General features: G+C 43.1%; 6 protein-coding genes and 1 long non-coding RNA gene across 19 annotated transcripts; 4 read left to right on the top strand and 3 right to left on the bottom strand.

Moving 5' to 3' along the window:
* The first annotated feature begins 99,693 nt into the window (after positions 1-99,693).
* CXCR4 (C-X-C motif chemokine receptor 4) lies at positions 99,694-103,364 on the top strand. The gene is made up of 2 exons (XM_006117047.5): positions 99,694-99,850; positions 101,753-103,364. The coding sequence occupies exons 1-2, from the start codon at positions 99,803-99,805 to the stop codon at positions 102,815-102,817; spliced, it is 1,113 nt and encodes a 370-aa protein (XP_006117109.1). The 5' UTR covers positions 99,694-99,802; the 3' UTR covers positions 102,818-103,364.
* Positions 103,365-170,638: 67,274 nt separating this feature from the next.
* On the bottom strand, positions 170,639-190,340 carry LOC112544790 (uncharacterized). Its single transcript, XR_012905140.2, has 4 exons — positions 190,208-190,340; positions 187,459-187,557; positions 171,729-171,888; positions 170,639-171,097 (listed from the first exon to the last, which is right to left on the bottom strand). It is a non-coding gene; the product is annotated as an uncharacterized LOC112544790 (long non-coding RNA).
* Positions 190,341-190,666: 326 nt separating this feature from the next.
* DARS1 (aspartyl-tRNA synthetase 1) lies at positions 190,667-265,329 on the top strand. Its single transcript, XM_006117048.3, has 16 exons — positions 190,667-190,961; positions 192,601-192,658; positions 202,724-202,816; positions 218,017-218,119; positions 234,877-234,979; positions 236,279-236,359; positions 237,041-237,100; positions 247,329-247,440; positions 252,976-253,110; positions 254,843-254,990; positions 256,334-256,480; positions 257,844-257,886; positions 259,556-259,636; positions 260,347-260,458; positions 262,339-262,410; positions 264,684-265,329. The coding sequence occupies exons 1-16, from the start codon at positions 190,896-190,898 to the stop codon at positions 264,773-264,775; spliced, it is 1,506 nt and encodes a 501-aa protein (XP_006117110.2). The 5' UTR covers positions 190,667-190,895; the 3' UTR covers positions 264,776-265,329.
* A 16,694-nt stretch (positions 265,330-282,023) lies between these two features.
* MCM6 (minichromosome maintenance complex component 6) lies at positions 282,024-307,418 on the top strand. Its single transcript, XM_075933301.2, has 17 exons — positions 282,024-282,221; positions 283,284-283,430; positions 284,172-284,282; positions 285,573-285,822; positions 287,250-287,415; positions 287,499-287,644; positions 289,308-289,458; positions 290,982-291,123; positions 294,034-294,175; positions 294,331-294,438; positions 294,879-295,034; positions 296,906-297,034; positions 297,474-297,635; positions 299,536-299,671; positions 300,038-300,205; positions 303,262-303,401; positions 306,872-307,418. Exons 1-17 carry the CDS (start codon positions 282,124-282,126, stop codon positions 306,983-306,985), a joined length of 2,466 nt encoding a protein of 821 aa, XP_075789416.1. The 5' UTR covers positions 282,024-282,123; the 3' UTR covers positions 306,986-307,418.
* Positions 307,419-308,477: 1,059 nt separating this feature from the next.
* LCT (lactase) lies at positions 308,478-354,533 on the top strand. Its single transcript, XM_025181643.3, has 17 exons — positions 308,478-316,868; positions 318,319-318,398; positions 320,930-321,013; positions 325,265-325,367; positions 326,526-326,604; positions 327,107-327,815; positions 328,458-329,103; positions 332,652-334,214; positions 335,546-335,814; positions 336,018-336,308; positions 341,858-342,056; positions 343,776-343,978; positions 344,507-344,616; positions 345,634-345,768; positions 350,014-350,237; positions 351,783-352,019; positions 352,670-354,533. The coding sequence occupies exons 1-17, from the start codon at positions 316,217-316,219 to the stop codon at positions 352,864-352,866; spliced, it is 5,781 nt and encodes a 1,926-aa protein (XP_025037428.3). The 5' UTR covers positions 308,478-316,216; the 3' UTR covers positions 352,867-354,533.
* A 121-nt stretch (positions 354,534-354,654) lies between these two features.
* Positions 354,655-384,596, bottom strand: UBXN4 (UBX domain protein 4). 3 transcript variants are annotated; one of them, XM_006117050.5, is made up of 13 exons: positions 384,446-384,596; positions 377,538-377,640; positions 376,541-376,569; positions 374,795-374,913; positions 370,714-370,864; positions 370,114-370,222; positions 365,567-365,621; positions 365,183-365,347; positions 364,084-364,211; positions 360,185-360,287; positions 358,171-358,302; positions 357,057-357,265; positions 354,655-355,230 (listed from the first exon to the last, which is right to left on the bottom strand). In XM_006117050.5, the coding sequence occupies exons 1-13, from the start codon at positions 384,525-384,527 to the stop codon at positions 355,092-355,094; spliced, it is 1,524 nt and encodes a 507-aa protein (XP_006117112.2). In that variant the 5' UTR covers positions 384,528-384,596; the 3' UTR covers positions 354,655-355,091. The 3 variants fall into 3 exon arrangements, with proteins under 3 accessions (XP_006117112.2, XP_006117113.2, XP_075789418.1); XM_006117051.5 differs by having other exon boundaries at positions 370,714-370,795; XM_075933303.2 differs by lacking the exon at positions 384,446-384,596 and having other exon boundaries at positions 377,591-377,640.
* A 5,698-nt stretch (positions 384,597-390,294) lies between these two features.
* R3HDM1 (R3H domain containing 1) lies at positions 390,295-518,744 on the bottom strand. Of its 11 annotated transcripts, none has more exons than XM_006117053.5 (26): positions 518,606-518,744; positions 517,694-517,904; positions 500,518-500,559; positions 500,019-500,108; positions 481,967-482,081; positions 477,608-477,686; positions 472,773-472,832; positions 472,553-472,693; positions 469,681-469,789; positions 469,473-469,568; positions 462,944-462,981; positions 462,812-462,862; positions 462,475-462,701; positions 459,820-460,074; positions 455,572-455,726; positions 453,902-454,003; positions 449,714-449,977; positions 447,822-447,945; positions 428,988-429,142; positions 416,161-416,309; positions 413,598-413,701; positions 404,479-404,648; positions 404,105-404,255; positions 402,388-402,470; positions 394,450-394,534; positions 390,295-391,481 (listed from the first exon to the last, which is right to left on the bottom strand). In XM_006117053.5, the coding sequence occupies exons 2-26, from the start codon at positions 517,862-517,864 to the stop codon at positions 391,117-391,119; spliced, it is 3,381 nt and encodes a 1,126-aa protein (XP_006117115.3). In that variant the 5' UTR covers positions 517,865-517,904; positions 518,606-518,744; the 3' UTR covers positions 390,295-391,116. The 11 variants fall into 11 exon arrangements, with proteins under 11 accessions (XP_006117115.3, XP_075789412.2, XP_075789407.2 ...); XM_075933297.2 differs by having other exon boundaries at positions 404,105-404,132; XM_075933292.2 differs by having other exon boundaries at positions 404,479-404,645.
* Positions 518,745-573,864: the final 55,120 nt, after the last annotated feature.

Genomic DNA, 573,864 nt, shown 5'->3' with positions numbered 1-573,864 from the left:
ATTCTTCATCTCCTGAGCTAAGTTTACCCACTCATCCTATCAATGCCTCATCTCTCTCTGCAGGGCCCAGCTATAGGCAGAGGAGTGGTCCTTGAGATGTTGAAGGAAAGAAAGCAGCCAGCCCTGTTCAGGGGAGCCAACAGCCATGTCAGGGACCTTGGCAAGGGGGGAGGGAAGGAGGTGACTCTGTGCTCCCAGAAGGGGTGGGGCCTTGAGCAGAAGGGGCAGCCATGCCATGCCAGCCCCAACCCCACCCCTTAGAGCCACCCAGAGCATGCCGTGCAGCACTCCAGCAGCGATTTAAAGGGCCCAGGTCAGTTGTCCCTGTTGCTTCCTTTCTCCCCCTTCCCATTGAGCACCTGGTCCTGTTCATCAGCAGTGTTCCCTGTAAGCTGTGCACTTGTGCAGCCTCTCGGGAGAGATTCAAATGCCCTGCTGATTACCAAAGTGCCCACAGCTAGGCTTACGCTGCTCCACATGGTGCACGTTCACACATGCCTCGGTGCACATGGACAGAAAATATCTGCACATGAATGGAAAAGATTAGGAGGGCCATTGTTCATCAGGCAAGTAATCTGACTGGTGTCCCTTCCTGCTACTGTGCTTCTGGACTACCTTTTCTCCTGGGGTCTTTGCTTCAACCCCAGCTCCCTGGCTGGATGCTGATCTGATGCTGCTGTTGTTGCAAAAGGCATGAGGCCAGGTCATTGTCTATCATATTTGATTGTCCATCAGCATTAAGCAGAATATTACACATGAAAACTTGTTATATGACAGTTCAGCACTAGTAAGGAGTCCAGGAGCACTCCTAAACAGCAGACTGAATGTGGGTGTGCACCTTCAAGTGAAGGAGAATTATGTCGAGTAAAGGATCATCATCAGTAGATGAATACACAGCGATGGATGAGGTTTGGAGTGGGAGGAACGGAGAAGGAAGAGAACTTAAGGAAGGATATGCAAGGACTAAGTCCTCCCCACTGCGGGACAACTTCAGAGTTTGTACAGACAAGACCTCTGTTAGCTGGCTGCTCAGTACGTTTGGGGGGAGGGGAGGGAATTGAGGTGGGGACAAAGGAAGCAACTGCCCAGGGACCCGGCAATTTAAAAGCAGCCAGAATCTGGGCCCTTTAAATCACCAACAGAACTCCATGCAGCATGATCCTGGCAGTGCTGAGGGTGGGATGGAGGAGGAGCAGCATGGGCTGAACAATGTTGAGGGCTGGCTGTGCTTAGCCCCATCCCTTCCAGTAGGCCAAGAACTGAGTCCCTCTCCCACATATTGCTCAGGACCTGGCAGTGTCTATCACCAGGCCTGGCTGCAATTACTGCGAGAAAAAGGTGAACTTAAGGAGTCTTGGTAAACACAGATTCCTGGTCACTGAGGGTATGTCTACACTACAAAGTTAATTCGAACTAACAGCTGCTAGCCCTTCCCAGCTTGCCCTGCTGGCCACTCTGGGCACAACCAGGGAAACTCGTCTGTCCCCCTCCCGGCCCTGGAGCCCTTAAAGGGGCACTGTCTGGCTACGGTGCTTGTGCCAGGTGCAAGCCTGCCAGCACTCAGCCAGCAGACCCCGCACCTGACACGGCATGAACCAGCCACCCGGTGCTACCCAGCCCTCCGCCTCTTCCCGGGGCCAGGCTGGCGTCTCCCAGGAGCCTGCCCGGGGCTGCAAGAGGCAGGCGCCCACTTGGTCTAGTGCGGAGATCGTGGACCTCATCAAGGTTTGGGGGGAGACCTCCAATGTCCACGACCTCCGCACTAAACACAGGAAAGTGGCCGTCTAGGGCAGGATAGTTGCCAGCCTGGCCACCAAAGTCCACATGCAAACCCAGGAGCAGGTTTGCATGAAAAACAAGGTGGTCCAGTGAGACCCCCGACCCTGAGCTTAGAACATAAGAACGGCCGTACTGGGTCAGACCAAAGGTCCATCTAGCCCAGTAGCCTGTCTGCCAACAGCGGCCAACACCAGCTACCCCAGATGGGATGGACCGAAGACAATGACCAAGCCATTTGTCTCGTGCCATCCATCTCCAGCCTTCCACAAACAGAGGCCAGGGACACCATTCCTACCCCCAGGCTAATACCACTCCAGGGACCCAATCTCCATGACTTTATCTAACTTCTCTTTAAACTCTGTTATAGTTCACAGCTTCCTGTGGCAAGGAGTTCCACAGGTTGACTATTTGCTTTGTGAAGAAGAACTTTCTTTTATTAGTTTGAAGCCTGCTGCCCATTCATTTCATTTGGTGTCCTCTAGTCCTTATATTATGGGACTAATGAAGAACTTTTCTTTATGCTCCCTCTCCACACCACTCATGATTTCATATACCTCTATCATATCCCCCCTTAGTCTCCTCTTTTCTAAGCTGAAAAGTCCCAGTCTCTTTAGCCTCTCCTCATATGGGACCTGTTCCAAACCCCTGATCATTTTAGTTACCCTTTTCTGAACCCTTTCCAAGGCCAAAATATCTTTTTTGAGGTGATGAGACCACATCTGTACACTGTACTGAAGATATGGTGCATCATAGTTTTATACTTCCTCTCCTCCTTCTTCCCCTGGCTTCCCCTTCCATCTACCTCCTCCCAGGTTTCCCCCTCCGCTCTCCCACCCTCTCTCTTCCCCTCTCCAACCTCCTTTCCCCAGTCTCCCCAGAGGTTATTCCCCCCCCTCCCAGTTTTGTTTAATAAAGAGAGTTTCTATTTTTGAACATGTGTCCTTTATTTTTTACATCAGGAAGGGGGGCTAGGGAGGAGTAAATGGAAGGAGGTGAAGGTGGAATGGGGCACGAGCCCCCGATGGGGAGGACTGGGGTGTCTCTGCGGACTCCTCAGCGTGGAAGCTCTCCTGCAGGGCCTCCTGGATCCTGACAGCCCCGCAGTTGACACACACCCCCCAGATGGCAGCCTGCAGCAAGTGCAGCCGGGCAGATGGCCGAGTGCTGTGATGTGCCGAGTTCGGGCACTCAGGGCACTGCAAGACTGGACTGCTTTGCTGTCCCTCATCGAGGTAGACAAGCAAGCGGGGAACCCTGAGAACTGTCTGTCCGGGGTGGGGGTTGGGTCCCTTTAAGCCCAGCCCTCGACTAGCCTGAGGCAGCAGCTCCACACTCTAAGTCCTAACCTGATGCCCTGCCGGCACTGGTTCCGGCCAGCCTTAACTTCGGTTCAGGGTCCACTCAATGTGGACATGCTATTTCAAATTAGCAAAACGCTAATTCGAATTAGTTTTTAGGTCTAGATGCACTAGTTTGAATTAGCTTAGTTCGAATTAACTAATTCGAATTAAGTTAGTTTGAATTAGTGCTGTAGTGTAGACATACCCCGTGGGATCATCAACAGGCCCACCATAAGGTCCACCTCTACTCTCTAGGGGTATGTCTACACTACAGAGTTAGTTCGAACTAACGGACGTTAGTTCGAACTAACTTTCATAGGCGCTACACTAGCGCTTTGCTAGTTTGAACTTAATTCGAACTAGCGGAGCGCTTAGTTCGAACTAGGAAAACCTCATTTTACGAGGATTAAGCCTAGTTCGAACTAGCTAGTTCGAATTAAGGGGTGTGTAGCCCCTTAATTCGAACTAGTGGGAGGCTAGCCCTCCCCAGGTTTCCCTGGTGGCCACTCTGGCCAACACCAGGGAAACTCGTCTGCCCCCCTCCTGGCCCCGGACCTCTTAAAGGGGCACGGGCTGGCTACGGTGCCCGTGCCAGGTGCAAGCCTGCCAGCACCCAGCTAGCAAACCCTGCACCTGGCACGGCTCGAGCCAGCCACCCGATGCCCCCCAGCCCTCCCCCTCTTCCCGGGACCAGGCTGGCGGCTCCCGGGAGCTTGCCCGGGACCGCAAGAGGCGGGCACCCGCCTGGTCTAGAGCGGACATCGTGGACCTTGTCCACGATCTCTGCACTAGGCACAGGAAAGTGGCCGTCTAGGGCAGGAGAGCTGCCAGCCTGGCCACCCAGGAGCAGGTGTGCATGAAAATCAAGGGGGTCCACTGAGACCCCCAACCCTGAGCCCTGAGCTTACAATGGCCGTACTGGGTCAGACCAAAGGTCCATCTAGTCCAGTAGCCTGTCTGCCGACAGCGGCCAACCCTAGGGACCCTGGAGGGGATGGACCAAAGACAGTGACCAAGCCATTTGTCTCATGCCATCCCTCTCCAGCCTTCCACAAACCTTGGGCAGGGACACCACTCCTACCCCCTTGCTAATAGCACTCCATGGACCCAACCTCCATGACTTGATCTCACTTCCCTTTAAACTCTGTTCTAGTTCTAGCCTTCACAGCCTTCTGCAGTAAGGAGTTCTACAGGTTGACTATTTGCTTTGTGAAGAAGAACTTTCTGTTACTAGTTTGAAGCCTGCTACCCATTCCTTTCCTTTGGTGTCCTCTAGTCCTTCTTTATGGGAACTAATGAAAAACTTTTCTGTATGCACCCTCTCCACCCAACTCCTGCTTTTAGAGACCTCTATCCTGTCCCCCCTCCGTCTCCTCTTTTCTAAGCTGAAAAGTCCCAGTCTCTTTAGCCTCTCTTTATATGGGACCTGTTCCCAACCTCTGATCATTGTAGTTGCCCTCCCCTCTCCCAGCCACTCTCTTCCCCTCTCCCACCTCCTTTTCCCAGTCTCCCCCAGTTTTGTTCAATAAAGACAGATTCCATTTTTGAACACCATTGTCCTTTATTTTGTACATCAAGAAAAGGGGCTAGGGAAGGGTAAGTGGAAGGAGGTGAGGGAGGAATGGGGTACGAGCCCCCGATGGGGAGGACTGGGCTGGCTCTGCGGGCTTCTGGCGGTGGAAGCTCTCCTGCAGCCCCCCAATTGTCCCCTCTCCCCAGATGGCAGCCTGCGGCAAGTGCAGCCGGGCTGATGGCCGAGTGCTGTGATGTGCCAAACGCTAATTCGAACTAGTTTTTAGTTCTAGACGCGTTAGTTCGAATTAGTGCTGTAGTGTAGACGTACCCTAGCTGAGGAAACTCCCAGATGGACTGCTGTAATGCAGTATGTCTGGGCCTGAAGCCATCAACACTTAGGAAACTCCAACAAATTCAGCATGCAGCAACATACCTCCTCTGAAAATGGACTTCCATAAGTGCATCAAACCTATCCTCCATTCGGTACATTGGCTTTCCATAGCCTATTCTGCCAAATTAAAGGTCTTGGCACCCACGGCACTTCATGGTCCAGGATAAAGACTATGGTTGTCAACTCTGTCCCTCAGACACAATGCAGGCCGATATGCAGGAATTTCTGTGTGTGTGTGTGTGGGGGGGGGGAACCACAAGGGTGAAAATGCCCCACCCATGACTCCCCAAGTAAATGGGGATATCAGCCCCAGCTTTTCCCTGACTGGCCAGAAAACAGAGGTGGGAGGCTCAGGCAGACGCTGCGCCTGCCTTCCCCTGGCCAACTGGAGCATGCTTACCTGAGGGACCATGGGGGTTCATACTTTGCATCCCCTCTGCGTACGGGCCTGCCACGGAACCTTCTACCATAAGGATAAGGTTTGTATAGTAGAGAGAGCTCTCTTCAGGGCTGATAGACTATGGAACAAACTCCCAACAGTAACTAAAAACTACACACCTCACTACCTTTCACTGCTACTGCAGACGGGTGATGGAACTAGCATTGAAAGAGCATACATACCCTGGTTTGAATTGGTTTCCATCATTTACAGGCTTTACAGTTTTGTTTAATGACTTTATTGTACCCTCACTATAAAAACTGGTTTCATTGCAAAAGGCATTTCTTTGGCTTTAGCTACTTTGACCTAAACCCACTGTGTTGTGTAGATATTTATTTTAATAAACTCTGCTAAAAATATTGTACTGCCCCGCTATTCCCTCCACTGGAGGATAGCATGAGACAAAGTGAGCCACACCTGACATACATAAGTCGCATACCTTAATACACTACTGGAAAGTGCTCAGATATTACAGCCATGAGGACAACACTAGAACATACAGAAAGGGATAGAAAGGCGCCTCCTTCTCTTACACAAACAGAATTCTAAGATGACTGCCAAACTATATCTGCCTTAAAATGAACTTTGTTCACAAGTCACTAAATACAGCTACTGACCCAAAATTCATTTTCTTTTAACACGCATACAAATAAACCTGAATTCATGGGAACATTTGTTAAAGTGACTATAAATATGGAAGCTAGAAATTCAGTTTCCATTTCAACTAAAGGCTTTATAATATTCCCATATACATCATTTGGCCCAGCTAGACACACTTCAAATTCAAAAGTAAATGAAATTAAATGTTATTAATAAGGGCTAACATTGCTCTGTGTAGGCCTTAAAGGGAGCACACATGGTTTCAATAGCATTTTTCTGGGCTCTTAGGAAGCCCTGTCTTTGTCTTCCAGTGCAGGTTGATAAGCAATTCGGCTGGCACATTACTACATTTAAGCTACTTTTTTGCTTGTTTCCCTTAGCTTGATAACTCCATTTTAAACTGATTCTCCTCAAGGTCATCTGTCGCCCAGTAATTTCCTTTATCAGTCAGACTCTGAGGACAACATTTTCTTTGACAACTTAAATTTGTCAAGATCTGTGCTGAAAGCTGAGCTGTATTATTAAGTATCAGATGAATGCACTTTTAAAAAAAACACACTAGTGGAGAAAATCATTGATGTATGGAAGCTACTTAAGTATTGCTGCTGAATATTTGAAGGATGTGCATACATATAAACACACGTCCTTTATATGACTATAATAGTTGAATATTCATTGTTTGCCAGGTTCAGTCAGCTTCTCATGTGTGTTAGAAACCCTGGGAACACTATTCACATTCACTCCAAGGGTCCTTTAAACTGCCTTAGCTTAAATGTTGAGTACATCCATATTCAGCATTCCTTTACTACAATAATACTCAAAAGTTCCAATTGTTTTTTCTTCTTTCTGAATTAAGAATTAATAAACTCTTCAGTGGAGATAATTAATCAAGGAACTTAAAATAGATTAATGGGCATTTCCTTCAGAAGGAGAGTGAACACTGTCCAGTTTAATTATTTGTTCAGCATACAACTCACTGAACTAGAATAAAGAAAAAAAAAGATGAGAAGATTTGATTTTCAGTATTTGCTTAACATTGTTGCTAATTCTCATGTTTTCCTGCCATATCTGGAGTTTTTTCTTAAAGTCTGAACTGATAGAATCAGGAAGTTATGTGAATGTCAACTTTCATTTAAAAAAAAAACTTGATAGGTTCTAGTCATTATATATTTCAGATAAAAACTTGAAAGTGTGACTCAAATACATCCTGAAAACTCAAACCAGAAGCAAAGAACTCCAAATGTGTTCTTATTGTTTAAGGTTCCCTGATTCCGGAGTCATAGTTTTGGAGCACTTGGTGGGGGGAGAATGACTACTGGTCCATGTGAAAACAAGTCAAAATTACTCTACATTCTAATACTATTCCTACCTACATGAGCAAGAGCAGGATCTTCTCTTCCAAAAAAATGGTGGGAGCTGGTTAAGAGGGCAGAAATCACCACAAAGATCCCTTCATAACGTTTATTCCTCATTGTTCCATCAGGACTTGCAGCCCCACTCTAGAGAATAAATCTGGTGATTCCCCAGTAATACATGGATCCTGAGCAATCTACTAGATATAAGAACTATCCATGCAGAGGCCATATACCTCATGCTAACTCCATGTTCTGGCAACCCCCTGTTTCGTAACAAAGATGCCTCTGTTGCCTCACAAGGATTCCTAGCCCCTTCCATTCCCCACCTCTTGGACATCCTGAAGGGTACCCTATGAAGGCAATTGCCCCTCCTCCTTGTACACTGGAGAGGAGATACATGTCAGGAGGGATCTCTTCAACTGTTGATCTTAAGAAAGGAACCAAGCCTCAGATCATAGAATAGTAGGACTGGAAGGGACCTCGAGAGGTCATCGAGTCCAGTCCCCTGCCCTCATGGCAGGACATTCCAGTTCTTGCTCTGGATTTTGGTCAAACAACATCCATTGCCTTCAATGGGAGTTTGTCTAAATGTGGGGGGGGGTCCTCAAAATCCGAGCTCTTGAAATCAGTAGGAGTTTTCCCTGAGAAGGGGTTTCATGAGTTGTGCCACAGCAAGTTAATTCAGTTTGTATTTTTTCAGGCAGCTGAGAAAGTTGCAAGCCAAGAAACAAGAACTGTAAATAGGGAAGTACATAAGATATAACACCTGACTGTTTCCATTTACGTAAGTGTAAGTTATTCAGACAAATAACTAGAATCGTGCATCATTTCTGTAGAAGCTACCCCTCAGGTTAACACAGTGGGCTCGTATCTTGGGTTTAAAAACAGGAAGCTCCAGCTGTAACACCAAGTAACCCAGACAGTGAAAAGCTAGACAGAAAACTAAATTGGAAGACAGGAAGTTAAAGTTCATGATCATACCACAAACAATACAGTAATAAGGAGGTTTGTCTGAGATATGTTTGGCAATATCACATGCCAGCATGAGTTATAAAACATAAGGGAAAATTGCTGATGTAAATATTTATGAAAAAACAGAAAGATGCTAAGAATGGATTAATACACTAGTAATATTACAGTGAGCGAATGAAAGTTTTACACCTCGTTCAAATTTCTGTTTTATTAATATTTTATTTAAACACTAAACTGAACGTCATTTAGAGTTGGATGCTGTCACAGGGCAGCTCCTCCTGACATACCCTCTGGTAGCAAGCTATGGCAGAACCAGTTTCCCCTTTCAGAGATACCAGTAACTCCATGAAGCTCTTTTGCATTTATAATACCCCTTCATAGAAATGTAGGGCTGGAAGGGACCTCAAGAATTGATCAAGTGTTGTCCCTGCACTGAGGTAGGACCAAGTTAACCATCCTAGACTGTTACCAGATTTGCCCAATACTCTGGGGTATGCTCATTTATCAGGGTTACCCTTATGGGACTGGGGGAAGGTTAACAGTTCTATCAGTGTGCTGTTGGTGCTTACTTGGGCTCTCATATGGAGCTGAATTCTCCCTGCTGCCAATTCCCCCTCCCACTGGAGCTCTCCTGCAGGAACTAGGTTCCTCAGGATGGGGTTTTTACCACCTTGGCAACACACACAGACACTCACACCCACTAACAGAGCACGTCTGAGAGGACTGGGTACTCAGCACTCACAAGCTGACCCCCTCATATGTCCCTGGACTCAGCTGGCTGGGTTTCACAGCAATGCCACACTGCACCCTCATGTGCCTTTGGACTCTGTGGGCTGGATTAAACAGCACTTTAAGCTGCCATCCTCATAAGCCCCTAGGTTCAGCACCCCCTAACCCCACTTTCACACCACAGTCATTCACTGGTAAACCACACGATGAGTAAACCCCACAGGATTTTGGGCACTACAGGGATCTTTTACTTGGGTACAAGAAGCGTTGTTGCAGAGCGAATGGGGAAGCCAAAACAACACCCCTTAAGGAAGAGTGAGCAAAAGAGAAAGAAAGAGAGAGAAGCAACCAGTTTAACAATGAAAGTGATTTATTTCTGAGTAGTGAATAGATATCAAACAGTTACAATATTAAATCTAACATTTACAATATTAAATAACCATATAACAGTTTACATAGGGCAGGGTCAGGAGGCTATGCTTAGAGAGATAGTTGATGAGAGAGAGAGAGAGAGAGAGAGAGAGACCTCACCACTCCACGGAGCTTGCACTGATCGGGGTTCCCAGATGATGATGGTAGCCGGGGGTCCAGAGGGCAGGAGAAAAGCAGAACAGAGCCCCCAGCACGATCAGACAGGAGATGAAGTCTCAATGGAACTGATGCAGTTTAAGTCCAGGTATCAGAACAGTTTTCTTGGGGCAAGGATAGGAGTTTTTATAGGGATAGTTTAAAGAGAAAGAGGAGAGACAATAGAGACTGATCACCCCTGGTTATGGGTGATGTTCCTTGAACGAGCTCACAATGCAACTAGGCAGTTTCAGTATTTTAGATGTCAATGGGATCGTTACTAGAATTGGTCTGATAATGACTAATTTGGGTGTGAGCAGGCCTAGGTTCATTAGCATCTGGAGCAGGGATTTCCCATCAGGCAGTGCTTCTCTGCTTTCGGTGTCCCATAGTTCACTGCGGTTCCTGCCTTGGAAGAGCTGCTCTCCATTCTGTATGCTAATGAGAAGTCCCTCTGTTCCATCTTTAATGTAAATGAAGCTGGGGTGTTTCCTTAATTGTATCACCCTTGTCTGAAGCAGCTAGGCGTGTCTTCCCCGGCCTTTTCTTTGCTTTGTCTTTGATTCTAGCAGAGGCCTGAGGGAGGGGGATGGTTTTCCATGAATGTCACTCCCTGACTCCCCAAGAGCACAAAGCTGACAGGTGACCATGTTCTGGTTCCCCAAGAATCACAGAGCTGGTGGGTAACAAGACCATCCCTGACAGGTATTTTTCCAACCTGGTCTTAAAAACCCCCAACAATAGGGATCTCGCGACTTCCTTTAGAAGAAGTCTATTCCAGAGCTTGATTATCCTTCGAATTAGAAAGTTTTTCCTACTATCTGACCTACATCTATTTCACCTGCAGATTAAACCATTACTTCTTGTCTTAATTTCAGAGGACATGGAGAAATATTGATCGTTATCCTACTCAAACCAAATATATGAATTCCTCCCTCAGTCTTCTATTCTCAAGGCTATACATGCCCAGTTTTGATTTGTTTTTTAACCCTTCCACTTAGGACAGGTGTTCTCAACCTTTTAATCATTTTGTTACTCTCCTCAGGACTCTCTTGTGTGTTCACATCATTCCTAAAGAGTGGTGCCCAGAAGTGGACATATTACTCCAGCTGAGGCCTCATCAGTGGCAAGCCTAGTAGGACAATTGACTCCCATGTCTTATATATGACACTCATGAATGAATTCTAGAATAATATTAGCCTTTTTTTCTACTACAGCACCTTGTTGGTTCATTCAATTCATGATCCACTATAACCCCCAGACCCTTTTCCACTGGACCATCATGAGCCAGTTATTCCCCACTTGGTAGCTGTGCATTCGATTTTTCCTCCTTAAAAAAAACAAAAAACATTGCACATGTCTATATTGACTTTCAACCTGTTTATTTCAGACCAATTCTGTAATTTTTCAATGTTGTTTGAATTCTAATCCTGTCCTCCAAAGTGTTTACAACCCCTCTCACTTCAGGGTCATCCACACATTTTATACCTATTCTCTCTACTCCATTACGCAAGTGAAAATAGTGACTAGTACTGGACCTGAGACTGTCCCCAAACACCTTACTAGACACATCCTCCCAGTTTCACAGTGAACCATTGTCAACTATTCTATTATGGTCTTTCCAAAACTTGTGAGCCCGCTGCATAGTAATTTAACTTAGACCACATTTCTCTATTTCGTTTATGAGAATGTCTTAAACATTGAGGCTGTCTCAAAAACCTTAATAAAAAGCAAAATATGACATGTACAGCTTCCCCATTCATTAGGCCAATAATCTTGTCAAAGAAGGAAATTAAGATGGTTTGGCATGATTTCTTCTTGACTTATCTAAGATGGCAATTCCTTATAACCCTGTTATCCTTGAGATGCTTATAATGTATTGTTTAATACATTGTTCCACTGTCTTTCCACGTATCAAAGCTACACTGAGGGTCTATAATTTCCTAGATCCTCTTTGATTCCCCTTGTAAATGTTGGTATTATGTTCTTGGACTTCATGTGTCTTCAGCTGTCAGCCTACTCTAGCCCTCTGTTTTGGGGGAAGTCAGTCTACAAACCCCTTTTCCTGCTTTTAGCCTTATCTAGAGGTGAAAGTAAGGAGATGCGCCCCAGTGCTCAGCTCTGGGGAGAAATGGCTGAGCTGTAGCAAAAGGCAGCAAGGGGATTTTAAAGAATCAGCAAGGACCTATTTAAAGAGCTAGGAGGGCCTTAGGAGCTATTAAAGAGCAATTTAATGAGCTATTTATAGGAGTGTCTCACACTGCTGCTGTTTTTCCTGAAGCAATGTCTCCAGCTCTTTTGTGGGCAGGTAAGGTTAGCTGGACCCAGCCACCTTCCCCCTATGCTCTCACCCCCCAGGAAATGCCAGATCAAGGGAGAATGTAAGACTCTTAAGTGCACCTGACCCAATTTTGTCCTTGTTTGGCCTCCATGTTTCCCTTCCCCAACCTAAGCCCACAGCTGTTCTTCCTTCCCTCATCTCTCATTCCCATTTATCCTCCTCACTGCAGCCCCAATCCCTCCCCACACATTCTTCTGCTCCCTAACTTGCCCTCCCAGCAAGTGTTTGCATGTGTAATTTCTTTTAAAAATTGTTTTAGGGCTTTCTGAATATTCTGCTGTATTTAGATTACATTTCTGAATGGTACTTGGTCCTGCTGTGAGGGTAGGGGACTGGACTCAATGATCTCTCAAGATCCCTTCCAGTTCTATTATATATATATATATATATATATATATATATATATATATATATATATATATATATATATATATATATTATTTTCCCCAATACACAAAGCCCCTTTAGGCGGACTGCAAGAACATGTCTTTTTAATTCAGATTTCTACTAACAGTACGACTTGAATTTGTAGTACATGAGTGATGATCTGGTTAAATAGACACAACATTGCCGCAGAGCAGTGGTTCTCAACCTATTTACCATTGTGAGCCACATATGCAGCTGTGTGTGTTATGTGGGCCACCTACACACAACACATATTTACATACACTACCCATATAAGGATGTTACATGTGCTGCAGCTGTGTACTGACTGGGCCGCAAGCAAACTGCAATCTGCAGGTTGAGAACCACTTCCCCAAAGCCACACACTTGCTAGGAGTAAAGCTGGCTTTTAACCCTCTTTGACTCTTTCTTTGCACACACTTTCTCTGCATGTGCTCACTGTAAACCTAACCCTTTAATGCATATATTTTACATTCACAATATTTTACATTACAAATCCTCATCAAGTTTTTACTTTTTGTCAAGTGGAATAGATTCATGTCTGGTCTGATGTACCGTATGGCCTGAACCTTACTCAAATAGAGGATAAAGGTGGATCCTCTTGCAGAAGTAAAGCAGTTTTATATTCAGTGTATAAACAGAGATTGGAACCACCTCCTTACCCTTATAAGATTAGTCTGTCATGTCAGATGCACAATATATAGCAGAAAGTAATTGTTAAAAATGCCTCTTAAAGATATATACACATGCCCTGGTGGGGAGGAGGGTTACGATAGGACAGTATTTGTAAGAAATTTAAGTTTTTAGGTTAGTTCCTTCCTGGAAGAATGCCAGAGGTGAAAGTAACTGCAGCTTCCTCCTGGTACCTGCCATAGTTACCCTGCTTTCAAGCAGCTCTCACTTGCCCTTTTCCTGATTGATTCGATCTGTATTCTAAAATAACCCACACACATCAGGTCTCCTCTCTCTGGGTCCCAGCTGCCATCCTTTAAAAGCCAAATTTAAAAGGCACGAATAAATTACAGGGCAGAGGCCCTGTTCCCTCTGAAAAGGCCAGTGTCACTCTGTGACAGATACCCAATCCCCCTAAATTAGGGCCCTTTAAACGTACCAGCCAAAAGTTCTGTGCTTCTGTGATCTCCTTTCTTTGGCCACTTCAGACCATGCTTATTGGAACTCACCATTCCTTCTCTTCCTATAACTGTCTCATGGCTGCTTTAGAGCTCCACTCTGAATCAAGTGCTCTTCATCTATTGCTACTGTCACGGCAACAACCCTCTCTACAAATAACTTATGCATGAGTGTATTTGTCTACATCACAATTAAGTATTCTTCATAAAGCACACAGGCAGGAGGCGGAGAAGAGTCAAAACCAAAATATCAGCTCCAGAGCTAGATCTAGACTAAATTTATACATCAGGAGTAACTCTGCTGAAATCAATGGAGTCCTTCCAGATTTATTCTTCACTAACTGAGCAAAACATGTTCCTTTATCTATTACTATTAGGTGGGTGCATAACTGGCTGAATAACCGTACTCAAAGAGTAGTTATTAATGGTTCACAATCCTGCTGGAAAGGTATAACAATAAGTAGAGTTCCTCAGGGGTCTGTTTTGGGACCGACTCTGTTCAATATCTCCATCAACGATTTAGATATTGGCATAGAAAGTAGGCTTATTAAGTTTGCAGATGATACCCAGCTCGGGGGTGGGGGTTGTGACTGCTCTGGAGGATAGGGTCATAGTTCAAAATGATCTGGACAAATTGGAGAAATGGTCTGAGGTAAACAGGATGAAGTTTAATAAAGACAAATGTAAAGTGCTCCACTTAGGAAGGAACAATCAGTTTCACACATACAGAATGGGAAGCGACTGTCTAAGAAGGAGTACGGCAGAAAGGGATCTAGGGGTTATAGTGGACCACAAGCTGAATATGAGTCAGCAGTGTGATGCTGTTGCAAAAAAAGCAAATATGATTCTGGGATGCATTAACAGGTGTATTGTGAGCAAGACACGAGAAGTCATTCTTCCGCTCTACTCTGCGCTGGTGAGGCCTCAGTTGGAATATTGTGTCCAGTTCTGGGCACTGCATTTCAAGAAAGATGTGGAGAAATTGGAGAAGGTCCAGAGAAGAGCAACGAGAATGATTAAAGGTCTAAAGAACATGACCTATGAGGGAAGGCTGAAAGAATTGGGTTTGTTTAGTTTAGAAAAGAGAAGACTGAGGGGGGACATTATAGCTGTTTTCAGGTATTTAAAAGGGTGTCATAAGGAGGAGGGAGAAAACTTGTTCATCTTGGCCTCTGAGGATAGAACAAGAAGCAATGGGCTTAAACTGCAGCAAGGGAGGTTTAGGTTGGACATTAGGAAAAAGTTCCTAACCGTCAGGGTAGTTAAACACTGGAATAAATTGCCCAGGGAGGTTGTGGAATCTTCATCTCTAGAGATATTTAAGAGTAGGTTAGATAAATGTCTATCAGGGATGGTCTAGACAGCATTTGGTCCTGTCATGGGGGCAGGGGACCGGACTCGATGACCTCTCGAGGTCCCTTCAAGTCCTAGTATTCTATGATTCTATGATCTCTCTGACAGAACCAAGTGTCCTAATATATACACTTTCAAACTCAAGCTTCTCCAAGTCCAGGATGTTCAAACTCAGTCCATTATACTGACAGGTTTTAGCTGCAAACTCACATCCAGATCCACAATTTAGGTTCCAGCTCATCTCTACACAACAGGGGCCTGGCCCTGCACTTCGGAAGGCAAAGTGAGTTTTACATTTGACATCAAGGAGAGCAGAACTTGACCCTGGATTCCAAGTAGTGCTACCACCAATACTATCTTCCCACCATTGATCATGATAGGGGAATTTCAGTCCTGAAAATTAAGTAGCCCAACTAGCTTCACAAACACTTCACAAGTAATCCGGCCAATTGCAGATTATGTTGCAAGATCCAGCTATTTGTCAAACCCTTTCATCATAAGAGAAGTGAAGAGGCCTAATTCTTTACTGCCTTGTTCCATGTGCTAGGTGGGTATAAAACACAAGGTGAAAGGTTCTGGCTGAACCAGGCCCAAGCAAATACTAACAGAGTCGGGGGGGAGACTTGGCACTAGAAAAGCTCCTGAAGCTTGGGAGAAAGAAGGAGCAGAATTTATAAAGTTCACTATTAGCATATTTTGCTAATCCAAAGTTACATATTCTATTCATAAATATTACAGGCATACACACTGTAAAATACCTTGCAAATCTTAGGTTGAAGCAACGTCACTTGAAACTCATTAATTGTCATTAATTGGCTTAATTTCAGGAGAAAAAAAACCACATTGGATTAATGCCTTTGAACCAGCAATTGAATTGGACTTGAAAGACAAAATGAAACTTACCAACTTAGTTTTACTGTCCCTGCTGAGTGAGGGACAAAAAGTAAATAAACACAATAAGTGGTGGTGAGTAAATGAGATTTTTCATGTTCTTTCAGGTTTTATAGTGTCAGTGTCACGTGATAAGTATAATTTTTTTATCATAATATGTCCCTTTAGCCAACTAAGGCACTCATTTCTATTTATTTTTTTCTTTGTGAAGAGCACCCTGATATTTTCAATAAATGGAAAAAAGCATTAACATTTTAAAATAGTAACTGGCATAACCACTACCCTGCCCTTTCAGCATGTTGTAAAGAACAATGTCCCTGAGCTATTGCCTCATTGCACTATGACACAGCATGCATTTAAAAATACATTCTCTGATTCACCAGGGTATTTTCTGGACTATGTAAAATGAAAGTTATGTAGCAAACTTAGAGGAAAACAGTACACACATTGCAATGAAAAAAATGTTATTTTCCTAGTGACAATAGGAACATATCACGTCTGCCTAAAACATCAGAAAAACAAAACTAGAAAAAAAAAATACAGATGACCAGATTCATTGGTACATTCTGTCTGCCTGGTATTTCCAGAGCACCACAAAGCAGCTGGAATGTACTACTGATTAATTTTTCATTAGTACTCAACTTTTCATTAGTACTCAACACATTTCACACTGAAGACACAGGGGCTGATCAAACTTGTTACACAAGTGTAAATCACCAATAAATGCACTGAGGTGTAAAACTAAGGTAGCAATAAAAGGAGAATTCAGTCCTTTGAATAATTCTTGAAGATCCAATACTCATCATTTAGGAGTAAAGAGATACCAATCATGCTATTATTTTAAAAATCACTAATATAAAGATAATTTGTTTAGCTTTTCCCTGAACATTGGTATTGACTCTATTATATAGTCCTGCAGTACAAATTTTAGATGACAGGACTTCCTAGGGCACATCAAAAAAATCATTGAAGTGCAGAACTAAAGGCACTGAGACATTTGGTAGGTTTTCACAATCGTATGCTGACAATACATTGTAGCTGATCTAATGCTTTACTTAATTGCAGGTAATGCTGTTATTTTCCAGTTTTGTCTGCAGGGTTTCCTCATTGAGGCCTCCTTTTCATCACCTCTGCTCACCATCTCTTTTAATTGTCTTGTTTACACTCTTTTCTTTTTTACTATATATGAATCTGATTGGGCAGACCACCCATCACAGTTACATGGCTGAACATTTTAAAAGTCTTGACTCAGTATAGTACTTGAATACGTGCTTAGCTTTAAGCATATACTTGGGCCCCATTGACATAAACAATTGCTTAAATCCATCACTGTTCAATGAAGCATTTCAATCTGTGTGTCTGTCCCTTTGAAGTCCCACACAGATTGAAGTGCTTCATTGAACAGTGATGGATTTAAGCAACTGTTTATCTGGTTTACTGAATCACAGCCTAAGAAGCAAGAATCTTTTATTGGACCAACTTCTGCTGGCGGACAGGACAAGCTTTTGAGCTCCATGAGACCTTAGGAGTTCTCTTTCACTAACCAGGATAATCAGGGGTATGTCTAGACTACATGGCTCTGTCGCCAGAGCCATGTAGATTGGTTTACTAGACATACCCAAATGAAGCAGCGATTTAAATAATTGCCGTTTCATTTAAATTAAAATGGCTGCCGCGCTGAACCGATCAGCTGTTTGTCGGCTCAGCGCGCTAGTCTGGGTGCTCCGCGGTCGACATCAAAGGCATTTGTCGACCGCCCCGGTAAACCTCATCCCACGAGGCAAATGTCTTACATCCCAAAATGTCTTACACAAATTCTTCCCCCTCTCTGGGGATCTCCCTCAACCAGTCATCAGCTCAGCCTGTAGTCACTGTGCTGAACCTGAAAAACCCTTGTGGTGACCTTATATGCTCCCTTCCTTGGGGATGGTAGGCAAATCCTGTCGCTACTCCAGGAACAATCACCCACCTGTGCCCCAGACCTCTCTCCGTCCCTGCTCCACCCCCTCCTGCCTCCACTGCACCTCTTCCCCAAAAGGGATTACTGGGGAAGTTTCCCCTCTCCACACTTACCATGGCAATGAGAACAGAGCAACCCATCTCATCCCACTGCACTCCCCTGAGCCTGGTTTCAGCCATGTCGCTTGGGGGAGCGGAAGGGGCTGGGACTGCTGCATTCCACGTCCTGCCACTGCAGGCAAGCAGAGAGACCTGGATGGGAGATGATGGAGCTGAGCAAGCTAGTAAGTGCAGGGGCGGTCCCAGCTAGTATCAGGCCCTCTTGGTAATCCCCTAGGCTATCCTGGGCCCTACAGGGCCTCCCAGGGCAGCTGCCCCAACCCATATAATGGACAGGATGGTTTGAAATGGAAACTGACCAGAGTAAGCCTTTTGCAAAGCATGCTGCTTCATAGTCATAGGAGCACAGCCAGATTGTGGTGAATCACTGGTGCAAAGCCAGCAAAACAGCAGACTTCAGTAGAAGTACCAGGAATGATCATGCATGCCAGCAGATACCAAACAAGCTGGCAGCTTTGCAGAGTCACCAGACCAGTGACCATTGTAGTGAGTGGACTAAGTAGCTCAATAAAAGGTACTGGATGAAGAGGGACCAGAACTGTTCATTGAGCAACTCACAGACATGGTGCATGATGACCTGATCAGCTGGTATGGCACACTGTTGGCTCCACATCCAGGCATGGAGACTGTGGGAGACAGGAGCAGGTGCTGAGTGAGGAGCATAGACTCACTGTTGATGAAACCAGTCCCAGAGCAGGCTTTGGAACAGAGAAGAGCAACAAAAGTGATTAAAGGTCTAGAAAACATGAGAAAAGATTGGAAAAAATGGATTTGTTTAGGCTGGAAAAAAGAGAAGAATGATAATTCTAAGGCTATGACAAGGGGCCTAAATTGCAGCAAGGAAGGTTTAGGCTGGACATCAAGAAAAACTTTCTAACTGTCAAGGTGATTAAGCACTAGAATAAATTGCCTAGGGAGCTTGTGGAATCTCCATCACTGGAGATATTTAAGAGCAGGTTAGACCAATACCTATAAAATATGGTTTCAATAATACTTAGTCTTGCCATGAGTGCAGGAGCCTGGACTAGATAATCTCTCCAGGTCCCTTCCAGTTCTATGAGTCTATAAGCAGCAAATTCTGGGTCCATACTCAAAGAAACTGTTTGATTCCCTTTCCAGCTACCTGCAAGGAATGTCCTGCTGCTGAAGAGGCGAGGCCAGAGGAAGAAGGAACAGCTCAGGCTGATGACACAGAATGTGGATAGGGTTTTAGCACACGAGCAAGCACTTGCTATGCAGTTCCTAAAACACGAATGGCAGATAATGGAGGAGGATAGAGCTCAGCTGAGAGCTATGTAAGCAGGAGCGAGGCAGGGAGGCAAGAGAAGACACATGCCCCCTCCCCACCGCCAGTGGTGGGAGGGACAAGGGACCAGCCAGCAGCTGGTAGGAGTCCCTGGGCATCTGTGGAGACTAGTGGAGGAAACTGGTGCCTGCAGCTGAAGTGCAGCCTCCCCTACCCCTACTCCCCCCCGCCCCCACCTCCGCCCAGCAGCAGCAAAAGCAGAGCAACATAGCCACAGATGACTGCTCTCCCGGTGCACTGCTCAGAGGAGGGAGGCTGCAACACTTCAAAGGAAGAGGCAGAGTGGGAGTGGAACAAGGCCAGAGAAGAGGTGGGGAGGGGGCAGAGCAAGGGCAGGGAGAGCAGGGCCTGGCATGGAGAAAGGTTGTCTCGGCTCTTCCCTGGGCTGGGGTGGGAGTGACACAGCCGGTGTCACTTTATTGCCCCTTTATTTAAGTGGTTCATCTCAACAATGGCTGCAAGTGTACTGGCTCCTGCTGCTTCTCCCACATGACAGCTATTTGTCCTGTTCTAACACATTTGTAAATACAACTTGTTATGTCCTGTTGCTTTCACTGCATCTCCTCATACAATCAAGACTTGAAATAAAGCTAAACACATGATCGAGAACCATTAAAAATGAGTCAACACTATTGTTCTATAAAGTTAAGTACAGCTACCCACCCTTCAGTTTTTTCCCGTTACCCCCATGACAATCCACCCCCATTTCAAGTCCTCATGTCATTCATGACTACACTGCACAGCAATCAAGTTTCCATCCCACCCCATGCATTGAACCCCTTCTACAATCAAGTAGCTCCCTCCCACAAGCACATTCATAGAGGTACCATACCCTTTCTTCCGCTGGCCCATATAAGTCATAGCATAGGAGCTCAAACCATCTCTGACTTATATTGCCTGGATGCATCCAGCTCCAACTGCGGTAGGTGTACATTCTGGCTGAGGGTAGGGATTCAGCAGCCCCTTGCTCTCATAGGTCCATTCAGAGGAAAATTGTCATGAGCCAGTATCCACTTATCTGTTCCACATAGCTATTTTATTTGCACACGCCACCCATGCCGCTTCCCAGTGCTCGCCCCGCCCTCTGCACATACGCCATAGAGGCCAAAAGGTGCGGAAAATTTGCCTCCGACTGCAGTCTCTATATCGCCTGCCGGCAGCAGGGAGGGGGGTCCGGGCCTACCCATACTCCCGGACCCCGACCCAGGGCCCTAACACAGGGAACCGTGCTCCCTGTGGTAGCAAGCAGGGGCTTCCCCCTAAACTCGCCTACTTGCGGGCTTCGCGACCCTGCCCTGGGTCAGTATTCAACCCCGCCTCCGGAGACCCTCTCCGCAATCCCTCAGGTGGGTTCCCCCACATCATCCTCTCCCTCTGCCCCATTACCTGCTATCCCCACCTTCTCTCCTCCCTTCCCCATGTCCTTCCCCAAGCTTTTATCCTCCTCCCCTCCCTTTCACCCGGTGGGTGACATCATACTACCTGGTTGCCCCACCGACCTTTCCGCCCCGCCCCCCCCCCCCCCCGTCACGCCGGTGACATCACTCGTTGCAACTGGCGGAGTGCTTGGCCCACACGCTCCCCATGCCTCTGCCTGCTGAGTTCCTGTGCTGCGCGTGCCGGCCCCCTCCCCATGAGTGTTTGCCAGCGCTTGCATCGCTGCTTTCGGAGTGGCACAAGCGCGCGCAACTCCGGAGTCCTGACCCCCCTGTTGGTTGTAGTGACGGGGGTGCCTCACCCCGTCACAGAAATGATGCACCTTTGGCTTCACAAAGATTGTGAAGAACACAGCAAGCCATGGTAGTGCAGACAGCACTGATGACGTCAGTATCCAAACAGGTCTGCAGGCATCTCCAACAGGATTTCAATCTGCCAAATGCATTCCACAGTCTCAGCAGTTGGAGAATATAGCTAAACTGTCTGTTGCCAGAGTCTGGTTTCTTAAGTCAGGGCAAAAGGGGATACACGTGATCCTCCCCCAAATAACAACAGGGACAGTAACTCCATTTGTGACAATGTCTCTTAGTGGGATTTGTGTCACAAACTGTCTATGAATATAGACTCCCATTTAGTGAAAAGCCACCAACAAAAACAAAATACAGGACTATGTAGCACTTTAAAGACTAACAAGATGGTTTATTAGATGATGAGCTTTCGTGGGACAGACCCACTTCCTCAGATCAAATAGTGGAAGAAAATAGTCACAACCATATATACCAAAGGATACAATTTAAAAAATGAACACATATGAAAAGGACAAATCACATTTCAGAACAGAAGGGAGATGCGGGGAGGGGAGGGAAGGTAAATGTCTGTGAGCTAATGATATTACAGGTGATAATTGGGAAGCTCATCATCTAATAAACCATCTGGTTAGTCTTTAAAGTGCTACATAGTCCTGTATTTTGTTTCAGCTACACCAGACTAACACGGCTACATTTCTATCACTATTCTACAACAAAAACAGGCATCATGAACTTTTCCAATGCAGCCCATGTTAAAATTCACAAATCACTGTCTGTGGTCAACAAGTGTTATGCTTATAAGAAGCACACAGGATCTTTTCCAGGGGAAAAGGCAATACTCCGTGTTTGTTGAGAATACATTAGAGAAGCAGTAAGCATATGCTTTATATAGACAAACACACATACACACAGGTCCTGCAGATGGTGCAGAGTTACCAGTCCATGGTGGTTCAAGACAGTCTTACTGGCCAGGCAAGGCTGACTGAGTGAGGAGTCAGGGTTCCTCTGAGATTCCTCTGAGGCTTGGCTTGCAGGACTGAACCCAGAGTCCCATAGCAAGAGCTTCCCTTCTTATGCATGCATGTTCCCATTGGAGTCTGGATCTTGAAGTGTCATGCTGCAAACATCCATCTTTAGGAGGTGTTAATCTGTGTTTTCCAGAGTTATTCTTTGATGCCCATCCTTGTACCTCACTCTTGGGGGTCTCTGCCTGTCTCCAGCATTCTGTTAATGTTGCTAATTCAGTTCAGCCTCAGACACAATGGCTGTTTCCTTGTTATCTTCAAGATTCCCACTTCTTGATCACCTGGATATCTGTGATTGCTGTCACGCTTACACACATCCTCCACTCACACCACACAATTGTATAGAGTTTCAGACAAAATCAATAGTTACTAGAAGACACAACTTAGTTTGTGATGCAGACAAGGGGTACAACTTAATTTGTAATGCTAACAGGAAGCAAGGCCTTACAGTAAACATTATCTATTCGTAAGAGAGAGAGAGAGAGAGAGAGAAACAGAAGCATACAAAACTGATAAGCAAGTCATTATACAGCAAATCATTACACATCATACTTGTAGTCTTAAAACCAATACTAAAATATACATTTTTGCCACGCAAGGACTTGTGTAACAATTTGCCATTTGTGTACTCATTTCCTCCTTGAAGAGACCAAATTGTGGACACATGAGTTTCATCTATGGCCATGCTGCAGCCTGGAAATCCCATTCTCTCCTAGCCAGCAATTACCTCAGAAATATTTTGTATGCAAGCCACCTTGGCTGTGTCTACACTGGCATGTACTTGCATGAAAACGGCCACTCTCGCGCAAAAACATGCTGCCTGTCTACACTGGCCGTGCAAACTTGTGCAAGTAAACTGATATTGTACTGTAGAAAATCGAGGCTTCTTGCACAAGAACTCTGACACTCCCTCTCAGGAAGAAGCCCTCTTGTGCAAGAGCTCTTCCAGAAGAGGCCAATGTAGACAGGCAACATGAATTTCTTGTGCAAGAAGCCCCCATGGTTAAAATGGCCATCAGAGCTTTCTTGTGCAACAAAGCATCTACACTGCCATGGATGCTCTTGCGCAAAAGCACATGACAGTGTAGACGCACTCTTGTGGAAGACTTTTTACGCAAGAACTCTTTTACAAAAGAGTTCTTGCGCAAGAAGCTGCCAGTGTAGACGTATCTCTTATGATAAACCACACACGTGGTTAGCTTAGAAACTCCCATCACTAATTTATCCACAATCAACTTTCCACGCCAAACCAGATGTCAACAGCCTAGGGTAGCCAACTTCCAGATGACTATATCAACTTGCTTCTTGGCCAACAAAGGTGCCCTCAAATGTGTTTATTTACATAGTAAAGCTGTTCACAAAGCTCCAGAAATAATAGCTTTCTTTGTGAAAGTATTATGGACCCACGCTTATCATCCCAGGTCTGCATGATTATTTGATATCACCCGTCTGTGCTTGTGGGCCTGCATCAGAAGCACTGGTCCATGTAGGGGCATCAACAGCTATACCAAGTGTCAGGAGCAGTGTCAGCCAGTTCAAGCCTGCCTTGCCTGGGCCACTCCTCCTCTGCCATCTCCTCCTCTTCCTGCTCCACCATAAGTTCTGTTAGTGGATCAGAAAACACCCCTGCCATGTTCATCATGGCCTCATGGAAGCACTGACCATTTCTTGACACAGGAGTGAAAGAACAAGCAAGAGAACTTCTGCAAAAGAAGTCTCCTCCATGTTTCTCAGCAGGCTGTTCAAAATTCCCCTAACACACAGGTCAGGCAATAAGGGTTCAATAGTGTATCACAGTCAAAGTGTAGAGTAGGGGTACACAAACTTCATTGTGCCTTCTGACAACAAAAACTACTTTGTAACACCAGGAACAGAGGCCGAAGCCTGAGTCCACCCAATCCCCACTACCCCAGGTGAGAAGAGGAGGGGAAAATCTGAGCTCCACTGCTCCAGCAAGGAGGGCAGGGCAAATCTGAAGCTCAAGATCTTTCAGCATTGGGTAGGTGGGCTGCAACCTGAGTTGTGTGCCCCAGGACTGAACAGTCAGGCTTTGGCCCTGGGAAGTGGGGCTCAGGACCCAGTAAGTCTAAGCCAGCCCTAGCAACCCCATTCACAGGGAATTGCAGCCCACTTTGGGGTCCACAATTTAAGAATTGCTGGTGTAGAGAAATCACATTTCAGGAGTCTAGGATATGATAAGTTTGACTCAGCACTGCAACAAGAAGTGTGGACACCAGAGCCTCAGATTTGAGCCTAGCTTAGAAAATTCTTAACGTAGGACTAAGAATCAATGCAGACCCCTCAAACCCCAAATTTTCTAACACTGGTCATCTGACTCAAGTCCCTGTAGCCCTGAGTTGACACTGTAGCGTAGTCATACCCTCTTGCTTCTTCCCTGATTAATAGGGATCGCTCCTGGGCCACACAGCCTTCCTTACTCCTGGAGCTTTCTGCCTGGCTCTCTTTGGCCCTCTACCCATAACTTCAGCCAACTTCTGCTCACTGTGGGGAATTTGCCTGATACCTCTCAGGTGGGGCTCATTCTATAATTGGGTGATCAAAGCCCCAGGCTCTGCAGCCCACTGACAAGACTCCCTGCTGCACTTCAACAGAATTACAAAGATGTTTATTTGCAATACATGTCTGTACAAATTGCTGGTCTCGTTTCCTGGCTTTAGGACTTGCTGTCATTCCATTTTACTAAAGCTAAAATATGAACATAAATGAAAGGTTTTCACAAAATGGATAAATCAGCTCTGATCATTATTAATTTATTTATTGCTGGGTTTACTTTTATTAGCATTTATTGTATTGTGTAGCCTGTATGGTGACAAAGCACCTATTTCTTTCCACACTCAAGTAATTTAAGCTGCAATACTGTTTCCTGAAGCTGCAATTTCAAGTTGCTCATTCTTCCCCCTAACTCATCTTTTTCCTCTTTTTCATACAAAGATGCCATTATGAAATCCTTCAAATATGCTTTTAAAGTTATTGAGATTATATCAGTGAAAAATGACACAGAGTGCTCTCTCCATCTGAACAAGCTTGGCAGGAATAGATTAGAAATATTTGGTAAGGCATAGAGGATCCCTTCCTCCAAATATGACTCTGTTCTGTAGCATCTTACATCAAATAAAACTCTCTTTGTTGTTGTTTTCCCCAAGGAGAGCATAAACTGTATCTCTAGCTTTCAGTATTTCTCAGTATTTTCATGACATTCATTTGTATTTCTAAGAGGTCAGCACCCAAGTAAAGGCACAGTACATAAAGCTCTACAGCTAAATGTTTTTTACACAGATCACTACAGAGATTGTTGGTGCACTATTGCTACGGTTGTGTATAGAGCAAGGAGAAAAACATTGATTTGGCATAAATTGTTCTATGAAGTATAGCTGCAGATACCTTGTAGCATTTGTCAGAGAGACGACCAGGTGCCACAACTAGTGGCTAACCAGATGGCTCTGAGGAGTCCCAACCACAGGATCTCTGGGTTGTTTAAGCCCCAAAGTCTGAACAAAGTCCAGTCACTTTCTCTGTCTTATGTTCCCTGAGCACACTTTGAGGGTGCAGATCCTCTATCAAGCAACCCATCCAAAAAGCTGCAAACACACCCTTTTCCTCTGTGCCAGGGGTGGGCAAAATGGCCTCCACAGGCCAAATCCAAAGTTTCCTCCGCCCTTCTCCCCTCCCCTGCCCTGAGAGGAGCTCATGGCACTTCAAAGTGCCATATGCTCATGCAGGGCAGGGGCAGGGCAAGGGAAGCTTCGCACAGCTCCCCTGCCCCCAGGCTAATCAGGGCTTGGGAGCGCAGGAGGGCTGGGGTAGGGCAAAAGGAGGCTTCATGTTCCCCCAGGCCACTCAGGGCCTGGGGGCAGAGAAGTGCGTGAAGCCTCTTCCCACCCTGACAGTGTCATGGGCACCTAGTGGGATGGGGGGGCAAAGGGGCTCCCCCACCCCAGACCAATTATAGTCTGGGGGTGGGAAAGCTCAGAAACATTGTGGCCCCGCCCCTTCCAGATTAGGCCCCACCCTTTCCTGGGCGGCCCGGGGCCACTTCAAAAATTTTTTGAAGTGGCCAAAAATTATTGACCACCCCTGATCTGTGTACTCTCTAGGACCAGTGCTGACTCAGGCTTTGCCATAGCTTAAATATTCCCTTTGCTCAGAACTCCATCCAAAGGTGGGAGCCTTTTGCTTTCCCCTTTCAAAGTCCACATGGTAAGAACCCATTGAACACAGAGACACTTTGCACAGAAATCTAAACACACAACGGTTCATTACCTAATCCCATGAGACATACATAAATCTATACAAAGATAATCAACGCTACACATATTTCCCTGCTTCCATTTTCTCACCATTCCTGGGCATTCTTTGGGTTGGGATCAGAGCCCTTTAGGGCCATCCACAGTCTTCTGTTCCCGAGTAGGACTTGTTTTCTGAAACATGGAACCTTCGCCCTCCGTCAGCTTGCTTCCTCCAATCTTGGTCATGCTGTGTCCTTCTTTCCTCCAGCCCAGACATTGTGTCTCTCCAATGAATGAATGAATCCTTTTTTAAAAATCCTGTTTGATCCACCTTATTTTTTTATCCTATGGCTGGGAATATTCCACTCTTCTACTTTTCCTAGGGTATGTGTACACTACAGAGTTTTGTCAGAAACTTTTGACCTTTTTTCCGACAAAACCTAAGTTACGTCCACGCTGCAATCATATTCTTCCGAAAGTAAATCGAAAGAACAGAGAAGGTTTTCTGGTGTTAGTAATCCTCTTTCTACAAGGAAGAAGCCTTTTTCCGAAAGAGCTCTTTTTCCGAAAGACAGGAAACAAAGGGTAGGAATAAATGATAAATTTTCAGATTGGAGAGGGGTAACTAGTGGTGTACCCCAAGGGTCAGTCCTGGGACCAATCCTTTCCAACTTATTCATAAATGATCTGGAGAAAGGGGTAAGCAGTGAGGTAGTAAAGTTTGCAGATGATACCAAACTGTTTAGGATAGTCAAGACAGAAGCAGACTGTGAGGGACTCCAAGAAGATCTCACCAAACTGAGTGACTGGGCAACAAAATGGCAAATGAAATGAAATGTGGATAAGTGTAAAGTAATGCACATCGGGAAAAATAACCCCAACTATACGTACAGTATGATGGGGGCTAATTTGGCTATGACAAATCAGGAAAGAGATCTTGGAGTTATCGTGGACAGTTCTCTGAAAACTTCCACACAGAGTGCAGCGGCGGTCAAAACGGCAAATAGGATGCTAGGAATTATTAGGAAAGGGATAGAAAATAAGATCCAAAATATCCTACTGCCCCTGTATAAAACTATGGTACGCCCACATCTTGAATACTGTGTACAGATGTGGTCTCCTCACCTCAAAAAAGATATTTTGGCCTTGGAAAGGGTTCAGAAAAGGGCAACTAAAATGATTAGGGATTTGGAACGGCTCCCATATGAGGAGAGGCTAAAGAGACTGGGACTTTTCAGTTTAGAAAAGAGGAGACTGAGGGGGGATATGATAGAGGTCTATAAAATCATGAGTGGTGTGGAGAGGGCTGATAAAGAAAAGTTATTTATTAGTTCCCATAATAGAAGAACTAGAGGACACCAAATGAAATTAATGGGGAGCAGGTTTAAAACTAATAAAAGAAAGTTCTTCTTCACACAGCGTGTTGTCAACCTGTGGAACTCCTTGCCAGAGGAGGCTGTGAAGGCTAGGACTATAATAGAGTTTAAAGAGAAGCTGGATAAATTCATGGAGGTTAGGTCCATAAAAGGCTATTAGCCAGGGGATAAAATGGTGTCCTTGGCCTCTGTTTGTCAGAGGCTGGAGAGGGATGGCAGGAGACAAATCACTTGATCATTGTCTTCGGTCCACCCTCTCTGGGGCACCTGGTGCTGGCCACTGTCGGTAGACAGGATACTGGGCTAGATGGACCTTTGGTCTGACCCAGTACGGCCGTTCTTATGTTCTTATGTTATGTAAGATGTTTCAAGTGGCCTCATTGCATATGCCGATGAAAGACTGTATGGGGTCAGCACATCATAGTATATATATTACATAGGCAGCATTATTATATATACAGGAGACCCCTGACTTATGACCGCCTGATTTATGACCCCCCGCATTTACGACCATTGTTTTCATGTGAGATAGCTCCTAAACCCCCCAAATTTACATCCACAGCTCATATTTACAATGGTATATGACACAGACTTCACCTGTCATCCCAAAACAGGAAACGCACAAGGTCAGTAAGACTCACCACACCGGTCTTCACTTTTTAGTTATTTTTGTACATAATTTGAACTATTTAGTTTAGTTTTCCTCCATTTCCATAGTCAATTTTGGTATTTTTAGGGTATGAAATGGGTTTCCAGGAATGGAACCACCATTTATAACATTGTGCCTATGGGAAATAAGGGCTTGACTTATGACGGTTCTCCAGTGTGGGGGTCGCCTGTACTCATGGTATTTCGTACTGCACCCATCTATGTGGATGTCCCTTGGTGACTGTCACAGTTTGTAGCATTTTAATTAGGCACTTATTAATACTACCTGGGGTTAGAATTATTACACATGGGTCTCTGAGATTAGAGGTTTAATCCATACTCAGAAATGATGAGCACCCACAAATCTTACCAGAGTGAGTGAAAACTGCAGGTACTAAGCAACTCTAACAGATCAGATGTGCTTAGATACTAAATATCTATGTAGGAGCCTAAATTTAAACCACGAAACGCTCTGTGCAGAGTTGACCTGCAATCATTATTCCAGTCTCAAGGCGCAGACCCTACCTCTTGTCTGCCCCAACTGGAATCATAAAAGGAAGAGGCCCTGGAAATCTGCATTACACACTATGCAGATGTAACCAGCAGCATTTGAGCCCTGGACCATCAGCACAAACCTCCACTCCCTAAGCTAAAGGAGTAACTCCATTAGCTTGGCCATTATCCTTGTAAATCAACCATTCTCCATAGGATATATGACACACACTAGCAGGTTACCCTATCCCTCAAAATCCTGCCTGTCTTCCCCCACATAACAAGACCATGACAGTTTCATAGCACATGGGACTGAAAAAATGGACAGGCTTTGTGGCAAAGTACAGGTCTGTAGATCTGAGCAGTGACAGTAAAGTGACCTGAAAAGGCAAGTTAAGTATTTGTCTAGTTATAAACATAGGAATGGTTCCATTTCAATGCCGTGATCAATAAAAAAAGAAGCCATAAGCTTATATCTGTGCACACCATGATGAAAATAAAGTCTGCTGACTTTTTTTTTTTTAAATGAACTGTATAAAACCATTGTTCAGCATTTTCCCCCACATGAAAGGAATGGACATCAAAGTACAAGTTCACTGAATTTAAATATCTGAAATGTCATATAGCTTTCCGGTTTTATTTCTCTCTGCATCCTTACTGTTATGAAATGCTGTGTACACTTACAACCTACCATTCTTGTTTCTGCTGCTGTTTCAAACAAGCAGACAGTGTAATGTCCCTGGGCATCTTTATGGCACAAAGCACACTTCACAGCTGGTTTCAAATGTCCATGTAAAACAACTGTGAAAGCAGACAAAATGAGCAGGAATGCAAAGTGCTAAACATCTAAAGAACAAGAGAATTGTGGGAGTGTGTGACTTCAGAAAAAGCTTTTTGAAAAGAGTTTTATGTACGATCAAAAACTTTTCTTTCACCAACAGAAGTCGTTCTACTGGAAGATACTCCTTTACCCACCTTGTGTCTCTGATCAATTTCTTTTGGAAGGCTACTAAATCAGAATTAGCAAGTTTCTAAGAAGTGTAGGATGGGGTCAGGTATGCCAGACTACTCCTCGCATGTATCCATCACAGGAAGAGGATGCCAAACTTGCCAAACAAATGTTTTCTATTGAGCTGGAGGATCCTAAACATCTCACAAAGGTGCCAGATAAACAACAGGAGAAAGAGGAGATGGTAACACTCTTAATGATGTGTTGTTGCTTCTGTATGAAAGACAAGACTGATGGATACAGAATCTTTCCCCAATTAACAAAATGTATGCAAAAATACAAGTTTGTATGAAATTATATTTCTAACGGCTTACTAAATGTTTAATTTTAGCAAAGAGAAAACCCAATTGAAACAAGAGATGTGCTTCAAACAGCAAAGTTTTAACATGAAAACCAACAAAATGTCAGTACTTTAATTAACTACACAACTTTACTGAGGAACAGGATTATCAACATACCAATTTAATTCTCCCCTTCCCCTGAACTAGTTATACTAGGCAGATCCCAGAGAGGGAGCTGGGGGTAGGGGAAGCAGCTGGTATGCCAGAGCAGCCTCTGTTCATGGGGAGCTTGGGCCCCCCCATACACAGGGGCTGCTGCTGCCGCCCCTAATACAAAGGACTGATTTTTATACCGGCTCCCCTTGCAGAGGCTCCGCCTGTCACCCCACACTGCTGCCTCTGACATAAAGGCAGCAGCATGGGGTGGCAAGGGGCTTCCCAGGAGTGGAGCTGGGAGGCATTGGCTGCAGGCCCCACCCCCAGAAAGTATTTTAGTAATTCTGTAACCACTAAAAAATTGCTACAGCTCATGCAGTGCAATGGATGAGCCTCACCCAGGGAAACCCACCTTTGTGATCATGGTATCTCCCTTAAGTTGGATTTTTAGTGCTTAGAGAAATGTGGGCTTGCAGGAAGACAGACACCAGATGCAGCTTTAATTTCCATAGCTGGGTGTAGTCCCACACCAGAGAAGAACTGGCCAGAGTGGAACCTTACTTTGACACTACCCTCCCTTTCTTCCTCCCCCAGCACATTTCCTTTATTCCTCTTATACTAAAAGTCAGCCTTGTAGTACAAAAGGTGGCAGAATCTAACAGCAGAGCTTAGGCAGGAGTTCCCCAGTACAAATCTCCAACCTTTTTAAGTTTACTCAAAATGAACCTGCCATACAGGAGAAGCTAACCCATAGCGTCCAGTTGTGTTTGTTTATTTTAGCTAACTGAGAAATGTAGGGTTGCCAGGTGTCTGATTTTCACCTGGACAGTCCAGTATCTGCTGCCCCTGTCCAGTAAAAAAAAACAGAAAATACCAGACATGAAGATATCACAGGGCAGGGGGGAGAGAGGTGGAGGGAGCGAAGAGTGTGGAGTGTTGGGATTTAAAGGCACAGTGACCCTTTTTTGGTGCTTTTTTTTCTCAACAACTTTTATCCTCCCTTTTTTTTTTTGTTGGGTTGGCTTTTTTTTTTTTTTTCCTCAACCAATTTTTCCCCCTCCATGCTCGGTATTTTTGGGGAAAATATCTGGCAACCCTAGAAATGTCCATTTCCCAAAATGCCAGTTTGTGTTGGATTCTAGTCTTAAAATAAGGGAGAAGTATGATCCAAGGAACAGGATGTTAGTGCTTCTAGGTAGGGTGACTAGATGTTCCATTTTTAATGGAACAGTCCTGTATTTAAGCCCTCCAGCAGGTGTCCCCACTTTTTAAAAAAAGGGCCAATTATCCCATATTTTCTGTCTCCCAGTTGTGAGTATGTGTGGGGCGGGGGCTCCAGTGGCTGATGGGGGGATGGGAATGCAAGGCTGGGCAAAGCTGCAGCATGCAGGGCAGGCCTCTCCCACTGCTAGTTCATGAGTACAGTTCCTGCTGTATGCCACCTCTTGGCCAGTAAGCACTTGCCCTACCCCACCCGCTTTTCCACCCAGCTTCCTGTGGTGGCTGGTGAATGTGGGCTGGCAGTAGCTGGTTACGTCACCTCTGCTGTCCACCCATCGGAAAACTCAAGACCCTCTGTTCCGGGGCACTGGCTAGGAGGAGCCAAGCCCTGCATGTGCCAAAGCGCTGCACTGTGCTGGCATGGGAAAGCTTCTCTGACCCTCAGCTACGCTCTGAAGTGGCAGGAAGGAAGCTATTTCCAGCATGTTTATGCCCCAACTCCGCAGGCTCCACAACAGCCCCCCACCAGCAAGGACACATGGCTTCTTCACACTCTGCCGCTGCCCTAAGTCCTACCCCCTGAGTATGTGGGGGCTGTTGTGTTTCCTATGCAACCTCCCCAGCTGAGCCACCTCTCTGGCTGGGTTTGCTGAAGCCCCTGCAGACAGAATGTCTGAACCCTGGAGTAAAATGCATTCTTAGGGCTGAATTCCTTCCTGCCTGTGCTTTAGCCAGGGAACAGGAGGTGGCTGGGTTATGTTGGTGGCCAGCAGCAGCTTTGAAGTATTAGCAGCCTTTTGACAATGTGTGGGCAGGAAGGGACAAGCTGCTTCCAGGGGAGCAGAGGAGAGGTGGGAGGAGAAAGAAGAGTTAACCTCTGCAAAAACAGAGGGAAGGCCATCCTTATTCCCACCCTCACTCCCTGCAGCTGGAAGCAGCTCCCATCCCTTCCTTCCTGCACAATGCTGAAAGGCTGCTGCTGGTTATGAACCCAGACAAAAATCTGGGGTGGGGACACTGCAGCCCTGCATGCCCCCCACATATTGCCTTGAAAAGATATGGGGGCAGATACCAGGAGAGGTGGGTCCATTCCAGGAGCCCAGCCAGGCATGGAGGATGGAGAGCAGTAGGTAGGGAGTGTTGGGTCATGCTGGCCAGTCACTCCCTTCCACACACTATGGCTGTGTCTAGACTACATCCCTTTTACATAAACGGGATGCAAATTAGACACATCGCAATTGCAAATGAAGCGGGGATTTAAATCCTCCCCGCTTCATTTGCATAAACATGGCTGCCACTTTTTTCTGGCTCAGAGCTTTGCTGGAAAAAAGCACCAATCTAGACGCGGATCTTTTGGAAAATAAAGCCTTTTCCGAAAGATCCCTTATTCCTCTTAAAATAAGGAATAAGGGATCTTTCGGAAAAGGCTATATTTTCCGAAAGATCCCCGTCTAGACTGGCGCTTTTTTCCGGCAAAGCTCCGAGCCAGAAAAAAGAGCTGCCATTTTTATGCAAATGAATCAGGGGGGATTTAAATCCTGGCTTCATTTGCAATTGCGATGTGTCTAATTTGCATCCCTTTTACGGAAAAGGGATGCAGTCTAGACACAGCCTATAGGTTTATGTGAATGCATGTGTGTCACCACTCACCATGCAGATTTTAAAGATAAGAAGGTAAATTAAAAGATTCCAGCTTGCTTTATTTTCAACAGCGGCTCAGAGAACTTCATGTTAATTTGAACTTTTGTACTACGTAGTTCTGATTGACTGCTATTGAACTCACTTCAATATGAATCATTTTATTCAGTGTCATTTAGTCAGCGTAGGGAAATACGATCACCCTACTACTAGGCATGACTGTAATACAAATGTTGAAAAGCGAGGTACCACACAAGCACAATATGGGTGTTGGCTCCAATTTCCTCTATCTGGAAGAACGACAGGAGCCTGTAGCAGGGCAATGTGCCCATTTCAGGGCCTGAGGAGTGAGAGAGCAGGAAACACTGGCCTAAGGAGAGTGCAGCAGGCAGATGGTGGGAACCAGATAATCAAGCCGAGAAGCAGCTCATGACTGGATCTGGTTCATAGCTGGAAAATATAAGGCGGCCCCACCACTGGGGGAGGGGGAAGTGGAGGGAAGGAACATGAGACACAAGTACTTTTTTTGAACAATGGTGCAGGAAGGCCACATGGTCCCCTTGAGGCTAAGGAAGGGATCCTTATACTACTGTGGGGCAGAAGACCCTTTTATTTTTCTTATGTAGGGAGCAGTGACAATACACTGTGGGCTGGATCTAGTCTGCCAAGCCACTGGATAGAGCCTGCGGGAACCTCAGCTAGGCTCCCTCCCTGCCACGGCATGCTGCTCAGAGCAGCTCTTTGAATGCTGTAAGCCTGTGAGGAGAGGAGGAGAGGCTTTCTGTGCTGCCCCCACCACCAGCACAATCTCACAGCTCCCATTGGCTGGAAACCAGCCAATGTGAGCTGCCTTCACCAGACATTCAGAGCTGCACATGGCTCCTGCAGCCAGTGCAGGAACCCAGGTAAATGCCTCCTGCTCCCAATCCTCTTCTCCCACTCCTGCATGACTCCTTCCCAGGCCTTGCACCCTCTCCTGCACCCCTGCTCCAAGTCAGAACCCCCTTTGAGACCCGAACTCCCTCTTGAGCCCCTCCTCCAGGTCAGAATCCTCTCTTGCACTTGTACCCTACACCCCAGTCTCCTGCCCCAAGTCACAACCCCGTCCTTCACCAAAACTCCCTCCCAAATCTCACACACCCTCTTATACTCCAATTCCTCACCCCAGCCTTGAGCAAGTTCAGAGGATAAGCAAATGATAGCCAGAGGAGCTTGGGAGTAATATTCGATAGAACCAAAAACACAACACGATTCTTGTGGTCAACGGTGTAATCACTTTAGCAGAGTAACTATCTGAACCACAATGCAACAACATTAACAGGCTTGCTCAATCCTAGATCAATGGTAGTGATAGTGAGCTCTTGGGCAGTACTATTCATCTTCAGAATTCTTTGCAAACATTGGGCTGCATCCTCAGAATTGTTCTTTTCAAGTCGGTGGAGGAGTGACCCAATTTATATGGGCATTGAGGATCTGGCCTGTTAGCAGAAAACTCTGAAAGGCGATACAGAAGGTTAAGAATGGTCACAATATTACAAATGAGGTCACTAAGGCAGAAAGGTTATGTGGTTTTCCTAAAGCCATAAAGAGTCAATGTCAGAGCCAGGATTAGGACTTGGATATTCCTCCTGATCAGGCCTTGCTCAGGGCATATATCACTGTTCTGTACCTCATTACTCAATGAAATGTCAAATATTATAAAGTGGGCCTGATCATCCTCAACCAAAGCGGCACATTTTGCTTTTGTCCATGTTAATTCCATCAATTGACACAGAAAGGGGAGAAAGTAACCCAAGAAGGGGTCTACACTATAGTTTTAAAACATGTTAGCTAAAATATATTAGGTAATTAAAAAAACCCACCTTTTGTCCTACTCTACACAAGGCTTTCCTTAAACTTACAGGACAAGACATTTTAGACAGCATTCCTGAGCCCCCTTCCAGTAGTAAATATCTGGAGTTAAATCTGTTAATGTCAGTGGATTTATATCAGTATGAAAAAAGTTATAACTAAGAGGTGAGCCAAATTTTTAAAATATTGGTCCTTGCTTGGTGCTCAACTACAGCCTGTGTTTGTCACTTTTCTTTTAAAATCTCAACATAAAGGATGTAAAAGGCTGGTAACAGGTTCTTTTCAGTCTGTGCGAGGGTGTTTTCCACACACACTTCCATCCAGTTTTACGTTACCCCAAATTTACCCATCTATGTCCGAAATTAAAAACTATAAGCTCATTCTGAATCCACACCACTGAAATGTTAATTATAACATTTTAGCTGGAAGAAGCAGACCCTACAATTATTTGATCACATTTTAATAGCACACCCTTTATCCTAGTCTAGAAAAGCCTATAGTCTACACAGATATACCTTAAAATATCAGAGGAAATGAATTGGTAGGTTAAAATGAAATCATAAATAGATAAATGATCATTTTTAGGACTCTGAGAGCCTTTTATTTAGTTATGTTAAACTGAAAAAACTAAGTAAAAAAACAAATGCAACCTACCATCCATTGCTCAAATACAAGAAATTGTTTTATTATTTTCACTTTTTAGTGCATATTAACTTTGCATTAGAATTGTGCATTTTTAAACTTCCCTTATCAGAAATTTTTAGTTGAGTCAGAGCATAAACTCATTAGGAAAATTTTCTTTCCCCTTTTTCGGTCCTTGTGGTTTATTGTTAGATTTAATCTACTCAGTACAGACATACTGAACACACTGTTCCTATGTAATGTTTACGTTTGAGATATCTATCTGTTCTGTCTCTTTAAGTAAAGTGGTGTTGTAACTACAAAAGATGTGCTTAATGGCAGCTAAAGATACCACAGTGGAATAATACTGACAATCAGGTGATAATTGGAATCTGATGACAATGGATTTTACCTGAACACTCATGATACAATATATTTGTTAGTCTCTAAGGTGCCACAATGCTTGTTGTTTCGGAAAACAATAGGTCAGTCTGATTAACTTTTACCATAATTAAAAGTGTTAATTACATGTGAGACCTCCCAGGTAAAAGGATTTGAAACAACTGTATTCAAAACTGAAATTTTAAAAAAAATTCAGATAGTGGGCCATACCTATAAGACATACCTCTATGATCGGCCATACCTCTAATTTTGATAGCCTCAAGGGAGAACAGAACTTCACAGTGTGTAAATTTAACCTTCAGAGAATTAATAGAATACTAGAAGTGGAAGGAACCTTGAGTGGTCAGCAAGTCCAGTCCCCTGCCCTCATGACAGGACCAAGCACCCTAAGCCATCCCTGACAGGTACAGTATTATCAAACTTGCTCTTAAAATCTCTAATGTTGGAGATTCCACAACATCCCTAAGCAATTTATTGGGAGTACTTAACCACCGTGACAATTAGGAAGGGTTTTTTTTATGTCCAAGCTAAACCTCTCTTGCTGCAATTTAAGCCCATTGCTTCTTGTCCTATGATCAGAGCTTAAGGAGAATAATTTTTCTCCCTCTTCTTTGTAACAATCTTTAAAGGTTCTTGAAAGTTGTTGTCTTTCATACCTCACAGAAGTTGTAGCTTTCACTGTTTGAATAAGCAATACACATCCCAGATTCACTCCTTTCTGGTATTTGTGATTATTCTCCTAACATTACCAATCTGAATTAGGCAGAAGCAGGCAGACCTATTTCAACCGCTTTCCTGCAAGCTGCCTCTGGAAAGCAGTAGGGTGGAAGTAACAACACACCGTGTTACATATGATTCCTAGAAGAACAACTCAAAACTATGTAATCATTCACTATAAGTTCCGTGGTTTGTGTTAATATAGCCTAGATTCAAACAGAACTGTGCTGACATATGCTAAGGAACTTTTAGTACATACCGAGAAGGTCCACACATGCTGGTCCAAACTCACATCACTTGCAGACAAGCCCTAAAGTACTTATACAAATATGTTACTGACCTTCGTACTTCCAAACAGGTTCATGTTCAGATGTACAGGAGTTACATTTAGCCAGCCCAGTTCAGCTCAGGAGCTAGCAATTCCATTTATAAATGCATGCAAAAGTTTTTGGGTGATTGTTTTAATATTTTGTGCAAATGTATTAGTTGTGAAAGATACTGGCCTATTGAATTCCTGCTTTGGCAGGTGACACACACATTAAAGGGGATCCATCTACAAAACAGCAATGGACTCTCAGATAAGAGAGGGAGTATTAAGACACAGGAATCCACTGATTACAGGGTATTAAAAAACTTTAAAAAATCAGAAATGAGAATGAAGAAGAAAACACATGGATAATGTTGTTCCCAGAGAGCACTCTCTGCTCCAGTAAGTGAGAATATCTGGTCTTCGATGCCTGGAAAGGTGAGCAGAACCCACCTAAATAATGCAGGATTCCTCCCCGTCAATGAGGCAGGGGCAGCCACTGATCCCAGGAATCAGCTGATTAGAAGACAAAGATTGAAAGAAGCATAGAACCAGAAGGGACCTCAAGAAGTCATAAGTTCGGTCTCCTGCATTCATGGCACAACTAAGTATTGTCTAGATCTAACAGGTTTTTGTCTAACATGCTCCTGAAAATCTCCATGATGGAGATTTCATAACCTCCTAGGCAATTTATTCCAACACTTAACTACCCTAACGGGAATATTTTCCTAATGTCCAACCTAAGCTTTCCTTGCTGTAGTTTAAACTATTGCTATCATCAAAAGTTAAAGTTCATTCTTATAACAATCTTTTATGTACTTAAACTATTATGAGCCCTCTCACTCTTTTTTTCAGACAAAACAAAACCAAATTTTTTCAATCTTCCTTCATCAGTCAGGTTTTCTAGACTTTTTAATTATTTTTATTGCTCTTCTCTGGTCCTTCTTCAGTATGTGCCCATCTTTCCTGAAAAGTGGCAACCAGAACTGGATGCCTAATCAGCATGGATAGAACAGAAGAATGATTTTGTATCTTGTTTACAACATTCCTGCTAATAAATACCAAAATGATATTCCACTTTTTTGCCCCATTGTTACACTGTTCACTCATCTTTTGTTTGTGATCTACTAACAGATCCCTTTCTGTAGTACTCTTTGCTAGGTAGTCATTTCCCATTATGCATGTGTGCAGCTGATTGTTCCTTGCTAAGTGGAGTACTTTGCATTTATCCTTACTGAATTTCATCCTCATTACCTCAGACCATTTCTACAGTTTTTCCTGATCATTCTGAATTCTATCCTTAAGCACTTTCGATCCCCTCCCAACTCAGTATCACCCACAAGCTTTATAAGTGTGCTCTCTATGCCATTATCTAAATCATCAGTGAAGATACTGAACAGAACTTGAGTCAGAATCAGTCCCTGCAGAACCCCATTTGATACGCCCTTCCAACTTCAGTGTGAGCCACTGATAATTACACCGTGGAAATGGTTTTCCAACCAGTTACGCTCCCACCTTATAGTAGCTCCATCTAGGTCACTGGTCTCCAGCCTTGTTATGTTCAAGATCACTCTCTGAATTTAAGGGTAACCCATAACCTATTCTAGCCATTACCTGAAGCCCCCCTCCCCTCCCCCCCCCCGCGCACACACACACTATTCATTCATACCCTTTCCCTCACTGTCAATGGGCTGGGGCAGGGCGCTGGGTTTCAGGCGTAGGTTTAGGATGCAATAGGGAGTAAGGAGTGCTGTTCTGAGGCAGGTTCAGGATGCCAGGAGGGGTTCAGATGCTGGCTCTGGGAGGGGATATGGGGTGCTTCCAACAAGATGGGGGCCTAGGATTGGGGTACCACCTCCTGCTAGGAGGCACTTACTGCCAGTGGCACCAGTTTAGTGACACGAGGAGGCTAAGGCAAGCTCCCTACCTGCCCACCTGCACGCCAGTCCCAGAAGGGGCCAACGTGCCTCTATAGCCCTGAGAACGGGGGTGGGGAGGCACGTAGCTCTGCGCACTGCCCCTGTCTGCTGCACCAACCCCTCGGTTCCCATTTGTCACAGTTTGCTGTTCCTGGGCAATGGAAGCTTCAGGGGGCAGTGCTTATAGGCAAGAGCAGCATGCTGAAACTTCTAGCCCCCATATCCTGTTCAACACACAAGAGGCCATGGGCTGGTGGCATGGGGCTGAGGCAAGCAAGGAGCCTGCCTTAACAGCAGCCCGGCTCCACCACCAGGGATCACAATGGACTAGAAGACTCCCCAGAGTCAGTCAATTAATTGTAATCAACTGGTTTGGTGACCACTGATCTAGGTTGTATTTCCCTAGTTTTTAATGAGATGGTCATGCGAGAGAGTATCAAAAGCCTTTCTAAACTCAAGATATATCACTTCTACTGCAATTTGTTCTTGATAGACCCATGCTGACTGTTATTTATGGGTCAAGGTGTAGGTCACAGGATCAAAAGGAGGGAATGAGAAAGGAACCTGGACCAGAGAACCCTGAACAACACCTGCTATTCCAAGAAATGATACGTGCTGGACTGACAGTTCTGGAGACTGAATTACCCTGCTTTATCCACTGACAAGGCACATAATGGACAGTGGCAGTGCAAGATCCTGCATGCAGGGACAATCTCAAGGAATAGTTGGATCAGCAAATCCTTACACCCAGTCCTTTCTTGACCGACATGGAGGCTGCAAACAAGACTACTAATTGTGGTAATGGTGTCTGAGGCAGCGTTAACTAGATAAAACCAAAAACAACAAGGATTCTAGTGGCACTCTAAAGACTAACAAAGTTATTAGGGGCTGTGATGGAGCGGGCCAGATCTGGGCACATCTGAGGGCATCAATTCAGGGCAAATTGCTCAAATTCGGGGGTCCTTACAGCCCCTCGACTGGAGACCTTTCCAAACAGGCCACAAACCAGTCACACAGGTGCTTCAGCTGCCTGCCTAAAGCCTCACGAGCAAAATCCCTCCGACACCCCAGCAATATTCGTGCCCCAGAAGGCCCCAGGCTTCATACACAGGAGAGGGATCTTAAAACCCAATCTCACCTACCCCGAACAAGTTCTGTCCGGTTCCAAGAAACCAGCCACAGATCCCAGGCCAATTTACTCTCTGGATCTGACCCACAAACCACGCTGAGCCAATCCTTTAGAATCTACAATCTAAAGGTTTATTACTACAAGAAAGAAAAGCTTAAGAGTGAGGTTATTAAAGAATCATACATTACATGCATTGAATCTCCCAGTTCTCAATGCAGGCTCTAGCAGAGATGTTATAGCTGCTGGCTTAAAAGTCCCTGTTGCACATCCTATAGCAGGATGGGTCCACAGTTCTTCCTGGCTTGTGATTCCCTGCGAGGCTGCATCTGCGGTCAGAAGCAGATCTGAAGACCACATGGAGTTGACCACATGGCATATTTATACCTCCTTCCTGGTTTCTTCCAGGCTGGCTAGAGTCACATGGCCAGTGGCCAGGTGTGTCTTTGGCCTTCAGAGACCCGTTGTTCCCTGGAGCTTCACTCATTAGCATGTCCATAGGCAAACATTCCTAGCCTATTACTCAAGCACATTCAGAGAGACTTCCAGTCTCCATACAGAGTACAGATCCCTAACTCCACACACAGACATTATACAGATATATAAAGAGCAGATACCGAATCAGAAGAAAATAAGCTTTTGTTTGACCCCTCACATGACCCCCTTTGTACCACTTTTGGAGCAACCCCCCCCCCCCATGGGTGCAGCAGTGACCTAGCTGCTCCCCTTACAATCCAATAACGGCATAAGCTTTTGTGAGATGGTGAAGAGAAAAGAAAAGAAAAAAGGGAGGGATACAGAGACTGGAGTGTGACACATGTATCTCTACAACTCACTTCCTCAGATGCTGAAGAGAAAAGAAAAAAATAAAAAAGAAGGGAAACAGCAGGGATGGGCAATACAAAAATGGCAGCCCTGAGGGTCCACCCCTCGTGGGTCGCCGATGCTATGTTTACTTACGCCTCTGCAGGTATCGGCCAACAAGAGTTGTGATCCCCGATACCTGCGGAGGCACAGGTAAACATGGAGGTGGAAGCTCGCCAGGGACTAACCCTGTAGACTGGATCCAGCCCATGAACTGGAATTTGCCCTCCCCAGGGATACAGAAATAGGAGTGCGACATGTCACACTCCCAGTCCCATCTCTGCATCTCTCTCTTTTCCCTCTCTCTCTCTTTTCAGCATCTGAAGAAGTGAATTGCATCTCACAAAATAACCTGTACTGTTCCTACCTTTTAAAGTCATGTGGAGTCTGGGCTTGCCCTGCTCCCAGCTGGTACTCCCAGGGTGAGCAGGATCGGGGCTTGCCCAGCATGGAGCATGGATCAGCGGCGTACTCTGCTCTGCCCGCCCCCCTGTTCCTGGCCCTGATCTGATCGTCCCATGCACACCAGGGCTTGCCATGCTCTGGCCACCCCTTGCTCCCAGGGAGGACCACAATCAGGGCACCAGGGGCTGGGATTTGCCGTGCTCCAGATGCCCTATGCTCCCAGTGGGAAGCATGGTCCATGCACCAGGCCTTGCCCTGCTTTGGCCACCTGCTGCTCCCAGAGGGGCTGGGGCTCAGGCTCCTCCCTAGGAGCAAGGGTTGGCCAGAGCATGGCAAGCCCTGGTATATTGACTGCCTCCCTCCTGTCCCTAGCAGGGGGCATCTGGGTTTGCCTTGGCCCAGGTATGCCAACTAAATAGCAGGATTGGGAACTTACAAGCCCCCAACTCTGTACCCTGGCAGGAACGCCAAGTGAGTGGAGTAGGGCAAGCCCCCGACTCCATTTTCTAGGCTTGGCAGAGAGTCAAGCTCCCATGTCTGGACGGGAGTAGAGCCAGGACTGAGGGTGGGTGGACCTGGATCATAAGTGGGTGGGCCTGAGACCACCCAGACCCACCTGTGGCTCTGCTCTTGCTTTAATATAACAATTTTTCAAGTATTGCCAATGACTATCTTCACCACTTCGCTTATATGCTCTATTGGTTTCTCCTATCCTCTGTCTTTTGCCTTTTAAGATCTTTGGGAAGGTTCTTTCTTTTAAGTTGGGAAATCACTTAGCACATTGTGGTCACTGCTCAAACAAAGAACACTAATAATCATAGCAATGTCTTGTTTGATCCAGTGCCAGAAGTTACACAAAGAATACCATTAAACCCTTAGTGCAGCAGCACACACGGATATATAATGCCTAGTTTATATTTTTCAGGATTAATGGTACTAATGGACATGAACATTTTCAGCAGAGCATTCAAGACCTACAATGGGAAAGGATGACACTTTTGCAGTGCTTACGGTATTTTTAAGCCTTTTTGAGAGAGAGAATACAAACATTTTCCCCATGATATTGTAAAAGGTAACAAAAGTGGAAGGAGAAACTATCATTCAATTTTTGGTCTGTTACACTGGAAGGAGAATTAGGAGGCCTACGTCCTCTTCCCTGTTCTGTCATATAGCTGCCATAGGTAAGTTATGTCACTGTTCTGTACCTCAGTTTCCCAATATGTAAAATGGAGTGGTCTTTTTTGCAAAGCATTTTCAAATTTATGTATGAAAATGCGTTGTATGAGTTTATTACTATTATTATAACTTTCTCCACTGGAGTACGGTCTCAGTCATAATCTTTAATCTTGTTTACTACAGTATGCCTTCTACCAGAGACTTTTAGCAACACATTTTAATGTAGCTTAAGAGAAAAGATCAGTACAATGAAAAAAATAAACTCTGTAAAACTCATTTTGCCTATATTTAACTGATAAAACAGTATCAAAGTCAATGAGATTAAACATCTCATTTTACAAAATGTTTGCACCAGATTATTGTAATCTCTCCTGTTTCATGCTGTGTAGTTCCATTGTCTCCACACCATGTAGCACACAGCCAGTATGACACTTTAAATTCTAACCACTTGCACCTTTACACTGCATCCAGCCTGCCTAAATCATAAATACCAGCATTATCATATAGCCCCATGTCTAAGTCATTCAGCTATGTCATTTTCTTGCTGTAATAAAGCAATTTTATTCCCTGCTTCACTATTTTAAGTGGGTTTTATTGTAAAAATTAAAATATATTTTCTGAAAAATGGTAAGACTTCAGTTGTCTTTAAAACTCTTAATTCTGCTGCAGTCTTGTTATGTCAATATCCAAAAAAAAAAACCTGGGGAAATGTCATTCCAATAACCAATTAAATTTATTTTGTGGACAAAGTAGTTATTCTCCTCCTGATAAAGTGCATAATCCTTAGTGACTATCACGGGCCTTCTATGCACATTCTAGGTGAAGAAACACCTAGAAGACCATGCAAAAGCCAGATAAACAGACAATAGAATTTGCTTGATGGTGGCAATTGGTTTGCTATTAGGACAATCAGGAATTTTTATATATCTACATAGAAAATAAGTAAGCAGCAATTATTGACTGCACTTGCATAATCTTCAGAATTAAACATGTTTTTCATTTCCAATAAAGCAGGAACAATATTTTCTATATGTCTATTATTACAGGCAGTCCCCGACTTACGTGGATCCGACTTACGTCGGATCCCTAGATACGAACGGGGTGAGGCAACTCCCACACATGCGCAGCAGCATTCCCGGGGCTCGCTCACCTGGGTCCTAGGATCCTCCTCCTCCTCGGGCCGGCTCCGACTGGGGTCCCACAGAGCTGCCGGGCAGAGGAAAAGTGCCTCCCCACGCCCGCTGCCCCCCCCCCCACCTCCCTGCCAGCAACAGGCTGCCCCCTCCCCTGAGCAACAGGCTGCCGAACAGACAAAAGCAGCCTCTCTGCCCCTCCTCCCCTCTATACATGCCGGGCTCCGGAGTGCAGCAGCGTCCCCGGGGCTCGCTCACCTGGGTCCTAGAATCCACCTCCTCCTCCTCTTCTGCCGGCTCCAACTGGCCTCTGCCTGCAGCAGCTGGCCACAGGGACAGGGATCCTGCAGAGCTGCCGGGCAGAGGAAAAGTGCCTCCCCACGCCCGCTGCCCCCCCCTCCGCGGCCTCGCATCCTTCATGCCTCCCCCCTCCCCCCTGCCAGCAACAGGCTGCCCCCTCCACTGAGCAACAGGCTGCCGAACAGCAGACAAAAGCAGCCTCTCCGCCCCTCCTCCCCCTATACATGCTGGGCTCCCTGGGCAAACAAAGACTCCACCAAAACAAACAAAGTGCTGGCCTCATTGTGTTAGCAAAAAAAGGACCCTGGGTGGTGTGTGGAAATAAAGCTATTAGCTCAAAGCATGGTGCAGAGCTGTTTGGTATTTGATGAGTTACTCCTTTAGTCCTGAGTTTGTCACAGGGACAGAAATAGATGTGAAATCTTCTGAACAGGGGAACAGACAGCAAAACAAACATTAGAGGGGAGTTAACCTTTCCCTATGCTATCCAAAACTAAAAAAAATGTTTGGCTAGAGTTTCCCCTACAATATGTACCAGTTCCGACTTACATACAAATTCAACTTAAGAACAAACCTACAGTCCCTATCTTGTACGTAACCCGGGGACTGCCTGTATTAGCGAGTACCAACAGGGATATCCTTAGACAAAATTACTCTGTTCTCCCAGTCCTTGTAGTGACCTGTGATATTAAGGTCAATTTCATCTGTCTTGATAGCTGCTGAATCTCCTTTTGCTCAACACTATCTTAATATATTGGCTCTACTGGTGCAAATGTTAGTGCTTGTCTTTTTACTAAGCAAGCACCAGACTCCAGCCTACTCAATATATTTCTTAGGGTTCTCCTTTGGACACTCTCTTGTTCTTTACTGTGTATTGCATATACTTCCTTTGGCACTGGGATAGTACATGGCTACTAAAAATACCATTCCATTTCTCCAGATACCTGGTTTTAGCATTATACAATCCATCGTCATGGTTCTCTTTTGTTAAAATAAATTCTAACTCTCAAACTTATCAATAATCTAGGGAAATACAACCTAGATGGGGCTACTATAAGGGGGGGTGAATAACTGGCTGGATAACCATTCTCAGAGTAATTATTAATAGTTCACAGTCATGCTGGAAGGACATAACAAGTGGGGTTCCGCAGGGGTCTGCTTTTGGGATTTAGATGGTGTAAAGAGTATGTTTATTAAGTTTGCAGATGATATCAAGCTGGGAGGGGTTGCAAGTGCTTTGGAGTGCTTCAAAATGATCTGGACAAACTGGAGAACTGGTCTGAGGTAAATAGGATGAAGTTTAATACAGACAAATGCAAAGTACTCCAATTAGGAAGGAACAGTCAGTTTCACACATACAGAATGAGAAGAGATTCTCTAGGAAGGAATACTGCAGAAACGGATCTAGGGGTTATAGTGGACCACAAGCTAAATATGAGTCAGAGTAACACTGTTGCAAAAAAAAAAAAAAAAAAAGGCAAACATAACTCTGGGATGCATTAACAGAAGTGTTGTGAGCAAGATACAAGAAGTCATTCTTCTGCTCTACTCTGCTCTGATTAGGCCTCAGTTGGAGTACTGTGTCCAATTCTGTGCACCACGTTTCAAGAAAGATGTGGAGAAATTGGAGAAGGTCCAGACAAGAGCAACAAAAATTATTAAAGGTCTAGAAAACATGATCCATGAAGGAAGACTGGAAGAATTGGGCTTGTTTAATTTAGAAAAGAGAAGACTGAAAGGAGACGTGATAGCGGTTTTCAAGCATCTAAAAGGGTGTTACAAGAAGCAGGGAGAAAAATTGTTCTCCTTGGCCTCTAATGATAAGACAAGAAGCAATGGGCTTAAATTGCAGTAAGGGGGGTTTAGGCTGGACATTAGAAAAAAAATCCTAACTGTCAGGATGGTTAAACACTGGAATAAATTGCCTAAGGAGGTTGTGGAATCTCCATCTCTGGAGATATTTAAGAGCAGGTTGGATAGACATCTATCAGGGTGCTCTAGACCATGCTTGGTCCTGCTCTGAGGGCAGGGAACTGGACTTGATGATCTCTCAAGGCCCCTTTCAATTCTAGTATTCTATGATTCCATGATTTTGTTCATATATCTTGATCTTCCTGAGCTATTGCCTCAATTATTGTTGTCTCTTGTGGGCCAACTCCTGTGGCTCATACTCAAGGAAAACTATCAGCCTTTGGCCAGATCCAGCTGGCCTGGGGAGAATTGCCTGGATGGGCACTTTGGGGAGTGGAGTATTTAATCCATGAGAAACTGGAGTTAAAAAGCATTAGCTTAATGTCCCTGCAAGATTAAGCCATCTAAAAAATATCAAAAAAGAAAGTCTAATGAATGGGGGAAACCCAGTGATGAAAGGCTAGATGAGATCACTACAAAGACCTTGCATAGTGCAAAAACCATGGTGGAGTGATTGCAGAAGGGAGGTAGTTAGACATGGACACTGAAATGACAATGCCATGATTCAGCAGGAAAGATGACAACTTGACCAATTTTTATAAGTGTGACAGAACATGCCAGAGGAGGATTATGATCAATACAGTAGCATTCTAGGCTTTTTGTTTATAAACTTCTCAGCAGAAAAACAGCCCAAGCGCTGGTAGAGGCAAAAGCTTTGGCTTTTATAGGTCGCTAGAAGGTAGCTTAGAAAAAGAAGGGCAGAAACAAGTATGGAATGTTCCCTTGGACAGTATTAGAGAAGGAGCTGCTCTTCCGCCAGTTCAGGAGAGACAGTGCACCTGATTTTACATTGCCCACACATACATATCATTTTTCACCCATGTAACTATAATCCAAGTTCCTTCCTGAACAACATGGCTACGTCAAGACTGCATCCCTCTGTCGACAGAGGGATGCAAATCAGGCACATTGAAATTGCTAATGAAGCAGGGATTTAAATATCCCATGCCTCTTTAGCATAAACATGGCTGCCTTTTTTTTCCCTAAAAAATGGCAGTCTAGACGCGGATCTGTCAAAAATAAACCCTTTTTCGACAGATCCTGTATTCCTCAAAAAATGAGGTTTACAGGATCTGTTGAAAAAGGCTTTATTTTTGACAGATTCACGTCTAGACTGCTGTTTTTTTCCAAAAAAACTCTGTTTAGAAAAAAAAGCGGTGGCCATGTTTATGCTAATGAGGCACGGGATATTTAAATCCCTGCTTCATTAGCCATTTCGATGTGCCTAATCTACATTTCTCTGTCAACAGAGAGGTGTAGTCTAGACATACCCCATATGTGGAGGAGCAGACCCTCAGTGAGAAGAAGGAAAGAATTTCTTAGGCTCTAGTAACCCGACTCCATGCAAAGGAATGTAGAATCCTGGTGTAAATACAAACCAGGGCCAAGAGAAGCCTGGGTAACACCACTCATATGTTCAGGATATTAGTTGCTCTATGGGTGTCCTTTGTTTTCCAGTAAACTATCTCATATTACAGACTCGTTTAAACCAGGATCCATCACAGAAAGAGAGATGCCTATGTGACACCCAGCTCATCAATTCAAAAGTCTAGAAGGAACTTAGCAAAGTCCTCAAGCCCTTCCTTCTGTACTGAGGCAGCACCAGGTAAACATAGAGCAGACCTTTCGTAAACAGGTGTTTGTACAACCTGTTTACAAAAGCCTTCAGTGATGGAGATTCCACATAATAGAGTCCAGGGTCTAGCCCCTTTGGATGGAAGGGCCCTGGAGCCAAGGCTCCAGCCCAAGCACAGAAGTCTACACAGCAATGAAACAATCCCAAGCCCCACAACTCAAAGTCAGTTGGCATAGGCCAGCTGTGGGCTTTTTTTTTTTTCTTTTGTGTAGATATACCCTCTGAATACTTTTCTCAGACATGAAAAAAAAAAGCTCTTGTAGCTTGAAAGCTAGTCTCACTCACCAACAAAAGTCAGTCCAATAAAATGTATTATCTCACTATCTTGTACTAATATCTTGGGATCAAGATAGCTACTCAACTCAACTCAGTGAGCAATATGACTTGTATAAGTCTCCCACCAAGCATCATTTGAGAATTGGCTCATTCAGACTTTCACAACCTGAGCAACAAAATGGCATATGAATGTTAATGTTGATAAATGTAAAGTAATGCATTTTGGAAAACATCATCCTAACTATATGTACAGAATGATGGGGACTAAATTAGCTATTACCACTCAAGACAGAGATCTTGGAGTCACTGTGGATAGTTCTCTGAAAACATCCACGCAGTGTGCAGCAGCAGTCAAAAAAAGCAAACAGAATGTTTGGAATTATTTAAAAAGGGATAGAGAGTAAGACAGAATATCTTATTGCGTCTGTGTAAATCCATGGTATGCCCATATCTTGAATACTGTGTAGAGATGTGGTCACCTCATCTCAAACAAGATAGCATTGGAAAAAGTTCAGAGAAGGGCAACAAAAATGATTAGGGGTTTGGAATGACAGCCATATAAAGAGATTAAAAAGACTGAGACCTTCATCTTAGAAAAGAGGAGACTAAAGGGGGATATGATAGAGGTCTATAAAATCATGACTGGTGTGGAAAAAATGAAGAAAGAAAAGATATTTATTTATTTTCATAACATAAGAATTGCGGGTCCTATTTTCTCAGCTGAAAGAAGGATACCATAACATGGGAGGATAATAGAAGTGTTATAAGGACTTGCTAAAGAATAATTTAAAGAAGTGCAATATTGATGTGGATACTTGGGAGATACTCAGGATCACTCAAAATGGAGAGAAGTCCCATGTGATAGCCCCCTGCTTTTTGAATTTCCATGCAAACAGGCTGAGGGGGAGAAGAGGTGGAGGAGAATGGGGAGACTGGCTTCTAGTCATAGTCAACATCTGTCCTCATTGTAATAAAACTTGTGGTTCAAGGATCGGCCTTATCAGCCACTTGAGGGTTCACAACTCCCATTGAAGATGATCGTACTCAGCAACGAGTGATCACCCATCAACCTAAGAAATAGGGTCATCAAATTAAATGAATAGGTAGCAGGTTTAAAACAAACAAAAGAAAGTATTTCTTCAGCCAACACTCAATCAACCTGTGGAACTCCTTGCCAGAGGATGTTGTGAAGACCAGGACTTTAAGAGGGTTCAAAAAAGAACTAGATAAATTCATGGAGCACAGGCCCATGAATGCTTATTAAACATGATTAGTAGGAATGGTGTCCTTAGCCTCTATTTGTCAGAAACTGGGAATGACAGGGGAAGGATCACTTTATTACCTAATCTATTCAGTCCCTCTGGGGCACCTGGCATTGTCTACTGTTGAAAGATAGGACACTAGTCTAGATGGACCTTTGGTCTGACCCAGTATGGCCATTCTTATGTTCTAATATTAATTCTTATTTTACCAAGAATTTGGGTTGTGGAAAAGCAGAGGAAACCTTTGCGTCTTCAGATTAACAGGAATAAAGTTGTGTTGTTTTGTTCTTTTTACCACCTGAGAACTTCTGCTTTGTTGTGAAACTTTATAGTGCAACACAATGTCAAGATGATGGAATGTGCTTTTGTAATGAATTATTTGTTTCTACCAAGATTCTGCACCATTTGCAAACAAATCACAAGGCTTCCTCCCTTCCTCCCTTCCTCTAGCTCTGCTGAAAACTTGTGGTTCCTACTGAAGATAATCAGAAAAAGTGTTTTTCAGAAGTACTTAGTATCTGTCTCAGTGTTTAAATAGGATGCATACCTGCTCTAGGTTATTTTACTATATCATTCTCATAGGGCCCTAATTTCTGTGGTTTCCTATTTAGTAATATTTTCAATATAGTTTCTTTCTCTTGCTGATGGCCCAATCCTGCAAACCATTTCTGCACCACAGAGACTGTCTCATTGCAGTTAGTAGAAATATTTGCAGGCAAGTATTACTTCTATTATTAAGGGTCCTACCACAAATCTTTAAGGGCATGTCTACACTTGCCCCTCTAGTTCGAACTAGGGAGGCAAATGAAGCATACCGAAGTTGCTAATGAAGCGTGGGATTTAAATATCCCGCGCTTGATTAGCATATTCGCGGACGGTCGCCATTTTAAAAAGCCAGAAGCCCGAATTAACTCGCTGTGTGTAGACGCGGTAGTCCAATCCAAAACCCTTCCCTTGAATTAACTGTTACTCCTCATTGCATGAGTAACAGTTAATTCGAGGGAAGGGTTTTGGATCGGACTACTGCATATACACGCGGCGAGTTAATTTGGGCTACTGGCTTTTTAAAATAGCGACCGGCGCAAATATGGTAATCAAGCGTGGGATATTTAAATCCCGTACTTCAATAGCAACTTCGGTGTGCTTCATTTGCCTCCCTAGTTCGAACTAGGGGGCAAGTGTAGACATGCCCTAACAGGCTAAATTCATTCCTGCTATTCCTCCACTGAAGTCTATGGTTCCTCCAAGAATTAATGTGGCCCATTATATGTAACTCATTTAACAGCATTTTACTGTCTTATTCAATGGATTTCCTGTCTCCATACATTTCTGATCTCTGTGAAAGCACCAACATTTGACTTCTTACCTTTAAGGTATCACTTGGAGTCACTTTGTTCCCCAAAACTGGAAATGCCTGTGGCAATCAGAAGGCCTGACACTGTTGGGACTCTTAAATCCACTTTTAAATGTTATTGCAGGATTCTGAGGGTTTTTTTTATTTAAGTGACTTTATAATGATTTATGAAAGCCACCTCATTTTTATTAGCCTCTAAGGTGCTGCAGAACTATCCATTGTTTTTTCAGGTACAGACTAACACGGCTACCCCTCTGAGACTTTTATAATGATTTGTTTTCTCACCAGAGAAATAAGAGCTTTGCCGGAGTTCTGAGATATCCCCTGAAATGCTACTTCTTGGCCACCCTTCTTCCTTGCTGAGGAAGAGGAATGGATATATTAACTGACTGCAATTCATTTCTAATGTGGAGACTAGAAACTGTATCCAGATGTCCCACAAGGCGGTCAATATTATTTTTAACCCATATTGCTTATAAAGTGACCAGTAATACTTCAGCAATGGACATCTGTCATTTCAATTGATTGTGGGAGCATACCAGTTAAGTAAGCACAAATGAATGCATTTGGAGGCTCTCCTTGTCAAATATTATACATCTGTCTTTATTTGAACTGCAGCGTGGTTCTAGCCCTGTGGGTTGCAGGACACTAGAGAGAAAAGGTGGGTGAGATAATATCTTTTATTGGACCAACTGCTGTTGGTGAGCAAAAAACTTTCAAGTCACACTGAGCTGACCTGAAGAAGAGCCCTACATGGCTCCATAGATTCTCTCCCTCCCCAGCTGAAGTTGGTCCAATAAAAGATACTACCTCTCCCCACCTTTTTTCTTTGAGGTGAGTATTCACAGCAGCAATCCTTCAGTCTGTTTTTATTATATCATATTTCAAGGGATTTAAAAGACAGAGACGGTCTGGCTGTTGAAGCAATGCAGTATTTAGGAGAATCTTGAGAGGCTCTGTTTGACCATAGCGGACAAACACCTGGTCATGCATTTTTCTGTTTTCCAATATAAATTAGAACAACATGAGTGTTGGAATAAAAAAATCCTCATTCTTCTCACATGGTGGATTGATGTAGTTTTATTTTTTGGCTGTGGGAGGGAAGCCAACATTATAATCTTAATTATGCTTGGTGCTTGCTAGGCATGGAGGTCCTGATTCAGCAATATATCCTTATTCAGGATGGCACTTAAACAAGCACTTTAAGCAGGTGCTTACCTGCCTTTCTGAAGTGGGGAATTTTTTTCCCTCTGCAATTGGCTTCACACAACTCCTTACCCTACAAACAACCTTTTATTTCCCCACCTGTTTCCTAAAGGCAGCACAATGTTTGGCCCATTACAGATAATTAAAATGAAATTTGAAAGTTGAGTGACAAGAACAGAGGGACATTTTCATAATTAACTGGTTTCTTCATAATAAATAGTGAACTTTATGAATTATTCTCAAAATAATAATGTACAATAGAACTTTAGAGTTATGAATGCCAGAGTTAGGAAATGCTTGGTCAAACACACACCTCATTTGAAACTTCAAGTACTCAATAAGATAGCAGCAGAGTCCCCCCAAACAATATAATAAAGGCAAACACAGTACAGTACTGTGCTAAACATAAACTACTAAAAAAAAAGAAAAGTTAAAAAAATTGTCAAGGATGAGTAAAAACAGACTTTTTCTTCTGCATAGTAATGTTTCAAAGCTGCATTAGTCAATGTTCAGTTGTAAACTTCTGAAAGAACAACCATTATATTTTCAGAGTTACGAACATTTCAGAGTCCTAAACAACCTCCTTTCTCAAGCTGTTCATAACTCTGGGCATCTATTGTATTGTACCACATATTACAAAAAATATCTTAGCAACATATATAGAACTACATACTTAGGACCTCATCCAAAGCTTTTTGAAATCAGCAGGAGTCTTACTATTGACTTCAATAGGCTTTTGATCTGGCCCGTTACACGCATGTTTCAGCTTTTAACATCAGCTTTTGCTAACAACTGTGTTTTGATAGTACCGGACTGTTAGCATTTAACAGTCCATACACTTTTAATAAGCACAATGCTTACACTCTAGTAAAACTGTACCAAACTGAATGGTCCTTACTCTTTACTGAGACTGTTCAGCAGGAATTTTACTTGAGTAAAGAGAATAGGATAGGCTTAAAAAAAAGCTGATGTTGTTTTCAAAAAATGCAATTGTCAAGAGGCCAGCAGAGTTCTTCCACCACCAACATTATTTAAACAAGGAGCCTGATTAAGTGAGAGCCAGCCAGGGAGATTGCAGAAAATATCTTTGAGGAAAATGCTGTGACCATAGTGAAAGAGCCCGGCATGACCCTGGGAAAATTAACTTGTGGAAAGCTTTAAACAAAGAACTGTGGGCAGATCAAGAGCCCTCAATCAGTCTAGCAACACAAAAACCAGAAGCTAAGCTGGTAGGGAAGGAAACATTTGAAAGGAGTTTAGGAGGGTTATGTTTATTCTTTTTCATTAAACTAGAGGATTATTGTTTTGCCCGGGAAACAATTCAAAACATTTGTATTTAAATTCATCCATGAGTTGTCTAATATGAGAGTAAGAAATAAATGAGTAAAAATTACAGTCCATTTGATCAGTTAGAAAGCCTTGAAACTTTATTTGATTAAAAATATTTAATACATTTAAAAATTAAGAGATTTATAATGATAGATTCATGAATAGGTCAATGGGAATTGTGCCTGCAAATGGACTGCAGGATGTAGCCCATAAAGGGGATTTTGACATATAGACTGAAAGCAGTATATAGCTAGAAATTTGTATCTCCAACCTAAAACTCAAATTCTGCTATCCCAGTCACACTTCATCTCTCTTTTTTTAGCTGTAAACTTCTAGCACAGAGAAAACGGTGTTAAAGGTTACATTTATTAAGAGGCCACTTGCCCTCTGTGACCATCCCTAGATACCTCCCAGTTAATGAACCTTTATTAAGCAAGAGCCATTCAAACCTACCCAGAAGAGAACATCAGACTCAAAAGCACCATCTTCTAAGAAACCAGATGAACACTTTGGTCTTTTTGGAGCCTCCCCCTCAAAAAGCATAGTCTATCTGAGCATCAAGTTTGTGCATAAGAAAATTCACTTTGCATAGTGCTTTGCTTTGCTTTAACATTTTAGACTGATACACCAGGTATCCATTAAGTACAATTACAAGAAAAAAGAACATTAAGGTTGCAAAGTTAAGTTGTAATGCTCTAAGGGGGTCAATCCTCATTTTGGTGGGTCTAGAATGCGGGACCCTGACACTCCTTTGTCATGACCAACAACCAAAGCAGCTCCTCACCTGTCCTGGGAAGGCCCATGAGAATGTGCAACGGATGCAATTTCCTGATTGATTCACACCCATTATGTCAGCCTAAAATTGAACCAGGGGCTTGTCCAAGTAACTAGGGCCAGACAGACTCTCCGTTGCTGTTACCTAGGGCTCCACTCTGCTGTCCCAGCTCATTTTTTTGGCTACTGACCCTAATTTGATACCTCATTATTTTTCCCAAATCCTCCTATTAGGCAGACTTCCCATTCCCCAATTCTTAACACAAGCACTCTCAAGTTAGGAAATGCCAAAATGAAGGCTGTCTCTTGATACACTCCTCTTGTGTGTATTCATCATGCTACAGTCTTCAGTTACAGGATCACACGCTGCTTTGTCCCCCTACAGGATCCCTCCCTCATTCATGAGCAGTGCGCACTGCTGTTCAATATGCATCCTTTTTCCCTCATCATTCAGTGCATTATTTACTCACACCATCCAAAATATTAATTGCTTTCTGGGCTTTACTGTGTGGCTCTCATCAATGTATCTTAGTAATTTACAAATGTTTATGAACATATCTTCAAAGCACCCCTTTTCACTGAGGTGGTATTATCTTTCTTTTACACATGGCAAATGGATACAAACTGAACACAAAATTATCAGAACTGCTCACTAATTTTAGGTACCCAATGTGAGAAGCCTAGGGCCTGATTATTCAGAGTACTTTGCATTCTATAGCCCCTTTTCAGTTAAGAGTAGAACTCTCTATTGACTTCAGTTGCATCTGCAAGTGCTGAATACTTCTGCAAATCAAGTCAAAAGAAGGGGTGGAGAGGACACACATCACCAGTGGCTTTCGCAGGTGTTTGTAGATGACCACAGAGTGTTGAGACTCTGAAATAGTGGATTCCAAATTCTGCAGGAAAGTGCGCTCTAGTGGTTACAGGGTTCTATTCCTGTCCACCACCAACTGACTCCTGTCTACTCCGTGCTATTGTGGCTGATCTTCTCAGAGACTGGGTGCTGTGAACCAGATACTGAACACAGCAAATCCGTAGCCGCTCCAGAGTGACCTCTGAACACCTTCTGTTCCTATCCTCAGTGCCTCCACTGCTATATCCCCAGCTCCTACCTACCCCCCGTCTACCCAGTATTCCAACTTTACTCCCATCCCTCCACCATGGTTCCTGCCCCTCCCCTTCCCCCTTTTCCTGCCCCTCTTTTCACCTCTTGATCTTATTCCATGCCATCTTCCATGCTCCCTGTCTCTTGCCCCTCTGCCCTGCTTCTGTTTCTAACCCTGTCCCTCTCTAGGCTCCTATCTCCTCTCTTCCCTGCCTTGCCCTGCCCTCCCTCTCTTCTGCATTCCTCTGCTTTCAAATCAGGCTATTTCTTTCCACCTTCTCCTCCTCCTCACAGCCTGAAGTGGCACCATCAGTAGCATGGAGAGCACAACAGACGCAATCTCTCTGCTCTCAGTTCCTGTATTCAGTGCCACAATTGTTCTGGGTAATCCCAGGGAAAGTCCTGCTCAGCCTCAGCAGCCCTGGGATGGAGCATGTACAGTCACTTTATGAGGATGATACCGGCAGTCTTTAGGAGCAGGATGGAGTATGCTTAGTGCAAACAGTTTTCAGAAAAATCAGCTGCCAAATCTTAGCACATTTCTGCTGTCCATGTGCAAACTGGCTTTTTACAGCTTGTAACTTGGTTAAATTTGGGATGTCAAAAGACCATCCTGACACAAAAGTGTGACCTACCCTCAGTGAAATTTCAGGTCTCAACTCAAAAGCATAAAGGCAGTAGAGCTTTGCAATCAGGTGATTTTTTTTAACAAGGGCTAAACAATTTTGTTCTTGGGCATAGCCTTGTGTTGAAACTTTCCAAAAAATGTAAGTCATGGACAGATACCCAACATGGAAAATTTCAGCCCAAATGGTTAAAGTTTGGCAAAGTGAAAAGCAATTGAAAACAGGGTCTTACAATTAAGAGTCATAATTCACATTATAAACCAGATCTCAGCTGGTGTAAACTGATATAAATCCAACTACACAGCTGGAAACTTTGGTTCTATGATATTATTTCAATTATGTCTAAAGTAACCAGTATATGGAACAAATGTTGGTTACCAATGGCCTAGTACACATTTACATTCTGATGAATTTCAAACAATTCATAAAAATAAAAATATCTAAATTCAAATGTATACACGAGGAAATTGGTTTTGTATCAAATTAAGATGAAATAAACTTTTATACAGATTCTATTAATCTCTTCAAGTAAACGCATCAATCATGTTTATTGAAAGACCAACTTTCCTGAATGCAAATTTACCTTATCTTTGGCGTTTAAACTCCTCTGTGCAATTCATTGCCTTTGGGAATTATACTAGGAGGAGTTGGGAGCGTAAGTGATTCTAAAGTTGGTTTGAAAACAAGCAAATCTCCTACTATAAGAGGTGTGTGATCCCTTTGCAACCAATCAAAGCACTGCTACACAACCCGCAAATTCGAGGTACACAAGCGCAGTTAACAAAATCACCCTATGCAGGAGACCATCTGGTTATGACAATCTTGCTGCCCACTGAGATGAAAGAAGGCTGCTCATGCAGCCCACTCAATAGTCTAGATTGCCCATCACTGCAGTATATGCTGGAATAGAAAACTTTGGGAGTGGGCCTCTTCTATGTAGACCACCAGCAAAGCTGGTTTGTACTCCTGAAAGCTGCTAGTTACTTAGACTACAAATAAGTTTTAGTCTATCAAGGGGACATAACAAAACAGGTATTTACAAAGTGAATAGGATTATATAATGCCTCTAATTGCTAAGAAAGAATTTACAGTTGTATTACTGCAAAATAATTTACCCCCTGACCAGCTAAAATTTGCATGGGCCCTACATCTTGACAAGAACTTACTCATTTGCTGAACTCTCCAACCAGCATTTCCCTTGCAGAACTACTGTGCGACACTGAAAATGCAAGCATCCCACCCAGTCACAGGGAGAATCCATTTTTCTCATGGTTTCTGTGGCCTACTGGTCTTTTACAAAAAGGACTCACTTCTCAGTTTCTCAACTGCTGTGCCTCTCCCCACATGTGGAAGTTAGAAGCCAGATTCTCATTTACACTATGGTCCTTGTATGCCATTCTCACAGTGTAGGAAAGTTAGCAGTCAATGTAAATATAATTTATGTCCACTGTTAGGTCTTTTGTCACTGTCATGTAAAGAGGACACAGTGCAAATGAGAATCTGGATGATGGATTTTAAGATGTGATATAGTAGATGTAATTAGAACACAAGGAACTAGACTGAAACCTGTGCACACTTTTTGCATGTGGGTCACTTAGGACTTGCAGGGTAAAATCCTGGCCTCTTTGAAGTGAATGGGAGTTTTATCATTCATTTCAATGGAGCCAGATGTAGATGAAATCCTGCAGTATTTACACATGCTTCTTCCAGCCTTAACAAGAGCCAAAAGGACTATTATCCATCCCAATTTCCTGAGTCATCCAAACCCCCTATTTAGGAGATTGGTAAAAATAAAAATAAAAATATATATATTTTTTCCCACTACAGGCTCCTTGGCCTAAGGCAGAACCACAAGTTAAAATATATTTTTTTATAAAACATCTTCTTTCAGGGAGAGGAAAGAACTCTGCTTTCTGTTCTTCACTGTCAAGGAGGCAGGCTGCTTTTTCATGCTTCTCAAGAAGTTCACAATATGATTGGCAAAATATCAGGAATAATAGGATAAAATGGTGACGTAAGCCCAGGAGGAAACAGTGCAGCTTTTGTGCAGAACTCTCATCAGAAATCTTGGAAACCTTACAATGGGAAGGGATGCTGGAATTTGGGTTCTTATTCAGAGCTCTTACATGTTAAACTTACAGCATTTGAAATGTCTGAATGGCTTGAACTGCAAATAAGTCTATGAAATTAGTATCTACAATGATCAACACCCATCCACACCACACTGTTCAAGATCCTTGGATACCATACATGCCTGTCCCAGCATGTGTTATACCTGATCCAGTACATTAAATGCTCCAACAAAACTTTGTGGGTGAAACTATACAATCACTTTGCCTTTGATCAACTCACACAGGAATGTTATAAAAGATGAACACTCTATCACCTGTGAGTGAACACTTTTCACAAAGCAATCACTCTATAGCTGACCTATCAGTCCTCATCCTGAAAGGAAACCTGCACAACCTTTTCAAAAGTGTGAGCTTAAATTCATTAAGCTACACACTAAAATTGTGGACTAAAGAGAAATACTGAATTAATGACTTATTACAACAATCTGTATCGCACTAACTCTTTTTTTTTTTGGCCCAATGACTGCAGAGGGTAGACAGGCCACTGTAAGTTGAATGCTACCTTTACAGTCCATGCTAATGACTAAGTACTTACGTTATACAATCTGTTTCAGCTTAGTTTGTGTGTGAGATCGGGAATTCCTTTCTCCAATCTGAAGAGCTCTGTATAAGCTCAGAAGTTTGTCTCTCTCATGAACAGAAGCTGTCCAAATAAAAGATCATCATCCACCTTGACTCTCTCATATCATATCATCACATTTATGTTTAAGGGTATGTCTTCATTGCAGTTAACTCAAGTTTTCTACACTCCAGTTTTCTATATCTCTGAAGCAGGATGCAGCGTGAGAGACACGAGGGGTCACATGCCCCACAAACTCTGGGTGAAAGATGCTGGCCATACACATGCTGGGGACGAGCTAGTACCTGCAAAAGGGGTCTGTGCCCCCTCCACTCACCATCAGTGGCAGGAAAAGAGGAACAAGGTGGCCCCAGCTGTTTTGCTCTCCCAGCCACACAGCTCTGGGGAAGGGTGTGGGACTGCCCCACACTCCCTGACAGACAGCAGAGTGACACAGCTGGGAGAGTAAAGCAGCTGGGGTCACCTTGCTCTTATCACCCCACCACTGCCAGTGAGTGGGGGGTGGGAGAGACAGTGGATTCCTGCTGCCAGTACAAGCCCACTGATCCCCCAGGCCACCTCAGGTGAGGGAAGAGGCAAGGTGGAACAAAGGCAGGGAGAGGCATCGCCTGGGGCAGAGGTGGAAGTTGTCCTGGCCCTTCCCCAAGCTGGAGGAGGTCATGTGGCTCCCCAGATCTCCCCATGCCAGTTGCCTCTGCTCTCAAGGTGGCCTTGTTTGAGCGAAAGCAGATGCCTTGAAAAAAAAAAAAAGATTCTCTCGAGCTGCTGTGCCCCCACTGGTGTTGTATGCACTCACTTGTGTGTGGCACTAAGAATTCTGGAAATCTGGGAGGCACAACCTATATTCATTTGCACTTCAGGCAGCTGAGTTGCTCTATTAATTCTCTCTCTGTAATCTGTGGGAAAACTTGCCAGTCCTTTCTGGGCCTTGAGCGGGGGGAGGTAGGGATTGTGACAAGGCACTAGAAGGACTGGTGACATTTGAGGACAGCTAGCCTGGCTCTGTCCATGCTACAGAGTGGTTGCTTTAGCACCGGACAAGTTGTGCTAGCTTGAGCTGTAGCCTATACATCTTGACAGGCCAGCCAACTCCAGTCAAAAGCCCTACCACATTAAAGATAACGGGGTCTGTATGTGGACAGGACTCAAGTGAGGGGCAACATGCCCATTACAAATTGTGAAAGCCAGGATTTTAACAGGGTTCAAACAAGGACTAGATAAATTCATGGAGGATAGGTCCATCAATGGCTTTTAGCCAGAATGGACAGGAATAGTGTCCCTAGCCTGTGTTTGTCAGAAGCTGGGAGTGGAGGACAGGGGATCACTTGATGATTTCCTGTTCTGTTCATTCCCCTTGGGGCACCTTGCATTGGCCAATGTTGGAAGACAAGATACTACACTAAATAGAACTTTGGTCTGACCCACTATGATCATTCTTATGTTCTTAAATCAACTTAACTTGGCCATGAAGTCAAGCCACAAGTGTATATGGGCAGGAATGTTTACTATGATTGCTCAGTTTGCAATATTTAATTAATCATGATAAACTTTACTCCAACCCACACATGTTTTCAAATCAAGCCAAGACTCTAGCTCTCAATGAGAAGTATAGCCCCTGTTAGGGGCTCCTGTTAGAAGTCATTGATGCATAGTATTTAGGACTAAGTAAAAAGGTGGATTAAATCACTTCCCTGAGGTTCTTTTATATTGAAGAAAACCTGAACACAAAAGAGGGTGCTAGTACCAAGCCATCTGGCAGATCTGTGCAGTCAGAAGGACAGGGTGGCACTAATGTGGTTTTCTAGGTTTAAGATTCTTTGAAATTTCTGCTATTTTGGCCTAAGCCATGTTCAAACAAGTTTCATTAAAAGAGTAAATAGGATGCAACATCTAGTAGGCAGGGAACTGGCTGAGCACAAGAAACCTGGGTTCAGTTCCTAAGTCAGCCAAGAAATTCCTGCCTGATATTGGGCAATCTTTCGTTAGTAGGATGGGATCCAAATTAGGCAAATATTGTCTGTGAGGCACAGAAATAGGTCCATTAGGTCTATGGCATCACCCTCCCTGACAGTATCATGTTAAAAAATCACCAAAGGGTGGGACTCTCTGCCATCATTGGGGATGGGGTGAGAAGAGAAGCGGTCCTTGGGGCATTATCCCTCCTACATATCTTCTGATGTGTGTGTGGAGATATCTGAGCTTGGGAATTATTAGTTGCAAGCATTTAAAGAACTCAGAACTATGATTAGCTTGGGAGAAGTTTGAACAAACATAATAATATGTTTCTCTTGTTTTTAAAAAATCCCCACTACATGGTCTTACTATTTACTACTTAACTAGTTGCCATACAATTCTATTTTTGGACTACTACCTAATAATTGGATCTCTCCCCTCCACCCCCATTCAGAAATATAGCACTTGGTATATATCCTACATTTCAAAACCTTGCACTGCATTCGGTTTAGCACCTCATGTGCACAGCCCGCCCCCCTTCAATTCCTCTAAGTCCGAGTAACTAAGACTCTGAGTAGAGGGGAGGAAGAGAGGGTCATGGAGCACCCACAGGGACACACACCTCGAAGAACAATTGTTACTGCACAGAGTGCGTAACATCCTTTTCTTCTTCGAGTGATGTCCCCATGGGTGCTCCATGTAAGGTGACTACAAAGCAGTATCCGATATGGATGGTGGGAATTGGAATCACTGTTTAGCGGCTGCAGATAATACCGCAGTAGCCACTGCCGAGTCTGCTGCCAGTTGCAGCATTATGGCGTAGTGCCAAGCGAAGTCGTGGTCTGAGGACCAGGTGGCTGCTCAGTAAGTGTCTTTAAGGGATACGTTGCTTAGGAAAGCTGTGAAAGCTTCAGTGGCACAAGTGGAATGAGCTTTAGGTGGAACTGGCAAAGGTCTGTTATGGAGGGCATGGCACTCCAGTATGCATGATGAAACCCATTTGGAAATACGCGGCACTGAAATAGGTGTGCTCTTTGAACATGGTGTGATGGATATGAACAGAGGCAGAGACTTTCGGAATGGACACGTTTTATCTATATAAAAGGCCAGACCTCATCAGATGTCGAGTATGTGGAGCATAGCATCCCTATGGGATGTGCGAGGCATAAAAAAAAATTGCTGGTAGTACTATTGGCTCATTGATATGGAAGGCTGTACTAACTTTGGGTAGAAATGTTGGATGTGGTCTTAAGGGCACTTTGTCCTTGTGAAGATTGTATATGGTGTGCCCACCATAAGGGCTCCTATCTCACTAACCCTCCTCATGGAGGTGATGACTAACAAAAATAACACCTCAATTAGCAGGAATGGAAGTGGACAAGTGGACAAAGGTTCAAAGAGAGACCTCATAAGATAGTCCAAGATCAAGTTCAGATCCCAAGTTGGGGCCAGCACCCTAATTGGAGGGTAGAAGTTGTGGAGGCCCTTCAGAAATCTTCCTGTTATGGGGTTTGTGAAGACAGATGAGCCATCGATCTGTTTGTGAAGAGCTGCAATTGCTGCAAGGTGTACCTTCACGGAAGAGATTGATAGGCCACCAGTTTTAAGATGATACAGATAATCAAGGGTCTGATAGAGCAGTGAGCTGTGAGGGCCAGTATGAGTCTGCTAACACCAGGCAGAGAATCTTTTTCATTTTTGCACCTAGGTAGTCCTAGCTGATTGCCTACTTTGTAGAAAGATTGATCTCACTTGCTCTGAGCATAGGAATTCTGCCCTGTGGAACGAGACAGGAGCCATGCATGCAGGTTGAGGGTGTGAGACTAGGGGTGGAGCATTTTGCCCCCGTCCTGGGATAGGATGTTGTGATGAGATGGAAGACAATATGGCGCATGACTATGGACATTGTGTGTAGGCTTAGGAACCAGATTTATCTGGCCCAGGGTGGGGCTATCAGTATGACCAGAGCTCTGTCCATTTGAATCTTCCATAGAATTCTGGGGATGAGTGGGATGGGCAGGAAGGTGTAATGCAGCAGCTTGTTCCAGCAGATGAGGAATGCATCGTCCTGAGATCCCCTGCCCAGCCCGGCTCTTGAACAGAATCGGAGGCACCTGGTGTTGCTGGGAGTCTCAAAAAGGTCTATGGCTGGGACTCCCCAGTGCTGAAAGATGGAGGAGAGCACTGCAGGATGTAGTTCCCACTCATGGTCGGTAGTAAAACTATGACTCAGAGCCTCCGCCTGGACGTTGTTCACCTCAGGTAAGTATGAGGCTTTGCGGGTGATTCTATGGTGGATGCACCAGTTCCAGAGGTGGATCGCCTCAGCACAGAGTGATGGGGAGCAGGCCATTCCGTACGTGTTTATATAAAACATGGTTGTCATGTTGTCAGTAAGTATATGAATGGTCTGGTTGGTGATAATGATAAGAAAGTGGTTGCACGTGTTCCTCACAGCCTGAGTTCAAGGAGCCTGATGTGTAGCGAGGACTCATGTGGCAACCATCTGCCCTGGAGAGATTAATTGGTGGTAATCTGCATGGATGGTTCAGGCTGGTGGAAAGGTGCACTTGCTAGAAGGTTGTTGGGTACTTTCCACCATGTAAGTGAGTCTAGCACCTTCTTGGGGACCCTCTCTATTGCTCCCAAGTGCAGGAGGCAATCGATTTCTTCTCTAAAAAGAGTCTTGTGAGAGGGGTCCCTGAAAAAGGATGGGGAAGGAGGGTGGGTAGGGAAAGCGATGTGAAGGGGATGACATATCCCATGCGGATGATTTCTAAGACCCACTGATCTGATGTTATAACGTCCCCGCATCGGATCAAGGGACAAAGTCTGTTGGTAAAGAAATGGTACTGGCTCGCTGGCTAAAGATGAACTAGGTCAGGCAGATCCTCGACCAAATCTTCAAATTTGCTGCTTTGCTGCATGAGAACTGAAGGAGCGAACTTGAGGTGGATACTTCCTCTGGGGTCATTGTCTAGCAAAACTGTAGTTATATGGCTTTTGTTGAGCATGGTTATAGTAGCTGTCTTTGTTTTTGTTGCACGGGGTATAATGCTTTTGGCGGCATGGAGGGGGTATACATGCTGAGTGTAAAAAGGGTAGTGCAGGAATCCTTGCTATGCAGGACTTCATCAGTACTAGCTGCAAAAAGTTTGCGCTTATCAATTGTAAGGTCCTCCACCTTCGACTGGAGTTCTTTGGGTACGCTGAGCCAAGAGGCTCTTCTCATCACCACCACCATGGCTGTTGCCCTGGCTGCCATGTCCACTATGTTTACTGAGGATAGAAGGGCTGTACAAGCAATAGTGTGCCCTTTGTGGATGATTGATTTGAGTATGGGTCTTTTGGAATCTGGTAGATGTTCCATGAGCTCAGCCAGTTTGGAATAGTTATCAAAGTCATGGTTTGCTAGCAATGCTGAGTAGTTCACAATTCTTAGCTGCAGTGTGGCCAAGAAATACATCTTTCTTCCGAATGGGTCTAATTTTTTGTGATCCTGGTCATTGGATGTTGGTCTGGTCTTTGCACATTGATTAGCAGCATCCATGACTAGAAAGTTTGGTTGTGGATGTGAAAAAAGGAAGTCTAAGTCTTTTGGCGACACGAAGTACTTCCTGTTGGCCTTTTTATATGTTGCGTGACTTGAAGCAGGGGTTTGCCAAATTTCATCAGAGACCTCCGTAATAGCCTCGTTGATAGGCAGTGTGATTCTTCCCTGCGAAGAAGGGTTTATATTTTTCAGGAGTCAATGTTGTTTCTCTTTGACTTGGTGCAGCTGGACATCTTGGGTGGTTTCCACCCTCTTCAACGGTTCTTGGTATTGTCTTAGATCATCTGTTGGGTGAGTATCATCTGGTGTTACAGCTTCGTCAGAGTATGATGAAGAGTTATCAAGAGGGAATTCCGTGTGATCCAGTAACTCAGTGTGTTCATCAAGGAGCTGATCCTCCTCCTCTTCAGACTCCACAGTGGTTGGCAGAGTGCAAGAGTGGGTATAGTGGAGGAAGTCTCCTCACCGGGGTAAATGGTGCAGTAAAATGTCTTCTCCATGGACCCCAGTGGTCCCATAGTGACCAGCAGGGAAGATATTGGGTGATGGATCTAGCCACTCCGAGTACCAAGGAGGGTATCCTGGTCTCTCATGATAGTAAAGATGACAAGAGTTAGTAGGGGACAAGTTCTATGATAAGTAACATTGTGTTGATCATTTTGGCCAAAGGCAGCATGCTCAGAGAATGCAGGAGACCTCATGTAGCATGGAGAAACACATGGTAAGACTGGCAGCAGGGAAGACTCTCTGGAGGAATGAGGTAAAAAACCCTGCCTGCCGCTTGTGTCTGCCTGGCTGTCATGTACCGGTGCCAGAGTCTCCATGGGGGGAGGGTGGCATTGAGTCAGGAGCTGAGGAACTAGCGTTTGACGGCAGTCCCTTATGTGAGGACTGCATATTTGCTGGCAACAGGGATCTCAATGCCACGTCTCCCAGTAACACTGGCACCGGTGTGCGGGTGCGCCGGCAAGAGTCTCTGGTGTTGATGCAGCTCTTTTTGGCACCGGGACTGCACACAGTGTGGTGGTTGTGGTGCTGTTTTGAGCCCACATTCCCCAGTGCCAGGGATACTCATCTTCTCCCCTCCGGCTACTCTTGTGGATGGAGTTGAGAGCAGGGATTTAGAGGGGGATGGCCCCTTCTTAGCCTGGTTGTCGGGAAACGGTAAAGCGGTTTTTTTCTGGGAGCCTGCCCTGCCGGCAGAGAGGCTTGAGAGTCCTCAAGCTGAATTGCCTTCTCAAATAAAATCAGTTGGAGCCAGACCTCCCTATCCTGCCTGGCTCTCGCTGTGAGACTGCAGCACAGTTCGCATCTCTGGGGTACATGAGCTTTCCCCAAGCAGTGGATACAATCCACATGTTTGTCTGAGACCAGCACCGGCTCTTGGCACAATTGACATTTTTTAAAACTGGAGGAACTTGGCTTTGCGCTGTCTGCAAGGGCTGTAGGGGTATCTGTTTCACTGTTCATTACATTGCTTTTCTCCAAACATTACCTCTCTGCTTTTATTTGTTTATTGTCATTATTTTCTGTTTCAGTTTGTATTGGGCATTTTGAGGGAGGGAGGGAGTGCAGCAGGGTGCCCAGTTTCCTGAGGAGCAGGAGCTGGGACAAGCGGTGGCTCTGTGAGGAACTGACAGGAAAAAAAATATTTTTTTTTAAGGAATGAGGAGGCAGCAGTCAAAGAAGAACAAGAACTGACAGAAAGAGAAAACTGACTGTTTTTTCTCCCGGAGAAGAGTTGTTGAGGAGACCAGAGAGTTCCATCTGTAACAGAGGACAGCAAAAGAGGAACTGAAGGGAGGGGCGAGCCGTGTGTCAGGCGCCAAACTGAACACAGTACATGCACGGCCCACTGACAACTGCTAAAAAAAGCTCTGCTCTGTGGCTCCAGGACATCCACCTTATGTGGGATACCCACGTGGACATCACCCAAAGAAGAAAAATAAATTTCCACTCTAATATTCAGTTTTTGATCAATTTCTCTCTCTCTCTCTCTCTCTCTCTCTCTCTCACACACACAGGCTATCACTGAAATATATTAATAACTTCCACAGACTCCAATGACTAGATTGGTTCACAAGGGGAAAGAGAGCTGGTTGCCTGAGAGGTACAATGAAAAGAACTGGCTATGCAATCAGTTGCAGCTGGGACATGGGAGCACTCTACCCAAAAGAGTAACTTTCTGAGACCTAACAGTTGTGAACTACTTGTCTCAACAGCCTAGACATATCTCTCTCATTACTGGAAGTTTAAAAATATGTCATTGTGATGTATCTATACACACAAAATTTATTATACTCTCAGGCTGCATCTAGACTGGCAAGTTTTTCTGCAAAAGCAGATGCTTTTGTGGAAAAACTTGCCAGCTGTCTACACTGGCCGCTTGAATTTGCGCAAGAACACTGACGATCTCATGTAAGATTGTCAGCGTTCTTGCACAAATACTATGATGCTCCCATTCGGGAAAAAGCCCTCTTGCGCAAATGTATTTGCGCAAGAGGGTCAGTGTAGACAGCTAAAAACTCTTTTGCGCAAAGAAGCCCCGATGGCGAAAATGGAGATCGGGGCTTTCTTGCGCAAACCCGCGTCTAGATTGGCACGGATGCTTTTCCGCAAAAAGTGCTTTTGCGCAAAAGCGTCCGTGCCAATCTAGACGCTCTTTTCCATTAAAAGCATTTGCGGAAAATCATGCCAGTCTAGACACAGCCTCAGAGTAAACTTTAAAAAAACACCTAATTTGGGATGAGTTGATTACAATGCATCTTATCAACCAGATAGAATAGCTGTTGCTTTGCAGAGAGATCATGAAATCCACAGCAACAGAAAAGCCAGTCAAAAACCATTATTTCATTCTCTGATTTTCATTATATTACAGTCATAAAGGTATCTAAGGCATTGGCTGCACCTTTTGAGATGTGTTACAAGGATGCCATCTAGTACAAAGAAAACGTTTAGGTTAAAGCACAGGTACAGTAACATTATATAAAAAAATAGTCCGTTAAACCATTTCCAAGATTTACCGTTGCTGTGTAGCCTATGGCTATAAAAAATCTTGATTGGGCCAGCAAACTTTCAAAGCCCGCATCCTGTCTGTCTTCTTGCCTTAGGGAGTCTTTTGTATGAAACTCATTGTTAAACAAAGCAGCTACTCTAGCAAAGGAGTCATGTTAGGAATTTAAGCCTCATGCAAAAGGATTATCAAAAGCCATTGTTTTGATGTTTCTTAAGTTGCTGTGTTCAAGACAGGAAAGGTTAAACCCATTTGTAGTCTCAAATCATTAAAACCCCTTGGCTTGTTTCATAAAAGTCAAGTTAATTTACCCTAAACTATTCTAAAGTGTAGTTTTTGCATAAAGTGTGTATTAATTCTAAGTAAATAATACACTAAGCCATACACCCATTGTGAGAAAGTGATCAGTTCTCTCATGCAAATATCACAGAGATATAGGCCTCTAAATAGGGCAACAGTAATATGTGTCAACAAATCTGAATAATGTTCAATAAAGAACATTTAATAATTAGAAAAATGCAACTTTGTATACTCCTTGGACCTTCATCAAGGAGCGTTTTTAATTTACTTCTTTAAGCAAATGAATTTGTTTTGTTACTTTGTTTTTAACAGCCCATAATATTCCAGAAATAGTCATGTAGGAGTCGGGGAAGATTTCCTATTGTCCATCTAGACTCCTCTCTGCTTCAGGACAGACAGAGGGAGGAAAGGACATTTTCCATCTTTGATGGGCAAGAGCAGTAGGCCCTTCCTGATTGGATTAGAATTTTACCACAGAAATTCCTATATTTGTGACCTCCACACTTGATTATTGTAATTTTCTGGGCCTATATGTGTAACTGCTGAGTTTAACAAAAATTGCAATTGGTTCAGAACACATCGCCACACCTGCACAGCCACACAAGCTACCAAAACCCCCTGGGCTCTGCTCTTTTCGATCCCTTCCAGCATGTTATTCAGTCAAACTAAAGATTTTACTCTTCATCTCCAAAGCCCTCCCACTTTAATAAGGCATATAAAGGCCTCTTCACCTTGTGTGATTGTGACTTCCCTTGAAAATTCCATTCTGCTACGCTGTGAAATTCAAGAGTCAAACCTGCAAGCCCAGCAGATAAGGCCTGGTTAGTAGCTTTCCCACTAATCTAGAATTGCCACGGAAGAAAGCAAAATGATCAACAACCTCAGGACATTCTTAGCAAAACACACAACCCACTACTTCTGCGAGCCTGCCCACAATGACACCACCAAAAAAATCTCTCTTGACTGAAGGAAAGAGAAAGATGTGTACACCGCTTAGGCAATATCAACACTACACTGCTTTCAGTGTCCCAGTTGCACTGATGCAGCTACCGTGCTGTTGAGCTGCTCATGAAGACACTAGAAGTCAATGGGAGAGCACTGCCCTGTTAACTTAATTAGACCTTGTCCACACTATTAAGTCAACATAAGAAGGTTTACATCAACTTAATTATGGAAGTATACACATTCCCTGCCATGTTCCTCCCATCAGTTTAACTCTCCTGCCACACTGACTTCATAAAACCACCTCATCAAAAGACATAGCGCTTAGGGCAACGTGTTAGAGCCACGCAGTCAACGTAGACACTGCATTGCTTATGCCATCCTCCAGGAAGTGCCCCACAGAAATGTCCACTGTGACCAAATTGGTCACTGTTTTGCACTCCACTGCCCTGCAGCCAGGTACATAGACATGCACCTCTTTTAAAGCCCCAGGAGGTTTTGAAATTCCTCTTCCTATCTGCTTGATGTGGAGTCACTGCCTGGCTGAGTATGCCTGCTCTGCACAGCAAACATGCTCCTGCCTGGAGTTCAGGGGAGGTAGTGGAACTGCTAGATCTCTGGGGAGAAGAAACTGTGCAGTCACAGCTTGATTCTAGCTGCCGGAACTTATTCAGAGCATGGAGAGGGAGAGCTATGATAGAGTCATACAGCAATGCCGTATAAAAAATCAAAGAGCTGCAAAAGGTATGGGAGGCAAATAGTCACTCTGGTGCAGAGCTACAAACATACTGTTTCTACAAGGAGGGGGCTGGGGTCAGGGTGGTGGTATATAGGTGAGGGGCTGGCTGGGGAAGGAGTCAGGGTGAGAGTCAGGATGCTTATCCTCAGGATGTGGAAAAGAGGATATAATTTTAAGGAAGAATTAAAAGAAACAAAATTAAAACTTTCCCAGGACAAGTAAAAACAGACATCCCTGGCATTGACTCTTTCATGTACATGTAACTGCATGGGTTTAAATTAATGATGGAGGGAGTAGGTAGCCTGTTCAAACCAACAATGCCAGACTCAGCACACTGTAGCAAAGACACATTACTGTGTCTTTTTGTTAAAATTCTCCTTTAAGGCCTCCTTCAGCTGAATAGCCACCCCACTGAGCTTCTCTTACAGCCAACCTTGTGTTTATAACACACAGCACAATACTGAAGAGAAGTACAGAATCTATACTTTCTGGCAGAAATGGCTGGCTCGCAGGTTTCCAGAGCAGTTGAAAAGCTGCTGGAAACCAGTAAGATGTCTATGGAACAATGGAATTAAGAAACAAGCATCATGTGATACTGAATCTGTCCCCATGATGAGGCATTTTAAACCCTTCCCTGCAGTAAATGGCACCATGAGATAACTACCCACAGCACACTGCTCTCTGTGTCAATGCACAAGTTGCTTCTGTGGATGCGCTCCACTGACACAAGGAGCATAGTGTGAGCATGCAACAAAAATCACAGTGGTGGCTATACATCAATATAACTTAAATTGACTTAACTTTGTAAAGATATATCCAAATTCTCACTCCGACAAACAAAATAGCACTATCTACATCAGCACTTAGGTCTGGGTCTTTCAGGGGTTACATCAAGTCATCTAGGTATTTGCCTACTTTCATAGCAAGCTACCTTAAAATCACTAAAGTCAGAACAAATAGTAAAATTTCATAGATAATTATTTGTTTATATTGCTCTCCCTCTATAATACATCATTGTTATGTCTGATTTAGTAGGTTTTTGAGTGAGGTGAAACCTGGGGGTACACAAGACAAATCAGACTCTTGAAAGTGGTGCAGTGGTCTGAAAAGGTTGAGAGCCACTGATGTGCGTCATTCAGAAAGGGAGAGAATTATTCACACTCTTGAGCGACATAAGTTATCCCGACATAAGTTTTAGTACATAGACAAGATCCTAGAAATGGGCACCATATGAGAATACAAATGCCAGACCGACCATATAAGCTCAGAGAGCTGATAGGTAAGGTCCCATGGGAATCGAGACTGAGGGGAAAAACAACCAAGGAGAGTTGGCAGTTTTTCAAAGGGACATTGTTAAGGGCCCAAAAGCAAGCTATTCCAATGTGTTGGAAAGATAGAAAATATGGCAGAAGACTGCCTTGGCTTAACCACGAGATCTTGCATGATCTAAAAATAAAAAAGGAGTCATATAAAAATGGACAAATTACAAAGAATGAATATAGGCACACAACACAGGAATGCAGGGGCAAGATTAGAAAGCCAAAGGCACAGAATGAGCTCAAACTAGCTACGGGAATAAAGGGAAACAAGAAGACTTTTTATAAATACATTAGAAGCAAGAGGAAGACCAAGAAGAGGGTAGACCCACTGGTCAGTGAGGAGGGAGAAACAATAACAGGAAACTTAGAAATGGCAGAGATGCTCAATGACTTCTTTGTTTCGGTCTTCACCAAGAAGTCTGTAGGAATGCCTAACATAGTGAATGCTAGTGGGAAGGGGGTAGTTTTAGAAGGTAAAATAAAAAAAGAACAAGTCAAAAATCACCTGGAAAAGTTAGATGCCTGCAAGTCACCAGGGCCTGATGAAATGCATCCTAGAATAGTCAAGGAGCTGATAGAGGAGGTATCTGAGCCTCTACCTATCATCTTTGGAAAATCATGGAAGACAGGAGAGATTCCAGAGGACTGGAAAAGGGCAAATATGGTGCCCATCTATAAAAAGAGAAATAAGAACAACCCAGGCAACTACAGACCAGTTAGTTTAACTTCTGTGCCAGAGAAGATAATGGAGCAAGTAATTAAGGAAAACATCTGTAAATACTTGGAAAGTGGCAAGGTGACAGGGAACAGCCAGCATGGATTTGTAAAGAACAAATCATGTCAAACCAATCTGATAGCTTTCTTTAATAAGATAATGAGTCTTGTGGATAAGGGAGAAGCGGTGGATGTGGTATACTTTAGCAAGGCGTTTGATACGGTCTTGCATGATATTCTTATTAATAAACTAGGTAAATACAACTTAGATGGGGATACTATAAGGTGGGTGCATAACTGACTAGATAACCGTACTCAGAGAGTAGATATTAATGGTTCACAATCCTTCTGGAAAGGCATAACAAGTGGGGTTTCACAGGGGTCTATTCTGGGACTGGCTCTGTTCAGTATCTTCATCAATGATTTAGATATTGGTCTAGAAAGCACACTTATTAAGTTTGCAGATGATACCAAGCTGGGAGGGGTTGCAACTAATCTGGAGGATAGGGGTCATAATTCAAAATGAGCTGGACAAATTGGAGAAATGGTCTGACGTAAATAGGATGAAGTTTAGTAAAGACAAATGCAAAGTGCTCCACTTAGGAAGGAACAGTCAGTTTCATACATATAGAATGGGAAGCGACTATCTGGGAAGCGGTATGGCAGAAAGGGATCTAGGGGTTATAGTGGATCACAAGTTGAATATGAGTCAGCAGTGTGATGCTGTTGCAAAGAAAGCAAATATGATACTGGGATATATTAACAGGTGTGTTGTGAGCAAGACACGAGAAGTCATTCTTCCGCTCTACTCTGCGCTGGTGAGGCCTCATTTGGAGTATTGTGTCCAGTTCTGGACACCGCATTTCAAGAAAGATGTGGAGAAATTGGAGAGGGTCCAGAGAAGAGCAACAAGAATGATTAAAGGTCTAGAGAACATGACCTATGAGGGAAGACTGAAGGAACTGGGTTTGTTTAGTTTAGAAAAGAGAAGATTGAGAGGGGACATGATAGCAGTTTTCAGGTATCTAAAAGGGAGATAACTTGTTCATCTTGGCCTCTGGGGTTAGAACAAGAAGCAATGGACTTAAACTGCAGCAAGGGAGGTTTAGGTTGGACATTAGGAAAAAGTTCCTAACTGTCAGGTTAGTCAAACACTGGAGTAAATTGCCCAGGGAGGTTGTGGAATCTCCATCTGTGGAGATATTTTAGAAATATTTTAGAGATATTTTAGAGAAGGTTAGATAAATGTCTCTCAGGAATGGTCTAGACAATATTTGGTCCTGCCATGAGGGCAGGGGACTGGACTCAATGACCTCACGAGGTCCCTTCCAGTCCTAGTGGAATGAGGTTTACCAGAGCAGTGGACCAAGGCTTCCGTTGTCGACCGTGGAGCGTCCAGACTACCGCGCTGTGCCGCCAAACAGCTGATCGGCACAGTGCGGCAGCCATTTTAATATAAATGAAGCAGCGATTATTTAAATCACCGCTTCATTTTCCTGTGTCTAGTAAACTCATCTACATGGCTCTGTCGACGGAGCCATGTAGACTAGACATACCCCCAGAAAAGCTGTAGGTATGTCTATGGGAGAAGCCAATTTAAGTCACGCAATACCTCCAATGAATAGCTCCACATCTGCATGAAGCATAGTGCTTAAGTCAGGGTGAGGACACCACATTACTTTATCACCTATTGCAGTTGCTCCCAACCTTTTTTTATGACAGGGACCAACAAACCCATTCACAAACTTTTGGTGGACTGCTAACATTTAATTGCATATGCATTATGCAAATAATGCATATGCAAATAAAACGTTGCCTGACCACCTAGCTCCAACACAGCCCCTTGCTCACCAGTGCCTAACACCCTTTGACCTCCACCCCTATGCCCCATGTCCTATGACCCTTTAACCTCTGACCTCTAAAGCCCATGCCAACGCCCTCTTGCCCCAGGACCCCACTATTCTCTCACCCAATGCCCTCACCCCACTCCCACACTCTCTAGAGTGAGGCCACCCCCTAGAGAGTGTGGCTATTACTACCACGCAGGCGGGAAGAGTGGCCATTGGCAGCGCGCCTCCTCCCTCCCCAAGTGCATTTTGTGCCCCCATGGGGGAGGAGCACAGAGCCCTGGACAGGCTGCCATTACTGAGGGGGACGGAGGGAAAGAGGTGCCTCCTGCTCCGCCTCCTCAGCTGCAGCGCCGCCACTGGCAAAAGCAGCTGCACAGGTGCGCGGGGAGTGCAGAGCCCTAGCCAGCCACCATTACCAAGGGAGGAGGAGAAAGGGAGGCACCTCTTTTTCCTGCCTCCTCAACCCCACACTGCCGCCGGCAAAAGCAGCTGTGTGGGCAGTGGGAGTGGCTGTTGCTGGGACACGCACTCCCTCCTTCTTCGCATCCCCTTCCTCCCCAAGCGCGGAGGAGGGAGGGAGTCACCTCTGAGCTGAGCCGCCGAAACAACCATTTTGTGCTCTAGCAGCTGCCGTGGCCCGGCAGCCAGCGGTTCATGGACTGGCAGCAGTCCGCGGACTGGTGGTTTGGAACCGCTGGCCTATTGGCTTGCAGGGACCCTGCAAGGCTCACACCTGGAACACCTCAGCCTACAAGAGCTGTCAGTGCTTCACAATGCCTTACACAGTTAAATCAGTGGCTGTGCTTCTGGCGGCGATGACACATACTTGCCAATAGTGAGGGGGCGGAGTAAGAGCAGATGTTACCGAGCATGCTCAGCCTATGAGTGCACACAGTACAAGCCAAGCAGCAGCAGCAGCTGCGGGGACAGGGAGAGGGGGGGACAAAACACATGATAGAGGGAGCATAGCATGAATGTGAAATACTGCTTTTATTACTGCAGTGACAATACATTGTCTTAATATAAGTCAACTTAATTTTGTAGTATAGAGGCGCCCTTGTTGCAATGCTGAGCATCATGGCATCTAATTCTGCGGAGCCTAGAAAATCACAGGAAGAACATTGCAATCCACAAAGGCCGAGTTATGTGCCCAGGTTCTCCCTACACTGAACGGGGAGAGATAGGTACCCCAGCATGCAATCCACAAAGCTAGCATACTAAGCAGGGAGCCTCCTGAGACAGCCAGTGAGAGATACAAATTAGAGGGGAGTGTTCTAAGCCCCACCCCTCTCTCAGATAGCTACCTAAATACACACTGCAGGAAGGCGTTTTGCTCTGCTTGTGAGCAATGAACAGGGGAAAGATAGGCGTTGCATGTGGAAGCACAAAACAAAATGGCTGGCAGGTGGAGCACTTCCCTTACGACCTTTAGCCAAGGGGTCTCACTCACAGCCCACAAGCCAACTATGGCCCAAGCATTTTCTCAGTGCAGCCCGGGACTGTGCATACCCATTCTGCAAGCCCCGCCAAACCCCCCTCCACATTGCCCCTATTCCCTTAAGCCCCCTCCCCTGAGGTATGTGGCCTTGGGAATGACATTTCCTGAGTGTCAATGTATATACAATTGTATTGTTGATTCTAAATGTATCAATATTGCTTGAGAAATCAGTTACATAATTAAAACAGAATGAAAAATTCCACATACAGAATATCTGAAACATTATTTCAAACACTCTATTTTCCTTTTTGTTGCTAACACCAAAACAGCACCCCAGACCCAGGGCTCCCCTAGTCTGGACCATCTGGATCGCCTGCCCCTAAATCCAACCCTGATCATTGGCCATCACTGCAGAAAGGATGGAATGTGCATGGAGACTAAACTCCCTCTTGAGCCCACAAATAATGTCTTGAGGTTAAGGATTAGCGAGACAGGTGGAGCAGGAAGAGTTCAGACAATGCTGCCAAAACTAGAACCCCTGGCCATGGAATTCCAACAGAACTAGGGCAGATTCAGATGCTAATGTGATGAGCTGATCATGGTGCTTATGTCAGTCTTTCAAGGTTCCTTCCACTTCTGGTATTCTATTTAATGGTAGACTTGTGATATGTCCCAGCTAACACCACAGTGATACCAGTGAAACAAATAAGTTTATAAAAATACAAATAATTAGAGTATCTTGGTAGATAACCAAGATAAGATAGAAGTCACACTGATAGGATAGAGGAGTCCTATTTAACAGCTGGGGGGACAGAAATCATGAAATGCCCCACCCACGTCTTCTGCTCCCCATTCTATGCCCTCTCTGGGAATAAACTGAGGTTTTCTGTTTCTAGGTCTCATCATTCTCACAATACTTAAATTACCATATTTTTGGATGGACAAAAATATCTCTGTATAGGCAGAGATTTTTATTTTAATTATTTTGTTTCAGTATTTGTATTATTTGTCCAGCACTGAAGATAAGGGTTATAGGCTCATTATTTCCTGCATTCTTCCTAGTTTCTTTTTTGTGAATGGGACATTAGCCCCGGGGGGAGGGGGGGCGTCTCTTTTCTCTATAAGCTAGAACAAATTCCCCCAAAGGCTTTCCCCTATTTCTCTTTGCATCCCCATTTGTAATTCAGCTCAGCTCACAACATTTCAAACAGGCCTGCTCTGTTACAGAAGGAATCCTTATTTCTTCCCATCCTGCCCAGAAAGAGTTCCTTTTTATTGGTTGTATAATTACTGAAATGGAGAATGACTATCGCTTCATCTGTTGGTAACTTGTCACACTCTTGTCCCTCAATGGCCCTACTGTCTCTTCTCCCATCTGATGGTTTGCTTCTTATGAACTTCTTATTATTCACCTTCCTTCCCTGATTATTTTTGTTCTCTTCATTGTTTAGCCTTATTTACCCAATGCACCCCCTCATTCCACACATAAAAACTCAAACTTCAAGGGGACCTATCATACAGAACAATGGCAGGATCCAGCCTTTATTCATTTTTTACACTTCTTTCATGTTTCTCTGCACACCTTTTCTGAAGGCCAGGTTCACAAACTAGATTCCTAGAGAGATCTTACTCAAGTTACTAGCACTTACAAGGAGTTAATTAAGCTAACACAGACCTTTCAAACATTGTAAGGGTTATATTTTCATGGGAACAATGCTCTTGAACCACTGTGCATATAAATTTACTGCCGACTTGCATACACAATGGTTGTGTAGAGGATATTTTTAACGTTCACTTTTCCCTCTTTTCTTCTAGCTAATGTCTGATCCTGTTTAATTTTACTGAATATACCTTTGCAAGTTAAGTAAAACAAGTTGCCTCTATGAGTTAGAATTTATCTGTGTGAAAAGTGCATTCCACATAAAGATACAGGCTACAATGCATCAAATGTAAACTTACCGGATCTGTAGTATTTTCTTACTCAGCACTAAGTATTATTTCCACCATCTTTCAATCAGTTAATGGGCATAGGGCCAATAAAGCACTCACTGCCATTCCTTGTCCATCTGTCCCTGTTTGGACAGCTAACTATACAGTTTTTGCATGGTTACAGATTATGTGCCATTCCTTTCCTCACATAGAAGTGAAAATGATACTTTTATTATTCACATTTCAACATGTATGGCCGATTCAAAATCACAAGCCAAAATGTATCTGCTAATTCTCTATAATGTATACACATGATCGCCTCCATGTGCAATTTCATTAATAAATATAGAAAAAATATAACTTCCCTCTATTTCAGAATTATGGCACAATTAGGACAAGGCTGAGATCAAAGCTTCTTACGACAACCAACAGTCATTCATTTTAAAGGTAGTTGGGCATCCTAACATCCAAATCCCTAATAGTTAACACAATGGAAATCCTATTTTCCTAGTGTAGCAGGCACTGGTTTCCTGAATAATGTACTGTGGACTAGTTTGCCTTAGATTTACTTTGCTGCTTGTCTTGCAGCACACAGCCTTGCGTTGGCAGGAGCACAGATAGATGGGCAGAAAGGTCTTGACGGTCTCTGTCATCTATGATTTCAACTGTTTGTTTTGGACAATCACTCAGAAGGCTAACATTTCAGTCATGATTGGCCTTTTGTCAAGGTTTCTTTACAAAAGTGACGCGTTTGTACTGAAGCGGTAAACTAACAGATCAGTGATTTTGATCCCTCTTCTGATAAACAATATAGAACAAAATTTACTTTTTGAACACCAGCTATCTTAAGGTGCAAATATTTACATTAGATACTAATAGTGCAGTGGTTCTGTAGGTCAAAAGAGAGGCCATGATATGCTCACATGTGGGTGCATGGCCTTGAACATTGGAATCTCTTTAATTTAAAGAAAGAATCAGGCAGTGTGGTAACTACTACTCTTTTAGACATAAGGAAATTTAACTTCCAGTTTCATACCTATTTTACAGGACACAAGATCCCTCCTACGACAGGGTGCTGTTAGCAGCCAAAAATTGAGTGTATTGGAAGCCAGCCCTCTAGTCATTTCATGAACCCAGGCTTCAGGGAATAGTTAAAAGAAGAGCTGTTTTGGAGGATTGGAAGGGATCACATGTGTCTATACGGAACCTGATGAGGTAAAGAGTGCTCTACCTGGATAGCCGAAGAAAGGAAAACAATATGAAAGGCATAGTCAATGAGCAAATGGGCTTCTTCTAACTGCTGTAATGTTTGTATTATACCTGAAGCACAAGTGAGAAAAAATAATAATAAAGACACATGGTAAAAGTACCCTGGTGAACTGCATATGCTGTTTAATTCACCCAGAGGGCTTACAGCCAGGGTTTCTAAGAGCTGAAGAAAGAATTCATTCACTGGAGAAGAGGGGGTTTGTCTGCTCTCCACCTGTCAGCCAGAGCCAGAAGGATTAGGTATATCCTGTTTTTGTATAAATCATATTGTAAGTGTTATGAGAACTGTCAATATGAAATTTGGACTCCATTTTGTGAAGACTCCATTTTTTATGGAACTTTCATGCCCTTCTTGAACAAAAGGCAGGCCAGAGCAGTCAGTTAACAAACCACATGGAACTGGTCTGAGCTAGGAATATTAAATATCAGTTAATTGAATAGTCGAGTAACCTCATGAATTCTTATTGGTTAGTCAACTATTCTTTAGTCCCTGGGGGTAGTGCTGGCAGCCACTGTACCAGAGGCAGCAGCGTGAGGTGCCAGGTGAGAGCTGGTTCACAAGGGGAGCCAGTTTAAAAACCAGCTCCCCTCGCACATCAGCTGCCTGTCACCCAGTTCTGCTGCCTCTGATAAAGAGGCAGCACCGTGGGGTGGCAGCAGTTCCTGTCTGGGGGTGGGGTCTGAGCTTCCAGACCCAGCACAAGCTGAAATGGAGCTGGGCTGCCTGTCCACCTAATACACTTTAAATGCAGAGCTGCAGCAGGGGTAGGTCCTGGACCCAGCACAAGCCAGGACTGAACCAGGCTGCTGGTCAGCATGCTAAAAAATTTACTGGCAAGGGCGGGGAAGGAAATGCATGTAGTCTATAGCATTAACCTATACGCTTTTGATTATTGGTCAATCCACTACACTATTACATCCCCAGTCTGAGCTGGTCTCTGCCATTTAGGTTGCTACCTTACCTCAGAACTATGGTACACATGTGCCTTTATAAACACTGAGCACCCGCCATCTAGCTGCAGTCTGTATGAGAGGCAGCTCAGTGCTATAGTGTTGGCAGGGCATCGGGACATCAGAAAACCAGAAGAGGACATCACCTGTTGTTCCTTGATGTAAGAAACAACATCATTATCAAGGACTGACCTGAATTCTTCCTGATCTGACTCCCTGATACTTATCAGAGATTTGTAAGAGGACATTGAAATCCAGTGGGTTGCTCACCTTTGGGTGAGTTCTGAGCCAGATCTCTCCCTTAAACACATGATCCTGTGGATCTCTCACTAAAAGCGATCAGAGAACCAGGATCCCTCAACGCCAGCACCTACCACTTCAAGCCATCAATTGCCAATCTTCTCTTACAATACAAGGCAGCATCCGGGGCACTTGTATGTAAGATTTGTGTTTTGTTTCTGCTAGGCTAAATATTTAGTTGCTGCCAGGGTAAATATTGTTAATCAAAAAACTGTTAAACCACGTCTTTGTTGCTTGATTGTTAGAAAAACTGCTCACTTTATTTTCTCTATTTCTTTTCTTTATTCATTTCATCATTAGCTAGGGAAGCATACCATCTTTTCTCCTCCACATCATTCATATAACAGGGTTAACATGGGCAGGTCCATGTCCGAAGGGAAGATGCAGGGCCTGGGACAATCCCACCCCCTCTATCCCAGGCCCCTTCCTGCCTCTTTCAGCCCTTGCTCTGTCCCCATTCCACCCCTTCACCTCACCCCCCTCTCTCCCCAAGCAACAGCCCCAGAGTATTAGCAGGGGTCTAGCACTGGCAGCAGGGGTCAGGCCCAATCCAACACTCCGCAGCAGTGAAGAGAAGAATGACTCAGCCTCATCCAACTCCACCAGCTCCCAGCTACATCACTCTGTTTCCCACCACCACCAGTGAATGTGGGTGCAGACTGGTGCCAGTGCCAGGTACCCTAATAGTGCTTTGGGCCACCCTGGATGGGACAGTTCTGAACATAGGAGACAGCCTGTGTGAGGACAAGCTAAATGAGGGAAAAGATGCAGGAGCTGATTTGAGCCACAAAAAGAGATGCAGAGGATACTTCAGGCATTCCAGCAGACAGAACAGCAAGCTCTGCTGGGATGGTAGATAGAGCAACAGCAAATGTTTCAGAAATGCCTGCAGGAACAGGCACAGGTCCTGCAGCAGTTAATATAAAACGTGACAAGGCCTGCTGCACGAAGGAGTCAGACAGTGGGGTGGAGCTGGGATTCTGTAAAATGGGACCTGGGAATGGCCCCCCATTTATTCTTACTGACTCCCAAAAGCATTGCTGCTGCTAGGGTAAAGAATTATGGGGCCTACAGTTAGCCCATGGTCTGGCAGGAAAAGCCCAATCTATTTACATAGCACTGAGTGAGGAGCAAACCAAGAACTACGACGTGTTAAAGGCTGCTGTGTTGGACCATGTACACTTTCAGCCAAAAGATGATAATGGAAATTTAGGGCAGACAGAGAATTTACACAGAAGTAGACTGATTAGGCCAACCAATGGCTGAGGCCCAGGAAGCAAGATGTGGATGTGGCCATAGAAGCCATGATCAGGGCAATTTACATAGATCCTCCCAAATACCAAGGTCTGGATGAGAAGATACCAAACTCAGATAGTGAAGGCTGTAGTAAAATTGGGTGAGGCATGTGTTAAAGTGGATTTTCCAAGAAAAGTAACTTGCCCAACACAGGGGAAAAGGGGGAGAGGCAAGATCACTCAAGTGGTAAGACCTGCAAGTGCTTTATTCACAAGAAGGAATAATAATAGAGATGTAGCTGTGTTAGTCTGGTGTAGCTGAAACAAGAGACAGGACTATGCAGCACTTTAAAGACTAACAAGATGGTTTATTAGGTGATGAGCTTTCGTGGGGCAGACCCACTGAGGAAGTGGTTCTGGCCCACAAAAGCTCATCACCTAATAAACCATCTTGTTAGTCTTTAAAGTGCTGCATAGTCCTGTCTTTTCTTTAAGGAGGAATAATGGCCATTTCAGCTAGCTGGGATATAACTACGATCAATAGAGATTAGAGTGGGGGGGAGGCCACATTGAGATTGCCCATATATGGAATGGACTAGGGGAATATAACAGCTGGACTGGGGTGATGGGAAGCTCTAAGAGAATAAATACAATTCCCATAAGAGTGGGCAAAAGACAGGAAATGGAAGATATTGAGTCTATGACTAAGTGCTTACTTGTGCATAGCAAGCGAGTTAAACTATAGTAGAATCGTAAATTTGGAAGATCTCAGAAGGTCATCAAATCCAGCCCCTGCTAAAAGCAGGACCAACCCCAACTAAATCATCTAAATCTCATCCAGGGATGGAGATTCCATCTCCTCCCTAGATAACCCATTCCAGTGCTTTACCACCCTCCTAGTGAAATAGTTTTTCCTAATATCCAACCTAGACTTCCCCCACTGCAACTTGAGACCATTGCTCCTTGTTCTGCCATCTGTCATTACTGAGAACAGCCTCTCTCCATTCTCTTTTGAACCCCCCTTCAGGTAGTTGAAGGCTGCTATCAAATTCCCCCTCCCTCTTCTCTTCTATGGACTAAATAAGCCCAAATCCCTTAGCCTTTATTTGTAAATCATGTGCTTCACCCCCTTAAATATTTGTTGCCCTTCGCTGGACTTCCTTCAATGTGACCACATCCTTTCTGTAATGGGGAGCCCAGAATTGGACACAATGCTCCAGAGGTGGCCTCACCAGTGCCACATAAAGGGGAATATCACTTTTTTAGATTGGCTAACAATGTTCCTACTAATGCACCCCAATATGCCATTAGCCTTCTTGTCTTCAAGGGCACACTGTTGACTCATATCCAGGTTCTCATCCCCTGTAATCCCCAGGTCTTTTTCTATCAAAATGCTGCTTAGCCAGTCAGTCCCCAGCCTGTAGCAGTGCCTGGGATTCTTCTGTCCCAAGGGCAGGATTCTGCACTTGTTGAACCTCATCTGATTTCTGGACCCTATCCCTGCCCTCCAACATATCTACCTCTCTCACTAGCTTAGCAACATCTGCAAACTTGCTGAGGGTGCAATTCATACTCTCATCCAGGTCATTAATAAAGATGTTGAACAAAACTGGCCCCAGAACTGACCCATGGGGCCCCAGAGTGCCATGGGGCACTCTGCTTGATACCGACTGCCAACCAGGCATTGAGCCATTGATCACCACCCGATGGACCTGACAATCTAGCCAGATTTCTAGCCATCTCACAGTCCATTTATCTAATCCATACTTCCTTAACTTGCTGGCAAGAATACTGTGGGGGATCGTGTCAGAGGGCAGGCCCCCTGCCCCGACTACTCAAAAGTCACCTTTTCCAGACATACACAACCTGGATGCCCAGCACTGGGTGCCAGCAACCACAAAAATAGACTTCCCCTCTACTAGTGCAAACATGGCTGCCCCGTCCAAGCCCTCAGCTCAATCCCCTCTACTGGGGTGAATACAGTTGCACCAGCCTAGTCCATAGTGCACTCCCCTCTACTGGGGTGAATACAGCCACACCGGCCTAGTCCATCGGTGAGTCTTCCCCCCCAAAGGCAGACAGTAGGCTCATATCTGTGGGGGGGGGGTAGAGAGACCCAGACTCTCCCACTCCTCCGGTCCCCGGCCCAGGGCCCTGTGAGCAGTGTAGCTTTTACGCAAGGAGTAATGGTAGTTCGAATTAGAAAGCCTAATTCGAACTACCTACTCCGTGACACGTGTAGCCACGGGCACGGAGTCCGAACTACCGGGGATTTAAAAATGGCGGCGCCCGGCAAGATGCAAATGAAGCCCGGGATATTTAAATCCCGGGCTTCATTTGCAACTTCGATTGACTACATTAACCAGCCTAGTTCGAACTAGGGTGGTAGTGTAGACATACCCTGGGTGATCAACTTATCAATTTGAGAACAGCCTTGTTTGTCCTTTAAGTTTGAGCAGTGGTTGGTCCTGGAAAGACATGTGACCAACCAGTTTAACCAGGTAAGTTTCCATGGAAGTTGGGGTGCGAGCGGAGTGTAGAAACAAAGGATTCCTGCAAAGTCTATTTAAGCTGGAAAGCTTTCAGTCTCTTCGTCTTTGGCTGGCATGACACACCCAAAGGTAAGACTTGAAGACTCCAAGACACCATTCTTCCTTTTCTGTAAGTAGGGTGAAGTTTAGGTAGTTTCGTTAGGCTTTATTGTTTTAAGGGTTGGGTATGGGATCTGATGTCTGGCACTGCTTAAAAGATGTTTTGGCTTTTCTTTGTAACTAAGTTCTAGGCCTATGGAGTTTCTCCATGAGTATATTTTGTTACCTTCCCATCTAGTCATTATGCCTGCAACAGGATTATTGTTGTAATAATAAAAGTCTTCTCTTTTCTTTTTATTAACCTGGCATTGGTTATTTGTGTGTCCTGATTTTTATAATAGGGGTGAGATTTTCCCAAATGATCTTTCCCCTGATTTCTTTATTAATATTTGGGTAGTGGCAGCGGAAGTTTTATTCCCAAGATCTAGGTTTTTAAGATTTTGGGGGAAGTTTTATACCAAAGCCTGATAGATAAGGAGTACACTTGCTGGCCCCCACTTCTGCATTTATCATGCCAGAGTGGGGAAGGAGCCATGACATGGTTCGTTCTTCCACTATTTGATCTGAGGAAGTGGGTCTGGCCCACGAAAGCTCATCACCTAATAAACCATCTTGTTAGTCTTTAAAGTGCTACATAGTCCTGTATTTTGTTTGTTGAAGACCCAAAGCAGAGTAAAAGATCTCTGACTTGAAGGCTTGCCTGAAATAAGAACAGTTTTAAGGTAAGTTTGCAATAAGCTTTAGTGTATTAGAACTAGCTATGCATTTTCTTTTATTTTAAATTTGTAATTTACTTTGCTCTATCCATTTTCACTTCCAACCATTTAAATCCTACTGTTTGTACTTAATACAACTACTTTTCTTTACTATCAAACCCAATGTAAATTATTGTTATGGGGAGGGGGGGCAAACAGTGTGCACATCCTCCTCTCATTGTTAAAGGAGGCTTACTTGAATGAGCTGTCAATGTGTGAAACTCTCACAAAGTGGAAGATGGATTTACTTGGGGGTTTGATCCCATTTGAGGGTTGGTTTCCTGGATTCTGTGCTCTTGAACTGCATCCTCCCACAGCTGAAGTGATTCAGCGTCTGCATTGCTCCTCGCGGGGGTGGCTATCTCAGCTCTGTGTCTTGTCTGGGGGAGACCAGGAGAGCTAACCCGGGAGGACAGGGTAGTGAAGAGCCCCAGAGAGCAAGCAGGTAAGTGTTGGTGGTTTTATCACACACATAGAAGCAGCCCCAAGGGGTCTTCTGAGACTGCTCCGTATCATAGGAAGATCTGTAGGGTTTAACATCTAACGGAAAGCAGAGGTTGCTGTATAGTGTGGTGCTGGCAGAGGATCATGTTTTGCAAAAGACATGATAGATCCAAGGCAAAGTCTTTGGACTGTCCTTTGAGATGGCCGTGGGACCAAATGAAATTGTGGAGTATGACCCTACCTAAAGAGTGCTTATTTTGTAGATGGAGAATAGGAAACCCTCACATATGGTCCATGAAAAGGCAAACTAAGGCAATTCCAGAGGCAGTGAAAGATTGCTGCCCCATAAAGTATGAGTATGGGCAGCAAGATAGCTAAAGCCCAAGTGTGTGTATGGGGGGGAGGGGCTAAGCTAAGTAAAGTGGGAGAGATCTTGATAGAGTGCTATTAACTATAAACAGAGTCTTTTGGAAGCCAACAGCCTAGCCTCTTAGGTTATGTCTACACTAGACTGCAAACTCGAAATAAGATATGCAGTTTGCGCTACACAAATTGTGTAGCTTATTTCGAGGATATTTTGAAATAATATCTGATATCCCGAAATAGCTTGATCTGCAGACATACTCTTAGAGCAGCCAGTTTACTGGGTATGGTTAGAGTAGGAGAAGGTTTGGAAGATTAGAAGGGATCACTTACACCTGTTGTGAACCTGATGAGCTCATCGGCTAGATAACTGGGAGAAGTCAAGGCACAGGAGTGAGGGATTCCTGCCTGCTGCTATGTTTGTGTTATACCTGTAGCATAAAGGAGAAAGCAATAATTAAAAAAAACCTTCTCTAAGGTACCTGTGGTATGCTGTTTATTTCATCCAAAGGGCTCACCAGCCAAGGTTTTCAAGATCAGATGGGGGAATCCATTCACATCTCCCCAGAGCTTAAAGTCCTTACTTAATCAAGACTTGCATTGAATTCAAAAGACTAAGCAAAGGCTTCAAACTTCAGCTCACATTTTGTAGCTTAAAACAAATTATTTTCCACAGAGCTAGATGACATCTTGAAGTCCCTTCTAACCTTACATCTCTATAATTTACTGAGCAGCCTGTATGTTCATGGCATATTACAAAAGTAAAAACAGACAAGATTCTGCCGCCAAAAGTTCACAGTCTAATTCAGACAGATTTAAATACTAAAAGGATAGGTGTCATATACAAAAAACATAGAAAGCCAGATATGTTAAAAACAAGTTTAGTTCTGTTCAGTATCTTCATTGATGTGGTAAATAACATAGAAAGTACACTTAGATACCAAGCTGGGAAGGATTGAAAATGTTTTGGAACATAGATTTAAAATTCAAAATAATCTGGAGAAATGGACTGAAGTAAAGAGGATGAAATTCAGAAAGGACAAATGTGAAACACTCCATTTAGGAAGGAACAGTCAGTTGCATAAATACAAAACAGCAAATGACTCTCTAGGAAGGCATACTACAGAGTGGGATCTGGGGGTCACAGTGGATCGACCACAAGCTAGGTATGAGTCAACAGTGTAACACAGTTGTCTAAAAAGCAAACATCATTCTGGGATGTATTAGCAGGAGTGTTGTAAGTAAGACATGAGAATCATAGAACACTAGGACTGGAAGGGACCTCGAGAGGTCATTGAGTCCAGTCCCCTGCCCGTGAAACGAGGAGTAACGGTAGTTTGGAATAGGAAGACTAGTCCGAACTACCTAGTCCATGCCGCGTGTAGCTGCGCGGCACGGAGTCCGCACTAGCGGACATTTAAAAATGGCGGCGCCCGGCTATATGCAAATGAAGCCCGGGAAATTCAAATCCCGGGCTACATTTGCAACTCCGGTTGCCTACATTACCACCCTAGTTTGAACTAGGGTGGTAGTGTAGACCTACCCGGAGTTACAACAGGCTGGAGGGAGCCTGCACAGAGCCTTGGCTCTCCAATGAGGGAGAGGCTTGTAAGAAGCCAATCTGAGGACAGTGTGCTGGGGCAACCCTGATTATAAATTGCTGCTCAGAGCAATGAACAGCTGGGTCCTGACCAGGGAGGGTGCAAGACTGGTTCCCAGAAAAGCACTTTAGAAAGATCAGTGCTGCGCTGGCTCAGTGGAGCTAGAGAGAGAGGCTCCAGCCTGATGCTTACCAAGCTACAGGATTTGATACAGGGGCCAGGTAGGTGTGAGGGTCATGGGGAAGTGGCCCATGAATCTACTGCGTTACTCTAAAAGCATGAAGATCTTTCCCATTACTCCACCAATGTAACCATCATTGCCTCCCTCCACTCCCACATCACAGCTGTTAGCCTAGTTGAGGTATGCCCCATTTTTAAGGCAACAGAAGAGTAGCTTCTCTGAAATGTAAGGCATGTCATTCAACAGGAAATTGATCATGCTATGCATTCAGCACTAGATGGCCTCAGGACCAGGAATCAACCTTCAACTGTTCCAAACACAGAATAAATACATACTGAAAGATTCTGCAACTAAATTGACCATATTCACTTTAAGCCTTATGATTTTGCAGCTGTTAGGGGACTAGAGCACAAAAATCAGGTCTTTGCTCCTTGACCTATAGAAAAATGTTCTCCAGTGGCGCTGATATTAGGATTTAAACTCTTTGTGGACTAATTGCTAAAGAGTGACAGTCAAAAATTAGTTTGCAGGTTAGGCCCTGTATTTAATGGAAGGTAGTAGTCTACATACAGATTAGCCAATACACAAAATGCATTTCCATATCATTCTGAAAGATGGGGCATAAATTACAAGTCTTTAAAAATATATAAAGGCATGGAACATGAATTTCCTAATTCCTTGATGCATCTTGATCAAATCCTAGGGACATAAGAAGTATTTCTTCAAATTCAGTCAAACACCACTAAAATATATAATTGATGTACTTTGTCTGCTAATTTGTTACCACATTTACACAGTAAAGTAATCTAAAGTGCTGACTTACGATTTTAAACCATACAACAGCCAACCTTTCCTTAAGGACTTGCTTTTGGTAAAATAATTGTTATCAAAGCAGCTTTGCCTTAATCTCCAGGAAGAGGGGGGTTGCTTGTTTGGATTTTTGTTTTGTTTTTGAGGGGGGTTTTTGCAGTTTCAAAAGAGAAGGGACAGTACTACACACAGCTTCCAAACCACAAAACAACGGTTACAAATTAAAACCACAGTACGTGAGAACAGACTGAGCATGTTATTACCTAACCAAATGTGGTTGAATTAGGCATCGTGCCAAGTTCTTGATACAAAAACGCCAAGGAAAAAAGAGTAAAAATGTTCCTGCATATGACAACCCACCCTCAACACCAGATGAGATCTTTCTAGAAAAAGAGAGACAGGTAGAAATGTTATCAGGGTCATTGGATGTATCAGTGTTCCTTCCTGTTTTTATAACTTTTTCTTTAAGGCTGTTAAAGCATCACTTAGCACACAATGTACTAAACACAGACAGTACCCTAGACATATTTTTAGAACAGCCACCCCTGTATGTTTTTCAAAACTTTCACTCAGCAGTGCGCAGTCACAGTAATAGGTATAGTAATAGAAACGTAGCCGTGTTAGTCTGGTGTAGCTGAAACAAAATACAGGACTATGTAGCACTTTAAAGACTAACAAGATGGTTTATTAGATGATGAGCTTTCGTGGGCCAGACCCACTTCCTCAGATCAAATAGTAGAAGAAAATAGTCACAACCATATATACCAAAGGATACAATTAAAAAAAATGAACACATATGAAAAGGACAAATCACATTTCAGAACAGAGGAGGGATGCGGGGGGGGGGGGGGGGAAGGAAGGTAAATGCCTGTGAGTTAATGATATTAAAGGTGGGGAAGGGGAGATGTCTGTGAGTTAATGGTATTAGAGGTGATAATTGGGGAAGCTATCTTTGTAATGGATAAGGTAGTTGGGGTCTTTGTTCAGCCCCCTGATCCTGAAAAAACAGTTTGTGATCCTGAAAAAACAGGATCTTGCCATTTCAACCAGAAAGGACACTGTCTCAATGACCTAATCACATGCATCCTACTTCAGAAGACATTCAAATCTGCACTTGAAAGGGAATCCTCTGAACTGGCATTCATGCTAAAATTCGACACTCTCCGCAGGGGGCTGAACAAAGACCTCAACTACCTTACCCATTACAAAGATAGCTTCCCCAATTATCACCTCTAATACCATTAACTCACAGATATCTCCCCTTCCCCACCTCTAATATCATTAACTCACAGGCATTTACCTTCCTTCCCCCCACCCCCCCGCATCCTCCCTCTGTTCTGAAATGTGATTTGTCCTTTTCCTATGTGTTCATTTTTTTTAATTGTATCCTTTGGTATATATGGTTGTGACTGTTTTCTTCCACTATTTGATCTTAGGAAGTGGGTCTGGCCCATGAAAGCTCATCATCTAATAAACCATCTTGTTAGTCTTTAAAGTGCTACATAGTCCTGTATTTTGTTTCAGTAATAGGTATGTTTAGACTAAAATCCCTAGAGAAGTAGGTGAAAATACAAAATGTCTGCTTCCAGTCCTGCAGCCCTTACTCAAGCCATTCACTCAAGTGGAAGAAGAAGGATCAGGGTTCCTAGGATACCATTTGAATTTATGGAAAAATGTAGTGAAGTATATTACTCCAAGTAGGAACTATACATAAGGCTGCTTCTAATAATGCTCAACTTACATGTGAGCAAACAGTGAGATGGTTTATTTGCAAACATGTTTGTTAAACTCAGCTCAACATTTGATTCCATCATATTCATATCTGATCGTTTACTTTTCTAGAACTTCATGCAGCCATGGTATGCTCACATTAACGTTTGTGGAGACGTTTTTTACCTATTCAAATACTCAAGCACAATCAGAGTCAAACGCAAAATAAAACAAAGCATTTGCATTTGAACATGTATATTCATGTTAGAACTGCTTTCCTGGACACCTGGTAAAACCTTCCATGCAATAATGTGATGGGAACGTTACAAGAGAAAATTAAATGTATAGGCAACTAAGCGGCCAATAAAACTGACTCTTCTCTCCAACTCTCCTTCACTCGTGAAAGAAATCAGCTATTTTAAAATCTGAGGTCCATGAACTTTAATGTAATGGTCCTTCTTGTGCAAAAGCAGACAGGAGAAGATTTTGAACACCACAGTGATCTTGTTAATAATCCACTTTCTAAAAATTATGTTCATACAATCAGAAAATAGGAACTATGTAACTTACATAACAATCACACATATCAAACAATAATCCTGCAGTACCAAATATTCAAACAAGGACTTACAGTGAAGATTCCACAAACACACACACAAAATAGCCTGAATACATGTAAAAACTATTAGTCAGTCAACTGCATCTGCCAGAAACACTTCTACCAGCTCTGGACCTATGTCCTTGACTTTGACAGATAAAGCAAGTGGATTTGCTAGATCCTATTTGTACTAGTGATGTTAAAGACTAGTTGACTATCTGATAAGCAAATGCTTATCAGATAGTCAGTAGACTAGTTGACTAATTGATTCCCCCTACCCACCCACCCACCCCTCTTGCTGCCTCTTCAGATAGAGGCAGCAAAGGGGGGGAAAGAGATAGTACTTGAAAGTGGCAGCATTCAGAGGGGCAGCTTCCACACAGCTGATCCCAGGCTCAGCTGTGCATTGCTGTGCGGGTAGAGTCCAGGGTCAGCTGGGGAATCCCCAGCTGATCCCGGACTCAAGCACGGCATTTCTGCAGAACCCGGAATCAGCTGGGGAGTTCCCAGCTGCCACTGGGTTCTGGGGAAATGCCGCGCAGAACCCACAATCAGCTGGGGAGTCCCCAGCTGATCCCAGGTTCTGCTGAAATGCAGGTTCTGCGTGGCATTTCCCCAAAACCAGAGTCAGCTGGGGACTCCTCAGTCGATCCCGGGTTCCGTGGAAATGCCATGCTGGGATCTACTGTGCAGCACTGCCCCTTTGAACACCGCGGAATTTAAAAGGGGCAGTGCCGCACAGCTGAGCCAGGGATCAGCTGTGCGGCACTGCACATGGAGCCCAGGATCATCTGGGGACTCCTCAGCTGATCCCAGATTCCACGGAAATGCTGCGCTGGAGCCCAGGATCAGCTGGGGAGTCCTCAGCTGACCCTGGCTCTGCATGGCATTTCAAAGTTGGCACCTACATGCAGCCCAGAGTCAGAGAGACTTCCCACTGGCCCCAGGCTGCACACGAAGTTCCGCATTCCTCCTTTGAAATGTACAAGAGCCCCAGTAGGCTGTCAGTCTGGCAGTATTTATGGGGGATTTTTGTTTCTTTTAAAAATAAAAGATTAAGCTGTTTTTTCAATAGTTACTTCAATACATACAATTTCACCTTGCTGAAAATAATTAGTTGCCTACCAAGTTAATGAATGAAAGGTATTAATTTTTTTTTGTGAAGAAAGTAACTCAAAAAACAAAAAGTGGGACGTAGCCCCAACACCATGTTAAAAAACAGGTCCTTGCTCTAAGACTATACAATTCTTGGATTCCAAGTATTCTGAAAATGTTTTGAATCCTGCAATGAGTTAATATGTCATTGAGCCACACTTAAGACACAACTCACAGAGACTGGACCTGGTGTCTAGCAAAATTTGTTTATGATACTGAACTTGTCTGATCCTCTCTATACTAGTAGGACAACAGATTTCAACACCAACTTGAGAGGAAGCAGAGAGCAGGCATGATTCCTGTTGCCCAGATTCAAACGCTGAAGTTACTGTTGTGAAACACACAGCCCTAAGTCTAATTTTCAGAGGTTTTTATAAAGAGAGGCAAAACCATCCCCACTCTATAATATCAAGGATGCAGAATATTTATTTATTTGTTTATTTTTGCTGTTCATAAGTACCTTGGTTGGTTGATTGGGTTGGCTGCAACAGTGGAAATTGGCTAACTCCTATTTTATTTTAAATGAAGGCAGTATTCATATGTGCAGATTTCTATTAGAACTAAGTTGAATGATTTAGCTATTGTCCCTGGATGAACAGACTGAATTTACTCTGGCCTCTGCTTTCAGAGCCATCTCTCAGACACACAAACAAGACTAAGTAAATGAACAAAAGAGACCACTTCAGGAAGTGCAGGGTACATGCAGAATGTAGAACTTCTTTCTCAGAAGCAAGAATTAAAAGAAAGAGGCAAAGGTGGCAAAGAAACAATGATAGAATTAGGTGCATAGCATACAGTGATGCTTTGCCTTTTACACCTAAGTGGTGCAGCCATTTTGAAGACTGGCTTGAGGAGAAGTGATGGGGCTAATGCCCAGTGTCAAACATATCATTCACTGTCATGTTGGCTAAGGAGGATGAAGTTAATAAATACTGAACAAGGCAGCCTGGGGCATGTGTTGCATTGGTAGTTGTGTGGGTATGAGGACATGAAAGCAAAGTGGAATGGGTCTAATTATCTTCTAAACATCTAGGCCCCATTTACACTGGCTAAAGAAGCCATATTAGGACTCATGGGCAAAGTACATTTTCTAGTGTCTGAGAATTGTGTTCTAACATGATATTATTACAGTTAAGACCTCAGATTTTTTTGCCTATCTAGATAAGAATAAACTATGTTGTAACAATGTATGAATCCTGTGATATTGCATTCAGTTTACCAACATAACCATACTGTGTTATACACTATAAAATATATTAACTATATACAATGTGCTGTGTAAAATGGGCCCTAGTACACTGCTAGCAAGGGCCACACAAATGCAATCCTTATTTACCAAAACTGAACTGCAGGGCAGGCAGGGTCTCAGTGGAACTTTATAGTACAACACTAAACCAGGACAATAAACCAGGAGGGAAACATTTCTTAGCAAAACACAAGCATGTCCAAACCGAGAAAGCCCCAACCCTTCCTTGCTCAGGGTGAAGGAATGATTTATAATACAGGTAATAAACCCTAACTTTTGTCTTCATAATCCTGATCTGATTGCAGTTCTGGAAGAAACCTGAAAATACCTCCCGGAGTGCCCTGCCATATAATCCAAGATAAAACCTTCCACTTCACTGATGTGCAAATGGAGACAAGTTTGTTAGAAGGATTAACTGAGTTGTTCAAAGTGTCTCTTTAAAGTCAATTCAGTCTCCTCTGCTTCCAAATAAGCAATAAACTAACCTCATGCAAGCAGATTTTCTTACCCATAAACACCACCAAAGGGAAGAAGAGGACCGGAACCTGAATAAGTTTGGTCCCTTTGAGTTTGGACTGATCAGCATCAATAAGTTTTGACAGGTTCTAAACTAAGCACTGTCTATCATCAAAGTGCTTAATATACTTCATCAAGGTAAGAAAGTATTGTTATGCCTATTTTACAGTTGTGTGAAGGAAGGCAGAAAGGTTAAGTGATCTTCCGGTGGCTATATAGAGAGATGGCATTAGACCACAGGAATTACACTGGTTTCTCCTAGAACGCAGTGCTTCTTTACTACACAACCACTGACATCTTGGTCTGGTAGCAGACAATGCTAAGAAAGCTGCCACTTGACACCCAGTTTTCCTTCACCTTCTGCACCTACTGTTACTCACAGGCCCATCGGTCGCCCTTCAGCAGACAGTTATGAGGGAGAAGCCTACCCCCTAACATGCACATACTTCAAGCAGATTGAGACCTTATTAATAATACATTCTGCCCACTCTATGGTGGTAAGAGTTAGAGTTCCCTAAACAATCTGTTGCTCCTTCCTTGTTGTCTTGGGCCAACTGGACCACAACACTGGTTTCCTATCCTGTTTACAAGAATGTTCCCTCCTCATCCAACTTCACCCCAAATACGTATACCGGCTGGGGGATTATTTCTTAGCCCCAGAATCTCTGGGCTTGCCACATCAATTATGAAAGTAAAAAATTGCTTGAGCTCCGACACCTCTTTCATTACAAATTAAGAATTGCTTAATAGTCCTTCCACAGAAAATTTCGCTGCAGTTTGAGGCATGTCGGTCTATGTTAAAGCTTTTACAATTGTTAGTGCTATTCTGAATATATTTGCATCATGTTTATGCTCCAACTCTTCCCTTTTTCTAACCATTTCCTTTGTGAAGTAACCATCTTCTTTCCAGATAGTAACCCAGATAAACACTTAGCAATTAAGGGGTCTTTGTAAATTGTTTCCTCTCTATAATATCGCTACCAGTTTAAAAATATGGCCCATCAACCCTCCATAATCTCTTATTTCAGGGATGAGCAATAAGCAGCCCATGGACCAGATGTGGTTCACCAGGGTTAGCGCCGGTGGGCTGCCAAATGTCTTGTTTACCTGCGTGTCTGCAGGTACTGCTGCTGCCATAATTCAGTGTTCCCGGCCAATGGGAGCTTCAGAAAGTGGTGGCCTGGCCCACAGCACTTCCTACAGCTCCCACTGGCCGGGAACAGAGAACCATGGCAAATGGGAACTACAAGCACCTGTACCTGCAAGCATGCAGGTAAATAAAACATCTGGCAGCCCACCAGGGCTAACCCTAGTGAATCACATCTAGCCTGCAGGCCATTTATTACCCTTGTTCTGTTGACTACTAATAGGCCAGTTTTGTCTGATGTCATAATTCCTGATCTTTCCATCATCCAAAGTAACATATGGATAAAAGAAACGGCATTATTGCTTCACAGAAACACTGTGGGCTTATCTAGATTACGCGGAACAATCAAAAGAGGATATGCAAATTCCCGCGGCTGTTCCACGTAGTCTAGATAAGCCCTATCAGGTGTCATTAATGTTACTGATTGCGAAGATGCTAATTTTCTGAAAAATCAGTGCAATATCATACATAGCAGAAGGAGAAAAAAAATCTTTCTTCTGCTGGCCCTGTAATCTGAAATGAAACAAAATGGATGGAAGGCATGGAAAGATTCCACATAGAATCAAAGAGTATTTATTGTTCGTACACCAAAATCCATTTTGGTAAGCTATACAATAAATAGAATTTTGCATATAGATATAAAAACAGTGGATATTTCTACAATGAGATAGTGCCTAACAAATGGCACAATAATTTGTCACATTCAGACAGATTGAGAAGGTATCCGTACCTACTTAAAACACACAGGGAGACAGCACAATAACATGTGCTAAGAAGTGAGGAGCAGATTATTGAGGTAGTATTGTTATTCTTTATTTCCATCATTATGGCACCTACATGCCATAAATCAGGAATCAAGTTTCCTGTGTGCTAGATGTTGTACATAGAGAATAATATAATAATCATTATTTTCTTAGCTGGAAGTTTACTTTGTTAAAGTGACTTCAAATTAAGTAAATCATGTTTACAATAATTAAACTAAATGCAATTTAGTTTTCTATTCCATCTCTGTGAATCTGCTTTACAGCTAGTTTTTCCCTCTGGAAGTTGTATCAGGGTATGTCTACACTACAGCACTAATTCGAACTAACTTAGTTCGAATTACTTAATTCGAACTAAGCTAATTCGAATTAGCGCATCTAGACTTAAAAACTAGTTCGAATTAGCATTTTGCTAATTCGAACTAGCATGTCCACACTGAGTGGACCCTGAACTGAGGTTAAGGATGGCCGGAAGCAGTGCCGGCAGGGCATCAGAGGAGGACTTAGAGCGTGCAGATGCTGTCTCAGGCTAGCCGAGGGCTGTACTTAAAGGGACCCAACCCCCACCCCAGACAGACAGTTCTCAGGGGTTCCCCGCTTGCAAAGCAGTCCTGGCTTGGAGTGCCCTGAGTGCCCACACTCGGCACATCACAGCACTCGGCCATCAGCCCGGCTGCACTTGCCGCAGGCTGCCATCCGGAGGGGGGGGGGGTCAATCAAAGGGCTTCAGGAGAGTTTCCAACCCGAGGAGCCCGCAGAGCCAGCCCAGTCCTCCCCATCGGGGGCTCGTACCCCATTCCTCCCTCACCTCCTTCCACTTACCCCTCCCTAGCCCCCCTTCCTGATGTACCAAATAAAGGACGTGTGTTCAAAAATAGAAACTCTCTTTATTGAACAAAACTCAGGGAAACTGGGAAAAGAAGGTGGGAGAGGGGAAGAGAGAGGCTGGGAGAGGGGAGGGCAACTAAAATGATGAGGGGTTTGGAACAGGTCCCATATGAAGAGAGGCTAAAGAGACTGGGACTTCTCAGCTTAGAAAAGAGGAGACCGAGGGGGGATATGATAGAGGTCTATAAAAGCATGAGTGGTGTGGAGAGGGTGCATAAAGAAAAGTTCTTCATTAGTTCCCATAATAGAAGGACTAGAGGACACCAAATGAAATGAATAGGTAGCAGGCTTCAAACTAACAACAGAAAGTTCTTCTTCACAAAGCAAAGAGTCAACCTGTGGAACTCCTTGCTGCAGGAGGCTGTAAAGGCTAGAACTAGAACAGAGTTTAAAGAGAAGTGAGATAAACTCATGGAGGTTGGGTCCATGGAGTGGTATTAGCCAGGGGGTAGGAATGGTGTCCCTGGCCTCTGTTTGTGGAAGGCTGGAGATGGATGGCATGACACAAATGGCTTGGTCATTGTCTTCAGTCCATCCCCTCCAGGGTACCTAGGGTTGGCTGCTGTCGGCAGACAGGCTACTGGGCTAGATGGACCTTTGGTCTGACCCAGTACGGCCATTCTAAGCTCAGGGCTCAGGGTCGGGGGTCTCAGTGGACCACCTTGATTTTCATGCAAACCTGCTCCTGAGTGGCCAGGCTGGCAGCTATGCTGCCCTAGACGGCCACTTTCCTGTGCCTAGTGCGGAGGTCGTGGATGAGGTCCACGATGTCCGCACTAGACCAGGTGGGCGCCCACCTCTTGCGGACCTGGGCAGGCTCCTGGGAGCCACCAGCCTGGTCCCGGAAAGTGGCGGAGGGCTGGGTGGCAGCGGGTGGCCGACTCAAGCCGTGCCAGGTGCAGAGTCTGCTGGCTGGATGCTGGCAGGCTTGCACCTGGCACGGGCACCGTAGCCAGCCCATGCCCCTTTAAGGGCTCCGGGGCCGGGAGGGGGGCAGAAGAATTTCCCTGGTGGTGCCCAGAGTGGCCACCAGGGAAAGCTGGGGAGGGCTAGCCTCCCACTACTTCGAATTAAGTGGCTACACAGCCCTTAATTCGAACTACTTAATTCGAACTAGGCGTTAGTCCTCGTAGAATGAGGTTTACCTAGTTCGAATTAAGCGCACCGCTAGTTCGAATTAAGTTCGAACTAGCGGTTTGCATGTGTAGCGCCTATCAAAGTTAATTCGAACTAATGTCTGTTAGTTCGAATTAACTTTGTAGTGTAGACCTACCCTCAGGGATTACTTTGTTCTCCAACGAGAGGAACTGATATTTATTTTTAGTAAGACAAAACAGGTTAATGATTCACAATTTGAGGACTAGAATCATTGGCAAATTGTACAAGGAACATGTAAGGATTTCACTTCCCAGAATTCAAATTTTCAAAAACAAAGACAAGGCAAATGGGTGAGGGTCAGATGTTCATAGTACTTTTCTCACTAGAAAAACATTTAATGCAAAACACAAGCTTGTAAATTGCTATTTTTGTTAGCACTGTCTCTCGAAGATTGGTAGCTCACTCATTGAATTACATGCTTCAGCAGAAACAGCCCTGTTCTTTTACCACTTTGGAAATCATTAACTTGCACACTTCAGTCCTCCTTACAAAGGAAGTTTTCACTTTTTTAGGGAAGAGGATGGTTAGGAGAAACAAAAGGAGCAATAAATATAAAACAGCCATGTGAATACTGGCTTCAGTAGCATACAGCAGCAGCCTAACACATTTTAATACCATAGATCCTATTAGGTAGAGTGCTGATCTCCAAATGTCCCACACAGTGTATATGTGCAGCAGGGCTGTAGGCCATCCGTTCTATTAAGGAGACTACCGTGTCTACCCTTCCAACTTTGCTTCTGCATGTCTAATGCATCCAGTGCTACCTATCCCATTAACTAGTAAGTTAACCCCGGTATACATCTGTTCCGACCTAAAGTTGTTGACACTTGTAGGAACTGATGCGTTATAAGTCCTCCCATTCTCCACTCTTAAGTTGTGTGCGTTTAAAAAATTTAAAAAAAAATGTACGTAAATGGAAGTCAGCCAAAGGGACAAAATTCCCCACTTTCCACTATAAGTCCAAGTTTTTTGGAACTAATCTGTACACCAATACTCAAACTATAGCCTTAAGTTGATGATATGCTCATAGCCTTTTCTAACTCATATGTGAATCTCTAGGCCACAGCCTTAGCCCCAACAATTAGAGAGACAGCAAACTCAATGTAGCTGTATTGTGTGTATTCAGAAAGGCCTACCCTAGCCTCTGCCTCTCAGGTCAAAAAATACTCTCCATCAAAACTTTTCTGTTTGTTGTCTTAACTTCTGGCAATTTAGGGCCAGATTTTCCAAAGAACTCAGTTCCCATCTAGGAATCTAAATGAAGTGGCCAGATTGTGACTACTTTATAGTACTGAACACTTTTGAAAATCTGGCCCATAATCTATGGTTGCATATTTTGATAAATAACTCTTCAAGATATCAGAGGGGTAGCTGTGTTAGTCTGGATCTGCAAAAGCGACAAGGAGTCCTATGGAAACTTATAGACTAACAGATATATTGGAGCATAAGCTTTCGTGGGCAAAGACCCACTTCGTCAGATGCATGTGGGTCATGCATCTGACCAAGTGGGTCTTTGCCCACAAAAGCTTATTCTCCAATACATCTGTTAGTCTATAAGGTGCCACAGGACTCCTTGTCGCTTCTTCAAAATATGTCCAGTTCACAGAAACCCTGGGTTTTTAGTCCCACAGTGGTACCACTAAGTTAAGATGGACTCCCTCCCCTAGATAAAATGGATCATATGAAAAATATTTGGTGCGATCAAACCCTCAGATGTTATCATTTGACCTTGCGAAAAGTATCATAATATAGCTAATTAAAGAAATTCACACTCATTTCACAAGTCTAGCAACTGGTCTTCTGCACACTTGAAAAGTCACAGAATACATTATAAAGTTTCATTTGTAATATTGGTTCTCATCCATTTCTTTTAAGATCATGTGTGACAGGTGTCTAATGGAGGACATAAGTGTATCACAGACACATATGAAAAGCTGTTTGTTTTGTTGCATATGTAATAGAACTTGTTAGTGAAAAATTTACTAGCTTGAATAATTTATGTCAGATTGGTAGTCACGCCATACTTAAATCTGGGTTCTTGTTTTTCACTTAAAATTGGAGATTCAAACTCTGGAATTTTGTGCTTGTTTTTTAAACATAATAACCAGCCCCAATTTTCAGAATATATTCAAAACACCTGCTTGAAATTTCTAAGGATTGTCAAGTCATTTGTTAATTAAATTCCCGAGTTTTAAAAGTTAAATTGTAGTCTTTAAAATGTTCACAATGAGTCTCATGTTGTTTCTGACCCCTCTAACAAAAAAAACAAGACACCATCTATAAAAAGATTAGTGTCATCTGCTGTAACTGAATACTCATGCACCTTTGATAGCTAATGGAGACCAATGCTTATATTAGCAATATGTCTTTTCAAACATATGTGAAGAAAACCTTGTGACCAGTACAACATTGACTTTTATCAGATGTCCTGGAATACTCACTGCATTCAAAACTGGAGGCTAAGTCAGAGCATGGATAATGGGCATTGTTAGGATAGGCAGATTTCTGTTGCTTTCAGAAGATCATTGACAAAATTCCACATTTATATGCCAAATAAAGACCTCAGTGTGATTTAAGTGTTTTGCTATCACTTATATGTCTCCAAAATATATAAAATATTACACACATACCACAAAGAATAAACCAATGATTTCAAAATAATTACCCAGAATAGAATGGATTCTGGTGATGTGACTAAGGTTATGTCTACACTGCAAGCTTCTTTCAAAATAAGTTTTTCCGGAAGATATCTTCTGGAAAAACTAATTTCAAAATAGAATGTCCACACCACAAGGAAGCCTCAAAATTAGTCCGAGGCTCCCCTAATTTAGAGCCGCAGGAGGCACTGGGGAGGAATAACTTTAGAATGGCCCTGGTGAGGAGCTATTTCAACATAGCAGCAGTGGAGCATCCACACACAAACTCTTCTAAAAAAAGCTTTTTTGGAAGAGGTGTTATTCCTCGTGGAATGAGGTCTACCAATGTCAGAAAATGCCCTCCATTATTTCGATTTTCTTTCAAAATAACACAATTGCTGTGTGGATGCTAGTACTGTTTTTCCAGAATAACAGCCATTATTCTGGAAAAACAGTGCAGCTCAAGTTACCTTAATTAAAACCTATGGGATGACTCATGAAAGTCATTTACCTGCATATGTATTGGCAGTATTAGATCACTGCAAAGCAAGCATATCCTTACTTCATTTTCTCTGTTTTTATTTGTTTTTGCCTATCCATTGTTACCAAATCTGGTGATTTACTGTAAGCCTTACAATATTTTGTGTTGTTCTTAAATTATTACCTACACTGTGTTTTCAAGTTTCTAGCCCTCATGCTTACAAAGAAATCTGGAAAACATTTTTTAAAGTCTCATTCTTTTTCAAACCAATTTCCTTAATTTTAGGGGCGCTGACGCATGGTTTTGGAGCTTTTGTAGGCCATAATTCTGCCCTTCATATCCTGTGTTTTATATCACTTCTCTCTTTTTTCTAGCTGTTACACTCAGGGCACACACCCCTCAAACCTATGTGCTACTCCAAGTGTGGGCTAGGGCTGAAAACCAGCTGTGGGAAAGAGTAAGTTGGGTTCAGTGCTTAATTTGTCCCAGGGCTTGCCAGCGCTTAGCCCCAGCACCTTTAGGCTGGGCAGTTCATAGATCTGGGCTTGCTGCATCCCTTATGAATGTAAAAAAAATTGCTTGACACCCTCTCCCCACTCTTTCAAGTTAAGCAGTGGTTGGGTCCCGTTTGAGGGATGCCCTTCCCTTCTATGGGTCTTCTCCATTAGGCACCCAGGTCATCCAGCCTAGTGCCCTTCTGGAAGTGAGCTGGGCTCCCTGGGGCGCCACAGGTCGGGGGGGAGCCACTCTACTTCCCCCCAAACACCACTGCTTCAGTGTGAAGGGGGAAAGCAGACTCTCCGCAGGCAGGCTGAGGTGCCAGAGCAAACCCCTGGCCGTCAGGTCACCCCGGCACGCCCCGGAGACGGCCGCAGGACAAGGGGCAGGGCACAGGCAGCAGCCTGGCGGAGCCTCCTCGCCCAGACTTGCATGGGCAGCCCTCCCCCCCCACCGAGCCCAGGCACTGCCCGGGGCAGCCGCACATGTTCACAAGCGCTCAGGGACTGTGCGGCTGCCACCTCCCGCCTGGGAGGAGCCTCGCACAGGCTGCCACCGAGGGCGGGGGAGCGGGGGGTATAAGAGACCAGGGCGCGCCGGAGAGACTCCGGAGTTTGTGGGGGCGCAGCGGCAAGTTGCAGAGCGCAGCGCGAGGCATGGAAAGCTTGGAGCTCAGGAGCGGGGGGATGGCGGACAGCCTGGAAGTAAGTGCGGAGAGCCGGGAGTGGATGAGAGCGCCGGGCGGGTCGGGAGCCTGCCCGCAGCACTTGGCGCAGCGGGGAGCGCCGGGGCCGTAGCCAGGAGCCCGCAGGCACCCATGTGCCAGCCGTTTGCAAACAAACGTGCATTGAGCGCTGCCGGGGTGGCGGGCAGGGGGCTGCTCTGGGTGCAGGCGCGGCTGCAGACCCGACACCCTGCAGGGAGAGCGCGGCTGCCTTCGCCTAACGGGAGCTGATGTGCGCTTTGGCGCTTTGCGCTGGTCCTGCCTTCCCAGCGCTGGCGAGGAGGCGCTCGGAGATGAACTTGCCGAGCATCCAAGCCTCCCGAGCTGAATCCCGCACTCAGGCTCTGCGCCCCGTTACATGTGGAGGCGGCGAAAGGGCGGAGTTGTCCCCTAGCTGTCCCCTTCGGCTTTTTAAAGCGGAGCTGTCAGACTTGCCAGCGGCCGATGAATTTCAGACACTTTTTTGACGTTCCCGCTGCCGTCCCTCTCCGTTCAAATGCCCAGCGGTGTCCCTCCTGGCTTGAAAGTGCACTGTTTACATTTCGGGTGGATGGTGCAGCCGTCATGAGTTTGCTGGGGAAGGTGAAAGTTGGAGCCACTTGGTTCATACCAATTTTTGCAGCCAACCCCGTGCTGGGTAGCGGTTTTGCCCCACACGATACTTTTCGTTGGCTCTACTATTTTTTTTTTCAATGTAGCCAGTGGAACTTTGGGGCCAGGTACCAGATGGGAGGGTGCGCGGTGCTGTGGAGTCAGGCTGCACCAGCTTCAAGATATTTTGGAGCTGTGGTGGTGGAATAGGAGTGCCCACACTTTTTCTCCATTTAACCTGTGCATTTTTAGGGGCGATGGGAATAAGGCCAAAAACTGGCTAGAACTTGCAAGACTCATCTTTTACCCATAACTTGTAAAATGAATAAATAGACCCATCCATTTGGAGCTTGTGTACCAGATTGTTTGGAAGTGCTTTGTGATCTCCTATGATGCATAAAGGCTATGCAAATATTATAGTTCTATAACGTTTGTATATGTGTATAAAAAGAGTAATTCCCTGCCTTGCTTTGCTAGTCAGATGCTTAGCCGTTGGTGGTTTCCTGAGGTACTTTCATGCCTCTACTGTTTCGCTTCCTTTTTCCACTAGCCCGCACAATTCAGCAATCCCTCTTAGTCCCTTGACCCCCTTCGACCACAACAGAGGGAGGGGAAAGTGTTTGCTCATGATGACCTTTCTAGGGTTGTGGATCCTCCTCTATTTAAGAGGTCACTTCTTCTGAGGCGTTGTCAGTTGCTCCTCTGCAGGGAACCCCCACTTATTATTCTTTTCCCTTGATCGCATTAGCTGCATCTGTGGGAGATCTGGGGAAGCAGGGTTACTAATTAGAGGTTTATTTATGGACCTCTACACTTCTTTAGTAAGAATTAAAATGAAACTGCTCTTATGAGTGATATTCTGTGGAAAATTATTGTACAGTACCAGGGGATGGGCTAGCCACTAGAAACAATAGGCTTTTTCCATTGGTAATGTGAAACAGATAAAAACATGATACAATAAGTGTATTGAAACCAAGATAACATTTCAGTAACTGGTAATTGTCCTTGTGCCTTCTCCTCTGCACACAAATATTGTTTCCAAAGTTGTTTCCCAAAGGAGCGGGAGAATGAAGTAGAAGTGATCAAAATGTTACATATTGTTTTGAAAATTCAGTTTAATGTAAACTTCATTTAACTATGTTTTTATTATTAGCATTTGAAAGGCTTTTCCTATCCCTGATCAGGCCGCCTTAGGAGGCTCTTTAGACAATGTGAAAATATCTGTATATAGTGAAAAGTCTTAACTGAGGTAGAGTGGAAGTCTAACAGCTTTTCTTTCATTTTATTATAGCAATATTCTGGGTTCACCATTGACTTTCCTGATAATGGCACTGATGAGCTTGGTTCGGGCCATGACTATGGGGACTTCGAAGAGCCATGCTTTGGGCTTGAAAATGCTAATTTCAACCGTATCTTTTTGCCAGTCATCTACTCGATCATCTTCCTGACAGGAATTGTTGGCAATGGATTGGTTATTGTTGTCATGGGATACCAGAAGAAATTAAGAAGCATGACCGATAAATACAGGTTGCATCTTTCAGTGGCTGACCTCCTGTTTGTCATCACTTTGCCATTCTGGTCTGTGGATGCAGCTATAAGCTGGTACTTTGGGAACGTTCTGTGCAAGGCAGTCCATGTCATTTACACTGTCAACCTATACAGCAGTGTCCTGATTTTGGCCTTCATAAGTTTAGATCGTTACCTGGCAATAGTCCATGCTACTAATAGCCAGAGACCAAGGAAGCTGTTAGCTGAAAAGATAGTGTACATAGGTGTATGGCTACCAGCTGTGCTTTTGACAGTGCCTGATATAATCTTTGCAAGTACTAGTGAAGTAGAAGGAAGGTATGTATGTGATCGCATCTACCCTCATGACAACTGGCTGATTTCATTTAGATTTCAGCATATTTTGGTAGGACTTGTGTTGCCTGGTCTAATAATCCTGACTTGCTACTGCATTATAATTTCGAAGCTGTCACACTCTAAGGGTCACCAGAAGCGCAAAGCATTGAAGACTACAGTCATTCTCATCCTTGCTTTTTTTGCCTGCTGGTTGCCTTACTACATTGGCATCAGCATAGACACCTTAATCCTGCTAAGAGTTATCAGGCATGGTTGCAATTTTGAGACAACAGTGCACAAGTTGATCTCTATTACAGAAGCCCTAGCATTTTTCCACTGCTGCCTGAATCCAATTCTTTATGCCTTCTTGGGTGCCAAATTCAAAACATCAGCACAAAATGCCTTGACATCAGTTAGCAGAGGATCAAGCCTTAAGATCCTTTCCAAAGGCAAACGTGGAGGACATTCTTCTGTTTCTACAGAGTCAGAATCTTCAAGTTTTCATTCCAGCTAACAGCCTCCTTCCCATTTTGTAATAAAGAACATTTTTTTTAAAGTTACAAGATTTCAGAAAAAAAACAAGACTGACCATAATGTACAGTTTTATTTACGATTGGGATTTTATATTTTCCTTTAGTTTCTGTGAAGTTTGAGTTATTTATATAAACACTTTCATATTGATGGTAAAGTGTCTAGGCAGGACCTGTGGACAAGTGGTTAGTTTATAAAGTTTTAGTGCTTATCTGGTTGTATAGATAGATACAAGAACTAAACTCTTTAGGAATAGTGAGTAACTGTTTAAAATTTAGAAAATGTCTCTGTTGTTTGTATGTAAATATTCTAAATGTGTGCCTGTTAAAAGTTATTTTGATATTCAATCATTTTGGCCCTCACTATAAGCTGTTTGGTTTACAATAGTTTAATTCTGCTGTAGACAATATCATTTATAACCAAAGCCTCTTCTGTCAAATGCTTAGATTTTTTTTTCATTTCTCCATAATGGATTGGTTTGCAGACCTCTGCTGTGTAAGATTGTTAATAAAAGTACATGATTATTAAGATACTTTGAGTGGTATGTCCTTTTAGGGCTTAATTCCATATACTTTTGAGTTCCAGTAATTAAGGTTCAGTCTTTGATGCCAACATAACTCATCTGACATGAATCTTGGGGAAAACAAGAGATTTCATCTATGTTGCTTGTCCAGTGATGGATCAAACTTATTCATCAATAGAGACAACTGAGTAGCTTAGGTCATTTATTTTGTACAATTTGTTAATCCCTTTTCCATCAGAACACACATTTAGTGCAGCCAACACTGTTTTTACATTTATCCCCACTTCAGTTAAACTGTTAATATGGCTATTTGAAAACAAAATCAACAGCCTCCTTTTTTGTAATATACTACACCCTGAAAGTTCATTTACAAATTAAGTGGTATCAGCCTCTTAAGGAAAATAAAAAACATCCATGTTAGAATGAGATTTTAACTGCTCAGAGTAAACATGCAACTTCCATAAAATACTGTTTCAGGTGCTATCTGATATGTGCATGTAACAATTCAGATTGGCAGTGTGTAGATATCTTGAAAGGAGATTTTACACTGAACATAATCATATGCAATCCAAGTTAAATTTCATGTTTGTAAAAACAGACTACAATCTTAATACGTTCTCACGAGTCTTTTGCAACATCCTTACAAACAGTTGATAACCTGTCATTTAAAATCTTTCTACACTTACTTCCACTATAAAGCTATGTCTACACTCGCGGCTTCTTGCGCGAGTAATATGCAAATGAGGCTAAGCATAGAATATCGCCGAGCCTCATTTGCATACCTAAAGAGCCACCATTTTTTTCAGAAGAGGCTCTTGCGCAAGGAGTGTCTACACTGCCCCTTCTTGTGCAAGAAAAACCCTCTTGCGCAACGCCATTCTTCCTGAAAAGTAATAGGTGTGACGGCATTGCGCAAGAGGGTTTTTCTTGAGCAAGAAGGGGCAGTGTAGATGCTCCTTCTTGCGCAAGAGCCTCTTCTGAAAAAAATGGTGGCTCATTAGGTATGCAAATGAGGCTCAGCAATATTCCACGCTTAGACTCATTTGCATATTAATCGCGCAAGAAGCCGCCAGTGTAGACATAGCCGAAGTGTATTATATTTATATTGTAATGCCTAAGGCAACATTGGGGTCTGATCCTGCTGACACTGACACCAGTGGTGATCGATTAACTGTGGTTTGGAAGTCAAAAGGTGACAAATGCTCCAATTTAGAAATCACTTGGGCACATGCTTAACTTTTAAGCAGATGAGCAGATCCATTGAAGGTAAGTATGTACTTGGCCCTGCCACCCACTCCAAACATACAGATGTACTTAAACAGGATCAGTCTTCCCAATGAAGGAGAAACGTATCCCTCCTCTTTCGTCTGTTAATAATTCTTTAAAAATCTTTGTGATGTCCTTATAAAGTCAAACCTCCTTCAATAAAGCTGTAGGGTTTTCAACTGGCAGTTCCATAAGCCAACAATAGTCCAAGTAATTGAACCAAAATCTTTCCCTCTACTAGACATTTTATTCCAGCTGGAAACAAAGGTGGTATGCTATTTCCATTGTGAAAAGTGGTTTTCCCCCATAAAACTTTCTCTATTGAGCTGCCCACATCCTGGTATGAATCTCAAACAAAGTCAATAGTTTGTTTGCCATGCAGTGAAGTAGCTTATTGTTACTGAACTCATGTATAAACTATATTACTGAGACAAGGTTTCTTAAAAGGTCAGTAATATGGTTCCATTATTATAGTATTAAAATCAAAGCACATACATGTTGCCACTATGCTTAATTAACATATTCTGAATACAGTGTATTTAACATTTTCTGTTCAAAATTTCAAAAACTAATTGGGCCATTTCAATGCATACAATTTGTTTTCCAATTTCCATCCAAAGTAGAAACTCTTACCATTAATGTTCCAACCCTATTTCCTTATGCTAGTTAAAACTGTGAATTCGAAAGTAGTAAATAATAGAAACCCGAACAAGAAGAGCTGAGTATAAATTTTGGGTTCCAACTCAAAGAAAAAACTTCATCAAATGTTTTTACATGACTAACAATCGTAACTTTGTTACTTGTAAAATATATATTCTTATCAGCCACACAGAAACTGTCAAAGCAAATACTGGCACTTAAGCAAAGCCCATTGCGTCAGAATGTATTCCCATGTGGGTGGTATCCTAATGTTTTTATGGGGTTGTAGTGATGTAAATGAGACCAGAATTTGTAAAATGTGTTAAAAAATGTGAACATTTTCTGTATTTCTATTTCCTTGTTCTTTATTATTTAAGATATTTGCATGAATACAGGACCTTTATGTCAGAGTTCATCTGTTTACTCCCCACCTGAAGTCATGTAATCCTCACTGACATCAGCTGGGGAATTAGCTACAGGAACAGATGTATTCTTCAGAAACAAAAGATCCTGTTTTCATCCAATTGTCCTGCATAACAGAAAATACAAGGAAAACAAAATGAGGAAAAAAGGTACAAGGGCAGAATTTCCTAAATAGAAAGCTGGTGTCTTGCTTTTTCAAGTTTTCTGTGAAGAATCAGTTACTCTTTGATTTTGACTCCACCATTTAATTTCACCCCTATCAGATTACTCAGACTCCTTCAGTTCCAATTACAAAAGACTTACTGGCTATCAACCCTCTGCTGTTTAGTTGTTGAGGAAATGTTTGTAGCACTCTTAACATTAGTTTAAGTCATTCCTATTACACTTTGCAATCAGTCAACCTTTACTTTAGGCAGAGAATTAGTGGAAGAGAATGTGTAAGAAAATCAGTAGTGCATGCTACCAGTGAAGTCCATTGAAAGAAGACATTTAAAAACAAAACACAGGAAGTTTTTGTGTGGAAAATAGGCTAGTGAATTAAAACATCAGAGGCCAATTCCGACATCTTCCAAGATTTATTACACAAACTACCGCTGACTTCAATGGGATCTCTGAGAGAGTAAGTATTGCAGGATCATGCCCTCAGTATTTAATAAGATCTTTTAGGATTTGGCTCCAAAAAAGAAAACAAGGAAAAAATAGAAAACATTTTTAAACAAATAAATTACACAATGTGAAACATTACTGAGATTTATGGAGACATTTGTAAATTATATACAGATCTGTCATGAGGAAACTTGGTAAGAAATTATGGACCCTATTTTTTTCCTGTTACACTACTACACTGCAGTTTTTCAAGAGTGTAAACAAAAAGTGCAGAATTTGCCCTTATTTTTTAAAAATTGTACTATTGTATCTTTAAATACATAAAAGTAAGAACTTGACTTTGCTTTTATATCTGTGTAAATCTGGAGTAATGACACTTTAGTCAGTGGACTCATCCAAGTGTGAAACTGGTATCAGAGGTGAAACAGATCCTCATGGTGCAGTCTACACATTGGAATAATCTCTGGGCAAATCAAACCTGCATATCAGAACTTTAGAAATACTAACTTCAGTCTCCTTCCAAATTAGTCATACTTTAGTAAGCAACTAGTTAATTGTTTAATTTTCAAGACAATATGTAATAAAAACAATATCTATCCTCCTAAAAACAAGCCACAACAAAATCAGCACACAAATAAGCATTGATTACCACCCAATCCATGTATGTTTGCTTACTTGTGCTGAAGTAACATACAGGGTTAAAAGATCTATAATATATTCACCAAGGCCCAAATGCTCTTTTCCTGTGAACAAGTAAGTGCTCAAAAAGAAACAGAGTAATACTCAAAACACTTCAGCTGTACCTGAACTGCAGTTTGCAAACTCTCCTTCCCTGGTCTGGGGGACTGTAAGGGTTCAAAACTGAGCAGAATCAGCTGAGTAGAGGGACTCAGCAGCTTCCCTGCAAACTTAGGCTTCAACTATGGCAGCATGGCAGGACCAGCAGCCATCCTGCCTCTTGCTTACTCTTCCCAGCAGTATTCTGTCATCCTGAAGGGCTCTTAGGGAGTGCACATTGAAAGGTTAAGGCTGCCCTAGGAAACAGCTTTCCACAAATTTTCTTATGGTTTTCATTTGAGGATGTGAACACACTTTTAAAACATTAAGTAATGCTCCCAATGTCCCTCTAAAGTAGGTGAATATTATGCCTTTTATAAATTGGTAAACTGAGGCACCCAGAGTTTTAGAACCTCATTTTCAGAGGTGCTGAGTTCATATAGCTCCACTGATTCCTGTATCCTCTGGACCATGCTAGGCAGAACCAAGTTCAGAGTAACTGGTGGGTCTGGCCCACGAAAGCTCATCACCTAATAAACCATCTTGTTAGTCTTTAAAGTGCTGCATAGTCCTGTCTTTTGTTTCAGCTAGACCAGATTAACACGGCTACATCTCTATTGGTTTCCTTCATGCTGCTGCTCCAATTGGGAGCATAGTCAGAATAGTTTGTATTGTTGGAGAAAGCATTACATAATAATCCATTACATGTCATATTCCTTCTCCTTTGCCAGCCAAATCAGATGGCACAGACTCCACAATTCAGAGCTCAGTTCTGAACATGGGTGGTTCAGAGATCATATACCAAAGTTCAAGGATGCAATATGCAGGTGAAGGAGAGCTCTCTTTGTTTTTCCTTGGCTAGTCTCCACATTGAAGCTTATATATCAATCAATCAGAACAAAATCACTAGGAAAATACAAAGGAAATTACAGGGAACCCATGTAGCCATATACACAAATGCTGAAAGGTTTATCTTGTGATGGTGGAATTCAAGTTGGACAATGCACAAAATGGCCTGCTCCACACGTTCAGTTGAAAAGGCCATTTTTTATATTGTTTGGAGAAGGAAATAGCATGATGAGGAAGTACTTCCCTGATCCAGACATGCCCCCAAGTCCTCTAACAATGGTACATTCTCATATAATGCAGAGTGCTGAAACTTGGGAAACACTTAAGCAGATAGGGCCCTGTTATTTTTGCTCAAAGGATGCCACTCCCTCACTTTATGTTTTGAAAGCGCCTCACATTAGGTTTCTCCTTGTCATTAAAACACAAAAGTAAGTGCCCGTCACCAGTAAGTAGCAATGTAGGAGATGACTGAGATCATTGCTTATGAAGTATCTACAATATTCCGAATTTTAGAAAATATTTTTTCCAACTTTATTATTGTCTTTTACATTTTTTCTTCCACTATATATAATCTTTAACATGCTTAGAGTTTGTTAGATTTTTTATACCTACTGTAGTGAAGTAAACGAAATTCTGATTCTGCTGCCACTCTGGTACTGATACAGTACATGGTAGAAACCAACATGACATTTAGAACAAATCCAATCTGACGGCAGGCTGGCTTACATGGTCAAAATCATGAGCACTTTCATGTGTAGATCCAAGAAATAAAATCCTGTTTCCATTGAAGTCACTGGCGAAACTTCCATTGATTTCAATGGAGCCGGAATTTCAGCCAAGGTTGTATTACCGATTGAGTAAGAGAGCACATTGGTTAGCATGCCCACGAGTCTCCCGTGACACACTATTATTGGACTCAATGAACACACTATCTGAAGAATCATACCTTTTATTTGGTCATATTCTTATAACCCAATCCAACTCCAGCTGAAACCAATGAAGTCTTTCCACTGACTTGAATGGGAGTCAGCAGAAACAACTCATGCTTGCCCATAGTGTGGGCAGGTGGCAGGGATGGGGAGCAGAGCAAGGGCAGCTGGCTCCAGCGGAGTTACTGAGCATTCTCAATACATGCATAGGTGCTGGCACTAGGGTGCTGCAGCACCCCCTGACTTGAAGTGGTTTCCATTATATACAGAGTTTGGTTCAATGGCTCTCAGCACCCCCACTATAAAAATTGTTCCAAACCTTCTGAATCCACGTGAACAGGCTCAGTACAAGCCAACCAGCAAATCTGGGAGGGGAAGGGTAGTATGTGACCCTGCATGCCTCTCATGTCATCCCTGCATGTCATAATGAGCTCACAAGAAGTCAGTTTAACATGGTGCACATGGAGTTGTTCTGTTGAATATAACCAAAATAAAAGATCATATAATTTTTTTCAGCAGAGTTTTGTCTTGTTATCTTGTAGCTTTTAACAACTGACGTGCAGTTAGCTCTAGTGATACCTATGTACTTGAAATAAATGGGCCACTATTTTTAAAATGCCTTTTTAAATGCACACGACAACAGACTCTCACCAGACAAACATAAGTCAATGGTATAAAAAAATTAAATTTTTCATTAAAGCATTACACTGTATAGTCATTTTTTGTTATTGGTGTTTCCCTGTCTATTTCTACTTTCCTCTTTTTGATGTTACAAAAACATTAGTCTTCTCTCCCACTTTGTCTGTTTTTAGATATCTCTTTATAGATTATTAAACAGTTGTACAAAACTATACACAACATAAAATGTGAAGGAACAACAAATAAACACTTTAGAAAGCACAAATCCATGGTTGTCCACAATGACTCTTTTTAGCTATCTCACGTACCGATCTGTTCCACCTCTGGGTTCTGCCTTAGAGAAGATAAATTCCTCCCATATCACATGAAATTCTTCAATTTCCTATTGAAATGTTGATTTTTATTCTTAAATTTCTTATAATGCAAACACAACCCAAACTTGTTTATGTCCTACACCCTTATTCAACACTCCTTAATCAGGCAGATCTCCTGCTGACCTCATCAAGAGGTCTGTCTGAATGCTGTGTGCTGAAGAGTCCCCTTATCTGTGTTTCAGTGTCCTCAATGATGTCAACAAAGCTCTGAGAATAGGGTTTGTCAATTAACTTTTGTTCCCCATGCTGGCTACTACTGCAAAGCAATCATAAAGCTGGAGAGCAATCATAATTATCAATGTCATGTCTAAATGTCACTCTTTCGGATGTGTATAGAACACTGCACAACAGACACAAGAAACATAACAAATAAGTGAAATGCAAACAGGACATGCTCACAAAATCCCTCTGACCTCCCACTCTTAGTGCTCTTCCAGTTGCTCCCTTTGGTGGCCATCTCCCATGACTGTCTTTGCACCTCTTCTCTCATACTGTCCCTTATGCCAGGATTCTCCTCCTGGGGCATCAAGTGGTCTTCAGTCAATTGCCTATTTAAAATACATTTCTTTTCTGATAAGTTTATCAATAATAATCCACCAAGACAGACATATTGTACAAAAAACCTTTACACTCATTTCCCTGAAGCAACTTCTCTATTACAGCCAGTAGATTCATATCAAGAAAACAGTCAGTCAGTCAGTCAGTCTCTCTCTCTCTAATATATTTTGTGAGACTCTGGATCATTATGGACCTGAAATATGCTACCCTATGATTACATTTTAAACTTTTTGAGACAGGGATAATTTCTCTCAGTTTTGTACAACTGGCTACCACACTGTTGGCATTCAATAAACGTAAGTGTACTGATAAATAAAGCTAGGAAATTCTGACAAAAATAAAGGGGGAAAGGGAAAGGATTATTGTGTAAACAAATAGTCAGGGTGGATGTACTTAGAAATAGTGGATACCATCAAACACTGGGGATAATAATTTTAAATTATTCTTTAAAAGTGTGGATGGATGGACTGAGATAGATAACAATAGGGAACTGAGTTTCACTTCTTCCACAACTAAAGCTTAATAATCAAAGATGGAGTTAGAGTACAAATCCTGTCAGCATAAGATTGAAGGAGATCTTTAATAACTGTGGCTTTTTAAAATACAAGATCTGCCATAGAGTGATACAGTCAGACTATGAAGAGAATATGACGGATAGTCTACTTCTCTGATTATAACTTCAACATAAATCAAACGTAGAAAGCTAACCATGATCAATCTTTATCTAATACGACCTAACCTTTCTGTATAAAGTCCTCAGAGAGCAGAAATGGGTTTTCATCTTAACACCAGTTAAAAATTAGGAGGGCATTGCCATTTAAGCATTCAGCTTTTGCTTTGAGTAATACCCCGTGAAGCTCTCCTTCTGATTGTTAATCTAGACATAAAGCCAAGGAGAGACTGTCTTAAATTTTATAAGTGGAGCTAGGAAAATTGTTTCCAATCTTGGTCTGAATCTCATACTTGGTGTAAGACATGAAAATATACTAACTCCCAAAATGAATGGTTATGTAAATCTAGTTTGTATTGTGTGCGTATTTGGGGCTACCCTGTGCTCTTGGCACTTGAAAGGGTTTTGAAGGGCTGAGCTATGAACAGAGCACCCAGAATATAACACCACAGAAGCCTCACCAGTGGACAGCATTTCTTGCCAGTGCTGAGGGAGCTGTGCTGGTGCCATTATTGATGATCCTGGAGGGCACTAAGAGGGTCTGGCCTTCCCAATACTTTGTGGATGATCCCAGCATAAAGGGGGGTGACACGTGCAGTGTCATTTCAGCTCCTTGCACACCCATGCAGGGGGCAAGACGGTCCTTTATGCCTTCACAAGCTGCAGATCTTATCCGCCCTCTTGCTTCAATTTCCTTGTAACTGCCATTAAACATAGAGGTGATTCACCCACCCAGCCATCTAATTATCCAAATCCCTCCTATGACTGCCCCTGCAGGAAAAGGCACCTGACTATGGATGCATTTTTCCATTTAGTGCACAAGCACTAAGGCAATCGAGATAGGCAAACAATTACCTGCATCATTAAATCCTCAGTGAAGTCAGGTCAGTGCAGTCAGGATGTTTAAGTGCAGGTCACCTGCTTGTCCAGCAGGAAATAAGCAGTTATGTGTCATTTGTCCAGACATAGGTTTCGCTTGGTGTCAAATAATAGAATTTTTGGCACACCTACCAATAAGCTCATAACAAGTCAACAGCATACGAGCCTCATTGTTAGTGTACAGTGTCTAACTTACCCAGTATTGGACCTAATATTGCTGCAAGTGATTTTGCTTACTGACTAAATGGTTGTTGATTTAAGTTTAAAATACTAGGCTTGATTTTTTCACTCCTTTACGAGAATATGCACCCCCTTGCAAAATGAATGAATACCTCCAGCAGCATTTCACACCCACTGTGCACAGATACAAACCACTACACAAGCTACACAGCAGTGGAAAATCAGGCTCATGATCTCACACAGTTTGTAACTAGCCAGAAGGGGCTTTAAAGAAATGCAGCTCCCTCCCCACAAGATATTGTATTGTGACTACAAACATGAAGAAAATACCTGAGAAGGGCTGCAGAATGTGTCTGCACATAAATTTAGTCTATGCACCAGAACTTTAATTGAACCAGACAGCATCTTCCCTCTTCCTTCCACCAAACTCCACAAGTAGATGGACAGCTCATGTTAACAATCTCTTCAGCCTCTTAGGTATTTTTAATCCTGAATCAGCAAAACCTGATAATGGACCTGAGCTGCTGCAAATGAAATTATTTTATAAAGAGTGGAATTAATCCAACCAAAGGTCAGCAGAGATCAAAAACACTGTCCGTTCAGGACTTAATGATTCGTTCCTACCTTTGTGAACTCATAATTTCTTTAGATACCTAGGAGGCCATGTCATGGCTAATGCCTCCCAATTGTATGAATGCAACCATAAGCCCATTTTAAATCAAATTACTGATGATTATACAGCTCTAAATCATGGAGAAGACCCACCATTTTCTCTAATTGGAAAGACTAATTTAATTGTAATGACAATTCTTTCCAGATGCTCTTATTTGTTCCAGAGTATGACAATAAATATTCAGGGTTTCTGGCAAAGAAACAATTAATTGTTTATCAGCTGGAAAAGGTGTACAGCTAGTTTTAACATACTGGAATTGTCACACTGCTCAATCATTTTTGTCTTTATTATTCGGCTTCACACAACTCTATATACAATATATCATGGATTCATTCCTGATACTACAGTAGTTGTACAGACTGAACAGGTGCTGACGGGTTTCTGCAACAATTTTTAAAGTGGGGGTGCTGATCATGGAAATCCTGGAAAACATGTATTTGGTGTTTGTTCTAGCTCTTTAAAGCCAGGGAGTATGACAGAACCTTCAGCACTCCTACTTCCAGCAGCACTGAGTGATGGTAAATTACATTCTCTAAATGAACGATTCATATATGGATTTTTTGTGGTACTGTATCCTATATTACTTTTTCAGCAAGGACAATTAATAAAAATTGGTGCAGTGAAAACCTTATGTATAAGACTGATAAGTTCATAACAGTAGAGGGAAACAAATGAAATACAAACTAGTATCAAGAGGAAGGAGGTATTAAGAATGATCTAGGTATTCAAAGTCCTAATAAGATTTTTTTCACTACATTAAGCCTGAAAACTAGCATATACCATTTACCAGGTAGAAGGGGAGTCTTTTATGGTGTTGCATTGATCAAAAATAATGTAAACCTCAGAAATGATAATAAGTAGGAAAATTAGTAGAAAAAATGTCTTCACAGACCTTCTGTTAACCAAACTCCATAGAAAAGGAAGTGTGGGCTTTTTAATTATATTTTGGAAATATATATGTAAAAACACACCACAAAGATTTGCTAAATTGTATAACTTCATGCAGTTTGAGCAGCTGCATTTAAATGAATGAAACTATTTGTGGTGCATATTAACCACATGCATGAGTCTTTGGAGGATCAGGGCCTAAATGATTCTTCTAAATCAAAGACTCAAGAAGTATATATGACTGTTAAATGAGCCAGGTACATCTTTCATATAGCTCCTTTCGTCCCAGTGTTTTAAGCATTTAATAGAAACCAACATGGATGCAAGTTACATGGATGCAAGTAACTGCTTTGGACGTTTGGTCTGACCCAGTACGGCCGTTCTTATGTTCTTAAGACCTTGCATATATTGCAATTGACTACTGAGGCCCAGTACTATTTTAAGTGCTGTTTTGGCAAAGTTATATTAAATCAAGGCGGCTACGTCTACACTGGCCCCTTTTCCGGAAGGGGCATGTAAATTTCAGCAGTCGTCGTAGGGAAATCCGCGGGGGATTTAAATATCCCCTGCGGCATTTAAATAAAAATGTCCGCCGCTTTTTTCCGGCTTTTAAAAAAGCCGGAAAAGAGCGTCTAGACTGGCCCCGATCCTCCGGAAAAAGTGCCCTTTTCCGGAGGCTCTTATTCCTACTTTGAAGGCTTTGATATAAACTTTGAAGTAGGAATAAGAGCCTCCGGAAAAGGGCACTTTTTCCGGAGGATCGGGGCCAGTCTAGACGCTCTTTTCCGGCTTTTTTAAAAGCCGGAAAAAAGCGGCGGACATTTTTATTTAAATGCCGCGGGGGATATTTAAATCCCCCACGGATTTCCCTACGACGACTGCTGAAATTTACATGCCCCTTCCGGAAAAGGGGCCAGTGTAGACGTAGCCGGCATGTATAGCACACACACTGCTGGGTCTCTGCTTTCCATAGGAATTAAATAAATACAAGGCTAAATATTTGGAAGGATCCCTTTAATCTCAGAACTGATGAAGCTTTAGAATCACAGAATCATAGAACTGGAAGGGACCTCAAGCGATCATCAAGTCCAGTTCTCTGCCTCATGACAGGACCAAGCACCATCTAAACCATCCCTGATAGATGTCTAGTCACCCTGTTCTTAAATATCTCCAATGATGCTGTCATGGTCACGAGGGATGGCCAGCAGCCTGGGGACTAAGGGGTTAACTGTACCTAGCCAGGAAGCAGTCAGCCAATAGAAATGCAGATAGGGATTTCAAACTGAGACAAAGGAATTTTTGGGTTTTCCCACCTTTGTTCCTGAGCAGTTGACTCTCCAGATACTGAAGGGGACAGATAACACATCCCTCTCCAAGAAAAGACTCTTCACCATCTGTAAGTAGGGCAAAGTCTAGATAAATCCATTAGGTTTTAGTGTTTTATGGTTTGGGAATGGGAATCTGATGTCTGTGCATTTAGAAATGGGGTTTCCTCTCTTTTGTAACTACATTTTTGGCCCATGGGAGACCCCCATGAGTATATTAATTGGTGACTTTTCCATCTAGTCATTATGCTTGAAACAGAAGTGTTGTTTTGAGAAATATAGTTCTTTCTTTTTTATTACTGGACCTAAATAATTCTTATTTATTATTGGTTCATTTTTGTGTCTTTGTTTTACTTCAGGGCTGAGATTTCCCAAGTGATCTCTTCCCTGGTTTTCTTACCATTACTTGGGTGGTGGCAGCGGATTTTTATCCCCAAAATCTAGGTTTTTAAGATTTTGGGAGGAAGTTTTATATCAAAGCCTGGAAAGATAAGGTTTTGGGGTACTTTTGCGGGCCCCCACTTCTGCATTCATTGTGCCAGAGTAGGGAATCATCCATGACAGATGCAGATTCCACAAACTCCCTAGGCAATTTATTCCACTGTTTAACCACCCTGACAGTTAGGAAGTTTTTCTTAATGTCCAACCTAAACCTTCCTTGCTGTAATTTAAGCCCCTTGCTTCTTGTCTTATCATTAAAGGCCAAGGAAAACAATTTTTCTCCCTGGTCCTTGTAACACCCTTTTAGATATTTGAAAACTGCTATCATGTCCCCTCTCAGTCTTCTCTTTTCTAAAGTAAACAAGCCCAATTCTTTCAGTCTTCCCTTGTAGCTCATGCTTTCTAGGCCTTTAATCATTTTTTTGCTCTTCTCTGGACCTTCTCCAATTTTTCCACATCTTTCTTGAAATGTCCTCTAACTTTTCAGACCCAATTTTATCTGTACTTGTAGTCTTCCACAGTTTAAGGCTTATAAATATTTCACTAATTTCCTAAGTGGTATTTGGGACCATTTCTACATTAAAGAAATTCACACCAGTACAAACACATAGATTTACATTAGACCTAACTCCCAATATGGATGTGCTGTACCTGCACAATGCCGAGCTTATTCATGTACATCTTATTTGAGCATGACATCAGATAAGCACCTATAAATTAGGAGTTTGCACCAGCTTTTTTTCACAAGTGAGTTAACAGGGTCTGATAGTTGACAGGGTCTAAATGTTGACAGGGTCTGATATTACATTTGTCCACTGTATCAGTTTTATCTAGGCTTCTCCTTTAAGCACTGCATCCTCCTAAAAGATGCCAGGCTGATAATCTTGTAAACAGAACAGCTACAGCACAAGCCGTGTTGATGTAAATTTCCCTCATATGGTCCCAACCCTGATTTAGAGAGATCATTTCTGTAAATGAAGCGAGGGTTCACACCCCTTGCCATTCACTCCTTGGCCTCTATAATCAGAATGCCAGCAAGGTTGCCAATGTATAATGCCTAATAGCAACTGGACAGCAACTACCAATTTATTTCACATACATCATCAATAGCCATCAGATCTCACAAACTTTCAGGTGCAAATTCACAGAAGGGGCCTAGAAGTAAAACTGACCTGACTAATCCCATTACAGTTCCCCTGTTAAATTGGTTTTGTTAAAAATAAATAAAACTAATCCGGGAATTAGGACTCAGATTAAGCCCTACAATAAAAATGCACAGTCTTTTTCCACTGAAAAAACACACTTGGAAAGTGCTAGGTATTAATTCACTTTCCGTATATCACATCCATAAAAAGTTTCAAAATACTTTAAAATTTTAGGGGATCAAGGCTGCTGGTGTACTTCAAAGCACAAAGAAATATCTGATGGTAATGGATAGAGAAAACACACACATTGACTTCTGATATTGAATTTCCCTCACCAAAACTGCATTTTAATAGTTAGTAACTAAAAATGCAAATTTAAGTAATTAAAATAACCACCTAAACATATAAGAAAAAAAACCAAGGGGAAAAAATGAAAGCCTTAAGCAGTCCAAATGTCAGAAATCTCTAAACTTAGATTCTTTCCTTTTGCAAACAAACAGACCTTTTAACCTTCCCTCATCACCACCAACACTAACCAAGAATAAGAAAAATTTAAATACACAAAACAAGACTGACTGAAGAATTTTTTGTTTTAACCTACTGAGCAGCACAGATGTTTTCAAAGGCCAATCAGCTAATGGTATCCAAATCATGGGGCCACAAGGACTTATTCAAAGTGCAACCAACTGCCAGCCTGAGCACTATTGACCTTTAATTAACCTTTCTAAAAATAAGGAGCATGAAATAGAATCCATTGTAATGTCAATGCAGGATTTATCTATGACCACAAGTTGTAAAAATGAAAAAAGCAGATCCAAGTGTTTAGCTGCACGTCATTAACACAAACTATGCAATGGTGTCATAGCCCCATTGGTCCTACGATATTTGAGTGACAAAGGTGCAAAGTGATATCTTTTATTGGATCAAGTTCTGTTGATGAGAGAGACAGAAAGTAGACCATAAAAGATATTACCTCACCCATTTTTGTCTCTTAAGACAAATTGTTAGTTAACAATTGACAGTGGAAGAGACAGAGGTAAATCCTAGATAAGTCTTGGCTGCCCGAGTGTGGATTCCTCATTGTTAGTTAAGATAATTACTCAGACTGGATTCTAGATAAGAAAGCTTTAATTTCTTCCCTATAATTATATATGTTAAAATGTGCTAACCCGCATTATCTTTCTACCTTATTAAATTTACTGTATCCACATAGAATAGTCAAGTCTAGCCCATCTATGGCTGTCATAGATTAATTATTTTTAATCTTATTTTAAGCCACTATACCAGAAGAGAAATGTCAGGCTGCAGTGATGAAATACCATACCACTAGATTTGTATATGCACACTAAAAGAGACTAAAGAGAAATCTGTTCCTAAAACAATAACCGGATTGGGTTCTACTCACTCCAGTATCTACTCCAAAAGCAGCAAAGTAGTGCAAGGATCATCTTTTTATTCAGTGTTTGAACAGTGACTAGGACAGTGGTCCTCAACCAGGACTCCTAGTGCTACAGCAATACAAATGCTAAACACTGATAATAATAATTAATAATGCACCATTTACTCCTATTTTACCACGTGGGACTCATGTAAATGAAGTCTGTTTCAGAGGTGTAAGTTATGCTTGATGGTAGGTGAAATAATTCACTCTCTGTAGCCTTCCCAGAGGGCCTGTCACTCAAAAGATACCTGCATTTTTTTTTTACACACATATCTGGTAAAAATTGTTCCAATGCAAACTTTAGTACTCAGGAATACTCTGTGTATTAGATTCAACAAACAACCAAACAAATTATGCTGATAGCATGTGACAGAAATACTGTAACTCTTCTCTTCCTACTTAATTCTATTGAGGATGGACAAAACGCAGTCTAGGAGACTGAATACAAGACCAGGAAGCAGGAATTCCTGAATTCTAATCCGTGCTCTATCCCAATATACTTATGTGGCTGCTTGGGAATGTTACTTCCTCTTTAAAGAACTAATTTAAAAGTGTCCACACAATGGGGTTGCACGTACTTAACTAAATCAGGCCAATTTAAGTACACCCATACAACTCATATGTGCAAACAAGTCCTTATCTAAAAAAAATTTGCTCCACTTTTTTCTCACCCCCTCAAAAGTTTGTGGGAGGAAATCTTTTGGCCTGACTGATCCTCAGATTCAACTCCCTGCCTAGGATCCTCAATGGGACCCCTTTTAAAATTTCTTCCACAGCTGACTGCTCGCACTCCACCCACAGTATTAGAATGCACGCCCTTCCATAACATACCTGAGCCTGACTGCAGGCTGGAGACAGTAAAGACCATGGTTTTCTGTGCACTGGCATAAAGGGTATGTCTTCACCACAAAGATACATAGGTGCCGCTGAATCGATGTAGCATGTTGAGTGAAGACAAGCTATGTCAATGAGAGCGTGCTTTCCTGTCAACATAATTACTCCAGCTCAACGAGAAGCAAGAGCTATGCCTCTCCTCGACATAGCACATGTTAAGCTGATGTAACTTATGTTACACACGAGTGGCTTTTTCAAACCCCTGAGCAACGTAAGTTCATAGAATCATAGAATCATAGAACTGGAAGAGACCTCAGAAGGTCATCAAGTCCAGCCCCCTGCTCTAGGCAGGACCAATTCCAACTAAATCAACCCGGCCAGGGCTTTGTCAAGCCGAGACTTAAACACCTCTAGGGATGGAGACTCCACTACTTCCCTAGGTAACCCATTCCAGTGCTTCACCACCCTCCTAGTGAAATAGTTTTTCCTAATATCCAACCTGGACCTCTCCCACCACAACTTGAGACCATTGCTCCTTGTTCTGCCATCTGTCACTACTGAGAACAGCCTCTCTCCATCCTCTTTGGAACCTCCCTTCAGGAAGTTGAAGGCTGCTATCAAATCCCCCTTCACTCTTTGCTTCTGCAGACTAAACAGACCCAAGTCCCTCAGCCTCTCCTCATAAGTCATATGCTCCAGCCCCCTAATCATTTTGGTTGCCCTCCGCTGGACCCTCTCCAATGCGTCCACATCCTTTTTGTAGTGGGGGACCCAGAACTGGACACAATACTCCAGATGCGGCCTCACCAAAGCCGAATAAAGGGGAATGATGACATCTCTGGATCTGCTGGAAATGCTCCTCTTAATGCAACCTAATATGCCATTAGCCTTCTTGGCTACAAGGGCACACTGTTGACTCATATCTAGCTTCTCATCCACTGTAACCCCCAGGTCCTTTTCTGCAGAACTACTACTTAACTGGTTGGTCCCCAGCTTGTAACTATGCTTGGGATTCTTCCGTCCCAAGTGCAGGACTCTACACTTGTCCTTGTTGAACCTCATCAGATTTCTTGTGGCCCAATCCTCCAATTTGTCTAAGTCATTCTGTACCCTATATCTGCCCTTAAGCGTATCTACCTCTCCCCCCAGCTTAGTGTCATCCGCAAACTTGCTGAGGATGCAATCCATCCCCTCATCCAGATCATTAATAAAGATATTGAACAAAACCGGTCCTAGAACCGAACCTTGGGGCACTCCGCTAGAAACCGACTGCCATCCTGACATCGAGCCATTGGTCACTACCCGCTGGGCCCAGCCTTCTAGCCATCTTTCTATCCATCTTACCGTCCATTTATCCAATCCACAATCCCTTAACTTGCTGGCAAGAATATTGTGGGATACCGTATCAAAAGCCTTGCTAAAGTCAAGGTATATAACAGCCACTGACTTCCCCATGTCCACCGAGCCAGTTACCTCATCATAGAAGCTAATCAGATTGGTCAGGCACGACTTGCCCTTTGTGAATCCATGCTGACTATTCCTAATCACTTTCCTCTCATCCAAGTGCCTCAATATGGATTCCTTAAGGATCCCTTCCATGATTTTTCCAGGAACTGAGGTAAGACTGACCGGCCTATAGTTCCCTGGATCATCCTTCTTCCCTTTTTTGAAGATGGGCACTATATTTGCCTTTTTCCAGTCATCCGGGATTTCTCCCGATCTCCACGACTTTTCAAAGATAATAGCCAAAGGCTCCACAATGACATTTGCCAACTCCCTCAGTACCCTTGGATGCACTAAGTCCGGACCCATGGATTTATGTACGTTTAGCTTTTCTAAATAGTTCCTAACCTGTTCTTTACCCACCACGGGCTGTCCATCTTCATCCCATCTTGCGTCACTTGGCGCAGAAGTCCAGGAGTCAACCTTGTCCGTGAATACAGAGGAAAAGTCTGCATTGAGTACTTCAGCTTTCCCCACATCATCTGTCACTAGGTTACCTCCTTCATCCATTAGGGGCCACACACTCTCTCTGATCACCTTCTTCTTGTTAACATGCCTGTAGAAACCTTTCTTGTTATCCTTCACATCCTTAGCCAGTCGCAATTCCATTTGCGCTTTCGCCTTCCTTATAACCCCCGGCATTCTCGAGCTATACCTTTAAACTCCTCCCTGGTCATTTGTCCAAGTTTCCACTCTTTGTAAGCTTCCTTTTGTGCTTAAGTTCACCAAGGATTTCCCTTGTAAGCCAGTCCGGTCTCCTATCATGTTTGCCTCTCTTGCTACGCGTCGGGATGGTTTCTTTCTGTGCCTTCAATAAGGCTTCTTTAAAATACTGCCAGCTGTCCTGGACTCCTTTCCCCTTCATGTTAACATCCCAGGGGATTCTGCCCATCAGATCTCGGAGGGAGTCAAAATCTTCTTTTTTGAAGTCCAAGGTGTGTATTTTACTACTCTCTTTTCTTCCTTTGATCAGGATCCTGAAATCTACCATCTCATGATCACTGCTTCCCAGGTTGTCACCCACCTCCACTTCTCCTATTAGTTCCTCCCTGTTTGTGAGCAGAAGGTCAAGCTGCGCACGGCCCCTGGTCGGATCCTTCAGCACCTGTATCAAGAAGTTATCCCCAACATTCTCCAAAAACTTCCTGGATTGCCTGTGTACTGCCGTCTAGGTTTCCCAGCAGATGTCAGGGTGATTAAAGTCCCCCACGAGAACCAGGGCCTGAGTTCTGGAAGCTTCGCTCAGTTGTCCAAAGAAAGCCTCATCTACCTCATCCACCTGATTCGGTGGCCTGTAGCAAACACCAACCACAACATCAATGCTGTTGTTTGCTCCTTTCAACTTAACCCATAGACTCTCAACAGGTTTTTCTCCCTCTTTATACTGGAGTTCAGAGCAATCGTAGTGCTCTCTTACATATAGTGCAACTCCTCCTCCTTTTCTCCCCTGCCTGTTGTTCCTGAACAGTCTATACCCTTCCATGACAGCGCTCCAGTCATGCGAGTCATCCCACCAAGTCTCTGTTATCCCAATTAAATCATATTTCTTGGTCTGGGCCAGGGCCTCCAGTTCTTCCTGTTTGTTGCCAGGCTTTTCGCATTAGTGTACAAACACTTCTGGTAACCAGTTGATCGTCCTATCTTCTCCATTCGAAACATGGGTCCTCCTTTCTTGCCCCTTCCTCTCTGCATTTCTTCCCGGTATCCGACTTTCCCACTCCCCTCAGGGTTTTGGTCACCGTCCCCCGACAAACCTAGTTTAAAGCCCTCCTCACTAGGTTTGCAAGCCTGCCCGCGAAGATGCTCCTTTCTCTCTTCGTTAGGTGGATCCCATCTCTTCCTAACAATCCTTGTGCCCGGAACAGAGTCCCATGGTCGAAGAAACCAAAGCCCTCTCTGCGACACCATCTGCGCAACCACGCATTTACGTCCTCAATTCGACGATCCCTGCCCAGTCCTTTCCCTTCAACAGGGAGGATGGAGGAGAATACCACTTGCGCTCCAAATTCTTGGATCCTTCTTCCTAGCGCTACATAATCTGTAGTAACACGCTCAAGATCATTCTTGGCCATATCATTAGTTCCCACGTGGAGAAGCAGGAAGGGGTAGCGATCCGAAGGTCTGATCAGCTTGGTAAGCCTCTCAGTGACATCCTGAATGCGAGCTCCCGGTAAGCAGCACACCTCTCAAGATTCCAGGTCTGGACGGCTGAGGGATGGCTCAGTCCCTCTTAGAAGGGAGTCCCCGACCACCACCACCCGTCGTTTCCTTTTGGGCGTGGTGGCCATGGAACCCCCATCCATAGGACTACGCATCCCATGCCTTCCAGTAGATGGTGTTTCCTTCTGGTTTCTTCCTTGTGAGGTCCCTTCCAGAGCTTTCAGCACTGCAGCACTGTGGAGAGAGCTTGAAAGCGATTGCTTACCTCTATAGCATCGGGGGATTCCCGTGCTGGCCTTTTTCCCCTTCTAGAAGTTACATGCTGCCAGTTCTCTTCTTGGTCACGTACTGCCCTCTCTGGTTCTTCTGCCTGCCGTGCTTGAAGGATTAAATGCTGCCTTCTATTGAGGAAGTCTTCATCCTCTCTGATCAAGCGTAGGGTCGACACTTGGGCCTCTAGTCCTCTAATTTTTTCTTCCAAAATGTCGACCAGCTTGCACTTGGTGCAGATGAAATCCGTTCTTTCTTCCGGGAGGAAGACAAACATGGCACACGCTGTGCAGGTAACAACAGCAGACCCATCACCAACCATCGCTGCTGTCCTGGAAAAGGGATTTAAAAAGAAAGGCAAGAGAACCTCCCGCCCTTCCCTCTCCCCTTCCGAACTCCCTCTCAAAACTCCCTGTTAGCAATCACCTGTTCGCAAGCTCCTTGGTCGCTTGCCCAAGTTACATAGACTGAAGTGGTAGTTTACACAAGCTCAACAGTAACTTTTAAAAGATGGATAACTAATTCAGGATTATCGTCTTGCTGTAAAATCCTAACTAGAGACAAGGCCCATGGTGAGCTCAACAAGCTTAGCTCACAGTAAGACCATAGAGCCTTATCGCCACTACAATTTTAGACAGGCTCGCTAAAGCATGGCAGTTATCCCATAGTAAAACAAAAAAAACCATACACCTTTTGTCAGTGAAGACACAATGATTTCTACTCCGGAAAGGGGAAGTTACAGGGAACAATATAATGCTTCCAGTTACAGGGAAGGTTTATCCCCCCCATCCTCCAGCAAAAACTGCCACCACCTTAGTATATGCAAGGAAACCTGAGGAACTGGCCTGTGGCTAATGCAGCAGAGGTTGTTTTTGCCAAGGTAGAGACCCAAATGCCAGAAATTCAAAATGACTGACACTGCAATCCAGTGCATGCAGTCACTACTCTGTTTAAATTTGGTTCAGCTGCCACTCTGTCTGAATGGTGCTGTGACCCCATGCACAAAGTCACAATGCCAACAGAGGGGAGCAAGGCCCAGCTACAGGATGAGTGCAGGACAGCAGAGCTGCATGGAGGGTTTTTGAGGCCTGGGGCAAAATCTGAAATTCTCCTCCCTGCCCCCTCCTCTAACAAAAAACATTAAATAGATTGAGGGGAGGCCCTGAGGGTAAGTTGCTCAGGATATTCTGTTACCAGGGCTCTGAGATTCTGCACTGCTTCTAATAATGCTTAGTTTGATTCTCATTTCCTAGTTATTCACAGACTTTCTTAAATGGTACCCTTTCACACTTTGCTGCTTAGCCTAAGGAAATCCTGCAAGAACAATGTGTGACTGAAATATTCGCAGGTTTCCCAACTGGTAGTAAGAATCATGAATGCCACTTCAACTAGCAGCAAGGCAGAGAACGAAAGCAAAACATAAAGGTATTTGTTTTGTACCAAATTATTTTTATTTACGTTTTTCCAGATTTATTTTGCAGCACGTATTGTAAAGTGCCCCCAGAACCTGAAGGGCCAAAGTACACTTCTTCCCCTGACAAACCTGAGTAGGTACAAACTCCAAACCTTCCCAATATATAGCCCAGGCCCCAGTAAGCATTCTCTTACCAGCCCTTCCAGTTAATGAATTTTCCTGCAATCTCCTTTCAGCTATTGATATCATTCTTTGGCCTGCTCCAGCATGGTAATATCAGGAGAGAGAAGACCTAATTTTCTGTTTTTAAAATCTATCTGGCCATCCTATCTCATGGTACTGTACCATCTTTTTTTTTAATTTAAAATGAATATAGAGCCAAGAATGATACTGGCTTGATGGTAGTGGAGAATGACAGCCTGTTATGTATCTACAGGAAAGGTGTAGCAAAAATGGTAGTTGTGTAAGCTTCCCCTACACAGCCCTCTCAGGGCATGTCTACAATAGGAAATTGAAATAACAACTCCTGAAAAAATAATTTTGAAATAGCATGTTCACACTATGGGAAAACCTCAAAATTAGTCTGAGGCAGGATCCATTAATATGGATGTGCTAACTCAACATAGAGCCCCAGGAAGCACTGATGAGTAATTAGCTTTAATTACTCTGGGGAGTAGTTATGTTGAAATAGCAGCACCTGAGTGTCCACACTAATGCTATTTTGAAATAGCTATTCCAAAATTAGCTTATTCCTCGTGGAAAACAGGAGTTATTATATTGAAATAACCAGCCTGTTATTTTGAAATAATGGGCTTGGTAGTGTGGACACTCCACTTGTTATTTCGAAATAACTCCCTAGTGTAGACCAGGGCACACTGACCTTCAGTCTTGCTCTGGAGCAAACACTTCTATAATGGCATGTCTACACTGGGGAGTTATTCCTGCTTGTGAAGAGGAATAAGCTTATTTTGAAATAGTTATTTTGGGAGTTATTTCAAAATAAATAACTTATTTTGAAATAACCTGAAAGTGTAGACATAGCCTAAGTGAGGGGCTGTAGTGCAGTGTTCAGGGACCATGGATTCAACAGCGTGTCTTCTAAGACTGTCAACAAGGGAAACAGCTGATTCCAATTATCTGCATCACAAAATCAACATTACACCTTTCCAATGTGAACTGGATTTAGATCAGTAATTAAATAGACACCAGATCAATGCTTTTTAACCATTTCCTGCACATTAGATTTAGATCTGGAAGGGAAAAGTTCTGTATCTCAATACAGAACCTCTGAGCCAACCAGTCTTCCTTTTTCCTATTCCTTTGTATGAATTTCTTTAGATTTACATAATGCCCACCTCATCTCTCACTAGTTAAAAGTGGTTAGTTTTCTATTCGTAGCATGTCAAATGGACATGCCTTTTTGTTTTCCAACATGCCTTCATTGTGCACACTTCTTTCAGGGAAGAGTGCCTGCAATACAGTTCACAACTGAAGTACTGATTCAGTCAGCAGGGATTGTTAGTTAGTGGGGGGGAGAAAACTTGATTCTCTCTCTTTCCATTGACTAACCAAACACCTCAAATGTTTCCATCCTCAAACTCTAAAATTCCATTACCATTTTTTAATTTGGAAAAAAATCTGATAAATTATTCATTAAATATATGTATTCAATATTTTTAACCCGTGAGATAATTTAAAAGGTGCGCGTGCTCAAATTTCTTTGTTGACTTATATGTGAACAACTATAAAAAATGTATCCTATACATTAGTATACAGTAATTTCAGATACAATAGTAAAAGAAAATATAAATCTAAAACAAAATCTTCAAAATGCATAGAATTTTTAAAATTAGTTTTACAGTCTATTACCTTGTGACACATTCTCTAACTTTAGTCATGAAATATAAAAAGCAGCAACCACCTATATCACTGGCTTCAGTTTGTTTTCACATTGGGAGACAAAAAGCAAGCACTATTACCCATCCAGGTATAACAAGAAAAGGCATTGTATGAGACAGAAGACTTGAACTGGTTTCCATCATATATAGGCTTTACAATTAAGTTCAATGACTCAGTACCTCCCACTGTACGAATTGTTTCACCAATCCCAGCATGAGGATTATAAAACAAAACAATTGGTGTTATACTTTTATCTGGCCAAAGAGATTTTAATGCTCAGGCTTTTGAGTTCACAGTGCAAAAATGTTCCAGTGAGAACATTGTTGCGTTATCTACTTTTTCCTTATCTGCAGCAGTGGGGTGGGCGGCTGACAGACTTGCTAGACCCCTGGGCAAGGTTGGGTGGGCCCAGTTCTGTGCTCCCTAAAGGGGTGGGGGCCTTGAGCAAAAGGGGCATGGCTGGGGATGAGCCTCCCGCCTCAGGCCTATGGGGCTCTGGTGACAATTTAAAGGCCTTTTGAATTGCCAGACTCCATGGCAGTTGTCCCCTCTTCTGTTCCCTCTCCCCACCAGTGGCCTTACTTATCTACTACACTTAAAACTGCATTTCATCCGGTTTTCTGTAAAAACACAAAGGTGTATCCTATGCACCGATTCCCCCACTCAGATCTCGGTGTTCTCAAGCCTCCTAGCTCCAATCCCCTTTCTCTCCTCTTGGTTGTATTGCCTTCAAAAAAGAGGGACTCTGGCCTAGAACCTGATTCAAAACTCACTGGAGACCAGGAAAATACCCACTGACGTCAATGGGCCACTAAAACAGGGTTTTGGGTCCATTTGCCTTTCCAATTTCCTTTACCACAATCACAGTTAACTGATTAATTTTGATTAACTGTGATTACCAGATAACAGGGTCTTTTCAGAGGAAGTATCACACTGTGCCCTATGCAGCTTATGTGATTGAATGAGAATCAGTGGCTTGTCTCTGTCTTTTATTTTATATATTGGCTTTTCAATTTGTTTGCTCAAATCAAAAAAATTATCTAAGTGGGCATTAGGACTTCAAAACCAGCATGTCACACTAGCTACAACCATGTTTTGTATCACTGCAAAAATCAACATTCATTCACCAATCATCCCTTTCTAAGCACTTTTGTTTTTCTGAAATAGCCCAGCCATTTGTCTGAAGTAAAAAATGGCATCTGTATGTAATTTCCATGCTAATTTGGCACCATCACATCCTTTTGATGACAGTCTGTACTGTTTCCCCTTTTTCTTCTGCTCCCTTCAGCTGCAGGACCCAGATGTTAAGTTCAGGAAAGTATTTTTTCCTGGCATCAATATCTGGGTCTGTCACTGGCATCTTTGCTGATGGCTGTTGCGAAGCTGCCTATGAGCTGGTACAAGATCAGACTGTGTATGGACTGTCTTATTTGGATGCTAAACCCTTTTTCGGTTGCCTTAATTATGAAGAAAGTAACTAAAATATCACAGACATATTCATATTGCAGATCCAGTGATAAATAATGTTGCTTATCCATTTCTACAGTTGACAGCTCTATATCTTTCTCCCTAATATCTATAATCAGAAACTAGAAGTGGGTAGCAAGGGAAAGACATTCAAAAATGTCAATAAAGTACTAGAGGTGCTGGCACTTATTTATGAATTGGTCTAAAAGAGAAAAAGCCAGCTATAAAGGAACCCTGGGGTGAATGATGAGTGAAAAGGGAATGGTAAAGAGAAAAAAGTAAAAGGGAAAGAATGAATGAATGAATGGGAAAAAACACAGAAGAATATTTGTGAAATTTTTAAGGCATCCTGGTTTCTCCAAAATGGGATGAAATATTTTTTAAAAGGAGCAACAGAAATCTTGTTTATAATTAATATTTTTTCTCCAGCTTTAATTGCCTTTAACCCTACACTTTCCTCCTTGGATCAGTTGCCACAGCATCCAAGGTATTTGTCTGCTCAGAGGTGGTATTGTATCACTTACTCAACACACACAGGCTGGCCTGGAGTACAGAAAGAGTCAAGCAGCTTGCATCTTCCTCTGAAACACAAAAACAGCATCTGTGTTGTTTTGTCTCCCTCAGCTGCATGAGTGACAAATCCACGTTTTCCTGAAAAAAAGGTCTCTGCAAGAATGTACGATGTGTTCCCTTTGCACCCAGATGGAAATATTAACTCTGCAGTACAATACAACTAATAATTAGAAAGCATCCACCATAACCAGTATTACTATATGATTTATAACAAGAGGCAGAACTGAATAGAGCTGGGTACACCAACTCGCAGGCAGAACGGGAAAACGAAAATGTATCGTATCACAATCATAGAAAAGAAAGTAGTTGAGATTCGCTTGGACAAGAAGCAAACAATTATCCTTTCAGGCTATTAACAGGGAAGAGAGGAAATCTATGACTACAGTAATGGAATAAAGAAAAAGTAAGTGGGATTTAATTCCAACGATAGGTAAAGGCAAATTGGAAAGTACTAAAATGAGAAAAGTAGTATTAACTCCACTGGGAGTTAAACTTAGCACTTGTACAACATTATTTATCTTCAAACAGAGATTGATCTATCTAGGTATTAATCCTACCTCACTCCATAGTACTTGAGTAACACACAATTGAAAAGCAGATAAAATTTACCTTATCTACATTTCACAAATAAGGAAACTGAGGCAGAGAGATTAAGGGTCAGATTTTAATAAGTGGATTCTAATTGTAGCATCTCAGTAGAAGCATGCTTAACTTAATACTCTTAGGACATGATTTCCATAAATTCAGTGCTTGAGGCCTCTGAAAAGGAGGATCATGACATCTCAAATTTGGCACATAAACCAAGGAACACCCCAGAAGAGCTGAGTTCAGTCCTTGAGATGTATGTGACTAATGGATAAGTTCAGATAGTAACAGCAGTAGGTTGCAGGTGAGGGTGAATTCTAGCATTCTCATGGTGGTGACAGACAGATTGACCAAGAAGAAGTGAAAGTGAGTTTGGGGACAACAAAGGTAAATTCCAATATACAATTCCAACCCAAAATAAAGGATTAAGCAATAGCAGCTGTAGACTCGGGACGTCTACGCAGCAGCATTATTTTGAAATAACAGGGGGTATGTCTACACTACCCCGCTAGTTCGAACTAGGAGGGTAATGTAGGCATACCGCACTTGCAAATGAAGCCCGGGATTTGAATTTCCCGGGCTTCATTTGCATAAGTGGGGCTCCGCCATTTTTAAATCCCCGCTCGTTCAATCCCTGTGCCGCGCGGCTACACGCGGCACGAACTAGGTAGTTCGAACTAGGCTTCCTAGTTCGAACTACCGTTACTCCTCGTGGAAGTAACGGTGAGATGTCTGGTATTTTCTGAATTTTTCCCAGGCCAGGAAGCGAAAATACCGGGCACCTAGCAACCCTACAAACACTCAGCACCTGGACTCCCCCTCCCCCCCGAGTCCTAGAGTGCAGCGAGGACCCACTGCCGCCACTCCTGATGCCCCCTGCCTTGGCCCCAGCCCTCCTCTGGCAGCTGGAGGAAGCCAAAAGACCAGAGTTGCACAAAGGGAGTGGGGGGTGCTAAGTGTGAGAGGCTGGAGAGAGTCAAGAAGCTGGGGGGGAACTGAGAGTCCAGGACTGGCATGGTCCCAGCCCTCCCTGGCACCTGGGGGAAGAGCCAGGTCTGCCTACCCCCAGAGACAGATGGGTTGGCAAGCTTGTACTCCAAATGAAAAAAAAAGAAAGTTCATTGTTTCAAACCACAAAGTCTACTTTATTATATCTGCAGGCAATGAGAGAGCAAGGGGGGAGGAAGAGGTGCAGGGAGGGCAGGGGATGGGAGGGGTGGAGGAGGAAAGGCACAGAGGGGCACTATAGAGGCCCCTTGTGAGAAGGCCCAGGGGAGAATCTCACAGGTGTCCTTGTCTGAAACTCTGCCTCAGGGCCTCCCGGATGTGCACAGCTCCCTGATGGGCCTGCCAGATGGCAGCTGTGCGCAGCTGCTCAAAAGCCATGGCGAGCTGCTCGGCCTCTGACCCCTCACCCTGGCAGGAACATCTCCCCCTTGTTCTTGCACAGGTTGTGCAGAACACAGCACACCGCCACCACCTGTGGGACATTCTGGTAACCGAGGTCCAGCCGGGTGAGGAGACTGCAGAACCTCCCTTTCAAACAGCTGAAGGTGCCCTCCACCATGATACACGCCCTGCTGAGCCTGCTGTTGAAACGTTTCTTGGTGGGGTTGAGGTGTCCAGTGTAGGGCTTCATGAGCCAGGGGAGCAAAGGATAGGCTGCATCCCGCACGATGCACATGGACATGTCCATGTCCCCAACCCTGATGATGAGGTTGGAGAAAAAGTTCCAGTGTGCAGCCTCTGGAACACACTGGAGTTGCGGAAGACGCAGGTGTTGTGCTCCTTCCCCAACCACCCGACATTAATGTCTGTGAAGCAGTCGCAGTGGTCCATGACAGCCTGCAGGACCATGCAAAAGTATCCCTTCCAGTTGACTTAGTCAGATGCCTGGTGGCTGATGGCCCTGATGGGGATGTGGGTGCCATCAATGCCCTCCCCCCACAGTTGGGGAAGCTTATGGCAGCAAAACCAGTGATGATGGGGTACATGTCACCCAGGAAGATGACCCTGCGCAGTGTTGATGGCTCGCACCATCCATAGAAAGAGACCAACAGGGCCCTGTTTGTCACCAGAGCCCTCAGGAGGTCCCCGAACTCAACCCCCCTTCTCCCACGCATCAGGCCCAACCCCAACTAACCTCATCCCTAGGCAGGATTTTATGAAGCCAGGACTGGAAAACCTTCCAGGGAGGGAGCTTCTACCACCACCACCCCCTTCCCTAGGGACTCCATTCCAGAAGTTCACCACCTTCCCAATAATATAGTAAGAGAGTCAGACCCAGTCTCCCCACACTGACCCACTTCCTGACGGAGCAGTGGATATTCAGCATGGCGAGCTTCCACAGCATGATGGAAACCCACTTCTGGAGGGGAATGGTGGGTCGCATGTGGGTGACCCATCACCTAGGATATGGGCGAGCCACTCACAGAGGTCCAGGAAGGAGTCCTTCCACATGCAGAAATTCTGTAGCCACTGCTGGTCATCCCACCGCTCCATGATGATGTGGTCCCACCAGTTGGACCTTGTGCTCCATCGCCAGAAGCAGCAGTGCAGTGTGCAGGGTAGGGTGGGAGGGGCTGTGCTGCATGAGCAGCACATGGAAAGAGGTAAGGAGGTATCTCACAGGGAGCAGCAGGGTCCTGGTCCTGCAGTGCCATGAGAGCAGCCTGCAAAAATGGCACCAGGAGGTGCAGCATGGGGTCCAAGAACTGGAGACTGGTTTGCAGCAGGTCTGGCTCTATGGCTGGAGTGCTGTGGTATCTGCAAGAGCAACCAGAGCATGCAGTGGAATGGGTTTGCTGTCCCTCAAGGAGGAAGGCAAACGAGAGGAGCCTGAAATATGACTTTATGGGGGGGTCCTAATGCCCTGCCCAAAGTGCTTCCTGAGGGGCCTTAACTGTGATTGAGGCTACAATTAGTGTGGACACTCTATTTCAAAATAGCTCAATTCTATTTTGATGTGCATTTGCAGTGTAAACATGCTATTTCAAATAAGCTATTTTGGAGTTTTTATTCCAAATATCTTATTTTGAAATAACGCTGCTGTGTAGACGTACCCTCAGAGACCTGGATAAATAAGACATTTAACTAGTAGAATGCAAACTGCATGCCACAACACCAGAAAAAGTTATAGTTAACTGAGAATTAATGTTTGTATTATTATTTTCCTTCAGTAGTGTGGAAATCTCCAAGAAATTATTCTTACAACTCTTCCTACAACTAAGCTTATGAAGATTAGGTGCTGTTTGGAGTTTGTGATCAAAGTGTCAGAAACAGTCACACTTCTAACCAAGAAAACTTTTAATCTGAGTGTGCTGGTGGAAAAAGGAAAGCATGTCCGTAATTAGCTGTTTTGCATAAAAACTTAAAACAGTGACACATGCTAAAACAAGTGAAATCAGAGATAGGAAGAAAACAAAGGCAGTGGTTTCAGAAATCCTACCATGATATCATCAAGCCATTTTTTGCAACTGCAGGCTCTTCTATTATCAGGTTAAATAAAAAAGAATAAAATTTCACATGCATGCAAGCACATCTGACCCGCCAAGTTGGATGCAAAGCTTGACTTCCAGCTCCTCTGTGAAACAGTAATAATCAGGAACACTACTCTGTGAATAAACACATTGACATAGTTAAGTAGGGATGGAGAAATAGGCTGATAATTGTATTTAGATGGTTCTGTTATATGGGTGATAGTGGTTAGATATACAGTTTAAGGAAGGCACATAATAGAAAAAATGGGGCTACAATTGAACCCCATGAACCATGTTGGATATGGGAGCCAGAAAAGCAGCAGCAACTGGATAGCAAGGAGAGAGGAAAGATGTGTTGTTCCTGAATGTTGTGTTATGGATGTCTGCTAGGGTACGTCTAGACTGCAAGGTTCTTTCGAAAGAGAGCGTCCACACAGCACAAGTGCATCGAAAAAGCAATTGGCTTTTTCGAAAGAGAGTGTCCACACTGATTGGATGCTCTCTCGCATAAAAGGCCACCCAGAACCACTTCTATGAGGGACAGCAAAGCTTTAGCAGTGCATTCTCTGGTTGCCCGGCTTTGTTGGATGCTACAGCATTTTTTTTTTTCTATGGAGCTGGAGCTGCCCCTGGGCATGCGATGGCCCCAGACAGTCATGCTGCAGTTTCTGCAGCAGTTTCAGCAGACCGTCTTGACGATCCTGCCCCAGCTCGACTCAGAGCTCATCTGTGAGTCCCTCTGCCTGGATGTGGGAGCAATGCCCTTGCTTCCACACCCACGGTTGAGAGACGATTCTGGAGGGTGGACACCAGTTCCAATTGGTGGGACCGGCTGATGATGAAGCAGTGGGACGACCAGCAGTGGTTCAACAACTTCCGCATCTAGAAGGCTATCTTCTTGGAACTGTATGCCTGGCTTGTCCCTTCCCACTGGAGATGCAACACCCACCTGCGGTCTGCCATCCCCCTGGAGAACATCACCATTGCTGTCTGGAGGCTTGCCATCCCTGACAGCTACCAGTCGATGGGCCACCAGTTCGGCATGGGGAAGTCCACCGTCTTCCTGCAGCTGTTGTTCCTCATTGTCATCATCATCGAGGAGCTCTGGGAGGGCAAGCACTGGTGTCTCCATGCCCAAGTCCATTAGTACGGGTGGGGAAAGGGCTTCATCACCCCCCAGGATCTGGTACAGCTGTTTGTAATATGGGCAGTAGTGTGGTCCTGCCCCGTAGCAAGAGCTGTGCTCCCTGGCCCTTGCATAACCTTGGCATAGCTCCTTTACCTTGTTCCTGACTTGGTCCAAGGTGCAGGGGTGGTGTCCCCGCTGGGCCAGAGTCTCGGTCATCCAGCCAAAGATATCAGCATTTCGCCTCCAGGAGTGGAGATCTTGCATTGTTTCCTCCTCCCCCCACAGCTCCAGGAGGGACAGGATCTCTTCCCTGGACCAGGAGGGCACCTAGTGTTTGGTGCCCCTGGGTGGGTCCTCGGAGCCCTGGTGCTGCTCCCTGTGTGGGCCAGGAGGATCTCGGGGGGCTTGTGGCTGTGTCATGGGTCAGAGAGCCTTTAGCAGTCAGAGCTGCACAATAGGGTGCTGCTGCAAGGCCGGCTTCCTGCCACAAGACTAGTCCAGGGTGCCTGCAGCTTTAAGAGCTGGCAGGAGACAGGAACTATAGAGCTGTGATAAGTGTGGACAGAGTGTCCACCAGAGCACCTGTGCTTTTTCCTGGCAGCCTCTTCTTTCAAAAAAACTCCCTCTTTCCCATTAACACATGCCTTTTTCTGAAAGCGCTCTTTCAGAAAAAGGCTTCTTCCTCATAGAAAGAGGTTTACCAATGTCAGGAAAACCCCTGCATTCTTTTGATTTTTTTTCGAAAGAACACGATTGCAGTGTGGACGTAAGTGAAGTCTTTTTTTTTTAAATGGCCATTTTTCAAAAAAAAACCTGCAATCTAGATGCACCTTTAGGGTACGTCTAAACTACATGCCTCCATTGATGGAGGCATGTAGATTTGTGTATTTGAAAAAGGGAAATGAAGCCGCGATTAAAATAATCGCAGCTTCATTTAAATTTACATGGCTGCCACACTGAGCCAACAAACAGCTGATCAGCTGTTTGTCGGCTCCGGGTGCTAGTCTGGACGCTCCCCTGTCAAAATGAAAGCCTTTTATCGACATCCCTTGTAAACCTCATCCTACGAGGCATAAGGGGGATGTCAATAAAAGGCTTTCAGGTCGGCGCGGCACGTCCAGAATAGCGCGCGGAGCCAACAAACAGCTGATCAGCTGTTTGTCAGCTCAGCGCGGCAGCCATGTACATTTAAATGAAGCCGCGATTATTTAAATCGCAGCTTCATTTCCCTTTGCCTATCTGTCTAATCTACATGCCTCCATCGACGGAGGCATGTAGTCTAGACACACCCTTGGATACTGAGCCCTTCGTTAGATCATTTTTGCATAATTAGCAGACAGATGCAGGAAACCCAGCTGGGCAGGGCAACACAGAGTAGCAAACTGGAGGGAGTAGAAGATGAAGCATTATAATAGAAGCACTGTGTTAGGAAGCAGTCAGCAGAGGGTCACTATACACAATAATAGCAAATGGGAATGGCTAGCTCTAAGGACAGCATCACAACTCCAGCAGACAAAAGGAAACAGAATTTTGGTTTTTGTATGATTTTATTTCATTACGGGCCTTCAACAAGATTATCTAACCATTTCCTTCCCCGACAGTCAGATAGGATGCAATCAGATGAAATTTCATGTGAGTATGTGAATTTGATAAGTGAGAATACAATGAGATTGGTTTTGTCCTACAGTTCGGAAAGCAGCAATTTTTTCCAGCCAATTCAGCATCTATTATGGAGGAGAAATACTGTATATGGCCGAGTTGCATAAATTATATAAAAGAGAATTTAAATTCAGTCACCAATTGGCTGCAGTGATCTGAAGAGACTTAGAAATTTCTCCTAAGCCTCCAACTTGGATTTTCTGCATGCACTTGTGAATATCCAGTATCTGAATATTTTCCAGTGGCTAGTGGAAACATGCTGCTCTTTGGTTCTGGACATCCAACACTCCAGTCATCTGAAGAAGTGGGCTGTGCCTATGAAAGCTCATGATACCATCTACATGTTTTGTTAGTCTTTAAAGTGCTACTAGACTATTCGTTGTTTTTTAAGTTTTTACTGTTACAGACTAACTCGGCTATTCCCTGAAGCTTTCAAATACATTATTTATGTATATATTTATTATCTGTCTCATACATATTTGGTACATAGAGACATTAGAGATGGAAAAGATTTATTAGATCACCTTCTCAACTATCCTGCAAATGAAAGAATGTTCCTTACTACCAGCATCAAGAGAAGTAAAATCATGTAGCAAAATTACGTTGTAGCAACATCCTTGTTACAGTAATGTACTTCCACTGCAAAGAATAACTCTCATTGGTTAACAGTAGATGCAAAATGTGAATGGATTTCTCATGTTTGTCTTGGTAATGAGTCATGTACTGTGTAAAGATGTATAACAGTTCTTCTAGAGTTCATGAACGGGCACATGTCTGGCACAAGAGATCAAGCCTAAAAGAAAAAAAAGTGTCTTCTTTTAGGCTTTTAGTGACAAGGCTGCATCGACATAGCCCTGTTGCTAAAAGTTTTTAGATCCTTTGCCAACAAAGTATTTCTACACTCTCGCCCTTATGAGCAACATTCACTTTGTTGCCAGGAGACAAAGCGCTTTTCACACCGGTACTTTTTTTGGGGGGGGGTGTCTTTTTTTTTTAGCACCTCTGAATGACAAAAGTTTTTTCACTCAATTGTCAGTATAGTAGCCATAGCCTTAGTTGAGATAGCCAATTCAACTAACTAATGTAAGGTAAAATTCTAGTGAAGACCAGGCAGTTTGTAGTACTCAGATAATTTAGCAAGTGAAGTTAAAGACTAGACTCCCACATAGGTTTAATTTTATATGCTAACTTGTGTAAAAACTACCACCGACCTGTCTTCACTAGGATCTTACTTCAAGTTAGTTGACTTGAGTTAGCCAGCTCAAGTAAGAACACATCACTGTTGCTATAGTGAAGACAATACCTGAAATGAAGAAGTTGGAGAGGGAGACAAGAGCAAATGATAGGTGCTACAATGGTCCAGAATATTAAAAGAAAAGTTAAATGACAAGGGGTACAATATATACATTATTGAGCTTAGAAGCATTAAGAGTCTTCAACTCTCACTAAATTAGATGAGAGCTGGGGACAATGATCACTTTGGTTTGTTTGTTTCCTTTAACTGAAGTTGGTACATTGAGCATCAAACAAATGGAAACCCATAAAAATCATCTTGGGGGATAGGCTAAGAAGAGAAAACAGGAGCTCAGTTATTGGCTGGTATCAGGGAGACATTCCTGAGTTTGGGAATTTATCACACAATCCGTTTTCAAACACTTGATAGATATTCTCAAAGAATGCATCAGCCAGGTTAGAGCTACTTAAATCATCAAACAGGGGTTCTCCTGCTTCATTGTACCATGAGCCCTTTCTGACAATAAAAATTACTACAGAAACTCATGAGGGTGGACTGAAGCCTAAATTTAACCAAACCCCAGGTGGGGAGTGGAGAGAGAAAGCTGAAGCCCACGATCTGCCACTCCAGACAAAGGGCCCAAAACCAAAGGCTTCAGCCCCTGGGGGAAGGAAGGCAAAGTCAGAGCCCAAGGGCTTCAGCCTCCTAGGCCGAAGCCCAAGCCCAAGCCCTGCCACCCAGGACTGAAGCTGAAGAACCCCAAGGGCTTCAGCCCCAGGTAGGAGAGGGAGGGGAACAAAGTTGTAGTCAAAAGGATTTGGCCTGCCTGAGGGCCCTATAATTGGAGTCCTGCTGACAAAGGCGGAGAAGAGGGAGCAGAAAAGCAGGGAGCCCACTTTGCCCACCCTGGACCAAGGTGCAGGGAAGGGGGGCTGGATGGGGTAAGGGGCCAAGCAGGGAGGGAGCTGAGCAGGAGAAGAAACCAGCAAAGCAGGGCTAGCAATCCTCCTGGAGCCAGTGAAATGAATGGAATTGAAGGCTGCAAAACAGCAGGGAGAGCCTGTGACCACAGATTTAAAGTTAATTAATCAGCCCCACCTAGTCAGTCAGTTCCATGCATGGAGCCCCCTTGGGCTGATTAATCACCTGTGAAGCTGGGCAGCCCTGCAGCTTAGAGGGAACACTGCTTGGCTGTGTCTACATTGGCACCCTTTTCCGGAAAAGGGATGCTAATGAGACCAGTCGGAATTGCAAATGCCACGGGGGATTTAAATATCCCCTGCGGTATTTGCATTAACATGGCTGCCGCTTTTTTCCGGCTTGGGGCTTTACCGGAGAAAAGCACCAGTCTAGACAGGATCTTTCGGAAAATAATGCCTTTTCCGGAAGATCCCTTATTCCTCTTAAAATCCCTGCTTTGTCCAAGGCTTGAAGGACAGACAGATTTTACAAGAGTCAGTCAAATATCTCTCTCCTATGCACTTGAGGCACTCCCTGATGGGGGTTTGGCACCTTGCACAAGCTCGAGGCTGTGAAGCCCTGGCATTCTCCTCCCCCCCCCCCCCCCCCCCGGAGAATCAAGTGCAAACTACAACTACTCTAAGATATCAGTTAACAGCTACTAAACAACTAATTATTTAGAAGATTGAACTATTTACAAGCAATAAGGTGAAGAATGCCAAGGGCACACTTGCAAAGAGCAAGCCCAGTGTTCCAGCAACCTTCATGGGCAGAAAGAAGAAACTGAGGGGGTGGAGCGCCAGCAGGGATATATATGCGCTATTATAGCAGCACCACTCTAGGGGTCTCCCTGGCTGGTCCAACAGGTATTGCTAAGGGTAAAAAGCTTCTGGAACTCGAGCTCACAGTATGCGCACACCTAGGTGGAATGGACATAAACAAGCACTCAAGAGTATGTCTAGATTACATGCCTCTGCCGACAGAGACATAGTCAGGGAAGCGGGAATTTAAATATCCCTGGCTTCATTAAAATAAAAATGGCCACCACACTGTGCCGGCTCAGCTGATCATCGGCACAGCACGCGAGTAAAGACGCGAATTGGTCGACAAGAGAAGCCTTTGTCGACCACTCCTGAGGCTTACAGGAGCAGTTGACAAAGGCTTCCCTTGTTGACTGATTCACATCTTGACTCGTGCGCTGTGCCGACAATCAGCTGAGCCGGCATACCATGGCGGCCATTTTTATTTTAATGAAGCTGGGGATATTTAAATCCCCACTTCCCTGACTATGTCGGGTAGCCTATTTTACATGCCTCTGTTGGCAGAGGCATGTAATCTAGATGTACCCAAAGAGAACTATACCAAGATAACTATACTGGAGAGCTCCCTGATGTGGATGCAGCCTATGCCCAGACAAGGTTTTCTGCAGGTGCAGTAACATCACCACACCAAACAATATTAGCTGTGCTGACAGCTGCATCTAAATCAGGGTTTTGCCATTTGGGAAGACTTTTTTTTCACATCCTGACTGAAACTGCTATTTGAACAAAACTTTGTAGTACAGACCTGGCCTTGCTTACTCTCTGAGAAATACAGTAACCTCCCACACACCATGAAATTGAAGTGGAAAATAAAAAACAAGGACTACTTCTTGAAGTCCTTTCTAGGTTTTTGACTATACTGATTTCAAGGAATATTTTGCTCTAGTAATGGCTCAGTAAGCTAAGGCACACACCTCCTTTCCCAGAGAAATACCTGGAGAGTTGTCCTGAGAGGACAACTGTAAAAGGGATGCAAATTAGACACATTGCAATTGCAAATGAAGCGGGGATTTAAATCCCCCCACTTCATTTGCATAAACATGGCTGCCGCTTTTTTCCGGCTCGGAGCTTTGCCGGAAAAAAGGGCCAGTCTAGACGCGGATCTTTCAGAAAATAAAGCCTTTTCCGAAAGATCCCTTAAAGCTCTGCTATACCACACAATACATGGCTTGATAAAGCAGGCTATAATATTTTAACTAGTTTAAAAAATTTTGGAGCCAAAATTTCATCATTTGAAAGTTACAGAGATTGATTCCAACATCAGTAAAATATCTCTTACAGCTGAGATTATGATGTATATAACTATACAATAGACTTTGTGTTCTTTATATTTCTAAGGAATCTCCATCTGCCATTTTGCAAAGCAGAGTGAATACAGCTTTTTACAGAGAAGATGCACTGTTGCTTTCTCTCAGAGAATTTAACTTTGTGCTACCTTATTTTGTTGTTTCCTCTAAACTAGAATAAAAAGGCATTCACTTAGTAAGTATACAGTTGCTCGTAATACATAAGGAAATATACACTCTCAATTTTTATTTCACATGTGAAAGATTGTACTCTAAATATTTGCCTGAATTGCACACTTCACATTACAATTGTTAAGCTCTTCAAGATCTTTTCTCTACCAATGAAATATGTCTATCTGTGTTAACATGTATTTAAATATGTGCTTTAATGAGATCCTGGCCCATAACAACCCTTACTTTCTGCATTCATAATACAATCAGCATGAGAAGGCTAAGCTCTCACACATCAAACAAATACTCAGGACAGACCAGTTAAATGGCTTGCCAAAAAATTTAATCTGATAATAGTATTATTAGTTTTCTAGTCTTTCTTAGCTATCCATCAAGCATACCCAGGGGCTGCGTCTACACTGGGCCACTTATTCCAGAAAATCAGCCGCTTTTCCGGAATAAGCTGCGAGCTGTCTACACTGGCCCTTGAATTTCCGGAAAAGCAACGACGCTCTACTGTACAAAATCAGCCGCTATTCCAGAAAAACTATTCTGCTCCCGCTCGGGCATAAGTCCTTATTCCGGAACACTGTTCCGGAAAAGGGCCAGTTTAGACAGCCCAGTAGTCTTTTCCGGAAAAAAGCCCCGATCGCGAAAATGGCGATCGGGGCTCTTTTCCGGAAAAGCGCATCTACATTGGCCACAGACACTTTTCCGGAAAAAGGGCTTTTCCGAAAAAGCAGCCTGCCAGTGTAGACACTCCTAGGATGTATAAAGGTAAATGCAAGCTACTACTACTAAATGTATGGTAAATTCAAATCTCCAGCTACATGTTTTGATGAAACATAAAGCAAGATTTTGAATTATTCAAGATATGTTCTTCAGATTGTGTCTGCCAAATCATAATGTGTTTGTCTACAACATATGGTATAATCATTACTTAAAGGCTCATTCTTAGCAGTACACTTCTTTCCCTCCCTATATCTCAGTATGAGGATTGGAACTGGAGACCCATCTGCTCACATCTATTGGCTCCTCAACAAAATTGCAAAATATTCAGTTAACTGCTGCCACTCTAAATATTGTATATACTGTATTATATAGCATGGCGAATAACAGGAATGTGATTCCACTTTATCCAGCTCTATTTTACATTATTGCCAGAGAAAAGAATAAAGGGAACAAACAGCTGCATCCAAGCTGTGAGGTACCAGTCCCGGTGTCACCAAGGTGACAGTGCTGGCCGCATCAGGGTCTTCTTCCTCCTCCTCTGCATGACCAGCTCTGCCCCCCAGGCAGGCAACGATGGGCATCTCCAGCCCTGCATCGATCACCAAGTGTGGGGAAGGGGATGCACCTTTTCTCAGGATGTGGTACAGGTCCAGGAAATAGGGGCAGGAGTGGGGTTCTGCCCTGGAGCAGGAGCAGCACTCCTTTGCCTTGGAATAGGCCTGGCATTGCTCCTTCATTTTCATCTGGACCTGCTCCTAGGTCCAGATGTGGCCCTTTGTGGCCAGGCTATCATTCATGCGGCTGTGGATATCAGCATTCTGCAGTCTGGGGCGGAGATCCTGAAGGTTTTCTTCCTTGCCCCAAACCTCTATGAGGGCCAAGATCTCCACCCCAGACCAGGACAATGCCTGTGTCTTGCGTGCCTGGCAGGCTCCTAAGAGCTGTCAAATTGCTCCCTGGGAGTAGGGGAGGGCTCTTGGGGGCTCGAGGGTCACTCATGATGGCCCTTGGAGTGGTTGTGGCAGCAACAGTGTGGCTGGAGGCTGTGAGGGTCAACTTCTTGCCACAAACTCTCTCCCCTGAGACTGCAGCTTTAATGCTGCAGGGGAAGAGGAATTATAGAGTCCTGATGAGTGTAGACAGAGTGGCCAGTAGGGCACCTATGGGATTTCCTGGAGGCCCCTTATTTTGAAATAACTCCAGCTGCCACATCCACACACACTATTTCAAACCAGCTAAAGGTGACCCCCACATTTATGACCTAATTGGTTCCTGGAGAACTGTCGTAAGTCAAGCGGTCATAAGTCGAATCCTTTTTTCCCATGGGAGCAGTGATAAAAATGGGGGTTCCGTTCCTGGCCCGCTTTGCCTCCTGGAAGTTGTAGTCCGTAGCACAAACTGCTCCCAGAGCCGGCTGGGGGCTGTGCCATGGGAAGGTGGCAACGCACAAGCTGCTCCCAGAGACAGCTGGGGGCTGTGCCAGGGGAAGGAGGCAACGCACAAGCTGCTCCCAGAGCCGGCTAGGGTGTAAATGTGGGGCTGTCGTCTGTTGGGCGGTCATAAGTCGGGGGTTGCCTGTATTTCGAAATGGGCATTATTCCTTATGTAATGAGGTTTTCAGATTTCGGAATAACCCCTCTGTTATTTCGAAATTATTTCAAAATAACTGAATTGCTGTGTAGATGCTCGAATTGTTATTTAAAAATAACGGCCATTATTTCAAAATAGCTGTGCTGTGTAGAAGCACCCTAAGGCTGTGTCTAGACTGCAGGTTTTTTTTTAAAAAAATAGCCTTTTTTCGAAAAAACTTCACCTGCGTCTAGACTACAGCTGCGTTCTTTCGAAATTAAATCGAGGATTCTTGAATGCAAACAGGGCTTTTTCGAAAAAGAGCATCCAGACTGCCTGGGTGCTCTCTTTCGAAAAAGCGCCTCACTTTTTCGAAAGAAGAGATTGCAGTCTAGATGCTCTTTTTCGAAAGAAGCTTTTTTTTTTTTTCGAAAAAGCCTCTTTCGAAAGAGGCTTGCAGTCTAGATGTAGCCTAAGAGAATGACTCTGTCTCAGGAAGCATTAATACAGGGATGAGTTATTCAGAAAAGGAAATGCTGCAGAGCCGAAACTAAGGTTTTCTGTGCCTGGGGCAGGCTACTGAACTGCACCACCCCCACCCCCCACCCAAAAAAATGATAAAATTATTAATTTTTTGTATTAATTTTATTCATTGCACATGCTGTTAATTGCACATATATTGAGATTGCAAATAGATGATAGTAAAGATATACATGAAATAATATTTTAACTTTCTAATTTTTAATTTTGTGCCCCTAAATGTACTGCACCTGGGGCAAGTGCCCCACTTGCCCCACCCTTGTTACGGCTCTGTGTTGCTCGGGAAGGAATGGATCTTATATATAAAACCACTATCACACAGCGCACATTCTGATAGCTAACTCAGTATATGTGTGACTATTCATCAAAAATCATTGCCACGTTTTTGTGTATTTGGTGACCTACAAGAAATGGCTTTGGTATCTGTCCAGATCCCGTAGATAAGAGTCAACACTATGTAGCACTTTAAAGACTAACAAGATGGTTTATTAGATGAGCTTTCGTGGCCCAGACCCACTTCCTCAGATCAAATAGTGGAAGAAAATTGTCACAACCATATATACCAAAGGATACAATTAAAAAAAATGAACACATATGAAAAAGACAAATCAAATTTCAGAACAGAAGGGGAATGGGGGGAAGGTAAATGTCTGTGAGCTAATGATATTAGAGGTGATAATTGGGGAAGCTATCTTTGTAATGGGTAAGATAACTAGATCCTTTGTTCAGACTCAGGTGTAAAGTGTCGAATTTTAGCATGAATAACAGTTCAGAGGATTCTCTTTCAAGTGCAGTCTTAAAAGGCTTTTGAAGCAGGATGCAGGTAATTAAGTCATTAAGACAATGTCCTTTCTGGTTGAAATGGCAAGAAACTGTTTTTTCTTTGTGATCCTGTCTAATATCTGTTTTGTGGGCATTGATCCTTTGGCGAAGTGTCTGAGACGTTTGTCCAATGTACATAGCAGATGGACACTTTCGGCACATGATAGCATGAATTATATTTCTGGATGCGCAGGAACATGTGTTCTTGATTTTATAACTCACTTGGTTAGGTCCAAGTGGCAAAACTGGCATTCTTTCTGGCAGTATCTGGAGTGACCCCAAAGACTGAATTGCATGAAGATTGAACTATCCTCTCAACCATACAGTCTGCTAGGTCAGTATAAAGACACATTGGCAGGGTAGTGTGGGAAGCTTGCTTTGCTATTTCCCACTCCATAACTCTGAGATAGATAAGAAGGCTTCTATCTCCAGGAGTGTCAATATAGCTGGCCCTTTACACAACCATTGGCTTCACTGCTGGAAAATTAACTTTGTTATGAGCTCATAACCAATGAAGCAATAGTAAACACATAGGAATGATGTACAGAAACAAAAGATTATCCTTTAGCAATTTGTGCCTTGGACAAGTGATTCAATTGGTACACAATAAACTGGTGAATTTTTTGCTTGTCTGCCTTGCAGTCCCACTGTATTCATAAAAACAGAGATGACAAATTTATCTCTAATATAGCTCAACAGTGTTATCCCAGGGATAAAGCTGACCTTGTTACTTTACACACAAATTAATCCTGACTAGAAAGATATTAATACTTTTTACACCCATTCCTAGATAGTTTAATGTGATGCCAAAATCCCCTGTATGGGTTATAACCAGTGCTTTTTTTGTGATGGTATGGCCCGCAATGGCATACAGTCACCTATTTCCCCAGCCCACAGAAAAGGAATGGGATTTCCCCCATGCGTACCATCACCTGTTTTCCTGGGGCGGTTCAGCTCCTGACGGAAGCCTGCTCGGGATGCATGGCATTTTTGTTCCCAGCTTCCAGTGCGGCACTTTGGCTCTTAAAGGGGCCAGTCCCCAGCACTGGCACCTTTTTTCTTACAAAAAAAGCATGGGTTATAACCAGTGTTCCCCTGTAGGCTGTGCACTTGGGTGGCTACTCAGGAGAGATTCAAATCCAACCCAGCAGATTAGCAGAGCATCCACAGTCACTCAAAGCCAGCAGCATGTGTTTCTATTAGTGATGCACATCCACACATGCCTCTGTGCACACAGCAAAATTTGTTCTGCATATGCATGGAAAAAATTAAAGAGAAAATTGGCTAAAATGGTCGCAACATTACATGGTAGGCTCCAGAACTCTCAGGTAGTACAAATACTAAAACCCTTCTGATAATGTTCAAATACTTTAGAGCGGGTGTGGGATGGACTCCCTCAGCTGGCAGAACTCTATCCTTTTTTTTCTGTTCAGGTCCCTTGTGACTGGTATGGTCTCTCTGAAGAAGGCACAACCTATTTAAACAAGCTTAGCACTTCGTTAGTGTTCACTCTGCTGTAACCATGGTCTTTTTTCATTCAGCTCATCTGTGGAATTGCAAACAATGCCCCTCACCAGACATATTTACAAATTAAAATGAAGCAAAACAAAATTGATTATATACCTATTCTCCATATTTTACTATTTTCATAATCTAGTTATTGGTAGACAGTTATTCTCTGTACTGTCAATAGTAAGTGACAGACAAGAATGTGTATTCTGAAGAGTCTCTTTATGTGTATGACAACAGTTCATCATTTGAGTATTTTAAATTCTTTCAGGTAAGGTAAAGTTTTCCAAAAGTAATATCAGAAAAGAGTGTGGCTTTGCTGAAGCGCAGGCAAATAGCACAACCCTTAAGCCAGCCCTGTGATTGTTAAAATGATCATAGTAATTCTGCAAAGACACTCCTTTGTCAAACTGAAATTAGCAACCAGTATGAATGGGGATCTAGATTCTAGAGAATGGGAATCTATTGAGAGAACATTAAATTGTCAAAGTGAAATGGTATCAGTGAAAATCGATGGAATCCAGGACAAAATAAGACAGATTTGTGTCACTAAAAGTAAATGAGGACAATGCTATGATGTTCAGTTGAAATGAAATAAATCTGTCTGGAGAAGAAAGCTCTGTGTAAATTCAAAAGCTTGTCTCTTTCACTACTACAAGTTGGCCAAAAAATATATATGTATACATTATCTTACCCATTTTGTGTCTCTTAATCTTGGGACTAACACTGCTATAACAACACAGCAAACACAAATCTATCTACAAATTTATGTCTAGATCTTGTTACCATGTGTGAACAAAATTAAACTTGGCAAATGTGAATCTGTATAAAATGAAGTACCAAGTCACAGTAACCATTTATATATGGGGAGTCAGTCTTCAAATGTGACAGCCCAGCTCTGCATTATATCCTTAGCTTGGCACTTAAGCACTGAAAATTGATTTTAGGATGCTTAGATCAAGTTCCCTAGTAAGTCCCTAAAATGTAAGATTATAAAACTTAACATGGACTCTTTGTTTTGAAAACTTTCCTTTAGATGCCAAAAGGAAGGAAAACCAGAGAAGAATGGAAAGCATACATTAAATGTTGCCACAGCAACTTAAATTCATCCCTGTTGTACTTTGGTTTTATCAGGTAGCAGCAGAACACTGAACAATCTTTGAAAGTACACATTATTAGTGCACAATTTGTATAATAGACTCACAGTATATTGGTACAACCTATATGATCCCTAAAGAGCTTCTCAGCCCCAGACCCTTGATTATTTGATAACACTCAGCCTTGCTAAGTGAAGGCTTGAGTGAAAGCAGTAATTCAGAATTTCCTTCCTTTGTGAATATGTCCTAACCTTAACATTATTTTAACATTGTTTGTGTGTTTATTGTATTGTAGGGAATGGCAAACCTGATAAGAGAAAAGCAAAGATCAAGCCCACACTAGCAGGGTAAAATGAGTTTCCTTTCAGATCAAAATAGTTGAGGTACCCATATACCTAGGACAACCTGATAATTTCTGACATATATTATCATATATTCTTACATGAAATGGACAGACAGGTTTTTGGTTAAAGAGCATTCTCTGTCGTCCTGACCTTTAGGCGTCTCTCTTCTGTGGTGGATAGTCAGCACGGCTCATTTCTTGAGCATCAGGAGAAAAAATGTTTTTTGCCCAAACCACTGAACTGAGAAGAATTGGAAAAATATGCTGGACGACAGTAGTGAAATGTAGCATCTAAGAGCTACCTCTGGAAGTTAAAATGCATCTTTGAATAAATCTATGAACATCAGAGATTAGGCTGTGTGCACAAGATTTGATCCAACAGGATGTGTCTCTCTCAGTCACCCCAGAAATTACAGCTGTGACTGTCACATTCTTTGGGTAGTTCATTCTCCTCAGTCATTTTAAGCTTGTTTCTCTAGGGGGAACTAAAACAAAAAAATCAGATTACTGAACCCAAATGTGTTGTTCATTTTAATTTTAGTAATTTCCTAAAAGGATAAACATTATTTGAATGCCTCCTGTTTGGCTACAGCTTTTCTTCTAACCTTCCACTGGTAATTAACACAATTGTGACCTGATGGGATTTTTTGCCAAAGAGAGAATTTCCTCAATTTCCACTTCCCCAAACATACAGGGCTCGTCTACATTGGCCCCTTTTCCGGAAGGGGCATGTTAATTTCAGCCATCGTAGTAGGGAAATGCGCAGGGGATTTAAATATCCCCCGCGGCATTTAAATAAAAATGTCCGCCGCTTTTTTCCGGCTTTTAGAAAAGCCGGAAAAGAGCGTCTACACTGGCCCCGATCCTCCGGAAAAAGCGCCCTTTTCCGGAGGATCTTATTCCTACTCTGTAGTGTAGATATACCCTGATTCAGATCCCAGCGTGGGGAATGAATCACTAGTCAGATCTTGTTTTTTTTTAATTTTATTTTAACAATGAAAGGGCATTCATATGTGTTAACCAATCCCTATAGTTGGAGCAAAACAAGCATAGAAAGATCAACTTGATACTAATGGCAAGCAGGGTTACTGGGAGCGTGCATCACAAAAATTCTGCACTGGAACACACATTTATAACATACTAGAAGATTTACCTAGCATCGCTCGGTCCTTAACTCAGTTAATTTTGGGGTTTTGGAAAATAAAATGAAAACGTGCATACTTCATTTAAATTTATTGTTCTGTGGTGGGGCTGGGGATGAGGGATTTAATTTGCAGGCTGCCCTGCGGGGAGAGGATTACCTCATCTCTCTCTCGCCACAGCATCTTGGGGCCGGATGAGACATGCCTCTCTGTGGCCACTGCAACTCCAGTGAGCAGAACAGGGGGAGAGATGCATGACCCCAGACTGGGGCAGGTCCAGGTTTGTCTGCCCCTTGTGCTCCCCAGCCATAGTGAAGACTTCAGAAAACTGTGCACTTCTCCCTTGCTGCTGGATGAAGGGGAATAGCCAGAAATGTCCCCATTTGAATCGGGGGTGGGAGGAGGAACTTCAGCCCCCCACGACCTGCCCTCCATAAAGGATGTGCTTGGGGGGTGGGATGCTCCCAAACTGAGGAAGCTGTATACAGGCAGTCCCCGGGTTACATACAAGATAGGGACTGTAGGTTTGTTCTTAAGATGAATCTGTATGTAAGTCGGAACTGGCGTCCAGATTCAGCCGCTGCTGAAACTAATCAGTTTCAACAGCGGCTGAATCTGGACGCCAGTTCTGACTTACATACAGATTCAACTTAAGAACCCCAGGCATCCCCAAGTCAGCTGCTGCTGAAACTTATCAGCGGCTGATTCCAGGAAGCCCGGGGCAGGGGCTTCCTGTAGTCAGCCACTGGTCAGTTTCAGCAGCGGCTGACTTGGGGACGCCTGGGGCAGAGCAGCTGGGGTGCTGCTGGGTTGGTCAGGTGGCTTTGCTCGGGTGTCCCGGCTTTGCTGGACCCCCCCAGCAGACCAGGGAGACAGGAGCAAAGCCGCCCAGGCGGCATCCCGCTGCCTGGGCGGCTTTGCTCGGGGGCAAAGGAGCAAAGCCACACGGGCGGCGGGGTCCCTCCGCCTGTGCGGCTTTGCTCGGGTCTCCCTGGTCTGCTGGGGGGGACTCCCCCCAGTACCCCAGGGAGACAGGAGCAAAGCCGCAAGGGCAGCGGGGTCCCTCCACCTGTGCGGCTTTGCTCGGGTCTCCCTGGTCTGCTGGGGGGGGGGAGGGGGCGCAGCTAGTGCGGCCCCCCCCCCCCCCCGAAGACTAGGCTTTTGTTGCGGGACGCCTTGGGTAGAGCAGCTGGGTTGCTGCCGGGTTGGTCCTGTGGGAACCTACCTGGCAGCGCCCCAGCTGTTCTGTCCCAGGCTCCAGATTCAGCAGCTGTTGAAACTGATCAGGCTGATTCCAGGAAGCTGGGGGCAGAGCAACTCTGCCTCCAGCTTCCTGTAGTCAGCCCCTGGTCAGTTTCAGTGGCAGCAGCTGAATCTGGAGCCAGTTCTGACTTACATACAAATTCAACTTAAGAACAAACCTATAGTCCCTATCTTGTACGTAACCCGGGGACTGCCTGTATTCCAAATTAACCACTAACATTGGGCAGGTTAAGAACAGTAAGAATGGCTGTACTGGCTTAGACCAATGGTCCATTTAGCCCAGTATCCTGTCTTTGGCAGAGGTCAGTGCCAGATGTTTCAGAAAATGAACAGTTTTGAGTGAGCCATCGTCCTGTTATCCAGTCCCAGTTTCTGGCAATTGGAGGTTTTGGGATATTGGAGCAAGGGGTTGCATCCCTGACCATCTTGGTTAATAGCCATTAATAGACCTATCTTCCATGAATTTATCTAGTTCTTTTTAGAACCCAGTTATAGTTTTGACCTACACAACACCCTCTGGAAGTGAATTGCACAGGTTTGCTAAGCAATGTGGGTATGTCTACACTAGCCCCCTAGTTAGATCTAGGAAGGCTAATTTAGGCAGTTAAACGGTAATTTGAACTAAGTCTTTAGTTTGAATTACCTGTTACACCTGGAGGAGTAACAGGTAATTCAAACTAAAGACTTATTTCGAATTACCGTTTAACTGCTGCATGTAGCCACGGGCAGTTAGTCCAGACTAGTGGCATTTAAAAATGGCGACCGGACGGGAACATGCAAATAAAGCCCGGGATATTTAAATCCTGGGCTTCATTTGCAAGTTTGAATGCCTACATTAGCCTCCCTAGTTCTAACTAGGGGGCTAGTGTAGACATACCCTGTGTGAATAAGAACTTCCTTATGTTTGTTTTAAACCTGCTGCCCATTGATTTCATTGGGTAATTGCTAGTTCTTGTGTTATGTAAAGAAGTAAACAGCACTGGCATATTCACTTTTTCCAATCCATCCATAATTTTATAGACCTGTATAAAAATGGTTTTTTAATGGTTTCTTTTCTAAGAAGAACAGTCCCAGTCTTTTTAATCTCTCTGCTTGTATGGAAGTTGTTCCATACTGTAATCATTTTCATTGCCCTTCTTTGAATGTTTTCCAATTCTAACATACCTTTTTTGAGATGAGATTGCCAGAATTGCACACAATATCCAAGTTGTGAGCATATCATGGATTTATATAGTTGAATTATGATAATTTGTTTTATTATCTATCCCTTTCCTAATATTTTAGCTTTTTTGACTGCCACATCACATTGAATGGATTTTTTCCCCCACAGAACTGTTCATGATGACTCCAAGATCTCTTTCCTGAGAATAGCATATAATTTAGACCTCATGATTTTATATGCATATCTGGAATGATTTTTTCCAATGTGCATTAGTTTGCACTGATTAACACTGAATTTTGTCTGAATTTTGTCATGCAGTTTAAGGAAATCTCTTTATAACTCTTCATGGTCAGTTATGAGTTAACTATCTTGAATAATTATGTATCATCTGCAAACTTTGGCACTTCATTGTTCATCCTTTTTCCTGAACCATTTCTGAATATGTTGAACAATAGCGGTCACAATACAGATCCTTGTGGGATCCCATTATTTACTGCCCTCTCTACTGTGAAAAATGACCATTTATTCATACATTATTTCCTATCTTTTAATCATTACTGATCCATGACAGGATGTTATCTCTTATCCCATGACTGCTTACTTTGCTTAAGAGCCTTTGGTAAGGGACCTTGTCAAAGGCTTTCTGAAAATCCAAGTACATTATATTGATACTCTGAGAGAATGCTAATAGATTTGTGGGGCATGATTTCCCTTTACAAAAGCCATGTTGACTCTTTCCCAACATGTGTTCATCTGTCTGATATTTCTGTTCTTTCCTACAATTTCAAGCAATATGAAGTTAGGCTTACTGGCCATGATTGCTTCTGGAGCCTTTTTGAAAAATCTGTGTTAATTGCATAGCTAAAGTCAAAATAGCTTAACTCAACTTTTGGCGCTGTCCACACTGCAGGAATTCGAAGGGAGAACACTCTTCCTTTGACTTCCCTTTCACGTCATGGAAGCAGGGCTACTGGCATCAACCAGAGTGCCCCTCTCAGTTTGAATTCGCTGTCTTAACTAGACCCGCTAATTCGAACCCTGGAAGACCAACAGCAGCAGCTTCAATCTTCTTTGTAGTGTGGACATGCTCATAGGAGCTGTCTCTCAGAAACCCTATTCTTCCTGACATAGTCCTGCCCTCTCATCATGGGATCGTAATAGGGTTGGTAATCAAAGTATAGCAGGTTACAGCCTCATTAGTAAGCACTCAGCGTACCCTGGCAGACTGCTTGGCTCAATACAGAGGCCCACCAACAGATCACACTATAAACTTTAATCAAGAAAGCACACAGCAAACAAGCAAGCATACAACAAAACAAACAAATTCTCCCAAACAAACTCTCCTAAACAAACTCTTTTCCTTCACCCTGAGAAAACCTTCACAAAACTTCCATATGCTGCTCCTGTTTGCTAGGTTATTCCATAATTATTATTCCACAAGGTTGATTAAATCTTCCTCTGGTACAGGAAGGAAAGACAGGCTACTGAGCTGGATGGAGCCTGGTCTCATGTGAGATTCTATCTTTAGAATTCTCCTTATTTTTTACTGTCCCAATATTTCTGTTGAAATTAGGAATGTAAAATCTTGTTTAACAAGTTAAATGTTAGGTTTAACCAGTTAACTGCTTAACCGGGATCCTGCGGGTGTGGGCCTGCTCCAACTTGGCTGGGCTAGAGCAGCCCCCAGCCCACGGTGTGGCACAGTGGACTAGCTTGGCCAGACTTGAGCAGCCCCCCACCTTCGGTGCAATGGGCAGGCCTCCACTCATGTCATAGCATGGATAGAGGGCTGCTCCGGCCAGGTTGAGGAGCTGCTCATACTGGGCTGCTCACACTGGGGTGGGCCTACTGCACCACAGGCAGCGAGCTGGGTCGGAGCACCCCCCCGCCTAATGCTCCAACCTGGCCAGGTCATTTGTTAGCTAGTTACATCCCCCATTTAAATTAAGCTTTCAGTTAGAAATATACATTCCTCTAGCCTCTCTGACTGGCTAAAACAAAACCTTCTCAAAGTAAAGAAGTTCTGTGTTGTCTTCCTGAATATGTAGACTCACAACTTGAACATCAGCTCTAAAAGAAGTGATGTTACTAACTCCATTCATCTCAGTGAGCTGTTGACTCTGAATCCAGACCTTACGTTAGAAATTAGCAGATTTTATTTAATGATCATTTAGTAGAAATATCCAGGTAGGCTGTGTCTAGACTGCACCCCTTTTGCGGAAAAGGGATGCAGATTAGACACAGTGCAATTGCAAATGAAGCAGGGATTTAAATCTCCCCCACTTCATTTGCATGAACATGGCTGCCGCTTTTTTCCAGCTCGGGGCTTTACCGGCAAAAAGCGCCAGTCTAGACGGGGATCTTTTGGAAAATAAAGCCTTTTCCGAAAGATCCCTTATTCCTGATTTTAAGAGGAACTGTCATTCATGCTCAAATTCGATACTTTACGCTTAGGTTTGAACAAAGACTCTAATTACCTTACCCATTACAAAGATAGCTTCCCCAATTATCACCTCGAATATCATTAGCTCACAGACATTTACCTTACCCCCCCCCCCCATCCTCCTTCTGTTCTGAAATTTGATTTGTCCTTTTCATATGTGTTCATTTTTTTTAAATTGTATCCTTTGGTATATATGGTTGTGACAATTTTCTTCCACTAGTTGATCTGAGGAAGTGGGTCTGGCCCACGAAAGTTCATCACCTAATAAACCATCTTGTTAGTCTTTAAAGTGCTACATAGTCCTGTTTTTTGTTCCGAATTGGAAGTAGTTGTGGGTGAAGACAAAGTCGCAGAGCTCTGTAATCAGGTGTGCAATGCTGTTATCGGAGATGGTGCTCCTGATGGCTTGTAATCCATCTTCATGTGGAATATTGGTGTAAAGGGCTTCTACGCCCATAGTGGCCAGGATGGTATTTTCAGGTAGATTACTGATGTTTTGAAGTTTCCTCAGGAAGTCAGTGGTGTCGTGGAGGTAGCTGGGAGTGCTGGTAGCATAGGGTCTGAGGAAGGAGTCGATATAGCCAGATAATCCTGTGGTAAGTGTGCCAATGCTTGAGATGATGGACCATCCGGGACTTCCAGGTTTGTGTATTTTGGATAGTAGATAGAAAGTTCCTGGTGTGGGATTAGGAGGGGTGTTAGTGTAAATTTGTTCCTAAGCAGCATCAGGGAGCTTCATGAGCAGTTTTTTCAGGGTTTTTTGGTATTCCTTAGTGGGGTCATAGGAGGGAGGCGCGTAGAATCTGGTATTGGTGAGTTGTCTGTTTGCCTCCTGGTTATAATCTGTCCTGTTCATGATGACTACAGCGCCTCCTTTGTCTGCCTCTTTGATTATGATGTTAGGATTGTTTTTGAGGCCGTATATAGCATTGCGTTCTGCATGGCTGAGATGGGTGTTATATGTTATGGTAGAGACATTAATCCTCAACACAGAGGACTAATGACACATGCTAAGGAGCTCACTCACTCTGTTGAGCTGACACAGGATGAGGACTAGTCTACACTACCAGCAAAGACCCACAGTGAAGATTCAGTTTATACTGGCAGGAAGAGTTATTTTGTTCCTACAGCTCAACCTCTTCCCTGAAAAAACATAAGCTATACCATCAAAAGCTTGTACACAGGGGGCTTTGCTTGCCAGCATACCTATGTTGATTAGAGATGTGATTTTTCTTTCACACTGCTAACTGACTTAGCTAGTCTCACAAAACTTTGTGGTTTAGGACAAATCTGAATTAATTGGCTTGCATCACAGAAAGCACATCTCTTATTTTACCCTGACAGTAATGTAAGGGGAAGTTTGCTAGATGTAAATTACCTTTGTTATCCATTTCAAAAGATGTGGTGTTGTGTGTGGTGCAGTTCACATACACCCTAAGCTTCACAAAGAAGTGCTTGTTTAACATCAAACAAATTAATAAACCTTATTGACCTGGTCTTCTTTTAATTTTTTAAAGAAGTCAAGGATATTAATTTATTACATCTAGGGCCATCATTTCAGATTTTGGGGAAAGGGGCAACTTAACCCATGATTCCATTCCAGAAGCTACTTAGGTATCTGAAAACTCATGGGTTTTTTTTCTCTGTGAGTGATAACTTAGAAATTAACTGACACAAACAGTGTTACTAATTCTTATATAAAAAAAATATAACAAATACTAATTAAAGCCATATTTTAAGTTTATTTTTAAATTTAGAACCAACAGCAAAACATTATCATACTCAAATCTTGAGGTGTCATTTTTGGAGCCTTAACACAAGTTTGATATTTTGTACGCTATCTTCAGTAGACATAAATAAAATCTGCTTAGCCTTACAATTATTGTTATTTTTTAAATGTCTTATGGTCCAAATTGTGAAGAGGAGAATGAGGTAGTTAATGTTTTCCAGGAATGTTGAAAAGTAAATCAATTACTATAAAACAAACAATACTCCAAATATGAGCTAAAGCAAAGGATAACACCATGGTCTCATCTTGGCAAAATTGTCAATGGCCTTATTAACATCCAGATGTTATGAAGCTTCATGCTCACAGGCTAAAATTACCAAGTCACTTAAATGTCCATCTCCTGTGTGTATCTAAAACAGTCCTTCACTCCCTTGAGCATAGAGAAGTACTTCTATTTGACACTATGGAAACGGGGAGGATCAATATAATACCAACACTAGATAGCAAAGAGTGGTAACCTGATGGTAAGTCACTAAGAACATTCAAACTTCAGAAACTGATGTCAATTTTTTTGGTGCAATGTGCTTCTTGGCCACTTCGACTTCCGCATCCAGACTGTCAAAGTTAGTGCCTGTTGATTCATAGTTAATATATTTTCTTCTACACGTATGGACTGCTTCTAAAATCTGTAGGCACAAACAGCCTCCAGGACACCGCACAAACAAACTTCCCCCTCCCCATACCCAATACCAACACTCACCCACCTCCTCTTTCCTACCCCATGCAGTCAACCTCTTACTTTCCCCTTCCCAGCCCCGGAGGCTTGAGAGTGCTGGGTTTCTGTTTCTGCCTCCCACTCTCCTACCACAGAGGGGACTCTCTAAATTCCCCTCCTCTCTAATGCCCCCCATCCAATTACTCCCTCCTTCCTCCCACAACCACTTATTTCCTCTTTATAAATATCTCCCCCTGCTTACCTGCTCTGTGAGCTTCTCAGTTCAAGCGTGCAGCCTGCTTAGCCAGACACCCCACCTCCCGCCAATCAGCTGAGCTTCCTGCCTGGGTGAGAGCTTTGAAACCCTGGGCTCAGAAAACAGCCATGCAGCTTACAGGGAACACTGGAGAGGAGTAAATAAAACCACCTGTGTTCCTCTCGCTTTGTCCTGGCTAGAGAGGGGAAGCAGGAGAAAGTATCCTGCTACAGTGGGGGGTCTACAGAGGGCTGCTGCCTCCCTGCTCCCCCAAATGGCATCCATGATTACACCTATATGCAATCAGTCTGAGATCAGGATTTAGTCCATTCTCTGGAGAGAGATGTCTCCTTATCTAGCTGTATTTTCCCCATTTTCTTTGAGTTCCTTTTTCTTTCTTACTGTCCCTGCTCAGCTGCCAAAAATTTCTAAATTGATGAGCTCACTCCTCCCCACACACACTTTCCTTTCCCCTTTCTCTCCCTCTGTCAATTTCAACTGCTCCTGCAGTTACCCAGGCAGGCAGCATTCTGTTGCCAAGCAACTCTCTGAAAGAGAGCGCATGCTGCCCCCTGCGTGGCCGTCTGTTCCAGTGATGCTGTGGCCTAGTTTCTGCCTCCCTTGTCTTAAGTACAAAGGGGAACATCTCCAAATGTGGAAGGAGCAGGAGTATTCAATTATTTGCATGTTTTTTGTTTGTTTGTCCCCCACTCCTGTCCCACTCTCCTGATTGGGTGCATCCCCTTGCAAGCCAGGGCCTCCAGAAGTCATGCATGATTAATCCGCTCGCATGCATTTGGAACAGTTCATTGTGTCTTGCAGATCACTGCCAATTTTCTGTTAGCTTTTGGCTGAAGTAATGGTGCTTATGGAGATCTGTTAAGCTTTCTCTTAACACTCAGTTAAGGATGATTTTGCATGTAAATGCCCACAGCCATTCATTCATAATCTTTTCGTACCTGACTCATTTTCTCTTATTTTTATTACCATGGTGTATTTTTAGGAATGCAAACATATTCTCGCTTACTTTTTCTCCCTTCACCATGTCCTTCTCAAGACAAAGAACAGACAGCAGTTTTTTCCCTACTCCCAAGAGAGGTCAACCTTTTATTCATCCATTTAGAGATGTTGCCAAATCTTCTCAATGTTCAGGGATATCTGGGTCCAGATTTTCTAGTCTGAACTCATCCCATTGTCTTTGGCTTCCTATTAGTGGCAAGAATATTATGAAATATATATTAAAGGCCCACTTCTGCAGTGGTTCTATACATTCTTTTACTAGTATAATTTTAACTGAGGGTTACTGATGGTAAATTATATGTAATTGATGACTTTGCTATCTCCATTACACATTGCAGCAGCTTCACTCTTCTGGGGATGCACGTGAACAGAGAGAAAGCTACAGATCATGAAGCAGCCCAATTTTACTGCAGTGCTTTGTGAAGTCGACTGATTCCCTTTCACTTTGGACCAACTTTGAAGCCCCAATCCTAACTTACAAGTCCTGAAGGTGTTGGCACATGGCTACCTCAGAGACAATCAAAAATCTTCATCCATAATTCTCCAAAACAATTGTAATTCACAGACAATGCAGCTAGGTAAGGCTCTGTATGCATATTAAAGATTCCATAGTGTTTCATGTTAGAGCTGGATACCAGCCAGAATTTATCACTTTTCCCCATAGTGATTATGGTGCATGCTGTGTTTCATTTAGTCCCCATCCCAGGATATTTCAGTGTACACATTGCAAAGAATGGGACAGTGCATTGGTATACTATTGTCTTTGGTTGAACACAACCAAAATTGCTAGGTGGTGTGCCACTATTCTTATGCTGCTAGCAAAATGGTAGGATCCTGTTCTTTTGGAGCAAATGTTGTGCCTTCTGTTCTTGCTATTGTGAAAAAAAAGAAATCTTAGTGTTCAGTGTAGTGACAACTGTGCAGTCAATGTAAAGTTTATGGAGTGTTTTGGGATCCTCTGGAAAGAAAGATGTTGTTGGAATACAAAATATTACCAATATTTGCATGTGTCTCACATATAAACACATATATACATACTTTGACATTGCATAGTATCTCAATCTTCATACATTATTTCACACGGTGGAATGGCATTGAAGTCTATCCTCTCAAAATTGGTAATACTAAGACAACAACAAATATAAAATACACAATCTGATTCTCGCAATGAAGACAAATTGCCTATCCTATTTGTAGTTAACCTTAAATAAATAAAGAACAGAAAGAAAGAACTCTAGAAATTGATGCAGAGGTTGACGATACCAGTGAACATAATTACTGTGCTCTTTTACCAAACAGATTTTTTTACCCGCTAAGAACTGCAAAGGCACAAAACAATCTATCACGTGAATACCAAACTCCTAGCCCACTGTCTACAATTTGGCCCACTGCCAGCAAGCAGCAAGTGAAATAATGCTCCAGTTCTTTTGCACTGTGAATACACACTGTCTTCCAAGGGAAATAGACTAATCCTAGCCCATTTCTCTTTTCCAATACATGTTTAAATAGCTTTACACTTAGACTAAGAGTCATTAGTTTCCTTCTGTATCTAGTTCTTTGCTGCTGGAAAGGGACCAGAAAAAGTTACCTAGTGCCGTAATGATGGCTCTTTGAGATGTGTCACCTTTTGGGTACTCCGCTGTGGGTCTGCTTCAATCCTTGTGCTGCTACCCAGAGAACTTCAATAGCAATGTCTGTTAGGCCTACACATACACTGTCCTTCCTCGTGCTTAGCCATGGTGGTTAGCCAGTGCGCTCAGGCTAATCTCCCTCAGTTCCTTCTTTACCAGAGTCACTGACAAGAACTCCAAAGCAGAGGGGAGGAGGAGGAGTTGTGGAGCACCCACAGAGACTCACATCTCAAAGAACCATCCTTACTGCACAATATGAGTAATTTTTTCTTTGAATAATATCTCTATGGGTGCTCCATTGTAGATGATGCCCAGACAGTACCCCCACTGGGCCGCCTGGACTTTGGAATCAGGTAGGTTACAGATGATATTACCAAAGATGGCATCGGATGTGTAGTCCCTAAAGCATGTAATATAGCCTCCCCGAAGTCTTAATGTGGTTTGGGATAAAAGGTTGGAACGTGAATCAAGAGATTCGTGTGAAATGGGAAGGTTACTTTGGGAGTGAAATTTGGGTGTGGTTTGAATATAATCTTTTCACAAAAGAATACCATGAAGAGGTGTGTATGTGCCATCGGGACCGCTATTTCTCCTAGCTGAAGTAAACACTACTAGAGGAACTATTGTCATTGAAACATATGTAAGTGAACAGGTGGCCATGGGTTCGAAGGGAGGCCTAGTCAGTCCTTTCAATGCCAGGTTTAGGTGCCATGTGGGAGTAGAAAGTCATGCTTGTGGGAAGAGGTTTACTATACACTTTAGGAACTTTTTAGTCATCACATATGACAGCATGAGTACCCCTCTACTGGTTGGTGGAAGGCTGCTGTTAGTGAACTCAGAGAGCTTAGAGAGACTCCTGATTTTTTAGTCAGTGCATTGTCTAAGATATGTGGAAGAGTCATGGATGTTGGGGAAATTTGTTGGGAAGTACAGCAGGGATGTAAAATCCCATTTAATTGGTTAACCAGTTAAATGTAATGGTTAGCAGGTTACCCAATTAAAGAAGGGGTGGCTCTAGCCACCACCAGTTACCTGGTTAATCATTCAGATCCTTAAAGTGAACCAAATCTAAAACCTAGACCTTTTTTCTGGTAAATACATTGTGCCAATGACTTTCTATTATTTCATACCACCTCTTGCACTTCTGTCAAACAGGAGCTTTCTAGGTGTTGGAACCAAGGAGGAGAGATTCTATGTTGGGATGTAAAGTACATCCTCTGTACTCTGAGAAGAGGTATGGAGTGACTGGGAGAGGGATCAGTGGGCACATTATGGGCTGACTGGTAATTAAACGAGGTCTGTCTTGGCCAAGGAAGAGAAATTAATATCACATATGCTCTATGTCTTTTTATTTTCACCAAGGCTGTGTCTAGACTGGCAAGTTTTTCTGGCAAGATTTATTTTGCGCAAAAAAGCCCCGATCGCGAAAATGGTTATATTCAAACCACACCCAAATTTTCCGTTAAAAGCATTTGCAGAAAATCATGCCAGTCTAGACGTAGCCCAAGACTTTGACAGCAGGAGAAAGGGAGAAAGACATAGAAAGGTCCCCGTCTTCTGGGGGAAGGGAAAGAGAAGAACATCACCCAAGGTGTGTTGTTCTATCTCTCCTCTGGAGCAGTTGCATGGACATTTCTTGTTCAGGTAAGGGGCAAACAGGTCTTTGGTCAGAGTTGCCCACCTCCTGAGTAGATCATGAAGTATTAATAGATCTAGCTTCCACTCATGGTTGTATGGAAATTTGTGACATAGACTGTCCACTATGTTTTGTGTGCCCAGGAGGTAGGCTGCTGACAGTGCAATGTTGTGGCAGATACAATAGATGCACAGTCTCATCGCCTCCACACAGAGGGAGGGTGAACTGGCTCCTCCTTGTTGATCTATATAGTACATACAGACTACGTGACCTATTAGGTCTCTTGTGTATGTGTGTCTTTGATCAGCGGGTGGAAGTGGTGCATGCATTCCTGGCCATCCTTAGCTCTAGGAGGTTGCAGTGAAGAGATATTTCTTTGGGTGACCACTTGTCTTATGTTGTGAGGTTGTTTAGATATGCACCTCACCCTATGAGCAATGTGTTGGTAGTGAGTAACAACACTAGGGAAGAGAGGGGCTGTGAGAAGGGGATCCCTTTGCAAATATTGGCTGGGTCTTTTCCCATCAGTCTAAAGAATTCTTGATCCTGGTTAGTAGGGAGAGGGCTTATCTAGTCTGTCACTGTTTGGTTTGTAAACTGAGCGAAACCACATATGGAAGCATTTCGTGTAAAGCATGGCATCTAGGGTGTGTCTAGACTACAGGGTTTTGTCGACAAAAGTCCACTTTTGTCGACAAAACTATACCTGCGTCCACACTACCGCTGAGTTCTGTCGACATAACGTCGACAGAACTCAGCAGTTTTGTCGACGCTGGTAAACCTCATTTTACGAGGCATAATGCCTTCTGTCGACAGAGTTCTGTTGACAGAAGGTGTTATTGCATGTAAACTGTCCTTTGCGTCTACACTACCATGTCGACACAGCAGCTTGCTTTGTCAACAGAACTGAATGTAGTGTAGACGCTCTTTGTCGACAGAAGTTTTGTCGGCAGTATCTGTCGACAAAACTTCTGTCGACAAAAGCCTGTAGTCTAGACGTACCCCTAATGTTACTGCTGTGCCTGATGCCATATGTAGCAAGAGCTAGAGGCAGTGTCTGGCTGAAATCTAGGGGTGTGTCTAGGCTACATGGCTCCGTTGACGGAGCCACGTAAAGTAGTTTACTCGACAAAGTCAATGAAGCGGAGATTTAAATAATCCCCACTTCATTAAAATAAAAATGGCCACTGCGCTATGACGACAATCAGCTGATCTGGCACAGCGCGGCAGTCCAGACGCGACGCGGTTAACAAGGAAAACTTTTGTTGAGCGCTCCAGTAAACCTCATTTCACTAGGCATACCGGAGCAGTCGACAAAGGCTTCCCTTGTCGACCGCGTCACGTCTAGACTGCCGTGCTGTGCCAGATCAACTGACTGTCGGCACAGCGCGGTGGCCATTTTTATTTTAATGAAGCGGGGATTATTTAAATCCCTGCTTCATTGACTAAGTCGAGTAAACTAGTTTACATGGCTCTCTCGATGGAGCCATGTAGTCTAGACACACTCTAGGTGTTGCATCAAAGTGAGGGTTGATTCCTGGGTATTGATTTATAGGCCCAGGTGTGTAAACATGTGGATTTGCAGCCCTGATGACTAGGTGAATTCACTTGAAGTTTTCAGAGAAGTGAATTTATTTCAAAGAAGAGCACTTGGATTCAGACTGAGCCAGAAATCTCCATATATGTGATGAGAGGAGAAATGTGTGAGTTTTCCACAATTTGGGTTTCTAGAGCAGTGGTCCCCAACACGGTGCCCACGGGCGCCATGGCGCCCGCCGGGGCATTTGTGTGCACCCGCTGACAACCTGGGCCGGCCCTGCCCGCGGCGTGCGGCGCACTGGAGGCGCTGGCTCCAGGCACGCGACACGCACCGGTGCTTGGTGCGCAGCGCTCGGGCGGCCCCAGCCCCGGGGCACATGCGGGCACAAGGCACAAGGCGCTCGGGCGGCCCCGGCCCTGGGGAACATCCCCGCCCCTGGCATGCCCCAGGACGCGCGGCCCTGCCCCCGGGCGCCCAGCGCGAGTGGCCCCGCCCCTAGGCCTCCGGGAGCCTCTAAAGGTTGGGGACCACTGTTCTAGAGGTATATGGTAACCTGAAGACAGCAACCTACAGTTGGATTCGTGTCCAGTGAGCTGGTGAAATGCAGGATTAGGACCAGTTCACTCTGCTCCAAGAGCTAGTCATCACAAGAGAGAGGGGTACCATCAAGGAGCTGGTTATAGCTTCCCTAATCTGTGAGTCAATCTGTACCAGCCCTAGAGTGAATTACAGCAGTACTAAGATATAATTCTGCTCTCTCTGGGTACATCTACACTGCATAACTATTTTGGGATATTGGAGGTATCCCAAAATAGCTACCTCGCGTCTACACAAGCTACCCATTATTTCAAAATATTTTTCGAAATAACAGCATGCTATTTCGCCATCCTGGTAAACCTTGTTGAATGAGAGTTAAGGGATGGCTTGAAATTGCATGTTATTTCAAATGTCAAAATAAATTAGAAATAACATATGCAATTTGCATAGAACACCCTCTCAGTGGTGGTTTATGGACTTAATTTTGACCACCAAGCACCAATTACAAACTTCATTCAGCCTGGCACGTCTGACTTACCATGAAGGCAGATAGTTTAATGCTGTTCAGAACCACTTGGATGGTCAGATCAATAAAGTGGGTAATAAAATTACCTTCACAATTTACATACTGACTCAAAAGTCAAAAGAGTGCCTCAGCCTTCTCTTTTGTCATAGCAAATGGGTGTTTTGCAGAAAGAAATCAGTCAACACTTCAAGATTGTATCAAAAAAGAAATAGTCCATGAAACAGACTTTTTATAGCTCAGACTTCCATAGTCAGGATTGGTTTATTAAGAATTTTGCCTTCTTTATTTTGAATGCACTTTGAATAAGATCGTAAAGACAGAAGAATAGAAGATACAAAGATAGTTCTAATCCTCCAGTACAGTGAGTATAAATAATTTTATTTTCTTACCCCTATGTTGTCTGTTTTCTCCTCCATAAGTTTCCCCAACTCATTCACCTTGCAGATTCCTTTGTCATTATATTTGCAGGAGTCTTTCATATGGAATCATTTGGTACCAGTTCAGATCCTATCAGAATTTACAAGTCTTTCAAGTCTCACACAAAATACTAATGGGTAGAGTAGGTTAAAAAAAAACACCCATTATTTCATCAGAGTATTTAAATTTAACTCAAGATTTTTTTTTAAAATCCTAACATTGTGACCTGAAATATTTTGTAAAAAGCAATACCATTAACACAGCCACATAAGTAACTGTAAACTGCAGCTTGCCTCATTTGATCAGTAACAATATTCTGGCAAGCCTCTTTCCAACCTCCAAACATACAGGCTAGGTCTACACTGGCATGATTTTCCAGAAATGCTTTTAACGCAAAAGTTTTCCGTTAAAAGCATTTTCGGAAAAGCGCGTCTAGATTGGCAGGCTGCTTTTCCGCAAAAGCACTTTTTGCGGAAAAGCATCCGTGGCCAATCTAGACGTGCTTTTCCGCAAAAAAGCCCTGATCGCCATTTTCGCGATCAGGGCTTTTTTGCGGAAAACAATTCTCTGCTGTCTACACTGGCCCTTTTGCGCAAAAGTTTTTCGGAAAAAGACTTTTGCCCAAACAGGAGCAGCATAGTATTTCTGCAAAAGCACTGACAATCGTACATGAGATCGTCAGTGCTTTTGCAGAAATTCAAGCGGCCAGTGTAGACAGCTGGCAAGTTTTTCCGCAAAAGCAGATGATTTTGCGGAAAAACTTGCCAGTCTAGACACAGCCATAAAGTCATGGGATGTTTCCAGAGAAATAAAAGGAACTGTAGGATGTGATATAGTTCAGTAACCTATAATATATGGACCAATCCACAGGGTAAGCTTCTCTTCATGCAGAAGACAAATAACTCCCACTGATGAGAATTACCCATGACCCATGGAAGAGGGAGGAACTAGGCCCCTGAAGTCCTTATATAGGATTAACTATTGCCTTCAGTTACATCAAGGCTGTCTCACAGACTTCAATGAGAGATTAGATACCACAGTGATAAATGCCTTAAAAATACCTGGTATATATATTTATATATACATATGGGCCCACCTGCATTCATCAACCACACTAACTTTCCCTGAGATCATTTCAGATCTCACAAGCTAAGAAGGGTTGGGTTGCGCTTGTTAGATACACACACAGAGGTTTTATCTGATCTTAAGTTTTCAGTGCCTTAATAAAAACAAATGTTTGTTGTGTAATATGGTGTCTATCATCCAGTTCAGCTGTAAGACGTGGCAAGGAGCTTTGGCAATATCTCTTCATTAATGCAGTACAATTGAGACCTCCGTAGTCTGGCACCCTCAGGACAACAAAATTTTCCAAACCAGGGGATGTCCACCCTCCTCCCCCTCTCAAGCCCGCTGCCCCCAGCCCTGCTAGAGCCGCACTTCCTACTGGTGGCCAGGGCTACACTCACCAGCACGTTGAATCTGGCTGGATTTGTGCTCTTGCTGCTGATCCAGGCTGCACTCCCAGGCTCCAGTCTGGACTGCGTTCCAGGGTGCTGGCTCTGCTACCTCTGGCCTGGGAAGGGCTATGTTCCCCATTATGCTGGCCCCACTGCTGCTAAGGCTGTGCTCCAAGGTGGGGCTGTGCTACCCACCACCAGCCCCAGTGGGGGCTGTTCTCCCTACCACGCTTGTCCTGCTACCTCTGGGACTGCGCTTCCCACCATCAGGCCAGCCCTTTAACCTGGCCAGCTGGGGGGCTCTCATCCAGCAATATGCATGGCCTTCTGGACCACAGATGTTGCTGGACCAGAGAGTCCCAGATTTTAGAGGGTCAACCTGTGTCTACAGTGAACACATCCAGTGCAGCAGGCAAGAAGACATTTGGACTATCTGTTGTTAGTAAACTAAAGGCAGTGCAAACTCATCTTATCTAGCTGAGAACTCTAATTCCTAAATAAGTTATTTAATTTAAAATGACTAAACACTTCCATTTTCCTTCTGATATTTAAACCACTATTAAAGCAGATTTGTGCCTCTTACATTTGTTTTGTTTGCTGCCAGTTTTTTCTTGCTGCTCCTCACGCTTAGGAGGCGCTTCCCATAATAATATGCAAAGCTACCTCCTTACCCTTCTTTAAAGCCTCCTTTGCCATTTTGTCTCTAAAAAAATCTGGTGTACAGAAATCACTGCCAACCGCACTGACCTATATTGTCTCATGGTTTGCTTGTTATCCTCATCTATCTGCAGCTATCTGTTCTCTCCTGTCTTATACGTTAATTGTAAATTCCTTGGGGAAGGGATTGTCCTTTTGTCCCATGTTTGTGCAACGTCTAGCACAATGCAGTCCTGCTACATGACTAGCATTTTGAGGTGCTACAGTAATATAAATAACCAATAATAATATGATAGCTTCTTTCTATAAGCTGGCCTCCTTGATGAGAGGCTCAGGGACACCAAAAGGAACTTTTAAAACCATGCAAAAATCTTTCCCATTTTATTGAGAGAAGTATTTTCCATCTTGTGAATTTCTATGCTGCTAAGCTGAGTAAATGGCTGTAGATCCCTTTAACTGAAGCCCCATGAAGCTAAATATTTTCGTAGTGAAGAAAGATGTATTCAACTATTCCTTTCATCTTCAACCTGTTGATTCCATAGTTTATGAAAAGCAACTATCCACGCAGCAAGGATTTAGGAAGACATGCATATAGAATCTAACCTAACCCACTATTACACAAATTTAAATAAAGCTAAAGTTTCTCTCTTACCATTATAGCTAAGTGCCCTTACTTGCTTCTCAGAAGCATGTGTTCCAAGACAACTGTGAAATGATTCCCTCTCAACAGTTGAAATTGTAACCAGTTTCTGTTATTAATCCCTGGTTTAGGTCCTTTGCAAATGGCTTAGAAAAACTGATTTGGCCTGCACATTTCTAGATTTACCCTGAATGCAAGGATTCCTGGGAATGGGGGGGAGAGAGGGAAAATGTAATCAAACCTCTTTTCCACTACAGTAATCATTAAAATTACTCTAATTTAATCCTTTATCTTTTGTCTAATGTTTCTATATCACTCTGGTTCGAAAACGGTTTGTTACAACAACTACAAATTTTACACATAGTTGAATCTTCTTGAAAATTCATACACTGTCTAAATGGAAGTTGTATTTTTTTACCATTAACTTTATTGAAAAACCATACTCAAAAACTAGTCATCAACAGTTCATTATCAAACTGGGAGGATAGACCTAGTGGGATTCCACAGGGGCCAGTCATGGGTCTGTTCTATTCAACATTTTCATTAATGGGTTGATAATGAAACCCATAATTGGTTAGAAAATCTGTGGAGGACACCCAAATAGGAAGGGTTTCAAGCACTTTGGAAGACAGGAGTAGCATTCAAAATGATCTTGACAAATTAGGGAATTGGTTTGAAAATCAGCAAGATGAAATTTAAAAAAGACAAGTGCAAAGTATTTCACTTTTAAAATAACGAAAATGCTGAATTACAAAATGGGGAATAACTGGATAAGTTTCAGTACTGCTGAAAATTATTTGAGAGGTATAGTGGATCAAACACAATCTGAGCAGGGGAAAAACTAATGCCATTCTGCGATGTGTTAAGAGGACTGTTGTAAGACACGGGAGGTAAGTGTCCCACTCTACTCAGCACTGATGAGGCCTCACTTAGAGCAGTGTGTCCAGTTTTGGGCACCACACTTTAAGAAAGAAGTAGACAAACTGGAGAAAGTCCAGAGGAGAACAACGACAATAAAAGTTTAAGAAAACATGATCAATGATTGAAGATTACAAAATCTTGGCATATTTAGTGTTGAGAAAAGACAATGGGGGGGGGGGGATCCAAAGAGCCTTCAAATCTGTTAAGGGCTCCTATCAAGATGAACTGTGGTTAATTGTTCTCCATGTTATTAATGGTTCACAATCATGCTGGAAGTGGGATTCCATAGGGGTCTGTTTTGGGACCGGTTCTGTTCAATATCTTCATCAACTATTTATATATTGGCATAGAGAAGTACGCTTATTAAGTCTGCAGATGATACCAAGTTGGGGGGGTTGCAACTGATTTGGAGGATAGGATCATAATTCAAAATGATCTGGACAAACTGCTGAAATGGTCTGAGGTAAATAGGATGAAGTTTAATAAGGACAAATGCAAAGTACTCCACTTAGGAAGAAACAATCAGTTTCACACATACAGAATGGGAAGCGACTGTCTAGGAAGGAGTACAGGCAATCCCCGGGTTACATGGATCCGACTTACATCAAATCCCTACTTACAAACGGGGTGAGGCAACCCCGCACTAGCTGCTTCCCCCTAGCAGACCAGGGAGACGTGAAGCTAGTGGGCCCCCCACCCCCCCCACCAGCAGACCAGGGAGACACGGAGCGGCTTTTCTCAGCAGACACCTCAGCTTGAGAATAAAGGACTGAGGGAAGTGAGGTGTGGGAGAATAAAACTGAGCTCTGGAGAAATGTTTGGCTAGAGTTTCCCCTACAATATGTACCAGTTCCGACTAACATACAAATTCAACTTAAGAACAAACCTACAGTTCCTATCTTGTATGTAACCCGGGGACTGCCTGTACTGCAGAAAGACATCTAGGGGTCATAGCGGACCACAAGCTAAATATGAGTCAGCAGTGTGACACAGTTGCAAAAAAAGAAAACATGATTCTGTAATGCTTTAACAGGAGTGTTGTGAACAAGACATGAGAAGTCATTGTTCCACTCTACTCTGCGCTGATTAGGCCTCAATTGGAGTGTTGCGTCCAGTTCTGGGCACCACATTTCAAGTAAGATTCAGAGAAATTGGAGAAGGTCCAGAGAAGAGCAACAAGAATGATTAAAAGTCTAGAGAATATGACCTATGAATAAAAAATTGGGCTTGTTTAGTTTGGAAAGAAGACTGAGGGGGACATGATAACAGTTTACAAGTATCTAAAAGAGTGTCACAAGGAGGAGGGAGAAAAATTGTTCTCCTTAGCCTCTGAGGATAGGACAAGAAGCAATGGGCTTAAACTGCAGCAAGGGAGATTTAGGTTGGACATTAGGGAAAATCTTCCTAACTGTCAGGGTGGTTAAACACTGGAATAAATTGCCTAGCGAGATTGTAGAATCTCTATCTCTGGAGATATTTAAGAGCAGGTTAGATAGACATCTATCAGGGATGGTGTAAATGGTGCTTGGTCCTGCCATGAGAGCAGAGGACTGGACTTGATGACCTTTCAAGGGCCCTTCCAGTTCTAGTACTCTATGATTCTATGTTCACTGAAGGTAGGACAAAAAGCAATGGGATTAATGTGCAGCAAGGGAGATGTAAATTATGTATTAGGAAGAACTATCTATCTATCAGGCTAGCTAAGCTCTGGAATAGACTTCCAAGGGAGGTTGTGAAATTTCCATGACTGGAGGTTTTTAGGAACAGGTTGGATAAAAACCTATCAGGTGTGGTGCAGATTAACTTTGTCCTGCCTCGGCACAAGTTTTGATGACTTTTTGGGATCCCTTCCAGCCCACAATTCTATGATTCTGTATATTGCATGCAAATGCATTCTTGTCAGGTAGGAACTTAAACTGGTATTTTAAATACAGTTGGGGGAGGTTGCAATAGCTATTAGAAATCACAATTGTTTGATACGAGGTGCCATTATGGAAGTATTTAATCACAAAATGGTACCAACTACATGCTGCAATTTATTCCCAACGGTGAATTAAATCCACATTATCTGCAGTGGCACAAATCAATAAAGTTGTTGTGGAAAAAGTGACTAAACTTTAGCAGGTGGTAACTGCCCACTGAGTATCCATTTTATGTAGTTCCTTTATTCAACCTCCGTTACAGATTTTTAGATATAAGCTAATTTAAAGGTCACATATTCTAAACAGAAGGCACTGTTTTGGATCTGTGGTAAGACCTGTTCAGACAACTAATTGAATAGCTGTCCCTAACAGCATTTTGTAAAAGTCTGTGATTTTGAAAACCAAGGCTAGCAGTAGCTCACATGTTAACAGTGATGTACTCTGCTGTGTTTTCCTCTTAATCACGGACTGTGCATGACTGTTATCTTCAAGCTCAGAAATTTCAAGAACGTAGTCATTGCACTTAACACTACTAAAATATTTTGGGAAAAATAACTTCTATCAGCCTAGATAGTCGTTGATCTCTTAATAAAACAAGACATTAACATTGAAAGAAAAAAGACAAAGCACACCTACTACACCCAACAATAATCAGAAACCTCATTTGATGCAAAGATAACATGTTGGATATCAAACCATTATTATCAGCTACATCCAAAGAGGAAGCATGTGCAGTGGTTAGAGGAAAAGAATGGGCAGGCAGCAGTTTGGATTCTGCTCCTGACTATACCACTCACTTATGGAATGGTGTTGAGCAAGGTACTTAACATCTTTGTACCTCAAATTTCTCGTCTGTTCAATTAGATCATGCTCCTCATCCTCAGAGATACCGTAAAGTTAAAATAAACAAAAATGAATTAGGTTTCAGAGAGGTAGCTGTTAGGGATGTTAGATATAGTTTGTTTTAGTAATTGTGTAGTCGCAACCCTCACATTTGCCCAAGATGACCTCCTGGCTTCCAGCCCCACTTCTGGGGAGCCCCCTGTCACCCTATCCTGCTGCTTCTGTATCAGAGGCAGCAGTGCAGTGTGGCAGGCAGAGAACATAAGAACGGCCATACTAGGTCAGACCAAAGGTCCATCTAACTCAGTATCCTGTCTGCCAACAGTGGCCAACACCAGATGCCCCAGAGGGAGGGATCACAACAGGCAATCATCATGCAATCCCTCCCCCGTCACCCACCTCCAGAGAAACAGAGGCTAGGGATACCATTCCTACCCATCCTGGCTAATTGCCATTGATGGACCTAACCTCCATGAATACAAAGGCAGCAGAACTGAGTCACAACAGCCCTTGTCCATGGGGGGTCTGAGCTCCCCACAGATCACAGAATCATAGAATACTAGAACTTTGGGGGGAATGTCTACACAGCAAAGCTATTTTATAATAACAGCCGTTATTCTGAAATAACTGAGGCTACGTCTAGACTACAGGCTTCTTTCAGAAGACGACTTTTTAGGAAGAGATATTCTGAAAAAACCTCTTCCAAAAGAGAGCATCCACACAAAAAAGTGCATTGAAAAAATGATGCGCTTTTTCAAAAGAGAGCGTCCAGACTGATTGGACACTTTCTCAAATAAAAGGCCACTCGGAACCACTTCAGCCAGGCCTTTAGGTCACCAGTTGCTGTCGAATGCTGGTGCTGGGGTCTTGAAAAGACACGCACTTCATGGGACCCTCCTGGACAGACATTTCTCTAACCTACCTCTTTTGAGGGACAGCAAAGCTCTCGAAGTGCTTGCTGTGATTTCCCTGCTTTTTTAGACATCACAGATTTTCTCTTGGTGCCATGGAGCTGGAGCTACTCCTGGGTATGAGATGGCCCCACATGGACATGCTGTAGTTTTTGCAGCACTTTGTGCCAGCTGCCTTCCTGCTCCTGACCGAGCTCGACCCCAAGATCATTCTGGGGACCCTCTCCCTGGGTACAGGAGCTATACTCTGGCAACAGTAACCCACTGTGGAGAGGCATTTCTGGAGGCTCAACACCAGTTTGGACAGTGTGACTGGCTTGGTCATGGAGCGGTGGGACAACAAGCAGTGGCTTCAAAACCTCCACATGCAGAAGACCACCTTTTTGGAGCTATGTGCCTGGCTTGCCCCTGCCCTCTGGAAATGCGACACCTACATGCTGCCTGCCATCTCCCTAGAGAAGCGGGTCGCAATCGCAATCTGGAAGCCTGCCACTCCAGACAGCTACTGGTCGATGGGCAACCAATTTGGCATAGAAAAGTCCACTGCTGGGGCCCTCCCCCAGGGGTAAGGCACTCTGGAGCTGAAGTCCCTGCAGTGTGAGGGGGAGTCCTGCATAAAGACACCCGTTTGGTTTTGAACAAAACAAAAAGTCTGTATTTATCTTACATTCTAAAAAGGTGGGAAGGGGGAGGGAGCTCATAACCTGGAGGAGGAAGGGGGGGCTGGATGTGCCACCTCAGGTGTGGGGACCTCATTGGAGTTGGGTGGGTCTGGGGACCACAGGGGGAGTGGGCAATAGGAAGGCTGGAGCGGGGTCAGGAATGGCAGGGGCCAGGAGGAGAGGGCATGGGCATCACTTGGGTATATCTAGACTACATGGCTCCGTCGATGGATGAGTTTACTAGACATAGAAAAATGAAGCTTCATTTACATCAAAATGACCGCCATGCTGTGCCGATCAGCTGTTTGGCGGCAAAGTGGGGCAGTCTGGACACGCCGTGGTCGACAAGGGAAGCCTTTGTCGACTGCTCTGGTAAGCCTCATTTCACGAGTCATACTGAAGCGGTCGACGAAGGCTTCCCTTGTCGACCGCAGCGTGTCCAGACTGCCCCGCTGTGCCGCCAAACAGCTGATCGGCACAGCGCGGCGTCCATTTTGATGTAAACGAAGCGGCAATTATTTAAATCGCTGCTTCATTTTCCTATGTCTAGTAAACTCATCTACATGGCTCCATCGACAGAGCCATGTAGTCTAGACATACCCTTGGGGAGGGGGTATGGGCATCACCTGGGGAGGAAGCAGAGGCATCGCATGGGGGGCAGGCAGAGGGGGAATGGGCATAGCAGGGGAGACAGAAAGGTGGAAGCCAGAAGCAGCGACAGCAGGCGGGTATGCCATCATGTGCGACATGATGGCACACATGCTATCACACCACTGCATGGCCTGGTCCCATGCGTGGTTCCGCCACTCTGAGTCCTTGCAGACCTTCTGTGCCAGGGACACTGACATGCTGGCAGATGAGGTCTTCATGAACCTGGCGTGCTTTCAGGTCCCCCGGGTTCTGGCAACTGGCTCGGTTGGTGTGGCTTGCACCTGAGTCCCAGCTGATCTGGCTGTGGAGAACACAAAGAGGGAGAGGTGGTCAGTCATCCATGCAGACACTGTCCCTAAGGCCATGTCCTCTTCTGTGAGCAGCAACCAACAGTCCTCGAGCCAGAGAAGGGGGATGTCCCGGAAGCAAGGCCATGTGTGGCCTGCATAGCAGGCCCTGCCTCACATGCTGCCCCCCCCCCCCCCCCGCCCCTGGCCCACAGACAAGCAGGCAAGGGAAGTGTCCAGCCACAGTGGGATCCCTTAATGAGCATCAGAGGAGCTGGGAGCAGCCTGGCCCGCCCTGGTGTCCACACACACCTGCAGCTCACAGCACTGCTGGAGCAGGTGGTACCTCGCATGTGCAGGCATGCCAGTGTGCTATGTGCGGCACTCCTTGGTGTATCTAGGGTTGTTTCTGTGCCTTTCTGGCTATCTTACTTCCAGCCATGGCAGGTGCTGTGTGGCCTCCACTGAGGCTGTGCTCAGGGGCTGCCTGCCGCATCCACGTGCGACACACTAATGCTGCACGTGGTTCCACGTGCATGGACCGCAGCACAATGTCCAGCCCAAACAGCCTGAGCGACACTTGCACCCTGCCGCTGTGCGCCAGCCTCCCCCACCCTGTGTATGTGACAAACTAAGACCACTCACCTAAAGATCCCTCCCTGGCATCCAATGAGGCCTGGGAGACATATTGGCTCACAGGCACCGGCTCCAGGGACAAGGTCATGGTCTCCATCTCCTCCTGCAGCTGGCCCTGGTTCTCCTGCTCCTCCTCTGCTATGACCTCCAGCTGGGCGACAACGGGGGTCTGGAGGCCAGAGTGCAACACAAAGACTAACAAATTTATTAAGGTATTAGGGGACAAGATTTTGTGACCCACAATACTTTTCAAAATATAATAGAAAAAATTCCTATCCAAGAATCCATGTGCTTTTTGCATATTAAAACACAATGAAAGAACACAATTGAGGACAGGACAAGGAGTAATGGGCTTAAAGTGCAGCAAGGGTGGTTTAGATTGGACATTAGGAAAAAATTCCTAACTGTCAGGGTGGTCAAATATTGGAATAAATTGCCAAGGGAGGTGGTGGAATCTCCCTCTCTGGAGATATTTAAGAACAGGTTAGATAGACATCTGTCAGGGATGGTATAGACGGAGCTTGGTCCTGCCTTGAGGGCGGGGGGCTGGACTCGATGACCTCTTGAAGTCCCTTCCAGTCCTATGATTCTATGAAAAAATAGAAGTTTCTCCTCATCTCCTAACATGGGAAATAAGCATGTGATTCATATATACTCCTCATGTGATTCATATGTACTCCACCTCCATTCCACCCCATTACCCAAACCCCTGCTCTGCCTCTTCCTGCCCCCACTTTGCTCGACCCCTTCTCTTCCCCACCTCTTTCTACTCCCTCCCCCAAGTGAGCCCCATCCCCGCTCCCTTCTGGAGCCTGCACACCACAAAACAGCTGTGTTTGGCTGTTGGTGGGTGCTGCTGAACACCTGCAATTTTTCTCCATGGGCGCTCCAGCCATGAAGCGCACACAGAGTTGGCACCTATGGGTTGGCTGTTGTTTTTTGCACAAACTATTTTCTGGGATGTTTTTCTGGAAGGTATAATGAAGAAGCTCATTGTTGTAGTATAGTCTTAGGGTAACAAAGACATGGAATACAGAAGCAAAATGCAATTTTTTACTGGTTTGTAAAGTGCTTTTAAGTCCTCAGATGAAAGATGCTAAAGCAGTGTATGCTATAAATATTATATTGTCATCAGACATATAAGGGAGGTGCCTTAACACTTTGATATGCAGAAATTTTCAGGTACCTTAACTTAAAATTTAGACTCTTTTACTTTTCACTCATTGTTAAGCATTCCCTTTATAATTTTGAACAACTGTAATGATGCTTGGAAAACATCACATGGGCTGGTCTTCCATCCATTTATGACAGTGGGACTATGTACATAAGCAAACTTTGTGGGATCAGGCTTACAGTTTATAAACCTGTCATTCAACCAAAATGTGTTATTTAAAGTCAACAGCAAATGGATCAATGAAAACCACAAACTAGATACATGCCACACATCAGTGAAATCTTATGCTGTTTATGTCTCACTTAAAACACAGGAATTCAGGACAATATAAGTCCTTCCTCCAAAAAAAAAAAAAGGGTTTTCCCATTCTGGACACTGTATCACAATACAATTTTTGGACAATGCTGTGTTAGTACTAACTAGTCTGGCAGCTCTTGTGCTTTCATAACATCTTTTGCAGCTTCCTTATGTTGTTCTTAAGGGCTTTCTTTGACTAAGCCTGTTCATAGCACTAAGAGAGGAAGAAACAAAGCAATTGTAAAGCTTGTTAAGAAGCAGTTCATATGCTATTAAAGGTGACCTTGCCACTTCCATTTCTATTTATTCTACTTCCTTTCCAAAGCAGGTCACATCATTCTATATAAAATGTAAACACATCTGAGTAAAGATTAATCTGAACTCAAAGCCAAACCTGAACATGTAACATGTTAAACTTTTAGAAAGTTAAAATCCAAATTCAAACTTAATGGTGCAAGCCCATCTGACGATGTGCTCATCAATCTAAGGATGTTAAAATGCGGGTATTTAATTAATTGAGTAGTTGATAGAATTTTTATCCACTACTTGATTAGTTGATAGGCAGCCTGGCTCAGTTCTGGCTTGTGCCGTGTGTGGGACCAGTTCCACTGCGGCTCAGCTACTTAAAAGACAGTAGGAGTCAGGCAGCCTGCCCACTACCTCCTACTGCATTTTAAATTGCAGAACTGCAGCAAGGTTTGGTCCCGCACCCGGTACGAGACAGAACTGAACCGGGCTGCCTGCCCAGCCGGCAGCAGCCTCTGTGTGCAGGGGTCCCAGTGGTGATTTGGGACCTACTGCACACAGGGACAGCTGCCGCAAAGCAGCCATTGCCTGTGGCTGGGTTGCAGTGGACAGGGGTTGCTTCTTGCCAGCAACTCCTGCCCCTCTCCCCCCACATCTGTTAGAGGCAGCGGGGGAGGAGGGGCGGGGAAAGTGGCACTGCACAGATGGTGCTGGAGAGAGCTGGCTTTTAAGTGATACAGCGGCAGCAAGGGGGCGTGGGGAATGCAAGTAGTCGACTCGGCTACCTGATAAGCATAGACTTATTGGATAGTCAACTAGTCGACTACACCTTTACATCCCTACTTCAATCTAATAGACAGAAGTGTAGGACCCAAGGCTCGAAGTTAAAGCTAGACAAATTCAGACTGGAAATAAAGTGAAAATGTAACAATGAGAGTAATTTATTATTGGAACAATTGATCAAGGGTTGGGTTGATTCTCAAATCAGCAATTTTAAAATCAAAAAAGGATGTTTTTCTAGAAGACATGTTCTAGTTCAAACAGGAATCATTTTAGGAAAGTACTTTGGCAGTGGTGGGCGATTAGCCCCAGCAGGCTGACACTGCTGCATAGTGAATGTCAGTGAAAATGGGTTGGTTCAAAAGTTAAAATAGGAAAAGAACAAAATACTTAGAAAAGTTAGATGTCTTCAAGTCACCAGGGACTGATGAAATGCCTCCTAGAATATTCAAGTATCTGAGTCATTAGCTATCACCTTTGAAAAGGCATGGAAGATGGAAGAGATTCCAGAAGATTAGAAAAGAGCAAATGTAGTATCCATCTATAAAAAGGGAAATAAGGACAACCCAGGAAACTACAGACCACTTTAACTTCTGTGCCACAAAAGATAATGGAGCAAACAATTAAGGAATCTATTTCCAAATATCTGGAAGATAATAAAGTGATAAGTAAGCATGTAAGCAATAAGCATGGATTTGTCAAGAACAAATCATAACAAACCAATCTGATAGCTTTCTTTGATAGGATAACCAGCCTAGTGGATTGGGAGAATCAGGAGACGTGGTATTTCTAGATTTTAGTAAAACCTTTAATACAGCCTTGTATAAACCTCTTATCAATAAACTAGGAAAATAAAACGTAGATGGAGCTACTATAAGATGGCTGCATAACTGGCTGAATAACTATTCTCAGGGAATAGTTAACAATGGTTCACAGTCATGCTGGAAAGGAAAAATGAATGAGGTTCCGTAGGGATCACCTTTGGGTTTGGTTTTCATTCAATATCTTCATCAATTATTTAGATATTGGCATAGAAAGTACACTTATTAAATTTGCAGATAATACCAAGTTGGGAAGGGGTTGCAAGTGCTTTGGAGGATAGGGTCCAGAATGATCTGGACAAACTGGAGAACTGGTCTGAGATAAATAGGATGAAGTTCAATAAAGACAAATGCAAAGTGCTCCACGTAGGGAGGAATAATCAGTTTCACACATAGAAAATGGGAAGTGACTGTCGAGGAAGGAGTACTGCAGAAAGGGATCTAGGGGTCATAATGGACCACAAACTAAATATGAGTCAGCAGTGTGACACAGTTGCAAAAAAAGAAGTCATTCTGGGATGCATTACAGGATTGTTCTGAGCAAGACACGAGAAGAGGAAGTTACTCACCTTGTGCGGTAACAATGGTTCTTCGAGATGTGTGTCCCCGTGGGTGTTCCACCGTAGACAGGCACCTATAAACTCCAAGGATTGCACAAGAGTCAGAGAAGATTTCTGGAGATTGATAATGAGATCTAGGGATTTGAAGATCACTTGTGTCGTATTTGTTGAGTCGAGCATTTTTGCAAAGGAGGGGCCCTTAATTAGGCAGTCATCAAGATATGGAAATATGATGAATCCCTTGCGTCATAAGTATGCTGCTGCCATGGCAAGTGATTTGGAAAAGACCCTTCATGCAGAAGACAAGCCAAAAGGTAGCACATAGTATTGGAAGTGGTCTATTGCTACCATAAATCTTAAGGAATGCCTATGAGCAGTGTGAATTGTAATGTGGAAGTAGGCTTGTAATGGAGAGGAGGACTGCTGACTAGGGGTTAAAATCAGGTAGCTAGCAAAGGTGTTGGCCGAAGGTGTGTGTTTTTTTAAACTAACTGTAGAATGAACAAATGAGAAGTTTAACTAATAACTATGACTAGCAGCGGCAGATTTAGGGCAGGGCGAGCGGGGCAGCTGCCTCAGGCCCCGCGCTTCCCGAGGCCCTGCGCATGCACCATGGCGCCACGGTGCATGCGCCGTGTCAAAGGGCGGGGCCTGCAAAATTTCGCTACCCGGGGCCCCGCGGCACTCTCATCCACCCCTGATGACTAGTAACTTATTAACTAACTGGAACTCAATTTCTTATATGACACAATCAGAGGAGAGAGGAGCTTGCTCCATCTGTGAAAGAAGGTGGCAACGAAAGAACTGGCGGGAGCCAGACTGCATGCACAAAGAGAAAGCAGGAACAGCACGAGGCCCCTGATGTGCATGTGTGGTCCAGCCGACTACTGCTAGGGGAAATTCTCATCTGCGGCACCAGGACAACCCGATACCAACAGTGGAACACCCATGGGGCCGGGGCAGCCTGTGCATATAGGCCTACTCGGCCGTCGCTTAGGGCGCTGCGTTAAATGGGGCGCCCAATGATTATATCATGCCATTGAGGGCTGTGGAAGTGGGGGCGCCGATTGTGCACTCTGCCTGGGGCGCCAGCTGCCGGTAGCCCGCCTCAGGCCACCCCTGCATGGGCATCACCTGAAAAAGAAGTAATTCTTCTGTTCTACTCTGCACTGGTAAGGCCTCAAATGGAGTATTGTGTCCAGTTCTGTGCACACAATTTAGGAAAGATGTGGAGAAATTAGAGAAGGTACAGAGAAGAGCCACAATAATGATTAAAAGTCTAGAAAACATGACCGATGAGGGAAGGCTGAAATAGGGATGTAATAGTATAGTCGATTAACTGATTAGCAAAAGCCTATAGGTTAATGCTATAGACTACACACATTTCCCCTCCACCCCTTGACAGCAAATTTTTTAGCAGTCTGGCCAGCAGGCCAGCTAAGTTTGGCTTGCACTGGGTCCTGGACCTACCCCTGCTGTGGCTGTGCACTGAAAGTGTATTAGGAACCAGGCAGGCAGGCAGCCCAGCTCAATTCCAGCTTGTGCTGGGTCCAGGTTTAATTAGTTTAGAGCTCGAAACAATGTTAAATGGATAACATAGAAGATTGGCATCCTAAGCATCTGCATTGACTGAATAAGTACAGCACAGGTAGTAGCAATACAAGCATCTCACTATTGCCCTATGGTGTGCCTCACTTATGCATCTGAGGAACTACACTGTTTAAAGCAGAACTGTTCTGTCTTTAGTGGATAGTTCAGTCCCTGTGTCCATTAAATACACTATTTTTCCACTGAGACAGCCAATTGCAAACAATGTGTTCTGTGATATGGTGGTTCTCTCTGGCAGTTGCACACACTCATGCATCGTACCACTGCATAATCTAAGTTCTTCAGGAAGCAAGTAGATTATATGATTTTTTCTAATTTTAAAGAACAATTTAAAAAAAACTACTCAATTTAAAAAAAAGGAGTAAGTGGCACTTAATGAATGTTAACAGCATCTTTAGTCATAGTTTCATTGTAAAAGACCAACAACTGAAAGAGCATGATGACTCATCGAGACAGAGCCACATAGGCAGGAGAGTAGGGGAAACACAAGTTATATGGCTAAATACAAGATTTCAGTTACCGAAATTGACAAGAAAGCCCCTTTTACAAACACAAAATTCATATGAAAGGAATAAACAAAAACAATCAAAAAACCCCGCTTGGCCTCCAAGACATTATAAAAATCCAGTTCTTCATGAGTCAGTTGTTACATTGATCAAAAAACATTTTTGTAACAGTATGGAATGTAAATTGTCTGTTTATAGCATAGAAAGATAGATTAATTAGACTTGTTGCCTTACAAAAATAGTAAGATTTTAAATTAATGAATAAAATGTTTGGATAATTGACATTTTCTAACAAAGCTGGAAAGATGTGATTGGAGAATATTTTAAATACTGTATTTAAATATCTTCATGACATTCTCATCTGCAACTATAAAGAGTTCAAAACCACTGAGCACCAAGGGGCTGAAATGTAATCAAAATAATGTATTTAGTAAAGACATGGTGACTGATTTACTGTTCCATATCCTCCAGGGTTAATTCAGAAAAAAGCAGTCATGGAAAGTGAATTACAGGCAGTCTCCGGGTTACGTACAAGATAGGGGCTGTAGGTTTGTTCTTAAGTTGAATCTGTATGTAAGTGGGAACTGGCATCCAGATTCAGCCGCTGCTGAAACTGACCACCAGTTCCGACTTACATACAGATTCAACTTAAGAACCCCAGGCGCCCCCAAGTCAGCTGCTGCTGAAACTGATCAGCGGCTGATTCCAGGAAGCCCGGGGCAGAGCAACTCTGCCTCGGGCTTCCTGTAGTCAGCATTGGTCAGTTTCAGCAGCGGCTGACTTGGGGACACCTGGGGCAGAGCAGCTGGGGTGCTGCTGGGTTGGTCCAGTAGCGCCGCTCCTCGGCGCTACTGGACCAACCCAGCAGCACCCCAGCTGCTCTGCCCCAGGCGTCCTGATTCAGCCGCTGCTGAAACTGACCAGCAGCGGCTGAATCAGGACGCCTGGGGCAGAGCAGCTGGGTGCTGCCGGGTTGGTCCAGTAGCGCCCAGAGCGGCGCTGCGGGACCAACCGGCAGCGCCCCAGCTGCTCTGCCACAGGCGTCCGGAAAAAAGCCTGGTCTGCTGGGGGGGGGCATACTAGCTGCGCCCTCCCCCCTCCCCCAGCAGACCAGGGAGACGCGGGCAGCGGACCAAGATGCACCGCGGTCCTGCCGCCTGGGTCCTCCGCGGCTTTGCTCCCCGTCTCCCTGGTCTGCTCCCAGCAGACCAGGGAGACGCGGAGCAAAGCCGCGGAGCACGCTGGCAGTGGGACAGCCCAGACGCGCCGCGGCTGTCCCGATGCCGGCGTCCTCAAAGGCTTTGCTCCCCATCTCCCTGGTCTGCTGGAGACCAGCAGACCAGGGAGACGGGGAGCAAACCCCGTTCGTAACTGCGGATCCGACATAAGTCGGATCTGCGTAACTCGGGGACTGCCTGTAGTTGGAATATGGGCAAAGAATAAAAAAATATGGCATTCTAAAGTGTGGCTTGCACAAGTTTCTACAAACACCACTGTGGTCAGGTAAAAATATATTAAATCTGAAAAAGCAACAACACAAAGAGGATAGTGTGGGATTTATGTTTCATTTGTGAAAAAGAAATGATTAAATAATAATCAGTCACATTCAGTTCACCTCAGTTTCCTTAATACAGACATTGAGCTATATCCTCATTATTTTTATCTGCTGTAGAAGGAAGCACAATGTTGATGAAGACTAAAACCAGCAATTCACCACATGATCCCTAGAACCAAAAACCCCCCAAACAATGCAAAGGCTCCAAATGCCTGAGGAAGGTGCTCCACAACAACTGCTGTTTGTGAAAGCAGCTGCTTTTTGTGGTATTGGCATACATCTTGCATAAGTTTCCCTGGAATCCCTGTTCCTGATTTGCTCTATTTGCCCCACTCTCTTCTCCAGTACTTTGTATCAACAGAACTAAATCTCCAGCTAAAGAAATGTGAATGTTGCTTGTGTGTTTTGATTTGAGTAGGGAATGGAGTCATTTGATAAAGTGACAAAGTACTCACCTTCCCTAAAAAGTAAATGCTCTCAACCACAATGACTAAGGGAGCAAGGAATCTGACACACAACATAACCACTAGTCTGGTGTTTCATATATTTCAGCACAGACAGTTCCCTATAGGATTAAAACTAACAACAGTAATACTCTTGAGATCCAAAGGCACTTTGCAAATTATATACATACAGTCCCACTGAACTACTGCTGGCTCTGGAAACATGGTAGAAACCAACTAGTACAACTGGATGAAGGGGAATATTTTAACTAAAAGACATCAGGGAAAACTCCTGTTGCTACAAAAAATGCCATGAAATATTTAAGGTTTGCAGAAAAAAAACTTGTCTCATTCAAAAACTCATAATGGTACAAAATCTCTAAAGAGTCTAGAAATGTAGGTTATAAATTTCCTTTTATTTGCTGAGTTACTTTCATGGTACAAAAGCTTCAGAGGTACAATCCACAAAAGCTCATGATACCATCTACATGTTTTGTTAGTCTTTAAGGTGCTGCTAGACTATTCGTTGTTTTTTAAATTTTTTCATTGTACATCAAGAGGCCAAGTTTAAAAAAAGAAATCTTTCCTACCGTCCTTGAACAGCAAGCACCCAATGTTCAGTTCGCAATGTCTTAACTAAGGCACTATACAATTTGTGTTACCACTTATGTATTTGACAAAGTTACAAAAGCCATTTAAAATTAGATTATTGCCACAGTCTATGTACAGACTGTGTATGATGGCTAAATACATTATTTAATCATTCAGGTTTTCTGAATAGAGTTAAAATATGATATTGTACATTTTGTCACTTTCTTTTGCTCCCTGCAGATGATCCCAGGAACATCTACAGAACTAATAAAATTACTGCATACAAAACACTAAATAAAAATAGATTAAGGTTACAAAATGAAACATTCAAAAATTGAGAAATGTCCACATTAAGGCACAGACTCTTACTAGATTTACAATGCATAAAGTTAACTATGTATTTAAGTAGTCCCATAGACTTCAACTAAAAGTTAATGGCACTTAAGTTTCAAAATCACTTAATTAGGCTCTTGTGAAAATTTAATTGTAAACACCTGTAAGCAGATCACAACAAAACCAATTTTCACCAGATCACCAAGAAGCAGATGGGGATTATGTCTCTGACAAATTTCAAGTTTATAACATGTACTGCTGTTCAGAGAAAAGTCTCAAGCATAAAAATGTAAATGGTAAAAGTGTGTATTTATACACTCCTTTTTTGCTTAAGCTAAAAAATAATTGTTCATGAGCTGAGAACAAATATAGATAACCTCATCCCAAAACATAACAATTTAACATGTTAAGACATTTAAAATAAAATAAAACCATATTGTTCAACCTTATCTGTTGAGTTAGCTACATATCATCTCAGATGAAATATTTTATTCTTTGATCATGGGGAAGATACCAGAGATCAATCTGGCCCTCGATAAGTGGCATTACTCCAGTGATCTCAATGGAGTTACCTCATTCATAACAGGATGATTTTGGCTCCAGATGTATTTGTCTGATTAGGTGTGGCACAGAAAGATTTCAAATTTAATGAGAGATATTGCGGAATGAATCATATTACCTATTGACTATGTACTGCCTCTTGCAAACTCTAGTAGTTATCTTCACTATGTGGTAATGATGATTTTTCTCAAGTACAAAGAATTACAGTTTTTATCAATGGTTCATGACACACGCACACCCTTAAAAGAAATCAGCCTAAAGCAGGTGCATTGAGCTGTCAGACCTTGAAATTTGTTTTGAAACCAACCACCTGTTACTGTAATTGTGAAGCTGTTTTTCCTGGCTTATGGGATTTTAGTTCAGCTGTTGTTCTCATGCTAGCATTTATTTCCTCTAGGAATCACTCAGTCCACTTCCACATTTCCACTGTGTGACTAACATCTTGAGGTCTAATTCAATGTGTACATGTAAAAAGGTCTGTTGCAATTCCCTTAATCAATAGCAAACTTTGTTTGCAGAAAAGTTTTCTGTAGAAAAATGTAAGAACTGTATTTCAAATCCTTTTTAATCACGTGTCATTTATATAACTCTTCTGAGTCCTCTGCTTACTTTAAACAGGAACAAAGAACATTTACTCTTTATGGGCAAGTTCAAGGATCACATTTAGTGTTGGTTCCTGACTCATATTTTACTAACAGGATCAATGTTCCTGCCACTCTATCTAAGGCCTGAATCAGCATTTCCATTTATAACCTTCTATTTCAAGAGGTTTATAACTTGACTGCAAAGGTTTACTCCAGGTTACACTTAGCAGCCAAGATCTCAAGGCAAAAGCAAATTTAACTGACAAAATCTAAAAGAAAATAAAACTGTATTTGGGTTACAAGTATTAAAATAAATAGAAGGTGACTTCAGGTGCTTGTTATGTTTCTATAACTGAGAAATGGTATTTTATAAATAACACTGTACTTGCAACTAGACTAAAAAGAAACAATAGCTGGCTTTGCTGTTTAGAAACAAAGTACTAGATCATCTATGTCAGAACTATCTTCCTAGGGTACAATATCCTGCATGATGGAGCCCAAATGTGTACAAAGCACACCTTAGTTAAAGGGGAGGAGGGGAAGAATAGAGAGACACAATCACTGCAGTGAAGATCTTAAAAACTAATTTAAAAAATGACAACAAAAAGGGAGGGGTCACAATGAGCAAGGGAGCTCTGGGGAGATAGGACAGCATTCATATCAGTAAGAACATGGTTGTTCAGTGAAAGCTAGTGCACAGCAGGATGGAACGCAGAATTGTTTAAGATGATAAAATAAATAGACCAAAAAAGTAAAACACTTAATCAACAAATATCATGTGTGCTTTAGGAAAGTGGGTCTTCAGGAAATATGTAAAAGAGAAGGCAATTTGCAAGAGGAGTTTGCAAACCAGCTCAGAAAAAGCACACATTTATAAACAAAGTCTCTGCATTTATAAATAATAATTTAGTAAGTGAGCAAATACTTTTTATTGATATATGTTAATGTTTTATAAGCACACAATTTCAAAAAAGATACAGATCTGCATGTATAAATGAGGTATTCATATACAGTGTGGTATATACTTTCAGAAATACTTATACAAACAACTTGAAGCATTGGTAAAAGCGCAAATAATAGAAACTTTAATTACAGTAAGCAATCTCTATAGAAGTGCTCAAGGGGAAAAAATCAAAGATCTTTTTAGCAACTGCACCTTCTCTATTCCCACAAAAAGACCTGCCATAGTTTAGTGCTGACAGTTTTGGTTGAACATATTCCTGGAGGTTTTACCAAATGATATAATCTTTATTTTAAATTTATCTTTAATTTCTGGATGACTGGCAATCCTAATACAGTTCAGACTCTATTTTTTGGACTGCTTCCTGCCAGTACCCTACACATAAGATATCCTAAAACAGGCAGGAGAAGGTAGAGACGTGGGCTATGTCTACACTGGCATGATTTTCCGAAAATGCTTTTAACGGAAAAGTTTTCCGTTAAAAGCATTTTTGGAAAAGCACGTCTAGATTGGCAGGATGCTTTTCCGCAAAAGCCCTTTTTGCGAAAAAGCGTCCGTGGCCAATCTAGACGCGGTTTTCCACAAAAAAGCCCCAATCGCCATTTTCGCAATTGGGGCTTTTTTGCGGAAAACACTACTGTGCTGTCTACACTGGCCCTTTTGCGCAAAAGTCTTTCGGTAAATTATTAGGATAAAATAGTAGACATTTTAATATGTGCACTGATAATTACAGCATCTGAGTTCCAACTTCAGATACGTGTAGGACGGAAGTAATACAGGACCACATTTTTGTAAAACTGTGAAGTATTAAATCCCAGTTGGCTGCAGTTTTTTTCACTGTTATAAGCAATGATTAACTGTGCATCATATGAAATTTGAGTTGTTTCCTCTGAGCTATTTGAAATCACCCTGGGACCCATTACAGACAAAGTGCCAACAAGATTTTTCTCCTGTTTAATGTACCATCCATCACAGATCACAGTACATGTTTTATTAGGAAGAACTCTTCCAAAACTAATTGAAAAATCCAATTGTTGTCAACATCTTAATGAAAAAAGATTACAAAACTTTGTATGAAGTTCTGTTAAAAGAAATACCCTTCTTTCTTATCAAAGCATGTATGTCTCCAAAGTTCCTGTTTTGTAAGTTTTATTAATTGCAAATGTTGTTTGTTAGAGGAAAACCATGATTGAAGCTGTAAAACAATGAGAATAGTTGTGGCTTTAATCCTTTGAATAAGGCTTTGTTTCCCATTGACTAAAAACTTCCTAAAGGAAGTGGAGCTGGGAAAATCCAGGAAGGATTTGGATTTGCCAAATCCAGTTCTAACTTAGATTTGGATGCAAAGCTTTTGTTATTCATTTTACAGAAGTTTGTAAAAACTTTTTAAAATAAATTACAAACTACATACTTGACACTATTTAAAAGTTATACAAATAACAGCTCTCTCTTACACACACACACACACATGATGTACTCATAATTTTTTTAAGACTCAAATACTAATTCAAATGTTCTTTGACAGATTCTGTAGGGAGAATTAGTGTTTATATTTGCTTATTTGTTTTTAATTATGTATACAGGCACTCTGACACTGAGCTGATGAGAACCATATGAATACAGTATCTAGATAGATCAATTGGGGGAAAAAATATAAATGCAACATTTATTCCATTAAAACACCTTCTGCAGCATGCAAAAAAAAGGAGAAACACTTTAAAATTCCTTTCCACGACAAAGAGTGATTGCACTACTTGGCAATAAAGCTGGACTTCCAGAAGACTTTCTAAGCCACCCCAACATTTGTTTTTTCACAAATACATTTTAATTCTGTACATAAGTTCAAAAATTTCCAACAGTTGATTTGCCAAAAGTGTAGTTCTCTTTGTAGTCAGAGCCTAAACCGGTGGTCCCAAACTTTTTGGGGCTGTCGGGCACCCAGGGGTGGCATCGAGCATGCGCCGGGCGCCCGGGGCGCAAGAATGGCTCGGGCTGGCCCTGGTCACTAGGAGGGCACACATAAATGCCCCAGCGGGCGCCATAGCACCACTGGCCTAAACAAACATTTGTTATATCACAATTAAGATGATTTTGTTTTACCCTAAAATAACTTAAAAATAAAATCAAATATCTAAGCTCTTTTCCAAAACCATCATTTATATTTAACTCTCCATTTCTGATTAATTAAAGGGCATATTGGGAGATTAAAAGATACCAGAAACAGTTTTATACATTTCTTCCGTAGACAGAGATTGATCATATGAGGTGCTGAGCACCCTCAACTTTTCCTGACTAAAGTGAGTTATGTGACTGCTGCACATTTTGCAGAATTGAGCTTTTTATAGTTTTGATATCAACATGAGGCCCAAGTTTTATAGACTTAAGTCAGCCTCCAGCATAGACCACTCATGCCTCCTGATACTTGAAGTGGTGGTGGTGGTGGTGCAATTGTCTTCTCTTCCAGAAAAGACACATGACCATACCACGTATTCTCTGGGAGACATTTCCAGCCCTACCTCCCTGGGCCAGGTTAGTCAATCCTGCTGGCTCTTGGGGGTGGAAGCCAGGGGCCACAAATTTGGGAAGCATGTGCCCCAGGGTCTGGCTGGGGTCAGCCCCAGCTGAGCAGAGGCCAGGGAACCTGTTTCTGGCACCTCTCCCAGTGACTGATAACCTGTGCCCAGCCCAGGGACTGCCATGTTCTCCCAGCCCCAAAAGCTATCTGCCCAGAAGGTGGGGGAGCTCTGTCCTACTCCTATTGTGCCTCCTCTCATCACTGGCAACTATACGGCTGTGTCTAGACTGGCAAGTTTTCCCACAAAAGCAATTGCTTTTGCGGAAAAACTTGCCAGCTGTCTACACTGGCCGCTTGAATTTCCGCAAGAACACTGACTTCCTACTGTCTGAAATCAGTGCTTCTTGCGGAAATACTATGCTGCTCCAGTTCGGGCAAAAGTCCTTTTGCGCAAAAGGGCCAGAGTAGACAGCTCAGATTTGTTTTGCGCAAAAAAGCCCCGATCGTGAAAATGGCGATTGGGGCTTTTTTGCGGAAAAGCATGTCTAGACTGGCACGGACTCTTTTCCGCAAAAAGTGCTTTTGCGGAAAAGCATCCATGCCAATCTAGACGCTCTTTTCCACAAATGCTTTTAACGGAAAACTTTTCCGTTAAAAGCATTTGCGGAAAATCATGCCAGTCTAGACATGGCCTACCAGTACAGGAAGCAAGACAGAGACACTTCTCAAGCAGCTGAAGTTGGTAACTCAGCATCACTGCTCTGTACAGCACAGTAGCTGCCCAAGAGTTCTGCTGGAGAGGTGGTGGCAGCAGACCACCATCTCCATTATATAAGGGCCAAATGAGCTAGAAATGTGCTGGAGTGGGAAGTGTGACTCTATCTTGTTCAGCCCCCATCCCCACTAGCTGGGTCTGAGTGGAGAGTGAAAAGAGCAGGCCACTGAGACCAGACAGACTCTCTATACTGCCCCTTCCACTTCCCATCTATGCCCAACTGCCAGGAATAGGGGCTGAATGTGCCAGAGGGCAGGTGCGGCAAGAGAATAACAAAGTCTCTCTGGGTATGTCTACACTACCCCGCTAGTTCGAACTAGCGGGGTAATGTAGGCATACCGTACTTGCAAATGAAGCCCGGGATTTGAATTTCCCGGGCTTCATTTGCATAAGCGGGGCTCCGCCATTTTTAAATCCCCGCTCGTTCGAACCCGCGCTGCACGGGGTTCGAACCAGCAGGGTTTTAAAAATGGCGGCTCCCCGCTTATACAAATGAAGCCCGGGAAATTCAAATCCCGGGCTTCATTTGCAAGTGCGGTATGCCTACATTACCCTCCTAGTTCGAACTAGGAGGGTAGTGTAGACATACCCTCTCTTTCCCTGCCCTCTGCAGCCCAAGAAGAAATCTGGGGAGGCACTTAACCGCCTCACTTATGTGCTGAGGATTCAAATGCTAGTATTTAAACATCAGGAATATTAACATCTAAACACTAGCATTTGTGCCTAAAGATCAACTGTACCTATTTTATTGAATATGGACATTAAAAACTGAAGTTTATTTAAAAAAACCATGAAACTTTTTAGTAGGGACATATGGAAATATAAATAGGGACATACCTTTAGCACCACTGAAAAGCAATGGAGCCAGTGGAAAAAACAGCTGATATGGCTAAATGTCCACCAAAAATATAAATGCAAACAAATCTGAGATTTGCCAGTTTTTCTGTTCAGAAAAGACATTCTACATTGCATTTCTGATCATAAAAATACTTGTAAAGAACCTTTCTTTTCAAATAGAAAAGCTAGTTGTAAATTAAACCATAAACTACTGGCCAGATCTCATCTTGGCTTTGTGATTAATTATGTGATTGAGGCATCAATTATTTAGCACTAACACATGGTCTGTCATGTCTTGTTACTTAAGTATAATATGCCTTTCATCCATGTGTACTCAAGAGGACAATCTGATTGGCTGCTGGTGACGTTATCCCCATTTGGTAATCCTCAGTGAATCCACAGGGAATAGCCAACCCATTCTAGACAGAGTTCCTAGTGCCTTTTTCACATGTCTGTGCCTAATAACAGGTTTGTTCCTACTCATCACTCTTTGGTTCACTGCAGGTGAATTAAATGGTTTTCAATAAAATTGCCTCAATGAGTGTCAACCATTTTCCATAACAGAAGGTGCAGCAGATGAGCTATTATTTACCTTTAAACGATGCCTCTTCTATTCTTCAGCAAGCTTGATCTCAATTTTGTGCCAATGGGGCCAAATTCTGTAGCAGTCTGGTGCAACTATTTGGAAATCCTATAGCAAATTTAAGTACATACAAATTGAGTTTTGTATTTAACCCAATATAAATACAATTAATAGTTATATTTTATTTTAAGCATATTGCAGCATTTTGTACTGAAAATGCATTTTTGTAGTGTAGAGCAAAAGGAGGCTGAGATTTTTGGAAAGTTGGGGATCATAGCACAGAGGGAGATATAAGATGTGGTTTGGACTGTGGGGAAAACCTACATTAGGTAGATGTTTCTTGTAAATGGATCAGCAATGAAACAACACTGTCCTTTAAAGTCCCAACTTTAGGATTTAAGAGTTATTATCCTGTATAATAGGGCAGTTTCATGTAGAGCAGGAGTGGGGAACCTCAAGCTCAGGGGCCAAATATGCCCTCCCCCTCAAGTTGCCTGCAAGGCTCAGAGCTCACCCCAGCACTGGGGAGCCTGCACTGGGCTCCAGTTCTCCCACTACCCCACTATGAAGCTGAAGCACTCAAAATCTACTACTAGCCTGGGCTCCCCTTGGCTCTGGTGAAATGTGGAGTGTCTTTCTCCTTCTCACGCCATGTGAGGATTGGTTTGTTTTGTTTTACTTCTCACTTGTGTGTGACCCCGACCTAAAACAGGTTCCCCTTAGAGCTATTGCTTCAAGCTATTTGCAGACTGAGGCATACATAACCAAATTAAAAAAACAACAATTAGTCTGATAGCATCTTAAAGACTAAAAAAATATGTAGATGGTATCATGAGCTTTTGTGGGTGCAGCTCACTCCTTCAGATGTGCCCACGAAAGCTCATGATACCATCTACGTGTTTTATTAGTCTTTAATGTGCTACTAAACTATTTGTTGTTTTTTAAGTTTTTCCTGTTACAGACTAACCTGGCTATCCCTCTGAGGCTTTTACAACCAAATCAGTTAGCATTTGAAAGTTTGTCACAAAAATATTGTTTTTAACTAAAAAGCAGATTCTGCAGAAAACTGAGTGTTAGTGGAATTCCAGGGAACAATGAGCCTTTTCAATATAGTAGCAAATACACCTTTTATCGAGTTGGAAGGCACAGGATTTGCATTTGCTATCATGAGGTGCAGCAGTAAGAACCGGAACAGAGAAATCTGACATCTTTTGAAAGTCTATACATTTTTGGTGTTTTTATGTTACTGTTAAAATATGACTATCACTATGTTATCTAGTTATCTGAACTGTCTTCTGCGTACTGAAAAAGTATCACCAAGACTCTTCAACAAGATTTTAGGATGAGGTAGGCAATAATTTTTTATGGGTGGCCACTCCAATAATTTAGTAGGTGGTCAACGGCTACACTCTTCCATTAATGGAGGAGGCACAGGGTAAAGGATAGAAATGGGATGTAGAAAGGAGCTTCAGATAGTGATTGGGGTGTAGTGTCTGAGAGGGGTGTTGGGTGAAGGAGGGGGTTGTGACTTGGGGCAGGATTGGGGTGTACGTTCTGGGAGAGGTTATGGGTGCAAGAGATCATTCTGACCTGGAAAAAGGGGCGTTCACTTAGGATTTATGACCGGGGACAGGGGTAGAAGACAGAGGGCAGAGTTGTGGGGAGAGACAGAGTGGGGTGTCAGTGCAGGCTCTGGCTGGAAGACACAAACCTTAGGAGGCTTCTGGACAGCAGTCCAGCAGTACCCTCAGGCAAGCTCACTGCCCTGACACACCTCTGCATACAGTTCAAAACAGCTGGCTGCAAAGGCCACGTGCTTCTCTGCATGCTGTGCACCACAAACACAGCTCAGGTAGCTCCCATTGGCTAGTTTTCAATGCGAGACTGTGTGGGAATGGGGCATTAAGCCCATCCCCATGGGGTGCACAGTGTGTAAAGACCACATGGCCTCATCAGTCAGCTGTTTTGGGTGGTGGGGCATAATGCCTACCCACTTCTAAATGCCCCTCTCCCAGCCTTGCTGGAGAAACTAGGGGACCTAGGATTCAACTGAATACGGGGAAAGGGAGCCTGCCTGATGCTTCAGCTGGGCAGTAAAATGGTGGCAAGCCAAATCCAGCTTTTTGGTGATTTGGATCCGCCTACAGACTGTATTTTGCCTACCCTTGTTTTGGAGAAAAAAAGGGTGAAGTAATGTCTATCTGACCAACTTCTGTTGGTGAGAAAGCCAAGCTAATATAGAGAGTTTCAAGTCTTAACATTTGTGATAAATAGAAGCTTATGTGCATAAGCAGTTAACTTTGAAACAGAATAGTTTTCCTAGACCTGAAGACTGCCAGGATTGCTGATGGTGTGGGGCAATGGGAGCAGTTGCCCTGGGGCCCCGGGAGCAGTTGCCCTGGGGCCCCATGATTTAAAAAGGTCCAGGTCTGTTAGCCCTTTAAACTGCTGCTGGAGCCCCATGCAGCATTGTCCAGGCAGCACTGAGGGCTGGCTGGGAGGCTCACAGCACAGTCCACAACAATGCTGAAGGCTGGCAGCTCCTGCCCCTTGCCCCTTCCATTTAAGGCCCTACCCTTTCCAAGAACCATGGAGCAAGCCCCTCCACTCTGGCTGGTGAAGTCTGTTGCCAGCCCCCAGCGTGGTTGAGTTGAGTTCTTGCACCGACAGAAATTGGTCCAGCAAGAGACAATGCTTCACCCTGCTCATTTTTCTAACATTCTGGACCAAGAGGGCTCCCCCAACACTGCCTACAAACCAGATTCTGTCCGTTGGACTGGTGCCTTCCAACGGCAATGCTGCAACTCGGGGCGCGGGAAGATTCTGTCTGATGCGAGTCGGTGGCTGCGCCCCGCTATAACTGGGGGTGGAGCGAAGCTGGCCCAGAGCCCGCACAGAGCACTGCGCGGGAGGGATGGACACCGGGTTCAGTGGCGGGGTTGAGCGTCCCCCCTGGGCCTAACGAAGCTGTGGCTGCACTGACTGGACTCTAGCGCTCACCGCCCCCCGCCTTCCGGGGAGAGGCGCAGCCACGGCACCAAGCAGCGGGGCACAACCTCCGTCTGGCGTGGCTGGGAGCGGGCTGTCGCCAGCTACCGGCGGGCAGCGGGGCTGGACACCCAGACCGAGCTCACCCGCTGGGAGCGCAGCTAGGGGCGGGAAGGCGCCTGAGGGGAAAGGACGACGCTCTAGTCGGGTAGTAATGGGGGAGGGGCGGCCTCGAGGCGAAAGCAACTGAGGGGCAGGGCCGCGAGCGGTGCCTTTCTCGCGAGAGGCCGCCCAGCGGAGATTTCCCGTATTGTCGCGTGGCCGGGAGCCGCTCTCGCGAGCTCGCGGTGCCCGGAAGTAGTGCAGCCACGCGGCGGAGCGGAGCTGACTGAGCAAGGTGCGCGCCGTCCTGTACGGGAGCCGCCCAGGGACAGAAGCTGCTTGCGAGATCCGGCCGGATGCCCAGCGCCGCCCGCAAGAGCCAGGAGCGCGACCGAGCTGGCATGGAGCCGCCGGCGGCCGATGTGGGTCCGGGCGCTGTGAGGGATAAAGCACCGGGGGTTGGAGCTGCCGTGAGGGACGGGGGCTGCCCACCCCGGGAGGCCCGAGCCTGTGCCCACCCCGGCGAAGGGGAAGCACCAGTCCCTGAGGTCATCACTAGGGCGGGGGGAGCAGGGAGTACCCCCAGCACGGGGGAGAGCTTCGTGCTCGCGTCCCGCGGGCTCGCAGAGGAGCTGTGTCCACCCGTAGGCGCTGGTCTGTCTCAGGGCCCCTTTCCCTCCCCCCCGCATTTGTGCGCAGATCGCTGCCTTCAGTCCAGCGCCTGAGCTCCCAGCAGACTAGCAGCTTTTTATCCTTTGCGGTGTCCTGTCATAGGTGTGCGTGCACTGGTCCCACGCGAGCAGTGAGAAACATTCCTGTTATTCTCATGGGGTTAGTCATGTCCCAAAGCAGCACCTCATTGTCACTGCACCAAAATACGAGTTAGGGCAGGCTCAGCGGGGCTTGGTGCCCTGGGGAGTGGTTTTATGTTTTACACTATGAGATTATAGGTCAAAAGTGATAAGAAAACATATAAAGATACGCATCTTGTATATAAACAAAATATTATCTTAGTAATGGGGCAAACATCCATAACACATGCTCAGGAAGCAAACTTCTTTAATTTGAAAATGAATCCTTCTTATCTAATTCTGGACATAGGTGGCTTCATTAAAAACAATAGAGAAATTGGTGGGTGCTTCTATTAGCTGCATGTAAATGTGCACAACAGCTGAAATAGTCTATTAAAATAAGAAAAATGCCAAAATTGTTTACTTGTCAGGCACATGCCTGAGTACATTGATGAGTTTTACTTTGTTCCCTGAAGGTCTGGAGACTTGGGCTCCATTGGACTAAGCAGGAAAATGAATTCCAGAATTGGGATCCTTCTAGTGAAAATGCCTTCTTCCAATGCATTTAAATCTTGTACAGATTGGGGCTCTCTGGTCCAGCACCCTCAGGACCTGACCAGTCCTGATTGAGGGATTTTGCTGGAGCAGGGGAAAGTCATTCCTGGACTTCTGCCACTGGCCCCCTGGCTGGCTCTCCACTTCTGCTGACCCCACTGGGCAGCTATGGCTGCTATGGCTCCAAGACCCACCGAGCAGCTACAGCTCTGGAACCTGCTGGATAGCTGCATGCCACTCATTGTGACTCCCTGCTCCACAAAACCACAGCTACTGAGGCTCCCAACCCTGCCAGACAGCCACGTGCCAGGTCTCCCAACTCCACTGGGTGGCCCTGCTGTTGCGCTGAGCAGCCCTGCTGTCAGCTCGCTGGCGGGCAGCCCATTGCCCTGTTAGCCCCTCAAAAGTCCTTGCTACTGGCCCTTCACCAGGCCCTGGTCCTGTAACATCTGTGCCTGATCATGAATGTTGCCGGACTACAGAATCCGGGTTAAGAGAGTTTCAGCCTGTAGTAGTTGTCAGTGGTGCATCAATCAGCTCATCTTTGTTGGCATAGTAAAAAAATAGGAAAGCTTATGGAGAATAATCTATGATTATTTTAGATTTTCCTTTCGTCCTGATGTGAGTGAGTTGACACTGTTAATTCTTTTTTCATGCTTTTGCATACGTTTCTTTGACAAAAAATATTTTCTTTGTCCCCTCCAATACCTTTTAGGATTTTGCTAAGGAAAGATATGGAGTGTTACCACTGATACAGTCACAAGAAAAACCAGGTCAGTTACAAAAACAAAACAAAACAAACTGCTGAAAAAAAATTAGTGTTGTTACTATAGTACCAGTTTTGAACTAAAACTCTTGTTTGCTAGACTGTTTGGAGGTTTTTTTTTTCACTACTTGTTTCTCTTTCCTTGTCCGTTTATATTATTATATCACAGTTGTAAAAAAAAATCTAATTGTTACTTCAGAATTACTGCTAAGGTTCTGAAAGCATTTGCATACATCTTCAAAGACAGGTATTGAAATATTAGGCAATAATTTGCCCTGTACTAATGTTCGATTTACTGATCTGTAATTGCCAGGATCACCTCGAGAGCCCTTTTTAAATATTGGTGTCATGTTAGCTATCTTCTAGTAATTGGGTACAGAAGATGATTTAAAGGATAGGTTACAAACCACAGTTATTAGTTCTGCAATTTCACATTTGAGTTCTTTCAGAACTCCTGGGTGAATGCCATCTGACATTTATCAATTTGTTTTGGGAGGTGACCTTATGAGTTTTTTCTGGGTAAAACTTTCTCACACTAAGACAGATTTATTTGGGGTTTTGGGCCCCTTTGGGGGTTTGTTTCCTGGGTGATGCAAATAGCTCTCTAATTGAGCTCTCCCAGAACTGAGCTGGTTCTGTGTTTGATTTACACTGCAAAGGCATGGTAATCATAACTCTGCCTTGACTGAGGAAGACCAGAGCTTCTGGCCCAACAGGACAAAGTTGGTCCAGGAAGGCAGGCACCAATGGTTTGATCACCACATCAGGGGACTACCCCACAGGGACTTCTGTGATCCATCCTGTCACAAATACCATTGCAGGGCAAGAAGTGAAAGGTGTATGATAGGAGAGAGGGAAGAGTTCAGAGTGGCAGATGGTAACCTGGATGTAAAAGTGTAACCAGTTACATCAGGCTTATCAATATCTGTTCATAAACTCTACCAGGGGCCCCAGCTGCATGCCCTGAGGCCATGCTTGCCCAGAGCCCTGTGTAAAATGTGGGGGTGCTCCCCCCACATCGGTTTTGCCCCAGTTAAGTGTTTAACTGTGTAGCTAATAGAATTTTAATTGGTTAAATAGTTACTATTTTTACACATTATTTACATTCACAACCAGGAGTTGGCAAGCTATGAGAGAGCTGTGATAGGAGGGGAAGCTCTGAGTAGGGTTTCTAGTTAGAGCAGTCAAATTCAGTACAGGAAGTCCTCAATTACAAACAGGTCATGTCCCAAAAGTTCATTTGTAAGTCGATTGTTCGGCACTAGAAATGCATTTTCCCATAGAAACAAAGTTTCACAGACTAGCATACAAAAGCCTATTTAACTCATAATTTGCTTGCAATACTGTATATTTGCAATATGAAACAGAGAAGAGTTTTTTGTTTAACTTTAAATGCTTGTGCTTGAGAAAAGACAGGTTTAATTAGAGGGGCATGAGGAGGTAGATGGAGATTGTGAGGGGGCTTCTGGACATCCTCCAGCCACCATCCTCCTTCCTTTTCCCCTCTGCCCCCTGTAGGCTCTGCACCAGCTCTTGCAGCCACCCCAGTTCCCCTCCCCCAATCCCTGGCTCACCAGGAGGTAGCGTGAGTACTAGTCAAAGGACACCGGAGGAGCGGGGGAGGAGCGGGGCAGTCGGCAGCTGGAGAGAAGTGGCAGTTTCCCCTTCGAAACACTGCTTCTCTCCAGCCTCTGGTTGTGAGACCACTGCCTGCTCCTCTACAGTCCTCCGGCCAGCGCTTGTGCTGAGTACTACTGCTTGTGCCTCTTGCCTGTCCCCTGGGCCTGCCTTATTCATAGGCAGAATATGCAGTTGCATAGAGCATCCAAAAATTTGGGAAACTCACTGGATCTTAATGTCGACTCATCTCTTTCTAGCCTAAGTCTGTGGCTCTGCTTCCTCTAAGGAGGATCTGATTAACTTAAAAGGGAAAAAGCCTGCTAGACCTATTGGCAGAACATTGAACCTGTGAAAGCCATTCAAGTGGTTATGAAGCAATTTAACAGGCATCTGCCAATCCTAAATATATACTACGTGTTTCTGAATTTACTGTATTAGTCTACAGGAATTTAGTTTAAAATTTGCTTTAAAAATATATTTCTTTACTGTGTTTCTGAAGATTATAAAATCAATCTCTAAAAAATCGTCATCCCCAGGCTGCCATTGGGCATAGGGGCACCAGTTTAATAGTACTGTGTAGGGTCCCATAAATCCTACAGATATCCCTGCATGAGGCTTCAGATGACGTTCTGTATGTGCAGATGTTTCTAAGTTGGAGTTTACAAGTTGGGAGTGTCTGTATGTAGAAAAGGTAGATCCCATGGAATGTAGAAGTCTAGAAACAGGGATGGAGCTCTGTTGCCCTAGCTTACTTCAAGGGAGATATGCAATATCAGCAAAAACTCTTATCCCTTTTAAAGAGTACCGTATATTCCGGCGTATAAGACGACTTTTGATGTTAAAAAACATCCCCCCAAAATCGGGGGTCGTCTTATATGCTGGATATGCGGCTTTGCAAAGCCGCGGAGGGGCTCCGGCGGCGGAGCAGCTCAGGCGCGCCTGGGATGCCCCGCCGCCGGCTTCCCCCGAGGCTTTGCAAAGCCGCGGAGGGGCTCCAGCGGCGGGGCAGCCCAGGCGCGCCGGGGCTGTCCTGCTGCCGGGGCATCCTCAGAGGCTTTGCTCCCGGTGTCCCTGGTCTGCTGGAGACGGTCCCCAGCAGACCAGAGGCACCGGGAGCAAAGCCAAAGTGGCGGCGGGGTGCCGCGCTTCTGAGGCTTTGCTCTGGCAAAGCCTCAGAGGCGCGGGACCCCGCTGCTGCTGCGGCTTTGCTCCCGGTGCCTCTGGTCTGCTGGGGACCGTCTCCAGCAGACCAGGGACACCGGGAGCAAAGGAGGCGCAGGGGCGCTGGGGTATAAGACGAAACCCTATCTTTTAACTAAAAAATTAGGGGGTCGTCTTATACACCCAGTCGCCTTATACGCCGGAAAATACGGTAGTAGATTTAACCACATACCCGCTGTGAATGATTATCTGTAATTGTTAGAACCTGAGGTTTATAAAACATTACTTATGCTCAGGGCTTGATGAACTGCGGCAAAAGCTGTTCGCCAGCCCCGCACTGCGCATGCGCAAGAGCCGCACTGCGCATGCGCAAGAGCCGCACTGCGCATGCGCAAGAGCCGCACTGCGCATGCGCAAGAGCCGCACTGCGCATGCGCAAGAGCCGCACTGCGCATGCGCAAGAGCCGCACTGCGCATGCGCAAGAGCCGCACTGCGCATGCGCGCGCCACGGACGAGTAGATTAAATAGATTGTCGAGCCCTGCTTATGCTATAACCAAACATTAGATACTGTCTTAAAAGTGAATGCTCAAGATTATTCAGAAAAATTATGGGGAAGAAGTGCAATTAAAAAGACAGAAATAAATCTCTTTATAGCACTGTAAAATGTCAGTTGTCTGGTTAGTTAATGATGTCTTTAATTATGACTTATTTAAAAATATTTCCCCAGTACTGCTTTTTCGGGTCATATTCTGCCTTTGATTGGTGACACACAGTTCCCATTTATAGGAATCATGTAAAAAGTGAAGTTCTCATTCTCTACCGGCTTTCCTTTTTTCACTCCAAAATAATGATGGCTTAAAATTTAAAAGCAATATTCATTGCATCCAAAATCACACTTTAATTATAATACTGTTATACACAACAGTTAAATTCATTTGAATTTTTTTAAGATCCTTAAAACCATTGTCTTTATGAATGTCTCTTAAATCGTTATATCGTGTTAGATTTTCACAATTCTGTGTAATTCACTAACATACACAATGTACTGTGTAACACATAGTAAGCTGGTAAAGGCTACGAGAAACTAAGATTTTTAAATATTAGTTAGCATATACTAGCCAAAATGATCTAACACCAGATCTTTAAATCCTAATTTAGGCTTTTTGGGAATTCTGACTCTAAACCATCATTCTCAGACCTGTAAAAGACTGTTTATTAGGGTATCTATGTCTATACCACACAACTTTTAGCCATGTGGCTATGTCCACGTAGATGTGCTGCTAAAAGTCAAGCAGTGTTTTGCTAAAAGTCAGCCAGTGAATGCTGTCAGTTTGCCAACAAAAAACTTCCATTCCCAGGATGGTTGTTGGCTTTTTCAGCAGGAGAGCACTCCTGCCAACAAAGCACTGTTTATGATAGTACTTGAGCACTTTTGAATTGCAGTTGAGCAATAAAGCTTTTGCCAATGTAGACAAAGGCCTTGTCTACACTTACATGTTCTGTAAAGAGAGGCTGATTTTGAAAGACAAAAACCCCTGAGCGTCCACACTATAACACTACAAATGTCACTACATTCCATAGTTTGTCATGACAGAAAACTTCCACCTCTCTAAGGGACTTTTGCAAGAACTGGGTCGACAATCACAAGGTATGCAGCAGGAAGGTTTTTTGTCAAGTTTATTGGTCTCCAGCATGTATCCTACAAAGCAATCGATGTAGAAGTCAAGACTCTCGTTACATCCATCGATCTGTGCCAAGGGGTATGAGCGAGACTTCCTGCTATGTGAGCTAAGGAGGACTGGCAGGCCTGTCGCATGGCAAAGGAGGCAAATAGGCAGTCTTGTGCTCTATCCAGAACATGCTGGTTTTATAATGAGCTGGATAGAATTCTGGGTGGGGACCCCACAACCAAGCCCAAGGACACCGTGGATAGCTTTAAGAAGAGAGAAGAAACAGAAATACTTGTCCCAGATACACAATAGTTAGTGAAGAAACTGAAGAGGGCCAGGAGATGAGTGAGGGTCAATTGGGTAGCAACCTGTGCACCTGGCAGTGAGGAACTGTTCTCAAATGATGTCTGTGAGGACACTCAGCAACTCATTGTGGAAGAGACATCACATGTTGAAGCAAAGGAAGGGACACGGGCGGGGTACATTGCTGTGCAGGTGAGCGGAGTTGTTGGCTGAGCAGGCTGGCCCTGCGGCCATGCAGGGTGGGATGGTGGTGGTTCCCCGGCGAGCAGTTGATTGGTTCACAGGGACACAGTGTAGCACAGACTTGTTATAGGAACCAGGAGAATTCAGTACAGCCATCTTGGAGTTAAGGGGGCCCAGAGCCCAGCTCCAGGCCTGGGCTTTTGCCCCCCCAGGCCAGTTAGGCTCCCTTCTCCCCCAACCAGCTGAAAACTAACTCACTCACTCTGGAGAACAGTTGCTGTGCAGGCGGGCTGCGTTGGGGACTGAGTGGGCAGCAGCCATTCGGGGAAGTCTGTGCAGTGCAGGAGGGCCATTTCACTATGGCCAAACACAACATTGATGCATGCATGAATAGCGATAGAATTTTCCAGGGAAATGGTGTCAAAAATTTGCCTCATGTACTTACTAATTTTTTTCTATGTTGATTCCATGACAGGGCTGTTCCTTCTCCCCCTCCCCGGTACAACATTTTCCCAAACTAGTCCTCAGTGTGTGCTGCTGGAACCAAGGGAGCAGACAGTTTGGCTACATAAGGATGAGGGAGCCCCCCCACTCGCCTCCAAAAGCTCACCCTGGGTTTGCTTGTTAACCTTCAGCAGGGATACGTCAGTGATTGCAGCCTGCGGACAAGTGTAGGATAATTCAAAATTGTTTCCTTGTACCAGTGCTGTACAACTGCTATCAATACTTTAGGGGAGTCGTAATAAAACTTCTTCCTCCCCCATCACTTCAGCCCCAAATTAAAACAAAACAAAAAACAAAACTCACCATGCTGTAGAACAATGAGAAGTCCTGTGGCACCTTATAGACTAACAGATTTATTGGAGCATAAACTTTCGTGAGCAAACACCCACTTCTGCATCTGATGAAGTAGGTCTTTGTCCATGAAAGCTTATGCTCCAATAAATCTGTTAATCTATAAGATGCCACAGGACTTCTCATTTTTTATGCAGATTCAGGATAACATGGCTACCCCTCTGATACTTGTCACAGAGAACTGCTTGACTCCAGGAGGATCAAACCAAGTGGGATTTCCCCCCTCCCCCCACCTCCCCAAGGCCATGCATATTATAGACAGAACTGTACAGTTACCCTTTTGTTAATGGTTACCTTTTCAGACCAGACCTTGAGGACATTATCATCAGATAGAGCATGGCAACTGAGAGGGGGAAAAAGCAACCAAGAACATATGGTGAAGGATTTGTTGGGTCACTCCTCTGCTCAGTCAGGGTATGTCTACACAGTAGCTTGTACCTCGAAATAAGCTACGCAGTCTGAGTTACGCAAATTGCGTTGCTTATTTCAAAATAGCTAATTTTGAAAATTGGCACTGTCTACACAGCAGTAAATTTCAAAATAAATCGCTATTCAGGCATCTTCCTTAATCCTCATGCAATGAGGTTCATAGGAAGCTGGAATAAGAAGCCCGTTATTTTGAAATAACGGGTTTCTTGTGTGTGTATATATATAGTGCAGAAAACTATTATCCTGGAAGAGTGCCGCTGTGTAGATGTACCCCCAGGGAAGAGAGCAAAGATGAGCTAGGGAGAGGGAGCAAAGAGCACAAATAGGACCAGAAACAAGATAGGGCCAATGAACAGACAGGAGACCACTGAACACATGCTCCAGGTCATGTAGGACTAAAATGACATACTGAGGAGTATAATACTCCTGAACATTAGAGCCCATAACATAAGGCCCTGCCCCAGCCATAACTCTTTTCCCAGCATTGTGCCCCTTTCCCCCACCCCATCATCATGCATGGATGCAAAGATGCAATTCTGCATCCAGCAATCTCTCTTCTTTGAAACGCTTATTGCAGTCCAGTAATGGCTTCTTTCCCCTTGCACTCCACTCCCTATGAACCCGATCATGACAGCTAGACATTAGCACAACTGTGAGGTTTTAAAATATAATAAAAGACAAATGTCATGAATGTTTCCATGAGTTCTTATTTTGTGTTAAACAGCCCACTCTAAATGCTCTGGTCTGAATGCCTTGCTTACACCCCCAACACACACAAATCTCAGGCCTCCTCATTGTCAGAGGTTTCTCAAAGCCTCCCTTATGTTGATGAACAACCTATGTGCTCCTCTGACCGCTCAAGTGTCTTGCTGTTCAAAGTGTGAGTCCAGACCCTGTGCCTCTGTGCTCTGCCTACAGAGGAACAGTTCACCCTTGCTCTCACACAAATTATGTAAGCTGTAGCATGTGGCTGCCACCTTGGGGATCCTCCAAAAGGTCCAGCCTGCCTTAGAGAACACCTTCATCTCCCTTTCAATCTTCCAAAGGCACATTCAACAATCATTCATCAGCAGCTTAGCCTGTTGTTGAGCTGCTCCTTATTGCTGTCCAGGTGCCCTATGTAAGGCTTCATGAGCCAGGGCTGCAAGGGGTGGGCCACATTGCCTAGGACTACTATGGGCATTTCTATGTCCCCTACTGCAAATTTCTAGTCTGGAAAGAGAGTGACGGCATGCAGCTTCCAGTATAGGCCACTGTTTCTGAAGATGTGTGCATCATGCACCTTTTCAGATGGTCACATTTATGTCTATGAAATCTCCCCAGTGATCCACAAGTGCCTGAAGTACCATCGACAAGTATCCCTTACGATTGATGTACTCTGAGGCAAGGTTGAGTGGCACTAAAATGGGGATGTGTTTTCCATCTGTTACCCTGCCCGAATTAGAAAAGTCCTTTTCAGCAAAGCCAGCCTCTGTCATCCACATTTCCCAGAGTTACTGTTCTTCCCACAAAATGTCTTCTATTCCCTGGCATGCTTGCATAAATATTGCCCCAAGGATAGACTTGCCTATTCCAAAGTGATTTGCAACAGAATGGTAGCAATCTGGAGTCGCCAGATTCCACAAAGCAATGACCTCACACTTCTCTATAGAAAGAGCACCTCTCATTTGGGTGTCTTGTGCCACAGGTCAGGGGCCAGTTCAGCACATAACTCCACAAAGGTTGCTTTACATATCTGTAGTCAGGGCTCTTCATCCCACACCCGCATGACAATGCAATCCCTTCACTCCCGGGCTGGTTTCCCTAGCTCAAAAGCAACAATCTAATGAGTATATATCAGATGTGTCGTAACAAAATTGCCGTTCACAAAATCATATAGATTATCCACTAATTCTGTTGAATCTGAATCGGATTCTGATGAATCTGATTAATCAAACTGATAAATCTGAATCTGATGAGTAGTTGTAGTCGTCATTGTCCATTGGTAGGTCCATAATTAAGTATGCTGTAATGTGTGACCTCTTCTGCACAGCGCTCAAAATAAGGGCCAGAAGGCTTGAGTTGGCATGAAATCAGAAAACCCCATGGACGTCTGGAAAGAAAACAGATGGCTGAAGGGATGTTTTTCACATTCCCATGATGCCTAGTGCTATGTTGCACATTCCCGTAGTGCTTAGCATGTGAAGGTGACACGAGGCCCTGTGGGATGCATACCCACGATGCTTCATTCTTTCTGTTGATGAATGATAGAACACCAGAACTGGAAGGGACCTCGAGAGGTCATTGAGTCCAGTCCCTTGCCCTCATGGCAGGACTAAGTACCGTCTAAACCATCCCTGATAGATGTCTATCTTAAATATTTCCAGAGATGGAGACTCCACAACCTCCCTAGGCAACTTATTCCAGTGTTTAACCACCCTGACAGGAAGTTTTTCCTAACATCCAACCTGTGGGATGAAGGAGCTGTATATGTGGTCACAAGTTGTCAACAGTGGGTACCAGAAAAAACAATTTGACAGGTTTTCAGTTTTGGTGACTCCAGTTTGTCAACACCTCTTTCATTGCCAAACCTTGCTAGTGTAGACATGGCCAAAGCCTTACTCCCTTGCCCGGTTCTTCCACAGCACTATATATTTGAATTTATTTAGGCCCCATGAATCAATATTGAGTTATATAAGTTTGGGTTTGCTCTTGTACAATTTCTTATGGATCCATAGGTCTGTAGTGTTTCTGGTTCAGGCTTGTTCTGCAAGTACCCTGCAAAATAATTTACTTCTTTTAAGGGCATATGTCTAAAGGGCTGTAAACATGCCCATCAATAGGGAGGATGGTAAAGGGGGCAATTGCTCCAGGGCCCGGAGTTTCAAAGGGACCTGGAGCTCCCGGCCATTGCTGTCGCCACCACTACAATAGTGACTGGAGTCCTGGGTCGCTTTGAATTGCTGATGGAGCACCGCACCACACGGCTCTGAGGGCTATTGGGATTGGGGGGTGCACCTTGGTCTAGGTAACATTAAGACTACGTCTACACTGGCATGAACTTGCGCAAAAACTCTTTAGCGCAAGAGTTCTTGCGTTAAAGTAGTTGTGCGAGAGAGCGTCTACACTGGCATGTGCTTTTGCGCAAGAGCATGTATGCCAGTATAGACGCTCTCTTGCACAAGGAAGCTCTGATGGCCATTTTAACTATAGGGCTTTCTTGCGCAAGAAATTCATGTTGCCTGTCTACACCGGCCTCTTGCACAAGAATAGTTGCGCAAAAAAGCTTATTCCTGAGCAGGAGCATCATAGTTTTTGTGCAAGAAGCATTAGAACATCAGTTTACTTGCGCAAGAACTGGTGGCCAGTGTACACAGGCAGCAAGTTTTTGCGCAAAAGCGGCTGCAAAATGTAGACACAGCCTAAGGGCTGACTGTCCTCTGCCTCACCCCTTCTGAGGGCACAGAGATATCCCACCATCACCATGCCTGAGGGCCCACCTTGGCTATTAGGTCTACTCGCTGTAAAAACAATTAACAAAATTTAGAAACTGATGTCCAGCATGACTTGCTAACTGCATCACTTCTAATCCCTAACCTCAGACCTTTTGTTCATTGACAATTACAAGTCAAACTATAAACTAGCCTGATCCAATTTAAAGCTAGTTGATCAAAATAATTCATGGACTGTTGTAAATGGGATGAGGTATTTTGAATGCTTTTTAATATCCATATGCTATAAATAACTACTTGTGTTTTTGGTTTTGTTATACAAAGATAAGTACTATAGAGAAGCGTAGCATTTAGAATACAATGACAAACAGTATTTCTTTTAAGGTCAACACCTTAAAATAACTTTCTTTTGATACAGATCGAGTTTTGGTTCGAATAAAAGACTTAACAGTAGAGAAAACTGATGAAGTGGTTTGGATTCGGGGCAGGATTCATACAAGCAGAGCTAAAGGTGAGATGCAGTCAAGTTTTTTCTTGCTTTGTTATTACAATAAACAGTATTTTATATTTTCCTTATACCATGTCCTTCACCAGAAAGAAGCAATGCTATAAGACTTTTACTACTTGCATGTCTCTCACAAGAAAGCGTGAGTTTACCTCCAGAATTTCACTATCCTTTTTCAAAACAATTATTGGCATTTATTTCACAGTTAAATTTTAGTTATTGTAAAAACAATACAATTTAAAGTATGGCAGCTGCCATCTTTCTGCTCTGTGTGATAATTTGAAACAGTAGCAGTCTCTTTCTTTTGGAGAAGAGAAATTCCGAGGTTGTCCTTCATTATACTAGAATCTGTACTGAAATATCACATTTTGCTGTATGTAGCTTTGCTTTTACTAAGTTTATTTCATAGGCAAAAGGTATCCAAGAGTTTTTAAAAAGTCATAATCTTATTTATTCTATATTAGTTGAACTTCAGAGATTTGCTATAATGCATACTTTCATGACTACGTAAGCATTCAGATTTCTAAATAAAACTGAATTGGATTCCAAACAATTGGGCAGATGGAAAATCACTCTGTGCAAGCTAAATCATTAATGTATGGTTTAGTTTGATGCATCTTGTCCTCTAAAGGAATCAAAACAAGGGACAACTTAAAACCATTTTAATTTCACATTTCCAAAATCTGGACACTTCAACTAAAACAAAAAAGAAAAATCACCTTTCTGAACTGAGACAAAGGTAAAGCCTTTTCTAGGTCCTGAATATTATGGGCTGTCACACAAGACTGACAGCCATTTTTTTCTTCCCTGGAACCAGAAGTTCTCCCTTAAGATCCATTTGTAACATGCAAACGGAAATAAGCTTTGACCTGACAACGGTTGGATAGTTAATCTGAATTTTTAAAAAGAGCTCCAAATGTGATCTGGGGCAATTACAGGCTGTAAGCCTAACTTCATTGCTGGGGAAACAAGTTAAAACTGTAGGAACCCCCCCCCCCCAGAATTGTCAGATTAATAGATGAACCTAATTTGTTGGGAAATTCAGCAAAGTTTTTGCGAAGGGAAATCATGTCTCACCAATCTACTAGAATTATTTGAGGGAGTCAAAAAGCATGTGGACAAGAAACATCCAGTGGATAGAGTCTACTTAGATTTTCAAAAAGCCTTTGACAAAGTCTGCCCCAAAGGCTTTCAAACAGTGGTGGGCAACCTGTGGCTGTTGGACCACATGCAGCCCACCCGAGTTTCATCTACAGCCTGTGAACCCTCTTACTGCTCCCTTCCCTATGCACTTCCCTTGCACTGGGGCAGTGGTGCCCTGCGTTTTCTGCTCCTCCACACTCCTAGCACTTTCAGAACATGCAAATTGCTTGATTCGTGCTCTGTCCTTTCTTCTCCCCTCCCTCCATCCCTCCCTCCCCCCTCAAACTTGAATGTTGCAGATCAGTTGATTGTGGTGTTCCGGCTCTGGGAGGGAGGGAGAGGAGAAGGAAGTGTGGGTTCTGGAGCACCAGTGTGCAAGGGGCACGTGGAAGAGGGGGCAGATGGGAGCCATGGGGTCACACAGGGAACGTTAGTGGGCCATCGGCTAATTGCAGCCTGCTGAGATGAAGGAAGGTCACTCGTTTGGCTCACCTGCCATTCCTTGTTGCCCATTCCTGCTTTAAGCAAAATAAGTCATCGTGACGTGATGGGTGCCCCAACTCCACATTGGGCTGCTGAGGGTAGACCAATCATTGTGGGTCCAGGAGACCACACTCTCTTTCCCCTGCTGAACAAGCTCTTGATGGAGAACCTAGTTAACAGGGGGCACTCTAACTCAGTCAGAGCAGGTGTTGGAGGAGGAAGGATGTACTGCCAGTTCCATCAAAAGTAATTGCTACACTCCTGATAGCAGAGACCAGGCAACTTGCTGACTTTGAAGACCACTGTGGAAGCCAAGCTGCCACCACTGAAAAGGCTCCCCCCCCCTCAGCCCAGGGGGAAGTAAATCCTATTGAAAGTTTGCTTATTTTGCCCCACTCTGGGACTGCAGCCTGCTTGCTGCTTTGCCCTGCTCAGGGGGCTAATTTCCCACTTGCTGCTACCATCCCAGTCAGTAGGCTGCAGGACTCAGGTTTGTTTGTTTGCTGCAGATGGGAAGCTGCAGGACCCCAGAATGTTGGTTTGTTTTGTCACCCAGAGCCCATGGACTATTTGTGACCTTGTCAGGGAGTCAGGACACACCTAGCTGAAATCACCTGTCCAACAAAGTATCTCTATGACTGGGTTACATGATGCATGGGACAGGAGGGAAGATTCACCCATGGATGGGTAACTGGTTAAAGGATAGAAAACAAAAGGTAGGAATAAATATTAATTTTTCAGAATGGAGAGAAGTAAATAGTGGTATTCCCTGGTGTCTATACTGGGACTAGTCTATTCAACATATTCATAAATGATCTGGAAAAAGCAGTAAACAGTGAGGTGGCAAAGATTGCAGATACAAAACTATTCAAGATATTAAATCCCAAGCAGTCTGTGAAGAGCTTCAAAGGATCTCACAAACAGCATGACTGGGCAGATAAAATTCAATGTTGATAAATGCAAAGTACAGCCGCTCCCCGACTTACGGCCACCTCCACTTACGACCATCTGCACTTATGACCAAAGCGGTCGTAAATGCGGATCCGACTTACAAACGGCGATCCGCGCTTACGAACAGCGCGGTCGCCATGTAACTCTATGGGATCCAAGTTATGAACAGTTCGAGTTATGGACCAAGTGTTGGTCAGTAACTCAGAGAGTGGCTGTATTGCATGTTGGCAAACATAATCTCAGCTATAGATATAAAATAATGGGGTCTAAATTTGCTGTTACCAATCAAGAGAGAGAGAGGTCTTGGAGTTCTGGTGGATGATTTTTTGAAACCATCCACTGAATGTGCAGTGATAGTCAAAAAAGTGAGCAGAATGTCGGAAATCGTTAAGGAAGGGATAGATACTAAGACAGAAAATATATTTTAAAAGACCTTGAAGCTTTTTTTCGCCACCTACGCCTCCGAGAATATTTCCAAACCACCAATGAACACCAATCTGACGTACCAGATCCCCTCTATCAACACAAAAGGAATAATTCTATATGGACTCCCCTGACGGGCGGAATTACAATCTGGATTTCTATATACAAAGCTTCCGCAACAACGCACAGACTGACATTATTCGCAAACAACAACAAGCGACACACAATCTCAGCCACGCTGAGCAACATGCCGTCCAGAGTCTCAAAAACAACCTGGACATTGTAATCAAACCAGCTGACAAAGGTGGTGCTGTGGTCATTATGAATAAGGCCGACTATAACCAAGAGGCAACCAGACAACTCTCCAACACCACATTTTACAAACCTCTCTCCTCAGATCCTACCTCGGAATACCAAAAGAAATTACTCTGTCTCCTTAAAAGCCTCCCTACAGCTACTCGGGAACAAATCCACATAGAAACACCTTCTGACCCCTGACCAGGATTTTTCTATCCCAAGATCCATAAACCTGGACACCCCGGACGCCCCATCATCTCTGGTATTGGCACACTCACTACTGGTCTATCCAGCTATGTAGACACTCTCCTCAAACCCTACGCAACCAACACCCCCAGCTATCTCTGAGACACTACTGACTTCCTAAGAAAACTACAAAACATCGATAACCTCCCCAATAACACCATCCTTGCCACCATGGATGTAGAAGCACTATACACCAACATCCCACATGAAGACGGATTACAAGCTATTAGAAACACTATCCCAGAGGACACCATTGCCAACCTGATAGCAGACCTATGTAACTTTGTTCTCACCCACAATTATTTCCAGTTTGAGAACAATTTATACCTCCAGATCAGTGGCATAGCCATGGGTACACGCATGGCCCCACAGTATGCTAATATCTTTATGGCTGACCTAGAACAACGTTTCCTCAACTCCCATCCCCTTTTACGCCTTCTCTACTTACGCTACATCGATGACATCTTTATGATCCGGACACATGGCCAAGAAACACTGGAGACATTCAGAGATTTTAACAACCTACACCCCACCATCAATCTCAGCCTGGACCATTCCACTGGAGAGATCCATTTCCTGGACACCACAGTACAAATCAACAATGGAAAATTAGACACCACCCTCTACAGAAAACCACTGACTCCTACAGTTACCTACATGCTTCCAGCTCCCATCCAGCACACACCATACGATCCATCATCTATAGCCAAGCCCTTCGATACAACCGCATCTGCTCTAATCCCACTGACAGAGACCAGAAACTTCAGGATCTCTACCAAGCATTTATAAACCTCAACTACCCACCCGGAGAAATAAAAAAGCAAATTGAAAGAGCCAAACGAATACCTAGAAACAGTCTACTACAAGAAAGACCCAAGAAAACCAACAATAGAACACCACTTGTCATCACCTACAGCTCCCAACTTAAACCTGTCCAACACATTATCAATAAACTACAGCCTATACTGGAACAGGACACTAAACTCCAAGAAGCTCTGGGAGACAGACCCATAGTCTCCTATAGACAACCACCTAACCTCAAGATGATTCTTACCAACCACCACAGGACATACCACACTAATACCAACCCTGGTACTTTCCCTTGCAACAAACCCCGTTGCCAGCTTTGTCCACATATTCACTCTGCTGACACCATTATTGGGCCTAACCAAGTGAGTTATAAGATCAAGAATACATATTCCTGCGCATCCAGAAATATAATCTATGCTATCATGTGCCGAAAGTATCCGTCTGCTATGTACATTGGATAAACGTCTCAGACACTTCGCCAAAGAATCAATGCCCACAAAACAGACATTAGACAGGATCACAAAGAAAAAACAGTTTCTTGCCATTTCAACGAGAAAGGACACTGTCTCAATGACCTAATCACATGCATCCTACTTCAGAAGACATTCAAATCTGCACTTGAAAGGGAATCCTCTGAACTGGCATTCATGCTAAAATTCGACACTCTCCGCAGGGGGCTGAACAAAGACCCCAACTACCTTACCCATTACAAAGATAGCTTCCCCAATTATCACCTCTAATACCCTTAACTCACAGACATCTACCCTTGCCCACCTCTAATATCATTAACTCAGACATTTACCTTCCTTCCCCCTCCCACCCCCCCGCATCCCCCTTCTGTTCTGAAATGTGATTTGTCCTTTTCATATGTGTTCATTTTTTTAAATTGTATCCTTTGGTATATATGGTTGTGACTATTTTCTTCCACTATTTGATCTGAGGAAGTGGGTCTGACCCACGAAAACTCATCATCTAATAAACCATCTTGTTAGTCTTTAAAGTGCTATATAGTCCTGTATTTTGTTTCAGAAAATATATGGCCTCCATAAAAGCACATGGTGTGCCCACATCTTGCATACTGTGTGCAGATGTGTGCTCATTTCAAAAGAGATATATTGGAATTGGGAAAAGGTCCCGAGAAGAGCAACAAAAATGATCAGGGATATGGAACAGCAAACTTCCGAACTATCAGGAAGTTAAACACTGGAATAAATTGCCTAGGGAGATTGTGGAATCTCTATGGCTAGGTCTACACTGCAGTGCTATTCTGGTATCCCGAAATAGCTGTTGCATGTCTTTTGAGTGCGCCTGTTATTTTGAAATGTAACAGGCTTGCTATTCCAACGTCCCTGTAAACCTCATTCCACGAGGAGTAAGGGACGTTTCGGAATAGCGAATTATTTCAAAGTGTGTGCTGTGTAGACAGTGCCAAATTTCAAAATAAGCTACGCAAATTTTGAGCTATGGGTGCAGTGTAGACACACCCCATCACTGGAGATATTTAAGAGCAGGTTAGATAGACATCTGTCAAAGATGACCTACTAGTGAATGGTCCTACCTCTTGGGTTCCTTCCAGTTCTAGTATTCTGTGTATGAAGAGAGATTAATAAGAGTGGGACTTTTCAGGTGGAAAAAGAGATGATTAAGGAGGGATATGGGAGCATTCTATAAAATCATGGCTGGTATGGAAAAGTAAATAAGGAAGTGTTATTTATTCCTTGTAATACAAGAGCTAGAGGTTAACAAATTAAATTAATAGACAGCATGTTTTAAATAAACAAAAGGAAGTATTTTTTCACACAACATACAGTCTTATCTGTGGAACTCCTTGCCAGAGGATGTTGTAAGGGCCAAGTCTATTCTAGGATTCAGAAAAGAACTAGATAAGTTCATTGAGGATAGGTCTATCAATGGCAGTTAGCCAGGCTGGGTAGGGAAGCTGGGAATGGGCAACCAGAGATGATGGATCATTTGATGGATTACCTGTATAGTTCACTGCCTTTGGAGCAACTTGCTGGCATTGGCCACTCTCAAGGACAGGCTATGGGCTGGATGGGTTTTTGGTCTGACCTAGTATGGCCGTTCTTATATTCTCATCATGTGGAATTTTATCAGAAAACAGCACTTGGGAATCAGTTTAAGCAGCTACGACTTACTTGCTGTACATTGGTGTCTTGTGTTGGTATTAAGATTGCAAAGTTTTAAAATATAAGTATAATGTGCTTATTTGTGTTCGTACAAATAAGAACATGAAGTGCTGAACCAAATTTTGAAATAAAACACTGGGAGTCTCTTCCCCCCACTAATATTAATCTATAATGAACAATATCTAAATTTTTATGACCAAGAACTCTCTGTAGAAGTTCTTTCACTACTCCATCAATGTCCTTTTCTTTCATAAGACCTTGTGTTGTCTGGTACTTCTATCATGAGGGGATATGCATTGATTTTCAGTGCCTTTTCTGGAGTTGATGAATGTCACATAAGGTTATATTCTTGCTTTTAGTTAAAGAATAAAAAGTCACATCCATAAATTAAATTCAGGATCCCTTGCATTGGGCTGCTCTGTATTATTTTACCAACATCTTTTAGTTGAGGACTGTAACAGATTTGTCTGGACTGTAACAGTTTCTGATTTGAACATTGATAGTCCTATTATGGGACAGATCTCATTTCCACACTTGAAAGTGAAATTATTTGATACATGAAAAGAATTATAATCCAAAATATTTTTCTTGCCTTTTCTCTTTCTCTTATCTCAGAAAGTATCTAATCTTGACCTAGATATGATCATGGCTCCTCTTTGATATTTTGTTTCACATGGTTTAGTCCTTTAGAAAAAGTTCAGATTATTCTTACTTTCTTTAACTGTACTGTTTTAATCATCCCTAGCAATGAAATTAGTTCAATCACTTTTGACAAAAATATTAGAATAAGTTTGTAATGCAGCTTACCATCGGTCTGTAGTAAATAACTTTTCACTTTTGGTTTTAGTAACAGTGCTATATTTTTGTTTCTAACTTGTGCAAATCGATGTTCTCCTATTAGTTTGCCGTCCTCTCCTGGATTTTACTAGTCTGGTTACTGTCTATTTTGAACTGTGTATATTTATTAAACTCTAAACTAACATTACCCAATGTTTATTGTATTTGACCACTTTCTTTGTTTGCAGCTCCATAGTGATAGATTTATTGTTACTTTTTTTAGTAAAAATTGCAATTCTGGGTCACAGCAACTATGGATATCATACTTCAGCCCCCAGTGATACATGTGGATGAGATTTCCTTGGTGATACCCAAGAAAGGTGGGATACTGCCCACAGGAAATCCTGTGGTGAATGCAGAACGTGATGCTGAACTATAGCCCATTACAGGGAAAGTACATGCTGCAGTGTTTAAAATTGAGAGTGAGGTGAAGCTGATAGTAAAGCTTACATTCCCTCTTCCTCAAAATGTAGATCTATAAATGTGAATAAAGCTGCAGTTTCCATGGGTGGTGCTGAAAACAAGAATAACAGACTTGCCGCATGTCACCTTCATCCATTGGTCCATCAGTCCTCTCAGAGAGGGCGCCAATCACATGTTGTTTTAGCCAGTCCTTCAGCCACCACTGGCCAGACTGTCATTGGCACCAGACATCTGATCAACTTAGCACATTGCAGCCCAGAATTCTGAGCTCATTTGTGAATTTAGGTCAGGAGCGAGCAATAAAATGGCAGTGGTTCACTACGGTTAGCCCTTGATGGGCTGCTGCTGCTGCTATATTTACCTGCACCTCCGCATGTACAGACAATCATAGCTTTCATTGGCTGGGAATGACAATCTGCGGCCAATGGGAGTTGTGATCCCATGTACTTGTGGATGCACAGGTAAATATAGAGGCCCACCAGGGGCTAACTCCGGCAGATTGGATCATGCCGTGCCCACAGGCCAGTATTTGACCACCCCTTCTTTAGATGCTCTTTATGAGAAACAGTGTGTTAAAGCCACAATTAACTGATAGTAAAATGTATTAATTTAGTTTGTTGGGGTGTCAAACTTTAAAAAAGGTGGGGGAGTGTAACCAGGTTAATGGGCCTCATGACAAATGGAACTAACTTTGTTGCAGGGTAGATAAGAGATGAGGAAGACTGCAGTGTACTCACCATGTCAAGGATATTGAACCTTGTGATGCAGAGAGCTGTGGAGTATGGAAGGCTGACTATGCCTATTGCTGAGGGGTTGAGAGGGCGATCTCTCCAGGGCCGTCCCTACCCATATGCAAAACATGCAGCCTCTTGGGGCACTACAAAATGTGGGGCACCAGATTGCACCAAATTTTATAGTGCCCTGTGCAGTTAGGTGCTGTGTATGGGCTGCAGTGGCTCCTAGACCCGTTCCCCGAATGGACCCCTCTCCCCCCTCCCACCTGTGGGCTGCACCAGCCCCTGCTCACCAGGTACGTGTGCAGGCTGGAGGACTCAGGAGGAACAGTGGGCATCTGTGCAGACATCAGCTGGAGAAAAGTGGCAGTTTCTACTTCAGAGCGCTGTTTCTCTGTGGCCAGCGCACAACTGCCTGCTGCACCTCCTGAGTTCTCTGGCCATAGCTCTGCCTCCCCAGTTCTTGCCTTCTGCAAAGCGGCTGCTTGTCCTGCGGTGGGGGAGGTATGTGCTGGTGCTGAGCTGCATAAGGTATCAATATTGGTAGGGATGGCACAGGACAACTCTGCCTAAGGAAATGTGAGAGAGCTTCTGACCTCCCTCTTCCCCCGCCACCTGAGGAGTTGCCTGTTCTGCTGTCAAATGGGTTTTCTAACTACTCTTGGAGAGAGCAGCTGAACTTAGAAACACCAAGGATTTTTTTCTATTGTAAGATGTATTATTACTTCCTGAAAGGATTAGCCCCCCTAGAATTCACATCCTCCTCACCTTGCTGAAATCAGGTACCATCAGGCTTGCAACAACTCCTTCAGATATGTGAGTTCCTTCATTCTACAGAGCCTACTAGTGTGGAATAAACTGGACCAATGAACTGAGGAAAATATGCACTGTGTCGTGGTGTTCTTTGTGGATTGTATGGTATTACTGATGTATGCATTCCAAATCAGTCTTCTCCTTCCCTTTATATGCTTCCTTTATTTCCCCTTGATTGTTGATTTATCCATTATGGAGGTGTCAAAATAGTGTATTCACCAGGTATCAGGTTAGTTCTAGGGTTAGGTACCATGTTGGAGATAGTTGAAACAATAGAGGAAGATAAGGTAGGTCCTTGACTACCATAAACAGGTGAAGGCACCACCAGCTATTACCTAAGAATCCAGGCAGTTGAGATCCATAGTAGCTAATGCAGAAAGACACCAGTAAGGATTCCTATAGTTGGTTAGCTGCCCTTGGTATAGAGCAGTGTTTCCCAATTGGTGCTCCGGGGAACCCTAGGAAACCCTAAGCAAAACTAGGGGTTCCACGAGGAGCGGGCATTCCCCCGTCCCCTCTGAAAGAGAGAGAGCCGGCTAGACAGCAGGGGCATGGGCAGCGAGTTGTATGGGCTCGTGGTGCCCATGCTCCACCAAGATTTGGAACTGGAGCGGGCCCTGGCCCCCCCGCGCGTCCTCCCACCCTGGCCCCAGAGCATCTCTTCCCCAGCCCCGTCCCCGTCCCTGCCGTGCGCTGCTTTCACTGAGCTCCCCCTTGCTGGCTGCTGCTGCCCTGCACAGTGTGATCAGACCGGTAGGTGGGGAGACGCCCGGGCATTATGTAACGTCACGGCCTGGGATTTTAAAACTGCTGGGCACTGCGTTGCACCGTGTGGCTGAGTTGTGGGTTCGGAGTCCAGGGACGGAGCACAGACTCCAGTCCCAAAAAAGTGGAAGGCTGAAGGTAGGGGAAGGGGAAGTGCTGGGAGAGGAAGGGGCTTGTGTGAAGGGGAAGGGCTGAGAGAGGAAGGGGCTTGTGTGGAGGCAGAGGGGAGAGAGGGAAGAGAGGGGAAGACACCAAAAGGACAGGGTAGAGGAGAGACAAATGCCAGGGGGGCAAGTGCAGACAATAAGGGAAAAGACAGGAGGGGAGGGGGACAGGGTGATGCTGGGAGGGGAGAGGGTAAGGGTATAAGGGGCTAGAGCAGGGAGGGGGAGGTGCTGGGGAGAAGGCTTGAAAGAAGGGGTGGGCATGAGGAAGGCCATGTGTGAGGGCACAGGGGCATAAGGGGAACGGGGGCAGAGGGTGGTGACGGGGTGGGCATCAGGGATAAAAGAGGACAAAGGAGGTAGGGGCAGTGAGGGAAGGGGGAGGCAACAGGAGGGTGCAGGAATAAGAAAAGGTGCAAGTGCCAGGGGATTCTGGTGGTGAAGCAGAAGGGCAGACACCTGCAGGGGAGGGACCACCACCAGAGGAGAGAGGCAGGGCAGATTTGTAGAGGGAGGAGTTAGAAGAGGGGATGAGGAGGGGTAGCTCACATGATCAGAGTGGGGCTACTGGAGGAATAGGCACAGGGAGGAGAGAAGGGCTGGTGGAGGGGGGGCAGGTTGCAGAAGGGCAGAGGGCAGGGAGAAGGGCAGGAGTCAGGACAGCAGAGGAGGGTGAGGAGTTGGGAGGCAGCAGGCACCAGGGGAGCTGATGGAGCAAGGGGAGGAGACATGGCAGCAGAGAGAAAAGGTAAAGGTTTAAAAATATTTATTAATAACTTGGGTACCACAGTGGCACATCCAAACAAGCCACATGAACTCAGTACTGGTGCACAACACAAAATTCATTTTGTTCATGCGAGGAAACTCTTAGGCTATGTCTACACTGGCGGTTCCTTGCGCAAGAACATCTTGCGCAGAGTTCTTGTGCAAGAACATGTCCACACTGCCATGTGCGAGCTGTGCTTTTGCACAAGAGCATCTCTCGGGCAAGAGAGCGTCCACATTGCCATAAAGTGCCGATGGCCATTTTAGCCATAGGGCTTTCTTGAGCAAGAAATTCATGTTGGCTGTTTACAGTGGCCCCTTGCACAAGAACAGTTGCACAAAAGGGCTTATTCCTGAGCAGGAGCATCATAGTTCTTGCGCAAGAAGCCCTGATTTCATACATGAGAATGTCAGTGTACTTGCGCAAGAACACACAGCCAGTGTAGACAGGAAGCAAGTTTTTGCGAAAGAGCGGACGCTTTGGCGCAAGATCGTGTCAGAGTAGACACAGCCAAGGGGAGGAAGGGAGGTAGGCAAGTGCAGGGAATCAGTGCTGGCTCAGCATGTCTGCATGGTTTGGGGGAAGGTGCAGGGAAATTGAGCTCAGCTGGATTGCAGAGTGGGGAGGTCCGGGAAGCTGGCCTGGGCTGGGGTGGGGGTGGGGGGGTGTGGAGCTCATAGCTCAGTTTGGCTGCAGGAGGAGGGAGGTGCTGGGAACTGGGGCTAGACTCAAGAGGGAGGGAGGGGGAGGGAAGCGGCGCTTGGCTCAGCAGTTTTGCGGGGCTTGAGGGAGGTGCAGGGAAATGGGGCTCAGAAGTCCTGTGGGGGAGGCATGCAGGGAACCAGTGCAGGACTCAGCTGGGCTGAGGTGGATGCGGGAGGGCATACAGAACAGACGAGTAGCTCAGCTGGGCTATGAGGGGCTTCAGGGAACTGGTGCGGCACTCCCTTGGATTGTGGGGGATGGTTTTGGGGGAGGTGCAGGGAACCAGCAGGGGTGGGCAGCTCAGTTGGGATGCAGGGGATAGAGGTGCAGAAAAGCCTAGTGGGGGGGGGGGGGAATAGGAGCCCTGAAATGACCTCCCTTAGTCCAAAAATCCCTCATCTGGGACCAGTCAGGTCTAGAGGGTGCCAGATCAGAGAGGTCCAACTCCTACCCAAGTCCTCTCCTTGCACCCTCCCTCGTAGCCAGACACCCTACCCCCAATCTACTCCTGCTCTCTCCCCCTGGCCAGACACCCTACATCCAGCCTGCTTCTGCCCCCTACTTACCACCCAGACCTTGCCCTCTTCTGCCCCCCACTTCCCTCCCAGATCCTGCACCCCATCCCTATCCCTCTCCTTGCAACCCTGCCATCCACCCTAGTCCCTAGCACCACCCTGTCCCTGGCCCCAGCACCCTGCCTCACACCCCAGGACTCAGCACCACGCTGGCCCTGGCCCCAGCACCCTGCCATCCATGCTAGCACCCAGCAGCACCCTGTTCCTTGTCCTAGCACCCTGCCAGTCACCCTAGTGCCCAGCAGGACCATGTCCCTGACCCCAGCAGCCCGCCACCTGCCTGCCCCAGCACCTTGCCCTAGCACCCCACCACCTGAGCCAGCATTCTTCCACCCAGCAGTACCCTCTCCCCAGCCCCAGCACCCACTTTCACTCTGTCCCCTGCTCCCACCAGCACATTTGGGACCAAATTAGTGAGGCTTGGGGGTCTTTGGAGGGTTGTTGGGTTTTTTTTGCATCTCACTTGTGTGGCCCCAACTGACTTTTCTGTGGGTCAATGACCCTTGACTCAAAACAGGTTCCTCACCCCTCTCATAAATAGAGACAATGCTAAAACTTTTTGAGTTTGACGTAATATTTTATTTAAAAATGAAACCTGGCCAACAAACCCCCAACTGGGGCTAAACCCCCATCTCACTGCAGCATCATAACATTCCTGCACCACCTGATCCCAAATCTGCGCCTATCATACACTGGAACCCCTTGTCCTGAGCCTCTCACATCCCCAAACTCCTGCATCCCCACATCCTCAGTCTTCTGCCACAACACTCTTGTACCATCTACACATCACAAATCTGTCCTGAGCCCATCATACTCACAACTTTCTTGCCCTGAGCCCCTCACATATCCAGCCCAAACTCCTGCACCCTCACATCCACAAGCCCATGGCTTGCTCAGCACCCTAACCTTCCACCTGAGCCCAACACTCCCAAGCCTGGAGCCCCCTCCCCAAGCCAGCATCCCCTTCTCCTGCATCCAAATTCCCTCCCAGAACTTGTGCTTCTCACCCCTTCCCACACCCAAATCCCTCATTCCCACCCCACACATCCTGTCTCAACCTAGTGAGAGTGTATAAGAGCTGTACTGGTGGGGATTTTCATGAATTGGTGGGTCCCTCCCCCCCTCCTTTTTTTTTTTTTTTTTTTTTTTTTGCTTGACAAACCTTGGGGTTCCTTGAAATTCTGAAAATGGTTCCTTGGCCAAATAAAATTGGGAAACACTGGTGTAGAGCAATTCATAGAACCCTCTTATGGATAGACAGCATGGCTGTGTCTACACTGGCCCCTTCTTCAGAAGAGGCATGCTAATTTCTAACTTTGGAATAGGGAAATCTGCGGGGGATTTAAATATCCCCCGCGGGATTTAAATAAACATGGCCGCCACTTTTTTTCCGGCTTGGGGAAAAGCCAGAAAAGAGCGTCCAGACTGGCGCGATCCTCCGGAATAAAGACCTTTTCCGGAGGATCTCTTATTCCATACCTGAAGTAGGAATAAGAGATCCTCCGGAAAAGGGCTTTATTCCGGAGGATCGCGCCAGTCTGGACGCTCTTTTCCGGCTTTTCCCCAAGCCGGAAAAAAAGCGGCGGCCATGTTTATTTAAATCCCGTGGGGGATATTTAAATCCCCCGCGGATTTCCCTATTCCAAAGTTAGAAATTAGCATGCCTCTTCTGAAGAAGGGGCCAGTCTAGACGTAGCCCATGTGTTGACTTTAGTATTCTGCAATGTAGGTAACCAACAAACTGGAAAACAACCATTTTTAGTGAAACATCTGGCTTTTAGCAGATGCGTTCAAAAGTTTAATGAAAATATTGCTGTATCATTATGAGTCAGAGCCCAGTATTAAAAAGATGTTTACGCATCTTGTCAAAGGATGTTAAAACAATTAATGTATGTTATTAACACTCCTTGTGTCTGAAGAAAATGCAATTAAAATCCTTTGTTTCAATTTAAATTAAGTAAATTTTCATTAGAAGTATGAAGGGAAATGCCAAGTTCTTGTAACTGTTTATTAAATAGGTTTGACTGGGTTTAACTTCACTGAGTCAGAAAGACTCACTTCACAAATCAACTGACTGCATTGTTATACTCTCTGAAAACTATTTTTGTCTTGCTATTTATTCCCTAAAATCCAGGTTTTTAACTGTTTAAGGTCTTGTCCTCCAGAATCAGCATTCTTTCAAATTTTTGTGTGTATGCACTGATGTTTAGTCCATCTGATATAAAGGCAAGACTTTTTTGCTCTCCATTATTGTCAGAAAGGCCTTTCACTTTATTTATTCTTTAATTTTGGCAGTGACTGAATAACTTTAGGATGGAGGGAGGAGGTAGAGAAATTGTTTGATTTATTCTGAAGTGATATAGGTTAGCGAAGGCTCCTGGTTTAACTGCAGTTATAAAGTAAAACCTTGGGGGATAAAAGTGGAAGAAACTTTAGGAAAAGTAAAGCTTATAAATAAACTTACAGCATTTAAATATAATTAAGATTCAGAAGCAGTGTTAAAAGACAGCTACCATTATAACAGCAGGGCCATCCTCACTAAGAAATTGTGAGGAGTCAGAAATGTAAAGGGTAATTTTATAAAAAATCAATGAATACTGATAGACACTGTAGTTGTTTATGCAATCCCATTCTGATCTCTGATTTGTAGTTTTCAGTCCTAGCTTTCTGTCTTGTATGAATATCAGCGATTTTACTCGAGTTGCTTTAAAACAGGTTTTATGTTTTATAGAAAAAGCAGGCTTTTTCATACATTGGGGATAAATAAGATCATTCTGGCTTATATTCAGTGTTGAATGCATGTGCATATATATACTTTGTTTTGTGTGTGTTAAATCTCAGGCTTAATTTTAAAGTAGTGAAACATTTCTCAATTAACAAAGATCGTGAGTAACTTGTCCTTAATACACCTGCATTTTTTTCAGGAAAGCAGTGTTTTTTGGTCTTACGTCAGCAGCAGTTTAATGTTCAGGCTCTTGTGGCTGTGGGAGACCATGCAAGCAAGCAGATGGTAAAGTTTGCTGCCAAGTAAGTAAGCAATTATATCCTGTTGTCAAAGTAAACAATGGTGGGAACCACGACTCCAAGGGGTTGGGACCATTTTCACACATTAACATCAATGCTTCATTTGTTTTAAAATGTAGTTATTTAAATTGTCAGTTCACTATTGCATTGAATACATTACACTTACAAAAGATAAAATAGAACAGAGCCTTGAAATTCATTCTGAACTGCTGAAGCAGCATTCTTTCTCCACAGACAACCTACGTTTACTTCCAAGCTGTCTAACAAAAAGCTTGGCAGGCTTAGCATAGTGGGTCATTTTTTATTTGGTGGGGGAGGGCAGGGATGTGTGTACATGCTCAGGCTTTATTTTCCTTAAGTAGCAGATCTACAGCCTAGTAGAATGTTTTTAACAAGAATAAATATAAGTTCTGAACTACATTTTATTTGGAAGAAAATCTACATTGAAAATTGATTACTCAGTGTGAGAAAGTAGAGAGGTGCTTTTAAGAATCTAATTGGTCTAATTTACTTTTTTATTGTTGTCCCTTTCAAGCTGTGCTCTCCCTTTTTGGTAATAATTAGGTTTGTTCCCAATTAACAAGAACATTATAGCTATTTACATGTAGTTTGTATTATTCTTAAGGCTAAAATGATGAATGTGAGTTAAAGAGCTCTCTTCTCCTTGCCTTCCTTTCTTAATTAAGCTTTACTAGATTTTCAAGTTTTGGGTCATCCGTCGAAAAGGTGATTTTATAGTGGAACTTTTCCAACTTACAAATCTTTTAGCTGAATGCACACAAGTTAAGATACAGAACCAATCAATAATCTGTTTAGCATGTGACATTTGAGATGCTGCTGTTCAGTTCTTGGCAGTACTCCTATGACTGGGAATGTAGCTCCCAGTAATTAGCTGTAAGAGTTGAAAGCCTTTGATGTGTTAGGAAAAGAGGGGGGAGTTAGAAGGTTAGAATGGTGCTCTTGGTGGTTAGATGCAAGACAGTGGGAAAATAGAACCAGCAGTGTTTGTTGGTTGGCAACACTTAGAGTTGGCACTACCAGCAGGAGACATAATGTTTACAGGTGTTGAGGAGCCAAAGTGAAGTGTTCTGTATTCCATGTGACAGCCTGTGTTTAGTTTCTTCTCAGCACATAATGGATACTTTGAAAGAAAAAAGGCTTTCTCTCCTGCTATGCTGTCTGTATGATCATCTCCTTCCTTTGTGCCAATGAGTCCTGAATAAATCCTTCTGAACAAGGCTGGATGCCAAGGCTAGTTTTGCATCTTCAGCTCTTGTTTCCTGCATCTCCTGTTGGATGTCCTGCTCTTATCTCATATTCAGTATTTGTAAAGCTAAATTTCTTATTTTCCTCCCAATTCATCTCTTCCATCTTTCCTTTCCAATCACCATTGATACAGCTCCACTATTCTTTCCAATTGCCCATGTTCAGAATTCATTGTTGTTTTTTAATTTTTCCATCCATCCTCCCCATGTGCATTCTCGTGCTAAATCCTGATGCTTTCTTCCTCCTCTTTGCACTGTCTGAATTTTAGTCTCTGTCCCTACATTTGAAACCATTTTCCTGCGCCCAGGCAGTCAGTTGTTTTGATTGATGTAACTTTCTTATTGCTCTCCTTTCATTTCCTTAATCCCTCACTCCCTTCCCATCTTTTACCAGATGAAATTCAAGTACCTTGTCCTCACCTTCAAGGTCATACATAATCTCATCCCCATCGCTTTATTAATTTCTACCGATGCTCTACCTGCTCCTTCTTGCTTATTGTCTTGTATTTTTCTTCCTTCATACTGCTTCCTGTGCTTCAAAGAGTCTGCTATTTCCTCTCCATGAATCTCAGTCCTCATTTCCACTACCAATCTTCTTGCAAGTCCTGCTAAACTCATTGCAGGAATCCTTCATAACTTGCCCTCCTCCCAATAATTCCTTTTTATATTACCTTACTTTGTCTGTTGCCTTCATTGTCTTGTGCTAACTAATATTGTTTTGGGACAGAGACCATTCTGTTTTGCAAATGTAATGTTATGAATAAATTATTAATAATCAGGTTGCTTGCCTACCTTTCTTGATGGCTTTTTCTGTCTATTCAGTTTGTCTCTTTCTACCCAAATAAGTAATGAGGATCTTTTACCTCATAAAATATTTAAGATTTAAATTTAATTTTTCTCCCTTGGCAGCATATAGACCTCAGTTCATGTAGTGCTTTCACATATATGAAAGAAAACCATGATTCAGAGTTGCCTGCAAACTGTTGTATCATTTTTTATTTTTCCTTCTATTCCTTCCCTCATATGTGTATTCTTGTGCTAAATCCTGATACTTCTTTCTTTTTCACACTGTCTGCATCTTACTCACGATCCCTACATTTGAAATAGGGATGTAAGCAACTAATCGACTATCCGATAAGCAAAAGCTTATCTGACCAACATAAGTGTCACCAACAAAAACACTGTTTTAAATATCTGCTGACACGATACATTTGTGATTTTACAAAAAGAACCTAAGATAATCTAATAGCAGACTGATAAGATTCTTGCAAAAATTCTCACAAGCAGTAAACATACTGGTTCCTCTTTTTAGTATTGGTATGAAAAATGAAAACTTTCATAATCTGCTGTGGTCTAAGAAACATGTTGTTAATGTATGCATTAACTTTGTTTAGAGAAAGAAAGTGCTTCTAATCTCCATTTAAAAAAAAAAAGATTAAAAACCTGTAAATTGAGCTATGATGCACTTCTGCTTTTATTTCTTTTTTTAAAATAAACAAACTGCTGAAATCAGCGTAGTTCCCATAAAAAATGCTGGGTTAACTGCCCGTCCAATGAGTGCACTGTCATGAGCAGTGTCAGTTCAAGATTCCCCTAATTTCCCCACCAAAAAGCCTCTGCCCATTTCTGGAGTGGACCCTTTGTAGGAGTAAAGATGGTACTTGTTTCTTTATCACTTTGATTAGAAGCCTCTACTGAGACTGCCCAAAAACGTTTTAACCAGTGCAGTTAGTAGTAATGTGTTGAATTTTATAGTCAAAATGTTTTGCAAATTATTTTTCCCAAAAGATAAAGGGTATAGGTTGTGCAAGCACTTTTTTTTTTAATCCTTTGCTGGGATTTTCCCTACTTCTCATTTTGAACCACAGCCATGAGTCCATGTGGTCTGGAAGGTTTTTTTTTGTTTTTTGTTTTAATTATTTTTTTAAAGGACTCAAGTTCTAGTTTTAAAATGAGCTACTAACATGATGTAAGCTTAGTCAAGTAACTTGGCCTCCCCTTGTTTCTGTCAACCAGCCAGAAATATATGGGGCCTTTTTTTAGAAAAAAATCTTGCTAGGGATTAAATGATGCAGATAAACTGAGTTTAGCTGGGTAAAATATTCACATGCATTCAAAATGGAATTAGAATAGTATTACATCATTCATTCTAAGACTATTATAGTGGAAAGGTCTCTTCTTCAGCATTGCTCTTATGTATGTCCATCATAATGAAAAGGTTGCATACTTTGCTGTATTGAAATGATTTAACGAGAGTATAAAACCATTGGTTTTTCCCCCTGACTTTATCAGCACGATTGAAACAGCTGGTACAGTAATCCTCAGTGGCATTAAAGGTTGTGTATCAGTATTGTCACTACTGCCTTATCAAAAATGAAGTATTGACTCCAATTCCAGAGAAGTTAGTTATATTTAGTTACTGTAAATTACAGTTTAGTATTATAGTACGGCATCAAGAACCACTATTGTTAAGGCTTCATAAGAATTTCCATACTTAATACTATGTTCAGCCATTTGTAATTTTGCTGAAAATTTCCAGAGTTAGCAGTGTGTTCAAGGAAATAACTCAGGAATGGTTTTCCTCATTGCCCGAATTGTATCAAAGGCGATAACTGAAATGAAAAGATACAGTATGTGGATGCTAATAAAATAAATAGCTTAGAGAAAAGAATCCATAATTGAAAATATTAATTCATTAAAATTAGTTGGGATCATTATGACAATGAAATTTGTTGAAGCAAAAAGAATGAAAAAAATATTATTTAAGTTTGTATATCCATTTGAAGAAAAAAACCTGTATATTCCTATTTCATTATTCAAATAAAGATGGCAATAGGAATAAAACATACATAGTTAATGTTGGCATGCAACTTCAGCGTTGCCACTTTTTTATTTTAGAATGCCCCTAAAATTAAAACCTTAACTATAGTGTAGTTCTTCATTATGGGAATACTTCATACATCTTTCCAGGAGGCTGATACTAACAAAGTAATGTAGTACATATTGTATGAGTTAAAAATTATCTCTGACCAGCATGTTGCATGAGACGGTTGATCAAAACAACAGCTAATAGAAAGTGATTCACTGCAAAGTGACTATTGTGGGTTTTGCTTGCCATATGAAGCTATTGGTGAAAGAAGATGTCTCACACAGACTACTATAATGCAATCATGTGGTTAAAACAGAAAGTATAGCTTAATAAACATACAGATAACAAAAAGAGACCTAAGACATTTAGTGGCCATTTTAGTAATTAAACTTTCTGTCAGTTTTTAGGAAAGGAAAGTACAGCATAGAATTGTGGTTCTCAACCACGGATATGCAGAGGTCTTCCTATTTGCCTTGCTTTACAAAAGGCTAGGTAAAAAGGAATAGGGATTCATGCAATGACTTGTTTATACTGCTGTGTACACTATACACTGAAATGTAAGTACAGATTGGACCTCCTTGGTCTGGCAACCTCAGGACCTGACCGGTTTCAAACAAGAGAGTTTTCCAGACCAGGAGAAGTCAATTCTAGTCCCTCTGCTGGCAGAATCCAGGCTCTCCTGGGGTCTGTCAACAGAGCCGGCCAGGCTCTCCTCCTGGTTACTGGGCTCTACTGCCTGCCCCAGCCACCAGCTTGACTCCTTCAGCTTAAAATCATCATCCTTTTCCCTTTCTAAGGTTCTTGACCACTGTCTAAATCACTCACTTTTCTTTTTGGTGCCATAATTAAGGTTAGGTGTTACTTTAGCGATTGTAATTTTTTTTTTACTAGACTGTACAGAGAAGGTGCCAGCATGTTGCATTATGTGCTTGGGCCAGTGTGGCGCAGTGTACTGTGACTAGGTGAAACTGTGAGCAGCGAAACTGCAAATGGCGAGGTCTTGCTGTATTTGTAAATGAAAGACTGAGCAGGAGAAACTCCATTAAGCTTGGTGAATGTGGAGCCTCTGTGTTCACACCCGGTTAATTGCACAACTGTTTGGTTATAGCATAGCTGCTAAAGCAGAAGGAGAATGTAAGATTGACAGACTTAATGGCTTTAAAGTAATAGAGCTTTTAAAGTGGCACCAGACTAAGGAGCTTGACTGCACTTTAGTAACTAGCCATTTGTTCACAGCAAGGAACCTGCAGACTTTAGCAGTGGAGAATTTGTAAGCTGTGCTAGGTAAATAGCTAAAAACCACGGTATTGCTAAAAAAAACTATTACATACTGTAACATATTCTATAAATATTTTCCTTCATACCTATATTTAGATATTGTTGTTAATACAAAAGATGGAATATAGAGGATGTACAGTGTGTTTAGTAAACATCACTTTTGGAGATTACTATCTCTTAAATACTGAAGTTTGCTAGCTGAGTGGTACATCAGTGCTAAGTACTTTTCATTCAGATTATATACTGCGATGTTAAGTGAGACTCAATTAGTACCCTAGGTTGAGGAGATAATTTAGTGTACATACAGAAATCCATGTATATGCCTATTGATTTAATTTCAATAAAGAATAATTGGAATTATTGTACATTTGCTAAGGCTTTGTCTATACTCTCACTTCTGTCAGCAGAACTTGTGTGTGTTAGAGGTGTGAAAAAATCACACCTCTAACCAAGATAAGTGTCACCAACAAAAACAGGGTTGGGGACAGTGTCAGTGGGAGAGTGTGTCTCTCAATCCTAGCTACAGCCAAATCATAGGGGATGGTTTAATTATACTAACAGAAGAGCTTTCTCCTGCCAGCATGGAGCAGTTTCATAGCAGTGCAGAGTGGCAGTGGGCTCCTCGGGAGTGGGGCTGGAGCGCAATGGCTGCCGGCCCTACCCATGGGGACTAGTTGAGTCACTGATAAGAATTCATGAGGTTAATCTATATTTAACATCCCTATTGTAATGTAGACATAGTCTAATTTGCTTCTGGTTCTTGAGGGAAATGCAAGGAATAAGGGTTTGCACAGGATCTCCCCCATGGGGAGAGAATGGGGGCCCTGGGATGCAGAAGGAAGTTCACACCAAGACCCTGGTCTGGATAAGTGAGTTTGGAAGCAGGTGACATTGGGGCACACAGAACCCTTGGCAGGGGCGGAGTATTGGAGGATTCTGGTATGGGGTGGGAACACAGAGTCTCTGGCTTGAAAAGAATGGAGGACATAGGTGGGAAAGAGGGGAATGGAGTTCAACTAGATATAGTAATATGGTGGGGGGAGGAGATGGTGGACCATGTTAACGGGAATAGGAGAGACTAGGAGCCAGAAAGAGACACCCCCATGAAAGTTGTAGGGAGTACCTGAAAAAGAAGAGGATAATATGCACAGACCCTGTGGATAGGGAGTGAGAGGAGATCCAGAGAGTGTGCATTGAACCCAGTCTACACAAGCCAGAAGTGTTTGACCTTTTAGCAAACAGTATTTAGCATAAGTGGATCAACTGGACAGCTATGCTTAGCCAGGGGTGGGGAATTTTTTTTCAGTTGGAGGCCACACACCAGTGAGAAGTAGGGGGAAAAAGCCACTAACATGGCTCCCAACAAGCAGCAAACAAACAAAAACAAACCATCTCACTGACCTGGCTCAGGGGCTGCCGGCACTCATGCTAAAGCCACTGGAGGCTTACCACAGGCCAGATGGGCCTACAGGCTGTAGGTTCCCCACCCCTGACTTAGACCATTGGTCCACAGGGACCCATACTTGGGATCAACTGTTTGTAATCTTCCCTTGAGTTCTTTGACATATTAATTCCAACTATACAAACAAAATTGAAGATTTTAAATTAGTTATTACCACTCAAAAAAGATCTTGGAATCATTTCTGAAAACATCTGCTCAGTGTGCAACAGCAGTCAAGAAAAGCTAACAGACTGTTAGGGACCATTAGGAAGGGGATAAATAAGAAGACAGAATATACCATAATGCCACTCTAACAACAGCTCAGCTGCTCAGAGGCACACTACCCTCTGAAGGGTTAACCCAAAATTATACCATCTTGCACAGCACTGAGATCTGTACTGTGTAAGCCTGTGAAATTCACCCCCTCGCTCAGTGTAGAGGAGGGAATACACAACAGCTTTTTGCCCCATGTTATGATTTCCACACACTGGGTTTACACCAAACAAAAGCAAGTTTATTAACTATATATGATAGATTTTAAGTGATTATAAGGGATAACAACCAGATCAAAGCAGCATATAAACAAAAATGCAACCTTTTCGAGGGGCTAGTTATACTTGCTTGCAGTTAAAACCCTAGATGTTTCTTTCTCAATCTAAAGATCTCTCTAGCCTGGGTTCTGCACTTCTCTCCCCCACTGTACCTCCCCAACCATTTCAGTCCTTGTTCCTCAGATATTTCCAGGAGCCTCTTTGGGCAGGGACTCAATGAAGAACCACAATCATGTCACTCCCCTGCCTTAAATAGCTTTTGCATATGGTGGGCACCATTTGTCTCCAGTCTTGGTTCCCTTGACTTTTAGAGGAAAAATACTGGCAAGATGGGGTCAAGTACCAGGTGATCTGGTCACATGCAGCTATGTCTCAAGGTTGTTTGTAGCCGTCAACCTGTGGAACTCTTCACCAGGGATGCTATGAAGGGCAGAACTATAATGGGGTTCCAGAAAGAACTAGGTAAGTTCATGGAGGATAGGTCCATTAATGGCTGTTAGCCAAGATGGACAGGGATATAACCCCATGCTCTGGGTGTCCCTAGCTTCTGACTGCCAGAAGCTGGCAGTGGAGAAGAGGGAATGGATCACTCAATGATTGCCTCTTCTGTTTATTCAGAAGGTGGGATCCTGGCCTAGAAGGAGCATTGGTCTTACCCAATATGGCCGTTCTTATCTATCATTAAGTAAGTCATATAATTAACTAAAATATTAAAACTGCCTTTACCTGGTGACAATGCTTACAGTGCTGACTTTCAGCTTGGAGAATTACAATGCTTGAACTTGCCAATGTTACTTTGCAGTCATTAGGTTTGTCATAGAATTTATCTATTTTGTGTAAAACCACAGTAGACCAACCTGAATGTGAAGCCATCTGCATGTGGGGTACACAATACAACCTTTCTTTGTAACAATATCTCCTAATTCCATGCTAGTCTAAAGGACTGACTTCTCTATTGAAACCAGGAGTGCCCTCATTAAACAAACAATAGAAGGGAATATATTTTTAAATTGGGTGCATGTGAAGAAAAACTTTAGATTCCTATTCAGTGTGTTTCCAAGCTAGATCTTCACTACAAAGATTTGCAAAAGCCACATCCCTAGCCTACATAGGTATGCCAGCAGCCCCCTCCCACACATGTAGGAGTTTGCATCTTATACGTGCAAAATAGTTTTGTTTTGTTTTTTGTAGGTATAGCCTTTGTTGTTCTGGGAGATAGTTTAACTGTACCAGAAAAATAACCTGATTCTTTTGGTGTACACTGTATTCACAAGGGCTTTTGTCAATATAGTTGTGTAGCCTTTGTATTATAGACTAGCCTTAAGATCCTTGAATTAAGTTGTAATTAGTACATACCAGGGGTGGGTGAGATACAGTCAGTGGGCTGGATTCAGCCCATCAAGCATTTTGATATGGCCTGCAGCCCAAGACTGCTCAAAATGGCTGGTGTCTCCCTCTAGGCACTGCGTGCCCCTGGCAGGAAGGAGGGTTGGGGGATACTTCTTACACTGCCTCCCACCCTTCCATACAGTGTACAAAGTCTCCGCCATTCTACCTCCCACCAGGGGCTTGCAGCGCAGAGCGGAATATGGAGGGAGCCTTTGGCTGTTTTGAGCAGCCTGGGGCTGAGGCAGGCAAGGAACCTGCCTAGGGGTCTCTGTTGGGCTGCTGGTCAGGAGCCGCCTAAGGTAAGCGACTCCTGGCCAGAGACTGCCTCTGAGATCACCTCCTCTTGCTCACCAACTCCATGGCACAGGTCACCACCCCCTCCTTCCCTAGGTCACCACCCAAACCCTCTGCCACTTTACCCCTGCCCAAAGTCACAACTCTCTCCCAGACCCTGAGCCCTCTCCCATACCCCTCCCAGGGCAGCATCCTCTCCTGCACTCCTACCCCCTCTCCAACCCTGCACCCCAATCCTCTACCCCAGGTCACAACCCAAATCCTCTGCAGCCTTCCTCCCCCAGGTCACAACATCTTCCTGGACCTTGCACCCCCTCTTAGACCCTTTCCCAGAAGAAAATCCACTCCTGTGCCCCTGCCCCAGGTCACAACCACATTCTTAACCTAAGCTTCCTCTCAGACCCCACACCCTCTCCCGCTTCCCAGTTTCATACCCCACGCTCCCTTCTGTACTCAACCTCTGTCACAGACCCTGCTCCCCCTCCATACAAAAATGCAGCCCTTGACCACTTGTCAAAATCTTGCAGTGATCCTCCATAAAAACATATTGCCCACTCTGGTACAAAACAATGTTAATTGTAATAGTTTCACTATTTATAGGACAGATACGGGGAAAAACCATTCTGTCAACTAGTTAGCAATGGTGTACACAGTGAAAATTTGTTTTTAGCTTAACTTTGCATCAGAGGTAAATTATATAAAATGTTCATGTAATTAGATGGATGAGGTTATTATTGTAAAATCTACTATGTGAGATAATTATTTGGAGCTAATTGTCATATTCAGTCTCCGGTATTTCTTTTATTATTGGTCACTCCCTCAAGCTTTGATTGCTAATAACACATGTTTTAGGTCACAGTGTTGATAAATGTTTAAAATGTTATAAAGCTACATAATATATAATTCATTGACTTTCAGTGAAAGGCAGGTAGGTTACTGTCTGTGTTGTATAGCTAATGAATCACAAATATGTTGTCTCTTTCAGTTACAAGTCATGCAGTTTAAACAAGTTCAGTCAGTTTTGTTTTTCCTCACCATCTAATGGCCTTTCTTTCAGTTTGTTATTCTGTTGGCTAGAATTAATTTTCAGACTGATGCATCAGCTGCTATGCGTGGGTATCTGCTATGATGGCAAAATATTAAGATCTTTGAACCAAATAGGAATTCCCTGTTCCCTTCTTCCTTTGTTCCCTTCTTCATAACTCTGTGTGCACCTCTTCTGACATACCCATAGTCTCTCCCCTAACCAGTAGTCTTGTGTGTTCCATTCTTTTCTGTTCCCCTCTTCTACTCTTCCTTTTTGGATTTGTTGCTTTTAATAAGTATTCTGTAGTGATAAATTCAAATGGAGATTTGACATTATTTAGTTATCCATTTTAAATTTTAGTTGGACAGTAGTTAAGTCAAACTTGAAAATCACTCTCATATTAAAAAAATTATACTTTCACGTTACAGGTAATATTACCAAAAAATGAAAGAAGTAAGCAAAATATTTATTCATTATATTCATTTTATGCATTTGACACCATTTTGCGGGTGGTCCATTTCACTGTTCAGTGGCCAAGTGAACTTCCTGTGTTATAGATGAGCACAAGACCCTGGCATTTTTGTTCTGAGGGCAGATCTCAGGCTCTGCAATAGTGTTACAGGTAACCGTACAGCTTAGGATACCGAATGACTCCTTTTCCATGGGCCTCTAAACATATCTGAGATGCAGCACTAGGAATGGTGGAATTGGGAGTTAGACCCTTTCCTTTCTCTGGTTTCTTATGTGACAGGAAGCACTGAAAGTCTGATGTTGGGGCCAGGGAAGCCCTTTCATTGGCTTGAGTAGCACCACTCCACAGGCCATAGAACCAAAAGCACTTGATGACAGCTGGAACAGACAAGCTATTGAGGGTGGGGAGAGAGAGAGAAAGAAAGGATACTCCTCTCCCAAAAAAGGACCTAGAGAGACACGGATCAATCAACCTCTTATCCCTTTTCCTCCAAAGAGCTAGGAGTGAAGCAGAGCCAGGAGGCGCAAGATTGCGGAGGGAGTACTCTGTTTACCTCGCCTGGTCCTCCATGGAAGTAGGGCCAGGAGAAGGTATAGGACCTTGAGAGCAGTTGTATTATTGTTTTAGGGACCAGGATTTGCCCGGAAACCTGCAGAACATCTCCACTCCTAGAGAGCTGAAAAACCATGGAGATTCCCCATTCTGGCATGACACTCTCTGCAGCAATGCTTGGGCTTAGAAGAACAGTGCTAATCCCGACTTTAGCCACAGAGAGTTGGAAAGCAGCCTGATGGAAGGCTGAATGAAAGTTAACAGGGAAGGTGCCTAGCCAGTAGCATGTGGGAAGAGTGAAGGCGTGAGGCTGGGCGTGTCAGTCCTATGTACAAAAACAAAGAACAATCAGTGTGAAACATTATAAAAAAAACATTTAAGAACTGTCTGGAGGCCTAGATAGAAAAATTAGGGATTTTTAATTAATTTAAAATCTTTGTTTCTTTACTGTTGAACTTAATTCTATACAACATTAAAAATAAATAGTACTTTGATGGAAACTTACCAAATGTCTGCTTCGCCTGGAATTTCATCAATCAAAAAATGGCTGATAAATAAGAAAAGGTCTTAATGGAAACCTTTAATTTACACACAGGATGGTTCAATGAACAGCCAAGAATTCAGACATTATTAATCAAACTCTCTAATTTTGTCATTCATAAATAACTGAAACACAAATATTAGTGGTTTGATTTTTCAGCTCTAATCAATTCGTTGTATTAAAGCCTTCAATTAAAACCATGAATACTCGTGCATATAGTGTGAGTGTTTGTAGTTACATAAAAGCTAGGCCTCTGTTCTTTAAAACAAACTTGCTTGTGTCTAATGTCATTGAAATGCCCATGTGTACCTAAGTCTAGTAGCAAGTGGTTTTTGTGGTTTGTAAAGCAATACAGGCAGTCCCCGGGTTACGTACAAGATAGGGACTGTAGGGTTGTTCTTAAGTTGAATCTGTATGTAAGTCGGAACTGATGTCCAGATTCAGCCGCTGCTGAAACTGACCGCCAGTTCTGACTTACATACAGAATCAACTTAAGAACCCCAAGCGTCCCCAAGTCAGCTGCTGCTGAAACTGATCAGCAGCTGATTCCAGGAAGCCCGGGGCAGAGCAACTCTGCCTCGGGCTTCCTGTAGTCAGCGCTGGTCAGTTTCAGCAGCGGCTAAATCAGGACGCCTGGGGCAGAGCAGCTGGCAACCAACCCAGCAGCACCCCGTCTGCTCTGCCCCAGGCGTCCTGATTCAGCCGCTGCTGAAACTGACCAGCAGCGGCTGAATCAGGACCAGAGCAGCTGGGGTGCTGCTGGGTTGGACCAGTAGCGCCCAGAGCGGCGCTGCGGGACCAACCGGCAGCACCCCAGCTGCTCTGCCACAGGCGTCCGGAGAAAAGCCTAGTCTGCTGGGAGGGGGGCGGGGAGGAATTGGTTCGCCCCCCCCATCCCAGAAGACCAGGAAGACACGGGCGGCGGATCGAGACGCACTGCGGTCCTGCCGCCTGGGTCCTCTGCGGCTTTGCTCCGAGTCTCCCTGGTCTACTGGAGACCAGCAGACCAGGGAGACGGGGAGCAAAGCCTCTGAGGATGCCGGCAGCGGAGCAGTCCAGGCGCACCTGGGCTGCCTCGCTGCCCGAGCCTCCCCGCAGCTTTGCAAAGCCGCGGGGGAGGGGGGACTCGGGTAGCCCAGGCGCCCCTGGGCTGCCATAGCCCCTCCGCGGCTTTGCTCTGCGTCTTCCTGGTCTGCAGACCAGGGAGATGCAGAGAAAGCCCCAGAGTACACGGGCGGCAGGACCGCGAGGTCCCGCAGTCCGTGTACTCTGGGGCAGCCCCGTTCGTAACTGCGGATCCGACACAAGTCGGGGACTTGCCTGTGTTTCAAAAAGGGAGGAATAGAAATACAGTAAACTTCTGATAATCCGACACCTTTAGGACCCAGTGGGTGCCGGATTATCAGATATGCCAGACTATCAGAAGGGGGAGCTATGAGGGGCCTGGGGTGGGGTGGGGGGGATGCCACCCGAGACCCCTCATAGCCCTCCCTTCCGATAGTCCGGTTCTGCCCTAGGCGTCCCCGATTCAGCCGCTGCTGGTCAGTTTCAGCAGAGGCTGAATCGGGGACGCTTGCGGCAGAGTTGCTGGGGTGCTGCCGGGTTGGTCCCATAGCACCGCACCGCCCCTCGGCTCTGCGAGACCAACGTGGCAGCACCCCAGCTGCTCTTTGGGACTCCTGGGACAGAGCAGCTGGGGTGCTGCTGGGTTGGTCCCGCGGCGCTATGGGACCAACCCGGCAGCAACCCAGCTGCTCTGCCCCAGGAGCCCCAAGTCAACTGCTGGTCAGTTTCAGCAGCGGATGAATCGGGGAAGCCAGGCGCATAGCAGCTCCAATTGTCTGGCTGCCCCAGCACTTCCGGGTTCCTGATGGTGCCGGACCATCAGGAGTGCTGGAGCATTGGATGCCGGACCAATGGAGTTTTACTGTACAAGGACCAGGAATTCTTTAATGATATTTTCATATCCTCATTCTCTGCTTGGGTTGCCCAAGTAAAATTATGACTTCATCTTAATTTCCTCCATCTAAATGACACCCAATATAGTAGTATTTTTCTTGGACAAGAGGAGATGCCTAATATAATTACATATTTCACCTACCTCTCTACTCAGATGGTCCATTTGCTTCCATTATCTATATATTTTCTTATTTATCCCTTCTTTCTTCCACCTGTGCAAATTTACAGATTTACCATCATATAGCCTTTTCTGTAGATAGACCTGAATCCTCACCTATGTTTTAATCTTTTTCTTCTGTTTGACTTTGTTGTAGCATTCTCCTCAAATTATAGCTCTTGAAACTCTAGCATATCAAGCATATTATACTGCTTCATTTATCCTGTGAGATAAAAATTACTTTCTCAGACTGGAAAAAAAAACTGGCTTCCCATACATTTAAGTATCACATTTAAAATTGCTCGCCTGGTTTGTGTAATATCCTTAGACTTTATTGAGCATAACTCACCCTGCTTTTCTTTCTTTTTCTTTTTCTTTTTCTTTCTTTCTTCCCCTCCCCCACCTACCCACCCACCCACACCACCTTCTCTTCTTCCAAGTAATTTTGTCACTCATGGTAGAAAAGCCTTTTCTCTTTTGCTGCTCCTGTTCTTTACAACAGTCTTTCTGAATCTCTCATTCTCTTCATGGCTCTCCTCTGAATATGTAATTGATTGTGTATGCTTAATTTCTCCTCTCCTTTTCAGCAGGGTTTCAGCTTTTAGGTAAAAAGTTATTAAAAAATAAAGAGAGTAGAATATTTTTAAAAGCTCAGCATTGGTGTTTCCCGGCACTCATTGAAATCAATGGGAATTTTAATATTTATTTCATTGAAAGCAGAATTAATATTGAAAACTTTGAAAATCCCAACTGTAAAGTGTGAGTGTATTAAATTAATTTGGAGAATTCCCACACAGATTTCAACTTTTCTGTTTGTCCTTAGAGTCCTGTGAAATGGCTATGAATTGCTAATATAATATAATATAATATAATATAATATAATATAATATAATATAATATAATATAATATAATATAATATAATATAATATAATATAAGCTGGCAACATGCCAGTTACAGGTGTCTTGCTTTGCATTGCTACCAAGTGCTATTTTCTTTATGGCTAGATGCTGTTTTTTTAGATGGTGGTAGTGTCATTTTTTTAAAAAATCACATAGAAAGGAAAACAAGGCTTTTTGCTGTCTAACTTTAATTTACTGACAGCCAGCAGAAAACATTAAGAAATACTGAGCTGTTTATTGAATGGAGTATAGTTTGGCAAATATAAGGATGTGTTTTTCAAGGTTGAGTTTTAACTGGTAATTGTCAGGTTCTTGTAGATGGCAGAGAACTTGTTTTCCACATTACCCAGTGTATGTTAGGGTACGTCTAGACTACATGCCTCTGGCGACAGAGGCATGTAGTCTAGACGTACCCTTATTTGGTGTGTTGGGCAGAATTAGTTGTTCTTTCGGATATAATTTATTAAATACTATAAGTATACTTGTCCACAATATTACAACAATAGAAAATAGAGGAGAATAATCTGAACTTCAGAGGACTAACTGTAAGCTCTGTGTTTATTTTTCTAGTTCCCAACCTTCTCTTTTGGTAGAGTTCTTAGAAGCTACGTAGATAATATAAAATTTAGCTACATCTCTTCTAAAGGAAATAGAACCATCAACTTATATTGACCCAGAAATTTCTGGTTACATTTAAGTTATATCACTGATGAAAACGACCACTGAACAAAATAAAAACAGGCATACACTCCTAGAAAAAAAGTGACTTGTCAATTTGAGATGATTCTTCCATATAAATGGTAGAGAATTTAATATAGATCTAAACTTCCTTTATTTCTGAGACAAGTTTATTTAATCTAAGACAAGCACTGGAAAGAAAGGAAGATTTTTTTTTTCTTGGTGCAGTCATTTCAGTAGTAAAAATAGACAAATGAAGCTGTGTATCTTTGAATTTAATTGATCATTTCTGTACTTGAAAATAGGGGAATTATAGCACAAGAATATATGTTATCTATTACCTATCGCAGAAGCAACAAAAGGCAGGCCAAGAAATGCAAGGATGAAGAATGCAATCTTACTGGCCTTGGCAAACTAGCTTATTTTCTAACCCTTTTGAGAACCCCAACATTTATACTCTGAAAGCTAGTATCTCCACCTCTCTGTGTGTAAGATATCTTTATGTGCATTTAGGTTTGGTTAAAAAATAATATTAACATGGATTTGTTTAAGTTATAGCTTAAATGAATGTGAATGTGTAGCCAAGTACATAGTTAACCAATGAGCCTGGGCTCATCAGTTAACTCTCTCTGTTACAGGCAGGCCCACCCAACCCAAGCTGCCTCTGTATCATAGGCTGCAGAGGCAGGAGGCAAATGCATGTGGGGAGCCAGCTTTTAAGCCAGCTCTCCACGTGTCACCTCCCAGTGCCTCCCATAGAGGCAGCAATGCTGAGGGAGAAGAGTTGAAATGGGAGCTGGTGCTTGCCTTTGCCCCTCCCCCCCACATTTACATGCCGGGGTATCTGCTGAAAATGTCAGCATTTACATATTTATACAAATAAATGCATTTTAACATCCCTAGTTCAGATCTCACCTTAGTCTTACTGTAATTTGAGGGACCACTGTTTTAGACTCCAAAGCCTGCAAAAAGTACATCTTATTTTGAAATCTGTTCCTAAAAGATGCTTGACTCTGTATTTGCTATTAATTCCATCAGTTGCAAGTTTACGGAGCAATCTTTTCACCTTTCCCTTTGAAGGAGGAAGGTAGGAAGGAAAACCGAAAAATGCCCAAACAGAATTAATAGTAATCAAATTTGAAATGTTGAAGAAGAAATTTCTTTTCTCCCTTACCCCATTGTTAATTTATTACAGCTGGAGGGAAGATAGCAAAGACCTCCTGCTATCTCAGTACTTGTATATAATAAATAATGACTTTACCTAAAGTGCTCTAGTTTGTTATATTGTTCCACTGTTACGTAGAAATCACAGTCCTCTTGTGGTTGTATCCAGATTAGTACGTAAAAGTGTGATGAAACTATTAAACTGGATATATCTGTTGACAGCATCAACAAAGAGAGCATTGTGGATGTTGAAGGTGTTATGAGGAAAGTGCATCAGAAAATTGGAGGCTGTACTCAGCAAGATGTTGAGCTTCATGTTCAGAAGGTAACATGTTTTTAACCGAATAGTGCACCTGGGTAATCAGACAACTTTTTATTCAAACCTATAAAAACTGTTACATTTATATTTTTAGTAAAGGATCACCCATAACATTTGTAGACTGTTACAGTAAACTGCATTAAACCACAAACTTAAATGCTTAATACAGTAAACATGGAGCACTTTGGGGTTTGTTTTTTGCAAGAGAGACTTTGCGAATTTGTGGTTTCCATCTGTTCTTTAAGAAATACTCATTTGGAACCATATTTTGATGTTTTTAGCAAGAACGCTTTGGCTAGGATTGGCTTTCACTGCCAGTTCTGATTCTTGTTAATAGCAAACTCTAGCCATACAAATCTGCCTCTTGGTTCGTAGGCATAAACCCAGATTTTTTGTTTGTTTTTGATACAGACAAATGCATATGTCTTCTAGGATACAGAGGAGCTATGCATATGTCCCCTTTGCAGGGGTAAATCAGTGGCCTAAGGATGCGACTATGAAATAGGAGAACACATACATTTCCCATAGTTTACAATCTGAGGCTGGGGAAATGCAGTTTGATTAGAATTAGTATTTAACATTTACGTGACATCTTTCACCGAAAGGATATGTTAGCACTTCTCACACTGTACACATACAAACTGCTAAAATGCAGTCGCTTTGGAGGTGGAGTTCAGCAGTCAGCCAGTGTGTAACACATTACACAGGTGCAGTGGGAAGTTACAGTTTAGCCAAGGATACTAAGGAAATCCCCTAGACATAATAAAAGTTCCATGAAATTTGCTTTAATAATCATGCATTATCCACAGGCAGCCTGTGGATTTTTGTGACAGTGCCCACAAATGCCTCACCATATATTTAGAGTATAAGATGTCTTTTAATCTGTGTTTACGCACATATTATCATATTGCCATTATAGTCTTACTTTGATACCATATGAATTTCTGTTAGATTATCTACCTCAGAAGGGAAAAAAACTGATGTGATCTCTCAGGTTCCAAAATCCCAGTCATAAATTGCCCCTTTAGAAAGTGTCTCTTTGATGTGCTTACTCTATAAAATGATATAAAATGCATTGTTTCCTAGTTATGGAGGAAAGAAATTATACTAAGTGTTTCCAGTATAGCTATGAGACTAACACCAAATAAACATCTCCCTCTTTTGACTTTATGAGTAAAATTGCATGCTTTCAGCTAACGATTTATGCAAACACCGTTTCATGTTTGGGCCAGAAATACCCTTTTGTAGATCATACCTTGTTTTGAACGTGGTTTTATGCTATTTCTGTTACTGTCTCACTTTCAGATCTATGTGATCAGTTTGGCTGAGCCCCGACTGCCTTTGCAGCTGGATGATGCCGTTCGAGCTGAGGTGGAAGGAGATGAGGTGAAAACTTTTTCTCCTTAATACACCTGGGAATTTTCATTGTATTTGTAGTTGAGCAAAAACTTGAAAGTACTTCTTAATGCAGTGATTTTTGCTGTTTTGGCTTTGATTTAACTTCCCTTACATCCAGTTTATATGTGTTCTCTGAAATCTTCTCATCTATATGATACTTGATGTAGTATAGTGGGTAGTTGGAGCTAAATAATTTGCAGACCCGGTTCTTTTGTACCAGTTAGTGTTACAGGACCTCATTCTGAAATAAGTACTCTTGGAAAAAATGTTTTTATGTTTTTGGAAATCCCTGAGACTAGTTTACGCATTGTAGCCATTGTGAAAGGTCACATCTTGAACACTTGTGATCACACTGGGAACAAAGAACTGGTCATAGATTGCTAGGCCAGAAGGGAACATTGTGGTCATCTGCTCTTATCGCCTGTATAACACAGGCCATGGAATTATTTTCCAAAATAACTGCTTTTATACTAGAAATTGACAGAGATAAAGATGCCACCTGAATTCTTGTTTGAATTGTTCTACTAAATCCTTCAAAATAGTATTAAAAGTCCTTCCACTGAATTTGCAAATATCCCTTTGCTTTATAACCAAAGTGTTTTTCAGTCCATTGAATGTATTTCTTTCTGTGTATATATTTTCATTACATACTTTTGTACAACTTTTTAGGAAGGAAGAGCTACTGTAAACCAAGATACGCGGCTGGACAACAGAGTAATTGATCTGAGGGTAAGGAACTGTTTTTGTTGTACAATTAATTGCAGCAATATAGAACTTTAATATCCGTGAGAATTCCAGGATTTGAGTTCATGACCATTGTTCTGTTCATTTGATCATTATAAATAACATGGGGGGGGGGGCTATTACACTAGTAATATTTGTGCTAAACATATGCACTTGAATTAAACTCCTACCAAGATTTCATTATAAGGTTGTTTTCTCTGATGATAGCAGTACTGGGAGTGCTAGTGTGACTCAGGGATCCATCAATGTTTCAAGACCTATTCAGGTAGATGTGGTCTGAGCAGATTTTAGATGGCGTGGTTTTAACCCTGCTTGCACTAGCTAGTCCACCGTTGCTCCTATTGATGAATTTAAACCATTGATAGCAATGATGAGAAATGGTAGCTAAATAATCCTAATGAAGGTACAATCAGAATGCCTTCCCATGACGGTGTGGTGAAATCACACCAAGAATACTGGGTACCCCATTATTAAAAAAATTTAGAGAAACATGCAAAAATCATTAGGAAACTGGAGCTGTTGGTTTATTAGGAAAGACTGAACAAACTAAATACATACAACCTAACTAGATCACAATTAAACAGTTTACACGGGGTCTAAAAATGTATTTGCTGACCATTTAACTACATTTTTTTATATTAGCTCAAGCGACCTTATTTTAAACAGCTGGGGTCCAATCAAAATTAAACAGTCTAGAAATTATGTTCCAGATTAAGGAAATGTAGTTTCCACACTTGGTTTGGTCTTGTCCACAATGGTATGTTAAAACAAAATAGCCTGAACCAGTCTTGAACTGTGTTTAGAACCAGGATGGCAAACCAGGTTTTAGTGCCAGAGTAGACATGGCCATTGGGAAACAGGGCAGAAGTGTACATATTTTGAAGAATACAAAATTCAGGGAGAGGAGCATGGTATGATACAAGAAGCATAATTCAGACTAATGAGAGAGAATGTTACAGAAGAGAAATTTTAAGATGGATATTGAGAGAAAAATATCTTGATCATAGTGAGGAACAGTATCCTAAATTAAATAGCAAAAAACATTCCTAGATGCAATTAAAAATCCACTGGGTAGTAGGAAACATTGTATAGAACAGTTATGCACTAGCTAAATTAGACTAGGTTTACTAGCTCCTTTACATTTCAAGTGTTGCTTCTCAATTTATGAAAGTCTAGGCGTAAACATTTGGTTAAGATTCTTTTTAAGTGTGGATGGGGATGAAACTATTGATATGTAAGCAAAATAGATAGGACTGCCCAGGCTAATTAGAGAACAAAGGTATGAGTGTATGGGAAATTACTTTGGTAGATTAAGTGACCGTGTCATCTAAATAGGATTCTGCTAGGCAATAATCTCAGATACAATCTAGTGACTATGAGAAACATCTAAAGCTGGAGGGGGGGGGGGGATCTTCAGACCCAGGACTCGATAGCCACTGCCTCTGCTCCTCCCTTAGCTTCCCTTCATATATGGGACACAACTAATAAGAGAAAACTCAGTGAATCTGCTGCTGAAGATATATCTTCTCTTTGTTCAGCAAAAAGGAAGATTAGGGTAACAAGAAGGTCAGGGTCTTTCTTTTTAAAAATACAAAAGCTCCATGTGGCAGTTTCACACTTAAACCATTTGTCTAGTTCAGGAAAAGAGGCTTGGAAGATTGGATGGCACAATTTAAAAATAACTTAAGTCCCTTTCGGTTGCCTCTGGACGTCTAACATTTTGCACTTTGAACACACATTATCCAATCAAGCACTTTTCTCTTATAAATTATCAGGTAGTGCTTCATAGGGCAAAATGAAGTCTGCAACAGGACATGTAGCAAAGGACCTTGATTAAACTTAGGTATTCGTTTTTAATTATTATATTTGGCTTTTGTAAATGTCAGATTTGCCATGTATGTTATTTTAAAATTGTGGTGAGAATCAGGGAAAAAATAATGTAAAAGCTTCAGATTCTGTCTTTGCCTTCTAAAATAGCCACTTTCATAGACAGCCACTAACCTCTCTGAGTACTGATTTATAAAGTTCATTAAAGGGGCTACTGGGAGGTGATTTGAGAAACAATATATCCCAGTTTGGAATGATTCAATATGATGTTTAACTATTATAGGATTAAAAATATTGAATCAACATTTTGTTCACTACTCTGGAATTGGAATCATAAGACTAGGTTGGTACGGGACTCTTACTGCCTCTTCATCCTCCTATCTCTCCTGTATGCTTGCATTTAAAAGTCCATTGTGACAGAATATGTCCCTATATTCAGAACCATCACACTACGGTAATAACATGTACAAGGTATGCCTTCCTGATCAATAATATGCCAAAATGTACATACCATTATATGTACAATTATGAACATGTTTTCTGAATAGGTCTGAGGAGTAGTAAATCAATTCTTCCAAAACAAAAGGACAGCTGATACCGTAGCCAGGTGTCAATAAAGCTCATGGACCAATTATCTGCTAAGAGACAATTCTTTTTGCAAGGAATGGGGAGGGACAAAAATCTAGCTCCGTGCCAGTTGATCTTTTGGCGTTCGATTTACAGGTCACTGAGAGCGCTGCCATTGACTCTGGTATTCCTGTTGTGAAAAGTAGGCAAAGTCAACAGGAGCATTTCATCTGCTCCCCTCCTGCAGTGAGGAAGGCACACTAGCATGGTGTAAGGTATGTCGACTCCAGCTATATTATTTATGTAGCTGGAATTGTATACCTTAAGTTGACCTTTCCCCATAATGTACACCTGCCCTTAGTAAAGAAACAGAGTAGAATTTCCTTTCTTTACTAGATGGAATGTTGCGTTGCTCCCAGCTGAAAATGCTTTTTGAGAGGACCAGGTCGGATTACAGGATTTTAAATAATTGGGGTGGTCACCCTAAGATACCCCTCCACTCTCTCTGTCTGTCGCTGACATAGTACCAAAGAAAACAAAGGATAGTAGCTGTTCAACTCAGAGTGGAAGTGTGGGGACCTGAAATGAAAGCTTGGTCAACAATCTGTTGAGATATGTACTGAGGAAATTTGCTTTGCAATTAAGATAAAGATTGAACCTCTCTTGTCTGGGACTCTCTGTCTCTTGTCTGGGACTCTCTGGTCCGGCAACATCGCTGGTTGGGCAGGACCACAAATGTTGCTAGACCAGAGAGCCCCAGCCGGAGATTGAGAGTGGCTATGAGCAGAGCTGGTCTGGTCAGCTGCAGCCTTCAGGGCCAGTGCCCTGGGGGCAGGGAACCCAAGAAGCAGCTGTCACCTGGTGCGTGGGGCTGGGGAAACCTGGGGGCAGAAGAACTCTGAGAGCAGCAGAGCCAGGCAGGTGGGCTAGTGGAGGTCAGGCCTGCATGTTCTCCCAGGGCAGCAGCCAGGAGGGGAGTCCTGGGAGAGCCCGGATGCCTGACCTTCCCTGGTCTGGCAAATTCCCTTGTTGTCCTGAGGGTGCTGGACCAGGGAGGTTCAACTTGTATTTGGTTAAGTAGATACTACTAGGTATCTGTTTGTAACCATTTCTAATTTTTATGCCTCATTATTTATACTAAAAATCTATCTCTTTGAAGTTAATACACTTGTGCTATTTTATCTAATCCAATGTGTTTAAGCTGAAGTGTCTGGGTAATTGTTTAAGACGATAAGATAATATATTATTCCCTCAAAGAATAATGAACTAAATATATTTGTACAATCTCAGAGCGGGCTGGGCAGTACAGGACATAAATTTCAGGGGGGAAGATTCAGGAGTACGGAACGGGCGGTACAATTATATACGTGCACGCAGGGTAGGGCTTGCATACTTAGAAGGCTATTTGTGAGCAGCCCAGGTAAAAGCTACTTCAGCACGTTATTAAGCAGTCAAGATTTACACTGCACCCCACTAATCAGAATTTTACCCCAGTATTTCACAGCAGTTTTTGAATAAAAAGAGGGTTATAAATAGATGAAGGACAGGTTCAGAGTTCTGTTTCCTGGAGTGTGTCTGTCTGGGGAATGGCAAATCAATTCAGGCTTGCCATAGTTTAATGATGGACTAAATCCTGGAGTACTTACTCAGGCAAAATGCTCATTAACTTCAACAGGAGTCTTGCATGAATGGGAAATTTGGCTCCAATCACACTGCATTTTATCAGGTCTGCTTCTGCAGCTAGGTCACATACATCTCGTGTGCCCATGCAGAACTGCATTAAGCCTAATTCACAGAACCAATTATACTGTAGGGATTTTTTTCAGAGCAGTATAGCTTGGAACCTGTAGTAAAATTTAGACTTAAAGCATACTATTTGACAGTCCAAAAGTGCACTGATCTAAACATGATACTTTCAAAATATTCAGTGGCTTCAAACCCAACTTTGCTATATGATGCATTCAATTTCCTCAGTAGCTGTAAGTTTTTCTGAAAGTGAGTAAGCAGGAATGAAGAAGCAGATCTCATTACTTCCTTTTATACTAATGGAATGAAGTTATAATATGGTCTCTAACATTTTAAAAACAAAGTTCTAGCTCCTATTTACTGTTGCTGTTATAAAATAACAAAGTTTGTTTCAAATCTTTTTGGGATTGAGACCTGAAGGATTTTTAAAAGCATGTTTTATTGCCTGGCAAGAACTTTTTTTTGTAATCAGTCAGTGATAGTAGGCAAAAAGCAGCAGTATATGCTTCAGAATTCCTTTTATGAATTGTTTTCTGCCTATTTGTATATTTCAAGTAGTGTAGGTTATAAAAAGCTAAATGTAAAAATTGAAGTATAAAGTAATTAACAGTTTGGATTTGTCAAAGTTCCTAATACATGTATCCAGTGATGGCCATTTCTAGCATGTTATTGCCAATTTTAAATGTATGGAGTACAACTTTTAACTAACTGGTAGTTCTAACTAGTTTACCGATAACACGAAGAAATGTTTTACCTGAATAAAAATATTCTTTAACATGCTAGAATGACAAATGTTTTAAACTAAAAATCCTGAGCCTGCACTGTCTTTTCATTCATTGCAGAATAAACAGAAATAATGTTTACTCTTGTTGCATGCCATTTAAAAAAATAGATAGTTTGGTTGGACATAAACACCACTTCAGCAATTATTGTGAGGAGGTCTCCCATCTGATAAATGAGCTCTTGGTATTCTATACTTAGGTATGTCATCATGTTGACCAGGGGTGGGCAATCATTTTTGCAGTGAAGCCACTTAATGAATTTTGGTATGTGATCATGGGCTGGCTCTGGCCCCGCAAGGGGAGAAGCCTAGGGAGGAAGGCCAGGGCTGTGGACTAGCCTCCCCCCAAAGTTGTGTGGGCCAGAGGCTTTGAATTAAAAAATACAACAAAGAGCTTGTGGCTCCAGCCTCTGCTGGGGTAGCTCTGCGACCGGGAGCCATTTAAATAAGATCCTGCTGCCTGAGCTGAGCAACCGCCTAGAATTTTGGTGGCATAGGCAGCAAGATATAAATAGAAAGTGGTTAGATGCAGATTAAAGTGTTAAGTGGGCCGGATCCAACCCGTGGCCACATCTTGCCTAGCCGTGGTGTAAACGATTATGCGAGGCATATCAGAGGCAGCAATGGGGGGCAGGAGCTGACTTAAAAGCTGGCTCCCCACAAGCACCAGATCCACCTTCCACACTCTTCTTCCCTCCACCCTCTGCCTGCAGTGCTGCCTCTGATACAGAGACAGCAGTGTGGGGTGGCAAGAGTGGGGCCAGGAGTGCACTGGCTGGCAGCCTGCCTCACCCCCTGGGCAGTATCGAATAGTTGTGTAACCATTAAGGTTTCATAACTATTCATTTGCACAGTATCTAACAGCCCTAGCTATACTAAGCTCTTAGTATGCTATTTGAGAGACTGGAAATATTTTAATATCCAAAGCATAGTAGTAAATATGAAATTAATATCTGTCTTGTAAAGAGGTTTACAAACAACTAATTAATCTTCCCTCTCCTACATCCATTTGAATTCACTGAGTGCTGTTATTTTACAGAGCTGAAAATGAAGGAAGAAGGGGTGTGATTTGCAATGGTACCAGAACAAGCCCACATCAGGGACAGGATTAGAACTCATAATTCCCGGCTCTGCATCTCTTAGTTCAAATTCCAACACTCATAACTCAGTCCTTCAAGATGCTAAGTGCCTTCAAGACTATTAGAACATTTTTTCTCTAGGTATTTTGTATGGCTACAGTCACTCTGTTTTAGACAGAGCGCCTTTTGACTGAAATGTGCTGACTATATATTTATTTTTAATTTTACTTCATATTATTAACATGGCCAAAAATAGTAATAGAAAACAGAAAATGGAAAGAGACTATGAGGAAGAAACCACGAGATTCAATTTAGCAGTATTTCTGCCCTTGTTTGTGATAGAGGTGATGAGCTGGCACATGAAACCAAATCTGAACACCTACTTGAAACATGAATACTGCTGTGGGTATAACGTAAGTGGCATGTGTCCATTTAATTACCCACTTTAATTCCATGAAGGAATCTTCACAGACTGCAAAATTGATTCCGACAATGCAATTTGCCAATATATCAGTGGTTGATTTTCTATTATAGCAAAAATAATTGTAATGGTGTGACTTTTTTAAAGGCAAAAGAAAAAATAATTCACAGTGAAAGCTTATCACTGTCTTTAATTTATTCTTTTGTATTTAGGTATTGTAGCAGATGTAACAGTATTACACACAACTTTAAAACCCCCACAATGATATATACATCAGTAGAGAGACAGTTAAGGCAAGGTGACAGATTAAACTAGGGATGTTAGCGAATAGTCGACTACCCGTTCAGCATAAGCTAATCGGGTAGTTGACTGGAGTATCAACTACTCCCTCTCTCCCCCCCCCCCCCACATCCCCCCACTACCTCTCATAGAGGCAATGGGCAGGGGAGGGATGAGCCGGTGCTGGGGGGGAGGGGGGGATTAAAAGCCAGGTCCCCCAGCTCCAGCTCCGCGGTGCCACCTGCTGCAGCAAAGCAGCCTCTGCCCGTGGCAGGTCAAGGCTCACCATGGGCAGAGGATGTTCCAGCAGCAACCCCTGTCTGTGGCACTCCCAGCAGAGAATGGGCCCCCCTTGCGCACAGAGGCTGCTGCCGCCAAGAAGCCCCTATTTGCAGTGGCCTGGACTGGCTGTGTGCACGAACTGTTCCAGCCAGCCATATTCACCTCCTGTCCAGCCCTATCCCGTCCACAGCCAGCCCTGTCTGCCACCAACAGGGGCAGATGCTGGAGCAGCCTCTGTTTGTGACGGCCAGGGGCTGCTGTTGGAGCAGCCTCTGCCACCGGCCAGCCCTGGCGGTCATCAACAGAGGCTGCTTCAGCAGCAGCCCGCAGCAGCTGATGTTCTCGTAGGCCAGGGCTGGCCGTGCACAGAGGCTGCTGGACTCAGCATGAATCAGGACCAAGCAGTCCTGGCTTGCGCTAGTCCAGGATGCTGCACCTCTGCATTTTAAATGGAGTAAGAGCCCTGAGGCTCTTACTCCATTTAAAATGCAGAGCCACTGCACGGGTAGCTCCCAGAGCCTGCTGAAGCCCGCTCCTGGAGTTACTCCTGCTGAGGTTTTGCAGAGTGGTTCTTATCAACTAATCATGTAGTCGATAAAGATTATATTGACTACATGATTAGCCAGATAACCACAATTTAACATCCTTAGATTGAACTCCTTTCTTTAGCCAGTTCAGTTTAGGTTTGTGTTTTCCTAAGGCTTATTTTACTGCACCAAAATGTTTATTTTAGAAAAGTGTTGTTTCATATTGACAGGGAATCGTCTGTCATGTCTTCAGTTTAGGACTTGCTGGTTCAGGAAACTCGTAATAGGATACCAAGCTTTTCACTTCTAGGGCAGCAATTTGAATTCATTTTACATTGGTCTTGTGGTGGCTCTTTAGCAGCCTGTGTGAAATGAGTTGGTGGCTTGTCTAATTCCTGCTGAATAGGTTTTCACATCACAATGGACTTTAAATAGGTACTCTTGTTGGCAGTCTCCAGAGAGAAGCCAGTGATTGAATGAGCATTGAAAATCAACTACCATCTCACCTTTGGAGATGGTCCTGTCAGGTCAGCATTGAGGCATTTTGGACAGGGTTGTTTTGTCACTGCTTGTGCTGTACGTATTATATAACTAAATAAAAGCACCAGTCTCCAGGTCTGACAATATGACAATTTTCACTAATGCTTTTTTTAACGAGAACTTGGTACTGTATATGGGGTTAAGAAGCCATGGTCTTTGCTTTGCAGTCTTGCTAACAAAATAGAAGAGGAATTCTTGGGGAAGCAAAAGTGAGTGGCTAGACCTCAGTTGGCTGTATTACTGTGTACAGCTTTAGGCTGCAAAGCAAATAATTGCTTTCAGATTGAGAAGGAAGAGGCATAGCAAAATCCCATTTTTTTTTCTTTATTTTTCATGATTTTGTAGCCAAGGAATTCTCTCTCTCATTTGGTGGTAGTCCATCAAACAAATGGAAGAGGCATTATTTTTCAGCCACTTAAAAGGAATACTCTAGAAACTTATCCTTGTGAACATTTTGATAATGGTCTATATCTCCTTCCTAATCAGATATAAGGCATTGTCAATTTAGGTCACAAATCTGATGGCTTGAATGGTCATCATCTGGTGGACAATATCTTCCAACTTCTCAGTATTAAATTGCGAAATAGAAAAATATCCCCCTGGATCATTCCCACAGTCTGGTTACAGCACTCTACACTGCAACGCCCCAAAAGACATGGGGTCACTTTGTTGTTTTGGCATCTCTGCGTGTCTCCTGACAGGGGCAGATGACCATTTTGCGGGGCCCAGGGCAGCCCAATTTTGCAGGGCCTCCCTTTGCCACGGCCGCTCTGCTCGCCCTGCCCTATATCCGCCCCTGTCTCCTGAAGTGAGTATATCCTATAAACTGAGCAGGACAGGGGTTACAAACCTTAGTTTCCACATTCTAAAAGTTTTGGGAGAACAATTGTGGTTAATACATCAGTCTTTGAAAACTCCAGCAGCTATGAAGAGAGTGTCGTCCATTCATACACCAAGTTATGTAATCAGACTGATAAAATGCCAATAAATTCTAAATAATTACAAGGCCACAGTATTTTACAGCTTTCTGTTTTTCTTTTTCAAAACAAAACAGTGGAGTGAAATATTCATCCTGTGATGGAGATGAACCTAGGTTTGTTTCAAATATTCAGTACGCTGTCTGTCTAAAGTTGGATGATTGTGATATGTTTTGATTGGTTTATGGGTATATGTGGTTGGTGGCATGTCATGTGAAAAACCACAAGTCTCTCCTCACCTAACTGAAAAGTCAGATGTGTAGAAAGAAGTAGTAAACAGTGTTATGACGCAGATCCAATTTTTTTAAAAAAAATGTTCTTTCAGTTGCTTGCAAGAGCTATTTGATATATTTATATACATCCGTAGATCACTAACTGTAAGGTTTCATGCTCTATAAGCATGAAATCAGATATCGGTTCAGTGTTGACGTATTGAAGTATTTTTCAGCATTGACTTTCCTTTTCATACCCAAGCTCCAAAAAGCATTATAGGAATAGTTAGTGCAGTTTTGTGTGTAAATGGGTTAACTGTTGCACATATGAAAAGCATAACCATTTTTTTCTTATAATAATTTTTTTCAAGTTTTCACTTAAAAAAGTGGTATAGATTTTGCAGCACACATGGGAAAGACTGATCAAACAGGGTTTACTTGACCATATTTTGTGGGAAATTTTAAATTTTCTGTGTGGTATGTTTTTTTTCATGTTGCATCACCTCCAAAGGTCCTGTATTTCAGCAGTCTAACAGGGCTGAACAAATTTTTCTCCCTTACGTGTTTTGCCACGGCCATTGTTTTTATCCTGTATTCTTTTAAAGCAAATTCATTATATATTTCTGCATCAGTTTTGGTTTAGTGTTTTTACAGTACGGTACTAATCTCATCTTGGAAAAACATAATGTATATCACAACTCAGTGGTTCTTTACAAGGGTGTAAAATTCAAACTAGTGCCTTCTTTTAACTGAATGCACTGTAAAGTGAAGTAAAAGGATTTCACTTTTGTTACCTTTGCCATTTTATGGATAATCAGTAATTCTCAGTTGAGACTTCTTCCTTGTTGTTGGGGAATATGGGATAATAAGCACTCCTGATTGAATAGCTTAAACGTTCTCATGGTCATGACAAAAGTAATAAAGTTCAGCAAGCAAAACTAATTCCAGATATATTATTTTATTTCCTTTTTATAGACCTCTACTAGTCAAGCTGTCTTCCATCTTCAGTCTGGTATCTGTCAGCTCTTTCGAGAAACTCTCATTCGCAAGGGGTTTGTGGAAATTCAGACTCCCAAAATCATCTCAGGTACTGTGTGGTTTAATTGCCAACTACAAATCTGAGGTGTGGCATTTACTTAGCACAGTGATACTGGATTGATATTTTGGTGGCTGAGAATTTTTCTTTTTAACAAATAATAACTGTTACTATCTTTTTAGCATATCATCTTCTAGAAAGGAGAAACAATGTGTCCTGTTCTTCTCCTATCCTTATATGTATGTTAGTAGTTGATCTGCTGCTTGTACCTTTTTAGTGTTGGCATTCCTGAAGACAAAGGATTATTCTTACCTGACTTGCAGTCTCTCCTGGGCATATAAAGATTCTGTCAAGTCAAACAAAAATTGTTCTTGAACCTGAACACTCTTGAATGTTGGGTACTCACAATCTAAAATCTGATGCATGTTGCATTAACAAGAGCAGACTTGTATGCAGCTTCTCTATGGGAGGAGGAGCCACCATATCACTTGATACTATACAGAAGATTGTTCTTTAGTAAAAAAAATATTGCAAGTTGTCACATCTGTAAAGAACAAAATAAGGTTATTTAGCATAGCGTGGCATGGAAGAGTGGCCAGATGACTAATGCACATGAGTAGGAGTTGGAAAATGTGGGTTCTGTTCTTGGCTCTGCCACTGATTTGTGTGTGACTTTGGGCAAGTCAGTTAACACCTCGGTGCCACTTTTTCCATCTGTAATTTGGAGATGGTATGAACTGGCCAGGAACATTGTGATGCATCAGTGATGTTGCTAAGGTTTATGGAAATTCTCTGATGGAAGGTACTATATCAGGGCAAAGTACTAGCGGTTGTGTTGTGAACATGACATAAGAAATCATTCTCCTGCTCTACTCTGCGCTGAATAGGCCTCGGAGTATTCTGTCCAGTTCTGGGCACCACATTTCAAGAAAGATGTGGAGAAATTGGAGACGGTCCAGAGAAGAGCAACAAAAATGATTAAAGGTCTAGAGCAGTGTTTCCCAGGTTTTTTTGACCACGGAACCCTTTCAAACTCAGAAAAATTTCAAGGAACCCCCTAGCCAGGGATTAAGTTTGTCAAGGAAAAAAAAAACAACACACCCAAACACACATAGACTGCCAGTACACCACAATTGGTAGTAATAAGATCACCATTCATTTAAATTCAACATATTGAATATAACACCATTCATTTAAATTCAACATATTGAATATAACACCATTCATTTATATTCAACAAAAATCATATTAAATATGTACAAAAAATAAAACTATCAGATAATATTAATTATATTCATAGTTTTCAATGCGAAGAGTGGTTTTTCTTCTTTTCTTGGCAAATTCTTTTTATATTTGGTTTAATACTAGAAAGTTGGATTCGCATATCTCGCGCAGCATTCAGTCGATTTCTGTATTTCGTTTTCATTGCTGCATAGTTCGAGAACCCAGTTTCGCACAAGTATGTACTGGCAAAACAGCTGACGAATTGCGCGTCTTGATAAAGATGAATATTCTTGACTTTGACATAAGTCACTCCAAAATGTAATCAGAGAAACTTCTTTAAATTTTTGTATTAATTGGCCTTCTGAAGCGATTTCAATTAGGTTTTCATAATCTTGTGTAGAAAAACTGACTGGCTTTTCTGTTAAACTTAATGGATTTCGAATCCAGTTATTGTTGTCATTGATGTTTGGAAAATACTTAATGATGTTCGTGTATAAATCACGGAGATGATCTGCAATGTCACTGCGAATATCTTCATCAAGTTTGTATCCATTTTCTTCAAGGAAATCATTCAGAGTTGGTAAACAATCCAAATCATTTCGTCCTACAGATGAGATCCAAAACTGTAGCTTCCGTGACAATGACAAAATTTTGTCTTTCGCATTAAAAATGTTTACATTCTTTCCTTGCAGCTACAGATTTACTTCATTTAGTTTTGTAAAGATGTCTGCAAGATACGCAACTCTAGATAACCACAAAAAGTCTGTTAAACTATCAGACAGTTGGAATTTGTGATCCATCAGATTTGCGGAGAGCTCATGACGCAATTCAAATAATCTAACCAGCACTTTTCCTCGTGATAGCCACCTGACTTCCGTATGTAGAAGCAGGGCTGTGTGCTGACTACCTATATCTTCACACATAATTTTGAACAGTCTTGATTGTAATGGTCGAGTTTTTATATAATTAATAATCTGTACTGCTTCGTCCAACACATTTTTAAGAGAGGGAGAAATATTCTTAACTACCAGAGCATGTCTGTGGAGAATGCAGTGACTGCTGGTGCAGTTTGGTGCTACATTTTTTTATTCTTGTTACAGCGCCAGCCACTGTTCCTACCATTGCTTTGGCACCATCACTGCACACATCAACGCATTTTTCCCAGCTTATTTGATGTGTTTTCATAAAGTTATTGATACAATTGAATATATTCTCACCAGTTGTATTGGTTTGCAAAAATTCACATAAAAGTAAGTCTTCTTCAGTAGAACTATTAAAATCATAACGGACAAATACAAGCTGGACTGCAAGACCTGCAATGTCAGTGGACTCGTCTAATTGTAATGCATATGCATCACATAAATGCAGCCGAAGAATAAGCTCCTTCTCGATGTCAGCAGCAAGATCGTGAATACGACATGTGACAGTATTGTTTGATAGTGGCACAGCCTCAACTTTTTTACTAGACTCCTGATCCAACATACACATCACAATATCTTTTGCACATGGTTTTATGAGTGATTCCCCAATAGTGTGTGCTTCGGCGAGCGATATACGATAGCTTACTTTGTAAGATGCCTCTGTTGCATTTTCATTATCAGATTTGGCAATTTTTGACATGAAGAGTTTACTTTTTTCAAGCGATTCAAGCTTTTGCTTAAAAAAACTGATGTCTTTATCTTTGTATTCTGGATGATTTGTTTCAAAATGTCTTCGCAATTTAGCAGGTACTAAACAACGATTAGATAATATTTTGTTGCACACTACACACATTTCCATTGCTTGTGAATCCAAATGCCAAATAGTCCTCACAATACCTGCGTTTCTTATTAGTCAGCTGAAATTTTTCATAATTAACTTGAGCTGCCTCAGTGTTTTCCTTGCTGGTTTCATTAAAAATATTGGAGTTTGAAGTACTCACTTTTCTCTTTAAAGTTCCTTCTTTTAACCAACGATCCATGGGGAATTTTGATATTAGATTGAATTCTTAAACTTAAAGTCACACACAGGAGCCACGTGTCCTCACAGTGTGTATGGGGATTTGTTCCGATCCTCACAGTGAGTAGGAGTTCCGGTGTTCCACTCACTGATAGTACTCCCCCCCACCCCACACACACACACAGACACACACACATGCTGCCTTTACCAAGGGACCTAGCAGCAGAACAGCTGCTTGTCCCACTTCTGCCCGATCAACCCAAGATCCCTCTCCCGTGTCCCCCGCTGCCACTCTGCTTTTTCCGGTGGTAAAAGCAGAGCGGCAGCGGGGGACGCGGGAGAGGGATCTTGGGTTGATCGGGCAGAAGCGGGACAAGCAGCTGTTGCTGCTGCTAGGTCCGGTGGTAAAAGCAGAGAGGCAGCGGGGGACGCGGGAGATGTCTGAAAGGGGAGCAGGGAAGGAACCAGCGTCTTTGTGCGCTGGGCTCCTCTGTCTCTTTATGGGTGTGGGGAGGGGAGCATTTGGGTTCTCGCGGAACCCTTACGTTTGCTTCGTGGAACCCCAGGGTTCCGCGGAGCACCATTTGGGAAACACTGGTCTAGAGAACATGACCTGTGAAAGAAGACTGAAAGAATTGGGCTTGTTTAGCTTGGAAAAGAGAAGATTGAGAGGGGACATGATAGCAGTTTTCAGGTATCTAAAAGTGTGTCACAAAGAAGAGGGAGAAAAATTGTTCTTCCTGGCCTCTGAGGATAGAACAAGAAGCAATGGGCTTAAACTGCAGCAAGGGAGATTTAGGTTGGACATTAGGAAAAAGTTCCTAACTGTCAGGGTGGTTAAACACTGGAATAAATTGCCCAGGGAGGTTGTGGAATCTCCATCTGTGGAGATATTTAAGAGTAGGTTAGATAAATGTCTATCAGGGATGGTCTAGACAGTACTGGGTCCTGCCATGAGGGCAGGGTACTGGACTCGATGACCTCTTGAGGTCCCTTCCAGTCCTAGTATTCTATGATTCTGTGTATTCTCTCTGGATGTGCCTTACCCAGACATCTCTTAGAAGTGGATTAATTTTCCTTTTATTTTATGAAGCCAGTTGTCATCTGAGACTATAGTGGTAGCCTTTTATAATCCAACGGGTGGAAGCAATTGTCTCACTATACAAAATCACACTGAATGCAACAGTTCACCCCTTTTATTTTAGATGTCTGTTTTATAAAAATATGAAATAATGCTATAGTACAAATAGTTCATGAGGTCTCTTTACAGATGACCCACCAAGAAGTGTGCAATTCTTATTGTGCTGCATACCAATAGGGCAAACATGCTATTTGTTTCAATGAGGTTATGTTTATGCAAAATTGCTAAGTCTGTGCTAATTTTCATATTTAAATATCTTAGCTGTTTCAGTCTTCAAGACTTTAAAAGCTGTTGGTCCATGCTCAAGAATAATTGTTACAGAATTTACTAGTGATGTAAAATCTGCTTAATTGGCTAACTGGAATGCTCCCTCCTCCCTCTACAGGCAGGGGCTGCTCTGGTGTCCCAGTCAGAGCAGCCGCTGCATGTGGGCGCCCTGGCTCACTCACCATGGACAGAGGCTGCTCTGGCTGGGAGATCAGAGCAGCCCCAGCCTGCCGCCAGAGCAGCCTCCGTCTGTGGCAGGTGGGGAGCTGTTCCAACCCCACTGGTTAACCTTAACCTGTAAGCCTCACTCATTATGGGTGAGGCTAACTGGTTAGTTGGTTAACCCTTCACATCCCTGATATTTACCTAAATTGTCATTTTTACTGAGAATATGCGAAAGTAGCTGCTGAAAATCTTGAAACTTTTTTTTTTTGAGAGAGAGAGAGAGAGAGAGAGTTGTGTTGCAACTCAAACTGCATAACAATTTTTGTAGTTTGAACAGAGAGGTTATTGGTAAGGGAGATCCTCATCTTCATGGAAGACATGATAATCTTCTAGTACTTACATAGTGCCCTGTCATCTTCAAAGCTCTTTAAGAACATTAGCTAACGATTCCTCAGAACACTTTGTTAGCCACATAGAAAAGTATCATTCTCATATGATAGAGAAACAGAGCAGTGAAATGACTCATCTGATGACACAGAAAGGAGTAAGTTTCACTTGCAGGATTAGAATGAAGGAGTTCTTGACTCTTAGGATTTTGCACGTACATGTACACTCTCTTGCTTTCTCATGATAACTTTTTGTGTCCAGCAAGTTACACAGCTAAACTGGGTAGAGGATTTAGACATACAATTCTATTACTATTAATAGTTGCTCTCTGTATATTACCCTGATTAGTTTTGAAAAAAATCTCATCCTAAAATTTACGTACAAACCTAAACATATTGAATAACTCAACCTCAGATTACTTTTGCTTGTATTTTAATAACTGCTATTAACATTTGTTTTTTCAGCTGCCAGTGAAGGAGGAGCCAATGTGTTTACTGTATCCTACTTCAAAAGCAGTGCCTACCTGGCTCAATCCCCACAGCTGTACAAGCAGATGTGTATTTGTGCTGACTTTGAAAAGGTTTTCTGCATTGGTCCAGGTCAGACAAACTGTGTTTTATCTGAGTTTTACATGCTGCATTGATCGCTTAGAGCAGGCCTGTGACAAATGAGATGTGATCATTTTGCTTCTTCTCTGCATACTTTACAAAAGTTTCAAGTAAGGACTGCTAATTAGACTGACATAATGACAATGTTTAAGGGGCAAGCTGATTGAATAAAAATGCAATGCTCAAGTCAGAAGCATTGATAGAAAGCACTGGTGTTCTGTAGCAGGTGTTGCCATATGATATTCTAGACCTTGGGATGAAAAAGAGGGAGGACTGAAATAGAAGTTTAATAATTCAGCGATGAGCTAAGACAAGCCAACAAAGCATCTACCGCATTTGTTATTCCAGATGCTGATGATGGTTGATGAACATGCTTAACTTGTCCAATCAAGTTGACTATGCATACAGTTTTTTACATTCTTTAATGTATTGTGATTCCTGAAATGCATCCATTCTGAGTTGTGTCTACAACCAATTTCATTTAAACATCCCCAGTGTAAATTGGACTAAGAGCAGGGGTCTCCAACCTATTTAAGCTCGAGATCACTTTTTTAATTTAATTGCAATCCAAGATCTACTCCAAACCCAAATACCCTTGCCCCGCCTCCTTTGTGCCCCTTCACCTAGGCCCTGCCCCTGCTCACTCCATCCTCCCTCCCTCTCTCATCCTCCCTTCCATTCATCAGGAAGAGGCAGAGGGTTGGGATGCAGGCTCTGGTCTTGGATTAAGGGATTTGGAGTGTGAGAGGGACTCTGAGCTGAGCTTGGGGCAGGCAGTTGAGGTGCCAGAGAGGATACAGGCTCTGTAAGGGAGTATGGATCTAGGGGAGGCTTGGCTATGGTAGGGTCTTGGAGTGTAGGAGGGTGTTCATGACCGGGGTAGGGTTTCGGGATGTGGGCTCCAGCTGAGCACTACTTACTTCAGGTGGCTCCTGGGTGGTGATGCAGTGAGGCTAAGGCAGGCTCATCCCTGCCTTGACCCTGTGCCACTCCCAAAAGCAGCCAGCAAACTCCCTCCCAGGTCCTGTTGTGCCCTCTCTCTGCTCTGTGGAGATAGGATACAGAGTGGGAGAGAGGGTCCCTTGACATCACTGCCTATGCTCTGCCTCCCGTGCCCTGCACAGCAAGCAGGAGGCTCCTAAGGGGACCAGCTCCAAGGCAAAAGGCAGGATATGCACAGCAGTGCAGGGAGAGGCAGCTCAAGTGCTAGCATGTGATAGCTTCCTGGCCAAATCAGACAGGATTACCTGTCTGAGGCTCCAAGATCTACTGGTTGGTGAACAGTGACTCAGAGCAAAGACCCCGTAGGCTTAATTTCCAATCTTGCTTTTCTGTAAAGTTTTGAAATAAAACAGAAAATTGTGTCTGCTGAGCATTAACCTATATCTTTCTCAGAACTGTAAAATTGGTACATTTAAAGGTTGTAACTAGTGATTTATTTCTAAATGGGCAGAACAACTTCTCAACTAAAGATTTTGAAGGAACCAAATTTTATAAATCTTGCTCATTAGCAAATATTATGCTCTAGGGATAGCCTATCTCTACAGGAAAGTTGTGTGTGTGTTTATGTAAGAGGAATTGTCATGCTCACAAATAACAATGTGTGATCAATGCAAGACACGATGTGATTGATTGTCTGAGTTATTTTTTGTAAATCAAATAATGTTGTAGTCATGTCCTTTAGGATACACAGCCATTTAGAATTTGAACTCTAATTTTACAGTATTTAGAGCTGAGGACTCCAATACACACAGACATCTAACTGAGTTTGTTGGTCTGGATATTGAAATGGCTTTTAATTACCACTATCATGAAGTGGTTGATGAGATTGCGGACACCTTAGTGCAGATATTCAAGGGACTTCAAGAACGGTAAATAAAGCATTTTTCATTCCATAAATAGCTTCATCTGCTTGAGATCCCTACAGTCTTTATAGGAAAGTAGTGGGTGCTCATAATTGCTAGTCTGCTTGACTTTCCGTGTGTGTCTTAGATTTTGGAATTCACTGAAGAATCAGGACAGGAAATGTTCTTTTTCCTCCAGGGTTATTATTCCTAGAGTATGTTAGGGTATGTCTACACTACAACAGAAGATCAAAGCTGCTGCTGTCGATCTTCCACAGTTCGAATTAGAGATCTAGTTAATACAGCTAATTCAAAGTGAGAGGAGCAATCCGGTTGATGCCGGTAACCCTGCTTTTATGAGGAGTAAGGGAAATTGAAGGAAGAGTGTTCTTCCTTTCACTTCCTGCAGTGTAGACAGCACCAAAACCAAAGTTAAGCTCCTTAGACTTCAGCAATTAACGTAGCTGAAATTGCGTATTTTAATTTGATTTTGTTCAGTAGTGTTAGATGTATTTAAAAAATTCACTGTTCTGTTCGAAGGGCCCCGTAACAGAAATGATCTGTCCTCAACTTTAAATGTTCTTTCTTTTTGTGCACATACAAACTTTGTCCTTATTTTGATATTGAACTATATATTGGTTCTTACAGAAATGTTTCTAGATCCTGTTTATTGTACTAATTAGCATTATCTGCTACAAAAGCCAAGAACAGTATTTTCCACTTATTGCCATATACCTTATGTGACAAATCCAGTTCATCAGGATCTGGAAGGAAATCATTGGTAATTTGGAAATGGATGTTAGATTTCCTTCTTGCTGCCAGAAACAAATATTTCTTGACCCAAAGGAAATATTTCAGAGGGGTTGCCATGTTAGTCTGTAACTGAAGAATCTTAAAAAAACAACAAATAACCCAGCAGCACTTTACGGACTACCATGTACATTTTTGTTAGTCTCTAACGTGCTGCAGGACTATTAATTGTTTATTAAGTTTTTCCAAAGGAAATGCGTTTTTTATAATGTTTGTTTTATATAATACTTAATTTCAAGGGATTAAAGGGTTCAAGGTTTTTTTTTTTTTTTTTTAAACAATAGTGATTATGCAGAATAATCCAGTCAGTCAGTTACTACCTCAGAGAGAGGAATGAAGTAGCAAGAGTAGTGTTAAAATATTTAACTTTTGTAATATTTAAATAGGGATGGCTTTACTTTGGATAAAATTCCATTTTGATTATATAGACCTCTCCCAGAAACCACTTCAAAATAGTTTGTGTTGCAAGACTGACCTCTTGTGGCAAAAACATGCACTACATTTGTAAGGTTATTGCTCGATTGCAAAGGAACTTAGCTCCTTCTGCTTTATGTATACAGATTTCAAACTGAAATTCTGACAGTGAACAAACAATTTCCTTGTGAACCATTCAAGTTTTTGGAGCCAACTCTGAGGCTGGAGTACTGTGAAGCTCTGGCAATGCTCAGGGAAGCTGGAGTGGAAATGGGGGATGAAGAGGATCTAAGGTACATGCATTGTTGGAGTGTAATATAGTCTTGTAAAAGTGAATCTACCACTGTCTATTGTTTAAAGTGTTGATTTTGCATTGTGCGACTAAACATATCGCAAGTTTTTAAATGAAGAATAAAATAGATCTTATCTGTTGAAAAAATTAAAGTAACTGGTTATGAAAATAGGGTTTTTTTTCACTCCAGATTTTTTATCTTAGTAAGCCCTGGGACTGAACACAAAAAACTAAAAGTACAAAGAGGGTGGAACTCCTTTTAAGAATAAAATATCTGTCTGCCTAATAGTAGCAGGAATCAGTGTACAATTTAGTTTGAAAAATTCTCCAGTAAAAAAAATCTTGCTCATCGATCACCCCCTCTATCATGGAAACTGGCTGTACATTTTTTCTTCTTTAACATTAGCCCTCATCTAGTTCCCATTGATATCAGTGGAATTTGGATCAAGGCCCTGTGGGTTCACAACACCAAGTACATGTACCACATTAAAACATTTCTGTTCTTTCTCAAATATGCAGTAAAAAAGGAGTGTATGTTACTCTGCAGGTAAATAAATATAATGGATCTCTGACCCCAAACGGTTGCCATATAAAAGTACAGTATTGCGAAGTGCTTATTATAATAGCTAAGTGGTAGCATTTCACACCTATTTTACATAAGTGTAAATGATTGTGCAAGGTGCAAAGTTGTGGGGAATCAGGCCCATAGTCTTTCACTAATCAAAGTACAGGTTGAAACTTGGAAAACCAGGACACTCGGGTCTGGCAACTTTCAGGAAGTTCTGGGCCAGAAAGCCCATAGGTGCTGGCAGCTGGGAGCCTTCACAGGGCTGGGAATTCCACCAGGGCTGATGGTCAGCAGAGGCACCAGCAGTCCTGCCAGGACCAGGAGCTGTGTTTGGGGCAGCAACAGTGGAGCCAGGAGCTCTGTTGGAGAAGCAACTACAGACCGGGCAGCCCAGCTGGGTCGGGAATAGAGTGTCTGGCCTTGGCCTCCCTTCATCTGGCAAACTCCGTCATTTGGGACTAGTCAGGTCCTCAGGGTGCCAGACCAGGGAGGTCTAGTCTGTTGTGTGAGAGAAACTGGCAAGGTAATAGCAAGCACATCTGTATATATTGTTAATTCAGGGCGGTTATATTCCTGCAAAGTTAGAACATTACCAAACTTCATTGAAGAACACAAATAAATGTGATTAATGTTTTAAAAATTCTGTGATACAGGATCTAAAAATATTCAGAAACATTCTGTTTCCCAAAGGAGCATGTTAGGAAACCCATCAGATATAAATCTGTTTAGCTTTTTGAGGTCTATGTTTGATAAAGATCTAAGTGTTTTTTCTAATGGTGAAAATACTTGTTTTCAGCACACCTAATGAAAAACTTCTGGGTCGTCTGGTAAAAGAAAAGGTAACTAACTTCAGAATAAATTGTTCTCTGTATTAAAACTGAAGCTTGATCTCAACATAGAAAACTACAGACAAATGTAGTTTTTGCATCTCTAAATTCAGGCTGTTCTCAGAACAGGCCAAAATCATTTGGGCAGCATTCCGTGTTGGCATAAGACTTTCTTGTAAATTGGCTGAAGTTGGGGTTACGGCTGGGGCTGGGGCTGGGGCTGGGAACTGAGCTGTAGCCTGGGGGTTAGGTTGGTGGCAGGAGCGGAGCTGCAACCATACATGGTGCGGGCCTGGTGCCAGGCCTGCAATTGGTTGCAGCTCCACTCCTGGCCTCAACCCTAGTCTTGGCCCCAGGCCTAAAGCAGAGTCACAGTTGGGGTAGGTCTGGGAGAAGGAGTTATAGCCGAGCAGTGGTGGGGGCTGACAGCCAAGACCCTGGCTGGGTGCAGAGCCGCACCAAGGCTGGAGATGGGGACAAGCACAGGGACAGGGCTGTAACTGGGGGCAGGACTGGAGAAGAGTTAAGGGTGGGGCTGGGTGGGGCTCACTCCCTGCCCCCTAGTTGTAGCTCTTCGGGGTCACTGCCCACCACACAGTGTTCCTATACACCCTCGTAGGGGGACCTGCTCCACAGTTTGGAGACCTCTGCTATAGATGTGTGTCTATATATTTTTACTATTGCTCACCAGTCTGTTGAGTTTATTTTCTTTCACATTAATAATTGTTCTTAAAAGCAAGTCATACATATTTGAATCTCTTTGTATGGGCTTGTTTAATATTTCTTTTTTATCATCTCATTAGATTGTAAATTTCAAAAAAGATAATGCTTTAAAACACTGCTTTTGCCAGAAAAGGTGCTCTAACCCAGTATTTCCCACATGGTGCTCCATGGAACTCTGGGGTTCTGTGAAGTGAAAATAAGGGTTCCGTGAGAAAATTACATTACAACAACATTTTATGATTAAAATAATAATAATAATTAAGCATTTATGAATTTTATTGAAAACAATTCTCATTTGTGTTTGCCACGATAAGTGTCCCTGTGTAATGCCATCTTAGCCAGAGAGTGGGGACGATGATGTCACTACTCGGCACTGATTCCCATATATTAGACTGTTATTAGGGGTTCTGCAAAATTCTTTTGAGTTTGAAAGGGTTCTGTGGCCAAATAAAATTGGGAAACACTGCTCTAACTAAACTACAGCGTGAGTTTCTCCTGGTAGTTTTGTAACAACTAGTTTACTGATAAATATCATTCTGAGTACATTCACCCTGTTGCACAAAGAACATAAATAAAATGGAGCCATTTAGTCTGCCTTCCCTTAGGAATGGTGGGAGAAGGGAAAATCTGTGTATTGCAAATAAAAAAACCACATTTACTAGGTTATTTTCAAGAATTGGAGATCATAGTAAATGCAATGTCCAAAAAGCTAATTAAGATAGTACAGTAGTGGCCCTTTTTAACTATTGATTTCCAACAAAGACATTGTGAAATAAATAGACCAAATAGTTTCCCTTTTCTTAATTTCTGCAAAAGTTAATTAAAAGATGAGGTTTTAAACTAACAGAACTTTTGTTTAGAATTTAAAAGAATTATTTGTTATGGCTTCCCTCTATATAAACCTCACTGCATTTGATCGAGTATTAGCTTTATTAAAATATACCTGGTCTTTTTACAGTATGATACAGACTTCTTTATTCTTGACAAATATCCTCTGGCTGTGAGGCCTTTCTACACAATGCCAGACCCAGGAAATCCCGTAAGTAAAGTTATGTAGTGTTGTCAGTGTAAAAAAGCAAAGTTTTAATCTAGTTGTGAAAAGCTAATTGGACAAAGCACAGTTGAATTAAAAACTTTTTCTTAGTGATCCGTAGTTCCAATGAGATTCATGTTATCCATGTTGGTATTGAGAGTAAACCAACGTCAGGTCATACCTGAATTACAGTTACATTTACTGGTAAAATCTGCCAGAAAGAAAAACAAATAGATCAATCCAGAGGAGTGAACTTCCCAGCAGAAGCCTGGTGGAAAGATTGCAAACTGCTGTTTCTCAGTCTAGTCCATGTAGTGCATGGAGAGCAAAACTGTTATTACAGGGGAATAAAAGCTGTAGCAGAAGGTATGCTTTCTTTAGTTTTTGTATGGAGTCCCTAGATTTTACCAGAATGGGTCCTGCACTTTTATGTTTACTGAAACTCCAAATACAAATGATGTGATTCTGCCTTGAGAGAGGTGGCAGAATTCAGGTTCATGAATTAGTTTGTCTGAATGTGATGCTGGAAAGCAAAGGTGAGTTTAGTGATATTGGCGCAGCCCGTACTTCACACTATCAGCTAGCTGCATCGAGTATGATAGGTGAAATTACTGAAAAGCTCGTTTTGACTAGTTGCAGGCTTAGCCTGTGTCAGTGGGAAACACACACATCTCTCCAACTTCAGTCACTGATGAAATGCAAATTTTTCTTTTCAGAAAAGCTCTAACTCCTATGATATGTTCATGAGAGGGGAAGAGATTTTATCTGGGGCTCAGAGAATTCACGATCCTCAGCTGCTGACAGAAAGCGCCCAACATCATGGCATTGGTAATAAAATGTTTACACTTTGCAAGATTGTAAATCATGAGATAGAATTTGTTTTTTCATATGACTTCCAAAATCTGTGCAAATGGTGGTAATGAGGGAGAAAACAAAATTGAAGCATGAATTTCTCAATTTCTGGCTTTAGTTTTAAGGCACAACAGACATAGTCTAAATCATTTGCATCAAGGGAGTTCTAAATATATTTCTGTATCTTTAAAGCAAGATTTTGGGAAAGTTTGATACCATAATCTGGGTCAACATTGCAACAGTAATCCTGCCTCTTGCATAACAATTAACTAATTTCTTTTTTATTTTAGCCATTTTAATCCATTATAGCGTTAATCCTTAAGAAAAACCCAGAAACTATTTCCTAAGGACTATAGAGAGGAGGAAAGTGTACTGCAGAGATAGGGCACTCTTGCCAAAGCAAGTCCTAACCTGACATAGTTCCCTGCACCTGTGAAGTCTTACTGATTTCTGGTATACCACTTCCAGTGCAACTCCACAGTGTTGCTGATACCTAACTTGACCTTTGGGCTTTGAACCAGTAAGAGGGGAAATAGGTCATGTTAGGAACATCCATCAGTGGATGTGGAGAGGGAATTGGCATGGATACTGCCTGGATAATAGAGGGAGGCAGAAGAAAAGTGAGTGGAAAGTAAGTGAATCAGCAGAGGTGAAGTGAGTGTTGAATCTGGGTACTTTGGGAGGGGTAGCAAGTAGGGTGGAACTGCATCTGTCTTGGAGGGTAATGAACAGTAGCTAGGAAAAGTTTGCTGGTGGTGGCTGTGAGGAGACAGAGAAGAGTATGCTGAGCTTAAGCTTCTTGATAGAGTGTACCTGCATGAATGCTATTACCCCTAATAGTGATAAGAAATATAATCTCACAATGATGTATAGTAGAGGGTAGCTGCTATTCTAGTATAGAAAGTATTCTCCAAGTAAATCAATCAGGAGACTTCATGGAGTTTCACTGATAATATGGAATATTCGCTTTAATTTATAAAGTCAGAGCTTCTAGAGGGTACTAAATTATTTGCCTTAAGAATGTTAAATATCGACTAAATGACTAATCAAATAGTCGATGCATTTTGCATCAACTATTTGATTAGTTGCTAGTGCGCCTCTGCCTTTTAAGTGTAGCAGCAGCCCTCGGGCTATTGCTACTCTTGAAAGGTGAAAGCACCACATGGAGCCTGGGGTCAGCTGGAGACTCCCCAGCTGATCCTGGGCTCCACTCAGCACCGCTGCTTTGAAACGCTGCGAGGAGCCTGATGCCAGGCTCCTTGTGGCATTTCAAAGCGGTTGCGCCACACAGAGCCCAGAGTCAGCAGGGAGTCCCCAGCTGATCCCGGGCTCTGTTCAGCACCGCCGCTTTGAAATGCCACAAGGAGCCTGACGCCAGGTTCCTCAGGGCGTTTCAAAGAGGCAGCACTGCATTGAGCCCAGGATCAGATGGGCTCATGCCACATGCAGCCTGGGGACACCCCAACTGGCCCCGAGCTGCATATGGCTTTTCAAAGTGGCAGCACCACACGGAGCCTGGGGTCTGTCTGGCCCCAGGCTTCAAGCGGTGCTGCTGCTTTGAAGTACCTCCTCCTCCTCCCCACCCCTCCCCCACTGCCTCTTTGTGACAGTGGGGATGGGGGAGCGACTTGTTGACTATCCGATAAGCATTTGTTTTTGGATAGTCGACTAGTTCTTTACATCCATAATTTGCATCTGTTTGGTTACAGATCAACATTACACAGCTTCATTGCCCAGTTTTTATTTTGTAGAATCATTCAGGACACATTGAAGTATTTAGTCTTTGAGCTTTTTTGGATACATTTTAAGATGTTACATTAACTCTGCATAAAAATAAACATTATTTTCTTTTCTAGACTTGGAAAAAATAAAGGCTTACATTGATTCCTTCCGTTTTGGTGCACCTCCCCATGCAGGTGGTGGGATAGGTAATGTATCTGCCTTGATTTTATTTTTGCTGGGTTCCAGCTCAAATTTAGCATCAGATGGTCAGTATAAAGTACAGGCAGTCCCCGGGTTACATGGATCCGACTTACATCAGATCCCTACTTACAAACGGGGTGAGGCAACCCCGCACTAGCTGCTTCCCCCCAGCAGACCAGGGAGACGCGAAGCTAGCGCCCCCCCCGCAGCAAACCAAGTCGACGCGGAGCAGCTTTTCTCAGCAGACACCTCAGCTTGAGAATAAAGGACTGAGGGAAGTGAGGTGTGGGAGAATAAAACTGAGCTCTGGAGAAATGTTTGGCTAGAGTATCCCCTACAATATGTACCAGTTCCGACTTACATACAAATTCAACTTAAGAACAAACCTACAGTCCCTATCTTGTACGTAACCCGGGGACTGCCTGTAATATTATTTATGATTACAGTACAGTAATGTTCAGAATAAAATTTAAGAAGCTAACATGGATATATGGTATGGCCTTGGTGAGCAATAGTATGAACTCCTTATCTGGGATTAAGGAAATAATCTTAAATTGTGAGCATTAGTTGTTTCATAAAATGGGAAATATTAAGGGAATAATCTTCCAAGGTTCCAAGACACACAAGCACAAGAATAAATCTCCATTTGTTATACCCACTGATTATTCTGATTCCAAACAAAGAGGAAAAGAAACTTTAATAAAAGAATACTTTACTTGGTATGATTTATTATAACAGGCTTAAAGTGAATAAAAATAGTAGAGGCTCTCGGCCCCTCATACCTTTTGATGAAAACCTTCTGAAGTCAGGGGAAACCTGTGATTGCTTTTATTTTATTCATGGTGAAGTTACTTAGCTGAATCTCATATATCAGCTTTGGCTTCAGCTATTTGTTCAGCAAAGGTATTGAGGTGTAAGGGCTTCTTATGTATGAACATTTTAAATATTCAAGTGAACAAAAAAATGAGAGAATTTTTCATAGTGTATAGCATTAAATTTTAAAATGTATTTTAAGCACAGCAATTTTCAATTCCACACAGTGTTTTCAACAGCAGTATGTAACCTATTCATGTATTTTAATGTTCTGTGTTTGTCCTAAGCATAGTGCCCCAAAACCAATGCTGTTTGTTTTAGTCTGTCTTTTCATGGGTGTCTTTTATCTTTGTAAAATGAATTTAGAAAATTCTAAACTAATTTTCTGCATAATTTCTAAATCAGGTATTTTCCTCGTAATTAGATTTATAAGGCATGGTAAGCAAAGCATTGCAGAATTGCATCTTACATAAATGCCTGTATTGGTGAGCTGAAAAGGCAGCTGAATGGTAAAGTGGCAGCATTTGCAGATGTCCTGTCCAATCTAATAATTTTCTCTAGAGAAGACTGTGAGGAACTTCAGAGGGACCTAACAAAGCTAGGTGAATTGGCATTATGATGGCAGATAAACTTCATCATTTATAAGAACACACAGTATTGCACATTGGAAGGAATAATAATTTCAGCCACTCCCAGTACTGGCTGAACTTCTCTAGTCCAGTACCCTCGGGACCTAGCCAGTGCCAAATCAGAGAATTTTCCGAACCATGGGAGGTCAGTATTAATTACCAACACTTCTACTGCTTACTGCTTTCGAAAACATTAGGGGTAAATAAGAGCTAATTAAAAGCACAGAATACTGAGAGCCACGACTGGTGGCTGTGAGCAAACTTTATGAGATCGCAGGAAACTTGGCCACACCCATGATTAACTGGACATCCAGCTATCTAAAATCATGCTGGACCAGAGAGTGCCAGTCTAGAGAAGTTCAGCCTGTAATGGGTATGAGGTCTAAATTGCTTGTAACCGCTGAATTAGGAAGAAATTTCCCCTAAGCGCAGACCCATAATTGTTGGCTAAAGTTTCTGACACTTTGTCCTGGAATATTTGGTACTAAACACTTGTCAGAGACTGTTCTGATGTGAACTAGCATCTACTATGTTATTTAGATAGCACTCCTGGCCCTCTGATTCTTTCTCTTTTCTCCGTCTTATTTATTTGTGTAACTAATTTTCTGAGACAGTAACACATGGCAAAATGTGTGATGTTGGGAAACCTACATTTTTTCTGATGCGAGTTCCATATTGTAATCAGTTATGCTGATACCTCCGAGCAGTTGTATGCCCTGTTCTGAGGTGGTCCTTACTCTGCTTTGTCTAAAAAGTTTCCTAGAATTAACAGCTGTGTGTTCATGCTGTCAGGAGTTAGAAACTCATAACTGATTATGCTGGATTTATTTTTGCAGGGTTAGAAAGAGTCACTATGCTCTATCTGGGACTGCACAATGTTCGTCAGACCTCCATGTTCCCTCGGGATCCTAAACGGCTAACTCCTTAAGATGTCTGTCTGAAAGTTTTCTCCAAACTCCTGCAATTGATCATCCTAAATCCTGTCTACCTGTAATATGCACTAAAATAAGGAAGTGAAGTCTGCTGAAGTGCCACAACATCATTTTGAATCCTTCACTACTATCTGTTTAAAGGGAAGGATTTTAATAAATCTGGAATCTTTGCAATAGGAGTTGTGTGCACATTTTTTATGTAATGTCATACTTACATTCAGTTAGTGTTATACTCATGCATTACATTGAAAATTTCTAAACACTTAAGTTTTAATAAACTAGTTGTGCAATAAAGAATACAAAAGTCTAAATTTTTAACTTACAGCAACAAGATTGTATATCTTGTAGGACAGTATTTGACTGAAGTTTAAACAATAACTGTGGACATTGGTAACCTAAAAAGCAGGTGGAAAGTAGCAAGTTGCTAACTAATTTACATGGTAAACTGAGTATCATGGAAAATAAGTGAAAAGTTTGAACTTTCTTAACAAAGTATTCATACTAAATTGTAAAAATAGATTGCAATAAAACTTAAAATAAACTATCTCTAGTTACTGTATCTGTCTTTTTTTCTTTGGGTTTGTGGAAGAAAACATTGTCCTCACTCTGCGTTTGTAAGCAACAAGAAGCCAGAGGCAGTTTTATTACGAGCTGCAGCAAGGGAAAAACTGGTTCGGACAGGGGGGGAAGCCCCCGCCTCCGAGGCAGATCTTCGAATACCAGCAATTATGAAGCAGTTTATATACTATCCATTAGATATAATAACAATAACAATTAGTCTCCTTCCCATTACAAACACCAATGGCTAACAGTTATTTTAGTTCCACCCAGATGCTCCTTATCTCAAGGTCCCTGCCAGAGTCAGCATTCTATCCTTATCACCGTATTAGAGGCAAAGGCAGCATCTAATTACAGATCTCGTGTTGTCAGGTCACAGACTTAGCCTGACTCTTGCTCTCTTGTTAACAAGACCAAGATGGTGGCACACAAATTCCCTTATTCCCTTTTCCTGCCTCCACAGTTTCATATAAAACAATCTTGAGAAGATGAAGGTGTTTGGAAATAGGTTGCACAACCAGTTGGTTTAATTTTTTTCTTTTTATGTATAATTCCTTTAGAAAGTAATATAAGAACAAAAGGATCATTTTTGGTTTTAAGATACTCTGTGTATTACACGTATAGTGGGAATCGACCCCATCCCAGTCAGGAAGGGATTGAAGAGATACTCTGGGTAGTCAGCTCCAACACCACACATCTCTGAGGCATGCTCTACCTAGAAAATGATTACTCCTTAGAAGTGAGAATTCAAGACCAATTAAGGGTGGCATGCACACAGAAGCAGAGGTAGCTCGCAGAACTCCCTACGCCCACAGAGCAGGGACGGCTGATTAGAAGAGTTGCTAAAGATCCTCTGCTGCCTGGCTCCTCTGAATGAGTCGATCGACCTTGTTTATTTCCTTCTTTTCCTTAGAGCCCAGGGAGCTAGCTCATCCTTGCCCCTCAGTCTGACAAGGCATTGGAAAGCCAACCCTAGTTTAAAGATAACTGACCGCACTGCCTTGCAAAGAAGGTGGATTTTTTGTGGGTTACAGAACCATTCTGTTCTGCCTTTCTGGTCTGAACTACTGTTATCCCACAGAAAGGGAGGGATGAAGGGACTGCTTCCCTAGTATTTACAACTTCCTTTCAAAAGAGGAATGTAAATGAAGGAAATCGAAAATGCAAATGAAGCACAGGTTTACAAATCTGGCCTCATTCTCCCCATAGCCCTAAGGCTGTTGCTACACTTCAAAGGTGAAGGCACCCTTCTCAACTAATTGCATTGACTATTCAATTAACCAATTAATCTAAATTTAACATCCCTAATTTTAAGACAGGAGATTAACGTGAGCCAATAAATTCTGGGTTCTGTTCATTATATATTCTGTGAGCAGGATGCATTCAGCAATCTGCCACTCAGCATCTAACATATAGAAGTGAAAAACTACATTTTTATGGTTGACTATTTACAATATTTTATATTCTGTTCATAAGCTTGTAAATTATTTCCCCAATATAGTGTTACTACCTAAAAGCTCTCGTATTAACTTGTCTTTACTTGTAAATAATCATGTAGGTATAGGAAAAATAAATACAGATTAAGAGGCATGCATTTGATTATAGCCCACAAGGATCAGTTTGTAGAGCCGTTTAGTCACATTCTTCCTTATTTCAAATATAGACCAGTTAGAAGCCCCCCACAATTTCTTGAGAGCGACTTTTTTCCCATCTCTCAATAGCTTGCTGGTGGTCTTTTTTTAAAGCTTATTAAGATCAGTTGTGCATTCTGAAAATGATGTATTGCCTTCTATAATGAAATAAATCAAAATTATTAATCTTTATACACACACACTCACCCTAGATTTACCCAGCATTTCTCTGGTCCTTGTGGGGGGCAGGAGTCAGGGCTGAGACTCTGGGAAGGATTCACTGGGGCTACCTACGGTGACAAGGGTGTCTCCCTGAAGCACCCAGGGTCATACTGCCTGGCCAACGGCTCCTCCTGGGGGGCTGGTGCTGTGTTGCCTGGCCTTCAACTCCTCCTAGAGAGGGGCTGGGTGGCCTGGCCCTGGCCCGCGGTTCTGAGGGGGGTAGGCGCACTGGTGGGGCGGGGTTCTACAGTCAAATATCCAGGGGAGGAGTTTGTGGAAGGGGGGCTACTTACCCGTGGCCAACAATATGGGAGAGCTCTGACTCCAGCTTGCCACTCTTTTTCTGGTGTGGCTGTCCCCCTGTAATCCGCTGCAGAGCATAGTGGTCATTGCAGAGCATAACTGCCTCTATTCTCAGACCCCTTCCCTTTCCATGTTACAGAAAACAATCCCATTCCAGGCACTTCCTGTTTTCCTGGCATAACCAAGCCCTGACCTTGCTTTAAGTTAGCATAAGAGGAAGCTGCATTCCAAATTTGGTGGTCCTAGCTCTTATCATTTAGGAGGAGTTCTTGAACAAACAGACTGACTGATTCACAGACAGATGCACAAACTAAAATATATAGCTATATGACATGCCTACTCAAAATTTTTAGAGTAAGCCATACATCTTGTTAGAAACAAATTCTGAGCCTCACAAGGTAACGCCTACATTGTAGGCTATGATTCTTAAAATATTACTGCTAGATTTACTTATGCTATCTATGGAGCATCAGATATTTGCTGGAATATGATGTATTTAATGATTACATGAGAGATTTTAGTTATGAATCATAGAATCATAGAATAATAGGACTGGAAGGGACCTCGAGAGGTCATCGAGTCCAGCCCCCCGCCCTCAAGGCAGGATCAAGCTCCGTCTACACCATCCCTGACAGATGTCTATCTAACCTGTTCTTAAATATCTCCAGAGAGGGAGATTCCACCACCTCCCTTGGCAATTTATTCCAATATTTGACCACCCTGACAGTTAGGAATTTTTTCCTAATGTCCAATCTAAACCTCCCCTGCTGCACTTTAAGCCCATTACTCCTTGTCCTGTCCTCAGAAACCAAGAGGAACAAATTTTCGCCTTCCTCCTTGTGACACCCTTTTAGATATTTGAAAACCGCTATCATGTCCCCCCTTAATCTTCTTTTTTCCAAACTAAACAAGCCCAGTTCATGAAGCCTGGCTTCATAGGTCATGTTCTCTAGACCTTTAATCATTCTTGTCGCTCTTCTCTGTACCCTTTCCAATTTCTCCACATCTTTCTTGAAATGTGGCGCCCAGAACTGGACACAGTACTCCAGCTGAGGCCTAACTAGTGCAGAGTAGAGCGGCAGAATGACTTCACGAGTTTTGCTTACAACACACCTGTTGATACAACCTAGAATCATATTTGCTTTTTTTGCAACAGCATCACACTGTTGACTCATATTCAACTTGTGGTCCACTATGACCCCTAGATCCCTTTCTGCCATGCTCCTTCCTAGACAGTCGCTTCCCATCTTGTATGTATGGAACTGATTGTTCCTTCCTAAGTGGAGCACTTTGCATTTCTCTTTATTAAACCTCATCCTGTTTACCTCTGACCATTTCTCTAACTTGCTACGGTCATTTTGAATTATGTCCCTATCCTCCAAAGAAGTTGCAACCCCACCCAGTTTGGTATCATCTGCAAATTTAATAAGAGTACTCTCTATCCCAATATCTACATCATTGATGAAGATATTGAACAGTACGGGTCCCAAAACAGACCCTTGAGGAACTCCACTTGTTATCCCTTTCCAGCAGGATTTAGAACCGTTAACAACAACTCTCTGACTACGGTTATCCAGCCAATTATGCACCCACCTTATCGTGGCCCTATCTAAGTTATATATTGCCTAGTTTATCAATAAGAATATCATGCGAGACCCGTATCAAATGCCTTACTAAAGTCTAGGTATATGACATCCACCGCTTCTCCCTTATCCACAAGGCTCGTTATCCTATCAAAGAAAGCTATCAGATTAGTTTGACATGACTTGTTCTTCACAAACCCATGCTGGCTATTCCCTATCACTTTATTACTTTCCAAGTGTTTGCATACGATTTCCTTAATTACCTGCTCCATTATCTTCCCTGGGACAGACGTTAAACTGACCGGTCTATAATTTCCTGGGTTGTTCTTATTCCCCTTTTTATAGATGGGCACAATATTTGCCCTTTTCCAGTCTTCTGGAATCTCCCGTCTGCCATGATTTTTCAAAGATCATAGCTAAAGGCTCAGATACCTCCTCTATCAGCTCCTTGAGTATCCTGGGATGCATTTCATCAGGACCTATGAAAATACAGTGCCACAAGCTCAACAGTGCCCACTGAACGCAGGACAGAGGAACTGCCCCATGACAGGGTGCCTAAAAATTAGGCACCTAATTCAGTCTTTATACACCTCTGTAGAGCTGGCTTGTTTTGCATAGGTGTTCAGCATCTGTGACTCCCAGGTTCCAGTCTTAACATTTGACATGTTTAGAGTAGGGATGTAAGCAAGTAGTTGAGTACTCTGATACAGACATAGCAAGGTGGGAGGGAACAGGAGCTATCTGTCTCCCCGTCCAGCACCATCTCTGCGGTGCCACCTCTTTCCCCCCACACACACATTGCTGCCTCTATTGGGGGGGTCGGTAGAGGAAGTTGCAGCTGCCCCTGTCTGCAGCGGCCCAGGCTGGCCACAGGCAGAGGCTGCTCCAGCAGCAGCCCCTGTCTGCGGCCAGCCTGAGCTGCCGCAAACAAGCTGCTGGACCTGGTTTGAGCTGGGACTGAGCAGTCCCATCTTGTATCAGTTTGGGACCACTGCATCTCTGTGTTTTAACTGTAACACGATTAGTCGATAAGGAAAAGTGCCCTCTCCTGGCTCATGCCAGTCCAGGAGCTTCCCCTACTGGGGCTGTATGCAAGTGTATGTATAAATGTAGTAAGACTGGGTGTACAGTTCAATTGTACTAATAGCCCAGCTCCTCCTACATTTAAAATGCAGAGCCACAGTGGTCCCAGATTGATGCGAGCTGGGACTGAAAGCTACTTCAGCTGCAACTCTGCATTTTAAATGTAGCAGGAATCAGGCAGCACTTCATAAATTTCAAATGCAGAGCTGCAGTAGTCCTGGCTCTGACCCATCTCGTGCTGGTCTGGGACCGATGCCCGCTGTGGTGCTGGAGTTTAAATGTAGTAGGAGCCGGGCTCTTACTACATTTAAACTGCAGAGCCGTGGCAGGGATAGGTCCTGGACTGGAGCAAGTCAGGACAGAGCACTTTCCCGTATCAACTAATCATGTAGTTGATACAAATTGTATCAACTACACGATTAGTCAATTATCCACCTCTTAACATCCCTAGTATAGGAGGAACTTTATAGATGCTAAGTGTTATTGCCACCTTGATTTTAAACCGTTTGGAAAAGCAAATACTGGTTTTAATACAAGGACTAAACTATGTAGAATTTTGGAGCATCTCGAAAAGTCTAATCTGTTCTTGCAATTGCTAGCTAACAAAGCTTTAACATCTAATATTTTGTGATGGAGTTTTCTAATAAAATATCAATTTAAGATGCTAAAAGTCCACTTGTTATGACAGGAAATGTGAATGTTAAGCTTCGATTGAAGTCAGCACAGCTTTGCTATTATGATGATTTATTGTGGAATCTTCCGAGAATTATTAATTTGTTGAAAATCTATTGCAGTGTCCCAGTTGTATTTAACAAACCTAAATGGATTATAAATACAGCTGATTATCAACGATTTGTTACTGCTAAATCCTAGCTTCAAAAGAGTTTTATTCAGCTAATCCAATGGGAATTAATCAAATTCAATTAAACCTTTCCCATACAAAGCTGGTAATGCATCTGGATGATGGCCTTTTTTGGAAGCCGCATTTCTGATAAAAATCACTGACTCTTCTTTTGTGCCAAAACAAATTGAGGAAAAAATTGTTTCAGAATTAAATGCAGGTTGTCATTTGCTCTTTTAGCTATGAAAAGTATGCAGCATGTGTGGTGCATACAAACCCATGTGATCACTATGGCCCTGTCTACACTGGCGCGATCTTGCGCAAAAGCGGCCGCTCTTGCGCAAAAACTTGCTGCCTGTCTACACTGGCCGTGTGTTCTTGCGCAAGTAAACTGATGTTCTACTGTATGAAATCAAGGCTTCTTGCGCCAGAACTCTGACGCTCCCTTTCAGGAATAAGCCCTTCTTGCGCAAGAAGCCAGTATAGACAGGCAACATGAATTTCTTGTGCAAGAAAGCCCTATGGTTAAAATGGCCATCAGAGCTTTCTTGTGCAAGACAGCGTCTACACTGGCATGGACGCTCTTGCACAAAAGCACATGCCAGTGTAGACGCTCTCTTGTGCAACTACTTTAACGCAAGAACTCTTGCGCTAAAGAGTTTTTGTGCAAAATCACACCAGTGTAGACGTAGCCTATGGGTACTTGTGATAGGGTGCAATCTCAGATGACCCCTCCCCCTTCTTTGGGATTGTTTCCTAGTATGCTGATCATGCCACTGACTCCTACCTTCTTGGTCTCTGGGGCTTCTCACCACCTTGTCCTGATGGACCAGATCCTCTAGTCTTCCTCAAATGAGGTACAGAGTTGGGATTATCCCCTCCGCCCCTGCCCATTGCATAGTAGTGCAGACACTGAACCACTTCAGCTCTGGGAGGATGCAGAACCTTCCATTTTCTAGTGCACAGCACCCATGAAACCATCCCCCAAGGGAGATCAAAACCACAAATAAAAGTTTTACACAGTGAAAGCTCATAACGTAAGCCTTTATCAATAAAAGAGCGAGATGCACAGTGGATTGCTGCCCCCAGGTATTGTTTACTCTGTGCCTGATAGTAAACAAAAGTGATTTTATTAAGTACAAATAGTAGGATTTAAATGGTTGCAAGTGAAAGCAGACAGACCAAATTAAATGACTAAATTAAAATGAAAAAGAAAACATATAGCTAGTTCTAATGCACTGAGAAACTTACTGCATGAAGATTCTTAACCTAAACAGCTGTTCTTATTTCAGGTACTAGCTTCAGATCAAAGACAAACTTTTTTACTCTGAATTAGGTCTCCAGTCCTTCAAAGTTCTTTGTTTCCTCTTAGTGTAACACTTGTTTCCAAAGCCAGCTGAAGACAGAGGGCTAATAGCTTACCATTGCTTAAACAGACTTTCCTCCAGGGTGGGAATCCTTTGTTTTACATCTCTCCTTCCATGGAACAATACCAGGTTCAAAATGTATTTCAGTACCAGGTGGTATGGTCACATGTCTTTCTAGCATCAACCAATACTTGGGCTTACAGAACAAACAAGGTGTTTACAGGTCACTGAGTTGATCACCAAGCCATAAGTTTCCAAGGCACCAGTAATGTCTCTCATCAGCACATTTAAAACTATAAACCGACTCACAATTCATATCATTCTACAAGAATGATACATGCACAAAAATAGGATTTACAGATTCAGCCGTTTATAACTGTAAAATTGATGTATGACATGACCGGTTATGCATATTCACATTCACAAGCCAATTTTCATAAGGGGGCAGGGTGTCTCTATTTTCTGGCAATGTGTTGTATCTGTTTTTCCACAGGAGCTGTTTTGTTCATGTTTCTGTTCAATTTATTCACACTGGTTGCACTAGGACAGTATTTAGGATGTGAGGCTGGACACCTCTATATGTATAATTATTAACATGCAATTTCTTTTTGGCTGCCTAAAAATAATTTCAGGGAACACAAATCTTAATGTAGAAGCAATTTATTCTGCTGTGATGGTGGCTTTTTTTAATGTGGGTCAGTTTGGGTGCAAAACACTTTACTATAGCATACAGTTAAAACTTTACAAATAGTTAGAGTAAAACTTGTGCTATCCAGCACTTAACTAGCCAGAAAACTTAAGAAACCAGCAAAATTTCTGAGCCAGGGGTTGGGGGGGGGGGGGGGAGGAAAAGGAACTGGTGCTTTAAGCCGGGTGTGCAGCACGTACCTGGGGGAGGGGCGAACGGCCTCTATGGCTGCCTGATGCCAGGCCACATCCTGCCGCCCCCACAGCTCCTGGCCCCCCCACGGCTCATGGCGGTTCGCCTCCCCCCCCCCCCACACTCCAGCACCTCCTACCCAGGAGGTCAGCCCCTCGCGGCTCCTGGCAGCCCAGCACCCCCGTGGCTTGTGGCTGCTCTGGCAGCCCGCCCTCCCCCTCATGCCTCCTAGCCCTCCCCCCCCAGGTCGGCCACCTCATGGCTCCTCACTCCCCCCCCAGAGGCTTCCCCTGCTATCTCTGCCCCCCCAGACCACATTCTGCCCCCAGTGGCTCATGGCCCCCCCAGCAGGCCACATCACACCCCAGCCCCCACAGCTCTTCTCCCTCTCCCCCCCCCTCCGTAGGCCCTGCATGGCTCATGGCTCCTGCCTCCCCCTCAAATATCCGGAATTTTCAGAAAACTGGCACGACCTACTCTCTGAGCACGTCGGATAACACAGGTTTTACTGTATCTTATAATTGTACTAGAACAGTGGTTACCAACCAGTAGATCGGGATCTACTAGTAGATCCTGGAGCCTCTGACAGGTGATTCTGCCTGGTTTGGCCACGTGGCTATCAAGTGTCAGCACTTCAACTGCTCCTCCTCCCACTGCTGCGCATCTCTGGCCCTTTGCCTTGGAGCTGTTCCCTCAGGAGCCTCTTGTTTGCTGGGCAGGGCAGGGAAGGGAGAGAATGGGTGCTGATATCAAAGTGCCCCCTTTTCCCACCCTGTATCTTATCTCCACAGAGCAGAGAGGGGGCATAACAGGACTAGGGATAGAGCAAGTTTGTTAGCTGTTTTTGGGAGTGGTGCAGGGCCAGGGCAGGGGCATGCCTGCCTTAGCCCCACTGCACCATCACCCAGGAGCCACCTGAGCTAAGCAGTGCCCAGCTGGAGTCCACGTCCTGAACCCCTACCCAAGTCATGAACCCCATCTTGTATCCCAAAACCTGTCCTAGCCCTGAGCCCCCTTGCATTCAAACACCCTCCCTCAGCCTACACCTAGAACCCTTTCCAGCACCCCAGCTGCCTGCCTCAACCTCAGCTCAGAGCCCTTCACACTCCAAATCCCTTAGTCCAAGATCAGAGCCTGCACCCTAACCCGCTGCCCCAGCCTGGTGAAAGTGAGTGTTGGGAGGGAGGAGGATGGAGTGAGCAGGGGCGGGACCACAGCGAGAGGCGGGGCAAGGTTATTTGGGTTTGAGATAAATCTTGGATTCCATTTAAATTCAAAAAATGATCTTGTGTGTAAAAAGGTTGGATACCACTGTACTAGAAGATTTACCTAAAATTGCTCAAGTCCTTAATGCAAATTTTGTTTTCCTTTGTTTAAATTACTGTTCTCCTAGTCCCCATCTCTGACCCTCATGATCATTCTGTAGTATAACTCACTCTTGCCAGACACCTCCCTTTCCATTTTATAAGAAACAAATTCCATGCATATCTAATTATCCTGTCACAACCAAACACTGACCTTGTTTTTAAGTTATAATAAGAGGAAGCTACATACCAAATTTGGTGATCCTAGCATTTACTGTTTAGGAGGAGTTCTTGAACAAACAGATTCACTGATGGACAGATGCACACTTCTAAAATATATAGTAAGAAGATGTATGCTATTGTGATAACTACTAAATCTCCTATTGTAGATTTAGAAAAATCAAATGTGCATAATCCTCAATTTCCACTATTTTTTTGTAGGAACCCTGAAATTTTAAACATTGATTTGCATGACTACCTTCTTTATTCCAATCCAGACTATTTTTTGTATTCTTAAAAAAATTCTAGTACATCAGTGTCTAGTAAATAGAACACTAGAACTGAAAGGGATCTCCAGAGGTATTGAGTCTAGTCCCTTGCTCTCAGGGCAGGACTCTATACCCTCTAGATGATCCCTGATAGATGTCTACCTACCCTGCTCTTAAAACATGTGTAACATGTACATATGTAGACATCATGTGTAACCACTTAAATATTCCAGAATAAGAAAAAATATCAGACGGAAATAGCCACAAAGCTTCTGTAAAACTTTCTTTGCTTCTAAAATTTTCATCCAAAGTAAACCTACATTCTCTTATAAGAACACTTCTGTATTTTTTAAGAGAGTTCTTTCTCCCACTGGGGAGATTCAAAGGCAATTCAGAGCTGCCTATCAGCAAGCCCAGGGCTCTGTAGATCATCTCCTGGCTGAACAGAAACAGTGTCCTGCCTTTACTAGCAGGGAGCCTGGCAGAAGCAAGCCCTATTAATATTTCTATTCCTTTATTTAACCTTAGCAGTCAGTAGCATGCAGCTATGGGATGGACCTACAGTGTAGTGCTCTTCCTGATTGACAGCTCTGAATTGCCTTTGAATCTGCCCAGCAGAAGGACAATCTACTTAGGATCACAGCCAGACATACCATCCTTTAGACAATAAAGCAGCAGAGAAGCCAGAGTCTCATATTAGGAAGCAAAAACCATTTCATGGGGCTATTGAAAGTTGCTTTTAACATTAACAGCAAGAGAAAGTGACGCATTCTATTAAAAAGAGAAGAAAATTCATTTTATGGTAGCTAGTTTTGATATCCCTATTTCTCTTCTGCCTCCCTTCATTCCTGCTGGGACTCGGTCCTGCCTAATTACAACTGCCTTGCTTGAGTTTAGTTTTAACATTTATACTCAGAATGTCAGCTGAGGCAGAGAAATAGAATGCTTTGCTGTAGTTAGCTAATTTTAAATGTTAATCCTTCTACTTAACTTTTGTTTTCCTTTTCCTCCTTGTCCGTTTTTCTGTTCATTTGTAGTCTTTTCATCTCTAGATATTTATTTCTTGGTCTCAGAGGTCACCTTTCTTTCTAAATTAACTTTAGAGTGCATTTCTGTTTTGTTTTGTTTGTTCCCCAAAACATCTGTCCACTACTAGAACTCGTCATGGGCTCATTGCATAGGTGGTGGTCAGCAAGCAGAGTGTGGGAAACAATATGCAGCTTCCATTAACCTTCGCATGATTTTTTAAAAAAAGACTTAAAAGCCTTCCTACATATGAGAACCAGAATGAGGATTGGACTCTAGCATTTGTAATGCTCATGAAACATGAGTGTTCACATCTCAAATGTGGTAACTTTTACAAGTTCACTAGCCACTGGCAGAGCAAGTATGTCTAACATGAACTAATTTAGACACTTTCTGCTAATTTCTAATGTCACAATTTTTCTTTAACTTCACGTTGAGACACTAATTAACGTTTACATTTCTAACAAAATAAACATTGTCTGCTATGGGGAATATATTTGGTCTATGCCTATCTAGTTTATTGAGATCAGAAGTGAATAGTCGATAGAAATTAATCATCTTAAGTGACAATCACTTTCCTGAATTCTAAAATAAAATATGGTGGAGAGGAACACACAGACTATGTTCCACCAATGTTTCAAATAATGACAGAATGCTACAATACCTTTGTTCTCTTGCAGTCTCATGTTATTGAACTATCATCCAGCAGGAAGGGGATAGTCATTAAAGAAGACTGAGATCACAAAGAATTTAAGCAAGTGACTCTTGTGTGTCCACACTATGCTCATTGAGTCAGTGGAATGCATTCTCACTAGCAGGGCTTTTGAATCAATGCATGGAGCATAAGGCAACTTTCCAGGAACTGTGTGAAGAGCTTTCCCCAGTCCTGAAGAGTAGCAATACTGAAATGATAGCTGCTCTGACAGCAGAGAAGTGATATGCAAGTATGGGGGAATCACAGCTCCCATTGGCCATGGATTGCCCCGTTTCGAGCCAATGGAAGCTGTGATCGCCCATACCTGAAGAGGTACAGGTAAATACAAAGGCAGTAGTGAACTGGGGGCTAATCTTGATGAATTGCCACTGTTTTCTTGCCCACCGCTGTTTTAGAACATAATCTTCAGAGGGGTAGCCGAGTTGTATGTAACAGGAAAAACTTAAACAACTAATAGTCTTGTAGCACTTTAAAAACTAACAAAACATGTAGATGGTATTATCATGAACTTTCATGGGCACAGCCCACTTCTTCAGATGACTAGAGTGTTGCAAGTCCAGATGCTATTCTTGGTTCTGGACATCCAGCACTCCGGTCATCTGAAGAAGTGAGCTGTGCCCACAAAAGCTCAGATACCATCTACGTTTCCTTAGAACATAATGTTCATCCATCTAGCTTTTGACATTTCTTGCATTTGCATAAGTGAAGAGCTGAGCTATAATTGTCCCATAGCATTGTTGGATATATGCCTTAGCATATGTAGGCAAGAACGTGTAATACAATTTGACATGATTGCCCAACACACACCTAATGCTATATGTATTGTATTATCACAGAACCATAGACAATTAGAGTTGGAAGAGATCTCAGGAGATCATCTGCTCAAAGCAGGACCACCCCAAGTAAATATTATTATTACATTCTTAAATAATACAGTACACATCGGAATGCATTGGCTAACTTGATAGCAACTGCCCCATTTACTATGGATGCAACCTGAAAAGAGTTAAAACATTTCTGTAAAATCTTTAATACCTCTTGTGTTAACCTTATAGGTATTTAATCTTATCAACTCTTTCAAAAACTCCCCTATATGTTTATTGCCTTCATAATAATCCTTAATGACCTATGCATTCCATTTATCTACAGCAAAACAGATAATTCTGCAGGTAGCTTTACAGGGGTTTATGATAGGTTAGTGTGTTTTTCTGTTTGATGGATTTTCCTACTCATGCTCATCACTGGGTCATGATCTTTTGATAACATTCTAAAGTACTGCAATTATTCACATCACCTGATGTTTGTGTCACTTTGCACCCTATTAACTTTGCACTCTGATCTTGTACGTCTCAGGAGAGCGCTGTCTCTTTAAGCCAGTGGTTCCCAAACTTTTCAGCATCATGCCCCCTTTTTGATTTTTGAAAAACCCTCATGCCCTCCCCCCCCCCCGCCCTCAAAAAATAGCAAAGCTTGTTGAGCAAAAGAAAAAGGAACTGACAGCACAGCAAAAACCTGATGGGAGAAGGGGCACTGGGTCGCCTCACCACCCCGCCTAGAATTTTTTCCCAGTTTGGGAACCCATGCTTTAAGCAAAACACTTAGGAAACTGAAGGCTTTTTTTTAAAGCTAGCAGGAACAACTGATAGTTTGCTCTATTCCCTAAATTGGCAGGAGGCGGGAGACACTCTGACATCATCTCTCTCTGCCTCTTATATGTACAGGAGGCAGCTTCTGGTCCAGAACAGCTTGGCCATGGGTGGCTGAATGTGGGGGGGGGGGGGGAGACGGGAGCAGCAGGGAGGCAGGAGGAAGAACACCTCTGCCCTGAATGAAGGCATGCAATGTTGCTCCCATGATAGGGTTGCCAGGTGTCCGGTATTGTACTGGACAGTTTGGTATTTGCACGCTCTGTCCAGTAAAAAAATTGGAAAATACCGGACACGTGCAATATCTGGTATTTTCTGATTTTTCCGGCTGCACACCGGACGGAAGCCTGGTGTGGGCACAGGGAGCGGCTGGGAGTCCCAGCTGGCAGGCGGGGCCGCAATTCCCTCGGGGAGCCCTCAGTCGATTGAGTGTGAGGAGGAGGGGAAACCTCCTCCTCGCTCGTGTGTCACTGGGAGCCTGTGCGGGACAGGCAGCAAGTGCCCTGGTCAGTCCCGGTCCCTGCCGGCCAATTTGCTCACCCCCCCACTTCCCGGCCGGCTGGTTCTCCCCCACTTCTCCTCCTGATTTTCCCTGGCCAGCCTCCCTGCATCCCACCCCCCCACCCCAACTCTGCTTCCCGCCAGCCCGTTCCTCTTCCTGATCTCCCCTGGCCAGCGCCGCTGCACCCTTCCCATCAGCTCTGCTTCCCAACCCCCTTCCTCCCGGCCCCCCTTCCTCCCAGCCAGCGCTGCAGCACCCCCCCCACCAGCTCTGCTTCCCGCTCCCCCTTCCTCCCGGCCACCCTCGAGGCCCCCGATCCCCTCCAACTGTGTTTCCCATCCCCCCCTTACTCCTGGCCAGCCCCGCCCCCTCCCGGCCATTTCCCCCTCCCCTGATATCCCGCAGCCAGCCCCGTTCTGCCTAACCCCCCCCCCCCCATGACCAGCCCTGCTTCCCGTTGGCCCCCCCATCTTCCCTGGCCAGCCCCATTGCCCCCCTCCTGTTAGCTGTTTCCAGGCCCCCCCCCCCCCCTTTCCGGCCAGTACCGCTCCCTTCCTGGCCAGTCCCCATCCCCCCAATGAAGCGTGTCTGGTTTTTTTTTTTTTTTTTTAAATGACTACCTGGTAACCTCTAGCAGTGATCCAGGTTCTTGGAGGTTTTTTTTTTTTTTTGCTCAACAACTTTGGTTCCTCCTCCCCCCTGCTTTTTTTTCCTTCAACAAAAATTTTTCCTGGTGTTTTTTTCTGGGGGTTGGGGGGAGGGTGTTTGGTATTTTTGTTTCAGCCATCTGGCAACCTTATCCATGAGCATAGTGCCCTGGTATGTGATTAAGGCTTGCTTAAAAAAACAAGCATGAAAGGTAAGGGACTCTTGTCTGGGAGCATGAGAACCATTTGCGCACACTAGCACGATCAGGGACAGCGGCTAGTAAGTTTAGAGCCTGTCCCAATGTGTGGGATCAAAGGTGGTAGTGTGAGGCTGCTATTGCCACACAGGAGGAGCAAACAGTGTGACCCACTGACTCTTTTGCCATTGCAGTTCCTGGTAAAGACCTGCAGCTCCATGGATACTGGTTTTTATCTGTGGAGATCATATCCTCATTTGTGGATATACATTTTGTATCCATGTAGGACTAAAAAAGGAAAGCCACATAGTTTACCTTGGTGGAAGAGAGAGACTCTTAAGAATCAGGCTCCTCCTGGAGCCTGTTCCAGAGCCGGGGACATTGCACCCATCCTGTCAGTCTGTGATATCTACTCACTCCAGAAATGAACAAACAGCTGTGTGCAATTATGCAATTAAGTCAAAACTTCATGCAGTATGCTGCAGATACATTAGCATCAGCCCTGAGCTGCTGTTAGGCAACCATAGCATAGGCAGCTGGGCAGGACACTCCTCGTTTTAGTGCACTTCACTTACCTCTTCCTAGCCTTGTTCTGATCCTTTCTGCAGGCTCCCAACACAGTTGGCTGCAGCAGCCTGGTGAGCCTTCCTTCAGAGAGGATCTAATAACTTAAAAGTGAAAAAGCCTTCCAGCTGGCTAGACCTATTAGCACAAGATTAGAAAATGTTAGAGCCATTAAAGTGGTAATACAGCCATTTAACAGGCATTTGCCAACTTCCAGGCACATACTTTTTGTTGCTGAATTTACTGACAAAAACAGTTGTGCCTTACTGTAATTTCTCAAGACAAAGTTAGTCTACAGGACCTTAGTTTAAAATCTGTGTTAAAAAAATTAATTAGGGCATTACTGAAGATGCAAATCCTTGCACTGATTTTTTAGATGCACTATCCTGGGTATTTATCTTTGGCCATAAGTGCTTGGATATTCAGTCATATAGCTTGTAAAATAAATCCTTCAGCAGACCACGATTATCTAAAATACATATGTGAGCATGGGCCTACTGTTGGGCACAGGGGCACCACTGGAATACTACTACTGAGTGGGGCCCTGCATCAGCCCAGTGACCTTGCTACTGCTCCAAGGAAACGACTGACTTCTACAACATTTCAGAACACAACCTTGGAACCTCTAGGCCACCCTGGCCGATGGGCAGAGGCTCCCAAGGGGCAGGCCATTTACTTCTCCCCAGGAGACTAGGTGCTTCCAAGTGACTTGTCCCAGATGGGGGTGTGCCGAGTGCCAACTGCCCTTCAGGGCAAGCACAAGCTGGGCTGCCAACTCTGACTGACTGGTAGGATTGCCAGATGGTTGAAACAAAAATACTGAACACCCCCCCCCCAAAAAAAACCCAGGAAATTCTGTTTAAGGGGAAAAAAAGGGGGGAGACCAAAGTTGTTGAGCAAAAAAAAAGGGACGCCGAGGACTTAAGCCAAATTTTTTTTTTTAAATAAAACAGCATTACAACAGGATGTCCCCTTTAAGAGTGAGTTCAGGGATAGGAACAGGGTAGCAGTTGAGCACTAAGACCCAGGCACTTTCCCTAGGTCTTTTGGCCTGCAGCTATTTTATGCCAGGTAAGCATGGGGGCTGTGGACTTGTGGGGAAGGCCGAGTGCTCAGCATTTTCACCTCCTGGCCAGGGGAAAAAAATCAGAGAATATCAGATAGCTCAGGTGTCTGGTATTCTCTGAATTTTTTCTGGACAGGAGGTGAAAATACTAGACTGTTCAGGTGAATAGTGGACACCTGGCAACCCTATGACCAGCTGCCAATGCAGCACATAGTAGCGGGTCTAGGAGAGTTAGCCACTCTAGGTGCAAGTGCCAGGGGCTGCAGGGAGAGGGGCTCAGCAGGGCACACCAACCCCTGGCTCAGTGCACACACGAGCCTTCACCCACCCACTGGAAAAGTTCCCCAGCCTCTTCCAGCCATCAACCACCCAAGGGACGGCCAGCATTGCGCATGCGCAGCCCCCTGCCGGCTGCGCTGCTCAGGCACGTTCCGCGGAGCTGCTCTTTCAAGGTCTCCTTATTTGCTGTCCGCCGACTCGCAGCCCTCTCCTTTAAATGCCACCTCCCCTTTAACATCGCCGCCTTCCACCCGTGGGCGGGGTCGGATTTGGCGCGAAAACCTTCCCGGGGAAAACCTCTGGAATGGGCGGAGCGCGGGGCGCGGCGGCCGCTGATTGGTCGGCGGTGGCGCCCGCCAGCCACGTGGGCTGTGTCCGCCGCGCGCGACTTGTGTGCCTTGTCCCGGCTTGGTGCGGGGGGGAGGTTGAGCTCGCGCGCGCCATGGACTTAGCGGCTGGGGATGGGGGGGCCGCGCCCCAGCAGCTCCGCGATGAGGTGGCGGAGAAGTGCCAGAAGCTGTTCCAGGACTTCCTGGAGGAGTAAGTGCCCCGCGCCAGCCCCCCTCCCCTCGGGAGCCACGGGGATTGGGGGTGCGCGGCGGCCCCGAGGCCCACGAGCCGCCTGTGACGCGGGGGCGTGTCCCGACCGGCCCGTGCAACCGCCTCTGCCCGCGCGCGCTGCTGGGGGGGGGGGTCGCGCGTCTCCCTGCGCTGGGGCGGCCTCTCTCCCCTACAAGCAGGCGCGCCTCGGCGCGTTCTGTCGCCGCTCTCCTGGCAGCGGCGTGTCCCCCTTCGGTCTGACGGGGTGTGTGCGGGGGGGGGGGGGGTGCATCTTCCCTTTGGGGTTGCTTCTGCTGGAGCAGTCCCTTGGGAAAGCCGAGCGTCGTCCCGGATGGCTCTACAAAGTGCTGCCTTCAGACTAGATTCCCTTCTGTCTTGCTCGCTTGCGCTTCGGTTTGTGCATTTCGGACAGCTCTGCGCAGCGGAGGTTTTTATTTTCGTACCATCGTTGTCTTGTACGAGGATGCACCTATTACTGCTGTTAGCAAGACTGTTCCATCATTTCGGCCCAGATTTAAACGGCATTTAAATGTGGTGCAGTTACATTATTGGCGTCTCCTTTAAGTTATGTGTGAGTCTCCCAGCTTTTCTTCCTAATTATTGTCAGTAATACTTGTTTTCTAGCAATTGCTAAAGCTTAGAACAGTGTTCATCTCTTGGCTGTTTAAGTTTCGTTTTTCCACTTGTGAAGTTTGAATTAGTCCTCCAAGGAGTTTTGTATCAATCACAGGCTGTCACACAATCTTGGCCATAAAGAAGTAAAAACACATTTTACCTGTGTGTGTCATTGTAAAACCATAAGTAAAATGCTGTCTGGGGAATCAGGTATGTGAGACATTCGTATTAATTCACTTTGAAATCCCCATGTGTGGGTCAAAGGGGGAGGAGAAAAATTATTTTTGGCAGTGAGGTTTGCAAGTCCTACAGGTATATGGCTTTTTTTCCCCTCCTACCCACTTTACACAGGGCACAGAAGAACTATTCCATTGCTGCTTGCTATACAGTACTGCAAAACTTTCCCTAAAATACTGTCACTTTTAGATTCCAGAACAGTGATGGGGAAGTCAAATACTTGCATGATGCTGAAGAGCTAATTCGTCCAGAGAGGAACACATTAATTGTGAGCTTTGTGGACTTGGAGCAGTTCAATCAACAGCTTTCTACCACTGTCCAGGAGGAGTTTTACAGGTAAGGCTCACCTAAGAACTGAACATCAGTGGTTGTTATTCAGGATGGACAGGAATGGTGTCTCTAGCTACTGTTTGATAGAAGCTGGGAATGGGCAAAAGAGGCTGGATCACTTGATAGTTACCTGTTCTGTTGATTCCTCTGAGGCATCTGGCATTGGCAACTGTCAGAAGATACTGGGCTAGATGGACCTTTGGTCTGATCCAGTATGGCTGTTCTTAGGTTCTTAACATCACCTGGATATTACAGTTAAAAACAGTTCAAATGTAATGGGAAAAATATCTGCTGACTGGCCCCATTACTAGCTCTGCCCACTTCAGGTGTAGTGTTCAGAACTATATTATCATCAAACATGATACAAATAGGCAATTGCATTTGTGTTGTGGGGAAAAGTAGATGGAACATTTGGAAATGCTAAATTAATCCACCCATCATAGTACTTGCTACTTTCAAATGTATTGGGCCAGTTGCTGTTTCCTATTCTCAACATTTGAATCAGGCTAAGCTTGACCCTGAAGACTTAGTGAAATAAACTGTACTGAAATCTATTTTTAGAATAAAGAGAATTAAAATTATGTAATTGTGTGATATTTCATGTTTGGCACATTTTTACTTGTTTACCTGTGTCTTGGCATACTATAAACCAAAGCTTGTACATATATGAGGAAGGCCTTTGATTGTAAAGGGGAAAGGAGTTTTGTATAACTTCAGTATAACGTGAAATTATTTTCTGTATTTCAGAGTTTATCCTTATCTGTGTCGAGCAGTAAAGACTTTTGCCAGAGATCATGGAAATGTTCCTCCAAACAAAGACTTTTATGTGGCATTCCAAGATCTACCTACCAGACACAAGTAAGATGCCTTTTAAAAAAATAATTGAAATCCATCGATGTGGGCTAAGCAAGCATAGTATAAAGAAGATCTGACAACAATAAACTCATGAGTAAGCAATGAAACTTAGAATTGAGATTAATGGATTCCAAGGCTAGAAAGGACCATTGTGATCATCTAGCCCAGTGGTCTCCAACCTTGTAAAGCACAAGATCACTTTTTGAATGCAAGTCAATCCAGGATCTATCTCCAACCTAAATATCCCTGCCAGGCTGCCTTTCCTGCCCCATCGCTGAGGCTCTGCCTCTGCTTACTCTGGCTGTGTCTAGACTACATGACACTTCGAAATTGCAAATGAAGTGGGGATTTAAATATCTCACACTTCATTTGCATAATTGCATCATAGTGCTCTTTCGAAAAAATGCCATTTTGAAAACAAAACTTCTTTTTCAAAAGAGCACTATGATGCGATTATGCGAATGAAGCACGGGATAATTAAATCCCCGCTTCATTTCAGTTTCGAAGTATCTAATTTACATCCCTCTGTCGAAAGAGGGATGTAATCTAGACGCAGCCCCAGTGGAGATGGGGATACCTTGACGTCAGCAGCCTCTCCCTGTGCCTTCCCCACCCTGCAGAGCAAGCAGGAGGCTCCAAAGATGCAGCTCCAATGTAGAGGGCAAGAGAAAAATGACCTGGATAGCCTCCTGGCCAAACTTGTCAGGATCACCTGTCAGAGGCTCCAGGATCTACCAGTAGATCTTAATTTACCGGTTGGTGACCACTGACTTAGCCTGACCATCTGTAGACCACTAGCCAAAGAACTGCTTAACTAATTCCTAGAACATATCTTTTAGAAAAACATCTAGTCTTGCACAATTTTTTTTCTAAAACCACTGTCACTTCTAAATAGACAAGTGTTCTGTGACTTGTTTAACATGTTTTCAACTGATTGTAAAATATTTTCAAAACACAACTCTCATATTTGTAGTGCTCACTTAAACTTAAGATATCCAAATTATGTTTATCACAGATAACTTTAGAAATGCAGAGTAAATGAGCAAGTTTCAATAATGCTAAGCATGATATCAGCAGTAGCGTGTCTGATCTTGAATTATGTTGGCATGGTACTGAAAGCTCTTCAAGGCCTCAGTGAAATACAGCACTTAAGCATTTGCTTAGATTCCACTGTGTAAGTTACAACTTCAGCACATATTTATCTTAAGTTCTTAGCTGAAATGGGGCATAAAAGGGCAGAGTGCCCAAGTCAGCTAGGGATTGAATTGCTATTCACTTGATACTTTTAAACAGAATTCGAGAGTTGACATCAGCCAGAATTGGTTCATTGATGCGTATTAGTGGACAGGTGGTACGTACCCATCCAGTTCATCCAGAGCTTGTAAGTGGAACCTTCCTGTGTCTAGACTGTCAGACAATGATAAAAGATGTGGAGCAGCAATTTAAATATACACAACCAAACATCTGCAGAAACCCGGTCTGTGCCAATAGAAGGAGATTCCTGCTGGACACAAACAAGTCAAGATTTGTTGACTTTCAAAAGGTATTTGCATGGCTTCCCTAGAACTTTGGGTGTATCTGTTAATGATGTTTTCATATTTAGAAGGTGATACTTCCATTAGTTCACATTCATTTTTGATTACATGGAGTTGTATATTTTACAGTCTTAACACACAGAACTGGAACTCATTACAAGTGCCTGCTTTCTTTTTTCCACTTTTAAAAAGTGTTTGAAGTTACAGATGGGACTAAAGTATTCCTCTGGTTTTAGATGCTTTATTCTTATGTAAATAAAACAGAAATTTTAAGCCAGAAGAGCTTCAGTGTAAGGATGTTAAATTGCAGTTATTTGACTAATTGTGTAGGCAATACAGTTTGTATCGACTACACAATTGGTCAATAAGGACCACTCTGCAGAGCTGCAGCGGGGGTAGCCCCAGGAGCCACCCACAGTGCAGCTCTGCATTTTAAATGTAGTAAGAGCCACTGGGCTCTTACTACACTTAAAATGCAGATGTGTAGAGTCTTGAACTATCGTGAGCTGGGACTGCTTGGTCCTGACTCACGCTTTGTTCAGCAGCCCCATGTGCACTCTGGCCAGCCCTGTCTGCTGCGAAGAAGGGCTGCTGCCAGAACAGACTTAGCCCCTGTTTGCTGAGGACAGCTTCAGCACCAGCTCCTGTTCATGGTGGCCAGGGCTGGCTGCGGCCAGAGGCTGCTACCGGAACAGCCCCTGCGTGCAGCTATCCCAGGCCATCATGTATAGAGGCTGCTAGGCAACAGCAGCCCCTATCCGCAGGGGGAGCCCCCATGCACAGAGGCTGCTGCTGGAGTAGCCTCTGCCTATGGCAAATCTTAGCCTGCAGCGGACAGAAGCTGCTTTGCAGGAGCCTCCCCTATTCTTTCCCCCCCTTCCACTCCCGCTGCCTCTAATAGAGGCAGCAGGGTGGGGCAGGTGACACTGTGAAGCCAGTGCTGAGGGGGGACAGAGGGCGGGCTTTTAAACTGGCTTCCCTCAGCACAGGCTTCTGTTTTCTCTGCCCCTTTGTTGCCTCTAATAGAGGCAGCAAGGGGCTGGGAAAGTGAATGGTCCCTAGATACTCCAGTTGACTACCCTGATTAGTTTATGCAGCCTTTCTTTTTTCCTTCATGTCTTTCTATGCTGATTTTTTTTTTTAAACATGATTCAAAGAGACTGAACCCTTTAAATCTGTCATTGCACAGCATTTTCCCAGCCTTGAAATCCAATAGGTATTTTGTATAAAAGGAAGTGGCATGATTTTGTTAGGAATGATGCTTCTAGAGGGCAAATGTCATTTTCCCCACATTAGATATCAGAAATTTCAAAATCAATTTTTAACAATTTAAAGTAATTTACCAGTTTCAGCAGAGTGACACTTTTTCTTAACCCGTGGATTATATAATTTAACATTAGCTTTAATAACATTTTAAATTCTGTTCCTCTTATAGGTTCGCATTCAGGAGACGCAGGCTGAACTGCCGCGGGGAAGTATTCCTCGCAGTGTTGAAGTGATCCTGCGTGCCGAAGCTGTAGAGTCAGCTCAGGCTGGTGACAAGTGTGACTTCACAGGATCGCTTATTGTTGTGCCTGATGTAGCTCAGCTTTCCACTCCAGGTATACTGCTGTCTATAAACGGTGACTTAAGTTGTCCTGTGCATGTACTTGAAACAATATTAAGACTCTTACTCTTATAATAGGTGTGCGTGCAGAAACTGGGTCCCGTGTAAGTGGAACAGAGGGTTATGAAACTGAAGGAATCAGAGGACTTCGTGCTCTGGGAGTCAGAGATTTGTCTTATAAACTAGTTTTCCTAGCATGTTATGTTGCTCCAACAAATCCACAGGTAAGTACTGAAAGAAAATAGACTTGAAGAGATCAGTGGGTGTTTGCCTCTCCTAGACTATGAGGCTTCAGTTTATGATTTTGCTCTGGCTCTGATGTGTTGCAACTGTTGTAGTCCTCTTCCATCTTGGTTTGTGTAGCAAAATCTCTCTTCACATGTTCTTCCTGTGACTGGGTTAGGAATGTAAACTAGTAACTAGTTATTTGGTGAGCATCACCCTTATTGGGTGATACTTATAGGGTAACTGGCGCCCGACCTGGTTGGAGCCACCCAGCTATGTCCTGACACCTCCTGCCCAAGGAAATCCACTCAGTTTGAGCAAATTAACAACCTTCAGAGGCGTAGAAGAACCAAAAGGAAATACTGACCAATCAAGAACAAGCAAGCATTTTAAGAGTGAGTGCCTGCTTTTGCTTATGGACAGGCAGGATGAGACTTTGGACAGATGAAGAGTTCCTCAGATTTACTCAAGAACTCAGGTTCACATCGGGGCCTTTCCCTAAGTACTACAGCTAAGCATGTACATTTTAAAGTTGCCTTTTTTCCCTCTTTGTCTAAAGGTGCAGGCAGCTGAAACCTCAGTTGCCATTTTGTTACTTGTTTACAGAGTGACACCAAGTTTACAACATAGGCTGTCTTGTTCCAAGAAGGCAGTCAAGCCTTGCAGACTTAGGCCGGGGGCGTCGGCAGTAAATATTCAGTAGTGTAACCAGGTGACCCACTGTCAAATGTTAAAATAAGAAGGTAGTAAGTGACCTGTCTGCTTTCACCCAGTCATACATCTTGACCCATCTCTCCCAACATCTGCATCTCTTCCAGGGTGTGTCTTAAGATGTTCTTAAATGTGACATGAAAAAAAATTAATCTCTTGATCTTGAAATTGTGGCTTTTTGGATGCTGCCACAATGCAGATTACTATAAACAATCCCTTGCTAAATTTTAGTGCTCCCTCTAAACTGAGCACTTGGGCAGCCACTCAGAAGAAATTCAGATGTTGCCCATCTGATGGGTAGAGTGCCCACATCCTGCAGTATTTATTTCTATTGGAGGTGCATATGTGCACATACCTTGGTGTGCATAAAATGCATTCTGCACATGGATGGAAAAAATAAGAGGGAACATTGGTTGTCATGTATAATTCTGCTGGCAACTTGACATCTGTAAAAACACACAGAGCTTTTGAATTCTTTTCTAAATTTGCTGGACAAATGGATCCTTTTAGTGTTAGTGATGTGCTTTCTGTTTGCAGTTAATAAGAGTATTAAAAAGGCAGTTTTCACTCAGACATTTTTTTAAGCGCTTTCACACCTGAAGTGTCTGTTGCTATGTCTAAATTGCTGCATGGGGTATCATTGCTTTGGGAGTGAAGGGGTCCACTGGTACTAATGGAAAAGGAAAGGATGTTCCAATTGTACTTTTTTTCCATGTAACTTAAATTGAGAAGTTTTTTATTTCCTTGTTAAACAAGCACCCTTGCTTCTGTAGCGATCCCAATAGGCTACTCTGAGTAGAAACATTGTTTGTCTTTTCCAGACTGAGCTTGTGTGATTTCAAACTTGTAGTTTTCTTTTAACTTTTTTTCCCCAGTAGCTGCCATAACTTTGGTTTTATGTAATGTTATCTCTCTATTGTTATTTCTAATGTTATTTCTATTTTTTATTAGTTTGGTGGAAAGGAACTCCGAGATGAGGAACAGACTGCAGAGAGCATTAAAAACCAGATGTCTGTAAAGGAATGGGAAAAGGTGTTTGAAATGAGCCAGGATAAAAACCTTTACCACAATCTCTGTACCAGCCTCTTCCCTACTGTACATGGTAAGAGTTCAGCTGTTATGGCAGGGTAGATCGCATCCTTGACAGTATCAGCTACTGCTGTTGAGTCATGTTGGGATAGTTTGAAGCCATGTAACTAGTATTTCATATCCTCCCATGTAGTATTTATAGTACTCTGAGAGGACAGAGTGGCTTTTTTTTTTTTGTTTAATATTTTTGAATAAAACTCAGTCAGAACAAGTAATTTCCAAGCGCGCCTGGGCTGTCCAGCTGCGGGGGTGCTCCAAGGCTTTGCTCCCCGTCTCCCTGGTCTGACCAGCAGACCAGGGAGATGGGGAACAAAGCCTCGGAGCACGCCAGCAGTGGGACAGCCGTGGCGCGCCTGGACTGTCCTGCTGCCCGCGTGCTCTGCGGCTTTCCTCCGCGTCTCCCAGGTCAGCAGACCAGGGAGACGGAGCATAGCCGTGGAGGACTTAGTCTGTCCTGCCACCCCCGTCTCCCTGGTCTGCTAGGGGGAGGGGTGCAGATAGTGCCCCCCCCCCCCAGCAGACCAGGCTTTTCTTGCCTACCCCTGGGGTAGAGCAGCTGGGGGCTGCCGGGTTGGTCCCGCAGCGCCGCTCCAGACTAACCCGGCAGCACCCTAGCTGCTCTGCCCCAGGCGTCCTGATTCAGCCGCTGCTGGTCAATTTCAGCAGCGGCTGAATCAGGACGCCTGGGGAAGAGCAGCTGGGGTGCTGCTGGGTTGCTCCAGTAGCGCCGAGGAGCCGCGCTACTGGAGCAACCCAGCAGCACCCCAGCTGCTCTGCCCCATGCGTCCCCAAGTCAGCCGCTGCTGAAACTGACCAGCGGCTGACTACAGGAAGCCCGAGGCAGAGTTGCTCTGCCCCAGGCTTCCTGGAATCAGCCGCTGATCAGTTTCAGCAGCAGCTGACTTGGGGACGCCTGGGTTTCTTAAGTTGAATCTGTATGTAAGTCAGAACTGGCGTCCAGATTCAGCCGCGGTTGAAACTGATCAGTTTCAGCAGCGACTGACGCCAGTTCCGACTTACATACAGATTCAACTTAAGAACAAACCTACAGTCCCTATCTTGTACGTAACCTAGGGACTGCCTGTACTTCAAAGGCAGAGGCGTCCTATCGAATAGTCAATGCATTTTGCATTGACTAGTCAATTAGTCAGTTACTCACAATTTAACATCACTAGAACGAAGTGCCTGAAATACGGTTCAGATAGTAGCTGCAATTTGATGGCAAGCCATTTTGATTGTGGCTCAGAATACTGTAATTGCTTATGAACTCACTTGGTTCCCCCCTGTCTTTCTAAAGAAGTTGATCACCTGAATTTCTGCTCAAAGATTTGGGGTTGCTAAAATACCAAGGAAATAAGCTTTCTTGTGATTTGCTTTACCTTGAAGTTACAGCAAGATATAAATGCTGTTTCCAGCACATGTTTAGTTTGGACATTAGATTTTAATATTCTGTTGACCTAAATTTTTATCTACAAGAGAAATAACTCTCCTAAGCTGCCTTATGGGCCTTTACTGGAACTTCTCTTTATGGAGCAGGTAATGATGAAGTGAAACGAGGAATTCTATTGATGCTATTTGGAGGAGTCCCTAAGACAACTGCAGAAGGCACTTCATTGCGCGGGGACATCAATGTTTGCATTGTTGGTGATCCAAGTACAGCCAAGAGTCAGTTTCTCAAGTAAGCATCTTTTTAAAATCTAGCACTTAAATGTTGCCAGTTGTAACCAGAGCTAAGAGAGTCCAATGGGAGCAAGCTATAAAGTAATTAGTGCGTATGGAAGGCAATGCATTTGCCTCCTGAGTTTGTGCTTTATATTTGTATTCAAGAATTTTTAGGAACACTGTCAAGTAGTTAAGCGTTAATCTTGAAAGTCTTAAAATATTTCTGCTCCAGGATTTACTGTTTCCCAGAGAGTTTAAAAAAAATAAAAATCTTTGAGTCAAGCCATACTTAAATACGCCTCACAGACAAACATTGTTCAGACTTGCCAGGTGAAGAGGAATAAGTTATTGCGCACCTATTTCCAGAATCATGTAAATATCACTTTAATATTTTTGATAGGTACAGAAGCCTATAATAAACTCTCCTGGCCACACTATCAGTACAGTGTGGTGGTGATAATATTAGATGCCAAGAATGAACTGGTGCTTGAGAAATCTGGTGGTAACCATTGTTTTTGACAACATTTGAGTAATAAATGCCCCATACTTTTAAATAAATCTCTGAAAATCCCTTTACAGAAGACTTAATAGTGTACCATTGTTAATGTTACCCATTCTAAGAAAATAAAGTAGTAAATTTATTATAGTTAATATTTTGTAAATTATAACATCATGAGACATGGTGCATTATTTTTATGTGACTTTTCACTCACCACATAGTCTAGATGAATGAACATAGAATTTTGTAATAGGAAGAACTAAATTCTACATGGACTTGTAATGAAGCGTTTGACCAATTGTTAAATATATCATCATTTACCCTCAACCTGTAAGATTTGTATACTTCAGTTCTGAGGTCCAGTAGGTATGTTTAGAGGCTTAATGTTTGCATAGAATATGTCAGGGAAGTAATTGAAATACTTCTCTGATAGATTGTATTTAGTAAAGGATAGCCTACCCTAAATTCTCTATTACTGAGGAATCATCTGCACTCACTGCAATACTTGCTTTCTATAAGCTACTAGTAGTATAATCTGTGAGTGATTTTATCTTTATATTTGGATGCTAATATTTAAACTATCATTAAACTTAATAACCAAAATTTGGGATATTGCAGGTTGCATGCTATATGCATTTCATGACTTTTAAACCAAACTTTAGATGATTATACCCAGACACATAGACATTCTCACTTTCCTTAATGTTGTAAGTATCTAGTACACACATTAACTTTAATGAAAACTTTTAACAGTGAATTAGTACAAATTAGTGAGAATACATATATTTATCTTTATTAGTTTCATCTTCTTACTTTTTTAAAGCAGGGGTGGGGAACCTTTTTTTGGCTCAGAGGCTGCTGACCCACAGAAAAATATCTTGGGGGTCATGAGCTTAGGGGATGTGGCAGGGGGCCTGGAGTGCTAACACGGGCTCCCGAATGCTAGGGGAAGCCCTAAGCCTCGGGGGCCAGATCCAGACAACCTAGGGCCTCAGGATCCCCACCCATGTTTTAAACAGCAGAATAGGTGCTCAAGATAGTTAAAACCAAAGCAGACTGAAGAGCTTCAAAAAGATCTCACAAAACTAAGTGATTGGGCAACAACATGGCAAATGAAATGTAATGTTGATAAATGCAAAGTAATGCACATGGGGGAAAAATAATTCCAACTATACATTAAAAAAATGATGGGGACTAATTGAGCTATAACTACTCAAGTGAGAGATCTTGGAGTCCTTGTGGATAGTTCTCTGAAAACATCCACTTACTGTGCAGTGGCAGTAAAAAAAAACAAACAATGTTAGGAATCATCAAAAAGCGGATAGAGAATAAGACTGAGTATCTTGTTGCCTCTATATACAAGCCATGCTACATCCACATCTTGAATACTGCGTACAGATGTGATTGCCTCATCTCAAAAAAGGTGTATTGGCATTGGAAAAGGTTTGGAAAAGGGCAACAAAAATTATTAGGAGTTTGGAACAGGTCCAATATGAAAAGAGATTAAAAAGACTTGGACTTTTCAGTTTAGAAAAGACAAGAGTAAAGGGGGATATGATAGAGGTCTATAATATCATGACTGGTGTGGAAATAGTGAATAAGGAAAAGTTATTTACTTGTTCCCATAGCATAAGAACTACGGGTCATCAAATGAAATAAACAGGTAACAGGTTTAAAATAAACAAAAGGAAATTTGTCTTCACGCAAGTTCTACCTGTGGAACTCCTTGCCAGAAGATATTGTGAAGACCAGGACTTTAACAAGGTTCAAAAAAGAACTAGATAAATTCATGGAGATTAGGTCCATCAATGGCTATTAGCCAGGATGGATAGGAATGGTGTCCCTAGCCTCTGTTTGTCAGAGGCTAGAAATGGATGATAGGAGAGGGATCACATGATAATTGCCTGTTCTGTTCTCTCCCTCTGGGGTATCTGTCATTGGCCACTGTTGGAAGAAGGGATATTGGGCTAGATGGGCCTTTGCTTTGATTCAGTATGGCTGTTCTATGTTCCTGTGTTCTTATGTATTACCTTGACCTGATAGTGGTAGAAAGCATGGGCTATATAAACATTCTTAAATCTGTACCTTTTGCAATATTTCTAACTAAAGCGTATAGTTGGTGCAAACTATCACTTAGGGTATGTCTACACAGCAACATTATTTTGAAATAACTTAGTCCGTGTCTATACAGCACACAGTTATTTCGAAATAATGTTGAAATACTGTCACGCTGGAGGACTACTTACTCCAACTCCTGTAACCCTCATCGTATAAGGAGTAAGTGAAGTTGGAGGAAGAATACTCTATTTCAAAGTATGTGCTGTATAGACTCTCCCAATTTCAAAATAAGCTATGCAATTTGGGTAGCTTATTTCTGTTTAAGCCCTGATGTGTAGACGCGCCATTATTGATACTTCTCTTTAACAGACATGTAGAGGAGTTCAGTCCCCGTGCTGTGTACACCAGTGGGAAAGCCTCTACTGCTGCTGGTCTAACTGCTGCTGTAGTGAAAGATGAGGAGTCTCATGAATTTGTAATTGAAGCAGGAGCTCTGATGTTGGCAGATAACGTAAGTCCACAAATGAAAATCTGAAGCAACAATAAGAATAACAGAGTTCTAGTATTCTCTGTGTTTTGATTTATTGTATACAATTTTGCAAAAGAATTTTTTTTGGTCTAGGTGCTATAGAAGTTTGATCTTATTTCTGTACATTCTTATTTTAGGGTGTGTGTTGCATTGATGAATTTGACAAAATGGACATAAGAGATCAAGTTGCCATTCATGAAGCTATGGAACAACAGACTATATCCATAACAAAAGCAGGAGTTAAGGTAACACCATTCCTTGCAAAATTTTCAAGCGTATCTGTGTACTTATACATATGTTCAATTACAGGTTCCTTAACTGTTCTGAACTTCATTTTTCCCCATCTGTAAAACTAAAACCTATCCTGAATGCATTGAGCATTATATAATATTTTTAAAATGCCTGCTGCAATATTTTTTAACTGTTAAAATGTTGATCTTTAATGTGAACTGTGTATCAGAGCAAAGTTCTAGTTAGCCAGAACTCATTTGTGGCATCATTTCTACTGCTTTTGTTGTGCTGCTGAAGATATTGCAAAGTATGTGGCTGCATTAGCAGACAGATTTCTAACTAGTAGGTCCAGAATTTAGCAGAGAAGCCATAATTTGTTGGGTTTCTTTAGCAAGTAGCACTGACAAGTTGTATATTAAGGCTTTAGTATCTTTTTTTTTCCTTTTATTGTCAGGCTACTTTGAATGCCAGGACCTCTATTTTGGCTGCAGCAAACCCAGTTAGTGGGCGCTATGACAGATCAAAATCCCTGAAACAGAACATAAATCTGTCAGCTCCCATCATGTCTAGATTTGATCTCTTCTTCATTCTTGTGGATGAATGTAATGAGGTAAGTGCAAGGGCAGTAGCTGTCAGTAGTCTTTTCTTATGACTCTTTCTGCATTCTACCAAATTACAACCCTAGAAATACAAATCTACTGTACAAATGCTGCTGTTGATGATGATCTTTGAAATTTTTAGTAGTTTGATTGAATTTGTGAGCTAAGAGCATTACTCATCCTTAAAAATGGCTGATAACTCAAGCTGTGACTGCTCACATAGTATTTGGTGAGCAGACACCACAGCTTACCATATTGCCCATGTTTCTTTGTACTGCTGTCTGTCTATCATTTATCTGTTATCTCACACTTAGATTGCAAATTTTATGGAGTATAAGGTTGTATTTTTGTTCTGTGTCTAGCACAATAGGCTTCTTGTGAATGGCTGAGGCTCCTACGCTGTACGATAACACGAATAGTAATAAGAAAATGAGATACATAAAGATATATTTTCTTGGTACTATTCCCTAAGATTGACTCTTGAATGTGCATTGAGTTGATGGAATACACAAAAAGTAGCCTGAGATGAAGGACAATAATTTAGAATTTCCTCACTGCCAAGTTCCAGATTCTACAGCTTGTTTAGCTAGGACACTATTCATAAAGTTTCAAGAGGTCATAGGCTAGTCTCATTGGGCTTTTGCTACCTCTTCTATGTCTTGAAAAATTTTAATATGTCCAGTGGGGTTCTATGGCATAGAATTTTCATAGAATCATAGAACACTAGAACTGGAAGGGACCTTGAGAGATTGTCAAGTTCAGTCCCCTTCCCTCACGGCAGGACCAAGCACCTTCTAGGTCATCCCTGATAGAACTTTATCCAATCTGCTCTTAAATGTCTCCAGTGACGGAGATTCCACAACCTCCCTAGGCAATTTATTCCAATGTTTAACCACCCTGACAGGAAGTTTTTCCTAGTGTCCAACCTAACTCTCCCTTTCTGCAGTTTAAGTCCATTGCTTATTGTCCTATCATCAGAGGTCAGAAGAACAATTTGTCTCCCTTCTCCTTGTGATACCCTTTTAGATACTTGAAAACCACTGTCATGTCCCCTCTCAGTCTTCTCATTTCCAAACTAAACAAACCCAATTCTTTCAGTCTTCCCTTATAGCTCATGTTTATCATTTTTGGTGCTCTTCTCTGGAATTTCTCCACATCTTTCTTGAAATGGGGTGCCCAGAACTGGACACACTACTCCAATTGAGGCCTAATCAGCACAGTGTGTCTCTCAACACTCTTGTTAATGCATACCAGAATCATGCTTTTTTTTTTTTTTTTTTTTGGCAACAGTCACACTGACTCATATTTAGCTTGTGGTCCACTATGACCCCTAGATCCCTTTCTGCAGTACTCCTTCCTAGACAATCACTTCCCATTCTTCAAAAGCTTCAGGGTGTAGCCAAGTTAGTCTGTAACAGAAAAGACTTAAACAAATAGACAAGTAGCACCTTAAAGACTAAGACGTGTAGATGGTGGCATGAGCTTTCGTGGGTGTAATTTGGACTTCTAATACTTCTGTCATCTGAAGAAGTGGGTTGTGCCCACGAAAGCCACCATCTACATCTTTTGTTAGTCTTTAAGGTGCTACTAGTCTGTTTGTTGTTTAAGTACTTCCCATTCTGTATGTGTGAAACAGATTTTCTTCTTAAGTGGAGCACTTTGCATTTGTCCTTATTAAACTTCATCCTATTTACCTCAGACCATTTCTCCAGTTTGTCCATATCATTTTGAATTATGATCCTATCGTCCAAAGCACTTTTGCTTCTTGAAAATGTAGCTGTGTCATCAAGGGGGCGAATGAGGGAGCAGGAAATGAAGGAACAAATCCTTGTTGTCTGTCTGTCCGTGTGAGCAGGATCTTAACAAAGCAGTGACTTCTTAGGTTACAGATTATGCCATCGCCAGGCGCATAGTGGATCTTCATTCCAGAATAGAAGAATCTGTTGATCGTATGTATTCACTAGATGATATCAGAAGGTACCTACTGTTTGCAAGACAGTTTAAACCAAAGGTAATTTTTTTATACAAAAAGGTGTAAAGAAGTGAAGTTACTTTGATTAATGCATTCTTTGTGTGGATAGAAAATCAACTAACTGATTCCATAGTGTAACAATTAATGAGGAAATTTGGAATATTTTTGGATTCATTTGCTCTCCTTATAAATGCCAGAGCCTCAGACATCACAGTTGAGATCGGGTATAAGAACTTCAGTTGAGTGTCCGTTTAACGACTTGTTGCTTAATCAAGCAACTGAGTTGAACAGCTTTTATGTTTTGAAAAGTTACTGCATGTAGAAAAATGTAAATTTGAACATATCCAAAGCAAGATCTTTGTTTACAACTGTAAAATGACTTAGAAATATACAGTGGAACTTTCAGAAGTTCCACTAATGGAAGCAGTATATTTACACCAATGCATTATGAACAAATGTGTCACCTTATTTCAATCAGATTTCTAAAGAGTCAGAGGACTTCATAGTTGAACAGTATAAACGATTACGTCAGCGGGATGGCTCTGGAGTTACAAAGTCATCCTGGAGAATCACAGTACGACAACTGGAGAGCATGATTCGATTGTCTGAAGCAATGGCCCGAATGCACTGTTGTGATGAGGTAACAAAATAGCTACATAAAGGCAATTAGCATTTTGGTCTGGAAACTTGGCAGTGATATGCAAAATTTGCTGTTTCTTCGCCATTTTCTTCCTCATCTTGGAATGGGTGGGCAATAAAACGGCAGTGGTTCACCAGTGTTACCTCCTTAAAGGCTGCTGCCATTACATATACTTGCCACCTCCACAGGTATGGGCAGTTGCAGCTCCCACTGGCCTGAATCGTTGTTCCCAGCCAATGGGAGCTGTGGGAAGTGGTGTCCCGGTCCATACCACTTCCTGCAGCTCCCATTGGCTGTGAATGGTGATTCATGGCCGACAGGAGCTGCAATCACCCATGCCTGTGGAGGGGCAAGTAAATAAAGTTGCAGCAGCCTGCCAGGTGCCAATCCTGGGATCCAGATCTGGGCTCTAGGCTGATATTTGTTCACCCCGGCTTAAAATCAGGTCTCTAAATATAGACAGTACAAAGTCGCTCCTTTTCATGCTGCTGCCTTACGTCATATTTAAAAAATCTCTAGGTGTTGTGTATGTAGAGGTACCCTGAGGCTTACATTTTCAACGTTAACTGAGGTGTGATCTGCCCAATTTGCATATTAATTCATATGCTTAGCAATATTAATATAAATGTTCACTGTTCATGAAAACATGTTAGGAAAGAGATGAAGGATGATAATATGAAGAGCCGCACAATCTATTGAGCTACATCTCCACTGGCATTGTGATTGAGTGGGCTTGGGAGATGCTGGCACTCTTTCATGCACAGTCAAGAAGGAGCCAAGCAAAGCCTAGCAGGGCATTTAAGCCTCAGTGGGGGATTGCCAAGTATAAAGAGCCCAGCAGAGCCTATGCACATATTTGGACTCAGTGAGGGGGAGCCAAGGCCAAGGAACCCAGAAAACATAAATGATCATATTCATGCAGTTGCTCAGATCTGCTCATTGTGATTTCTTCTTTGGATGGAATTTGGAAAACTACATTACATTTTTTTTCATAATCTAACCCTAAAAAACCCATCTGCTTCCTATGTGAATATAGGATTAACATTATTTTACAGATTACCATTTGACATATTTTGATGCTGTTTGAGACTCATTTTGTACTAAACAGGCATGGTATCCAAAGCCTGTCTATCAGGTCAGATTTTTGGCTAAATTTAGTTTTAAAAAGAAGCCTTGTAGCCTATAGTTGTGCCAGTGAAGATGATTGTAGGTAATTTCTTTCAGGTTCCAATTGTAAACATACTTGTGTACTTTTTCCAGTCAAACATCACAGCATTGTGTTGGTTTATTGAAAACTGGGAAGTGTAACAAAGGAGTTTAAATTTTCCTTGTTCCTTGTGCAAAAAAACCCCTTTTAGTAAATAGTGACAGTGTCACTTTCTAAGAGGAGGTTTTGAACTATTTGTAACTCGGGTAATGTTGCTTGCTATGTTTAAAGGTTGATATCCTGCCAAAAGTCATTAAGTGACCTTATAAAAATGATATTGTGGCATTCCTCTGTTCATTGTCTTTGTGTTCTCTGTGCAGGCTCAGTTTGAACAGATACTTCTCTAATTGCCAGCCCTGCAAATTTTCCATCAGCAGGCTATTTATTCCTCAGTTTTCCTATGCAAATTTTCTGAGTCATAAGCTGTCAGAGGGCATAGTTTGGCCTTCAGAAACCTTATAGTTTACAGTAATTACAGGGAATCGAAAAAAACCCTTGATCTGTCAAAACCGAGGGTGAGTTTCTGGGGCTAGCAAAAAATATATATATATATATATTCTTATGAGGTTAGTGTGACATGGATATGGAGTCTTCTATAATGTCATTCTTAATCCCTTCTCATGGTAGAATCAGAATCTGAAGTACAATTGTTAGATTCTGAACAAGTGAATATGTTTTACAAATCTTTCCCAGGTTCATCCCAAACATGTGAAGGAAGCATTCAGGTTATTAAACAAATCTATCATCAGAGTTGAGACTCCGGATGTCAATTTAGACCAAGATGATGAACAGCAAATGGAGGATCAAGAAGCAGATGATGGAATCAATGGTAAGTCACTTGCTTACAGTTTTCTGGCTTTCCTTGTGTCTGGGAGGAGAGACCGTCCAGTAGTTAGTACTTAAGGCTGAGTTTACACTGGCACTTTGCAGTTCTGTAACTTTCTGGCTCAGTGCCCTCTCTTCTCGAGTGTACAAGTTAGAGCTGTAAAGTGCCAGTGTGAATCAGGCTATAGTGCTGTTAGCTACTCCCCTGATGGAGGTGTGTTTATGTAGAGCACTCGGAGATTTCTGTCCTAGCACTTGTGCCATCATCACGGCCATGGCAGCACTTGTGTAGATGCACTCTGCCAAACAATTAGATTTTATCTGTTCTTTCTGTTTCTGTTCACACTGCACCTACCTTCTCATGATACAGGTGGTGCAGATGCTCCAGCGGGTGTCAATAATCTTGTGAATGGGATCAGTGACCACTCTGCGGATACAAACAAAGATGCAGCCCCCAAGGCTTCCCTGAGACTTGGCTTCTCTGAATACCGCCGAATCTCTAACCTCATTGTGCTGCACCTCAGAAAAGCCGAAGAAGGTAAGGACTAATAAAAACTACACAGAGAAAGGGCTATATAGAGAATATATACGAGTATACAGAGAATGGCCTTCAGAGGTGTACTCTGGTTACATTGTAGTGCAGGGCTACAATTCTGATCTGCCATTTGTCAGCAACAACCTAACTGGTTGGTGTAACAAACTTAGTTTGGAATTGATTCCACTTTCGCAGCACTGACCCACTACCATTCAGATCAATGCAGTCATGAAGTTAAATTCAGTACCTTTCCAGCCTAACTCCAGTGTCAAGACAGCTGGTTGAAAGAGCTTCACCAGTGACCTCAATGCCCTTTATAAGAAAGATCAAACCAATACTAGAAAATTACGAACAGTTTGTCAGCGCGTGCATACTGTGTCGAAGCATACTTGTGATTTGACAGGACTGATATCTGAGTTATCAGATCGATAAATTGAATAAAAGCAGGCCCATTCACTGAGGATGTCATTGTAACTGGCAAAGAATTGGACTCTGCTTTAAAGGAGGAAAAACAGCTGTAAAGGCAGAACCTCACTGAGAGCATAGGCATGACTCACAGCAAGAACGTATAATCGCCCAAGGAAGGCAAAGCAACATCTCCTGGAAAGCGGCAGGGCACTGAACAGATAACCTAAGATGGGTTTAAGTGGCAAGAAAATCAGGACTTCAGGAGACTTTGTATATTGAAATTAACACCCAGAATTAATGCCCTGAAGCTGGGGTAGGATGCAGAGGAGCTGAAGAACTTCAGGCCTACATCCCTACTATGTCATCTCCACAAACTAGAACAGCATCTTGCCCTAAATTGTCTGTCACCACTTGCCAAGAAGCACATAATCTCAGAGCAAGCTGGATTCTGCGCAGCAAGTCACGCACCCCTCAAGTGCTGAACATCACCCTGCGCTTTGAAAATGGTATGGTAACAGGATTGACAAACACAGCACCTCTCAGCAGCATATGACACTGTGTAAATGTCACTGACTTGTACAGCTGATACAATCTCTACTAGAGAGCTAATGTGTGTAACTCAGCATGGGAAACGGAGCCGATGGTGGCAACAGAAAAACTGCTTATTACAAAGGACTGTACTCTCCTCAATACTTCTCAACATCTATATGAATAATCAAGTCAGAGCTGGTATAAGTAGACTAAGCAATTGCTTAGGGTCTTGAGTATCTGAAGGCCTATTTCCTTTATATTATGTGGGGAGATTTTGGGGAGAGAGGAATATATCTGCTTAAGGCTTCCAATGGGCTAGCTTGTCCCCTGGCTCATTGGATCCATCTCGGCAAAAAATTTAACTTATGTCGATGACCTGTGTGTGAGTCTGCACAAGCCACAGCTCTTGCCCAGATACAGCCTACAGGAATATAATCACTTCTTGGGCTCTGTCTGTTACACCGAGCATCAATTGCATGTCAGTGTAGCTAAAATGTAAGTGATTGTCTTCAGTCTTTGGAATCTTGAGGCCAATAGGCAACTAAGCATCATCAGGAATAGGATATCACTTACTGCTGGAATCTTGTCTACCTTGCATTGACTCTCTAGACCAAAGTCTCTTCTTCAAGGCATAAGATGAGAAGATAAGATAGCACCAGAATAGCATGCTTGGGAAGCTTGTTAATTCAGAATGGGGAACCATCCACTTAATCCTAAGAGCTGTTGCACTTGGACTTTATTTAAGGTCCAAATACATCTCTGGTGTGGGATAAGATTGGCTCACACAAAGCAGTTGGATCCTGTGCTGAATGACAGCTGCTGTTACATCACAAGGTATCTTAAAACCAGCAAACGTTACACTCTTTATGTACTTGCTGGAGTTGCTCCACCAGATATCAGAACAGTGGTGACATGCAAAATTAAAGGATTGACAAGTTGAAGATACCAGACTTTTTGGCTGTATGGTGACATGTAGCCTCCCTAATAGCAACAGAACTGCTTAAGAAACCATGAACAGCTAGGTGACTGGAAACGTAGCCCAAATGGCTCAAAATACTCAACAAGGATGTCAAAATGCACTTTGATGTGACATCTCCTGGTCTATCAAGCAATCTGGAAGGTCAAATTTCACTATGCAGAAGTGGAGCTGTTAATGATCTAGATGCATGGGAAATACATGCCAGCTATTGGTCTGCCAGCTTTTGTAGGAACCATGCAACTTAGAAGGTCTCATCAGGGCTACAGACTGAGCCATATTATGTGCCCAACACTGGAGAACCTATGATTGTGGTGAAAGGGCAAAAGAAGAATATTGTCACAGACAGTACAACCCATTTAGAAAGCAAGTTTACACAAAACTCATGAGAACACTCCTCTTAGGTTAGACTTTGTGTTCATTAATACCCACTCAGCTAAACAAAAGACTTTGTTTGTTTGTTTGTAAACTGGGAGAAAAGCAGTATGTTTGTTTTTCTTTGTCTTAATGAAGTGTGTGTAGGGGGTCCTTTTTGTAAAGCACCAGGGATCACAATATGTCAGCTGAAATGAGGTGATTTGTGGTGTGAAATATGGCAGCAGTTGGACAATAGTATAGCAATCGTACAGGAAAAAAATTAAGATTGGAAGTGAAGACTGCAAATCCAGTCAAACCACTTTTGCTGCTTTAAGTAGACAATGTACAGTATTACAGAACACAATAGTGTCATCATCTTTGGGCGAAACCACTGTGTTTTCATTCTGTTAGGTTTACTTGGAGGAAACTAGACCATGCTGTTTGCCAGTGTTTCTTAACTTTTCAGTTTTCAGGTGGGTGCATTTGCCAGACAGCTCATTTAGTTTGTCACCGCCATGAATGCATATAAATGTGAGCTTCAGTTATCAGTCTAAATAGCTTGATTGTGACATGTAAACTGTCATCAGACACCTCATTTCCTGTGAAATCACAACTCCATGTTGTAAATAATCTGACAGGTTATTTTGGGTTTCTCTCTTCTTCATTGTAAATGTTATACTAAGCCTTCTCTTTGACAGTTTGATTAATACTTTATTGCTGCTTTATATTTATGAAATCTGGGGATTGACATTGTAATTAGTATCTAGGTTTCTTTTTTTCCTTACAGAAGAGGATGATTCCTCATTAAAGAAGAGTGATCTTATTAATTGGTACTTAAAGGAAATTGAATCAGAAATAGAGTCTGAGGAAGAGCTTATAAATAGAAAGAAGATCATTGAGAGAGTCATTCATCGACTAACACACTATGTATGTATGCAGTTGCTTGGCATTTGAAAGGGTTTTTAGCTTAAATTGTTTTTTGATAGAGTACCTCTGTGCTCAGGCACCAATAATTGGTGCTGGATAAATACCTAGATATTTTGTTGCATCTTTCTGTTAAAACTCTGGTCATGGAAAAAATGTCAGAATTCTAGACTAAGGACCTGTAAAAGGGGTTAGAGGTGTGAGTGAGCTTCAGGCATTACCTACTTTCCTTTTCCAAGTATTAGTAGATTTCTTTTCCTTCTGAATTGCAAACAAGAAGGGGTTAATAGCAGGCAGTGTTACTCCCTGAAGCTTTACATGGACTCCAGTTTCCAGGGCTGCTGTTTTTCTTGTAGTGACTTTGAGGCATTCAGTACATCATGTGGTACCAGGAGGAATGGAACTTTCCTCTTCTCTTTGCCCATGTAGCTGGAATAGTCTTGTGACTGGGCTCCCAGGGGCCACACTGAGATTTGTTTGCACTTTGCTCTAACTGAGCAGTGGGGCAGGTTTGCTGGATTATAGAGGTTCGAGTGTATAAGTGTTCAGAGAACTCAAGGTAATGCTAATTATCTAATAATTCAGGTTTGTATTTTAAAGCTCTAGTCTAGCTAACATGGCTATGTTAGCTATTTTATAAAGACTATCCCTAATTACCATTTATATAATGTTCTAATATGTCTTTAAGCCCTGGTCTACATTAGAACTTTATTTTGAAATAACACCCCTCCCCCCCAGGTCAGATTTATAAGTGGAGTATCCATACTACCAAGCTTGCTATTTCGAAGTAATGGGCCGCAGATTTCGAAATCTGTACTCCTGTTTTTCATCACGAGTAAAAGTTATTTTAAAATAACGGTAGTGTGGATGCTTCTTACTATGGTAATGTTTGGGGCAGGCAAGTCTACTACAGGTTGGACCTCCTCGATCCTGTACCCTGGAGACCTGAGCCATCCTGGACCAGGGAATTTGCTGGACCTGGGAAGGTCAATGCTCCCCTGCTGTCTGCCTTGCGGGTGGCTTCTCTCCATGGGCTCCCCATCCTGCTGCTGCCCCACTAAAACTGGCCCAGCCAGCTCCCCATCCTGCTTTTCATTGGCTGTGCCAGGGCCGCCTGGCCACCATCAGCCCTGCTACCTCCAGTGGTTCCTCAGGATTTCCTGGGCCGCTGGGCCGCCTCCATAAAGAGCCTGAAATAGGGGACCATCTGCTGCCGCACAAGCATCCACATCTTCTGAATGTCTTCCATGTGAGCTGTGATGCTCCCTGGGTACTTGACCTTTGTCACTCACTCAGTAGCCTGACTAAGCAGATTAACACTGAGCTAGTTGTAGTCAGGAAATAGAGGCTGATAATGGCCATGGGCTTGGCTTTGTCCTTTTTAAAAATGAAATGAATAAATGCTGTTTTTCACCAAACCGAGCCAGAGCAATGTCTTCAGTATATTTATGGTCTGAAAGCAAAGTGACATTTACCTTAATGAAACCCACAGTCTCCTCTTCATGAGATGAAGATACCTGGAAATGTTTTTTCAGAAGACGACCTTTTTATAACAATCTGGTCAATTGTCCTTGTAGGTGAAATGGCTAATAGCTTGTCAAGCTGCTGAAGCAGAAATGACCAATTTGAAAACTTGTAAAAAGGCCATCCTCGTATTCCGGAATAAAGTTATTTGCAAATAGAATTATTCAAGAACAGTTTTATTTGCTTTAAATTCACACTATACATTATTCCAGATTAATGATCATGATTCTAAATTAACAAGATCTGATTTAGATCACTGTAGCTGGCTTCAGTGCTGAGACTTGCAGAGGGGTTCAGTAGTGCTGAATTGCACTATGTTAATACAATAAATGAACACTTGTAATGGTGGCATATAGAATACCAATTTCAGGTGTGAGTCTCATACTACTCTAGTAGCGTAAAAGAGGGCTCTTAAGGTAGATAAATTTGTAGCTTACAAGGCACTTTTATGGTGGCAGAAGCGTGAATTGTCTTAGGGCATGTCTGCTTTGCAACTGAAAGGCTGATCCTGTCCACTCTGACTTTAATCTAGCTGTCATAGCTTAAAAATAAGAGTGAAGATGCGTCAGCACAGTCATCATCCTCTTACTGACACCCAAGCGGTTCATCAGCAGAGTTGGCACCTTGATTTTTTTTTTTTTTTTTTTTTTTTTTAAACCCTGGCCTCAGCCACTTCAGCTAATGGAATAACTAATACTAGGTTGTCATACGCTGTGTGGATCAGCATTACAGAGGGATGAGACACAAACACTTTGTCAGTGACTTTCACAGATATGTGCCAGTATCAAAGAAATGGTGAGATTCTGGAATCTTGGGTTCCATTCCAGATTCTGGAGGGAAGTGTGCTCTAATGAGCACAGACTCTCCTGCTCCAACCCCTCCCTCTGATCTTTATATATAATATGCGGAATAATTTTTGTGCACTCAGGCATGTATGAATGTGCACCACCAGCAGAAACACAAAAACTACCTGTGGGGGCTCTGCTGATCAGCTGGGTGGCATTTGAATTTCTCCTGAGCAGCCACACAAGTGCACAGCTTACAGAGAATACTGCTGGCCAGCATGTTCTTCACTCCTGGCTCCTTGTCCTAGTCCTAAATTCTCTCCATTTACCCATTCTTAGTATGTGCATCTTAGCCCTCATTCCACATCTAGTCTCTCTTGCCCACTGAATCCCAGCTCTCCTGTGGTTCATCAGATTAGTCTCCTCTATCCGTAGGCTCCCCATGGATTCCAGCTCAGTTTTTCCTCTCTACTTGCCCACCCAACAGTTCCATCCCATCAGACTCCTTGTCTCATTTGCTTCTTTCCCTGTTCCTGGTCTGGCTCTTGACTCAAATGCAGAGGAGACAATTGACTTTCTTCACAATGCTGGAGCACACGCTAGCAAGGGGGAGAAATTGAATTTATAGGGAAGATAGGCTCCCAGCTCTCCGTTCCACTACCCAACTCCATTTCAGCTTAGGGCAGTCATTGCAAAGGAAAATTCTGCTTTGACCCTGTGGCTCTGGACTGGATGGAGCATACTCAATTGCTCTGTGAGGATGACCTGTGCAGTCTGGGCTTGTGTATGAGCTGTCTTTAGAAGATGAAATCTGGAGATTTTAGCTGCTAACATTTGAATTCTTTACTGAGAGTGTATGAACTATGAATTTATTCCTCCTTCCTCCACCCAAATTTCAAGTCCAAGCATGAGGTCACAAGAGATTTTGCATGGGTAAAAGGATGTATATTTTTAGCCTACTCTCCTTCTTGGGAATTACTGAAGAACTTTTGCTAAAATTTTCAAAATAAAAACTAATTTGAGACCGAGAAAGTGCAAGAGGGTTGACTTTTCTCTGTGAAAGGGTAACGCTAATGCAGTAAATGTTTGCCTTGCGAAAAATAACTGTTCAGTATTTAGGCTTTTAAGCCTTTGTCCAAATAATGATGTTTGTGTCTCTTTCAGGACCACATTCTAATTGAACTCACCCAGACTGGGCTAAAAGGCTCCGCAGAAGGGGAGAGCTTTGATGAAGACCCATACCTGGTAGTAAACCCCAATTATCAGCTGGAGGACTAGGGATTGTAAAAAACTGTAGTGGGACTTACTTGCATGTTGAAAATGCATTCTTTGTACATTGTTGCAATACTCACTGGATAGCTAAATTCTTAAACTTTTATGAACACTTTACTGTTGTGTGGAGCAAAACTCTTGGTAATACTTAATTATTCATCGCTATTCAGCATTCCTGAATGTGTTGTGTTGTGGGTTTTTTTATACAAATGACACAATATAATGTTTGGCTTTTTGGAGTTTTTTTTTAATCGCTCTCTTCCAAACAAGGTAAAATAAGGTAAAATGAGATGTCTTCAACATGGAGCTATCCAGATGCTTTTTTAACAGTGAGGAAATTTACATTTTTCTTCTAAAGTATCTTGTTAGTGAGATTTTATTATGTAGATTTTTACAATTTTGTTTTTCCTATTAAATAAATAAAAATTTGTTAAATGTTTGTGGTTGTCTTGGGCAATGGCTTTGTTCTGAGACTGGAAGCTGTTCCACTTATGAGTTTTCCTTTTCCTTTGCTTTACAACTTGAAAATAATAATGTAAATACTTATATTTCAGACAAGCTTTTATTATCATTGTGTAGCTGATGCTACTTCTAGAGGGCTTTTCAGTGTCAGGTCATTAGAAAATCTGACTCTCACTTTATTTTAAGCTATGCTTTTTTATTGTATGTTTTAAAATAAAACAGTCAGACAGGTCCAAAATATGATAATGCCTGATGGGGGCAGATAGTCTTGTCTTTGTACCCCCCCTGGTTTGGGAACTGCCAGAAAATTGCAGCTCAGGATGTGTGCGCATTCCTATGGTGGGGACACCAGTGAATAAGTAACTATTTTTAACCTTCATCCTTAAATCAGTTGAAGTGTTAATTTTTGGCTCTTGTTTAGTTTTTGTCTTTTGAAGATGCTGCCAGAGTGAGCTGGGCTATGTAGAGAACTAAAGGTCTCTTTGTGGCTGACAGCAAATACTAAACAAACCCTGCACAGATTCCACTGTGTGAATTGGGCTCATACCCTGTACAAAACTGCATCATTCTCCTTCAAGAGAGATCCATGTGGATGCTTCACTGAGGCTAAGTTGCATCTCAGCAATACCCTCCCTCCCTCCAGGCATGATGAGATTTTTCTCAGCAGTACCCTCCCCCCTGGGCCTGCTTGACAGCTGTCAGTATAAATGTCATGCGCATGGTCCAGGCTCCTCAGTTCCTTCTCTGCTGTCCTCAGCCAGAAATGGAGTACAGCAGTCATGCTGCCCCCAGCAACAGAGTTTCTGAGTTGTACATAGTTACACAGCTACTTACTTTCAGTTATTTTAAATGGAGATTGCCTATCTCCTAGAACTGGAAGGGACCTTGAAAGGTCATTGAGTCCAGCCCCCTGCCTTCATGGCAGGACCAAGTACCATCCCTGATGAATTTTTGCCCTAGATCCCTAAATGGCCTCCACAAGGATTGAACTCACAACCCTGGGTTTAGCAGGCCAATGCTCAAACCACTGAGCTATTCCCTCCTCTCCCCCCCCCTATAAGTTAACATATAGTTAGTATCTTTCTTCCTGTGTACAAACAAACCAACCCTCTGTTTCAGCATGCCGGGCTCTCCCCATATCAAGAGGTCTTCCTCTTGTAATGAGGCCATCTCTGTGTTTCATGGCCACTCCGTGTGTCAGATGCTTGGGGGAGTCTCATATCCCCCAAAAATTGAAAGTGTGGACTTGGATGGACAGGGAGCTGTATCTGAAGCTATCATTGCTCCAGGACTCCCATAGACTTACATTGGACCCTTGACATAACTCTGAACCTCAACAAAAAAACCTCCAAATCCAGGAAAAGACTGGTGTGGAAGAAAACATTGTCCTCACTCTGAGTTTGTAAGCAACAAGTAGCCAGAGGCAGTTTTATTACGAGCTGCAGCAAGGGAAAAACTGGTTCGGACAGGGGGGAAGCCCCCCCCCTCCGAGGCAGATCTTCGAATACAAGCAATTATGAAGCAGTTTATATACTGTCTATTAAATATAATAACAATAACAATTAGTCTCCTTCCCATTACAAACACCAATGGCTAACAGTTATTTAGTTCCACCCAGATGCTCCTTATCTCAAGGTCCCTACCAGAGTCAGCATTCTATCCTTATCTCCGTATGGAGGCGAGAGGCGAAGGCAGCGTCTAATTACAGATCTCGCGTTGTCAGGCCACAGACTTAGCCTGACTCTTGCTCTCTTGTTAACAAGACCAAGATGGCTGCACACAAATTCCTTCATTCCCTTTTCCTGCCTCCACACTGGCTTTCCCAGGCAGAGCGAAGAATCACAGACTTTCAGTTTCTTCAGTGTCAGCTACTCCATGGCTGAGCACTTTTGACTCTGTAGGCACCTCCAGTACTGACCGGGAGTTGGCAGCCACTTCACAAGGTGCTGAGGCAAAGGGCTTTCAGCTCCCTGCCTCTCTGAATGCACCTCTGGTCCACTCAGTGACCCTGGTGCCAACCTCAGGTTTGCAGCAGCCTATTCAAACAGCAGAAGTGGCACTTCCCTTTGATCCTGCCACTTCGCTTCAGCCTTTGAATTTGCTGGGGCTGCCTGCCTCCTCAGCAGTGCAGCAACAAATAGCTGTGACAGGCACCGCTGCTCTCCTCAGCTTTCACGGTGCTGTCACCAGCTCACTTCAGCAGACACCGCAGTCCCACTCTGCACCAGAGAACACACTGCAGTTTGGCTCTGCTTAGCACCAGTTCCACAGTGCAACTGATCTCATGGTCTTCCCCCTCCAGGATCTCCTCTTCTGGATGGAGAATTTTTCACCAGAGCCACAGGCACAATACTGCCAGCCCCCACAACACCTTCCCACCTTTCCAATAGGGAGGAAGATGACTTGGACAACAAAGACCTTTCTCTACCCTGTTACCCACCTGATTATAGGGACCCATGCAGACAAAATACACCTGCCACTTAATACCTGAAGTATGCCCACCTCTGGATGATACCACCTATACCATTCCCTGGTATAAGTTGCTACGCAGTGGGGCAACTGAGAACACCAAAGAGCGCAACATACTAATCATCCTGCTACATGGAGGCAAGTCCACAAACCTTCCCCGCCAAGCCTTCAGTTGGAGGTGGACTCTAATACTGAACCTGTACTGGACATACAAACAAAAATCGCAGGGGACGATTCACCTATGGCCACTGGTGTACCCCTTTCAGCCCAGCAAGCCAAGCTGCCCACCACATCCACGGATGAACTCTCCCACTTCCAGAGGGTGGTAGGCAACCTCAATATTGCTTTGGAGAAAGTCTCGGATAACCAACAGGAACTCTCAGACCTATTGCAAGCCACTTCTACCTCCAAAATAGCTGTCCCCATTAATGAAGCCAGCTTACACAAACTGTATGGCAGACCCCTGTCTCCATCGCACCCACAAGCAACCACATGGACTGGAAGTACTTTGTTGCCTCCAAGGACACTGAATTCCTCTACACATACCCTGCTCCCAACTTACTAGTAGTAGAAGCAGCTAATCAGAAGAACAAGCAATGCCAACAATTCCAGACCACTTCATCAGACAAAGATAATAAAATGGAGACATTTGAGCATAGAGTATACTCCTCCTTCACCTTGCAATTCAGGGTGGCCAATTACGTGGTTCTATTAGTGAAATACAACCACAGAAACTGCTCCAAAATACAAACTTTTATTGATGATGTGCCTCAAGACAAGAAACAACAATTGCAGGCACTGGTCTCTGAAGGCCAATTACTATCCCGCACAGAGCTCCAAGCTGCACTACACAGCCACCAGGTCCATAGCCGCAGCTGTCATAATGTGCCATGTATTTTGGCTCTCATCTTCCTCCTTCCCAAGGGAAATCCTCATTGCAATTGAGGATCTTCCATTTGATGAGCACAAACTCTTTGCTACCAACACCAGTGAGGTCCTCCACTCCATGAAGGACTCTCGAGCAACCCTGAGATCCTTGGGCATACAAACACCTATACCAAGAAGAAACAGTTGCTGGCAGCTCATCTAGGGCCTCTCCTGTTACTGTATCACCATTGATATTGCATGATTTACAGAAGTTAGGCCTACAAATAACTAGACACAAGTCAGCATTAACACCTACCCAACAAATCCACTTCATAGGCGCCTTTTTTGATTCCACTACTTGTCGAGCCTCACTGCCACAGGAAAGATTCAGAGCAATCTGTAATCTTGTACATACCAACCCAGAAGAGGGGCCACAGTTCCAAAGATCAAAAGTTCAGCTCCCCATCCAGTCACAAGACAAAAATTATGTCCTAAAATTGAGCCTAACCCAAGCGCTAAGGTAAAATATTCCTAGATGATTGCTTCAGACACTTAGGCTGTGTCCAGACTCAGGGGTTTTTTCGGGAAAAGTAGCCTTTTTCCGAAAAAACTTCACCTACGTCTAGACTGCAGCCGCGTTCTTTCGAAATTAAATCGAAAGAATGCGGCTTTTCTTTCGACGGTGGTAAACCTAATACCACGAGGAAGAACGCCTTCTTTCGAAAGTGCTCTTTCGAAAGAAGGCGTTCTTGAAAGCAAACAGGCTTTTTAGAAAGAGAGCATCCAGACTCACTGGGTGCTTTCTTTCGAAAAAGCGGCTTGCTTTTTCGAAATTCCGCGTGCAGTCTAGACGCTCTCTTTCGAAAGAGGCTCTTTCGAAAGAGGCTTGCAGTCTAGACATAGCCCTAGCAGCTAGTATTGCGCTGGCAGCAGATCCTTCTGTGGCACTGTGAACACTTACCAGATGACTCTAACATCAGTGATCTCAGGAGACACGTGCTAGTTTAGTCAGCACTAACCACAGAGGCCTCTTGCCACATGCATCTCAGTGGACTCATCTATATAGCAAATCTTATCAGCATAGAGGCAGTACTTGGCACGGTACTGGAGTCCCCATTCCTGGACAAACTAAGAGCTGGTTCCTTCCATTACCTGTTGGAGCTGGCCATAGAGTTCACTTGGCAGGGGGACATTGGACTGGCGTGCCCCACCTTTGGATGAGGATTTAGCTTTCTCATCCTCTTCAAGGAAATGTAGCAGGCGGCTGTTGCTGGAATGTGACTCTTCCCTGCTATGGGTAACCCAGTTGGATTTGGACAGGTAGTCAAGGGAAGATCCATAAATCTTCTGGATCCACAAGGGAACCACTGAAGCTGTATCATCCTGTGTGCCCTCCTTCCCCTCAATAACTTTGTCAACCTTGGTCATAAGGGTCTCTTTTGAGGGCATCAGCCCATTCCTTAGGAAAATTGCTTCCTCAGCAGACTCCATGAAGATCTTCTCCAAAGCAACTAAGCAAGCTGGCTCCAGCACCAGTTCTGGTAATAAATGTTGGAAGAGGAATAAAAGATTGTTGGAGAAGACCTCAAACCATTTGCTGTTCTCATCCTGTTAAGGGGCAAGGAAGAACAAGATTCCATTTCTAGCTTCATTGAATGAACTGTTTTGTAGGATCCAATGAGGATATTAGCAGATGCTCTGTACGTGCCTCAGAAAAGCAGCATAAATGATTGGACATTCTATAGCCTTCATTGTTTGGTAAAATGGCCCGACCAATCAAGTAAGGGATTTTACAACAGGCAAGGATTATATGTCCCATCCCTACATGTGACTTTGCAATCTCCCAAGTGTGCAAACAGGAGATATCATGTTCTAGCTAGTGGATGTAAACTTTTTTTTTCCCAGCATTCCCTCCTAGAGTGTCTCATTGTCCAAACTATCCAAGAGAGATCAAAGACCTGAACTACTTGTCCACGAGGGGGTCCTGACTAATGTTTTCGTATGGGTTGCCATTTATCAAGCAATTATTGGAAAGTATGATTTCCTGTTACAGGACAAACTCTCCACCCTGACAGACTCTCCACCCTTAATGACTCTCGAGAGCTAAGTTCAGTCATGGCAGAGAGGCAGCAAGAGTTTGTCTTTTCAGGGAAACTGATCAGTAATGGCACAGACATGGCATTGTACTCCCTTACTTTGTGGGACTCTAAATTCCAACTTCTACATATAAACAGCAGCAGCATCCATGATCTCCATTCAAATGATAGACCTCTGTAGACCGATCACCCTCAATGCCTGTCCTATGACTGTGGAAGAGGCAATGTTTCCACGAGTGCGATTGTTGACCTTGACTGCTCCCCAACAGAGGCAAGCAACCAGAAAACAATTCTTGAGAACATGTCTGGTCCATTTATGGATTTGTAGGTGCAGTTTCACAATTGCCTGCTTTATTTCAGAGAAGCTTGGGTTGAGATTACCTGGAAGGAATGGATCCTTAAAATTCTACACTTAGAGTATCTGCCCTTCAGAGTCTTCCAACCCCTCGCCTATTCCTCCTTAGGGTCCCTTCTCACAAGATGCGTCTGAGACAAGAACTTGGTTTCCTTTTGCGACTGGGGAGAGGTGGCCCAAGAATTCAGAGGGAGAGGTTTTTACTTTCATAGATAACCAATGCCAGAAAAGGGATTATTGTGCTCATTTGGTCTGATCTCTGTATGACACAGGCCACAAAATGTCCACCAAATAATTCCTTTTGACTTACAACTTAACTTTAATCCATCCTTTCTTCCTAAGAGGAAAGATAGATGGAAACCCATCATGGGTCTTTGAAGTCTCTAGGTGTTTACAGCCATCATTCAAATTTACCTGGGTCACTTTAGCTTCTTGTCTTGGATCCTATGGATTGATTTATGGCTGTCCATCCAAAACACTTTCTTTCCAGTTTCTGTACTTCCAGCCACCAGAAGATCCCTACAATTCCTGATAGGAACATCACAGTACCAGTACAGATTCCTTCCCTTTTGGCCTATCCACAGCCCTCAAGCTGTATTCTCCTTGGTCTTATGGTCAGGGCTCGCCGAACCGCGGCTAGTCCCGCTCGCCAGCTGCGTTGTCTGGCGATCTGTGCATGTGCAGATTGCCCAAACCCAGCTCTTCCGGATTGCAGTCTACTCGCCACGGGCGAGTAGATTTCATTATTTGTTGAGCCCTGCTTATGGTAGTGGCAGCAAACCTAATGAGACAAGGAATTCAAGTATATTCTTTCTTTGATGACTGGCTAATATGGAACTTATCCCTCCTGTAGTTAAGACTCTCATCTCTACCTGCTCTGTACCATGAAGTCATGTATCTGTGGAGTTGGAGTATCCTGCCTTTTGTCAGCCTCATCTCTCTGCTTTCTGGGTTGTCAGAACCCTTTAGCAAACACATCTAGCAGAGACTTCTTGGAGGACCATGAGTAATCCCTCAAGTTCTCAGTTCTCCAGCTTGTCTGCAGAGATAGGGATCTCTAACAATAGACTTTATTTGCAAAGTCCTGGAGACTTTTCTTATCCCTTGCATTCCTGCTCTGTTGCAAGCTTTTATGGCTATGATCGCCAGTTGTTCAGGAAATTGAGACAAATCAGGGATTACCATCACAATGAGTCCCAACTTGGAGCAGTGTATCCTTGTACTTGGCCTCAACAGTTCTACCATCTGTTCTAAAGCAACTCATCTTAAAGATTCTTACCTTGATCTGTTGTCTCAACAATGACTAGGACCTTCATCTGGACCTGATGGCCTGGTTGATAGCTGGCTGATATAAACCTAGAGGAGGGGACCATTCTGTGCATCTTGCTTCAATGTAGTAAGCTCTCTAATAACAAACTAGTACAAATAGAACAAATCCCTTCCTTTGAGTGTGTTACTACCTGCTTGTTTCTTCACTGCTCCTTGAAAACAGCCTTTCCGGTGGCCATAACCTCAATCACAAGAATTGGGGAGATTCAGGCTTTCATAATTGCCTCCCATGCTGTCTTTCATAAAGATTAGTCCTTAAAGATGAGCTAATCTAAAGTCCCTGCCCTTAGTTGCCCCAGAGCTTCAATATGTCTATTCATATACAGGCAGTCCCCAGGTTACGTACAAGATAGGGACTGTTGGTTTGTTCTTAAGTTGAATCTGTATGTAAGTCGGAACTGGTACATATTGAAGGGGAAACTCTAGCCAAACATTTCTCCAGAGCTCAGTTTTATTCTCCCACACCTCACTTCCCTCAGTCCTTTATTCTCAAGCTGAGGTGTCTGCTTAGAAAAGCCGCTCTGCGTTTCCCTGGTCTGCTGGGGGAGGCGCTAGCTTCGCATCTCCCTGGTCTGCTAGGGGGAAGCAGATAGTGCGGGGTTGCCTCACCCTGTTTGTAAGTAGGGATCCGATGTAAGTCGGAATCCATGTAACCTGGGGACTGCCTGTAGTGGGCTTTCTTTCTAAACCTCAGGTGAAACAAGGTTTCCAATGTGATGTGATTAGAGAAGTGTTTTTTCACCTAGACGGACTCAGGTCACTTACAGTTTCACTGTGTGTGTTTGCATTATGTAACAGATTGGAAAACAACTCATATCCTTGGGGAGACTGTTAAAGTGAGTTTTCGACCGCATGTGTACGAACCTGTTGTGTTTTAACAAAGAATGACCTGCCCCTTGGATGCACCCAGTCAGAGCATCTTCTGCTGCTTCTTTGCACTACACTTCTTTGACTGAAATTTGCAGGGCACTGATCAAAAGTGTAGTCAACACCTTCTCTGCTCAGTGTGCCTTAGTGCAAGTCCCTAGGTCAGATGCAAGCTTCACCAGAGCTGTCCTTCAGCTGGTATTTTAGATAGGACTCCCTTTACTCACCACCAAGATGGAATATTGCTTGCTAGTCACCGAGAGTGGAATCTTTGTGGACAATCATTCAAAGAGAGTGGAAACATACTCCGCACTATGGTTCTTCCAGATGGATTGTCTGCATACATTCCACAATTTGCCTTCCCTTCTCAGTAATTCAGAGTCCTGACACATGGGATTCTTTACTGGCGGTGAAGCTTCCCCAGCTTCTATCCTCAAGCACAGTGCTCATGAGGCTCCAAGGGCACAGGTGCAGCCTCAACAGGTGCTGCTGTTCCAAGGATTCTGAGCTATGCACCAGAAGAGGAATCTAAAAGACTAACACCACTCAAACAGCCATCTGCCTTACTGTAAGCCAGGTAAGCACGTTTTTGTTTGTATAACCTATGCCCGGCTAATTAGGGCAATTGTGAAGTGTTTTTTTTTTAATATATCTGTTTTATCATCCTCGTGCTAGCTGCTCCTGGGCATGTTATCTGCACAATTAGATAATGCAAGCTAAAGGTTAATTTTATTCTCTCTGCTCTAGCATAAATAGCATAAAGCAACTGTTCTCAAAAGCAAGTCAGCAAAGATGGATGTGGGTTGTAAGGTAGTGTTAATTTTTCTTTTCTTTTCTCCTTGTTGTGGGGTCGACTGGAAACTAGCTCAAGGTTTTATTGCCATTGCTGGTCCCCTAAACAATGAGTCATTAAGGAATTTAGATCTTCCAAACAAGCCCTTAGACAAGGAGGCTCTTAATATTATTGTGGATGAAGGACATCATTGTTTGTGCCACCAGCCTATTTTGGCTTCTCTGCCACTGTATTTCTCCTACCTTCATGCAAGAGGAGTGACCCATTATAAAATTTTTATGCCATGGGCGCACATCCTTCCAGAAGGAAACACCAAGAATCCAGAAGAGGCTGCAGTTGCATGTTATAGAGAAATTCTTAAGTCTCTTACCACTGCAAACCTTAAAGCAGTGGTAATTCTACATCATAAACATTTGCCTGGGGTTGTGGTCACACTTGGGAAGCACAGCACCTTTGCTGATTTATTTGTGGAATATGCTGAGTTTAACTTCCGTTCTTTCGGCGATTTGGTTGACATATGGCTCACCTTTAGCGCCTTGCCTGAGATCATTGAGAGTCTGCCATATGATGATCCACAGATCTCTCTCCAGATTCTAGCTGCTGCACATGAAAAAGTTTATAAAGTCTACCATGAAAAATATTCTTCAAAAGGTAAAGAGAGAATGGGAATGGAATTCTGTTTGACTTTCCTGAGCAGTGTGTGAAATGATGTGGCTGGCTGGCTGGCTGGCTGGCTGGCGTGTGTGTGTGTGTGTGTGTGTGTGTGTGTGTGTTGAAAAGGCACAGATGCTGGAACAATTTTTACTGTAAATCCTGTATATAATAGAAACCTAATAGAAACCACTTCACACACTCACACACACACACACACACACACACACTCTCTCTCTCTCTCTGTCTCTGTCTCTGTCTCTGTCTCTGTCTCTGTCTCTGTCTCTGTCTCTGTCTCTCTCAGTTCCAGCATAGACGAGGTTAAAGAAAATACCCATGGAAACATTTTGAATTATCTGTGTGTTTCTCTGAAATCTCTGAATTTTAGAATAACAAAGTATTCCATAGCTGAGCTCACACCAAAGAGAACTAGCTAAATTACTTGCTGTTTTCTTTAACAGCTTAGGAGTATCTTGGACACTTTTAAAGGAATGAAAATTGTGCACTAGAGGCTGCATTAGAATGTGTGTAACCTAAGGCTTAATTCACAACTTTGCATTCTCCCCTCAAAGACCCAGATCAGATCTCTTGCTCTCTGTTTTCTATGTTTTTATGTTAAGGCAAATTCATAGACATAAAATAAATTAGCGGGAAGCCTTCTTGACTTCCTGCTATCTTGCCTGCTCAGCTTGTCTGTGGTCTGTTGGTAGTTTTAAGGTAATCTAGGAAGCCTTGGGACTCTGGACTCCAAGATCTGTGAGCCTAGATCCACCTACCAGGCATACTGCTCTGCAGTTACGGCTCCCAGAAGTGCAGAGAATGGTTATTCCCTTTTGCAAAGAACTTTGAAAGTTTTGGTTTTCATTCCTAATCAGAATAAAATGGAATTTATACTTTCTCAGTGGAAAATGAATTACCATTCTCCATCTAGTTGTAGTAGCAGCCATCAGATGGGAGAGTCTTAAGGCTACCCCCCTTAGTCCATATTTTGTGAGCTTTCTTTTTGTTGCCTTTCGTTCCGATACTTTAATGCTAGTTCATACATTTTGGGTAGATATGAAACTTGCTGTCAAGAAATTATTCACATAGGGACTCTTTAAGTAGATCATTTAGATTCCCAGCCCAGAATATTTTAAACATAAAAATGTTTTGTGTAATGGATTCATCAAGTCCTCAGAAGTAAAGGTCTTGCTTAGTGACCCATCAGAATTAAAACTGTTGCCCTAAACTGCTTTCCACTAGTGCTCTGTTGATCAGCAGTTAGTATTCTGCTGAGCAGTCCAGGACACTTGCTGAACTCCTGCACTTTGTTGTCCCCATTAGGGGACGTCTTTTAAATAATCTAGAAAAATGTTTTTTTTATATGTTCTGAGAATCTCTCTTTGGTTCATCTCCCTCCATTCCCCACAAGTAAATGATATAATAAGCACCTTTTTCTTTATTTTTGTAGATGGAAAAGTATCCATTGCATTGGACCTCGATCATGTCTTTGAGAGTGCCCCAATGGAATCTTTTTTAAGCTCTCTTAAGGTGATAATTTATTTTCTTGGAACTCTTGTCTATTAATTTGCGTTTGATTAGTAATTTTTTATATATTGGAATAAAAATAATTTTACTGCAGTTGTAATTTGATCTATCTGCCTGTTTATTTCAATAGTTTAGTCATGTGAAGCTAAATTAATTTTAAACAATGACCAAATTGTTCTGTTGGCTTGGTAAGCATTACTTAGAAAGCATAGATGCTGTATTATCAGTTAAATCTTCATCTGAAAATTTAAGCGTGAATAACTTTGTTCTCATGAGGAAATCCCAGTAAAGTTTGATAGAGAACAATTACTTTAGGATCAATGTCTTTGGGAGATTAGATGATAAATTTCATTTACAATTTGCAGCTGTAATAATGTGCGTGTTCTGTATGTGTTATAAGCCTTCTGCAGAGAGATGCCATACTGTCACTTTCCATGTGATTCCAATTAATAGTTTTCATTTTAAATACTGAATAGCAAAATCCACTTTGCCTATTTTATTTCCTGTTTAACTCTTGTCTCTAACTATTTTTCTAAAGGCCTTAGAGGAGCTGTGAGGGGTTCTAATGGTTCCATCCTGAGCTAACCCATTGTCTGTTTGCCAGGTATCTGTAGTTGACACAGTCTGGAGAGAAACCAATCTCCTCAGACTAGTTGTCAAGACACAGATCAGTTGAAGTGGAAGGTTGCAAGTTTAGAGTTCACTTGACTGGAAATAGTGTCTCTTCTGGGAAAGTTTTCTGGAAAGATCAACTAGTATATGTTAATATGCTGGTCCCAAAAGGTGCTGAGATTGAAGTCAGTATACAAATACTTGTTAGACATTGCATTAATTTGCTTTTCAAGTGAAATAATACCGTGTACACCAGTGGTCTCCAACCTTTTTACACCGAAGATCACTTTTTAAATCTCAGAACAGGTGAAGATCTAAAGCCCCGCCCCTTTCTTGAAGCCCCGCCCCTTTCTTGAAGCCCCACCCTCTCTATTCTCCTCCTGTCCATCACTTGCTATCCCCAACCCTTACTTACACACTCTGATAAACACTTTATTTTTAAATTATGCGACATATAAAATTAAAATCACGTGTTTATATTTATGAAATAAATGGTGTGTTTTTTATTCATGCTATTTAAATCTAAAATGAAGCATTTATAATTATACATTTTGTGGGAACAGAGTTCTGCGGCTGGGGGCAGGGGAGAGGGAACAGGGTGCTGGGAGGGCAGAGGACAGGGTTCTGCAGCAGGGGACAGGGTGCCAGTGGGGACAGAGTTCGGGGAGTGGGGACGGGAGTGGGGACAGAGTTCTGTAGCTGGGGACAGGGGAGTGAAGTCTGGGGAGCGGGGACAGGGTGCCAGTGGCAGCAGAGTCACCTGCATCTGCCTCCTCCCCGGATTCTCCTCCCCCCTCCCCCTCCCGCGGGAAGCCAGCACATGTCTCCTCCAGGCCACCTGCGGAGCTAACCCCTGCCTCCCGCAGCAGGGCCAAACCCCCATTCCGTGGCACAGCGCAGCACAGCCCCTCCCCTCCTGCAGCGCGGCCAACCCCCGCGGGCACGTGCCCCGGGGCCAAAGCCCCCTCCCGCGGCGCAGCGCGGCCAACCCTCTCCTGCAGCATGGCCAACCCCCGCGGGCGCCTGCCCCGGAGTCAACCCCCCCTCCCACGGCCCGGCCTGGCCAACTCAACTCCCTCCCCTCCTGCAGCGCTGCCAAACCCCGGGGATAACTCCTGCTCCCGCGGCGCAGGGAAACCCCTGCGCCCAACTCACCCCTCCGGCGGGGCAGGGAAGCTTCCGCACTCATCCTCTAGGGCCAACTCCCCCTCCCCCAGTACGCAGCAGAGCTGTGGGAGGGGGAGCAGCCTGCGCACTTCTGGAACCCCTGGAAGTGACGCGGGCTTCAGAGAGGACTTCCGTCCACCCCGCGGGAAGCCGGCACTACACTAGAGGTAGGTAGTGTGGCTTCTCGGGGGTAGGGGGAAAATGGAGGGCGGGGTTGCCCGAACGCGTCGCGATCGACTGGTCGAGGTGGTCGATCACGATCGATGGGTTGGTGACCACGGGTGTGCACAGATATGGTCTTATCAAAGGCTTTTCAAAGTGTACTTTCTCCAGATGTGTGTTGGTAAACCGTTTTAAATCCTGTTGCAAAACTTTGTCTACATGGCCAAAACTAATCATGAACTTTCTCAATCTTGACAGTTTAATTGGAGATGATAAATATTAAACATAAAATATTTTGTTTGTATCATTTGATTAGCTTCCATATTGTTGTAGTACTGAGAAACAGCCTTATGTTCGTAAACCCAATGACACTTTGATTCTATCTGTTGACCAGTTAGGAACAATACCATTTCCTGGTTCCTCTATTTCTTCAGACATTTGAGTCCTACAGCTACTGATAATCTTTCAGCTACTTCTGTATAATACTTCATTCTAGGGATAGCATTCATAGAAGAGACTAAGAATTATTTCTGAGCAGTCTTTAATAGCAAAAATTATTTTTGGAGTAGTGATTTGCCTTTTCTTCTTTCCAGGACTCGGTAGATTTTCTCTCTCTCAGTCTTCAATACAACTGTAGAAATGAAGTAGACTTAAAAAGGAAGTTGAATGAGTTACAGGTAATTCTGAGCAATGTTTCAAAATGATAACGGTACTACAGAGATTTTTAGACTGCTTTGGCGTTTTAGGGATCCAGTCTGCTTTCAGTTACACATGTGAAAATCCTGTGCAAGTGCCATTTTTGTGCCTATACAACTGAGGAAGAATGCGCTCTTAATGTTTTAGACTGCCGTGTTGAGATTTTCAGCAAAGGGAAAATGTTCTAAATACATTATGCACATGGAGAAGTACATTCTTTTTCACAATTATTTTTCAAGTGCCCTTAAACAAAATGGAGACAGAGGATTATCATCGCAGTTAATATTAATATGAGATAACATGTCAGTGGTAGAGTGGAGTAGATGGGTTTAAGACCATTTCCCATACACTGTAATTCTATTGAACTGCTGAAACTATCTATCATATCACTAGCTGTGTTTATGTGTAATCTCTTAAAAGGCTAAGCAATAAAAAAAATTGATTTTACTGCTAATGCATGTTTTATAGCCACTTCCATGTGAGGAACTCAAAGTAATGTACAGTGTATTTGCCCTCTTAAGTCCTCTGTGATCTAGATGCATGATGTTGCAGCTGGGGGAAATTGTGCCTGTATTTCCCTTGAGTGGTCCTGCAAGGGCATTGCTCTCAGGCTTCTGGCCCCATAGCTGTTGCTGTGTGTGAATGGAGACTGGTGTGTTATGTCTCCCTCCTGACTGAAATGTTTCCAGTTTGTGTGGCTTCACTAGCAAAAGGTAGTCTGCCTAAGCAGACATGCTTTTCCTCTCTCATCCCAGATGGCACACACCATGTGATTGCCAGTTTCCATACAGCACTTCCTATACAGGCTTATTTTATTCTTAAAATAAAAGCACTACAGAGAGAACATTAGCATGCTTGTAGGTTCTCTTAATTGGTTTGATATAAGTTTGCCATAAATCACCCTGGCCTCCGACAAATGATCAATCTTTTAAGCTCCATAAAAGGGGCTCTTCTGTGGTCACAAGTTCATAACAATTGCAGCTCAAAGCAAGGAATATAAAAGGCTGCAATTTGTCCTCTTATTAGAGGTCAAGGAGAACAATTTTTTCCCCTCCTCCTTGTAACACCTTTTTTGGTACTTGAAAACTGCTATCGTACACTCTGAAGTATAGCTAACTGGTTCTGTTTTGTCATTATGGCTCAGGTAATGGCCATGCTAGGAAACAGCAGTCTGTGACTCATTGGCTCGTCACTACTGCTTTTCTAACTTATGAGTTTTTGCAAGTATTGAAAATACACAGTTTGGACAGTGATCATTAATGTACCGATCAATTGAAATTACGTACTGCCTTTTAAAGCTCTTTACAAATTCTTGCAGCATCCCTGTTAGGTAAGTGAGGAGTTTAATCTACATTTTACTTACAGGGATACTGTTTTAGTCTACTTCTGGCTTTACAACTGCACTAGCAAGCTTTGTATCTATAATTTGTCACTTGTGGCAGCAGTGATGGAAACAGTAGCATGGACAGGACTCGTACTAGGTTTAAATGACTGTGTGGTAAGTGCCAAAGGTCTGTCTGTATTAGTGCTCCTATCAGTTCTGCCACAAATAGTGGATTACAGCTACCAAATTTGCTGGTGTAGATTCATTCAGCAAATAAGTTACAGCCAAGAATGGAAGATGGGATGCTGCAGTTGACAACGTTTCCTCTGGCTAATCCTTGTAGCTAGACCAGGTCAAACATTTGGTTGTTGTTGAAACAGTTTCTCAATGAATAGCTTTGTTTTTCAGGGTTTTTAAATGAAAATTCAATCCCCCGAAACTTCAGTATTTTGAAAATAAAATAGTGATAGAAATGTAGCCGTGTTAGTCTGGGGTAGTTGAAGCAAAATGCAGGACAATGTAGCACTTTAAAGACCAACAAGATGGTTTATTAGATGATGAGCTTTCGTGGGCCAGACCCACTTCCTCAGATCAAATAGTGGAAGAAAGTAGTCACAACCATATATACCAAAGGATACAATTATCTGTGTCTGTGAATTGCTGATATTAAAGGTAGGGAGAGTGGGATGTTTGTGAGTTAATGGTATTACAGGTGATAATTGGGGAAACTGTCTTGGTAATGGGTGAGAAAGTTCAAAGACTTGTTAAGTCCTTGTTGGCAAGTGTCGAATTTTAACATGAATGACAGTTCAGAGGATTCTCTTTCAAGTGCAGATGTAAAAGGTCTTTGTAGCAGAATGCAGGTGGCTAAGTCATTTAGAGAGTGTCCTTTCTGGTTAAAGTGGCAAGAAACTGTTTTCTCTTTGTGATCTTGTCTGATATCTGTTTTGTGGGCATTAATCCTTTGGCGAAGTGTCTGAGATGTTTGTCCAATGTACATAGCAGACGGACACTTTCGGCACATGATAGCATAGATTATATTTCTGGATGCGCAGGAATATGTGTTCTTGATCTTATAACTCACTTGGTTAGGTCCAATAATGGTATCAGCAGAATGAATATGTGGACAAAGCTGGCAACGGGGTTTGTTGCAAGGGAAGGTACCAGGGTTGGTATTAGTGTGGTATGTCCTGTGGTGGTTGGTAAGAATCATCTTGAGGTTAGGTGGTTGTCTATAGGAGACTATGGGTCTGTCTCCCAGAGCCTCTTTGAGTATGGTATCCTGTTCCAATATAGGCTGTAGTTTATTGATAATGTGTTGGACAGGTTTAAGTTGGGGGTTGTAGGTGATGACAAGTGGTGTTCTATTGTTGGTTTTCTTGGGTCTGTCTTGAAGTAGATGGTTTCTAGGTATTCGTCTGGCTCTTTCAATTTGCTTTTTTATTTCTCTGGGTGGGTAGTTGAGATTTTATAAATGCTTGGTAGAGATCCTGAAGCTTCTGGTCTCTGTCAGTGGGGTCAGAGCAGATGCGGTTGTATCGAAGGGCTTGGCTATAGACGATGGATCGTGTGGTGTGTTCTGGATGGGAGCTGGATGCATGTAGGTAACTGTATGAGTCGGTGGGTTTTCTGTAGAGAGTGGTGTCTAATTTTCCATTGTTGATTTGTACGGTGGTGTCCAGGAAGTGGATCTCTCGTGTAGAATGGTCCAGGCTGAGGTTGATGGTGGGGTGTAGGTTGTTGAAATCTCTGTGGAATATCTCCAGTGTTTCTTGGCCATGTGTCCAGATCATAAAGATGTCATCGATGTACCGTAGGTAGAGGAGGGGTGAAAGGGGTGAAAGGGGACTGTCATTCATGTTAAAATTCGACACTTGCCAACAAGGACTTAACAAGTCTTTGAACTTTCTCACCCATTACCAAGACAGTTTCCCCAATTATCACCTGTAATACCATTAACTCACAAACATCCCACTCTCCCTACCTTTAATATCAGCAATTCACAGACACTTACCTTCCTTCCTCCCCCTTCCCACCCCCCCCCCCCCCGCATCCCCCTTCTGTTCTGCAATGTGATTTGTCCTTTTCATATTTGTTCATTTTTTTTAATTGTATCCTTTGGTATATATGGTTGTGACTACTTTCTTCCACTATTTGATCTGAGGAAGTGGGTCTGGCCCACGAAAGCTCATCATCTAATAAACCATCTTGTTAGTCTTTAAAGTGCTACATTGTCCTGCATTTTGCTTGAAAATAAAAGTTTTTTCCTTCCAATTTGCTCCTTTGGGCCAGTCCTACTTAAAAATCAGGGATAAAGACTGGTTCCAAATATTTTAGCCTTCAATCCTTTCCCTTGTCCCACATGCCTTTCCCCAATCCCATGAGTCTTTTACCTCCACTCTCCCAGGCACTAAGAAGTTTCTACCCCCCATGCAGGCAGATGAGTCTTATATTCTTCCCTCTCACTCACGTCCCTGAGTAGGGAGCTCTTGAGCACTGAGCCACTTTTGTCTCTGCCACGTCTGCTTTGGCTCTTGACACTACTGCTGCTTTGAGCGTCTTGCCTTCTGCCGCTTAGCATGAAGCAGAATACAGAGCCCCACAGCAGCAGGAACCTGGGCATGTCTTTCATGTGGTCTGGCAGAAATGCCCTGATTCCCGCATTCTGCTGGCCTCCCAGTTCTCAGAGTGAATACACAAGGGTTAATAATGAAGTCTGCTTATATATGTACATATTTTATGTGGTACAAGCTATGCAAATTATTCTTGCCTCCCATTCTAATCTCTGACATGTAATTTGATAGGATTCTATCAGGTTTTGTATCCCATGTTGAAAACAACAAATGCCAAGCATGTGCCTTTGCTTATCTTCTTCCTGGGGCTTAATGCTGTAATTTTTTTTTTACAGACTATCAAGAAGAATACAAAAATTTTACTCTTTAGTCTAACGCTTCGTGAATGTAACTCCGTGAAAGAGAATCCATTTATACCTGTAGCTAGCCTTTTCCAGGGTAAGTGGCATGTTCAGAAGGAAGTTCCAGCTTTGCAAGACACTTTCAGTAGCATGTAGGGCTAATAACTTAATTTTAATGTCTCAGTTTCCCATTTGTCAAATGTGACTTAACACTTCCTTCTTCCCATCCTTTTCTCTATTGTCTGTCTAAATTAGTACTATTAATACAACATCTTGTACAAAGGGACACTGGTTTTGGTTGGTTTCATTTGTCTTCATTAAACAAGAAGTAATAATAATGGTCACATTTTTGGTTAAGCATCGGATCTTAAAGTATAAAACTAACATTTTGGGGATTCTGAACATAATCTTCCCAAGCAGATACTATGGGGAGAGGCAATTTTTAAAAGACTGGATTTCAAACCATGATCTTGTGTATATCATAATTCTGCTGACCAAATGTAGTCATTTTCTTAAATCCCATTGACACCTCTCTCATTTGTCTCACACATCTCCCAGCACCACACACATGTTCCTGTAAGTCATCCATTTTAGGTTTATTAGAACTGCCTGCCTGAGGAGTTAGGATAGTTCAGAGAGCTTCTAGGAAAATGGAGCAGCTTGGTGAGCTACTTTCTGGTGGTGTCTAGAACCTTCCACTCCTACCATTTCCCTGATTAACTGCCACCCCCTTCACAGACCGAGAAGCATTCCTCCAGAACCTCTCCTACATAGCTAACACACTGCCAGCCTGGAGGGCTATGCCAAGAGTTATTCGGCTTAGTTGCATGTGCGTCATGCTAAGTTTTTTGTTAAAACTGCCAAGGTGCAGGAGGAGGGATGAGTGAGAAGGGGATGTAACTGCTGTTGTTTTACCAAAATTGTACAAAACAAGAAACACTGTCCTGTCACCCAAAGCAATCCTGAAATTGTCTGCCTGAAAGTGTTATCCTTACTATAAACTTGAGTGCATAGGTCATAGGTCATCACTAGTTTTATTGTTAAGGTAAAGGGCGAGAATGAAACAAGACACAAAAAAACAAGAATGGGAGAACACTAAGTAAATGAGAGAGGCTTTTATTGTATCTAGTTATCACTCAAATGTTTGTGTGTGTTCAGATTTGTCTGTTGGTTATATATGGGGAACTGCACTGGCTAATATCAGGGGGTCACGTGTTTTATTGTAACTGAGTTGTGTTTTTCTTTTTTCTTTCAGCCATTAATCAAGATCAGACATTAGCAATGGGATATGATGTTAATGAATTCTTAAACTACTCATCAGTTCATAAAACTAGGTACACAGTTTTCATTCCTTAAGTCTTGTAAACTTTCATGTTCTGTAGAAGAAAGAAATGTGCTATATGGATGGCATCCTACGGCCTTTAATAAACATGCCACTTCAAATCATTTTCAAATGCCATTTCTTTTCAAATAGAAATGCTCTGTCCAGATTGCACCACCATCGGAGTATCTTGTACTCCTATAGAACCTGATCCCATTGCTACATCTTACAATAAAACATCTTCAAAAAGGCATTGTCATTCATGTGAAGATAGTGGGATTATACACAAGTGTTTGTGTTAGCTGCCTCTGGACATGCACTAGCATAAATCATTACTGTAAGCACCTCATATTCCAAATTTTGCCCTTTTGGGTTTTGTGATCTGTGCATTCAGTTACCATCATGTAGGTATTATGTTTGAGTGGAAAAAGAAATGAATGACTATTACAACCTGCAGAATATAAGTTTAATAATGCCACCAGTCATAACTATTTTAATTTATTTTTATTCTGTAGTTCCCATGTAGCTAATACGACCATCCAGAAAAGACTACAGGAGGACCAGACTGATGCTCTTGCTCCTCTCTTCTCCTATCAAACAGTTTGGGAAACTTTTGCTAACCAGTCCGAATTGGAGAGAGACGCTTTTGTTCATGATGTTTTCCCACATGGTTTCCTCTGGGGCACGTCCACTGGTTCCTTTAACATTGAAGGTGGCTGGGCTGAGGATGGAAAAGGAAAGAGTATTTGGGACCAGTTTGGGCAGCAAGGTCATGTCTACATGAATCAGACCGCAAATGTGGCATGTGACAGTTACCACAAAATTGACTATGATGTTTATTTGCTCAGGGGCCTTCAGTCAAAGCTGTACAAGTTTTCTATATCCTGGCCCCGGATTTTTCCTACTGGCGTTAGAAATGGCTTCAGTTCCAAAGGTGTAAATTACTACAACAAATTGATAAACAGCTTATTGGACTCTAATATTCAGCCTATGGTGACTTTGTTCCATTGGGACCTCCCACAAGTACTTCAGGATCTTGGTGGATGGCAGAATGACAGCATTATTGATATTTTTGCAGACTATGCAGACTTTTGTTTTGCCACCTTTGGGGATCGGGTTAAATTTTGGATTACCTTCCATGAACCTTGGGTCATTAGCTACGCTGGTTATGGCACAGGACAGCATCCCCCAAGAATCGCTGATCCAGGAGTAGCCTCTTATAAGGTACTCACAAAGAAGAGCTTGGGTTCTTAGGGCTATTTGAGTTGTGCTTTTTCTTTGTTTACACTCTGTTTGTGTTGATTCTGTGACCAGAACACAGATCTCAACACTTATAAGAAATCAGCTAATTTAGCAAAGGTTATATTAATGGGTGCCATTGTAATTGTGGCAAAACAGAGAGAATGAATGTATTTAACTGTATCCCTCTCCTCCCAAAGCCCTTGTTGTCTCATCACTTTAGTTTGGGATCGTCAAAGGGGCCAAAGGAAATCTGATGTGAAAAATTCAAAGTTAGAGTGTGATGAGATGTTCAGAGTAGATACTACAATTTGTCATGTGTTTGTGCAGTGGCCTCTATAGATAGAGAAGACTCCACTTGTATCTGGGTTGGAAAGTGGCAGCTTCTTAACATTGCTTGTTACAACTATGAAATAAGTTGGCATAACTACTTCAAAGTTTGAATCTGCATTTGGGGTTCGGGTGGCAGGAAAGGTTTCTTTCGTTCAAACTAGTTTTATGTCGCACTTTCTATTAACATAACTGGGGCTTTGCTAGGAATGTTTAATGTTTACATGTACTTAATCTTCCTGTTCAAAAGTTCTTAAACCACTGGCTACAAACTTGCATTTCTCTTTTTCTCCCAAGGTGGCTCACTCCATTATTAAAGCACATGCAAAAGCCTGGCATTTATATGATGACAAATATCGCTCCCAACAGCATGGTAAGGTAGGAATAGTGCTGAATTCAGATTGGGCTGAACCCAAGACCCCAACAAGTTCGGAGGACGTGAAGGCTGCTGAGCGCTACATGCATTTCATGCTCGGCTGGTTTGCTCACCCTATATTTGTTAATGGTGACTACCCAGATATCCTGAAATCCCAGATCCAACAGAAGAACCAGCAGTGTTCTATCCCAGTTGCCTCCCTTCCTTCATTTAGTGAAGAAGAGAAGTCCTTAGTGAAAGGGACTTCAGATTTCTTTGGTCTTTCTCATTACACTTCCAGACTGATCAGCACGGTGGCTAATGATACCTGTAATCCAGGCTATGAGAATATTGGGAATTTTTCCCAACATGTGGATCCTTCTTGGCCACAGACAGCCTCATCTTGGATCAGAGTGGCCCCTTGGGGACTGAGGAGGTTGTTGAAGTTCATTTCCCAGGAATATACAGGAACTAGGGTCCCAATTTACATAGCTGGGAATGGTGCGCCGACAGAAGATGGAGGGGATGTTATTAATGACACAAAGAGAATGGATTATTTCAGGCTGTATATCAACGAGGCTCTGAAAGGTAAGCAGCATTTGTTTTTAAATGGTTAAATGTTCTTTAATTTCACCAGTGTTTCCACTTGTGGCAACCTGTGAACATTCCCACTTGTGTGGGACCATTAAAGCTATATCCTTTGCTAACTGCAGCAACAAACTGTGACTTAATCCAACAGACCAGGCCTGAGCACATTTCCCAGGCCTGAAGAAGAGTTTGTGTAAGCTCAAAAACTTTTCACCAACAGAAGTTGATCTAAGAAATCGAGAGCTAAGGTGGGTGACGTAATACCTATGTGCATACTATGTAAGACAGGCAAACTTGGGCCCAAATCTGTACTGAGCTCTGTGGGAAGACCCTTGCCTTAATTCAAAGCCCTGCTGTAGTAATATGGTACCAGGCAAGAATATGAATCTGCCAGACTGGATCTCATTGTATTATCGGGGCCAAAGTGGAGAAGACTGGCATATCTCTGCCCTCTGTATAAAAACATCACTCACAGAAGTGTGTGTGTGTGTGTGTGTGTGTGTGTGTGTGTGTGTGTGTGTGTGTGTGTGTGTGTGTGTGTAAAGCACTTCACAAAGCAGTTCAGTATCATTGCCTGAAAGATGTTATCCTTTGATAACCGCGATGGTGACCTATATAAAATGTTGATCTTAGTCCATTTACCAGTGTCACGATAACCATCTGCATGATGTACATCATTTTGCACCCCTGTTGGTGATCTCCACAGAAAGGTTGAGGATGAATGCACAGGGCAAGTGAATTCCCCTGAGTAGAGATTCTCTTCTGGTTGTAAGTTGATGTTACTTAGTAGCACAGTATGAGGAAGTTGGCACTGCTGCCCCTTCTTTACATGTTCTGTGGTTAATTAAAGGACTTCTTTCTCCAGGGAAGTCCAATCAGTTCTGAATTTACATGACCATTTTTTTTTGTTTTAAGTATAGTAGTAAGTCCACAAGAGAGCTGTACAACTGCAATGGCTATAGATATGTTACCTTCAAAACATAAATGTGTTGGTTTAGGAAATCAGAAGAAGTAATCAATAGTGAGGGTTTGAAGGGAACAAATAGTCCGTAGGTACTTAATTCCCATTGACTTGTGAAGGGAGTTAAGCACAAAGGCACCACTTGTGCCTTTGAAAATCTGCCACATGGCAGCACAGCTTACCATGATTAGGTTCTTGGGCCAACTTATAGCTGAGTTTTGAAACTATCTAAATCTGTTCACATAGAAAACTAATTTCATGATTCTCCTTCCTACCTCTGGGTACAACAAATTGTCAAACAGCCCTGGAAGGCACTCAGCCAGGGCAACTTACTTATTTAAGAAAAAATATCCTCAAAGAAAAGACTTAGGAGAAATATATTCACAACATTAACACAATTCCTTTTCTCTGAGCAAGTGCATGTCAAAATATTTTAAAAATCTATTTTTAATCTCAAAGGACAGTTTATGAAAAAAAAATCATGCTCTAGGTCTGGGGTCGACAGCCTTTTCAAACCAAAGAGCCAAACTACAACAAAATTCAGAACAAGTGGTCAATAAACAACCATACATATAAAAATGCCCATTGCATGACTGAAAATATACATCTTAATATTATCTATAATGGACATGATTAATAATAGCATAAATGAAACATTGTACTCAGACTTTATTTAATTGGACTTCTGCTGCTGCATCTTTTTCGCACATTTCTTTGAAGATTACATTATAACTGGTCAAATCCAGATTCAGGCTGTCATCTGTCAATCTTATGGCAGGGGTTGGGGATGTAGGGGGTGCAGGAATCTTGGTTGGGGTGTATGAGGGGCTCAGGATGGGATTTGGGTGTATGGTGGGCTCAGGACACAGGTTTGGTGTATGTGGGGTGCAGAAGTGTTATGGCAGGTAACTGGGGATGTACAAGTATGAAGGGTTCAGGGGAGGGGATTCAAGAGTAAGATGGGCTCAGGGTTGGTGTGTGGGGCAGGGTGCAGGAGTGTTATGACGCTAAAGCCAGATGGGAGCTAGGCCCCAATTGGGGGCTTGTTGGTTGGGCTTCATGTTTACATAAAGTAAAATCTTATGTCCAACACAATGTCTGTCTTTATGGCAGGGGTGGAGAACCTTTTTTGGGCTGGGGGCCACTGAGTTTGGATGAAGGAGTCCATTGTGACCTGAGGCTTGGGATTGAGGTGCAGGAGCTTGGATTGTGACCTAGGGCGGGAGGGAATTGTAATCTGGGGGAGGGGGTTGGGGTGCAGGGTCAAGGAGGAGGGTATGGGCCAGGAGAAGGGCAGAGGGTTTGGTTTATGTAGAGTCAGGGAGCAGAGGGCTGGGGGGAGGGAGAGGCTGGGGTGCCAGAGGCAGGCTCTGGCTGGGAGACTTACCAGTGAGACTCCAGGCTAGCAACCCAGCATGTTTGTCAGGAGCCTGTTCTGCTTCTGCACAGGCTGCAGAGCCATGTGCTCTGTGAATAAGAACCTGAGGGGAAGGTGGATTGGTGCTTTGCGCACTGCCTGTTCTTGAAGCAAGCAGCTTCTATTGGCCGAAACCGGTCAATGGGATTGTGCTGGGCGCGAGAGCAACCATGAGGCATCACTACCCCTTTGCCTCCTGGCTCACAGTTTGTGAAAAACAAACGGCCCAGCAGCCTCTTTTCTGAGCACTGTGTGTGAGTGGGGAAAGCAGGGGAGTCTGCTGTGTCTGTGGGCCGGATAGTTTTGCCCAGGCCTGCTGTTGCACCAGCACAGGCTCCCTGCTGCAGTGGGAGCAAGGGGGGGGCTGGGCTCGAGCTTCAAAAGAGCCATATCTGGCTCCCTAGTGAGCCATATTTGGCTCGTGAGCCAGAGGTTGCTGACCCCTACTCTAGGGGTTATAAAAGTAAAGGATATTGAGTGCATTTATCACTGCCTCCTTGTGGTTGCTGTACGAACAGAACAGCTCATATGGCACATGGACCAGATTTTTTGGAGTCCAAAGATCCTAGAGTCTCTCCTCCATGCAATATGTATTGACATAGGTGATATCAGTAGGGTACACATACACAGTACAGAGATTAATTACAATGTCTTGTGATTACCATAAATTAGCATATATAACTCGTGGGTTATACACGTTTTTACAGCCCCCCCCGAGGATAACCTCGGGGTATACATGTCCGCGAGATATACACATTTATTTTTACTCACAAGCCTGCGCTGTGCTCTCCATTCCCCCGCCCAGAGGAGAGTGGGTTGCGCCTGTCTGCAGCTGCGCAGGGCCTGGGGACGAGTGTGGCTTCCCTCCCGCAGGCCAGCCAGCGTGCCTGCACTGTGCTCTCCGTTCCCCCCGCTGACAGCTGGCATGTGCAATCACCGTGAATTAGCATATAGAACCCATGGGTTATACTCGAGTGCGGGTTATATATGCTAATTCACGGTACTTATTGGTGTTCTTAGATACATGAGATACTTTGGCCTTTAGCTTCAGGATGTGTTGTTGGGTTTGTGGATGTTGCACTATTGTATTCATTTGTTTCTTTGTATAATATTGCCCATTGTCCAGAAACATAGTCAACATCTAACCTATTCTCCATTGTGTTTTAACAGCTATTAGGCTAGATGCAGTGGACGTTCAGGCATATATTGCCCGATCTCTAATTGATGGCTTTGAAGGCCCAGTGGGTTACAGTCAACTATTCGGACTACATCACGTGAATTTTGAGGATGACAACAGACAAAGGACACCAAAGGAGTCGGCATATTTTTTCTCCAATGTTATTGAAAAAAATGGTTTCCCCAAAGAAGTCATGGGCATATCTTTTCAATCGCCAACAAGTGATTCACCCCCACCACCAAGATTACTCAGTTTACCAGCATCTGAAGTACCATCAAAGGCAAAGGTGGTTTGGGAAAAATTCTCACCCCAAACTAAGTTTGAAAGGGACATGTATTTATATGGAACCTTCCCAGATGATTTCACATGGGGTGTGTCTTCCTCTGCTTACCAGATTGAAGGAGGTTGGGATGTGGATGGCAAAGGGCCTAGCATTTGGGATAACTTCACCCATGTCCCAGGGAACATAAAAAATAATGAGACTGGAGATAAAGCTTGCGATAGCTACAACAAACTGGCTGCAGATCTTTACATGCTGACAGCTTTAAGGGTAAAGAGCTATCGCTTCTCTCTATCTTGGCCTCGCATTTTTCCTAGTGGAAGAAATGATTCCATAAATAGCCACGGGGTTGATTATTACAACCGACTTATCAATGGTTTGATTGCAAAAAATATCACTCCGATGGTCACTCTGCACCACTGGGATCTGCCTCAGGCTCTCCAGGACATTGGTGGCTGGGAGAACGATATATTGATTGAGCTGTTTGACAGTTTTGCAGACTTCTGTTTCCAGACTTTTGGAGACCGGGTGAAATTTTGGATGACCTTTAATGAACCCTTTGTCATTGCATGGGCTGGATATGGTGTAGGAGAGCTTCCACCAAATGTGAAAGATGATCCGGGACACACTCCCTATAAAATTACACATACATTGCTAAAAGCTCACGCCAGAGCCTACCATACATATGACCGTAAATACAGATTAAGTCAGAAAGGGGTTATTTCTTTGAGCCTTAATACTGAGTGGGTTGAACCGAAGACACTGACTGATCCCAGAGATGTGGAAGCAGCAGATCGCTACCTGCAGTTTACTCTAGGGTGGTTTGCACATCCAATTTTCAAAAATGGTGACTACCCAGAGGCCATGAAATGGACAGTGGGGAACAGGAGTGAGCTACAGAACTTGCCCTCCTCTCGTCTACCAGCTTTCACGGTGGAGGAGAGAGAATACATCAGGGGCACAGCCGATGTCTTCTGTTTCAACACCTACACTTCCAAAATTATCAAGCACAAGACCACCAGGCTGAAACCAGCTTCTTATGAGGGTGACAAGGAGCTGTCAGAGGAGGTTGATTCATCCTGGCCGACCTCAGCGCTGACGGATATGAGAGCTGTAGCCTGGGGTCTCAGGAGGCTGCTGAATTGGATTAAAGAGGAATATGGCAATCCCCCGATTTATGTAACTGAAAATGGAGTGGGAAAACAGACCAAATCTGACGTTGATGATACTAATCGGATATTTTACTACAAAACGTACATCGATGAAGCTCTGAAAGGTATTGGAGTTATTTACGGTAGTGCTAGCATGACGGTGGAAGATTTCTTCCACTGGGGGCTCCAGGCCTGCTTTTTCTCCTAGTGAGGAATGTCTTTTTAAAAGATAAGCAAACCTTGTGTCTTGCCTAACACTCCAGGAACCGAAAGTGCTTACAGTGAGATGTGTAGTTTACCCGTTCTAAATTGGAGGTCACCCTTGAAATAGTTTTATAAAATAGAAAGGTGAGCTTTTTGAGCTCCCCCAAGCTTCCCTTCCCTTGTTCATTTACTCTTCTTTCCCTTCTCTTCTGCCGTGCTGGTTGATTCTGCTTTTGGGGATTTATTGAGTCAGGCCCAAATAGCTAGCAGTTACCATCCAATGGTGGCTCTGAATTAGGAAGCTTTCACTGCCGCTATCCATTTCTTGGCCAGAGCAGCTCTGAGGCTGCAAAGCTAACTTAAACAGCCAGGCACCAAAAAGCCAGCAAAGCTGGCTATTTACTTCTCAATATCCCATGGTATGAGTGTGTCTAACACCATGCTAAAAAATGTTGAACCAGTGTGGCTGTAGAATGGACCTTGGGGGGACTGCTACAGCTAGGTGGTGGTTAGTGCAGCCTTGTGGATCTGGGGCGTGGATTTTCTTATGAATGGGCCTTGGAGTAGAGAGGAGAGGAAAGGAGCCAATTATGCTTTTAAGTAAGATAAGTAATCTAGAGATGACCCTGCACCATAAATCTCAGCTCTGGATTTTGAGAGAGCCTAGGCATGTTGAGATTTTGGATTTTTTCCCCTCGTCCTCCCCCCACCCCCAGGTTGCCAGATGGTTTACACAAAAATACCGTCCGTTTTCTTCCCTCCCCCTCCCCCTGAAAAAAAAAAACACCGGGGGAAAAAATGGGGGAGACCACAGTTGTCTAAAAAGTCTGGTATTTTCTGGATTTTTTTTACCGGACAGGAGGCAAAAATACTGGACTGTCCGAGTCAATACCGGACACCTGACAACCCTACCCCTCCCAGAAGAGTCACTAGAGCTTTCACTCTCTTCTGATAAAAGCCAGTTGGTAAACCATGCTGTAATGTACTAACTTTGTGTGTGTGACATTGCCCTCTAGGTGCTGGCCCACCCAAATAGTAAGGGATGATTCTAGTATTACTAAGGCAGGTCTCTTAGCCCAAGGATGAGGGTTCTAGCCCTACTTCCTGAAGGGGTGTATGATGCATGTAGTGTTTGTGTTCACACATGAATTCTCTGCAATACCATTATAGCTCACACAAGGAAACCTCACTGTGGCACTGTTCTGTTATGTATATTGTCCAAGCAACTGTTTCTTTTTAAAATATTTTTCAGCCTACAAGTTGGATGGCGTTAATCTTCGAGGATATGTGGCTTGGTCTCTCATGGACAGCTTTGAATGGTTGCATGGTTACAGTGCCAGGTTTGGACTGCACCAAGTTGATTTTGAAAATCCTAACAGGCCAAGAACCCCCAAACGCTCTGCTGTGTACTATGCTGAAGTCATACGCAACAACGGGATCCCCCTACCAAAAGAGGATGAATTTTTATATGGTGAATTTCCAAAGAATTTTTCATGGAGCGTAGCAACTGCAGCATATCAGGTTAGGAAATCATAATGCCCCCCAATTACGTGTTGAGCAATTGATTGTTTTCAGAGGACATTCAAAGCTTTCATAAAATTGGGGTTTAGTAAAATTGGAGGAGCTTATTATAGTTACTCTCAGATTGAGGGCCACCAACACGAATGTCCTAAAATTGAGATTAAATGTCAAAATCAGGAGAACTTGTTTTTATACCATTTTAGATTGAAGGAGCCTGGCGAGCAGATGGGAAAGGACTTAGCATTTGGGACCAGTTTGCTCATACTCCCTTGAAAATTAGCAATGATGAAAATGCAGATGTGGCTTGTGACAGCTACCACAAGTTGGAGAAGGACTTGACTAGTCTGAAAGCTCTCAAGGTGTCTCACTATCGCTTTTCAATCTCCTGGCCTCGTGTTCTCCCAGATGGAACCACAAAACATATAAATGAAGATGGATTACGCTACTATGAGAGGCTTATTGATGCTCTCCTTGCATCTAATATTAAACCTCAGGTAAACATCTGTTGATGATGTCATTTTGAAACCTAGACTGTCAGTTGTCAGCGAGAAGCAATGATAACAGTTACAATATGGTCTCCTGATGGAGAGGGGGGAATAAGGGTAGTTGTCCTGTGGTCTGGTGACTCAAAAGGACCTGGATCTCTCAGCCGCCTCCAGAATCCCAGGCCTTTTAAATTGATGCTGGCACCTGCGAGGTGCACACTGTGCACTGCTATGGGCTGGCTGGGGGACGAAGAGAAGCGTAGCAGGCTCTGGGCAACGCTGAGATGTGGCTGCCCCACCCTCACTCATTTCACCCAAGGCCCCGTCCCTTCCGGGAGAATGGAGCCAGTCTCCTCCTTCCCCCCATATTTTGCTGAGAGGCCCAGCAAATCTGTCAGTCCCCCTGGTGAGAAGCATTGTTGGAGAGGTCGTCTTGTTTACACTATTAGTAGGTTCAATCATCACAGTATTTACAGTTTGTTACTACAGTAAAACTCCGATGGTCCGGCATCTGATGGTCCGGCACCATCAGGAACCCGGAAGTGCGCTGGGTAGACGGACCATTGGAGCTGCTCTACCCCAGCTGTCCCCGATTCAGCCGCTGCTGAAACTGACCAGCGGCTGACTCCAGGAAGCCTGTGGCAGAGCTGCTCTGCCCTGGGCTTCCTGGAATCAGCCCCTGATCAGTTTCAGCAGCGGCTAACTTGGGTACACCTGGGACAGAGCAGCTGGGGTGCTGCCTGCTTGGTCTCGCAGTGCCAAGGGTTGGTGCTACCAGACCAACCCGGCAGCGCCCCAGCTGCTTTGCTCCAGGCGTCCTGATTCAGCCGCTGCTGAAACTGACCAGCGGCTGACTCCAGGAAGCCCAGGGCAGAGCAGCTCTGCCTCAGGCTTCCTGGAGTCAGCCGCTGATCAGTTTCAGCAGCGGCTGACTTAGGGACGCCTGGGGCAGAGAAGCTGGGGTGCTGCCGGGTTGGTCCAATAGCGCCGAGGAATGGCGCTGCGGGACCAACCCGGCAGCACCCCAGCTGCTCTGCCCCAGGCATCCCCAAGAGCAGCTGGGATGCTGCCGGGTTGGTCTCGCCGCGCCAAGGGTCGGCGCTACCAGACCAACCCCACAGCACTCCAGCTGCTCTTCTGCAGGCATCCCGATTCAGCCGCTGCTGAAACTGACCCAGCAGCGGCTGAATCAGGGACGCCTGGGGCAGAGCCGGACTATTGGAAGGGGGGGCTATGAGGGGTCTAGGGTGGCATCCCCTCCACCCCAGACCCGTCATAGCCCCCCCTTCCGATAGTCTGGCAAATCTGATAATCCAGCACCCCATGGGTCCTAAAGGTGCCGGATTATCGGAAGTTTACTGTATTCAGTTTTCAGCTATTTGGGACCTTTTTATGCATTTATTAATTTACACACTGTATGACAGGACAGACTTTCTAGCCTTACATTTTTATGATTTAACTATTTGAAATAACTTCAAGAGATCATCTTGTCCATTCCTCCATGCTGAAGCAGGATCAAGTGCACTTAGACAAGTGGCAGTCAGGGTGGCCTAAGCTTTTCTTAAATACTTTGCATATGGGGAATTCCCTAAGGAACCTGTTCAGTTCTTAATTACCCTTTGAGTTAGACAGTTTTACTCAATATCTAACTTTAGTCTCCATTGTAGCAAATAATGATGCTTTGACTGTGAATCCCATAGAAAGCTGTTAAAAACCATTTGATGCCAAAAATAAAATTCTCCATATTCTCAAATTGCCAAGTGCAGTTGTCCCTGAGCTGTGGTCCTAAGAGTTGCTGAATTCTCTCAATTTTTATGGACTTCAGGAGGAGTTGAGGTAGTTCAATATTCTTGTAGATTTGGCCCTATTTGTGTCAATAGCTTATTATTTTCCCCTTCAAACGTGAATGTCTGAGCCTAGTACAGAAAATAGGAATTTTATTTAAAAGGATAGAGAAACCATATCTGGTAGCATTTCCAGCAGCAATCCTTGTGGTGTGAAATGCAGGCCTGCGGGGGGGTGGGGGGATGGGGGGGCGGGAGAGAAAGAATGCTTGAGTCTCAGGGAATCTTGGATGTCTTGGTAAATCTTTAAATTTATGGGGCTATCATTTTACTGTTTTGTATTGCCTGCGTGCAGGGAGAAGAGGTATCAGATTCTAATTGTAGCTTGTTTTGATGACAATTCCAGAACTGGTGAAGTAACTAAGGGTATGTCTACACTACCCTCCTAATTCGAACTAGGAGGGTAATGTAGGCATACCGCACTTGCAAATGAAGCCCGGGATTTGAATTTCCTGGGCTTCATTTGCATAAGCCGGGCACCGCCATTTTTAAATCCTGGCTAGTTCGAACCCTGTGCCGCGCGGCTACGCGCGGCACGAACTAGGTAATTCGGACTAGGCTTCCTACTTCGAACTACCGTTACTCCTTGTGGAATGAGGAGTAACGGTAGTTCGAACTAGGAAGCCTAGTCCGAACTACCTAGTTTGTGCCGCGTGTAGCCGCGCGGCACAGGGTTCGAACTAGCCGGGATTTAAAAATGGCGGTGCCCGGCTTATGCAAATGAAGCCCGGGAAATTCAATTCCCGGGCTTCATTTGCAAGTGCGGTATGCCTACATTACCCCGCTAGTTCGAACTAGCGGGGTAGTGTAGTCATACCCTAAGATAGCAGTAATCATCCTCTTGGCTCCATCTCTGGGCTGTTGTGACTTTTGATTACATTAAGGATCAGTTCTAAACCTGGAATGAATAGATGCATCTCCAGGGCTGGATGTTTGGCAGTGTCAGAAAAGATGCTAGTACAGATTGAAACTCTCTAGTCTGGCACTGTTGGGACCTGACTGCTGCCAAACCAGAGAACTTGCCGGACCACAGGTCAATATTGTGTAGCAGCATTGCCAACATTTCCACTGCTTCCTGGGGTCTTAGAAGATATTTAGAGGTAAATAAGAGCTAAATCATAGAATACTAGGACTGGAAGGGACCTTGAGAGGTCATCGAGTTGAATCCCCTGCCCTCATGGCATGACCCAGTACTGGCTAGACCATCCCTGGTAGACATTTATCCAACCTACTCTTAAATATCTCCAGAGATGGAGATTCCACAACCTCCCTAGGTAATTTATTCCAGTGTTTAACCACCCTGACAGTTAGGAACTTTTTCCTAATGTCCAACCTAAACCTCCCTTGCTGCAATTTAAACCCCTTGCTTCTTGCTCTATCCTCAGAGGCCAAGATGAACAAGTTTTCTCCCTCCTGCTTATGACTCCCTTTTAGATGATACCTGAAAACGGCTATCGTGTCCCCCCTCAATGTTCTCTTTTCCAAACTAAACAAACCCAATTCTTTCAGCCTTCCTTCATAGGTCATGTTCTCTAGACCTTTAATCATTCTTGTTGCTCTTCTCTGGACCCTCTCCAATTTCTCCACGTCTTTCTTGAAATGCGGTGCCCAGAACTGGATACAATACTCCAACAGCTACCCCTCTGATACAATACTCCAACTGAGGCCTAACCAGCGTAGAGTAGAGTGGAAGAATGACTTCTTGTCTCTTGCTCACAACACACCTGTTAATGCATCCCAGAATCTTGTTTGCTTTTTTTGCAATAGCATCACACTATTGATTTATATTTAGCTTGTGTTCCACTATAACCCCTAGATCCCTTTCTGCCGTATTCCTTCCTAGACAGTCGCTTCCCATTCTGTATGTGTGAAACTGATTGTTCCTTCCTAAGTGGAGCACTTTGCATTTGTCTTTATTAAACTTCATCTGGTTTATCTCAGACCATTTCCCCAATTTGTCCAGATCATTTTGAATTCTAACCCTATCTTCCAAAGCAGTTGCAACCCCTCTCAGCTTGGTATCATCTGAAAACTTAATAAGAGTACTTTCTATGCCAATATCTAAATTGTTGATGAAGATAAATAACAGCACCGAACAATAATAGAGATGTAGCTGTGTTAGTCTGGTCTTGTTGAAACAAAGGACAGGACTATGCAGCACTTTAAAGACTAACAAGATGGTTTATTAGGTGATGAGCTTTTGTGGGCCAGACCCACACCGAACAGTGAGAGCCAGGATGGATGGCTGTAAGAAACCTGGCCAAATCCATGATAAGTGGACATCCAGCTAACTAAAATCATGCTGGACTCCACGGATGTTGCTGACCAGAAAGCGCTGGGCTAGAAAGGTTCAATCTGTAGTAGTACAGGCAGTCCCCGGGTTACGTACAAGATAGGGACTTTAGGTTTGTTCTTAAGTTGAATCTGTATGTAAGTCGGAACTGGCATTCAGATTCAGCCGCTGCTGAAACTGATCAGTTTCAACAGTGGCGGAATCTGGACACTAGTTCTGACTTACATACAGATTCAACTTAAGAACCCCAGGTGTCCCCAAGTCAGCTGCTGCTGAAACTGATCAGCAGCTGATTCCAGGAAGCCCGGGGCAGAGCAACTCTGCCTCGGGCTTCCTGTAGTCAGCCGCTGATCAGTTTCAGCAGCGGCTAACTTGGGGACGCCTGTGGCAGAGCAGCTCGGGTGCTGCTGGGTTGGTCCAGTAGCGCGGCCGCTCCTCGGCACTACTGGACCAATCCAGCAGCACCCCAGCTGCTCTGCCCCAGGCGTCCTGATTCAGCTACTGCTGAAACTGATCAGCAGCGGCTGAATCAGGACTCCTGGGGCAGAGCAGCTGGGGTGCTGCCGGGTTGGTCCAGTAGCGCCAAGGAGCAGTGCTGCGGGACCAACTGGCAGCGCCCCACCTGCTCCACCACAGGCCCCGGGCTTTGCTCCACGTCTCCCCGGTCTGCTGGGGGGGGGGGGGCACTAGCTGCGTCCCCCCCAGCAGACAAGGGAGACGTGGAGCAAAGCGGCGGAGGACCCGGGCCGGACCGCGGCGCTTCCAGTTCAGCGCCGCGGGTCCGGCCCGAGTCCTCCGCGGCTTTGCTCAGCGTCTCCCTGGTCTGCAGACCAGGGAGACGCTGAGCAAAGCCACGGAGGACCCGGGCCCGACCCGCAGTGCTTCCAGATCAGCTGGAAGCACCGTGGGTCCGGACCCGGGTCCTCCACCGCTTTGCTCAGCATCTCCCTGGTCTGGAAGCTGATCTGGAAGCGGCTGCGGGTCCGGCTCCGGGTCCTCCGCCGCTTTGCTCCCCGTCTCCCTGGTCTGCTGGTTCCCCCAGCAGACCAGGGAGACGGGGAGCAGCTTTTCTCACCCTGGAGGAGGCAGGCGGCGGGACCAGGTGTCCCGCCGCTCCAGTCCTCCGGGGCGAGAAAATCCCCGTTCGAAACTGCGGATCCGACATAAGTCGGATCCGTGTAACTCGGGGACTGCCTGTATTTTTATGTATTAGTAACAAATGTATTGAGCTGTGCACAATATAAGCTTTAGGAGATGATACTGTTCAATTAATGTAAATGCCTTTCAGTCAGCAATAATCGTGATAATGCAGGGTTGTTTTTTTTAAAGTAATGTCATGTCACTTGTCCATTTCTTTATGAATGAATCAATGATTATCTTATAAAGTAGCTAGCGATGTTGGTAATTATCTCTCTACACAGGTAACTATTTACCACTGGGACCTTCCCCAGGCCCTACAGAACATTGGAGGGTGGGAGAATGAAACTATAGTCCAGAGATTTAAAGAATATGCAGAGTTACTTTTCCAAAGGCTGGGAGACAAGGTGAAATTTTGGATAACCCTCAATGAACCCTATATAATCGCAAATCTCGGCTATGGCTATGGCACATCTGCTCCAGGTATGGCTACTGTATTTAAACTGTGTTCTAAGGTGTGAATGAGATGCTCTGAGAAGCAAGTTCATGGTTACTCAGGAGACAAAGGATGATCTTCTGGTTAAGGCACTGGATTGGGATTGAAAAGGTCTGAGTTAAGTTCCTGGGTCTGCCACAGAATTTCATTGTGACCTTGGGCAAGTCACTTTTATGTCTCTCTGCTTCAGTCCCTTATCTGTAAAATGGGAATTTCCAAAGAATTTTTCATGGAACGTTGCTTCCCCGCATATCAGGTTGGGAAATAACAATGTGAATTACTGATGGACAGTCAAATATGTGTGTAGGAAACACTTCAAGATTTTATAAAATTGGGATTTATAAAGTTTTACTTAATCAGGAGCATTGCAAGGAGAACATCTGTTGTTGTGAGTGGAGTACTACATAGGGTGACCAGGTAGCAAGTGAGAAAAATGGAGATAGGTCCTATTACCCCTCCACCCTAAGACAAAGACTTGAATATTGAGACTGTCCCTATAAAATTGGGACATCTGGTCACCCTCATACTAAAGTACTGAGGGCAATATAATTATCCAGAAAGACAGGGTCATACTGTATCCCCTGTGGAGGCACCTGCATGTGAGATCTGGAGCTTCTACAGTGCTCATGCTTCATATTCTTAAAATCATCTTCTCATGGGAGAGTAGGCATGCAACTTCCTCCCCCATCGTGGATCTGCAGGAAGGGAAGAGTTCCTTTAATCCCATGGAAAGATACTTTATATGTTCTAGACCAGAGGCAGGCAAGACCGAGCCCCCGGGCCAGATCCAGCCTGCCAGTACTTTTGATCTGGTCCACAGTCTACCCTGCCAAGACCTCAAGGCTGCTCAAAATGGCTGGAGGCTCCCTCTGTGCACCAGATGCCCCGGTGAGAGGAAGGGAAGAGAGAATTTATGTGTTGACTCACCCCCAAGCCAATCATTGCAGCACCCATTGGCTCAGGGTCCCTGTTGGGCTGCTGGATGTGAGCCACCTAAGATAAGGGCCTCCTGATCAGAGCCTGCCTCTGGCATCCCACCCTCTTCCGCTCCCCAGGTCACCACCCCCTTCTTCCTCAGGTCACAACTCCCTCCCAGAACCTACACCCCTCACCCAGGCCAGAATATCTCCTGCACCCATACTGTCTCCCCAACCCTGCACCCCAGTCCCCTGCCCCAAGTCACCCAAACCCTTTTCACCCTCCTCCTCAGGTCACAACTCCTCCCAGACCTTGCACCCCCTCTAACACTTCTCCCCCAGGTCAAAATCAACTCCTGCACCCCTACTCCCCCTTCCAGACCCTGCACCCCAATCCCCGTCTCAGGTCACAGCTCCCTCCTTCACCCAAACTCCCTCTCAGAACCCATGCCCCCTCCTGTACCTCAGTCCCCTACCCCGAACTTCCTTCTGCACCCAACATCCATCCCAGACCCCGCACCTTTTGATAAAAAAGTGTGGCCCTTAACCACGTGCCAAAATCTTGGAATAGCCTCCTCCCCCCCATCAAAATTATTCCCCTCCTCCTCCTCGGCCCTTCCTCCCCCCTTCTAGATCCCTCTGCTCTGCAGTATGGCCGCTGCGGAGCTAGAGGGGATGGCATTTTTTCATTACCTGGCAGTTCTAATGGCTCTTCCTGTGTTGCTCGGCTGGAAACGGCAGGGTTGCTTGTGGGAGTAGCCCTGTCTCACCTCATATTTCTCTCTTCAGGAATCTTTGCTAGACCAGGTAAAGCTCCTTACATAGTAGGGCACAACTTAATAAAGGCCCATGCTGAAGTCTGGCATCTTTACAATGAAACCTACCGGACCAAACAAGGAGGATTAATTTCCATTACCATTAATTCTGATTGGGCTGAACCAAGAAACCCCGACAAGCAGGAAGATATTGATGCTGCTAGGCGATATGTTCAGGTACACAAGAGATCTCACCAACCCATCCTTTACTCTTTCTTACTCCCAATTTCCTAATCCCACGGTTACCATGCCTACGTACTGTGATGCAGAGATGCCTTGACCTGGATTGCTGCCTTACCATTTTCTAGCAGATTGTTGCAGTAAACCAAGTCTAACATTGTGGCTCTTAAAATCTTTTTATGTACTGATTAGTTTTAATTGTGTATAGAACCTCCTTAAGATTTTGGTCTCCAAGGGATGCCCATCTTCTCTTTTATAATACCCTATAGCAGAGCAATTATACATTATATAGTCTGTAAGCAGCAAAGAGCCCAAATAGTAATACAGCACTTCAGCCTTGTTCTTACTGATAACATAAGGCACTTCCTTGCATCTCTGTTTTCTCATGCATTTTAAGTTGCTGGTAAATGGTATGGCACAAATTTTGCCAGTGGCTAATAGCATATGAGTTCATATTTTTGCACAGCATTCAGTTGGAGATGCATTCTTTAATTCTCCACCCTCTCTCTCATTCCCTTGGCTTAGTTTTATGGTGGCTGGTTTGCTCATCCCATTTTCAAAAATGGTGATTACAACGAAGTGATGAAAACAAGGGTACGGGAGCGCAGCCTGGCCCAAGGGCTGAGCAAATCACGGTAAGTGCCTTGTATTTGCTCATGTCTTATTATCTTCCATCTTGCAAAATTTCTGTTCTGGTAAGGATGTTTGGGCTGGGAAATATTTCTGATTATTTTAAAGCGGGGTGAAGTAGTTGTGATAAATTTGCAGTGACCCTTGCACCTGAGGTAGTATGTTCCCATGGTTAAAACAGTGGTCTCACAGTAACTGATTGTTGGGTATGATTCTAAACTAGTGCCTGGTGTTTCCACTTAGATATTGTTTATCACCGGGAAATTTCCAAGGCAGGTGCAGTGCCAGTGAAACTCAGTAAGCAAACTACCTGTTGTATGTATTATGAAAGGATTGGAGGATAGAGAATTAGAATTCAGGGCTATGATGATAAACTATCTCTACCACCTTCCCTGTAAAATAAACATGTCTAGGAACATTCTGTAATCTGCTCAGTTCTGCAGTGATGGGCTCCCAGCAGTGCTTCCTGATATGTAACATCTCATATCTTCTCTACTGTATAGTCTGGCTGTTACCCAACAGTGGCTTAAAACCTTAATTCTGGCAATAACGTTTTCAGTTGTTTGCTGTGTGAGATGTCAAGAATGCTGCTAATAATCAGTAGCCTCCACACCTTGTCAGATTCTTGGGAATAAAAAGGCTTTAGAGAATTAACATGATACACTTTAGACTCAAGGTGAGGGTCTGGGAATGCTATGAGGTAGTTAACTGCTCCTATATGCTTTCAGACTGTGTATGTTCCATCCCACGATGCTTTCATCTTATTGGCCTGGAGCACCTTCAAGACCATGACTTGTTCATCTACCTTTAAGGAACACTCTCTGGCATGTTTATCATACCAGGCTTTCTGAGCATTCTGCAGATTTTGTTGAGCAAGTGCTAAAAAGTCTCTGATGGCGTTTTGCAGTTTGCCTATAAAATCCAAAATGTTAGTTTCTGGAAAAAATAAATTTGTGGTCAATCCTTTAAACATTTCCCATTAAAGGAATTTTAATCTTTCTTGTTTTTCCCTTTTAATACAGACTGCCAGAATTTACTGAAAGCGAAAAGCAGAGAATTAAAGGCACATTTGACTTCTTTGGTTTCAATCATTATACCACAATACTGGCATACAACTTAAAGTATTCTTCTGCCATCTCATCCTATGATGCTGATAGGTAAGACACAAGCATTAAGTCATAGTCAAATAACACACACACACACTTGTGTGTCAATATGATCAATGTTGGACAATAAAAATTAACTTGACAAGGCCTTTAAGAGAACAACCATGACTTGGGCTAGTAAAATAGTCACTGGCTCACTCAGAAGTTTGGGTACTGTTCAGAATTCAGGGAATAAATGTGATACCTACTGCCTTTGCTCTATAGTCACAGGCTTATGACTATGCATTTTTAGCAAGCACAGTTAAGAACAGAACCACTAATGAAGGAAAATGTGTTAGTCTTAAAAATGGTTTGTTATTACACTGCCTTCTAGATGGCAGACGACCTGGTTTCTAGACACTTAAATGTGTGCTAATCATAATGGAATGTGTGTACCAACTACACTTTGAAGCTTTAAGAGTGAAACAACTTAAATATTTCACATATAAAAAGCTTATTTCAATATTAAAATAACTCATCAGGCCTAGTTTAATATTTAATAAATTAGCAAATACGGGTTCTTTTTATTAGAGGGAAATACTGGCAATTTTCCTCTCTTCAATGTATGGAGGGAATCTGTAGCTAATTCCCATAATTTGAGTGGGAGTTGGGTATAAATTCAGCAGGATATGAGAGAGAAATAGAGATCAGAGAGACCATGTTTTCTCATCAAGAAGACATCACATCCAACTCCCATCACTTCTGGGAATGATCTACATACATGGAGAAAAAAGCAAATTACAGTATGACCCCTGATATCAGTGAAAAAGTTAACTGTTGCTTTAAATTATATCAGACTGGACTTGGAAAGACTCAATAAGTAAGCATGGGTATGTCTACACTACAAAGTTAATTCGAACTAACGAGCGTTCGTTTGAATTAACTTTGATAGGCGCTACACTAGCGCTCCGCTAGTTCGAACTTAATTCGAACTAGCGGAGCGCTTAGTTCGAACTAGGTAAACCTCATTGTACGAGGACTAAGCCTAGTTCGAACTTACTAGTTCGAATTAAGGGGTGTGTAGCCCCTTAATTCGAACTACTGGGAGGCTAGCCCTCCCCAGCTTTCCCTGGTGGCCACTCTGGCCAACACCAGGGAAACTCTATTGCCCCCCTCCCGGCCCCGGACCCCTTAAAGGGGCACGGGCTGGCTACGGTGCCCGTGCCAGGTGCAAGCCTGCCAGCACCCAGCTAGCAGACCCTGCACCTGGCACGGCTCGAGCCAGCCACCCGATGCCTCCCAGCCCTCCCCCTCTTCCCGGGACCAGGCTGGCGGCTCCCGGGAGCTTGCCCGGGACCGCAAGAGGCGGGGACCTGCCTGGTCTAGTGCGGACATGGTAGACCTCGTCCATGACCTCCGCACTAGGCACAGGAAAGTGGCCATCTAGGGCAGGAGAGCTGCCAGCCTGGCCACCCAGGAGCAGGTGTGCATGAAAATCAAGGGGGTCCACTGAGACCCCCGTCCCTGAGCTTACAATGGCCGTACTGGGTCAGAACAAAGGTCCATCTAGCCCAGTAGCCTGTCTGCCGACAGCGGCCAACCCTAGGGACCCTGGAGGGGATGGACCGAAGACAGTGACCAAGCCATTTGTCTTGTGCCATCCCTCTCCAGCCTTCCACAAACTTTGGGCAGGGATACCACTCCTACCCCCTGGCTAATACCACTCCATGGACCCAACCTCCATGACTTGATCTCACTTCCCTTTAAACTTTGTTCTAGTTCTAGCCTTCACAGCCTCCTGCAGCAAGGAGTTCTACAGGTTGACTCTTTGCTTTGTGAAGAACAACTTTCTGTTACTAGTTTGAAGCCTGCTACCCATTCCTTTCCTTTGGTGTCCTCTAGTCCTTCTATTATGAGAACTAATGAAGAACTTTTCTTGATGCACCCTCTCCGCACCACTCATGCTTTTATAGACCTCTATCATATCCCCCCTCCATCTCCTCTTTTCTAAGCTGAGAAGTCCCTGTCTCTTTAGCTTCTCTTCATATGGGACCTGTTCCAAACCCCTCATCATTGTAGTTGCCCTCCCCTCTCCCACCCTCTCTCTTCCCCTCTCCCACCTCCTTTTCCCAGTCTCCCCGAGTTTTGTTCAATAGAGAGATTCTATTTTTGACCACACGTTTTCTTTATTTTGTACATCAGGAAGGGGGGCTAGGGAGGGGTAAGTGGAAGGAGGTGAGGGAGGAATGGGGCACAAGCCCCCGATGGGGAGGACTGGGCTGGCTCTGCGGGCTTCTGGGGGTGGAAGCTCTCCTGCAGCCCCCCAATTGCCTCCCCTCCCCAGATGGCAGCCTGCGGCAAGTGCAGCCGGTCTGATGGCCGAGTGCTGTGATGTGCCCAGTGTGGGCACTCAGGGCACTCCAAGCCAGGACTGCTTTGCAAGCGGGGCACCCCTGAGAACTGTCTGTCTGGAGTGGGGGTCGGGTCCCTTTAAGCACAGCCCTCAGCTAGCCTGAGGCAGCAGCTCCACACTCTAAGTCCTCATCTGATGTCCTGCCGGCACTGCTTCCGGCCATCCTTAACCCCGGTTCAGGGTCCACTTAATGTGGACATGCTAGTTCGAATTAGCAAAACGCTAATTCGAACTAGTTTTTTAGTCTGGATCCGTTAGTTCGAATTAACTAGTTCGAATTAAGTTAGTTCGAATTAGCGCTGTAGTGTAGACATACCCCATGACAGGAGCACATCCCACAGAGGGCAGGTTTCTCTAGCGATCACAGCATCCCTCACAAACAATGTAAAGGACTGCAGAAAAATCCTGTCAAATTTAGTACTCTCTGGCTAAGTCTACACTGCTGGTTTTGCCGGCAGAGTATGCAAATGAGGTGCCAATTAGCATATCACCTCACCTCATTTGCATAAATCATGCAAGGCAGTTTTGCGCAAAGGGTTTTTGCAGGAAAAAAAGTAGTGTGGATGTTTTCTTTTTGTGCAAAAACCCCTTTTCCCAACACCTCCTTATGCCCCCAAAAAGGAGGTTTACTGATCTGGCGGGAAAAGGGGTTTTTGTGCAAAAAGAAAACATCCACACTACTTTTTTTTCCACGCAGAAACCTTTTGCCCAAAAATGCTGGCACGGCGATATGCTAATCCATGCCTCATTAGCATACTCACTGCTGGCAAAACCAGCAGTGTAGATGTAGCCTATGTATCTTAGAAGTCCTATTTTTTTTGGTGCTTTTTTGAGTTTTTAAACCAGTTGTACATAAACTCCCTTGAACCTAGTAGCTCTCTAAAACCTGCCATTGTTTGAAGCTTGAATCCTTCTTTATTATTTTAACCAAAAACTATACACACTATGGACTCAGTCTTGCATTGCTTGTGTCCCCAAAATTATCTTTGATGCACAAGGAAAGCAAGATTGAAAATTCTCTTGGAGGGTCTAAAGTATTTAGCTACAGACAGTAGATCCTCCAGGAGAACACTAAATGAAATTACTTGAGAGACTGCGCACACCAGCTAGCTTTTAACATAGCTTAAGCCAGTGGTTCTGGAACTCTTTCGTGATGGACTACATCTTAATAGACAAGTCAGGATCACATTCCCCACACCCAATTAGAATGACACCTTTTTCTCAAGGCTGCCATAGCAACTACTTACCTGGGGGAAAGTAATGCTAAAGCAAAGGTTCTTTTGTGTTACTGCCTTGAATTAAATTTGATTTTTGCCCTACCTTTTGCAAAACAATTAGCCATTACGTTATTTCACCCTCCCCCCCCCCCAAAAAAAATAAAATTAAAAATCATTTGCTCTGTTCTTCTCTCCTCTCAAGCCCCTTTCCTTCCCTGCCACCTAGTGGTTTTCTCAACCTTCACATGCCACTCAATTTCCTGCTTCCCTTCATTTCTGCTCTTGCAAACTGTACCCAAGTCTCTTCTCCCTTATATGTGCTGCCTGATTTCCCTGCTTCCCTGAACATTCTCCTCTCCAGGGGTAGTTTTTGGTGAGGACTGCCAGCTTTTGTGCTATCGCTTCTCTTACTTCAGCCCCAAAGACCCAGAAGTTGAGGGATAGAGCTTCTCAAGCAGCTAATTCATGTGATCTGTTACCATTTTTTGTTCATTATAGAGCATATACTATTGAATCTGAGTAAGGTCGTCAGGGAAGGAACTGGCTGTCTGTACAAAGCCCTGACTGGAACCTGTAGGCACTGCTGTAAATACAGCTAAATAACGTACAATATGATCCTTGGCCTAAGCTGTGGAAGGGACAGAATAAGGTGTTTTATTGCTGTTATATTCTGATTTTCATCCACAGGGGGGTAGCTTCAATAACTGATCGCAGCTGGCTGGGCTCTGGTTCCTTCTGGTTAAAGGTGACCCCCTTCGGCTTCAGAAAGATCCTGAAGTGGATAAAGGAAGAATATAATAACCCTCCAATTTATGTTACGGAGAATGGGATTTCTGAACGTGGCGACCTAGGCCTAAATGACACTTGGCGAATACACTACTATAAGAGTTACATTAATGAAGCATTAAAAGGTACAAGTACCCTCATTACAATCTGCAGAGAGCAGTAGTTCAAGTAGTGATCAAGACAATGGTTTCACATTTTCTTTTAATGCTTGTTTTTAAGTGAAGTAAACACTGGCATCATCATCTCGGGTCATCTCATGGAATCAGTCTGTCTCTTCTGCCCCATGTTGGCAATGGCCAAATAGTTTGAGCTCTAGCCCTCCACAAGCCACACTCAGTACAGAATTAAGACCAATAACTTTGAGCATCTAAACCTTTGTTGCATTTGTTTTCTTATGACTGCAGAGAGCACTTGTCCTTTTCAAGTTTGCCTGATACAGCACTGAACATTGCTGTGAATGAGACTGGGACCACCAGTTGCACTAGGCATCTGCAGTGTACTTAGCCTCCAGTGCTTGCAGTGATACCCTTGTCTAGACTCCCAACTATTGTGCCAGTTTGCAGTGTACTTTGCTATTCAGAACTGTTGTTCATGGTAGTTTCTGGTTTAACTGCCCAAAGAATGATTTGGTGAGAATTAAAGAAGATCAGTTACTTCGTGTTGCTATTTAATACCTCATATGTGTAAACACATGCTAGCTTATAATGTTCAGCATTACCTACTATTATTTAATGTTAATTATAGCAGTGGGCAACTGGAGCAGTAGTTATTTTTTTCGGGCATTGCAAACCTCAAGAGATCATAAATCCCGAGATTTTAGAAGAAAGTAGTGTGGGTTTTGATTGGTCTTGATTTTGTTAAATTTCCCTTTCCCATCCTCAGTATGCGTGTGATAAATGTATTGCGCAAGATGATTTAGGCCTCTGCTTCAAGATTTCTCACCCCCACATCTGCCTGTGCTCTGCCCAGCAATTAATTCTGTCCCCAGTTTTCCACCTCTTGGGGTTTTTTTTCTATTTCCCTCTCTCAGGCTTGGGAAGTTGTAGCAGAGTACCATCATTTTCTTCCCAGAAGAAGAGCAAGAGAGAGGCACTGTCCTGTCCTATTTCTCATGCTGGGCTCTTCGCTCCCTCTCCCTTCATGTGAGAGTAGGGAGAGGATTCTGCTGGCTTCCCTTAGGGTTAATTTTGTAAGAGGCACAATACTGCCTTTGAACTGATAAATGATCTTCCATTAGAACTCTGATCTGGGCATGTCAAAGTATAATCATCTCTCATCCACCAATGAAGAAATCACAGGAGTAGTTTATACACTATTTGCAACGCGAAGGCTTTCTTCATCATCTGAAAGAGATTCACTTTTTTAAAATGACAAGTTGTAGGTTCTGAAGCACAAGATACCAGCCATCAAAGAATACTGGCTTGCTGAGCCATGAGGAGGTTCAATTAATGAGTTACACACCAAAGATAAGCAAAGTGAATGAAATGAAGACATATGAAATGTGGGGGGTGTAAGGTAATTAATTCCTCCAAGCACTATGCATGTTGTCTTGGTAGTATATTGAATTGCCGTCCATATTTACAGATGCCAAGATAAACGGTAGATAGCAACCTGTAAAATAAGTTAAATATCTACATGATCATGCTTTCACATTTGATTCATCTCAACAGCTGTTGTACTTGATGGTGTTGATCTCCGAGGCTACACTGCATGGTCTCTGATGGACAATTTTGAATGGGCAGTAGGCTTTGCTGAAAAATTTGGTTTGTATTATATCAACTACAGTGATCCCAATCTGCCCAGGATTCCTAAAGAATCTTCAAAATATTACACATCAATTATACAATGCAATGGCTTTCCAGACCCAGCAAATGGACCACATTTTTGTCTTCAGTCACAGCCTGAAGGTAACTAGAAACAGAACATAGGAATTAATATTAATGGCTAAGAGCATCACAATGATTTTTTTTTCATTTTATGTAATAAAATATAGTATTTTGTAGAATTCCCTACAGCCCCAGCAGAATCCACTGTGGAGGTTCAGTTATAGTAATTGCTAAATGAACTGGTACTGGTGAATACAATGGGAACTGATGTTTTTCATGTTGAACTATGTGGGGCTGCTATATTTACCTTCAAATATTACTTTACATTTTCATAAATTAAACATTTTTTTGCTACAGCGAGAACTAGGAATTTCAGTTCACAAAGTGGGGTCCAAAACACCTAAGACAAATTGATCTAACATATACAGTAAAGAAAACAAAACTGTACGTTATACTTGTTTGATACTTTTGTTTTCAAAAGCATCAATAAGTAAAAGGTATCTGGTATTCTTTGGAAAATGTGACCCTTTAAATGCAACATTTCCCTATGCAATAGAAAATGATCTCTAGCATGACAGACAAAGTGACATTCAAAGTTATTTTGTTGCATGTTTTTTCTGGTGTTTTCAAAAGTGGGTTCTGGGAGCTAGGTGCCAATGATTGGTGCTAAAAAGTGTGCATTAAGTAGTTGATAAAGAAGAGGCACTGATATTATATTCTTGTCTTTCCAGGTATTACTTCACCAACTGCTAGCACAGGGGAGTTTATGAACAATGCATCCAGTGGAAAAGTACAATTTTTAGGATTAAATTTAACTTCACAGAATGCAGAAATAGGACTGTATGTGCTATTTGCTTTTGCTCTGATTGGTATGTTAGGACTTGTTCTCTTTTCATACAAATATGGCAAGTTATCAAAGAGTGAATAAACCATCAAGATAGTTAAGTAAAATATAAATTTCTAAAAGATGTGCAAAATGTAATGCAGAATATTCCCCCCTTTTAAGTTTTGAGCTACCTGCAGGTAGCTACTGTTAAGAGCTTCTTTAATCTGTTATTCCTAGCTAACATTACTAACTTAAAAAAAAACCCAAAAGGCTAACTAATTAGCACCTGTTTATACCTACTTTGAAATCAAAACAAAAAGCATTGGCAAGATGGTTACCATTTTTTATATAATTAAAGAACTTAAGGAGGTTGGCTTTGAACCAATTTAAGGCAAAGGATAGTTTGGTACTATAAATGACTGAAATTTTGTTGTTTCCAACTGTGTAATCAATGAACTTGAGCAGAGAAGTATAATTTATATCCAGGATGAGGGGAACAGAGGAAAGTCTCTGAGGAAGACACTGCTGTTCACATTTGCTAATGTTAAGTATCACAAGCTACTGATTAAGAGGCATAGCATATTTCCCCTTGTATGCAACTATTTTGATTTTAATATTACAAATTTGATCACTTCTACAAAAGGTCTTCAAAGCAAACTATATCCAATTTGATTTACACTGTAAATTAACATTTAATACTTCATTTTTATTCTTATATTAGACAAACTCAAATTACAAAAATTGGGATGCATTCAATAAATTGTCCTAGAATTTCAAAGTTTTCCAAAAAGCTGATTAGTCTGGTGATATTGTACCTTACTGTGCTTATTTGTCCCCTTTAATATCAGTGAGTCCTGTTAGTATTTTAAAACCTCTAATACTAGTTTCTCACATGCAGTGTTCATATTACAGCAACATCCAAAGGGCTCAAGGTTCTATAATGTTGTTGGACACACTGTAAATGACAGATTTTAGTTTGAATATCCACATAACAAACATTTAAATTTTAGATAAGACTTGTTTGAACTGAGGTCTTGCATGCTGCAGTACCAATTAGTTGCAGTATTAAGCTCTTACACAGGTATTGCACAAACATACAAAAACCAAAGTTTAGTTGTTTGCTTCTATCACTTATCCTTCAATGTTGGTCTCTGATAGGATCATTTTGACTGATACCTTGTCTCCTTACTAAACATTCCCTCAATTACAGCAGGAATCCCTTTGTTTTTATTGAAGTTAACCTAATATTCATCCTGGCTACTAACAGTGGTTGGACTACATTGTATTTCACCTCTGCCCAAAGTAAAATAAAAGGCGTAATGCAAATGAACTTTACTTACACTAATTAAAAGGTCAATTATATATATATAATATATAGAGTTTGAATATAGAAGTTGCTCTGGTTAATCTAAAGGCATAAAATGATGCAGCTATGGCAGACATTTGTCACACCTTTTAATTAAACCAGACCTTTAGCAATTAAGTTTAGAATAGGCTTTTCTTGCATATGTAACTGTTAGTGAGAACATGAATTTCTTGAGTTTGAAGGCAAACTATGGTATGGGAGGCATTTGTAAATAGTCTGGACAAAGGATATATCTTCATGATGCTAAGCAGTAATAGTCCCTTACATATTCTGATTTACCTGGGGAAAATAGTGTGCAGGTAATAGTAAAGGCAGGGACAGCTCTGTTTTCCATTTTATACTTTCTTATAGCAAATAACTCCAGGCTAGTGTACATGTTGAAATACTAGACAGTTACAGAAGCCTCTCTACAAAAAGTGCTCAGGAAATGAGGCATACTTCACAAAAGCCAATGAATTAAGTTTACCTAAAATGAACACTCTGAACACTATACTTAAATGAACTTTATACAAAAATAGGAAATGTTAGTTTTTTGAAAACGTTTATTGAGTGTGTGGGGATTAAAAACTACAAGGTTTGGTGGCAGTTGCAGTAGCAGAAGCAAGAGAAAAATTAAACATATCTGATTTGCTACCTAATGCTTCTGACACGCTCAATTTACTCCCTCATTCACCTACCAAGAACTCCATATTAATGCTGGGTCTTAGACTGCTGTAGCAGAAGTCATAGATTAAAAAAATGCATTCCAAGATGGCAGTAGGGCTATAAATGCTGATAGAAGTTTAAAACTCTTTAATTCTTTGAACTTCTACCATATTAAATAGCATAGCATGTTAGTTTTGAGTTAGGCAATTTGCATTTCAGTCAGGGGATATGTAAAAAATATATAGTTGTCAGTGTAACCCCTAAGCCCCATTAAATCAAATAAGGAAAACAATGATTATTGCCCAGTTACTCAAAATTACATTTGTTGGGTAGAATTTCCATTCCAAGTGTTGTTTTCATCCTCTCCGTCATCTTGAGTCCTCAATCTGTATATTTTCCCTTCTTTTTTAAAGTCTTCCCCACGCTTTTCTAGTACTCGTTTTCTGACTGCTTGCCTAGGCACAAAGAAAATGCATTTGAGAACAGTTTTCTTAACAGCAAATGTATTTGTATCTTTCATTTTGCTACATCACATCTAAACCTCTCACTCTGAGGTTTGATCTGACTGGAACAAAAAGTTACAATTCGCTTGCTTTCCTCCAGAGACCATGGAGCTCAATTTAAATAGAAATATTTTGACTGGAAGTCCAACAAATCAGTCTTATAGAGTTGTTCTGACATGGAGAGAGAGCCTTTGCAGCTTCAACAGCAGAAGTGAAGCAAATAATTTTCTAAGTACAAACAAAGTTTGAGGGCAGTAGGGAAAAAGGAGAACAGACTAGGAGGCAGTGATTTGATATTCTGGGGAAGTCACCTGGAGCATTTCCAACCTTCCCAGCCATTTTAATTGTTTTAAAGCTACTGAATATAGGACAATACTTCAATACATCTGTTAGTCCATAAGGCGCTACAGGACTCTTTGTCGCTTTTGCATATCCAGACTAACATGGCTACCCCTCTGATACTTGAATATAGGAGGCTCCTTCTCCAGGTAATGACTGATCATCCAACAGGTGGCTAAGAGGCTACCAGAGAACAGCTCACACTTTAAAAAGCCAGCTATTCTCCTTCCAGACTGCTGCTAGAGGAAGGGAAGGGACAAGGGTCACTTCTCATCCTCATCCTTCCCCCCAGCAAAATCTCTTAGCTCCCCATTGGTTCTTCCCCTCCTCCCCCAGTTTCTGGCCAGAAGGAGCTGAGAATTTTTGCTGGGAGCAGGGGCAGTGTAGGAAGCCTTCTCCTGCCCAGAGTGGAATCACATGGAGCAGCCTGCAGTAGACAGTCTGCCTCAGGTTTCTGCTGGTAAGCCCCTCCCTTCCTCAACCATTTGCCCCAACTCCACATATCCAAATCCTCTGCCCCCTACTGCACCCACACCCCTCATAGATCTGGCACCCCAATCTCCTGCTCAGATCAGTCCCCTCCTAACCTAGGTCACATCACCAAAATCCTGCACCCCAGTCTCCTGCCCTAGGTCACAACTGCCTCCTTCACCCAAACTCCCTCCCAGACCCCATTTTCCCTTCTGCGCCCTAATCCCTTACCCCAAGCTCCCTTCTGCACCCAACCTCCATCCCAGACCTCAGAATTCCTCCATTAATATCCTGGCAGAGTGCAACCCTTGACCACTTCCAAAATCTTGGAGTGGTCCCCCATCAAAAATTACTGCCCTCCCCTATTATACATTAACCATTCTTGCACTAAAGAGAACTAGCTCAACAGCACAGTGGAGTCCCTGCTGAAAGATTTCCCATGTTCTATAGCTGTGGAGAAGGAGTTTCTCCTTGAAAATCATCACTAGGCCTCAGGCATAATGCAGCAAAGAAGACTCCTCTTTTGAGGCGAGATGGGAGAAATTTCAGTCCAATAGTAAATTCATCAAAAAATGCAGGTTAAAGGGAACCAAAACCATTCACAAATTCAGGTCAAATTGGGTGAACAGTTTCAGCAGAATAAAAATGAAGGGAAAAACTTTCAAGTCAAAACAGTTCATTTTGAAATGTTGGAATTCACCTATATACGTTCAAAACATTCAAATATTTCCCTTCTTGAATTAATTTGTTCATGTTATAAAAAAAATTAAGAGGTATTCTGAGGTAGCAGAGCAAATCTTAAGAGCCAAGAACAGAACTCCTGTCTCCAAGTTCCTGTCCAATATCCTATGCACCAGATTAGACTATCCTTACATGGGCCAGCAGCAAGATGTTAAAAATATAAAACAGATGAAGCTTTATAGTCGTAAGTACAAATTAGAAGTGACATGAGAGTCAGAGCTGCTTACCTGCTTGGCTCAACTGTGCTAGATGGTGAAGGATTTGAATGTTCTTGTTGATGTCCTGCTCTTACTGTAGGTTGTGAGGGGGGAGGGCTGGTAAATAAGAAGTTGCTAATAAATCTCCAGACAGCTATGAGTGGATAAAGTATTGTGCCCAAGAATTTCCAAAGGTCTCCACCTGAGGCCTGTACCACTGAAGTGGAAGGTCTTCCCGCCTATTCAAGAACAAAGGAAGTTAAAACATTTTAAAGAGCAATAGATACAGTCAGGATATTTGAAATACTACTTGTTGAAAAGTAGCCCAATGCATATATCTAGACACATATTTCAGTTTCTTCCAACATCTCGATACTGGGTGTGAATGCTGGACACTGACCATAAAAACACTTTAATAACTTTATTTTGTAAATGGCTGAATAATATTCACAAATAGTTTATTCAACTTTCTGCACCAGATAAGTCACATTAGGATTTTCTATGGTGACCCTTCAAATATCTACCAGAGACAAGAGCTACAATAAAAAGTTGGCTGAGTGACTAGGAAGCAGCTCAAGGAATGTAGATTGCAGCCTGGTCACTGGAGCCAGCACTAGCAGCAACATGTTCATGCTTTGGCATTTCATTACCATTGATCTATGGTGGAAATTTTGTGAGAAGCATTCATTGCTTATTCTTGGTGCTAAAGAATAATGCTAATTTATTTTTAAATGCTAGCCTTTGTCTAGCTCTCAATGAACATACACTTAGCATTACAAGAGGGCTATTTGTTAGCTAGGGGGAGACAAAGAAAAGGAAAGGGTGCAAGTCAAAATTCCAAACAAAAATTTGTTGTAGCAGTTTTATCTACTAAACATACTTCCAAGTTTCCTAAATCCTGAGGTATTTAAATTCCTATTGCCAGGGAAACGCCATACAATGTTAACTACTGCTACCACTAATCAACAGTACATCATGAGGAGAGTCATCTTTCCAAACAGACAAAAATGTATCAAAGAATTACACAAATTGAGATTTTGCCTTGGACTGATAATGTAAAATGGACACTTAAGTCTGAACTGTATCTGTCATGAAAGATACAATATTGTACTTATCTGTGAACTGAAAAGAAATATATACTTGCCGGCAACAATACTATTGAAGCACTTGGTGCCAGTTCTAGCTCCAATAATTTCTTTCCATAATCTTCTTTGGTAAACTCCCTTCTGGGAAACATTGTAGCCAATGAAAAATTCCCATAAGTGTTGCCAACAGTCTGTAAGAAAGAAACTAGCTATTTACATTATTTTAATACAGGGCATATCTACTATAAGTCATTCCATATACATCTGATCCACACTAAAGTTGTTGACACTTGTAGGAACTGATGCATTAAGTCTTCCTATTCCCTGCTCTTAAATCACACAAAAAAAACCTAAATTTGCACAAATGGAAGTCAGCCACAGTAAAAAAAATTCCCAAGTGTTTGTGATGTATGTTTTTTGGAATGTATCTTGGACTTATAGTGAGGACAGCCTTTGTAGGTTATAATTTTACATTCAGAGTACAGGCAGAGTCCCCGGGTTACGTACAAGATAGGGACTGTAGGTTTGTTCTTAAGTTGAATCTGTATGTAAGTCGGAACTGGTATCCAGATTCAGCCGCTGCTGAAACTGACTAACGGCTGACTACAGGAAGCCCGAGGCAGAGTTGCTCTGCCTCGGGCTTCCTGGAATCAGCCGCTGATCAGTTTCAACAGCAGCTGAATCTGGACACCAGTTCCTACTTACATACAGATTCAACTTAAGAACCCCAGGCGTCCCCAAGTCAGCTGCTGCTGATTCCAGGAAGCCCGGGGCAGAGCAACTCTGCCTCGGGCTTCCTGTAGTCAGCCGCTAGTCAGTTTCAGCAGCGGCTGACTTGGGGACGCCTGGGGCAGAGCAGCTGGGATGCTGCTGGGTTGCTCCAGTAGTGCCGCTCCTCAGCGCTATTGGACCAACCCGGCAGCACCCCAGCTGCTCTGCTCCAGGCGGCCTGATTCAGCCGCTGCTGAAACAGACCAGCAGCGGCTGAATCAGGCCGCCTGGGGCAGAGCAGCTGGGCTGCTACCGGGTTGGTCCAGTAGCGCCGAGAGGCGGTGCTGCGGGACCAACCGGCAGCGCCCCAGCTGCTCTACCACAGGTGTCCCGAGAAAAACCTGGTCTGCTGGGGGGAGGGGGGCGCACTAGTGCACCCCCTCCCCCCAGCAGACCAGGGAGACGCGGGCGGCGGGACCAAGACGTGCCGCGGTCCCACTGCCCCGGTCCTCCGCATCTCCCTGGTCTGCTGGGGAGGCCAGGGGGACCCCCCCCCCAGCAGACCAGGGAGATGTGGAACAAAGCCATGGAGGACCGGGACGAGGGGACCGCCCAGACGCACCGCGGTCCCACCGCCCAGGTCCTCCGCGGCTTTGCTCCGCGTCTCCCTGGTCTTCTGGGGGGGGGGAGGGGGGAGGGTCCCCCTCGCCTCCCCAGCAGACCAGGGAGACACGGAGCAGCTTTTCTCGTCACGGAGGACGCGGGTGGCGGGACCGCGGCGCGTCTGGGCGGTCCTACCGCCCACGTACTCCAGGGCGAGAAAAGCCCCGTTCGTAAATGCGGATCCGACATAAGTCGGATCCGCATAACCCGGGGACTGCCCGTATAAGGAAATTTTAATATGCTTTCCTGAACAGACCCATGGGTTCTATTTCAAAATAGGAAAACCTTTACCTAGCAAAATGCATGCGTTTTCCATATTTGATTTCCTTTCTCTTGTTACTCACATTCTTCATTAGGTAGAATGGGTATTCTCCCCCCAAAAAAGAATTAATACTGTTCTGTTAAATAGAGAATAAGTGATGCTGAAAAGGTTGCAATCAGAGCCCTCGATGTATATAACAGAATGGGAAAAGGAAGCCCCTAGACTGGTGTTCAGAAAAGCAGAAAACTATGAACCAATTTGTGAAACTGTTTAAAGTCCACCTCAGTCAAGTCTGACTATAGCACACAACTTCAATCCCAATAAAAAAAACCTGCAATTTCTAAAAACAGTGATGAGTGTGTCAGCTATTATGGATACATTAAAGTGTTCTGGGATTACCTCTGCTGAAATTAAAAATAAAGGAGACATTAACTTACCTGTGCAGCAAACTGCCTAGCTGCTTCCAAGGGGGCTTCAGAAGGAAACTGATTAGTAAAGGAAGATCCATCTGGGAGGCGGAATTGAATTCTTGCGATAGCACTGTGGGAGAAATAATTTTACTTTTAGGTAGTGCACACAAGAATTTCAAGCATGTTCTTTAATATTGAAATACAGAAAGGAATCCTTACACTTCCCTAAATTATTAAAATCATATAGATTGTCAGCATGGACCAACAAATTTGGTAGAGCACAGGACTGAAGGCTGGAATGCTCTGGAAAATAGCAGCCAATGGATCACACACACAGTTCTCTCAGAAATGAGATTTAGATGCAAGATTGTACAAATACTAAGAGTGGCCACCCCCATTAAGTCATTTGATTCCAAAATAGGGAAGGAGGATAGGGAGAATAGATCTGTGAGAAGGGTACTTACAGTATAGTGTTCAACCTATGGCTTGCGAGGAAGCCAGATATGGCTCTTTTGGAGCTTGAGCCCAGCCACTCCTGCTGCAGCAGGCAGCACATGGTGGCGCTACAGCAGGCCTGGACAAAACACCCACCCCTGGCTGGATCAGGCCCATGGAGGCAGCAGGGAGCCCCCATGCAGACTCCCCTGCTTGCCTCGCCCCCGCACACTGCACAGAAAAGCAGCTGCAGGGCCATTTGTTTTTTCACACACTTCTTGTGCCGGCAGGGGATGGGGGAAACAGTGCCTTATGGCTGCTCCAGCCCCCAGCACAATCCCAGTGGGCAGTTTTGGCCAATGGAAGCTGCCTGTTGCAAGAACAGGCAGCATGGGAAGCAGCCACCCCGCCCCCTCAGGCTTAGTCACCAAGCACAAGGCCACGCAGGTCATGGGGGTGAGAGGAGGAATGGGCTGAGCTGCAAGTCTCACTGGTAAGTGTCCTGACCAGAGCCTGCCTCTGGCACCACAGCCCTCTGCCATAACCCAAACACTTGTCCCCATCCTGAGCCCATATCCCTCTTGATACTGCACCCCAATCTACTGCCCTAGTTCACAATCTAAACTCCTTGCCAGACACCCACCACCCACCACCCTGCTCCTGCCCCTTTTCCCTCCAGCCAGACACCTAATACCAGTAAACTCCTGCACCTTACCTTCCACCCATATTCTGCATGCCCATCCCTATCCCATTCACTGACAGCTCTGTCCCACACTGGACTTTTCATTTTTGGCCCCACTCCAGAGCCTAGGGGGGAGGGTCACAACATCCACTAACCCTGGAAGCCCAGAATAGTTAAATTGTCCTGAGACCTTGAACCTCAGTCCTCCCTACCCTTCTCTCCCCCCACCCCCACCTCATGAGGTTGGAGCACCAGGGGAGTGAAGTGTCTCAGTTGGGGGCTACATCAGTGAGGGGGAGGTTTCTGGAAGGGTTATTTTTGCTTTTCATTGTGTGGTCCCCAACTGATTTTTCTGTGGGACAGGGGCCCCTACCCAAAAAAAGTTTCCCACCCTTGCCATAAATAAAGACAATGTTGAAACCTTGAGTATTGGACATAATATTTTAATTTAATATTGAAGCCTGGACAACAAGCCCCCAACTGAAGCCCAGCCCCCATCTGGCTGCAGCGTCATAACACTCCCATATCCCCCCACACCCATCGAGCCCATCATACACCTGAACCCCCTGCCCTGAGCCCCTCATACTCCCACAGCCCCAGACTCCTGCAGCCCCACATCTCCAGTGCCCTGCCATAACACTCCTGTACCCCAAATGTGCCCGAGCCCATTATCCATCCAACCCTCCTGCCCTGAGTCCCTCATACACCCCAATCCGAACTCCTGCACCCCCACATCCACAACCCTTGTCATAAGATTTACAGAAGACAGCCTGAGGCTGGATTTGACCAGTTACGATGTAAACTTCAAAGAAATGTGCGAAAAGATATAGCAGCAGAAGTCCCATTAAATAAAGTCCGTGAGTACAATGTTTCATTTATGCTATTATTAATCATTATGTCAATCATCAATAATATTAAATTGTATATTTTTAGTCACATAAATGGACATTCTTATACGGCTCTTTGTTGACCACTTATTCTGAATTTTGATGTAGTTTGGCTCTCTGGGTCTGAAGCACAAAGACATCTAGGGCAGAGGTCAGCAATCTTTTCAAACCAAAGACATGAAGAGCAGAATAGGCCCAACCATCCCTTAATTTCTTCATAAATACAGAATCCTGGAGTAGTGGGATTCAATCATAGTGGGAAAATAGGATGGGTCATGGAATCCATGTGGACCCAATACAGGCAGTCCTTATGTCGGATCCGCAGTTACGAACGGGGATTTCTCGCCCCGGAGGACTGGAGCAGCGGGACGCCTGGTCCCGCCGCCCGCCTCCTCCGGGGCGAGAAAAGCTGCTCCCCGTCTCCCTGGTCTGCTGAGAGAGCCAGCAGACCAGGGAGACGGGGAGCAAAGCGGTGAAGGACCCGGGGCTGGACCTGCGGCCGTGGGTCCGGCTGGGTCCTCAGCAGCTTTGCTCAGCGTCTCCCTGGTCTACAGACTAGGGAGACGCTGAGCAAAGCGGCGGAGGACCCGGGCTGGACCCGCGGTGCTTTGCTCAGCGTCTCCCTGGTCTGCTGGGGGGAGGGGGGGGAGAACGCAGCTAGTGCCCCCCCCCCCAGCAGACCAGGGAGACGTGGAGCAAAGCCGGGGGCCTGTGGTAGAGCAGGTGGGGAGCTGCCGGTTGGTCCCGCAGCACCGCTCCTTGGCACTACTGGACCAACCCGGCAGCACCCCAGCTGCTCTGCCCCAGGCGTCCTGATTCAGCCGCTGCTGATCAGTTTCAGAAGTGGCTGAATCAGGACACCTGGGGCAGAGCAGCTGGGGTGCTGCTGGGTTGGTCCAGTAGCGCCGAGGAGCGGCCGCGCTACTTGACCAACCCAGCAGCACCCGAGCTGCTCTGCCCCAGGCGTCCCCAAGTCAGCCGCTGCTGAAACTGACCAACGGCTGACTACAGGAAGCCCGAGGCAGAGTTGCTCTGCCCTGGGCTTCCTGGAATCAGTTGCTGATCAGTTTCAGCAGCAGCTGACTTGGGGACGCCTGGGGTTCTTAAGTTGAATCTGTATGTAAGTGGAACTGGTGTCCAGATTCAGCCGCTGTTGAAACTGATCAGTTTCAGCAGCGGCTGAATCTGGATGCCAGTTCCGACTTACATACAGATTCAACTTAAGAACAAACCTACAGTCCCTATCTTGTACGTAACCCGGGGACTGCCTGTATATTGAAGAACCAGTTACTACAGGATAAGCTATCAAAATACACCGCTGGGTTTCTAATTCTCGTAAGTAAACGTAACAGATATTTCACAAAATTCTGGTAAATCTTCTGCTCTTTTACATAGTAACGAGTAAGACTGATTTGTAAGCAGTCATGCTGCAAGACAGATTCAGGTTAAAAGGAGTGGATTTATGATCTAATGCCTATCTCAGATCTTGGGACTCTAACCAGGGCAAGCTAGATATTCATAGAAATAAATAATGAAGAAGTGACAAGAGGTGATGTAAGAAACAAAACTTATTCATAATAAAAGAAAGCCCACATGTCTGTATGAACTTCAAGCTGAAAAAATGAAAAACAGACAAGAAAAGCTCTCGAGTTAATACACAGGGAAAAACTTATTATTTCTGAATAAGATTCCTGTTTATTCCTGATCATATCTGAGCACCTCCATGAATAAAGTGCTTTAAAGCAGATAGCTAAAATATACATTTCTTGAAAGAATCAACAAGCTTATCTTATAAGCTGTTTAACCATACTAATATAGTGCCATCTAGTAGATTAGCCTCCTGTAAAAAAAGTTCTATTTCAAAGCTAAGACTAGCAGTTTCTGCACCTCCCTCCCCAAAAATATATAGTATAATAGCTAACCTTCTTTGCTTCTCAGAGGCTTCTCGTCTAGCTTCTGCTTCAGCCTGCTTAGCTTGCTGAGCTGCAGCTTTTGCAGCATCTGTTTCTTCCTTTGTCTTTGCAAAGCGAGCTGCTCTTTCAGCACGATCCTTTAATGCAACAAACACAAATCTGTTAACCTTTACTGTAAATTGTGTTAGTAACTGTTCAGAAAGTAACTGACACAACCTGCAATTACAAATTTGTTCTTGACAAGAGCCAAGGAGGAAAAAATAGACCACGGCCAATCAGGTTGCAGACTCTATAGGAAAAGATCACTTCTCCATCCACTCTTAACTGCTAAGCTTCTATCTTGCTATTTGATAAGACCTTCATTCTACTGAATTCTGGAATTCAAGCTTGCTTTTGTCCAAATTTTTCTAACCAAATTTTAGTACACCACCACAAACCCTAATTTCTAATCACAGAACTCTTCAGAAGTTATAATGTTGAAGTTCTGAGAATCATCTAGGAGGAGGCATTTCTATTAGTTGAGATCAGACTATTCAACAATAAATATTTTTAATTTAAAGGCAAGTGCAAAGATGGTGGTGTTCAAGGTGATCACACACTATCTTTGTCTGCATTTCTGAACTTAACAGGAGGTAGTCACTCTTTTGCCCAATGATGCCTCTCATGATACTCTCCATATTGCTCACATGATATTCAGAGCAGTGCTGACATTACATTCACTTACAGGATAAGAAGAGACATCACTAGATTTTTAAATGTATAAAATTATTGTTAGGGAACGAAATGCACAAAGTATTAGCAACCAATTAAAAACTCAAATCTCTCTTGGGCTCCATATAAATGTTCTGTGCTATATGCTGAGCTAATTGCTGCTTGGTATGTGAGAAAAATGTAACTTTTGCTTTTGTTTGTGCACACAATCCTCTCTCAAGGGATTTCTGCATAAAGTTCTCGGTTGCAAAAACTGGACTCTTACTAAACTCCAAGTAATCTGATCAAATGTATCTATATTTCAAACAAGCCTATAAAGGTGCTACAGAACTCGTCGCTTTTGCAGATCCAAACTAACAAGGCTACCCCTCTGATATTTAAAACAAAAAAATTTTACCATTGCAATCTGCTGTCGTATACGCTCCCTAGCTGCTTTTTCTTCTGCCTTTTCTTTGTTCCTTTCTTCTAACATTCGCTTTGTCGATTCTTCTTCGTGTCGTTTTCTGTAGTCCAACATTTCTTTCCCAGTTTTTCTTCGATCAATTTCTTTTTTAATGTCCTTCTGAAATGAGATTACATGTTACAGAATTCAACCATCAAAATATTGTGTTTGGACAAGAGCAAAACCTGATTTTAACTAAACCGGGGACTGTACTGAAGATAAGTAGATGTAAAATATAATCTAATTATCTGAGTGTTAAAGAAAAATCTCATAGACTAATAGCAAAAGCAAAACCGATTAAGAACACAAGCTATAGCAATAAATTTAGTTGCATTTTACCTGTTCCTCCTCTTTCCTTTTTTCTTCTCGTTTTTCTTCAAGTTTTTTTGTTATTCTAAATAAAAACCAAGATTAAAAGAGAACTTACAACTGTGTTTTGAAATGTTAACTTTTTCATTTTGGCTTTTAAAAGGAGTAGACAACATTCAATTCTGTCAAAAATTCTTAAGAGGGAAATTGTAACTATGACTATGAACTTATGATACAGTAATTGTATTTCAAGGAACCATTCTGTATTAATAAATAGTGTTTGCCTTATGTAGAACTTGGAGAGATGATTCACCAATCAGTTTCCAGTCTTCAATGTTTTGATGGTATCTATTTTAATATATCTTTTCTATCATTTACCATTAACAGACTGAAAAGTCTTACAAACTGAATAAACCACAAAAATGTGATTTTCCTCCTTTTCTCTCTCTCTCTCTCTCTCTCACACACACACACACACACACACACACACACACACACACACACACACACACACACACACTTTAAATGGAAAAAAAAAATCTCTCTGATTCAGCATCAATGGGAGCAAGAGCACTGCACATCCATGCCCACAAACATATCCATAAAGAAAGTTTTAAGAGCTCCGGAAGGTCCTTGCCTCCTTCCAAGCCTTCTTTTGCCAATTTGCAGGTTCCTCAGGGCCACATTGTTTCTTCATCCATTTGAACTAGATGTTAAAGACTAGTCAATTATCCGATAAACATTTGCGTATCAGATAGTTTGTTGACTAGTTGATTTCCCCCCTCCCTTTGTGCCTCTATGACTGAGGCAGCAAAGGGGGAGGGGAATGTGATACTTCAAAGCAGCAGTGCCATACAGCTGAGCCATGGATCAGCTTTGCGGTGGCACTGCCCCTTTAAAATGCCAAAGGACCGTGGAGCCTCAGGGTCAGCTGCAAACTCCCTAACTGACCCTGGTTCTGCGCGACATTTCCCCAGAACCCAGAGTCAGCTGGGGACTCCCCAGCTGATCCCGGGCTCCCCATGGCATTTCCCCAGGACCCAGGGTACCAGCTGCCCCAGGTTCTGGGGAAATGCCCCTGGGAGCCCAGGATCAGCTTGGGAGTCCCCAGTCTCCACAGCTGCCCCTTTGAAATGCCATCTCCGCGCATTTCAAAGGGGCAGCCACTGAGTCCCCCGCTGACTCCGAGCTCCATGGCTTTGAAATGCACGAGAGCCTCCACTGGCGACGCTTATACATTTCAAAGCAGGCACCCACATGCAGCCCAGAGTCAGCGGAACTTACCACTGCCCCTGGGTTGTAGGCGGAGTTCCACATTCCTCCTTTGAAATGTACAAGAGCCCTCTTGTATATTTCAAAGGAGGAATGCAGAAGTGCCTGTCCAGTAGTGAATGGAAATTCCATTGACTACTCTACTTGTCAATTAACTGCATTTTAACATTCCTAATTTGAACCCTCCCTCTCATTAATACTAATAACATCTGTCCTTTTCGAACAGAACTAGGAAATGGCTGGAAATGTATTGGATAGATATGTAAGTGATAAATTATTCAGGTTGGTGTAATTATTGAGGAGAAACATGATATATTGGCAGTGAAGAGACTAAAGTAGATGTATAACAATATGCAGAGTGAGATGCTAAGTATCTAGAGAATTACCTCTAAATCAAAGGATCTGGGCAGCTCCAAGAACAAGTCATGATCAGGGTTCCAAGATTTTCCACCCATGAGTGGAGTGAATTTTGTCTTGTACACTAGTATTGAGTTCACGTGAGCTTGTTCGGATGTGTGCCACTGCAGCACCCAAGTTATTAATACATATCTTATAAACCTTTCCCTTTTCTCTCTGCTGCCATGTCTCCCACCCTCTCCTCGCCCATCTGCTCCCCTGGTGCTTGCTGCTTGCCCCCCCACCCTTCTCTGCTGTACTGGCTCCTGCTGCTCTCACTCCCTTCAGTCCTCCTCCTTCACCTCTGCACCCACTCTTCTCTTCCCTCGGTGCCCACTCCTCGTTAATCCCACTCCCCATTCCCTCTCCTAACACCTCCCTCTACCCACCTGCCTGCCTCTCTCCTCTGGTGCCCGTCCCTCCCCTCCATGTGTCTGTTCTTTTGCTTCACCCCCACAATACTCCTGGCACCGGCACCTTCCTGGTGCCCCCCTTCCCTCACTGCCCCTGCCCTTCTTTTCCTTTTTCTCCATGGTGCCACCTCCTCACCGCCCTCTGCCCCAGTTCTCCTCATGCTCCTCTGTGCCCTCACACAACTTGCTCTATCCCCTGCCTTCCTCATGCCCATCCCTCTTCTCCCAATACCCATTCCTCCCCTCCCGTCCTCCTCCCTCTTGCCCCATTGTCCCCTCCCTTCTCGCACCCCCCACTGACACCTCCCCTCTTCCCTCTTTGCCCTTTTCCTTATCGCCTCCTCAATGTTTCCTCTGGCATTTGTGTCTCCTTCACCCTGCCCTTTGGTGCCTGCCCCTTTCTTCTCCTGCCCCAGCCCCGTCCTCTCCCCTCAGCACAAGCTCCTTCCTCTCATCACCCCCACATTCGAGAATGATTAAAGGTCTAGAGTACATGATGTATGATGGAAGGCTGAAGGAATTAGGTTTGTTTAGTTTAGAAAAGAGAAGATTGAGGGGAGACATGATAGCAGTTTTCAGGTATCTAAAAGGATGTCATAAGGAGGAGGGAGAAAACTTGTTCATCTTGGCCTCTGAGGATAGAACAAGAAGCCATGGGCTTAAACTGCAGCAAGGGAGGTTGAGGTTGGACATCAGGAAAAAGTTCCTAACTGTCAGGGTGGTCAAACACTGGAATAAATTGCCCAGGGAGGTTGTGGAATCTCCATCTCTGGAGATATTTAAGAGCAGGTTAGATAAATGTCTATCAGGGATGGTCTAGACAGTATTTGGTCCTGCCATGAGGGCAGGGGACTGGACTCGATGACCTCTCGAGGTCCTTTCCAGTCCTAGTATTCTATGGTTCCTCTTAGTTCTCTCTCTGCCCCTTCCCTAACGTTTTACCTTTGACATGGAAAGTAATTTACAGGGGCCATTGTGCTATTTTTAGCACCTTCCGGTGTGACCGCAGTAATAAAAATAGCACTGCAGGCGGCCCTGGCTCCAGCTGCAGCAGCCTTACCAGAACAGGCCTCATGCGCTGCTGCTTTACTCCAGCTGGAGCTGGGGCGTGTGAGCTGAGGCTGTTTGAGCTGGGGCAGCCTCGTCATAACAGCCTCACCTCATGAGCCCTGGCTTTAGGTGAGGCAAAAGGGCAGCTGCCCACTGCCAGGAACCCACCAGGCCACCAGCTGCTGCCGCTATCACCACTCACCTTCTGTTCCAGCAGGAAGGTGAGCAGTGAGTGCTGCTGCGCGGCTCTATGACATGCTGCTGTGCAGGTCCTAAAATTTTTAGTGTGAGGCTGTACAAGCATGTAGCTTAGAGGAAACACTGGTCATGATCATTGAATCTGAGCACCAAACCAGACAGAATTCAAATCCAACCTAAGGCACACAGCTGTAATTACACATTGTGAACATGTCAAAGCACAAACCATCATGCCCGTTTCAGTGGAAAGGCACATACGTGAACTGGGATTATTACCTCTGCTAACAGCCCACTGGGTAACTTGGGGCAAGTCACTTCGCCTCTTTGTGCTTCAGTTTCTCTTGTGTCAAATGGGGATAGTAATATAACGTTCTTTGAGATTTAAGAACTATATAAAAGCATGGTCTCTTGATATGCTACTCGGTCTAGGTAATAATCAACTGCAACCCTACATGAGAAGTACAAAAAATGAAGACTAACTCCTATCAAACACTATTTCTGTTTTAGACACTAACTCAGTTTTTCTTGCCATTTAATTGTTTAGTGCTTTAAACAGAAATAGTGTTTGATAGGAGTGAATTTTGTGAACTCAACATTTTCAAGGGACACAAGTTCTGCTTTGCATTTCCAAATAGTATCAAACAAACCCGAAGAAAAATATGACTATTTCCTGTTCAACTCCCCATTCTCATCCTCTCCGTTAATCTCTATTATTAAGATCTAACTTGCTTTGCTTTCAGGATATCTTGAAGGGAAAAAAAAATCTGCTTCCATTTGATAAAACATTCCCTATTTTGAGAGTTCAATTCAATTCAATAGCAAAAAGGTTGAAAAACTGAGTCCAGATTTACCAAAAATCCTGCTTAACATGACAGACTTATCACAGTCAAAATGAGAGAAAGGAATTCTTTCCACGTTCATTTAATCACCAGATCAAGAAACAAAAGTCAGTTAATGAGTGGACAAAGGGCCATTTCAAATCAAGAAAATTAGAATGTTACAGCTTTGGCTCTTGACTACTAGATCAGCACCTGGTACTCAAATTGGCAAAATCCATTAGATCTAGAATCAGAGAAATGTGATGCTTAAGGTTAAAATAGTCATTAGTTTTAGCCATTTTCTAAAACACATTAAAACTTAATTTAAAACAATTATTTTAATCATTTTAGTTCTTACCACTGTTTTCACCTAAGAAAATGTAATCATTTATCACAATACATTAGAACAGATAGAAAAAATGAGACAAACCTTTCCACTCTGGTTGTAAGATCATTCACAGGCTGTGGCTCAGTCATTCTCTCATCTGAAGAATTATTTGATTCCCGAAACAGATTTGTCTGGCCTGAATTTTCTCTATCTTCAAGTGTTTTAGGAAGTCATACACAGGAGGAAAAAAAGGCCCATTTGTCATTTTTGAAAACCTGAAAGCCCATTACTGCACTTATTGTTATTTCTGTTAATGATTGCCCTCCAAAAGAAACATACTGGGATTTGTTGTAGGACTACTGTTTACCAAGCATTAATTTCTCTAAATATAGTGCTTTGCTAAGAAGATCAATAACCTAAGGAGGAACAGATACTTAGAATTGAAAAACCAAGCTCAATTTTAAGATCACTGTAGCTAAATATTACAGCCGTACAAGAGCTTATTTTTCTACTCACTAAACCATATGTGAGATGACAGGACTTGTAGCTTTGTCAATGGCTTTCTGCAATATGTACTTTGAGAAAATACTGACATTCCAACAAGGACACTATTTTACCACCATTTATATTAATTTTAAGATGACAATCATACAGTCAATATTTCAAAAGCAAACTAGTATAAACAGAGTTATTGATAATTACCAGCAGAAATGCTTAATGTCTCAAGTTGTGTTTCACAAGGCTCAACCATTCTGGACTGAACATTTTCGGAAGTGGTGTTAGCCTGGAAGGAGGGACACGGTGCAGATAACTCACTCCCATTCTCTAATGCTTCATTTTTTACTGCATGCATCTTCGAAAGGAAAAAGCAGTGACACACAAGAATACAAAATGTTGTTTGTACTCTAAGGTTTGACACTTAAGCCTTATTAATAATTTTTGCTTTGGTGGGTGAAGACAAGCCTTGTCCAAAATAAAAAAATAAATATTCAAAAAGTTATCAAATATATTGTGTCCCAACTGTATTGAAACTTTTTTCTTGGCCTGTATGCACAGAAAACATGCGAACCCTATATTAAGAAATGTATGCTTCCCATCTATGATTTAACATTTCTGTCTAGACCGTTGGTGGGCAATAATTTTTTCAGAGGGAACACTTCGTCAATTTTAGTACATGGTCATGGGTCAGCTTGCCTGTTCCGCCCACCACTCCTCCTTTTCCCCTTCATTGCTGTCTCGTTGGGGAAGCGACTAGTTGGTTACATCCCTAGTACACAATAATATATTCCAATTGCTAAACCCATTATTCAAGCATGGGATTTCTATCTATAGAAATTCCATGGTACTGTTGGATTAATTTCATTTACAATTTTTTTTTTTACAATATTTAATTATTTGCTTTCTCTCTCATACAGTGCCACTCTCCCACCAGTGCAACCTATTCTGTCATTCCTCTACATTTTGTATCCTGGTACTACCATGTTCCACTGGATTGTCATTGTTCCACTGAGATTCTGTCTATTATATCAATATACTCATTTAATACCAGGCACTCAAATTCACTATTTAAACTTCTTGCATTTGTATACAAGCACTTATAAAATTTGTAAATATTTAGTTGTCTGCCTTCATGTGATATTATTAAATGGGACCCTCTTTAGTTTCACTGTTTCTTTTCAGTTCCTAACTGTACTTTTTCAACTTCTGTCCTCTTCTTTTTACTCACATATAGAGTATTCCTTTTAATAAATCCTTCTCCAAGGAGTGTGTCTGTCAGAACCATGTGCTCCTCTGCACCTGTCAACTTTCCTCCAGCCCTTAGCTTGAAAGCTCCTCAGTGATGTTTTTTTATTTTACATACCAGCAATTTGGTTCTGTTTTGGTTAAGTGGTGCCCATCTTTGCTGTATATATTTAATCATCGCCTTTTCCAAAAGGTTCCCCAGTTGCTACAAAACCTAAATCCCTTTTCCCAATACAGGCAGTCCCCGGGTTACGTACAAGATAGGGACTGTAGGTTTGTTCTTAAGTTGAATTTGTATGTAAGTCGGAACTGGTACATATTGTAGGGGAAACTCTAGCCAAACATTTTTTTTAGTTTTGGATAGCATAGGGAAAGGTTAACTCCCCTCTAATGTTTGTTTTGCTGTCTGCTCCCCTGTTCAGAAGATTTCACATCTATTTCTGTCCCTGTGACAAACTCAGGACTAAAGGAGTAACTCATCAAATACCAAACAGCTCTGCACCATGCTTTGAGCTAATAGCTTTATTTCCATACACCACCCAGGGTTCTAGGAGGAGGGTCCTTTTTTTGCTAACACAATGAGGCCAGCACTTTGTTTGTTTTGGCGGAGTCTTTGTTTGCCCAGGGAGCCCAGCATGTATAGGGGGAGGAGGGGCGGAGAGGCTGCTTTTGTCTGCTGTTCGGCAGCCTGTTGCTCAGGGGAGGGGGCAGCCTGTTGCTGGCAGGGGGGGAGGGGGGAGGCGTGCAGGATGCGAGGCCGCGGGGTGGGGGGGCAGCAGGCGTGGGGAGGCACTTTTCCTCTGCCCGGCAGCTCTGCGGGATCCCTGTCCCTGTGGCCAGCTGCTGCAGGCAGAGGCCAGTTGGAGCCGGCCGAAGAGGAGGAGGAGGTGGATTCTAGGACCCAGGTGAGCGAGCCCCGGGGACGCTGCTGCGCTCAGGGAGCCAGGCATGTATAGAGGGGAGGAGGGGCAGAGAGGCTGCTTTTGTCTGTTCAGCAGCCTGTTGCTCAGGGGAGGGGGCAGTCTGTTGCTGGCAAGGGGGTGGGGGGGGGGCAGCGGGCGTGGGGAGGCACTTTTCCTCTGCCCGGCAGCTCTGCGGGACCCCAGTCGGAGCCGGCCCGAGGAGGAGGAGGATCCTAGGACCCAGGTGAGCGAGCCCCGGGAATGCTGCTGCGCATGTGCGGGAGTTGCCTCACCCCGTTCGTATCTAGGGATCCGACGTAAGTCGGATCCACGTAAGTCGGGGACTGCCTGTACCACTGTTTCATCCATCCATTGAGACCCTGCAGTTGTGTCTAATTGGCCCTGCAGGTGGAAATGGAGCGTGTCAGAGAATGCTACCATGGAGATCCTGGACTTTAATCTTTTGCCTATAAGTCTACCATTAGTCTTTAAGATCTCTCTCCTAACTTGCTCTATGTCACTGGTACACAAGTGTACAACCAACACTGGCTCTTTCCCAGTACTGTACATAAGTCTAGATGTCTTGAGGTCCACAACCTTCACACCTGAGATGTAATTCACCATGAGGTTTTCCCAGGCATCACAAATCTAACTGTCTACAACTATCAACTATGTCATTACTATTACCTGTCTCTTACTAGTAACTGTGGATCCCTCCCCTGTAAAGTTATCCTTGATGCAACATTGCGCCATGACATCATCTGGAAGGAGGATCCCAACTATGGAATAATTTTCCTCTTTTACTGCTTGAGGTTCTCCTTCCTCAAGGCCACAACAGCACAGAAGCTGCCAGACTGGGGCGGCTGTATTCTGTCCCACAAAGTTGTGGCTATGTACCACTGTTTCCCTTGGTTCCTCAAGTTCAGACATCCTGGTCTTAAGAGTTTATACTTAAGTCTCTTGAGTCATGAGCTGCCTGTACCTAAATGCAGTCATATGCCACCTGCCCATAAGGCAGGTTATCATACGTGTGCAACAAATTGGATAGCCTTCTCTTTGCTGCTGGAGTTTCATCTGATTTTTTAAAAATTCATGCAGGGTTTCTTTGGGTTTACTGTTCTGCATGGAGGGAGGGAAAGGGAAGAAAGGGTTGGGGGTTTTATTTTTGGGAGAGGGAAGAGGCTGTTATTGGCCAGAGTTTAGAAAATGTTCATTAGGTGTATCTGGCTGTCATACTCCCTCTCTAAAATCCATTGCAACATTCACATAAGCTAATGAACAGGATCTGCAACTCTGGTCACTTACTAGCCTGCATTTTTAAACATCCATTTTCTCTCCCCTCCCCACCTTGTTAAGGGATCTAAGGTATTAGGGATCAAAAGATGGCAGGCTAGCACCTTGTTACGAAGCTCTCAGCCTTCCCAGCCACCTTCTATGATCAGCACACAGCCTCCCAAACAGCGCACACTAGAAACTTCAATCAAGCAGGCATACACCAAGCAAGCTAGTCATGTAGTTGCTCCTCCTTCACTCGGAGTACTCCCTTGCAAAACTTCCCATTTGCTAGCTCTTGATTTAACTGTACTTAGTTTGATGCTCTAAATATCAGTCCCAGACTCAAAGAAAAGCTATGTGGTAAACTTCAAAGCTTGTCTCTTTCACCAACAAAGTTAATCCAATAAAAGTCTACCTCACCCACCTTGCGTTTTTAATACTCCCTGACCAACACAGATATAATACTGCAGAGTTTTGTTTTGAGTCAACACAACAGACCTTGCTACCCTCACATTGTTAAATCATGTCGAAGCAGCCCCATTAGAAGATTAGCACTGAAGAGAGCAATGATTAACATATTTTAGCACACCTATCGTTTTTGCAGCAGTGTAGCATAGGTGCACTTAACCTCTTGAGGTAATTGGCTTACTAAATATGGCAAACAGTTTTCAAAATTAGCTCAGTAATTGAGCAGGGGAGAAACTTTACTGTTTGCGAGTGAGAGAATACAGATCCAGTAGCTGCAATAGCTCCCTCAAATCATACACTTGTACTCAATGACTGTCTTGAAGAGGTGAAGGCCGTTAAGTCCTCCTGACAGTATTTTATCATACTGAAAAAGCTGATGTGTAAGCATGTGTTACCTGTTTGACTTTGTGGATTCTGGCAATAAGTTCCTCTGCAGAGACACTTCCAGCAATTACTTCCAAGGGGATTCCATTGTCTCCTATAAAGAAGCTGGATGGAATACACACTACAGGATCTGAACAGTAATAATAAAGGCCAATAAATGGATATAGTTAAAGCATTAAGATTAAAGGAAAAACTAATGAGAACTAGAAAAGGAAAATGCACCTCATAAATCTGAAATCTATCACTTTGGAAACAGAGCAGAAAGACTAGTTTAAGTTAAAGCACTTCTCTCCAATATAAGGATTAAAGGGAAATTATCATGCATGTATCTGAAATCAATACTGTTTGTGAAAGAACTCATAAAATATTCCAGAACAGTTTATCATGTATAATGCATTAAAATAACCCAATTATATTTTAGAACAAGAGATATATGTTAGTGTTAAATAGAGTATCAAATTGTAATAAAATAAATCTATTAAAACAGCTAAGTGTCATATTAATATAACACGTCACATTCTGGTTGCACTACAATCAACAGTAGCTTCTGAAATAAGCAAATAAAATGGACATATTGAAAGTTATCTTCAACATCAAAGGATTACTTTATAAGTATGGAATTTGCTGTCTCTTCCTCTCTGTCCCCATTATCACAGAGAACTGCCTGACTTAAGTAGGGAGTTATTTTTTATACATTATGGAGTTACTCTTGATTTACAACTGCATAAATGAAAATGGAATCCAGCCCTTGGCTTCAGACTTATTTTATTCCTCAAATTCTCCATTTTTTTTTGGTAATTATAACTATTACCCGTACATATCACCAGTTATGGTCTTTCAAGTATCTAATAACTGGGTTATTCCTATAATATAAAAAATCTGATTGTCTTTAATTTAAAGGACATTACATCATCAGTTATTAAACTCACTCTAATTTTATACCGTTACCAGAATAACTGAAGGACAACAGCTGGGCATAATGGCTTTTAACTACATATCTTAACTTAATATGTATGTTAAAAATGTGCATCTGTCTGTCATCTGTGAGTCTGTTTGTTCAAGAACTCATCTTAAATGGTAAGAGCCTGGACCACCAAATTTGGTGTGCAGCCTCCTGTTATCATAGCTTAAAGTAAGGTAAGAGTTTGTTGTGCTACGATAATGAGATGTGCATGGAATTGTATTGCTTGTCATTAAATGGAAAGGAAGGGTCTGCCAGGAAGAAGTTATACTGCAGAATGACCACAGGGAGTCAGCAAGGGGTCAGAGATGGGGACCAGGATAGCTATTACCCCATTGGGCCAGCACGGGGCAGAGGTAGATAAAAGAATAGCCATCTACTATATATTTCAGAGAGTTTGTGTGTATATCTGTCTGTTCACCAGCTAAGGGACATGTACTCCTCCCGCAGCTGTGCCCACTGGAGCTTCAATAGCCATAAACAGGTGCTTCTCACCTGGCCCCTGGCGGTGAGAGACGGCTGGGGCTGCATACAGGACCCCTCAACCTCAGCCCCACCTCAGAACAATGATTTAAATGAAGAAAAACTTATTTAAGGACCTGAGCAATGCTGAGTAAATCTTCTAGTTAAATATATGTAGTTTCATGTACTCCTACACTATAATCTTCTACATATATTACTATGACTTATGAAGCAATTTCAATAATGTGTTTTACTGGGAATCTTAATCCTGGGGGTAGGGCTCTATAGTTGCAAAAAACAAATATGGACATCTGAATTGATTTTAAAAGGATACAGATTTGTGAGAACTGCAGACATGCTTCGCTGTATAAAACAAAATATATGTTTATCAGATGATCCTAATCACTTTGCATCAATCACAGATTAGGAGGAGTTAGTCTCATCACATCATAACCTAGCCATGACACACATTTATATACATGGGACTGTTCATCAAGAGGTTATGAAAAAGGAGCTTCTGCTACATTTTCTCATTAATACATTGAAAATAATCAACATTCATGGCTATTGCAGCAGGCTGTAAAAATCCACACAACAAGACAAATTTAGAGAAACAATAGGGCAACCCCCCCACGCACCATTTTGGATCACTGGTATTATACACACCTGACTTGCTGACAAGTAGCACACTGAAATTTACAAAAATTCTCCTTTGAGTGCTTCAAAGTAATGGGATCCTTGTAAATTTCAATATACTGTCTACCGATGAAATGGAGCAGATAGCATTATAGCACTATCCTTGACTGTACCTGAGTAACTTCGTGAGGAATGTTGGTGTTTTTGTACTCTGCTCAACAATGATCCCCACAATCAACCAACCCCTTCCTGGGTTTGTTTCTGTTGGGACATCCAGCTTGCACGATTTTTTCAATTTGTGAAACTCATGGAAAGTTCTGAACTAGTTAAAATCTTTAACTTGACAAATTTAGAAGTCCTTTTAGAACACTCACATTTGACTGATTTTATAACGCTTCAGTAATTGTGGTTCTTCACTTTCAGAAAGGATAAGGATCAACCACATTATGATTTGACTATTGATTACAATACAGCACGAGGAATGTAACTAGAACAGTTTAAAAGCTGGAGTCAATCACATGCGTCATTTGCTAATTTTTAGCCTCCATCTACACCAAGACTATTGCAGTTACTTCAGATGCAAGATAAATAAAAGCAAATAGGAGATACCAGGGTGATGTCTTAAATAATTAGGTATTATTAATCAAAACAGGAAAAGGTTATACAACATGTAAAGTGTTAGAATGTGACCAAACCTTTTGATATCAATTTTAATAGCAACAAAACCATCTGAAGCTGCTTCAGTCACCTTCTGATCCTCCCAACTTGCAGCCATCTGTGTGGATTGTTCATCATCACCTGCAAGAGATATGCCTTCTTATCAACATGAGGGTAAACATATCACAAACAGCAAGTTTTGGTCTGATACTGGCCTTACTAAACATCCATGAATTTGGTTTCACAAGGGACTGAAATCTTCCTAAAATACAGGATTTTTAAAATATATGCATTGTTTTAGGTTACTTTGTTTTCAACCACAAATAGTAGTTTTGAGATTTACTCAAGAAAAGGAGGGTTAAAGCAAAATATAAATCCTTCAAAAACTACCAAAAAAGCCTAGAATGTAAGATATATTAGTTAATAAAAACATATAATAATCCTGAGGAGCCAAAAACAAGCCAATTTTCCCAAGGGCTGTTATTTTCTTTGAATATTATACATGTGTCTATAAACATGCACATCAAGTTCCAGTTCATTTTGAACTGGTAATAGTCTGTATTAATTTGAAGAAGGCTAATAATGATATTTGCAAGTGAATTCTTGCAGCTTGCTAAAATGTTCATTATAGCCTGTTTAGACTTTTTTTTATTCTAAAAATATGGTTTTTGGAACTAGCTATTTAACAGTTTCTCTCACTACAAAGTAGCCTTGCAAAAAGCTTATGATTATAACAGTGTATATGCTTATGTGCCTCAAACCTTGTGTGTGCAATTACTACAACACCAAACAAATTATAGCTAATGTACTAAAATGTCAAGTTTTTCACCAAACATATGGCAAAAAGGATAATACAGTATTCATAAAAGAAAAACTATAACTGAAATTACAAGAAACTTTAATTCTAAACCTCTGTTTACTAAAACATTCCATCCCCAAAAGTTACGTTTTGGAAGTTAAACTTAAAACAACAAATAGTCTGGTAGCACTTTAAAGACTAACAAAACATGTAGAGGGCATCATGAACTTTTGTACACCCTGCTGTACATGAAAGATTAAATTGTGAATGTACATGCTATTTTCCTTGTAATATGCAGTTTCAGAAAAAGGTTTGATAGCTAATGGAAGTGTCAGCCCCTAAGTTTGAACTGAACTCACCCTCTTACTCATTGGAACCTTATCCATATATTAGGCTAAGTCTGCCAGTCTCTTGCTATATTGTGCTGACTTCCCCTCTAGCCAGATGGTGCTCAACTGCACCATTGTGCTCCAGGCCCTGCCCCAATCCACCCTTCCCCCCCAAGATCCCACCCAAGTGTGCCCCCTCCCCACACTTTCCTCCCAAGCACTCACCTCACCTCTTCCCACCCCTGCTTCATTCCCACTCCTCCCTCACCCTTCCAGAGCTTCTGGAACACCACAAATCAGCTGTTTGTGGCACTCTAAAAGGACTGAGAGGGTAGCGGAGGAACTGGTCAGCACAGCCACCAGCAGTTGAGAGATGCGGGGAGGGAGGCAGAGAGGAGGAGCCTGGCTGCCAATGGGTGCTCAGCACCGACTAATGTTTCCCCATGGGAGTTCCAGCCCTGGAGCACCCATGGAGTTGGCACCTATGCTAGGAAACCTGGTGTTTTCTTATCATACAGTAAAACCCTAGTGAACACTTTGATATAGTTTTGTCACATCAGAAATTAAAGAAAATCCTAGGCTTACTAGTATTTATCTTTACATATTTATCTTTACATATTAATGTGTGAAAACTACAAACTGACTTGTTTTCACTAGGATTTTACCTATAAGCTAACCTAGCACACAACTTTTTCCCTAGAAAAGACAAGACCTGTAAGACAGAGGTAGTTTTATTTTGAAATAATGAAGAAGGGTATTACAAATATTTCTGGAGTAGGGATGTGAAAGGTTAACTAATTAAGCAGTAAGTATCCCTCTTAACTGGTGATGCTTACCAGTTTCAGTTAATTGGTAGGGGCTGGAGCAGCTCCCCATCTGCTGTGGGCAAGGGGCTATTCCAAACTTGCAGGGCCCGCTGTTCATTTGTAATAAGCAAATAATTACATAGATTATCTAATACACAGTCTTTTGTCTTATTTATAGCTGCAGTGATTCTTAATATAGGTTGAACCTCTCTTGTCCAGGACTCAGGGTTCTCTGATTTGGCAACAGACCAATAACAGAGTGCCAGTGGCTGGAAGTCTGGCGGTCATAAGGGGAACTGGGGGCCAGCAGTTCGAAGAAGAGCCAGAAGCGCAGCATTAGGGGCAAGAAGCCCAGTGGCTGTGACCAGGAACTGCAGCAGAGTCTGGCCAGGGCACAGAGTCCAGTGGCTAGCGCCGTAGCTGTCCGGCAGGGGTGCAAAGACCAGGTCAGACCTGCAGCAAAGCTTGGCTGGGGCATGGAGTCTTCGGCCAAGGCCGGGGCTGAACTGCCAGCAGCGCCTGGCCAGGGATGTGGAGCCCAGCGGCAAGGACCAGACTAGTAGCAGCACCTGACACGGGGTGCTGAGCCTGGTGTTTGAGCCTGGACTGGTAGCGGCCCCGTAGCAGTGCTTGGATGGGGGGGACTGGGCTTGGTGACTGTGGTCAGGGATGGAATGGCAGTAGCACATGGTTGGCGGTGTGGAGCCCAGAGGCCATGACCAGGGCAGACCGGCAACAGAGTCCAATCAGGGGAGAGAAGCCCAGCAATGGTGTCAGACTGACAGCGAAGGCTGGTTAGGGCAAGGAGACGGAAGCCTGGGCTGGCAGCAGATTCCTGCCTGTGGCCAGGAGGTGGGAGGCCTGGCTGGCAGCAGAGTCAGGTGGAGTTTGGAGCCTGGAGGGGAGCTGACTGGGTCTGCTGCTGAACCCCAGAAGAGCCCAGAGTCTATCAGCAGAGGTGCTGAGACTGACCTCCCTTCCTCCAACAATCTCCCTCCTTTGGAACTGGTCAGGTCCCAGGGAGGTTCAACCTGGAGTTTGGGACCCACAATACTGTTTTCTTTTGCAATAAGGACTATTTATGTAAGTTTGACTGTTAGTTGGCTCTCCATTACACAAATATATTATCCAACGACCATAAGAAAACTCAAGGTTTCTTTTACATTTCTCACATATTATTCTATTAAATAGTTATTACTATTTGCTTTTTTAATGATGGCTAGAACACCATTCCTTTCATCAGGCATTGCACCTTAAGCTGGTGGTTCCCAACTTTTTTTTAATGCTGCAGACCAGCAAACTCTCTCACAAATGTTTGATGGACTGACAACATTTCACTTGCATATTCATTATGTAAACAACAAATATGCAAATAAAATGTTACCAGTCCACCTAATCCCAACCCAGCCTCTTGTTCCCCAGTGCCTAACACCCTTTGATGCCCATTCCTTTGCCCCAAGCCCTTTGACCCTTAACCTCTTCACTGCAAGCTTTTTCAATATAGGACATACTATTATCCTATTAGATACCTAAACATACCCAAATCCTTGCTTAATATTAGCTTTTCCATGTAAGTAATTACTGCAATTGCAACAGCAATGTTGTGAGATCATGTGAGAAGTTGTCCACAATTTAATCTCTATGATTCAAAAAATGGAAAAGTGGATTGCCTATTTACATAAGTCATATCTCATGCCACTTAGTTTAAAACCTAAGACCACCACTGAAGGGGGATATCCATCTTTTATCTTTAAAATATATAGCCCTTTCCTCTTTCAGGGTTGAAGTTCATCTAATGTTTCTTACTATAGTAAAGTTTTGAAACAAAAAAGCTGAAATGATTAAGTATACAAATGCATATGAGCATCAAAAGATCCAAAACATGAGTTTAAAAAGTTATAAATGTTGCACACTATTTAGTAGAATTATCGACTGAAATAACTATCTTGGGACACTAGCTCCTCATGCTGTCAGAGAGCTCGTAGGTTTCTAAGATGGGAAAAGTGTTACTTTAATACTTCTAGCAGATGATTACAGTATTTATATAGTCTCAATAGAGAACACTGACTTTTTCAGCTTTTTTGGGATAAATATAGTTATCTACAATGAGAAAGGATGGCTGCATTTTCCACAAATTGCAATGACAGTAGAAAACAGAACCATTCCAGACAACAGAGAAGCCTTTATCTTTTACAAAATCAAACACCCTCTTGGTGCTAAATAAGCTTTTCCATAATCAGTATCAGCTGTCAGAGCTCAAATCTCATAGAGGCAGCAGCGTAGCATGGCAGCAGCCTCTGTCCCAAAGTGGGGGAGGGAGGAAGGATTTGAGCTCCCAGACCCGGAGTGAGCCGGAACTGAGCTGGGTGCCTGCCCCGCCTGGCTCCTAATACACTTTAAATGCAGAGCCACAGCGGGGGTAGGTTCTGGACTGGGCGCAAGCCAGGACTGAGCCAGGCTGCTGGCCAGCTTGCTAAAAAATTTACTGGTAAGGAAGTGGGAATGGGGGAATGTGTGTAGTCTACAGCATAACCTATAAGCTTTTGCTTATTGGTTAATTGACTACACTATTACCTCCCTACCCACTACACTTGTAAAGTATGCTGTTGAATGAAAAGTGTCAGATAGCAATTCAGTTATTGCACCTTTGAAACAATGTAGTGAAAGCCATACTGAAATGCACACATTAGGATTAAGATTATTATAAGAACCTGTTAACATTGCAATAATATTTTGTTTTGAATTTATTGCATTTTAAAAGAAAGGCAGTTCAATAGGTATTTTACAAAAGGCACCTAACATTATTTTGATGTTTAAAACCTTATAACCAGACAAATAGATTTTCTTCAGGCTTGTACCTTTTAAAACCACCACCTGCAAAGCAGGAAAAACACATGCAAAGTTTCATTTTAAGTGGTACTTTTTCCAAAAATAATTAGTCTTTAAAAATATGAGCTTATAAACAAAAATGCCCTCTCAATCACACGTATAGTCTGGCAAGAATGCTGTGAAGCCTGATGTGGACAGCACACAGAATGGTATCTGTTCAGGTTTTCCATCAAATAAAGGATTAGTCTTAAGAGGAATCAATTCCAGCAAAAAGTGAAGCAGAAAGCTTTGTATCTCTGTAAGTTAGCAACCTACGAGCTACTAAAGAATCAACTTTTGGTATTAGTTATACTGCCGCTTCTGTACGGTCGTCAGTCAGCAAGCAGTTAAGGCCACTAAATTAACTTTTTAGTTCCCACAAATACATGCTTCCCAGGTTGGGACACTAACATTGCAAAAAACAAGGTGGTAAAATGGGGCAAAAGAGACCCCTGCATAAAGGGGCAAGCACTTGCAACAACTGTGGATGGCACTGCAAAAACAGAGGCAGGAGACTGCCCTGGGGGGGTACAGAGAACTACATGCTGGTATAGCTAAATAGTTGACAGTTGTATAGGGACTCAGGGATACCAAGAAGCAGGATAGGAGTGGAATGTCGCACTACAGAGGCTGTATGGTGGCATAGAGACTCTTAAGATGCTAGAGAGCCTATAACAGAATGGACCATTATAGGAAATGTGGGAACTCTATAGGGCAGAGGGGGCTATATAGGAGCATGAGGTGTAGGAAGTCTAGAAACTGCATGACATAGTACAGAAGGGTATATAAAGGCAGTACCGGAAACTAGAGTGTCAGGGGGTTGTATCTGGGCCAACAAGATCAAGCTACAGTATTGTATGCTTGCAGCCTGCCTGGGACAGCACAGGGGGTGGAACAGAGAACTGAAGGGATAGGTGAAAATATGGAGACTAGAGGCTACCTAGGGCAGCACAGGAGGTGGTATGGGGAGTTCAGATGATGGTACAGAGGGTGTGGGGCCTACAAGGGGCAGCACAGCAAGTAGTAAAGACAACTACCAGGTCAGGCCACAATATAGTAGGCATAAGGTCTACCTGGAGCAGTACAGGAAGTAGTATAAGACAGTGGTTTTCAAACCCCCACCCCATTTTACGATGCCTAAAACATTTCAAATGGAAATGTGGGCCCTGGAAATCCTAGATCTGCATTTCACAAATATGGTCACCAGGGTTTTTCTTGGAGCCACAGCCTCTTTCAGCTGTGATTGGGGCATGGAGGGAGGACAAAGCAGCATCCCCTCCCCTTCCCTGTTTTTTCCGGATGCATCACTCTAGTTTTGACTGTTGGGACTGCAGATGGTGTTTGGCCTTGCTGCCCTCTCAGAGATAGCTGGGCACAACCTTGGAGGAATAGGCAGCAGGTGCATTCTCCACCTTCCCACCAGTGTTGAGGCTCACAGTTTAGCCCTGGGGCAATAGGCTCTGGCTGTGCAGCTTCAGGTTTTGTCTCCACCTCCCAGCCACAAGGTTTCGGGCTCTGGCTCCCACTGTCTTCCCCCCAACACTCTTATCCATTGCCACTGCCTCCTGCTGCCTAACCTGAGCCCCATATGGGGCTTAATCTATCCCGAGGCTTACCGTGGTTTATTAAATCCGCTACGAAATCTGGTACTTTGTATCTCTGCTTACTGCCAGCTAGCAAGTAAACAATTGCTATGATGTGGACATGTGAATGTGCAGATTTGTTTTCCCTGAAGCCAACTAAGTGTTTTAGGAAAAAGCGTGAGAGCAGCCACCATACAGTTTGTTCTGAGAACCCCGGACCGCCACAGTCTGGACCCTCCGGGTTTCACAGACCAGAGGCTGAAAACCACTGTCCTATGGTACCAGCCCTTTGTGCCCCTTCAGCTGTACGTGCGGGTCCCCAGGAGGCTCTCCGGTTGATCCCGGGGTACAGGGCTCGGGGCGCGCCAGGGGCACGAAGGTAGCACAGGGCGCTACGGGCTCAGCGCAGGCGGCTCTCCAAGGGCAGTGCAGCGGGGCGGCCCAACGACTCTCCGCGGGCGGCCCCGGCGCTGGCAGCACAGGGGCTGCCCTAGGGCAGCGTCCGGCAGCCCCGGCGGGGGCGGAAGGGCCCCGCTCCCCCAGGCCCGCGCCGGGCCGTACCTGACACGAACACCACGAAGACCGAGCTCTGTCGCTTGGCGGCGGCGATGGCGGCCGGGATGGAGCCGCGGAACCACAGCATGGTGCCCCCCGGAGCCCGCTTCCTGGCCCACTACCCCTGGCCGCCCACCGTCGCGCGGCGCATGCGCCACTGAACCTGTAGCCTCGCAGCGGAACGGTGACTAACCGCTCCCGACTCTCCCCTCAGGACGCATGCGCCGCTCCTCGGGGCGGGCGGTGGGAGGGTAAAAGCTGGCGGCGGTTTCCCCCTCGCACATTCCTCTCGCCTCCCTCAGCGGGGAGTGACACCACAGCGCGGGAGGCAGGAGCCGGCGGAAGTTAGGGAGGCAAGGGGGGGCGCTGGGGCGCACCGCGGGGCTAGTCAGGTTGCGGCTGGGCGCCTAAGGGCAGCTCCGTTGTCGGGGGGGAAACTGTCCTTTCCGGTCGCGCGGGGGAGGCGGTAGCGGTACCAGCCCCTCCCCCAGCCGTCCCTCCCAGTCTGCTGAGGGGGCGGGGCCTTTCAGGCGGCGCCCAGCGGCCACAGGGGAAACTGCAGCGGGCCGCCTGCAGGGGGGCGGTGTTGTCGGGTGAGCGTGTCAGACCCCCCCTCCCCCAACAAGCTCCTCAGCGAGCGGGCTGCGCGTGAGGAGACGGGGCGCGGTGCAGCGCGTGACAGTAGGGCCGGTTTCGCTGCTCCTGGCGGGGCTGGGTGTTGACTGGTGCCGCAGCTGTCAGCGGGGGGCAGGGCGGCGCTGGAGTCGAAGCTGCCGAAAGGTTACACAAGACGCAGGCGGAGGAAAAAGTTCCCAGGCGGCGGGGGCGGCAGAAACGCGTTACGGGTCTGCGTGTGGCAGCGGGCTGCTCCACACGTGGCCCGTTCCGTGGATGAGCGCTTGCAGGCCTGGCTAGCACTGCTCCTGAGAAGGGCTGTCCGAGGGGTGGCAATCGGGTAGATGCTGCTGTTAGGAATAGCAGCAGCACTGACTTAAATGGGGCATGTGGGGTGTGTAATCTTGCCTTAACCTTCGGGTTCATGGCTGGCTGTGTGAAAGAAGCTATTTGCATATATAGGCAACCCTCAGCATGTGCGGTGAGTATCATTGTGGGCCCCGGGGCTTCCAAAGTTGAGTAGACCTGATGTAGCAGGTGCTCTAGTGCCGTGGTTGGCAAGCACTTTCATTTGTGGACATGCGAACACTTGGAAATCATAGATTCCCCAGGGGTCAGCAATCACAGGTTGACAACTACTTTCCCCATCATTAAAACTCGACTGACCTGACCTATACCACGCAGCCTTCTATGAGAATGTATTTAGGCAACTTTAGACCAATTTTAAAGCACATACTGTTACTGGCAGCAACCCACAGCTTTTCTAGTATAGCTCTCAGGCGTCCAGCACTAGTCTCATCTGACATTCAAACTGCAGAGCTAGAACAATTTGTTACAGTTTATGTCCTCAGAAGCACAAAGCTTAAATGTGGAAGACCATCATTGCCAGAACAAATAATAAAAGGCAAAAATCAATTAAAACATGTTGGTCTTCTGGGATCAAACTGAACACTTCTATGCTTTTCATATTTCTTACAGCAAAGCCAAGGAACTTTAGTAATCAAATATAGCCAGAAATATCAAGGAGTTACAAGAAGGTTCAAAATAAGCCATCACCTCTCCATAATAAATCACAAAACTACAAACTAAGACTAGAATTCAGCTCTTATAATTCTAAACAGAGCTCTACAGCTTGAACAAAAAGAAGGTCCCTATTAACTATAGAAGGAACAGTATAATTTTGCTAATTTTCAAGTCAGCAGCAGATGGTAATATTCACACAAACATAGATCAAAATTTTCAAAACTGACTAGCCATTTAGTGTGTCAAAATGAGAACTAAAACAGCTGGATTTTCAGACTGATGAAAATCAGACCATTTAAAAATGCTTCAAAAGCAGGTCACTCAAAAATCAACAGTCAACAATCTCTAGTCACTTTGAAAATCTGGATAATAATGCCTGATCTTACCCGACTGAAATCAATGGCAAAAGCCTCCCATTGATCTCAGACAGATTATGCCAATATTGGAATTATGATTATTTATACTTATTATTACAATACTAATTTAACTTGTGTTCAATCCAAATGCTGAATAGTATGTATACAATTGCTGTAAAAAAGCCTAATAATCAATTTACAGCATCCAAATAATAACAAAACTTTTATAAATGTTTCTCAATATGCTCTCAAATGGGCTAAACCCAGCAGGGTGCGTCTAGACTGGCAAGATTTTGTGCAAAAGCAGCTGCTTTGGCGCAAAAACTTGCCAGGTATCTACATTGGCCGCTTGAATTTGCACAAGAGCACTGACTTTGTAATGTACAAAATCAGTGCTTCTTGCATAAATACTTCCACGCTCCCGCTCAGGGATAAGCCCTCTTGCGCAAGAATACTTGCACAAGAGGGCCAGTGTAGACAGACACCTTAATTTTTTGCACAAGGAAGCCCGATGGCTAAAATAGCCATCAGAGATTTCTTGCGCAAAAGCACGTCTAGATTGGCACAGATGCTTTGCGCAAATACTTTTGCAGAAATACTTTTAACAGAAAAACTTTTCCGTTAAAAGTATTTCCGCAAAATCATGCCAGTCTAGACATAGCCAGCAGAGTTTAGATCCAGTGTTTGGCTTCAACATGGTTAGGCAGGTATTTACAATGAATTGTTTAAGAATTTATTTGGCTACACATTTTAATAAGTGATATCATTGCTAATTATCAGTCCTTAACTAAGGCCATTTTACTGTACTTTGTGCCCAATTAGCCATGTTTTATTTCCATTTCTTCAGTCCAAATTTTAAATAATATAACACTGGTGAGTTGATTAAAATTGTAGTACCCCTCAAATTTTCTCTCATCTCATGCTGGTAACAGCCAGCATGGATTTATAAAGAACAAATCATGTCAGACCAATCTGATAATTTTCTTTGATAGGATATCAAGGCTTGTGGATAAGAGAGAAGCAGTAGCTGTGGTATACCTAGATTTTAGTAAGGCATTTGACATGGTGTCGCATGACCTTCTTATCAATAAACTAGGGAAATACAACTTAGATGGGGCTACTATAAGGTGGGGTGCATAACTAGCTGGATAACCGTTCTCAGAGAAGCAAAATGCAGGACAATGTAGCACTTTAAAGACTAACAAGATGGTTTATTAGATGATGAGCTTTCGTGGGCCAGACCCACTTCCTCAGATCAAATAGTGGAAGAAACCATCTTGTTTCTAATAAACCATCTTGTTAGTCTTTAAAGTGCTACATTGTCCTGCATTTTGCTTCAACTACCCCAGACTAAGACGGCTACATTTCTATCACCGTTCTCAGAGAGTAGTTATTAACGGTTCACAATAATGCTAGAAAGGCATTACGAGTGGGGTTCCACAGGGTCTGTTTTGGGACAGGTTCTGTTTAATATATTCATCAACAATTTAGATACTGGCATAAAGAGTATGCTTATTAAGTTTTGCTTAATTGTGAAGGATTTCCTTTAGATAGAACCAGCACATCAGCTTTAACTAAGCGAATTTGACAAAATTGTCACACAGAACGATTAACAGATTTAATCTAAAATAAAAATTTCAGACCAAGATGAATTTTAATTACATGTAATGAAAAAGTGATTTGACCAATTTTCTTCAAATTTTAGGTAAACATCCTTGATTTTAGGATGAAATGCAGTATTTTCTAGGCCAAACTGATTTTCTAAGCAAATATAATGGCTAACACTGGACTTTATAATGGAAATTAGCTGCAGTGATAATTATGAATAGAAACCATGTCTTGCACACAAGTCTACAACACAAAGGGAGAACAAAAACCTACAACTGAACAATTTCCCACAAGATTAATTATAGCAAACAACAGGCTGCTCAAAACAATCATATGGGAAATGTGGTGTTTTAAGGAACCGTTGAGTACAGAAACATAAAAGCTAACAATTAATTATTCCATCTGGGGAGGGACAAGAATATAGATCTGTTTGGTTTGTAGGTTGGGTGAATGAGCATCTCATTTTATACCTCAAGCTCAAATTAATTCTTCTTGGATAAAATTAAGTTCCCATGAGCACACCAGTGCCTAATCCATGCCTTGAAACTTAATTTGCAAGTCTCCATGGCTACGTCTAGACTGGCATGATTTTCCGGAAATGCTTTTAACGGAAAAGTTTTCCGTTAAAAGCATTTTCGGAACAGAGCATCTAGATTGGCATGGACACTTTTCCACAAAAGCACTTTTTGTGGAAAAGCGTCCATGCCAATCTAGATGCGCTTTTCTGCAAAAAAGCCCTGATCGCCATTTTCGCGATCGGGACTTTTTTGCGAAAAACAAATCTGAGCTGTCTACACTGGCCCTTTTACGCAAAAGGACTTTTGCCCGAACGGGAGCAGCATAGTATTTCCGCAAGAACACTGACAATCCTACATGAGATCGTCAGTGCTTTTGCGGAAATTCAAGCGGCCAGTGTAGACAGCTGGCAAGTTTTTCCGGCAGAGCTGCTGATTTTCCGGAAAAACTTGCCAGTCTAGACACAGCCCATAAGTCCAGTGATGCTGCTGAATCCCTGGAGACCAGCAGAATGCTACATCCCTCAGCATCTTGGAGAGCAGGGTGTTGACCTTCCTGCTTTGTGGAGCCTAGCCATAAATGACTGAGCATGCCAGCTGCTTTTCCTATGGCTTACTTCCTCTTTTAAATCTCCCTTCATAGAGGTGGGGAGTAAGTAGGGTTTGGATGTCTGGGCTCTAAAGAAATGTCAATCCCCTTCCCCCCCAAACACACACACACTTTCAGGGAAGCAGGTTAGATACAAGTTACTTGAATTTTATCTGGTCCTATTCTAAAGACCAATTTTTATTGCAGTGTGGGAAAACTCACCTGTCCCATTTGGCAACCACTTTGAGGCCCAAAGTAGAATCCTTAGATATGTCAGCACGATTTTCCACCTAAATCAGTCTGACCTTTTGTTGGTAGTCACAGTGTTAGCATAAAGGGGATGGGATTTACATTCTATTTGCTATTTTGTGTGTGTCTTGACACTGTCAGTTTATGTTTTAATTTGTGATTATAAAGTTTACGTGGAAATGCTGTGAGGCTTTGTCAGGCACATTCATTCAATAAAAAACACTACAGAGAAGCCATAGCTTTTTATAGACAAGGTTGTAACCAGCTTTCAGTTAACTAGACCAACTGTGTCCCCTGGCACCATTTCCCAAAGTCATAAAAAAAGTTCCCCTCTGCATCATGTTCATAAACCCATCATCATATCCTCGTTTAAATTTTCATGTAAAACCTTCCTCTTCTATGATTTACTTAATTCCATATTAAACAGTTGGTGACAGCAACACACACCTATATGCAAAAAGGGAAAAAACAGAGATTATTAAGTCTGCAATGCTTAAAGTTTTGCACCAAGTCTTAAAATCGAGCACATCACAGACAGGAGAATAGATTTTGTCAAAATGTAATTTTTTGGGGGGTCTGGCTCTCATTCGGCAAGTTGTATGCTAAGTTCCGCTAAAGTCTGTTCCCTAGATATGAGGAAAACTTGCAAAATGGCATAATATGGATTCACTTAAGTTTCAAACAGTTTTACAGTTTAAACAAATGCACTGGAAAAAGTTTGTATTTGTAAACATTTATTTTCTTGAACTGAAAAAAGGCTTGCATCAGCACACATTGTACAGCCTTGCAAATTACACAGAAATTGAAAAAAGTTTCGTTTGTATGTGCAATGAAACTTCTGATATCCAGTGATCCTTTGCAAATGATGAAAACATATTTAAATTACTCAAGAAGGGTCCGGCACTTAATTAACACAATTATCTTAGAGTGCAAAGAAAGAAAAAGATTTATACTGGTGGAAAACACAAAGTGCAAACATTTTATCATTTGGGAAGATACATTAATGTCTTCACTCTTAAACTGGCTTCAATGAACATTCTTTGTAGTTTAGACATTTTTATATTCCCCTTTAATACTTATGCTAACCTGTTTGATGAGAAATGAGTTCAAGAATATATAATTTATTTGTAATTATCTTTCACACTGAGTGAATCTTGAAAGGACTGTGTAAGACATTTACAAGTTACTGTAATTGCTTTATTTGAAAAAGAAACACAGGGAAGAGAAATATGGTAACTGGAGACTTTTTGTAATTTCTTAATAGTTATTCTTTCTCCCTTCAACCCACTCCACCCTACCCCATGCCCTCTTCCCTAAAACGTATAGCTGTGTGCTGACTGTGAAAAGGGATTACAAAATACGGATTTGAATATGGGTATTCATTATGAACAAAAGTTTGCTGTACAATAGAGCTTTGGATCTGATACAAGAATTCAGGAATATAAAACAAAACTGTTATAAAAGGGGCATTTTAACAGCATTCTTCATAGAAAGCTGCCTCTATATCTTGTCCAAATGGATTCTTACTTTTGTCTGGGTTTAACTGTATATCTATTTTTCTTCTTCTTGTTGATCACTGGGTTATTCCTCAAAGATTATTATGTCATGTGAGAACACATCCCAGGAGTCTCTATGAAGAGAACAGAAACCCCGTAACATCAAGCCAATCAAGTAGAGAAGGACATGGAATTAATAAAGGCTGAATGTCCAATAATGTAGTTGTTACTGAGAACTAGCCCTTTCCAGAATATGAAACTCATAGTGCTTCTTGCTTGTTCTCAGCCTGAATTTGTTAACTGAGTTACTTTGTTTCTTCAGTGCATTTTGGGCTGCTGACATTGTAGGGAACGTAGCTAGAACTGTGTATGTGGAGGCCAAGTCACTAGGTTTGGAGGGTTCAATGTTCACATTATTATCTCCACTGCCACAATAACGGTGTTGGTGCTGCTGTTGTGTCTGTAGACACTGGGGATTCCTTAGCCACCGAATCTTGGCACCAACTTTAAAGAGTTCTCCAAATAGTTTTTCAGCTTCCATACGAGTTATTCCTTCTGGCAATTCAGTAATTTCTAAGACTTTTCCAGCAACTGAAACAAGAAATATGTAGAATTAAAATGTACACTTAACAAGGATTACAATCTTCTGTAATATGGTGAAGTTATGTGAAATTAACTTAATTCAAACAAACAAACATACATTCTGCTTCTACTATTTTAAAAAAGTCTTTGTGGCACTGAACATCAAAATGACTAATGTTCTAAGTGTGGTCAACTTGAGTTAAGTGTGCAGGCTAAAAGGTAGTACAAGGTGCTAAATAATTAATAAGCATTTGTCTTAGATGAACATTTAATTTGCAGCAAGCTGGGATCTGAATCTACTTCACTCTGCTGTCTGGGGGAACCTTGCTGATGCATATCCTGCCATTTCACAGTTGGCTAGATCAAAGCACAGCAACTGTTTCTGTACATCAGCAGGCTGCCTAAAGACAGTTAGTGCATCGTAGATTCACACTCCAGCATGCTGCTGACTAAATGTTCATGTAGACAAGTCTGTATCCTAGTTCTGCAGCAGAGCTGAGGACTTAAGACTAACACTTGGCTGATCTATTAATGGGAAAAAATGGTTGCAGTAAAAATGTTGCATAGTCATTTCATTCACAGCACTGTAACACAGGAAAACACAGCTTTGGTTATTTGCTCTCGTGGTGGTGACTTCCTAAGGAAAGCAAGGAAAGAAGCCTACTCCTTTCTGCTGATCTACAAACAGAAATGGGGGTAACACACAAAACATAATTCTTTGCCATTAAAATAAAAACATTCATCTGAGGATTTCAAAACTATTCACAAAACTTAAGCCTTACAGCATATTTACTCAACTTTGGAACCCCCAATGATACTCACAGCACATGCCGAGGGCCGCAACTTAAGTGTGGTTGCATACACATGCAAATATGTATGCGAATAGCTTATTTCACACTGACTACAAAGCACTTCCCACAATGCCCCGGCGCTCCTGCACTTCCCCCCCTGGGGGCCAGAAATGCTGAAAACCAGTACCGGTCTGTTCTAGCCAGCCTGTCCACTTGCATCTTTCAGTGCTCACCCTGCCTGTGAGATGCCTCACCGTTGTGAAGAGTGTTCCCAATAGAGGCCATGTTCCAAGGATCTGACCCACGGGCTGTGTGTTGAGCCCCGCGTAAACCCAAACTGCACCGTGGGCCGCGTGCTGATTAGCCTTGTCTTACAGCATCCATTTCACATACAGGGCGTCCCTGCTTTACGTCCAAGATACATTCAAAGCAGGGAATTTTTTTTCCCCACGGCTGACTTCCATTTGTGCGAATTGTGTGTGTTTTTTTTTAAAACCTGACAGAAGAACAGGGAATGGAAGAATTTAAAACGGAACCATCGTATACTGGGGCAGCTTATAGCAGGGACACTCTGTATAGCTAAACTGAGGAGCTTAAATGATTTGTCCAAGGTGTCACATCAGAATTAGTTCTACACATGTTGTCAAAGAGCAAATAATGCTAATCAGGAGGAAGGTGTTAGTTTCTCTCTAGTGCAACTGGCTTTTGTCTAGTCAAAATAAACTCTCCTCCAAATCTATGAGGACTCAGTTGGCAAGCCAACAAGGAAATGGATTTTGAACAGCTCACAAAACACAGTCCTAACATTCTGGCCATGCCCTGCCCCATTTATTGGGTAGCAACTGTTGCCTATGGTCCACACAGTGAAGAAAGGTGTTTCATTCATCACATCTATCGGCTACAAAAGCCTTATGTTCTGATTTATGTCAGAAAAAAATGTGTAAATCAGGAAATTTAGTTCATGTGTTACAGTCATAGTTCTGGTAAACTAAGGGCAGCTACAGAAAAATATTGTATTGAACTTTATGTAATTTTAAAATATTTTGGTGTTAACTTTTACATTATATAATTTGATTTACTGTGTCTCTCTTGGTTTTCTTTTCCTTTTATCTTTTCTCTGCTGTTCTCTGTTGATCTACTCTTTACTCTGGTTCTCTTGTTCTCTATTTTCTTTTGTTTCTTCTTTCCCTACATACCCATTTTTTCCCTGTGTTTGCTGTCTCCCTCTTGGTCCAGTTCATTCTTACCTTCCTGGGATTCACACTTCACCTTCTTTTCCTTTTGTACCAAACTGCACACTTCCTTCCTTTTGGTACTTCTGTAGCTGCTGCAAGTCTCACATACAAAGCTATCACACAGACATCCGTTTTTCCGCAAACCTTTCAGACAACTCCCTGTGCTTCCAAACAAACCCATATTCATCAACATTGCTGCATTCCCTACAGACATCTTCCATACAACCACATCTTCAAGTGATCCCATATAACCAACTCCTATAGATCCCACTGATGTGCCACAATATACACACTATGTTGTTTTATCCTCTTCTTACAGATATTTTCCAGCCATTACACCCTTACAGAGAGCCTTTGTCACTGTTGAAATCCTTATGACCACTGCTGGGATCCCTCTGACTGCCCTATATAGACCCATAGCACCAACATGGGATATTTTTCTGTATCCCATGTGTAGACACACATTAATATTCAGTCGTCTGTAACTCATCCAATTCTGCATCAGATGTCAGCCAGACCCATTCCCCTACTCAGGTATGAATAATGCAATAAATAAATTAGAATAATGCAGTTCTCACTGCTTCAGTTTTTGATTCAATAGTTCTCTTAGGGCACATCTACACAGCAGGGCTAAAGTCAGAATAAGCTATGCAACTTAAGCTGTGCAATTGACATAGCTCAAGTTGAAATAGCTTATTTCTGCTTTTGGCGCGTCTACACAGCAGGAAATCGAAGGAAGAAAGAGCACTCTTCCTTCAGTTTCCCTTACTCCTTGTGAAATGAGGGTTACAATGAGTCTGAGTAAGAAGTTCTCCAGCTTGACATTATTTTAAAATAAAGGCTTGTAGTGTAGATACACACTATGTTATTTTGGAATATCTTTAGTTATTCTGAAATAATACTGCTGTGTAGATGTACCCTCAGAGTGCAGCATCACCAACAATTACATACCTGATTCTCCTGCACCAAGATCTGCTGAAGCGGCCTTCTTAGCTGGTTTCCTTCCTCTGTTTCCATGTCTGTTTGCAGGTTGACACTGAGCTCAAACAAACATGATATGGTTACAACTTACAAGGATTACATTTCTATGATTACATTTGTAGTATTACAAGCTACAAAGAAGGGTTGCAAGTGATGAATAATTGTCCACAAGCACTGTAAATAGATGCTACACCAGGATAGTACAGAAGAAGGCCAGATTTCTGGGTCCAGTGTTATTCCTAGGGCCTTGCACTATTACACAAACACATGTTCAGTCTCTGGTATGAGGGCATATAGGAGGGAAAAGTGACAATAGCTGGTTAGCCAATACATATACAGGCAGTCCCCGGGTTACGTACAAGATAGGGACTGTAGGTTTGTTCTTAAGTTGAATTTGTATGTAAGTCGGAACTGGCACATATTGTAGGGGAAACTCTAGCCAAACATTTCTCCAGAGCTCAGTTTTATTCTCCCACACCTCACTTCCCTCAGTCCTTTATTTTCAAGCTGAGGTGTCTGCTGAGAAAAGCCACTCTGCATCTCTCTGGTCTGCTGGGGGGAAGCAGCTAGTGCGGGGTTGCCTCACCCCGTTTGTAAGTAGGGATCCGATGTAAGTCGGATCCATGTAACCCGGGGACTGCCTGTATGTTAGGTGTAGTATACACCACAACAACAGGTATTAAAACCATTCATGTGATACAGTATAGTGACAGTGTTGAATAAGCTCACCGTTTGGGGCGCCTGGAAAAATAGATACCCCTCTCATTCCCCCAACCTGCTCTGCCTACCCAGCACTCTACCCAGGGCCCAAGGGCTTGCACTGTTCTGGCCGCCTGACATTTCTGCTAGGGAGCGGGGTGGGGGCATTGGAGCACCAGGTAGGTTGGCGGAGCAAGCCCCCACACTCTGACCCCATTTCTGCATCAGAAACACAGGAGAGATGGAGGGAGGGACTGCAAGTGGAAGGAGTGGGGAAGGATTTCCACTTCCTCTGGCTAAGGGCCCAACAAAACCCTAACCTTTATACAGTGGATATAAATTGGGTAGTCATGATAAATCATATTATGCTTATTCTTGCTCTCTCATGCTAACTATTCAGACAAGACCTTATAATAGTGGAAGTCAGCATCTGGCATAGGAAGATAGGGAAAAGTACGGTTACTTAACCTTTGTAACTGTTGTTCTTCAAGATATGTTGCTCATGTCCATCTAACACATGTTTGCATGTACAGTTGTCAGAAGACTTCCCTAGCAGTATCTGTTGGGTCAGCTGTAGTGCCCCTTGTGGTTATGCCTCATGGTGTGGTATATGTAACCCTGTCAACACGACTCCTGCTTCAGTTATTTCTTGCCAGAACAACTCAACAGAGGAAAGGTGGGTGGGTCTTGAATGGACATGAGCAACACATTTTGAAGAACAACAACAGTTACAAAGGTAAGTAACAGTTCTTTCTTCTTCCAGTGATTGCTCATGTGCACTGCAACATGTGACTTATCAGCAGTTTGTAAGGAATCAGTGTTGGACCTCAACTCGTTGCTGAGTGCACTAGAGCTCTGCCAAATGCCGTATCATCCTGGGACTGTTGGATGAGGGTGTAACTAGTCTTGAAAGTGTGTACTGAGAAGCAAATAGACTCCCTGCAGATGCCTTGAATCGGAACTTGTGCCAGAAAGGCCACTGATGAGGCTTGTGCCCAAGTGGGGTGGGCTGTGACAGGCGGGGCTGGCACCTTGACCAAATCATAGCACAGCTTGATGCGCGTAGTGATCCAAGATGAAAGGCACTGTGACATAATCAGGAGGCCCTTCATGCATTCCGCAATGGAAATAAAAAGGGATGTTGACTGCTGGAATGGTTTAGTATGCTCCAGATATAAAGCAATGGCATGCCTGACTTCTAGGGAGTTCAGCACTCTTTTCCTGTCCATGGTATACAGCTTTGGGAAGAACACTAGGGCTACGTCTACATTGCAGCACTATTTCAGGATACCAGCTATCCCGCATCTTTTGAACACACTTGGTATTTTGAAATATAATGGGCATATTATTTTGACGTCCCTGTAAACCTCATTCCACGTGAAGTAAGGGACATTTCAGAATAGCGATTTATTTTGAAATAAGTGGTTTGTAGATGTGACGTAGTGGGGGTACTTGCTGGGCTGTGGTGACCCCTGCTGTCTGAAGCAAGACCCAGCAGGGAAAACCTCGCTAGGCAGAGGTAATGCCAAACTTGTTGAACCAGTGGCCAGACACCCCCCATGGAGAGGAACAAAGGAAGGTGGAATGCTGCCCTGACTGGGGGGGCAGGGCTGCAAGGGAATTTAGTTAGTTACTGTGGGAGAGCATGGAGGAGAGCCTAGGAGAAGGGGCTGGAGTTTAGGGGCCCAGTCTCCCCCATCTCAAGGGGGCCTGAGGCATCCTAGCCCAGCTCTGGGACCAGACTACATCTGTGCTGTGCTGTATCCTGGAGAGGCAATAAACTTCCTCTATTCCACCGGCTGGTGAAGTCTGTTTGTGCCATTTCGGGGTGCAGGAGACGGGGAACCCCCAACGCGCCGTCACAGTAGACAGCACCAAATTTTGAAATAAGCTGTATCAGAGGCAGCAAGGGTGGGGAGCAGGAGCTGGTGTGGAGGGAGCTGGTTTAAAAGCCAGCTCCCCCCAGCACTGTCTCCCCGGGGAGAGGGGAGGAGGTGACAGGGGAGGCAGAGGTGCTGGGTCCGCCACTGTGGCTCTGCCTTTGTAGGATACATCTAGACTACGTTCTTTTTTTGGAAGGAGAGATGCAAATTAGCACCAAATTTGCATATCTTTTTGTGATCGCTTTTTTGAAAGTGAAAGCCATTAGATGGGATTCTTTAAACCCCTCCCCCCCGTCTAAACTGCTTTCACTTTAGATGAAAATGCTTCCAAAGAAGTGTTTGGAAGAAGATATGCAAATTAGTGCCAAATTTGCATATCTGCTTTCGAAACAAGAACGTAGTCTAGATGTACCCAGAATGTAGCAAGAGCCAGGCGACTCTTAAAATACAAAGTCGCAGCAGTCCCAGAGCCAGCGCAAGCCAAGACTGCTCAGTCCCAGCTTGTGCCACCCCTGGGAGCTAACCTCACTGCGGCTCCGCATTTGGAGCCGGCTGCTTGCGCACCCAGCTCCTCTTACATTTAAGTTGCAGAGCCATAGCAGTAGTAGTGAGCGCCCCCCTTATCAACTAATTGAGTACTTGATGGAAATTCCATTGACTACTCGATTAGCTAATTAACTTAAAATCCTTACAGTCACAGGAACCATCGGCGTCCTGTTACCCCTCCCGGCCTGTGCCTCTGTCTCCAGAAGGGAGTCTGGCTTCGAAGCTGCTGTTTATAGTGCTACTGAGGCAGACCTAGAAGATGGGCCCTGCCCATGGCCCTGGTGGTATGCCTATGGAATCCAGGAGCGATGCCTGGAACAAGAGTGGTATCTAGAGTTGCGGGACACAAAGGACTCAGCTTGTAAGCTTGATGTGTAATCTGCCATGGACCACAGGGGAGCGGAGCCCAACAGTGCTGGTGTATGGTGCTGTGACGAACTCCCATGTCATCTCATGGAAACTGGCTTGCCACAGTGTCTCCATGCTGGCAGCACAGAGAAGGGGCCTGGTGCTGAGGGGGCCAGCGAAGCCAAAGTAGGGTTCACGTACAGCACTATAGGAAGAGTCACTGACACCAGCAGGAAGGTGTTCTGCTGCACCCCAGTCATTAATGTAGCAGGAGCTGTCTGTGGTACTAAGGCCAGACCTGGAGGTGACTCCAGAGGTGATGCCACTATTGGTAGTGGTGCCATGGACAGTTGCATCAGCAGTTGGTGAGGCTTCTTATACATTGTTGATGTTGGCGTCAAACTCAATGAGGTCCTGAGTGGACTCAAAGATGTTAGGCATGGAGGGCAAGTCCAGGTCTTCCTCTACCGCCTCGGGCTCTGAAGAGTCAACTGACACTGGACTCGATCGCTCCGCCCTGGGTGCCACAGTCAATGGTGCTGGGGCTGAGGTGCCCCACTTGGACAGGTTAGCACCATGCAGGCAGCCTCTGGGCCTTTATTAGGCTTCCTGGAAGGAGAGTGTCCTCGGTTGGTCCTTTTCTTTTCTTAAGACACTTGCAAATGGGAGCGGTGCCATGCCGAGGAGCTAACCTTATGCACAGGTGATTGGTGCTGATAGACCCAGCACTCCTCCGGTCTCGGTGCCAAAGTGTCCCGCACTGAGGCTAGCACACTACACATCAACAGAGATGAATTGCACCATGGGGCAAAGTGCTGACTCCATCAGCAACAACTTAAATTTCTGGTCTCTCGCATGTTTAGCATGGGGCTTGAAACCCTTGCAGATGTTACACTTGTCTTGAAGATGATATTCTCCAAGACACTACAGACATTTAGCATGTGGGTCACCTGTAGACATACTTTCCTGCAAGTAACACATTGTATAAAACAGTGGTCTCCAACCTTTTTACACCCAGCATATGATAGGCTCAGATCTAGGGTCTGGGGAAAGGGGGAGTGCAGGAGTGTTATGCTGTGGCCAGATGAGGGCTTGGCCCCAACTGGGGGTTTGTTGGCCAGGCTTCATTTTTAAATAAAATACTATGTCAAGCACAGGGGCTACGTCTAGACTGGCATGATTTTCCAGAAATGCTTTTAACGGAAAAGTTTTCCGTTAAAAGCATTTTCGGAAAAGAGCATCTAGATTGGCATGGATGCTTTTCCGCAAAAGCACTTTTTGCAGAAAAGCATCCGTGGCCAATCTAGACACGCGTTTCCGCAAAAAAGCCCCGATTGCCATTTTCGCGATTGGGGCTTTTTTGCGCAAAACAAATCTGAGCTGTCTACACTGGCCCTTTTGCGCAAAAGTTTTGCGCAAAAGGGACTTTTGCCTGAATGGGAGCAGCATAGTATTTCCGCAAAAAGCACTGATTTCTTACAGTAGGAAGTCAGTGCTTTTGCGGAAATTCAAGCAGCCAGTGTAGACAGCTGGCAAGTTTTTCTGGAAAAACTGGCCAGTTTAGACACAGCCAAAAAGTTTCTGCATTGTCTTTATTTCTGAGAAGGGCAGGGAACCTGTTTTGAGTCAGGGGTCACTGACCCACAGAAAAGTCAGTTGGGGCCACACAAGTGAGATGCAAAAAAACCCCCCAAAAAACCACACCATTCCTCCAAAACCCCCTAAGCCTCATTAATGTGGCCCCAACTGTGCTGGTGGGAGCAGGGGACATGGTACCGGGGAAGGGTGCAAGTGGGTGCTGGGGCAGGTGACAGGGTGCCAGTGGGGGCAGGGTTCTATGGCTGGGGTCAGGGGAGAGAGAACAGGGTGCTGGGAAGGCAGGGGACAGGGTTCTGTGGCAGGGGACAGTGTGCCAGTGGGGGCAGAGACTCCCCTGCCCCAGCCTCCTAGGATTCCCTCCACCCCCCAGAGGAGGGAAGCCCTGTCGCAGGCCTCCTCTGGGCCCGACTCCCCCCTCCCACGGAGCATGGAAGCACACACACGCGCCCCCTCAGGGCCGACCCTCCCTCTTGCGGATGAAGGAAGCCCCTGTTGTATGCCCCCTCTGGGCCTGACTCCCCCCTCCCAAGGAGAAGGGAAGCCAGCGCACGTGTGCCCTCGGGGCCAACCTTTCCACCTGCGGAGGAAGGAAGCCCCATCACGCACCTCCCGCTCCCCCCTGGACTCCTTCCCCATCCCCCACAGAGGAGGGACGTTCCGGGTGCATGCCTCCTCTGGGGACTCCTAACCCCTCTCTCCACTCCCCTGGAGGGAAGCCCCAGCACGCGCCTCCCACTGGGACTCCTCCCACCGCGCAACAAGTCCCCGGCGTGCCGCAGACCTGGAGGAGGGGACCAGGCAGCACACTTCTGGAAACCCCAGAAGTGGCGCACAGCTGCCGGACTTCCGTCCACTCCGTGGGAAGCTGGCACTACCTCCATTGTCACTGGAGGTAGGTAGTGGGGCTTCTTGGGGGGGCCCCGAACATCTGGCGATCAACTGGTCGAGCCCTCCCGATTGACGGGTTGGTGACCATGGGTATAAACCCTTGGGGCCGCTGCATGTCCCACAGGCTTTGCAGATAGTCTGCATGTGGGGTGGGAGGGGACCCCTGCAGAGATGCTATTTACCTAACTGAGAACAAATCTGTCTACACAACAGAGAACACTAACTATGCACTAGGGAAGAACTACTTGCTAATCAAGAAGTCCAAAGGTCTAACAACCATCACTGGCAGAAAGAAGGAACTGAAGTGGGAGTCAGGTCAGTGGGGGTATATATATGACACCGTGAAGTCACTACAAGAGGCACTACAGTTGACCCCAGGATACTGGTAGGGAAAAGTCTTCAGATTATCATGCATGCGGCATGCACGCACACATATTGCGATGCACAGGAGCAATCACTTGAAGAACTGTCAAAACAAGATCTAATTGCTCTACCATGCAACTGTGAGAGAAAGTCTTCATGGACTAACTAGTTTGAAATGCCATGTTCAAAAACAAAAAGACAGGTGGTGTACACCATAAAAAAAAGTTGAAGTTGGTAGATGGAATCTTAGATGATAAAAAGCATTTCAGTTTGTAAACAACCCCATTATAAATAGGTAGTTTTTGTCCAGCACACCAATGTAAAATGAACTGAACACTGAAGCTTTGTCTGCACTGCCGGCTTTTGCTGGCAATGTATGCAAATGAAGCGCTGATTAGCATTTTGTCATACTCCATTTGCATAATCTATTTGAGCCATTTTTGCACAAGGGGTTTTTGAGTAAAAACAAGCAGCGTGGACATTTCCTTTTTGTTCAAAAAGGGTTTTTTGCGCAAAAAGGGCTCAAATAGATTATGCAAAAGAAATGCAACAAATTACTAATCAGCGCTTCATTTGCATACTCTGACAGCAAAAGCCGGCAGTGTAGACATAGCCTGAGAGAACAAGCTTCCCAGAAGAACTGGTGATGCACTAGTTTTTTTTCTTGTACCATACAGTTTTGACTATAGAACAATAAATCAACCAAGACTGTCTATGTAGTTTCTTGAACATTTTGATGCTGAAGTGTAAGTGTAGTCAAAATTAAATTGGCCATGTATGTTAAGCAACAAACATCTTGTATTTTTTAGCAGTGACCAGAAAAGTCAATCTCAGCTTTTTGGAAATTTAATTTTACTATGAAAGGCTATTTCTAAATATGTTGCTGTGTCCCTATCCCCATCACTGTTATTCACAGCAAAAACATGAAGTATCAATACAGAACAAAAACGGACTTATCAGAAAGGTCCTCTCTCTCTTCCCAAATCAGCAAACTAAGGTACATTTCCAATACAAAAGTACCTTTTCCTCCTTCATAGTTATTACCAAGGCAGCCTTGGATTGTTGTCCCTAGTTTTGCTACAGGTGTTTCTACATGGAACATTAGTTCAGACCAAATGTAGTGTAAAATTCTAATGCAAACCGCCGTCTCATGCACCAACTGACAGATTTGTATCCTGCTTGCACACACTAAACATCCTCTGTTACACATTAGGGTAATTAGTTCTATTTCAAACATTACTACATTAACACACTCCAGGGAACTTTTACTGCATGTCAGTACAGCTGGGCCACTTAATGCACAACATGCTGGTATGCATTAAATCAGTGGCTTTCAATCTTTTTTCATTTGTGGACCTCCAAAACATTTCAAATGGAAGTACAGAACCATTTGGAAATTTTAAACAGGTTGTAAACTACTGTTCTATGGTAACAACAACCGTTTGCAAACCCCTTAGCTCTAGTCTGTGTAACCCTGGAAACCACAGACCACAGGTTGAAAACCACTGCATTAGAATTTACAGCTCAAGTGGTACAGACAAACATGGTGTAGACATGCCCAAGAGTTGGTACTTGTTCATACCTGTTGGCCTGTTACATGACCATGTAACAAAGGTGCAGGGTTATATTGCAGTGGCTGACCGAGCAGTGGGTATCTTGGATCTCCTGAAGATGAGAAAAATAGTGTTTATGTTTTTTTCTTTAAAAAATCTCCCTCCACCCCAATGCTCTTAACAGTCTACCCCTCACAAATATTGTAGGTAATATAGTATGAATACATACAAGGAAATAATTTTAATGTGATTATTACCAGAAAGAATACAAGGTTGGCCTCTTAAGAGAGTAAAAAAGCATGTCACGAATTTATCACTCAGTAGTAAACTTGTGGGAAAATAATGGATTGATCATAAACTATCAAATTCAAAAGTCACAGACCCAGTATTCCTTGCATTTAAAAACACGTTTTAAAAAGTTATAGGAAGTACTTATGTCCCCTGGTTTCTCTGCCATAGTTTCAATCTAGATTCAAATCTCCTCAAATAGTTTTCATGAGTTAAAACTTGTTAACGCTCCACCCTGGTCCAGTGCTACCCACATCTTGAAATTCCTATTCACTTGAGGGATCCATAAAGTGAATGAATAGAAATCTTTTAAAATTATGCAAAGGGACTAAGGAACTTGAGAGATATGCTTAACAATGGGTCATCTAACATTCATGCTAAAGTTAGTGAATACATTAATGTTTTACTAGGGAAAGTAACCGATAGAGAGAATATGTTAAAAAATAAGTAAGATTTATTTCTTGAAAGGGAGGAAATACTGAATTTATTTTTCTGCCTGAAAACATTTCCCATATCACACCCATTGTAGAGCTTCATCTACTTTTCAGTTTCTGACAGGTAGCAGTAACTAATCACATAATAAACTTTTTAGCGAACCTACTCAATTATAAGGCGCTATTCACTGGCTCACTATTCTAGACTTGGTTATTTGAACACTGAGAATCAGCTGTCTTGCCAAGAAAAAGAGTAGTTGTGTGTCTAATCAGTGAAAACACCATACTCATTGTTCTTCCCTTAAAACGATGCCAGAAGATTCCACTCTTGGCTTTTTATAAAAAGTATTTCTGAGAAAACAATAATTGCGTGAACATGGCAGACCCGAAGGACAGAGATGTCAGGACTCTCTACTTTCTGGCTCATTGATCACTATCTAACAGCTCTACATCAATTATTAGTAGCACTACTGTAGTCATATTTAGACGCTCCTGTCTCACTCTTCTAGGCAGTGTAAATCTAAAGAGTCTACAGTGTATTAGTGGCTCAATCTGCGGCTTAATCAATGGGTTGAGGATGAAGAATCTGGTGAAGAGTCTGGTGAAAAGGCAGTGTCTCATATCCTGCATTTTTATCTCTCCTTCCCATGTACCATGCCCACATCAAGCATGTACTATGCTTTAATCAAATACATCTAAGAGTAATTTGTTTTGTTTTAATTAAAATATATCCCAAATGTACAATTTCTCAGTGCTAAAAGTTATTTATGAAGGAGCAGCATGGTTCTAAAAGCCCCCTACCTACTAGCATGAAGTTCACAGCTTTTTTATTTTATTTGGGGCAAAGGAAAGTACGGAAGCATCAAGTTATTTTTTACAATTAAAGGAATACATTTTTGAACACTCTGGCAAAAACCACTAAAATCAATCACAATTTGCCCTCAAAGTTGATTGAAAAAAATTACATACCAGAATAAATATTAATGTATGTTTTTTATGTATTTCAGTTAGCTAAAAATCTTACCTTGTCCAGGGACAAAAGATCTAGAAAACTGGGACACAAGAGAAAGAGGTGTTAATGTGGGATGGAGGTTTTTCATATTTGATAGTTGAGCTGGTGCTGGTGACTGGGCTGGTGAGGTGACAGGGCTATTTAGTTGAGCATTATGCTGAAACTAGAGTAAACATGACAAAGATATTGGTCCCTGAGAAGTCAGTGATTTTAAATTTATTTACCTGAATCTCACATATTTACAATATTCAGATGCTGGACACAAAAATGTTAATATTACTGTTTGACAAGCACTGGATTTATTTTGTTCCTTTTCAGAAATGAATTTTCTCTTTTTAAATATAAGATTCATAATACAAATGATCCCAGGAAAAAGTAAATCATACCTGTGTGATACTCTCTAAAGTGCTAAACTCTGTGGATTTCTGTCCTCTTTGATGGTCACAGTAATATTTATTATGTTTCCACTGAGGAGGTGAATGGGTTCGAGGCTGAGGATTGTTGGGTATATTTAGCTGCATCATTACTACTCCTCCACCTGGTGGTGGAGCTACTGCTACAAAACAAGAAGTGGGAGACTATTGTTAGAAATGAGTTCATTGTTAACTAAAGATTTATTTACTGAACACTAGGAAGGTGACAAAAAAACAATAGTGAGCTAACAGGTTGCTGGTTTTTCAAATTATAGGATAGACTATTCTCTAGAACAGTTTATTTCCACTACCAAATAAAAACTTTGTAGATTGTTTAAAAGGAAGATAGCAGGATTTGTTAATATGAGTTGAGCTACTGAAACATAACATCATTTCTAAAATATTTTCTAAGCGATCTGTTCGTTAAGCAATAGTTTAAAAAGTGCTCTAAATTTACCTCAGCTGTATTTTCAGAACCATCATTAGAATAATTACTACTGGAATATAAGTGACTATTTAAGGCACAAAATCAAATTAAAAATTTTAATTTAAAATGTCTAATTTAGTAGCAAGGAATTTTGTCCATTAGTCAAAAAGTAGCTGGATAAAAACAATTAACAATCTCTATTATAGATAGACAAATTAGAGTGCGTCTGTCTGTGAGTCTGTTCAAGAAAGTCCTTCTAAACGTTAAGAGATAGGGCCACCAAATTTACATGCAGCTCCCTCTTTGTCTAATTTAAAGCAATGTCAGGGTTTGGTTATGCCCTGACTTCCCTTCTTCTCTGCAGTCCTGACGTCCCCTGTTGTATCCCAAAACTCTTATCCCCAGCCCCACTCCAGAGCCTACATCCCCAGCCAGACCCCTCACCTCCCTCCTATGCCCCAATCTGCCCAAGTCCAGAGGCCCCCCCCAACACCTTTAACCTTTCATTTGTGGCCCCACTCCGGAGGCCACGCTTCAACACCCCACCACATCCTGATGAAAATGAGCAAGCAAGGGAGGATGGGGGAGAGCGAGCAACAGAGGGAGTAGGGATAGAGAGAGCAGAGAGACAGGGCCTCAGGGAAGGGACAAGGATATTTGGTTCTGTATAATTCGAAAGTGGGCAACCCTAGAATAAAACAAATGGCCTACCTTTATAAAGTGCCAAAGATACCACAATCCACACATTTTACCACAAACTTTTACTTGATTGGTGTTGACTTTACATTTTGGATACAGAAGACTTGTTGCATATTTAAATTTGGAAGCCATTAAAAAGCCTATAGTTTTCATTTCACTACACAACAAATCAGTTAACACTCACAAAATGCCCAGAGGATTTTCTAGTGAGGCTTCATATAGCTATGTTACTTTTACAAAATATATAATGCTATGAAATGTTTACTAGTATTTTACATGAAGTTCTATGAATGATTTACACCAAACACATCAAAAATAAATGAAGCAAAATAATATTTTGCACATCTAAATTTTCTGCCAGCTTCAGATCAAAAGCACTTTACAAAATCAGGGAAGTGGTATCCATGTTTTAAAGATGAAGAAACTAAGGCACAGAGTGGTTTGTGACTTGATCAAGGCCACTAAGGGAGTCAAATTACAAAACAGGGAATATAATTTAGAACCATTGATTTAGTCTGTTGCTGTAACCTCCAGCAACCATAAATATTCATAATATATAAATATCCAATTATATATAGGGAGAATACATGATGGGATTGTACAAAGATTTTATCAGGCATGGTTGTGATGGTGGCATGAAGTGGTAAAGGCATAAATGAAACTTGCATTTCATCCTGAAAGTTTGCCAGTTAAACCTCTGAATTACAGATCATGACATATGCCATGTCTGTGTGTCACATATTTTACTGGGATTATTTTTGTAACTCTCCATCTGTTCAGATTCCCTGAGCAACAGGAATCCAACTGTTGAGACTCCGACTGAGAAAAATACATTTTCCTAAAACTTCTAAAGTTACCTAACAACTTTTCTAAACTAAAAAGTTTCACCACCTGAAAATGCTGCTCTAACACAAAAAGTGACTGTGTTCTCTGTACGTATTTAGTGCCTTTTTTGACTAACCAGAAAACAACACCATTAACACACACGTGCAAAACACTTGTTCCTTTCTATTTCTGTTTGTTCTGCAGAGCCTATACATTCAAGACAAGGAGAGCTGGTTTCTAGTGCACTCCATGCAAGTGGGTTTTGAAAAAAAATAAATTCTAAGTTGTTAACCCAAGACAAACCTACTAATGGTGACAGGGTTACACCATCATTACACAGATGCCATGGTGGGCATAATTTGGTTGGCAGAACTTTTGTTATTGGTTATGCTGCATGAGGAAGAAAACGCAGTTTAACTCTTACGACTGGACTGGATTCCCTTCTAGTGCTCCAAATGATCTGATCCCAGAGACACACAGTCACTTGCCTATAAACCCTTACAAACAATAAAATACACTGAAATACACTGTCTATCCTCTCCAAACTGGGTTCTTGTTCCCAAAGGGCAGTGTTACCTGAATTACCTTTTTTCCTCTCTCAAAATTTTATTTTTTACTCATGTCACTTAGATTTATTCCCCTTCACCCTTTCAAACTTTGATAGATCTGATCCATGCCTCTCAATAGCGTTAAATCAAAACTGTCAAGATGCATTATCAACTAGCCAGAGTGGGAGAACACATTATTGAATTGTTAGACCATCAGGTTTATTTTTGGGCATTCTGGAGTGACAGTTCCAGAACCATATATAAACAGGCTTCAAACACAAAGAAAAAATGTACACTGCAGATGAACTGAAACAGTATGCTGCTAAAATAAGTCTGCAATCTTCCCAAAATACTGAAAGTCAACCCCTCAACAGTAAGCTTAATATTAGAAAGGAGCTATAAAAATTATCTACTAGGGATGTTAGATATAGTGTAATTGGATAGTCGTGTAACTGCATTAAATCATATTGGTTACATGACTATTTGATAGTTCCTGGGGGCGGGGCCGGCAGCCAGTACACTCCAAGCCCCACTCCCAGGGAGCTCCCTGCCACCTCATACTGCTTCCTCTGTATCAGGTGGCAGGCAGGAGCCAGTCTGCAAGGGAAGCCAATTTAAAAGTCAGCTCCTCGCATAGACCAGCTGCCTGCTGCCCCATGCTGCTGCCTCCAATACACAGACAGCAGCGCGGGGTGACAGCAGCCCCTGTCGTGGGGCTCCAAGCTTCCCAGAGACAGAGGCTGGTCCCAGCAGCAACCCGTTTGTGGTGGGGAGTCCGCCTCCCACAAAGCAGCCTCTGTCTGCAGTGAGCCTGGGCCCAGTGCAGACAGAGGCTGGTCCCCGGTAGCATCCCCAGTCCACAGTGTGTGTGTCTGAGGCAGCATCAGAGGAGTGGGACAGCATAGGTGACACAGCAGAACTGGTGCTGGGGGAAAGCGTCTTTTAAACCTGCTTGCCTGCCTTCGTTGCCTCTGTAGGAGGCAGCAAATGGGGGGGCAGGTGGGTCTGCGGAGCTGGCACATGCAGAGAGCCAAAAGCTGGCTCCCCGCAAGTATCAGCTCCTGCCTGCCCCCCTCACCCTTTGTGCTGATGTCTCTCTATCAGTGCACGGGGGTAGAGGAAAGGCAGATCCAATGTTAGTGAAGAGCCTGCTTAAAGCCAGCTCCTCACAGGCACCAGCTCTCCCCCTTGCTGCCTATGAAACAGAGGCAGCAAAGGAGGGGCAGTGCGTGTAGTCGACAAGATTAACCTATAAGCCAAGACTTAACAGTTAATCATGTAGTGGACTACACATTTACATCCCTATTATCCACTAATAAACTTTTCATATAAAACCAGTTTATAGGCAACACAGGACCATCAAAAAAAGGAATATGAACAACTGGTCTGTTCATCATACTAGAAGATATTTATAATCTTAGTTCTAAAATTGTCTACAGTGAAACCTCAGGGTTATGAGTACAAGAGTTATCAATTGACTGGTCAACCACACACCTCATTTGGAGTTGGAAGTACACAATCAGGCAGCACAGAGGAAATAAAACAAACACACAAATACAGAATAGTACTGAACAATAAAAGGAAAGTTTAAAAAAAGATTTGACAGCATAGAAAAACTGTTTCTGTTGGCTAAAAGCAGTATTTTTCTTCTGCTTTTCAAAAAGTTTCAAACTTGTATTAAGTCAAAGTTCAGTTGTAAACTTTTGAAATAACAACCATAATATTTTATTCAGAGTTATGAATAATCTTCATTCCCAAGATATTAGAACTTCAGAGTTACTCCTCTGAGTCACTTAACCTTTAATATATCAAACTCCTTATCAATAAAATAGGGATAATACTAATTTTACTGTAGTATTACTCTACACATGCTTATGTAGGGCCTAACCTGGAAGTCCTGAATAACATGCATAGACCCATTAATTTTTGGGAAGTGTTCAGAACTTCCCAGAATTGAGTTCTAAAATGTCAGTCCCAGATGAGTCACTATCTTTAAAATTCTGACCGCTGTTTACAACTTCAAAGAGCTAAGCAGCACTTCATAAAGTCTTAAAAAAAAAAAAAAAGTATGGAACTATCTCCTGCATCTTCCCCATACTCTAGAAAGGTCTATCCCAAACAAGAAACCACTACCTGGCTCCCACACACTGGAAGGAAAATAACTAACAACAAAAAAATCAGGAAACCTACTTGGAGATCATTCAAGAAACCCAAGACAAATATAAAAAAATCCTTATGACATCTGTCCAACACAAAAACAAAAAGTGAAACCTACTATACCACTCTACAACACACTAAACACCTTTGTAGAAATCAGGGTGCCAGGACCCACTACATGGATACGATATTACACCCCAGCATCAATTTGTCATCAAGAAAACCACTAATTGGAACTGAATGATAATGTATTAATTTGTGTAGAACTAGAAAATAAATCTTTTTCTGCCACTACCTCAACATATTCTTTTGCAACCATCATTATATCTCCCACAACTACCAGTCACTATCAATAGTCACAGGAAAAATAAATCATCTGACATCCCACAATACATGAAACCACACATTTGACCATTACATTGACAGCTTCAGGAAAAAAACCTTGAAATCCTTAAATGTCACATCACAATCTGTCCAGTACTGAAACGATAGCTACACAGTTCTTGAAATCCAACCAGCAGATAGTAATTAAACCAGCAGACAAGATGGTACCATCATAGTCCTGCTGTGATGACTACATTAACAAGGCCAGCCAACAGCTCTCAGACACGAGCATAAACAACTCAAAATGACTCCACAGCAGAGCTCACCCTAGAATATAAGGATATCAACAAATCCTTCCACAAATACCTCAAAAAAACCCTCTACATCCTCACTCCCATGACCCCATGCTAGGAAGTCTCTACATACTTCCCAAGAGATACAATGTAGACTCATCATATCTGCCCATGACACTCTTATTGAAGGAATTTAAGGATTCATTATCACACAAAAGATCAGTTTCCTTCGGGACAAAACTAACAACCTCCCACAGAACCCCATCCTTTTTGTCACCCCCTTATCTACCAAAATCCCTCACAATGATAGCATCACTGCCTGCCCCAAATATCTACAGAACAGTGGACAACCCACAGGTAACACCACCCAAGACATAGCTTCAATACAGGAAAAAAAACCACACCTGACAGCAAACCTTTAGTTTGCAGTAAAACCTGCAAACATACCTCCACTGCTATGATTATAATACCCCTGTTACATACCTTTTGAAACTTATAGGTCCTATAATGCCTATCACAACAGGCCTCAATTGGAGTATTGTGTCCAGTTCTGGGCACCATAATTCAAGAAAGATGTGGAGAAATTGGAGAGGGTCCAGAGAAGAGCAAAAAGAATGATTAAAGGTCTAGAGAACATGACCTATGAAGGAAGACTGAAAGAATTGGGCTTGTTCAGTTTGGAAAGGAGAAGACAGAGGAAACATGATAGTGGTTTTTTAGGTATTTAAAAGGGCGTCAAAAGGAGGAGGGAGAAAAATTGTTCTCCTTAGCCTATGAGGGTAGGACAAGAAATAATGGTCTTTAGCTGCAACAAGGGAGGTTTAGGTTGGTCATTAGGAAAAACTTCCTGTCAGGGTGTTTAAACACTGGAATAAGTTTCCTAGGGAGGTTGTGGAATCTCCATCTCTGGAGATATTTAAGAGCAGGTTAGATAGAAATCTATCAGGGATGGTCTAGATCAGTGTTTCTTAAACTGTGTTCTGTGACACACCGGTGTGCTGTGGAGAACAGAATTCAAAATGGCCACCCTTAAAGGGGCAGGCAACTTTTTTTTGCACTCAATAACTTTTCCCGGACCCTTTTTTCCCCTCAATAACTTTCCCTCTGACCCCCCCCCCCCAACCTCAACAAAAAATCCTTGGTGTTACCCATAAAAAAAATTATTGTTTGGCAGTCCTCGGTCTTAAAAAGTTTAAGAAACATTGGTGTAGATGGTTCCGGGTCCTGCCATGAGGGCAGAGGACTGGACTCGATGAGCTCTCAAGGTCCCTTCCAGTTCTAGTGTTCTACGAGTCTATGATTCTATGCAGTGTACACCAGGCAGAGCATTATAAACAACCATAGGCAAAAACCACACCAAGAAATTATAAAAGACAAAAATTTCATATCCTCTGTGAGTAAGACCCTACTTGAATCTCAAAATGATTGTCAAAACATTGCAGCTGAATTGTGGACAACAGTAATAAGGTCTATTATTGTGTTTCTCTGATTTTCTGCTGTTGCCTGCCTGGGGTTGAGAGAAGTGGCTCATGCTGTCAGCTGCCTAGGGGTGCCTATTATCACAACTGCAGGGAAAGCATAATCTTGAAGTATTTGCAATTTCCATAATATTGCAAATTAATTAGGGCTTCACCCTAATATCCTCAACCACCCCCTTTTAAATCAGTTAAGCGGTCAAACATATCTACATATTACTTACCTAGACATTGCCTCACCCACTTTGTCTAATATCCTGGCAACCAACATGACTACAACAATGCAAGGTAACATTTGTAAAACACTTTGTATGTGAAAAGTAGGTATATAGAATCCCATTTAAATGTTATGTCTAACCAGTTAACCAATTAAATGGGTGAGCGGGGGGATCCGCATGCTACTGCTGGGCTTGAGTGCTCCCCCCACCATGGACAGCTAGACCACCCTTGCTCGCGGTGTGCCTGACCTGGGCCCACTGTGGATCAGGACTACTCACCCCAGCCTCATCAGGATCCCTGGGGCTGGAACAGCCCATAACCCTTGGAGGGCTACTCAAGCCTGCACCAGTTAACTGGTTAAACATTCACATCCCTAGTGAAAAGCTACATACAACTGCTATTATTTGTGCTATAATCATCAGGCTTATTATTTCAGTACCCACACAAAATACCATTTTATTCTGAAAAGTGATTTAAGCTAGTCAGGTGATTCTGCTAAATCATGGTCTCATCTGGAGAAACTTGCACTAAACGAGGAGTGGAGAACATTTTTACGGTTAGGGGTCGTCAACCCACAGAAAAATCAGTGGGGGCCACACATAAGTGAGAAGCAAAGAAAAAAACCACTCTCACTATCATGGCCCCCAAGTGAGAAGGAGAAAGACACTCCCCACATTGCCCTCACACACTAGAGCCTGGTAGAGCCCAGGCTAGTAGACTGTGTGCTCCAGCCCTGCAGGAGTGCCCCCACTGGAGTGCCAGCACAACCTCTCCAATGCTGGGGAGAGCCCTGAGCCACAGGTGCTGGAATCAGGCAAGTTGGGGGAGGCCTTACATTCCTCACTCCTGCAAACAATGCCACTGAAATTGGCCATGATTTTGTTTGGAGTTTCATTTTTTTAAATGTACAATTATGTCAGGGAGAGAAGGTCATTGGAGGACATGCATTTCAGAGAGACACACTTGAAGTAAAAGCTGATAACTTGGCTAATTATTAGAACAATTTGATAACTTAACCATTCTGTCCAAAGAAGTATAGTATTATAAACTATGAAAGTAAAAGCAACAAATAAGCCTACTATATTAAAATCTGTGACGAGTTAGTTTCCTTTGACCTCTAGTTGAACACATTACTCTTCCCCTGCCCATAGAGCTCAAAGAATGGCTATGATTTTCACCCGTCCCGGCATTAAACTGCAACAAGGGAGGTTTAGGTTGGATATTAGGAAAATCGTCCTGTCAGGGTGTTTAAACACTGGAACAAGTTGCCTAGGGAGGTTGTGGAATCTCCATCTCTGGAGATATTTAAGAGCAGGTTAGACAGACATCTATCAGGGATGGATAGTACTGGGTCCTGCCATGTGGGCAAGGGACTAGACTCGATCTCTCGAGGTCTCTTCCAGATCCAGTGTTCTATGATTACCTCTCCATTATTGTTCCTAGTTCAATTGATGAAATCTAGATTTTTTTTAGGAGCTAAAAACATTGCTAAAACAAGTGCAAAATCAACTCTCAAACTTAGACATTCCAATTCTATATTATATGGCCAGTTGGAAGGAAGTAGAATCATCCTTACAGATTTACAATCATCTCTATTGAATAACTTTTCTAAAGGGATCTGCCAATAATTTTAATTTTATTCCTTTTTTAAATATATGTGGGACTCTACTCTACATAAAACCATAGGCATCAGCAAGCATTAGAAAAGAGAATTTGAACAGAAGTTGCGCAAAAGTTCCAAACTAACATGTACCATTACTGTGACGTACTTACAAAAAATGATCTCTTTATTAATAAATCTAGTTTGTGTTTGCAATATCCTACAGTCTCAACTCTCAAGCACATATACAAGCATGGCATACTGAAATAAGCATTACATTTTAAAGAAATAATTTGCAAGCTTTCCATAACATGTAGCAAACAAAAATGAGAAATCAGGTTAAACCCCCAATGTAATTTAATTACATCAACTGCTGGTTTTAAAATATATTTATAAAGCTAATGCAGGGATTCATTCTAAATTGCCTCCTTCTAGCCACTTGCATAATAATAGCTAGAACCTTTTTCATAGTCTTTTAGTAAATGCTGTTATGTTTACTTCATCAACAAAACTATATTTCCATACCCGTACACTGTTGTCCTTGAAGCTGCTGTGAGTTGCATGGGGAAGATGTTCTAGGAAACTGAATTGGCTCTGATCCTGGAGGCTGTAAATATCCTACTGATGAACTAAAGTAAAAAAAAAATAAAAATACAAAGACGACATTTAGATGAGAATTTATAGATATTGATTCACACATCATATATATAGTAACCCAGTGTCTGCGAGTCTGTAACGCCGAAATGCTGGCTGTTCCCTCTGGGGGGGTGCTGTTACCTGAAATGCTGGCTGTTCCCTCTGGGCAGCCCGTGCTGCATGGAGAGTGCGGAGCCCACACGGTCAGTTGCGCCGCTTGCTCCCACATGGCGGCCTGGTTGATCAGCGCAGAAGTCAGCCAAGTGCCACGGCGGGAGGCAAAGGGGGTCGGGGTGGTGACATTCACGGCCAGGGTGCAGGGCCTGGAGCCGCTGTCACGCCGCACATCACCGCCTCGCCCCCCTTCGCACTCAGCTGACTTCTGCGCTGCTCAGCCAGGCCACCGCGTGGGAGCAAGCGGCGCAAGTGACTGTTTGGGCTCCGCACCCCCGATGCAGCACCGGGAGTGCATAGCCCAAACAGCCTTTTGGGCTCTGCGGTCCCCCAAGTGAGAGGCAGGAGGGGGAGGAGAAGTGAAAGAGAGAGAGAGAGAGAGGCAGGAGGCGGAGGAGAGCTGAGAGAGAGAGAGGGGGAGGCAGTAGGAGGAGGAGGAGAGAGAGACGGAGCGAGAGACCAGAGGCTCAGGAAAGAAGACCGACGTGGAGGAGAGACCTGAAAATCCCGTCTTATGACGGGCTAATTGGCTAGTAGAGAAAGATTTACCCAGAAAACAGAAAAAAGATAGAGCACAGAAAATGAACACAACTTAGAGGCTAAAACTAAACACAAATGGAAAAAATATTAAATCATTCCAACTGTTATTTTAGCTTAATTATTTTGAATTACGTAAGAACAAAAACAAAAAAAATACTAAAACAGTCCCAACCTGAGATGTTTTGTTTGTGACAGCTCAGAAAAAAAATATTTGGGAAAATTATTTCAGCTAATTGCTGAGGGAAATAAAACAGTACATGAATCAGACAAAAATATTCTTTACTAGATATCAAAGTACCTCTTCACTACTGGCATTCCTAGCATAAAAGTTTATTAAATACCCCCAACAGGTAAAACACTTTTTACAAATACACATGTCCACAAAGAGATCCTATCTGTCTACAATGTCTTTTTTCTTGAGAGTCACTTATTGAAATTTGGAAATATTTAACACCACAGTATGGTTTTCTACTTTGTGTGTCAAAGTGCTCCAATACGAAAAATCTATTTAGTAAGAGCAAGATGACCTCATTAGCACCTGGATGGTCTGTGTTGAGAGTCAAACATTCTCCACTGAAGTAAAACATCCCAGATGGAACACAAAACTTCAGAGCAAAATTTGTCTGAATTTTTTACATAGGACTTGGTCCCTACTGTGACACTGCAGCTGCTTTGAAAATGTATCAAGAGTGTGGAATAGTGATGACGGATAATCACGCATAAAAGGTCTAGAATTCAAAATATTTTACATAGATAATACTATTTAGCAATGATTCCTTAAGCACTGCAGTACAAGAGTTCACATCGAGGAAGTGCTAAGGGAATTATGTTTTTCCAATAACTAGAAAAAATAAGCCATTTGCAGCAAACTGATACTTTCTGTAACTTTTTGAAGTTCTATAACAACATGGGGCAAGAGGTTTTATGAAGATATGTATTTGTGCAGTCAAAGAAAGATCTGTCAGTAATAGAACTCCATAGCAAGTACTCAACAGGTGTAATTCTTCTGTGTTTAATGTGTCTGTCTATATGCACTCTCAAACATTCAAGAATCAACAGCATACAAGTCACAAAGGCGCTACCTATACAAATAGTGAGGCTGTATAGCTGAGTTCGTTTACAGTCAACAAAGCAGGTAAGATATCTATGAAACAGCTACTACAGCCAGAAAAAGGCCTGAATGTCCAAAAATATCTTATATTCTTGATTCATAGCCAGGTTTGTGTCCACGGGTTTAATTAGCTTGCTGTACCAAAGTAGTGTATGTTCTTTCCAGACAATGTGCCAACAAAGGCAGAAATCTTCACTTTTAATGTACTTTGAGGACTTAAATCTCAATTACTGTCCCTTCCCAAGGTCACTTCTGTGACAAAACTAGTGATTAAGTGTCATGGCAAAAAGAAATACTCCATTTTATGGGGCTTGGTGTAAAAATCATGTTCCTTGAATGATTCAGCAAATACTCAAGCTAGACATTCTGTTACAATAAGCTACTTTGAGAAGTTTCCTGATTTTTTTTGTTTTAGTTTTTCAATCACAAGTAAATGTAAGTGTTCTATCTACCTTGCATGAATAATAGGAAATAAAGGTAACACAAAAAATACATAATTTTGTTGCCTACCTGTAAGAAGTAACCACAAAGCCACACTAAGAACAACTAATACTGAAAATATTAAGATCCTGAAGCAAATTTTGTAAAGTAATGAGCAGATTATTGAAGATCAAGTTACCAAGTTACCTTAAATTATTCTGTTGACCTGATGGAATAACACTGTAATAAACGGGTATTCCTGTTGTGGGCAGTCCTTGATTTGACTGACTGGGAATTATAAGAGGCTGCTGATATGTTTGCTGGGGCATTCCTTGGGACCCTTGAGGCACTGAGACCTAAAGATTGAAAATAAATTTTAAAATGTTGTCTTTTGAAGATAAGTTCCTTCTCTGTCTCCAGATCACTCAACACACACAAATTTGTTAAAAGTACAACTAATGTTAAACACTAAAATGCATGCTAATTCCATAATTACCGTATTAGAGATTACCCATCCTAGAAAATTCCTCACCTCATTACATAGGGTATGTCTACACTACCCTCCTAGTTCGAACTAGCGGGGAAATGTAGGCATACCGCACTTGCAAATGAAGCCCGGGCTTTGAATTTCCCGGGCTTCATTTGCATATAGCGGGGCGCCGCCATTTTTAAAACCCCGCTGGTTCGAACCCCGTGCAGCGCGGCTACACGGGGCACGAACTAGGTAGTTCGAACTAGGCTTCCTAGTTCGAACTACCGTTACTCCTCATTTCACGAGGAGTAACGGTAGTTCGAACTAGGAAGCCTAGTTCGAACTACCTAGTTCGTGCCCCGTGTAGCCGCGCTGCACGGGGTTCGAACCAGCGGGGTTTTAAAAATGGCGGCGCCCCGCTTATGCAAATGAAGCCCGGGAAATTCAAAGCCCGGGCTTCATTTGCAAGTGCGGTATGCCTACATTACCCTGCTAGTTCGAACTAGGAGGGTAGTGTAGACATACCTGTACATACATACTCTTAATTCAATTTTTGATCAACATGTGGAATCTGATGTATTTTAATCAGAAGTAATTGTAACATTTAAATATTTGTTGCGTAAACTTTACATGAGTAAAATAATATGTGCCTAACTGAATATGTAAAGTTATCAGACTATATTCATATCATGCAGCAGTTAAAACAGTGGAGCAGCCCACAGGCCACATCTGGCCCACAGGACATTCTGTTCATTGTTGCCCAGATTCCGCAGGTTTCCATACATGTACATTTTTTTCCCCTACGAATACTACCAAAGTGACATGCATGTAAAGCTAGGGCATGTGAAGTGAGGTGATTGCATAGAACAGTGATCCCCAATGTTTTGGGGCTACAGGGTGCCTGGGGGTGGGGCCGCTCATGCGCCGCGCATCCGGGGGCAGGGCCGCTCACAGGCCACGTGCCTGGAGGCGGAGCCAAGCATGCGCCGCGCGCCCAGGGCCGGCACCGGCATGTGCCGCGACCCCGGGCAGGGGCCGCCCAGATGCCACGCGCCCGGGGCCGGCACCGGCATGTGCCACGGCCCCAAGTAGGGGCTGCCCAGGCGCCGTGCGCTCGGGGCCGGCAATGGCATGTGCCGAGTACCCGGGGCCAGAGCCAGCACCGGCATATGCTGCGATCCCAGGCAGGGGGCTGCCCAAGCGCCATGTGCCCGGGACCTCAGGCAGGGGCTGCCCAGGCGCCGTGCGCCCGGGGCCGGCACCAGCATGTGCCGCGCACCTGGGGCAGGAGCCACCCATGTGCCCGGGGCTGGCACCTGCCGCACTCCTGGGGGCGGGGCCAGCCCAGATCACTCTGCCGGCGCACATAAATGGCCCAGTGGGCACCAGGGCGCCCACGGGCATCGTGTTGGGGACCACCGGCATAGAACATTGACTATAAGAGCCATATGCTCCCTCTGCATTGAATGCACTGCTATGGTTCAATCAGCATGCCCTGCAAATTCTAGGTACACAAGTGCAGTTAGAAAAACTACTCTGTCCCAGTAGACTGTCTTGATTATGATAACCTTGAGGACCACTGACATGAAGAAGGGTCACTTAAGCGGCTCACTCGCTATCTTAGGTTGCTCATATCAGAGTTAAAATATCACTTTATTTGGGTGAAGGAAGGCAATGTCACATGCTTGCAAGCAGCAGTGACTTAAGAGTGTTTTTTGTTGTTTCCTATGCCGTTTCATTTTTTGTTGTGATCTGGGGCATTACTTTTTTTAAAAATAGGAGAGGTTTGAAGATGGACCATGACAAGGGGAGAAATCCAGTTCTGTTCACCCAAATGTCCATGACAGTTAAGAGGCTAATATGCCATTTTTCTTGGACGGTAAGGCATAAAGCCCAAGTCGTACTCCAAGAGAAAATAAACTAGTAGCCTTAAAAGTGTGGACTGCAGAGTGGCAGTGGAAAAGCTGCAGATAAAAGAAAGAACAAAAAACCGGACTATGTAGCACTTTAAAGACTAACAATATGGTTTATTAGGTGATGAGCTTTCGTGGGTCAGACCCACTTCATCAGATCAAATCGTGGAAGAAAATTGGCATGACCATATATACCAAAGGGATACAATAAAAAACAAGTGAACACATATGAAAAGGACAAATAAAATTTCAGAACAGAAGGGGAATGGGGGAGGGCGGGCGGGAGGTAAATGTCTGTGAGCTAATGATATTAGAGGTGATAATTGGGGAAGCTATCTTTGTAATGGGGAAGATAATTAGCATCTTTGTTGAGATCTCGGCGTAAAGTGTCAACTTTAAGCATGAATGACAGTTCAGAGGATTCTCTTTCAAGTCTGGTGTTAAAATGTTTTTGAAGCAGGATGCAGGTAAACAAGTCATTGAGACAATGCCCTTTCTGGTTGAAATGGCAAGAAACTGGTTTTTTCTTTGTGATCCTGTCTAATATCTGTTTTGTGTGCATTGATTCTTTGGCGAAGTGTCTGAGACGTTTGTCCAATGTACATAGGAGACGGACAGTCGGCACATGATAGCATAAATTATATTTCTGGATGAGCAGGAATATGTGTTCTTGATCTTATAACTGAATTGGTTAGGTCCAATAATGGTATCAGCAAAGTGAATATGTGGACAAACCTGGCAACGGGGTTTGTTGCAAGGGAAAATTCCAGGGTTGGCATTAGTGTGGTATGTCCTGTGGTTGTTGGTAAGAATCATCTTGAGGTAAGGTGGTTGTCTATAGGACACTATGGGTCTGTCTCCCAGAGCCTCTCGGAGTTTAGTATCCTGTTCCAGTATAGGTTGTAGTTTATTGATAATGTGTTGGACAGGTTTAAGTTGAGGGCTGTAGGTGATGACAAGTGGTGTTCTATTGTTGGTGTTCTTGGGTCTGTCTTGAAGTTGATGGTTTCTGGGTATTCGTCTGGCTCTTTCAATTTGTTTTTTTAGTTCTCCGGGTGGGTAATTGAGGTTTATAAATGCTTGGTAGAGATCCTGAAATTTCTGGTCTCTGTCAGTGGGATTAGAGCAGATGCGGTTGTATCGAAGGGCTTGGCTATAGATGATGAATCGTATGGTATGTTCTGGATGGTAGCTGGAGGCATATAGGTAACTGTATGAGTCGGTGGGTTTTCTGTAGAGAGTGGTGTCTAATTTACCATTGGTGATTTGTACTGTGGTATCCAGGAAATGGATCTCTCATGTAGAATGGTCGAGGCTGAGATTGATGGTGGGGTGTAGGTTGTTAAAATCTCTGTGGACATTTGTCCTTTTCATATGTGTTCACTTTGTTTTTAATTGTATCCCTTTGGTATATATGGTCATGCCAATTTTCTTCCACGATTTGATCTGAGGAAGTGGGTCTGACCCACAAAAGCTCATCACCTAATAAACCATCTTGTTAGTCTTAAAGTGCTACATGGTCCTGTTTTTTGTTTCAGCTAGTCTAGACTCACATGGCTACATTTCTATTACGATGAAAGGAAGAGTGTAAGATTCAGATATAAAAACAAATGAAAGAAAAATTTAGGAGATGAAGAATCCTCAAGGAGTGATGAGCTAAATTACTTGAAAATGTCAAGTTGACAAACACATATGCATTGCTGAGGGCAGAGAAAAAATGGTTACTTACCTTCGTAACTGTTGTTCTTTGAGGTGTGTTACTCATGTCCATTCCACTTAGGTGTGTATGTGCCACATGCACAGACTGTCAGAGAGTTTTCCCTTAGAGGTACCTTTTGGGCCAGCAGAGAAGCCCCCCGAAGTGGTGCCACAATAGCAGTGCGTATATACTCACAGTGGCCCTCCATCCCCTCAGTTCCTTCTTGCCAGAAACCTCCAACGCAGGGGAGGTGGGTGGGATGTGGAATGGACATGAGCAATGCAGCTCGAAGAACAACAGTTACAAAGGAAAGTAACTTTTTTCTTCTTCGTGTGCTTGCTCATGTCCATTCAACTTATGTGACCCCAAACCCAAGGAGGTGGGGTCGGAGCCTACAGAGAGACAGACTGCCACACAGCCCTGCCCACTGCTACATCCTCCCTGGCATGCTGCGCTATGACAGTGGTTTGTAAAAGTGTGTGCTGCCTTGCAAATCTCTACAATGGGCACCTGAACTATTAAGGCGGTAGAAGACACTTGGGCTGTGACAGGTGAAGCTGGAACCTCCACCAGCTCATAGCATGCCCTCATACAGGAAGTGATCCAGGACAAAATATGCTGGGCTGACACTGGCTGGCCCTTCCTTCTGTTGGCCATGGACACAAATAATTGGGGGTGGACTCCGAAAATAGGCCTGCTCTCTAGGACAGCAGGTCCTGAATGGTGTTCGGGAACTCTGGCAGGATGCCAGATACTTGGAGCCATGTGCCCTTCTGCAAGACTAGGCTGGTTGCCACTGTATGGGCCGTCATATCCGAGGAGTCCAAAGCTGCCTGAAGAGCCACACGGGACACGACCTCTGACAGGGCCTTGTATTCCTGCCTGGAGTCCTAGGGCAGCAACTTCCTATAAGCTTATCCATCACTTCCCAAGAGTTGAAGGTGTACCTGCTCAGGAGCACCTGCTGGTTGGCAATCCTGAGCAAGAAGCCCCCGGAGGCACAGGTCTTGGGGCCCAAGAGATCTGACCACTTGGCCTCCCTTGAGGAGTGGGAGCGGGTTGGCCCTGACGCTCGCGATGGTTAGCGGACTGCTCCATGATTGCGCCCGGCAGTGGGTGTGAAAACAGGTGCTCATGCACTGCCTAAGTACAGCTGCTCTCCCCTCTTATCCATGGGTGGAATGGAAGTGAGCATCTGCCAAAGGAATTTAATAATCTTGCCCACTATTTTGTTCAAGGGCAGGGCCACTCAAGACGGGGACTCCGAGTTGAGAATGTCCACCACTGGGTTGGAGTCTACAGAGGCCTGCTCGAGCTGCACCCCCAGGCTCTGTGCTAGCCTCTTGAGAAGGTCCTGATGGGCCTGGGAATCCATCCATGGCATTCATAGGGAGGCCAGTCACAAGGTGTCACCCGGGGGGGGAAGAGGGGGACGAGTACTTGTGAACCGAGTCCTCGTATTTCTGAGGTGGCTCCAAGGTGGAGCTGCTTGGCTTAGAAGGCCCTGATCCCCAGCCCCTTCCAATGAGGGCTAGGGGATTCCCTCTGAGTTGATGTCATCTGGCCCAATGCTGGTGACTTAGGCTGTGGTGCGACAGAGGGTAGCACCCAGGGCCCTAAGTGTGAAGAGCCCGCAACGGAGAGAGCACTCCCCTGGGCCTGACAGTACGCCTACTACAGGGTCCAGAAAGGCCACTGATCCAGGTGTTGCCACTGGGGTGGCAGGACTGCTGGGGTTACTGGCCCAAAGAGCTGCGGTGCTGTGAGTGGTGCCGAGAGCGGGAATGGTGCTGGGATCCAGAGCAGCGCCTGGTCTGGGAGCGGTGCTGGGACTGGGAATGTGAGACCATAGTCCAGGACCACATCGACTCCACTTCAGAGTCTGAGGAAGAGTCTGACCAGGGAGAGCCGAAGATGGGCCTGGCAAGTGGTGCCATGAGGAGTGTCGGACAGGTGGCACGTCGAGACTGGCCACAAGGTGCTAAGGGTGGTGAAAGCGGGCTCACAGTCAATTCTATCAGCTCTCACGCCACCGAAAAAGCATCTGGCATGGAGGGCCGGGTCGATGAACACAGGTTCCTCCTGAGTGTGGTCCCTGGCCACACTTGACCATGCTCAGGCTCAGGAGAAGCAGCCCTGGAGGCTGGTGCAGATGCATCAGGGTGCCCAGACTGAAGTGGCAATCTGCCCCTCTACACTCTCTTCTTCTTACTTGGCATTGGCAGTTGTGAGAAGTGCTGGGCAGTAGGGTGCCTCGACGCCACTAATGCCCCAGAGGATCCAGGTGCCTCTTTCACCGAGGGCGGGGCTCTGTGGGACTCTGGTGCTGTGTCCACGTCCAGTGCTGGGCAGAGTGTTGACTCCATCAGGAGTATTTTCAAGTGCGAGTCTCTCTTGTGGTGAGTCCGGGGCTAAAACTGCAACAGATCTTGCAGTTGGCCAGGACATGGGCCTTACCCAGACACTTTAAGCACAAATCATGTGGATCTCCACAGGGCATAGAGTCTTGAGACCCTAACATGCTCTGGAGACAGGATGGAAAGGGGATGCAACAGGAGAACCCTGACCCAATGCAAACACTAACTAATTATAACTATGAACAAATGACTGACAAAAAAAAAATGAGGAAAGCAACATGGAGAACAATGGGGCTCAACTAGGTGCTAACTAACTGCTAAGAGTGAATATCTCTGGGATCACGCTTGTGAGCAAGTGAGATAAGAGCTCCAATAACCATCACGGGTGATAAGAAGGAACTGCGAAGGTGGAGGGACAGCAGCAGTATATATGTGCTGCTAATGTGGCATCACTCTAGGAGGCTCCCCTGCTGGCCCGATGGGTACCGCTAAGGGAAAACTCTCCGACAATCTGTACACACAGTGCGTGCACACCTAATTGTAATGGGCATGAGCAAATACTTGAAGAAAGAATAGTTACTTATCTTACAGTAGTGGTCTCCAAGCACTGTCATAATCAGGAGTGCTGAGCAGCACCTGGTGACTCAGGGGTTAAATAATATCTCCTGTACCTAGCCAGATATCAGGTGGTCAACCAATAACAATGCAGGTAGGAATTTCAAACTGGAAGAGAGGTTTTTTTTTCTCTCTCTCTGGTTTTGTTTGAGAGGCAGAGCAGTTTCCTCCAAGACTGAGGGAGATACTTCTCTCTCCAAGAACAGACTTCTTAAAATGTGTAAGTAGGGAAAAGGTTAGACAGTCCGTCAGGATTTGTTGTTTTCCTTGTTTGGGAATTTGGAAATAATGTCTGAGCTGTTAATTGTGTTTTTCTTTGTAACTTTTCTTTGTAAGTTTTAGCCCAGTGGGTTTCCCTGAGTATCTATATCAATTCCATTTAGTCACTTTACTTTATGCTTGCAACTGTAGTTTTGTTTTGATAATAAAGAATTGTTTTCTTTTCTAATTAACTGGGATTGGTTGATTATTGTGTCCTTTGGACTCAGTGCCTAGTTACAAAGGCAGAATCCATTGTGTCTGAATTCCCTCTGTTTTTCCCAACTCCCAAGTAAAATAGAGGTTGGGGCATGGGGAGATTTTTACCTTAAGGAGGAGATTTCCCAAGTGATCTCTTCCCTGGTTTTCTTAGAATTACTTGGGTAGTGGCAGCAGATTCCCCAAACTCCCGGTATTAGGATTTTTTTTTGGGGGGGGGGGTCGGAGATATATACCAGAGCCTGTAGAGGCAAGGTTTTGGACTGCTCTTGTGGGCCCCCACTTCTGAATTCATCATGTTAAGAGTAGGGAACAGCCTTGACAAGCATGAGTTCAGCTTTTGAATTTAAGTGCAATCCAAGATCTACCTCAAACCCAAATACCCTTGCTGGACCTCCTTTGTACCCCTTTTCCAAGGCCCTGCCCCTGCTCACTCCATCCTCCTCCCTTTCACCAGGCAGGGGCAGAGGGTTTGGATGCAGGCTCTGGTCTTGGATTAAGGGAATTGGAGTGTGAAAGGGGTTCTGATCTGAGCTTGGGGCAGGCAGCTGGGGTGCCAGAGGCGGTTGTAGATTCAGGCCCTGGGAGGGCATTTGGATACAGTGGTACTCAGGGATAGGGCAGGGAAATGGGGTGCAGGAGAGGGTTCATAACTGGGGTAGGGTTTCGGGATGTGGAATCCAGCTGGGCTCTGCTTACCTCAGGTGGTTCCTGGGTAGTGGTGCAGTGGGGCTAAGGCAGGCTCACTCTGCCCTGGCACTGTGCCACTCCCAAAAGCAGCCAGCAAACTCTATCCCAAGTCCTGTTGTGCCCCCTCTCTGCTCTATGGAGATCGGATACAGAGTGGGAGAGGGGGCACCTTGACATGAATCACGCACAGCAAGCAGGAGGCTCCTGAGGGGACTGCTCCAAGGCAAAGGGCAAGAGAGTCACAGCAGTGGGGAGAGGGGCAGCTGAAGTGCCAGCACTTGATATCCTCTTTGCCAAACCAGTTAGGATCATCTTTCAGAGGCTCAAAGATCTACCAGTTGATCCTGATCTACTGGTTGGTGACCACTGCATTACAGTAATGGTAGTTTCATGCTTTTCACAGGCAAGGGAGATTAGATTATTTTTGCAAGCAGTGTCCACTGTGACCAAACCCATCACCCTTGATGTACCCACTGTGTAAAGGCACATACGGCAGAGTAGGCCCAATTGTCCTTCATTGTCTATATCCATATAGAGCTCTGCAAGTGTCAGACACTAGAATAGTAAGGAAGGAAGACAGGATGTGGAATCCATTTGGACAACATATCTAGAACCACAGTTACTACATGGTAAATAACTTTCTTCTTTAAGCAACTGTCCACATGGATTTCACTGTTGGTGATAAACAGTTGCCAGCGTGCTTGGATATGGATGTAGAAGTTTTACTTAAACAGCAACTACAAGACATCATATCAAAGTAGGTGTCCAATAAGGAAACTTTAAAAAAAAAAAAAAAAAAAAAAAACTTGTGGAACAAACTTGCAGAGTTCAAAAAACAGGCAGCAGTAGAGGAAAAGGCAAAGCTGTTATGAAATCTTTGCTTCTTCCTTGGCAGTTCTGAGATCCTTTGAGCTGGCAGAGGAATGTTGCTTGAAGAAAATATCTGGTAATACTTACTTCCATCTGGAACAAAGACTCAGGGAGGAAAGGCACCCTAGGATCCTTTAAGGAGCAAGAAATCTCACTCATTATTAAATTAAAAAGTTTGTTGTCCTCAAAGGGTAGGTCCTCAATAGTTGCTTGGCTACGCAGCTGTGTCTAAGAATCTCTTTAGCTGCAATCTTCATAGATTTCTGGGGAGGTCCACAATACACACCACTATGTCAGCTGCATTCAGTGCAGCTTGTAAGGAAGTGTAAGATATCAGCTGTTCTTTAATTCCTCTTGGTCTTCTTAAGGTAGTCTGTCCACAAATTGAGACAGTTTGTTCCAATTCAAATAATTGGTATTTAATAATATGCATCTGCCAACTCACAGACAAACAAGACTGTGTATCTGACCGGATGCAAACTACTCAACCAATGGCCAATGGGCTGCATGTGCCTATTAACACACAGCTGCATGCTAAAAGTGGAGCTGTGTGCCAGGGTTTTGGGCACAGTGGGGTCCTAAGCTGACCCACTGCCTAGCAAGAGTCCAGGGCAGGGGTCTGGGCTGCCACTGCCTTGCCATGCAGCCCAGATAACACATTTCTGCCCACATTGTGTAAATAAATGGATAACCATTGCCACTAGCTACAGATGTGCTAAGGACCAAGGTTCCAAGGTTGCCTGTACAAAACTGCCAGGTACTGAATGACTGGTACCAATAGAGAAACAGTCTGTAGGGTTAGTGGGTGTTTCCAGCTCTAACAATTCGTTCTGGGGCACCGGAAGGATTCTTCTAAGACTGGTGGCTGCTCCAAGAACACTGAACCTGAGACAAGTCAGAATTATGAATCATGTGCCTTGTGTATGTATTGAGGTCTAACTGCATCCTTTGTTTTAAAGTCCAAGGAGGCTTGCATGTCTATTATATATTTAAGAGAGTTTGACAGAGAGAGTCTGTGTGGCCAGCTGTTCAAGAACTTCTCCTAAACAGTAAGAGCTAGGATCACCAAATTTGGTATGCAGCTTCCTCTAATAACTTAAAGTAAGGTCAAGGTTTAGTTGTGTGGGGAAGCAAAGGCTGAAGCTCCCTGCCCCCCATTCCTGTGGGGGAGGACGACACAAAACCATACAGAAAATAGACAATCACCAGGCAAGTGAAAAGGGCTGGCAGGGGGGGCACACCAGCCCCTCACCCCCTTTAGGGAGGCCAGGGAGCTGCAGTTTCCCCTACCCTATTAGTACCAGGGCATTGTTGGCTGTTCCCCTTCCTCAAGGAGTGAGGGAAAACTACACAGTTTGATCCATTCCTCACCCTGAGTGGGGAGTGCAGAGGGCAGACAAACCTGGACCTGCCCCAACCAGGGGACACGCACTTCTCCTCTCCTGGCTTTGTCTGCTGGAGTTGCAGTGGCTATGAAAAGGCGCTTCTCACCTAGCCTCAAGCTGCTGCAATGAGAGGGGGCTGGAGTAGTCCTGTCTCCCCAGGGAAGCCTGCATACTGAACCCCTCATCCACAGCCCAACTGAAAGCAATGATTTAAATGAAAACAAAAATTAACTGAGTTAAGGACCTGAGCAAAAACAGGTGAATCTTCTAGTAATGCTATAAAAGGTACAATTTTCACTGGCATTCCTAGCTTTTTGAGCCTGCTTACAGAAGTGGAGACATATGAGAATTATGCCTCTCTCCTAAACAAAATGGGCACCTCGAGTGCCCATCATTAAATGACATTAAAGCTTCACAAAAGGGCTGGTTTTAAATCTCAGGGATTTCACTTTTGCCATTTTGCTAGAATCCTGTAAGGAAGAGGGCAAAGGAGTGAGTTCCAGCCTTGTAATTAGGAATTTTGGATGTGTTACTAAAAGGCAACAAGTCTAGCTAAAAACAAACATAAAACTAGCACAATCCACAGAGAAACAGGTGGCCATTGTGGGGGTTCTGTAGTGACACTTTATGAAGTGTTGACAGATCTTTGCATCTGTGATGGATAGGAGAAGTCCTGGCCAGCACTAGTGACTAAAGGGTTAAACTCAGGTAGCTAAGGGTTTGGGCAGGGGGCCAGAAGTACTAATGGGGATACAATGCTGAATTGTATATAGATATCTACTGCCATTTCTATTTGTGTTAGTTTAAGCCAGGAGTTGGAAGACAGAGAATGATTTAAACCCAGGTATGACTGTCATACCTCCATGGATTGTGGGGGTATGAAAGTGGACTAAACCATGGAGAGATTGTGAGTAAATAAGGGACAAAATATGTATTTAGAAGCAATAAGCATATTTTTCTTGGTTTTGGTTAAACTTCTCTGTGGGAATCTATTCTTTCCCTCCCCCCACTCACCATATTCAAACTACAACCCAAAGAGCTATGGTTCTTTGTGTTTTTATCTGTTTTTCCTTATTTGCTTTGTAGCACCTAGCAATCAGGTATGCTTTATCAAGTATATCTTTTTGCCTTGTTAATTACATCACCTTTTTAAAGGTGATGATTTGATTCTTGAGTCCTGGAATAGAACAGGAGGATCTCTGTGTGTGTCTGCCTAGCCTGAGAGGTCAGCTATCAGAGATATAGTTTGTTTTCTGTATTTTTGCTTCTTTTTTCAAGCTCTCTGGTGGCAGAGGAGCCTGGGGTACCCCATAGGAAGGAATTCAAATGTTCCTTCCTGGTTTTTCAGGGTTATTTAAAGTCACTTGGTGGTGGTAGCTTATCTTCCAAAGCCACTATCTGTGACTCTGAGAAGGTGGTTGCTTTTTTGTTTTTTGGGGGTTTTTTTTAAGCAAAGCCTACAGACTCAAGTCATTCAAGGTCTTTTGAAGCCCCTACCTTTTGCACTTTGAGTGCCAGAGTGGGGAACGACCCTGACAGCATCAAAATAACTTCATAAATGAAAAGTTATCCAGATGAGTATTAATTGTTTGTGCCTCTGCTTCATTATAGATGGTTACTTTAACGTAAGTGTTATACCAGCGCTTCTTAAAGTGAAACAAGTATTGAAGATGAAACTTTAGCAGGGTCATAAAACGGCAATAATGCAATTGGACAAAATAGAGGATGGTGACTGAAAAAATTTACAAGAGGCACCTCATACAATTATTCTACATAGGAAATTCTTTGCTCACCATTTACCATATATCAATTATTCCACCAAGGGATGTAGCTTTACTATAGAAACTAAGCAATGATAACCATGAAAAACTGACTTAATAGGATAGAAAAAGGCCTCAATTCCCAAGTTTCACATAGTAGCATGGAAGACAAAAACTACAAATAATGCCAAAAATGTTCTCCTAGGAATTCTAGGAATTAGTCAGGCATTTTCTCTGTAATAAAGGAAATAAACAACAACAAAATGCAGATGTCACAGGAGCTTTGGTTTCATGAACTCTGCACCATATTTAATGTTATTCTTTGACTGTAACACCTGGCCCTCAAAGCAACTATTCAAAAAGGAAAGCTGTGTATTTACAATGTTCCTGCTTAAGACATTTCACATTACAGGTTGGACCTCTCTGGTAGGGCATCCTTGGGACCTGACTGAACAAGGGAATTTTCAAGAGCAGGGGAGATCCTCTGTCACTGGTCTCCCAGCTCATTGCCACCTTGGTCTCTGGCTCCCCCCAGACGCTGGTGCCACTGCCACAGGCTTTCCTGGGCTTCCCACCCCAGCAGGGCTCCCAGCCTCAGGCCCCCCTTGCCCATTCGGGAAGGCTTCCAGCCCCAGGACTTTCTGGTCCAGGATCCTCCATGCAACCTGTACCTTTTAAAAATCCTCTTAAGCTCCCCTTAGCAGGGTTTTTTTCAACCTACCAAGTTGTTCTGAATTTTAAAAATTGTTTTAAATAGTCAAACAAACGACTAGGAAGTTCTGAAAAGATAACCCACCTGATATGATGGCACTGAAGTATATGGAACAATCACTCCCGGTATCTGATTTCCAATGTTGTTGTGTTGGTTACTGACTAGATTTTGATTCTGAGACTGCTGAACTCCAACCAACCCCTGGTAGGCTTGCTGCTGGTTAGGCATAACTTGGTAGCCTGGAATTACACAAATATTTAAATCTTGTTTTGAAAAACAATTACATTACACCTATAAAATTTTTTACACATTGATGCATACATTAGAAGTTATGCAGCTTTCTTAACATCTCTATTAGAGCTTTATTATAGGAAGCTCAGGCCAAAATTAATAACAAAAACAAACAGGCTCCTCCTTTTGTAATGCAGACATTGCAGCATAGGGACATATATGACAATCTGAAAATGAAATACAGTAGAAAACGGATTGTACAAAAAAGGGAAGTTTAGTGTTTATTCTTCAAGCAATGAATAATGCAAAAATTAAGCTTGATTTTGTAAATTCAATTAATTTTAATAATTTAAGAGGATATTCCTACCTCTGGTAAGGAAATGTTGCTTTTGCTTTAAATATGTAAACATTAACGCAACAGCTTCCATTTTAAAATGTGATTATTCTAGATTTTTCTAAAGTTGCCTAATAAAAGCAGTTAAATGTTACAACACTAACTAGGAGTTCCTCAAAAGAAACTACTATTCACAGCTTATGTGAAAATAAACCACTGGCCTTTTAACTCTAGCAGTTTGGTGGTCATAGTGCAATTTACAGTATGTATAAAGATAATTTAGGGGAATTGGTCTACAAAATCAAATATCAAATACAAATCAGAATCTCTAGTGATAAGAGCAATATTAATGTGGAGACTATTATTTTCCATGATCCTTTAGCAAAGGGCTTCAAATGCCACTGAACAACATAGGATGGTTATATGCACAATACTAAAAATGGGCTAGTCTATCATGTGTGCAATGCCCATTAATACTAATGTATCAAGGACAAAACAATATATCCACTTGATTTGACTTGTAAGCTAGTAAGTTTACTTAGCTTTCCCTGTCAGAAGCACTTTTATTTTCAATAAGACTTAACTTTTAAAAACTTAAAAAAAAAAAAAAAAAAAAAAAAACCACCATAAGGAAGTTTCGGCAAAAATACCACAATTTCAACATCAGAATGATAATGAAAACCACAATAACCTTTGAATAAAAATGTGTGTTATAGAAGATAACATCAAACTCCATTAGTTTTTATTACGGTGATCAGCTCAGGTAAACAGTATAATAAAATTGCATTGATCTGATAGTCCACCTAACAATTCTACTGGTTTTCCAAAGCTCCCTGGGGGACAAAACTGTTCTGCATATGGACAGTCTTGTGGTGGCATTACAGCCATTTGTTGCCCATGACTACAGACGCCACAAGGTCCAGGCAACCCTGCCCCTATGTATCACCCCCACAAGTTGTCATAGTTTACTGGTCACCTCATGTTTCATCTGTGGCAGGTGAACAAACTGAAGCACTGATGGAAGAGGTCTGATCATGAAAGCTTGAAAACGAGTATTTAGGTTCTTGCACCAAGGTAAAGATGGATGTCAAGAGGTCCTTCTCCTCTACTATTATGTAGCTAAATCCTGCTCAATGGAACCATGGCATCTGCTAAGTCATCTAATTAACCCAGTTTGCATCCAACTAGTTTCTAAATGAACTTCACCTGATTCTCTACTCTCTTGCACCTTGCATAGGCATTTACATGTGCACTAAATGAATGTGAAATGCTATCAATCCATAGAGAGAGTGCAAAATATACAAAATGTAAAGGCAGTGGAAATTCAAGGGCAAGTGCTGCTTAGTGATGGAAGGTCTCAAGTCCACTTCGTGGACAAGACTGTCAAAGACATCCTTCCGGAGCTCTCACGGTAGTAACATGATAGAAGAGTATAAGGACACCATACTCTCTGGATAAATTTAATCTATGCTCACCACAGAAAGAGGTTCTATTTAAGACATGAGAGTGATTCAGCCATGTGAATTGACAAAAATGAGTTGGGGATACCCAAGCTCATTACTGGCAAGGTTAAAGAAGACCAGCTGCCAGCAGCCCTCAGACATTCAGCCTTTGCTACCAAGAGATCAATCTACGTTAAATAACCTTGCCAACTATCATCTAATCTCTAAGCTTCCTCTTTTCCAGGAAAGGTCATTAAGAAATTGGTGGGAGTCTAACTCCAACTGACATACTCCAATTCTTTGGATAATGAGTCAGCCAATTCAGCACCACCAGGTTCGGATGCAGAAGACTGCCAGGGATTGGGACAGCAGGTCCTGCTGGAGCAACAGCTGTAACAGAACACCCACTGAGAGGTCCAGCAGCATGCCAAACATGTGCTGGTGTGGCTATGCTGGTACTGTAAGAATCACCTTTGCCCTGTCCTACTTGATTTTCATGAGGACTCTGTAAATTACTAAAAGGCATACAATAGAGCCCTGGAACAAGGGAGCAGAAAAGCTTCTGACAGGGAGCCTCCGTCTATCTTCCGAACTGAGCAGAAAACTTGGCATTTCCTGTTCTGCCTCCATTTGGAAAGTTCCCACCTCTGGAAGAGGAAACGAACCATTTCTGGATGGAGGAACTATTGATGAGACTAGAAGGCCCTGCTGAAGTAATCTGCCAAAGTGTTCCTGGCCCCGGGAGCTGTGCGGCTACAAGTTTGATACTGTGTTGTACGCAGAAGTTCCAGAGCTTGAGATCTTCCTGGCAAAGGGCAGATAATCTGGCTCTGCTGTGCTTGTTGATATAGAACATAGTTTCTGTCCTATGTCCTATGACCTGGAGCACCCTGGTTTTTATGAGAGGTAGGAAAGCTTGGCAGACCAGGCAAACCACTGCTTAGCTCCCTGACATTGATGTGTAGGAGTGATCATGATTTGACAAACAACCTCGCACTGTATCTGTTGAGGACATAGTCTAATGCCAGCCATGTTTGCAGGGGCCTCTGAGGTGGAAGAGCATGTTCTAGAACAAAAGTGCAGGCTGCCATGTAGCCCAGCAACCACAAGCATGTGTGAACTGTGGTGAGAGAGTGGGCTTGCATGCATGAAATCAGGCCCACAATAGGTTGGAATTGAGCCTCAGGGAGGAAGGTTCTAGACTGACCAGAGCTGAAGACCATTCCAAGGAACTCAATTCCAGTACAATGCATAAAGGTTGATTTTGCCTTGTTTATTATGGTGGGTTTAATTAACAGTGCTGCCCTTTAGTTTCCTGTCAACCCTGAGAGTGTTTATAAATTGCAGAACCCCAGATCACGACAGGGGAACAAACCAGATTGAGATGTCACTGATCCTGGGACTGGCCCTTATTACCCAGTTGTCAAGGTATGTATACATTTGCACCACTTGCTGCCTCAGGTAAGCAGCCACTGCTTGGGACTGAAGAGAGACCAAAAGACAGCATCGTGAATTGAAGTGGTAAGTGACACAACATAAAATGTTGTACCCCACATGCATTCTTCAAGGGCAGCATGCCAGTCTCCCAGATCCAGAGAGAGAGTAATGGAGGCCAGAGAGACCATGCAAAACTAACTTCCTGAGTGACTTGTTGGGGCAGCACAGATTAAGAACAGGTCTGAGGCCCCTTTTTGCTACCTGGTTTAGGAAAGAAAGGGAGCAGAACCCTTTCCGCTTCAAGTCTGGAGGGACTTACTCACCACTCTCAGGTGCATTACCCCCTGAACCTTCAGAACAAGATGTCACCTGCAAGTAGGGTCCCTGAAGAGGGTTGTAAGGAAAGGTTGGCCATGAACTACAGGCATTTGAGGAAAGAGCAGGACTGTGGCACTGTTTTCAGGTGCATCTTTAAAATGCCTGCTTCAGGCTTCCTTGGCCTCTGGAAGAACCAGGCTGGGCAGAGGAACAGGAAGATAAAGGGTGACATTTAAATCCTTTGTTTCTGTCCTTCCTGTTAGGCATCCAATGACCTTGATACAGGCAGAGACGGTGAGTGATGAAACAGCTTTCTATCTAGCTGAGGGATGTACAGGTCCAAGGAACAGAGGGTGGCCTGGGACTCTTTAAGGCTATGGAGCCATGCATCTGTCGGCTCTGAAAAGAGCCTGCTCTTTCAAATGGGAGATCCTAAAAGATAGGCTGTATCTCCTGGGACAGCCCAGAGGACTATATCCAAGAACTGCATTTCATGATCGCTGCAGAAGTGACTATCCTGGCTGGTGAGTATCAAAGGCCGTCCGGAGGACACCTCTCACCACAACTTTGCACTCCAAGTTCAAGTTGGCAGTCACCCTTTAGAGCAGTGTTTGGGGCTCCTAGAAGTCTTTGGAGGAGGTGAGGAGCTGCTGTTCATTTGTGAGGGGCCCATCGCTGCTTCATCCATAGATGACAGACTGCACAGCAGGGGAAGGGGCAGCTTTCCCTTGCTCATCTGGATTGTAAAATACACTAATGCACTTGCAATGCAAAACAAGGCACTCCAACAAACCATTATGGACAAGGAACTGAAGGTGTAGCATTGACAGTACTTAATACACCAATGCATAAGTGTGCCACTCAAGGGGGTACTACAACCAACCCTATGGACACCATTAAGGGAAAAAACTGCAATGACTGCATGTAGGTATGCAAACACCTAGAATGAAATCAATACCAACAAGCACTGGAAGAACTTGCCTGATTTCACAGTGAATTGAATCTGGATCATACTGGATTGAACATAAAAAAACAGAGCGAAACAGTATGTAAAGGCCACATGTACTGCATATGCTAACTCAATAGTTCATTAAAATCCATATGGACAAAAAAGGCAGTGAGTGAGCTGTAACAAAAGTCCGCTTTTCTATTTGAAGTGCTGGTCACTTCTCAAGATAAATCTAGTGAAGCTTCCCCTGTTTCTGGAAATAGTGCTTGGAATTGACTCAGCAACTTAGAAGGAGAAGGTTTTATCTTTCGGAGTAGTGACAGAAATGTAGCCGTGTTAGTCTGGGGTAGTTGAAGCAAAATGCAGGACAATGTAGCACTTTAAAGACTAACAAGATGGTTTATTAGATGATGAGCTTTCGTGGGCCAGACCCACTTGAGGAAGTGGGTCTGGCCCACGAAAGCTCATCATCTAATAAACCATCTTGTTAGTCTTTAAAGTGCTACATTGTCCTGCATTTTGCTTTATCTTTCGGAGGTAAATGATGTATCATTAATTTTGTAGAGTGCTCAAAACATGATGATGATTGCTAGAGAAATACCTACATATAAAAAAAATTGCTTACACATATTCAAATGACTAGTAATGTAAAACTATAATAATCAAAACCTTTTACAAACACATACATGTGTACACAGACACAAGCATGTGCATGGATTTTGTAGAATTAGAAACCATTCAGAGAAAGGCAATGAACATTTTTAAAGAACGGAACAACTTATAGGGAGAGAGATTAAAGAGACTGGCATTGTTTGCCTTTGAAAAGAAACTAAGAACAAGACATGATAAAAAATATAAAGAATGGCTAACATAAAAGAGAGGGAAACAGCAGCCATTTCTTGCATCTTCCTAAAGCATCTGATGTTGATCACTTGGACACAGAATGCTGAGTGTAAACTAGTTAACATATTTCAATGGAAATTTTAAATGAAGTTCAACAATTTCAAAAGGACACCAACTCGGCCAGATTCATAAAAGCACTCATATTTTTGTTTCAAGTGTCAACAGGATTCACAGGATTCAGTGCAAGTCTACTTACATCAATAGATTTCATCAAACTAGTAACTTCATGATGAATGCAATCAAGCACTGGAGACAGAAGAACTAGTACATTTCTATTCTACAAATAACCTGAACAATCAAAACACTTCACCAGTGTTCCCTCTAACCTGTGGGACAGCACAGCTTCACTAGTGATTAATTAGCCCTGTCCAGTCAGTCAGCTTCATGCACTGAGCCCCCCCTCTCAGTGACTGGGTGGGGCTGATTAATCACCTGTGAAGTTGTGCTATCTATCACTCACCTTCAAAGGAACACTGCCTGTGACTCCAACTGACCAAATAGAAAGATATTTTCCTCAAGTTAGCCCCAAAAACACATTTTTGAGGGCTCAGGTGGGTTGCTTTCTACTAAAGAAAGAGCACACGTTATAACTGTTCAACTGATTTAAATGCATGTTTACAGGAAAACTATGTTTGTTATTCCTGCCTTGCCTCACTGTGGCTCTAACCAACAGACACTGACTCCAGTTCTAGACACTAGGCCCGACTGCCCACATCCTGGTATCTGACAGTCTGTGGAAAGCCAAGCTGAATAGCACACTGCAAATTGAGCATGTTAAGACTAAGATACATAGATAGGCATGCATATGTGGGTGAAGTTTCCCCATTATGCCACTCTAGTTGGGTTTTGGTATTTTCAGTGGCTCTGAAATTTTCTCCAAAAATACACAAACATAATACATCAATTCTCTCAGACTCTTCCTAGGATAAAAATAGCATAATGTATTTTACATGCAAATAACAAAAATGCAATTAATACAAACGTATTCATTTAGAAAGATCACAAAAGTGCATCAAATAAATGCATACAAATGACTAAGAAATATTCAGGGTATTATCAGCCATTTGAATAGATATTGTAAATTGATTTTACTCATACCTGTTTGTGAAAAGGAGCAGCACTGAAATCTGAATGTGATAGGACAGTTAATAGATTAGGATATTATCTTCAGAAAATTATACAGCTGAATATTAGTTCCATTATTAAAGAAACAAAATTAGACAGTATATCTGTGCATTAGATTCAGAATATAAGACAGGCACTTCATATGAATATTTTCAACTTATTATTTTCAATGCCATTTAATTTATACTTTGAATCAATATTAAGGGCTTCCCAAAGACAACACTCACAGCTTAATTCAATGTGAAGAAATCTGATTCTGAACTAAACATAAAACTTCCCATTCCCTTAATTATCCTTAAAGTTTCATTTTAAAGAAATGAGATGCTTCTGTGTATTTGCTTTTTTAGATGATATAAGGCACCTGAAAAGCCTTATACTGTGAGTAACTATATTAATATGAAGCTACAAGATAGGATGGATGCAATTAATAATGCTGCAAACTAAATTCTCATTTCCAAGCAACTGCAATGTAGCTCTGAATATTTTTCAGTCTCTTATGCACTTCCAAAAAGACAATTTTGCAAACAGAGAGAAAAACCAGGACAATATAAATCAATAGCTAAGAAGGTTCCCTAGAGGGTTAAAAAAATGTTCTATTTTTAGCTTTACTATTCCACCTCAACACAGAAAGTGGCATGACAGAAATGCAGCACTCAGCAGAAAAAAGCTGCACCTGCCGGAACAGATGGTTTTATTTTCAGAAACATTCTGAACTAGAAGCTATAATAAAATAACATATGCTTCTTAATATTTGTTCAGCAAAGTAATTAACAATAATACTTTGTGTCTTAAATAAAATAAAAATCTCGTTTATGGCACCAAAAACTACATTTAATGCAGAAAAACACCATTAAAAGAGATATATGTTACTTTCATTCAAAAAAATAACAAAAGTAACATGGCTAGAAAAATTCAGCTAATAATGACTAGTGGTAATTTTTAGAATTAGAGGTTGTACAGCAGAGACCGGTTTTATACCTCATGACATGAATCACTTCCTCAATTAGCTGAAGCACCATCTTCCTAAAGGTGTTTTTATGTTCAACACACATTTTGGACAAGCAGGCTGTAAACTATTTAATCAAAAGGCAGCATATAAATCAAGCACACACCTGAAACCCCTTTAAAAGGAAGTGAGGAAGCAGCTGAAAAAGAGACCGGTTCACTGTGAGAAATGTAACTCTCTCAGACAGTGTTACGGCCCCGAATCCAACAGCTCATGAAGAAGGCCAAACCATTCCACACCTTTACAAAATATAGCTTCACTTCTCTAAAACAGTCACAAATGTAAACAAATATTTTAAAAACCCAAGTTGTTTTATAGTTAATAAACTTCAGAATATAAATAAAATGTACAGTTATTGAGTAACACAATTAAAAGTATGATTTGTTAATTCTCTATTTGTAGGGTACACACTAGATTATCCAAGAGGTATGCTGCCAATGTCACAGAGGCAGGTAATGCAAACAGGACCAATAATTTTAGGTACAGCTTTGTACTGACTCAATATAGCAATCTTCTGAATTTTTACCTAACAAATCTAAAAAGAGGACACTACAAAAAAACAAGGGCATATGTTCATGACTTTCTCAGGTGGTTGATACTAACATGTGGTACTTACAGTCTATGTTAAACAGGTTACTGGACTTAGTCTACGTCAATGACTCTCAGGAGGTTGACTGAGAGAAATATCTACATGAGACCTGTGAAGAACCTAGCTACTGTAGGATGTAAAATGAGCAATCATGAAAGGGATGGCAAAAAAAGAAGATATCCTTCCAGATGATGTTGCGGTATCATCTCGCACTGAGGATACCTCTCCGGGGGGGCTGCTAGGAAAGAGATTGAAATCCAGGAACTCTATAGTAGAGTTGTTCTCTGAAATGCTTCCAGTTCCATGCGCAAAGCCAGGTAGGGAGGCAGAGCTTCAGAGTCTCAATGCGTGGATGAGACAATGGTGTAGAGAGGGAAGGGGGGTTTAGATTTATTAGGAAACGGTGACAATTTTTAAATGGGGGAGCCTATACAGGAAGGATGTGCTCCACCTAAATCAAAATGGAACCAGACTGCTGGCACTTAACATTAAAAAGGTTGTAGAGCAGTTTTTAAACTAAATGCTAGGGGAAAGCCAACAGTTGCAGAGGAGAAATTTCTTAGGGAAGAGTCCATTAATTGAGATTCCCTATGTTCTAGTCAGGAAAAGAGGACCGCAGTATGGGTTAGATCAGATGAGACACAATCAAATGAAAAGGAGTCTAACACATCAGGAAATGGCAGACAGAAAAATAGTGACAAATTTTTTAAGTGCTTATAAACAAACGCTAGAAAACTAAGATGGGTGAACTAGAGTGCCTCCTTTTAAAGGAAAATATTGATATAACAGGCATCAGGGTAACTTGGTGGAATGACCACAATCAATGGGACACAGTCATACCAGGGCACAAAATACATCGGAAGGACAGAACAGGTCATGCTGATGGGGGAGTAGCACTATACGTGAAAGAAAATGTAGAACCAAGTGAAGTAACAATCTTAAATGAGACAAAATGTTCCATAGAATCGCTATGGATAATTCTTTGCTCCAATACTAAGAATATAGCAGTAGGGATATTATACACCACCTGATCAGGACAGTGATAGTGACTATGAAATGCTAAGGGAAATTAGAGAGGCTATCAAAATAAAAAACTCGATGATAGTAGGGGATTTCAACTATCACCATATTAACTGGGTACACGTCACCTCAGGACAGGATGCAGAGATAAAATTTCTTGATACCTTAAATGACTACTTCTTGGAGTATTTGGATCTGGAACCCACAAGAGGAGAGACAACTCTTGATTTAGTCCTAAGTGGAGCACAGGATCTGGTCCAAAAGAGTAAATATAACTGGACCACTTGGAAATAGTGACTATAATGTAATAAAATATAACATTCGTGTGGTGGGAAAAACACCTCAGCAGCCCAACACTGTGACATTTAATTTTAGAAAAGGGAACTACATGAAAACAAGGAGGTTAGTTAAACAGAAATTAAAAGATACAGTGAAAAAATCTCTGTAAGCTTCATGGAAACTTTTCAAAGACAGCATAAGAGAGGTCCAACTTAAATGCATACCCCAAATTAAAAAACACAGCAAGAGAACGAGAAAAATGCCACCGTGACTTAACAATCAAGAAAAAGAAGCAGTGAGAGATAAAAAGACATCTTTTACAAAGTGGAAGTCAAATCCTAGTGAGAAAAATAGAAAGGAGCATAAACTCTGTCAAATTAAGTGTAAAAATATAATAAGAAATTCCAAAAAGGAGTTGAAAAACAGCTAGCCAAAAACTCAAAAAGTAACAGTAAAATGTTTTTAAGTACATCAGAAGAAGGAAGCCTGCTAAACAACCAGTGGGGCCTTTGGACAATCAAGATGCTAAAGGGGGAGATTCCCAAATTTGAGCCATTCTTTTTAGGTGACAAATCTGAGGAATTGGGCGGATTGAGGTGTCATTAGAGGAGGTTTTGGAACAAACTGATAAACTTAACAATAACAAGTTACCAGGACCAGATGGCATTCACCCAAGAGTTCTAAAAGAACTCAAATGTGAAATTGCGGAACTATTAATTTGTGTTTTGTAACTTATCCTTTAAATCCTAATGACTGGAAGATAGCTAACTTGCCACCAATATTTAAAAAGGGCTCTAGAGGTGATCCTGGCAATTATAGACTAAGTCAAGTCTGGTGTCAGTACTGGGCAAATAAGTTGAAACTATAGTAAAGAATAAAATTGTCAGACACATATATAAACATAATTTGTTGAAGTCAACATGATTTCTGTAAAAGGAACTCATGCCTTACTAATCTACTAGAGTTCTTTGAGGGGGTCAACAAATGTGTGGACAAGGGAGATCCAGTGGATATAATATACTTAGATTTCCAGAAAGCCTTTGACAAGGTCCCTCAACAAAGGCTCTTAAGTAAAGTAAGTTGTCATGGGATAAGAGGGAAGGTTATTTCACAGATTAATAACTGGTTAAAGGACAGGAAACAAAGGATAGAAATAAATGGTAAGTTTTCCGAGTGGAGAGACCCCCCCCCCAAGGTCTGTCCTGGGACCAATCCTATTCAATTATTTATAAATGATCTAGAGAAAGGGGTAAACAGTGAGGTGGCAAAATTTGCAGATGATACCAAACTGCTCAAGATAGTTAAAACCAAAGCACGCTGTAAAAAGCTTCAAAAGATCTCAAACTAAGTGATTGGGCAACAAAATGTCAAATGAAATTTAATATAGATAAATGTAAAGTAATGCACATTGGAAAAAATAATACCAACTATACATACAATACGATGGGGACTAGTTTAGCTACAACTACTCAAGAGAGAGATCTTGGAGTCATTGTGGATAGTTCACTTAAAACATCCACTCAGTGTCAAGAAAGCAAATAGAATGCAGAAATCATTAAAAAAGGGATAGAGAATAAGACAGAGAATATCTTATTGCCTCTATATAAAACCATACCCACATCTTGAATATTGCGTTCAGATGTGGTCGCCCCATCTCAAAAAAGATACATTGGCAATGGTAAAGGTTCAGAGAAGGGCAACAAAAATTATTAGGGGGTTTGGAACATGTCCTATATGAAGAGAGATTAGAAAGACTTGGACTTTTCAGCTTAGAAAAGAGGAGACTAAGGGGGGATATGATAGAGGTCTATAAAATCATGACTAATGTGGAAGAAGTAAATAAGGAAAAGTTATTTACTTATTCCTACTATATAAGAACTAGGGGTCACCAAATGAAATTAATAGGCAGCAGGTTTAAAACAAACAAAAGGAAGTTTTTCTTCACTCAGTGCACAGTCAACCTGCGGAACTACTTGCCAGAGGATGTGGTGAAGGCAAGGACTTTAACAGGGTTCAAAAAAGAGCCAGATTGATTAATGGCGGTTAGGTCCATCAATGGCTATTAGCCAGGATGAATAGGGATGGTGTCCCTCGCCTCTGTTTGTCTGGAAATGGATGACAGGACGGGGATCATGTGAGGATTACCTCTTGTGTTCCCTACCTCTGGGGCATCTGGTATTGGCCACTGTTGGCAGACAGGATACTGGTCTAGATGGACCGTTGGACTGACCCAGTATGGCCGTTCTTATGTTCTTATGGCTGTAGGTGTCCTACTGTAAAGGACAGAATAAACCAGGCCTCTCCAGAAACCTTGTGAGAAGGAGTAAAGAGTTCCTCTATGAGAGCGTTATACAGATGTGCAGGGAGGATTCCCACTCCATCTCCAGACAGATTAACAAGCTGTTCTGGTCTCTTCCTTACTGGGTAGGCATAATGGAGTCTTTGAGTGGAGTCTGAAGAGTGACAGATACCCTCCTTATAAGATCTTGAAATTTCCCAAAAATCATTGACCATGGAATGTGATGGAGGTATAGCCACCTCATCTGGAGATGAGAATGAAATAGGTGTTTGAGGGATAAGAGAAACATGCTCCTCAAACTATAGCTTCCTTATGAGATGGTAACAGTGATCTGGCAAGTTACTGATATTAAGCAGCCCCCAAGACTAAGACCTTCTCTACAATAACTTGTTTTGTCACCAAAAACTGCCATTTGGCAATAAAACAGCGAGAGCATTTACACTGCAATGTGACTTTTGTCCGAAAACACACCCAGTTTAGGCAACAAAAAACTTTCAGCCTTGCAAGAGAATTTTTTTCTTTTCCCCTCACTTTATTGTCAACAAAGAGTCAGTGTGGGCTCTACTGTTAGTTGTGTCAGGAGAATTGCCTTCCGCCAGTATCACACAATGCCTGCCCTAATGGCTGTGCTCAGTGTTTGTGATCTCTGCTGTCCTGCAGGCATGAACCCCTCCCTTTTCAAAGTAGTAGTAGTAGTACTTCCCTTTCTGGGAGGTATCTGAGAGTTGAGTGAGGTGCTCTATTTTGAGAGCAAACAAAGAAAAAACTAATTTTAATGCTTCTGTTCCGCCGAACTAGGAATACAGCAGCAGGAGGGCTGGTGAGACTACTGTGCTGCTTTGACATTCCTGAGCAGGAAAGCTCACAGAGCTATAAGGGAATACCAAGAAGCACAGGGATCAGTTCTGCCTTCCCACTATACTGCTCTATGGGATTGTTACCTACACTGTTTTTCTCTATCTATCAACATGGTGCTATCAATATGGCTATGAAAAGTCGACAAAGGGAGGCAGAAAAACCGGTCTGATCCAGTTTTCACTTTTGGCAACTTTTGTATGTCAACAACACTTTCATTGCCAAATCTTCCAGGTGTAGACATAGCATCAACCTAACCCTAATAGACACAAACCAAACATCAGTAATGGTAACACACATAAACCTGTAACCTTTAACCTTCCTGGATAATCAGTAATGGATTTGAATATAACCATCCCTCTACAAAAGAATTTCAAAATGGATTACAAAGTGAGACTGCTGAACTGTAATTCATTTGCAAATTCAACACTATCAATTTAGGACTGAATAAGGATCTCAGCTGGTTAACACATTACAAAGGCAATTTCCCGTCTCTGGATATTCACATCTCCACAACAATGCTGTGAATGACCCACTTCCTCCACCCTGACTTGATTGTCTTCATTAACACAAGCAACTTCTTTCTTTTATATATGCCTGCTTCCGTAACTTCCACTCCAATTAATTTGATGAAGAGGGTTTTACCAATAAAAGCTTATGTCCCAATAAATCTGTTAAGTATGTCTGCACTACAGTGCTATTTCGAATTAACTTAATTTGAAATAGTTAATTTGAATTAAGCTAATTCGAAATAACGCATCTATACACAAAAACTATTTTGAAATAGCATTTTGCTATTTCGAAATAGCATGTCCATACTGAGTGGACCCTGAACCGAAGTTAAGGCTGGCTGGAACCAGCGCTGGCAGGGCATCAGGTTAGGACTTAGTGTGTGGGGCTGCTGCCTGAGGCTAACTGAGCTCCGTGCTCAAAGGGACCCTACCCCCATCCTGGACAGACAGTTCTCAGGGTTCCCCGCTTACTTGTCTACCTCAATGAGGGACAGCAAAGCAGTCCTGTCTTGGAGTGCCCTGAGTGCCCGAACGCGGGACACCACAGCACTCGGCCACATGGAGCCAGAGCTGCCCCCGGGCATGCCAGTGTGTCTCGTGGAGTCGTTGCCATCAGCTCAGCTGCACTTGCTGCAGGCTGCCATCCGGGGGGGTCCATCAGGGGGCTGTCAGGATCCAGGAGGCCCTGAGGGAAAGAATCCACCCCAAGGAGCCCTCAGAGGCCCTCCGGTCTTCCTCACCAGGGGCTCGTGCCCCATTTCGCCCTCACATACTTTCACTTACCCCTCTCTAGCCCCCCTTCCAGATGTCAAATAAAAGACATGTATGTTCAAAAATAGAAACTGGGTTTATTGAACAAAACTGGGGGGAGGGGCATGAATCTCTGGGGAGACTGGGAAAAGGAGGTGGGAGAGGGGAAGAGAGAGGGTGGAAGAGAGGAGGGAGAAACCTGGGAGGAAGGAGCTGGAAGGGGGAAGCAAGGGAAGAAGGAGGAGGGGCAGCTCAGGGCTCAGCGTTGGGGATCTCACCAGACCAACTTGACTTTCATGCTAACCTGATCCTGGGTTCGCATGTGGCCTTTGATGGCCAGGCTGGCAGCTCTCCCACCATAGACGGCCACTTTCCTCCGTCTAGTGCGGAGATCATGGACGTTGGGGGCATCCCCCCCAAACCTGAATAAGGTCCATGATCTTCACCCTGGACCAGGAAGGCGCTCACTTTCTCCAGCCCCTATCAGACTCCTGGTAGCTGGCAGACTGCTCCTGGGGAGCGGTGGAGGGCTGGCTGCCAGTGGCTTGCTGGCTCATGTTTTGGGGCCACTGGGTGGCCACTGCTGGCTCTGGGCTGGCAGGCTTGGAGTTGGCACAGGCACTGTGGCCAGGGTCTACCCCTTTAATGGCTCTGGGGCTGGGGGAGAGGAGAGTAAGTTTTCCTGGTTGTGCCCAAAGTGGCCACCAGGGCTCCCTGGGAAGGGCTGGAGGCCCCCTATTTCAAATTAAGTGTCTACACAGCACTTAATTCGAAATAGCCATTTCGAATTTGGTGTTACTCCTCGTAGAATGAGGTTTACCAAATTCGAATTAAGGGCTCTGCTATTTTGAATTAAATTCGAAATAGTGGTTTGCATGTATAGACGCTATTAAAGTTAATTCAAAATAACAGCTGTTATTTCGAATTAACTTTGCAGTGTAGACATACCCCGAGTCTGTAAGTGCCACAGGATTCCTCGTTTTTTCCCCACATATTTTTGTTACTCTAAATTATCTTAGGTGGGCAGAACCCATAAGAAAACAGTTAACCACAGCAAACTGGCTCAGCTCAGTAACATTAGAAGGCACTTACGCAAATTTAAACAATCAAAGTCTTCTCTCATTCGCAGTACCTGAAGTACTGCCACAAAAGCAAAGGTACTTTGAAACATAAAGAATTAGAAAACACATCTTTTTCACTTGGAAAAGAAGGGAAATTATTCTTCCACATTTCTGCAAAGCCCACTATTCTTGTATCAGGGTGCTCTTTTTTATACAAAGCAAGGGAGATCTATCACACAAGAGTTAGTTTTCAGCTTTTTGGTACTAGTAATTAACAGCCTTAACACATGGTGATATACAGTAAAACCTGTATTATCTGAAACTTAAGCATCTGGACAACTGTAGAATCCATCAAAAAAAAAAAGGTCACTGTGGGGAGAGGGAAGGAAACTGGCCCTTTAAGTGCTGGGACGCTCCTCAGACAAGTGTGCAGCATGTGCCTGGGGGAGGGGCGAACCGCAGCCAGACACAAGGAGCAAACATCTTGGCTCCCTCCGTGGCTCCTGGCACCCCTGGCAGGCCAGCTCCTCCACGGCTCCCATCCCGTCCCCCGGCAGGCTGCCCCCACCATCTCTCAGTTTCCACCCCCTGTGGCTCAAGAACCCCGCAGCAGGCCACATCCCTGTCCCTGCACAGCTCCCATGCCCCTCTCTCCCCCCCATTCCTGTAGGTCCCGCACGGCTCCTGCCCCCCCCCCCTCCAGATAACCAAAATTTTTAGGCTACTGGCATGCCCTAATGCCTGGGTGTGCCAGATAACACAGGTTTTACTGTATTATTATGGTAGAGTAAACAATATCCTAATACTTAAAGAGTTATTTATACTGATGGGTCAAATTACACAGTTAAAAACTTATATGTACTTTTCATTTTGGATCTTGTTATACACGATGTTTCCCATTTGGGCCTTTGCACCTTTAGAGAAGAAGAATGAAAAGTAGCTTTCTAAAAAGAGGAAATGTTCATAAGGCAGGATGGATATGCTGCAACAGGGTTTGCCTCTCTTAACTGGGACTCCCTGGTCTGACATGGATCAGTGATGTTCCAGGACCACAGAGCCCAGGAAGAGGGAGGTCTGGTGGCAGGGCAGGAGAGCCGTAAGGGGCACTGGCGACTCAGTCTGGAGCTCAGACAGTGTGTGTGTGTGGGGGAAGGGGAGATGTAGGGGAGGACGGACAGCATGGCAGGGCCCCATCCAGGGAGCTTTGACTCCAGCAGCAGCCAGGGAGCTCTGGCTCTGTCCCTGGAGTTCCAGATGCATTCTAGCTCCACTAACCGGAGAACAGCAGCCCCAGCTGCAATCAGGGAGCCCTGACCCAGGCCACAGAGCTCTGTCCCCGACTCTCCACTGTGGCTGCAGAGCTCTAGCCCCACTCGCAATGCCAGGCAGCTATGAAGCCAGGGAGCTGAGGAGTTCTGCCCATGTGCAGCTCTGGCCATGGTGCTCCAGCTCTGGTAGCAGCAGGGCTGGAAAGAGCCCTGGGGAGCTGAGGCAGAAGCAGACTGGAGCCCTAGACCGTTGGCAGCACTGCCACAAATGGAGGGACCTTCCCTGATCTGGCAAATCCCCTCATTGGGGACTAGTCAGGTCCCAAGGGTGCCAGACCAGTGAAATCCAACCTCTACTACAGTAGCAACTGCTGGAGCCCTGGCCCTTGAAATAGCAAACAGAGCTGTAGGCGACACTGAAGACAGGCCATGGGACGCTAGTAACAGGCCCTTCCCTTCTGCCTGAGACCCCACCCCTTCCAGGGAGTCTGGAGCTGCTGCCCTCACTTTCTCCAGAACCCAGCAAAGTCTGTTGGAGGCCCTCTTATGGCACAATAGTTCATGTACATTTAAGGGCTTGATTCCGTGGGGAACCCAGAGGCTGTGCTGCCATATGCAAGAGACTTGGCACAGTAATTTAGGAGAGTCTCTCATTTTCTAAAAACATAGACAAGAAACTTAGACAAGTAGGAATTTTCCCAGGTGACCTGAAATAATTATTTTAATTCACTGACTACTATTAATCCCTCTGGTTAACATATCATTAAGTTGTAAACATGAAACATGTTTTGGTAAGAAGTTTACATATCCAACACATTATTAAACAAAATTATTTTAAAGGTATGTGCTGCTGTGTGTGTTTTATTAAATTCCAATTACAATCCTAACATAGCTTGATTCAACTCATGAGCAAAAAGTTAATTATCCAGTAAACATACACTATGCCAATCACCATTTTAAAACACACTAAAAATGTACTGTTAATAAGAATCTTAAAATTCTAAGCTGTATCAATGATTCTCAAACTTCACTGCATCATGGCACCTTTCTAACAACAAAAATTATTACATGAGCCCAGGAGAGAGGACTGAAGACCGAGCCTGTCCAAGCCTCACCACCAGAGCCTCATTACCCCCTCAGCATACGAAAGAGGAAGGGCAAAGGTGGAGCCCAAGAGATTCTGTCCTGGGCAAAGAACATATAAACTTTTCCCTGGGCAGTGGGGCTTGGGCTTCTGCTTTAGCCTTGGGTGGTGGATCTTGGGCTTTCGACTTGCTGGTGCCCAGGGCCAACAGCAGCCTCGGTGACCCCATTAAAATGGAGTTGGGACCCACGTTAGGATCTCAACCCAGTCTGAGAACCCCGAGCTATACAATTGTTTAAAAATATATATTGTTATAGTCTATTTCTCCCAAAGTATCATAAAGATTTCCCAAATTTAGTTTAAAAGCTCTACATAGCTGTAAATCAACGTGGTTTTAATGGTTGTATTTAGGGTTGCCAGATGGTTGAAACAAAAATATCGAACACCCCTCCCCAAAAAAAGGACTCTGGGGGAGCTCAGGAGGAGGGGAGAACTGGCCGCTGGAAGCAGGGCTGGCTGGGGGCGCAGTGGGGCTCACTGGGGAAGATCTGGAGCAGGAACCGGCCAGCGGGATGCAGAGCTGGCGGAGGGGCAGGAGGGAGAGGGACTGGCCGGGGAAGATCTGGAGCAGGAACCAGCCAGCGGGACGCAGAGCTAGCGGAGCGGCGGAGGGGAGAAGGCGGGAGAAGAGGAACTGGCCGGGGAAGAACCGGAGTAGGAACGCAGCCAGCAGGACGCAGAGCTGGAGGAGGGGAAAGGGGAGCGAATCAGCCGGCAGGGAGGAGGACTGTCCCGGGCTGTGCAGATCTCAGGGTGCTCCCATCCCGCACGAGTCAGTCTGGCTGTGGCTCCACCACGCGCTTGACCAGTGCGCAGGAGCATGGACCGGGCTGCCTCTCCTCCTCACATGCAACCAGGGCTCCCTGCCTCCCAGTCACTCCCCTCTACCCCCGCCAGGCTTCCATCCAGCACCCAGAAGGAAAACCAAGAAATACTGGACATTGCACATGTCCGGTATTTTCTGGATTTTTTTTTTAACCAGACAGAGGGTCCAAAAATCAGACCGTCCGGTAGAAAACCGGACACCTGGCAACCCTAGTTGTATTAACAAATGTGACTGCAACTTTCTTTAGAAAACCGCTGAAATACAAATGGAAAAGATGACTACAACTGATAGTTCAAATAAAGGCTTTCCACTTGGTGATTTAAATTGCAGATTTAAATCAATCAACCATGACACAAAGGAGAGTATAATGATTTCAACCAATGACCACATGACACATTTAAAGAACAATCACAATTCTTCATATTAGGACTGCTACAAAGTTGTACTCTCTTTCAATTTGTTCTTCACTATAAGCAAAATTTGTTTTACTGAGACTTCCACGTCTGACAACACCAGCAGCTTCCTTTAACACTCATAAGCACAGAAAGTAGTGAAAAAAATTCTACAAACCTGTCTGCTGTGCAGGCTGTGGCAGTGGTGGGTTTTGCTGTGCGTTGTAATGGACAGAAGTAACAGGTCGATATTGTTGACTGGAGTGTGAATACTGGCTGGGAGCACAATAACAAGCTGGTATCTAAAAAGGAGCAACATTTTCAAGATTCACATTTTTAGACTTATAAATGGCAGAATGCAAAACACTGCTGAAAGAATCACAGAAAGGCAATTTAGAGATCACTATGTCTAATTAATAAAAGATGCAATCATTTCAAATGTTTGAGAGAATTCAATTTTGATGTTATCCTCCATTTAGTAAGAGTATTTTGCTCTATTTTCACTGTATCAAAACAGCTCCATTTTGTTTATTTCTGTCCATATAGAAGTATCATCAGTAAACTCCAGTAAATTCTTGAACAAGGTCTGAGGACAATGTGTTTTAGTTAGCTGCTTCTTTGGAAAAAGCAGAGGAAGCTCTCCTACCAAAATAAATATCTGCTTTGTTTGAGTTTTTTAGCACTTGAATAGGGCAGTGGCTTCCAACCTTTTTGAGGATACAGACCCCTTTTCAATCTATTAAAATGTTATGGAGCCTCCCCCCAAACAAAATAGCTGTGCCTGCATGTCCCTCAGCACACTGCGCTTCCCAAGTAGTGTCCCTCAGCCCACTGAGGAAGCAGCACAGGCTGAAGGATATGATAGCTTCTGGCAAGTCCCTCAGCTCCAAATGCTTCCTGAGCCACGAGAAGCAACATGGATTGAAGGACATGCTGGCTGCGAGAGGATCTGTGTAGACCCTCTACAGCAGCGGTGCGCAAAACCCGTGGTCACGGCTGTCTTCATGGGGGGTCGCAGCACTGTGATTTGGTATTTTTGGTGACATCATCTGGCAAGTCAGGGGTCACAAATGAAAAAAGGATGCGCACCACTGCAGACCCCCAGGGATCCGTGAACCACAGGTTGGGAACCACTGGAATCGAGGATTAAAGAAAAAGATTATTAGAATTCCTACATACGTCTTCATGGTAAACATTTTAAAGATAGACATATTAGTGGTCCTCTTTAAAACTAGGCTAAATAAAATACGTGCAGAGCCCAAGCATATACAAAAACATATGTTAAATTTGGTTATATTTACTGGTAATTTAAAAATCTCACTTCAGGTTGTGCCTCCTTAACCGGCATTCCCTGGTCCAGCAACATCTGTGGTCCGGCATGGACCACGGATGTTTCTGGACCACAGAGCCCAGGAAGAGGGCAGTCTGGCAGCAGGGCAGGAGCACCATAAGGGGCATCAGCAACTCAGCTTGCAGCCAAGTGTGTGGAGGGGAGAGGACAGACTGCATGCCGGAGAGTTCTAGTTCCAGCAGAGCTCCCTGCCCTAGCAGCCGGGGAGCTCTAAGCTGGCCACAGTCATGGACCTCTGATCCCAGCCAGGGAGCTCAGGGCCAGGCCACGGAGCTCCATACCTGTCCCTCCACCCCAGCTGCAGAGCTCTGACCCCAGCTGTGAAGCCAAGAGGCTGTGGAGCTCTGCCCCAGCTGCGCAGCTCTGGCCATGGTGCTCTGGCCTCAACAGCAGCAGAGCCAGTGAGAGCCCCAGGGGGGCTGAGGCATCAGTGGGAGCAGGCTGGAGCTCTAGCCCCACTGCAGCACAGCCACGAAGGAAGGAACCTTCCCTGGTCCGGTAAATCCCCTTGTCTGGGACCAGTCAGGTCCAACCTATATCGATGATACTGTGTGTTTTTAAGTCTTTAGGAATTCCTGGTAAGCCACGGAAATCAAAACATGGAATTAAGAAAAATCAAGTTTACTAACCAAATCTACTGAAATATAAAATATTCACTAACAGTGTTAGGGATAATCTTTTAAATAGCTGTCTGAGAAGAAACTATAAAATCTTTGTACCTGTGGTAGAGATTGTTGCACATATCCCTGTTGCTGCAGCACTTGCTGGTTGACAGGATGGCTGGATGCAGAATAGCTGGGAGTAGGAACTGGTTGACTTTGTGGTGGTGGCAGCGGTGGGGCTGCTGCTATAACATAGCCAGATTGTTGTGGAGGCTGAAGGACTACAGTGGACTGGAACATGGTGGCGTGAGGATCAGCACCATCAGCTGGTTGCTGACGGGCAAGACTCATATGGCTAAATTGTGATCCTAGGTTGTCTTGCTATAGAAAAAAAAGGAAAATAAATGTTACATTCCCAAAAACTGAAACTGGGTAGTTGCTAGGTAAATTTTTCAGTAAGTGAAAAATTAAAGCATGCGCCTGTGCAATAACCATATGTTAAAACTAAAAAAGAATGACAAGGCAAGCTTAAGGACAGAAATGGAACAATGTGTTTAAGAACATGAGTTATGATTAGGGTTAATTGTGTAGTAATGATTAGGGTTAATTGTGGAGAAGTTACTCACAAATGGAGAAATCTTTAAAAGGTTTAACATAATTGGGCTAGAAAAAAAAACTTTCTAAAAGGCAGTGGACACACAGATACCATGCCACAGCTATGTTATGACCATCTGGCCCTCCTCAGTTACTCCTGAGGAGGATCATATGGCTGCTACGTACATTCTTCAACTGCTAAGAAAATACAGCATTTGGAAAACCATCTGCATTGCATACAAATAGTTTCTGTATTTTTTCTGACTTCTGTATTTTGTGGAACAACATCCTGTGTTCCATGATAAAATCCTGTCTTCTCAATGGTGAAGATATGTCTAATAAAATCGTTAGCAGTTTTCAATTGCACATCAGAAAGTATTTATTATATTTTAACAAGTGAATTTTAAGCTGTTTATTTGCCACCATAAGCTATTTTGTACATTGACTTATGTCCTAAAGACAGCTTACTGACTCAACAACCCAGCTTAGTTCTTAGGCCTTATATTTCAATATTTAATTTTTAAAATAAATATAGAAGAAAGTTGATGCTCATAAGGAGACTGATACATAAATTCTTACACTTATTCACCAAAAATTCATACAGTGTAGGCTGAGGCTGAGCAAGTTATTTCCATTATTTTGCCTATAATGTCTAAACTGAGCTAGAGAGTTCACCCTAGAAAAATGATACAGTAGCTGAATCCTCATGGGCTATTTAAATCTGCTGTCTTTTTGATGATATTACCAATAAACAAACACAGTCTTTTTAGGAGTTGTGGATTCCTAGAATCTAGATTCCTGACTGAGACTGTCACCCATTTTACTGTGCGAGAATGAATAGCCATCAGATAGAATTGAATTTATAATGCTACCAGAATGGCCTGCATTTGAACCAGGTATACATAGGTGAACTGCTTTGTACCCATTACTCAATGTATCCCATTCTCTGCCTTTCACCAATTTCTGTTTTAATAAAGCTTAAATGCAAATCAGACTAACTGACGGATCAAAGAATTCAGAGTGCAGTTATTTTCTTCCTTCAAAGCTGTAAACCTAAATATAGATAACTCTAATTAATCAAGTGATTTTAACTATACACAGCCTAATGAAGTCAGATGAATATGTATGTACTTTATTAGAAACAGGCTTCTATATTATTCCAGCAATACTGATCAAAACATTAGCTCTATATAAAACTACAAATACATTAAAAAGTAGGTAGTTACTGGGTAACAGAAACATGTATTAGGTCGGATGACAAAGCAGAAATATGGGAGCTAGGAAACCTTCAGCTCTAACATGGACTCTGATTCAGATTCCAGCCTTGGACAAGTGACTCGTTTTTTGATTTCCCTATGCCAAACTGGTGGAATGATACCCATTTATCTCATAGGCTTATTGAATTACTTAATGCTGGCTAAACACATGGAAGATGTACTATACATTGCAATATACATGACTGCAAATTCAAAGGCCTATTCTATGCACACAGATAGATCTGTTGCTGAAAATGGCTGTCAGCAATGAATCCTTCCAAACTAATGCTGAAAACAATATATCTTCTTATATGAATGGTATACATTGCTTTAATGCACTATGTGCTTCTGCCAAACAAAGAACACTTCTTTCATCAGCACTGAAAACATGTCCTATCAAACTGTTTTCAGTGCCTGTGCACAATGACTGATTACTGACACCTTGTATAAGCAGTGAGCCCACCACACTCAACCTTTTAGGTACAATAAGGGAGGGATGTAGCACCTGAAATGCAGCAGAGCTCAAAACACTCACTTTCAATAGAAAAAGCCACTAGTAATGCTTTGATTCGTTTCGCTCTCACTTTACAGATAATAATACTATTTCAGACCGTGCTTTACAATTTAAAAATGCTATATAAAACAAACCAATTTTCATGAGGCTGACCAACAAGACAGTAGTCAAAAGTCTCCGAATTTGTGTGTGGATACCACACCCAGAAAAAGACTTAAAACAGTGAGTAAGAAGCTGTTTAAAGGTATGGTTAAAAATTAAGGCAATGAAGGATACTAACAGCAACTACAGCTGAAACTGTATTTCGAGAATTAAAATAAAAATGTAGTATTTTATACCATCCTGCCTTTATTAGCATACTTGAATGAACGTTCATGGTTTTCAATTATGTCATTCTGGTAAATTTATAGGAGACTATCACCCCACACCAGCCTACATACATATCTATGCTTATCAATATGCTTTGTCCACATATTCACTCTGCTGATACCATTATTGGACCTAACCAAGTGAGTTATAAGATCAAGAACACATATTCCTGCGCATCCAGAAATATAATTTATGCTATCATGTGCTGAAAGTGTCCGTCTGCTATGTACATTGGACAAATGTCTCAGACACTTCGCCAAAGGATCAATGCCCACAAAACAGATATCAGACAGGATCACAAAGAAAAAAAAGAGTTTCTTGCCATTTCAACCAGAAAGGACACTGTCTCAATGACTTAACTACCTGCATCCTGCTACAAAGACCTTTTAAATCTGCACTTGAAAGGGAATCCTCTGAACTGTCATTCATGCTAAAATTCGACACTTTACATCTGAGTCTAAACAAAGGATCTAGTTATCTTACCCATTACAAAGATAGCTTCCCTAATTATCACCTCTAATATCATTAGCCCACAGACATTCACCTCCCCCCCATCCCCCTTCTGTTTTGAAATTTGATTTGTCCTTTTCATATGTGTTCATTTTTTAAAATTGTATCCTTTGGTATATATGGTTGTGACTATTTTCTTCCACTATTTGATCTGAGGAAGTGGGTCTAGCCCACGAAAGCTCATCATCTTGAAAACTAACCATCTTGTTAGTTTTTAAAGTGCTACATAGTCCTGTATTTTGCTTCAAGTAAGAGTATTTAATTTATTTTACATGTGCTGTATATACCACACACCCTATTTATTAGATTATTACTATATATAATAAATGCCCCCTAGATTTTTTTTTATAACTAAATATATGTTACTAAATTTATTTAATGCCATTTCAGCAAATTCCCCAGCGCACTCTGTAAAATATCTGGAATCCCCTGCTTTGCTAGTCAACTTCATCCCTTAACTTTGGCATCAAGACTGGTATTCCTGCTCACGCACCTTGAGTGAAGCCCTAACACTCTACGACACGCAACCCCAGTGCTGGAAAGAAGAGGCTGTGCTGGTAAGAAGACCAACCAGTGCACCTGACAGAACACCTTGAGCTCTCCTTTTCACTGGGCAAGAATGCTGAGGGAAAAATGAGGAACAGCGAAGCTCTTCCTACTGCTCTGGCAAAAGGGCTAAAACTAGGTGCTCTACAAAAACAACAAAAGGAGAAAGAGATTGGGGTGGGGCTAAGGGAAGAAAAGCAAATAAAGTAAATAACAGCTGAGAAGGAAGGGAAGGAAGAGAGAAAAATAAAAGGGCATGATAAAATAAATGTTGTCTGGCTATGGGAGCAACAGTAGCAGGGGAAAAATTATCTCCATTATATATACTGCCCTTAAATATCATACAGTATACAAGGATCTTAGGAACTGGTTTTCCATTTGGGCACTATTTTACTGCAGTTGACATTGCAGCCAGTCAGTGTTTGTGTTATACACACCCTCACACAAACTAATCAAAGTTCAACATCCACTAAAGATTCACCCATGCAGAGAAGAGGTGAATAGAAGATATAGTACCACAGAATATTGCTGGGTAGATGCGACTGGCAGGAGCGGGGGTGGATAAGAGACTGCAGAGTACTGAACAGGCTGTGAAGAAGACTGCAGAGACCGGATAGGCTGAAGAGGTAACAGTTTTATAAACATAGTTAATACCAGAGAAGAAAAATGGGAAAAAATTGAGTAAATTGAGGTTTTTTGCAATAGCACAAGACAATATAATGTAATAGAAAATTAAAAAACTTCATAAAGTAAGAACTAATGTGTTTTTAACATATCAAGAAGTGCTTATTTGTTATAATTAATACATAATAAGCTATATGACAAAGCAGCAAAAGATAATTTAAACATGGATCATATTGCTATTTTCAATAGCTATATGTAAACCACGTTTATAATAAAGATAACACGTACATATTTCAGTTTTTAAATCCAGAATTAAGCAAGTACTAAAATCAAATCAAAATGTGCCATGTTATTATAGAGCAAAAGGTGCATTTTTAAATACAACTGCATTTACCACTCCTTACATGAATATTAGGGGCATTACTAACAACATTTACACTATGTGACTAATGTAGTATGTAAATATAGAAAAAGATTTTGGCAACTCAGTGTCTTAGACACAGATATGTCTATAATGCAAGATTACTGTGTCAGAGAAGCAAGCCTGCAGTCCACCAAGTCTGAAATTATTATGGAGAAGGCAACCACAGCTCTTGGGAGGAGGAAAGAAAAACATACATTCTGCCTTGCTCTTTATCCCACATACTGGTAATAGGCAGTATGGATGAGCATGATCAGTTTCACCAAAAAAAAAAAAAAAAAAAAAAAAAAAAAAAGAATTAACTCTAATAGGCTGCAGCGCTTAAGCTATAGTATAGGTTGCAAACTGAGCACATAAGACAGAGGATTTAATACAAGTAGACAAAGATCATGGTGATGGTAAAAAGCCGATGAATAACTTTTCAACAAGTCTGAGCCAGATGTGTATCACTACCTAAGACTGATGAGGCAAATGACTGTACTTAGATGCTTGCAATCACTACTGTTAAAGTAGGACTGTTTGGGAGCTGGGTGTGGGGGGGCTCATCAGCCTTAAAGTTATCTGTTAGCTTCCTCTAATACAAGAGTAGGAGGTTAAACAGATCCAATTCTTCATGTCATTACACATCACTGTGTGATGTACAAATTAATCCTCTGAAAAAGTGTCATGTGGTGATTTCATGACAAATTAAGAGATTTGGGACAGGAACTTGAAGAGAAAGGGTATGTAGTTCTCCGTGTTAAAATGAAGTAATTAGTCTAATATACAGTACCAGGAGAGGGCAGAAGGGATAGACACTTCGGCCCTTGTTAAATGTTTACCATTTGAGCCCTGGTTCAGTTACTTTCGTTCTGCTAAGCAGTAACAGCGGTGCTAATAAGGTGGCGATGCTTGCTACATCCTTGATATCAGAACCTTGACAGTTCATCTTTCTGCTTTTTATGTGTTTTAGGAAAACGGGACTGCCCAGTCACATCGTCTGGAAGACTGGCAGGTCTGGTGATTAAAAAGAATATTCAGTTAATGTATGTGGCTAACTTATGTTTCTTTCAAAAAATTCCACAACTACTCATGTTTACGAATGTCTTATTATTGATTGGCAAGAATGCTCAGTTGAGCATTATGTATTTGACATGTGCACCTGTGATAGGATGTGATTAGCTGCTGGTTGCTGCTGAGGTGCTGGTGGGGGAGGTGGTTGCTGTGGCAGTCCAGGCACTTGGGTCCTAGCAGGTTGCTGAAGCATAGGAGGGTTATACACAACAGGAGTGCCATCTGGGTTAATGAACGGCTGACCTAGGGTGTGGAGAAAAAAAAAAAGGACACATGTTATTTAGGCTAAGGACAGACTGACAAATATAGTTAAATTCAACAATCTCCAAAATAAAGTCCGATACGATAACATGAGATCTGAAGGCAATATGTTCTGTTATACCAATTTTTGTTACATTCCTAAAAGCTTGCCATTACAATTAGAATGGCAATTACCAAAGGCCTCATTTGCAAGACTAATTTTAATTAAAAGGCCATATGTTTCTGCGGTATATAGCCATTGTGTCCAAAAATAGCTAGTCATTTACAAAATGCAAACTTATGGACTAAATGGGATGACAAATATGTCTAACTCTTGAAAGATCTTTTTCAATTATGTAGACTGAAAAAATATAAGATGCAGAAGAAAAATTCACAAAATGGTTTCTCTCTCCTCATATCCTTAGCAATTTAAAATGTCTCTTTTCAGCCAAAATGTTCAGTAATGTAAAAAAAAAAAATCTTTCTCCATAAAAACAGTACTTATAATTACTCTCACCTTGACTGTCATTAAGAACCTTTAAAAGAGCCATTGTCCTAAAGTGAATTTATTTGAAAGATCAGTTCAGCTGAAAGATTACTACTAAAATCCCATGCAATATTTGTAACGCAAACATTGCAGCAGTCTGCTAATATTAAAGAATCAAAAAGTGAAAATTATTAAAAACTGACTGGGTAATAGTGAAAATGACTGATTTCAATGTTTGAACTTAGCAAAGATGCAAAAAGGAAACAACAACAACAAAAAGGGCAAAAAGTAAAGATAGATTTTAAAGCTTTTCATCATAATCTAGGGTTGTATTATTATCACTTAAATTTAGCCAGAAAATTTCCATTTAAAGAGAAGGAACAGACAATTTCCCATCTCATTTCCTTACGTTAGCCTGAGCCTAACTAGTCTGGTAATTATGGAATTGCTGAGAATTTCTTATTTAGTGTAGGCAGTGGTGCTTACACATTTGTGTTTGTATGCTAATGAAATATTTATTTACCTATGGATTAGGTCACATTACTACAGGGAAAGAAATTTAGTTCCCACATGGTATTTCAATAAGGGGCCCAAGAGGGAAGCTAGATGAAGGAAATTAAATAATACCACACAAATAGCCTACAGAAGGATGTGGGAAGGATCCAATGTTCAGTCTATGTCCAGACTTGGTGCTGAGTGTATTTCTCAGCTTGAGTAGGCACACTCATGCTGTGCGTGGACACAAGTGAACAGCACCACAGTTTAGCTGTCTCAGTTATGTACCCACAGGGTTCACTGGGTTTGTACGGTCTGTGCTACTGCAGTCACACTACTATTTTTAGCATGATGGCTTAATCGAAGTTGGGAACTGACACCTCAGCCTCAACTATGGATGTAGCTTAACACGGGGCCCATTCATTTACATGTTCCATCTACAGTAAAACTCCAATTGTCCGGCATCCAGTGGTCTGGCACTCCAGATAGTCAGGCGCCAACTGGAACCCAGAAGTGCTCCAACCAGCCAGACAGTTGGAGCTCCTATGAGCCCCATGCGCTCTCATGGGCTTGGAAAGGGAAGGGGAGAAGAGGAGAAGGAGATTATACATACCCTGTGATGGGTCTGGCCAGGGAGCAGGGTACGGCGCAGCGAGGGGCGAATCCTCCGCCGTTTTGCAGAGAGGCGGGGGAAGCCCCGCGCAGCCGCCTGCTAAAGGCCAGCTGGGGCTGCAAGCGGCAGCGGCGGACTTGGGGAAGCGGAGGGGCAGAGCAGCTGGGGTACTGCTGGGTTGGTCTGGCAGCGCTGCCCCTTACCTGAGGGCGGCTGCGCAGGGCTTCCCCAGCCTTTCTGAAAAACAGCAGAGGGTTCGCCCCTCGCCGCACCGCTCCCCGCCGACCCCCCTTTCTCCGCCGGCCGGCAGACCCGTCACAGCCCCCTCGCCGGAGTACCTCCTGATACTCCAGCATTTCCAATAATACAGCACCCTGTGGGTCCCAAAGGTGCCGGATTATCGGAAGTCTACTGTATATTAGATTTGGCTTAATACTTCTCCTTCAACCTCAGTGGCTGAGGATCCATGGAGATATTCTTTACAGACTTCAGGAGTCAAAGTTTTCTCATTCCTCCTCACTTTCCTGCCCCCCATCCTGCCCATATTCTAGACTCATTAAGATCACTCTTATCCCCACTGTGAGAAGGAGAGGGAGAGATGGGCGAAGAGCCTTCTCAGACTGTCTGGAAGAGAGAGAAGAGAGAGAGGAAACAATAATTCTCTAAAATCTGCAGAAATCACTGTCAGAGAGAGTAACAATTTAACCTGTGGTCTTTGAGCTCTAACTCATGATAAAAGCTAGGAGAGTCATTACTTCTTCCTAACTGCCCATGAATATTGGTTATAATCTGGGAACTCTTCTGAACAGAAATGTTGCTGATATTCACACTGTTTTGGAAGAATATTAATGTTATTCAATCATTGGTACTGAACAGTCTTTTCTTGTAAACATATCAAACAATCCCGCTATAATGAAAGCAAAATTAATGATTGAGAAACAGTCTAAATATGTAATTAATGGGACATGCTATTTGAAATCAAGACAGTTTTATAAAGTGAATTAACAAAACACAGGAAAACTAACTAAGTATATAGGAGCAAAAATGACTAGACACAAAACCTGTGAAACACAAAGTGAAAGAACGGAGGAAAAGAGAAAGGGGTTTTCTCTTTAAATTAAAATTTTAGGGATTATTTATATCAGTAAAGATCATAAAATGATCCAAATATGATTTTCAAGTTAATATTTTTTTGAAGGTACAATGACTGACCAATTTAGCAATGACTCTGCAAACTTCTAATCATTAAACCCAGTGAATACAGGAGAGCTAAACTGACTGGTAAATTTGAGACATTAGATAGCAGGAATGTAGGGATTATTGCACCTTTATTTGAATAACAGTGTAGCTGTTAATCAGTACCTGGACAGGGAAAGCATCATCATCTAGCCAGCAGGAAGCCTGTTTACTTACGGCTCTGGCTAAGACTTTTTTAATTCCAGTATAGTCAGAACCTACAGTTCTGAATGTGTGTGTGTGTGTGTGTGAGAACACTTCATCTTGCCATTAACAGTGATGTGGCATAATATAGATAAATGGTCAATTGGTACATGGGACATCCACTATGGAATTGTTTTTTTATTATTAGACCAGGAAAGTCTAGAGTGCTGCTGCAGTACCTAGCCCTAAAATACCAAATACACCATCACTAGTATGCAATAACCAACAAGGTGCTGGGAAATGCTTCCTATTTCTGGTACTGGTTTCACAGTTTATAGTATAGCTGGCTTTAGCCATTCCTTATGTAAGGCTCAGATGGACAAACATTTAAGTAAATGGTACAAGTACAAGCTGAACCATGAATGTAAAATGTTTGCTGTCATATGGCTTACCATATTAGCACAAGAAAAAATAGTCAGGACTGAAAGACAACAGATTTATTTAGTTGAGTACAAAACTAGAGTTTCAGGAGTGAAACAATTTAACTTCCATCCCCCCTGCCTCAAAATATGACCTTGAGTGAAACAAAAAGGACACTAATGAAATAAAAACAAATTTAAAATATGTAACTTACTATATATTATAATTATTAAGATAGAGATGTAGCTTGATAAGAAATCCCAAATATCTCATATTTTATCATTTAAAATGATCAAAGAACCTTTGTTTACACTAACTTGATTATATAAAAAGTAACCCCAAATATTTGATTTGTTACAAATAATATATTATACATTTATAATAAGTACTGCTGATCGTTTTTGGTAGTTCCTCAAGCACAGACAGCCTTATTGTAACCTGTAGGTTAATCTAATCTGGTAACAAACAGCAGATTTCCTCCCACCCCTACTATTGTGTGTTAACCATTATCCTTATATATCAGAACAGCGTTAATATTACGTACACTGAGAAAATAATAAAAACATAAGATACTGAAAACATTTGGGTGGTGGGGGGAGGGAGGAAAAAGACAACACTACAATACATTCACAAGTTAAACAATTTACATGTTATTCCAAAATTCTAAACTTTAATAAAAACATCCACAACTGGATACCAACCTGTTTGAGGGTTGATCAGAATACTGCCAGGTGGTATGCCTGCCGCTTCCAAGGGAAGCAAAAAGAAGCTAGTGCTAGTAGGTGTCACTTGCCCACTTATGCCACCATCAAAGGAAAGAGATTTACTAGAGCTGATAGTTGGATAGACAGCAGGTGTGCCATGAGAAGGCTGGCTTAGAGCTGTGACTGGAAGAGGTTGCTGGGTGTGAGAAAGAGAACCCGTGGATGACCCTACACTACTAGAAGACTCTGAACCTAGGAAAGGAGTAATGAAAAATTGTTTTTACCTAGAGACAGAAACATTACACATTTAAATACATAATTTTTAAAGCATACCCTTAAACAACAGCATGTAACTACAAGATCGAACTACGAATTTTTCAATACCATCTGAGTAAAGTACATCCATTACAAGTGTCTTTCTGTAAACTCAGGGACTGATTCTACACTGCCTCTTTGTTTAGTCTTTTACACCAGAACAAAGTGAATATCAAATCAAAATGGGGGCATAGTATACTAACTTTGCATAGATGCCAATGACTACATAATGTGCAAGAGACTGGAGAATCAGGCCCCGAGTTCTTGGTAGCCAAAGCATGAAACTAAAAGCAATTTTCCAATAACCTAGCCACTGAGAGGTCCCTAGATATTTTTGAAGTGCACTTGTCTTTTCCTAAAGTCCCCTTCGTATACATAATATTTTCTATGAGATCTTTGCTATAATAGTTGCATAACATGCAGGTGCAGAAAAATAATGGCCATGTTTAAGCAGAAGTAATCTTAATCAGCAGCCAATAAATAATCTAGAAGAGAAAATAAAACTCAAAATAATGCTATCATGAAAATTATGTTTCTTTTAAAAATCAATTAAATTATTTTAAGATATCAGCTGCCTTTGCAGATAATTAATAATTATAAACATTTTATATTTGTATTGCATTTTTACTCATACATCTCAAAACAGTTAAAGATAAATATTATTAGCATAATTTTACAAATGGGGTAACTAAGGTACAAAGAAATTAAGTAAACAGCCCAATCCACAACCATTGTATCCCAGTACTATGATCAATCTCCATTTTCTCATATATCCTTGACTTGATTTCACAGTTTTCTTACGTCTGCATCAGATTCTAGATTACGTAGAAACATTAGACTCATCTTTAACCATTTTGATTTATATACATCAAAGCCCAATTTTTTTTATTATTATATATATATAACTTTTTACTTTAGATGACCACAAACTTTGACTGCAATGAAACAATCACCATCAACCACCTTTTTAAGTTAGGATCCCACTTTCAGAAATCAGAATAAAATGGTTGATTTTTAGGAAGATATTTTGTTCTAATTTAAATGTGTGAAAATCTTTCTATAACATATCTGATATAGACGATGATATAATGTACTTTGACTTTGTTAAAAGTCACCAAATAGTGCTATTCCATTGCTCAACTAAATAACTTAAATTTATGCTACAGATGTTGAAATATATACAAAGTAATAAAGATACATTTCTCAACTAACAACATTTTATCAGATCTTCATTTCATACTGAAATTCTGCTTTTAATGTTAGTATCATCTGTTTTACTGCAATATGCTTTATGTACTTTATTTCCCTTTTATATTTTGGTGTGGGGAAGTGGGTGTTTAAGGGGCAGTTAAATGTTTAATGGATATTTGCTCAAGACAGGGTTCATCACACTGACTGAAGCCAGGCATAAATACAGACAAACACTCACATCCTTTTACTTCCCTATAAACACTACCTGTAATCTTAACAACTAGACTTGCTTTTTTCATTCAAGCCCTGAAACGCCCCGACGCAGATCACTTAGACAGGTCACCTATATTTTAGTATGTCCTATAAGGCTGCCAAATTGGTTTCACCTTCTACCCCAGTAGGACTTCAACTAAGATCTTCTGAAACAAAGTACTGTTTCTACATAAAGAATAAATTACCAGCTAATGTAATTCACAGATTATCATAGAATGAGTACATAATTCAATCTTCCCTGGATTTTGCAGAAAACAGTTCACTATGATGACAATTTACATTATTGGGGTTTATTCTGAATTAAGTGTAAACTTGATTTGTAAAACTACCAGTTAGAAACACTGGAACAAATATGAATAATCCTCCATAGGCTTTATTACTGAAAGGGACATCAACACACAGTTTTCTACAAGTATGCATGCAACTTTGACTGAAGAGATGAACTGAAGCAGTTCTTAACTCTAACTCTTTCCCCACCCTTATAAAACAGTACATTGTTTTATTCTGACAAGTGTTTCTACCTATTTTCATGGGATACAGAATCAACTCACTAGCCAGCAAAGGCTCTCTAACTTGCTATTGGTTTCACAACTAGCGTTTCAAGATCTTCAATTCATTTCCAATATGAATTCTATTTCTATACAAAGTTACACACACAATGGGGCCTAATCCTACAGCCAATCTTAGCATACAACACACATTGCAGACAATAGTTGTTTTGTGCAGAGAGGAGTTAGAAGATTGGACCCTGTGCCTATGTATAGTGTGCATTAACTATCAGGGCCCTGTGCCTATGTATAGTGTGCATTAACTATCAGGCACACTGATGTTTGCTGCTACATAAAACTATTTACTTGTACAAATATATTATACCTGTCTTAGACAGCTTGCCTGTGCTTTTGCTGCTTCCAGAGCTATCTCCTCTTGTCAGAACTGAAATCCCACTGAAGCTGCTGGCTTTTGTTACAGCTGGCTTCAAATTACGGCTGGAACTATCAGAATCTGTGCTGCTCCAGGGACGGGGTTCAGAATATTTCAGCTCATTCTCAGTACTGCTTTGATGGCTGTTGGTGGATCTCCCTGAAGCGTCCTTATTTACTCTGTAATTCATAAACTAAATTTTTAATACAAGAATAATTTGCAAAATAAGGAAGAAAAATTAAGATGAAATACACAAATACTTTAAAATTCAAAATAATGCATTCAATACCTAAATATCTGCCGCCTTTGCTGTGTACTATTAGTTTCCTCCTCTTGGATTCTGTTGACATTTTTAACAAGATAGCTTAGTTTTTATTAAGAAAGTATATATAGGAACCAATTTAAATTGTGAATTTCTTACCTTCTCTCAATAAGATAATTCTCTTGGGAACACAGGGACTGGGGAAAAAGTATAGAATAAAATGTAATTTAAATTTTTTGTTTTAATGGTGCATAGTGTGTGTAATCAAGACGAAACCCCAATGTGTTAGTTTGTTATTCCAATATTTCCTGGATAATATTCCAATCTTCTTCTGTATTGATGATGCCTTTAAACTTTGTGTCATAAGCAGATTTCATTAACACACTCTTACTTTTTGAGCCAAAATAATAAATGAAATATTAAATAAGGTCAGTCCCAAGATTGTTTCTCAAGGAACTCCACCAACTAATTCCTTTCCCTAAAAGTTCATCTTTCAGTACAAACCCTTTTTTCCACTTCAGCCATGTCCTTACCCATTTCACAGTTTTTGTAATAATGCCCATCTTCTCCAAAATTAACTACTAATAATTTTCCAGTGATGCCATATCAAATGCTTCACTGAAGTTTAGTGAGATTAGATACTACTCCATTTCCCTGAACCCTCCCCTACAATAATCAGTTATCTTCTCAAAGATAGGTATCTGATTAGTTTGGCAGAATCCGCATTTGGAAAACTAATATTGAATTTTATTCCATTTTCCATTTACTTCTATATCTTTAACCAGCTTTTTCCTTCAATGTTTGTTCTGAAGCCTTGCATATTATTGGAGGTCAGACAGATGGGTCTGTAGTTGCCTGGATCACTCCTTCCCTTCCCATCTCCCTAATTAAATATAGGGACTATGTTTACTATTCTTCAGTTGAGTGTTTCCATCCCAATGTAAAGTTTTATTGCTATAATTTTATATGACAGTTTTCAGTATGCTGCTATGGAGATTATCTAGATCCCCTCACTTGTGTGCATTATTATCTTTGAAGTTTATTTCCACCTTGGATATAACAACCCCAATTAGCTATCCTGCCTATTCCTCGTGTTCTACATTATTATTTTTACTGAATATTGAGGCAAAGTGCTCATTTAAAAGTTTGTGTCTCATACCTACACCACTGCCACTGGATAGGAGAGAGAAAGAAAGGTCAGGGCAAAACAGGGAGGCAAAGTCAAATCAGTATCTTAGATGCCTGTATACAAATGCGAGCAGTATGGGTAATAAGCAGGAAGAACTGGAAGTGCTAATAAATAAGTACAATTATGACATTGTTGGCATCACAGAAACTTGGTGGGATAATACACATGATTGGAATGTTTGTATGGAAGGGTACAGCTTACTCAGGAAGGATAGACAGGGAAAAAAGGAGGAGGTATTGCCTTATATATTAAAAATGAACACACTTGGAGTGAGGTGGAGATAGACATAGGAGACGGAAGTGTTGAGAGTCTCTGAGTTAGGCTAAAAGGAGTTAAAAACAAAGGTGATGTCATGCTAGGAGTCTACTACAGGCCACCTACCCAGGTGGAAGAAGTGGATGAGACTTTTTTAAAACAACTAACAATATCATCCAAAGCCAAAGATTTGGTGGTGATGGGGGACTTCAACTATCCAGATATATGTTGGGAAAATAACACAGCGGAGCACAGACTATCCAATAAGTTCATGGACTGCATTGGAGACAACTTTTTATTTCAGGGGGTTGAAAAAGCTACCGGGGGGAAGCTGTTCTATATTTGATCCTAACAAATAGGGAGAAACTGGTTGAGAATTTGAAAGTGGAAGGCAGCCTGGGTGAAAGTGATCATGAAATCTTAGAGTTCACAATTCTAAGGAAGGGTAGAAGGGAGAACAGCAAAATAGAGACAATGGATTTCAGGAAGGCGAATTTTGGTAAGCTCAGAGAGCTGATAGGTAAGGTCCCGTTGGAAATCAAGACTGAGGGGAAAAACAACTGAGGAGAGCTGGCATTTTTTTGAAAGGACACTATTAAGAGCCCAAAAGCAAGCTATTCTGCTGTGTAGGAAAGATAGAAAATATGGCAAAAGACCGCCTTGGCTTAACCACGAGATCTTGCATGATCTAAAGATAAAAAAGGAGTCATATAAAAAAGGGAAAATAGGACAAATAACAAAGGATGAATACAGGCAAACAACACAGGAATGCAGGGGCAAGATTAGAGAGGCAAAGGGACAAAATGAGCTCAAACTAGTTACGAGAACAAAGGGAAACAAGAAGACTTTTTATAAATACATTAAAAGCAAGAGGAAGACCAAGGACAGGGTAGACCCACTGATCAGTGAAGAGGGAGAAACAGTAACAGGAAACCTGAAAATGGCAGAGATGCTCAATGACTTCTTTGTTTCGGTCTTCACCGAGAAGTCTGATGGAATGCTTAACATAGTGAATGCTAGTGGGAAGGGGGTAGGTTTAGAAGATAAAATAAAAAAAGTTAAAAATCACCTAGAAAAGTTAGATGCCTGCAAGTCACCAGAGCCTGATGAAATGCATCCTAGAATATTCAAGGAGCTGATAGAGAAGGTATCTGAGCCTCTAGCTATCATCTTTGGAAAATCATGGGAGATAGAAGAGATTCCAGAAAACTGGAAAAGGGCAAATATAGTGCCCATCTATAAAAAGGGAAATAAGAACAACCCAGGAAACTACAGACCAGTTAGTTTAACTTCTGTGCCAGGGAAGATAATGGAGCAAGTAATTCAGGAAATCATCTGTACACACTTGGAAGGTGGCAAGGTGATAGGGAATAGCCAGCATGGATTTGTAAAGAAAAAATCATGTCAAACCAATCAGATAGCTTTCTTTGATAGGATAACGAGTCTTGTGGATAAGGGAGAAGCGGTGGATGTGGTATACCTAGACTTTAATGAGGCGTTTGATACGGTCTCGCATGATATTCTTATCAATAAACTAGGCAAATACAACTTAGATGGGGTTACTGTAAGGTGGGTGCATAACTGACTGGATAACCGTACTCAGAGAGTAGTTATTAATGGTTCACAATCCTGCTGGAAAGGTATAACAAGTGGGGTTCTGCAGGGGTCTGTTTTGGGACCGGCTCTCTTCAATATCTTCATCAATGATTTAGATATTGGCATAGAAAATACGCTTATTAAGTTTTCTGGGAGGGGTTGCAATTAATCTGGAGGATAGGGTCATAATTCAAAATGACCTAGACAAATTGGAGAAATGGTCTGAGGTAAACAGGATGACGTTTAATAAAGACAAATGCAAAGTGCTCCACTTAGGAAAGAACAGTTTCACACATACAGAATGGGAAGCAATTGTCTAGGAAGGAGTACGGCAAAAAGGAATCTAGGGGTTATAGTGGACCACAAGCTGAATATGAGTCAGCAGCGTCATGCTGTTGCAAAAAAAGCAAACATGATTCTGGGATGCATTAACGGTGTGTTGTGAGCAAGACACGAGAAGTCATTCTTCCACTCTACTCTGCGCTGTTAGGCCTCAGTTAGAGTACTGTGTCCAGGTCTGGGCACCGCATTTCAAGAAAGATGTGGAGAAATTGGAGAGGGTCCATAGAAGAGCAACAAGAATGATTAAAGGTCTAGAGAACATGACCTATGAAGGAAGGCTGAAAGAACTGGGTTTATTTAGTTTGGAAAAGAGAAGATTGAGAGGGGACATGATAGCCATTTTCAGTTATCATCTACAAGGGTGTCATAAGGAGGGAGAAAACTTGTTCATCTTGGCCTCCGAGGATAGAACAAGCAGCAATGGGCTTAAACTGCAGCAAGGGAGGTTTAGGTTGGACATTCGGAAAAATTTTCTGTCAGGGTAGTCAAACACTGGAATAAATTACCCAGGGAGGTTGTGGAATCTCCATCTCTAGAGATATTTAAGAGTAGGTTAGATAAATGTCTCTCAGGGATGGTCTAGATAGTATTTGGTCCTGCCATGAGGGCAGGGGACTGGACTCGATGACCTCTCAAGGTCCCTTCCAGTCCCGGTATTCTACGATTCTTTTCTTGTAGTATTTTTATTTATATGGCTACAAATGTTTTGCTATTTGTTTTAATTCCTTTGCAGTTCTAACTCATTTTGATTTTTTGGCAATATTCACTTAAATCTTGCAATTTCTGACGTCAAGATACAGCTTTCTTGATAGATCAAGCCTTTCTTCCAGGCTGTCTGCTTAAACATTTGACCTAAAGTAATTCCAAATCTCATCGAGATTTAAATCTCTGAGCTCATTGTTCTAACGCATTTAACTAACCAGTTCTCAATTTCTCAAACTCTGCCCTTTTAAAAACAAAAAAGCTTTCCTTATCAACTTTTTGTATTAGCCTTCCATTCATTTTCAAATTAATCAGCTCCTGATCATGTGATCCAATGCTATTTTTATGACCACTTCTTCTATAATGCCCTCTCTATTTAATAACACATCGCCCCTTGCTAGTTATATGGTGAAGAAATCTGTTGGCTATTACCAGGGCTCAACAAATTATACAGTCTACTTGCCCGTGGCAAGTAGATTGTAACCCGGAAGAGCCGGGTTCTGGCAATCTGCGCATGCGCAGATCACCGGACACTGTGGCTGGCGAGCGGGGCTCTCCATGGTTTGGCAAGCCCTGGCTATTACATCTAGGAGTAATTGGACCCTACCATTATTAGTAGTATTTGCTCTCCAATCTATAGCTGCGAAATTAAAGTCTCCCATATCAACAAATTCTGGGAGTAGTTCTCTTTGGCTATGTCTAGACTGCAGACTTCTTTCAGAAGAAGCTTTTCCAGAGATCTTCCAAAAAAAGTCTTCCGAAAGAGAGCATCCCCACTGCCAAAGCACATCAAAAAAGCGATCTGCTTTTTCGAGAGACAGCATCTAGACTGAATGGATGCTATCTCGCATGTAAGCTGTGATTACTATGGACGGAGTGGCCACCAGGACACCTGCGCTTTTTCCTCTTCTTTCGAAAAAACATCCTCTTCCTCGTTCACACACGCCTATTTCCAAAAGAGCTCTTTCAGAAAAAGGCTTCTTCCTCTTGGAAAGAGGTTTACCAATGTCAGAAAAAAACCCTCTGTTCTTTTGATTTTTTTTTTTTAAAGAATGTGATTGCAGTGTGGACGGAAGTGAAGTTTTTATGGAAAAACAGAAGTTTTTCCAGAACCCCCTCCCCCAAACCTCTGCAGTATAGACATACCCTTTCTTAGGATACGTTTACACTGCAAGCTTATTTCGGAAAAAGCTATTCTAGAAGATCTCTTCTGGAATAGCTTATTTCAAAATAGAGCGTCCACACTACAGGGAAGCCTCAAAATGTAGCAGTCAGGCTCGCCTAATGTGGACGTGCTATCTTGATTTAGAGCCTCAGGAGGCACTGGGGAGCAACGTAAGAACAGCTATACTGGGTCATATTTTCTGTCTTATTAGCTATCCATATTTTAATGACTCCTAACATTCTATTTGCCTTTTTGACTGCCACTGCACACTGAGTTGATGTTTTCAGAAGGAATAACTTAGAATGGCCCTGGTGAGGAGCTATTTTGACATAGCAACAGTGGCGTGTACACCTATGACCTTTCCTGAAAGAGCTTTTTCGGAAGAGGCGTTATTCCTTGTGGAATGAAGTTTACCAATGCTGGAAAAAGCCCTTAGTTATTTTGATTTTCTTCTGAAATAACACAGTTGCTGTGTGGACTCTTGCATTCTTTTTCTGGAATGACGACCGTTATTCCAGAATAACAGTGCAGCGTAGACATACCCTAATGGTGCCTACTTTATCCATATCCAAATATATCTCTGCAGGGTCTAACAGATCCTTAGCCCTACTCCAGTACTTTCACAGTCTTTTCCCAAAATGGTTTTGGCCCAAACCAATCCTGTTTTATCCATGCTATATTTTCTTATTTATTTACAGTCTACTCCATTACTGATGTACAGTGCTACCCATCCCCACCTAAATACTCTGTTGGCCAAAAGAATCCAAACTTAAATGTCTGGCTCAAACATACCAACAGTTATCTATTTGGACAAGAGGGTTAAACAATTGTTTCTTAGTTTAGATTAACTGCTTTCTAAAGGAATTAGAAGGCAAGGAAAATATACAAATTATAATAAGAAAAAGAAAAGTTTGAGGTAAGTACTATAGAAGTCAGGATACTATGTTAAAAGTTTGTTCTTTTCTGCTGTTGGACAAAGTGAATGAATAAAATGCTTTTCAAAATACAGAGGTGCACCATACTAGTTTTCCAAAGTTTATTTCTCCGCATTTTAGAATGACAAACTATTTTTAGGTTTCTTGTGCAGATAATTCAAAAAGGCAATTAAGTAAAAAGGTTTCTTTTAATACTGATGTCATTCCCTTTTTGTTTTGTTTTTATTTATTTCAGAAGACAAGGCTGAATCCCTGTTATCACTGCCAAGTTAAGGTTACTCGGACACAGTGAGTTGGATATTTTACTCGCTTGCACATTATCATAATAACCAAAATCATCAAAACTGTTAAGTAAATATTGTTTTTACTGTAAATAGATGAAAATCTACATCAGTAAAAAAAATAATTTAAAATAAAACTATGGGTACATTTATATATGAAACAGACTGAAAAAAATTCTTAAGACAAAGATTCAGTAAGCTTTCTTTTTGACTGAATACCTACATCTTGTGCAAATATTCGTTCTCTAGCTCTCTGGTATTCTTCTTCTCGTTCTTCTATAGATTTGCTTCTTCTATCATCTTTTAAGCGTATTCGCATCTACATTAAATTCAGTACATGATTAAATTTAATACCAATTTCTACGTGAAAACTATGAATTTATAGGCAAGGCATCAATTTGAAAAAATAAAATACAATTTAATACATTTACCTGGTTATCATCTTTGTCTAAACTAGAGTTATCTCTTTTAAGGATATAACGTTTCTGAAAATCTTCACTTTTCTCATCCTTTATATGCTCACAAAACTTTTGATCAGGGCTAAGGAAAATGGTAATGAAAAAAGTTATATTTCAGACAAATTATAAATAATTTTATAAATATATAAACCTATACATTGTATATCAATGTAAGAAACATACTGGCACCAAGTAAAATAGTTGGGAGAAGCATTCTAAAAAGTATCAGATATAAAATATTACAATTTGATTGGAGTGCTGTTTCAGTAATAAGCTGTTGACCTGAAAACTGTAAAAATATCAAAGGTATAAAGCACTTTTGTACCTGACAACTCTTGCTGTCATGTGGTATACAAAACCTGTTTCTAAGACAGATCTATTCTTCCTTCAAAGTATGTTTTCAAATTTCTAGTTAAGGCAGCAAACAAGCAGGTTTAACTGAGGGGCTCAGAAGTGTCCCATAATCCATAGTTGTAGCAATTCAAGAGAATTCGGGAAGTGCATGACATAAGTGTCTACTATGAAAACTGTTTAAACAATCAACACTTACTTCAAAAGAATTTAGAATAAAGAGATGGGAGTGATGGAAAACAAATTAAACAGTTAAAATTTGTTAGAAAAAAGGAGTCGGAAGAATACAATCATGCAAGCAAGCAGATGTCTTGGAAGAATGCAGGAAGATGACAAAGCCAGAATTTAGGATAGGGTTGTTGTATTTTTTGAATTCTAACTGCCTTATAAATGAATCATGAGACTCCCTCCAAACTACTGTTTGGTACCAAAAACTACTGACTATAACGGCAATTATGCTAAATTATTTATAAATACATGATCTGTTCTCAGACAACTAGAAGGTATTTGGTAATAGAAGGGTGTAACATATATATGGTCTGTATTTCGGGGTGGGGTGGTTTAGTTATTACTCAGAGCATTTGTATAAAAGCAGGATTTTTCTTCCTTATAACACAAACTGCAGTACTTTTAACCAAACCTAACTAAATGGTGGCTGGATGCCCAAACATAATTAGCAGGCATTTCAGAGAACCTTTAGACTGTCTTACCTCTTTCTTTTAAAGATCTCTGAATTTACTGCCCTGCAATCACCAACTTCCCACTCCACTGAGACGTCCCAGTGTGGACTGGGTTGTTGATATCAGTAACATCACTGATCGACGCTGGAGCAGGGAATCTGCCTATGAGGAAAAGGGAAGTTTGGTTTTATTCAATATGGAGCAGATCTCCAAGATTTTCTTCCTAAATTCTTATTTTATATCCCAAGTGATTTAAAATAAGAATATTGAAAACCTTAAAGAGTCATCCTACTGTCTATAGGTTAAAAGAAATGCCTGCTAATTAATAATTGTGTTGTTAGGGCTTCCAGAGATTATTCACAAGATTGTTAGGTGGATTTTTTTTTTAAAGAAACATTTCAGTTTGCAGTTAAGAGTTCTTCTGCTATTGCTATTTATTCCCCACCTCAGGTAATCATAATCCTTGGTCTGAGGCATCAGATCTTGTGGGTATGGAAATGCCTGATGAGAGATATATGGAATTATAATTTCAGGTAAGGAATTAATAGCAAAACCAGTAAAATAGTAAAAATATTTAGGACCTCAAAATTATGTATACTGTCCATCTTCAAAGCACTCTACAAACATATATTGGTTAAACCTAAGGCCCTTGTCAGAGTTCCATTTATTACTCCCATTTTACAGATTACAAAATTGAAGTAAGTATATTTTGTGGCCCAAAAAACAGAGGGAATCCATGTTAGCACTGAGATTAGAACTCAAGCCCTAGATTTCTGCCCAAACCGCTTAGAACACACCTGTCTCAAAGATCCTGTTCCATGCAAATATACTGAGTAATATAAACAATCAAAAAGTTTAAGAACTACGCTAGTGCATTTTCGGAGAGAATAGCTCTGTGTTGTAAATCATGGGTTTCAGTTACTTCTAAACTTTCTAGAACTACAGAGTTTAACATAACAGTGGGGTTAAATTAGACATCATCTACTTAGATAGGTTGTGTGTGCACATGCATGTATGTAAATCACAGGTCTTTTGGATGAAACAAACTGTGTGCGGATATTGAAGATAAAAGTTAATATATACATTTAAGATAATATTATTGAAAGCTGTTCTCAAAGTTGTCCAATCTGGTTTTTAGAATTTAAGAATCCAGATTTAAACACAATCAAAACACTAAAAATGTTAATAAAGTTCAAGATTGTTTAAAAAGAAAAAACTGACAGGGGAAAGTTATATATAAAATCTGTACCTTAAAAGTTATAATTCAAAATTCAAATAGTAACAAAGTAAACAAGGACAGTTCAAGCAATACCGGAGACCTGCCTAATCCCCTCCCCTAATGGGCCTCCACATGACAGAAGCCAACAGTCAGTGCGACCTCTTGTCACTTCAATTTGCCACAAGTGATCCTATCATTCTAGTTCTGGGGCTCTAGGTAAGCAACAAGAAGTCCATGTAGAAATAGTGGTATGTGTTACTCAACAAGAGTTACAGAAATAACTGATGGCTTTTAAAAAAAAAAAAAAATACAAAGAGCCTTTGATATAACCATGAAATAGATACTGTGATCTCACCAAGAACTCGGGCTCTTATTAATTTAACATATTTTATATTGATGTTCATATTCCACATCATATAGCACTAAATGGATAATAAAGATCTCACTAGACCCATCCTTGGAAGAGAGTGAGCTCCAAGTGCTGATAGATTTGAAGCCACAGTGGTCAATCTAAATGGTATCATTATCTGAATTAGCCTTGAGTAAATCCATGCACCAAAATTGGAAGAATTCTTTCAAAATTATGACAACTTACATTCTTGTATTGCTAGTTTTGTTTACTATCACTGATTTCCCACTCTGGTCCACATTATGTTCCAGTCCAAAGTAAGCAGCTACTCTGTGCAACAGCATTCTATGGTAAGATGTCATGGGAGGGAATTTTTTGCGCGCACTTCTGGAAGAGAAAAAAATACTAGTTTTACAAAACAACAAAATACTTTTGAATAATTTTTTATTAAAATTGCAGCACTTACTCGTTATTACCAATGAAATCTAAAATTTCCTGTTCTAATTTCAGCAGCATCATTCTGTCCCTGAAAATAAAATACAACACTCATATAGGAAACACTCCAGAATTGCAAATATATTAATTATAAACATATATAGATAATATCTCTTCCCGTAATGGCCAGGCAACATTGGCAGTTTATCAGCAGGACAACAAGGTATCTAATTTTCTAGTGTGTGGATTTTTAGATTAGAATGGTTTTGTCTTGTAAGAAACCAGAATACAAATAGCCCAGTTAAACCTTCTCTTCCCATGAGGATCAGCTGACAGAACTGTCATTAGGATGATATGTTCAAGTGAAAAGAATGAAATGGCTTAAGTCACTACCATTGGGGGCTTCTGCAGATCCCTGACTAAAGGGCTGCCCACACTTTTATCTTGGGTATGGCCAGGAGGAGAGATGGCAGTTGTTGAGTCTCTGCAGTCTCAGAGCAGATGATGGATGGTTCCCTGTCTCTGTCTCTCCAATGGCCAATGCAGCTAGCACCCCTTCTACAAAGTGTGTGGGGAAACACTGCACTAGTGCACATGCCAAAGGATCTCAGCAAACACACTGAGCACATTAGGATGAAGGAGGGAAATGCATACCATTTGAATTGCCTTCATGTGCCATTGAAATTCAAATAAGAACTATATTACTTCTTAATCCCATTAATGCCTTAACTAAATCATAAAAGGTTATATGGCTCTAGAATCTAGAACTATATTTCTGTATATGGCTTGCCAAGATATTCCAAAATTTCCATCGAAGAGCTCTGGATAGACACTGACCACACAAAATGCACAATTTCTTACTGTAAACGTAGACATTGTGATATCTTCTATTTAGAACCAACGTAAAATGCGACAATGTTACAGAATATGTAAACACTTGAATCTTTGCCGTTTTCATACCTCACTATAGATAATAGTACATGAATCATTTTTAAAAAATTATAAAGCATTCCTTGAAAAAAATGACTCTTACATATTTTCATTATTTTTGTGAATTGCAGAACTTCATTCTCAATTTCCTCGTCCAGTTAGGAACAGGAATAAAAGATAAAATACTTCATTTTCATAGCATTGTTTCAAATATAGCCCAGGCAGGTAGTGAAAAGTTTCCATCTGTTGTCTGCTTGTAACCCACATAATGTGAGTTTCAATGCCATTGTTGGTATAACTTATCATAATAATGAGTGCAACACGCATTAATTAGAACCCTTATTTGAAGACTCTAGTAAAGGCATCAAGAAATTTTTTACCCCTAGAAGCAGTTAATTCAGATCAAGACTGAAACAAACTGATGGAGGTATGAACGGATGCTTGCCCTGCTGTTGCCAGTACTATATTTTCATGTAACCTGGCAATTTTCAGAAGCACAGATGTTAAAAATGTTACAGATTCTTAAATGTGAAGATGAAGAGAAATGATAATAATTTAGTACAGGGGTGGGCAATAATTTTTGAAGGGGGCCACTTCACAAATTTCTGAAGTGGTTGTGGGCCACCCTGGAAGGGGCAGGGCCTCACCCAGAATGGGCAGGGCCAAGATGCTTCCTGTGCTCCCCCACCCTGGGTATGTCTACACTACCCCGCTAGTTCGAACTAGCGGGGTAATGTATGCATACCGCACTTGCTAATGAAGCCCGGGATTTGAATTTCCCGGGCTTCATTAGCATAAGCGGGGAGCCGCCACTTTTAAATCCCCGCTGCTTCGAACCCCGTGCAGCGCGGCTACACGGGGCTCGAACTAGGTAGTTCGGACTAGGTTCCTATTCCGAACTACCGTTACTCCTCGTGAAACGAGGTGTACCGGTAGTTCGGAATAGGCACCCTAGTCCGAACTACCTAGTTCGAGCCCCGTGTAGCCACGCTGCACGGGGTTCGAAGCAGCGGGGATTTAAAAGTGGCGGCTCCCCGCTTATGCTAATGAAGCCCGGGAAATTCAAATCCCGGGCTTCATTAGCAAGTGCGGTATGCATACATTACCCCGCTAGTTCGAACTAGCGGGGTAGTGTAGACATACCCCCACAGACCCTGATTGGCCTGGGAGCCGGGGGAGTGTGTGAAGTCTTTGCTCCCCCCTCCCCCAGCTTTTTTGAATAAGGATGTTAAAATCATGATTATCTGGCTAATCATGTAGTCAATACAATTTGTATCAACTACACGATTAGTTGATAAGGGGGCTCTCCACAGAGCTGCAACGGGAGCCAGCTGGAGCTAGGAATGAGCAGTCCTGGCTCGTGTTGGCTCTGGACCACTGCGGCTCTGCATTTTAAATGTAGTAAGAACTGTTGGGGTTTAAAATGTAGAGGAGCAGCGTCCCAGACCAGTGCAAGCTGGGACTGCTCGGTCCCAGCTCACGCTGGATCCGGCAGCCTCTGTTCACGGCGGTCTGGGCTGGCCATGAGCCGGGGCTGCTCCAGAAGCAGCCCCTGTTCACAGTGGCCAGAGCAGGCTGTGGACGGTGGCTGCTGCTGGAACAGCCCCTGCCCATGGCGAGCTGGGACCTCCATGAACAGGGGCTGCTGCAAGAGCTACCTCACCTATTCTGCCCCCTGCTGCCTCTAATAGAGCTGGAGATGGTGCTGGGGGGAACCGGCTTTTAAGCTGGTTCCCCCCAGCACTAGCTCCTGTCCCCCCACTCCTTGCTGCCTCTCAAGGGGAGGGAAGCAAGTAGTCAATAACTCCATTTGACCACCCAACAAGCGTAAGATTATCGGATAGTTGAATAGATGACTACTCGCTTACATGATACAGAGGTGGCAATGGGGGAGGGGGAAGAAGAGAGGGAGAGATGTGTGTAGTCAACAAGATTAACGGATAAGCCTAGGCTTATCAGTTTATCTCATAGTCGACTGCACATTGACATCCCCATTCAGAATTTAAAAAAGTAGTTAACCACACCAATTAAACCAGTACATACCCACAATAGTATTGAACTAAGAATAAATTTGGACTCACATACCTGGAGATGGGGATGGTATAAGGTAGGTAAATCAGATGTGCACAAAAAGGGAGAGTGTTTTGGCAGTTGAAAAGAAGAGTACAAAAATCAAGCTCTGATATTTAAACCTTTGTTTTTTTAAACTGTTTTCAGAAACATACTATACATTCATTTTACAGTTCTATGAAATTGAGTGAGGTCAAAATGTTGTATACATTCTGATGCTTTAATATAAGATTTGCTAGACTGCTCCCAGCACCAGAGATCTATTTTGCCTTTAATATTCACATATAATTTCCTTTACAGTGGAAGTGCAGTTACTGTAAGGAAATAACTTTAGAAGTGACACCTTGCATGCCACATACCTCTCTCCTCCATAACTGATATACAAACTTCACACTATCTTTGAGTTAATTTAGATTTTTTCTTACTGACAGTTATGCAGGCTCAATCACCAAAATTGAGATGGTATTTCCTGATTATTTTTTAAACCACCACCACCTAAAACAATTCTGGAATAAGAATGTATCCCTCAAAACCCAGCCTTAGTTTCTTGGCTGTGCATTAGAGTATTCTCCCAAAGATTACAGAGTGATATCAGAGCTGTTCTTGGGAGGCTGATGTTGCCTAACATATCTCTATTTGGCCCTGAAACCTCTTCTTACTTATGAGGAAGAGCAGTGTATGTTCAGTGTATCCTGTTGCCCCCATTCCTCTCTGGAACTCAAGTAGTTTTTCCAGTACCCCCAAAGCCTGCTCACTAGAACTGTCAAATCTGTGGCCAGAAAAACTCTGGAGGCCCATAGAGACGAGGAGAGCATTTGTTTCTTGATGTTCAAAGCAGAAAAAGAGAGTATCTATATTAGTTATGTGGCACTGATAAGAAGAGGTGATGGTTATGAACTCAGAACACCCATTTTGTAGACACAAAGGGTCATATTCCTCATCTTGGTTCCACGGGTAAAGCTTCTTCTAAAGTGATTGCAATTTACACTTATATAACTTGACGTAGAATCTGGCCCATACTGGCAACGCCAATGGGTGAATTCAAGAGTACTTTTTTTTTTTTTTTTACTATAACTAAATCTAAAAAGTATTGACATACTGCAAAAAGAACAAACCTCAGGACCAGTTATTCAACACCAAGTTAGTACTGTAACAGACCAATTTTTTTTCACAACCCAGTACAAATATTACACAAGGATGATATTCCTGCAAACACAAGTAATCCTAGTGAAGTTCTAACATGGATACATGTAGGTCCAGGTCAATTAGGGTACAGGAAAGCCAGCATTTTAAAATGTTTCAACACCCCACATCAAGTATAAAAGATCATGTCTAAGACCTTAGCAAGCCAAGGGCTGTGTCTACACTGGCATGAATTTCCGGAAATACTTAACACGGAATAGTATTCCGTTTTCAGTTTTTCCGGAAAAGGAGCGTCTACATTGGCAGGCTGCTTTTCTGGAAAACCCCTTTTTCCGGAAAAGCGTCTGTGGCCAATGTAGACGCGCTTTTCCGGAAAAGAGCCCCGATCGCCATTTTCGCAATCGGGGCTTTTTTCCGGAAAAGACTACTGGGCTGTCTACACTGGCCCTTTTCCGGAACAGTGTTCTGGAATGAGGACTTATGCCCGAGCGGGAGCAGAATAGTTTTTCCGGAATAGCGGCTGATTTTGTACAGTAGAGCATCGTTGCTTTTCCTGAAATTCAAGGGCCAGTGTAGACAGCTCGCAGCTTATTCCGGAAAAGCGGCCCAGTGTAGACACAGCCAAGGTGTTTCCGGTGAAAGCTCTCAATGTACATCAGATTAATTAAAAAACATAAGAGGTAGCAAAATTAAGTTAAATCAAAACATTTTAATTTAACTTACCTGGGATTACTTTTTAGTGTATTTACTAAAAATTCATGTAGATCTATGCCAGTTGAATCTGTGTATTCTTGGCTGGAATCTACAAACAAATTAACAACATCGTTGACAAGATCATGTGGTCATTCTTTGAATAAGTTGCTTATATTAAAAGTTTAAAGTCCTGCTCATACAAATGAATGAACTAAGCATCTAGTAAATCTAAGATTTAGATCAGAGGTGGGCTATAGCCCACAGGTCGGATCTGGGCCTCAAGTCTTTTAATCTGGCCTGTGGACCACCTCTGTGGCAGGGAGCAGTGACAATCCAAGTTCCTACCTGCTCTCTGTTGCTCTCTGCAGTATGCGGGGAGGATTCATGCCTTGCTCCCATCTCTAACAAAATCTCAGTTCCCAATGCCCAGAAACTGGCCAATAGGAGTGGGGAGATTTTTCTGGGGGGTGAGAGCAGCATGCGAAGCCTCCCTGCGCAACATACAGAGCCACATGAAATGGAGTGGCTGGGGCTGATAGCAGGCAGAGAAGTGCTGCTGGCTGGGAACTGCCTAGGTAAGTGTCTCCTGGCCAGAGCCTATCTCTAGCACTTCACCCCCTTCCACACCCCAACTTCCTCCTACATCCTGCACCTGCTCCTACATCCCTCCACCAGGCCAGAATCCTCTCCTGTATCTGTATTCCATCCTGGACCCTGCAACCAAATCTTGTGCCTCAGGTCACAACCCCCTCCTTCACCCAAACTCCTCTCAGACCCCATACCCTCCTCTCCTGCACCTCTGTCCCCTACCCCAAGCTCCCTTCTACACCAACCTCCGTCCCTGCAGCCCCCCATAGAAAAGTGTGGCCACTGGCCACTTACCAAAATCTTGGAGTGGCCCCCACCCATTAGAAATTATTGCCCTTTCCTGATTTAGATGCATACACTACACATTAGCTAATCAAGTCTCCAAAAAGCAAGGAAGAGTTCTGTATAGTTTAAAAGTCTCTCTTTTACCAGTAGAAGTTGGTGCAATAAAAAACCTACCTTGTCTCTATAGTAACTAAGGAAAAGCAACAAAATCTAACCTTGAAGATTCAATATGAAATCATAGGTTTTATTATTACTTTTGTAGTCAGCAGAAGTAACTGCATATTTTCAAGCATTATAGATTTGCCCTAGACAACATGTAATTCTTTGCAAAATACAAGTCTAATTTTTGTGATGTGAGATTTATTCCTGAATGGTTAGAAGCTCGTGTTCAGTGTACCTCTCCTTTAGTGGAATTTCTCATGTTCAGTGTACCTGTCCTTCAGGGGAATTACACATTTAAGAAAGACCTTCTGAGACCTCTCTTCAACAACTTTCATCCTGTAACTATAACAAACCTTTCAGATTATGTAGTGCCTTTTCTGGTTCCTTCCATTTCAATCTATTAGCTTGGGTACCTTATGCTTTGTGTCTCAGAATAGGCAATATACAAAGAAATTTTAATCGACTTTAGTACCATGTACTGGAACCCACGGCTGCAACATCTGAGCACCTCCTATTGGTCTAATTCTTAGGGCTGTAATGTTAAAAATATACTGAGGCTCCAGCCCATTTCCAAATGAAAATTAGTATAGACTTGTTGCTTGGCCCCAGCTGCCTCTAGTGGTCAGTGAGGGAGCCTTCACTGCCAATCCTCTCCTGGCAGCCAGAAGAGAGCTGCCACCCACAGATTACAGAGAAAGGGTACACAAAAGTTCTATTACTGGAAGCAGTAGTGAGGAGACCAAGACATCTCTCTTCAGAGGTTGTGGGGAGGTGAACAACTAGCTCTGGTTTACAGTACCCCCATTATTTCAAAATAATAAGCGGAGCAGCCATATTACCAAGACTGTTGTTTCAAAATAACAGGCTGGTTATTTCAAAATCTGTACTCCTGTTTATTCCTGGGGGAATAAGCTTATTTCAAAATAGTTATTTCAGGAGTTATTTCAAATTTAGTTATATCAAGATAGTTTCCTAGTGTAGACATGCCCTTAGAATGTTCTTTGCTCAGGCAGATAAGAGTTGAAGTTTCTCTTCTCTTGAAGAAGCCGGAGCACTGGAACAGGGAGCCATCAGTCTACCAAAGAAAAGTACTAGTACACTCTGTCACCAGAACAGGAGACCTCTTGTTGGTGTCTCATGCCAATAGTTCTGCTCCAACAAATATTACTAGGTTACAGCAGAAAGGGGCACCATGCAGGAATAGAGCCAAAGGAGCAGAAAGAGAATTTAAAATTCTGGATTGCCTTAATCCAGTCTGCATTAAACTGCTCTTGAAAACAAACTGCCAAATTTCCAAGAGCATTACTAGTAAAACATGAATGATGCTGAAACAGGAAGTGCTCTTTATTTTTGTTCTTTTATTAAATTCTATTAAATTATTCTATTAAAGGTGTTTGATCATCAAGTTTTTAAGCAAGAACAATTCAGTGATCATCAATGGAAAACTCAACTCTAATTTTGGGTTAAGTTTCTATTTTCAAAATGCTTAAAACTACTAACAGGCATGTAACAAGATGACTTACAACAATTGCCTGTCTCCACTATTCTACCTTTAATTTCCCCATCTCTTTCATAAATTGTTTAGTGAACATATTAAACACACTGCTTAGGTTAAAAACAACATCGGGGTGTGGTTTTCCCCAACCCTGATACTATTCAAAACTTAATTTCAAACTTGGGGGGGGGGGAAGGTGACATCAGTTAAGTACAGTACCCCAACTATTTTCATTTGTGTAAACTTCTCATTTTCAACAAAAACAAAAGGGACTGAAATGCCAGAAGAATGGTTGTTATGGATTTGAAATACATGTTAAATACTAGAAATTTCATTAAAAAAATACTGGTTTTATGGCATTTACAGCCCAATTTGTTTAATTCAAGATGTCTGGAAACGTTTTTCGGGATAACTTATTTGAACAAAAGCGGATCTAAAACTTAAAGATCACCCATTAACTGACATATATATTCTAAGTTTTGCATTTAAGAAAGTGTTGTGCACCACAGGAAGGAACAAATTTATATTATTTTTTGCATATCTGCTATCTCAGGGTGTGTCTACACAGCAGGGCTTACCTTGAAATAAGCCACGCAAACTGAGCTACATCAATTGCGTATCTTATTTCAAAATAAGTTATTTTGAAATAGGGAGCGTCTACACAGCATTTATTTCGAAATAGAGCACTCTTCCTCTGACAATGAGGGTTACAGAGTTGGAATAAGAAGTCTTCCGGTTTGACAGTATTTTGACACTATTTTCAAATAACTGCCTGCTATGCAGATGCAGACTAAGTTATTTCGGAATAGCGCTAGTTATTTCAAAATAGTGTTGCAGCGTGGATGTACCCTCAGTTATCCTCTAATTGTTTTTTGGTAAACTGAAAAGAATAGTGCGTCCCTAACAAACCAGTCCACAACACTGTCAATATTCAAGATATTTTTACTCCTACTATTAATCCACTCCCATCTTCATTCCAAAGGTCTTAGAAATATTTTTTCCTCTAGCGACCTCTGAAGAAGCGATTACATATTTCAGTAAGAATATTGGCTTTTCATGAACATTGGGAAGGAGTAGTACAATGAGACTCCTCCTGTGTACAACCCTTTCCCCAATAGTCAATCAACTATCCCAAAAGATGTGTGAAGATAAGGCAGGCAACATCTTCACTACATCCATGCCAGCCTGCAAAGTGAAGGGGGGAATATGTTAATAGGTCTGCTGTAGCATGCATTCTCTCCTGCAAACTGGGGAACTCCTTCTGAGATAGATTTCCTTTCCCCATGCCCAATAAAAGATTTTCTTGTTTTAAAAAATGAGTTAAGTTTCAATTACATCTCAGAAAATTAAAATCAACTTATTTTCTCATTGACTTTTCCCTCCCATCATTATGTACATAAATTACCTTCTCAATATTAGGTTTCTGGCAGTGAATGACATTTAAGCATTTTTTCTCTCAACACAAAGTGTTACACTGACCATAAACAGATACATTGAAAGAGAGGTGGTCAAATTAGGCTTATCAGTCTTCTGTTTCTCTAACTTGTAAGTAAATTACACCCCTTTCTCAACCACCACCTTCACAAATTAAGGAAAGGGCTCTGATGTTCACCCAAGTGCAAATGTTAATGCATCAAAAGTTGTGTATATAGTATTTACACACAGGAACTGTACATGCACAAGCAGATCCTGGAGATTCCAAAGAAGAATCAGGCCCATAGACTTTGCTAAAAAACAATATACATTTCAGCCCAACAGAATTATTCACAGTAATTATTCCATCAGTCACTCAAGGTTATTAATATGGACATCTAGATAATTTACTTCAAATATAATTTAAAAGCAGTGTCATAACAAACCTCTTGATAACATTTTTCTTGACAATTTATCACTGGATTTTTCCTTTTCTGTTTCATCTTTTGTGGGCTTCTCTTCTTTCTCAAAAGACTGCATTAACTGGATGTGAATTTTCTCCTGTTGAAAAGTAAGATTAGTCATCATGGAAGCTATTTTAAGTGAGCTATAGCCATACCAGAAAATTGCTTTGTAATATGTTCATTGATAACAGTAACCAGTGTAATAATTATCTTCAGATCCTCTTAGAATCAGAGAACCCACTTAAAACAAGAACAGTTATCTAAATGTAGAGAGAAAATATGGAAAGTAGATGCATTTACATGTTTAAAGTACATATACATTTCAAGGACATCTCTCATTTCATGGTATATTAAAGTGTTCTAGGTATTTAAGAAAATATATAGCATAGGCCAATCATTTTTTAAAATAGTGAACTGCTCATTTGATCATTAGGCTCCTCATTGCCAGCTTCTAATTCCCCCCACCTTGCAACCACAGTAAGATTTCATAGAACAAGCCAATGACAAGAACTTCCTGTACAAGTAACTTTAAAGGGGATCAGCATTCCTAATTTCACAAACAAGTTCTTTACATTTCTTTTAAGAGTTTAGTGTATTAAGATGATAGCAAATTTGACAAATTTTACCCATGCCTAGAATTTTTAGCTTAATATAGGGTTGCTAGCAACATATATTTCCATCTAATCCATTTCATAATCTGCATTTATTTTGAAAACTATATACACTGTCAGAGACTAGATCTTCCCAAAAGAGAACACAAAAGTTTACTTTTTAAATTAATGTAATCTAAAAACCATCCCTACAGGGTAGCTTGGGCCTTCATATCTTATTTAATCTCTGCTTGAGGCTGCCAGTGAGAGTGACAGCTCTAGGGATGTTAAATTGTGTTTAATCAGCTACTTGAGTAGTTGATGGAATTTCCATTGACTATTTAACTAGTCGATAAGGGGGGAAACTGCAGAGCCTCAGCAGGGTTAGCCCCCGATCCCACGAGCGAATCCCGCTGCGCCTCTAATTTTTAAATGTATTAAGAGCTGTCAGGCTCTTAATACATTTAAAAAGCAGAGATGCAGCAGGGGGGTCCAGGCGCAAGCCGAGAATCAGCTGTCCTGGCTCACACCCAGTCCCAGATACTGGGACTCTGCCTCCCCAGTCCCCACATGGAGATGGTGCTGGAGGGAACTGGCTTTAAGCTGGCTCCTGCTCCCCTGCCTTGCTGCCTCTCTCTGACTGAGGCAGCAAGGGGTGGGAGGGAAGCAACTAGTTGAATCACTACACAACTACCGGATAGGCATTTGCTTATCAGGATGTCAACTAGTCGCTTACCTCCCTAGATAGCACCAGTGGTTTTTTTTGTGTGTGATGACTTCTGCATATGAACAACTAATATTAATTTCTCATTTCAACTAAAGATGGCATTGCTTTGCATTTTCAACATTTGAAAATTAGTAAGTCTAACAAATGTTGCTGAATGTCTATATTGATGTCTATCTTAACACCAATACTATAGATAAATATTGAACTGTTCTAATTACCTATTGTACATACTATTTTTCTATAGATTTCTAAGTTTCAGTATTTGCTGCTACTAATTTGCTCCTTTGTGTATTCATGTCCTAGCCCAAAATATTCATTAGGCTGAAAACCTGCAGTTTCCACCACCACATCTTTTTCAGCTCTATGTAAACCTGAATACAGTATGAATAAGCAATCATTTTCTTTGCATTCATTTGAACTAAAATCAAGTGTGGCTCTTCCTTTAGCTTCCTTTAGGGGTGTATGGGGTGTTCAGGGAGGGGTAGCACCTCCGATGTACGGGCATGTCGTGTCCTTTTAGAGCAGCTCGTCCACCTTTGGTCCCCACTTGTCACTCAACTCTCACCTGTGGCTCCTAGTAGCTGTAGCATGTGCAGCGGCCACATCTCAGGCAACAGCTTTGACAGGCTGGCTAAACCAGGTTGAGAGTAGCCGTCGGGTCATCGACCTTCGGTGAGATAGGGACTTGTCTATCCCGAGCATGTGAAGACAGACTCCGGCGGATCGAGCGGATGAGACCTACTAGAATAGGACCAACGGTCATGAAGGTGGTTTCTGCAAGCGATGTGGTATGCTAAGAGCACGGCAAGACATGAAAGATGCCCTGGTCAACCACTGCGCCCAGCCCATCTCCAACCGTCTCGACATTAGTCCTGCCATTGGAGTAAGAGGGAATCTGGGAAGAGAGAGTGAGGCTGACTATGCGCACCTCTCCCTCACTTTAATCCAATTCACGCGCAAGTCTTGACATCTCGACATCTCCTAAGTCCTGTGGCGACGGGCGAGCGACGAAGCAGCAGGTGTGGATACACTGGGAGCTGTAGCCGCGGACCTGCACACAGGCGGCTCAGGTCTAATGGTCGTCTTCTTGCTGGTGGAAGCAACAGCTGGATTCGGCGTCTACCTGAGTGACTGAGCAGCCCTCTTTAGGATTGCACTGCTCACCTCCGTAGTAAGAGGAAGGGGCTAGAAAAGGTGCCCTAAACATTGTTTGCTTCATAGAACCCTGGCCAGCTTACCGCGGCTGGAGGGGATCCCATCTCATGCGGGCGAACAATAAAATTTCAAACAAAATGCAAGGTGACACCACTCACTATTGGCACATGGAACGTACGCACGCTTCAGGACAACCCTTCAGCAGACTGACCAGAAAGAAGAACAGCCCTGGTCGCCAGAGAGCTCACAAGATTTAACATCGATATTGCGGCACTGTGTGAAACTCGTCTAGCAAATGAAGGTCAGCTCATGGAAACAGGAGGTGGTTACACATTCTTCTGGCGTGGACGCAGCAGTGACGAACGTCATGAATCTGGAGTTGGCTTTGCGGTTAAGAATCATCTTGTCCGCAAACTTGCCAGTCTTCCCAAGGGCGTGAATGACCGACTCATGACACTGCATCTTCCACTACCGAGAGGAAAGCAAGCCACACTGATCAGCGCTTACGCGCCCACAATGACGAATCTGGATGAAGTAAAGGACAAGTTTTATGAAGATCTCGATGCCCTACTCTCATCCGTGAAGCGCACTGACAGGCTGATTCTACTTGGCGATTTCAACGCAAGAGTAGGATCTGATCACACTGCCTGGGATGGCGTCATTGGAAAAAATGGAATCGGTAAATGTAACAGCAATGGCCTACTATTACTGAAGACATGTGCGGCTCATGATTTGATCATCACCAATACCATCTTCCGCCTGCCCACTCGCAAAAAGACGTCCTGGATGCACCCACGCTCTAAGCACTGGCATCTCATTGATTATGTCATTGTGCGGAGGAAAGACAGACAGGATGTAAGGGTGACCAAGGCCATGCCGAGTGCTGACTGTTGGACTGACCACAGACTTATCATCTCCAAATTAAGCTTTCACATCAAGCCAAAGAGACGTCCGCAGGGAAACAAAGCTGTGATGAAAAAGATCAATGTCAGTAGACTGAGGAACCCCAACACAGCAACTTTACTAGCAGAAGATCTTGGCAACCAACTTTTAGAGCTGCAATTAGAGGAAAATGCTGAGAAGGACTGGGAACGCTTCCGGGATATTGTGCACTCTTCTGCACTAAAGGTTCTTGGACCCTCACACAGGAAACAGCAGGACTGGTTTGATGAAAACGATGAAGAGATCAAGGCCATACTTGCTGAAAAGCATCGCCTTCACCGTGCTCACCAGAATGACCCATCGTCAACAGCTAAGAAAAATGCCTTCAACAACATTCGCAGGATCGTACAGAACAAGCTTCGTAAGATGCAGGACTCCTGGTTGAGTGCCAAAGCAGATGAAATCCAGAAGTTTTCTGATAGAAACGATGCCAAACGGTTCTACGAAGCCCTTAGATCCTTGTATGGACCTCAGCCCTCAGGGAGTTCCCCTCTACTGGACTCAGATGGTGCAACTCTCATTACTGAGAAGGCTCTGATTTTACAGCGTTGGGCTGAGCACTTCCAATCCGTACTGAACCGCCCATCTTCCATCAATAACGAGGCGATTGATAGAATGCCCCAGGCGGATATCAACCACAGCCTGGATGTCTCACCATCAGAGACTGAAACCTTACAGGCCATCAGCCAGCTGTCCAGTGGCAAGGCCCCAGGATCTGATGCGATTCCAGCGGAAGTCTATAAGGGTGGTGGTGCAGTGCTTGTCAACAAACTCACTCAGCTGTTCCAGTCCTTCTGGAATCAAGGATCTATTCCTCAGGAACTGAAAGACACGTCTATCGTACACCTCTACAAGAGGAAAGGAAATCGACAAGTTTGCGATAATCATAGAGGAATATCACTGCTTTCCATCGCAGGTAAGATCCTTGCACGAGTGTTGCTGAATCGTCTGATTAACCACCTGGAACAGGGTTTATTACCTGAGACACAGTGCGGCTTCCGCAAAGAGCGTGGCACGGTGGATATGATCTTCGCAGCCCGACAGCTTCAAGAGAAGTGTCAAGAGCAGAATCATGAACTGTTCACCACCTTCGTGGATCTCACCAAGGCTTTTGACACTGTCAGTCGCGAAGGTCTGTGGCGCATCATGTCGAAGTTTGGGTGCCCTGACAGATTCATCTTGATGGTACGTCAGTTCCACGATGGCATGACGGCTCGTGTTTTGGATGATGGAGAAGCTTCAGAGGCCTTTCCCGTCACAAACGGCGTCAAGCAAGGGTGTGTGCTGGCACCGACCCTGTTCAGCATAATGTTTTCAGCCATACTGTCAGACGCCTTTCAGAACAGTTCCCTGGGAATCAGACTGAGATACAGGACCGATGGGAAACTGTTTAACCTGCGAAGACTCCAGGCTGTCACCAAGATAAAGGAGACTGTGTTACGAGATCTCCTTTTTGCTGATGACTGCGCCCTGAATGCTGGATCAGAGCAGGAAATGCAAGCCAGCATGGACAAATTTGCAGCAACATGCGACAACTTCGGCCTTCTCATCAACACAAAGAAAACCGAAGTGATGCACCAGCCAGCTCCAAAAGCTCAGCATCAAGTGCCCACCATCACAGTGAAGGGACAAAAGCTGCAAGCAGTGGACCAATTTACATATCTTGGCAGCACCCTCTCCCGCTCAGTGACAATTGACATCGAGGTCAACTGCAGAGTCGCCAAGGCAAGCTCTGCATTCGGCAGACTGTTGACCAAAGTGTGGGACCGCCGTGGAATAAGCCTTGCTACAAAGCTTAAAGTCTATCGAGCAGTAGTGTTAACTACCCTGATGTACGCCAGTGAGACTTGGACTGTATACAGGAGGCACGCTAGGCAACTGAACCACTTCCACACGATTTGCCTCCGCAGACTTCTGAGGATCCGGTGGTATGATAAGGTGCCAGACACAGAAGTCCTTTCTAGAGCAGGTCTGCCGTCAGTTTACACCCTGCTGATGAAAGCTCAGACACGCTGGGCAGGCCATGTTGCAAGGATGCCAGATCATCGCATCCCTAGACAGCTCTTCTATGGTGAGCTGTTTCAAGGGAAGCGATCGCACGGGGGACAAAAGAAGCGATACAAAGATACGCTTAAAGCCTCTCTCAAGTCCCTGGATATTGACACGACCTCCTGGGAGACCCTGGCACAAGACCGATCAACATGGCACACGCTGATCTACCAAGGCTGTCAAACATCTGAAGCCAGAAGGACAACCATAGCACAAGAGAAGCGAGAACTCCGTAAAGCCAGAGTTGCAAAAGCTGCAACAGTGGTGCCCACACATGTCTGCCCGACATGTGGTAGAACATTCCGTGCCCGTATCGGCCTTATCAGCCATTTGCGGACACACCATGAACAGTCCATAACCCGTTAGATGTCAAGGTCCTCTTCAAATACGATGGACGAACAACAACAACATTGTTGTCTTTATGTTTACTAAGGCTTTGTCTCCATGTCACAATTTAAAGTGTTGTCGCAGCAGTGCTTTTATATGGCACTATCATCATGGCAGTGCCATATTAAAGCACTCCCAGGGTTCTACCACTTTCAGGAGGAAAGTAGCTAACACTGTCCACATGGGTGCGTTTCACATTCTGAACAAGAAAGTTAAAGGCAGTAACTTGCCAGTGTAGACGAGCTCTTAGAAAAAGAAAATAATTAACTTCTCACTAGGTAAACTTGGTCTGCATCACTTGGATCCACCATTATGATATTCTATTACACTTAAGTCTGTATGTAGAAAGTTAATTTTCACACCATCACCACTATTAATTTCCATCAGGTTTCAAATGACAATTGGATCAACTCTACACTCATTCCAAATAGAAAATATTCAACAATAGTTTAAAGATCTGGATTAATCAACTTTGTTTAATTTCTTTCCTAATAACTTCCTGTAATAATAAACAACAGTAAAAAGGAATGTCCCATCTAAATAGATGCATTTCTTCTATCACCACTGATTCCTTAGGACTATGATAGAAAGCTTCTTGTGTTTTCAATTTTGTTTGCTGTGAAGTCTGAAGTATAATGAAATATGACCCACTTGCCTGGAAAGCTATAGAAAAAAAATATTTTTAGCCTTTATTCCCTACATACGACTTTGTGTGGTTTAGTCTTAGTAAGTATATTTACCCTAGACATATTGCTTTATCAGAATCCACACTGATATTCAAATAGAACTTTCTCATCAGAAATCTTCATTTACTTGACTGTTCACATTAAGATACTGTTCATTTCCACTGTTAATAGCCATCTGAGTTACCCAGCTTGAAAATATACTCACTTCCTAAGTCCAGAAGAGCTATGATTTAACTTAATAGGGTTAATGCCTTGGTCTCAGCTGTCACCCACACCCTCTAGAACCAACAATCATAAACTGACACCCAGTGAAAAAAAAATCAAAACCACTGAGTGAACAAATAAAATAGTCCTTACCTTTCACATATTCTTCCTGTGTCTTTTTTTTTTTCCCTTAGGGAAAAATATCCTTTAAAGGAGAAAAAGCTCAATCCTATTCAGAGACTCTGATGGACTCATCAGCAAATAAATTACTAAGATAGAAACAATCTTCCCTTTTTGAAGTTGAGGAGAATCATTTCCTGGAATTCGCATACATCCTAAATTGAACAATTCACCATCTTATCTCTAAATAAGTTATTTTATCTTCATAAGGACCTTGTAGCAAAAAGATCCAAGTGAAAAGGTCTAATATTAAGTATCAGTCTCTGGGATTCACTAGTCCAGTTACAATTTCCATCATTCTATATTAAAAATTCAAATGTTATAAAATTGTATTTCTATAGCACTTCTCATCTATGGAGCTCAATTAAAAATGTTAATAAATTAAGCCTCAACACTCTATAGAAGTATCATCATCCCTTATCTCTGTAAGAATCTACCAGTCATAAGGGCTAAGTATAACTCAAAGACTGTGAGGTAGTCTTAACTGTTTCTGGGGCTTAACCTATTGACACAACCCAGTAAGTCTGGGATTGCCTTTCCTTCATGAATATTTAATAGAATATAAAAGTACTTTGTAAAATTAAAAAAATTGACTTGTTGGATAATTCTGCAGGTAGACCGTGGACACAACAGAACACTTGTGTAACCAGTATAGCCATAGATAGTCACTCTTGAACCTTTGCAGTCCAATGGTTATTTAGGAAAAACAACTTCAGTGGTGTAATCCTCATAAAAAATGGGCTCCCCCAAAACAAACAATTTTAGTGATCATTTGAAATGAGCAGTTCATTCATTTCACCTCTCTCATTCTAACCAGATTTCAAACTCTTGATTTTGAAGAAAGCCTGAAGATTTCTATATAGAAGATTCTGACCTAAAAAGTTTTCTCCCTTTCTCACAGTAAACATTATAATCCTCAGTTTTGATGGAATATTAATAAAAATGGAATTTCCTACATGCAAGACAATAATAGATTAAAATATTAGTCAAAAAACAACCTCACTGTCATTCCCCAATTATTTACTTTTATAATATCATATGATAGTCTTTTAATTCCATTAGTACATCAGAAGGATATTAAATAGCAGATACTAATGCCAGACATTTTAAAATCAGCAGGCCCGGATGATTTGCATTGAAGAGTTTTTAAAGATCGGGCTGAGCTCCTCTCTGGACCACTAATGTTGATTTTCAAAAATCTTGTAATACAGTAAAAGTTTCAGAAGCTGGAAAGAAAGCTAACTATTGCACTAATATTTAAAAAGGGTGAACAGGAAGATTTGATATCTTGTTTTGATGAGATTACAAGTTTGTCTGATACAAGTAGTTGTGCTGAAGTAATATAGTTGGTCTTCTATAAAACATTTGACTTGATAACGACCTTTTGATTCATTTTATATTCTGGTTTTAATGAGGATTAAAAGCTGGCTAACTGATAGGTCTCAGAAGTAAGCATGACTGATAAAGTTTGCAGATGACAAAATTCAGAGAGTAGCTGAAGGTGACAGCTCACAAATACAAAGTGATATGGATCATTTAATACACAGGGTGCAGGCGAACAATGTATGTTTTAATAAAGCTAAATATCAAGTACAGGCAGTCCCCGGGTTACATGGATCCGACTTACATCGGATCCCTACTTACAAACGGGGTGAGGCAACCCCGCACTAGCTGCTTCCACCCAGCAGACCAGGGAGACGCAAAGCTAGCGCCCCGTCCACCCCCCCAGCAGACCAGGGAGACGCGGAGCGGCTTTTCTCATCAGACACCTCAGCTTGAGAATAAAGGACTGAGGGAAGTGAGGTGTGGGAGAATAAAACTGAGCTCTGGAGAAATGTTTGGCTAGAGTTTCCCCTACAATATGTACCAGTTCCGACTTACATACAAATTCAACTTAAGAACAAACCTACAGTCCCTATCTTGTACGTAACCTGGGGACTGCCTGTAAATACATCTGAGAATAAAGACTCCATACTTACAAGATAGGGAAGACTATCTTGGGAAACAGTGATTCTGAAAAAGATTTAGGATTGCCATGGATCATCTGCTGAATGTAAGGTCCAAGTGCAATGCTGTGACTTGATTGCCTTCTTTGATGAGCTAACTGGCTCCGTAGACATGGGGAAAGTGATATATACTTTTACTTTAGTGAAGTTTTTTGATAGGTTATCCCACAGTATCTTGCCAGTATGTTTAGGAAGTATGACTTGGATGAACAGACTGTAAGGTGGCTAGTAACCTGGCTAGCTTATAAGGCTCAACAGTTTGATGTCTAGTTTGCAGCCAGTGTCAAGCAAAGTGCCCCAAGGGTCAGTTTTGTCAGCATCTTCATTAATGATGTGGATGATGGCTTGGACTGCACCCTCAGCAAGTTCGCAGATAACACTAAACTGGAGGGAGAGGCAGATAAACTTAATTTGAAATGAGGGGCCACTCCAAGATTTTGGTAAGTGGTCCAGGGGGCTGCACTTCTGTAGAGGGTGTGCAGGGTCTGGGACATCCAGTGGGGTATAGAAGGGAGCTTAGGATAGAGGACTATGGTACAGGAGGAAGTGTGGGGTCTGAGAGGGAGTTTGGGTGAAGGAGGGGGTTATGATCTGGGGCAGTGGCTTGGGTGAAGGGTCCAGGAAGGGTTATGGGTTCCAGATTGGATTCTGGACTGGGGAAGTGGTGTAGGAGGGGGTGCAGGGTCTGGGAGGAAGTTGTGACCTGGAGAAAGGAGTAGAGAGGGTTTGGGTGGTGACTTGGGGCAGGAGAATGGGGTGCAGGATCATGGAGGGGTATGGATACAAGAAAGGAGTCTGGCCTGGGGGAGGGGGTGAAAGGTCTGGGAAGGAGTTGTCACCTGAAGGAGGTGTGGAAAGGGGATACAGAGTGTTTGAGTAGTGGCCTGGGGAAGACAGCTGGAGTGTGGGAGGGGCTGGAGTTCCAGAATCAGGCTCTGGCTGGGAAGCACTTACCTAGCCAGCTCTCAGCCAGCAGCGCTGCACATTCCCTGTCTGTGTGCTGGGCAGCTGCTCCATGTGGCTCTACTCCAGCACAAGGAGGGAGTGAGGAGGCATCACTCTCTGCCCCACTTTCAGCAAAATTTCTCAGCTTCTACTGGCCAGAAGCTGGCCAATGGGAACCGGAGGATTTTGCTAGGGGGCAGGGAAAGCACACAAAGTTTTCTCCTCCCTGCCCAGACTGTATAGCAATTAGCAGCCTGCTGTTCAAAGCGCCTGCAACTGCTCTGTAATAAGGGTGTTGGTGAGGTGGCTGGAAGCCAGATCTGGTGGCTTAGTGGTCCGGATTTGGCCACCTAGCCACCTCTTGCCTACTCCTGAACTGGAGAGTAGAGTTAGAGTCCAGGCCAGTGTTCCCTCTAAGATTTTCCATTCTTGGGCGGGTTGAATTTTCTTTTGGATGGGTTGAAATTTCCTAGGTGCAATACCAATATAGAGGTAGTATGCGGATGTGCACTCATCAGTAGAAAGAAAAATCATAGGTATAAATATATATTTTAAATAGTCCATAGGGTGTGGAAAAATATATTAAAACAAGGGATAATTAACATGGAGCAATGCTTATGATTGTTCAATATGAAATAAATAAAAAGAAAATTAACACTACACTGGGCTGAAAAAGTGAGTTGTGCCTACAAAAGTTCATATACTATTTATATATTTGTGTGACTCCAATGTGCTACAGGCCCATTGTTGTTTTTTGAAGTTTTTTAACTTACAGACTAACACAGCTACCCCTCTGAGACCTTGGAGTACAGCATATGTATCATCATATTGATAAATGCATGTTTCAAAGATCTTGCAAACAAGGTTTCATCCTACAAAACAGCCAGAATCACACCTAGTACTTGAAGATTCTGACTCATATGAGCCAGAAATCTACCAGATAGCAAAGAGCTGGCCTGAATGCAATAGAGTTGACCATGTATTAATTAGTAACACAGGATTAAAAAAAATCATTAAGAATAGAGTTTGAGGTATCTGCAACACTCAAAAAAATACTGTTAAAAGAATCCTTTTCTTTCTTACCTTAAGCCATTAACACAGGGGTGGGCAATAATTTTTGATGGGGGCCACTCTAAGAATTTGGAAAGCAGTTGAGGGCTGCACTCGTCCATTATATTAATGGAGGAGGAGTGGGGGGGGGGGTGTCTGTGATTGAGGTTGGGTGCAGGAGGGAGCTTGGGGTAAGGGATTGGGGTGTAGGATCTGTGAGGCACTTTAGGTGAAGTAGGGGGATCATGACCAAAGGCAACAGACTAGGATGAGAAGGGAGTGCAAGGCCTGGGAGGGGATTGTGACCTGGCGCAGAAGTGCAGGAGGGGGATACAGGGATTTGGGCTGTGACCAGGGATAGCGGATCGGGGTGCAAGGTCTGAGAAGGGGTTGTAACCGGAGGCAAGCTGTAGGAGGAGATGCAGTGTCTGGGATGACGTATGAAGCAGGGGTGCAGAAGGTTTGGGTTACATAGAGTAGGGGTGTAGAAGGGGGGGAAAGAGTTGGGGGAGGGAGAGGCTGGGGTGCCAGAAATAGGCTCTAGCTGAGAGACCTTATTTGGCTCTCAGCCAGCAGCACAGCAGGTTTCTTAGCCAAGACCATGGTCAGGGGAAGTTCAGGAGCCATGTTTATTGCTCTAAACTTAATGTTGTGAGCCTGGGAGATGTGAGCCTCAGAACTAACCAATGGGAGCTACGAGGGGCAAGGGCAGCATGAGAAGCCTGTCTCCCTCCCTCCAGGTTCTCAACATTCAAACACACACGTGGCCTTGCACCCGGATTTCCAGTGTCCCGCAAGTGCAGGGCAGGCAGGGAGCCAGCTGAGGCCCTCACAGCTGGATCCAGCCTACAGATCATCCTTTGCCCAGCTCTGGAGTAGAGGCTGGAGCCAGCTTCTCCATTTATAGCAGGCAGCAGCAGCAGCTGCTGCTACTCTGAGAGGGTGCATGCTCTGTCCCTCTTCCCCCAGCTGAGCTCCCTGCCTGCTCAGAAAAGGGCTGCACACCCGTGTGGGTCTGCAGCTTACAGGGAACCTTGGACCAGAATTACACAAATAGGAGAATGGGGTCAAAAGAAATCTCATGAAGTTCAACAAGGACAAGTGCAGAATCTGGTACTTAGGATGGAAGAATCCCATGTACTGCTTCAGGTTGGAGACAGAATGGCTATGCAGCAGCTCTGAAGAAAAGGTCATGGGCATTACAGTGGATGAGAAACCGGATACAAGTCATCAGTGTGCCCCTGTTGCTAAGAAGGCTAATGACATATTGGACTACATTAGCAAGAACACTATCAGCAGATCGATGGAAATGATTACTCCTCTCCATTTGGCTTGGTGAGGTGACATCTGGAGTATTGTGTGCAGTTTTGCATACAGTAATTCCTCATTTAACATGTGCCCGCTTAACACGTTTTCGCAATAGCATGATTTTTTTTTAGGGAACGTTTTTGAATTACACTACCGTCCCCAGAATAACACGATTTCTCCAGCTGGCCCATTGCGCGGGTCTTCCCCCACCTCCCTGCAAAGCGGCGGAGAGTTCGCTGTTCCCCAGCGACCCCCCCCCCCCACCAGACGCAGTGCGGGTTCCGGCAGACCCGTCACAGGGGCATACTCCCAACCCAATCCCCCTCCCCTATCTTTCCCTTCCCCAGAGCCAAATACCTCCCCTCCCTGCTGTAGCCCAGTCCTCTTTCTCCCCCAACCATATGTCCCAGTCCCAAAAGACACCACCGCTTGAAATACAACCCCTACATTTTCCATTATTTTCAATGGGAAAATTGACCCCACATACCACGTTTTCACTTAACAAGATCATTTTCTGAAACATATCTATAGTGTTAAATGAGGCATTACTGTACCCCACTACAGAAAGGATGTGGACACACTAGAGAATGTCCTGCGGAGGGTAACAAAAATGATTAGGATAACTTTATGAGGGGCTGATGAAACTGGGCTTGCTTAGTCTACAGAAGAGTCAGGAAGGATTTGATTGCAGCTTAAAATACTTGAAAGAGGGTTCCAAAGAGGATGGAGCTAGGCTGTTCTCAGTGGTGGATTACACAACAAAAAGAAATGGTCTCAAGTTGCACTGAGGGAAGTCTAGGTTGGATATTAGGGATTAAAAAACCTGTTTCACTAGGAAGGTGGTGAAGCACTGGAACAGATTAACTAGGGAGACGGTGGAATTTCCATCCTCAGATGAGGCTTGACAAAACACTGGCTGGGGTTGGGCCTGCTTCAAGCAGGGAGTTGGACTAGATGAGCTCCTGAAGTCTCTTTCAGATCTAATCTTCTAGGATTCTGTGACTAAAAGGGCTAATGTAACCCTTGGATGCATACATGGGGAATTTCCAGTAGAAATAGAAAACTACATTGCCTCTATACTTGGCACTGGTGCAATTACTGCTGGAATACTGTGATTATTTCTGGTATTGATAATTTAAGAAGAATGTTGATCAATGGAAGATGGTTCAGACAAGAGAATGATAATGATTATGATTAAAGATGCCTTATAGTGAGAGGCTCTGGGCATGATTACACTACCCACCGGATCCACTGGAGGGTGAAGGTTGATTTATTGTGTCTAGTATAGATACGATAATCAACTGCTAAATGCTCTCCCATCCACTCTGGCACTTGCACTAGAATGAGAAGTGTAGGCAGAGCTCATGGGAGAGTCTTCAGCTTCAGTGAAAACACTGCAGTAAGTATGCCGACTTGAGCTACTTTTTTCACATAGCTGAAATTGCGTAACTGAAACTGTTGGTCCACAGTATTGTAGACTAGACCTTTAGAAATTCCATATATTTAATTTAACAAAGAAAAAGTTAAGGGGTGACTTGATTAACACACTATATAGAACAAATTTGTATTTAATGGCAGACATTACAAATCTAGCAGAGAATCTCGATCCAATGGCTAGAAGTTGAAGCTAGTCAGACTGGAATAATGCATACATTTTTAACAGTGAAGGCTACTAACCACTGGAACAATCTGCCAAGGGTTGTGGTGGATGCTCCATTGCTGACAATTCTAAAATCATGATTGGAAGTTCTAAAAAGTACGTTCCAGGAATGATTTTAGAGAAATTCTATGGCCTGTGTTATATAAGAAATCAGACTCTATCACAATAATGTTTTCTGCCTTTGGACTCTGAATAGCATACCTTTAAAAAAAAAAAAAAAGAAAGGTATACTGATGCAATAGAAATTGTAACATTGTGACATTAACATCTTCATTATATAGTACTCTTAGCTAATCCATATAGATACTCATTTTTACCACAAAGTTGCAGTGGCACGTCATCTTTGGCCACTTCTATGTTAGCCAGATAAAATAACAAAATGTTACAGACATAACTTAAGCATGTGCACTATGTTATTCAGAAATGTCCTGAACACAATAAACTAATGTACATTACATAAAAAGTTTAATTATGATGTCTCCTGCCAGTTGAGGTGAACTCAAGTTTCACATTTGTGCTGTACTGCAAAAGTGGATTGCAACAATTGTTTTCAAGAAGTAACAAACAAAAGTGCCTAAGCTATGTTGGCAAGCACTCCTTCAGAGTCAATGCTTTCTACAGCTTGCAAAACATGGGATAACACATTGGTCATTTCGAAGTCCACATTGTAACAAAATTAATTACATATTAAGATAACCTAGACTACTGTGGAATAATACCAATTTATTTGCCTCTTCTAGTATGGAAAGACCTTGATAAAGTGAACTGAGCTGTACAGTCTAGCACTATTACTTTTATTTTCATCTTTTATGAAGACCCCATATTTGTTCATTTTCAGGAACACATTACTAAAGAGATGTGGATATGTAAAACCAACAAGTTACCAAAACTACATCCAATCTTCAGACAACTATTTTCGTTACTGTCTTTAGGAATGTTATGTGTTTTGGAAAGAATTTCAGGAAGTCACCACGTAATAATTATGAGTTTAAAGTACCCATGATTCGTGGGGATCCATTGCTTGTAAACTAACAATAATCTAGAATCCATCTGAAAAGATTAAAACTAGAATGATAATGGACATCACAACAGGGGAAAAGTGCTCTAATTTAAACTGCTTTGGAGACTATTACTACTTCCTGCAGATTCATGGAGCTGCTGGGATGTGTAAGTGAGGGAGAGAAAGACAGTATTATTCTCTATCAGCCATTATCATGGTCCTTCAGAATTCAGTGACTATTTAAAGTACAATGTACCAAAGGAATTACTTGCATTAATGTGTACATGTGGAACATCTCTCTTTCCTTCTCTATTATTCCTTTCCTTCTCTATCCTTCTCTAGTCACCATTATTTGACCAGTTTAAACCCTGTGGCCTCTTCCAAAAAAACACAGGAAGGAGAGGTGTATGCAATCTTCCATTTAGAAAGTCAGCATAAAGACCAAGAACAACCGAATAAAGTAGTAGGTTGGCAAGAGAATGGTATGAGAACTGGTAGTGCTTCCCAACAGGCAGTTTTAGCCACTCTAAGAGAGGATAGAGCACGTTAATTTACAATTCAGGTTGGTATATGTGAACAAAGTAGTGTAAAAGAGAAGAAATTAATAAGCAAGTAAACAGAAAGTTTTATAGGCAAATAGATCTATGAAACTATCCCCAATATTGGTCAAGTTAGCAAAATGGAAAAGAGGTGAAAAAGCATCTGTTGTGCCAAAATAATTTATTGGGACTCAGATACCAAAGCAAAATATTGCATAACCATTTAAAAATTATTTTTTCTTGCTTTTCTGTGTTCAAGAATTAAAAAGTAAAATTACAAGCTATTTTTATACACAAGGTAAGGAAATACTTGTTTATAGTTGCTTTGGAAAATCCCGCTCCCCCTCCAAAATCAAAATTAACCTTTTTTTCTATAAAATCACCATGAGGGACATTTGAGGAAATGTCCAGTTTAGTTACTAGTTATTCAGACCAATACTACTGTTAAAGTCAATATGCAGAACTTCAAGCAAATTTAAAAACATTCATAGGTTTAATGTGATTCCTAAAAATAAGAAGCTAGCAAATTATTTTACATTCTAACTATAAAATTGCTCTTTACTTTAGCAACCGAATGATTTCCAATAGTGCTTTAGCTATGTACAATTTTTGTAAAAATATGTTAGCGCAATTAGGAATTTTAAAAAAGCCCAACCAAATTAAAAACAACAACGCCTAAACCACAGCTCTAGATCATAATGAAAGACAAACAATATTTTGGTCAAACAGGAGTGGGGCATTGGGGAAGGTTAATGATTCTTTGCCAAGTATTTGTTGAACGAGTATTCTAAATCTTTATCTATCTATAAATATGTTATAGAGTGTGTCTGTCCGTGAGTTCATTTATTCAAGAACTCCCCCTAAATGTCAAGAGTTAGGGCCACCGAATTTGATATGCAGCTTCTTCTACTCCTAACTTAAAGCATGGTAGGGATGCTAATTCCCATTTAATTGGTTAAAGATGAGGCTTATGGGTTAACCATTCACATAAAGCAGGGTCAGGGTTTGGTTATGCCAAGACAACCAAAAGCCCCATGAAAAGGATTTTTTTTCCAGAACATGCAAACGGAGGGTCTGCTGTTTGGAGGGACGGGATATGAGAGTCACCACTTGTGGCAGAGAACCCTCAGGGGAGAATTATGCTCCAGAGTGTCCACCGGGGGATAGCAAATTATCACCACCCAGGGAGTGGCCAGGACTAGGGCTCTGCCATCTTGCCCACCAGCACACAGAGTAAGTAGCCCCCTACCCCAAACCCTTTTTCTCCTCCTCACAGCTCTTGGCTACCGCTCCGGGGAGGGTAGTGGAGGAAAAAAAATGGCCGCTGGTGATGGGAGGGAAGGCTGGGGAAAGAGAAAAAGCCCTTGTGGTCCAGAAGTCCTGGGGGTGAGAGGTAGGGATATTAGCAAATAGTCGACTGCTCGATAAACAGAAGCTGAGTGGAGTAGCCGACTACTCACTTCACCTCCCCTTGCTGCTTCTGCATGAGATAGCTGGGGGTGGGGGAGAAATCACGAGACGGTGCTGGGGGACCTGGCTTAAAAGCTGGATCCCCCCAGCAACATCTCCACAGTGCTGCCTCTCCTTCCCCCGCCTCTATCACAGGCAGCAGACGCTGTTGGTTGGGGTCCAGGCAGGGAGCTGGGCCCCACACAGACAAGGGCTGCTGCAGCCAAGCAGCCCCTGTTCATGGCAGCCTGGGCTGGCCGTAAACACGGGCTGCTGCTGAAGCAGCCCTTGCCCATGGCCAACCCTAGCCTCTTTGAACAGGGGATTCTGAATTTGGCACATGCCGGGATTGAGAAGTCCCAGTTCGCACTGATCTGGGACGCTGCACCTCTGCATTTTAAATGCAGTAAAAGCCTGGGAGCTCTTACTACATTTAAAACCTAGAGCCGCAGTGCAGATGGCTCCTAGAGGCGCCACAAGCCAGGACTGCTCAGTCCTGGCTCAAGTTGGATCCAGGAGCTACTCCCACTAAGCTCTGCAGAACGATCCTTATTCACTAATCATGTAGTCAATACAAATTTTATCAACTACATGATTAGCCAGATAACCACAATTTAACATCCTGAGTGAGAGGGGAAGGCCCCTGCCGGATGAGACTGCCCCCCCACCCTAAGCCTCTCCTCACTCTTGCGCTCTTAAGCAGCCTCCTGCACCCCCCCCACCTCCCTTCCCCCCACACACATTCCCAAAGCCCTGCTCTTAGTCCTGCACTCCCCACATAAGCCAGCTCCCTGTCCTAAAGACCTGGGCAATGCTGGTTAAGTCTGCTAGTTTTAAAATAAATATAAATCCTTCCCTCCCCCCACCACTGTTTACATGTTAAAAATAGATCTAACTGAAGACTAGTAAGTCTGATAAGATGAGTGAGGTAATACCTTTTATTGAAAGAGTTGCTGTCAGTGAGTAAGACAAGGTTTTAAGCTCAAACAAAAGCCTGTCCAATAAAAGATATTACCTCATCTGCCTAACATCTCTAATATTCTGGGACCAACATTGCTGCATCATCACATAGGACTATTATGCCTTTCTTTCAAATATTCTTTGAAGTGCAAATTACTTCAACCAGGTTTCAGAAGTTTCAGTCACATTATTTTTACCTGGATGTCCTGTGATATTTCAGCTGTGGGAGGCGGTGGAGATTCTTCACACACAGCAAGGCTCCGAACTAGCTTTAACTTTGTATTGGACTAAAGAAAAGTATTTTTAATTAACAACTACATAGTTAAAAAACAACAACAACAATTGTACATCAGACACCTCACGCTGTAATCCCCTCATTTTTGAAAGGGAAAAAACAAATAGTCAAACAGTCACAGCTTTGACCATCATACATCACCACAGCAGAATAATTCCAATTAATAAAAATATATATAAGCATTGGAAAGGCATTTCCTCTTTCTCGCAATAAGCCACCAAAAATATAAAGGCAAACCACAAAAAGCAGACAACTAGGCAAGACAAAAATCCAAAAGCAAAACAAAAACTATTGCCAAAAATAAAGGCTATAACTAAACTCAAGGCATTTTTCACAAAACAACAAGGTTTCATCAAGCATGAAGGACTTCTGCAGCATGCCAGCACACAAGTCTACTGTACCTTTGACCTTTTTCCTGTTTGTCCAAAAGACTGCACTGGCCGCTAAATGGTGGGCACGACAAAAAAAGTTCATATTAAGCTTTATACTTAGACTCTAGAAGACATTTATTAATGCAAAAATATGCAGAGGAGAAAGAAAAGTTATTTCGTAGATTTGATCATCACGTAAGTAAAGGCATATGTTTTTAGCCTAAGGGTTGAGAGTTATCCTATTTTCCATGGAAAAAATCTCAGGCTCCACATCTTCATTCAGCATCTTGCAAAACATAGACATGCAGAAAAGACTGTGTTACCAGTTTTATACAATGGTTTTAATCTAAAGTCAAGACCAGTTAATACTCCCTGGCAAGTCCTATGTTTGTAGTTCTCATGGGGCAATTCCTTTAGCAACCACTCTTTGGGCTTGTCTACTAGTAATTTTGAAATCTATTTATCTATACTGACTTAGAAATGGATGTAGCTAAATTGCTGCAATTCCCAGCATGGATGTAGACAGACAGGTATCAAGATATTTATCTTGGTGTAGCTTATTACTGTCACTAAACGGGCATAGTTAAATTGGAATAAAAACTGTGTGTAGGCTACCTCCCAAACCGCTTATGTGGAAGATAAATTAGTATACAAGGAGTATTAGGAGTAACTACATTTTTTAAAAAGGATAATAATACAGAACCACTGATACTGAAGAATATTCAGATTTATTTTATCTCCACCCTGTTGTTATGCCATCAAAAGAATACCTAGGTGGGGCATCTCATTAGAATGAGTATACAAATGAAGGAAACCTCATTTCAAAGATCTAAAAGACAGGTATGAGGGTCAAGAGGATGATTTAAGTTAATAGATTTGCTGCTATAATGGCTCTAATCTAATCATATGTACTCAGGCATTCAGCAACATTAACGTCTGCTGTTCAATTTAAAAAAAAATAATTTTGCAGATAACTTTGTGTTAAAAGAAACCAATACATTCCCATCCTGATCTTTAAAAAGCTTTCACCTCTGAAGTAAATTACATCATAAGAAATGAGGAAGCGTGAAAGGCTTATAGTATTTCAAGTCTTGCAGTCTCCCCATTCTCCCAAAATCAAGCCTTTGTATTAAATCTTCTGAAGGGCTAGTACCTTAGTACAGCTTTTGAAAGAGTCATGATGAACATGGAAAAATACTCAACTGTATATAGCGGGGACCCCCTGTAAATCTCCCTAGTATATGTTGGTTCTGCACAAGCATTGTTGAAGTTTGCAGGAACTATTCCGTTTTAAGTCCTCTCGCTCTTCTGTTGTGCACACGCACACGCACAGAGAGGACCAATTCATACAAATGGAAGTCAGCTGCAGGAAAAAAATTCCCCGCTTTACAACCTTTTGCTATATGTCCATTTTTAAAAATTGTATCTTAGATGGATAGCGGGGACACCCTGTACTCAATTCCTGTATTATGGAGAATCTCTTCTGATTCATTAGAGAATGAATCATGTACCAGGTAGAACTAACAATTTCAAACTTTAGAGTCTAGAAGCTGATGCATGATGGGGCATATGTCAGTAGAGCTTACCCACCTAGGGTAACAGGTGAACTGGCGGTTAGAAGAAGCTACCTCCCTTCCTATCCCATCCCCTGATGGAGCCCAAGTCCTGTCCTGTCCCCAGTCCTGAAGCGCAAGGCAGGCACTGCTATTGCTCTGCCCCTGTCCCCAGCCCTGGAGCACAAGGTGAGCAATGCCACCCCAACATTCCCAACTGGAGCACCAGGCAGGCACCAGCCCTAGCCTCTCAGAATCCAGCAACAGGCCTTCCTACCCTAGCCAGGACCATGGAAGAGCAGAAATTCATTGGCACTCCTGGAGGCAGAGCATGGGCAAGGCCATGCCAAGCTGTTTGGGGAGGCTCAAATTAATATGTAAATAACTTGCAAACTGGCTTCAACAGTGTCATGCAAACACCTGTTTTCATTTTGAGGTGACATTTGTAACTAAGAAGTGGGCAGCATTTTCTCCAAAAATGTAAATAAGCTTGTTTATCTTAGCAATTGGCTGAAGGAGGAGTTAGTGGACTTACATGAGATTCTTTGAAAAATAGTATTTCCTTTGTCTTTACTACAATGCAAACATTTGCAATCAAAAAGTTATGTGTTGTGCACTTTGTATTTTGTTTTGTAATTGAAATCAATATATTCGAAAATGTAGAAAAATCTATATTTATAATTGTAATGGATAGGAGGAGAGCTGGCCAGCATTTGGTGACTAAAGGGTTAAACTCAGGTAGTTAGGGGGTGTTGGCAGGGAGCCAGGAGAGCCCAGGGGAGAAGGTGCTGAAATTTGAACTGAAAATATGCCTGCCTGCTGTTTTCTTTGTGGGAGTTTTAAACTAAGAGCTGGGGAAACAAGATAAATTGAACCAGGCAGAACTACTATGCCTACAAGGAATACTAAGTATGGAAATGGACTAGACTTTCAAGCATAAATTGTAACTAGACAGGAAATGTCTATTTAGTCATGATTAGGTTATTTTCTTTGTTTTATTGTTTGGTTAAACTTCTCAGTGCTAAGGCCAATGCCCCACCACCCAACATTGTATCTAAACTGTAGCCCAGAGATACTATTTTCTCTCTGTTTTAATCTGTTCTCTCTCAGTTGCTCTGTAACAACTAGCAACCAAGTATGCTTTATCAAGATGTTTTATCAAGTATCCTTTTGTTTTCTTAATAAAATCACCTTTTTGAAGGCGATGATTTGATTCTCTTGTCCTGGAAGGTAACAGGAGATCTGTGTATGCATGCCTAAGATTGAGAGGTCAGCTATCAGAGACCGCAACTTGTTTTCTCTCTTGTGGTAAAATAGCTTGGAGGTACTCCTCTGGAAGAAGTCCAAGTGCTTTCTTCCTGGGTTCAAGAAAGGGGTTTTTGATTCACTTGGTGGTGGCAGCTACTTCTCAAGGCCAGGGAATCTGTGACTTTGGGGAGCTTTCTAAGTAGAGTTGATAGAGGCAAAGTATATAAGATCTCTTGCAGGCCCACACCTTCTGCACTTGGAGTGCCAGAATGGGGAACAGCCTTGACAATAAATAATGGAATATCAACTTAAATAGAGCAATTAAGACTGCTACTAATTGTGACTTTTTAAAAGTCTAGTTAATTTGTTTTGTGTTAATTGCATGAATTAACTATGCTTGACATCCCCAAATGTACCATATTTGGGCCAAGAACAGTGTCTTAATTTGTTTAGTGTATTTTGTAAACCACCTGGTAAATTGATGGCTCTGAGAAACATGCAGGACATAGCATATGGCTTCGCAACGGTGGTGTTCCTCAACTATAGTGGGCAATAGATGCAATGCACATCCATATCTTTACACCTGACCACTTTGCCAAAGAGTACACAAATCATAAGGGGTACTTCTCGAAGGTGATGAAGGCACTGGTTGATCACAAGGGCTGCATCACCAACATCAACATGGGATGATTGGGAAAGTTGATGCACATCTTTACGCTTGTATCTCCTGCCTCTTTAGAAAGCTGCAAGCTGGAACTTATTTCTCAGACTGGAAAATTAACATCAGAGGCATTGAAATGCCAATACAGATCCTTGGAGACCCAGCCTTCTCTTTGCTCCCGTGACTCATGAAGCTGTACACAGGCAACCAGGACTGCAGTAAGGAGCAGTTCAACTACAGGATGAGCAAATGCAGAATAGCAGCAGAATGTGCTTTTTGAAGTTTAAAGGGAAGATTTTGCAGTGTATTGACTAGGTTCAGATCTCAGCAAAAGAAATATTCCCATGGTTGTGACAGCCTGCTGTGAGCTCAATAATATCTGTGAAAGTAAGGAGTAAAGTTTTATGCCAGGGTTGGGGGCTAAGGCAAAGCACCTAGCCAGTATTACGAGCAGCCAGACACCAGGGAATAAAGAGAGCAGAGCGAAGGTCACTGGAAATCAAAGAGGCTTTGAAAAACAGCTTTGTGAATGGCCAGTTATGCATGTTGTTCTTAACTAGGTGCCCACTGCATTAAAAGTGCTTGCCTGTAAACACCTACCCCTTCAACATAGTGATGCGGGAAGAAACAGAGTTCAGGGCAGTAGCAAATTATAATCCCCAATGCAGGCATCATAGGTGTGAGGCGAACAGCCTTTTGCTCCCAGACACATGCCTGGGAGTTGAGTGTACGGCTCCTCTTGACTCTTCCTCCCCACATTCTAGAGCCCCTGGGAAAGAAGGTTATAGAACTTGGTGTGGTGGAAATGCAGGTTTACGAGTGCTGGAGGGGGTGCCTGTGCTGCTCTCATGGAAGTTCTCCACACCTGTATCTCCTGCAGCAGCGTTTTCCTCCACTCATTTAATCACTCCCATCCAAGTGGGCAAATTGCATTTGTTCTTTGAACAGGTCATCCCTAGTGTATTTTCACCTTTGGATTTGTTCTATCCTAACAGCTGGAGGAGCTAGGGGAGTGTGCAAAATGCTCGCTTGCTGTAACAAAAAGTGAAGGGCAGGCTTTACAGGAGATATATTGTTGAGTCTAAAACCTAATCTCTTAGCATAAAGGAAAGTCTGTTCAAAGATAATAGAGATGTGTTCTGTACCAGGCCATACTTATGCTTTTAAGCATCCATTATGCAGCAGGTACACCACAGAGATGTCAGGAGAGCAGTTGGACTCTGTCTGGTGGCAGATATAGTAAGGGATAGGCTGGGGCGCACAAGCTTGTGGGAAGAAGGGGGTTTGGGCATGGTGGAAAGGCAGGGCAGGGGTTTATGCAGTGACCGAGTTTTGGCACAACTCCCCACCCCCACTGTTTGTTGGGATAGTGCAACTTTCCCTTCCTGCAGCAGTGTGCAGGTGGCGGGGGAACAGAGTCTAGGCATACAGAAAGGGCAGGGATTCATGCAGATACCAAGGAGACTCTGCGTGGGAGAAAGGGATGGGTGTGGCAGCACTGCAGAGGATTCCATGCCTCATTGGGGAATGAACAAACAAAGGTTTACTGAAGAGACATCCACTAACAGCTTCCCCTGCTTCATCCAAGTTGCCATGCGAGATATTAATCTTCTCCGAATCACACAGAGTGATTGGGAGCAGATGCTGACTGAATATGGCCAAAAAGCTTATGCTGCAATGATGCCAGACCACTTACTGCTGGCTTGGTGCGGAAAGGTTTCCTACCATGGAGGACAGCATAAACCAGGCCTCCCCAGAAATCTTGTTATTAAAGAATTCCTCTATGAGAGCTTTATAGAGATATGCAGGGAGGATTCCCACTCCATCTCCAGACATTTTAAACAAGCTGTTCTGGGGAGTCCCTGCTATGTAGGCACAGTGGCCACCACAAATCACACTCAATTGCCTTAACCCACTTTTAGCATGATTTAAAATGTGAATTCACCAGGGCTCAGCAACAAGATGTCCTGGGAGGAGGAGATAGTCAGGACCTTTTTATAACCTTGGAGACAGAGATCGGATGCCCCGCTTGCCTGCTGACCATTCTGCTCCTCCACACTGTCCTCCACGCTGCTGCCCAATCATGGGTGGCTGGCATGCTAGGCAGGTGAAGGTCTTGCGTTCCCAAACCGCCAGCCTGGCCCCGGCTACACTCTGCCCCCAGAACACCTACTGGAGGAATACTAGGGTAGAGTGTTGCTGCCTTGGAGAGCCCACCCTCCCTGTGATCTGAGGCCAAGAAGAATGGGGTTCCTTCCCCCCCCCCTCCCTGTGCTGGGGGAAGTGACGGTAGCACATTGCCCCACCTTCCCATGGGGGGGGGAGGGGCAAGGAGGTGGCTTAGCTCCCTTGGGGGAGTGGGACCTCGGTAGAAGAGGCTGAGTTACATGTGGGGTTGTGGGCTTGCCTCCCCCAGCCCTACCTTCACCGATCTCCCATGTGCTTGAGACTTCCTGAGGAGTATCTTGGGAGGAACCCATGGACTGACTTGGGAAACTGGTTGGTTTCTTTTGCAGGATCCCATGCAGTTGCTCATAGAAGTGGCATGTTTGCAGTAATGACCCAGACTGTCCGTTTGCTGCCTCTGTCTTCTGGTACGCCTGCCTCAGCTCCTTTATTTTCACAAGGCACTGTGAGTGTCCCTGGTGCATCCTCTCTCCTCCTTCCCCATGCTCTTTGTGATATTGACACAGGTAACAGCATTTCTTTTGCTGCCCTGTAGTTCTGCCTGAACAGATTGGTCTCCCCACACAGCAATGAAGTCCAGAATCTCCTGCATGCTCCATGATGGTGCTCGTTTGTGACCCTCGGCGTTTATGGTCAGATGTTCTGCTGAGGTATGCTGACAGCTCTTTGGTCTGCTTGCCTCACCAGAAATGAAATGCACATTTTCCCAGGGTTTTTCTTATGACCCTGGAGAGTAGCAGTATTGAAAGTCCTGGGCAAAGCAGTCACAGCGGGGCACTGTGTGCCACCTCCCAGAGGCCAACAATATCAACTTTACCAGTGCTGCCTTGACTATGCAAGGTCAAGTTTACTCCTCATGAAAAGCAGGACTACCAAAATTGACTTTAATGGCCCTTAAAGTTGATAAAACAGGCTTGGTGGTGTGAACTCATTGTTTAGAAAACTGACCTAATGTATCTAAGTTTGACTGAAATGCCCAGTGTAGACCAGGCCTGTGTTTATCAAGACAATTAATTAGGTTTGCTAACATGTAGCACTGTGATAGCCTGCATCAGAGCATACTTGCTGGAATGCCTGACATTTGACCACAGACAAATAACAGGACAATTGACCATCTTGCCAAACCTATACTAGAGTGAAGTAATTGAACAATTCACACAAAGCCAAAAGTGTTTGCCTATTTCTCCCAATAAGCTTTAGATAAATTTGCCTATTTACCATGTGTGTATTTAGAGTTTTAAAGGCCTCCACCAAATATTTACACACATGAAAATATAAAACCAATCAATGCTGAGTACACAAAACTATACCCATACAATTAGGAGTTCAGCAACATGGATTTTCAAACACACTGATAATATCAAAAGAATGACTTAATTCAACATTAACATTACCCACAAAACTAAGTACAATAAATGCATTCCATATTTCATTAATCTGAGTTACAGTAACCAATTACAACTAAATTTAATAGCCAGCATTGGAAAACACTTCCTTACTCATCCAGTTCAAGTCCCTGTGTCAATCATCATCTTAAAAAGTGAAGCAAGTCACAAATCACTATGAAATACAACTGTGCATGGAAGGTAACAATTTCGTTAAGTTTCAGGTGGAGACACCTTGAAAGCAATGCAGTCTGTTTCTCTTTACCTATGTGAGATTTAACCCAACATACAACTGTGTTGGGGAGGCAATAAAAGTGGAATTCTTACATAACATTATGGATACGCAATATAGCTGCTTAGAAACCATGTTGACAAACAGAACAAATATCAGAAAAGGTAAAGAGATCAGTTTAGATAACAATAGATGGGATTCTCTTATTTGACTACATATAAATGTATGTAAAAGTCTCTAGAACAAAATCACAAGACACTATGACTAAAGACAGGTCCACATCCCAGACTTCTTCGTACTTCTGACTAGGGATATTAGAGAGTAGTCAACTATTTGATAAGCATAAGCTTGTCACGTAGTCAAGCGGAGTACTTGACTACTCACTTCCTCACCCCTCTTGCTGCCTCTGTGCGGGGACAGGAAACAGTGTTAGGGGGAGCTGGCTTAAAAGCCGGTTCCCCTCAGCCCCATCTCCATAGTGCCGCCTGCTTCCTACTGCTGCCTCTATTAGAGGCAGCATTAGGTAGGATAGGGAAAGCTGCTGTGAAGTGGCCCCGGGGCAGGAGGGATAAGGGGCGCCCTGACAGTAAGGTGGTGGGGCAGGTTCCCCCATGGTCTAGGGGATAGGGCGTTCGCCAGGGGAGGACAACAGTTGCCATAGGCAGACGCTGCTCTGGCAGCACACCGTTTATGGGAGTCCCAGCTGGGCACCTCCGCGGATAGGGGTTGCTGCAGCCAAGCAGCCCCAGTTTGCGGCAGCCTGGGTTGGATGCGCACAGGCTCTTCTCTGGCAGCAGTCCCTGGCCATGGCCAGCCCTGGCTTCTGCAAATAGGGGCTGCTGAACTTGGTGTGAGCCAGGACCGAACAGTCCCAGCTTTTGCAACTCCAGGACACTGCGCGTCTGCATTTTGAATGCATTAAGAGCCTGGGAGCTCTTATTACATTTAAAATTCAGAGCCACAGCTCGGAGGGCTCCCGGAGCCAGCTCAGTCCTGGCTCAGTCCTGGCTCGAGCTGGCTCTGGGAGCTACCCTGCTGCAGCTCTTCAGAGTGGTCCTTTTTGACTAATCATATAGTCAATACAAACTATATTAACTACACAATTACCCAGATAACCACAATTTAACATCCTTTACCTTTGACTGGCACAGCAGTGCCTGCAGAAGTGTGCTCTCTGGTTGACCTAGCTGTACCAGCAGATGTCCAAACTATAGAGACAGCTACCCTGGCAAAGCTATGCTTTTTCCCCAAGATTTTCACTCATGGGAAAGGGTTTTACTAATACCAGGGGAAACATTTTACCAGCAGAGTATATTAGTATTCCTAAACAAGTAAGGCACTCATAGTGTAGACACAGGTTAAGACATAATCAACACCACACGTGACATGCAGTGCACATTACAATCACATTTTTATGCATTTTATTCACAGATATTTCTAAAGCACTCAGTACTTTGGTACACAAATGTCATTATGAAAAGAATGGGGAAGAAAAGCAAAAATTGGACACACAAGTAACATAAAACTGAGGAACACTGGCCAGACGGTAAGAACACACAGTTCTCTCTCATTTATTCAATCACAGATAGTGAAAATGTCTGATTTCAGAATAGGGTTTTGTTTGTTTGTTTTTGCTTGTTTTTTAGTTGAGAATACACTGCATTTAGCAGCATAGAAGATGGAGACCTGAGATCACCTACGGAAAAAAGGTATGTGTTTCTTTCCTCTCTCCTTCTCTCTGTATGACACACACACGCTAACCTTATCAAAAGTCGGAGGTAGAAAAACGAGGGCAGGAGAGATTAAAGATTTGTCTTTTCACCATACAGCTGGGTCATTAGAAGTCGAGCAGCATAGCTGCTGTTTGCTGCCTGTTTTTCCAGACAAAATATTTCTACCCCTCACCAAGTCACATTCATATTTTTGGCAGGACAACATTGCTACTAACAATGTGCTATTCACACTGGCACTTGTTGCAGCAAAACTTTGGTCTTGTGCTTTTTTATAAGCACCTCTTAACAAATGTTTTGTCATATAATTGCAAAGGCAGATTTAGCTCAAGGGGTATTTAATTAAAACACACAGGGATGAAAGCTGTGGAACTTTTTTGAGACTAGGGATGATGTATAAGTACAGAAAAAAATATGTTTAAGAACATTCTAAAATTTCATCTAATTCTATCAAGAAATTGAGAAATCTATATAATGTATACCAAAATGGAATAAAACAAGATAAATTTTGCATTATATACGTATATCTTATTTAAGGCACGCATAAGCATCCTGGCTCCTTACTCTGCACAAACTCTCCCTCTACCACTTGCGCAGCTTCCTTTCCACTATCTCTCTCACCCATTTCCCAATGAGACTACACTTTCCCAGGCTCAAATAGACAGCTAGAGCCTTCCATCACAATTTTTTCCTCTGCTAGTGTCAGACTGAGTCTTAGGGGTATTTCTGTAATTGATTATTCACAAGGTGACATCACAAGCACAAATTAATTATTTTTAATGTGTGGATGACAGTAAATTTATGATTGTAATCTATGTACAACATACAAATCTTCAGATATATTTTTATTACATGAAAAATCCTGTTTTAATGTAATTAGTTTTCAAAACATGCCTAAAACACCTTATATTCTAACAGACAGTAGACTACTAGGTGATTCAAGTAAAAATCTTGTGAACACTTATGTGCTCTTTAGAACAGACTCTTATTTCTGGAAAGCAGAATGCTCAGGCACTGCTACAGTTTTAGTAAATATTTAAAATAATTACTACTAGTTTTCATGCTACTCATAAAATAACCTAAGAGCATCATTTGACAAAACATTCAGTTTCTAAAATTACTGTGCCTAAAATAATTTCATTGTATGGGTCTGAGTCTCTATTAGCTCACACACTGACCAATAAGAAATTAGCACAGCCAAGCACAATATCAAAATGGATTTTTTTCTAGACAAGTGCCTCATATTTCAAAGTCTGTTAAAACACAACTTTAGGGTCACCAGAGAAAAATTTGACTATTTGAAAAGGTGATTGCCTTTCCCAAATTACAAACTTCAGGCTTCATTATGCTAAATTCTTACAATCTGGGGTGGGCCACTTTAGTGATGTGAGGTGGGAATATTCTCTGGAGAATATTCTCCGACAATGAGAATATTCTGAGAATATTCTCCAAAAAATTATTTCCCGAGAATTTTTGAGTATTTTCTAATTTTACAATATACTATTTCAAGAGGAAATGAATTCAACTTTTAGAACACCCTGAATGTTAAAGAGCTTCCGTGATCATTCAAGATAGTTTGAGAACTTTATAGAATGTTCCAGAATGTTATGGCATTTTCTAGAACATTCATGAGCCCGGAATTCTGACTGTTATGGAACTTTCTGGAAGCATCACAAAAAGTATGTAAAAAGAGGCAATAACACATTTATTATTTTTTTTGTGAAAGGTGTAATTGTGTTTTCATCAGTATGAAAAGAAGAACTAAGCCTAAAAGTGATGTGGGGAATTATTTCCTTCATAAAACAGTTAAAGACAAAGTGTTATATGAATGTATTCAGCCTTGTGGTACTTACATCAGAAATGCGACAAGCATGAGAAAGCATATTTCCAATTGTTTGAAGACTCCTGCTTACATCAAGGAAAAGGAAACAAAATTCTCAGAGTCCAGAAGCAGATCACCTCAACCATCAACTTCATCAACATCTATAGAACACTGTGATAGTGATAGTGAATTTACATCACCACCTTCCATATCTAGTTCAGCCAAGGGGTCTCACTCTATAAGTCACTACTTTGTTTTCAGTTTTATTCATGGAATCAAAGTTTTGGATGAATTTTTTGCATGAGCTGTATTCTCATCGGGATCGCCTCTTTCACGGGTTGAAAATGAAGATTGGATTACTTTCATGCAAAAATTAAGACCATTTTACAAGATGCCATCCAGGTACACACCTTCTAACAAACTTTTGGAAGCTGAATATCAACGTGTTGATGCTCTTATAAAACAAAAATTGCTGAAGCCTCTTCTCTTGCACTACAGTGTGATGCTTGGAGCAACTGAAGAAACGAATCTGTTATAAATTTTATTATATCAACACCCCAGCCAGTGTTTTACAAGACAGTGGCAACCAATGTTGAATGCCATACTGCTGAGTATATGGCATTCCGTATGGAAGAAATCATGACAGAAATAGGCACTGAACAATTTGGTGCCATTGTCACGGATAATGCTGCAGCAATGGTGAAATCCTTATCAATGTTTAATGAAAAATACAACCACATTGCAATGTACACTTGTGCTGCTCATACACTAAATTTGTTAATTGGTGACATCAGTAACTTAAAATCTGTTCTAGAAACTGAAGCTACCTGTAAAACTATTGTGAAGGAAATTAACAAATGGCAAGTTTTACGAGCTCATTTTACTGCATTTAAAAAAAAAAAAAGAAAAATCAAACTTGTGCACTTAAATTGCCAGTTAAAACTAGGTGGGGTTCCATTTTATATTGTTTGAAAAGCTTATTGAAATAAAAAAAAGTCTTAAAATGCCTTGCTGTCCATGAAGATTTACAAACTAAACTGAGCAAACGTACCAGGAATTCAATCCTGGATGAAGATGTATTTTCGGTACGGGTCCAAAAATTTCATGCACTGATAAGTCCTGTTGTGAAATGGATTACGCTGCTTGACTCTGACCAGCCAAAAACAAGCAAAGTTCCTGAATGTTTCAGGGAATTAAGCGATCATTTTGATAGGCTACTTCCCGAAAGTCCACTTACCAAACAAGAAAAACAGGATGTGATAAAAAAGTTTTGAAAAAAGAAAAGATATGGCTCTAAAAGACATTCACTATGCTGCAAATATTCTAGATCCAAAATTCAATGGTGAGTGCCTTATTAGAAATGAACAAATACAAAGAAATGAATTCATCAATAAATTAGTCACAAGAATGTATGGCATTCATCACTCAGCAAAAGTCATTGCAGAGCTTGCAGAGCATCGTGCTAAAGAAGTTTTTTTTTTGGAAAATCATATGTAACAAAATCAGCTGACTCAGTAGATGTAACATGGTGAAAAGGTACTTGCTATGGATCAAAATTAGGGAAAGAAGCTATCAACATATTGAACATGCCACCAACAACGGCAGCAACTGAAAGAAGTTTCAGTACTTACAGTATCATTCATAATGCAAAAAGAAACAAGTTAACACAAGAAAGGACAGGCAAGCTGACACTCATAGCCCATAATATAAAGCTTCTTAATGACCCAAATGATGCTTCATTGAAATCCCCAAGAGAAAAAAGGAAACAGAACCAGAGAAATGAGGAAGAAGAAATTGATGATGCTGAAGAGAAAGAAGTAGTAGTCAAAGAAGAAGATATGTATGAGGAAGAAGAAGAGATAGAAATATATGGGTCAGATTCGAAAGTGCAGATTCTGATTAGACTTGTACTCAATCCAGAAAGTTAAAAATATTTGTATCCTGCAACAAGAGATTTGTAATAAAAATTCTAGTAATTTAAACCTCTGTCTTTTTTCTTTAACTTTCTCAAATTTTCATTTTAACAATTGGAAACTTTCATGATTCTTGAAGTTTTATTAAAGAAAGACATTATCATAAATAGTAAAATTCTTTAAAAACTATTTAACAAGTATTTGAGAGAAAATTCTCAAAAATCCTTGTATTGTAGAATATTCTCAAGAAAATTCTCAAGAATATTCTCCAAAAGTTTATTCCTGAGAATTTAGCATCACTAGGCCACTTATTATCATATGTAAATGGTTATACATCGTGAGCAGTCAATTTGTTCTGTTCTGTTCCAGAGAACAGGACTTCTGCCCCTCAATGAAACAGATGAACCAAACAATACCTTTATAAGAAAGCCACGGAATAAATTATTTTTAAAAATAAATACAAGTGTAATGTGATTTTTTGGCAGATTAATTTTGTAGGATGGGCAGAGAAGAGGATTTTAAGAATAGATGTGAATGCACTAAAATCACTTGCTGCTGCACTATAAGGAGTGCATTCTAGGCCAGGGGTGGGCAATAATTTTTTATGAGAGGCCACTCCAAGATTTGGTAAGCAATTAAGGGCTGTACTTTTCTATGCAGGGAGTGTGCAATCTGGGAAAGAGGTTAGGGGCAGAAAGGAGCTTGGAATAGGGGACTAGGGTGCAAGAGAAGGTGTGGGGTCTGAGAGGGAGTTTGGGTGAAGAAGGGGGTTGTGACTTGGTATAGGGTCTGGGAGGCGGTATAGGTGCAAGAGAAGATTCTGGCCTGGGGGAGGGGCATAGAAGGGGGTACCGGATCTAGGAGATGGGATGTTGGAAGGGGTGGGGGTGCCAGAGGCAGGGTCTGGCCAGGAGGTGCTTACATAAATGCCACCTAGCCAGAAGCCCAGTGGGACATTGTGGGGAAAATCAAATAACTCCAATTGTGTCTAAAGGGGGGACTGTGCAGAAATCATAACTTTCTAAAAGAAAACTGCTGTAAGGGTTAAAAGTTTTCCAGGCCTCTCTCCCTGTAACAGAGAGAAATCAAATTAACTCTAATCAAGACCCTTACAATGCCTATCTCAAGTTCATGGATACTCCTAGTCTGTCACAATTTGTCATGTAAACCCTTATCTTTGTCACAGTTTGCCTTGTAGACTCCTCCACTCAAGTTCTCATGTGCCTTTGTACTGTAAAACTTACTTCTAGCACTCCTGGGGTGAACAGAAGTCTCAGAGTGCTTCTGCTGAGACTTTGATATGTTAAAGAAAAACAATCCACAACTGAACTGTCTGAGCATACTGTATAAAGATTCCCTGAATCTGTCTGTCAGGGCTGCTTCACTCTTGGAAGTGACAGCCTGCATGCATGCATCATAAAGTTTTCTCTTCTAGGTTTCTCTCCTGCCTCACTGATTTGATTTGACCTCCAGCCTCGAACCCTTCTGGGGGCTCTGTACCCCAGGGGAGCGAGATTTCCCCCTCAACATCTTCAGGCAGTCTTCCTGCCTGCCAGCAGCTCCATGCTGCTCAAAGCAGCTGGCTGTTCCATGTGGCTCGCTATACAATTGTGCTGGGGGCAGGAGCAACACATGAAGCCTCCCCGCATCCACACAGCACAGAGCGCCACATGTAACAAGCCAGACACTTTGAGTAGCAGGGAGCTGCTCCCTGCTGGAAGGTCTCAACAGGGGAGGCCACTAGCTGGATTAAAAGTCTTTGCGAGATGGATCCAGCCTGCAGGCCGTATCTTGCCAGCATGTGTAGGGTTGAAGAATAAAACTGTCCTTTAAATGAATTGTATCAATCAAAGTAACACAATGTGTCCTCATGAATTGTAGTCCAATTTTTATGAATGGGATTTGGATTAATTAGTAATCTGTTAAAAATGGCCTTTGAAGAATCTGTTATTGCAACTTCTTTTGTAACTTTTTTATATATTGTAAATAAAACCCCATTTTAAATGGTTAATACATTGTAAGTGAAGTGAATCCATATTGTAACTGAAATCCCATTTCAAACTTTGTATGGTGTGTGTGTGTGTAATCTCTCTATAACCTTTTCTTAGCAAAGGGATTTAATTTTGTCAAATGGAGGCTGGAATGTTAGCAATGAACCTAATTTAAGAGAAAAATTCTTTTAGAGATATTATCAAGAAAAGAGCTCTGAAAACGTGAACCTATCGGTAATCCACATTTGACTAAAAACTACTTTGCAAAATTCAAAGTGTCTCTTAGTGGATTCTCTCACTTAGTAGTTTCTCTAGTTAATCTTTATCTGCACTTGAAATTATAGTAAGTATAGATGCTGCCTCTCACCTCTTATTTTAGAACGTAAGTTGTTCAGAATAGTGACATCTCTTTGACTATAACTGAACAGCACCTCGCACAACAAAACCTCGATTGTGATTGACGCCTGTGGGCACTACCTTTAATATTAATATTAAACATTAAGTAGCAATGCTGTAAAGTTGTACAGAGCTGAAATTCTTTGTTATGCATCTGTATATTACCTTGCTTAAGCCTGTGGCAAGGCTTTTAGGGACTACAGAAATATAAGGAGAAGGTCACTGGCACAACAAGGGAAGTATGGCTTTTCATTTGTCTGAACATGCAGAGCAGCTTGTTTTGAGAAATTTTACCTATCAGTTGAATTTCAGACATTACTTCTAAGGAGAAAAAAATATACTGCAGTAAGAACAGAATATCTGTCATTCACTCTATTACCTATGTGTTTAATTTTATTTTTACAAGATATATTTATATCTCTCAGATCCCTACTAGATATCTAATTAGGCAAACACGCATAGCAATGATAGCAGCTAGCAATTTGTTTGGCTAGCCTTAGGCCAACTTAACAGTATTCCACATGTTCTATACTGGAGATGAAGGGGAGAGCCCAGTTTGTTTTTTTACCCTCATGTCACAACCCTGGATTCAGCTTTGATGAAGTTAACAGATATTAAGCTCTGATTTAAGTGAGTCATTACATTACCACCATAGACTTGTACAAGGCCTGAGTGGGAGTCATTTACACAGTTGAAAGAGATACCAGAGCTTCTTTCACAATATTTTTCATGAGAAAATTGGCAAAACTCAACTCAGGGAACTAGCCCTCTGAGAGACCTCTGCTCAAATATCAGTACCAAGGTGCCCTTCAGTACCAATGATATTGCGTTAAGATAGATTGAAGAAGCATTTGCTATACTGCCTTAAGCCCATGACAGTGGTTTTATCTCAAAATACAGTTTATCACACTCAAAATTAACTACTAGCAATCTCTCTGCAGATACCAGGCCCTACCACTCTGCAGCTACCAACTACTGGTTAGCCTCTCCTCTCGTGACTGGCCAACACAGGCTTCTAGGAGAGAGATGCCAGCTACAGATGCTGGACTGTACAGCGACTACGGATACACATAACTTTTTGCCGAACCTGCCCACTTCCATATGGTAACCTATGTATAAGTATACCTAACACCAGGCCAACAACTCTATTTGTTTTGTTAAATTATGAAGTTGGTAAAATCATGTTTTCTGAGCCTAAATAAAACAATGTCAAATACCTTGTCATAGCCCTTATCAATACACAAGTCAATCAAATGTCAAATGTTTATTAAAAGAAAAACAAAATCAACAGCAACTGGTAATTTCACTACAAAAAGTAAATGTTCAACCAAGTAATGTTTAGAACAACAATGAAGAAATGAAAATAAAATGAAGTTGTTGCACTGTCCCTCTCCAGCAGGGATAGGGAACCTGAGGCCTCTGGCTTGCCTGGATCTGGCCCCCCAAGGCTCAGGGCCCCCCAGCATCAGGGAGCCTATATGGCACTCTAGTCCCCCCGCTATCCCACTATGGGGCTAGAGCACACAAAATCTACTCGCCTGAGCTCCCCTAGGCTCTGGTATGCAAGGGGAAGGCCTCTCTCTTGATCAGTTGAAGCACATTTTAGTGACATGGGGTTCTTTTTCCCCCCTGTTTCTCACTTGTGTGCAGTCCCTGACTGATTTTTCTATGGGTCAGTGCACCCTACCCCAAAAAAGCCTCCCCCATCCCTGCTCTACAGCATGGAAAGCTCAATTTCCTGCAAGAAGTTCAAATGAACACAAAGGAAATATTACTACAGATAAAAGCCTAGAGTGTTGTTTCTCCAGTAGGAAACTTGCAGTTTACCTCTAACCTGTTCAAAATAGCTAACCATTAAGAGTGTGTGTGGGGGGGGAGGGGGGGAGGAGCTAGAAATAGGAGGGGGTAAGAGTGTGGGTGGTAGATGAGATATAATCTTCCAGATTCACAAAAACTGTCAAAGTTTGCTTGGACCTGCTTCAATTAGGAAATGTATAATAAGTAGTCACAAGGAAGAGTGGCAGAGCAAGAGAAAGATGTGTTTTCCATTCTAATTTTTCATCTGTATAGAAGAAAAAGACTTCTTACCAGCATATCATTTTTGTTGTCAGTACAACTTTCATCGTCTTCTACTTGAATTTTCTCATGGCTCCTTGATTTGATAAGGTTTTCGACTGTGGTTGTGTCTTTAAATTCTGTCTCTGAACCATTCATTGTATCAATTTCATCCTTTAGAGTAAGAGTATCAGACATCCTCATCAGAGAAGGTTATTTTAAAATTCTACAGGAAATAAGGAACCTTGAAGAGGAAAAAGAAAAAGTATTTATATTTACTCCATAGAGCTGACATTTTATACTAATTCAAAAAGATTTACAGACACACAAATAGCATTTACAATAAACTCTGCCACCAAAAAGTCATTTTCTTCTCTAATTTATTTATTTTTCTTATCTTAGATCATTAGCGCTATCACCTTAATCCAGATGCTACAGGTGCACCATACAAAGAAAAAATATTAGCTACAAGTTTATTCTAGTAAGTCGTTAGCAGACCTCTGACTCATTCACTCCTCCACATCTTACATGTGGGCTTGTTCAACTACAACAGTGGGTTTCAATTCTAATCTAAGAAATTGAAGTTTCTCTAACTCGAAGGGAGAACGTTGATTTGAAAAAGTACAGACAACTGGTCTGGTGGATCAGTAAGCCAACACAATGAAGATTCAGGAACTAAATGAAACTTCCAGGTTGTCCACTTCCCAGCCAGTGACAGTCAATATTAACAATTGTAGATACCAGAAAAAGACCACTAAGAATTATAATGGTGGAAAAACAGTACCTAATGAAGTATAAGAACAAATAAACATTCCACAAATCAAATATTTGGAGTCACTATAATGCCAGAGCCTAATTTACACCACTGATAATATTTTTACATGAGAAAGATTTTAATTACAAATATAAAGATCTAGAGTACAGATAATACTTGTTCCTTATTACCTGATGTATCCTACAGATTTGGAATTGTGATTTCCCACAAAAATGAAACAACACAATCCAATGTTCCTTTTCACAGTTATTAACCAAGATGTCAGTTGTAATGAACCATCTGGAATATGGCAGGAGGAGTCCCATGTCCTTGTCACCAGTGTGGAATCCTGGACTGAACTGTACAGTCTTCTATCAATAATACCATCCCTTTTAGATGCCTAAAACAATAAAAATTATTATGTTGATAACTTATCATTAATGAAAACCTGGAATAATTCTTTTGAGATGAAAAACAAAATTAAGTCAACTTATTTTATTTCCATTCTTTTTTTTGGCAATTTTGTTCTACTTATTTCAATTGGAAGAAGCTGTATCGTTTTTAACCAATTTATAAGCAATTTTCCATGTACAAAATAATGAATAGTTATAAGAAACATATCAGCAAATCTAGTTATACTACGACAAAAAAAATCATTTCTATGCCACAGATATTTTCTGGAATTGGGCTGTAATAAAGAGTTGTTTAAAATATATATATAAAAAATAGAAAACAATAACTACTGAATACAGCTGCTCCCCGAGTTGCAAACGGTCGAGTTATGACTGTTCGCACTTATGACCAAAGCTCCCAAGGAGCGGTCGTAAAGGCAGTCCCCGAGTTACGAACGTGACCTGCACTTACGAACATGCTGTCGCGTGTAACTCAATGGGATCCCAGTTACGAACGGGTCGAGTTATGGCCAAGTGTTTGGTCCGTAACTCGTTTGTAACTTGGGGAGAGGTTGTAGTTGAAACTTTAATGCTTGGCAGAATTAAGTCTCTAAAAATCACCACGTCATGCATATTACAAGGCCACATCATCCCATGGACCCACTTTCTTCATGCTTTCTAAGATAAAGAACTCCGGCAGACACATCACATTTGGCTATAGCACTTACTAAAGGAACATCAGGACTCATAGAAGCCATCCTATAACCACTCAATGTATGAAGGGCCAATTTCCTTCAGGACAACTCTCTTACTCCCACAGAATGCCATAGTTTGCCTCCTTTGTCATCATCTCCCTACACATCAATGTTCCTCACAATGATGGCATCATTGCCTGCCTCCCGTATTTAAAAGACATTGGACAACATTCAAGCATCACCAGAAATACTGAACTCCTCCACTTCGTCCTCACCCATAACAACTTTACATTCAAGAACAATTAGTCTAAACTGTAGGAACTACCACAGGGTGCTAGGATGGCTCCCCAATAAATCAACCTTTTCGTGGACCACATTTAGAAAAATGTGCCACAAAACTCAATAATATACTTAACATACATCAATGATACAACCCAAACTCCCTCACAGGATTCCCACTACAACTTCAACCGCCATCATCCATTAAACTTTCTCTAGAAAATTCCCACAAAAGCATCAGATGTCTGGACAACACAATCACTTTCAACAATAGAACCCTACAAGCAAACTACAGGCAGTCCCCGGGTTACGTACAAGATAGGGACTGTAGGTTTGTTCTTAAGTTGAATCTGTATGTAAGTCGGAACTGGCGTCAGCTGCTGCTGAAACTGATCAGTTTCAACCGCGGCTGAATCTGGATGCCAGTTCTGACTTACATACAGATTCAACTTAAGAAACCCAGGCGTCCCCAAGTCAGCTGCTGCTGAAACTGATCAGCAGCTGATTCCAGGAAGCCTGGGGCAGAGCAACTCTGCCTCGGGCTTCCTGTAGTCAGCCGCTGGTCAGTTTCAGCAGCGGCTGACTTGGGGACGCCTGGGGCAGAGCAGCTGGGGTGCTGCTGGGTTGCTCCAGTAGCACGGCTCCTCAGCGCTACTGAAGCAACCCAGCAGCACCCCAGCTGCTCTGCCCCAGGCGTCCTGATTCAGCCGCTGCTGAAACTGACCAGCAGTGGCTGAATCAGAACGCCTGGGCAGAGCAGCTGGGGTGCTGCCGGGTTGGTCCGGAGTGGCGCTGCGGGACCAACCCGGCAGCCCCCAGCTGCTCTACCCCAGGGGTAGGGAAGAAAAGCCTGGTCTGCTGGGGGGGGGGGGGCACTAGCTGCACCCCCCCCCCCCCAGCAGACCACGGGGACAGGAGCACAGCCGCGGAGCACGCTCGCAGCGGGACAGCCCAAGCACGCCCGGGCTGTCCCACTGCGGGCATGCTCCAAGGCTTTGCTCCCCGTCTCCCTGAAGACCAGGCGGCGGCTTTGCTCTGGTGTCCCTGGTCTTCTGCAGGGGTCCAGCGGCTTTGCTGGACCCCCCCAGCAGACCAGGGAGACCGGGAGAAGCTTTTCTTGCCCCAGAGGACACGGGTGGCAACCCGCCGCCCGTGAGCTCCGGGGCGAGAAAAGCCCCGTTCGTAAGTACGGATCCGACATAAATCGGATCCACGTAAGTCGGGGACTGCCTGTATATACAAGAACCATGTGGATCACCACTCTTTCCTCCACAGATGCATGTATTACACCAAACACACCAAGACATCTTATTTGCAGCCAGGTACTCAGACAACACAGAATATGTTCTGAGGAGAAAATCTAGGATACACACCTTAATACTCTTAAAACTACCTTCACCAAGCAAGGACATTCCATAAGAGAAATAGACCACATTATGGATTCTCATCAGTCCATACCTGAACTCAAATGGCATATCAAACAACTGCAACCCTTACGTGATGATCCTCAAAAATCTTTCCAGAATACTCTCTTCTGGAGTTCAAATCCCTTACCCGCAACCCCACAGAAGCAAACTTTCCACAGACTAAGATACATCAACTCAAAATGGCACCAGACTCTGCCAGAACACCCAAAGAACATGCAGAAATATCTTCAGTGCTATGATAATCAACACCCACATCAAACATCTTTCAAGATCCAGGGGTCCTAATGCCTATCACAACATTGGGTGGTCATCAATCAGTACATTAAATGCCCCAAACAATTACCATGTGAGTGAAAATGGACAAATGCTATGCTCTCAAATGAACTCACACAAATATGACAGAAGACAAAAATATCCTATCAAAAATATCCTCTCATCCACGGCAAACATGTTTCACAAAATATCTACTCCATATTAGGGATGGTAAAATGTAGTTCAATGTGTAACCATGTAACCGCTGAAAACTCAGTAGTTACACAGTTATGAGCACTTGCAGCTGGCTCACCAGGAGCCCGTGCGCACTGTTCCTGAAGAGCAGCCTGACACGCCACGCTGCTGTCTCTGATACAGAGGCAGCAGTCCGGGGTAGGAATGTTAACGACTAGTCAACTATCCGATAAGAAATGCCTATCAAGTAGTCAACACACTAGTCAATTAGTTGCTTCCCCCACCATTGCTGCTTCTATCGGAAAGAGGCAGAGGGGTGGGGGGAAGAGGTGGGGTGATTCAAAGCGGCAGCATCGCATGGAGCCTGAGGCCAGACCCTGGGCTCCATGTGGTGCTGCCGCTTTGAAACACCACGTGTAGCCGGAGCCATTGGGGGACTCACCCACTGACCCTGGACTCTTGTGGTGCTGCTGCTTTGAAATACCGTGGAGAGCTTGAGGCCAGCTGGGGACTGCTTGAGTTCCTCGCAGCACTTTTGCCAGCTGTTGCTACACTTCAAAGTTGGAAGCGCCCTTATTGACTAATCAAATTAACCAATTAATCTAAATTTAACATTCCTAGCGTGGGATGGCAGGCAGCTCTCCAGGCTACATGAACACTAATAGATAAACCCGGGCTTATCAGTTATGGTTATACATTCACATCCCTAATCCATCTCTGACCTGTCAGTCCTAATTTTCAAAGGAAACCTGCATAACACATTCAAATGATAAGCATGGGAGATTAAATTTGGAACTCCACTAAGAATAAAAAACATTGACACAAAGACACTGTTTTCATTTCTCTTCGGTCTTATGACTGCATAGATGTTAATTTTATGTATTTCATCTTGTATGGTTGCTTGCAATATATGTTAACTCCTTAACAATTTGCTCCACCTTTATTTAGCTGCAACACTCTGATCACCTTTTCCAAACCCGAAGTAGAGCTCCGTGGGCTCAAAAGCTTGTCTCTTTCGCCACCAGAATTTGGTTCAATAAAATATATTACCTCATCCCACCTTGTTTCTGTGACAAGAGAGGTTCGCATTTGTTCAGTGCAAATCTATTCAACTCTGGCCAGGATTTACAAATCCTACAGAACAGTCGCTCTATCACCATCTTTCTAGTAGTTTTCTCTTCAAGAAAACCAACAGTTTTTAATTTGAAATACTAAGTACAGTGAGACCTCCAGTACTAAAACAAAATTTAATCCACCATCACAATAGAGAAGGAAGTGTTCAAATAATGAGAAAACGAAATAAATCTCTCAGGCCTCCAAAAGGTATCCTGAAATAGAACAGAAGGTTCCTCTACTATAGTTCCTAAGATACACCTACACATAAACCCACTGAAGCCTAAATATAAGATGATAAAAAAAGCACAGGAATGTGAAATTTTATTTTTTCAACACAGAACATTTTCTAGCAATTCAACTGAACAATTCAACTTTCTGATGTCCTAAGTGTGTGATAAAGAGTGATATCAGAAAAGTGGTTTTTTTTTAAACTCAGTTAAGAAAAGGAAGATATCAGGTTTGTGTTAGAGATAAATTTGGCTGTGTAACGAGAAATTATGAATACAAATGTATTCACAAGTGCCGCCAGGTGCCTTCCACTGTGCTTCTGTTGTTTAAGCGTATTTAGAGCAGGCTCTTAATACATTTAAAAAGCAGAGGCACTGTGTTCTGGGCCTGGGCACGAACCGGGAATCAGCTGATTCTCAGCTAGCTCCCAGTCCCCGCTACCCCCAGCTCACCTCCCGCTATGGAGATGGTGCTGGGCTGAACTGGCTTTTGAGCACCGGCTCCTGTTCTCCCCGCCTTTCAGCCTCTGATAAAGGCAGCAAGGCTGGGGGTGGGGTGGAGGGGTGGGGGAAGACTAGTCACTTACATCCCTAGATCTAACACCATCGAAAAATGTACTATAAGGCAATGAAAAAGACACACCTGAACAATACATTCACTGCTCGTCATATCAGGAAAAAATCCAAAGCATATTTTGAAAGGACAGAAATGAAGAGAGGTGGAGTTACAATATAAAGGAAGCAACAGCTAGCTTGGTCAAGGTGACTTTTCCTGCCAGGAGCTCCTTGTGTGTCTCTCACTCCACATCACAATAAATAATGAAATTGTAACTTCTTATTCCTGTCATATACACTTCTATATATTGGGCTCTTTTCACCCATAACAAGTGCAGCCAAAACTTGGGCTACAAGGCAACAGCTCTTAAACGACACATAGCAACACATCATGATAGTTTGGTACAAGAAATGAAAAACACTGTAGCTATAGAAACTGTGGAGATAGAAATAAATCTCCAAGGCATTGGAATTAACAACCCCTCCCTTGCAAACAGTGTTAGAAGACCTTTATTTATCATCATTGGTCAGGAATTTGGTTTTATATATCATCTGAGACACCCTTTAATGTTTAATCATCAGCACAACACAACAGCAAAACTGAGGATTACCCTTTAGGTATGACCAAAACTAACCACATTTAGCTTATGAAATTTAATGAGATATGCACCCTGAGGCGATATGTACACATCTAGCCACTATGACAGTGTTTCTTATACTATGTTCCACAGCACACTGGTGTGCCGCGATGCAGTCAGAGGTGTGCCACAGAGAACAACAGAGTTCAAAATGGCCACCATTAAAGGCTATTTTAAAGTTTTTTGCTCAATAACTTTTCACACACACACCCCTTTTTTTTGGCTCAACAAAAAATCCTTGATGTTCCTCATTAAAAAAAAAATTGTGTGGTGTTCCTTACTCTTAAAAAGTTTAAGAAACACTGCACTATGATCCATGTATTTATATACTTTTTACTTTAGTTATGTCTCCAAGTCACAGTGCCCCATATAAGTAATTTTACAGAAGATCGTGGTTTTGGAAACTACACAGTTAGTTAAGTACCTAGTAGGGATGTTGCGATATGATTAATTGGCTAATCAAGTAGTCAACAGAATTTTTATGGACTACTCAATTAGTTGATAAAGGAAGACAGCTCAGCTCAGTTCTGGCTTGCGCTGAGTCCAAGACCTACCCCTACTGCGAGGTCTGGGACCCTCTGCAGACAGGGTCTGCTGCCGGAGCAGCCTCTGCATGTAGCGAGACTGAGTCTGCTGTGGGTGGAGGCTGCTTTGCAGCAGCCTCCTCTTGCACCACTCCCGCTTTCCCCCCGCCCTGCTACCTCTCAAAGGCAGCAGCAAGGGGGAGGCAGGTGACACCACACAGATGATACTGGGGAGCATTAATCTGGCACATCTGAAGGGAATCTGGTAATTTGTCGACTCTCTAGTGGGTCATTGAGAATCTGTGTCTAGAAACACATAAAGCATATTTGATATTAAAAAAAAAAAAGTTGTTTCTGCATTCCCAGAAAAAACGCTTTTAACACATGGAATTGTCTAGTTATCCTTTTGTGATGGAGACAAAAATATGTAACTCGCTCAGATGCCAGGCAGGTGTGACAAAGAAAAACTATTTGTGAATGACACTGCCCTGGATGAGTCTGCTCAAAGCTCCAAAAATGAAAAATAATCAAGCCTACCATACTTGGAGCAGACCTTCCAGGAAGGCTAAAGATTACTCTTCACTTCACTCCCTTTGTGCCAAAGATAAAGCCATAGTAAGAAAATGGGCTCTAGTGAGCTCCCGATTAGAGACAATGACTGGCAAAACAGACATGGAAGCACTGATCTTGGAAGACCATGTTTACACTTGGGGAAAAACTGTATTTTTAACATTAAGGAAACATTAAAATTCTAGAGTAGACAAAGCAATTGTATTTTTAGGCTTCCTCACCTCAACTAGTTGGTATGTGTTTAATCTACAGGAAACCCTTGCCATTTGTGAATACTGGGAGCCTCCGAACTTACCACAGGTACAGGAAGCCACAGGGTACGTCTAGACTACATGCCTCTGTCGCCAGAGGCATGTAGATTAGGCTACCAGACATAGTAAAATGAAGCGGCGATTTAAATAATCGCCGCTTCATTTAAATTTACATGGCTGCCGCGCTGAGCCGACAAACAGCTGATCAGCTGTTTGTCGGCTCAGCGCGATAGTCTGGATGCGCGGGTGTCGACATCAAAGGTATTTGTCGACCACCCAGGTAAGCCTCCTGGGATGAGGTTTACCTGGGTGGCCGACAAATACCTTTGATGTCGACACCCGCGCGTCCAGACTACCGCGCTGAGCCGACAAACAGCTGATCAGCTGTTTGTCGGCTCAGCGCGGCAGCCATGTCAATTTAAATGAAGCGGCGATTATTTAAATCGCTGCTTCATTTTACTATGTCTGGTAGCCTAATCTACATGCCTCTGGCAACAGAGGCATGTAGTCTAGACGTACCCACAGTGAATTCACCACAGCTCTCATCCCTCACCATCCCTACAGACAAGACAGGAGACTCGTAAACAAATGGAACTACAAATGGTGATTCCATGACTTGTGAAGGTCTCCTGTATATCTGTTTTAGGAGTAAAGACAAAGAAAGGCCTATGGGGGACTTTTCTGTTTAGGACTTGTCACAGAGTCATTTTATGATTTCTGTCTGGCATTCGTTCCAGACAAAAATGTAAAGATCATATCTACATATAAAAATATGTGTTTTTTTCCTTAGGGTTCTTGGGAACCAAAAAGTACATTTAGATCAAACAATAGGTAATGTGAAAGGGAAAATGGACTGACTCAGAGAGGAAATTCTTGAGACGCTCCTCGTACTAATCAAAGACAATATGGCTACGTCTAGACTGGCCCCAAATTCCGGAAAAGGGATGCAAAGCAGGTAAGTCAGCATAGGGAAATCCGCGGGGGATTTAAATATCCCCCGCAGATTTAAATAAACATGTCCGCCGCTTTTTTTCCAGCTTGGGGGAAAAGTAGGAATAAGAGATCCTCCGGAAAAGGGCTTTATTCCGGAGGATCGCGCCAGGCTAGATGGTTTTTTTTCCGGCTTTTCCCCAAGCCGGAAAAAAAGCGGCGGACATGTTTATTTAAATCCCCCGCGGATTTCCCTATGCTGACTTACCTGCTTTGCATCCTTTTTCCGGAATTTGGGGCCAGTCTAGACGTAGCCTATAGGTATGAACAGAGAAGCATTTCACCCAATCAGCTAACAGAGTTGATGGCTACAAAAAACAATGTTTAGGTTTCAGTCCTTCAAAGATAAAGGCTCAAAAGGAGAGTGCTGCCAGATTATGATGATAAACCCGAATGGCTCTGATTTAATGGTCAAAAGGGAGTATTTTTCAACGGTAATACACCGATTGAGTTAATGCAATATGATTAAAAATCCCTGTCAAGATGAATGTTGAATGCTAACACTTTTGAAGCACAGCTAGCTGTATCTTTAGCTTATGAAGGGATCCTAAGGCAGGGAGAATAAATAGATGCTACGAAAGCAAACACAGGAACCCAGTATTTGAGATGCCTGGAATCCCTTCTGAGCAGCTTTTCTAAGGCTTTAGAAAAGCCTCTCTTTGTCTATACTCCTAACTGATCAATGGTGCTTAAGAATGCTGCCCCTTCATCTGAGGAAAGACAAAAGTGGCACTGTGAATGGCTTCTTATTGACAGGAGGATTCTCCTGTTGACAATGCAAACCCCACTGAAGAACTGGATTTTACCCACAAAAATTTCATGATACCATCAACCTATTTTGTTAGTCTTTAATTTGCTGCTAGACTATTCAATGTTTTTATGTTTTTCCTGTGACAGACTAAACTAGCTACCCCTCGGCTATCCCTCTGAAACCTACTCAGAGCGGGGCAACATTTTGTTGGCAAAAGTACTAACAGTGTGTCTGGCAGTGCAAACACTGCCGGACTTTCAGCGACATCGCCATGTCCCTAAAAGCCATGTAGTGTAGGCAAAGCTTATGAGACAGGAAGATAAGTCTAAGAGCTAAAGGCTGCTGTCATCACCCAATCTAGAGCAGCAAAGAAACAAGAACTGCAGCATGAGTACTCCAGCAGAGGGCACCACAACTCCTCTGCATCCTGACCTGGCTAGCTTTTGCCTGATGACTTGGAGATCAAGGACAAATCCAAGCATTACGAATCATGGTCTAAGACACACAACCATTTTTTGTCCTCCCTCTTTTTATTTTGCAGTTATGAAATGAACCCCTGGATACTGCCAGTTCTATTTAGGTCAATATTAGCAGATCACATGTTCAAAATTTCTTTTAACCATTATCTAGCTTGTGTACATAAACTACTTCAATATGATTGTCTGCTCTCACCAATAATGCTTCATTTGAAAGAATATGCCATGTTACTCCATGCAGTTAAAAAAGTTAATATCCCAGCATTATGCAAATTCATCTCCTCTTTCCAAAATGTTGGCATGCAGTAAGTGCTTTGTGGACATGGATTCTGCATATTTGGTTACCGTATTTTCCGGCGTATAGGGCGACTGGGTGTATGACGACCCCCTATCTTTTTAATTAAAAGATAGGGTTTCATCTTATACCCCAGCGCCCTTCCGCCTCCTTTGCTCCCGGTGTCCCTGGTCTGCTGGAGATGGTCCCCAGCAGACCAGAGGCACCGGGAGCAAAGCCGCCAGGAGCGCCTGGGCTCCCCCCCGCCGGAGCCCCTCCGTGGCTTTGAAAGCCTCGGGGGAAGCCGGCGGGGGGGCATCCCAGGCGCGCATGGGCTGCCCGCCCGCCAGAGCCCCTCCGCGGCTTTGAAAGCCTCGGGGGAAGCCGGCGGCTGGGCATCCCAGGCGCGCATGGGCTGCCCGCCCGCCAGAGCCCCTCCGCGGCTTTGAAAGCCTCGGGGGAAGCCGGCGGGGGGGCATCCCAGGCGCGCATGGGCTGCCCCCCCTCCGGAGCCCCTCCGCGGCTTTGAAAGCCTCGGGGGAAGCCGGCGGGGGGGCATCCCAGGCGCGCATGGGCTGCCCGCCCGCCAGAGCCCCTCCGCGGCTTTGAAAGCCTCGGGGGAAGCCGGCGGGGGGGCATCCCAGGCGCGCATGGGCTGCCCGCCCGCCAGAGCCCCTCCGCGGCTTTGAAAGCCTCGGGGGAAGCCGGCGGCTGGGCATCCCAGGCGCGCATGGGCTGCCCGCCCGCCGGAGCCCCTCCGCGGCTTTGAAAGCCTCGGGGGAAGCCGGCGGGGGGGCATCCCAGGCGCGCATGGGCTGCCCCCCCTCCGGAGCCCCGCGGACGGGCTCCGGAGGGGGGGCAGCCCATGCGCGCCTGGGATGCCCCCCCGCCGGCTTCCCCCGAGGCTTTCAAAGCCGCGGAGGGGCTCCGGCGGGGGGGGGGGGGCAGCCCATGCGCGCATGGGCTGCCCAGCCGCCGGCTTCCCCCGAGGCTTTCAAAGCCGCGGAGGGGCTCCGGAGGGGGGGCAGCCCATGCGCGCCTGGGATGCCCCCCCGCCGGCTTCCCCCGAGGCTTTCAAAGCCGCGGAGGGGCTCCGGCGGGCGGGCAGCCCATGCGCGCCTGGGATGCCCAGCCGCCGGCTTCCCCCGAGGCTTTCAAAGCCGCGGAGGGGCTCCGGCGGCGGGGCATCCGGCGTACAAGACGACCCCCGATTTTTGGGGGATGTTTTTTAACTTCAGAGGTCGTCTTGTACGCCGGAATATATGGTATATTTCAGATTTTTTGAGGCAAGAATGAGACTAGCAATTATGACCACAGACATTTAGTCTGGGCCCTATAATAAACTATAAAATCATGTTTTAGAGCATGTATACATTAAAATACACAGTCAGCTCAGAGAATTTTTTAAAGAAATCCATTAGTCATGACCAAAAACAGTTATAAACTTATAAGAATTTTACAATTACTAACTGGAAGACTTTGGGGAAATTTATTCATGCTATACCTCAGTTACTTCCAAAGGTTTACATCAAGGATAAATTTTGCTCCTTCTACCACACATTACACAAATATATTCTTTTCAAAGTTCTACATAACCAAGGATAGGTTAAATTACTATACATTGCATTAATATCAGAAGCTTTTTTATTTGATGGCTATAGCTTAAGGAGCTACAGTGCGTAGCCGAGTTTGTTGTTTTTTTCTGTAACAGACTAATGGTCTGGTAGTACTTTATAGAATATATCTAAAGGTTTTGTTAGTCTATAAAGTGCACCAGACCATTTGTTATAATTTATTAAGATATTCATAAACACAAACTTAAAAGAACGTAGAACCTGAGAGTTATCAACACCTTGAGAATGGAGATTGTTTCCAACTCTGAAAAAAGGTTCAAGAGTACACAACTGAATATTGATTTAAAGCTTTGAAACGTTACTATGCAGAAAAAATGCTTTTAACCTGTTTAATTTTAATGAAACAAAAATAAACAAAGAAACAGTTTCCTTTCCTTGACAATTTTTTTAAATCACATTCTCTTTATTTAGTACTTTAACAAAGTACTGTATACATTAGCTTTTTTTGAGTGTGTGTGTAGAGGAGTGTCTCTTGTGCTGCCTGATTATGTACTTCTGGTTTCAAGTGATGAGCATGGTTGACTGGTCAAATTTTAATTCTGAGGTATAGTGGCAAATTGTGTAAAAGTACTGCATTATTAATATTTTTCTAAAATGAATTAAGTCTAGAATGTATTACATTAGGTACATTATGCCTCTTTGCCTATAACACCTACGGAGAATTTTTAAAAATCCAGCTGGATGGAAATGGTTTAGGGCAGCAACAGGCAACCAAGAACAGTGAGGGGGTCACGTAAGTGGCCCTCCATCTCAGTGGGCCACTGTCACAAATAGCTGATTTGTTCTGTTAAGAAGGGGGAGAAGCAGGGACTGAGCTAATCAGGCAATTCATGACATTCCTTGAGTGCTAGAAGGGGGAGGAGTAATAAGTGCAGGGCGCCAGTGCACAAGAAGTACGTAGAAGAGGGGGCAAACAGCGGGTCCATGGGCCACAGGTTGCCTACCGCTGATACAAAGCATTTACTTAACGTATGCATTACTTTCAGACAGAAAGGCACTTAAGAGTTAGAAATGTGAAAGTGTAACCACGTATACGGTTAACTGATGAGCCTGAGCTCATTGGATAACATGCACAGTTACACGCAGGCTCCCGGTATGCATGGGGAGATGGCTTAAAAGCACATCGGCTCATGCTGAGCCACCTCTCCCCCTATACTGCTGCACAGGGTGGGGGACGGGAAGAGACAGGCGGGAGCTGGTACATGCAGGGAGCCAGCTTTTAAGTAGTGACCCCAAGCACCATCAGTATTCAGAAGATTGTTATCTATCTCACCTTGAAGGCACCAGTTGTAAAATACTCAGTCACTTGAATGTTTTGTTTTTTATTATTGTTTTTTATTCTTTTAGTATTTTATTCTTGTTTGAGTGGTGCCAACAGCTCGCTACGCACTTTTTGCAGACATTAAATATGAAGACAATTTTTATTTTTTCAGGCTGTGTCTATACTACACATTTTGCCAGACGAGGCAATGCAAATCATAGAATCATAGGACTGGAAGGGACCTCGAGAGGTCATCGAGTCCAGCCCCCCGCCCTCAAGGCAGGACCAAGCTCTGTCTACACCATCCCTGACAGATGTCTATCTAACCTGTTCTTAAATACAGGCAGTCCCCGACTTACGCGGATCCGCAGTTACGAACGGGGCTGCCCCAGAGTACACGGACTGCGGGACCTCGCGGTCCTGCCGCCCGTGTACTCTGGGGCTTTGCTCTGCGTCTCCCTGGTCTGCAGACCAGGAAGACGCAGAGCAAAGCCGCGGAGGGGCTCGGGCAGCGGGGCAGCTCCGCTGCCCGAGTTCCCCCTCCCCGGGGCTTTGCAAAGTGGTTTTATTAAGTAAAAGCAGTAGGATTTAAGTGGTTGCAAGTGAAAACAAGCACAGCCAATAGCCAAATAGATTACAAATGTAAAATAACAAAAAAATGTGTTGCTAAATCTGACACTTATCACAAACTTATTACAAACTCACCCTAAAACTGTTCTTATTTTAGCTAAGCCTCCAAACCACAGAAGTTCCTTTTCCCTGCAGTCTTTGGTTCATCCTCTTGGTTGTGCCATGCCAGCAAAAGACAAAAACTGCTAGCTTTCCATTGTTTTATAGATTCCACTTTGGACAGGAATTCTGTTTCTACATTCTTCACTTACATGGAAAACTACCTGGTTAGGTCCTACCAGGTTTGGGGGGGGGGGGGTAACGTGACTTCCTAGGACTAACCACTGCTAAGACTTAAAGGACAAAGGAGGCTGTTTTCAACTGATCATCTAGACCAGGGGTCAACAGCCTTTCCAAAGTGGTATGCCAAGATTTAACCCTCCTGCCTTGGGCTGTGCCACTCTCCCAGGACAGGGAAGGAACTCTCTCCACCATGCACCCCGTGGACCACCTGGATCAATGCAAACCTTTCCACGGAACACCAGTTGCTAATGGAAACTCATCGTTAATTACATAATTATGTCCAAGCCATTTTGCTAGTGCTACATCTAAGAAGAAGAAGAAGAAGAAGAAGAATTTAAATTAAACCAAACAGACTAAGCATTTTAATTTTCCCATGTTTATCTAAAATGAAGTTTGATAAAGTAAAATATTAATTTATGTTAAGGTTGTCAATTAACACGCGTTAACACCTGTGATTAACGCAGAACTCAAAGTGTTAATTTTTAATGCGTTAATTGCAGACATTTCCACGGTACTCTGTGACATTTTGAAGGGGCAACAGCAGCGCTGCAGGAGTCCAGGATCAGCTGGAGTCCCCGGGCTTTCAAAGGGGCAGCGCTGCACCGAGCCGGGGTCACCTGGGGACTCCAGCTGATCCTGGGCTCCCGCAGTACTGCTCCTTTGAAATGCCACTGCAGCATTTCAAGGAACAGCGCACACGATTAACTGTGCAATTAATTTTTTTAATCACGCAATTAATCACAATTAATTTTTTAAATCACTTGACAGCCCTAATTTATGTCCAACATAAAAGGTTTCAATGTTTTCTTTATTTATGGTGGGGTGGGGGCCACTGACCCACTGAAAAAAATCAGTTGGGAACTACACAAGTGAGAAGCAAAAAATACTCTTAAAAAAAACAAACAAATTCAACTTTCACAGATGTGGTCATCAACTGAGACACCTTATCCTCTGATGCTCCAGCCCCACAGGGTAAGGGGACAGGACAGGAAGGACTGAGGTTTGGGGCTTACCATAAGCCAGATTTACTTTTCTGGGGTTCCAGAGTTAGTGGATTTTGTGGACCCCCTTGGGCTCTGGGGTGGGGACAAAAATGAGGGGTTCAGTGTGTGGGACAGGGCTGCCAGGAAGTGGGATAGGGATGGGGGTACAGGATCTAGGAGGGAGGCATGGTATGTGTGGGGGGTAAAGGTGCAAAGTCTGGATGGGAGGTAGCATGCAAGAGCAGGATGGGAGTAGGGTGTCTGACCAGGAGGAGAGGGCAGAAGCAAGGGAGGGGGCAGGAGAGGCCTGGGAAAAGGAGCAGCCACACTGACTAGCCAGGGGGAAGGAGTGGCCACACTGTCTGGCTGAGAGGGGGGGAAATGAGTGAGGGGTGAGGGTCGGGGCATGAGGGGGTGGGAGGCACTTACTCATTTGTGAGTAAGTGGCAGGCTCGGCACAGTGGTGGCAGCAAGTATGGCCACAGTGCAGGGTCACCAGCTTGCACAACAGCCACTGGCATAGGGGGCAGCTGAACAGGAGTTGCCCAGCACCTCACCCGCTTCCCTGGGGTTGTCAGTGGGCCAGGGAGGCAGACGCAGCACTTTCTCAAGCAGGCTGAGTGCCAGGCTCTCAGCCAGCTCCTCAGTCCACAGGTGGGCAAGCCAGGCAGTGGTGCTGTAGGCCATCGTGGCCTCAGCCATGTGACCAGCGTGGGCCAGAGCGTTCCCCCCCACCTCCCCGTGCAGACAGAGGTTCTGCTTAGGCTGCGGTAGCTCAGACAGATGTGAGCCATTTGGCTCCATGCTACTCACTCTGCTCGCCAGCAGCTCCAAAGTATAGAAGTCCCCTTGGGAGCAGTGGCCCAGAGGAGTTGGCACAGCAGTCCTGCAGGGGGAGGGAGGGGCTGGCAGCACACGGTGATGGGGCAGAGAGTAACAGGGAGTTGCCAGCAGCAGCCTGCATCAAAGCCAGTGTGGGGGCATCTCCGAGCACACAGCTACTGTGAGCACAGCTTAACCTGCTGCCAGGGAAGAGGGAGGGCACCAACAGAAGGTTAGGCTACACGTGCCTCTCAAAATCGGCTCACATGCCGCTTGTGGCACACATGCCAGGGGTTGCCAACACTTGACCTAGACACTGAAAGTAACAACCTTGATGACTTTCATTTGCACATTTAAAACAAGAAAGCACTCCACATGTATCTCCATGTAGCCTCCATATACCTTACTTTACACACAAGAACGATACATACACCAAGATACACAGTTCAGCAGATTATGCTATTCAGATTGATAGATTACATAAGCTATTTTGTGCAAAGCATCTTCAAGTTGTGCATATCTGAGTCCAAATCCATTTCGTAAAGCATGGTGGGGAAGTCTGTCACACACACTCCTGTTAATGCATCCCAGAATCATATTTGCTTTTTTTGCGAGTGTCACACTGTTGACTCATATTCAGTTTGTGGCTCACTATGACCCCTCGAGTCCTCTCTGCAGTACTTCCTAGACAGTCGCTTCCCATTCTGTATGGGTATGTCTACACTACAAAGTTAATTCGAATTAACAGACGTTAGTTCGAATTAACTTTGATAGGCGCTACACTAGCAAACCACTAGTTCGAACTTAATTCGAACTAGGTAAACCTCATTCCACGAGGACTAACGTCTAGTTCGAATTAAGTAGTTCGAATTAAGGGCTGTGTAGTCACTTAATTCGAACTAGTGGGAGGCTAGCCCTCCCCAGCTTTCCCTGGTGGCCACTCTGGGCACCACCAGGGAAACTCTTCTGCCCCCCTCCCGGCCCCGGAGCCCTTAAAGGGGCACGGGCTGGCTACGGTGCCCGTGCCAGGTGCAAGCCTGCCAGCACCCAGCCAGCAGACCCTGCACCTGGCACAGCTCGAGCCAGCCACCCGCTGCCACCCAGCCCTCCGCCTCTTCCCGGGACCAGGCTGGCAGCTCCCAGGAGCCTGCCCAGGTCTGCAAGAGGCGGGCGCCCACCTGGTCTAGTGCAGACATCGTGGACCTCATCCACGACCTCCACACTAGGCACAGGAAAGTGGCCGTCTAGGGCAGCATAGCTGCCAGCCTGGCCACCCAGGAGCAGGTTTGCATGAAAATCAAGGTGGTCCACTGAGACCCCCGATCCTGAGCCCTGAGCTTACAATGGCTGTCCTGGGTCAGACCAAAGGTCCATCTAGCCCAGTAGCCTGTCTGCCGACAGCGGCCAACCCTAGGGACCCTGGAGGGGATGGACCAAAGACAATGACCAAGCCATTTGTCTCGTGCCATCCATCTCCAGCCTTCCACAAACAGAGGCCAGGGACACCATTTCTATCCCCTGGCTAATACCACTCCATGGACCCAACCTCCATGACTTGATCTCACTTCTCTTTAAACTTTGTTCTAGTTGTAGCTTTCACAGCCTCCTGCAGCAAGGAGTTCCACAGGTTGACTATTTGCTTTGTGAAGAAGAACTTTCGCTTATTAGTTTGAAGCCTGCTACCCATTCATTTCCTTTGGTGTCCTCTATTCCTTCTATCATGGGAACTAATGAAGAACTTTTCTTTATGCACCCTCTCCACACCACTCGTGCTTTTATAGACCTCTATCTTATCCCCCCTCAGTCTCCTCTTTTCTAAACTGAAAAGTCCCAGGCTCTTTAGCCTCTCTTCATATGGGACCTGTTCCAAACCCCTGATCATTTTAGTTGCCCTCCTCTCTCCCGCCCTCTCTCTTCCCCTCTCCCACCTCCTTTTCCCAGTCTCCCCGAGTTTTGTTCAATAAAGAGAGTTTCTATTTTTAAACACACGTGTCCTTTATTTTGTACATCAGGAAGGGGGGCTAGGGAAGGGTAAGTGGAAGGAGGTGAGGGAGGAATGGGGTACGAGCCCCCAATGGGGAGGACTGGGGTGGCTCTGCGGGCTCCACGGGGTGGAAGCTCTCCTGCAGCCCCCCGATAACCCCCCTCCCCAGATGGCAGCCTGCGGCGAGTGCAGCCAGGCTGATCGCCGAGTGCTGTGATGTGCCGAGTGTGGGTATTCAGGGCACTCCAAGCCAGGACTGCTTTGCTGTCCCTCATCGAGTTAGACACGCGAGCAGGGAACCCCTGATAACTGTCTGTCCGGGGTGGGAGTCGGGTCCCTTTAAGAACAGCTCTCGGCTAGCCTGAGACAGCAGCTCCACGCTCTAAGTCCTAATCTGATGCCCTGCCGGCACTGCTTCCGGCCATCCTTAACCCCGGTTCAGGGTCCACTCAATATGGACATGCTAGTTCGAATTAGCAAAACGCTAATTCGAACTAGTTTTTAAGTCTAGATGCGCTAATTTGAATTAGCTTAGTTTGAATTAACTAATTTGAACTAAGTTAGTTCGAATTAGTGCTGTAGTGTAGACATACCCTAAGTGTGAAACCAATTGTTCCTTCCCAAGTGGATTACTTTGCATTTGTCCTTATCAAACTTCATCCTATTTACCTGAGACCATTTCTCCAGTTTGTCCAGATCATTATGATTATGATCCTATCCTCCAAAGCACTTGCAACCTCTCCCAGCTTGGTATCATCTATAAAACTTAATAAGTGGACCCTTCATGCCAATATTTAAATTGTTGATGAAGATATTGATCAAAACCAATCCCAAATGTGACCCCTGTGAAATCCTACTTGTTACGCCCTTCCATCATGACTGTGAATCATTAATAACTACTCCCTGATAACAGTTATCCAGACTGTTATGCAACCCCTTATAGTACCCTCATCTTGGTTATATTTTCCTAGTTCCATGGTGTCCAATCAGTTCTGAAGCAGGGGCTATTGCTATAGCGAACTAGCCAAACTCAACTGGCCAAATAGCCACATTATCAAGACAACTAACCACACTCAACCAAACAGCCACATGTGGCTAGTGGCTAGCGTGTTAAGACACCATGGCCTTAGTTTATTGATAAGAAGGTCATGTGAGACCATATCAAATTCTTTACTTAAATCTAGGCTTACTTACCATGTCCACCACTTCACCCATAAGCACAAGACTTGTTATCCTATCAAAGAAACCTAACAGACTGGTCTTACATGATTTGTTCTTTACAAATCCATGCTGGCTGTTACTTATCACCTTATTATTCTCCAGATGTTTGCAGATGAATTCCTTTATTATTTGCTCCACCTGGTTAATAACAGAATGAAGTGAAATTCTGAGCCCAAAGAACCTGTGTTTGAAAAACGCAGATATTCTTAGTATTCCATCAGAACATCAGCACTTTGGTATTACAGTTGAACAGCTTTCTTCCTACCTTTATTTTATTTTGAAATAATTTGAGGACCATAAAATAGACTAACCTTAAAAGATTTTTTCACCTCTCATCTTTTGTTTGACCAGATCCTGAAACAGTTTTCAAGCCATATTGATTGACAGTGGACAGTAAATAGTAAAATAGAAGCTGAAAATCACTTTAGCTCAAGTAGTATATTCTAGTTAAAAACAAAAATTCGCTAATATACCTTTAACTTTTCAGAATGTGATAAAAAAAGTTATAAGCATGTATACATTCCTCAAGTCAAAACTAGTAGTCACGTCTAGAAACTGTATGGTAAGACATACAATATTTTCTATAGTACAGTAAAATCTGCACTCTGTCCCAAAGGGAAAGCTCTATAAACCAGCATTTCTGATTTTCTTCGAAATTCTGGTTTATAACTCACTTGACAAAGGGCCAGCAGGTTCCCTACTAGGCTCCACTTAGCTCCCTGGAAGTGGTGACATGTTTCTGATGCTCTTAGGTGGAGGAATTGCCACAGTACTCAGCCAGTGGGATCTGCAGGGGTGGTTCCTGTGGGTGGAAGTCGTATGCAGAGCTGTCTAGCCACACCTCCACCTAGGAACATCAGGGACATGTTGCCTGTTCCAGGGAGCCTCACAGATCCTGCACCACAAAACTCCTCTTACACCCCAACCTCCTGCCTTCAAACTCCCTCCCCAAGCCTGAATCCTACACCCCCTTCCATACCTCAAGCCCTTCTGTCCCAATCTGGAGCCCCCTTCTGCACCCCAAACCGCTCATCCTCACCCCCACCCCAAAGCTGCACCGCCACCCAGGCCCCTGCCCTGAGCCCTTTCCCACACCCCATCCCCCTGCTGCAGCTAGGAGCCTCTTGCTGCACACTGAACACTCAGTTAACCAGACTAAGTGACTATTCCTCCCTATTCCACCAATATGCCGCATACAAAGTTTGTACTGGTTAGACCTTTCTGATCCGGCACCCTCGGGACCTGACTGGTCCTGAACGAGGGAATTTGCCAGACCAGGTGAGGTCCCCTGCTACTGGCCCCCCAGTCCACCTCTACTCCCCACTGACAGCCTCAGCTGTCCCCCTGCCAGGCTGCTGTGTCCCCGGCCCCACTACCGAGGCTGCCGCACCCTCGGCCCTGGTCATATTACTGGGACTGCTGCAGCCCCAGCCCCACTACAGGTGCTGCTGCAGTACTGGGGCTCCAGCCCTGGTCCCAGCACCAGCCTCACTGTGCTCCAAGCCACCAGCCATCTTGCCACTGGGGCTCCCAACCAGGACTCCCTGGTCAAGGAACATCTGTGATCCTGCTGGCCCAAGGATGTTGCTGGACAAGAAAGTGCTGGTTTTGAGAGGTACAACCTGTACTTTATTTTGAACATTTATCCATTTCTTTCCATCACTGTTGTCTCAACACAACAGTACACATTTGGCTATTCCCTACTTCAACCATTTCTCTTATCAGAAACACTGCTGCCAAAACCATTTTTCCTGTTTAGCATCTATCCCGTTTAGCATCTATCCCACAGCTCCACCTTTCTCTGCAGTGGCTTCCTTTTTTTTATTATTATAAAATCCAAATCACTTTGCATGTTTTGAGCAGTCATAATTCGGGCCCTGCATATTTCTGTTTTCATCTCTTACATACTGTCCTGTAAACTATATACTACCCTTCTTAGATAACTGCTCCATTTTTTCCTTTGCCTAATCCCAACTTTTCATAATGCTCAATACAAGTAACCTCCCAGTTGCCTTCAAGAAAAACTCTTGAAAAGCCACTTGTTCCAGTTATAAGATGACATCGCACTACAAAACAAACAGGTTAATTTATTGCAATGTACTGTAGCTGCTTGTGATTTCAGATTATGAAGTTTATGACAAGAACCCCAATGGCAGTTTGTTATGTGTTACCGTAAAATTACCGTTATATGTATTCCTTAAAATGCACATTAAAATAAGGCATACAGTGATTTCCATAAATTGCAGGGCATTTCTTTTGGAAATATTCTTGCCGACTGGATTTTATATATTTAAAAAACACCACCTGACAATCCAAATAAATATTTTTAGGTAATTAAGCAATTATATTTTTGTGAACAAAAACCTAAAAAAATGTGAGCTATGATTAATCTTCTGTTGGTATTGGATCAGTTAAAGTTATCTGCGATGTGTTTTCCATTTGACTTGGCTTTACCTAGGTACATTTTTTAATGCACTTTTCCCCCCAGTAAATAAAACTTTTGAAAGGTTTTCCTCTACTTATGTATAATATTTATTATTTACCAAAATGTGTATCTAAACACAGGTTAACAGTCATTTCTTTAGCTCTGCATCAATTTATGATACCAACTGACAAAACAGAATATTTAAAAAAAAATTATAAGTGTAAAAACGTTTTTCACCCAATGCAAGAAAAATATAACTGCTCAGTTATTTCACGGAACTGCTCAAAAACACTTAAGCAAAAGCATATAATATCAAATAAAGTTTGCATAAGCAAAATATACTTAAGACTATAATACACTTCAAAAATCTTCATTCCAGCTAAAATATATGAAATACTTAAACCCACAACAATTTTACTAAGCAAACCCGCAGAAAATATTTATATACAATTAGATTTTTATTCTTAAAACACAGGACCTTCATTTTGTTTTTCATTTCCATGCACAAGAATAGAAAGGCTAGACTTGAAAATGTCTAAAGTAGGAGTTTTAAGTATTGCCAATGGTTTGAACAGGATTTCTAATTTTAACAGAGCATGGCTTCCAACTAACCAATCTGTACCACAACTGTTAATAACCAAAAGACTACAATTATCCAGGAAAAGTTTAAACACTACACAAGAATTATTATGGGCATAAATATTGACACAATTTATTACAGTAAAAAATATCTAGTGATCTGGTAAATCACTATATTCTTTATATACTATGCTATTAGTTTTCACCATAGTTTCAAAGTGCCATTAAGTCAATCAATGGCAACAGATTTTTCCAATTTGTATTTTGAAATGCCTTATAAAATGTTAGTGCACCAAAAGAGTTGAGTGTGCATAGATTCTGAACTGGTAACAAGAAATAAAATTTACTAGCTTGTATATCTGACATCGTTCATGTCAGAATTTTCCAACTGTATAATTAAAAACAAAACTGAAAAAATACTAGTCCTTTTCTTAACAGCAGGTTTACTTTATGGATTTCTTCTACAGTAATCAAAACAATGACAGTTCTGGGCTTCGCTTTATTAGCAGATTAACTTATGAATTTAAAAAATGTAGTGTCAATCTTGAAGAAATCAGCAGTCTTTGTTTTCTAATCCCCTGAAAAAGATCATTCTCTCATCTAAATTGGATTTGTTCTAGGACATAAAAATGAGATTAATGTCCTGCATAGATTTAACTATATCTATCATGTCTTATACAGCCTTTTCAAAATGAACCTAGAGCAAAGGTCTTTTTCCTATTCAAACATTTTTTATCTATCTTTATAAAAGTATCTTTATAAAAGAAAACATTTTAGCTTAATCAGTTAATTCCTTTTATCAGTACAATGGCAAGAGACCAGTAATGTAAAATGAACAGTTTTTTTCCATTGTAAATAGTGCAACATTTTCCATTTTTGCGATTTAAGCGAATTATGCCTTGTCTCAGTAAAGGATATATTTACAATCTTTTTTTTTTTCTGATTCTGGCACTAGTACAATATTCAGCTATAAAAAATATCTAGCAAGAAGACCATTCTCAAACAAGTTTACACACACATTCGCACACACAGGCACATATATTTTTCATGAGTATTTTTGTAAGTATCTTTCTTAAAACAAGTGATCTACTTGTTTCTCCTTTAATAGCTGTACTTTTAACAACATTTTCCATGGTAACTGCTAAGACCTAAACGTCGGGTTTGTAAGAATATTAATAAAATGAAAACAATTAACGGTTACAATTAGCATGTGAAGATTTTTAGCTTTCTTTTCAGATTATATTTTAAACATTACACTGTGTAATTCACATACCTGCATTATACTGGCATTTAGCTTCATTATGCAGACTTACTGAAGGTATGCTTTCCATAATATCTCATACCTAAGCTTTATATTGCTTCTTTAAAAGAGCTTATTGCACAAATGCACTTAGCTTATCATTCAGGCATTTGTAGGTACCTGCTAAAGCAATCTGTTAAGGCACTTGCTGAAGCCTCAGAGACAATAGAAAATCAACAGCTGTATGTTGTGATGTCAGTAATACCCCAGCCAGTCACCACACAGAGAAACTAAAACGCATCAGAAGCTATATTGAGCTCTTCGTTAGCAATTCAGTATCAAGTGATGCAAAAGCCCTGTGAAGCTGTAAATGTTCTATAAAAATGGCTGTAGAGGGGATTTTAGACATTTTCTCTATTAAAAATTCTATGGCAAATCTCCCAGCATGAAAAATTACTATGAAATTATTTTTTCTACTAATTGCCACAATTGTATGTATTGTGCAAAACTAATACGGTATTGCTATGCAGAGAGTAATTTTCTTTCTAAATGCAATGCTATTTTACTTTTTCCATTTCATATTGTAAACAATGAGATTTTAAAAAACTCAAAAAATTCTATCAATTTATTAAGTACTTACATGGCCCTCACCACAGTAATATCAGAGTATTTTATAAGTTTATAGTCAGATGTTAAGTGTTTAATCTGTAGCTGTATTTTCAGTTTTAAGGGCAAAATAATAACAACCAGCCAGAGTACCACAAATGTAATGTTTTACATGTTTGCTTGACTTCTTCAAATCCCTTTAGATTTCTCTAGAGAAGTGAGTTACTTTACAGTATCAGCAGATGGGACAAATGAAAAGAACACATTTTTGAAGACAGCATTCACATTGGTGCTTGCTGGATGAAATAACTGACCTGGAGACTTTCCAAGCAAAAAAAAACAAAAACAAAAAACAAAAAACTAGACTACTGAGCGCAGACTAATAGACTAGAACTACCTCAACTATCAAAATGGGTGATACTGTATGGGTTGGTATGAGGTTTTTCAGAACCCAAGTGAGCAAGAAGAGCAGTAATTACTTCCCCCTTGAATAAAGCATGGGCCACTACACATTTACTGCAGTCCAGAAGGACCAGAATTCCAAAAGTAGGACCTAGTGTGGCCATGTCCAACATAGGGCTTCTTTACATGGCAATATTACATGAAATTACTATGTCCACGCCAACTGCAGTAATGTAAAACTAAATCAAACTAAAGCATATAGTGCTTTGTTATGCTGAGTTAAAATACTTTCCTTGTTAATCACTGCATTTGCATGCCTCTGTGCTCACTCAAATTAACCACTCAACATTCTAAAGATTTACTATAGTGCAAAATTCTGTTGCTCAACACTATGCTCAGATTTTTTCTTGGTGTATTTCGAGGCATCTCTGGAACTCTGCGTTTATGCACACACAAGAAAAACTGCAGCAATGGAGGAGAGTCAGCAACCCCTTTGCCCATGCAAAACCCACTTAAGGTTCAGAAACAATGAGTAGTCCTGTAGCACCTTAGAGCCTAACAAAAATGTATACATACTATCATGTACCTACTACTACCTTGCCCTCAAAAGCTCATGATATTACACATATATGTTTCAAGTATCAGAGGGGTAGTCGTGTTAGTCTGGATTTGCAAAAGCAACAAGGAGTCCTGTAGCACCTTACAGACTAACAGATCTATTGGAGCATAAGCTTCCTTGGGTAAAGACCCACTTTGTCAGACATATGCATCTGATGAAGTGGGTCTTTGTCCAAGAAAGCTTATGCTCCAATACATCTGTTAGTCTATAAGGTGCTACAGGACTCCTTGTCGCTTTTACATGTATGTTTGTTAACCTCTAAAGTGCCACAGGACAACTCATTGTTTTTAGAGTTACAGACTAACACGGTTATCCCTCTGAGTCTTTTAAGGTTCAGAGTGATGGAAGGTCTCAAAACTCTCTTACATTCATCAAATAGTACAAAAAGATGAATAGTTTGCATTACGGTCACTTGCATTAAAATTTATAAATTCATTACAGCAGTTGCATACTAGAAACAACACAGTTAAAAAGATGATTCGTCCTTAAAAGAAAATACATACTGATAAATTGTTACAAGTTAGTTTTCCAGTGCCTTCCGTTTTTACAAGATTACTGTAACTGAAATTAGGAAAAATATTTTCCTCTTTTTTTTAATTTTACTCTGTGCATTAGATAGTATTTCCAGTCTGGTCACTTTTAGGATACATGCACAGCTCTGTGGAGTGTTGAGGATCACATTCATGTCCAGGTCCTAGAAGATGGTGTTTAGCTGAAAAAAGGCAACATGCAGCAGAAAGGTGACTGCACAGAGAAAAGGGGAAGGAAGAATGGGCTCAAGAATGTCTATTATTGTTGCACTCTGGACAGCTCTAGAGATCCTAAAACACAGTAGGGAATAAAAGAAAACACTCATGAACAACGTAAAGAAGGATTTCTTTAGTGCAGTGGTTCACAAAGTGTACGTCTAAACTACACCCCTCTGTCGGCAGAGGGATGTAAATTAGACATATTCAAAGAGCAAATGAAGCCAGGATTTAAATATTCCATGCTTCATTTGCATAACGGTAGCCACTGCTTTTTTTCGCAATGGTTTTTTTTTCGAAAAGCCCCAAAACCCATCAGTTTAGACGGGGTATTTTCGACAGAAATACCCCATTTCGAAAGATCCTGTATTCCTCATTTGGCTGTGGGGGGTGCCTCACAGCCAAATCTGGCTTGCAGGGCAGGAAGCAGCTCCACGTGCTGTCACTCCCCTTTCACCTGGCTGGAGGAACAGGAGTGCAGGAAACGATTCACCTAGAAACTTTCCCCACTGCTCCGATTGGCTAGAATTGTACAGGATTCCATAACATTCAATACAAAATGATAATGTATGGAGGTAGATTTTAAAAAACAAAAAAGACAGTCAGTAGACACAGCGTGCTGAGTTGGAGATGGGTGCTCAGTAGATACTGAGATCTAGTCATGTGTAATATCTTCAACTACAGAAATTATAAGGCCACTTTCTACTGCATGTCAACCAAACCTTTCAGGAATGGTGCTTACAGAGGGAAGTAAAGGGAGTAATCCAGAGGGAAGTAATGCAAGACCAATATGCAGCAGGTGCAAGGCCAGCTTAGGTCACATGAAGTTCTATTTTCAGTACACAGGAGAGCTAAAAGGTAGAGAAAAGTCAGTTTTTCCTAAGAGCCCTGATAAAAGAGATTGAAAGACACAAGCTGAAAGACCCAGGAAAAATTGGACAAGATAGTCAATGAAGGTTTACAAATAAAACAAAAAAGTACACAGTTGGTTTTCCCTGAGCTTCACTGGAGCAAGCTACAATCTTGTTCTCTTTTGCACAGTAAGGAAGCCCTAAAGTATGTCTATGCTGCAGCTGGGAGTGAGCCTCCCAGCCTGAATGGCCAGATTCATATTAGCATGCTGAAAATAGATAAGCAAATGTTGTGGCACCAGCAGAGGCTCAGGCTATCCAATCAAGCTCAAATTCGAGGAGAAGATGGCAGAAGTAGCATGGGCTTGAGCTCAAAAGCCTAGTTGCAGCCTCTGCTGGTGCTGCAATGGCCATATAACTAGTCACATCTTAATCATTAGCCTTCTTGGAACTGTGAGCATCTCTTTGCACCCAAGGCAAACATTACTTTGCCTGCTCACTCAGTTCCTAGGAGACTAATAGTTAGAGAGGTTTCTATCCAAACAAGCACCTCAAGACTGTTTAGCTGCTCAGAAAACATACTATACTCAAAGGGCAAATCAGCTGAAGTGGATAGTTCGCAGTTGGGTCCAAAAAGATCTACGTGAATCTCTATTTGTGCGTTATCTTGAAACTGCTCAAGTTCTTTTTTTTTTTTAAATTAACTCCATGTACACAATAAAACCAACTTGTTTACAATATGCTGGCAACGTCACTCTGCATCTATCAACTGATGTGGAAAATGGCTTAGCAATACCACTGCTAGGTATTTATCTTGAATACTTACATACCCAACCCAGGAAAGGTACTCTTTTTAATGTTAGTTTCATATAAGACTACTTATTTTCTATGCAGTTTTTCCCTAAGGCATGTCTACACAGCAGGGCAAAAGCCGAATTAAGATACGCAACTTCAGCTTTGTCAATTGTACAGCTGAAGTCAAAATAGCTTAATTCTGCTTTTGGCGCTATCTACACAGCAGGAAATCTAAGGAAGAACACTCTTCTTTCAACTTCCCTTACTCCATGTGAAATGAGGGTTACAGGAGTTAGAGTAAGAAGTCCTTTACCTCAACATTCTTTCAAAACAATGGCTTGCTGGGTAAATGCGCATTTTGTTATTTTGAAATAACATCAGTTATTCCAAAATAACACTGATGTGTAGACGTACCCTAAGAGGCCAACCCCACATTATATCCCTTTAAGTCTCACAAGTCCCAGATGTCTCTTTGGATATGTCTACAATCCATCAGGGAACAAGCTTCCCATTGCAGGTAGACTTGTGTTAGTGGGGCTCATGATAACATAGCAAAAATAGCTGTGTGCACACTGCTGCACTTCAATTAGTCAACCAAGTTCAAACCTGCACTAGCTATCAGATTAGCTACTGCAAAATACTAGCGCACCATGCAGAGACTCCTATTCTATACTTAAGCAACAAATAAAGCTCAATCACAAAAAGGCAGGCAGTGAGGAATATATGCCCACACAGTAGCTGTGCACAATAGCAACTGCACTTTAAATTCACAATGTCACTATTTCACTCCAACCTCCCCATGAATAGCCCACATAAAACAAACCCTCAATGTGATTTAGGGTTCAAATGGCATTGGCACAAGAAACACAAGATGATTCGAATCTGTTTGCCCACTAATTCAGAAGATCCTACTTCCTAACAAGCATAACTCCCAGCTTTCCTCATTTATTTTTCTCAAGAAGTGAAATAATTATCTTAATTATTTCAAAGGATTATATACGAGTAAAAACAGCATCTTGAATTTAGGTTTTGGAACAGCAGTGGGTGTGCTGGTGAATGCAGACAGTGATGAATATAGTGCATTTTATTGCTTTCAGTATATAATTACTGTGAAGATTTTTTTGTGCTTTCAGCTAGGATGTTTTGTATGAATATAAATATTACCACTAATTATCTACCCATGTTAATTATCCCCAAGTCTAGATACAAGTTTATAAAAAAGTTTAACAAAAAAACAGTCACCTTTTCAAGGACCAGAGGTGATTGATTCTCAAGTGTATTCTAGCCAAGGGATACTAATTAAGTTAATATTGCCGCGGTGGTTTTCTGTCTGATGTGAAGAACTATACACAAAGGGTTGAGGTTTTTTAGTAAGCTGTATTTTCCCCCAATGCACAAAATGTATCTTCACAATTAGTTTTTAAAATAATTTCAATGTATGAACATACTTAATTACATGCATTTTAAGATCCTTAATATGAATCCTAAAATGTAACTGTGTAACCACTGAAAATTTCAGCCACCCTGTGCTGCTGCTTCTGTATCAGAGACAGCAGTGCCGGGGGAAGGGATGTGAGCTCCCTGTGCATAACCCCCCACATATCAGGAGCCAGAGTGTAACCAGGGACGTTAACAGATGAACCCATGCTCATGGGTTAACCATATCACGGTGACACTTTCACATCCCTATTTCATATCAAATATCTGTGCTCATATTTTAGAATTTAGGAGGAACATCGGGAGGATTAGATTTTCAAAGGAAAAATCCAAGGCACCACTGAAGCAACAAGTAGGTAAATATAAGTACATGACATTTCCTTGAAGTACAAGGAGATGAGCATAGGGGAAATTTTTCTTCTAATCTTTCTGTAATTATCATTCTTTGAGATATGTTGCTCATGGTCATTCCATGTTAGGTGTGCGTGTGTGCCCTCTGCACCATTGCTGGAGATTTTTCCTTCAGTGGTATCTGGCATACTGGATCTAGCACCCTCTGGTGCCACATACATACATGCTGATATAAACGGGCTCCACACATTTTCCATTCCTTGTTACAGTACTGACAAACTCCTACAGAGGGATGAGAGGGTGAATCTGGAACAGGCATGAGGAAACCATCTTTAAGAAGAATAGTTATAGAAAGATTAGTAACTGTTTTTTTCTTCCAGTGATTCCTCATGCCCTTTCTATATAAAGTGACTCACTAGCAGCCCACAAGGACTTATGCTCAGCATTCATAGGCATAGGGATTACAACTGTTCTCCCAAATTTGGCATTGTCTCAAGCCTATTGGGTATTGGTGTAGTGCAGTGGTTTCAAACCTTTTTACACCCAAAATCACTTTTTAAATGTCAGAACAAGCCACGGTCTACCGTCCAATCCTTCCCCCAAGACCTCACCCCTTCTTTGAAGCCCCGCCCTCTCTATTCTCCTCCTCTCTATCACTTATACATCACTTATCCCCAGCCCTTATACACTCTACACTGCCACTTTTTTTCCCCGATTCTTCTGTACGAAGAGGATTTTCCAACATTTGGCCTGTCTAGACTGGACCAAATGTCAGAAAAACCCCTTCTTTCAGAAGCTCCCTTATTCCTCATGGAATAAGGAATACAGGGGTTACCGAAAGAGCACGTTTGCTCTTCCACTAAAAAAAACAAACAGACAAACGGAAGAACGGAAGAACAAACACATCCCTGGATGTGGAAGAGCTGTTCCAGGATATCTCTGGAATCTTGGAAAAACTCCTGCAGTCTAGCCGTACTTCACTAGATTGAGACAGGATGTGTTGGCTCTGGGGTGGGAATGAGGGATTTGAGGGTGGGAAGGGATGTGAGGTGCATGCTCTGGGAGGAAATTTGGATGCAGGTTGAGAAGGGGATGCTGGCTCGGGAAGGGGGCTCCAGGTTGGGGAGTGTTGGGGTGAGATGGAGGGCTCCAGGCTTGTGGATGTGAGGGTGCAGGAATCTGGTTTGAGTATGTGAGGGGCTCAGGGCAGGGAGGGCTCAGATCTAGGTTCTGGGGCAGGGTTCAGGAGTATTATGATGCTGCGACCAGATGGAGGTTGGCCCGGCTTCATTTTTAAATAAAAGACTATGTCAAACACAAAAAGTTTCTGCATTGTCTTTATTTATGAAAAGGGCAGGGAATGTGTTTTGAGTCAGGGGTCACTGACCCACAGAAAAATCAGTTGGGGGCCACACAAGTGAGATGCAAAAAAATAACTCCTCCAAAAATCCCCCAAGCCTCACTAATGTGGTCCCAACTGTGCTGGTGGGAGCAGGGGACATGGTACTGAGGAAGGGTGCTCATGGGTGCTGGGGTGGGGGCAGGGTGCCAGTGGGGGGCAGGGGAAGGGGGGCAGGGTTCTGCAGCAGGGGGCAGGGTGTTGTTGGGGGCAGGGAGTCCCCCGCACCTGCCTCCTCCCTGGATTCCTCCCCCCCACAGGAGGGAAGCCCCGGTATGCACCTCCTCCAGGGACAACTCCCCCCTCCCACAGAGGAGGGAAGCCCGCGCCTCCTCTGGAGACTCCCCCCCCCCCCACAAGTTTCCGTCATGCCACAGACCTGGGGGAGGGGAGCACCCAGCGCACTTCCAGAACCCCCAGAAGTGGCGCACAGCTTCAGGACTTCCGTCCACCCTGCAGGAAGCTGGCACTACCTCCATTGTTGCTGGAGGCAGATAGTGGGGCTTCTTGGGGGGTGGAGGAAAATGGGGGGGCCCTGAATGCCTCATGATTGACTCGTCGAGCAGTCAGTCGCAATCGATGGGTTGGTGACCACGAGTGTAGTGTGAGAACATACGCACTGATGACCACGTTGAGACCCTACATGTTTTGGATCAGGACCTTGGACAGAAATGGTGCTGAAGAAGCCTGAGCTCTCATGGAATGAGTCGTCAAGATGGTGGGAGGTGGAACATTCAGATGCCCGACTACAGGAGATTATTCAGGGTGAGATATTTTGGGCTGAAACTGGCAGGCCTTTCCTACTCTTGCTGCCACAAATTGTTGTGTAGATATGCAGAATGGTTTAATACTCTTGGTATAAAAGGCTAGGGCACACTTGACATCTCATGAGTGAAGATGCCACTCTTCTGAATTCTTGTGAAGCTTTGGGAAGAAAACAGGTTGGTTGCTATGAGACCACCTTCAGCAGGAAGGCCAGATAGGGGCATGGTTGAACTTTGCCCTTGAAGAATACAGTGTATGGCGGTTGTAACATAAAGACCCTGATTTTACAGATTCTTCTGACTCAGGTAATTCACATCAGGAAGGTAATTTTCCAAGATTGAGAAGCAGCGGAGGGCATGACACTAGCAGCTAAAAGGGAATGCCCATGAGTTTTGATAGAACCAGATTTAAATCTTTAGGGGAACCAATTTGCAAACCTGAGGGTAAAGCCTCTCCAATCATTTAAGAAAGCAGACAGACCTCTCATGAAAGAAATCTGACCTACCAGTGGGTGAAAGATCAAAATTGCTATGAAGTGTATTTTGATAAATTTGAGGGCCGGGACAGACCTTGCTGTTTTAATAATCCAAGATGAACTGAAAGCAAGACAGAGTTCGAGAGAGACCTTATTGGAAGGACCATATTGAGAAACACTTCCACTTGGTGAAGTAGATCTAATAGACTGTTTCCTACTAGCCTGGAAGGCCTGGTAAACTTGTTTTGAACAGACTTTCTCCTCCAGTTGAGTCATGGAGCTTCCATGCAGTTAGGTAAGAGCCCCACAATTCAGGTGGAGTCAACAGCTATAGTCTTGTGAGATCAGGTCTATGCAAAGTGGAAGCAATAGTGGGGTCCTAGTGATAAGTATAGCAGTGTGTCAGACCAGAGCTATAAGAACAATGTCATCTCCCATTTGATTTTCAAAAGGATCTCTGTTCACTGTAGGAGGACAGCATGTGAAAGGGAGCCTAGGCTGTGTATGCACAGGAAGCTAATTCCCTCTTCTGCCAGGTGGGCCAATTCACAACCATGGGAGATACCACCTCTGAAAGATGAACTTGATCTCTGGTGAGAAGACAAGTATCTGCTGAGATGATCTGGCAGGGCTCTCTGCATGGATTCTCAAAGTGATGGAGAGCTTCACCCAGAAGTAGGTTAGACGGATAGCCTACTGAGAAAGGGTACAGGAACTTGTTCCTCCCTCCTTGGACAACATGGTGGCCATGTTCTATATCAACATCAGTACTATACAACTTTGTCTGTGATATGAGGGAGAAACACTTGTCAAACTAAGTTGACCACTCTGAGCTCCCTGACATTTATGTGGAGGGACAGGTCTTCTTGGGACCACAGAGCCCTGTATTCTGAGATGACTGAGATGGGCTCCACAACCTAGACTGGAAGCACCCAATGCTAGCAACACTGACAGCTGGGAGGCTGACAAAACTGACACCTGTCATTGCCAATCAAGTGTCCCTCCACTAGTTGAGAGAGGTAAGGACCAAGCCTGGAACATTAAACACTGAATACAAGTTGTGTCCATTCAGTGAGTGCATTGAAGCTAACATGTCTGCAAGGGTCTAAGATGCAGCATTGCACATCGCACTGATGTAATGTCAATTATTCCTCTTTAGAAAGGCTTTCTGGTTAGAGATATACAGCTGGAGTCCATCCACTGAATAAATTTTCCTGCCTATCAGATCCAGTTTCTTCAAGTTTACTGTGTTGGGTAGTACTTGGTTGGCCCTGTTGATCCCTCTTAATGGCCACCAACATATCTAGGGATCCAGAAGGAGATGAGAGTATTGATACTCATATCCTTGGTTAGCATGCAGCATGGCTTCTCTGATCTCTTCAAAGTAGAAGGGAAAACAAAATTAGGTCTGCCCACTGGTCAGAGCCCTGACATTACAATTTCATTAATGGACAGGGCTACCTTAGACTGGCTGATGCAGCCAAATATCAGTGAGGCTGGGAGATGATTCCTTGGGTTCCTCAATGGCTAGCACTAGCTTAGCATCTATCCTGTTTAGAACCTCCTGGTGTATTCTAAAATCACCTTGCAGCACTGTCCACTCTGTCCTGAGATGACCGCATCTAGGGAGGTAGAGGAAGATGCCTGTAGCAAAGGAGGCACTTCCTTCCATATTCTACTGCTATTACCTACATTGGAACCAATGCCAAAGGGAGCCATACAGGAGCCTGCCTCTCATTCGCAATCAATTATGACTGGTGTGATAAATGACCCAGTACTATAGCTGTAAGATAACATTTAATTGAATCATCAGGGGATAGCAGAGTTAGTCTGTACAGGATAACCTTTAAAAACAACTAATAGTCTGGTAGCACTTTATAGACTAACAAAACATGTAGATGGTATCATGAGCTTTTGTGGGCACAGCCCACTTCTTCAGATGATCAGAGTTTTGAGTTTAGGATGTCCAGACCCAAAATAAAGAGGAGAGAAGGAAGGGGGGAGGAGGCAAAAAATGGAATGGGGCGGGAAACAAGAAGCAGAGGGTATGTAAATATCAAAGGGAAAACCGAACAGACAAAACTGGTAATCTATAAGAACCTAAAAATTGGATACTTAAAAGAAGCAAATAAGGATCATAGGATAGCACTTAGAGAGGAAGAGTACTAACACAAGAATCTACACAGACAAAGAGCTGTTGGCATCTTCATTGTTTGGTTGATAATGTCCCAGCCGTTATCTGGATTGAGGCCATAGGTGTGAGAATAAAATGTGTGGATGAATTGTAATTCCAACCCTTCTGTGTGTATTTGGCTTGTAGAACTGGTCTGTAACAAGACAGACACTTGGAGATCTTTTAAAGTGTGACCAGGTAGATTGAATAATCATGTAACCACATCAAATCTTATCAGTTACTCAGTTATTCAATGGCCCCCAGGTTCAGGGCCGGCAGCCAGTGTATTCCCGGGACCCCCTCAGGGAGCCCCTTGCCACCACACAGTGATGTCGCTGTATGAGAGGCACCAGTGCAGGGTGACAGGCGGGAACTGGTCCGCTAGGGAAGCTGGTTTAAAAAAGGGCTCCCTACACAGATGGGCTCCCACCTGCCGCCCCTCACTACCACCTCAAATACAGAAGCAGCAGCACAGAGTGGGAGCAGCCTCTGTCTGCAGGGGTCCAGCCTCACAGGGTCTGCTGCATGCAGGGCACTCCTTCCTGGCCAAAGAAGCCCCCCCTGCCCACTCCTCCTTTAATCAATTAACCAGTTAAACATTACTTTTAACTGGTTAACCAATTAAATAGGATTTTACATTGCTATTCAGAAGCCCTCTATATTGGACTGCTTGCTTGCAATGGATGGACTGGATTTTTTATTTTTTGTATCCTACATTTTAAAGCATTTGTATACTTCAGCCACACACTTGGAGCAATCATCAAGCCAGAAAGTTGTTTTGGCCCAAGTGGATTTCTTCATGTTTCTTCCCTTATCCTTCTTTTTAAATAAACTTCTGTCTTGTAAAGTCCGATTCGCTGTGGATAAGTAAAATACTGTTAGTAAGTTTCTTCACATTACCATGAAGGTAAATGGAAGGTAAATAAATATTGTGCTTGAAACAGTAAAATTTGGGGGCAGTTTGCAAACCTGATCTAAAGATTACTGTAGAGTATATGTACACTACAGTACATAGTATTTGCCTAAATTAATGTTCTCTTGACATAGGTGATTTCTTTTTCTCTATTTTGAAAATCATAGTAGTAGGAGATTGCCAAGGAGGGAAATGGATGCTAAATCTTTTAAGTTATTTTTCTAATAGGTGTACAGATGACAACAGTCACAGAGCTTCTGAGTGTGCTTTATAGATGACTTCATCCCCTGTGCAATCTTAAGTTAAAATAATTGTGAAAGCTGGATTTCTGAAACAATTTTAATAAAGATAACATACTTTGTGTTGTCCTGGTGGCTTGGCTGCTATCTGCTAGAAAACAGCTGAAGATTTTTTTTGGATTTAAGTCTGGCAGAGACTGCAGCAGTAACAAATCTTAAGCAATTAAGCTTATGCACTGAAGCAGGGGGATGAGGATTTTGACTGTAACATAATTAAACCTTTAGAAACTAGCTGGAAGGATCTTACTGTATATTTTAAGTACTGAGTAGGATATCTTCTCACACTTAGGTAGTAAAAAGCAGCCTGGAAAGAAAAAAATATCAGTGAGCGCCACCAATCAATCACAAATTGGACAGTGATCAGTCACTACCACCAGCCCTCTGACAAATTTCTTGTAAGTACTGACTCAAAAGGAAATGCCAGATTAATCACAAATCCGAGCTAAAATCTTGCACCACAGCCTATACACACAAATCTATCAGGGATAATCTAGATGGTGACTGGTCCTCCCTTAAGGGCAGGGGACTGTTCTTGATGACCTCTCGAGGTCCCTTCCAGTTCTAGTATTCTATGATCATATACAAACGAGAAAGTGAATATTTGAGTCTAGGGTAGGGATGAAAAATCCCATTTAATTGACTGACTGATTAAAGGGATGGGCTGGTGAGCCATTGGGCTGGAGCACACACCCCCAGCCCGCCATGGCAGGCAGGGGCTGAACCAGGCAGAAGCTGCTTTGGCTTCCCAGTTGGAGCAGTCCCTACCTTGGGGCTCCCAGGCTGGCGGGAGCAGCCAGTCTGCAGTGCCTCTCTCCCTCCCCCCCCCCCACCAGTTAATCTTTTGCATCTCTCTTCTAGGGCCTTGTAGTGACTCTCTGATAAAGACAGAAATTGACGTATATATGAACAAAGTCCTGTATAGAAAATAGACAGCTCAGAATGGACTTTGCCCATTTCTTTTGTGCAATTAGATATTGAAGTTTTGTATCACACGAGGCATGCATAGAAAGTTACTAAAGATGACTTGCAGTATTCTGGTTCAATCTAAACAACAAATGATGCTGCTGAAGGCCATGCCTAGCCTGCAAAGAAAGACGATCCTAACATTCCTGTATGATACAGCATGTGCAGGTAGAAATCCTTCGCTAAATTCTTCCTATGGAAAATATTAGCTTACAGAAACACGACTGGAATTTCTTTAGGCAGACACCACACCAGGAGCCCTTTAACATGAAACTGGATAATCAGGTGATAGAGATTCCTTTTGGCCTATCTTGTAGTTCCCTCAGTGCCCACAGAACAGCTGGTATCCTAGTTTTTCTCTCTGGAAAAAAGAGAACAGTGCAAGCCTATTGTTATCTAGATGGTCTCTTCAGCAAAACTTTGTCTTCCAGTCTAAAGCCCTATGTATATCTTAGATGTCCTACACTTCCAAACAACAGGTTTCAAAATTAACTTTCACTATCAGAAGCTTCAGAGGTGTAGCCGTGTTAGTCTGTAACTGGAAAAAGTTAAAAAGCAACAAAGCGTCTTGCAATGCCTCAGAGACTAACAAAACATGCAGACAGTATGAGCATATGTGGGCAAAACCCACTTCTTCAGATTAATAGAGTTATTAAAGGTCCAGTTTCTAAATAAATGGGGCGGGGGGAAGAGGGGAGGGGAGAGAGAAGGAAAAAGAAGGAAAAAAGAAAAAAAGGGGAAAGAAATAGAGTGTCCATGCTACATGAAGCTGATAGAAAAAGTACTAATTGTTCTTAAGTACCCACTGCTTTGCATTAGGATGTGGAATATAGCAGGCCAGCCAGCCAATGTCTTTATTCATACCTCTGTTATAGGAATCAAACTTGTAAATGAAGTTAAGTTCCAAGGCTTCCCTGTGGAGTTGGCTTGAGAAATTGGCCTGAGACAATACGGCGATTTTTAAATCCATTAACGAGCGCCCAGGCAAGTTAAAATGTTCTCCAACAGGTTTAGCTTTTCAGATATCTGATTTGTGTCCATTAATTCTTTTTTGTAGAGACTGTCCAGTTTGGCCAACATACATAACAGAGGGGCACTGCTGCTGGGATTTGATGACATACACCATATTAGTGGATGTACAGTTAAATAAGCCTCTGATGTAGTCGTTTATGTGGTTCGGTCCTGTGATGATATCACTAGTACAGATCTGTGGACAAGTCTACACAAACAGCCCCTAATCCCCGAACAGGAGTTTTCTATCTGCAATCCCAAAATACACAAACCTGGAAATCATGGACAACCCATCATCTCAAGCATTGGCACACTTACAACAGGATTATCTGGCTACATTGACTGTCTGAGCGAGCAGTCAAAGTGAACTCTGTTCAGGAGATAATTACAGGGATTCAGGGGATAGAGAAGTTAATCAGCTGGACTGAATCCTAGCTCCCTCTTTGAAAGTGTTAAGGTAGAGAGGGACAATGGCTGTGTGGATTAAGGCTGTTTTACTTTATACTGGACCCAGTTAATGCCTGGTTATTTGGGGACAATGGACAGGGGAAGTAATCTACCTTGCTTTCCTCTCAGTGTGCTTCAAATTAACAGACTAGAAGCCTACCATTTTAATTCCATTCTTGTGTTTGTCTTCACACATGTACTGATTAAGATATTACAGTAAAAAATTTATAGTGCCTTCACTAAGATAACTTGAAGTATCATAGTTAAAAATTAACTATAACTGACAAAATATATAGATCACTTATTCTAAAATGTGTCAGGTAAGATATGTTCTGCTTCAGGCCTTGAAGAGATTGCACTCACGTTTTCAGAAATGACCCAGGGCATGTCTACACAGCAGCGTTATTGTGAAACAACAGTGTGTGCGCCTACGCAGCAAGCCCATTATTTCAAAATAATTTTGAAATAACAGGCTTCTTACGCCAACTTCTGTAACCCTCATTTCATGAGGAGTAAGGGAAGTCGAAGGAAGAGTGTTCTTCCTTTGACTTCCTGCAGTGCAGACAGTGCCAAAAGCCAAGTTATTTCAACTTAAGCTATGCAATTAACATAGCTGAAGTTGCGTATTTTGATTCAACTTCAGCCTGCAATGTAGACAAACCCTCAGAGAATAAGACTACTTAATGGTAGGAGCAATGCCTTATCAATTATCTTGTACTTTTTTTTGCTCTGCTTGCTAATTGGTATAATTGATTAATGGTGCATCTCTCAATCTTTTCTACACATCAGGAAAATTCTATTGCATTTGACTTCTGAGGTCCAGAAAAAATGAGTGTCAGGGAACCAGTCAGACTGCAATGAATTGCAGAAATAATCCGGTTAATCTTCCAGATCTCACTATTGCTAGCCATTATGGAGTTAGATTAACAACTGTGCCAAGTCTTCCTTTTTTCGAGTAACTATGTTAATAGGGTAACCAGCTTTCTCTAAACACCAGGAATGTGCCAGGTTTAGCAAACTATAGGTGTACCTATTTCTATGAACACTGTCAAGTAGTCATTGGTAGGGTTTGAACTAGTAAAATGGCTGACTGGCTACCACTTCAAAGGCCTACTCCTACAGGGACCATAGTATGATTGGCAATCTACAATCTAATAGGTCTCTAGAAGTAAATCACATTGGAGTGGGAAGGAGAGAAAGAAGAGTTGTTTCAAGTACTTATTCGTGTCCATGACACATTAGCATGCATGCGCATGCTGGTAGGCTATCAACACTCCAGTTGTCTAAGCCTCTGGGAGAACCTCATTTAAGAGAAACAAAAGACAGAACTATGTAGCACTTTAAAGACTAACAAGATGGTTTATTAGGTGATAAGCTTTCCTGGGCCAGACCCACTTCCTCAGTTCAATATGTGGAAGAAAATTGGCACAACCATATATACCAAAGTGATACAATCAAAAAAATGAACGCATGTGAAATTGACAAATCAAATTTTAGAACAGAGTGGAGGTGAGGGGGGAAGGTTAGTGTCTGTGAGGTAATGACATAGGGGTGATAATAGGGGAAGTTTCTGTGAGGGAATGACATTAGGGGTGATAACTGGAGAAGCTATCTTTGTAATGGGTGAGATAATTAGAGTCTTTGTTTAGACCCAGACATAAAGTGTCAAATTTAAGCATGAATAACAATTCAGAAGCTTTCCCTTGAAGTCTGGAGTTAAAAGTCTCTTTGAAGCAATATGCATGTTTTAAGGTCATTGAGGGAATGGTCAGTCTGGCTGAAATGGCAGGCAACAGCTTTCTCTTTGTGAGAGAGTCTTAGGTCTGTTTTCTGTGCATTGATTCTTTGGCAAAGTGTCTGAGAAGTTTGTCCAATGTACATAAGAGACGGACACTTTAGGCACATGATGCAATAAATTATATTTCTGGATGAACAGGAATATGTGTACTTGATCTAGTAATATGCATGGTTAGGTCCAATAATGGTGTCAGAAGAGTAAATATGTAGACAAAGCTGGCACCGGGGTTTGTTGCAAGGGAAAGTTCCAGGGCTGGTATTAGTGTGGTATGTCCTGTAGTTGTAAGTAAGAATCATCCTGAGGTTAGGTGGTTGTCTATGAGAGACTATGGGTCTGTCTCCCAGAGCCTCTTGGAGGGTAGTATCCTGTTCCAGTATAAGCTGTAGTTTACTGATAAAGTGTTGGACGGGTTTAAGTTGGGGGCTGTAGGTGATGACAAGTGGTGCTCTTTTGTTGGTTTTCCTGGGTCTGTCGTGAAGTAGATGTTTTCTGGGTATTCGTCTGGCTCTTTCAATTTGTTTATTTCTCCAGGTGGGTAATTGAGGTTTAAAAATGCTTGGTAGAGATCCTGAAGTTTCTCGTCTCTGTCAGTGGGATTAGAGCAGATGCGGTTGTATCTGAGGGCTTGGCTATAGACGATGGATCGTATGGTGTGTCCTGGATGGGAGCTGGAGGCATGTAGGTAACTGTAGGAGTCAGTGGGTTTTCTGTAGAGAGTGGTGTCTAATTTATCATTGGTGATTTGTACTGTGGTGTCCAGGAAATGGATCTCTCATGTAGAATGGTTCAGGCTAATACTGATGGTGGGGTGTAGGTTGTTAAAGTCTCTGTGGAATGAATCCAGTGTTTCTTAGCCATGGGTCCAGATCATAAAGATATCATCGATGTAGCGTATGTAGAGAAGGGGTAAAAGGGAACGGGATCTGAGGAAACACTGTTCTAAGTCAGCCATAAAGATGTTAGCGTATTGTGGGGCCATGTGGGTACCCATGGCTGTGCTGCTGGTCTGGAGATATAAGAGACTTTAACTCCAGACTTGTGTTCATTTTTTTGATTGTATCACTTTGGTATATATTGTTGTGCCAATTTTCTTCCACATATTGATCTGAGGAAGTGGGTCTGGCTTACGAAAGCTCATCACCTAATAAACCATCTTGTTACTCTTTAAAGTGCTGCATAGTCCTGTCCTTTGTTTCAGCTAGACCAAACTAACACGGCTGCATCTCTATCTCATTTAAGAGAGCGCTGTCAGCTTTGTCAGGACGCCAAAGGATCATACAAAGACAGAGAGGCTAGTCAGATGGCTATCCTATCGGAAGCTAGGGATGTGAAATATTAACCAGTTAACAGGCGAGCATTACCCTAAATGGTTAATGCTTACCAGCTCCAATTAACCTCAGCGGCAGAAGCAGTTTCCCACCTGCCCCGAGTAGAGGGCTGCTCCAGCCCTGAAGGGCCCATCCTATCTGTGACGGGCCTGGCCCGGCCAGGCCCCCTCACTGCAGGCTACACGCTGGCTTGCTGGGAGGTGGCTGCAGAGCCCACAGCAAAGCACTTGCTGGGAGTGGGCTGGCACATCTTGCTGGCACTGCTCATGGGGAAATGGCTTTATTGTGACAGGGAAGCCTCCTCTCTGGGAAGGCTTGACTGCAGGCTCTGCAGTATAAAGCTTATTTTCAGCAATTACACGATTACCTATTTAACTGACTTCTTAGATTCCCAGTCTTAAACCAGTGCTGGATTCAGCACCAAGCACTTTGGTTCTGGGAAGTGCACAGTGCCCATTCTCAATCTCTGGTGCTGAAGAAGAGAAACCAATGGTTTCACCTAGTAAAAATAGGTTTCCTAATATCCAGCTAGACTTCCCTTACTGCAACTTAAAGACTATTGCTTCTTATTCTGTGATCTGCCACTACTGATAACCTAGCTCTATCCTCTTTGGAAACCCCCTTCAGATAGCCTTCAGCTATCAAATCTCCCCCCACTTCTCTCTTCTGCAGACTAAATAAGCCCAGTTCCCTCAGTCTCTCCTCATAAATCATGTTCCCCAGCATCCTAATATTTTTCATTGTCCTCTGCTGGACTCTCTCCAATTTGTTCATCTCCTTTCTATAGCGAGGGGCCCAAAACTGAACACAATACTCCAGATGAAGCCACACCACTGCCAAATGGAGGGAAGTGATTATTCCTCTCTATCTGCTGGCAAGGCTCCTACTAATGCAGTCCAATATGCCATTAACTTTCTTGGCAACAAGGGCACACTGTTGACTCAGATTCAGCTTTTCATACACTGTAATCCTCAAGTTTTTTTCTGCAGAACTAACACTTAGCCAGTTGGTCCCCAGCTTGTTACAGTGCATGGGATTCTTCCTTCCTAAGTAGAGGTCTCAGCACTTCTTACTGAAGTTCATCGGATTTATTTTGGCCCAATCCTCCAATTTGTTTAGGTCACTTAGAATCCTATTCCTGCCCTCCAATGTATCTACCTCTCCACCAGCTTAAGGTCATCGCAAATTTGCTGAAGGAATAATCCATCCCATCATTCAGATTTTTAATGAAGATGTTGAAAACTAGCCCTAGAACTGGTCCCTGGGGCACTCTGCTTACTACTGGCAGATCACTACTACCCATTGTGCCTGATGTACTAACTGGCTTTCTATCTATATTATAATTCATTCATCCAAGCCCTACTTCTTTAACTTGCTGGCAGAAATACTGTGGGAGACCATATCAAAAGCTTTGCTGAAGACAAAGTATACCATGTCTACCGCTTTCCCCATGTCCACAGAGCCAGTTATCTCATCACAGAAGGCAATCAGGTCACAGAATTGCACTTGGAGTTCACAATCAGCAGATGATCCATAGCTGCACATACGGTGCTGTAACATTTCACGTCTAGACAAACTCTAAGTGTGCAGATAGCTCTTAGGTATTTTTTTAGCCTATGAACAGATGCATACATTTCTATGGACTATTAATTAAAGATTAACTTCACTAGCAGACTCCACCCAATTGTCTTTGCAAAGGACATATAGCAGGGGGAAAAAAGGAACAGATCCATCCAATGCACCAAAGCAGTAAGAGAGAATTTAAGTAGGAGCACCTAGTAACTGAAGTATTGGAGTGCTACTTACTGCCATTCCTATCTCTTCCAAGATTTTGGGGGACCCAGGCTGCTACTCTTGCGTGGAACTTGCCTCGAAAGGAAAAGGTAGCACTTAGGAATGTAAAATCCTGCTTAATTAATTAACAGGTTAAACGCTAAGTTTAACTGGTTTGTTGAATAAGTGGGGGCAGGCAGGGGCTGCTTCCGGCCCAGCACTAGGCTGCTGGCTCCCTGCCTGCGCAGGCTAGGAATTGGGAGCTTTGTGTGAGTACTAAAGCAGGAGCCTCCTGGGGCTGAAGCAACCCTCTCTCTCTGCAGCAGTTAACTATTCACCCATTCACATCCCTAGTGGCACCCCCATTGAACAATCACACCAGGTGTGGGAAAGGGGCATGGCAGAACCTCAGAGAAAAAGTGGGGACATAAGGAATTCCGTACCACTGCACAATGCAGAATTTTGCAGAAATTAACGTTTTTGTGTAAAATCACCTTTCCTGCACAAAAATGGGCTACGGTGCTGCAGTCTGCCACTGTGCCCAACAAAGCCAAGCTCATACACAAAAGACACTTTTGGGAAAAGGGAGAAGGAGCTAGAAGGTTCCTGGCAGTTGAGTTTCCAGCATATCCTGAGGGAAGAAGAGGAAGGCATACCAGAAACTCCACACAAGCCCAAGACTGAGCATCAGACTCTTCCTCCAGCTGGATCCTCAGACTAGGAGAGGTAGAAGGGTGGTGTCTGGGTTGGAGGAAGCCATGGCTGGGCTCGGGAGGGCAGGTATCTGTACAAAAGGGTGCATGGGCTTGGAAGGAAAGGGGGTGCAGTTGGTGAGGTCTGAGGGGCAAGTATCTGAGCTGCAGATGCCATGACTTGACTCAGGGGGGAGGGATTCACATGTATTGGTATTTATTTAACTCTGTACTGTGTGTGAGAGAGAATTTGCAGAATTTTAAAATAGTGTGTGAAGAATTTAATATTTTTGCTGCAGACTTTTTTGGTTGCAGAATTTCCCAGAGAATACAGGCCACAGGTTGGGGTTTATGTACAAGTGCCCTTATTCAGTCCATGCCAGTCATAAAATTTTTGCAGATTAAAAGAGAGTTAGCCAGATTTTATTTAGTAACCACCAAGAAACATCAACACAGGTGAATATACCCCTTTGGTGATTTAAAGTGTTTATTTGCACTTGTATTATGTCTGCTTGCAATGGGTATAAAGTCACATAGGGGCTATATGTTATTTATACCCACACCACACAAGGTCACAGCCTTCAAAACAACTAGAAATTCATAACATTCACTGCCTTCATAAAGCAACTGCAACAGCTCCAAAACAACTTAAGCCTTGCTAAGATGTTTGGTGAAATAGAAACATTTACTCTGCAGCACCGAGGCCCAATACAGAGAGATCTGGCAGCAACCCCCAAATTTAGGTTACTTGAACACCATCCATTATAAAAGACTCTTGCAACCTTTCTTTAAGAAATTCTGACAGCTTTGTTGTTTGTAGTAGGGATTTGAAATTCATCAGGAGGTAAACTTGGCTACAAGCCAGGTGCTGTGAAACTCCATTCAGATTACTTTCAGTGACATAGTGCTGAAAGGTACCAATTCCGGTTTGTCACTTGCAATATGTATCTTAATTTTGGCAGCATACCAGAAATCCTGAACAACTGCACCAGAGCTCCCCCTTGTGGCTTCATACTGATGTACACTGTACTGGGAAGACAGGTGAACTCAGCCAGTGTGACATCCACTGGAGTGGCTCCAGCAATGGAAAGAGAGTGCATAAGGGCAGTCTTCCACTGCCATGCATCTCCTAGGCCACGACTACTCAACACGTGGACCACAGGCCACATGCTGCCTGCAGCCTGTTTGACTATGGCCTGCGGTGCAGTTTGGATTTAAGCAGGGTTCACCATGCGGCCTGCAGCTGAGAGGCAAAACAAAAAACAAGTCATTTTATTAGTCTTTTGTCAATATGGTTTTAGTAGTTAAAGTCATGGGCTGTCATTGCTCATTAAAAGTACTGTCTTATGGGTGGAAGTCAGGTAAATATTGCATTTTATTAATATCAGCAGAACTGACTTAAATGGGGCCTGTGTGTTGTGTAGTCTTGTCTTAATCTTTGTATTCATGTCCATCACTGTGATAGAACATATTTGCATTACATATATATATATATATGTAACCACACTTAAGTGGTGGCCCTCAGCATGTGATTAGAGTATCATTGTGACTCCCAGGGCTTCCAAAGTTGAGTAGCCCTGTCCTCGACCATGCCCTTCCTTGAGAGTACCCCTGAAGTCATTCAGTTCCTCCTCCTTCAGAGAGAGCGATAACGCCCCAGGACAAGATTCAGCCCAGCTCCCGTAGTGGTGATTACACTGTGAGGGAAAGCACTCAAATGGAGCTCCTACCATCCCACCTACTAGATCCAGATACCGTACCACAGTGGTCCCCAACGTGGTGCCCACGGATGCCATGGCACCCGCCAAGTGATCAGGGCCGGCCCCGCCCCTGGGCGCATGGAACAGGGGCGGTGCCAGCCCCAGGCGCGCAGCACATGGACAGCCCCGCCCCCGGGCACACAGTGCATGGGCTGTGCCAGCCCCAGGAGTGCGGCATATGGGCATCCCCGCCCCAGGGCACATGGTACAGGAGCAGCACTGGCCCAAGGCCCGCGGCGCATGCGCACAGGCATGCAGCGCATGGGCTGTTCCCATACGCCACGCGCCGGAGGTCCCGCCCCTGGCTGAATACGACAGGAGTGGCACCAGCCCCAGTTGCATGGCGTATGGGTAGCTCCACCCCTGGGCATGCAGCACAGGAGTGGCGCCAGCACCGGGCATGCGGTGTATAGGTGGCCCTGCCCCCAGGCGTGTGCCTGGCCCCACCCCCGGCCATCCGGCAGCCCCAAAAGGCTGGGGACCACTGCCATACCATATACCACACCATTTCCCAGGGTAAGGACTGTGGGTCCCACTTCTTTAGATGACTGGAGTAATAAAAAGTCCAGATCCAAGAATCAACAAGAAAAGGCTGATGGGGGGAGGGGAGGGGGAGAAAGAAGTAGTGAATTAGTTCAAGTTACAGAGGTGCAAATTGTTCTTATCAGTCTCTTGTAAGTACCCACGGTTAGTTGGTTAAGTCATTAGGATATGGAAGGTAGCTTGAGCCAGCCAGTATCTTTATTCATTTCTCTCTGATAGGCAGGGCTCGCCAAATTGCGGCAAGCCCCGCTCGCCAGCCGTGCTGTCCGGCGATCTGTGCATGCACAGATCACCCAAACCAGGCTCTTCCGGGTTGTAATCTACTCACCACAGGTGAGCAGATTGTATTACTTGTCGAGCCCTGCTGATAGGAATCAAACTTATAAATGAAGTCAAGTTCTAACTCTTCCTTGTGTATGTGGCTTATGGAACTGGCCTGAAACAACACTCTGACTTTAAGATCCATTAATGAGTGTCCAGACAGATTAAAATGTTCTCCAGCAGGTTTCTGTATGTTGCCTTTTTAGATTTCTGATTTCTTTCCATTCTTTCCTAGAGAGACTGTCCAGTTTAGCCAATATACATGGCAGTGGGGCATTGCTGGCATAGATCACATTAATGGATATGTAGTTAAAAGGCCCTCTGATGTAATGGCTGATGTGGTTGAGTCCAGTGATGAAACTGCTTGTGTAGATGTGTTGACAGAGTTGGCACTGATTGCAGGAGCGGGTTCCTGGATGATTATGATGGAGGTGTGTTGCATGGTTATGGCAAAGAATTTGTTGGAGGTTAGGGGGTTATCTGGAGGCAAGGACTGGCCTTCCTTCTCCCCCCCCCCCCCCCCCCCCCAAGGCCTGTGAGAGCGAGGAGTCATTTTCCAGAATAGAGTGTTAATAATGCATTGGAGGGGTTTAAGTGTGGGCTACAGGTGATGACTAGTGGAATTCTGTTTTCTCTTCTTGGCTTGTCTTGAAGGAGTTCATGTGGGGGTACTTTTCTGGCTCTGTCAATCTGTTTTTTCCATTTCTCCAGGTGGATATTTCAGTTTTAAGAATGCTTGATATAGATCCTGTAAGTGTTTGCCTCTGTCTTTGGGACTGAAACAAAGCCGATTGCATCTTAGGGCTTGACTGTAAGCAATAGCTTGAGAAATGTGTCTGGGGTGGAAGCTAAAGGCATGAAGATACGTGCAGCCATTGGTAGGTTTCTGGTATAAGTGGTGGAAATGTGCTGGAGTCATTGGCTGCACTCTATGTACCTACCCTGATCCCCTACTCTCCTTGAGTCACTCAGTTATGTACATTTTGAAGGTTGTATTTACTTTGATAATTCTGTCTCTTTTCTGTCTGGTTGTATGAGAAAATCCCATTCTAGGCACATCCTGTTTTCCTGGCACAACCAAACCCTTATATTGCTTTAAATTATGATAAAGGAAGCTATATACAGAATTTAGCTCTTACCATTTTGGAGGCGGCTTTGCCTAGACAGACTCTCTCAAATATATAGAGATTTTCAATATACTTTACTACTATTTATGCCACACTACAACCAACCTAAGTCATATTTCTCCATTATTTTAAATATACTATAGAACAGCAGTACACTAAAGCATCAAAACTCATTTATATACTGTCCACATACAGTCCCAAGTAAAATAAGATCAATAAATGTAATTGTATAAGTTACTCTAGAGCAAGAGGTGCTGTGTCACCAACTACATTAAAAACTGAAACAGCTAGTGTTTTTAAAAGTGTGTTGCATCACAAGTTCTTTGACAGAGATAGCTGTGAGCATCTGAGTGGGAGAAGAGGGATGTGAGAGGGAGTATCTTAGGTCAAAGACATGGAAGGAAATCAAATATAGAAAACTGCCCATTTTCCTGCTTATAAAAATCAAGCATTGGCACATTTTATCTTAATACAGGCAGTCCCCGGGTTACGTACAAGATAGGGACTGTAGGTTTGTTCTTAAGTTGAATCTGTATGTAAGTCAGAACTGGCGTCCAGATTCAGCCGCTGTTGAAACTGATCAGCGGCTGATTCCAGGAAGCCCGGGGCAGGGGCTTCCTGTAGTCAGACACTGGTCAGTTTCAGCAGCGGCTGACTGGGGGACGCCTGGGGCAGAGCAGCTGGGGTGCTGCTGGGTTGGTCCAGTAGCGCCCAGAGCGACACTACAGGACCAACCGGCAGCGCCCCAGCTGCTGTACCACAGGCGTCCGGAGCAAAGCCGCGGACCACGGGGGCAGCGGGACAGCCCAGACGCGCTGTGGCTGTCCTGCTGCCCTCGGGCTCCGCAGCTTTGCTCTGCTTTGCTCCCCATCCCCCTGGTCTGCAGACCAGCGGGACGGGGAGCAAAGCGGCGGAACACACGGGCAGCGGACAGCCCAGACGCGTCTGGGCTGTCTGCTGCCCGCGTGCTCCGCCGCTTTGCTTCCTCTCCCTGGTCTGCTGGAGACTAGGTAGAGGGCCCCGTTCGTAACTGCGGATCCGACATAAGTCGGATCCGCGTAACTCGGGGACTGCCTGTACAGTGCAAAGTTAAGTACAAGAGAAAGACTTACTTAACAGAGCTACTTGTGGTACAATTAAGCTTTTTTTTTTAAAAAAAAAATAATAATGCCAAAACGCCCAAGTGAATCAAACATACAGAGGGGAGAGGCTTAACAGCAAGCAGTGTTTAAAACTAATGAAGATGGGAAAGCCAGCAGCAAAAAAAACCTGAAAGGTGAGTTGGAGTGAAAAGCAAGGCTAAATATTAGAAGATAGTGGGAGAAAAGGATAAAAGATTGACAAAAAAATTAGTGGGGGAAAGGGAAGAGGAGTCATATGCAGAATGACAGAAGCAATCTTAGGAGCCAGTAACAAGGAAAAAATAAAGGAGCCTAAAGCATGCAGGTGGAAGAGTAGGAGAGGAGAGAAAGAGGGAAAGCAACATCTAGACCTGAGTTTGGACAGAATTAAGTAACCTCTCCTTTTTAGAGGGATGTGAGCTTAATGAATACATTTTGGGATTCCTTATCAGTTTTCCAATGCCCAATATATCATATTCCATTCACTGACAACTGGCATTTAAGTATGTCCATCAGTGTTCCTCATACTGGACAAACATCTGAAGAAGTGGGCGGTGCCCACGAAAGCTCATACCACCATCTACATGTTTTGTTAGTCTTTAAAGTGTTACCAGACTATTAGTTGTTTAAGTTTTTCCTGTTACAGACTAACTTGGCTACCCCTCTGAAACTTTTAAACATTATATAGTCAGAGTTGACAAAATTTGCTATTATGTTTTTATAGAAAAAGAAAGGGATTTAAATAGTAAAAGTGTGAACATTCTACTAGAAGTTACTTGAGTAGCAAAATAGTCCACTACTCAAGACCCACTACTGTGACAGAAGAGCATAAAAACTTTAACATGACAGCAGTTATAGAACAATCTTATTACAGTACATGCCACGAAACAATTCCTATTTTGAAATCTTATTGCCAGTCTTACCAAAGAATGTCACGTGACAAAAAGTGGTAGACTAAGTCTCATGAAATCTGCTAACACCAGAATTATCTCCTACAATGGCAGAATGTTTAAATTAAGACTCTGGAAAAGTAACTTTTTTCAGATCTTCCCCTTTCATTACAACAGTTAAGCCCAAAATCCTATTTCTCCAGTCTAACAATAACATTATATCATAAAAGTGCTGGCACGCAGTATTTGCTTTAGCATAAAGTCAAGAACCTTACAGCTATCTGTAGCCCAGAGAGAGAGAAAACACTGTATTTTCAGCTACTTTTTCTTTAAAATTTGTTCTGTAAGAAAGTAATCACAAATTGTTTATGCTTTGTGAACTGATGCTAAGGCTTTAGTTTTGGACATTTTTGTTTAGAAAATAATTAAAAATTAACTATGTGTAGTTTAAATACACGATCCTTTCTAAGTTGCAAGTTTCATGATGATCCATGTGGAGGCATAAGGTTTTAGCAAACTTTGCGTTTTAAACATGTCCATCTTCTAAGGCTATGTCTAGACTACATTTCTCTGTCGAAAGGGGAACGTAAATGAGGCAAATTGAAAACGCAAATGAAGCGTGGATTTAAATATCCTGTGCTTCATTTGCATATTCACATCCAAGTGAATTTTCAAAAAAGGGTTTTTCAAAAGTGAAAGTGCAGTTTAAACGGGGGTTTTTCGAGAAAAATCCCTTTTTCAAAAAAACCTGTACTCCTAAAAAATGAGTACAGGTTCTTTTGAAAAAGAGGGGTTTTGTTTTTTTTTTTTTTTTGAAAGAACCGCATCTAGACTGCGCTTTCACTTTTGAAAAACTCTTTTTCGAAAAAGCACTCGGATGTGAATATGTAAATGAAGAGCAGGATATTTAAATCTGCACCTCATTTGTGCTTTCGATTTGCTTCATTTACATTCCTCTTTCGACAGAGGAATGAAGTCTAGACATAGCCTAAGATTAAACATCATTCTGGGATGTATTAATAGGAACGTTGTAAGCCAAACATAAAAAATTCTTCTTCCAGTCTACACAGCATTGATAAGGCCTCCACCAGAGTATTAAGTCCAGTTCTGGGCACTACGATTTGGAAATTATGTGGACAAATTGGAGGAAGACCAGAGGAGAGCAACAAAAATAGTTTAATGTCTAGAAAATGTGATCTAAGACAAATATTTAAAAAAACTGGGTTTGGTTAGTCTGGAGAAGAGACAACTAGGAGGAGTGGGGGCAGGGAGGAAGAGACAGGATAACATCCTGCAAATTCATTGTAAAGCAGAGGGCAATAAATTGCTCATCTTAACTAAGTAGTGGGCTTAAGACTACAGTAAAGATGATACAGGTTAGACATTAGGAAAAGCTTTCTGTCAGGGTAGTTAAGCACTGGAACAAGTTACTTCAGGAAGTTGTGAAATCTCTGTCATTGGAGATTTTTAAGGAGGTTAGACAAATACCCAGGGCTCGACAAATAATGTAATCTACTCTCCCGGGGCAAGTAGATTGCAACCCAAAAGAGCCAGGTTCGGGCAATCTGCGCATGTGCAGATTGCGAGACAGCGCAGCTGGCAAGCAGGACTCGCCGCAGTTCGGCATATGCCTGTCAAGGATAGTCTAGATCAGGGGTTGGCAACCTTTCAGAAGTGGCGTCCAAGATTTAAGTTACTCACTTCTATTTACAGATCTTTGTGCAGTGGGCAGGGGAAGCCTGGGTATGGTAACCATATTTTCTGAACGAACTTCAGCAAAGGAGAACAGTTTAATTCAAATTATTAAACAGATAAAGTATTTTAATTGTCACGTTTATTTAAAACGAAGTTTGATAAATGAAATAAAATATTAATTTATGTCCAACACAAAAGGTTTCAATGTTTTCTTCCTCTCTAATTGCTACTATGGTTCTTATCTGCCTCTTTTAACTATCTAGTTTTTAGATGCTAATAGGCTACTGTTGTTTTCCTGTTTTTCCAGTTATATACATACTCTGCTTTCTCTTCAATACTTATCTACCCTCTGCCTCTTTCTGTGTCCCCTCCCACCTCCAATTTTTTTTCCTCCTCCCTCCCCCCCCATTTATTTTGGTTCTGGCCATCCAACACTCCAGTCATCTGAAGAAGTAGGCTGTGCCCACAGAAGCTCATGATACCATCTACATATTTTGTTAGTCTTTAAAGGGCTACCAGACTATATGTTGCTTTAAAAAAAAAGTTTTTCTTTATTTGTAGTAGGGGTGGAGAATCTTTCTTTGGGTTGGAGGCCAATGACCCACAGAAAAATCAGTTGGGGACCACACAAGTGAGAAGCAAAAGCACTCCTCCAAAAACCTTCAACCCTCACTTATGTGGCCCCTACTGAGATACCTCATTCCTCTGGCACTCCAGCCCCCATGGGGTGAGGGAAAGAGACAGGGAGGACTGAGATTCAGGGCTTCCCATAGGCCAGATTTACTTTTCTGAGATCCTGGAATTAGTTGATTTTATGGAACTTAAGCTCTGTGGTAGGGACAAAAATGAGGGGTTTAGTGTTCCAGACAGGACTGCCAGTGAGTGGAGTAGGGATGGGGTGAAGAATCTGGGAGGGAGGTGGGGTGCAGAAGGGGGAGAGGTTGTGAGGTTTAAGTGGGAGACAGGGTGCAGAAGCTGGCTGGGAGTAGGGTGTCTGGACACCAGATAGTGTCTGGCTAGGATGGAGGGTGCAGGAGCAGGATGGGGATAGAGTGTCTGGCTGGGTGGGGGAGGGAGGAAGAGGGTGTTAAAACAAGGCTGGGGTATAGGGTCTTGGGGGGAGGAGGGAAGTGAGTGAGGGGGATTGGAGTGTGGGGGTCTGGGCATGAGGGAGGATGCTTACCTGGCTTCGTGTCCCCTTGCAATTAGGGGTGTCACTGCATTACCATTCCCCCAGCAGGGTGGGGAGGAAAGAGCTTCACTCCCACCACACAGTAGGGAGCCCGCACAGCCCACCAGACCGGTTCGCAGCGGAGAGCAGTACTGCAAGCAGCTCTATGTGCTGCTGCTCCCCAAGCAGGGTGGGAAGGGGCAGGGGGAGAGAGAATAGCAGCACACTGCGCACACCTGCCAAGCCCAAGTGCACCTCACCTTGCAGCACCACAGCTGGGCTCTGCACAGCCCCTCCCAAAGATGAAGCAGCAGCTCTGAGGCATTGAGGTTCAGGAGTGGCTCCACTGGGTTTGGCCTCAGACCCAGCCACTGGAAGCTGCCGTGGCTGCTCGCTAGCAAAGTGCCCTGAGTGCCTATGTTGTGGGTGTGTGAGGGGTGGGTGAGAAGGTAGGGTGTCTGTTGCTGCTGAGCTGTGCTAGCAAGAGCCTGTCCCAGCTGAGGGAAAGGAAATAGCAACCTGTGGAACTGCGTGGGGCTAGTGTTCGCTGCACGTTGGATCTGGTGGGGAGGCTCACTAATGAAAATCATCCTGTGTTCCACTTATGGCACGTATGCCAACCCCTGGTCTAGATAATGCTTAGTCCTGCCTTACTACAAGGCACTGGACTAAATGATCTAATGATGTCCATTTTCAACAATGTGTATCTTGAGCAAACATTGCTAACAGAATTTTTGCCTCCACTCCTCTTACTGTAATCACAAAATATACTAAATAGAAAACACACACCTGCAATCTGCCGAATCACATCACCCAGACTGCTTATTTTAGGAATCCAGCTTACAAAACCTGTTTACAACAACAATTCAAATCTTTAATACTATAGGTATCTTAAGAAGATGAAGTTGCATTCATATTTTAATTTTCCTTTTGGTTTAAAAAAAAAACCTCTTCTCCAGTGCCAACCATTTAAAACTTGGAGCCATTTAAAAAGTGCCAACCATTTAAAACTTGGAGCCATTTAAAAAGTAAGTGTCACTCTAAGAACCAATCAAAACCAGACAATGATGTAGTTTAGGAGTTATTCTATCTACACTTTGGATTACAGTGTGCTAGATACAGGATGTATTCTGGAGAAGTGTCCAGAATGTGGCTGTATAACCATATATCAGAGCTAACACATTTCCTCCATCCAGAGTGAAGACACTTAAAAATGCAACCTATGTCAGCCCAAATAACTTCAACAAATTTACACAGTATATAGTTTCTTAACAGGGTTTTTAAATATATATTAAGTTTGAAGCAGTTTTTTAAAATTTTATAGCAAAAACCTACCAACATGAACCTATTCAGAGTTGGCTCAACAGGAGGCCACAGATACGACAAGTTTAGGACAGAACATAGGACAACCTTATTTTCAATCAAGCAAAAAGCTTCACATCCAGTTGTGTCAACACACACCCATTTCAACTGAACTAGCCTATTATACCTATAAGCCAATACAATCAGTATTTTGGAAACAATCCTTCTCTTGCCTGCATCATTAAATGTCACCTAAGGCCTTCACCTGAATACTAAGTTACATGAGTTTTGCTAATCTAGCGTCAGGGAGACAGTTTTTAAAGTATCTCCATGCCCCAACTTTTATAACTGGGAAAATCTGAAGCATTCACTACTTCTTTAAAAGGGCAACATGGTACAATCACATCAATTTCTTCACTGGTCCTTGCCCGTTTGATAGTCCCTGCTCAAATGCATCTACCTTAATCTAAATATAAAATCACTGTATGCAGAATTGTTCCACCCCCCCCCAAAAAAAATCCTAGGGGTGCAACGAGTCCAGTGCAGGATCCCAGAGCACAGCTACAAGAAAAGCCCCTTAGAAGTCCTTAGATGCAGCCAACTTTGGCATCTCAGCAGGTGGACTGCCTGCCATCCCCAGGATGCAAACACATCCACCCCAGTGGTGAGGCCTACCTCGATGCAGATACCCCTACCCACCCAGGTACAGCAGCCCCCAATACCACCACGCCAGTGCATTCCCAACCCCAAGGTGCAGCTGCCCCCACCTCGACTACAGCACCTCCCAGAGCAGTCAATCCATTGCTGGGCCCCCACCCCCAGGATGCAGCTGCTTCCAGGGTCCTCCTCCCCACGGTGGGCTCCACTCTCCTTCCAACGCAGCTGCCCTAGTGTCCCCACCCTAGTGCAGGCTCCTTCCCCTTCGGTGCAGCTCCCATTCCCAGGGAATGGCTGCCCCCAGTGCCGCCCCCCCTTCTAGGGAGCAGCCGCGCCCAGACTCAGCCACTCCCCCCCGAGTGCAGCACGCCCGCAGCCCTGGGTGCCGGCCGGCCAGCGCCGTCGCGGACCCCTTACGCGGCTCGGGGGCCCTGGAACAAGCTCCCCTCCCTTCGCAGGGCGGCGGACGATGGTTGTGAAGGGCGGCGCGCTCCTTACCGCGATGCCGCTAACAGCCGCGCGGATAAGGGCGTCAACGGGCCGGTTCGGTGACGGTGATTCACACACGCGGGAGAACTGACCCCATCACCAGCCCCCGCCAGCGGCTCTGGTTCCTCCTACTGCCGCTGCAGGGACAGAGGCCCGCCCACTGCCAGTGTCGGCGAATGGCAATGCAGAATCCTGCTAACCGACGTCTGCCTTAACCATTTACAGTACAGCATCCACTCCCCCCCCCCCAGCCGACCCTCAGTGGTGCACATACCCCTTCGCGCACGAACTCGCCCACCCAGCGGGTCGCTGACCAATCGTAACAGGTGGTTTAGCTGAATGACGGCTCTTATTACCAATAGGAAGCCGGCTAACCGGCACACAGAGACCCACCTAGGTAGGGACAACCAGTGGAATCACGGCGCTGCGTTGACAGACGGTTTTCATCGCTAATAACAATCACATTGGCACTTGTCCCCATAGTGATATGATAACCCCGCTCCTCGCGAGCTCTGGCTGTGCGCCCAGGTAGAAGGGCCAGCAGCACGTGTCTCCTCAGCCTCCCAAGCTTCCTAAGACGACATGGCCCAACCGTGCCCTGAAGGATAGCGCCGCCCGCGCACGGCGTCCTGGGAATTGTAGTCTCCGGTATTAGGATGCTCAGAGCCCTCCCCGCGCCCCTTCTCTTGTCTAGCCGCTTGGGCGGCGCGAGCACACAGAACTCAGTAAAGCTTCCTATGCTCCCCCGCCAGCTCGCTTATTTATAGGGGGCTCTACCGCCGCCTTCCAGACAATCCACAGCACTGCAGCCCCACCCATTGCTCTGTGGGTTCGTCACAGTCAGCTGTATACTCCCCTTCAACACAGCCCTCCTCATCTGCCACGCTACATTAACTGCAAAGCCCTTCTCTCCCCAGAACCACTAGTGCTTTCCGACTCGCTCACACCCCCCCACAGAGCCTTTCCAGAGAGCCTCACATCCCATTACAGCGTCCGCTGCACAGCTCTCCCACCCCCCTTCTTGCGTCCTTCTGCACAGCCCCTACACACGCCTGTATCGCACCCACCTACATAGCTCCCACATCCCCGGCGTACTGCACCCGTGCATAGCTCTTTCATTTCCCGAGTAATGCACCCCCGCACTGGTTCCACACCCCTCATATACCGTAACACTGCATAGTTCCCTCAGTTCTGGTGTAGTGCACCCCCGCACTGGTTCCACACCCCTCATATACCGTAACACTGCATAGCTCCCTCAGTTCTGGTGTAGTACACCCCTGCACGTCTCATACCCCTCATATACCCGTAACACAGCATAGCTCCCTCATTTCTGGTGTAGTGCACCCCCGCACTGGTTCTACACCCCTCATATACCGTAACACTGCATAGCTCTCTCAGTTCTGGTGTAGTGCACCCCCGCACTGGTTCTACACCCCTCATACACCCGTAACATTGCATAGCTCCCTCAGTTCTGGTGTAGTGCACCCCTGCACGTCTCACACCCCTCATATACCCGTAACACGGAATAGCTCCCTCAGTTCTGGTGTAGTGCACCCCTGCACTAGTTCCACACCCCTCATATACCCGTAACACGGAATAGCTCCCTCAGTTCTGGTGTAGTGCACCCCTGCACTAGTTCCACACCCCTCATATACCGTAACACTGCATAGCTCCCTCAGTTCTGGTGTAGTGCACCCCTGCACTGGTTCCACACCCGTCATATACCGTAACACTGCATAGCTCCCTCAGTTCTGGTGTAGTGCACCCCTGCACGTCTCACACCCCTCATATACCGTACCCTTACATAGCTCCCACACTCTCCGTGAAGCGCCCCCTGCATAGATGCTTACGTCCCTCT

Source organism: Pelodiscus sinensis, chromosome 7 (genome assembly GCF_052426305.1).
Source record: "Pelodiscus sinensis isolate ZL-2025 chromosome 7, ASM5242630v1, whole genome shotgun sequence".
NCBI classification, from domain to species: domain Eukaryota; kingdom Metazoa; phylum Chordata; order Testudines; family Trionychidae; genus Pelodiscus; species Pelodiscus sinensis.
This window is presented reverse-complemented; position numbering and strand designations above follow the sequence as displayed.

What these genes read in the sequence shown, in the direction of transcription:
- CXCR4 (XM_006117047.5), top strand. Translation starts at nt 99,803, where the DNA reads ATGGAAAGCTTGGAGCTCAGGAGCGGGGGGATGGCGGACAGCCTGGAA. An exon ending in GGATGGCGGACAGCCTGGAA is followed by an intron (nt 99,851 to 101,752) that starts GTAAGTGCGGAG and finishes ATTTTATTATAG; the next exon opens with CAATATTCTGGGTTCACCAT.
- DARS1 (XM_006117048.3), top strand. Translation starts at nt 190,896, where the DNA reads ATGCCCAGCGCCGCCCGCAAGAGCCAGGAGCGCGACCGAGCTGGCATG. An exon ending in TTGAGCTTCATGTTCAGAAG is followed by an intron (nt 234,980 to 236,278) that starts GTAACATGTTTT and finishes TCTCACTTTCAG; the next exon opens with ATCTATGTGATCAGTTTGGC. An exon ending in GGTTTTCTGCATTGGTCCAG is followed by an intron (nt 253,111 to 254,842) that starts GTCAGACAAACT and finishes CTAATTTTACAG; the next exon opens with TATTTAGAGCTGAGGACTCC.
- MCM6 (XM_075933301.2), top strand. Translation starts at nt 282,124, where the DNA reads ATGGACTTAGCGGCTGGGGATGGGGGGGCCGCGCCCCAGCAGCTCCGC. An exon ending in TAACAAAAGCAGGAGTTAAG is followed by an intron (nt 294,439 to 294,878) that starts GTAACACCATTC and finishes TTTTATTGTCAG; the next exon opens with GCTACTTTGAATGCCAGGAC. An exon ending in TTGTGGATGAATGTAATGAG is followed by an intron (nt 295,035 to 296,905) that starts GTAAGTGCAAGG and finishes GTGACTTCTTAG; the next exon opens with GTTACAGATTATGCCATCGC.
- LCT (XM_025181643.3), top strand. Translation starts at nt 316,217, where the DNA reads ATGGATGTGGGTTGTAAGGTAGTGTTAATTTTTCTTTTCTTTTCTCCT. An exon ending in CATTAATGAAGCATTAAAAG is followed by an intron (nt 350,238 to 351,782) that starts GTACAAGTACCC and finishes TCATCTCAACAG; the next exon opens with CTGTTGTACTTGATGGTGTT. An exon ending in TCTTCAGTCACAGCCTGAAG is followed by an intron (nt 352,020 to 352,669) that starts GTAACTAGAAAC and finishes TTGTCTTTCCAG; the next exon opens with GTATTACTTCACCAACTGCT.
- UBXN4 (XM_006117050.5), bottom strand. Translation starts at nt 384,527, where the DNA reads ATGCTGTGGTTCCGCGGCTCCATCCCGGCCGCCATCGCCGCCGCCAAG. An exon ending in ATTAAAATTGATATCAAAAG is followed by an intron (nt 376,570 to 377,537) that starts GTTTGGTCACAT and finishes TGTTTTATACAG; the next exon opens with CGAAGCATGTCTGCAGTTCT. An exon ending in CTTCAATAGTATTGTTGCCG is followed by an intron (nt 357,266 to 358,170) that starts GCAAGTATATAT and finishes GTTCTTGAATAG; the next exon opens with GCGGGAAGACCTTCCACTTC.
- R3HDM1 (XM_006117053.5), bottom strand. Translation starts at nt 517,864, where the DNA reads ATGAGGATGTCTGATACTCTTACTCTAAAGGATGAAATTGATACAATG. An exon ending in CTACCCAGCAATATTCTGTG is followed by an intron (nt 449,978 to 453,901) that starts GTACTATATCTT and finishes TTTTTTCTATAG; the next exon opens with CAAGACAACCTAGGATCACA. An exon ending in CTTTAGAGAGTATCACACAG is followed by an intron (nt 404,256 to 404,478) that starts GTATGATTTACT and finishes TGTTTACTCTAG; the next exon opens with TTTCAGCATAATGCTCAACT.